Genomic DNA, 576,716 nt, shown 5'->3' with positions numbered 1-576,716 from the left:
GGGGCACAATTTAACCCACTACAGGACAGATGCATCTCCCCTTCTACTCACAGGCAGCTCTGTGGTGCCACTGGCCCCCCGCTCTGAAAGCCACTGGCTCCAAGTGAAATAATGGAAGTGAAAACTCCCAGGTGCCCCAGTTCCTTTAGATGTTGTGGCCCATTCACGTCCTTTTGCAATGCCCTTATCCAATTTTGTACACTAGCCGGACTGGCATCATTATCCCCACTGTACAGATTAGGAAACAGAAGTTTAGAAACGTGGCATGGTAAAGCTTAAAGCTGAAACAATATCTGTTTGACTTCAAAACCAACCACCATCCCCCCATTCCACCAGGGGTTGGGGTGGGCAGGCAAGGGTTAAGGCTGAGGAGGAGGTGGGCCCTCCAGGCCCTGCTGGCTCCCGGAGTGCTGAGTGTGATGCTGGTGTCCGGGTTCTGTCGGTTGCCGGGGTGCTGATTAAGATGTCACAGAAGATTATGCTGTCAGGTGCAAGAATCACGCTCCAGGAGGGGTGGCTGCTGGGCCGGGAGGGAGGTAACCCTAGCAACGGAGATGGAACATCCACGCAGTGCAGCGTCCCAGCCTGGTGAGAAGGGCTTGGGGTTCAGCATCACCTGTCCTGGATAAAAAATTTGGCTCTTTGGCCCTGCAGCTGGGTAACTGTGGGTAAAACAGTTCACCTTCTGAGCTTCTTGGCCCCATCTCTGAGATGGGGGAGTCATTCCATCCCCCTGTGGATCAAATGGCAGAGCCAGAGAAAATCCCACGTATCTGCAAGCATCTGCCTCATGGCAGTTCCCTGGGAACCCCAGGCAGGCATTAGCTCAAGAGCTGAGGCCCGGGCATGGGCAGGCTTGCCCAAAGGTGGCAAAGCAATGGTGCCAAGTCACCTCGCTGCCGGGACTGAGGTGCTGGGAATGCGGGGTCACCTGGTGATGGGAGGGCCTTGTCTGCAGCCTAATTAGTGGGGGGATCAGCAGATCCTCCTCCGAGTCTCCTAAACTTTCTGCACAAAATAGTGTTGACCACAGCACATAGTCACTGTCTATTCAGTTGTATTTCCTATTCAGCCGTGAAACCTGTCTCTTTAGATGCCTAAAGCTCAGCATACAGCCCAAATGCATGTTGAAGTAAAGGAAAAGATGAATGAAGGTGTTTGCTCACATTCCCCCTCTATTCCTTGGAGTAAATTTCTTCTGTCATTGAGGAAGAAATATTCTTTCTCTCTTGCAAAGCTACTCTTTCCCCGTGTCCTTAATTCTGATCTTATTTTCCCAAGTCCTGGCTTTCATTCACCCACCCACCATCCACCCGTCTCTCCACCCACCCATCCAGGCAGCAGACAGTGGCTGAGTGTCTCTGAGCCACATCCTGTGCTAGGCCAAGAGGGCCAAGTCACACTGGGATCTTGGTCCAAACTAGTTCTCACTCAGCCTTGTAGAGGTGTGGGGGCATGAACCCAAATCCGTGTGATGCACAGTAGAACTCACAGGCTGTCTCAGAGAACGGGACATGGCAGAGGAAGGAGAAATTATGTTCCATTCAGAAATCAGGGGAAGCCAGAGCAGAAAGCGACCTTTCTTTGAAGGAGGAGGATTTGGGCACAAGAAGTGAGCGAAGAAGCAACTGGGAAACACCCTTGTCTTCCACAGCCCTCACCACATCCTGATGTCTCCTCTCCTTTGCAGAGCCCTCACATGGGTTCAGAGAGGTTAACTAACGTCCTCCAAGTCACCCAGCTCATAAGTGGTAGCGCTGATTGGAGAAGCTCGAATGTTGATCTTCACAAAGGCCTTCCTGGACCACTTCTGTGTATCTCACTTGGCCTATTTTCGGTCGCTCCCTGTCCTGTGTCTTTTGTGCCTCTCCACTGCTGGAAGGCCGGCTCCATGATGGCGGGGGGTGGGGGTGGCCTTGCCTTGCCTCTGCTCTGTGCCTTGCCCCTGGAAACTAGTGGGTGCTCAAAGACATCTTTCTGAGATGCTGTGGATGCACCAGTCCCTGTTCTGACCCAAAGGACTGTTACCTGGTCCCCAGCCTTCTTTCCATTCCTGGTAGCCATCTCCTTGGAGGTCTGATCTGCCCTTACCACTCATCTACCTTTTAACTCTGGCCCCTTGGCTCCGCAGCTGGGCCCCTCAGCCAAACATGGTTCAGGCTCGGTGTCTCCTGGCCAGGGCTGGCATCCTTGCTGCACACTTCTGATCATCTCAGGAGCTGCATACCTCACCAGCAGATAATTGAAAAGATTACCTTGAGATGGGACTCTTGGAGGCTGATTTATTGTGCGTCATCCCTACTTCAGGGTTTTTATTAGAAATTGAAGAATGGCTTTCCAACTTGAGGCTGTGTTTAACCTCCACCAGTCCTGCAAACCAACAGTGGCTCCCAGGGTGGCTGCAAAGTCACTGTGCACCAGAGCTCTGCCCTGCAGCAGCACCCTTGAGTGGCTCTCACCCCAGAAACAGAGCCACAGAGCCTCTCCTTTCTTTCTTTCTTCTTTTTTTTTTTTTTTTTTTTTGAGACTGAGTCTTTCTCCGTCACCCAGGCTAGAGTGCAGTGGCGCGAAGTTAGATCACTGCAACCTCTGCCTCCTGGGTTAAGCAATTCTCATGCCTCAGCCTCCTGAGTAGGTGGGATTACTAGGTGCCCACGACTACGCCTGGCTAATTTTTGTATTTTCAGTAGAGACAGGGTTTCACCATATTGGCCAGGCTGGTCTTGAACTTCTGAACTCAGATGCTCCACCCACCTCAGCCTACCCTCCTTTCATTTCTCCCTCCCTCCTTTCTGTGCCTGGGGGCCTTGAGAGAACTGGTTAAGACTGGGCACTCAAGCTAGACTATCCAGGTTAGTGGGACGGGGAGGAGGCTGGACCTAGAACGCAGTGTGCTGCAGTGGAGGCAAATATTACGTGGAATCCACTCTGCTCTGGGAAGCCCTCCTTAATTCTGCTCTTTCCTATCTGGAAGTAGTCCCTTTCCCAGGTGTGTCCAGAGCTCTTGGCTGGTGCCTATGTCTGCAGCACCCGCCCTGCTCACCTGGCACTGGAGTGGCTGTGTTCACTGTCAGTCTGTTCCTTCTCCTTCAGGGCAGAGGCTCCGTGGTCTCTGAGCACAGAGGCCAGGAAGTGGGGGATGATGCCCGGTACTAGGGAGGGTGTGGGGTGGGGAGTGGTTAGATGATGTATTGGACCTCATAGGCCAACAGGAAGATCAGCTGGGGATTGGTCCATAATCCAAGCGAGATGACCCCACATGTGAACGCAGCGTTTAGCAACCAGGTGGCTTTGGGCAAATCACCTGACTTCTTCGAGCCTGCTATTCCCCATTTATTTCTACCATGAGATAATAGCACCCACCTTACTGGGCCAGCAGCATGGGCATCACCTGCCAACTTGAGAGGGACACAAATCACTGGGTCCACCCCTGACCTGCTGAATCCAGAACCCTAGGATGGAGCCAGCAGCCTGTGCTGAGGGAGCCCTCCTGGAGATTTCCATGCACACTCAAGGTTGCAGTCCACTGCCCTGGAGCATTGCTGAGAGCAGTACAGGAGATAATGTGGGTGTAGCAATTGGCAAAGCGAGGCACACGGGGACTCCGGGGTCCCTTCTTCTATGCTGAGATGATGAGGCCATGAGTATGCTTCTGACAGGGAAGACCTGGCCCGAAAGAAGTATGTGTTCTGCAGCCAAGGGGCTGGGGGCTGCAGCTCCAGATGCCCACAGAGCAGCAGAGTCCCCCACTCCCTCCCTGAGGTGCATCTGGGGTTCAAGGAAGGAAATGCAGCCCCAAGGGGAGGACCCTGGTGGGGACTCATGCAGTTGGTGATCCTCCACGTTGTATTTGGTTCATTCCTGTTCACTTAGATCTGCCTTCCCCTAGAGAGACGGACAGGGCATGCTGCTGCCCTCGGTAGGGCTGGGGCCAGGGAGATGTGTAGTTAACTGATACCAGATGCCTGGGGAGGAAGGGAGGGAACGACTGTTTCTGAGTCCCCGCTGTGGACCAGCGACACAGGGAGAAGGCCGTGTGATGACAGGCAGAGATTGGAGGGTCGCAGCTACGAGCCACAGGATGCCAAAGACTGCAGCAGCACCGAGGCCAGGAAAAAAGGCCCGGGCCGGATCCTCCCCTCAAGCCTTCAGACAGATCAGGTCCCCATCAGCACCTTGGTCTTGGACTTCTGGCCTCCAGGACTATGAGAGTAAATTTGTGTTGTTTGAAGCCTGCCCATGTGTGATACTTTGTTATGTCATCCCTAGGAAATGAATTCAGATTTTGTTTTAATCCCTGAGGAATGCTGTAAGGAGGGTATATGGGTCCCCATTACACAGATGAGAAGGCTGAGGCTCAGACAGGTTAACTGCCTTCCCCCAGGTCACTCAGCATCAAGGGGGCACCAGGATCCCAAATGGACATGCCTGTGTCCCAATAGTGCGTGCTCCTGGGGTGACGGTAGCTAACAGCCTCCCCTGATCCTGAGACCCTCTTCCTCCTCATTTCCACCCCTCCCTGCTCTGCTGGGTATTTCTCAGGGCCCCCTCCCACCCCACACACACTTTAGTGTCTGCACGACTTGAAAAATCAGTGCGTAGACCTGAATAACTCCACTCGTCCGATGGCTTGGTCCCTCTCTGCTCAAACTGTAGTCCCCAAACCAGCATCATCAGCCTTACCTGGCAATTGGCCAGGAATGGCTAGAATCCTGGGGCCCCTTCCAGACCCCTGAAATGGAATGTGCATTTTAGTAAGACCCCCAAGCAACTGGATGCTTTCTGAAGTCTGAGAAGGCAGCTCAGCAGAGCCTACAGAGCCCTTCGACAGCTATGGCTCCCTTGGCGTTGGACTGTCCTGTCCTGGCAAGGGCTCCAGAAGGACAGGGTGGGGCAGGGCCAGGGCCAGGGGAAAGGGCTCTGTCTTCTCGGAGTGGAGTTCTTGCTTGACTCTTGACTCTAACACCGGTTGGCTGTGTGACGCTGGGTCAGTTTCTCAACCTCTCTGGGTCACGCATCCACAATGGCAGGTAACTGAACCAAGCTCCTTCAGAGTGTGGATGTAAACGCTCAGTGGGTTCATTCAGGTTAGAGCTGAGTGACCCCAAGAGGGGCTTTCATGGGGAAGGGGTTGAGCTGGAGAAATTCCTGAGACTTGTGGGGAGGCATCCTCAAACCCGCCACCCACATCAGCCCTATTGCCATCCCCACTGCACAGACAGGCTCCTTCCGATTTCCAGCAAGGCGTCCCGAGGCCCGGGTGCAGGCTGCACAGCCAGGGGCGGGCGGGGAGTCCTCTCCTGGCTGAGACTGTGGCCACTGGCTCATGCCTCACCATCATCTTCGAGAGCTTTGCTCTCCAGCCCCTTTTGCCCTTTTGCCTTTTTTTCTGTCTGGTCTCAGCTCCCTTTTCCCCCATCTTTCCGTTCCCTTGTTTCTGCTCTCCGCATTTTCCTCTCTCCCTTCCTGCCCCACCCTCTCTCAGGGACACACACAGCTGGGAGCTGGGGTGGGCACATGGGAGCAAAGGCCTCTCCCTTGCTCACTTTCTCACAGGTGGATCCAGAGCCTCGATCTCCACTGCTTCCTGATATCTTTTCATCTGGGTCATGTCAACATATTTGCTAAAACCAACTGTGGGAGATGTGTGCAGGTGGACACAGCCTCCTACCCTGGCCCAGCCTCTCCGCCTTTCTCTCCTCTCTCTTCTCCCTCTGTCTCTCTGTCTCTCTCCCTCCCTCCCAGCTGTCCCTTTTCTTGTTTCTCTCTTTGTGCCTGTCTGTGTCCCTGTTTCTAAGTCTCTCCCTCCTTCCTCGCCATGGAAACTGATTTTAATTCTGACCTCATCAAAATGCTTACAAATAGGAAGAGAAAACCACAGGCCTGGAATCTGGGCAAGGCGGCTCTGTCAGTGGCCACGTTCGAAGCTTGATTTCCTTCCTCTGGAGTAGGGCAGGGTGTCCCTTGAAGCCCCCAAAATGGGCAGCCTGCAATGCCCTCTGTCACTCCCACTTCCAGGCCCCAGGCCTGAGTCTTTGAGCTCTCGGGTACAGGAGGAAGGAGGGACTCACGCCAAGGCTGGCGTCAGAGGATTATGTGACTTAGGCTGCTCTCCAAGGCCTGCGACCACCCTCTGCAACTCCTGGGGTCTCTCATCCAGCAGCAGCAGTGGGGTTTATAGTGACCAGGCCCAGGGGCTCTGCGGAGGGCTGGAGTGAGGAGCGCTGCCCTGAAGCAGTGCAGACCTGGAGGCCGGCAGGCTCATCCAAACCTGTTTGCCTAATTCCTGCTCCAGGAGCTCCCTGGAGACACAGTTGTGAGGGGGAGGGTGGCTACACCTGGCCTCTTTCATCAGCTGGGACTTGTCTCTTTCTCCATCCTTGCCCCTCCCCTGAGACAGACCTGCTATCACTTCAGTCCTTTCAAAGAGAAATGCCTTCTACTTCCATTCCCTATTCAGTTCTGAGGTTTAATGAGTCAGGATTACGATTTGCAAGATAGGGGATAAGCTTACGTGGGTTAAAAGGCTTGATTAAGGAACTAGAGGAAAAGAGGTGTAGTGTTTCTTGCCCCTGCTCTGGGTCTCAGAAATGAACGTTTTTATTCTGAGTCAATCAGCCATAGTCTTGGTTTGCAGCCTCCAACTTCAATATTGGATACCTTCCTCCCTAAAACACATACCCGCTCAGACACCCATCACATGCATGCCCTAACACGTACATTCACACCTGTATACATGCACACATGCCACACGTACATGCTACTCACTCACATGTTCATGCACACGCACAGCCAGACACTCACATGCACTGAGGCACTGACACACACATACTCAAACACACACTCACACTCTTACACTCACATACACACATGCATACACAAACACACAACTCACACTTTCATGTACATGCACACACACACAGAGAACTTCTTTGGCTCTAACAGAGCAAATCTATAGACACCCAAGATTGCTAAAGCTACCAGGAACCTCAGAGGCCCTCTGACTCAGGGACGGCAAACTCACTTGGTCTGGGACAGGTTGACTTGGGCCATGTGTGACTCTGCTGACCCGGATGAGACTGAAGAAGGAGGCAGCCAACACTCAGTGCAGTCACGGGGCTGTGTGGGAGTCCTGACCTGGGCTCACCCTTTCTGCAGATATTTTCAGAGAAGCTGGAGACCTGAATTTTTATTAGAAATAGCTCATTTTAAAATTTTTTTTCAAGGAAAAAAACCCGCAATTTTAAATGCTGGCCATTAATTGAACTAATGGCAAGAGCAATGTTTCTTCAGGCTAGATCTGCCCTTGGGGCAGCTAATTTAGGACCTCTTAGCAGGGCCAGTGTGCCCATTTCACAGCTAGGGAAACTGAGATTCGCAAAGGAAAGCGGCTTTTCCAGGGATTCTCAGGAAAAGATTGACCCAATGAGGAGTAGAGCCAAGATCTTTTGGGGTTTCTCAACAATTGAATCTGGTAAGTGTAGATGGTTCTCCAAACAACCAGAAAAAGTTTAGCAAGGCAGTCGCCTGCCCCCCTTAACCTAAAATTACTACTCCAACAGCTCACATGTCACTTACCCACACTGTCCCATCTAAAGGAGCTCCCTGCACCAGGCTCCTCCATCTCTTGTTACCCAAAAACCCTGCTTTCACTTCTTCACAGCAGTTATCATGATTGCAAATGATCTTCATTTGCCAGCAGTTTGCTTTTTGTGGTAGCCAACAGTGCTATTCTCTCCACCTCCAAGAGAGAATGGGAGGATAGCCATTCCTTGTCCCTCATGAGTGGATTCAGCTATGTGACTGTGAGCAGAAGTAACTTGTGTCACTGCAGGTAAAAGATTTCACAGCCATTTGTGGCTGGGCATGGTACCTCACGCCTGCAATCTCAGCACTTTGGGAGGCCAAGGCAGGATGATCATTTAAGGCAAGGAGTTTGAAACCAGCCTGGTCAACATAGTGAGATTCCATCTCTGAAAAAAATTTAAACATTAGCCAGGTATGGTGGCATGCACCTGTAGTCCCAGCTACTTGGGGGGCTGAGGTGGGAGGATCACTTGAGCCTAGGAGGTTGAGGCTGCAGTGAGCTATGATTGCACCACTGCACCCCAGCCTGGGTGACAGAGCAAGATTCTGTCTCTTAAAAAAAAATAGCTGTTGTGAGATCCTCCAGAACACTCTTACCCATGGTCATGGTGACCTGGAATATTTGAGAGCTGGCTACTCCAGCAGTCTGGTCACCACCTCCAGCGGTAAGCAGAGGCCCACTGGTGACCCACGGTGGACATACAGCATAAGTGAGAAATTTGTTATTTTAAACATGGAGATTGAGGGGTTGTTTGTTATAGCAGCATAACCTATCCTACCTGACTGGTACACTTAAAAAAATTAAAGACAATATTTTTTGAGCAGTTTTTGGTTCACAGCAAAATTGAAAGGAAGGTGCAGAGCTTTCCCATATGCCCCTTGCCTGCACATGTCATAGCCTCCACCATTATCAACATCCCTACCGGAGTGATACATTTGTCACAATTGATGAACCTACCTTGACACATCATTATCACCCAAAGTCCAAAGATTATATTCGAGTTCACTTTTGCTGTTGTACATTCTGTGGGTTTGGGAAAATGTATAGTGTGTTTATCATTGTAGTATCATGCAGAGTATTTGCTTTGTATTTATTTATTTATTATTTGAGATGAGGTCTCACTCTGTTACCCAGGCTGGAGTGCAGTGGCAAGATCACAGCTCACTGCAGCCTTGACCTCCCCGGCTCAAGCCTCCTTCCACCTCAGCCTCCTGAGGAGCTGGGACTACAGGCATGCACCACCACACCCAGCTAATTTTTGTATTGTTTGTAGAGATGGGGTTTCACCATGTTGCCCAGGTGGGTCTCAAACTCCAGAGCTTTAACCATCTGCCCACCTCAGCCTCCCAAAGTGCTGAGGTCACAGACATGAGCCACCTCGCCCAGTCTCAGAGTATTTTTATTGCCCTAAAAATCCTCCATACTCTGCCTATTCATCTCTCTCTCCCTTGTAACTCCTGGCAATCACTTACCTTTTTAACTGTCTCCAAGTTTTGCCTTTTCTAGAATGTTATATAGTTGGAATCATACAATATGGAGTCTTTTCAGACTGGCTTCTTTCACTTAGTAATGTGCATATAAGTTTTCTTCATGTCTTTTTTGTGGCTTGATAGCTCATTTCTTTTTAGTGCTGAATAATATTTCATTTCCTGGATGTTCCGGAGAGTTTATCTATCCACTCAGTTATTAAAGACCTCCATGGTTGCTTCTGGGTGTCAGCAATTACAAATAAAGTTATTATAAACATCTGTTTGCAGGTTTTGCATGGACATAAGTTTTCAATGCCTTTAGGTAAACACCAAAGAGCATGATTGCTGGATCATGTGATTAGGATATGTTTAGTTTTGTAAGAAGCTGCTGAACTGTGTTGGCAAATGGCTGTACCATTTTGCATTTCCACCAACAATGAATGAGAGTTCCTGTTTGAGACGGTTTGGCTGTGTCCCTACCCAAATCTCATCTCAAATTGTTAGTTCCCATAATTATCATGTGTTGTGGGAGGGACCCAGTGGGAGATAACTGAATCATGGGGGCAGGTCTTTTCCATGCTATTCTCATGATAGTGAATAAGTCTCATGAGATCTGATGGTTTTATAAAGGGGAGTTTCCCTGCACAAGTTCTCTTCTCTTGTCTGCCACCTTATGAGATGCGGCTTTCACCTTCCACCATAATTGTGAGGCCTCCTCAGCCACACAGAACTGTGAGTCCATTGAACCTGTTTTTCCTTATAAATTACCTAGTCTCAGGTATGTCTTTAGCACCAGCATGAAAATGGATTAAAATACACTGTTACCCCACACTCTTACAGGATTTGGTCTTTTCAGTGTTCTAAATTTTATCCATCTAATAGATGGACAGTGTTATCTCCTTGTTGTTTAAATTTGCATTTCCCTAATGACACATGATGTGGACCATCTTTTCATATGCTTATTTGCCATCTCTGTATTTTCTTTAGTGAGATGTCTGTTAAGGCCCTAGGCCCATTTGTAATCAGGTTGTTTGTTTTCTTATTGTTAAGTTTTTTAAGATTCTTTGTATTTTGGGATAATGTTTCTTTTAAATCAGATATATCTTTTACAAATATTGTCTCCCAGTCTGTGGTTTGTGTTTTCATTCTCTTGACTATCATCTGCAGAGAAGAAATATTTACCTTTAGTGAAATCCAGCTTATCAATTATTTACTTCATGGATCATGCCTTTGGTGTCATATTTAAAAAGTCATCACCAAACCCAAGGCCATCTAGGTTTTCTCCTAAGTTATCTTCTAGGAGGTTTACAGTTTTGTATTTTACATTTAGGTTTATGATACATTTTGAGTTAATTTTTCTTTTTCCTTTCTTTTCTTTTTTCTTTTTTTTTTGCTTGTGGATGTCTGGTTGTTCCAGTACCATGTGTTGAAAAGATGATCTTTATTGTATTGACTTTCCCCCTAGTCAAAGATCAGTGACTGTATTTACGTGGCTCTATTTCTGGACTCTCTATGCTGTTACATTGCTCTATTTGTTTATTCTTTTGCCAATGCCACACCTTCTTGATTATTATAGCTTTATAGCAAGTCTTAAAGTAGAACAGTGTCAATCCTCCAACTTTGTTCTTTTCCTTCAATATTGTGTTGGCTCTTTCTGAGTCTTTTGCCTCTCCATATAAACTTTAGAATCAGCTTGTCAGTAGCTACAAGAGAACTTGCCGAGGCTTCGACTGAGATTGCTCTGAATCTACACATTAAGTTTGAAATAACTGACATCTTCACAAAATGGAATCTTCCTATCTATGAACATGGAATGCCTCCATTTATTTAATTTTTCTTTGATTTCTTTCATCAGAGTTGAGTAGTTCTTCTCAAGTAGATCTTACGCATGTTTTATTAGATTTATATCCAATATTTCATTTTTGAAGGTGCAAATGTAAATCATTTTGTGTTTTTAATTTCAGATTCCACTTGTTCATTGCGGGCATACAAGAAAGCAATTGACTTTTGTATATTAACCTGTAACCTACAATATTGCTGTAATCACAATAGGAGAATTTTTTGTGATCTAATACAGTTTTTCAAATCTAAACACTTAGTAAATACCTGACACTTAGTAAATAATAAATATTGGTCTCATGAACGGATGCATAAAATAGTGTAGTAATTAACAGCACTGCCTTTCAAAACAAGACAGACTCAGATTGGAAACTCAGCCCTGCAATGTGACTTTCAGCCAGTGACAACTTGTCTGGGCCCCATTTTCATATTCAGTAAAACAGGGACACTATGAGACTCACCTCACATGGATGTTACATGGATTTATTGAGATCATTCACACTGTATTCTTAGCACTATTCCTGAGTTGGATAAATGTGCTAGGCAAATGCTCCTAAACAGTAGCTGGTGATATTCTCATTAATGTAATTAATGAAACTCCCTCCCAGGGAGGTAGGTCTTAGAATTTCTCCAGGTATGTAGTATAATGCCTACTCCAGGGATCCAATTCTAGAGAGCCTAATTCAGTATATCTGGCCCAGAGCTCTTTAACCTGCAATTTTTAATTTTTTTAGCAATCCTATTCCAGCACTGGAAATCTGCATTTTAAATAAGCCCCCTGGGTTCCTTAAAGAAGGAAAAGAAGATCTAACATTTGATTCAGCAATCTCACTCCTAAGTATCTACCCAGAAGAAAAGGAGCCGTTATATGAAAAAGACACTTGTACAGGCATGTTTGTAGCAGCACAATTGCAAAAATATGGAACCAGCCCAAGTGCTCATCAATCAATGCGTGGATAAAGAAAATGTGGTGTACAGGTATATATACAGGTGGTGGTTGGTTACATGGAGAAGTTCTTCAGCAGTGATTTCTGAGATTTTGGTGCACTCATCATCCAAGCAGTATACACTGTACCTAATGTGTAGTATTTTATCCCTCACACCCCTCCCACCCTTTCCCCCGAGTCCTCAAAATCTATTGTATCATTCTTATGCCTTTACATCCTCATAGCTTAGCTCCAATTTATGACAGAGAATATACGATGTTTGGTTTTCCATTCCCGAGTTACTTCACTTAAAATAATGGTCTCTAATTCCATCCAGGTTGCTGCAAATGCCATTATTTTGAAACCCAAAATCCAGAAATTACTGCTAAAGAACTTATCCATGTAACCAAACACTACCTGTTCCCCCCAAAATTACTGAAATAAATAAATTAATAAACAAACAAGCCTCCTGAGTGATTCCGATGCAATGGCTGCGCTTTGAAAACACAGGTCTAAGTTTTCGCTAAGGAAACTGACGGTCAATTCAGGGAAGGTGGAAGGCTTAGTCGGCTTGTATTTAATTTGGCATTTGACAGGGCCTCATAATTTCCTCATGATTAATACTCTAAAAGCAGACAGTTTCAAGCACTTCTCATACACCAAGCTCTCTGCCAAAGTGACTAACAGTTCTCAGCTCCTAGCGACCCAAGAGGAAAACGTTATTGCCCCCATTTTACAGATGAGGAAATTGAGGCTCAGAGACAGGCAGGAATTGCCTAAGGGCACCGAGCTGGGGAGTGGCAGAGCCTGTGGGCAGCCCAGTCTTGAGTACTGTGGCTGAAGGCATGAGCCGGCCTGCAAACACTGATGCAGACGAGGAGGAGCTTGTGTGAAATCCGACAGAGATCCCCACAGATTCCAATGGGTAGGAGAGGCTTATCAGGATAAAATATGGTGTAGTTCAGTCTAAGCACCGATATTAACTTTTAAAAACAGCTTCATTGAGATATGATAGAAAACACTAAAATATCTGTGTTTAAAGTGTACAATTTGATATGTTTTGACAAATGTAAACACCCATGAAACCTTCACCATAACCAAAGTCATGAGCATGGTATTGGTCTTTGTCAGCTCTGGCTGCCATGACAAAATTCCACAGCCTGGGGGATTTAAACAACAGAAATTTATTTTTTTTCACCATTGTGGAGGCCAGAAGTCCAAGGTCAAGATGCCAGCAGGGCTGGCTCCTGGTGGGGCTCTCTTCCTGGCTGGCAGACGGCCGCCTTCTCACTGTGGGCATACATGGCCTTTCCTCCAGATCTTGTTCTGTTCCTCTGGAGTGCGGTGGCGCCATCTTGGCTCACTGCAAGCTCCGCCTCCCGGGTTCACACCATTCTCCTGCTTCAGCCTCCCGAGTAGCTGGGACTACAGGCGCCGGCTGCCAGGCTCAGCTAATTTTTTGGATTTTTTAGTAGAGACAGGGTTTCACCATGTTAGCCAGGATGGTCTCGATCTCCTGACCTCGTGATCCGCCCGCCTCGGCCTCCCAAAGTGCTGGGATTACAGGCGTGAGCCACCGAGCCCGGCCCTTTCCTCTTCTTATAAAGACACCAGTCCCATAGGATCCCGACTCCACCCTTGTGGCGGCCTATTTAACCTTAATGACCTCCTAAGAGCCCTGTCTTCAAATATAGTCACATCTGGGGTTACACCTTCAACATACAAATTTTTTGGGTTGACACAGTTCCTCCATAGCCATATTTAAACTTTTAAAACTTAATTGCTTATCCAAGTATGGGTGGAAATTTTTGCCCATAAAAGTCTGTTGGGCAGGCGTGGTGGTTCATGCCTGTAATCCCAGCAATTTGGGAGGCCAAGGTGGAAGGATCTCTTGAGCCCAGGAGTTCAAGACCAGCCTGGGCAACATGTGAAACCCTATCTCTACAAAAAATAATTTTAAAAAAATTAGCCAGGCATGGTGGTGTGTGCCTGTGGTCCCAGCTACTTGGGAGGCTGAGGTGGGTGGATCACCTAAGCCCAGGAGGCTGAGGCTGCAGTGAGCCATGATCACTAGCCTGGGAGACAGTGAGACCCTGTCTCAAAAATAAATTATTGTGGAATTACTGCTAGAGTGAAAAATCAAAGCCACTCAAATGCCTAACCATAGAGGCAAGGCCAAATAAGTGATCGTACACTAGTATAGCAAATGTGAACATAAGCCTGCATTTAGAACAGGACTTGACACTTAGTAAGTCCTCAATAAAAAAGTTAAAAAGTGTCAGAGTTTCTAGTGATGTAGAGAAATACTGAGGATGTGGTCTTAAGTGAAAAAAGCATAATTTTAAATGGCATTAGAAATCTAATCTAAACACGTATATAGCAAATATAAACACATAGAAAAGGCTAGAAACTATTAAAATTTTAACAGGGATTGTCCTAGAGTGATGGGAATAATAGAAATTATATTTGCTGCTTTAAATACTTTTCTCTAGTTTCCTGGTTCTCTAAAATGAGCACATACAACTTTTATAATGAGGAATAAAAACTGTATTTGCAAATTAGAAGCAGCATTGGAAAACCCAATTGCACAGGAATGAGAGAAGAGGCGCCTGGCTTGGTAGAGGTTCATGACAATGACCTCGAATAACTGAAAGAATTAGACAGACACGGGTTTGGGTTTCAGATTCAAACAGATGTGCTATTTTGGGGCAATTCATCAGGACTTCTCTGGGCCTCAGTTTCCACATCTCTAAAATGGGTATCTTCATGGGTCCTTTAGGAGCATGCTTTGAGCTTTGAGTATAGGTTCATCCTCAATTTTCTTTTCTCCATCCTCCCTGCCGACTCTTTTTCATCTTTTGTCTGTTCTTTATCTTCCTGATTATTTTTCTCAGTTATCCAATTAATATTTACTCACACACTTTGTTCCAGGCTTAGCCTAACTTCTGATGATGCAAGGATAAACCAGCTATTTTCCCATTCCCCTTGAGGATGAGGAAGGGCCTTGATGAGCCAGGACAGGCCAGGGGTCTTGGAGTCAGCCACTCCTCATTGTCAGCACACCACAAGTTCTCCCTGTCACACCAGGAAGATGCAGTCCGACTGGCAGGTAGAATGAGCTGTAGGGGCTGACCCACACGGGTACCCTGCTTGCAAGATCTGCACCCCTCATCCTCCTTCCACGAAGGGAGCTGGGAATGCCATGGATGGATGCATAATTCTGGGGTAAGAGGGACTCAGGAAAGGGCAGACATCTGATCCAGGTCTGGAAAGCTAAGCAGGGGTTTAATCAACAGGGAAAATGCAGGGAAGAGGAAACAGCACTGTTAAAGGCCTGGGGTTTAGACCTGCACTTTGTGCAGCATAACTAATTCTGGATGGAGAGGAAGGAGGACATGAGGGTGGCATCTGGAGATGGCTGTGGATTTGAGGGGTGAGTGTAGATAGGGGCAGGAACCACTTCCCAAAGTGCTTGTAGGTGGGGGTGAACACTCAGATCTTTAACCCAAAGGCAGTGGGGAGCCATTGAAGGGATCATGTAGTGGGGAGGTATGAGGTTTTCTTAGACAGAGACACCTGTGGCTCAATGAAGAGGCTGGATCAGGAGTGAGAAAGCAGCAGGAGCAGGTGGGAACCTGTTTCGTGATACAGGGAGGGCTGTGGGGATGGAGAGGGGAGGAAGCTCCGAAAGAGGTTGGGACAGAAGGATTGACAGGGCTGTGCAATGGGCTGATTTAGTTGTGCAGGGGATGCCTGCACAGCTCCCGGGGAGTAAATAGATAATGGTGGTCCCCTGTAAGCCAGGAGAGGCTGGAGGAGGGAGAAAAGGAAGGAGAGGAGAGAGGAGGGGGAGAGGAGGAAAGGAGGAAAGGAGGAGTAAGTAGAGGAGGAAAAGAAGAAAGAGGAGAAGAGAAGAAAGAAGGAAAGGGAGAAGGAGAAGAATAAGGAGAGAAAGAGAATGAGGAGGGAAGGGGAGGAGGATAGAGGAGAGGGAAAAGAGAGAAGGCAGAGGAGGAGGAGGAGGAGAGGGAGAAGCAGGGGGAGCTGAATTCCTTCTTAGGGGATGGGACTCTGCCTAGGAAGTGGGGAGCCTCCTCTTCATGCCCTGGGGTGACCTTCCCTGCCCTTCAGAGGTCTTGCCAGGCTTAATAAGGGCCTATAATATGCAGGGACTGTCAATTACGGAGATGAGTTTATTTTGAAGTCCAAGATAGGAATGGCTGTGTCTCAACCAGGTATGTGTTTACACCTCCAGGCCACCGATGCCAGAAATAAACATTTTTGTCATGGCCTCAAAACTGAGCCCAGGCCCTAGAAAGGTGCTGTGCAGAGGTCTGCCCTCTAGACTCTAGGTCATGGTGGGGGAGAACAAACATTTAGGTGACCCCTACTACGTGCCACGCAGTGCTGAGCACCCAGGATGAGTGCAGTGGGAACTTCATTCTGGAGACCCTTATAGTCCGGCGGGGAGGCAGAGGGGTACAGGCAATGACAGGGTTGTCATCAGCATTGAGACAAAGAGAAGTGCTTGGGGCTGGAGGCCCACAGGGGTCTTCCCGGAGGGTGATGTCTCTCCTGAGGATTGGAAGGGGCTAGCCAGGCTGCAGCAGGGTGGGCGGGGAGCTCTGCTGGCCCGTGATGAATGGTGTACACATTTCCTGTGGTTGCTGTAGTTAATAACCACACACTGGGTGACTTGGGACAACAGAAACATTCCCCTTCATAGTTTGAGAGGCCAGATGCCTCAAATCAAGGTGTCAGCAGGGCTGTGCTCCCTAGGAAGGCTCTAGGGGAGGAGTCTTCCTTGTCTCTTCCAGCTTCTGGTGGTTGGCAACAACACAGGTGGTGCTTACAGATGTGTCCCTCCAGTCTCTGCCCGCATCGTCACATGGCCCTCTTCCCATGGCTGCATCTCTTCTCTTCTTATGAGAACACCAGTTACATGGAATTATGGTCCACTCCAATCCAGTGTGACCTCATCTTAATCACATCTACAAAGGCCCTATTTCCAAATAAGGTTCACAGGTTCCAGGAAGACATGAAGTTTGGAGAGACACTACGGAACCCAGTATAAGTGGAATGGCTCAGTGTGACTGAGACTTCCTTCTAAGACAAGCAGAGGTGCTGGTTGGAGATGGGCTAGAGGGGTAGGCAGGGGCTAGGTTATGGGGGACCTGTCAGGCCAGGCAAAGAGCCTTGGACCTCGATTGCAAATCTGTAAACAAACACGGCTTTCTCAGGAAACACAGGCAGATTCCCTTGCAGAGCAATGCAGACAGGGCATTAGATTTTGATCTCTGAAGGGTTGGCTGAATTCGAAGACGTTGGCCTCATCCTCCCTGATGTGTCTGCTGCCCTCTGACACCCTACAGATTTATTCCTCAGCAGCAATTAAGGTGAAGAAATGTGGTCAGGCCAGAGGCAGCTCCTTTTTCTGATGTCTGGGATTGTTTTTTTTTAATTCCTGCGGAGGATCTGTCTCTGAAAGATGATGAGGCCCTCTGCCCTTGCTCCAGGGAAGACCCCCTGCCTTTGTCAGCCTGGGCCTGATTCTCACAGATTGTCTTAGGGTCCTTGAGCACAGGGGACATGTGACCACTCGTGACACATGGCCCTTCATAACACCTGGCTGGGAGCCTGAATGTGTCTTTCTTACCTCCTGTGTGCCAAGAACTGTGCTCAGCACTGCAAATTCACTTTTGGTTTGAAACCTGCTAACCCTTGCATGCCATTGGCTTGGTTATCCCCATTTTATAGAGGCAGGTGCTGAGGCCCAGAGAAGCTCAGTGGCTGGCCAAGCTCATACAGCCAGTGAGCCAGGCAATGGTTAATTTTAGGAGTCAACTTTTCTAGGCTACGGTGCCCACTTATTTGGACAGACACTGGTCCAGACGTTGCTATGAAGGTATTTTGTAGATGAGAATGACCTTGATAATTAGCAGACTTTGAGCAAAGCAGAGGACCTCCCAAAACAGGGGTGAGCCTCATCCAATCAGTTGAAGGCCTTGAGACTCGAGACTGTGGTTTCCCAAGGAAAGAACTCTCCTCAAGACTGCAACCTAGAAAGCCTGCCTGAATTTCCAGCCTGCAGATTTTTACTGAAGACCATATGACATCAACTCTTTCCTCAGTTTTCAGCTTGCCAGCTTGTCTTAAAGATTTCAGATTTACCAGCTCCTACCATTGCATGAGCCAATTCCTTAAAATCTCTCTGTCTTGCCCAGGCATGGTGGCTCACGCCTGTAATCACAGCACTTTGGGAGGCTGAGGCAGGCAGATTACGAGGTCAGGAGATCAAGACCATCCTGGCTAACATGGTGAAACCTCTTCTCTACTAAAAACACAAAAAATTATCCAGGCGCAGTGGTGGGCGCCTGTAGTCCCAGCTACTCAGGAGGCCGAGGCAGGAGAATGGCATGAACCTAGGAGGCAGAGTTTGCAGTGAGCCGAGATAGCGCTACTGCACTCCAGCCTGGGCGATAGAGCGAGACTCCGTCTCAAAAAAAAAAAAACTCTCATCTTTCCAGCTTGCAGGTAAATGTTTTGATAAGTAGATAGATGGATAGATGGATAGATAGATAGATAGATAGATAGATAGATAGATAGATAGACGAGAGAGGCATATAAATATAGATATGGTTGGATAGACGGATGGGTAGATTAAAAGATGAGAGAGTGATAAATATAGGTATGATGGATGAATAGATAGATAGATACAAAGACAGGTAAAGATGGATGGATGGATAAATAGATGAATTGGTAGATAGTTAAATACATACATACATACATAGGTGAAGGGTGAGTGAGTGGATTGATAGATGGGTGGGTTGGTGGACAAATGGATAGGTGGGTGAGTAGATGAGTGGATGGATAGAGACAGAAAGAGAGAGAGAAGAGAGAGACAGACAGACAGACAAGACAGACAGAGAGACATCATCTCCCATTGGTTCTGCTTCTCTGCAGAACTCTAACTAACAGCACAAACAACAAGGCAGGGATTCAAATGCTGGGCGTCTCACACCAAGCTGCTGTCCTGCTGCCTCCCTCACATGGCCCCTCTGAGTGAGTTGCACTGGCCATGCCCAGTGTGCCCCATGCTGCAGCAGCATTGCAGCATCACCTGGAACCGGCTGACATGCAGAGACCCAGGGTCCCTTACTGAATCAGCAACCACATTTCATCAAGTCCCAAGCAGTGCGGGCATGGAGCTCCTTTCCTATTCCTAGGTAGTATCCCACTTGATATGGTTTGGCTGTGTCCCCACCCAAATCTCATCTTGAATTGTAGCTCCCGTAATTCCCACGTGTTGTGGGAGGGACCTAGTGGGAGGTGATTGAATCATGGGGGCAGGTGTTTCCTGTGCCGTTCTCATGATAGTGAATAAATCTCATAGGATCTGATGGTTTTATAAAGGGGAGTTCCCCTGCACACACTGTCTCTTGCCTGCCACCATGTAAGATGTGACTTTGCTCCTCATTCACCTTCTGCCATGATTGTGAGACCTTCCTAGCCATGTGGAACTGTGAGTCAATTAAACCTCCTTCCTTTATAAATTACCCAGTCTTGGATATGTCTTTATTAGCAGTGTGAGAACAGACTAATACATCACCTCACTCATGGTCCCAGCTAGCCTGCTTGCTTTCCCACACAAGAGGCATGAAATAAATTCCAATGGGTTGCTTAGTTGATCTCTGCCCTGTCCCTGATATTTAGAATTGGCCCTTCTATTCACTGTATATTTTATTTCCTGTCCAGATTTTTTTTATTGTGGTGAAATATACATATATAAAATTTACCATTTTAACCATTGTTATGTGTATGATTCAGTGGTACTAAGTACATTCATATTATTGTACAACAGTCATTACCATCCATCTCTAGGACTTTCTCATCTTTGCCAACTGAAACTGTCCCCATTAAACAATAACTCCTCTTCTCTGCCTGCACCCCAGCGCCTGGCAACTGCCCTTACACGTTCTCTGTCTATGCATTTGAGTACTCTAGGGACCTCATATAAGTGGAATTACACAAATTTGTGCTTTTGTGTCCGGTTTATTTCACTTAACATAATGTCCTCAAGGCTCACCCATGTTGTAATGTGTGTCAGAATTTCCTTTCTAGGGCTGCATAATATTCACGTGTGTGTGTGTGTACTACATTGTACTTATTCATCTGTCAGTGATCACTTAGGTTGTTTTCACCCTTTGGCTATTGTGAATAATGTTACTATGAACACGAGTGTATAGATATCTGTTTGAATCCCTGCTTTAAATTCTTTGGGTATATCCAGACGTGGGATTTCTGGATTTCTGTTTGACTTTTTTTAATGTTTAACTTTTTGAGGAACTGCCACACTGTTTTCCACAGTGACTGCACCATTTTACATTCCTAGCAGCAGTGCACAAGGTACATAAGGGCTCCAACTTATCCACATCCTCACCAACTCCACCAGTTATTTTCTGTTTTCTTGATAGTGGCCATCCTAATGGGTGTGAGTTGATATTTCATTGTGGTTTTGATCTAGAGGGAAGGAACCATGTTTTACATGCCTGTCTCCCCAGTCCTGGTGCAACACTACAAGGAGCAGGAACCCAGTAACAATGTGTGAATGAATGAATGAATGAGTGAATGAGTCAGTTGAGATATTTTCAGATGACCTCAGTAAGCCCACCTCAGTTAATAGCCCTCCACCTGATTGAGTTAACCTGCCCCTCTGCATTCCCTTACTGCAATTCACACAGCACTGGACTGGGGGAGTGGACTACATCTTCCCCCATCATCCTGCAAATCTGGAAAAGCCACAGGGCCAGAGCAGCCTGGAACCAGCTCTGACAGGGTCAGCCAGCTCAGTTCTCCAGTGGAAGGCTCTGTTTTGAAGAAGGTGTTTTATCTATCCCTGTTGTAATTTGTGCCCAGTGGACTCATAATTTCACCAGCAATTCATGATATATGGCAGAGTGTGTATATGCATGTACACATGTGTGTGATGTATTACTCCCCAAAGCAGTCACTGTGGCTCACAGTGGAAAGCACACAGGTTTTTGTCTCAGGCTGGCTGGGATGTAAATTCCAGTGATGAGATTTCGGTCAGGAGGTGTGGGCCCTGGAGGGGGCACCCAACCTCCTGGAGCCTCACAGTCTTCATGCATAGATTGTGAGCATCAGAACCCTCCTTGTCTGATAGTTCTGAGAATATCAAATCATAGTAAATATTTATTAACTACACCAGTACTTTACATATTCATTTGAGTTGAGTGTATTTTCTGTATTAGTCCATTCTCGCATTGCTATAAAGAACTACCTGAGACTGGGTAATTTATAAAGAAAAGAGGTCTAATTGACTCATAGTTCTGAAGGTTGTACATGAAGCATGGCTGAGGAGACCTCAGGAACTTAAAATTATGGAAGAAGGCAAAGGGGAAGCAGGCACATCTTCACATGGTGGAGCAGGAGAGACAGAGCAAAGGGGCAGGTGCTCTACACTTTTAAACAACGAGATGTCACAAAAACCCATGATCACAAGAACAGCAAGGGGGAAGTCTACCTCCATGACCCAATCACCTCCACTGGGCCCCTCCTCCAATGCTGAGGATTATAATTCGACATGAGATTTGGGTGAGGACACAAAGCCAAACTATATCATTCTGATCCTTGCCCCTCCCAAATCTAACGTTCTTCTCCATTTCAAAACACAATCATGCCTTCCCAACAGTCCCCCAAAGTCTTAACTCATTCCAGCATTAACTCAAAAGTCCAAGTCCCAAGTCTCATCTAAGACAAAGCAAGTCTCTTCTGCCTGTAAGTCTGTAAAGTCAAAAACAAGTTAGTTACCTCCAAGATATTCGTATAATGGGGTACAGGCATTGGGTAAATCAACTCATTCCAAAAGGGAGAAATCTTCCAAAACAAAGAGATTATAGGCCCCATACAGGGGAGTAGTTGAATGTTAAATAAATAGTAAATAAAAAATAAATGTTAAATACTTCCCAGCAGGGCAGTAATTAAATATTAAACCTCCAAAATAATATTTTTTGACTCAACTCTTTCACATCCAGGCCACACTGATGCAAGAGGTGGGCTCCCAGGGCCTAGGGGACCTCCACCCCTGTGGCTCCACAGGGTACAGCCTCCAAGGCTGCTTTCATGGGCTGGTGTTGAGTGCCTGTGGCTTTTCCAGGCACACAGTGCAAGCTGTCAGTGGACCTATCATTCTGGGGTCTGGAGGACAGTGGCCCTCTTCTCACAGCTCCACTAGGCAGTGTCCCAGTGGGGACTTTGTGTGGGGGCTCCAACCCTGCATTTCTCCCCCTGCACTGCCCTAGTACAGGTTCTCCATGAGGGCTCTGCCCTGAAGCAGACGTCTGCCTGGACTTCGGGATGTTTTCATTCTCTGAAATCTAGGTGGAGGCTCTCAAGCCTCAACTCTTGCCCTCTGTGTACCTGCAGGCTTAACACCAGGGCTTCTTACAGTTTGCACCCCCTGGAGCAGCCACCTGAGATATAACTGGGGTCCTTTTAGCCACAGCTGGAGCTGGAGTGGTTGGACACAGGAAGCAGTGTCCTGAGGAGGTTGCACAGGTTTTTGTGGACTGGGCCCACAAAAACCATTCTTCCCTCCTAGGCCTTCAGTCCTGTGATGGCAGAGGCTGCCATGAAGGTCTCTGAAATGCCTTTGAGGCATTTTCCCCATTGTCTTGGCTAGTAACATTCAGCTCCTCTTTAGTTATGAAAATTTCTGTAGCCAACTTGAAAACCCCCCAGAAAATGGGTTTTTCTTTTCTACCACATGGTCAGGCTGCAAATTTTCTAAACTTTTATGCTCTGTGTTTCTTTTAAATATAGTTTCCAGTTTCAGATTATCTCTTTGCTCACACATATGATCATACACTGTTAGAAGCAACCAAGCCATATCTTGAACACTTTGCTGCTTAGAAATTTTTTCTGCCATATTCCCCAAGTCATCTCTCTCAAGTTCAAAGTTCCACAGATCTCTAGGACAGGGGCACAATGCCTTCCTCTTTGCTAACACATAACAAAAGTGACCTTTGCTCCAGTTCCTCATCTCTATCTGAGACCATCTCAGCCTGGACTTCACTCTCCATATTACTGTCAGCATTCTTGTCACAACAATTTAACAAGTCTCTAGGAAGTTCCAAACTTTCCCTCACCTTCCTTCTTCTTCTGAGCCCTGCACACTGTTCCAACCTCTGCCCATTACCCAGTTTCAAAGCTGCTTCCACATTTTCAGGTATCTTTATACAATACCCTACTCCCAGCACCAATTTTCTGTATCAGTCCATTCTCATATTGCTATAAGGAACTACCTGAGACTGGGTAATTTATGAAGAAAAGAGGTTTAATTGACTCACAACTCTACATGCTGTGCAGGAAGCATGGCTGGGGAAGCCTCAGGAAACTTACAATCATGATGGAAGGTGAAGAGGACACAGGTGCATCTTCACATGGTGGAGCAGGAGAGAGAGAGAAAAGTGGGAAGTGCTACACACTTAAACAGGCAGATCTCATGAGAACTCACTTATTATGACAAGAACAGCAAGGGGGAAGTCTGCCCCTGTGATTCAGTCACCTCCCACCGGGCCCTTCCTCCAACATTGAGGATTACAATTCCACATGAGATTGGGGTGGGGACACAGAGCCAAATCGTATCAGGTGCTGGTATCTCTATTTTGCAGATGAGAAAACCAGGCTCAAGAGATTAGGTGACTGGCCCAAGGTCATATAGCCAGAGAGTGACAGAGCTGGAGTTTGAACCCTGATAGTGTGGTCCCAGAGACCCCATGCTTGAGCTCCGCGTGGGGCTTGGCACAGGAGTGCCCCAGGGCTGCATAGCAAACCTACGAGGTGGAAGGTGTTATTGTGTCCATGGTCAACACTAGTGCCTGAGATTCAGAGAGGTTGAGTGACTTTGCTCAAGGTCACAGAGGTAGCCAGGGATTCCACATAGGTCACGTCATGCTGATGTAAAACCTGAGCTCTTGGTACTGTGCAGGGGCCTGGCAGTGAACACTAACTGCTGGCCATTATTGTTAGGAAATATTATCCACGTTGCTTTTTCATCAGCTTTAAGGAAATAGTCATCAAACTGCTTGGCCTTTTGGCTTCCCAGCTATTCTCTAAGATTTCACCTTCACCAAGGCCTCTGTGGCTGGGGTGCAGCAGGGCAGCGAGTTAAGGTGCTTAATGTGCAGAGAACCCTCAGCTAAGCAACCTGGGGTGGGATTATCCCCACTCTGGCCTGGCACGCCTGGAGCCTGTCCACAGCCCACAGTCAGCTGCCCGCCCTCGCCGCCTCCCGCCCTCCAGCAGAGTTGTCACAGCAACCGCTTGGGCATCTCATAGGCGTCTCCTTCAATAATCTGGGCCTCTGATCTCCGGCAGGCCTGTAATGAAGGGACAGTTTGTTAGTGCTGACATAAACATTGGGGAACTCGAGCCGCCTATTTCATGTCATTTAAGAAGTCAGCTCAAGCCTGCCGACAGCCGAGCAAACTGTGAAGATATTTATTTGTTCAGCTTCCTATGGTGAAAACCAATGTTTATGAGGCCAGTTTTTTTGTAGCCATTGATTTCTTTTTTTGTAAGGAAAGAACAATATCTCAGAACATGATCATGTGCAATTTTCTTTCCTTCACTCAACCTGTGGCTAAAGCAAGTGGAATAACAGTGTCTGATCATGAACAGAGGAGATGCCATTTACATCAGATTCTCTCATTTGCAAAGCCCTTTCTTGGGCATCACTGCTTCAATAACACATCAGTTCCGAGAGGAAGGGAGGTCTTGTCCCTATGGGCAGATGTAGGGAAAGAAAGCAGAGAGGTTGAGTGACACACCCAGGGTCACACAGCTAATAAACAATGGAGTCAGGATTTGAATCCAACGAAGGCTTTCTGTGAAAACTCCAGAGTTCTTTCCACTACCTTGTGCTGGGGTTACTTGCTCCAAGGTATCTAAGCAACCCCATGTATTAATCCCCAAATTCACAGGAATGGCAGGAGGGGACATGTGTGTCCTAGATCTTTCCATGTGTTTTAAAAAAATTAACCTGATGATTTTTTGGCAGCGAGAAAAAAGAATGACAGGAACAACCACAAAAACAAAACTTCGAGAGCTGCTATTGGGTTTGTACTTTGTCTTCTTAGCCAATAGACCTTTTTAAAAAATCAGGCTTCTGGGGGAGAGATTAGGTCCCAGATTCTAGCAGCTCTGTAGTGCCAAGTTGTTCCCTGGGCCTCCCAGCCAAGGGTCTGGGTCCCTCTGTCAGTCCTTGGCTTCAGTTTTGGGCGTCATTCTAATGGGTTGCTGAGTTGTAGCCCTGGCTCTGGCACTCACCAAGAGAGTGACCTTGGTCAAGTTGCCTAGCTGCTTAGTTTGCTCATCTGTTAAATGGAGTTGAAAATCCCCATAACTTTTCTCGCAGGGCAGGATCTGTATGGGGAAAAAGTATCTGCCAAAACTAAACATGCTTCATGCTTGGGCGGCACCATGTTGATGAGGAAAGGACCCTGGGTCTGGGTCAGAGGTTCTGAGTGTGTAGTCTGAAGGACTCACATTCCCTCTCTGGGCCCCTGCTTGTTTGTTGCAAAATGGGATGACAGTCTATGGCAGTGGCAATGGCAGCGACATGTTCATTCGCTCCTTTATCCATTCATCAGCTGTTTACCCCATGCAGGGCTCTGCATCCCAGGCTGTGCATTTTATGTATCCAACTCCTGCAACTCTCTCAGCACATGTACCCATTCTACAGAAGAGGAAAGTGAGGCTGGCCTATCTGACTAGTTTCTCCTGCCAGGGCTGTCGTGAAAAACGAATGCCTCTCATCCAAGGGTGTGGTAAACAGTCACATTTGTCAAGGAGTGATTCACTGGTGCGTTGTCTTTTCCTTTCATGCTCCCCCTTCTCTAATGCATGGGGCTCCTCTGCACTCCTAAATTAGGTGCCACAGGACACAGACTTCCTGACTCCCGACAAAACAGAGCCAACACTTTGAGGGGAAAGGCATCCTGGCTCCATGTCCGAGTCTTCCTCAGCCACCGGGCTGGCCAGGCAGCAGGGGGCGGGCAGCGCCTCACTCCTTTTGGAGCCTCTGTCTGCAGGAGCCTGGTCCCCAACTGTCCCCTGGGGTGAGATCCATCACGCGGTGGCTGCACTCCATCAGGCGCGCTCAGCCAGAGGGTCAAGTGGCCCGCAGACGCCGGGCTCTGGGAGCCCATCACAGCCATATTTAATTTAATTAAGGCTGTCAGCACTATTGATTTTGGCAGTTTCAATTACTAGCCTGTTATGGTTTCTGGATCAACTGATCTGTGATGGGTCCTATCAGCAAAGACACACATTGAGGAGAGGGCCCTTCATCTCCTTTAAAACCTGACACATGCTGCCACGGGCCATAAGTGATTGCTTTTATCCCGCCCCGCTCCCCTTCCCTTCCTCATAATTAATTTCTCATTAGACAGCTCTTTATTGTTTAATTTGTGCAGTTTATAATCAAATTGGGCACATTAATTGTCGTTGAATTTAAGGCTAATGAAAAATAAAGGTTTTCAATAACTTACTCTTCCATTACTCCCGACAAGATAAAATAAAGCGCTCCAAGAAGTGTCAGCTTTTTAAATTATAAATTAGGTTTTTTAAAGAGCATGGGCATTTAAGGAGCAGTTATCACACATTTAGTAATTATAAATCCTATGCTGCAAAACAATTATTAAGATATAATTATGCTGCTTTACTGTTATGCAGCCCCCGCAGCTGGTAAAGGCCTGATTCTTCATTGCTGATGGGGTGGGGGCTTCTGTTGGGTTTGCGGAGGAAAAAGACTCCAGCAGGGAGCTAAGTTGGCAAACTTCGGAGTCGGTGAGGTGTCACTACTTTTTAATGAAACTGTTTGACCTAGGGGTGTATCGAATGGAACACCAACTCCTGGGCTTTTCTCTCTGTCCTTTAGATCTTTGAAAGACTACCCAAGGCCCACTCATATGTCCAGCCTGTGCTGAGACCTAGAGACACAATGATTAAGCAGACATGGGACACAGACACACAAACAAATGGAGGCACAGGTCAGTGGGGTGTGAATGAGGGAATATCCAGATCCACCTGTGGGGGAGGTCAAGTCTTTATAAGAGACTTATAGAGGTCAAGATTTAAAACTAGGTCTTCTTCAAACCCCACCATTTTGCACCCACTGTTCCATGAGCACCTACTATATGCAGGAAACTATGCCAGGGGTTTCAGGAGAAACTGGTGAGTCAGACAAGGTCCAGCTCTAAGAATGATGGGCAGGAGCCAGGCATGTCCACAGGAATTCAAGAGAAGGAACACCAAGAGACAAGAGTGTCACATCCAGGGTGGGCTAAACATAGCATTAAAGAACCTACTTGGTCCAATTCTACTTCTGGTTATATGGTGTGTAACAATGAGATTCATGCATTCGTTTGCTCAGCAACACTCTGGAAGGTCCCCATGACCAGAGGTGAGCACCAATAGAGAGGAGGCTGATGTTTCATGGGCAAAGTAGATTTTAATGGAGGAGCCTCCAGAAAGTGTGCAAGGCATCACTAGAGGACAGTAGAAAGTGTTCCCTTGGGAGAGGTCAGTGATGTTTCTTTGAGAAGTGACATTTAAACTTCAACACTAGGGATCAGAGGAAGCTTCAAAGATAAATCCAAAGTAAGAGTTGATTTATAACCACACCCCATGGCAGGGTTATGCCCCTGGCAATTCCAGGATACTTGGTGATATGGTTTGGATATTTGTTCCCTCCAAATCTCATGTTGAAGTGTAATACCCAGTGTTGGAGGCAGGGCCTGGTGGGAGGTGTTCCAGTCATGGAAGTGGATCTCTCATGAAATGCTTTCCCTGTGTGTATTAGTCCATTCTCATACTGCTAAGAAAGACATACCTGAGACTGGGTAATTTATAAAGGAAAGAGGTTTAATTGACTCACAGTTTTGCATGGCTAGGGAGGCCTCAGGAAACTTACAATCATGGCAGAAGAGGAAGCAAACATGTCCTTCTTTGCATGGCAGTAGCAAGAAGAAGTGTCAAGCAAAAGGGGGAAAACCCCTTATAAAACCATCAGGTCTCATGAGAACTCAATCACTATCATGAGAGCAGCATGAGGGTAACTGACGCTATGATTCAATTACCTCCCACCAGATCCCTCTCACAACACATGGAAATTATGGGAACTACAATTCAAGATGAGATTTGGGTGGGGACACAGAGTCAAACCATATGACCATGGTAATGAGTTCTCACTCTATTAGTTCATGTGAGAGCTGGTTGTTTAAAAGAGCCTGGCATCTCTCTCTTGCTCACTCTCTTGCCATGTGACACACTGGCTCCCCTTCATCTTGTGCCATGGTTGGAAGCTTATTGAGCCCCTCACCAGAAGCAGATGCTGAGGCACTATGCTTCATTTACAGCATGCAGAACTGTGAACCAAATAAATCTCTTTTCTTTATAAATTGCCCAGTCTCAGGTATTTCTTTATAGCAACACAATTGCACAAATATACTTTGGCTTGCCCAGATGGCCTCAGGAAAACTGCTCACCCTATTTGGGCTTCAGTTTCTTCATAGGCAGAGCTGAGAGTATCTGACTACTTTAGATGATCTGTCAGGTCCCTGAGCATGGGCAGGGTCTTTCGGAACCCGGAGGAATTCAGAATTGCTTTGAAAATGATTGTCCACTCATACCAGCCACCCTACCCCAATCCCTGCTGTTCTTTGGCTTAGAGATATCTGAACGTTCCCAACTGCTCAGGTTTAATTGCCTTTTTTAGACTCCATACACGGACATAAAAGGCATTTCTCTGTCTCCAAGTTGAAAGAACTGTTACCTGTCAGACCCTCTGTTTCCAAGCAAGATGGACCAACATCAGTGTGCTCCACATCTGTACCCCCTGGACAGACAGATGAAACATCTACTCCTCAACCATTTTATCTTTACAATTAAGCCTGGAGGTAGGGAACTTTGCTCCCATTTTATAGATAAAGAAACCGAGGTCAGAGGGTTAGCACGGATGGAAAGGCAAATCCTTCCAGCTCATCTCTAGGGACTGTCAGTCTTGCAGCTCAGGGGCCCAACAAGAGATATTTTTCCCCTTTATTTCTTCTAAAAAACAAAAACAGGATACATGTGCAGAACATGCAGGTTTTTTACATAGGTATATGTGTGCCATGGTGGTTTGCTGCAGCTATTGACCCATCTTCTAAGTTCCTTCTCCTCACCCCCACCCCTCCATAGGCTCTGGTGGGTGTTGTTTCCCTGTGTCCACGTGTTCTCAATGTTCAACTCCCACTTATGAGTGAGAACTTGTGGTGTTTGGTTTTCTGTTCCTGTGTTAGTTTGCTGAGGATGATGGCTTCCAGCTTCATCCATGACCCTGCAAAGGACATGATCTCATTCTTTTTATGGCTGCATAGTATTCCATGGTGTATATGTACAACATTTTCTTTATCCAGTCTATCATTGATGGGGATTTGAGTTGGTTCCATGACTTTGCTATTGTAAATAGTGCTGCAATAAATATACATGTGCATGTGTCTTTATAGTAGAATGATTTAAATTCCTTTGGGTATATACCCAGTAATTACATTGCTAGTTCAAATGGTATTTCTGGTTCTAGGTCCTTGAGGAATTGCCACACTGTCTTCCACAATGGTTGAACTAGTTTACATTCCCAGTAACAGTGTAAAAGCATTTCTATTTCTCCACAGCCTCACCAGCATCTATTGTTTCCTGACTTTTTAATAATCGTCATTCTGACTGGCATGAGATGGTATCTCATTGTGGTTTTGACTTGCATTTCTCTAATAATCAATGATGTTGAGCTTTTTTTCACGTTTTTTGGCCACATAAATGTCTTCTTTTGAGAAGTGTCTGTCCATATCCTTTGCCCACTTTTGATGTGGTTGTTTTTTTCCTGTAAATTTCTCTAAGTTTCTTGTAAATTCTGGATATTAGACCTTTATCAGATGGGTAGATTGTAAAAATTTTCTCCCATTCTGTAGGTTGCCTGTTCACTCTGATGATAGTTTCCTTTGCTGTGCAGAAGGTTTTTAGTTTAGTTAAATCCCATTTGTCAATTTTGGCTTTTGTTGCAATTGCTTTTGTCATTTTCATCATGAAGACTTTGCCCATGCCTATTCAATACTGAATAGTGTTGCCTAGGTTTTCTTCTAGGGTTTTAATGGTTTGGGGTTTTACATTTAAGTCTTTAATTCATCTTGAGTTAATTTTTGTATAAGGGGTAAGGAAGGGGTCCAGTTTCAGTTTTCTGCACCTGGCTTACCACTTTTCCCAGCACCATTTACTGAACAGGAAATCCTTTCCCCATTGCTTGCTTTTGTCAAATTTGTCAAAGATCAGATGGTTGTAGATGTGTGGAGTTATTTCTGAGGTTTCTGTTCTGCTCCATTGGTCTATATGTCTGTTTTGATACCAGTACTATGCTGGTATCAAACATAGTTTGAAGTCAGGTAGTGTGATGCCTCCAGCTTTCTCCTTTTTGCTTAGGATTGTCTTGGCTGTATGAGGTCTTCTTTGATTCCATATGAAATTTAAAATAGTTTTTTCTAATTCTGTGAAGAACGTCAATGGTAGTTTGATGGGAATAACATTGAATCTATAAATTACTTTGGGCAGTATGGCCATTTTCACAGTAGTGATTCTTCCTATCCATGAGGATGGAATGTTTTTCCATTTGTTTGTGTGTTCTCTTTTATATCTTTGAGTAGTGGTTTGTAGTTCTCCTTGAAGAGGTCCTTCACATCCCTTGTTAGCTCCATCCCCAGGTATTTTGTTCTATTTGTAGTGATTGTGAATGGGAGTTCACTCATGATTTGGCTCTCTGTGTGCCTATTGTTGGTGTAAAGGAATGCTTGTGATTTTTGCACATTGATTTTGTATCCTGAGACGTTGCTGAAATTGCTTATCAGTTCAAGAAGTTTTTGAGCTGAGATGATGGGATTTTCTAAGTATAAAATCACGTTGTCTGCAAACAGAGACAATTTGACTTTCTCTTTTCCTATTTGAATACCCTTTATTTCTTTCTCTTGCCTGACTACCCTGGCTAGAACTTCCAATACTTGGTTGACTAGGAGTGGTGAGAGACCAACAAAAGAAATCTTAGGATAATTTTCTGTTAGACTGTAGTAAAAGCTCTTCTCTGCAGGGAATGATTTTCTTGCCATGATCACTTGCCTGGTGCCCCCAATTCCCAGGCACAGAAGACCCCAGATGCTTGAGATGTCTCCTCTGCCCTCTGGAGATTTAAGTCTGGAATCTGTACACTGCATACTGGATTTAGGTCTGCTTCATATACTCCATAAACAAAGCTATTAAACAAATAGGAGTCATTTATTGGTTGTGATTCTTTTGTCTTGTTTTTGCTTTTAAATAACAATGAGCAATTTTATTTGTCTAAAATGTCTAGATAATTAAAGTTTTTATAAAAATCAATTTTTTGTCTTCCTGGCATTGTTTAGATCACTGCTTCATTGTTCACTTCAAACTTCATGTACATTCAACCTCAGGCTTTTCTGTTGAGTAACCACCTTCTGCTGTCTCTTTGTGACTGATTTTTAGATGTGTACATTAGAGCAAGTGCTTCTTAATTGTAAAAGTGTGGCATTTGCCTTACATCCTCTAATTTTTCATCCTGAACTCTTTGCTTACTTCCCTGTGACCCCCATCTCTCAACTGACTAACTGACTCTCTACTATTTCTATCATGAGCTGTTCTCAAGAAGACACCTTGTAACAGGCATTTAAGCCCAGTGCAACTTTTCAGGTATATTTTGCCTACCAAGGGCATTTAGAAGTAAACATCAAATTTTGTGGAATAAAAAGCCGTGTCCTGGATAAAGAATTGTGAGGATACAACATCATGGAGATGTTTTCAGTCAGAGGAAAAAGCTCTGCTATGATCCTGAAGTTCCACCATCCAGGCAGTGGCCTATGTTATATGGATTTTAGACTAGTCTTGTTTACAGTTTTCATCTTCCTCTCTCTGAAACACCTTCCCCAGAACATGGCCTGGTTTATCCAGATACACTTAACTACCTCTCCAGGGATAGAGAAAAAAGCCAGACGTTGAGTTTTAGTGTTGTCGTATAAGAAGAACTCTTTGCTACATACAACGTACCCTGGATTTTGAGACAGGAGAGCTGGCTCCTAAGTAGTTTTAGTTTAACCAGGAACTTACATGACCCTGGGCAAGTCACTTACTCGCCAGGGTCTCAGGTTCACTGATATTTACAATATAGATGAAGTAATGATTAGATGATTTCTAAGGTCCCTTCCCACTCTTACAAACTTTTCTGACTTCCTCTCTTCACTCTCTCTTCTTTCCCTTCTTTCTCTCTCTTTTCCTTCCTTCTTTCCATTCTTCCTTTCTTCCTTACCTCCCTCCCTTCCTTCCTTTTTTCTCTTTCCCTCCCTCCTTTCCTCTGTCCTTTTCCTTGAGTGATGTGAACACTTAACACAGGATCTACCCTTTCAGCAAATCCCCAATCTTATCCTTGACAGCGTGCATCTTTCTCCCCTGCCTCCCATAATAAAAAGTAACAAGAGAATATGTCTAGCCCCAGGGTGGGATTCCGGGGACTTGCTCCATACAGCATGACAGCTGATCCCTTCCCAAAGAGGAAAAACCTTTTGGCCAATCTGGGACACACGTGGGGACTACGTGGTTTCCAAAATAGTTTCCCACCTTCTATCTGCTGACAACAAAATGGGTTCAAGTTAACACATCTTTATGGTTCACCCACTGTGTGCCAGGAGCTGGTGAACAAGAGTGAAGGTCCCACTTCCAGGAGATTGCAGGCTTTGGGGGTCAGATAGCAAACAGGTGTGATTAAAGGGAAATAAACAGCAGACAGGGGACACTTGGGACAAGAGCTGGGGCAGGAGGAGGTTGGGGCGGGGAGGTCTCCTTGGAACAGGAGGCACAGACTTTGAAACCAACCATTTGTGTGGCCTCAAGCAAATTATTTAACATCTCTGTATCTCATTTGAAAAATGGGGATGACAATAGCACATGCTGTCACAGGGTTGTCCAGAGGGTTGAACAAGGAGCATGTGAAGCACCTGGGACAGGGCCTGGTGCTCAGGAAGCCTCAGCGCTCATTATCGCGATGCTAGCATGGTTGGGGAAGTCTTTCTTGGGAGTGGCATTTGAGCTCTCCTGGGCCACTGTGTGGTTGAGAAGACAGGGAGGCAAGAATGGAAGCAAGGACACAAAGTAGGAGTTGATGGCAGCCATCCAGGCAGCATCCAATGGCAGCTAGGACCAGGAAGGAACTGGGTGACATGACCTTTGGGGGAAGAGCTGGCAAGACTTGTTGAGGGATGAGGAAATGGAGGGAGGCATCCAAGAATACCCCTGAGATTTTGGCCTGAACGAGTAAATGAAGCAAAAGTAGTGGCGTTTATTAAGATCAGGATGGAGGGCCCAGGGAGGAGGGAGGAACAAGTTTGGGGAGGAGCTGTTTGGTTTTGGATGTGTTGGAGAGGTGATGTCCGTGATTTCCAGAGGAAACGTCAAGGAAGTGGTTGAGGATATGAATCTGCAGCTCAAGAGAGGGGGATGAACTGGAGATATAGATGGGCAGGAGAATGTAGAGAGAAGAGAGATGAAAAGAGGGTCACCTGGGTGGGCCCCTAGGGCACCTTAACATGTGCAGACCTGGCTAACAGGACAGCCAAGTTCAGGCCCTGAGCACTGACCAAGAAGACTGAAGGATCAGGAAGCCCCTTGCTGGGCCAGGCATCTACCCTTTTGTTTTGGGATTACGAGGAAGCCCAGGGATTCCTGTGCAAGGGTGCCTAGAAAGTGGGAGGCCCATAGGGGGCTGAGGAAACAATTTACCAACTAGTATGTAAGTATTCTAACAGTTAAACAAGCAGGATAATTGTACTAGTGTCCCCTGAATAACACCCCATGTCAAGATCTCTTGGCAGGGGTGGCCCCAGCTCCCCCAGGTTCCTTGCATCCCCAATCCCAGCTGGGACACTGATGTGGCTGCCAACTGGTCACTGCTTCCAGCTCCTGAATTTTCATTAAAATCCTGGGCATTTCCCCAGAGCTCAAAGGCGTCCCGATTAATTACAGGCAAATGTTGGCTCTCCCCCCGGAAATCTGCTGCCCCAGCCTGGCTCCGTCCCCTATGATTTTATTAAAATCCACCTTGCCAGCCAGGGCCCCGAGATTTATGGCCACAGCTAATAGGCTGCCTCCCCAGGAGACATAAATCTGGGGCCTGCCCAGGGAGCTACTCGCTGCTAAGAGGCCGGTTAATTGTTCCACCCAGAGGGTTCCACGGAGGAATGTTCAATTAGACCTCTCAGAAAATTTGGAGCATTAAATAAGGTGAACAGGGATTTGGGTGCCATTATTTTCTGAGTGAGAAACAGCCCTTCCTTGCTCCCCTGGCCTATTTCAGGTCCCTGGGCCTCCACTGGCTTTTTGCAGAACAGGAGGAATTCTCTAGGGTCAGGGCTGTGCTCTTAGAAGACAGCTAGACAAAAGACAAGACCAGGATTTATCATCCTACAAAACCCTTGAAACTTTCTAATGCAAGGTCAACTACAGACTTGCTGCTGTGTCCTTGGGTGAGTGACTTCTACTCTCAGAATCTGTTTCCCTTTCTATAAGATGGATCAATACTGTCTATTCCACCTGCCTCACAGCATTGCTGAAGGATACATTCATTCATTCATTTATTCATTCTTCATTTAACAACTATTTGATGAGGGATAGGCCTTCTGTCTTGGTCAATTTGGGCTGCTATAACAAAATACCATAACATGAGCAGCTTATGCAATAAAAATTTATTTTTTACTGTTCTGGGGGCTGGGAAGTCCAAGATCAAGGTGCCTGCAGGTTTGTTGTCTGGTGAGGGCCCACTTCCTGGCTCATAGATGGCCTTTCTTCTTACTGTAACCTCACATGGCAGAAAAGGGAAGGAGCTCTCTGGGTTCTCTTTTATAAGGGCACTAATCCCATTCATAAGGGTTCCACCCTTAAGTCCCAATCCCAAAGGCCCCATCTCCTAATGCCATCACAATGGAGACAAGATTTCAACAGATGAATGTTGAGGACATACAAACATTGTCTATAACACCTCCTATGTGCCAGGAAATATGCTAGATCTGAGGTTATAGGGGAGAAAAGGACAAGGTTCCTGTTCTCAAAGAGCTCACAGTTTTGAGGAATGGCCAATAAGGGACCCAGAGATGTGGACTCATACATGCTATGATAGAGGCACGAAGAATGTGGGAGCCCAAAGGAGATTCTCATTCCAGACGGAGGGTAGCACCAGTCTGGGGAGACTTCCTGGAAGAAGCAAGAGGAACTATATGATATTGTATCTGTGTGTGGCTCAGCTCCATGATACCATGCCACCATTTCCCTTCATGGCATTTCTTTCTCAGAAGATTACTTTATGAGCACACTCTAGGTATATCTTGCATTCACAAATTAACCACCTCAAGCACCCAGTCTATTGCTGTATATTAGAGCCTGGGGCTCAAAGTCATTGAGTAACAGGTGCATGGTGACACCGCTACAGCTAGCAAGTGGTGGAGCAGACTGTGAGATGGGCTAATAGCTCTGCAAGGAGGTGGTCAGACGGGGGCCTCCACGAATGCCTGGGGGTGATGGCCCCAGGCCCCAGGTAACATTCTCTGCTGGATTCCACCTGGAGGAGAGACCTTTTTCTGAGCTGCCATTTCTGGAGACCTGAATCCTGGCAAGCCCTTCATTTGTTCAACACCCAGCTGCCCTGAGCCCAGCTGCCATGAGCCTGTGACCTTGGGTCCAATCTTGCAGGCCACACAGTCTTGGTCAGTGGGAAGAGGATCCAGTCTCCCTCACTGAGCTCACAGGCCCCCTTCTCTCCCTCCTCCAGGACGGTGGCCCAGTCCCCTGAGTTCTTGGACCCTGACCCCCAAATGGAGCTGTAGATGAGGATGAGCTCCACACTCATCCCCTTGCAAATACTACCCAGCCCTTATAAACAGTCTCATTATTAAATACTTGAAAATACTCTTTCCCATTGGACCCTGACTGGTAACACCAAGTAAGACATAGACAGGAAAATGTCCCCCAGGTTTAAGCTGGAAGGACGAGGACATCAATTCCAACCCTATTGGGAATACCAGTTGGCTTTGAACACGTTAGTGATGTGATATTTAGTATTTTTCCCGATCTCACCTGATACATTAAGAAGACAAGTGGCTGAGTAGAAGGTTGCTCCATGTGGAACCAAACGGGCCTGGCCTGAGTCTGGGGGATCTTGCTTCCCTTTCTGTGGCCTTGGGTGCCTCAGTTTTCTCATCTACCATTAGGAATAAAACTCCCAGCCTGGAAAGATTGTGGTGGGGATCTGTGGGGCGAGATGGCTGGGAAAATACTTGGCAAAGTGGAAAGAGCCGCGAGAACAGAAGGGATTATCACAATGCTTTGCATTTTTATTTTTAACCTGCATGAAATTCTGGAAACCACTGGCTGCCAAGAAATGCTAAGCTACAGTTTATGTTCCACAGGGAAATCAAGTTTTTTTTTTTTTTTTTTTTAAATGGGGAATTGCTTGGTGCACAACTTTTTTATTTGGGAAACATGGACAGAGCCAAAACAACTCCAGCCACCGGTTCTCTCCCTGGCATTGCCTCCTGGGACACACCAAACCGATGGGCTCTTCGTTTGCAGTTAAGGCCCCATCCAGAATTTGGGCACAGATTGTTTTCACCTGTGATCTCTGCCTCCTGCCTCTCCCTCACCTGTAGGCCTGGTTAGCGTGGTTTTGCATGAGCTGTCCTGAATGCCGCTCCCCACAAATATAATAACATTTCTCACCAGAAGAGCTGTGACTGCTGGCCTCACCAACACAGAAAAACAGTAACTGTGTATTCTCACAGCAAGGCTATGGCAGATGACACGGTTCAGGAGGGACACAGCTCTGTGTTGCAGTACGTGTTGGTGGCGGAGGCTTATTCCTGAGTCCTCCGCCATATTTGCCTTTAACTAAAGAGCCCTGTTGGCCAAGACAGGAAGGAGGAGTGGCCCCAAATCCACCCCAAGGGGCTGGATCTGCTCCATTTGCAGAGCGGCCTCTCCTGACTCTTGTCACCTCTGCCATGCTGTTGAGCCCTGCTTCACTTGTTCCTTCAGATGCACCACTAAAATCTTGGGCACAAGAATCACAGAATCTGTTTCCCAAGGAACCAGACCTGTGGTAAACCCTATGAATAGCTGTCCGTCTTTCAGAAATGAGAAAACGGAGACACAGAAGGTTGAGAGACTCACAGAAGGCCCTGAAGCTGGCAGGTAGCAGAGCTGGGATTTGAACTGAGGCCATCTGATTCCCCAGGAACATAAAGCTAAACACTCACTGTCAGTGAGCACCCACTGAGTGGCCAAGCCGAAGCCAGCCCAGCCCTGGCCCTCCTGAAACCCCATACCTGGGCCACGCACAGGAAAGCCTGCAGCATGTAGAATACAGCCCTGGGCAGCAGCACCGGCCACATGGATCCCCTGAGGTCCTGCTCCTCATTCTGCTTCCCTGCAGTGCCTATGGCTCTGGGTAACAGAGGCTGCCCCCTGCCTGGGCCACATGGCTCCTGATATTCTCTCTAGCAATGGAGAAGGATGAGACCTGTGCTGGTCCGCAGGGACCCAGATAACTAAGATACGACGTCCCTGAGAACCTGTAACTCACGGTCAAGCTGAGATGACTGATACTCCAGGTACGGTGGTGAATAATGGAACACAAAGGAAGAACAGCATCCCTGCCCTTTGTCCCTGCCAGGACGCACTGTCCTAAAGATGGAATTGTGTACAAGGCACAATTACAATTATATATAACAAAGCACTGCTTGGCCCAGATTCACAGGTGCAGAGGTGCTGATCTAGCTACCTAGTGGGTCAGAGCAGACCTCTGGAAGCTGTGGCGTCTGAGCTTTGAAGGTGGCACCCACTCTCCTACTCACAATGCGGTAGTGGGGAGGGCATTTCTGGCCAAGGAAACTGCACAGGGAGCAGCCTTGGTTCTACCTCCTCTGTTCTGTGTACCACCAAATGCCCCCATCCCCTCTCTCTACCTCCTGCCTACCCAGAACCGCACAGCATATTAGGAGGCATCATCCCAAACCTCTGTGTGCTGCATCTGGCAACACCAACTCCCAAGGCCCCTTCTGTTTTCTCAGAGACTTAACAGGGGATGAGGTGCTTGCAAACCTCTTGGGAAGGCTAAAGAGGAGCTGGAGGCTGAACCGCCTCGGAGTGACTGGCCAGGGTGGCTACTAAGGTTTCCACCATGGTAAGATGGGAAACCAGAAGGTCACCGCTTCGACTGCGGAGCTTAGGGGGCCCACGGCACTGGGCAGATGGAAATGCTTTATAGCTAGACGATGGGGTGGTTACATGGATGTATGTGTACATGTAAAAAACTAATCAAGAATTCACTTTTGCACACTTTATATAGGAGGTTAGATCTCAACAGTAAAGGACCACAGCTATGGCTATAATCAGGGATCAGGGAGAGGAAATCAGAAGGTTGCAACCACTGCTAAAACTGCCCCTCACCCTCTAGGAACCTGCAGGAACCACACTCCACTGGAACGCTGACTGCGGCAGAAACGTGCCCTGGCTGCCAACAAAAAGGAGCCTGAAGCGCTGGAAAGAAGGCCTCGCCCTGCTTGTGCTTCCAGGGCTCCAGATGCATCTATTTGATGGAACCTAATTTGTCTTGGATCCAGAACTGCAAGGAAGTCTGGGAAATGTAGTTTTTAGCTTTCCAGTCCCTGAAGTCCAGGAAGAGGAAGCAGAAGGCACGGAGCAGGGATGCTAAGGGCCTGCCTACCCCAGGGACCCTTTCACGTCTGCTTGAGTTTTCTCTGGAGCTCTTGTCAGCATCTGACACTTCCTGACATATTTATGTTTATTGTCTTCTTCCCCATTAGAGTGCAAACGTTTTCTCACATTTTCCCAGAGCCTGCGCAGTGCTTGGCTTACAGTAGGTGTTCAAAAAGTATTCACGGAGTGTAGGAATGAAGTCTCATTTAAGCCATTGCAACTGCCTCCTTCCTGATCTCTTTGCCCCCAGCCTCTCACTCTTTGGCCTGCACATTGCTACAAGAGATCCCTCCCCCCAGATAAAGCCGATCTATCTCTCCCTTGCTTAAAACCCTTCTATGGCTCTCAAGTCCAGACTCCCCTGCTGGCCTGTAAAGCCCTTGCCTCCATTGTCCAGTGAGCATTCCCCACTGACACGCCGCATCATGCCTTGCCTCTGCATGTGCAGTTTCCTCCGCTTGGATGTCCTCGCATAAAGGGGGCAGACTCCTGTGTGAGCTTCAAAGCCCAGCCCAAAGACCCCGTTCCCAGCAGGACTGTGGTTCTCTACTCAACCCTTGCCCGTCTCCAGACAGTCAGCTCATAGAGGCCAGTGACGGTGTCTTGGTCACCTCTGCAACCCCAGAACCCATGCCTAGCACAAAATGGGCACACAGGCAATGCTGAATGAATGGATGGATGGATCAATAACCAGGGTGAGTTCAAAGAACAGCAATTTGTCCAGTGTAGGTAGGACTTAGGATTCAAGACGTATTTATGACATTATTTGCATACCAACTTCCTGGCTTCAACCTCGCCTACGGTAGGGGGTAGTGGGAAGGAGGATCTTTTCACTTCCATTTTATAGGCAAAGAAACTGAGGCCAGGAAAGGTAGACAACACACAGTGGCAAGTGGCAAAGCTGAGACCAGAGGCACCACCCCAGAGGCAGTGCTGCTGTGGCTCAGCTCGCCCCAGGGCAGCGTGAAGTGCCACAATTAAGACTTCAAGAGAGGGGCCCTTTGATCCAAATTATACAGCCCCTTGTGCTCTGGAGCAATTAACTTGGAGCCACCGGATGGCTCTTGCAGCTGGTGCGGCCAGTGTGGGCGACACAGAGGCATCATTATCTGGTGCCACGTTGCCTGCCCTGCCCTGCCTCCAATGGACGGCCCAGGCAGTGCCCAGCACAGCTGAAGGCGGTGCAGGTTTCTATACCGGAAAGCTCAGGAGTATCTATGCCCTGCAGGCTGTAGACCTGAGCCCCAGAGCTGTGGAGGAAGCTTTCCTAGACCGCAAGTTCCCACCCTTATCCCCTTCCATACTGGCTTAAGTGTTCCCTCCTGGAGAAGCCCACTCTGACCACCTGACTTGCATCTGCAGCCCTCTCTCCCAAATGCACTCCCAATCCCTGTTACCAACTCTACCCTTTCTTTTTTTCATGATGCTTCCCCAGGAACTCGCATGGAGCTTGCCGTATAGCAGACACTCATTAAATACTTGTTGAATTAATTAATTAATTTGTAAATAATTGAATGCAAGGAACTAGTGGTGTGACTTTGAACAAGTCACCTTACCTTTCTCCAGGCCTTCATCTGCCCCTCTGTAGAATGGGGAGAGGGCTTCCCACCTCACCCAAGGACTGTAAGACTCTTCGAGATAGCAGAGGTGGAAGCCCTTGCCTGAGGCTTGGCACTTAGTACAGTCTCAAAACTTTCCTTTTTGCCCTTCCGATCTGGAGGTGCTCCCTCCACCCCCACTAATTCCTGCAGTGGTACTTGCTACTCATTTAATATGATGTCACCTCTCCAAATGACTGTCCAAAGGTCAGTCCAAATGACTGTTCCATGTTTCCACTGCTGTGTAACAAACAGCCCCAAACTTAGTGACACAAAACATTTTATTCTATGTCATGATTTGGGGGTGAGGGGTCAGGGTTCATCAGGATGATTCTCTGGTTTATTTGGCATTGATGAGGGTTATTTTGTGGTATCCAGCAGGCTGCTGAGCTGGGCTTGTCTGGAGGGGATGTGCAGACACAGAAAGACAAGTTTACGCAGTCCCTTTACATGTGGGTTCATTATCCAAGTCCTGACAGGTACTGTGCAGCAAAGGAAACAAACATAGGTCTTTGTAAGAGGAAGAGCCTCACAAGTGAATGGACTACATATACTGTCATCCCCAGCAAACGGCCTTCTCTGTTCACCTCCATCAATCATCTTGTTAAAACTACAAACGTTGTCTCTGCTCCAGGCAGACCAGCCTGAGGCCATCTGACTCCCTTGACTGCAAGCAACACAATCTAAATGTTTGCTGTCTTACATGGAGTATACCAAGAAACATGTCTGATTGCTGATTTGCATGCAGAAAATTCCTGGAGAGTGCTCTGGGCAGCAATGCCCAGGAGGGAGAGAGAGGAGCACCTTAGACAGGGGAGAAGCTAAACCATGATGCAGCCACCACTGAGCACCACGTGGAGCTCTGAAGCTGGGATGAGCCTGAAACTATCCAAATCAAGGCCAGACTCTGTCCCCTGGGATTGACTGTTCATTCAATGCAGGCTGCCCCAGTGGAGAGGGGGCATAACCTTGGGTGAGGCTGCTATCTTCTGCAGAGGGCAGTTCCCAGGGAGGACTTGGCTGTGTGACATTCATAGGAGAATGAGGGCCTGGGTGGGATGACTGGAGGGGCAGACACAGAACATCAACCATGCGTCCAGCTCCCACTGTGACTGCAAAGCAAATTTCAAAGTTTTCAAAGATGCACGATTTCCTCGAAGTGGATAAAAATGGCATTCGTTTCCTACTGCTGCTGTGTCAAATGACCACAGACTTAGTGACTTGAAGAACACAAAGTTATTACCTTACAGTTCTGAAGGTCAGAAATCAGAACTGGGTCTCCCTAAGGCTAAAATCAAAGTATGGGCAAGATGGTGTTCCTCCTAGGGGAGAATTCATTTCCTCCCCTTTCCTTCTTCTAGGGGCCTCCTGTGTTCCATGGGTCGTGGCCCTTTCTGCCATCCTCAAAGTACATCACTCCAACTTGTGGTTCCTTCATCACATCTACTTTTTGTGACTGACCCTCTTGCTTCCCTCTTACGAGGACCCTTGAGATGACTTTGGGCCCACCCAGACTGTCCAGGAGAGTTCCCCCATCTCGAGGTCTTTAACTTCATCATATTCACAAAGTCCCCTTTATCATGTAAGGTGGCATATTCATAGACTCCAAGGATTAGGACGTGGACATCTTTGAGACCATTATTCTACCTGCCACAATGTTTTTCAAGAATTTCTTCTGCCACAAGCAAAACTGGAGACACAGGAGGATCTGGTGGGATTAACTCCGAGAACATTTGATGAAGAGCAGATCCACTCAATCAGGACAGCACAGGAACTTCCAGAGGAGGGATGTGCATATCCAAACTTGAGAGAGGCTCCTGGGAGCATTGATGAGCTCCTCAAATGCTGTAAAAAATGATGCTCTTGGCTTGATGCATCCTGGTGTCCTATAATTTGTCAGGATCTCCAGAAGGATCAACTCTTATCTCATCTTGACCGGTCCCAGGAGCCAGTCCATTGGTATCATAGGACTAAATGTTGTGAAATGTAAAATAAACAGTTTCACAATGTTATTTTATTTATTTATTTATTTATTTATTTATTTATTTATTTATTTATTTATTGAGACGGAGTCTCACTCTGTCACCCAGTGGCATGATCTCAACTCACTGCAACCTCTGCCTCTCAAGTTCAAGCAATTCTGCCTCAGCCTCCTGAGTAGATGGGACTACAGGCGCCCACCACTACGCTTGGCTGGTTTTTTTTTTTTTTTTTTTTTTTTTTGCAGTTTTAGTAGAGATGGGGTTTCACCATGTTGGTCAAGCTGGTCTCAAACTGCTGACCTCAAATGATCCCCCCGACTCGGCCTCCCAAATTGTGGGGATTACAGGTGTAAGCCACCATGCCCAATCTGTTTCACAATTTTAAATTTTATTTGCAAGCTAAGCCCTGATCAGCCTCCCCTGTCCCACATTATTTGCTATGACTTTTTGGTGCCTTTCCGGAACCCTGCATCCTCCACAGCCAGGCTCTCCTGCCCTTGAACTGCGGCCAGGTTCAGAGCCTCTACGAGGCATGGAATGGGAGCAGAGGAGGACAGGGCCAATTCTTCTTGGGGATGGGGACTTGAGTCAGTCAAGACTTCATGGATGAGCTGAGCCTGAGGTGAGGTGCTGGCTTGGCTGGCAAAACAGGGCATGCATATTGGAGGAGGGTCATAAGCAGGCATGGTGGCATAAAACCGCTTTGAAGGTCCTGGGAAGTTCTGGAACTCTTAAGATGTTCCTAAGGGGTACAGTGGTAATGGGAGGAGGCTGGGGAAGAGAACGAAGGAACATGTACTACAGGTCTCATAGGGGGCCAAAACCACAGAGCTTCCGAGAGACCCCGGCTGTGGCGTTAGGGCTGTGAATAGAACTGCAGCTGTTTTCAGCTCTCTGGACAAGGCACAAGGGACAGAAGGGAGTGGCAGGAACAGGAGCCCAGGGCACTGAGCCAAATTGCTTGGGTTCATCTTCCGGACTCAACCTCTTTCTAGCTGTGTAACCTTGAGCAAGTTCCTTCACTTCTCTGTGCCTGTGTCCTCATCGATAAAATGAGGACAGTACAGTCCCTCCCCCAGGAGATTGTTGAGAACTTGCAATGAGTGAGCTCAGGAATACTACTAAGAGCAAAGCTTGCCATAGGAAAAGCATTTACATGTCTAATCTTATTGGCTGTCTTCTTAGAAACTCACTTTCTTTTGAACCATTTTCATCTTCCTTGGAAGAATGTTATGTCTGGAATGCATAACTCATGCAGTTACCTCCTTCTTGTCTAGTATTTCAGTTTCTCTTTCGAGCTTTAAAAAAATCCCAGCTTTGTTGAGATATAATTGACATACTGCATATATTTTAAGCGTAAAATTTGATAAAATGTTAGCAGATGCATACGAACACAAATCGATCAATCATCACAATGAAGTTAGTTAACGTAAAAGTCATCATCTCCCAAAGTTTTCTGGGGCATCTTTATAATCCCTTCCTGCTTTCCCTGCTGGATACTTCAGAGAGCCACTAATCTTCTATTTGTTATGACAGATTTTCTAGACTTTTATGTAAATGGAACCATTACAATATGTGCATTTTTGGTCTGGCTTCTTCCACTCCACGTAATTAATTTGATACCTGTCCACGGTGTGCATGTACTACCATTCATTACTTTTTTGCTGGGTAGTATTCCACTGCATAGATATACCCAGTCAGTTTACTATTCACCTGCTGATGGACATTCGGATAGTTTCTAGTTCAGGGCTATTGCAAATAAAGCTGCTCAACGTGTTCCCAACATTTGTGTGCAGTTCTGTATGCTTTCATCTCTGTTGGCTAAATACCTAGGAGTAGAATGGTGGGTCATTTGGGGGTATGAGTGTAACTTTTTGAGAAACTCCCAAACTGCTTTCCAAAGAGACTGTACCTTTTCATGTTCCTCCTAGAAGCATATGACAGCCCTAGTTGTTCGACATTTTCTCTGATACTTGGTTAATCAGTCTTTTTAATGTTAGCACGTGTGTGTGGTGGTATCTCCTTGTGGTTTTATTTTTTATTTTATTTGAGACAGAGTCTCACTCTGTCAACCACGCTGGAGTACAGTGGCTCCATCTTAGTGCACTGCAGCCTCTAACTCATGAGCTTAAGTGAATCTCCCACCTCAGCCTCTGAAGTAGCTCAGACTACAGGCGCTGATCATCATGTCCAACTAATTAAAAAAAAAATTAAAGACACAGTCTCACTATGCTGCCCACGCTGGTCTCAAACTCCTGGCCTCAAGTGATCCTCCGGCTCCAGCATCCCGAAGCACAAGGATTACAGGTACGAGCCACCTCGCCCTACCTCCTTGTAGTTTTAATTCCCCAGTGATTAATGATGTTGGGCATCTTTTAATGTCAGTATTTGCTATCCACATATCTTATTTAAGTCTTTTGTCCATTTAAAAATTAGTTTATTTTTCTTACAGAGTTCTGATAATTCTTTATATATTCTAGATATGAGTCCTTTCCTGGATATATGTTTCACAAAAAACTCTGCCGAATTTGTGGCTTACCTTTTCATTTGAGTGTCTTTCAAAAAGCAAAAACTTTATATTTTGATTAAATACAATTAGATGCTTTTCTTTTATAGTTGGAAATTTCTGTGTCCTACTTAAGAAATCTTAACAAATCAAAGATCACTACGATTTTCTTCTATGCTATCCTCTTGAAGTTTTATAGTTTTAGCTCTTACATTTTAGATTTATGATATAGTTTAGGTTAGTTTTTGCACATGCTTTAGCGTAAATGTCAGGGTTCATTTTCTTGCATATGGCTATCCAATTGTTACAGCATCATTTGTTGAAAGATTATCTTTTCCTTATTGAATTGCCTTGGCACCTTGGCAAAAGTTGAATGCTTTCTTTCTCTAGTGATGCGTTAGTGTTGATGGTATACATTTTTAACCTATCACGGTTTACCTTCAAGTAGTATTGCACCGCTTCACATTGTAGTATAAGAATGAACCACCTCCTAGCCTTTGTGCTGCTGTTGTTACATACTCAGCCTCTACAGGTTATAAACCACACGGTTGTTATTTTAAAATATAAACTGCCGATTATGTTTCAAAGTGGTCAGAAATTTAGAAAAGAAACCCTTTACATTACCAACACATTTACTATTTCTGCTGTTCATTTTTTCTTTGTGTAGATCCAGGTTTTCATCCCATCTCATGTAACTTTGCCTGAATAATTTCCTTTAATACTTCTTGTAATATTGCTCTGCTGCTTTTAATTTTTGTATGTCCTTTTCAATCCTCTCTTTTTATTTCCCCTTTCTTTATAAAGAACTTTTTGCTGGGCATAAGATTTTTATCCAACCTTTTTTTTTTTCTTTCAGTTCTTTAAATATTTTGCTCCACTTCTTTCTGGCTTACATTGATTCCAATGAGAGATCTGCAGCTATTATTATCATTGTTTTTCTATATGTAATGTCTTTTTTGTTACAGGGTCCTTTTGAGATTTTCTCCTTATCACTGTTTTAAAGCAATTTAATTATGATGTACCTTGATAATGTTTTCTTCTTCTTCTTCTTTTTTTTTTTTTTTTTTTGCAGTGGGTTCACTGGCTCTGTGTGTTAAAGATTTCATCAAATTTGGAAATTTTTTAGCTCTTAATTCTTCCAATATTGTTTCTATTCTCCCTTTCTCTCTTCTCCTTTGTGGATTATAATACACATATGTTAGCAAACTAGAATCTGTACCGCAACTCAATGATGCTCTGTTTGATTTTTTTCAGTTTTTTTCTCCTTTGTAGTTCATTTTTGAATAGTTTATATTACTAGGTCTTCGAGTTCACATATCTTTTCTCTCTGCAGTTTCTAATCTGCTGTTAATCTCATAAAGTGTTTTGTTTTATTTTTTAAAAATCTCAGGCATTGTAATTTTCATTTCTAGAAGTTCGATTCTTTTATACCTTCTATGTCTCAACGTGCTCAATTTTTTCTCTACTTTCTTAGACGTAGTTATGTAGTTGTAATAACTGTTTTAGGGTCCTTGTCTCTTAATGCTATCACCTGTGTTATTTTTTGTTCTGTTTCTGTTGACTGATGCTCTCATCATGCATTTTATTTTACAGTTTCTCTGCATGCCATTGCTTCTTTTATACCACATATGATGATATGTATTTTCTTGTGTGCTAGACATTTTTATATTCTGTAAGTATTCTTGAGATTTTTTTCCTGCAACACGGTTAAATGACTTGGGAGCCATTTGTTCCTTTCAAGCTTTGTTTTTAATCTTTGTTAGATGCTATCAAGGCAGCCTTTAGTCTAGGGCCAATTTTGCCCACTTTTAAGACTATAAATACCTTCTGTAGTACTCTGACATCCTTCTAACTCTGAGGCTTATCCGCTGTGGCTGGTGAAAACGCTCTATTCCTGGTCTGTTTGCGCTCTAGGGATGTTTTCTCTAATTCTTTGGAGGAGGGTAGCTTCCTCTCATGCAAGTGCTGATAAGTACTTACAGGATCAGATGAAGACTCAGGAGGGACCCTGTGCAGCCCTTTCTGTGTTATTTCCACCTCTGGTACTCTGCGTGAATTTTAGCCATCTCGTACTCCCTGTACTCTCACTTCCACCACTTCAGCTCGTGGAGATGGTCAAGTGCTGCCTAGGTTCGACCTCTCCTGTAGTTGGAATGTGTTGCTCAGAACACATGTGCTGGAAATCAAATCCCCAATGCAACAGTGTTGGGAGATGGGGCCCAATGGGAGGTGTTTGGGCTATGAGGGCTACATTGTTAAGAATGGATTAGTGCTGATTATAAAAGAGCTTGAGGCTGACAGTTTGATTTCTTGCTCTCTTTCACCCTCCCTTGCCCTCCTGCCATCCACCATGGGATGACCCAGCACAAAGACCCTTGCCAGATGGAGGCCACCTGATCTTGGTCTTCCCAGCCCCTAGAACTGTAAGAAATAAATCTCTGTTGTTTATAAACTACTCAGTCTCAGGTATTCTGCTGTAGCAGGATAAAACTTACTAAGATAGCCTCCCTGCACTGATCTCAGGAAATGGTGTCCAAGCAATAGGCTGGGCAATTGTAGCCTTGTTTGTTTTCTCTTTCTCAAGGATTTTGGTCTTGTGCTGCCTGATGGCCAATATCTGAAAACCAGTTTTAACATGTTTTGTCTTGGTTTTTATTTGTTTCAGGAGGGAGAATAAATCTGGTTCCTGTTCCTATTTCTATGCAAGAAGCAGAAATATCCTCTTACAAGTTTTTGAGGTAGGTTTTCCCTCCCTTTTAATAGACTAAGAAACTGAGGTTCAAAAGGGTTATGGGATTTCCCATGGTCACGCAGTTGTGATGTGGAAGCTCTGGGCTGGTAAAGCAGAATCCCTGCCTGGGAGCCTTGCATTTTTTTCCTAATGCCTCCCATGCTCTTAATGCTGAGGAAATTGACTGGGTGTAGGCATGAAGAACCAATGTTAAGCTATTAGAATTGTTGCTGCACAGATCTTTGTTTGGACTAGAGGTACTCAACCCAAGGGATCCCATTGAAAATTTAAGAAATGTTGTAGACTCTCTTCCCTGAAAATCACATGTATATATTCTTCATTTTGCATACAATTTTAGGAAGTCTTTAACTCCACTGTGGCAGAGACAGCTGGTAGTCTATTCAATATCCACTTCCCTTCTTTCTTTCTAAAAGCACTTTAGTTTTACTGGGAGCCTTCAGTATACCAACTCAAATACAAACTTAATTCTCAGCCTCTCTTGCAGTTTGCAGTAGCCAATGGGATGTATGGGGAAGATCTTTCTAGTAAAGACCTTAAACAGGGATGAACCAATTGGCATATGCTTTTTTGCCCCTCACATTTACCCCTTCTTCCTGCTCAGAAAGACATTATGATGGTGGGGGTGGAGGACGGTCCGCCCTGTGACCAAGAGTACAGGAACTGCAGGCTATGGATGGTGGCATCAGTGAGTTGAGGAGTCTTGGGTCCTAAGGAGCCCTGGATTCTGGACCAGTTATTTCCAGAATTCTTATGTCAGAGAAAAATGAGTCCTACTTGTTTGATTTTTATAATTCTTTAAGTTGGCCATGTGTCACTACAACCCTTAGGGAGAGCAATGACTTTGTCTTATTCGTGGTTCAACTCCTTCACTGCTCAATAATTTTCATAGAGACAAGCATAAGGCCAGAAACATGGTGAAGATGTTATAAATAAAAATGACAGAAAATGATAGCTGGGAAGTGTAAAATGTCACACAATCACCCATCGCCATTAGAACATGGAGGAGATGGCCAGGTTAGTCCTGGCAGAGAGCCAGGCCTCTAGGGAATGGGACACAGGAGAGGTGGTCGAGATGTGGTGCAGTGAACAGGGAATCAGGCTCCAGATTCCCCCTAAGCCCTGCCACTAGCTTCAGCAAATCACTCCTTCTCTCTGAACCCATTTTTCCATCAGAATCAAAGGTCTAAGCTCTTTATCAACCTTAACTTTCTCCTTAGCTTTGCAATAATGATTCCAAAGGCCTTGCTGTTGACTTACCCCCTCCCTGTAAAACTACATGGAAATTTCCTTCCCCTCCATAACAAGGGGCATTTAAATTTGACCTGTAGGTCAGCCTCCTCTACTGTTGTTGATTAGAAACCATTTCCCGCGCAAGCACAAACCACAAGCTCTCCCTGAGGAGCGGGATGTGGTCCATTTGTGTGCATGGAGGCACTCCAGGCCTGAGGAGCTAGGAAGTTTGCTTGGTCAAGAAGCACATGGCGGCCAGGTGCAGTGGCTCATGCTTGTAATCCCAGCACTTTGGGAGGCCAAGGCAGGTGGATCACTTGAGTCCAGGAGTTTGAGACCAGCATGGGCAACATAGCAAAATCCTATCACTACAAAAAATAAAAGAAAATTATTCATGTAGTGACACATGCCTGTAGTCCCAGCTATTCAGGAGGCTGAGGTGGGAAGATCACATGAGCCTGGGAGGTCGAGGCTGCAGTAAGCCATGATCTTGCCACTTCACTCCAATCTGGGTGACAGAGTGAGACCTTGTCAAAAAAAAAAAAAAAAAAAAAAAAAGGAAAGAAAAGAAGCACATAGCTATTTAGTGTGTGCTGCTAAAGGGCAGCAAAGCCAAGGGGCTAAGAATCAGATGAGCCAACCCAGCTTTGAATCCTGTCTGTAAGCCTCAATATATGCTGTAACACAGGGATACTGGCAGAAAAGAATCAGAACAATTAAAGGAGAGAAAAAGGATTAAAAGCACTCTTGATGCCAAGATTTGGCACAATGCCTGGAGCACAGGGGCTCTAAATGATTATTACAGCACCATGTGCTCCGCAGTGTGCTTGAGGATGTGTAGGAGAGGGCAATCAAGTCACATTCCCAAACACCTTTTCCAATCCAGGCAGTGTGCTCTGTGCCTGACATTCCTGATTGTCTTTACAACTTCTAAAGCTTATCAGGAAGATCTTTCTGTCTCTCATTTCATTTTTCACCATACCTCTGCCCACTAAGATTTTATTATTTCCATTCCATTTTGTAATAGATAAGGAAATTGGCCAGGAGAGGTAAAGCCACTTGCCCAAGATCATGTAGCTGGTCAGCAGCAGGGTCAGATCTGCATGGCTCTGACACAGTGTGGTCCTTGCTTTTAGTGACTTGCCCTGTCCATTCAGTGTGAGAAGAGCTGTCCAAACAATATTCATTGCAGCCCAACCTTAGATCGTGCTACTCCATGATGAAGAATGTGTGAATGTTCTAGATTGCAGATTAAAATAGTCTAGTAAGTCTCATTTTCAGAAGAAGCAGGATGGAGAGGGAGGAGGAAGGCATTCCAGGCAGTATGTGCATAAACAAAGTCACAGAGATGGAATTCAGCCCAGGGCATTAAGGAGCTATCACAGAGACTGTGATATTAGAGGTCCTAGAAGGATGTCCTAAGGGACTTTCAAAAGTTTAGCTTAGTCTATTTAGTCCTTCACACTAGGAGAATCCACTAAAAATTTCTGAGCATAAGGATTTTGTGATGGTACATATCGTTTGCAAGAAAGTCACCTGGTATGTGCAGGATAGACCACATGGGAGAAGAGGTACATGATTAGAATCTTGGATCAGGGATAAGCAAACAAAAGGGCAGATCATGATGTAGCAGGGATGAGGGATGAAAGTAGGTGTTTACAAAACGTGAACAAATCAGGCAGCCTGAGGCTTTTGCTATCACAGGTCCTTTGCATGATACATTGGAGAACTTCCTTGAAAGTCAAAAGATTAGAGCTGCAAGTGCTAGAAGAAACAGTGTGGAGTGGTGCCTAAGAGAAGGCTGGGAAGTAGGACAATCATGGATTAGATGCTAAATCTGCTGGTTATCAGCCATGTGACTTTCATCAAATTTATGGGGGCTTCAATCTCCTCTTCTATAAATTAGGAGAGATAAATATAGTTCTTATCTCAAGTGGTTGAATATGTGAGTTTAAGAAGAGAATGGGAGGTGCTTAGCACAGCAGTAGACCGTATAGTATAAATGCTCAGGGATGGTAATCACCGTTGTTACCACCACCACCTCCATCATCATCATCATCATTACTACCACCACCATCACCTCAAACATTATCACCATTATCACCACCACCACCACCATCACCACCAATATCACCCTCACCATCATCACCACCACCATCACCATCATCACCGTCACCATTACCACCACCATCACCACCACCATCACCCCCACCCCCACCACCATCACTACCACAGCCTCCACTACCATCATCAACATCACTACAATCACCACTACCTCCATCACTATCATCTCTGTCACTATCACCACCATCATTCCTACCATCATCAGCACCGTCACCACCATCACCCCCATCATTACCACCATCACCACCATCACTATCACCACCACCAGCAACATCAGTCATCACCATAGCCCACTGTTACTACCACCATTACCACCACCACCATCACCACCATCATTACCACCATCACCACCATCATCATCACTACCATCACTGTCACCATCATTACCATCACCACCATTACAACCACTATTATCGCCACCATAACCACCAACAAAATCAATACCAACATCACCATCACCACCATTATCATCGTTACCAGCACCATCATTATTACTTTGCAGAACCACAGACTGTCAGGGTAGGAAGAGTCCATGGGGATTTCCTAGTCTAAAAATTCTCATTTTACAAAAGTGGAAATTGAGACCCAGAGACTGGCCTAAGCTTATACAATGAGTTAATGGCAGACCTGGAACTAGAACCAGGTACTCCTGGCTGCCACTCCCATGTTCTTGCCCCTGATACCAGACCATGTGAGAAATATTGTCAATCAGCACACATTCTTCACAGGATTCATAGGGAGTGAAAGATTTGAAGATTCTTTCCTCTTCAGAGTGGTCCTAACTCTTCCATTTCCTTGTGGTATGTTTCCATAGTCAGTTATCCATTGTGTTTAGACCCTCAGCAGGTATCCAGAGTGAGTATGTTTCTAACAAACTGATTTTCGTTTTAGTAAAAGAAATTTAAAAAATGAAACTAAGAAAGAAAAAGAAAGTAGGAATCTCTTTCAAGGGAGCCTCCCTGATTGGTGATTTGGAGCTGGGGCTCTGACACATGTGGACGTAGTGCTAAGGCAGTGGTGACTCCTACAGAAAATTCTGCTGTGGATGTGCTTAAGGTTCTGACACGCTTCCAAAGAACTCCTACGGAAATCTTGAAACATTTGGATGGAATTTTTGCAAGGCAGCCTCATGGAATCTTTTATAAACCCTCCCATAAGTTCTGCTGCACTTTCTTCAGCTGCTCCTAGAATGTTCATGTCAGCTGTGTCTCCTTCTCATAGAATTTTTCCACAAGTCTGATGGAATGTTCATAGAAGACCTATGGAGTTCTCAATGAATTTTCATGAAAATCTCTCAGAGTTGCCATGTGATCCTTAATGAATTCTCACAGAAACAGCGTGGAATTCTTACTTGGAATAGTCCCCCAGCTTCCATGGAATTCTTAACTAACCCTCATGGCATGCTAATAAAATTCCAAAAACATGTTCACAGAACTTGCATTAAATTATCTTAGAAACCACAGAAAGGACTCCAAGAAAACTTGCAGAACTCCTTGGGAGCAAAAACTAACGAGTCTCCAAACTATCGAAGATAAGACGGGTCCAGTCCTTGGGGTCACTTTGTCCAAGGATTCTTAGAGTGGGTGTCTTCACTAAATGTGGTGAGAAGGCAAGGCAGCAGATGTGTCTCAAGCTGTAACTTCTGATTTGAGCAGCAGGGAAGGAGCAGGTCCTCTCAGCCTAAGATGAGGGATTTTCTCATCAAATATCTTCCCATCCCACTTTGTACTGTCACACGCCAAAGCCAGCTCCACACAGGGCCCAGCAGCAGTTGAACGGAGTGTCTCCATCCAGTCCTTTATGTTACTAATCTATCCCCAGCCTCTCCCTTTGGAGCCTCAGGCTCTCCGTGGATGTTCTCCCAATCATTAACTAAGCCCCAGTCAATTAAGAGCCCTGGATGCTGGCACATAATGGGTATCATCTATTGATGTAACATAATTCTTTTCAGGTTAGAATACAGAGACATGCAGGGCTGGATTTTCATTGAACCCACCCCAGAGCCTGCTGTTACAAGACAATACCCCGGGTTTTGCAAGTTGGCCTCCACAGAAACTGGATCCCAAGGGGCTCGGCATGGGGGACAGTGCTGCCACACAAAGGAGATGCCCTGGGAGGTCAGGGAGGCAGCCAGGCAGCGCTACCCTGCCTTCAGCACACAGGCATCTGCCAATGCCTGGCCTGCTCTGAGCCTGCCTGGCCCCGTCCCAAACTCTGGGCCTGGGAGCCGAGGCCTGACAAGCTGGTTAATGCAGCCAGCACGGAGGGGCCTTGGCCTTCATGCCTGGTTTGCTGGGCAGCCCTGGATGAGCCTCTGGAGCCCCATGAGCTCTTCTCCACTCTTAGCTGGGCTGACTCCAGCTGGTTCCTGAGGACTCAACTCATGACAGCTGCTCCCCAGGGAAGCCCCGGGTAAGCTCAGTGGCCCTGCTTCATGCTTTCAGGACCCCCGGCATGAATCACAACTCAAGCTCATTAAGTGTGGGATGAATCATTTAGGGGCTGGGCTCCCAGCAGGGCAGAGACTCTGCCTTTTTTATTGCCGACTCCACAGTGCCAAGGCTGTGCCTGGCACACATGGGGGTGCAATAGATGTTTGTTGAATGAATGAATGATGACAATCACAACAATGCCATGATAATCATAAGAATAGTGGCTAACGCTTAGGGAGTATTTTCCATGCCTGGCACTAGTCTTAAGTCTTTCCATGCATTAAATGCATTTGAGGAAAGAATGAATACACTTGGAATGCCCTGGTGTGGAATACTGATAAGCGTAAACTAATGGTAAGTGCCTACTGCGTGTCAAGCACTGCACTTGGCACTTTTTCCTTTTTATCATTCAAGGTTGAACTTGCTGGATGAGTTTCTTTTCAGGTGGCCGGGCAACCTGTGGCTAGTTCCTGAGGACATATGTGGTTCTGAAATCAATGAGAACCCAGAGTCAAAATCAATATCAACGACAGTCCCAAATTCCCTACCTTGTTTTATGCTTTAATGCTTACATCAGGTCCCTGGCACACCCCGAGCTTCCAGGGAGGCTGGAAAGGGGGGATTCCATCTTTGCAGCCTCTGTGATGGATGTTGGGCCAGAAAGAAGCTGTGCTGTTGGGAGAGCCATGGGTGAGTGGCTGCCACGATCCTGGGAAGAGGCGAGGGTGTGAGCCCTGGCCTTGGAGGCAGCAGGGCCGGCCGCCCAGCCTCTCTGAGCCTAGGCTTGCCTCCTTTGCAAGAGGAAGGAAGCTATGCTAATGGTACCAACTCCAGATCCTGGAGTAATGCAGAGGCTCACCATTTCTTACTGCCTTCATGATGGTTACCACACCCACCTGTCACCTGGACTTAATGTCCTTAATCATTTTCTTTCAATGGCCTCAATTTTTAAATACTCTAATCTCATCCCAAGCAATAATATCAATGAAATCACACTTTGGATGTGTGTGGAAAAGACTAGTGTCTTTTCCACAATAATCGCTCTCCCCTTCCTCCCTGTGGAAGAACCTCTTATTTCTTTGCTGGCCACAGAGTAGCTTGGAATAAAGATTCCCAGTCCTGTCTTCTCTTAGAAGGAAAAGTGTGGGTTTTTTGTTTTTGTAAATGTTTTTAGAGATGTGGTCTTGCTATGTTGCCCAGGCTGGTCTCAAACTCCTGGCCTCAAGTGATCCTCCAGCCTTGGCCTCCCAAAGTATTGGGATTACAGTCATGAGCCACCATACCCATCTCATTAAGTGTGGTTTTATAACTTGTACTCACCAGTGGGATGTAAGTGTGAGTTAAAAGAGAGGAATGTGTCTTTCTCCTTTCCTGTTCTCCTTCCTGCTGTCTGGAATATGGGCATGATAGCCAGAGCAGCAGCAGCCAGATTAGACCATGAGGTGACCTTGAGAATGGAAGCCCTGCATAGCAGAGTAACAAAATAGAAAGAGATGGACCTTGATCTTGTGGCATACTGTATTAGTCTGTTTTCACTTGGCTATAAAGAACTACCTGAGACTGGGAAAGTTATGAAGAAAAGAGGTTTAATGGACTCATAGTTCCACAGGCTAATCAGGAAACATGACTAGGAGGCTTCAGGAAACTTATAATCATAGTGGAAGGCAAAGGGGAAGTAAGGCATATCTTACCATGCGGCAGGAGAGACAGTGAAGGAGGAAGTGTCACTTTTAAACCACCAGATCCCATGAGAACTCACTCACTATTGTGAGAACAGCATGGGGGAACCACCCCCATAATTCAATTACCTCCCACCAGGCCCTCCCTCAACACATGGGGATTACAATTTGAGATGAGATTTGGGTAGAAACACAGCCCCAAATCATATCATTCCATTCCTGTCCCCTGTCTCCTCCCAAATCTCATGTCCTTTTCACTTTTCAAAACACAATCATACCTTCCCAACAGTCCCCCAAAGTGTTAACTCATTTCAGCATTAACCCAAAAGTCCAAGTCCGAAGTCTCATCTGAGACAAGGCAAGTCCTTTCCACCTATGAGCCTGTAGAATAAAAATCAAGTTAGTTACTTCCAAGATGCAATGGGAGTACAGGAATTAGGTAAATCTTCCAGTTCCAAATGGGAGAAATTGGCCAAAACAAAGGGGCTACAGGCCCCATGCAAGTCAGAAACTCAGCAAGACAGTCATTAAATCTTAAAGCTCTGAAATGATCTCCTTTAATTCCATGTCTCACATCCAGGGCATGCTGATGCAAGAGGTGGGCTCACAAGGCCTTGGGCAGCTCCACTTCTGTGGCTCTGCAGAGTACAGACCCTGAGGCTGCTTTCACAGGTTGGCATTTAGTGCCTGTGGTTTTTCCAGATGCAAGGTGCAAGCTGTCAGTGGATCTACCATTCTGGGGTCTGGAGGGGTCACAGTTCCACAAGGCAGTGCACCAGTGGGGACTCTGTGTGGGGGCTCCAATCCCACATTTTCCCCTCTGCACTGCCCTAGTAGAAGTTCTCCATGAGGGCTCCACCCCTGCAGCAGACTTCTGCCTGGGCATCCAGTTGTTTCCATACATCTTCTGAAATCTAGGAAGAGGCTCTCAAACCTTAACTTTTGCATTCTGTGTACCCACAGGGCCAACACCACATGGAAGCTACCAAGGCTTAGGGCTTGCACCCTCTGAAACAATGGCCAAAGCTGTACCTTGGCTCTTTTTAGCCATGGCTGGAGCTGGAGCAGCTGGGACAAAGGGCACAGTGTCCTGAGGCTGCACAGAACAGTGGGGCCCGAGCTTAGCCCAGGAAGCCATTTTTTCCTCCTAGGCCTCTAGGCTTTTGATGGGAGAGGCTGCCATGAAGGTCTCTGAAATGCTCTGGAGACATTTTTCCCCATTGTCTTGGCTATTAACACTAGGCTTCTCTTTACTTATGCAAATTTCTGCAGCCAGTGGCTTGAATTTCTCCCCAGAAAATTGGTTTTTCTTTTCTAGCACGTGGTCAAGCCTCAAATTTTCTAAACTTTTATGCTCTGCTTCCCTTTTAAACATAAGTTCCAATTTCAGATTATGTTTGTGAACCCATATGGCATATACTTTTAGAAAAAGCCAGGTTACCTCTTGAATGTTGTGCTGCTTAGAAATTTCTTCCACCAGATGCCCTAAATCATCTCTCTCAAGTTCCACAGTTCTCTAGGGCAGGGGAAAAATGCTGCCAGTCTCTTTGCTAAAGCATAGCAAAAGTGATCTCTACTCCAGTTCCCAATAAGTTCCTCATCTCTGTCTGAGACCACCTCAGGGTGGACTTCATTATCCCTATCACTATCAACATTTTGGTCAAAACCATTTAACAAGTCTCTAGGAAGTTCCAAACTTTCCCACATCTTCCTGTCTTCTTTTGAGCCCTCCAAACTGTCCCAACCTCTGCCCATTACCCAGTTCTAAAGTCACTTCCACATTTTCAGGTATCTTTATAGCAGTGCCCATTCCTGGTACCAATTCTCTGTATTAGTCTGTTTTTACACTGCTATAAAGAACTACCTGAGAACGGGTAATTTATGAAGAAAGGAGGTTTAACTGACTCACAGTTTCACAGGCTTAACAGGAAGCATAACTGGGAGGCCTCAGGAAACACAATCATGGTGGAAGATGAAGGGGAAGCAAGGCATGTCTTACCATAGCAGCAAGAGGGAGAGAGAAAGGGGAAGTGTCACTTTTAAACCATCAGATCTTGTGGGAACTCATTATCACAAGAACAGCATGGGGGAAACCATCCCCATGATCCAATCACCTTCCACCAGGCTCCTCATGCAACACTGAGGATTACAATTTGAGATGAAATTTTGGTGGGGACACAGAGCCAAACCATATCACATGCCATGCCAGCCCCTGACTTACAGCAGAGGGCAAAATAAACTTCTGTTGAAGCCACTGGTTTTTGTTGTTGTTTTCTTTACTTTTTGTCTTGTTGTTTGCAGGGAAAACTATTTCAGATATAATACACTAGAGATATTTTTAACACATATTAAAATAAATGCAAAAGTATTAACATTTTAAAAGTTTCATTCACATATCACCAACCATGTTACACTGGTTGCCCCCAGTGCAATGCTACTTTAGGAAACACTGACATCATGTGTCTTAGTCTATTTGGACGCTATAACAAAATACCATAGACTGGGTGGCTTAGACAACGAACATTTCTCACAGCTCTGGACACTGGGAAGTCCAAGATCAGGGTACTAGCAGATTTGGTGTCTGCTGAGAGTGCTCTTCTGGTTTGCAGACTATCTTCTTGTTGCATCCTCATTCAGTGGAGAGAAACCTATCCTGTCTTTTTCTCCTTTTGCAAGAGCAAAATCTATCATGGGGGTTCCATCTCCATGACATCATCTAACCTTAACTAGCTCCCATGGGCCCCGTCTCCAAATACCATCCCATTGGGGATTAGGGCTTCTATATACATATTTTGAGAGGAAACAAGCATTCAGTCCACAGCAAATGAAAAAAAAACCTTGAAAATGATCAAGTATCCCATAAATCTCAGACCTCCTCCCTCCAGGTGCCCTTGGTCTTGCCCAGCCTCCAACACATACAAGGTGAAGGGTCATGCTTTTCATGACAAAAGAAAGGGGACAAAGGTGCATTGAAAATGCAAAGTACAAAGCCATGGCCCCTCTGCCCCCTCCCAGGAATAACAGAACTCTCCATGTCCGTGCTTGGATGTGACAATAATCTCAGAATTGACACTGAAGGTGCTACTTAGGGTTCATATCCAAAGTCAACAATCATGAGTTCCAGTCATGGGTTCCAGTCATGGGCTCTGTTATTGCCTCCCTGTGTGACCTTGGACAAGGTTGTTGATCCAACTGAAATTAAAGCATTCAATTCAATTCTCCAAATATTTCCTTGTTGCTTAGTGTGTGCCTGGTGCTCATGCTTTGTGCTGGGATTCTTGCCCTTAAGGAGAGTAGAGTTTAACTCGGGGTAGACTTGGCCCTGAGAAGATCAGGAAGAGAGGAGCTGGACACAGGCCATTGCTCAGAGGGCAGCATCTTCATCTGGGTTCCTGGAGACAAGGGTTCAGCATCAGAATTTACTTGACAGGTGATCTTGGGAAGTGCTTGTCTTAACCTCTCCATGCCTTAATGCTCTAATCTATAAAACTGGCATAATAAAAGTGCTGTCCCCCAATCAGGGTGCTGTGAGTTCTTAAGAATCAGTGCACTGGAGCCACACAGGAGGCCCAGTTGTGCGTAAACCCTCCCAATTCCCTGTCAATAACCTCATATTGATAGCTTGAGATCCACCATGGTGGGAAGTGGGATTATTTACACCATGGAGGAGAAATACCGTGGATGGGAGTTCTATCTCCAAGGGCTGTTTGTCAGACATTTCCCAGCATGCCACTGATTTCACACAGGACAGTACCTAGCACAGGGCGCTTCACACATAGTCAGCAATGATTGTTAGAAGGCAGTGAGGGCCACGTGGAGCCCAGGCCCGGGGCACAGAGGACATACTTAGCCCCAAGGATGCATTTTCCACTGCAGGTCATGGTTCAATCCCTTCATCCACCTTGAATCTCAGAACTTCTGCTGGCCCACAAGGGCACAGTCAAAGGGCAAGATAACCGTACTCCTATGCAAAAGTAGATGAATTCATTGCTGTCTGCCAGACACCAGAGTTTCTGTTCAAAAGTAACGACGGTTCCAAGCAGATGGTAGCTTTTGTTCCCGCTTTTGCTGGCCATTAAAACTAGTCACCATTCTCCAGCCCTATGATCTTGAAAAAGGCACTTGGCCACTCTGTGCCTCAGTTTCCTCATCTGTAAAATGGGAATGAAAGTAGCATCACAAAAGTGCCGGGCATGTAGTCAGTGTTGAGGAAAGTTTACTACTGTTCATATAATGTGACATTGACATCAATGGGGCCCTCACGTCTGTGCCCATGTCACCATTTATATTTCACCTCCACACACAGCTGCTCAACAACATATCAGATAAGACCTTTGCACCCATTTGAAAGATGCACAGTGGGAGGCGCTGAAATTATGTAGCTCTAGCTGAGGTTGCAGTAAAGATGAGAACTTCTCCATCCAGCCCAAGTCCAGACCCTGCAAGGGGGAGATTTTAGGTCATCTGTAAAAGGATGGGGAAGGATCTTCTGCAGTGAGGGACCAGCATTAGCAAAGGCCCAGGGTTGGAAAGCGTGTGGCTCCATTAGTCTATCAATGTTCCTCAAGTGTCTGCTTTGTGCTGGGTCACACACCAGGTAGGAGGAAGGAGACTTGGCCCCAGCTTCATGGTGCTAACAGAGGTATGGTTGATGTGCCTGGGTATGAACCTAGGCGTGGACTCCCACAGAGGGGACTGTATCCTATTCATGTTTATATCCCAGGGCATAGGCTTGTAGCTCTAGCGAGGTCGCAGTAAGGTCAGTGTGGGAGCTGGGAGGCCTCAGCCCCTTGCACACCTCACCCCACCACCTGGTCCTAACTAGTCACCCACACTCGGGCTGTCTCTGCCCTGACCGCCATTTCAGTCCCTTCCCAGCTGAGAGGCTGCTGGCCCCAAATAACTTCTGCATCCCCTCCTCCCAGCGGGAGCTTCAGAAGTCAGTGGCTCGGACAATTGCACTTGCTTTTCTCTTTCCAAAGAGGGATCTGCCTTGGGAGCCCTTTGAAAGGGCTGTGATTACATCTTCATTTGTGGGTAATGGGATTAGCACAAGGATGGCAGAGCCTCCCCGCGGCAGCGGGGATTGTCAGGTCTGCCCGAGAGGGCCAGGGAAGAGGAGCTCTGTGTTCCTCTGAGCTGCCAGGCGCTGGCCACTGCCCCGGAGGAGGGGGCACCCCAGTGCTGGGACACAGGGACTGGAAAATGGAACTAGCTCCATCCCAGTGCACAGAGGCCAGCTGTCTCACCCAGCCCCAACTCCTCAGCTGATGGACAGGAACTCCGTGAAGAGGAGATATGAGAGAGAGAGAGAGAGAGAGAGAGAGTGTGTGTGTGTGTGTGTGTGTGTGTGTGTGTGGTGGGGATAAGGTGGGGGGTCTTTTCGTGCCTTTAATCCCCAGCTATCCCCTTCTGGAGGGACTCAGACAGGTGAAGTCACCAGGTTCGGGTCTCCCACAGGTTACATCCAATTTCCTGCCTGCCATGTGCCAAGCCCAGTAGTACTTACAGGGACCCACACCACAGTCACCCTTCTTTGAAACCTGGCTTCTGGTGCAGGCTTGGTGCCGAGGACTCTATGCATGCCATTCATACAATGCTCACCACACACCTGTGAGGCCGTGACCGACCTCATCCCCATCTGGCATAGGAGGGACTCAGACCTGGGGCCGACTGACGCTGGAATGTGGGATCTACTGGCCACCTGGAGGCCCCACAGCAGGGCTCGGTTTAATGCCCACTAACACATTGTGAGTTTACTTGATACTTTCTTTAAGCTTTCTCACTTTTAAAATTTTTAATTTATTATTTTTCCAACTTTTTATTTTGAAAATTTTCAAGCCTACTAAAGAGTTGCATGAATAACACAGGGAACATTTATATGGCCTTTCTTTAGAGTCTAGATGCACTAGATGTTAACGCTGATATTTGCTTTTTTCTCTGTCTCACCCTCTTCTCTCTCTCTTTGCATGTGTATATATATGTGTATATGTATTTATATGTATGTGTATATATACAGATATGTGCACAGTTGATTACAGCAGTGCCCCCTTATCCATAGGGGATATGTTCCAAGACCCCCAGTGGCTACGTGAAACCTCAGATAGTACCGAATCCTATATATACTACGTTTTATTCCTATACATATCTAGGATAAAGTTTAATTTATAAATTAGGTGCACTAAGAGTTTAACAACTAATAAAAGATAGAACAGTTATAACAATCTACTGTAATAAAAGTTACGTGAACGCTTTCTCCCTCTCTCAAAGTGTCTTCTTGTACTGCTCTCCCCCTTCTTCTTGTGATGATGTGAATTGGTAACACGCCTGCGTGATGAGATGAAGGGAGGTTAGGCTGCTGTTACCTTCTGATGATGCTTTGGAAGAAGGAACACCCGCTTTGGGTGATCCTGTATCATAGAGACAGGATGATGTCGATGGCTGGATGTCAGGAGCAGACGATCTCGGTGACTAACAGTACGTAGTATCTCCAGTGTGGACCCACTGGACAAAGGGATGATTCATGTCCTGGCAGGATGGTGTGGGACAGCATGAGATTTCATCACGGCCACTCAGAATATTGCAAAATTTAAAATTTATCAATTGTTTATTTCTGGAATTTTCCATTTCATATTTTCAGACCATGTTTGGCTGAGACTAACAGAAACCACAAGAGCAAAACCGTGGATAAGGGGGGACTGGTATGTGTGTGTGTGTGCGCACACGTGGGCACGAGTGCAAAAGCGCACAAATATTTTTTGTGAACCATTTGTAGACAAGTATGAGACAAACATGAGTTGTCTCCTAAATACTTCAGCAGGTATCTCCTAGCACAAGGGCATTCTTCTACATAACCACAGCAATGATTCTCACACCCAGAAAATTTAAAATCCATTCAATTCTATCATGTAGTTCTTAATCTACATTCAAATTTCCTCCCAGTTAACCCAATCATACTCTTTAGATCCTTTTTCTTTGCAAATTCCAGCAATCATCAAGGATCACTCATTGCACTTACTGATCATTTCTCCAAGATGTGATCTGAAGAACTGAAAGCAGACTGAATGAGGGGACTCTCCCTTCCTGCTTGGCTGCAGAATGCTGTGTCAGCACGCAGAGAACATCAACACTCTCATGTGGGGCGCCTTCTAGGAACCCTGCCCACTGAGATTGCTTCCAAAAATCAGTACAAAGCTAGATCTCCTCCAGATCCTGTTCTTGGGCAGTCACACTGGATTTGGTCTCCTGGCTTGTTAAATGAGGGTGTGGCCAATTCTCTTCCAGGTCTGTCAGGGCTTCCACACCCCCTTTCCCTTCCCTTTCGGCTGCAAAATCATTGTGATTCATGAATGTTTCATGTGACCGACCCCCAAACAGCAGCGAGTGCAGCACTGCAGTTACCCAGGCCAGGGGTGGACTCCGGCTCCACCACACGCAAGCTGGGCAGCCGAGGGGGCGAGTCACAGCTTCTGTGAGCCCTGGTTTTCTCATCTATGAAAATGGAAATAATCATATCTGCTGAGCAATGTTACTGGCATGTAATTGAAACTCGAAGGGAGCAACCGCTTTCCCTTCCCCTCACCATCTGGCCCCAATTTTGTTCAGAGCAGCGGTGAGCCTGTTCCTGTGGAACAATCATGATTGGCCTGGGCGACTCTGGCCATCCCGTCCATCTTTGCTGGAGGCCCACTTCTCCAGCCGCCCTTGCAGCCAGGATTGGCCATGTGGCCAAACTAACAAGCAAGGCTTAAAGGAAAGTCTTCTGAGACAGCTGCCTCTGGTTCCCTTTTTCCTTTGCTAATATAAGAAGAAAGCACTTCAGGAAACTCGCCACCCCCTCCTTCCTTCCTGCCTCCCGCCTTTGAACTTGGTTGTGATGCCTGGAGCTGTAGCAGCCATTTGTGACCATAAAGCAACAACCATTAGGACAAAAAGCCATCTGGTGGAGGATGACAGAAGAGAAAGCTGGAAATAGCCTGGTTCCATGATGCCAATGCTCAGCTGTTGCCCCAGTCCTGAACTGCCATCTGCCACTTCTCCTCATGGAAGAGGAGTCCATCTTTATCGCTTAAGCTACTGTTACGCTTTATAGCTTAAGATACTGTTGAAAGCATTCCTAATTGATACAACTTCCAAGAAACTTCTAGATGCAATGGAAAACATAAGGCATATGGGACCAAACACAACTGGGTTCAAAGGTAAGAGGCAGCCCCTAATTAGGTGCATGGACCAGGATGCATTACTTCACCTCTCTGAGTCGAAATGTCTCAGCTACCAAAATAAAAAACAAACAAAAACAAAAACCCACAAACAAACAAAAATCTCCAGGAAATGCTGTGAGGCTAGAAAGACATACTTATATGACTATATCTATTCAATTATTCATTCAGCAAGTATTTGCTGAGCACCGTTGTGTACTGTTCATTCAATGAACATTTTAATGAGCACCTAGTATGCTCTAAGTACTGTTTTAACATTGCAGGTATCACAATGAAATAGACCAAATCTTCCCTGTCATAAGCTTACATTCTGAAGTTCCCTTTGAGTTTCAATTACATGCCAGTAGCATTGCTCATCAGATATGATTATTTCCATTTCTATAGTTGAGAAAACCAGGGCTCACAGAAGCTGTAACTCGCCCACATGGCTGCCCAGCTTCCATGTGGTGGAGCCGGAGTCCACCCCTGGTCTGGGTAACTGCAGTGCTGCACTCGCTGCTGCTTGAGGATCGATCATGTGGAATAGTCATGAATCACTGTGATTTTGCAGTTGTGAAGTGCTCTGGAGGAAGGACAATGCTGTTTCCAACTCCTTTTGGAAATGTGTTTCTCATTTTGATCCCATTTTATCAGATACATAAACTGGATTATCTGGAGAACGAACAGACTCAGTGGTGTATTTTCAGCTAATAACCTTTGCTTTCAGCTTCTCAGACCTAGTGGAATTGCCATGCCAAGAGGGCCCTGGCCCGGACTGGCACAGAGCACGCCCTTCTGTTTATTTGTATCACCCTCTTCTTTTTCAGCGACTCGAGGAGCCTTAGAAACCCAAGTGCAGTCTTTCCCTCCGCAATCAGGGAGAGCAGGAAATAATTCCACTTTTTAGAATGTCTACTATTGTGGTGGCCTATGTCTCAACCCACTTCATTTTATCCTCAGGTCAACTCTGGAAAGCAGGGGTCATTCATCTTATTTTATAAATGGAGAAACTGAGGCTTGAGGGGCAACTTGCTCAAGATGACCCAGCCCAGACCTGTTTGTGTTTGTTTAGCGTCTGTCTCCCAGCATGACTGTGAGATCAGAAGCCATGTCTGTTTTATTTACTACTAAATCCCCCTAGTTCGGGGTCTGGCGCCTAATATAATAAATGTTTGTAGGATTGAAATGTGGAGTCTAGAACCTCTTGCTGCCTGAGGGTCTATGTGGCTACAATTCTAAAATTCTCCAACTTGTTTGCCTTAGCCTGAGAGGGGATGTGCGGGGCATAAGACAGAAAGAAGAAAGGAGACTCACATTGAGAATAAATGCAAAGCCCAGGCTAACATCGGACACACAAGACTTCCCCATCATGGCCCAGGACTGCTTCATCAGAGCCTCTGCAGGTTTCCATCACACACATTAACCAAGGCTTGGCATCATTTTCTAAGACAGAAAGAGGTGGGCAAAGCGTACAAGGGTAGCACTGAGTGAGTTGCAAGCTCCTGGGTAAACCCCTTTCCTTTTCTGGACCTCTGTTTCCCCATCAGTAAAGTGGAGGAAGTTGAATTCCTAGACTCAATCTTCTCTCTACTCAAACATCCTTCCCAGAGCTGAGATTGCTGGACTCGTTTCCAGGCACCATAAAGTAAAAATGCAAAACTCTAGCTTAAGACACCTTCATCTTATCTATTTGCAAAGAGTAGGTAGCTTAACAAACTAATAGGAATCAACCTCATCAATGTACAGATGAGAATAAAACTATGCCTACGTGCTACTTACTAGGTATTTCATCATCTCCATTTAACAGATGAGCAAACTGAAGCACAAAGAAGATGCATTTGCATAAGTTGTCACAGCTACTAAGCGGTGGAGGCTGACTCTCAGTGTCCATGCACTTAACTACCTTACCGTACCACCTTCCAGTTTGTTCTCTGCTACATGCTGGACCTGGGGCCAAGATTTTACACAAAATATTTCTCACTGATTTCTCCAGATGGGAAGACATTGCTGTCATCTCTGTTTTCAAAGAAAGTGAGTAGTGCTCACACAGGAGGCAAAAATGGCTGAGCTAGAACCAGGGTTTCCCCTGGGAGTTTGACACTCATGTCCCTAAAGATGTCATTAAGCAGGCCAACTTGGGTGGCAATCCCTGCTCTTCCACTCAGCTCTGCGACAGCAGGAAGCTTGCTAAACCTCTCTGATATTAAGCTTTTCCATTCTGGGAAAACTCCCCCAGGGCTGTGTAATGCAACTCTTTGAGCTTAGGCTCTGAGATAAAAGAGAAACTGCCCTGGATTATTCTTTCCAGTGAGGCTGATGCACTGAGAAATGGAGGAATACACACATTGGCTCCAGGTACTTTTCCCTTCAGACTCTTCCCTCTCCAGTCCTTGAAGTGAGTGGAGCTGGGACTGGGCACCTCTGTTCAGGCCACTTTTTGTGAGGACAGAGGGGTCACTACCAACCTGCCAAGGATTTAAGGACAAAAGCCTCCTGCATCCCTGACTAAATGCATGTTCACTCCCCACACTGCGGGGTGTGCGGAAGGCCACCACTGTTGTACTGTGGTACCCAGCATCTCCTGATCCAACCCAAAACACTCAGAGAGGACTGATACTGGAGGACGTGGACATAGGGAATATTCACTCCCATTTGCAGAGGGCTTCCCATGCTTTGCTTGTATTGCATCATCCTTTCAGCTCAGTAGTATTCTTCCTGCTTTACAGATGAGGGCATGGGCCCTGAGAGATGATTTCCATATCACATGGTGGTGCTAGGATGAAGGTCATCAGTTATCCCGTCTTTAGATCATGGTTGTCACTGCCAAACTGCAGGCGATAGCTGGTGGATGTGCCTGGGCTGCGAACCTAGGTGTGGACTCCCAGAGAGGGGACTGTGTCCGATTCATGTTTATATCCCAGGGTACAGGCTTGGCACACAGTATGTGCTCACTGAGCGCTCACTGGATGGATAAATGAAGGATGAATGCACAAATGAGAGCCCCAGCTCCTAAGGTAGTGACTAGCTGCTCACCACGCCCACTTCCTCTTCCCCTGGGCACCCAGCTAGACTGCATTTTCCAGCCTCCCTTGCAGTTCTGGCCAATGGACTATGGGGAGGCATTAAGTGCACCATTTCTAAGGTTGGTCGGTGAAAATCTTCCGTGTGATCCTCCACTTTTTCTTTTCCCACATTGTGTAGCCATATGCACAGGATCCATCTAAGAACTCAGAGACTCAAGGGAAGGTGGAACCACAGGTGGAAGGAGCCTTGATGCCTGAGTCACTGCCTGGAGGAAGGCCACTGGTAAGTACCTGCATGGAGCTGTTACTTGGCCAAGAAATACACTTCCACCGCATGAAGCAATGAATGACGAGGTTGTTGGCAACAGCATTAGGCTACCTTCACTAATCTTGGAGTTGGAAGAAAAAATTTCTCCTAGAATCATAGGCTCTCAGGGTTGGAAAGTACCTTGGACATCCCAGAGATAAAGTTTCCACCCAGTGCAGGAATCCCTTTATAACATGTCTGCCTAGAATTCTTCCAACCAGATTTACACACCTCCAGTGACGGGGAGCTCACTTTCCCAGAAGCTTCGTTCTCTATCTTTGGACTGCCCTGGCTGCAGGAAGAGACTTCCTTACCCTGAGCCTTGCCTCCTCACATCTTTCTCATCTTGATCTGCCTCTTAGCCCCTCAGAGATGAAGCTGGCTTTTCCTTCTCACATATAGTTGAAGGCAGAGATCAAGTCCTCCTGAGTGACTTCTCATTCCTTTAGTCAACAGGTATGTGCTGAGCCCCTCCCACCTGCCAGCATCTCCCCCCTGCCAGGCCAAGCCTTGCCAGCTATTCACTGTTACCCCCTGGGTATGGTTTTAGGTCCTGCTCCATTTTTTATCATTTCCTGTAGATGTGAGCGATCAGATTCTCTTCAGCTCTGTTCCTGGCATTGGCCTTCGTGGGAAAACTCACCTTAATAAACAGCATTTCCCAAATGACCACCTGTGCAGTGCTAAGTATCCTGTCTCCCATTTCATCCTCACAGTGATTCAGTGGAGTGTGCATCGTTTTACTCCCATTTTACAGAAGGGGAAACTGAGGTCAGAGAGGTGACGTGACTTGCCCAGAGGACCATAACTAGAAAATGGCAGCAGGGAGTTTAAATCGAGGTGCATCTGACACCAGAGCCCAGGCCCAGCCTTTCAGGTGGTGGGGAGAGGCCCCAGGCCCTAGACAGCTGGGCATGAAGGACCGGGCTCAGCCACACTGGCCTTCAAGTGGTAGCATGGGCTCACCTCTAGGAGCAGCTGCCCAGCGCACATTGGCCCTCTTTGGTTAGCCTGGCCACACCATTGGAGGCTACGGCTCCTCCCTGGGTATGTGGGAGCTGGGGTTACATGAGGAACGCCAAGGTCTGTGCTGTGGCTGTTTCTTGTGTCCAAATTGGTTAAGGGAAGCCCAGAGTCTGGTGGAGCCAATTGCTTGGCCGACCTCTGCTGACCAGAAAGTTGCTAACATATGTCCCTAATCCGACCCGCCAGCCACTTGCCAGGCGTTGGAATTCGGGAGCTGCTCCAAGGCCCTGCTGATTTTGGACAGGAGGACCCCAACTTACTGGGGCTGTGTACCTACTGCGTGCCAGGGGCTCACGCACCAGACTTTATTTTATCCTCACAACAGGCCAGAGAGGTAGATCGTAATCTATCTACTTTCCAGATGAGGAAACTGAGGCTCAGAAAAGTAAAGTCACTGGTGTACACAGACAGGGGCAGGAGAAATGGGATCTGTCCACACTCAGGCAGATCTGGGTTTGAATTCCGTTTTCATTTCATGCTGTGATTTTCCAGTCTTCTGGCTAGGAGAGATTTATTTATAAATGGTTTCTCCTTCGCCCCTCACACCTCATCCACCACGTGGGCAGGGCCCCAGTGCACCATGAGCTTCGTGAGAGCAAGGATTGACCCAGTTAACCCCTCTGTTCCTGTGACATGCAGGAGAGGCTCAGGTAACGGTGAGTGAATGGGACTCCAGGGGTTTGATGCAGGGAAAGCACGGGAGCGGGAGGCCTGGGGAACACAGGCAGGAAGGAAGCAGAAGAGTAAAAGGGCAAAACATAAGGAGAAAGTCAACCAGAAGCAAGTCTGGAAGGGAAATCGGTCACAATAAAAGCAAGAGACAGAAGAAGAAGACCTTTAGCAAAGGGAAGGCCTTAGCCTCAGCAGGAGAATGGAGAGAGCTTCCCAGCTAGTGAGGTAATGAGCTCACTGTCGCTGGAGGTGTGCAAGCAGGGCCGCACGTACCTGTGTCTGGGAAGTCCTAGGGTGGATTCATGCATCCAGGAATGGCTGCACAGGCTTCTCCTACTTCTGAGAGAGCGAGGTTCTGATCAGATAACCACTCCCCTCTTATACACAAGCACATTTAGAGAGCTCAGTTCTCATCTCTCATGCACTTTGAAAGGAGGTAGAAAGTGCCAGAATTATAGGCTCAAAGCTGCTCTTCTGAGTTGTAGGTGCTCTGTCCTTGACCCTGAAGTCTCTCAAACCCAGGCAGAGGAGAGCTGTGAACCTGATGAATGCTACTTAGTGCCAGCAGAGTATCAGGTCTGCATTCCTCCATCTGAACTCAGAGCTGACTGTAGTTGGTCTGGGCCCTCCCCACCCCTCTCCCTCCACATCCCATCAAAGCCCCACATAGGCCTAAGTTCAGCCCCAGCCAGTCCCTCCCCTCCTCTTCACTCTCTGAATAGCCACGGTGGCGGCTGCACAGTGACTATTTTAGTGCTTTGCTTGATGCCACGTCCAGCATAACTCTGTTAGCACCGTGAAGCTGGTGCCAAGTCTGCTTCCTCCTGCCTGCTGTGTGACCCGGCACAGAGCAGACGCTCGAGGAACATTGGTAGACTAATGGAGCCACACACTTTCCAGCCCTAGGCCCTCACTCTTGCTGGCCCCTCACAGCAGAATACCCTTCCCCATCCTTTTACAGACGACCTAAAATCTCCCCGATGCAGGGTCTGGACTTGGGCTGGATGGAGAAGTTCTAATAATAGCTCACATCGGCAAAAGGTTTGTTATGTGTTCTTTGTTCCTCAAGGTAACCTTAGGAGGTAGGTGCATCACTATACCAGTTTATAGGTGAGGAAACTGAGGCAGAGAGTCACAGAGGGGTGTTTGAGGACCAGAGTGCTGGCTTCTGAAGCTACACCTCAAACTGTAGACTGTGGGTTCTCAGGAAAAGAACACTCAACTGGAAAGCAGAGAATGGTAGCTGTAGGTTTCTCTCCCCCATTCCCTGGCTCCTCTCAGAAAGGGGACAGAGCTCCTTGGGGTCTGGCAAGATGCTTAGCACACAGGAGGTACACAGAGAAAAGTTGGGTAATGAATCAGTTCCCTTTAGGCAGCACTTTACTGGACTGTCTTTTCTTCAAGTGACCCACCAGTATGAAGGATCCTGAATATTGTGTGGCTTCCCTCACCCTGTCGATCAAACAATGGAGTCTCAGGAGCTGACTTTGTGGTGGCTTGCAAATCAAGGATGGGACAAATGTATTCAGTGTCAACCAAACCCTCCGCTGATGTTGTGAGACCTTCCTCGAGTGGAAGAGCCTGGGACTGGGGTCTGAGGTGCCCAGTTTGCATTCCCATTGGCTGTCACAGTGGGTCCCCCAGGAAGTGAGCAGGATGGTTCTTAGGGTGTGTTCTGGGGCTCCACACCTATGGGGTGGGCGAGGAGGGAGCAGGCTGAGCAGAGGGAGGCATGGAACTGCAGTGCAGTTTCCCCAGGGTTTTGTATCAGGGATGACCCTTCAGAGCCATCCCAGTTGGGACTAGAGGCCAGGCCTTGATGCCCAGCTGGACAGGCCATGGATGGAGCTGACCCTGGAAAGGGGCGTGAGTTTGCATAACTCCAGCCCAAGTCCAGGTTCAGTTTTCTTCAGCCAAAAAAATCCCCAAAGAAAGAGGGCCAACAGCTGAGTTCCATCTTCCAACAGCTGGGGAATCTGGGCAGTGCATCACCAGCCCTTGCCATCATGTTGGGTCATTTTCCAGCATGGCGACTTCAGCCACATCGCCAGCCTCTCCCAGTTTTGGTTTCCTCAGCTGCAAAATGGACTAACCAGTGGTTCTCAAATTTTTTGATCTCAGGATTCCTTTGTACTTTTTTTTTTTTTTTTCTCTGAAACAGTTGTTTCAGCCCGCTCTGTTGTCCGGGCTAGAGTGCAGTGGTGTGATCTTGGCTCACTGCAACCTCCACCTCCCAGGTTCAAGTGATTCTCCCACCTCAGCCTCCTGAGTAGCTGGGATCACAGGTGCCCACCACTATGCCCGACTAATTTTTGTATTTTTAGTAGAGATGGGGTTTCACCATGTTGGCCAGGTTGGTCTTGAACTCCCGACCTCAAGTGATCCGCCCACCTCAGCCTCCCAAAGTGCTGGGATTACCGGTGTGAGCCACTGCACCTGGCCTCGTTTGTACTCTTAAAAATTATTGAGGACCCCTAAATAGCTTTTGCTTATGTACTAAATCTACCAGCATTAGAAATTAAAACTAAAAATATTTTTAAATAGTTATTAATTCACTTAAAAACCATAATAACAAAACTTGTATGCGTTAACACAAATAACTTGTTTTTATTTAAAAAATCGGTGAGAAGAGTGGCATTGTCTTATATTTTTGCAAATTTTTTATCTTCTGGTTTACTAGAGGATTGTTGAATTCTCCTATCTCCTTCTGCAATCTGTTGTGAGATAGATTCTTTGGTTGAAGTATATAAAGAAAATCTGGCCTCACAGATATGTTGTTGGATGCAGGACAAGTATTTTTATAGGCTTTTCAGATAATTTCTTGATACCACAAAAAACTTGACAAGCAGTAGTATAGTATTTTAATGTGGAACCTGAAAACACATCAGTGAACATTTTGTTCTTTGTCACATTAAAATCCATTAGTCTGTCTAGCACTTTGGAGGTATCTTTTGCCTATGTGAGATTCTGAAACATCATGCATTAGTCCTTGGAAAATGCTGGTTCACTGACTTACAAGATCTGCCAAATGTTGACACATTGAATTTTACAACATCAAAAGAAAGCACATTCGCTAATACTATCATCAAAAAGTCTTTAAATTTGGAGAACAAGCTCACAATGATGGATACAAGTTTTCTAAAATTCTAAGTTTTGTTAAAAGTGCAAATCTCGGCCTGGCACGGTGGCTCACGCCTGTAATCCCAGCACTTTGGGAGGCTGAGGTGGGTGGATCATGAGGTCAAGGGATCAAGACCAACCTGGCCAACATAATGAAACCCCGTCTCTAGTAAAAACACAAAAATTAGCTGGGTGTGATGGTGTGTGTCTGTAGTCCCAGCTACTCAGGAGGCTGAGGCAGGAGAATTGCTTGAACCTAGGAGGCGGAGGTTGCAGTGAGCCGAGATTGCGCCACTGTACTCTGGCCTGTATGACAGAGTGAGACTCTGTCTCAAAAAAAAAAAAAGGCTCAGATCTCTCTGCAGATAAACACTATTAGCTGTTCACCTTGAAGCGACAGACTCACTTTGTTCATTCTCAAAAAATGTCTACCGAGAGATACCATCTTCTGTACCAAAAATAGACAAGAGAATGCTGTCAATATTGGTGTACTGTAATGTGAATCTATACTGGTGAAAACAATTTTTTGTTCCCCTTATTAAAACCTTAGTGTCCTTTTCTCAAAAAAAAAAAATTGTCTACCAAAAACACAAGTCCGAATAACCATGGTTAGCCTGTCAATCATTCTTTCAAATGAAAAGGGTACTCCGTGAAGAAGGCAGTGAGTTTCGCTTACCACTCAAATGACTGCACGACTGTGTTTCTTCCATCTGCAGCGGAAGTGCTTTATGCAGCCTTCCCATTTTGTTACACAGAAGGCTAAAAAGACATTCTCAAAGATTGAGATTTGACAATCCTTAACGAATTTTATTGCTTCATTGAAGATTATGTGTTTATGTTTTACTGACTGCATGATGGTGAACAATACCGTAACTATTAGCACAGTATAGTATAGTATAGCATAGCATAGCATAGCATAGCATAACATAGCATAGCATAGCATAGCATAGCATAGCATAGCATAGCATAGCATAGCATAGCATAGCATAGTTTGGGGCCAGCATTTTGATTCGAGTTAAGCCTTAGCAGTTTTCCCCACTGTTGGATTTGTATCATCAGTGATAAGTCAACAGAGTAAAATATAACTTAGTGTTAGTAGTATTAGTATTAATACTAACATTAGGATACAATATTAATATTACTATCAACACAAGATTTTACCTCATAGACCTCAGAGAATGTCCAGGGGTCCATGGGCCATTCGCTGAGAATAATTGATATTAAAAAAGGGTGTGGTATTTGAAGTCAGATAGACCTGAACTAAAAACCCAGGTCCTACTAGCTGTGTGGTATTGAACAATTTGCTTACACTCACTAGGTCTCAGCTTCCTCATTCATAAAATGGAGATTATGCTGCCTGCCTCACGGAGTCCTCTTGAGACTCAAATGAAATGGTATCTACGAAAGTGTCTGGTTCAATGCCTGGCACATGGCACATGCTTCATTAATATGCCCTTTCCTCCTCTTATGGACTTATTTGTGTCCCCCGGCCAATTCACATATTGAATCCTCAACCCTAATGAGACTATACTTGGAGATGGGGCCTTTATGGAGATAATAAATGATAGGTGAGGTCATAAGGGTGGGACCTTAATCCGATAGAACTGGTGTCCTTATGAGAAGAGAAAGAGACACCAGGTTTCTCTCTCTCTCCCTTTCTCTCTCCCGTGCCCTGCCCACCGTCCCACCCCCCACAACACTACAAAAGCACAGAGGAAAGGACACAGTGAGATGACAGCCATCTATAAGCCAGGAAGAGAGCCCTCACCAGAAACCAAATTTGCTGCCACCTGATCTCAAACTTTCCAACCTCCAGAACTGTGAGATAATAGATTTCTGTTGTTTAAGCCACCTAGTCCTTGGTATTTTGTCATGGCAGCTCGGATAGACGAATGCACCCTGCCCCCACACCCTTCTTCTTTCAAAGTGCTTCTGCTGTTGGTTTATATATTAATAGTTTGAAAGGCCTCTGTTTGCTGGAAAGAGCTGGGCATGAGCAAATAATATTGGCATTAGAAACTCTGTTCCCAGACAGCCTTTGGGCAAATCTCCCATCTTCAACGATCATGCCTTTCAGGAGATTTCTGATGAGAACATTCCAAGATGCCAGTGGAAAATCCTGATGCTGGCTATTTGAGAACCATACTGGGAAGAAAGCAATTTTCTAATAGATTTTCTAAAACAATAAACAGTGGAGAGAATGTCAGGATAGTATTTTTAACTACCACAAGCCAGAAAAAAATCAGCTTCAAGTCCTAAACCATCACACAGACTTACTATGGCAGATCCGTCCCATGGAAACACCAACAGCCCATCTGATGGTAATAACGGTGGTGGTGATGATGGTGGTGGTGATGACGAAAAGGATGATAATGATGAAGATGATGCTGATGTCATGATGATCATGATCATGACAATCGATAATGATGAAGATGATGCTGATTGTCACGATGATCATGACAATCGATGATGTCAATAATAGAAATGATGGTGATGACAATGGTGGTGGTAATGGTGATGATTGTGACAATGATGGTTATGGTTACAGTTATGATGTTGATATTGGTGATGATGGTGGTTGTGAAGATGATGGTGATGATAATGATTATGATGATGGTGTTGGTAATGGTGATGATGGTGATGATAATGACAATGATAAGGATGGTAATGAACATGATAATGCTAATGCTAATTGTGATGATAATGGAAACCATGGCAATGATGATGGTAACTATCGTGATAATGATGATGATGATAATGATGATAGTAATGGTAATGATTGTGACGATCATGGCAGTGGTAATGGTGATGATGGTGATGGTGATAGCTACATTAGTGATGTTGGTAATGGTGGTGGTGATGATGATGGTGATGCTAATGATTATGATGATGATGGTAATGGTGATGATGGTGATGGTGATAGTTACAGTAGTGATGTTGGTAATGATAGTGGTGGTGATGACGGTGATGCTAATGATTATGATGATGATGGTGGTGATAATGGTGATGATGGTGATGGTTATGATGGTAATGTTGGTGATGATCGTGGCTGTGATGGTGATGGTGGTGATGATGATGACAATGATAAGGATGGTAATGAAAATGATAATGCTGATGCTAACTGTGATGGGAGTGGAAATCATGGCAGTGACAATGATGATAATGATAGTGATGATATGATGATGATGATGGTGTCAATAAAACAGCCAGGTTTTTGAACATCATATGCAAGGAGCTTTGCTAAGTGCTTTAATGAGCACTCATTTAATGCCATTAAATGTGTCATCTCATTTAATGACAGGCAATACCTTCAAAGTAGGTAAAATATGCCCATTTTACAGGTAAGGAAACTGAGTGCAGAGAGGCTGAGTAACTTGACTAAGGGCACACAGCTGGTACATGGCTGAGATGTATTCTTTTCCATCCATCCCAATAGTAATTTCTTTTCTTTTCCTTATTTTGTTATTGCAGCTATTCCTAGGCTGACAATAGACTGAGATCAGGGTTTAAGTTTGTAGGAGAAGAAAGCTGAGCAACTTGCCCCAAAGTCACACAGCTTGTGAGTGGCCATACCAGGATGTGTCCTCCAAAGATCTGTGCAGCTTTTGGAGTTTCAACTGATGTGCAGGTGTAAGGCCTTATTGGAAGTGCATGCCTGATGGTTTGACCTCCAGAATCCAAGAAACTCCAGAGTCCTCTCCCAGGTGGCCAGGAGAGGGAAACAGTTTGATGGACACTGCAGACACTGAGCAAGGCATTTGGGCCCCAGCTGCCCTGTACTTAGCTCCTGCCACTCACTCCCTACACCCCATCCACTCCAAAGCCGGCTTTCTGAGACAGTCTCAGCTCTCCAGCTCCCTGAGGGTCCACGGCACTTGCCGGGAACCATTGGTGAAGCAGAGAGAACTCACTTTTCAGGCTCACAGCACTGAATCAGGTTTTTTGTTTCACCCCAACTTGCTCTGTGACCCTGCACATGGTACCCCATCTCCCAAAGCCTCAGTTTCCCACCTGCAAGAATAACCACTTCCCAGATTCAAGCAATAATCCACATGGGCCTGCCTCAGGCAGAATGTGGCAGGAGACGGATGCTTGGTCAATGGAGCTTTTATCCTCCCTTTTCTACAAAATAAAGTTGTATGGGTGAGCTACATATATTTTGGCTCAAGAAAGACTCACTACCCACAAGATGGAAAAACAAACGTCCGGTGTTGAAGAAAACTGCGTGTTCCAGGGACCACATTGGCTTCCCTGTCTAAAAGCACAACGCAAGCCCAGTGATTACCCATGCCACTGGCCCCAGAAATGTTGATTGACCAAAGCACAATTTCATTAGTGGTTTTAGAGATATACTCACGCCAAAGTGGCTAATGCAGACTTTTCTAGCACATAGCCTTATGAATTAAGCTCCTCTTGGAATCTGAGATTTAGCAGTGGATGTGGTCAACTCCCCTCACCTACGCCAACCCCGCATTTATCCCTGGATTTCTGCTTATAAATCCACTTTGGGATTTGGCCTCTCTATCTGTCCATCTCCTGCATGCTGGGCTGACAGAATTCATTAGGGAATCCACGGGCTGCCCACTATGGAGCAGGGGCCGGTAACAAGGGGCCGGGGTGGGTGATCACAGGGCCAATCACTGAGCAGGGCCCTGAGTGCACCCGGCTCCTAGTTCTGGCATTAATCATGATTACCCAGGGAACCCTCGGGGATGGATAGGAAGCCTCAAACTGTTGTTTCAAGGCCCACCAAGCCCAAGCAAGGCACTTTTGAGGGAGGGTGGCTCTGGGTCTGGCGGAGCACCTTTAAGGCCCAGGTATCCATTCTCACCGCCACCCTAGTCCTCTGATCCACACTGCACCGTCAGGGCTCAGAGCGGTGTGGGTTCTTACTCGAAGTCAGGGTCTCACTGTGACGCTTTAGCGCATGGGCTCTGGAGCCAAACTGCTTGGATTCAAATCCCAGCTCCACCCTTCCTTGATGACATGGGGCTATCTGCTTTATCATTCAGGGCCTCAGTTTCCCCCTCTGTAAAATGGCAATAATGAGGATAGCTTTGTGACAGGGCTGCCGTGAGAACTAGAGGAGCTGTAAGGGCTCAGAACCGGGCATACACTGGTAAGTGTTCCGCTGCGACTTCACATCTTCCTCTATCGACACAGTGTAAGAATGGCATTCAAAAGTTCCTCAGACATAAACAACAGGGTTTTATTTATTTATTTAGAGGCTGGGGTTGCTGGGGTTTCACTGTGATGCCCAGGCTGGAGTGCAGAGGTGCGATCAAGAATCACTGCAGCCTTGACCCCCCCTGGGCCCAGCTGGTCCTCCCACCTCAGCCTCCCAAGTAGCTGGGACCACAGGTACGCCTGCCATGCCTGGCAAATTTTTTTTTTTTTTTTTTTTTTTTTTTTTTTTAGAGACAAGGTCTCCCTATGTTGCCCAGGCTGGTCTTGAACTCCTGGGCTCAAGTGATCCTCCTGCCTCAGCCAACCAAGGTGCTGGGATTACGGGTGTAAGCAACCAGCCTGGTTTTAATTTTTATTGAGGTAAAACTCACCTAGCATAAAAGTAACCATTCTAAAGTGTACAATTCAATGGCATTTAGTACATTAAACTCACATGCTATGCAGCCATCACCACTATTTAGTTCCAACACATTTCCATCACCCCAAAGGGAAACCCCATACCTATTCGCCAGTCACTTTCCTTCTTCCCTCTCCCAAGTCCCTGTAAACCACTCATCAGCTGTCTTCCACTATGGATTTTCTTGGACAAATTCTGGAAATTTCATATGAATGGAATCATGCAATGTTTACCCATTTGTGTCTGCCTTCTTTCCCTTAGCACAATATCTTCAAGGTTCACCCACACTGTAGATCCTCATTTTTTTATGTCTGAATAATATTCCATTGCCTTAATAGACTACATTTTATTTATCCATTCATCAGTGATGGACATCTGTTTCTACCTCTTGGCAGTAGAGAGTAGCATTGCTATGGACATTCACGTGCAAGTTTTCGTGTTGACATCGCTTTTCCTTTCTCTTGGGCATATACCTAGGAGTGGAATTGCTGGGTCATATGGTAGCTTTATGTGTAAGTTTTTAAGAAATCACCAAACTGTTTTTTACAGCAGAAGCGCCATTTTACATTCCCACCAACAACACCCAAGGGTTCTGATCTCTCCACATTCTCACCAACATTTATTTTCCATTTTTTAAATTAGCCAGCCTGGTGGTTGTGAATGGATAACAACATGGTTTTCAAATGAAGGTAGGATGTGACTTTTTTTTTAACACAAGCATTGACCCCACAGCCTTGACCCTCTGTAAGCTCAACAAGGAGACTCAAGGAACAGACTGTGGCCAGGATTTCCTCTCTCTGGGCCTCAGTTTTCCCCTCTGTAACATGATCCGGTTGGTTTTGATTAGTGTGTCTCAAATGAGCTCTGTGGAAATGGCAGAGAGAAGAGGACGGAGATATCTTGCCACTGAAATGGAATAGTGCAGATCCTTTCTGGAGTCCCAGGGGAGGAAAAGATGAGTCATTCAGATAGATTCCCCTTCATCTGGAGTTTCTCATCTACTCCGAGGTGAGGGGTCTGGCCCTGATGATCAAGTCAGCTCTTTGGGGCTGTTATATCAATGTCTTAAGAAAGAGTACCCGGCCCTCCCAGCCATCAAAAAGCTCTCAAGCCAGATCAGAAACATAGGAAATCTCCTTCCACCCAGCATTCAGCCTTCTCCAACCCAACCCTGAGTGGGGCCCCAGAGACCCTGAGGCCACATGGAACATTCCAGGACCCCTCTGTTACTCAGGAGGAAATGCATTCCCACATCAACTGCTTGTCTATTTCTCACTGCGTGTTTTGCTCACCCTCTGCTCAGAACACCCTCCCCCGCTTCTCCATTCAACCAGCTCCTGCAGCTCTGTGTATGCCCAGCACAGCACTGCTTCCTACAGGAAGCCTTCTCTGATGCTCCGCCTGGAGTTAGGGGGTCCTACCCATGTGCCCCCTCTGTCACAGCACTCTTTACCTTGTTTCGAGCACTTTCTACTTAACTAGCCTCCTCCACTGGGCTGTGAGGTCCTTGAGCAGGCACTGTGGGACCCACGTAGGGGTCCGGCACTCATCAAGGCCACATCTGGGATAAAGAGCCCATCAGGGATGACCCGTGTCTGGGCTGCCAGAAGCCTTGCGAGTTGTTTTCCTCCAGGAGCCAGCTCCTTCCTGTCGCAAGCGGTCTTGGTGGAGGGTCAGTCATGGTGTCTGACCCTTTTTGAGCACATGACCCAAGCTGAACGAATTCTGTGCTCCCTGCTGAGAACTTCAGGCATGAGAGAGCGACACCAGGCGGGATAAGAGTTGACACCAAGGTTTTCTGATCTCCCCTTACTTCCTGCTCTGTAGAAACCTAGAGCTACCCAATTCCTGTCTTCCTGCAGCCTGATGGTTCAACTTCTCTTGACTTTTGTGAGCTACTCCAAATCTTGGAAATAGCGCCTTTTGTTGCATGAGGTTTGCTGGCGTCCATCTGTGTTGCTTTTCCCCAGAAAACTCTGGCAGATACAGCATATCCATTATTCTTTAGTGCACAGATCACACAGATTGGTGAACAAATGAGCTGACTCTTGAGGGGAGAGATGGCCAATCAGATGGGAAGGACTGAAGAAAGAAAAGCCCTCACAGCAGAGGGATCTGCAATGGCAAAGATCCCTGGCAAGGATGCACACGAGGCTGCAATGCTGGGGTGAAGGTGGGTGGGAAGGGTCCTAACTGCAGGACCATCTTCTATCATCTTGGCCTCCTTTAGTTTGTGTGTATTGTGGTTGAATACAAAACAGAGAGAAGATGTCCAAACCTATGCAGCAGCTTATGGAAGTGGAGAAGGTGGCAGGGAAATGAGACTTTAAGTGATGCTCCCCACCCCAAGACATTGATGGGGAACCTGGGGTGCAGGACAAGGCCCCAGAGCAAGCTGAGGTCCCTGCTGGGAAATCAAAGGTCCAGTTAAGCCAACAGCATGCTGCTTCAGACAGAGCTGTCTTACTTCAATAAAAATGGATAATCTCTTCCTTAAGCCTTTCAAAAGGTGGGCTCCAGATGGATTAAAGGCCTAAATGTGAATGCTAAAATAATAAAGCCAATCAAAAAAGCATAAGGAGATATCTTTGTGCCTAAAAAGGAATGATTCTACTCCAAAAGACCCTAAGAGCACAAGACAGAAGGAGACAAATATGAAGAATTGGACTGCGTGAAAACTAAGGATTCCCGTCCACCCAGGGCACCGCCGGCCACGGCAGCAGACAGAGGACGCATGGGATGCTGCTGCAAAGAGTCAAACTGGTGAGTGGTGACTACTTGGAATATACACGGAACTCTTACCAAACAATAAGAAAAACATCAAAGATCTGATAGAAAAATAGCCACAGGTTGTGAAAGGCAGAAGAGAGGTCTAAATGGTTAACAAGGATAACGAGATGTTCAAACTCCTCAGCAAAAAGGACTGGTAGTTTTTAAAGCAGCAGCGTTGCTTTAGACTTACTATAAGAAAGGCAAATTTCCATAAGTCGATGAAGTAACATTGCTTGGAATGTCTTGGAGAGCTGTGCACTCTCGTGTACTGTAAACCTGAGAGTCTTTCTGAAGGCGTGCTGGTCAGTCCGGACGTAAGTTAGGCCTGGGTACAGCTCACATCCCGGAGACCCCACTCTGGGCTGTGGAGGTATGGATGCCAGGGAAGTTGTCACATAGGCCCCTAGAAGAGCAGAACACGGATATCCAAGTAGCATTGGTCATGGGAGCAGAGGACTGGGGACATCCTGGCATCCACCGCTCACTAGGAAACACTGGAGTTCAATGCAGTGAGCTCCAGGCATAGCACACCATGGGGTGGGACAGGAAGCAAGGGGAACAAAGGTGCCCAGTCCACAGTAAGTGCTCAGCAAACATTATTACCAACTCTCGCAAACATGGCATCCGTTCACAGCAAGGCAAGGCTTACTCATAGGAAACTGCTTGCCCTCACTCCTCTAGGAATGCTTAATACCCAGGCAGTGTCTCTGGGACCTTGTGGACACCAAGTCCTTTATTCATTTACCTTTTTGCCATCCCACCAAAGTCCTGTGACAGGAAATGCAGCAGGTCTAATCCTGAGGTCAGAGTGGCCCTCTGCGATGGCTGTTCTTTCCGGCCCACCCCCTCTGCCTCCCTCCCATTCTTGGGACCCTGATTAGCCTGAGTATTGGATGACCGCTGCTCTTCTTCCCCTGCCTCGCAAGGGTTAATCAGCCTTCCTGCGGGGCGGCAGGGCGGCTAGGAAGGAGGCAGCAGGGCGTCCTGGCGGCAGGCGGCTTTCATTACTTTGATGGGATACATGTGCTCGGCTTTATCTCCGGCCCTTTCTCCGTAATTCAGAGCTTGAACGTCTCAGCTGTCGGCCGATCTGCAGACAATTGCTCAGGGTAATACTATCCGGAAAAAGCTGATAAAATGCAGATGTGACGAGGCCTCTGAAATTTGCGGTTTGCTAAGTGGTTTGCTGCGATGCTTGCCCCTGGCCAGGGTGGCTTCCCTTCGAGGCTGGGAACCAGGGGGGTGGGAGTTGCATTTTTTTTTTAAGTGAAAGGTTGAATAGAGGAAGTGAGTGTAGATTTTTTTCCTCTAATTAGGAAGATGGGCAAATAGAAAGTAGAGGGGAAGGGGACAATACCGGAGGACGTGGCAGTTCAGAACTCCCCTTGGGTCCCCATCTAACCAGCCTCTCCGGGGGGGCACCTCCAGAAATGGGCACCCTGGGATTCCTCTGTGCAGCCTGGTGCAGGGGGTGGTGCAGGGGGTGCTTGGAAGGAGGCCACTCATTGACTGTGTGACCCTGGGCCAGTCACTCAATCTCTTCCTCAATGACTCAACCAAAAGACCAAATGACTCACAATCTCAGTTACTTATCAGGTGCGCTGCACCCAGCAGGATGCCTGAACACAGTAGGTGCCCGATGAATGATGCAGCGGTTTCCTTTACCTCACTTGGGACCCCACATGACCCTAGAGAGTAAAGCTGCATGACACTGATGTAAACACAATGAGTCCCAGTTGGGTGGTAGGCAAGGGGCCTGCCAGGCTGTTAGTCCCAAAAATCATGACTTCCCAGGCCAAAGTCACCGGGCTGGATCCCCTGAGGAAACAAGCATCACTGTGTTTTCCTGGGCCAAAGAAGTGTTGGGGCAGAGCTCCTCCACTTTACTGTGTGCCCGAATCACCAGGGATCATTCCAAATGCAGATTCCCATTCAGGAGGGCCGGGCAGCCTATGAACATGCATCTCTCACAAGGTCCCAGAGGTGCTGAGGCCTCAAGCGGGGTGAAGACCCCGAGTCATCAGGCTGGGGAGGAGGCTTTGGGCATACCTAGGCCTTGCCCTTTCAGTCCCAGGAGAACCCTGCTGACCAGAGAGGACAGGCGGCATGGTTGGTGTTGCTCAGGACGTTGGGGACAGAGCCAGACTGGAAGGGTGACTGCACCCTGAGCTTGGTGCTTTTCCCACAGGGCCTCTGGTGACCACCCTTCCATAGCCAGCCCTGGTTTCAGACCCGTGGGTGAATCCACCTGACAGCATCCCAGAGAGCTCGCCTCATCACGCCCTTCCCAACTTGCTTTTACGACAAAGGAAAACTATTAATAAATGAATTGATGCTGTTACGTGCTGCCATTGAGGCCACATAACACAGTTCTCAAAACAGCCACGGGCCTGACCCGCACCTATCTATGGACCTCATGCCCCAGTCTGTGTGCAAACATCTCAAATAATCAATAAGCCGTGAAGACAGCTTGTGAAAACATGGCTTCAGTTTCAGGGATGCCTTCTCGCTCTCTTATATGTTTACGCTAAGGTAAAAATAGCCAGCACATTGAGCTTCTCCTGCCGTCCTTACCTCTCATCCTCGAAAATATCCCTGGGAGGTGACTTGATCACGCCCATTTTCAGATGAGGGAAACTGAGGCCCAGAAGGTTAAGTCACTTGCTCTAAGGCTCCTCGCTGGCAGGATCAGAGCTGGAGTTCAAACCCAAACATGTTTAGGAGTATCCAGCTCCAAAGCACACACAGCTGGGTTGGTGCCACGCTGTCTCCGGACAAATAGGACCCCAGGGTCGGTGCGAGGACGCGGAGTGCTAAGGCAGCCGAATGCAAAATTTAGGGCAGGGCCTGGGTTTTTCCCTTGTAAAGGCCAGTCTGCAATTAGAGGGGCCTTTTGCAGTTCTTGCCTTTCAAAGAAAGAGGGCGTCTCTCCCCCTGCTGGGGTGTGGGCAGAGCTGGTAGCAATTTTCCCACAATGTGTAAATTAGTCAATCTCCGAGTCTGTAAACGGGGGCCTTTGAAGCGATCTTAATGAAGCACTCCATTAGGGCTTAGTGATGGCTGCCTCCAGCATTACTGGACCCCGCGCCTTTTGATGTCTTGGGGCCACGGGTTGGAGGCTCAACTTATCTAAATGTCCCGGCAGGCTTAAAAAAAAAAAAAAAAAAAAAACGCAAAAAGCTCCCTTAGAGAAGTTGAAAAATTTTTAATGAAAAAAGTTAGTCCTGGCCTGACTGATGTTGGCACTTCAAAGCCAGTGCAGACTAAATTGCTGTAGACTGCTTAATTCAAAAGTGCTCCCTCGCGGGTGACAGTCCAATGGTGACAAAATACAATTGGCAACAGGAGACGGGCAAGATCAAAGGCTGGCTATTGTAATAGTTTTGTTCCATGAAGAATTGCTCATTGTCAGGAGTTTTTAAGCCTTTTTTTTCTCTCTCCCTCTCTCTCTCTTTTTCTCTCTCTCTCTCTTTTTTTTTTTTTTTTTTTTTTTTTGGCCCCAGAGCCATCCCGGGATTCTCTGGTTCAGAATCAGTGTACATAAATACTTGTAATTACATCCTTCTGATAATACATTTCAGTCCGCAGAGGTTGCGGCTGCCTTCCCGTCTCTCTCAAGGTTCATGGAGCTGATGGTTGGTTGGATTGTAAAAATCATTTCTGTGTTTTTGTTAGAAAAGATCTTTCGAGGCACTTGGAGGGTGAATTAGAGCTGGGATGCACTCATCTTCTTGAGGACTATTTTAGGATTTGCTTCAGATTAAACTGCTGCCTGCAGAGGCCCTTGAGGGGTGATGGGGTGGAGGGAGCATCAGATGACTGGTCGTGGGGTTCTGGCTCTTCCTTATGACTTTACCTGGTTTCTCCTGGCCTCAATTTCCCCAGTTATAACCTGGGGCTCATTTACTCACACCACAAGTATTTATTGAGCTCTGACCTGGGTGAATGCATGCCTTGCAGGGTCATTTGAAAGGCCATTGGGAGAAAGTGGGCATGAAAGCCCTCTGCGATCTGGACACTGCCTCCTTCACTCCGCTCCGTGGTTTGGAGGGGCTGTTTCCGGGATCTGTGGGTACCGGGATCTGTGGGTTACCTGGCTTCTTTGACCACCATCATTCCCTAGGAACACAGAACCCAGAATGAGATATTCTGGTGAGCTCTTCACAAGCCTCTACTTGGAGGGAGGGAAGAGATGAAAGGAAAGCATCTCCCCAGGCCTAGAATCCAGTCCTCACTTCTCTTCCCGCAGTGTGGCTCCACCAACTCACTTTTCTCCCAGAACCTCAGTTCCCTTCCGTGTATCATGGGAATCATACTCCCTGCCCTGCCAAATCTCCTGTTTTTTACCTGACTTGACACAAGGCTCAGACAAGGGAAAAGATGCCAACGCACTTTGTAAATGACCAGAAAGCCAGAAGCATCCCAAAGTTGGTCCATGCTATTTTCTGACCCAAGCCGGAGGAGGCTGGGGCTGTGTGGGGCTGGGTCGAGGGTGGGGATGACTGGAGACCATTAAGAAGCAGGAATGCTCTGGCTCCTTTTATTGCTTCAAATATTAGTCACCAGGAAGCTGCCCCGCGAAGCCTATGAGGCCTCGTATCATTTACTTGTCTTGAATTAATTAAGAAGACTCGTATGGGGACAATTAGGGGACCCTCAGGCTGATGATATCTCATCTTGTTGGGATGGAATTTGTTCTGCATCCCATTTGCCTCCCTGCATGCCCCCAGATATCAGCAGGTTCGTTTTTTCCCAAAGTATCTCAGGTATATATTAGGGCTGGATTTGTGGTTCTACAGGCACGTGGACAGACAGACAGCCCCGTGAGAGATGAGCTGAGGGTCTATCTAGTTGACAGGTGTCTGTTTGCATTACTCCATGTCTTGCTTTCCTACTTTCCTTTCCTTTGAACCCAACTCCCCCTGCCCTTCCCCACCCTTTGCCAATGTTTCTGTCTGTCTTTTGTTTTTAAATTCCATTGGCACCAAGAATTCTAATTTCCCAAACATTTTAAGCAAACGTTCGAGGGTGGCACCACACTAAAGCCAACAAGCTAAGGGGTTTCATCTCAACTTTCTAAAGGTGCTGTCCAAGTGTCCGCAAGGCCATGACAGGCCCCCAGAAACTCCAGATCCACCCGCTAATCAGGAAGGGACACATCATCTGCCACAGACCCATCTGTTCACTATAATCACGCACAAGTATGCATAAGCCCAGCTGAGCAATTATGAATAATTAAATCAATTAGAGACAGTCTAGCACCGGGGATTATGGACGTTCGGGTGTGGGCCTCTGTAATATTTTAACAGTAAATGCAAGAGCCCCAGAGAGGCCTGGCGGGGAGAAGGGAACAAAAGCGTGTCCAAATGCCAAGCCATGTTGCTCGGTGACCCTCCTCCGCAGCACCGGCGGCCTTCCCAAGGAAAACAATGACCATGAAATGCCAAGAAAATATTTTGGGGACAAGTATGAAAGCTTCAAAATGAGTTAATTAAAAACGGATAAAACACAAGCCTTCGAAAGTATGTTGAGGAAATTTAGTGCTTGAAATTTGACAGAAGAAAAAGGTTTTCCAGCATGAAGCAGAACTTAAAAGTGGCAGAGCTGGACCACTGGGTTGTTTTCTTCTAAAACCAACCTCCTCCAGCTTCTTCACACCACAGCGGCAGCTCAGGGAAGCCTTGGAAAGCATCTAAGCCTTCCGAGGTTGCAGAGATCAGCCAGGGCACCTGTAGGGCTGTTTCAGGAGCAGGTGACTGAGAAACCTGTTTCAGATCATGGACGTGTGCAAGGTGAGTGGTTCTGAAATGAGCAATTGCATATGTAAGGCATTTGCAGAACGAAATCTTGACGCCATTTACACTTGCTTAGCATTCAATGAATACGGAAGAAGTGACAAGCTGAGAGAATTAAGATTGTGTGACTTGGTTCCCTACAAAGGGACTCAGTGACCCAGATGCAGGAAGGGGGTCCAGAAGAGAGAAGCATCTTGTGTGTCTTCTTATGGAGATAGGATTCATCTCACAGCCCAGCCAATTCGGGAGCAGCTGTTGAAGATGCCAGCTTCCCAGATTCCATCATCCCCATGCCCTGGGAAGGGTTGAGATCTCACTGCTTTATTGCAGACTGTCAGAGGATACCAGGAATATGATGGGTTTGATGAAACCAACAGGAACATAATCAATTTTCTGTTTCTTCCATGTCTGAACCAAAGGCATAAATATGGCTTGCTTTGGCCCAGCAAAGAGATTTGAATCGAACCCTTCTGGCAACAAAGGACCAGTGTGCCTTTTAAGTGGCATTTGGTCCAGATTCATTAACCAGGGCCGGAAGATTATGCAAGAAAAGAACAGAAATTCCCACTATTCTCTCCGACAGGCCAAATCCAGTCCTGTCCTTATGAGTGCGAGAAAAAGCCTGGCCTCCCAGGCTGCACTCTACTCTTCCAAGGTTCCATTTGACACTTTGCATTTGTTTATCTCTGGGCTGTGTTTGAGACATTAGATATCAACATCCTGTGTTGTGGAGGAGGTTACTGATGCTCAGAGAGGTCAAGGAACTCGCTCAAGGCCTCAGAGTAACAAGTGGCTGCTGAGATTCAATCCTGCAAACACCTGCACTGCTGCCTTGCGCTGCTTCTCAGTGCCTGCATGGTGCACGTTGTGCTAACATTTCGAGGTATCAAGATGTCCCAGTGAGTTCTGCCCCAAATGGAGAAGCTCAGGATCCTCATCTGTGATTTTATAGGGTTGCCGCATGGATTAACAATCATGCCCCAATGCAAACCTGATTTCCCCCAAGTCTCAATGATCTAGAGACATGATTTCCCCAAGTCTTGATCCTAAGGGGTGAGGGACTCGCACCCTTACTAACCCTAGCATGTCACTAGCTCCTCACCCCTGCCCAGTTCACGACATCCCCTGAGATTCCCAACCCCACCCTCAGCCTCCAAAGGGAGACTCCAGCGCTGTCAAGAGCCTGCAGGAGAGATCTCAGGTTAAGTTCTTTCCTTCCAGGTGCTGCTGAAATTCACTTCCCCACGTTTGCTTGGCATCTCTGTGTCCATGGTGGCTCCAGCTCATTCACCAAGTTCTCAGCGTGCCAAGGCAGACTATGCCCCATTGTAAGAGCTGGGGAATACCGTCCTTGCCCCTCCTTCGGTTACACTGTTATACGCTCCCTGCCTGTGCTGCTCAGGTCCCAGGGGGACCTGGAGCACAGGGGGAAGTGCTGCCATTTTTCTTTCTAGAGGCTGTCTTCCTTCTAGAGCCACATGTGGGTCTGTCCAGGGGATGGATTTGACTGAGTTGTTACCTGAACCCTGGGCTACTGTCCTCTAATGACTGGGCTTCGTCACTAGGTGGTTCTCTCCAACGGCCATACATGCAGAAGAAAATGGTGCATCCCAGCCCCTGTTTGCTAAGATTGTGTTCCTCCTCAGCAGACCCTCAGCTGCCCAGATTCAACCTGGGTATATTCCTCTGCAAGCAGCCAGGTGTGCCCAGAAATCTTTGCCCATGAGCTGTGGACGCCACCTCGGCCCATGCTGAGATCCCCTCTCCATGTGCACCACAGCCCTGGCTCCTGTTAAACATAGCAATAGAAAGAGACCCTGACTCCTATAAAGAATAGAAGGTTGCTGGATGCTAGAGTGAAATCTGGGGTGGGATGAGAAGATTGACATCCATCCAGGCCACCCTCTGATGACAATGAGTAAGGTCAAAACACTGATGGTGGAAGTGGATCCACTGGATCATTTGACTCAGCAGGTTCTCATGAAAGCCCTGGCAGAAGGAGGCACAGACGGCGATTACAGAATGGCTCTCGGAAGTGAAGGCACCTGCAGAGGGTTGGGGCTGCCTGCTCTCTTCCACATTCTCACAGCAACCAGCAGAATGAAAGGGGCCAGGAGGTGACCCCAGGCTGGCCTCTGCCCTCACGGGCAAAGCTGCTTCCCCACGGCAGGTGGGAGTTGCTGCCTTTCTGCTGGCAGTGAGTCCCACCTGGAGTCTTGCTAAGCCCTTCCTAACTACCAGCAGCCTAGAGATCAACTAACCCTGAGGACAATGTGGTAAAAATGGGGCTTAGATGAGGGGCATGGCAGTGAATAGGGGAGGGACACAGAAACCCGAATCTTCTCTCTTTGCAGCTTTGTCTAGGACTGACCCTCTACTGACCCCACACCCCCTTATTCATCCCCTGCTGGGGGCCATCACAAGCCACTCTGTCCCCAGCTATGGATAGCTGCACAGATGATAGCACAACCAGGTGGGAATCTGGGCTTGCGGGCCCTCAGGTCACCCTTCTGAGCCTCAGCTTCCTCACCCACGAAATGAGAACAACCCTAAAGCTGGCCTGAGTATCTCACAGGAATGTGGGAGGCAGGAAATTAGATGATGGGTAAAAGTGAAGTGCAAACTGTGAAGTGCATGTCCATCAATGACATCCTGATTTCATAGGAATACTGTGGAATGAGAGAATTTAAGGCATGTCCATCAAAGACATCCTGATTTCATAGGAATACTGGGGAATGAGAGAATTTAAGGCATGTCCATCAAAGACATCCTGATTTCATAGGAATACTGTGGAATGAGAGAATTTAAGGCATGTCCATCAAAGACATCCTGATTTCATAGGAATACTGTGGAATGAGAGAATTTAAGGCATGTCCATCAAAGACATCCTGATTTCATAGGAATACTGTGGAATGAGAGAATTTAAGGCATGTCCATCAAAGGCATCCTGATTTCATAGGAATACTGTGGAATGAGAGAATTTAAGGCATGTCCATCCAAGACATCCTGATTTCATAGGAATACTGTGGAATGAGAGAATTTAAGGCAACATATCTGTACGTGGCTCCCCTGATATGATAGCAAGGAGTGAGCAAATCCCAAGTCCGAATTTTTCCAAATTCAGTGAGTTTCCCGCAGTGCCCCAAAGAGCCGGAGGAGCCTGGGGACATCCCTTAAGGGTCACCTCTAGGGGAAGGCAAAAAGGGAGGTCAAGGAGGGCAGAGCTTAGGGTCCACCAACTCAACTCTGCTCTTTTTGGCCTGGTAAATTGTGAGGTTTTGGTGCAAGAGAGTTCTAGTTCTTGATGGAGAAATTTAAAAGCCACAGCTCAACAATGTACAGTGCCTCTGGTGGACTTAGTGGGGACACAAATCCCCTAAACATCCCTAGGCAGAGCTACTGAACAGGAGTTAGCAGGGGAAGAATCCAAGCTCCTTGAAGAATAATAAGGATGAAACAAATCCTGTTTCCCCAGGGTGTGATGATGCCACATGGGCCTCCTCAGGCTCCCAAGACAGCAACGGCTCCAGGAGCAGAAATCCTCCTTGTGTCTGATTTGCTCAAATCGCTGCACATTCTCAGGTCCCTGGGTGATCTTGATGACATCACTTCCCCTCTGGGCCTCAGTTTCCCCATGTGCACCTCAGTTTCCCCATCTGCACCACCAGGGGTGAACTGGATGGTCTGAAGCATCCTGTGAGCTCTGCCATCCTAACCCTAAATTCGCCAGGGTCCTCTCCTTGCCACCTGCTTTCCACCGTCTCAGCCCTGCCTCTGTCTCCAGGAGCATCCAGCACCCCCACCTCCGGCCAACCCCCACCCCAGATCCAGACTTCCCCTCCTCCCCCGCCAAGTCCTCTACAAGGCCACCGCAGAAAGCAGCAATTTGGACAGAAAGCAGCAATGTTTTAATTTTACTCGATTAAATCACCATGTGGACAGAGGCTTGCGAAGGAATCTGCTCTACAGAACTTTTCATTTAATAGAATTAGTTGAAACCAGATCAGCCAAGCCCCCGTTCCTGCAGGCCATCTGCCCAGACAGGGAAACAGCTTCCCTAAATAGAACCCCATGCTTCTGGGAGCCTCCTCTAAAGGGCCGGCAGGGAGCTGCCCCCTGCACCGGCCTGTCTGTTTGAAATGGGTTCAGAGTCCTTCCCTTTGGGGCCAGGGGGGCGAGCAAAGCTCACGTCCACTTTCAGCTTAGAGCTGGGGACTATAATCAGATTCACATTCAGCTCCACCTGCAGAGTCATCATGCCAAGATGGGGGACTGCAGAAAGGAGCTGCCAACATAGAGCCTTTTAATTCAGAAAAGAGGTCTGTCAAGTCATCTGCCCAGACTCTTTAAGAAAATTAGATAAACTAACATTTACTCAGCATTTTAGTTTCCCAGGAACTTTCCCGCGTGTTTTGTTTAATCCTTGTGATGATCTTGCAGTACGGCTCTTCCATGTCCTTTTGCAGATGAGGGTCTGAGAGGTTTAGTAACTGCTCAAGTCTACACAGCTAGGAGCGAGGACCCGTCAACTCTAAAAGAGCAGTTATGACAGACACATAAAACATAAGTGTGGGGATGTGGTGACAGCCAGGAGGAAGGCTGATGACGGGAGACCCGAGAGCTTGCAAGGATTTGAGAAAACCAGACACAATATGCCAAGCACGTTATTCTGGGGCAAATGAAGTGATGTCACCGTAGTGCCTCACATATGGTCACTGCTACCTCCCTGCCCTTCTCCTGAGCATGTGAGACCGGAGCTGCCGGCTCGAATCGTGTCATGTCCCATGCTAGTTCTATGACTTTGGGAAAACCACTTAACCTCTCTGGATCTCAGTTTTCTTATCTGTGGAATAGGAAGAGGCAATGACACCTCCCTCTCCCAGTTCAAATGAGATGAGGTGTGGAAAACAGTCTGACACACCTCTGGGTGTCAGGAGCCCTTGCTGGGAATCCCAGGTGCTGACTTGAATTCTGCAGGCTAGCCCCCTTATCACTCGGAGGGCGAGTGGCCAGTGACGAGGATGTTAAGGATGAGGGTGCACCATTTAGAGCAGAGGTTAGCAAACGCCAACCTGAGGGCCAAATCCTGCCTACTTATTTTTGTAAATAAAGTTTTATTGGCACAGAACCACACCCACTAGTTTACACATTGTCTATGGCTGTTCTCACCCGACAACAGCAGAGTTGGTAGTTATGAGAGACACCAGAAGCCAAATGGCCCAAGAAGCCTAAAATATCTAGTGTCTGTCCCTTTACAGAAACGTTTCACAAATCCTGATCTAGGGAGCATATAGCAGTAACACCACTGCCCTCACACCCAAAGAGGCTGAACACAGGCAGGGGGAAGAGAGAGGAAGTTGTCTAGGGAACATTTTATCCCAATTGTTAATGAGCTTGCTTAACCTCTTGGGCTCCTACTCCCTGATCCTAGAGACCAGTTTGGGTCTTGCATGTTTTGATGTGGCATTCCTGTTTCAGGAGGAATTATGAATGTGCCCTGATTAGTCTATCTTGGGGAGTTTTAAAGAAGGGAGGTGGGTTGGGGGTAAACTATTCTGTTATCAACGGCCACTTTATAAGTCTGTGGCTTCCACTGCAGGGAGTGGCTGCTGTATGGAATTGATACACTTGGAGATTTATAAGGTCAAGTTTTATGAGCCTACAGATTCTCATGGTGTATTACCACATCCTTATTACAAGCTCATGCTGCTGTCCAGTTAAACCAACGGAGCTAATATATTACTCCTTGCCTGCCTGGGCCACAGACTTGAAGGAAACAGTGCAAATAAAATATGGCCTTTGGGAATCAGTCGTGTCCTGGTTTTTTCCGCCCAAGCGACTTTGGTTGTTTTTCTCCTCTCCCTAACCCGCATACTGAATGAGAGGCTGCTGCTCAGTTGGTGCACACAGAACAAGCCCTTGGGAGTGGCCTGAGACCCCCAGAGTTAACTGGGGGCAGGGGGAGCAGGCCTGGCTGGGACATTTCTCCAATAGGAGGGGAGACCTACAGGGAGCCCTCTGCAGAGCGTGGCCCAGAAGGAACGCCTGGCTGCGCTGCTGTCGTGCTAACAGGACCATAAATTCGGGATGCTTGTCTGTCTTTGGGCCAGGGCTGTTTTAATGGAGAGGGGGAAGTCACCCTGAACCAGGATGTGCTGAGCTGGTCGGGATGTCTGTGGGTGTCTGTCCCCTCTCTCCAGGCCTTTCAAGCCTTGCAGTGGGGAGGGCCCAGCCAGGAATGGGTTCTGAGCCAGCTCAGGGAAGCAGAGGCAAGGGTGCACCATGACCATTCCAGGTGGGGCTGCAGGGACCTCGTGGCCATGGCAGGGGAGTGGGAGGGGCTTCAGGTCCCACCCCAGTCACCAGAGCTATGGTAGTGGTGATTTCTGAGCCTTGTCTGGTATGGATGACACTGAGGTGAACACTGAGATGAGTCTTTGCACAAGTCTGCTTGTCTACCCATCTTTCGAGGAAATGAACTGATCTGCACACACCCCCACACACACCTGGTTCTGGAGCCAGAGCGAATGTTGAAAATGACCGGCTCAGACGATGCCCGAGAGTCTTTAGTCCCCACAGCATAAGGCCCTGTCAGCTCCCGGCAATCTCCCCTGGCTGCATCCCACCCCACCCCAGGCTCTGTCATCACCCATGTCCCCCAGCAAACTCCTGGGTTCTCTTGCTGGCAGGCGCCGGCTGCCTTCCTGTCTACACTGCCCAGACTTGTTTTGTGAGTCCAGGCAGCTCGCCCCTCCCTGGGCTCCATGTCTGCAGCCCTGTAATAAAGGCACGTTTCTAGCGGTAATTCGACTGTCCATACAACGAGTCTCAAACAATTTTGACTTGGGAATTTCACTTCTAGAAACCTATCATATGGAAAGAACCAGATATTTGAATAAAGATCAGGAACAAAAGCTTCCACCATGGCGTTAATTATATTAGAGGATTGGAAATAACAGAAATGTCCAATCATGGGGGACTAGTTAAATAAACTAAGGGTCATCTAGTCAATGGACCACTAAGCAGCCATTCAATATTTATCTTTGTAAAGAATTTGTGGTGACATGAGAAAGGCATGCCACCATGCCAAAGGGGCACCCCCACCCCCGGCCCTGTAGCAGGAACAGCGGCAAGGTTGGCAAGGAGGGAGTCAACCCTCCCCTGGCTGTCTCCATGATGCCCTGGGGCCGGGGGTCACCCTTGCACTCAGGGTTCAGCAGAGCTGCAGGAGTCCTAGGGGAAGAGGGAATTTCTTACAGGAATTAGCCTGCACGCAGATGAGGGCCGCCCGGAAGGGGAGGTCTGGAGGAGCAGCCTGAGGACCTGAGAGAGACATCACTCAGCGCCTTGCCACACAGGTCTGGCACTAGCAGGGCTGGACAGGCCAAGGCTTGCAGGAAAATCCAAGAAGCGGCATGCGTCTGGAGAAGGGCACCTGAGGGGCAGAGGCCTGGAGAACCTGGCTCCTCTGGGAGCTGCCACCTTCCAAGCTGCCCGCAACTAAGCTCCTAGTGGCAGGCTTGGGCTGATGTTTGCCAGCAGGACTGTCACTTGGGAAGATGAGCTAGATGCAGAGAGCAGGACAGTGAGGACATGCGGAAGCCCACCACACACCTCTGAGTCTGGCACCAAGTGTGGCCAACATGATCATCCGGGATCAATGGCCTCAGCTTCCCTTCTATCTCCCACATCCCGCTCGGAGCTTCCTTCCTGGGCAACTCTACAGGACAATATAGGGGAGGGAGTTCTGGGAAATGCAGTTCCCATCCCGCAGAAGGGAGCCAAATTCACAACACACACTCCTGCACAGCCTTCATTCCACAGCTGAGAAAACTGACACACAGAGATGTTGTGTGACTTACTCAAGGTTACACAGCACATGAGTGCAGCCTCTGCGGGCACTTAGGACTGAACACCCCCTTGGGCTAGCTTTGTTTATTGTTCATCTTTGGCTCTTCCGCTCCATGCAGGATGACATAACAAGGTGGGGAAGGCTGGAGAAGTGGGGATGTTGGACTGGGGGCAGGGAGCTAGCAGCTGTGCCACACTGTGCTCAGCACCTTACATTACGTGTGAACTGAAATGCTCGGCAGGAGCTGGGTGCCTCCGTCTCCTGTCTTGTGAAAGCTCTCAGCAGCCCTCTTGGCAGGGGCTATGATTATCCCCATTTATGGGTGGAGCAACTGAGGTGCTATTCCTTGCCCAAAGTAACAGCGCTAGTAGGGGGCAAAGCTGAGATTCAAACCCAAGCCGACAGGCTCCAGAGCGTGCTGGAGCCTTCTCATTTAGTCCCCACAGCAATGGAGTGTGCTAAGATTTACTATCCTGTCTGCCTTGACCCCCACCGTATCTGTGGCAGTAATAAACTAAGTGTTCAATCTTAAAGACACAAAGTCGGTTGGCCTGGTGGCTCTCCAAGCAGCCCTTTCAAAAGGTGATGTGGAGAGTTAGATAGCCGGTGTGTGTCCGGTCACCTCCAGGCATTCAGGTTAATGGGCCACCTGGTCCAAAAAAGAGCACAGTAGGTGGGTCACACCTGACCAGGAGGGGTGTGGCTTGGGAAGGGGCGTGGCTTCCTTCCACTCCTAATCCATTGGCCAGAACCAGTAATGTGACTCCACGGGACAAGGTCGGGGAGCACGGGGGTCCGCCGCAGGGGAGAGGAGGACTGGAAAGTGTGGGCTTCGAGTACATTTGTCCTCTCTTAACTGCCTTTCCCTTTCTGTGGTTTCAGTTTTGAAAATATTAAACGAAAAATTCCAGAAACAAATAATTCAATTCATAAGTTTTAAATTGCTCGTTTGATGAAATTTGCAGCCTTCAGGTATCCATGCTGTCTACACTATGCTGTTAGTCACTTAGTAGCTGCCTCAGTTATCAGATCTACAGCCGCTTTATTCACAATGGCTCCAAAGCACGGAGTGGTGATGCTGGCCATTTAGATGTGCAAAAGAGCACATAAAGTGTTTCCTCCAAGCAAAAAGGTGAAGTTCCGGACTTTATAAGGAAAGAGAAAAAAATATGTGCTGAGGTTGCCAAGATATTTTAAAGAATGAATCTTCTATCTGTGAAATTAGGAAGAAAAAAAAGAAATTTGTGTATAGTATACGTAGGGTTCTGTACTACCCGCAGTTTCAGGCATCCACTGGGGTCATCTGATATATCCCCCCGAGATAAGCAGGGAGAGACTCCTGTACTGTGCTCACCAAGGAGAGGAAGTGACTCCACAGCCTGCCTTTTTGGACTCTGAATATTCAGCAAACATTTCACCCCAAACTTAGAACGAACTCACCTCTTCCCCCAAGAAACAAAACCCCAAACTCCCAGACCTCACTGCTTCTGCCTGCCTGGTGTCAGGGGGTTCATGGGAATTTCCCACCTAGAAGGCTCCAGAGACCCAGAGACCCCCCTAATTTGCCCCTTCCTCCCCAGCAGGGCCAAGGTAGGCTTGGCTGCCCACCTCCGCCTTTGACTCAAACATTTGCCCAACCTTGAAAAAAAATGGTCTGGAAGCCATGCTTAAGCCACAGTGACCCCCATGACAGGGTAGACTCTGCATCTGTGTGATTGATGATGCAGAGACAGCCTCTTCCTTTGCCTCTTTCTGCTTCTCTGCTCCATGCGTTCCTCTTGCTTCAGTTGGCTTCATGCAATGTGCAGGACAGGCCTGAATCCCCAGCCCTGTGGAGCTCAGCTGGAGAGGCTTGCTTTCTGAGGACTTATAGGAAAAATTTCTTCATAGGTCTCTGTACCAGGAGCAGTTGAGCTTCCTTTGAGCAAATGTTTTCAAACGTTTGAGCAAATGTTTTTGTCTTAGAGTCTCTGTGAATCTTGTATCTGATCATTTTCACCTTCTGCTTTGGCCACAAGGAACCACAGAGACCGACCTTTCAGCATGGCTGTGGCAAATACACACTACCTATGGTATGCTTCCCTCCGAAGACCGAACTTAGCTTTGGCTCACTCTTATTTTCTTACTTCTGTTTTCCTATTGTACTAAATGCCCTTGATTTTGTTTCCATTCTTATGGTATTAAATACACATTAACATGATGTTTCAAATTTATTTTTAAGAGTTGAGGTCTTGCTCCATCACCCAGGCTGGAATGAGATGGTGCAATCACAGTTTACTGAAGCCTTGAGTTCCTAGGCTCAAGCAATCCTCCTGCCTCAGCCTCCCAAGTAGCTGGGACTACAGGTGGATGCCACCATGCCTGGCTAATCTTATGTTTTTATTTTTTTAGAGATGGGGTCTTACTATGTTGCCAGGCTGGTCTTGAACTCTTAGCCTCAGGCAATCCTGCTGCCTCAGCCTCCCAAAGTGCTGGGATTAGAGGCATGAGCCATGATGCCTGGCCTCAAATCCTTTTTGATGTGAGGTAGAAGTTTAGAAATAATAGAATGTAAATAAGTCAATTAAACCTTCCTGTTCCAACATTCTGCTTCCCACCCCCCATCCATCCCATTCATAAAAATTGCTCCAACAAATTTGCTAAAGTGACATATTAGGTTTTTACACAGTCAATATTAAGCCAGGCATTCAGGGAGACAGAGAGTGCAAAGAGCCACATTGGATGGCCATGGCCATCCAGAGCCCTTGTGGTCATCTCATGGATTTCTCCACTTTTCACCTTAGCCTTAAGAGCTCTGGAAGAATTCCAGCCACGATCTAGTTTTCCTCCTGCCATTCCATTATGTTACAGCTGTATTAAGAGAAGAAGATCACATCTACTACCAAAAATGGCTCCATCCCAGTATTTCCCATGGTTTCTGCCAACATTGCACTTCCCTGGCTCTGGCAGTGGCAAGAACTGGAGGGATCATGGTGTGGTGCTCAGCCAGGGCTCCTAATCACATAGCTGTCTTCACAGGAGAGAGGAACCAGGGCTCAGAAAAGTGCACGTTAGCCTCATTGACTTGGTGGCACCTGGGACGTGCCCAGTGGCTTCATTGTGACGGTCTTGGAGACGTTACAGATTAGAGTAGGCTATCAGCTACGCTTCCCACCTCCCAGGTAGAAGATACAAGAACTGGGCTAATTCCTGCTTGTGGCATGAACTTTGTGACCCAAAGTGCGTTACCCCTGGTAAGCTGGGTTGGAGAACAATAGCTTTGCCTCAAGGGTCTAATGGAGCTCACTCCTCTTGCACTTGGGTCTTATCCAGCAAGTATGGGCTATGAAGCTGGAGAAAACTTCCTCTTCTACAGGCTGGGAAGGTTCTATGGGAGGCCCCCTTTCTGGAGCCAAGAAGTGCAGAATGAATTCACTCTGGCCAAGGACAGGCATTCTCAGAGAACAGAAGACACAGAGAGAGGCAGCACAGCCTGCTTTTTGCATGGTGTAAAAACCCCAGCCCCTAGTCCAATCTTGCCTATAAGGGGTGGTGAGAAGAGAAAAAGTCTCTTCTAACTGTTATGGGCTGACTTGTGTCCAATCCAAAATTCATATGTCGTAGTCCTAACCCCCAGTACCTCAGAATATTGCCATATTTGGAGATAGAGCCTTTGAAGAGGTGATTAAGCGAAAATAAGGTCATTAGGTGGGCCCTAATCCAATATGACTGAAGTCCTAATAAGAAGAGAAGACTGATACACAAACACACATAGAGGGATTACCATGTGAAGACACAGGGAAAAGACACTGTCTACAAGCCACCTAGGGAGGTCACAGAAGAAACCTAAGCTGCTGACACCTTGATCTTGGATTTCTAGCCTCCAGAATTATGAGAAAATTAATTTCTGTTGTTTAAGCCACCCAGTTTGTGATATTTTGTTTTGGAAACCCCTGCAAACTATTATACCCACTATCCCCAAACTAATATACCTAATATACCCAACAGGGATTGGTTGAACTTCCTTATTCCAGTGAGTCAAGGTAAGAACTTGGGGAAGTTAGTATGGTTATACGGCTGCATTGATGACCCTGATGATCTACCTCTTCCCACATCCTTTGCCACATGACTTTGAAGTTCCTCTCACTGAAGAAACTGAGCCCGTCTCCCTACCCCTAGGTCTGAGTTCATCTTAGTGCCTTGCTTTGGCCAAAGAGATGGGAGTGAATTTGACATAAGCACAAACTTGAAAGAGTGCTGATGTGTTTCCCATCTGCTCTTGTTCTCAGCCTTGGCTGCAAAAGCATACCTGGACTGGCCTGCTGGATGGGGAGACACGTGGAGCAGCCCATCTCCCCAGCTGCCCCAGCAAGGACTCTTCTAGGTTAGCCAGCCTACCACCAGTCATCAAAAATGAAAGTGACTCCAGCCAAGACCAGAAGAACTGCCCAGCTGAGCCCAGCCTAAAACAACAGCCACTCATGAGAGAAAGAAATGCTTTCTTCTTTTAAGCCACTGAGGGTTGTGTTATTATGCAGCTTTATTGTGGTAATAAATAACAGAGCCCCCTTACCACAGCATGTCTGAGCTGGGAAGGATCCTCATAAAATCTCAGCCAGTGATTTTAAATTGTTCTTTAAGAATTTCTCAGATGTTTGTTTCATATTTCAATGTTTTAATAGAATTGTCAACCCTTCTAAAAATGGAATAAAAAATAACATACAATCCAATGGATGGAGACAGATTTTAACACACTGGGGGCCACCACAAATCTGTTATAACTTGGATTGCCAGGTTAACTAGGTTTCATTCAGACTTAAGAAAAAGAAACACCTCAAAAACCCCCTCCTTTCATCTGTATTTAATTAATGCATTACCTGAGACAGTGAGACAAGATGTTTGAAGGATGTCACCATTTGCATATATTTATTTTTGTGAATGAGCATTTGTACTTGCAATACAGTGAATCCAAACAAACTTCAGAAATCAGAAATAAATTAGCTTTGGAGGCTAAGAGAGACCGTCTCAGACATAACTCCTTATTTTAAACGTTTGTGTTTGTAACCACTCCATTTTCCTCATTGTACAGTTTTACAAGTAAATGTTATTGTAGACTAATAAAATGCCATTCATATAGCTTTTATTTTACCAGAACCCTATATAAGAATCTATTTGAAATTTTTTAAAGGGTTCTACATCTAAACAGAAAAAAGAAAAGTTGAAAGCAAGAGCAGGGAGGCAGACATTGGGTAGAAATGACCAGCTCTCCTAGCCCCATTCTGAGAGGTCACTGTCCAGGAGCCACCTGGGGGAGTGTGGCCATGGTGTGGACACTGCAGCAGATCCCAAAGGCTCAGCAGTCAGGGGCTGCACCCAATTTCACTCCTCATGGCTGGTTCTCTACACAGGGAGATCTGAGGGGCCGCAGCCAGCGTGACCACAACTTTGGGGGCACAGTTATATTTGGGAAGAAAATCCCCTTCCTGTTTCCCAGGAGTCATAATCATAAGACTGAAGTTGGAATAAAAATCGGAAATAAGAAACAGGAAAAATTAGAGACCTAGAATTCCAGTACTATTAGGGAACTCTGGACATTCATTCATTCATCAGCCAATATTTACAGCTGGCTCACTCTGTGCCAGTCACAGGGAATTCAAACCTGGCTTGGTCCCAGTGAAGCCTGCATTCTAGCAGAGCAGAAGGGAGTGAGGGGCAGTAGACAGTACAAGGGCAATGGAGTCACCAAGGCAAGGTTTGAAACTCAGCCTCCTTCCCTTAGATGTGTGACCAGGAGTGAGTTGCTCCATCTACCTGAGCCCTGATTTTCTTATGGATAATAGGAATAAAATCACATCTTGCCTAATCCTTCAGAGATACTCAAAAAGTAGCACTTTCCTTCCTCTTTCCCTTCTACTTTTTTTTTAAGCTCCCAAATACCTGGCAAATTGCTAAGTTCTGCATTCGCGTTCACCTCAGCCCACCTCCACCCCATCTCTGATTATCCCTGTCTTTATTCATAAAGTAATAAACACGGCTCCTAGGGCTGTGGTAACAAAACACCACTAACCGGGTGGCTTTAAACAATCAAAACTTATTCTCTGGCAATTGTAGAGGCCAGCAACTGGCCTCAAGGTGTCAGCAGGGCCATGCTCTGTCTGAAGGTTCCAGGGGAGGATCCTTACTTGCCACTTCCAGCTCCTGGGGTTTCCTAGCATTCCTTAGCTTGTGGCAGCATCCCACCAATCTCTGCCTCTGTCTTCCTACAGATTCTTCTAGGCAGAGTAGTCATCGGATTTAGGGTCTACTCTAATCCAGTATGACTTTGTCTTAACTAATTAAATCTGCAAAGACCCTACTTCCAAATAAGATCCCATTCTGAGGCTCCAGGTGAACATGAATTCTGGGGGGACACTGTTCAACCCAGTACAATGGCCAGCTTGCATCCAACAGAGGTGGCATGTCATGGCTGTGGTGAGCTCACAACAAGTTTTAACTCCACAAACTGCAGAGCACTTAGAACAGAGCCTGGACCATGGCAAGCATCCATGATCTTAGCGTTATTACCGATCTTCACTGCTAACCTATACGGCGGGGGTTACGATCATCCCCATTCTGCAGAGGAAGAAATTGAGGCACAGAGAGGTAAAGTTACTTTCCCAAAGCCACACAGCCCATAAGTGGTAGAGGCAGGACTCAGTCTCATCCAGTCTGGTGCCAAGTGCCCTAAACACTACTCCCCAGTGTCCCATAGGGCTGCTGAGGGCCAAGGTGGGAATCCTCTCAACACCACTTCCTTGAGCCATTGTAATTCGTTGGCATCATCAACTGAAACCCCTCTCCCATTTCAGAGATGAGAAAAGTGAGGTCCAGAAAAGCCAAGTGATTTGCCCATGACTGCAGCGCTGCGACTTGGCCACCTTGCATCTGGTGCCCAGAACGCTGTGTAGCCTCCACTCCATTCTCCCACCAGTGCTCCTCATTCTTCCAGCACAAGCTGGGCAACTTCTGTTCCATTGACATTCCAGACCTGGGTCCCAGCACTGTGGCTCTGTGGCTGTGGCTGCTGAAATCTGTTTTGGATTTAGTGCTGCAAATTATGCCAAGTACCCCAACCCAGAGCCATTTAAAATTCCTCTGTGCCTTGAGGACGGAGCTTGGGAAAAATGTCTGCTTTGCCATTTTCACGCTGTAGTCATTCAAGACCCTGATGTACCACAAAAGGTAAGTGTCCCAGGGGAAGGCTGGCAGGGCGTGCAAGGGGCCTGGATGATGCAAAGAAGTGCCCAGCTCCTTCCTTCTCACTTTGCTCCTTCATTTCCTAAAGGCCTCTGGGTGAGTTTAGTCCATGACATGAACTCTGGACTTGGCTCTGACATAGCCCAACTACAGCCGAGAAGGAAAGCTCCTCACTTCTCACATAAAATGTTTTACACAGCCTTGCAGTTTAGGTCCTCAATGGCAAACTCATGCTCCAATGCTCCAAAGATATGTTGTGAGGTATCCAGGAGGCTTTGGCCACCCCATGGGCTCCATGGCTATGGGGGGCACAGATTCAAGAAGCCCCAAATCTTCTCTGAGGTCAGGAATCCTGGGGACATGATGTGCAGATATACAGAGAACTTCCATAGACTAAGCCAGGGACTTACACACTTAAGGGCCCACAGGGGTTAGGCAGGAAACACAAATGAGCCAAGTGCAGTGGGTGTAAGGCAATAGGGAGTGGTGGGGCTGGGGAAACTGAGGTGCCCAGGCCTGTCTCTATGGCAACCACGTCTCCGTTCTGGCCTGCCTCCATGGCAACTACTTCTCAGCTCTGGCTGAGTGTTGCCAGGTAGGAATACAGGCCCATGATGCCCAGAGCTTCTAATCTGTCAATAGAAGTTGAACATCTAGACCTTTTGGGGAAATTGTTCCATTTTTGAATGCCAGTTGCTAATTCAAATTCTTTGAAAAAACACTATGAAGTTTGAGAAAACATATGTCTGGGCTGGGCTACTTTATAGCCCTTGGGCCACCACTCGGAGGCCAGTCGAGGCAGCACTGATTTCTGCTTCTCATTGCCCTCAGTCTTTTAGGAATGGAGTGATGCTCTGTGAATTCCCAAATCCACACTGCACCAGATTCTCCTTGTCCTGGATACGCTTGGGTATCTTCTCTTCTTGTCCATGTTCATGCCCTTGCTGACTTGACCCTATCTGATGGCTTTAAATATCAGCAGATGCTCCCCAAACTTGAATCTCAAGGCCTGTTCTCTCCCCTGAGGCCCAGGCTCAATTCTCCAACTTCCTGCTTAACACCTTTATCTGGATGTCTACTCACTCTCTCAAACTGAACATGCCCTTGACCCAACCACTGAAGCTCCCTGTACCCACAAACCTGTCATTTCTAGTGTCTTCCCCTCCCAGTAAATGCCAATTCTATCCTAGAATATCCAGCTGCACCCAACCTAGCTCAGCCAACCTCCACCCTGAAGATGCATGATTGGTATTTTAAGTCACTGAGCTTTGGGGGTGACTTGTTACTTAATAGCTGGCTGATGTACTTCTTGTTGGATAGCATCTTTCTTTCCACCATAACCAGTTTCCTCGCCATAATACTCAACTCTTGAGGGGACATATTGTTTAACACCAGGCAAAAGCAAGGGCGCACTTTGACATCACTGTGGACAAGCACACGACAGCACAGATGGCTCACACCGGGCAGAATATGGAAGGCCTCCTTTAGTGCCAACATCAGCTGAAACACACACTCCTTTGGTTGACATGTGTATATATGATTCTGAGAGTCTGCAGATTTTATTTGGGATGTAATTGGAGACTTTTCTTACTCATCATTTTATTTAGGGAAAATGTTATGTTGAGTTATTTAGACATAAATATAACTTTTAAATGTAAACACTCATCCCTCAAAATGAAGTACTATGAGATATAGATAGTCTATAAAATTTGGATATTAAAAACCAAGGAGATTCCTCCTGGGAGCACATTAACCAAAGTGGTATTCTTGGGGAGGGGAGCCTCTATTTCCTCAATTCTAAGGCACCATCAATTATCAGAAGCATCATGAATTTAGTAACAGCTTTCTTTGAAAGAAAAGAAGCAAAACATTTTGCATACATTCAGTCCTGGGCATCTCCGTTTCACAAGAGTTACACAGGATCAATAGGATTTCTAGACTTGAGGACGCACACGTGAGTGTAGAGAGACACACATGTACAGTGACACAGCAGCTGTTCCACTTGAAATTCCCAGCTGATACTGGATGGCAGAGTCTGGTTGGACCAAATATGTCCTGCCAACGCACCTTGGGATCACTTTAATTGAAGTGACAGGGCATGGCGTTGCCACACCACTTTGATCTGTGTTGAACTCTGGATGGAAACACATCTAAGTTTCCTGCTGAATGCTTCCCTGAACTACAGATTTGGGGCTGGATTCAGGCCCCAGGCACGATTTCTCAGGGGTCCTGCCATGAAGGAATGCAGCTGTCTGTGTGATGAGCCTGCAGAGGCCTCTAGGAGGCCCTCCCAACCCCCAAATATCTCCCTCCCTGCCTGACACCCTGCTTGAAATTCTAGTATGAAGTTCTTGAATTATTTTTTTAATCCAGAAGAAACCTTAGAAGAGATTTTCGCCAGTCAGGGTTTAACCAGGAAAGTAGAAGCCACTTTCAGACTTGACAAGGTAGGAAATGTGTGCAGATGTACAGAGATTGCGACAGCAGGAGACACTGGCACCCCTACGTTGCAGAGGCAAAGGGAGATGGTGCTAGTGGAGCCAGGACTAGTGGGCTGTGCTGTATCCCAGGATGGCAGCTGAGCCATGCAGGAGGTGTGGTTGCTTCTGGAGACGCAGTGAGGCAAAGAAGAAGGGGAGAGATCCTGCACCACTCCTCCTCCCTGAATCTTCCCTTGAGTGTCCTTCCAGAACCTTCCATTAGTTGAACCTTCCATTAAGCTGACATGGAACCTGGCAGTTGCAGCCTGCAGGAGTCAGCCTCTGTAGATACCGAGCAAATCAGGGGAAGTGTGAGATCTGGATCTGAGGACCAATAGGTCTCTAGGATTCTCAGCAACTAATGTAATCTGTGTGTGTCCCATGCAAGGCCACTGAGGCCCAGAAATGCTGAAGGGCTGTCTCTCATTTAGGATCATTAACTTGTGACCACTGAGAGGTCCAGAGGGGAAAGGGATGCCTTTCCATTCATCTTTGCATCTCAGGCTCCTAAACCAGGGCTGAGGACATAGTAGGTGCACAAGAAATATTTGTAGGGGCAAAAAAGTGCGTAAAAGGATGAATGAGTGAATGAATAGAATAAATGTAAGATGAAGTCACATCTCTCTCTGGGCTTCAGTTATCCTATCAGGGAAAATATTAGCAATCATTGACATTTACTGTGCTTACCATTGCTTCAATTTTGTCTTTATATCTTTACTGAGGTATAATTGACATATAATAAACTGCACATATTTTAAGTGTACAATTGTATACAATTGACATATTTCTATACCTGTGAACTATCACAATCAAGAGAGTAAACAAATCCATGATCCCCAACTTTCCGTATGCCTATCTGTACTCTTTTCTTCCTGTCCTCCCTACCCCCTACTCAGGGAAATATTGATTTGCTTTTTGTCACTGTAGATTAATATGCATTTTCCAGAATTTTGCATCAATGAAATCATACATGTGTACTCTTTAGTCTGGTTTATTTCATTCAGCATAAGTGTCTTAGTCTGTTTTCTGTTGCTTATAACAGAATACCTGAAACTGGGTAATTTATAAAGAAGAGGAATTTATTTCTTACAGTTATAGTGGCTGAGAAGTCCAAAGTCCAGGAGCTCATCTGGTGAGGGCCTTCTTGCTGGCAGGGACTCTCTGCAGAGTCCCAAGGCAGTACAGGGCACTTCATGACAAGGGGGCTGAGTGTGCTGGCCCAGGTCTCTCTTCCTCTTCTTATGAAGCCACTGGTCCCAGTCCCATGATAACCCATTAATCTATTAATGCATTAATCCATTAATTCATAAATGGACTAATCCCATTGGGTCCATGAATGAACCCAATCACTTCCTAAAGACCCTACCTCTCAATGCTGCTGCAGTGGGGATTAAGCTTCGACATGAGTTTTGGAGGGGACAAATATTCAAACCTTAGCAATAATGCTTTTGAGTGTTATGCATGTTGTTGTATGCATCAGTTGTTCATTCTTTTTAGTTGTTAAGTATTCCATTGTATAGACGTACCACAATTTGTTTATGCATTCTCCCATTGGTGGATATTTAGGTTGTTTCTAGTTTCTCACTATTATTTAAAAAGCTGCTATGGACATTCCTGTACAAGCGTTTGTGTGCACAGATGCCATTGTTCCTCTTGGGGATACGCAGGAATAGAATGAGTAGGTGATATGGTAGGTGTACATTTAACTTTTTAAACAACTGTTTTCCATAGTTGTTGTACCCTTTCACATTCCTACCACCAGTGTTTGAGAACCCACCAGTTGCTTTGCATCCTCATCCATACTTGGGATGGTCTGTCTTTTTAATTTTAGCCATTCCAGTTGGCATGCAGTGGTATTGTATTGTAGTTTTAATTTGCATTTCTTTAATGATTAATAGCGGGGAGCATCTTTTAATACACATATTTTCCTTGGTGTAGTGTCTGTTCAAATATTTTCCCCAATGTTTATTTTCTCATTTTAAAGAGTTTTTAAACATATTCTGAAAACAAAACCTTTACTAATATGTGATTACAAATAATTTCTCTTAATCTCTGCCTTTTCAATCTCTTAACAGTGTCTTTTGAAGAACAGGAGTTGTTAATTTTAATAAAGTACAATTCATCAATTTGTTCTTTATGCACTGTGCTTTTGGTGTTGTATCTAAGAAATCTTTGCATAAAGCAAAGCCACAAAGATTTTCCATGATGTTTTCTTCTAGATGTTTTAGCATTTTCAGTTTCACATTTATGTCTATAATCCATTTTGCATTTTCTGTATGATACAAGGTATAGATTAAGGCTCATATTTTTGCATCTAGAGGTCCAGTTTTTCCAGCATCATTTGATGAAACTGAATTATCTTTACACGTTTGTTGAAAATCGTTGAACATATGTGGGTAGTAGGGGTAGGTGTCTCAATTTGGGCTGCTGTAACAAAATACCGTAGGCTGGGTGGCTTAAACAACAGACATTTATTTTTCACGTTTCTGGAAGTTGGTCACGGGACACCCACAGACTAATCAACAGTGGCCAGAGGGGAGGAATCACCTGGGAACATGGCTGCCTCTGGAAACCACATAATGGGAAGATGGGAACATTCTAGAAGCAGATAGGCGCTGCACCAAGAAGTTGTGTGGGCAGGGATCCGGCACATAAAACTAAAGGTGGTCACCATGGGTGTACATCTACTATATATCTTAAAAATTAATTTAAAGCCCAGTGTGGTGGCTCACACCTGTAATCCCAGCACTTTGGAAGGCCCAGCTGGACAAACTGCTTGAGCCCAGGAGTTTGAGACCAGCCTGGGCAACATGACAAAACCCTCTCTCTACTTTAAAAAAAAAAAAAGCCAGTGTGGTGGCGCAGGCCTGTAGTCCCAGCTACTCAGGAGGCTGAAGCCTGCAGATTGCTTGAGCCCAGGGAGTCGAGGCTGCAGAGAGCTGCATGGCGTCACAGCACTTCAGCCTGGGTGAGGGAGTGAGACTCTGTCTCAAATAATTTTAATTAATTTAAAATAATAGCACCCAATCATTTACTTAATATTTAGTATTGTGCCATCTATGGTGCTAAATGTCTGATGACAACTCTATGGAGTATGATTTTCCTTATTTTCTGGATGAAGACATTAAAGCTGAGGTCAGGCAACTTGCTCAAGATTGCCCCCAGAGTCAGCACACGCCCAGTCAATGCGCACAGTCACACTGCAAAGTGAGCATGGGTGGCCTTACTTTTCAGATGAAGAAATCAAGGTTCTGAGGGATTAAACAATATGTCCAAACCCATAGCTACGAGCTGGTAGAGCCAGGGTCCCAACTCCCATTCTGTCTGACCAAGTCTAGTCTCTGTCCACAATTCTGATCTATTTTCCTGCTCTTTTGATTTTAACAGTGGAGAGACTGAGGCCTGGAGAGGCGTCAGGACTTGTGAAGATTCCTTTCCCAACAGACAAAGCCATGGCCTAAAAGCAAACAGCGCCCCCAGGAGCTGAGCTCAGGGCCCCTTTTTGTAAAAACAGAACAACAACAAAAAATGTACAGAAATGTAAAGTGTTTTCCATTCTTCTGCAGTCTCTCTGGACTTGCTGTGGTGTATTTTAATTTGTTATTTAATGACACTGTAAGTTTTTTAAATTAAAATTTCATATTATTAGCATGAATTTCATGGTTCAACTTCATAGCGTGTGATGCCAGTTTTAATGCACATATAAGAGTAATTAACTTGTAGGTGAAATCGCAGAAATCACACATTCGTGTGGCGTATTGTGCATGTCCTTCTTTCCAAAACTGGAAACACTGCACAAAGCCAATTCAGCTGTTTTTAGTTTACGTCTTGAGATGCACACATTCTGCCACCACTTTCTACCTTCAGCTTATGGAGGACTAAGGAAGTACTGAGTGGAAAAAAAGCCTGTGATTTCCCTATCCTTCTTTTTCTTTCTTTGTCATCACTGTCAGCATAGGTGGTTGTCTTATACCAAGGAAGTAGCAGGAAAAGGCAAGGACAGAATGGGTCATTCCCATCGCTTAGAATGTCGTTGTCTTCTTTCTGCACTTGAAGCATGTCCTGGTTGGAACAGAAAGTGTAGCTTATTCTTACTGCCCCCCACCCCACGACCTCCATAGCCACACATGTAACCTGCTTTCCTTGGACTTGATTTGAGTCCTGCTGAATTCCTATGCATCCCGCACCTCTGGGGCCTCACAGATGCTTTGTGCAAAAAGGGTCACAGGAACACTGGGCACACACATAGCATGGAGCTCCTCTGCCCATGTGCATGCTCCACTGTCCCATCAGACTTCGCTTACAAAACACATGTCAAAGGTAAAATCAGGAGCTCATGTCACCCAGGCTTGGTGACAGGCAGGGCTGCTTGGGGTTCCAACCTTCCTCACTCCACCACCAAAGTCTCCATTGCCTCAACCTCTCCAAACTCTGGTCAGGAGGATGAAGCCTCCAGACCTTTGCCCAGTCCATTTTGTCTGCCTAGAATACTTGCCCCTTCCACCTGCCAATGCTCGGTTCCAGCATCACCTCTTCCTGGAAGCCTTCCCTGACCTCAAGCTGGGTGGTCCCCTCCCTCCTTGGTGCCTTTTCCTCCATTCTCTGCCTTCTACCAGAGAGGTGGCTCTGTGCAATGATGAGAGCTGAAACTCTCCAATTTTGGAATCTGAAAAGGGGTTCGAATCTCAGCCTCCCACTCACACTTTAGGAGATTTTAGCCAATGACAGCCTCCTGGAACTCAACTTTCTTGTCCCTAAAATGAGACCAGTACTGGTACTGTAAAGCCTAGCAGTGTAAAATGAAATGGGAACACAACTGTGGGACTGTTATCTGCTGCAGAACATACTGAATGCACTGATTCCATTGTTCATCTGCACCTTGCCCCTAGTTCGAGTTCGTCAGAGGAGAAGGGCATTTGTCCTTGTAGTTCCCGGGCTGGGCATGGGCACTCTCCAACCCTGGGAATGACATCTCAAGCAGGAACAGGAGACTTCCCCACACACTCTGGACTTTCCCACCCTCCTGAAGTCAGTCCGCCTGCAGGATTCAAAGGATTCAAAGCAGATTCCAACTTCCTTCTTCATTTTCCACCAACCCCAGACAGAATTCCCTTCCTACCCATCCCTTGAGTGTCTGTCCCAGGCTGATTTGCTGTTTACGCTCTCATTTCTCTGTTTATGTTCACCCTCCCTTCCTGGGCCTGCAGCCTGCCTAACCCTCCCTCAGCAGCTCCAGCCCCCACTTGCCCAGGCCCCTCAGGGCATGCGCCAGTTTACTTTCACAAACCTTAAGAAAAGAAAAAACAAAAGGCAGCCACTAATGCCAAAACTTTCCACGAAGTCCAGACACCGCATCATAATCATCTGGGGAACCACTACGTAATCACGGGGCCCTGCCAAGTTTCTGGTTTAAAGGGGGAAAAATACTTTGTAAATAGACAATATATCAGGCTATTAGAAATTTTCAGTGTAGGTTGCAAATTATTTGCAGCCCTGAAAGGAGGCAGACAACCCTGGGCTGGCGTCCCTCCTCTGCCCTTCCTGGTTTAGGCAAGCAAAGGGGCTACTGGGAGCCTCTCTTTTCTCATCTGTGAAATGGGTGCAATTGGTGGGGTCCTACACAGACCAAATGATCTAAGATAAGTGAAGGGTGGAACCCAGCACCCAACACCAGGAAAGCACTGAGCACATCTTTATTTTCTCCCCTACGGAGCAAAATTGCAAAAAGCAAAGGAAAAAAAAAATGAGCAAGAGTTTACAAGCCGCCACTGGGGTGCCAGAAAAACCTAGAGGACAATTATTTCAAGCAGGAGCATAGATGCTACTGGAAGGTCCATGGGGTTAGGTGAAGCCAGCTTCTGAGAATCTAAGCATCTCTAAGGGGAAAAAATAAATTAAATAAATGGTTTCTCAAATACACAGCCATCTGGAGATTTGATAAAAGCATCGGGTTTCTCAAGGCAATCCACGAGTGCTCCCTGGGCGCCACCGTTTATGGCTTAAATATGACTTGCATGTGGAACCAGCATTACAAATGGGAAACAGCAGCTCCTGAGCTTGTTCCCTAATGGGGGCCTTTCATCACCCAGTTACCCTTAAGCGTCTCCCTTCCTATTGTAATTGGCCCTAAATGAAAAGCATTAGTCCCGTCAATAAAAACTAATGGTTCTACTTACTAAAGAAGAAGGGGGTGGAGAGAAGAAGAGAAGTCTCTTTAAAAGGCAGGAAGGGCCTGGCGTCGCTTCCCTTCGAGAACTTGGGGGGTTTGATATTGGGGTGCAGAGGGCCATGCTGGGGAAAGTGTCCCCAGCAGGAGCCAGCAGGCAAGGTCTCTACTCTGGCTCTTGCTGTGTGATGCTAGACAGGTAGCTCTCCCTCTCTGGGCTTCCCTTGATCTTTGTCAAAGTTGATATAATGAGGCCACTCTGGCCTGCTCACAGTAGGGCTGATTTCAAAAATCAAAAGAGAAGCTGGACAAGAAAGGGTTTTGAGAACTGTCAAGGGCTTGAGCTCTGGGTCAAGTCATGGCAATTTTATCCTTCCTGGCAATGGGAAAAGTCCCCCAGGCAAAGTCTTCGCTGGGATCCAAAGGGAAGTCTATTCAGGCTCCTGTGCCTCAAAAAATGTGGCCTGTGGCTGGTCGGCCCACAAAGAGGAGCTGTTTGAAATTAAACTGAGAAGGCATTCTCCACCGGCATGGCAGGGGAGTGGTGGGGATAGTTATTTATTTGTTTGCTTAAGACTTTTCAAAAATGGTCTAATCCTCTCTTGGCTAGTGGCCATCCCCGGCCGTAGGCCCCCAGTGCACGTCAGTGGGAAAGGTATGTCCTCCAGTAAGCACAATTACAAGAGCCTAGAGATGGGATGCTCAGGAGCCACCAGCACTTTAAACAACCCTCACTTCAGACTTGTCACACTGAGCTTCAGTTTTGCACCTTGTCCTTGAGGACAAGTAGAGTGCAAGCCTGCTAGAAGGAACAGCCCTTGGGCAGAGAGGTAGGAAACTGAGCTGTGAACAATTGCTATGGCCAGAACCTTTGCCAGGTGCTGAGCAGCTAACCATGCCTGAAGTCCTGCCAGCAACACTGCAGGTGTGGCCTGCTATCTGCATTTCATAGGTGAGGGAATTGAAGCCCATCCCAGTAAAGAGAATTGGGTAAAGCCACACAGCAACAAAGGAGGTGGTAGGTTCAGACTAGGTACAGAGCAGGTGCTCTGCCCTTCAGAGTAGCTTCCCCAGGACAGCAGGTAATGGCAAGAACCTCAATAAGGCTGTGGTTCAGATGCTATGGGGGTCACACCTTTATCCCCTCACCCTTACCTTGCAAAGCATGCTGCCCCATTTCCCAACGGCTGCCCCTGTATTTTCCTGCCTGATAGCTTTCTCTGACCACCACAGGCAAAGCTAGAAGTGTCAGGAATCCATACCTCCCAGTAAATAGCCCTTAGTCGCTAATGTGGGGTAGTTGGGGTATAAATACCACAGCTCCCTCTCCCTTGGGTGAAATAAGTCTGGGTTGCCTGACTACACTTGTTCTCAGAGCTCCCTGCAGGCATGAGCCACACCTGCTTTCTAACACATTCTTGGTTGCCTGGCTCCCCTTCCCTATCTCACTTCCCACCTCCTCTCAAGTCTGTCCCAGGTTCTGCTTCTGGGAGAATCCAAACTCAGATGTGTGGAATGGGCCCAGGGGAACTAACCTGACAGCTGGGTCATTCCAGGCCAGGTCGATGTGAGCCCAGACCAAGGTTAAGACACAGTTATATTCATTCATTATTCATTCATTCAACAAACATTTATTGTATGCCTTGATGGGCCAGGCACTCTGCTAGGCACAAGGTTTCCAGTGAGAACAAAACAGAGATTGTGTCTGACCTCATGAAAATCACAGAGAGATGGCAAAATTCCATCAATAACCAATAAACAAATGAGAAATTGTGAAAGAACAGCACAAGCGCCTTGCAGAAATAAGAGGAGGGAACTATGCTAGAGAATATTGGAGGAGGGGACATTTCTTCCCTAAAGAATGGGAAGGATCCAGGCTTGCGAGAGCAAGAGCATTCTCTGGGGAGGGCATAGCCCCTGCAGAGACTCTGAAAGTGGAGAAAAGATTCACAAGTGAGGAAGCCTCTTGTATTCAGAATAATGCTGAAGTGGGCTTTTAGGACTTGATGGACATTGAATAGTACTCTTTGGATGACAAATAATCGAAAACCTGATTCAACCTGGCTGAAGCATAAAAGAGAAAATATAGACTTTAGGGGTAGATGTAGTTCCGGACACAACCACAGATGTCAAACAGTATTGGCAAGCTGCTTTTGCTTCTGTCTTCTTGACTCACTCTCTCATGTTAACTCTGTTCTTAGACCAATTCTCCCCTCAGAGCTACAGAATAGCTACCTAAATTCTGGCAAAAGGCTGGAGATTCACTCTTATTGGATCAGCTCAGGATCTACCTAAGTGGCTCAAACCACACCAATTACTATGCTAGGGCAAAGTGATGCCCGGTCTTAGATCTGGGTCATGTGATCCCCCTCAGGGCTAGCGAATGATGGATTCTACTGGAAATCAATGCCTTCATCCAAAGAAGGGGAAACGATTGCTGAAAAGGGGGGAAAAGTCTTCTAGAACCACCATGCCCCCATGGGAATGGCTGAAATTAAAGACTGACAACATCAAGTGTTGACAAGAATATGAAACAACAGGAATTCTTGTGTGCTGCTGATAGAAGTCTAAAATGGTACAACTACTGTATCACAAAGCACAATAAAGTGAGGTATGCCTGTACTGTACGTAGGAAAGATGCTTGGCATTTTCTACTAAAGCTAACCATACACATACAATATGACCCAGCAACCCAACTCCTGGGTATATATACCCAGCAGAAATGAGTGTTTATGTCCCCCCAAGAGTCATACTATATTAGCCTCTTCTCACATTGCTATAAAGAAATATCTGAAACTGGGTAATTTACAAATAAAAGAGATTTAATTGGCTCATAGTTCTGCAGTCTGTACAGGCAACATGGCAGCATCTGCTTCTGGGAAGACCTCAGGAAACTTACAATCATGGTGGAAGGTGAAGGGGAAGCGAGCACTTTACTTTACCAGAGCAGGAGAAAAGTGGGGGATTAGGTGGGGGGAGGTGCCACACATTTTTACAACCAGATCCCAATGAGAACTTACTCACTAAACAGTACCAAGTGGGGGATGATGCTAAACCATTCATGAGAACTCTACCCCCATGATCTAATCACCTTCCACCAGGCCCCATCTCCAACACTGGGCATTACAATTGAACATGAGATTTGGGTGGGGACATAGATCCAAACCACACCACATGCCTAAGAATGTTCACAGCACTTTCATGTATAAAGCCAAAAAGTAGAAATGGCCCAAATTTCCCTCACCAGTAGAATGGATAAGTCCTTCACATGAGATATAAAGAGTACTATGCAGCAGTGAGGGAGAGGAGGGTACAGCTGCCTACAATAACGTGAGTGAAACTCACAGATGTAATAGTGAAGGGAGACAGATACAAAGGAGTATTTACCATGTAATCCAATTTACATGAAGGCTTAAGAGCAGGCAGAACTAATATATGGTGAGAAAAGTTGGAGTAGTAGCCACCTCTTCAGAGGTGCTGATGAGAAGGGGAAGCCTAACAGAATCTACAAGGGTTCTATATCTTTATTGGTGGTGGTCACCTGGTGGCCACACATGTAAAACCTGTAAACCAAAAATAAAATTCTAAGGCCTCCCATCAACCATCTGAATGGACCCCTCCTCTTGGCCAAGGCCATTCCAGAGTCAACCTGAAAAACGAGTTCAGGACATGATGGAAGAGAGGATCGGACATGCCTCATCTACCCTCCAGAATTATCATCAACACAGACCTTAAGTCTGACAAGAAACATTTACAAACTTTTCTCTCTGAAGCCTGCTACTTGGAGGCTTCAGCTGCATGATAAAGCCTTGGCCTTCACAACCCCTTAGTATAACCCACACATTCCTTTCTATTGATAGTAACTCTTTCAACCAATTGCCAGGTAGAAACATTTTAAATCTACCTATGACCAGGAGGTGCCCCCCATCCCAGTTGAAATTGTACCCTCCTTCCAGATCAAACCAATGTAAATCTTACATGTATTGATTGATGTATTATGTCTCCCTAAAATGTATAAAAGCAAGCCGTACCTGGACCATCATGGACACATGTTGTCAGGACCTCCTGAGGCTGTTAACCTTGGCAAAATAAACTTTCTAAGTTGGTTGAGACCTGTCTCAGGTAATTTTGGGCCACAAGCTTCATTGAGCTAGCTAAACACTTAAGACTTTCTTACTTATATGCACGTTATACCTCAATTTAAAAGTTTTTTAAATATTATTTTTAATGTTCCCAAGAGTATCATATGCAGTTCGGTTTATTATCTTTCTCTGGCTTTATTTTATTATCCTTTCTTTATTTTCCCTTCGTCCTGATTTCTTAATCTATTTATTTTTATCCTATCATATTGCGTCTCTGTAAACCATCTCAAACTCATTTGCAATTAGAGAAGTTAAGAATTTAAGGGAAAAAAAGCTTGAATAGGAGTCTGCTTTTTTAACTTAATGAAAATGATTCTCTTTTTATTGTCTTAGCTTCGTTGCTTTTAGTCCTAAATCAAGATTTTTCTCTGTCTGCCAATTTGCAAATGGGCCAATTTCTACCAATTGTCCTTAACATATACAAATCAGTCTCATAAATAAAAAAAAAAGTTTTACAGCCGACACAGCTTTGGTTTTCCATCTTCAGACCCCTACCCCATGGTGTTCTTCTGGCAGTAAAACAAGAAAGCTATCGTCCTCTTCGACGCAGCATAAATTGTCATCTTTCCCTGGTTAAGCTTCAGATGCTTACTGCCAAAAGCAGGCCTCTGATTCATTCCACTGAGATTCCAGAGTAATCTGCCTCGAGGCTGCAACCGAAGATACCTTCAGCAGACCCCATTACAAATTAACGTTTAATCTTGGCCCAGAGAATGCTGGAGCTGAAACAGCCCACGGGGGTGGCTGAGCCCACCCCTGTGAAGTCCAGGAAGGAGCCCCATCCCCACCCTGAGCCCCATGGACCCACCACAGTCCAGGGATGGATGCAATTTCCAGGTGCCTGGGCACGGGGCTCTGCTGCTGATGCCACGTGATTGCGCACAGCCTCTGTGAGCCTTGGTGTCCTTCCCACTCTGCTCCCATAGCAGGAGATGCAGGGTGCAGGGCTGATGGACTCAACGATCTTTGCATCTTGATCCCTCGGGATTGCAAGAGCCTGATTATAGGGACTGTGTTGTACTCTGAATATCCAGTGCAGTGCAGGGCACACAGCAGGGACTCAGCCAATGCTTGTCAAGTGACAAAATAAGGACGACACGAGACACCACTGAGCAGTCGGATGTAGGCTCCGAGGGAGGGGAAAGACTCAAATATGGCAGCAGGTTCATGGCTTGAGTAACTGATGAGACGGTGGTGCCATTCTCCAAGGTAAGCCCCTAAGAGAAGGCAGGAGCATGAAGATGGGAGTCAGATTTCATGATTTGCCTGCACGTCCCCAAAAGCCAGCAGCAGCAGAGGGAGGTTCTGGTCTCTGTAACATGCTCAGAGCAGTCCCTAACTCAATTGCTAACTCAGTTGCTCCTCATGGGCATAATAGGCCCCACTGTTTCCAAGGGCAGGGTCCTAGCCTTACCGACAGGGAAAATCATCTTTTCTCGAGATGGAAATAGACCATGGGGTCATCAAAGCCAAGCCGCACACATCTCTGAAAGATGGATCACAGAAAGAGGGGCTGCCAGCCTGCCGCTGGTTCTGGGGGTGGGGTGGGGATTGAGGTGGGAGCTCAGGTTCCAGTAGGGCACGTTAGCCAATGTTGAGCTCAGATGATTCATGAGCGGAAAAGAGCACCAGCGCCCACCCAGGTTGGGGCTGCTGCACATCTCCCAACTGCCGAGCTCAGGATACCCATGGATGACTCCCTTGCTGCACCATTAATCCATTCCCAGAAAAAGGGGTAAAGTTTCACACTGAGAGGCTTGGAGAGGGAACTGGATGGGGCTTAGACAGGGCAATGAGACAGGGGTGGGGCGGGGGTCCCCTTGCAGAAGGCTCAAGCCCTGAGCAACGCAAGGGAAAACCCAAGTGGAACCCGGTCTTGAGTGTCACCCCTAACGGGACGTAATCCTCTGTGACCCCAAGGGATTGCCCTGACCCAGGTAAGAGCTCTACACAAGCCTGTGTACACTGGGGGATGCTTCCCAGGCAGGGGGATCAGGGAAGGGTGGACTCTACCCTGCTGCTTCCCAGATTGTCACAGAGGAAAGGGCCTGGCACTGAGGGTGGGGAGTGGACAGGAGCTACAGAGTGACTGGCAGCAGCCAGGAGCCATGCTGGATATGGACACTTAGAGAAAGGGCTGCGTGAAATCCAGCACTCTCCACACTGCCCCTGTGCCACAATGGGCAGTGCCCACTGTGCTTATTGAAGCTCTTCATCCTCATGGTGACCCTACGAGGAATATTCTGTTATTACCATTGCATCCTCATTTTGCTGATGAGGAGCCAGGAAGTAAAAATCAACTGCCCAAAGCCTCAATGCTAGAAAATAGAAGTGTCAGGCTTTGAATCCAGGGAGGTGGACTCCAGAGACCCTGCGCCTAACCTCAGCACCCCCACTTCTGTGGCAAGCCATGACATCCCACCCTATTTGCAAAGCTGCCCCGGGTGATTGGGGGCAGGAGCCTCAGCCACCCCCGCCCCTACCCATGCCAGCTCAGAGCCACAGGGGGAAAAGGAGCTCAGTTCTGGCCAGTGCCCTTCGGTGCTGATTCTGAACCCTTTATTGAGGAATTCGTACAGCCTCTTGCCATGTATTTTGTGATCTACTCAGCCAGTCCCCAGAAGGGCAAAACTTCCCTTATGATATCCTAAGATCTATATATTGTTACTATGAATAATAATAATACTTCATATGAGTTCAGCTCTTGACAATTTATGGACTTTTCACCTCCCCAAATGCAATTGGCTTTCACAGCAACCAGGCACAGACATTACAGTCCCTTTCAGAGATGAGGAAACTGAGGCTGAGAGAAATTCACTGACTTGTCCAGTCTTGTACAGAGTACATCAGACTTTTAATCAAGAACATCTCACCTCAAATCCTAGGCAAGTATTACCTCATGCCTGCAAGACTTTCTTATTTGGAGATAAAATTATTTAAATTTGAAAAAATTATGGGAAGGAAGCAGCTTGGTAATTTTAATATAAGGAACCTTTCCCAAACTGTAAGTTATTTCCTTTCCAAAACAGGCTCATAAGTGGTTTTGCTATTTTTATGTGATTCTCTGTGATGAAATCTGTTATAGGGTACACTTGCAGGTTCTACAGCACAGGAGGGGGAGGTGGGAAAAGCCCATTACCTGTCACTAAGCCCAGTCCTCAGAGAGATGCCCAGGATTTGCTCTAGGTTACCACAAAGTAAGAGGAGTCCTTCCCACCATCTTGCAGTTGCAGATTGCTGGGTAACTGAGCCATGAAAAATAATCCTACCCATGTTCCTCCACTGGCCTCAGAGAAGAAATCCTGAAAGCAAATTGTTGTGGTGGAAAGACTCTTGTCTGCATGCCAAGGGGTTCTTTCTGGGGGATGAGAGCATTCCCATGGTTCCTAAGAAAGTATCCACAGAATTCATACATTTCCAGGTTAGCTTCAGTGCAGAAAATCATCTCCTTTCCAGGTTCTGATGGATGCTTGTGGGCTTGGTGACCATGAATGTGTTACTGAAGTTCTCTGTGCCTCAGCTTCCCCATATATAATAGGGCATCAGGACCCACTTCCTCGGGTGGTTTGAGGATATGTAGATATGTATTAGTCTGTTCTCATATTGCTATAAAAAATACCTGAGACTGGGTAATTTATAAATTCCCCATGTAAAATAGGTCATGAGGACCCACTTCCTCGGGTGGTTTGAGGATATGTAGATATCTATTACTCTGTTCTCATATTGCTATAAAAATACGTGAGACTGGGTAATTTATAAAGAAAAGAGGTTTAACTGTCTCATGGTTCTGCAGGCTGTACAGGAAGCATGGTGATTCTGCTTCTGGGGAGGCCTCAAGGAGCTTGTGCTCATGGTGGAAGGCAAACCAGAAGCAGGTGTCTTCATGTGGCTGGAACAGGAGGAAGAGAGGGAAGATGTGCTACATGCTTTTAAACAACCAGATCTTCTGATAACTCACTCACTATCATGAGAACAGCACCAAGGGGATGGTGCTAAGGCATTCATGAAGAATCTACCCCCATGATCCAGTCACCTCCCACCAGGGCCCACCTTCAACACTAGAGATTACAATTCGACATGAGATTTGGGTGGGGCACACATCAAAAACACATCAAGATATAATAGAGGTTAAACATCCAGCCAGCTTTGTCCTGACACATGGCAGACACTTGATAAATGTCACCTTCCCGAACTTCCAAAGCACACACCCTTTCCCTCATCACCCAGGGAACACCCTTGACTCCAGAAAGAGGAGTGAGAACTCCCAAAGTTGTAAACATATGGTGCTTGTTTAGAGATGGAAAGTGAAATGCTGCTTCAAACCTAAGCTGCCTCCTGGGAAAAGCCAGAAGGGAAACAAGAAGAAGTCACTGCTGAAGCTCTGTCACCTACAGCATGGGGGACTCTGCTAAAGCTTCTGCTATTTTTATGAATGCTGGAAAGTGAGGGGAGGAAGTCATCCCTTGTTAATTTTTATGTAGCAACCTGTATTCTTTGTTTTACCAACTCCGGGCACAGTGGACACCTCTGAACTTTGCCAGTCAATCACCAAAGGCTTTTGTGTCCAACTAGCAGAAGCTCTTTTCCCTCTGAGGTCACCTTTACACACACCTGAACCCACCCTGCACCTGTATCATAATCGTTTGAAATACTTAGAGGCTTGCTCAGTCTAGAAGGGGTCATTCCTGCTTCTGAGGTTCACCTGGAGAAGCGGAGTCTGATCTATTTACTGCTGTCATTGCCTTGCATGGCCACAGGTGTCACTGTTGAAGACAAACTCTGTGCAACTTGCCTAACACACTTGCTCCTGCTGCTGGGCTGCACCTACTTATGGAGGCTACCATGCTGTCTCACTCTAGGCATCAACAATACAAATCTTGCAGTTCACATTCCCATATCTTTTGCTTAGCTATTGTTCCCTCGAACACACCATTTGCAAGGGTGACTGGGTCCAAAATAATTTTCTGAATAGATCTCAACTTCTGCCCAAAGCAGCTCCTTCCCTGTGAACACTCTGTGATGGTTCATTTTACACAACAGCTTGGCTGGGCCATAGTACCCAGGTATTTGGTCAAACGTTTTTCTGGATGTTCCTATGAGGGTGTTTGTGGATGATGTTGACATCTAAGTTGGTGGACTTTGAGTAAAGCATGTTGCCATCTATAATGAGAGTGAGCCTCGTCCAATCAGTTGAAGGCCTGAATAGAACACAAAATTAACCTCCCCACTAAGCAAGAGGGAGTAGTGACCCCAGATGGTCTTCAGATTCAAACTGCAACATTGGCTCTTCCCTGGGTCTCCAGCCTGCAGGCCCACCCAGCAGATTTTGGATTTGCCAGCCTCCACAATTGTGATTGTGTGAGTTAGTTCTTCAAAATAAATCTCTCTCTCTGCATGCACACACGCACACACACACACACACACGCACACATCCTATTGGTGCTGTGTCTCTGAAGAACCCTCTATCCCTATATTGAGACTTCAATCTGACTCTCCTGACTGTCACACAAGTTCTCCTTCAGCCTTTGATGCTTTCTCTACCTGCAGATCATAATCAGGTGACCTCCATCTTTCCTGACAGTAGACTCGGTCCCTGGGCTTTGTATGCAAGATGGTAACTTCCACACCATTGTCTAAAAATGAAGGTCTATTTGCCTTATACTGCATTGACAAACCAAGAGAGGCTCCCAAAGGATTCTTTCCTGGACAAAGATGATCTGCTCTGAGATGAATTGCCCACTTCTTAGGAGCCAAGAATCCCAGATTAGCTTCTAGTAACCAGAAGCCATCACAGACAGATCAGTTTTGGGCCTGCTAAAAGCACTTTGCATAAATTTTCTCACCTGATTGAATTCTCTGCTCACCCTGGGAGGTGGGTGTTTTACATGCACAATGAGAACACCAAGGTGAGTTGCTTCTCCAAGGTCACATAACCGGTTAGTGGCAAAGTTAATATGCCCCTTATAATCTGTAATAATGTTTTAATACAAGTGTTATTTCTTAATAGAAAAGTAAAATTGGATTTGTGCCTTAATCCTCAGCCCATCTTAGCTAACTTAGGACCAGACTACACTCCAAACTTTTAAAACCATTTTTGGATTGATCAGCCAAGAAAAAAACGGCTTCTAGGGAGTGTGCTTAGCAATGCCAAGCTATTAACTTCCAGCAGAAGTCAACCATGATACTAAAATGAAAGTTTGATAATATCTATTATTTATCATATTGTTCCCTCATCATCTCTTTATGATAAATGGATAGAGGCCCAGAAATCCTAATTGCCATGCTTTTTCCAGATGGGAAAAGTAATAATTTTCTCTGTTCTGCCTTTTTTGTATTTGAATGAAGTTTACGAGGAACTCCGAGTTGACTCCATCTGGTTCTTATGGGAAAGCAGTTGGACGATGTTCTGACTGTGTTCTAAATCTTTGGGATCAGTCTGCCATGAACTAGATATAGGACATGAGGAAGGTCACTCATCTTTCTAAGTCTCATTAAAAACAAGAGGCTGCTCTAAAGTCCCTTCCAAGTCTGATGGTCCATCTGCCTCTGGTTCTGCAGATACCTCCTCGGGGTTCAGCCAGGGGCAAACAGCTGCTCTGGAGAGATGGAGGCCCTGACACGGTCCAATATGGGTAACACCTTCACAATCAGAGCGTTTACAAGGCCCAGATGCTGATCCTGGCTCTACCGCCATTGGCTACAAAATCTTGGACAACTCATTTAACATCTTGGCATTTCCTTATCTGCATTTTCCACATTGGTAAGGTAGAGATGATAATGCTGGCCCAAAGCCTACCATTAAAAAATATGAAACAGATTCTTTTAAAAGGCCATAAAGCTACAAGGCAGAACGCTTCACCAAAAGAAGCACTTGGAAACAAGTTTGCCTGGCCACCAAGTCCTCAACCATTGCAGGGTTTCTATGCAAACACTGCCCTCCCAACACACACTGACTCCAGGCTGCTAAGTGTGACTCCTCTGTCAAGGGTCCTCAGCCCCCCGAGGAGCTGCACCAGTTTCTGCATCCCAGATCCAAAAGGGGGTTCATGGGATTAGCCTGAGAAAGGGAGAGTCACAGAGGGACAGTTGTGCGAGGTCTTGAGCCTCTACCCTGGCTACCACGGCTCCCCTCGCCTGTGTCTGATGCACATTTCTTGAAACCCAGAATGTTTATTTTCTAGGAGCTTGGGGAGTTCTTTTCTCACAGTCTCAGGAAGGACTAAAACTGGAAGATTTCTAAGATCCATTTTCCATATACATGTATATCTTCAAAATGCCATGCCCCACACATCTTACAAGCTCCCAGAGAGAGGGAAATGGAGTGGAAAGGGAGAGCCTTATGGCCAGTAGTACCGGGGCAGCTGTGTCCAGGACAGCATAGCCCCAGTCTTCCAAACAACAGTCCCTGTAGCAGAGAAGCAAGAAAACCAGCACAACATGTGCTCCCACCTCTATAGCAGGTTCTTCTCTGACCCCTAGAGTAGGGGTCCCCATCCCCTGAACTGCAGACTGATGCCAGTCCCTGGCCTGTCAGGAGCTGGGCTGCAGAGCAGGCAGTGATCAGCGGGCCAGTGAGCATTACTGCCTGAGCTATGCCCCCTGTCAGATCAGTAGCAGTATTAGATTCTCATAGGTGCACAAACCCTATTGTGAACTGTGCACGTGAGGGGCCTAGGGTCCAAGCTCCTTTTGAGAATCTAATGCCTGATGATCTGAGGTGGAACAGTTTTATCCTGAAACCAGTCTTCCTTGGTCTGTAGAAAAATTCTCTCTCATGAAACCAGTCCCTGATGCCAAAAAAGTTGGGGATCACTGCCCTAGAGGACAGAACTTGTTTGAAGGATAGGATAGTCATCTTTAAAATTGGGGAAAAGAGTTGGGACACTCATCTAAAGTTTCCTCTTCTTTCCTACCTGTCTACTCAGGCATGGCCAAGGTAAGCACTAGCCAGTAGGGCTCCGGTGGCCCACAAGGAAGTCTATACTAAACATGGATGTTTACAAAGGCAGATTTGCAAAAATGAAAAACATTAGTCTGCACCAATGGCTGTCCCTACTGTTCTATGGACTGATTACCAATGAGAGTTGTTATTGTATAGCCCACAGATTTTGCACATAGGCAATGAAAGCCAAGATATATCAGGGACCCAGGGGCTAACTCCAGTATGATCCAGTTTCTGGCTTGAACAACTGGGTAGATGGTGTCACATCTCAGATGCGGAGCCCTGGAGAAGGAGCACTGGCCCAGGGATCATGGGAGGAAGACGTGAGTTCAGTTTGGGACTTTTAAAGTCTAACTATCCAGGCCAATTCCTAAGAGAAAGGTGTTCAATGTTTACTGAGTTCATTGTTCAGTGTTTACTGAGTACAAGATACGGTTCTGGACATGGAAGATTCATTGACAATGCAATACTCATATGGATAATATAGCAGCCTTGGAACTTATATTACCCCCAAGCGGTGGGAAAAGGATTTGGTAGGAAGATGAGAATCCAGAATTTGGGCCACATGCACTGGGCCCCACAGAGGCTGTGTTTTAAATCAGGAGTGACTGAGTTATCTGGAATTGGCAAAAACACATGTATCCCCAATGAAAAAACTGGGAGAGTCATAAGATAAGCTGAGGTCAATGGAAAAAAAAACTTCTGTTATTGCACATATCACTACAAGAGAAAGAGAAAGAGAGGGAGAGGAAGAAAGGGAGACAGGCCAAGAAAGTCACTTAAATATTGCCACTAAAGAGATAAAAAACACCTTGCTTTCTCATTCCACAAAGGAGTAAAATGAGAAAACGGAGGCAAAGACACTTTGCAAATTCAAAAATTCATCCCTCAGTGGTAAAATATTCTAACTTCTTATTTAGAATATAATATCTTTAAAATATGAATTTTTTATTTCAAATTGTAAAATAGCTTGTAGACCCTTATAGAAAGTAGTTTAGTTATCAGTTCATCTCTAGGACAGTAGTCTCCATGTTTTTTTGGATCTGGTCCTCATTTAGTAAAACAAATTTGCACCATTAATATATATTGATTATTTTCTTTATAAATTCATTACATGTCCTACTATTATTGGCTTATATCCCAAGGTACAATAAGCCATGCAGGGCAAAACTTCAAGCAAAACTACGGAAGCAGTAGAAAGATCAGTGGTTCCTGGGAGTTGGGGATGAGAGGGAGGGATGAGCAGATGGTGCCCTGGAGAGTCTTAAGACAGTGAAATGATTCTGTATGACACTCTCACGGGGGATCTGTATCATTATACATCTGTCCACACCTATAGAATGCACAACACAAAGAATAAACCCAAATGTAAACTATGGACTTTAAGTTATAATAAAGGAGCCATATTGGCTCTCGTCAGTTGTAACAAATGCATCAAGTGAATGCAGGACACTGATAATAAGAACTTTTGGGAATGGAGGCGAGGGGCCACGGGAGCTCTGTACTTTCCATTCAGTTTTCCTAAAAACCTAAAACTGCTCTAAAACATATAGCCTGTTAGTTCAAAAACAAACAAACAAACAAACAAACAAAAAACCAGTTTGGCTGACCAGTAATTTTGTTCAAGAACTTCCTGTTGTTTTAAAACATGTCGAGCCCCCTTAAAAATGTGTTTTCAGCAACCCCAGTTCATGAATGTGACCATCTGTGCTTATCTGAAGGCAAAGCAGGCCAATATAATCCAGAGGAACATCTATAGGCCAGCTCCATTTGGACATCATGAAAATCCATTTCTCAGAATCCCTTCTCTCCTAAAGTGAATTTGATATGCCTTCCTTTCATCACCCATGGGGAGTTATTCTAAGAGGGTGGTCCCCCCGGGTTCTTTTTGTTATTTCTGGAGTTTGAAATAAGCTCCATGTGGTTATGGAGGAGAGGAAGGTACATGAAAGCTTCATAGGTTTCATGTTCCAGAATTCAAATATTTCAAAATCAATTATTCGGCTTTTTGGTGGAGTCTTCAAAACATGTCCTCTAAGTCATAACAGAGGCTCCTGCAGGGCCAGGGAGTGGAGCCACCTATTGGTTGTCATCAGATGCGACTCACAGGCTCACGGCTGGTGCATCTGCCCGGGGACACATGCCTAGACATTGTATTCACTTGTGTGACATGCTGTCCTCTCCCTTTTTTTCCTCTTTTAATCACCCTCCAAACACTGGGAAGAGATTCACTACCACGCCCCTCCCACAACCGCTACCCTTCCCTACCTGTTCTGTCCCTGGGGACACTCACAGGCACAGATCTGTCCAGATGCCAGTGAGAAGAGGCAGCTGGTCTCCAGGTACTGTCCTGAGTGCTTCCATGTATTGTATTGTTTACTTATCAAACAGTTTCAAGAGGTGTGTGTCATGATTACCCCATTTTTCTAGATGAGGATGCTGAAGCTGGAGATGCTAAGTTGTGCTATGCTTTAATCACCATCAGCAAGTGTTCATGACATGCCTGCTTGAAGCTCTGCACTGTGCTGATAGAAGGGAGAGGGCTCAGGCTTGGAGACAGGCAGACCTGGGCTCTAATCCGGACCCTGGCCAAAGATGAGAGCAATGCCCAACTATAACCTGCTTCCCAATATGCCAACCATTAACCCACTTTTGTTGAGCACCTACCCTACACCTGGAGCTGTTCTGAAGGATTAGGGTATGTCTGTCTGTGAGGAGTTTATATTCTTGTGGAATGAAACAGACAAGACCCAACACACAACATCAAAAAATAAGAAGCTGCATATGATGTATCGAGTGTTCCTGGCATGTAACCCGAGCAGTTGCACCAGGCCCCGTGCACAGAAGGGACCCCAGGTTGGCTTAATGCTCTGCTGTCTCTATCTTGAAATTCTAAATCATGTTTGAACAGGGGACTCTGTATTTTCATTTTGCCTGGGGCCCTGCCAATTATGGAATCTATCCTGGCTCCAGGAGGGGAGAGAAATGACAGTGGCATAGGGGGATTGGGAGGCCTGGGAGAAGAGTGGGGGTGGCCTGCAGTGGGAAGAGATGGTCCAGTGGGCCTGCTTCAGGAGGCAATGGGGGGCTGTACTTGGTTCCCGGGGCTGCTGCATCACAGGGCCACACCGGACACCTTCAGACATCACAGATTCTCTTCCTCCCCATTCTGGAGGCCGGGTGGCAGCAGAGCGGATTTCTTCTGCAGACTGCAGGGGAACCTGCTCCAGGCTCTCCCTCAGTTCTGGTGGTTGCTGTCAATCTCAGCCTCCTCCTTCCCATGGTGTGTCTCTGTGTCCCTGAGTCTCCACACAGCCTTCTTATAAGGGCACCACCCGATATGGTTTGATGTGTGTCCCCTCCAAGCCTTATGCTGAAATGTGATCCCCAGTATTGGAGGTGGGGCCTGGTGGGAGGTGACTGGCTCATGGGGGTGGATCCCTCACCAATGGCTCAGTGCCATTCCCTTGGTGATGAGTGAATTTGCATTCTATTCGCTCATGTGAAAGCTGGTTATTTAAAGGAACCCAGCATCTCTCTCTTGCCCCGTCTCTTGCCATGTGGCACGCCCACTCCCACTTCGCCTTCTGCCAAGATTGGATGCTTCCTGAGGTCCTCACCAGAAGCAAGTGCCAATGCCATCCTTCTTGTACAGTCTGCAGAATCCTCGGCCAAATAAACCTCTTAATAAATTACCCAGCCTCAGGTATTCCTTTATGCCAACGCAACATGGACTAAGACACCACCCTACTCCAGTATGACCTCGTCTTAACTTGGTTATGTCTGCAAAGACCCTATTTCCAGATGAGGTTGCATTCATAGACACCAGGGATTAGGACGTCAATGTATCATTTGCGAAGGGACACAATGCAGCCCCCATCAGGAGGTGAGCCCCACGGCTATCAGGGAAGGTTCTCTCAGCAGAGGGAACCAGCAGCACAGAGGCCCTGCGTGTGCAGCCACAGGTGACCATGCTTGCAGAAGTGCAGAGCCCAGAGCAGAGTGAGTGAGGGGAGGGCACAAGTGGAGGAAGCCAGAGCCAGGCGTTTTCTGCATAATCCCACTGCAAAGCAACAGTTATTATTCCTATTTTATTGATTAGGAAACTGGGGTTCAAACCAGTCAATTAAGTAACAGATACACTCTGTGGTACACCCCGAGGGACCTGAGGGGGAGAGAGAGAGACCCTCTGGTCTGTTCGTTCATTCACAAATGGGGCACTAAGACCCAGGGAGGAGAAGGGACTCACCCCAAATTGGAACCTCCACCCAGGCTTTTGCCTCTTGTCCTCATGGACCTGTGAGAGGCCTTCAGACCTGCTGGACCTCTAGGCATTTCAGAAGGAGACAGACCACAGCATACTCCACTCTGCTGAGGAGTACATGATGGGAGAGAAACAAACCCCATCTTTTAAGATGTGCAAAAGCAATCAAGGGGCAGCCTGTGGATGGGAGGGCCTGTGTGCAGCGGCCAGAGAGTCCTATTTCCCTCCAGCTTACACTCATCGAGAGACACTCATTCATTGACACAGAACAGTTCAGGAGGGTGGCTTGGTTGGGTTCTCCTGGAAGCAGGTAGTGAGATAGGGCCAGCAGATGCTGTGTTTGGGAGGTGGTCCAGGGAAGCTGGCTGAGGGAGGAGAGCATGAGATAGGGAAGGAGAAGCCCAACAGAGGGTATGCTAGTGCTGGGCCACCACTGTGGCACTTGGGCTCAGTCCTGCTGGGGACCCGCCAAGGAATAGAGAGGAATCCACCTAGAGCTCTTCCAACAAGCCATGAGGAAGTTGGGGTATTCATCCACCAACTCCTGTCTTTCACTGGGGGATGTTAAATCTCTGGACTTCCCAGCTGTCCTGCAAATAAACAGACCAGGTCTCAGGGCACCCCAAAAGGCCCCAGGCAGAGAAGTGGACTCTTCTGGAATTGTCCACCATGGCCACAGGAGAGTTCAGAGGAGCCCAGGGATGACACCCAGGCATCAATGATTGCCTGCCTTGGGTTTGTGGAACATGAGCTGAGTGAGGACAAAAGGAGAGCCATCCCTTGAGTTATCCTTCACATGCAAACCATCCCTGCCTGGTACACAGCTGGGGTGGGGGAGATGCCGGGGCACGGAGGAAAAACTGTGCAGTCAGCACATTCCGTCAGCTAGACCTGCTGCATTCCGGTGACTGTGCACACACTGGGAATCCATTCCACAGGGCCAAAAGATTAATTAGTCATTTGATTCAACCAATTAATACTTCCTGAATGCCTTATCTGTGGCAGACCGGGTTCTGAACAGAGAAACATAAAGAGGTTCTTTCTTCCAGGTGAGAGAGATAAATTAAGAGATAATGCTGTGAGCAAAACGTTATGGCAGAGAAGAGCCCGGATGCCAGCAGAACGGAGAAGTCCCTGCCACTAATGTTGCATGGGGACATGGGGACATGGGGACAGGGGCGAAGAGTTAGGGAAGATTTCCAAAAAGAAAGAAGTCCAGCTGGATCCTGAAGGAGGAGTGGAAGTTCACCAAGAGGAGAAGCTGGAGAAAGGATGCACCTGCTGTTTCCTGTGGAGGGGGAGCAGGTGGAGACCAGGGCCCACAGTGGTGACCCAGCATTAGCGTACCCCCTGTTGGCTTCTCCTTCCCTATCTCATCTTCTCCTCCCTCAGCTGTGTTCTGTGGAGGAAACAGCTGGAGCAAAGGTGTGCAGACCCAAAAGTCAAATGATCTGGCCACACTCTGTCTGCTGTGCTGCATGAGTTATACATGTGATATGTGTTTCTGTTTCCTAGTCAGGAGTTCCATGTGGCAAGAGCCCGAGCTGGTGCACAGCTGTGTCCAAGCACTGAATCCAAGGCCAGGTACACAGTAAAAACTCCTTTGTGCATGTTGGACTCTCCACTCTTGGATAGAATCCTGGAGATTTATCTAGAAGAGAAACGCAAGAGGCCAGTACCTTTTTCAGGCTGTGGACAGAGAATACTCATCAAATGCCTTAACAGTTCGTGCACGCAATCTGGTCTCAACTGTGGAGTGAATCCCACCAGCTGCCCACCCACCTCCCCGGGGTGGATGTATTACTCCGGATCACTGTTCCTCATCTGAAATAGGGATGATGGAGAAGCCAACAGAGGGTGTGCTAATACAAGGTCACCACTGTGGCACCTGGGCTTAGTCCTGATGGAGACCCTCCAAGGAATAGAGTGGAACCTACTTAGAGTAGAACCTTGTAGCGGTGATGCAGGAATGGCATGTGAGAAAATGCTTAGCACAGCTCTCAAGAGATTATGTTTACTGTGCAAACTGACAAGCAAAATAAGCCAGTCCAGAGAAAGAAAAGGAGAAACAGACTATGAATTCGACCTACCAAGTGGAGCCATGGACAGAGAGTATGACCCAGGGGTTCTTAATTTCCTGGATGTCATGAGTTCTTTAGCAGCCTGTGTAAGCCTAGGGATTCTTCTGGGGGTGGGGAAAGGTAACATATAAAATAAAATGGGCTGAGCATGGTGGCTCACGCCTGTAATCCCAACACTTTGGGAGGCCAAGGCAGGCAGATCACCTGAGGTCAGGAGTTTGAGACAAGTCTGGCCAACACGGTGAAACCCTGTCTTTACCAAAAATACAAAAAACTAGCCGGGTGCAGTGGCTGGCACCTGCAATCCCAGCTACTTGGGAGGCTGAGGTGGAAGAATGGCTTGAACCAGGGAGGTGGAGGTTGCAGTGAGGTGAGATCACACCACTGCACTCCAGCCTGGGCGACAGACTGAGATTCTGTCTCAAAAAAAGTTAATTAATTAAAATAAAATAAAGAGGATTATCAAGGAAAGCAATTATAGTAAGATACCATTATCAAAATATTTAAAAATGCATTTGTGAAACAGTAACATATGTGCTGCTTTCTTCATCACACTAGAAGACACCATCCAGCATCAGAGCTAAGGTGCTCATTTTGAGGCAGTGATGGGCACAAATGGTCATAACCATGTGATGTGAAATATCTGTGATTTCTATTTGTGACAAATTCACAGGTATTGCTAATATTGCTCTGGTTTTTGTCTATATTCATAAGTGGAGGAAATGCTAAATTTCAATTCAAGATTAATAAAACTAGAGATGCAATGCTTTTCATTCAAGTGTAAGAGCTCCCCCGAATTCCACATACAACCCTTGAGCATCCGTAGCTCCTAGGCTGAAAACCCTTGCTCATCCTATTCTGAGAGCAGGTGCTTCTGCCTGTTGTTTGCATGAGATATCTTTTCCCTTCCCCATCATCCCAATAAATCCCCCTTTGATGCTTGTGGGAGTCTGCGGATCTCTGTTACTTGCAATCAGAAGAAACTGGTTTAAATCTCTGTCTATATTTCTACCCTCGCAGGGGCATTGGCAGTTGTCAAACATCAGCTTGCATCCTCCTTCCACCTCGTGAGCATCAGGATGGTTTCTTTCTGTGTTGGTCCACGAGTGCCTAAGAAGCCAGGGGAAGAGCCTAGCATGAGTGAAGTCTTCCTGTGGCCAGGCATTAGGCCGGAGGACTTATCATAGCCCTGCCAGGAAAGTGGCCTATTTAGCAGTTGAGAAAACTTAAGACTCAGAAATGCCAGGAGACTTGCCTAAGGCCACACAAGTGAAAGGAGTGAAGCCAGGGCTCAGTTTCAGGTCTGACTCAAAGTCCATACACTCTCATCCCTTATATCATGGGAATGAAAGGACTTGACACTGTGTATGTTTTTTATATTAAAGTATGTGAAAAAAGTATGTGACTCCATTTAGAAAATTGGAACTGCCCTTCATTTTGTAATAATTGTATTGTATTGGGGGAAAATGATACATACTCAACCATCTCTGAATTTGAACACTTCAACAGGTTGCTATAGATAAAATACACACACAACACATGCACACACAATGTACACACAACACACGCACACACAAACAATGGAGAAGGACTTGTGAAGATGAAGGGAGAGATTAGAGTGATTGAGCTACAAAACAAGGGACTCCAGGACTGCCAGCCGCCATCAGAAACTGGGAGAGACAAGGAACCAGCTCTCCCTGTAGCCTTCATGAGAGTGCAGCCCTGACAACCCCTTGATTTGAACTTCTAGACTCCAGAACCAAGAGAACAAATTTCTGCTGTTTTCAAACTACCAGTTTGTGATAATTTGTTAAGGCAGCCACAGAAAATTGACACTGACCCCAACACATGAAAATTTGAACCCACTTTATCCCCACTAAGCAGAACAGAGGATTCTGCTCTTCTCAGATTTGAGGGCTCAGCATGCTTCCCCCATTGGAACCACTTAATCATCTGTCCATGACACAGGGACTACATCAGCCTTGTGCATCCCATATCCCCAGAGTGTGGTGAGTACTTATTGAATTGCATTATACACTTTTATCACTAATCACTTGGGGTTCAGGTATCAAATTCATGGATTCAGATCTCAGCTCCTACACTCACTATAGCTTGGTAACCATGGCCCACTAGTCTCTGACTAGTCTCCGCTGACTCCTCTGTTTCCAAGGGGATAGTTATGACCTCATAGCATTGTCATGAGGCTTCAGTGAAGTTCAGGGAAAGTTCCTCAAGAAGTGGCCCACTGCTTAATAGAAGCTCAAAAATCTCTTTGCTCCAGCCAGGTGTTGTGACTTAAGCCTATAAATTTTGGGAGGCTGAGGTGGGCAGATTACTGGAGGCCAGGAGTTCAAGACCAGCCTGGCCAACATGGCGAAACCCCATCTTTATGAGAAATACAAAAATTAGCTGGGTGCATTGGCACATGCTTGTAATTCCAGCTACTCGGGAGGCTGAGGCACGAGAGTCACTTGAACCTGGGAGGCGGAGGTTACGGTGAGCCGAGATCATGTCACTGTACTCCAGCCTGGACGACAAAAATAGACTCCATCTCAAAAAAAAAAAAAACGACTTTGCTCTTTTCATCAATAATTATAATATAATTATAAAAGAAGGAAACGGCTTTATTATTAGTAGAAGAAAATACTTCTAATTGAATTAGAATAGAATTATTCACCTATAATAATTATAAAAAGAAGGAAAATGATTATATTATTAATAGTAGAAGAAAATCTGGGTAAGTACTGGAAAACTGAATTTGTTTTTCTAAAAAAAAGTGTTTATTTACTTTATAACACTAGACTCTTCAAATATATAATCAGATATACAGGTTAATGTAATAACCACCTATGTTCGCACTACCGAAATTTAACAAATATTAATACTCTGGTATATTTGCTGCTGATTTTTCATAATGTTCCTGTGTTGTGTTTTTCTTGTTTATAGGATTTGTAGATATTTCTGAGTGATAATTTGTGCCTTGTCTTTCTCTGTCTCTCTCTCTTGTTTTTTTAGTGTTAGGGTCTGGCAACATTGCCCAGGCTGGTCTCAGAACTCCTGGCCTCAAGCAATCCTCCCATCTCAGACTTTCAAAGCACTGGTAGTACACTGTAATCCTCTTTTTCTTAATCAGTCTTATAAGAACGTTATCAATTTTATCGGCCTATTCAAATCTCAAACCCTTGGCTTTATTGATTCTATTGCATGTTTCTTTTCTATTATAGTAATTACGACTCCCACCTCTATTATTCCCTCCCTTTTGCATTATTTGTGTTTATTTTGTCTGTTGTGTAACTGCTGTGGTCTGATGTTTGTGTCCTCCCCAAAGTTCATGTGTTGAAATCCTAACTCCCAAGGCAATGGTATTTGGAGGTGGGGCCTTTGGAAGGTGATTAGGTCATGAGAGTAGAACCCCTCCTGAATGGGATTAGTGTCCTCATAAAAGAAGCCCCAAAGAGCTCATTGGTTGCTTCTGTCATGCAAACACAAGAAGCATGTCTACAAACCAGGAAGCTGGCCTTCACCAGGCACTGAATCTGCCAACACCTTGACCTTGGACCTCCCAGCCTCCAGAACTATGAGAAATAAGTTCCTGTTGTTTATAAGCCATCTAGTCTATGGTATATTGTGATAGCAGCCCAAATGGATGAAGGCACTAACTTACTTAGGCAAATACTATTGCACGATAAGCTCCCTCTAAGATCTGGGTACAGGACGTGCCTGTAGGATCAGTCCCTGTAAGGGAGGGAAACAACCAGGATGGGGCAGAGGGAGAAGTTGAACTGCAATGCAGACCCAGCAAGGGCCTCTGCCAAGCCCAAAGGGTCAAGCACTGGTACTGGGATATGCCATCTGGTTCAAGGGGTGTTCTGTGTCTTCTGATATTCTTTATTTGTCCATGTGGCATCCATTAGTCACAGACCAAACTTATGGCCGAGTTGTTTCCTGCTGCCCTGAGATTCAGAGCTCATTCTGAACCACTTCTCTATCTAACTCACACACCAGTCAATATTTCCCTGCCCTAAATCAACCCAGGGCCAGGTACCAGACAACTAGGACAGCCCCTGTGGCCCAAGGACTGCCAGAATTATTCAAGCTAGACAATCCTAAGCCATTGCCTCTGCCTTCCCTTTCCTGCAGAAATTCTAATACAATCTCTTGCCTAGACTTGGTCCTCGCTCCTGCTGTATGTCCTGACTTTAATCCAGGTGCTTCCCCACATGGCCCTGTGTGACATGGCATGCCCCCTCCTCTTGGGAAACGTAAGCAATGAAAATCTGTCAAGGGGACCATATACCAAACTGTTAATAGTCATTTCCTCTAGGAAATGAAATGAAGGCATGATATTCAAAATTTTTAAATTTTCTTTTGTAGTACTTGATTTTTAACAGTAATTGAGTATTGCATTTGAATTGAAAACAAAACTTAAAATCTTAAAAATATAACAATACGTTCTTCTGCTACTAATGAAACAATAAAGAAATATAGAGAAAACAAAAATCTTTCAGGGCATTGGCCTCTCTGTGCTGGCCCCCAATCACCTCCATAAATTAAAATTCCACAGGTATGACTGAGGAATGCGGCCAGACCTTTATTCTCTCATCAACTAGCTATTGGATGTAGACCATCCCTGAGAAGAGAATGTGGCCCGGACAAGGTGGCTTTCATTAGTCAAGGGCAGTTTCCCAAAGAAGACTCAACTGAAAGCTGTTGGCTGCAGGCATTCCCAACAACTGAGGCAATGAGGGCTTCAGTCCTGAATGGGAGAACCTGGGCAATACAGTGTCTGTTACAGATGTTTCCATTTCCAACCTTTCTTTCTTTCTAATATTTAAGACTAAGAATCTCCCTCGAAGCATACCCTTAGCTGCATCCCACAGTTTTTTATATTCATTGGCATTTTATTTGGATTTTCTAAATTTTATTAATTTGATATTCTAAAGTATAATTGCTGAGCTTCCTAAAATTTGTGAACTTTCTAGTTATCTTGCTTTCAGAGGCTTTTGCAGCCATTATTGTAATGTACTCACCCAGATATGCTAGAAAAATTTCACTGGCTAGCCAGAAGATTAAATTAACCAGAATGTTTTTTTCTAAGCATTCTGGGTAATTGTCAATTTGTTGCTCCACAAAGGAGTGCTAACTATGGTATCTGTAGGTCATTCAAGCTAAACGCTAATATTTCTTTCTTCCCATTGCAGATCAGCCATGTGGCCTTGGGAAAATCTTTCAATAGGTTAAGGTCCCAGATGCCCTCTTGGTAAAATATGGAAGCAAACCTTATTCCCTAGAGAAGAAATATGAATACATATGAATTCATGAATATACATACATATTCATATTCACACTCGATAACCATTTTCATTTCAAGTTTGTGACTTTCTAATAATAATCACTAATGCAAACTGAATACTTCCTATGTGCCACGCATTACCAACTGCCTTATATGTATAAACGCAATCCTCACAACAACACTTTGCAGAAAATACTGTTATTAGCCCCAATTTACAGACTGCGATCTGAAGCACAAACAGGTTAAGTAACTTGCCCAGGGCTAGCAGATAAGAACTAGCAATGTTGGGATTTGAACCTAAGAAATCTGCCCTTAGAATCCACATCTTTGGCCACTATGTTTTATTCCCTCTGAGCAAGCCAAAGATTAGCAACTTATTATAAACAATATTTTTATTTCTGGGGAAATTCATATAGTAGCTCAAAGATATTATTTTCCTTTTTATCCTGTTTCCCATGAAGTTTGCTACAAAGCAGAATTCCCTTTTGGTCCATTTAATTTGGCATCAAGTATTTTATTGGTCACACATCCATTTTATTAACATTTCATATGAAATTTCAGTATAATTGCACTGGTTACATTTTCTGACAAAATTATTTTCACAGCAAAAAGAACAAAAAAGATGCAGCTTAGCGGAACCACTGTGTTTGAAATCAGGAGATAAAAGACAAATAGACAATCTCTCTTACAAAGCATACTTCACCCTTCCTTCCTAGAGAAGGGGATCACTGAAAGATTCCCAAAAGGGTCCTCATCACAGTTCAATTTAGAGTCTTAGGGGGACATCAAGGGAGGTTCCTTGACATTTCAATCCTCTGATCCCATGGAAACTGTGAAATCAGAAGCAAGTATGCTTAATTTACAGAATGTCAGACCCAGTTAAGAATCATCAGTTTAACCCTCATCAGGAAATTGAGGCTCAGTGGAGCCGTGTCCTATTGAACATCATCCAGCCAATTAGCATCAGGTCTCAAGTGGGTTTTCTGGGGTTTGCACACACAGTTTCCTCACTAGTTCCGTCCAAAAAAAAGAAAAATAAAATAAAGCAGGGTTTGAACTTGATTTTATCTTCAACAAAGTGGCGGAATTGAGTCTTAAAATGTTTCAGTTACCAAAAACCCATAAAATAAAAGAGTAAGACATCAGGGGAGCATATGTGGGAAAGAGGACTATGAACGAAGCAGTCCAGAGGTCTCACCAAAGAAATGGCAGAGCATCAGGCCTCCATCGCCTGTCAGCTTCTAGAAGACCCTAACTTCCAGAAAAGACAACTCCCAATATCTAATGTAACCTTCGAGTCTGTGTTGGCAAATACACAAATGCTTCAAAAAGGCAGTGTGGCCATTCATTAAGAAGTTTCAGATGGCCTGTAATCCTAGCTCAAAGGAAATTAATGTTCTCTTAAACAGTTCCAGGTTTCCTGGTCCAAGCCAGAGGTCTGTAGTGCTTGGAGAGATATTACTGGCTTATTAAAAATTATATGGAAAGAAGGCAGGCGGCCAAGTCTGATTGTCCTCATAGACTGTAAGCAGCTCCCATTAGTCCTGGCACCAGAACAGCTAAGGCTTTTCACACGCTTGTGGGTGAGGTACAAAGTGTATACGACAGATTACTGTATGTGAAGAGAGGAGCGGGGTCTTGGTAGAAACACATGGGGGCTCCCGGTCAATGAACTGGCAATGACATTTACCAGCAGGTGGCCTTCAGGAAGCCTTGTTACGCAGGTGAATCACCTGAGTCAACCAGTGGACACCATGGTGGACAAAGTGCTGAGACCCAGATCAAAGTCCCTGCTTTGCTACATATGAGCTATGTTATCTTTGGCCACTTACCTTGTTTGAGCCACTATTTCTTTACCTGAAAAATGGGCATTATGATGTAAGCATGACAGAGCTAACAGGAGAAGTCAGTAATGTCTGTGAATAAAGCACATGAAGGCTTTATCATCATTGATTGCTATTACTTTTAATAGTATTATTTCCTAATCTCCAACTTTGAACACACAAGAGTATCCACATTCTGAGGCAAGAGGTATGGTGCCTAGCCTGAGTGGGGTCAGAGACTGAAAATGTCAAAAATGGCAAAGTTAAGTTCTGATGAAGTGGGAAATATGGAGCCACTGAAGGCTTTTCACCAACAGAATCACATGTTGAATTGGGGGCTTAAAAAAGATGGGTTTCACAGGATTATGCCAAGTTTACTAGAAAATGAGAAAGACCTAAGTTGGGAGGTCAGCTCAGAGATAATTATAATAATGCAGGGAGCAGAGAGAGGGAGAAGGAGGAAATCACCAAACACCTAAGGAATGCTCCGAGATGAAATACAGAGACACAAATAAACAAACAAGGGAAAAAAGTAACTTGGGGAAAACAGACTATAAAAGAAAGAGGAAAGATATTACATCCATGAAATAAGAACAGGCTACTATATAAAAGGAACAGTCAGAGAACACTTCCCTCCACTCCCTCCTCCAAAAAAAGGTATTTTGGAATTTAAAATTATAATCACAGAAAAGATAAAAGTTTAGAAGAAAAAATTTGAGAAAATATCCCAGAAGGTGGAGAAAAGTGGCAAAGAAAAAAATGGAAAAAAGGAGGAGAAAAGATAAGAAAATTAAAGCTCTGCTCAAAAAATTCAACAGATGAATAATAAAAATTATCAAAGAGGAAACAAACCAAATAAGAGAGAAAATCTCCAAAGAAATAATCTTCAAAAATACTCTCCAGATCTGGAAAATTGCTGCAGTTGGCTCAGAAAACTGCGATGCTCTCACTTTGAGATAGTAAATACAGTTTGGAAAACTCACTGAGACAAAGCAAAACAAAACACCATGCTTTGGCTCTGGATTATTTATTGAGAATCACAACATGTTAAGAGCAGCAGAGAACATAATAACTGCTCGTGATCCCTGGTCGGCCCACTAAGAATTTATATTCCAGGCAATCACACTGCCCCTGCGAGAAGGAAGCTATTGTGTGAGAACTATGCAGTCAGGAATCAATTTTTAAATCAGGAAGCAGAAAAAGCTCCTGGCTTGTTATAAAGTAGGAATACTGATATTCTCTGGAAGAAAAAAAGCTTTCACTCAGTGAAGGATTCCTTGTGTCTCCTTCTGGAAGCAGTATTGGCCTTCTGCATGTGGTGAGAATGGTCGCTATCCCAGAATCCTTCCCCTACACCCCTTGCCTTCCTCTTTTAAAACATCTCCATGCAATGAAATAAAATAAATGAAAACTAAAGAAGCCTGAGTTTAATAATCAGGGGATATAATTCAAGTGTAGCCAGTTGGACAACTTTCCTGTTAATCAGAAGAATAACAGTTTTTCTCCTAGTTTTCTTTGTAAAACATAAAACTCAGACTCTGCACAGAGGCCACATAGATGTGTGGGAAGAGCGTAGATTCAGAATTGAAGCCTGGCTTGCCTTGGACTCACCACATCTCCCAAGAAAAAGCTCAAGACCAGATTTCCCCTAACCCGACTATATTAGAATCATTTTCAAGTCTTCTTAAGAATTCAATTCCCTTTGGTTTCTAAGATTTATCTAAGGAAAAGAAAAAAAATTTTTAAAGAATTTATATTCTCAAGCCCCACCCCAGGCCTTCTGAATCTCAGCCTCCAAATATAAGAGTTCCAAAGCCAGGCTTTTATAGACTCTCCAGGAAGCTCTCGAAAGAGACCAACTCTGCTCCTGTTGACACCCAACACTGGAGAATGCTGTACTCGGAGTTCCTTCCAGCCCTGAGATTCTAGGATAAGGCTGCCAATATGGTGATCCATGGGCTCAGTTTTGGGCTGGTGTTTGATTTAACAAAGCAGAGTTCAAGCAAGAAAATAAACATGAAAAAGAGGATCAGAATTCACTCAGCTAGCAAGAGGAGCACCAGCTTTCTCTTTAGCTGAAGTCTCTCTTTCGGACTGTAGGAGATTGTAGAATTCTTTAATTCAGATTGGGGTGGAAATAGCTTTCTCTAATGGTGTGGGTGATTTGAAGAGCAATTAAGAGCTATGGTACATCTTTTTTTATTATTATTTTAGATTTAGGGGATACAGGTTTGTCACATGGGTATATTGCATGATGCTGAGGTTTGGGCTTCTATTGATCCTGTCACCCAAATAATGAACATAGTACCCAATAGGAAGTGAGCCATCGTTCATCTTTAACTGGTAGAATAAGACAGAGGGTTTATATTCAGGAGGGGTTTCTGCCTGGTACCCCTCACCTAATTGAAATGCATCTGGAAAAAAAAGAAAAGAAAAAAACAGAAGCAACCAGCTTAGATGACCTCCTTTTTGTTCCAGAGCTCCAACACAGTGGATATCTCATCACAACCCACAGCAAAGCCACTCCAGAACACCTGCGGGTCCCTATATGTACCAGTGCTGTCTCACATCTCTGGCTTTTGCATGGACTTCTGCTCTGCTTACAGTGTTCTCGTGCTCTCTCTGTCCTTTCATTCCCTCCACCTGTTTCACCAGCATTCATCCACCCACGTGTACCTAGTGATTACAGGCTCATCCTTCAAGGGCACCATTTCCACAAGGACCTAATGACTCCTCATCATTTTTCCCACTGTCCCTCAAGCCTTCTCATTGATAAATCAAAGCCCAGATGTGTAGCAGGTGTCTTTGGGGATACGTGACTGCTTTCACCTCTGGACTCAGTCCTCTTCCTTTGTGGCTCTAGACAGACTCCTTACCTCTGCCATGCTGCCCTGTGCCCAGGGGATTATCTCCATTATCTGTCTCAATTGATTTCCCTTGCCCTCTGGCTTCCAGCTGGGTTCAGGCAACAGGAAGCATTAGCAAGATCTGCAAGGGAAGGATGAGCAAGGCCCCATCCTGCTGGGCCTCAGAGGCACAAGGTCTGTGCTGCTCTACAGAAGGGTGCAGCTCATGTTAGGTGGCCCTGCCCAGGCTTTGGCTACAGCTAATACTGGGTCCTGTAACTCTCCTGCCCCAGCTTTTAAGTCAAGTGAGAAGGTCTCCCAGTGTCGCTAGTCTTGGGGTGCTTTGTCACATCTTGCTGGTTTCCTTTGAAACAGTCTCTTGGGCTGCCCTGTGTAAATGTGCCTTCCATTTCCTGGTAAGATCCTGACACAAGAATATGTAGCTTTGGGGAAGGAAGGCACCTTGATACTTCTCAGCTGGGGTTTCAATTCTACCTCTAGTCGAGAACTTTTAACTCTGTTTCTGACCCTCTACTAGTAGAATGTTGGGAGATAATCTTGATTGTCTTGAAAGTGAGGCACTGACGTTCCTCTGTTTAAGACTAGCTTGTTGATGTTGGTAAAGAAACAGCCTGAGACTATAGAGTGTCTTCTTCCAGAACAAAGGGTGGATTTGCTCAAAAAGTGTACTTATCAAATTGTACACTTTACCTATATGCAGTTCATTGTATGTCAATTATAGTTCAATAAACCTGTTTTTTTTTTTTTTTTTTTTTTTTGAGATGGAGTCTCGCTCTGTCGCCCAGGCTGGAGTGCAGTGGCGCGATCTCGGCTCACTGCAAGCTCCGCCTCCCGGGTTCACGCCATTCTCCTGCCTCAGCCTCCCGAGTAGCTGGGACTACAGGCGCCCGCTACCACGCCCGGCTAATTTTTTTGTATTTTTAGTAGAGACGGGGTTTCACCGTGTTAGCCAGGATGGTCTCGATCTCCTGACCTCGTGATCCGCCCGCCTCGGCCTCCCAAAGTGCTGGGATTACAGGCGTGAGCCACCGCGCCCGGCCTCAATAAACCTGTTTTAAAAGGCAGCAAATCCAGTAGTCTGGGGGACAACTTCTGCATTCAGGCTTATAACACAACCACCTACAAAAGCAACAAAGAGCAGACACATACACCTTGTTAGTGTATGAAGGCTAGGCTGCTCTAGTCCAAGGTTCCCAAAACACAGTGGTTCAAATAAGATAGAAGCTTTTTCTTCTGTCTCATGATAGTCCAGGGGAAATCAGGCAGCCCAGGGTGGGCAAAGGCCTCTGCTCCACAGGTCACTCAGGGCCCTAGCTTCCTTCCATCTTGTTCCATGCCCACATGATGAAAGCTGATCATCCATGGCTATCCATGATTACATTCCAGGCTGCAACCAGGGGAAAGAGAGATAAATTGGAAGGCAAACAATTTTCATTTAGGAAAATGTTGCTGAAATTGGCACACGACATTTCCACTCATATTCCACTGGTGAGAACATAGTCTCATGGCCATATCTTACTGCAAGGCAAGCCAGGAAACATGGTTTCTGGCTATTAAAATCAGGGAGGCTGTTTCTCTTAATAAAAGGAAGGAGAATGTGTACTGGAGAGCAGTTAGCCATCTCTGCTCTACAATGTTTGGGACAGAGAGACAACACAAGTCTCCATAAATTCTATTGCCACACACTCAATAAATTGTATTGTCTTAAGAACTACAATGTGTTTACCATGATGAGTGGTAGATTGATTTCTTGGGCTGCTGTAACAAAGAACCATAGACCAGGTGGCTTAAACAGTGGCAATTTATTGTCTCATAGCTCTGGAGGCTAAGAGTTGAAAAGCAAGGTGTTGGGAGGGTTGGTTCCTTCTGGAGGCTGTGAGGGAGGATCCACTCCATGCCTCTCTTCAGCTCCTGGTAGCTTCAGGAGTTCCTTGGCTTGTAAATGACCATCCGTCTTCTCCCTGTGTCTTTACATTGTCTTCTTTCTGTATGTGTCTCTGTCTCTCCATGTGGCTTTTATTAGGTAGAGTCTTGCTGTGTTACCCAAGCTGGTCTCAAACTCCCGGGTTTCAGTGAAGTGATCCTCCCACCTCAGCCTCCTAAGTAGCTGAGACCACAGGTACCCATCACTGTGCCCAGCTTGGCTTTTTGAAAAAATAAGGACACCAATCTCAGGAGGCTGAGGCAGGAGTATTGCTCAAGCCCAGAAGTTTGAGGCTGCAGTGAACTGTAATTATGCCACCACACTCCAGCCTGGGCAACAAAGCAAGACTCTATCTCTAAAAAATAAGAAGAAGAAGAACACCAGTCATTGGATTTAGAGCCCACACTACTCTGGTATGACCTGATCTTAATTATTAATAATTACATCTGCTATGAACCTATTTCCAAATAAGATCACATTCTGAGGTACTGGAGGTTAGAACTACAGCATATAAATTTTGAGAAACACAACAAGTGGGAAAAGAACTGAATTTGAAGGCAAGAAACTCGACTTCCTGTCCAAGCCCTGCATGGCTGGCTGTGGAACCTCGGACAACCACATGAAGTCTGACCTCATTCGCCCCATTTGCTGATGATGAAATAACCACACGTTCTTCAAGGGCTGAGGTTAGAGACAGAGGAAACGATGTCTGCAACAGCAGAGAGCCTGCAGTAAAGGGTGTGTGGCTCTCGCTGGTCTGCCTTCCACCCTTCTCTCATTAAAAGGTCAACTCCAGAGGAAGATGGAGCTTCGGGCACTAGCCTGTCCTCTCTTCCTGGAGCACACTCTTCTGAATTAAATCTGGAAGAAGATTCTCCACACTACTCAAGTCAGAAGGGACCTCTTAAGAGAGAAACTACCACAGGGCAAAATACCTTCAACTCCCTTCAAGGGGAAAAAAAATCCCTTTTGGTCTGCAGATGGGTAATTGTATTCACTGTTTCCAAATGTCAAAATGCCAGCCTGGGCCAGCTTTCCACTAAGATCAAACATGCTCCTCAGGGCCTCCTCTCTACTGATGTGGATGCGCGGTTAGCCACGGTGGAAAAGGCTGATTGCTGAGTGGAGTGGCCTTGGCGGACTGCACTGCTCACACAGCAAAGGAGAGATTGGATGTTGACCTTCCTGCTAGGTCACACTCCGAGGAGTCACACCCAAACCCAGGAAAACCCTTCAAGCTACCAAAAATGTACAGTCTTCATTGCCCGATATGAAGAAATAAAAACTGGAATATCTCAGGGAAATAAGGCAAGCAAAGTTGTCCAGTCTACGTTCTTAGTTTTGTGATTAAACATCAGACTAATTGTATTAGTTGTTTTAACCCTCTTGATAAAGACATACCTGAGATTGGGCAATTTACAAAAGAAAGAGGTTTAATAAACTCACAGTTCCACATGGCTGAGGAGGCCTCACAATCATGGCAGAAGGTGAAAGTCACGTCTCACATGGTGGCAGACGAGAGAAGAGAGCTTGTGCAGGGGAACTCCCCTTTATAAAACCATCAGATCTCATGAGACTTATTCACTATCATGAGAATAGCACAGGAAAGACCAGCCGCCATGATTCAATTGCCTCCCACCAGGTCCCTCCCACAACATGTGGGAATTGTGGGAGTTACAATTCAGGATGAGATTTGCGTAGGGACATGGTCAAAACATATCACTGACTCTTTCCATGAATTGATATTTGTTATTAGTTTTAGAAATTAAATTAGTAGCCTAGTGTTGATGACGGCGGAGGGCCAAAGTGTATGCTCCTGGAGGGTGTGAAGGTGGTATGAGCTTTCTAGAAGGCACCCTGCAAACGGGCTACCAAAGCCTTTTGTGCCTTCAGGCTAAGGGAAGAATCAGACCAGCCTACAAAGTGGAAGGTGGTTTGTTCTGACTGTTTATAAGAGCAAGGAATGGAAACACCTAAACGTCCAGTGATGGATGGCCCCTCGGGGCTCATCTCCAGTGGGAGCTCACGTGGGAAGGCTTGCTGACAGCCCCAGCAGGTTCAGACTCCTTCTTCTCTGGTTCTGAAATCCCTCGCACACCTCCACCCTAGCAACTGCTTGCATTAGGATCCTTTCTCTGGCATGTTTCTTTTAGCTTCACAGGGGTGGGCAAACCACAGGTGAGCCAGGCCTTCACCTGTTTCTTCCTTCCTTCCTTTCTTTCTTTCTTTCTTTTGAGACAGGGTCTAGCTCTGTCACCAGGCTGGAGTGCAGTGGCACAATCTTGACTCACTGCAACCTCTGCCTCCTGGGTTCAAGTGATTCTCCTGCCGCAGCCTCCCGAGAAGCTGGGACTACAGATGCTTGACACCACACCTGGCTAATTTTTGTATTTTTAGTAGAGACGGGGTTTTGCCACATTGGCCAGCCTGGTCTCAAACTCCTGACCTCAAGTGATCTGCCCACTTTGGCCTCCCAAAGTGCTGGGATTATAGGTGTGAACCACCATGCCCAACCTACCACCTGTTTCTTAAATAAAATTTTGGGTACGCAGCCACACCTATTTGTTTACATAGTGTCTGTTGCAGCTTTTGTGAAGGAAGCTACGTGACCTGCAAAGCCTCCAATATTTGTTATCTGTCCCTTTACGGAAAAACTTTGCCGGCCCCTGACCTATGCTATAAAGCCCTTCAAAGAAACAAATAATCTTACTCATGTCTGCATCCCATGAAGACCGAGTGGTGCCGGGGGCATAGAAGGTGTTTCATAAATGTGTGTTGGGTTAATTCAGGAGCTTGAATCTCCAGACGCACAGTGGCTCACACACTTATGTGTGCATCAGAATCACCGTGGGCATTTGTTAAAATGCAAGTTCCAGATTCCCAAAAGTGTGATTTGAGAGTCCTAGGGTGAAACCAGAGAATATGTATTTTATTAACTACACATTCCCAAGGTGAGTCTGATGCTGATAGACCTTAAATTAATCCTGTCAAGAGACACTGATGATGACACAGGGAATCAAGTGGCTTTCTAGCAGCATAGTGGATGGACCAGATAACCTGAAAACCCTCCTGCTACTTGCTTAAGAAAAATTGCAAAACTTAATTAAATGCAGAGTTAAGTTCATCAAGTCAAATAAAGGAAACTTGCAGGGCACAAAGGAGTGGCAGGAACTGACCACCAGAGCAATCCACGTGAGCTTACCTGTGGTTGCCCTGGGGCAGGGATTAGAGGGTAGGCTTTGGTAACTTAAAGGCTGGGGTGTTCATGGGCCAGCTGAGGTCAGGAGACAAGACCTGAGGCCCATGCATGATGGGGAGTTAGAATTGAGGACATCACCATAAAGCAGGGACCCTCAACAGATTATAACCCTGGAGAAGAGTGGGTTAGAAAAACCCTCCCACTGGCCCCAGCAGCTGCCCAACAAGCTGGTCTCTCTCAACTGTGTCATCCTTTAAGAATTTGCTGGGCGCAGTGGCTCACACCTGTAATCCCAGCACTTTGGGAGGCCGAGGCAGGCAGATCACAAGGTCTGGAGATCAAGACCATCCTGGCTAACACGGTGAAACCCTGTCTCTACTAAAAATACAAAAAATTAGCTGGGCGTGGTGGCAGGCATCTGTAGTCCCAGCCACTCAGGAGGCTGAGGCAGGAGAATGGTGTGAACCTGGGAGGCAGAGCTTGCAGTGAGCTGAGATCATGCCACTGCACTCCAGCATTTGCGCAAGTTTCAAAAAAAAAGAATTCACACTCACTGAATGTAAACTAGCACAACCACTATGGAAAACGGTGTGGAGATTCCTTAAAGAACTAAAAGTAGAACTACCACTCAATCCAGCAATCCCATTACTGGGTATCTACCCTGAGGAAAAGAAGTCATTATATGAAAAAGATACTTGCACATGCATGTTTGTGGCAGCACAATTCGCAATTGCAAAAATATGGAACCAACCTAAGTGCCCATCGACGAACAAGTGGACAAAGAAAATGTCATATATATGTGTGTGTGTGTGTGTGTGTGTGTATGTATGTATATATATACATACACACATATATATGACAGAGTACTACTCAGTCATAAAAAGAAATGAATTAATGGCATTTGCAGCAAACTGGATGAGATTGGTGACTGTTATTCTAAGTGAAGTAACTCAGGAATGGAAAACCAAACATCATATGTTCTCACTCGTAAGTGGGAGCTAGGCTATGAGAATGCAAAGGCATAAGCATGACATAATGGACTTTGAGAACTCAGGGGGAAATGGGGTGAGGGATAAAAGGCTACAAATTGGGTGCAGTGTATACTGCTTGGGTGATGGGTGCAACAAATCCCACAAATCACCACTAAAGAACTTACTCATGTAACCAAATGCCACTTGTTCTCCAATAACCTATGAAAATAAAAAAAAAATTTAGAAAAAAGATTTCACACCCATAGCTTGTCTGCATTCATATTTACTATTAGCATTGATACTCCCCATGTAGCTGATGAATCTTGAAGCAGAGAAATTTACCTAAAAGGCCAGGCTCATCTCATGAATCAATATTTGTTGACTGTTTTCGAAATTAAGGTAGTAGCCCAGTGTTGATGAGGATGAGTGTCTGAGATGCCCAGAAGAAGCATATGCAAAATTTCCTTGGAGATGTATCCCTCAACCTTAGCTGCAAGGTATGTCCGCTGAAGATAAGCTCACACACCACAATCACAAAACAGTGGCAGCAAGCTGACAGACGCAACCAAGTGCAAATAACAGAACTATCATATCCTACTGTTTCTCGCCACTTTCCTAACAACACCTGGTCCCAGCCACCATCTCCTCTACCTGGGATGACTGCTTTTGCCCTTGTTGTCACTGCAGTGTGTTCACTTTGGCAATCAGAGTGATTCTGTTAAAATATAATCTGATCATGTCTCTCCTCTGCTCAAAATCTTCCAAAGACTTTTCCATCTAATGCTGAGTAAAAGCCATGAGACTTTGCATCCCCCAACCCCTCACTGTCTTTCAGTCCTCATTTTTTATAGTCCCACTCTTTCTCTCACTCTAGACTCAAGGGCATCCTGTGTTCCCCAATCACTCCAGGACTCTACTATTTGTTTTATTTATTCCATTTTTGTTTATTCATCTTGCTTGTTGTCTGCTTTCTCTGTTATATTGTAAGTTCAAAACAGATACTTTGTTTTGTTCCTTTGTCCCTGGTATCTAAAACAGTGCCTGGCACATACTAGATGCTCAGTAAATGTTGAATAAGTGAATGAATGAATGAAGACACAAGAAAACCACCGCAGAATTTGAATAAAAGATAGAACTTGCTCATACTAATGCTTTAGAAAAATCGCTCTTCACATTAGGACTGCAATTATTGCTCACCTACTGTATACATGTATGGATATAATTGCCATGGCTACTATGTGAGGTCAAGAGGAAGGAAACTATTTTTATCCCTAATTTGTAGATGAGTACAAAATGCTTCCATGATTTAATGGCTCACCCAACTTCATACAACTGGTGGGTCTGAATTGGACCTATGCTTTAAGATTCCTCATTCTGACTCTTACTTTTGTATTTACCACCCTTCCCCTAGTTTCAAGTTTCAGTGTGAAATACCTCTTGACATATGAAGGATTTAGAGCTCAAAACCTCAAATCAAATGTTACTTAAACACCAATCCCAGGGATAAAATGTCATTTAATGAGGTGTCTAATGGCAGGATTATCTGTGAAGATATTTCACTAAGGAAGGGTGGGAGGTGGGAAGTGGCTGCCTCTGGAAGGTCAATTTTGATGTGGTTGAGGTGAGATGGGAAGCTCACCTAATGGGACATAGAAATCCTACCCTCTAGCCCAGCTCCACCCTCAACTAGCTGTATAGCAGCTGGCAGTTTCCCTGACCGCCCTGGGTCTGTTTCCTCATCGACAAATAGACAGAAGCTCAAACTAAAGTAATATTATGTCTTTCCCAGCCCTAAAGGCTGTGCTTAAGGAGTTGATGGCTGAGCTTGGGAGACCAAAGTGCTGGTTCACTTTCTCTATTAAACACTTCATTGACAATTTCCCTGTGTGTGAAATAAACCCAAACACACTTCTCAGCCTCTCCAGTGACCCTCATAACTCTTAACCACCCACATTGTTTGACTGACCTGGTCCAGAGCGCCATGCTTAAAGCTCAGGGTTGGAGACCTGGGCTTGAATCCTTACTCCAGCTCTCAAGCTAGACGTCCCTCAGTGAGTGAGTTAACCTTCCCTTATCTGGAAAGGTGAGATCATCCCAGCTCCACCTGTGTGGAGGGGAACTCAATGGAATTAGTTCCATAAAGTACTGGGGACCCACCCATTAGAAGAAATTGCTTTCCATCATTGAGCATCATCAGACCTTTGGCTTGGGAGGGAACATGATTCCAGGACTCACAGTGTTGTGATGGGAAGACCTTCATCAGTTCATTCCCCTGCTCTGAGCCAGAGTCCACCAGGAACACATTACATTTGTGCTTTTGGCATGAAATATCTGGCTTTAACAACACAGACTTGCAGAGAAATGAAAGAACAGTTTGCAAACATCAACATCCAAAGGCCCAAGGAGATATTGCCAGCCACACAATCCATCAAAAATAAACAGTGATGGATTTTATTGGGAAGTTGTGATTTGTTAGCAGAGCTTTATCCTGAGAATGCTTCCTGAGGCTTGGAGGCAGGCCATGTGGGGAAAGGGCTGCAGAATCCCTGCCCACTTCCCCAGCTCTTTCTCACACCCTTCTCTCCTCTGCCCCACTGCACTGCATCACACCTACACTCTGTCACTTCCAGCACCACACAGGTCATTCTCTTTGGTGGACTGCTCCCCTACCCCACTGGGGCAAATTCTCCAAAATCAGTAGATCAGTCTCTGTTTAAAACTGACCTCTGGCCGGGTGCAGTGGATCATGCCTGTAATCCTAGCACTTTGAGAGGCTAAGGTGGGATGGTAACTTAAGGCAAGGAGTCCAAGACCAGCCTAGGCAACAGAGCAAGACCCTGCCTCTACAAAATTTTTTTTTAATTAGCTGAGTGTGGTGGCACCTGCCTGTAGTCCCTGCTAATCAGGAGGCTGAGGTGGGAGGATCACTTGAGCTGAGGAGGTCATGAGCTGCAGTCCTGCCATTGCACTCCTGCCTGGGCAACAGAGTGAGTCAATAGATAGACACGGAGATAGATAGATAGATAGATAGATAAATAGATAGATAGATAGATAGATAGATAGATAGATAGATAGATAGATAAGATAGACAGATAGGTAGATAATAGATAGATTAGATAGATAGATAGATGATAGACAGACAGACAGATAGATAGACAGACAGACAGATAGACAGATAGATAGATATTTAGATAGATAGATAGATAGATCTGACCTCCCACAGGACAGGCCCCATCAGATTGGTGCCCTCTGGGTTGGCTCTCTTATCCGCCTGTGGATACTGCCTTGTAGCACTTTTCACACTGGTGGCTCGTAAATGATTTGTATAATTCACTGTTTGGTGTCCACCACTCCCATGAGATAACAGGGAAGGGAAGAGCCATCTGTGACTGTGCAGTTTACTGCTGTCACCGGGCCTGGCATTTAGTAAGTTCCAAGTTGTCACATGAACAAATGAGAAAAAGGAGAACCAATATTTTTTGAGTTCCTCCTACAAGCTATGGTCTCATTTCTTCCTCCTTACCTTCAGGGAGGTAGAGCTTTCAGATGAGAAAACAGACTCACAGAGACAAGAAAATAGTCAAAGGTCTCCCAGCCAAGAAGAGAGGGAGTCAGGAGTCAACTCCAACATGACACAAAACCTCTCCATGACCTTTGCAGTTCCATCCTCTGGGATTCCAAGTGATCCCCTGTAGTCTGTGAAGTCACTCTGATAGGGGCCTCCACATTCTGGATATTAAGTGGGTATCAATTCACTGGCATAAGGAAACATTCATGGAACACAAGTCTCCCTTTTCTTCTCAGTCCTGTGCAACTTTGAGAGTTTCACAATTTGCTTGAATATATCTTGGCAATTTCAGGGTGTGGAAAGGCTTCATCCCACTTTGCCTGACCCAGGAGTAGAGGATGGAGGAGGCTGAGAGGGGTTGGAAATGCCTGACCAGACTGAGCACAGAGGGGTGATCTGTGGGGCTCTCATGAAAGCAGACAGGGCTTAGTGAGGCAAGGCTTCCGTCGGGCACGGGCAATTCGGTGGGGTCACTGAGGCTTCAGTGCCAGCACAATGGCGTTCCGGGAGGCCGGCTGGAGGGAAAACAAGATTACACAAATCCCCCGGCTCATGGACTCATCAGGGTAATGAGGCTTGATGCCTGCTGCTTGGTGGTAAAAGAAATTAATTGTGGCTCCCGTGCCTGCCTCCCACAGCAGAAGATGGAGCCTCTGGCTGCACATTTGTGGACCTGCTCCTAACACACTGGCCTTAACTGTGGCCTTCAGAGAAAGTCTTCCTCCTTCCTTCCACCCTCCATCCGTCAAATATTATGAAGCAGTCAGTCCTCCCTTTGAAATTTGCCTACTACCTCTCTGACCTTGATTGGAAGCATATACTATGTATAATGATTGTGATGACCAACATTTGGGTGTTTACAATATGCCATTCACATGCCTTATACCATATAATGCCCACAACAATCTGATGAGATGGGGACTGTTATTATCCCATTTCACAGTTGAGGAAACAGAGACTTAGGGAAGGAAGTAACTTTCCCAAGATGCAGAGCCAAGATCTGAACCAGGCATCAGAATTACAGTGGGAGCACAGGACAGATGTCACAAATGAGGCCCTGGACTAAGCTCTCTGTCTCTCAGAGCTTCAGTCTTCTCCTCTTTTAAGTGGGTAGAGAAAGCCCCATGTCACAAGATTGGCATGAGCATGTGAAGTGGAAATGCATGTGGAGTGGGATCCCTGCATGGGACACAGAGTAGGGCAGAAGAATGGTTTATGATCTGACAGCTCATGGAAGCAGGAAGGGTCCAAAGGTCAAGGTACCTTGAAGCCTAGTGGCTTCAGGGTTCAGGCAGCTTTGGGATGGAATCCTGGCCCACTGACCTTGGACAAAACTGTAAGCTCCTCAACTATGGAGACCTAGCTATAGGCTTCTTAATCTGTTTTCTGATGCAAACACTGGGGGATGGCACAGGGGATGGATAGGTGGGTTAATGGATGGGTAGGTGAATGGATAGAAAGATAGATGGATGGAAGGATAGATGAGTGAATGGAGAGATGGATGAGCAGATGGATGGATGCATGTATACATGCATGGATGGGTGGGTGGATGGATGGATGGGTGGGTGGGTGGGTGGATGTATGAATGGATGGATGGATGGATGGATGGATGGATGGATGGATGGGTAGATGGATGGAAATATGGATGGATGGCTTGATACCTTCATGGAAGGGTGGATGGATGGATGGATGGATGGATGGATGGATGGATGGATGGATGGATACATGCATGGATGGAAGGATGGATGAGGGAATGGATGGACAGAATTCCAGAACTACAAGGAGGTGGCCAGCTCAATCCACCCATTCCTCTTCAAGTGACCAGAAGCCTGAAGTAGGGAAGTGACTTGTTCAAGATCACACAGTTAATTAGGCCCAAGACTGCAAGATTCTGGCCCGTTTCACTATGCTCCTCCCTCTTTTTAAGTTCCCTGGTGTCATTTATTGCTTCCTAAACTTGTAGCACAGAAACTAGATTATACCACCCACAGACCCTGCCCTGTGCTTGGGGGTCTGGGGTAGGGAAGGGAGGGAACACCTTTGTTTCTGGCTTGAGCTACATGTGGTGCTGCCTCAGTCAGTCTTCATCTCATGAATCCTCAAAAGATAGGAAGGTGGGTTCAGGTGAGTCTCACCCTCACCTGGACTCTAACACAACCCAGATACTGGAAGACTTGAAGTCAGCAAACTTGAGGTCTAGCTCTGATTCTGTCACTAACTGGTTGTGCAACTGGGCAAAAGTCACTTAATCTCTCTAAGTCTCCAAAATAACATGTGAGGGCCATTCTGTCTCTTTTATGGTTTATGGTTTATGGATGTTGGTGAGAGATAACATTCCAGGGCAAATGTTTTCCAAAGCCATCCTGGAGGCTCAGAAGCCCAAAAAGGCAATTCAAAAGAAAACTGCCTACAAAAAAAGGGAGGGCACAGAGAGCCCTGGTGCTTTCTGGAAGGTTCCTCACCTATAAAGCTTCTTCAGGAGCTGAGGGGAGCTTTGCACACAGCTCCAGATGTCGGGCTTCCAGGCCGCCAGGCTGCCCAGTCACAGGAGAGGTAATGAGGCAAAGGCCCAGTTCCACCGTGCCTCTTATTAAAACAGTACGAGAAACTGTCTAAACACTGGCCAGCTGCCAAGGCCACTGAGGCCTCCTGCAAGCTTGTCATTCCATGAGCTGAGAAGAGAGAACCATGCTGCTGCAAAACGGCAGGGAATTCTGCCAGCCAGGGCACTTCAAAGACATTGATGTCCTTGTCCAGCAGACGTGGTGATTCCTGCAGCCTGCACAGAATGGACTTTTTACCCTGGAAGGCCCACTTTAAACAGACATGAAGGAAGGAGAGTTAGAGCTGAGCGGCAGCAGGAGCTGGGAACTGGGGGAAGCCCTCAGGCCAAGATCAGGGCTGGCAGGGGGAAGCCACTGAGTCAGCAGAATCCTCCAATCCCTGTTGCTATTCATCAACCACCACTAGGGGACAGGGGCTGATGGGGATCCATTGTCATTCTCACAACAGGCCTGCAGAGCAGATGCTGGGCCTAGCCCCACCTCACACAGGAGAAAACCGAGGCTCCAAAAATAAGGAAATTGCAACGGGCTTTCCAGAGGTGATTCCAGAATTTAAATCTAGGTCTGTCAACTCAAAGCTAGTGAGTCCTCTTCTCAGCCTGCACTATTCCTGCTCCTGGCCATGGCACGACCCCAGAAGCCATTTAGTGACCCGAGGAGAAGAGGTGTGCCCCCCTCACTTCCCACCATCAAGGTCGAATAGGTAGGCATTCCCACAGACTGGTTGCACCAAAGGGAAGGCGGCCAGCCTTTAGGAGCAATCAATGCCTGGCCCACAGCATTCCACGGCCCAGAGCTCACTGCAGATCACTCTCAAACAAGCCATGAGCTCCCCTCTCTCTGGCTGCAGGGGCTTGTTTGGCTTGGCACACAGAGCAAGTCGGAAGTGCCAGGAAGTGAACATCCTAGGAGTGACCCTCAACCAATGAGGGACAAGAGTTGGGGGATAAACACACTATGCTCCTCACTCTGCATGGGACAGTTCTGAGCTGCGCCTCCACATCCTCCTGCAGAGGCTCCCAGGGGGCTAAGCCCTGGTTGCCCTCAGCGAAGACTGAAGACCTGACCATCTCCCCCCTTGATTGACTTTCCCTCCCTTCCTGCCTCACTTTCCTTTCCTTCCCTGTGCTTTCTGGATCATCACCAAATAAACTGCTTGAACCAATCCTTGTCTCAGGATCTGTTTGGAGGGAATTTAAATTTAGATACCATCCTGTGAGTAACAGGTGCCATGCAAAAGGGGAACCCCCAAAAGAAAGAGGCAGGGGGAGCTCCAGGCCACATGTGCACTCAAAGCCTCACCTCTGACTCATTCTCAACTTCTTCCTGCCACTGGATTGCACCTTCTTTTTTTTTTTTTGAGACAGAGTTTTGCTCTTGTTGCCCAGGTTGGAGTTCAATGGCGCAATCTCAGCTCACTGCCACCTCTGCTTCCCAGATTCAAGCAATTCTCCTGCCTCAGCCTTCCAAGTAGCTGGGATTACAGGCATGTGCCACCATGCCCGGCTAATTTTGTATTTTCAGTAGAGACAGGATTTCCCCTTGTTGGTCAGACTGGTCTTGAACTCCTGACCTCAAGTGGTCCACCTGCCTCGACCTTCCGAAATGCTGGGATTACAGGCATGAGCCACAGCGCCTGGCCTGCACCTCTTTCAATTATCTGGGTACTCACCTGGTGACATGTTTCCACTTTCCTTCCCACTTTGTGTGATGGTTATTATTATTATTATTTTTTAAGACCAAGTCCACTCTGTCACCCAAGGAGTGCAGTAGTAGAATCTCGGCTCACTGCAACCTCCACCTCCTGGATTCAATTGTTTCTCATGCTTCTCAGCCTCTCGAGTAGCTGGGATTGTCCATGTGGGTGACACATGGACAGGCGCGTGTCACCATGCCCGGCTAATTTTTGTATTTTTTGTAGAGACAAGGTTTCACTATGTTGGCCAGGCTGGTCTTGAACACCTGACCTCAAATAATCCACCCGCCTCGGCCTCCCAAAGTGCTAGAATTACAGACATAAGCCACTGCGCCTGGCCGTGATGGTTAATTTTATGTGTCAGCTTAACTAGATCAAGGGGTGTCCAGATATTCTGCTAAACATTATTTTTTGTGTGCCTGCCAGGGTGTTTCTGGATGAGATGAGCATTTAAATGGGTGAACTGAGAAAGGCAGGCGGGCCTCCTCAGTGCGGGTGGGCCTCGTCCAATCTGTTGCAGGCTCAAATAGAACAAAAGGTGGAAGAAGGGAGAATGTGTCCCTTTTCTTTGCCTGACAGGTTGAGCTGGGACTTGGGCTTTTCCTGCCCTCAGGCTGAGACATGCACCATCAGCCCTCCTGGTTCTTGGGCCTCTGGACTGCCCTGAACTCTACCGCCAGCTTTCTTGGGTCTCCAGTGTGGGGGATTTCGCAGCCTCCATAATCATGTGAGCCAATTCCTCATAATAAATTTTGTGTGTGTGTCTGCGTGTATGTATGTCTGTGTGCGCGCATCCTATGAATTCTGTTTCTCTGGAGAGCCCTGACTAATACACCTTGCCATCGAGATCAGACTTTGGGGCCAGTTCCAAGGTCCCTACATCACATTTACTGCCTGGAGTCACTTAGGTAGGTGCTATCCCTCAGACCCTGAGCCCAGACATGCCTTCCCCTGGGCCAGCCTTCTGGCGACAGGATTACCAAATGTGCCTCATTCTCACTTATTTTCTTCAACACTCAGGGGCATTTTACTCCACAGAGCAGCATATGTCTGCCTTGGGCCACTGGGTGGACAGTGATATCATTTAACAAAGGGAACACCCAGGGTGAAGAGCTGGTTTAGGGAAGGAAAAAGTGTTGAGCGGGAGGTCCTGAGGCACTGCTGGGAGAAATGCCTCAGGGTGGCTTGAGCTATAAAGCTCAGGCTTAGCTGACTGAATGGATCTGAGAGGTTTTTGCCCAAACAGCTGGTGGGCAAAGCCATCAGAGTGGGTGAGGGTCCCCAGAGGCCAAACCTGAGCCAGATTTTGAGGGGCCCAGAGTTTATACAATTTGGGGAATGGGGAAGAGCTTATTAAGAAACAAGACTGGGTGTGGTGGCTCACACCTGTAATCCCAGCACTTTGGGAGGCCAAGGTGGGCAGATCACCTGAGGTCAGGAGTTTTCAAGACCAACCTGGCCAACATGATAAAACCCTGTCTCTACTAAAAATACAAAAAAATTAGCCAGGCTTGGTGGCAGGTGCCTGTAATCCCAGCTACTCAGGAGGCTGAGGCAGGAGAATCGCTTGAACCCAGGAGGCGGAGGTTGCAGTGAGCCTAGATTGCGTCTCTGTACTTCAGCCTGGGTGACAGATAGAGACTCTCTCAAAAAAAAAAAAAAAAAAAAAAACAGAAAAAAAGAAAGAAAGAAAGAAAAGAAAAGAAAAAGAAAGAGAAACAAAACCCAGAAAATTGTGAAAACAAAATCGCAAGGCCTTTCTCAGACCTGGGTAGAGACCCATGCAAGTGAGGGACACTGAAGCTTAAGCTTCATGCTTCACTGTATACTCACCTCTGAGTGGGGTCTAACAGACAGGTACATTGTAGTGACATTACTTTCTAACTTTCTGTCTCCATCACTAGAGTGTGAGTGTGGTGTTATGGAATTAATTATGTCAGGTTCACCTGTAGCCCCAGGGCTTTGCATAGTGAATGGCTCTATCAGCAGAGTTCAGTCAAGGAAACAGAAATGTGTCTAGGTATTTTTGGCAGCGAGCTATTCAGTATGAGGAAATAAATAGGTGCTAGAAAACTGTTGGATGAGCTGGAGGAGTGAAAGTGATAAGGCTGTTACTGGGCTTTAGGCTTCAAGGTCACTCTGCTTGATTCTGAACTCAGGATACCGTAGGCAATTCCAGCTGATGCCCCACTAGTCCCTTACCCATGAACTGATAAATAGAGAGTATGACCACTGCAAAACTCACTCCTGCCAAAGCCTGCCCACCAGCTGCCACTGCCAGAGCAAATTCTGCTTTCCAAATGTTGCACATGTGCTTCTCATTGGCAGAGCCTAATTTTTTTTGTTTTTTGAGACAGAGTCTCACCCTGTCACCCAGGCTGGAGGGTAATGGCTTGATCTCGGCTCACTGCAACCTCCGCCTCCTGGGTTCAAGCAATTCTCCTGCCTCAGCCTCCCGAGTAGCTGGGACTACAGGTGTGCACCACCATGCCCAGCTAATTTTTGCATTTTTAGTAGATACAAGGTTTCACCATGTTGACCAGGATGGTCTCAATCTCCTGACCTCGTGATGTGACCACCTCGGCCTCCCAAAGTGCTGGGATTACAGGTGTGAGCCACTGCGCCCGGCTGGCAGAGCCTAAATTTTATCCAGAACCCTAGCAGCAAGGGAACATAGGAAATACATTTCATCTCCTATGAAATAGCAGGGTTGGGAAGTTCATAGGAAGGGGTACAAATAGATGCAAATTGTCCAAAGAAGACATTTAGAGCAATGGCACAGAGTGGGAGAGTGGGTGCTGTGTGAGTTATTGATCATGGTGTAGGAGATTACCCCAAAACTTAGTGGCTTGAAACAACAGTTATTATCTCGTGGTTTCTGTGGGTCAGAAATCCAGGCACAGCTTATCTGGGTGCTCTGCTTCACAGTCTCTGGCTGATGCCACCAAGGTGTGTCAGTCCAGGGGCTGTGATGTCATGGGAAGACTCTAAGGGGGAAGGGTCCACTCACTCAGTGGCTGTTGGCAGCGTTCAGTTTCATGTGGCTGCTGAATGGGGGCTCCGGTTCCTCACTGATTTTTGGCTGAAAGTCACCTTCAGTTTCTTGCCACATGGGCCTCCTGCTGGTTTCATCAAAGGATGCAAGCCAAGAAGTCAATAGAAAGAATCTGCTAGCAAGACAGAAACCATGGTCTTTTTCGAACCTAACCACAGAAGTGACATCCCATCATTTTTGCCAGATTCTATGGTTAGAAATGATTCACTAGGTCCAGCCCACAGTCAAGGGCAGGGGCTTACACAAGGGTGTGAGTACCAGGAGGAGGAAATCATTGGGGTCATCTTTGGTAGCTCTCTGCAATACTTGGTGAACACCTGAGTGAGGAAAGACCGAGAGCAAGAGGCAATGGAGTCTGGTGCTCCAGGGGGAGGCCTCTGGCTGTCTGCGCACAGCTTCACATGGTCATGGTGTCCCAATGGCACCACCTGGAAAAGGGTGCCCAGAGGCGGCCAGGCTGGAGAATGGAGGAGGACTGCTTCACTGGGGTCAACAGATATGACATGGATGGGTAAACTGCATGTCAAATTCTCTTCTGTTTTGTTTGTTTTGAGACAGGGTCTCACTCTCTTGCCAAGGCTGGAGTGCAGTGGTGTGATCTCGGCTCACTGCAGCCTCAAACTCCAAGGCTCAAGTGATCCTCCCACCTCAGCCTCACAAGTAGTTGAGACTACAGGTGCACACCACCATGCTTGGCTAATTATTTTATTTTTATTTTTTGTAGAGCCGAGGTCTTGCTATGTTGCCCAGACTGGTCTTGAACTCTGGGCTCAATTGATCTGACCTCCTCAGCCTTCCAAAGTGCTGGGACTGCAGGTGTGAGCCACTGCGTCTGGCCCCAAGTACCCTTTTAAAATGAGGAAGGTAACTGGCACGGGGGTCCAGAAGGTGGAGTCAGCCCGATGTCTTGTGTATGGATAATTGTTGCAATTTGATTTAATCTTGCCTTCTCCTCTCCTAAAGTTCCTATCTCCCCTCGTCTCTTTTTTCATTTTATGTCACAAAAATCCACATGGTAGATAGCTGTGACTGAGGGGCTTCATTCGGACACACTCGTGTGCTTAGCATCCCCCAGGCACCGTGCTAGGCAATGGGAATACAGACACGAGTAGGACATTTCTCCTCCTGTTTTCACGGTCTTTGCCGACCCTGGTGGAGATGTGAGCACAGACAGGAGGATTGAGTACGGGCAGAGCCAACCAAGGGAGAGGCCCTGAACTCCAACTCGGAGAGGATAAAAGGCCTCCAGAGGAAGCGACCCAGGAGAGGAGTCTCAGAGGTTAAGAATTTAGTCAGGGAGAAAGGAGAAACGACTCCAGGGAGAGGAGACAGCTGGACAACAGCAGGAGTGGGGATGAGAAATGGGGAGACAGGGAAGCAGACATCGGAGGGAGTGGGAGAGCTCACATTGCAACGAACCAGGGAGCTGCCTCTCTAGAGGTTGTTTGGGCTGCCCTCTTGAAATCGTTAGAAAGAATGCAGTGTTCGGAGGCACTTTATTTTAGGTTTTGTTTAGACTGAAAGGAAAAGCAAAGACGGTGGTGTGATCCTTAATGAAAGCCTAGCAGACCCGGGCATCAGCCAACTGGAAAGCAACAGTCCACTTCTCGGGAAAAGCAAACAGTCACTCTGGGCCTTGGTGTTTCCATCCATAAATGGGGCTGTCTATGTTATACACCTGCTCACTTGATGGAAGCACTAGGGATGAATAAAGACGAGTGTCCCAGGCAAGGTAAGTCTCCAGTGAGCTGTCTCCATCTTTAAAAAGGCCTTTGAGTTCCTCAAGATGAAAGAATCTGTGGACGTGAAATTCTGTGATTCTCCAGGAACAAAGTGCCCAGACCAATTTGTAAGCTATGGAAGAAGTGACTCATCTGCTTGAAGGGAGAGATGTTGAAGGAGCGTGGAGCCAGGGAGGAGGGAACGCAGGAACACGATGGGAACCCACAGGTGGTTTATGAAGGAGCCCTCAGAAACAGAGAGGGGAAAATCAACGATATCACAAACAACAGAATGTGCAGCTGTCATGGAAGTTGGTGTTTACAAAGGTATTTTAATGACATGAGAATGTGTTTGATAAGAAGTGAAGAAAAGGAAAAAGCGGCAAAATTGCGTATGTAGTTATGTGATTATTATCACCAATATATACACTTACATACATGCACTTATGTACACACATACATATATGTATTATATAGATGTAGATATAGCTATATAAACACACATACATACAGGGGAAAACGATTGGATGGAACTTTGTGTAAAGGAAAACATCCAGGTACTGGAATCACAGATTTTTATTTTACATGTGATTTTTTTTTTTCAAATTTGCCAATTTTTTTAGGAAGGGCATGCTATGCTTTGAAATCAGAAAAATGTTTAGAAATGTAGAAAGAAAAAATGGCGTGGCGGGGGTGCGAGATAAAGGATGAAAGCTGGAAAAGTGAAAGGAAAAAGTATTTTGGAAAATAAGAAATTCAGTCCATTTCCCCAAACATTTCACTTGACCACACGCTGCGTGCCCAGTGCGGCACAAGCAGAATAAGATAAAATCATGCCCACCCAGGAGCTTCAGTCTGGGAAAGGCTGAAAAGTAGCAGGCTGTCTAGTACCTGTGGTGTGTGCTAAGGCTAACAGGAGGCTGTGTGAAAACGAAGGTAACCACTCAGTCCAGGAAAACCCAGGAGGCCTTCCTGTAGGAGGCAACACTTGAACTGAGTCTCAAACAAGCAGTGGGAGATGGCCTAATACAGCAAGGATGATGGGGAGGGATGGACAAGGGGTGATAGACATCTCAAGGAGGGTTAACTTGTGAATTCTGTCAGGAGACAATTAAAAAGAGTGTCTTTCCAACTGAGCCAGCCAATATGTGGTCCCCAGCGTCAACCCTCATGTCTTCAAACTCTGGGGGTTATGAGGTTTATTTGTTTAATATCTTCATGTAACAATAGTGTCCTATTGTTTTAAAAGGCCTTTGTATGTTGTCTCATTTTATCCTCTGACAGCTCTCTGATGTAGATATCATCACAATTATCTTTTTCTACATGATAAAATTGAAACTTGGGAGCCTGGAAGGAAGCAAATGAAGCCATAAGGGCAAGGCCCTGATGCAATAGAACTGGTGTCCTTGTGAGAATAGGAAGATGCCAGGAGTGTGATGCACAGGAGAAGGACCATGTGAGAATGCAGCAAGAAGGCAGCCATCTGCAAGCCAAGGAAAGAGACCTCAGGAGACACCAACTGTGCTGACACCTTGATCTTGGACTTTCCAGCCTCCAGAACAGTGAGAAAATAAATTTCTGATGTTTAAGCCACCCAGTCTGTGACATTTTGTTATGGCAGCCCAAGTACATTGATACAGGTTCCTATATCAGCTTTATCACTATTAGCTGTGTGACCTTGAACAAGTTGCTTAACTTCTCTGTGCCTCCATTTCCTCAACTGTAAAATGAAGTGGCCGACTTCATAGTGCTGTTGTAAAGAGTATATGAGTTAATATCTCTATATAAAAAGCACTAAACACCCCTGGCACACAGTAGGTAGTAATAAATAAGGGTTATTTACTATTTTAGTGACCTGCCCAGGGTCATCACACTCTAGCCAGTGCATGGAACAGAAGCTCAGACCTGAACCTGGGACAACCCCTGCTTCCCATTGCTCCCCTTAGGTGGATGTCATAAAACCCTTTTGTTTTACAACTATGGAAGCTGAGTCAGACAGAGGGTCAGTGGTGGAGCCGAGATCTGCCTGGACTTTCCTCTCGAGGCCCCGCTTTCTTCCTCATGGAAGAAAGTTTTGGTTCATTTTTGCCCAAGGCAAGCAGCACACCTGAGCACTGAGGCAGGTCCTGCCAGAAGGCACCTGCCACTCACCTAGGCCTCCACCTTAGAGGCATCCAGACCCATGAGCCAGTCAGTAGACCCCACAACTGACCGGCCTCCCAGCAGCCTGCACATTCCTTACAGTCCCAAGGGACCGAAGCATGTGGTTGAGATACCAAGTGTTAATTTACAATGAGAAATGAACTCTCCCGTGGCTGGACATCTAGGCTGCCCCTGGTTTCATCCATTCACTCGGTAAACGCTGCCGAGCATCTGCTATGCTCCAGGCCCTGGGGATGAAATGGGGAGCGATGCAGACTTAACCCCTGCCCCCACGGAGCAGGGAGCCTGAAGAAGGACACGCATTTTAATGAAAGACCTGAGCACGTTCATGTAAATTATGTAACCAGAGTTTTGAACACAGAGGATTCCTGTGGTGTAATCAGAAAAGCAGCTGCAGTTTTGTTTCTTGAAGTCCCTGCCTGCCTGCCCTTGATCCCCTGTCCCGGTGAAAACTCCGTAGTTCCACAACTCTCCTGCTCCTTCTTAGGCAATAGAAAGTTCTGCCATCACTCTAAGCCATAATCCTGGTTTCAATTCCGCATGAAATAGCCAATCCCAATTTGGTAATAACCAAAACTCAGAGTTCAATTTAAACTTGGAATTTTCTTCTCCCTAGCCCAGGCTGGCTCCAGATAGGAAGAGGAATCCATCCTCCTTTGCCCTCTCCCTTTCTCCCGTGCTGGCTGTTCTTCCTGACCCCACCAGGGTTAAAGTAGGGAGAGGGGCCAGACACAGTGGTTCACGCTTGTAATCTCAGCACTTTGGGAGGCCAAGGCGGGTAGATCACTTGCGGTCAGGAGTTCGAAACCAGGCTGACCAACATGGCGAAATCTCATCTCTACTAAAAATACAAAAATTAGCTGGGCATGGTGGTGAGTGCCTGTAATCCCAGCTACTCAGGAGGCTGAGGCAGGAGAATCACTTGAACTCAGGAGGTAGAGGTTGCAGTGAGCCAAGATTGAGCCACTGTACTCCAGCCTGGGCAACAGAGTGAGACTCCATCTCAAAAAAAAAGAGGGAGGAGAGGGAAGAAAACCAGAAAAATATTCCTGTGATGGGTGCTGCTGTCAGATGGCTTCCTGCTCTCTGCACCTGACGGATATTTACAGGTGACCCCCCATATGCTGCTGCCACAGGCCCCTTCAGCTGCCTTCAGCAAGAGGCAGGCACCACTGCCCTGTGCCCAGCCACAGGGCACACAGCAAGCCCTCCGATGATCCTTTGGGTGCCTTTTTTTTACCAGGTTTGGGATTTGTACAGAGCATTTCCCAATCCCCAGCCCTGTACACCAACAACTTTCTTCAAAAATATCTTCCCATTTCCACTCTCTTGATCTGTTTAATGTCCTTGCCTTAGACTAAAGGTCCAGTAGCCATTCTTGGATATTTCCTGTCAAGATGTGCATTGTGGTGGGCGATCCTGCAAATTTTTTTTTTTTTTTTTTTTTTTTTTTTGAGATGGAGTCTTGCTCTGTCGCTCAGGCTGGAGTGCAGTAGCGCGATCTTGGCTCACTGCAACCTCCGCCTCTTAGGTTCAAGTGATTCTCCTACCTCAGGCTCCCAAGTAGCTGGGATTACAGGCGCCTGCCACCACGCCCGGCTAATTTTTGTAGTTTTAGTACAGACGGGGTTTTGCCATGTTGACCAGGCTGGTCTCAAACTCCTGACCTCAGGTGACCCACCCAACTTGGCCTCCCAAAGTGCTGGGATTGCAGGCATGAGCCACCACGCCTGGCCTATCTTGCAAATTCTATCACTGTCTAATAAACTCTGTCTTGGCACCTCAGCTAGGACATGTGACCACTGGGTCACATTTCACCCCCAGTGCCTACCACAGGGCCTGGCACACAGCAGGTGCCCAAAAATATTTTTTGAATGAATGAATTAATAACATGATAACATGAATGTCTGGTTGGCCTGTTTATTTATTTTTGTCAATTAGTTCATTGCTATCTGCTCAGTGTGCTTTTGCTTCTTGTGCTTTTGATTAGGGGAAGGACAAGGCACTAAAACACCACATGGCTGGGCAACCCAAGGAAGAGGGTATAGAAGGGAGGGGAAAGGGGAACAGCATGGAAGGAAAGAGGGAACAGCATGCACGTAGGCTCAGAGTATGCGTGAATGAATTAATAAAATGGAAAAAAGAGGGAGAATAATGACCAAAAGAGCTACTCTTTATATATTACTCTTCAATATTTATTGAATGTCTTGTGCCAGGCTGTTCTGCATTCTTTATAGATGAGGAAATTGAGGCAGGAGAGTTTTAAAGTAATGCCCCAAATATTAGAAACAACCATGTGTGTCAATAAGGCATCGATACTAAATTGCAGTATAGCCCACACTGGCATCTGATAAAGGCGCAGCGACCACCAGAATAAAGGAAGTTCATGAGCTGGTCTCCTGCCACCTCCAGGATGGAGAGTTAGGCAGGAAAATCAAAGTGCACAGCAGAAGGGGAGAAGGGGAAGAAAAGACTATAGCCGTATATTGGCTTGTGTGCACAGAACCCATCTCTCAAAGGATACATGAGAAACTTGGAACATTGGAAGCCTTCTGGGAAAGGAATGAGGAGGCTGGGGAGAGAGTTACAGAGAAAGTTTTCACTGTACATTTGCTTAGACTTTTTTGATTTTGCTTTATGTGACTATATTAGCTATTTTCACAAAAATGTTTAAGTTAAGCCAGGCTCAGTAACTCACACCTTTAATCCCAGCTACTTGGGAGGCTGAGGCGGGAGGATCGCTTGAGGCCAGGAGTTTGAGACCAGCCTAGGCAAACATAGTAAAAACTCATCTCTTAGCAAAACAAAACAAAACAAAATAATAATAATGACATTTAAGTTAAAAGAAGGAAATAAAAAATATAAAGGTCTTTGCCCTGTCTCTGGAAATGAATGGCTGGGAGTTAAGTCTGCAGCTGGGTCCTCGGCCCCTAGCTCTCCTGCCTTCCCATCCATTGCACTCCATTCCTGCTCCTGAAACAGGCATAGCTGGGAGAGTCTGGCTGGGAAGGAGAGTGGCAGCTGTCACAGAGGTCAACTGATCACCACCCTCACTTGTCACCTAGACCACCTGACCTGACCTCAGAGGTCCCTTCCAGCCAGAGCATGCAGAAGAGACAGCCCCAAATGAAACATGGCAGAAAAAGGACAGCTGCCCCTCTGCTCACGAGGAGCTGCTTGAAGGACACCCTTGTTCTGCTGGAAGCTACAGGACTTCCTTGAGCCTCCTCCACTGACGGCCCCTAGGATCAATCCCACCTCCCAGATGAGGAAACTGAGACCCAGTAGCGGAAGGGACTTGATCAAGGATGTGGCTACTAAGGGGCCAGGGTGGAGCTCATGACTTCACATCACCTGCTGTGAGGAGATGACTTGTGTTCCCCAAAAAATCTATATGTTGAAGTCCTAACCCCCAGGGCTTCAGAATGTGGGTGTATTTGGAAATAGAGCCTTTACAGAGGTAACTAAAGTTAAATTATATCATTAGGGTGGGCCCTAATCTAATCTGATTGGTGTCCTTATAAGGAGAGGATTTTGGGACACAGACACACAGAGGGAAGACCATGTGAGGACAAAGGGAGAAGGGGGCTGTTTGCAAGTCAAGGAGACAGTCTTCATTAGAAACCAACCCTGTGGACACCTTGATCTCAGACTTTTAGCTTCCAGAATTGTAAGAAAATACACTTCTATTGTTTAAGCCACCAAGTCTGTAGTACTTTGTCATGGGAGGCCCAGCAGACTACTATCCCCATCCTGCCCTGGGCAAACATTATCTTATTTTATCTTCATAAGAAGCCTGTGGGGTAGATATGCTATTCCTATTCTATGACTAAGCCAACTGAATGAAATCACTCTTGAGTTAACTTAGCCAATGAAACTATTAAGAGAGACAATCAACAGAAATCGAAGGGAAGGCTGGACACAGGGGCTCACACCTATGATCCTAGCATTTAGGGAGGTAGAAGCAGAAGGATAGCTTGAGCCCAGGGGTTTGAGACCACCCTGGGCAACATAGCGAGATCCTGTTCTCCACAAAGAGAAAAAAACAAAAACAAAAACAAAAACAAAACAAAAGACAAAGAAAGAGAATGAAACGGAAATGAAAAGTGTAAAACTTTAAAGAAATAAGCACAGTACTGTGTTCTACTGTTAGAGTAACCCCATCAGCTAACACATCACTTAGATAAAAATTAACATGGGATGCTCAAGTCTGCAGGACTTTTTGCAGCCGTGGTGTCAAAGTCAAATTTCTCAGCCAGGAACAGCCATACGGTCTCCCAGATGAAACATAAGTGCAAAGAGCTTTAGATGCCAAAGGCCATGCTCCGTCCACAGTACCTCCCATGGCCGCCCCCGCTCAGATAATCCTGGGTACTTTCACATCCAGCAATTTTATGGAAACATAGACATTCATAAGTGTATGTATGTAATAAGTATATATATAAATTATATATTTATTAATGTAATAATATATAAATGTATGTAATGTGACCACCTCTGTCCTGGATGCCATCTAAGGATCATACTGCACCTAAGCAAGGCAGCACGACGTGGAGTTTTCTACAGCATTGGAGTCCAACAGACGTGGGTATGAATCTGGCCCTGGTAGTTCCTAGCTCTGCCTCCTTGAGCAAATCACTTGCAAGTTCCAGGCAAGGCCTGAAGATGTATCATGGGTTTGCACTTCTTCTCTATGCATTTCTGCCATCACCCTGAGAAGAGAGTCCCCAAGTAGTTGATGTTCCTTCAGAGATAACAAAAAATGAGTACACAGAGAGCAAATCCATCCCAGCCAAGCTCAGCTACCAGACTCCCAGCTTGAAGGAGAACCGCCCAGCTGAGGCCAGCCCAAATGCACTGCCCCAGATGACTTCTACCCCCATAAGAAGTAAATATTGATTGTTGAATGCTTCCGAATATTGTGGTTGTTTGTTACACCGCATTACCAGGCAAGAGTTGACTAATACAGGCTATCAATGGGACTTAAAAGTAGTTGTACATCATCACACACAGCTTTAAATTGGTAATCAGTTGCTCCCGTTATAGCTTGAGAGAGGAAGATAGGCCTTTTGCCTTTATGACTAAAATCCTAGTAATGACAAAACCAACAGTGAAAGTCAGGTGGCATAGATTTGGAGTCCAAAACCAGGTGTCATCACTCAGTAACTAAGTGACCTTGGCCAAGTTACTTAACTTCCCTGTCTTTCAGTTAGTAAGCTGGATAATAATCGTTCCTAAAGAATAGGACTGTGTGGGAATTGAATGAGTTCCTATATGTGCAGCATTTAACACAGTATGTGGCACATATTGCTAGTTACTGCTATGCATTGAGCACCTACTTCATTCTAGGCCCCAGGCTGGGCACCCTGCCTTGTTATTGCTCATCTTCTCAACAAATCTATGAGCCCCATGTACCAATGAGCTCAGCGAGGCTGATCCCTACAAATCTCTCCACCTTCATTTCTACCCCTAGTCCAAACTCTGGAATGCTCTTCCTTTGGGGCCCCTACCTATCTTCTTGAGACCTCAGCTTTGTTTTCACATCTTCAGAGATATTTTTCTACCCTGCCAGCAGCCCATCCGCCCTCTGATAGCCTTTCACAACACCAGGTACCTGCCTGTCTCGCAGCTGCATCACTCAGGATAGGCCAGGCTCTGCTGCAGTAACAAACAAGCTCTGAATCTCAGTGGTTTAACAAAGGTTTATTTCTCCTCATGGTATGTGTTCATTGTGGGATGCCAGGGGGTGGGAGTGTAATTCATCAGAGCCACTCTGGGACCCAAGCCTAGAAGAGGCTTAATTTAACACCCGCTTCCACACTCACTGCCACAGTGGAAAGGGAATGTGGCAAACGGTGCACTGGCTTGTAAAGCTTCTACCCATCACTGAGACACATGGCCCTTATGCTTGCATTTCATGGGCCAAACAAGTCATGGACATGCCTAACCTCAAATGGGGTGGGTAAGTACAATCATACCATGTGTCCAACAAGAAATGAGGGGACAAGCTGGGTGCAGTGGCTCACGCCTGTAATCTCAGCACTTTGGGAGGCTGAGGCAGGTGGCTCACTTGAGGTCAGGAGTTTGAGACAGCCTGGCCAACATGGTGAAACCCTGTCTCTACTAAAAATACAAAAATAAAAATAAAAATGAAAAAACCCGTCTCTACTAAAAATACAAAAAAAAAAAAAAAAATTAGCCAGGCATGGTGGGACACACCTGTAGTTCCAGCTACTCAGGAGGCTAAGGCAGGAGAATCACTTGAACCCGGGAGGCGGAGGTTGCAGTGAGCCAAGATCATGCCACTGCACTCCAGCCTGGGTGAGAGAGTGAGACTCCACCACCGAAAAAAAAAAAAAAAGGAAATGAGGGGACATCCCTGGTAACTGCCATGATAGTTTTGAATGTCCACATATTTGTGTGACTCTGATGAATATCTACCCCTCCGCTAGACTATGGCTCCTAGGAATAGGGCCCATCTGGTTTAGCTCATCTTTGCATCCCTTGTGCTTTGCACACAGTAGGCACTCAATAAAATTTGTTGAGTACATTATTGAAAAGTGACTATTCCAAAGTCACCTTGTGGGAAGATCTGAACTTCAACCCATATCTATATAATATAAAAACTTTTATCCACATTGCTATACCAGTGTTTACTTCATTAGTCTGAATTTTATTAACTATGATTAAATGTGGTACCCTCTTTTGAACTGTTAATTGTGTGTGTGTGTGTGTGTGTGTGTGTGTGTGTGTTTAGAGATAGGCTATCACTCTGTTTTCCAGGCTGGAGTGCAGAGGTACAATTATAGCTCACTGTAGCCTCAAACTCTTGGGCTCAAGTGATCCTCCAGCCTCAGCCTCCAGAGTAGCTACAGGCACATAGCACCACACTGAGCTAATTTTTTAGTTTTTTATAGAGAGAGGGTCTCGATATGTTGTCCAGAATGGAAATCCTGGCTTCAAGCGATCCTCCTGCCTCAGCCTCCCAAAGCACTGGGATTTCAGGCATGAGCCACTGTGCCTGGCCCTGAACTGTTTTGTTTTTTGTTTGTTTGTTTTTAATTCTGAAAAGAGTTTAGGTAGGAATGGAAGGATTAGTTCATGTCTCAGTGGGAATTATTAATAATTCAGCCATACATTTTTTCTCAAAATCTGGCTTAGCTCTACCTGAGAAGCTATATCTGGGGTGCAGGTGCTGGTATGGATCATGGGTTTAATTAACGAGATAAGGATGAAAAACAGGAAGGGGATAGTGCTCATTTAGAACCTTTACCACCTGCGTAACAGTTTGAGATGAGATGACTTTTGAAGGACAACGTTTGAACATTCCCTGGTTTTGCCCACAGTGGACTCTGATCGCAAAAGTGACACGACCTTAGTTGGATAATCCACGTCACTTCCTTAGAAGGAGCTGTCATTAAGAAACTAAGTCATCTAAGCAAGTTGAGCACGTAAGTAAAACAAGGACTCTGTAGAAATATAACTTTCCCTTTTCTTAATTGGGGCTGGAAGTAATTTTGCCAAAAGTAAGCAGGCCGTGGATATGAAATACTTTTACGAAAGTTACCACCACACAGCACCCTGTCATTCTCAGGGTCTTGTGCAAGGGGATACCAAAGTGCCCTCTTGTGTAGAACCTGAGAACTACAAGCCCACTGCGGTCACCGCTGCTCAAACGCATCCTTTACATCTTGCAAAGGGGAATACATGTTTTGCAAAGTATGTTTCCTAATACTTCTTCTTTGTTGTCAACCACAACTATCTCAAACAACATCGGATGGATAAAAGATGTGTATTAACTGCTGGATTGTTAGCGGTGTGGGAAAAGTGAGAAAAGATGGCTGTAAACTGATACACGGTACTGACAATAACTTGTCCACGGTAATGAAGCTATTCAGATATTTTCGGTAATTACAGCCTTTGCTAACTGCCAGCTTGAATTGCATAATGGGAAAAAGGGAAGAATGTTTTGTTTTTAAGGAAAAGAGAAGACACACTTGGAAAGCTGCTGGAGCTAAAGGTGGGGGCGGGGAGTGTTAATGCAGCACAGACATTTTGGCTCCGAGAAGCTAAAGAATTCAGCGGAGAGACTTTTTCCAAGATGAATAAACGCATTTTAAAGTGATCTGCGATTCATTTCACATCTCGGTTTTCAAAAGCCTCACTGAGAAGCGCACTCAGGTAGAGCATTTAAATTTAGCCTGGAGATTTCCTGAGTCTGAAAATACATTTCTGCGGACTTTGCTACTTGTGGCCCAGAATTAGCCATATCAACACAAGAGATTTTTTAACCTCAAAGACACAGCATCGCTGGCACTTTTACTGGCTTCATACTTGAGGTCGATGTAAATCAGGAGCTCCCAGGAAAACGCCCACACCCCAGCCCTGCTTGCACCCTAAGCTGGGCGGCAGACCTCCTGCCGGCAATATCCCGCTGAATGAAGTTTCCCAGCTCAAAATGTCAAAGAATTTCTTATCAAGTCAGAGCCTTTTTTTTTTTTTTTTTTTTTTTGGTGGGGAGGAAGGCAAGGCACTGGGAAAGACTCACAACAGATATGACCCTAGTCGTAAACAAATCCATAATTGCCAGTAACACGACATATTTAAGAACAGGAAAAGACAGACAAGAAAAGAGGGAATTTTAAAAAAAACATTACTAAAGAATAGGACATAGAAGAGTGAAATTGAGAAGGTGAGGAGGAGGGGGAAGGATGTAAAAACTATGACAATACACGAGTTATTCAAAGAGTAGCCTTTCTTCTGCATGAGGCCGCCATGCAGAGTGCCACTTACATGAGGATGGCTGTGACACTGGTACTCATGGGAAGCTGTGGGAAATAAGTTTGCTCCCCTGGAGAAGAAATGGCTGTGAAGATTCTCTCAAGGGGTAGGTGAAGACCTTTCTGGAAAGTTCTGGAAATGTCCTCCTGAAGCCAACTCTTCTATATGGATTTGGGGGAAGATGTGGATTCTCATTCGTGCACACTTGGGTGTATTTCTCCATCATCTTTTATAGCGGCACCCCCACTCTCAGTTGTTTACTTTGAGGCAAACACTGTCCTACCTCAGCTCCCCTCCTCTTTTCTCCAAATGTTATTTGAAAATTTGAAAAAAGAAAATTTAAATGAACTTTTTTTTGGTCAGAGGGCCCAAAAGAACTGAAATAGCCCCAGGAAAACCCAACTACAAGAGAGTCCTTAGGAAAGTCAGTAGGAAAGGGAGTAGTTTGCTTCTAAAATAACAACTGCGCCCTGTTTCCAATCTCCTCAGTGCTCGACAGTGATCAATGCTGGCTTCTTGGGAATGGATGGTATTTGCCGTGAACTCCGCATGGCAGTTGGAAGCCGAGAGCCTTGTGCATGGATACACACACAGGTAGTGTTTGGAACAGGAATCTTCCCCCACATGGTGGTATTTTTGGCTTAATCCTAAGCTAAATTTTATAAAAGGGCTTCTCTCTCTCAAGTACCTATTGGACTGATATGGAAATTGCCCTCAAAGTAAACAACTGGGGAAGTGGGGGTGCCGCTATAAAAGATGATGGAGAAACACGCAGTGTGCATGAGCCACGTGCCCTCCGTTAGAACTCCTGTCTGAAGTCAGTGCAGACTCCAGCTGGGGGAGCAGCACACCCTCCAGCAGAGTCTGAAATGACCTGCTTTGTAAAATGTGAACTCTATGACAGTACACCTTTCTCTCTATTTTCTTTTTAGCTGAGAAACCCATTTGTAAAAGATCAAAGCATTTGTTAAGCCAACTTTAGGATCTTCTTGTTATCCCTCACTTTATTTTGGATGCCAATTCGGCTTCATTCTAAAATGCTTTTTTGCTTATTATTTATTCCATTTATTTGAGATAGCCTCTCTTCTTAAATCCATCCTAGAGTGATTTCCAGGGAATTAATAGAGAGATAAATATTATAGTTGTTTTCTACTTTTTATAGAAATACCCCCATATAATATGCCTATCATTATGCTTACATTAAAACACACACACGCACACCAGATCTTGCCTTACAAATTTCAGGACAAAGTGAGACTGTAACATAGTATAACATTTGCTGTAAATCATTGTAAATACCTCTTAATTCTCTTAGCTCCAGGCCCAAGATGCTATCTACAAAAGGAGATATTTCAGAGCTCAGAAACTCCTCCTCTGCCAAAGGCCCCCCATAAAAGCCACTAGAATCACAGGCAGCCACCTCACCAACCCACCTGCTTAGGAAAGAACAAAAGCAGGGGAGGCTCCTTGGTGAAACTGTAACTCCACAGTAACAATTGAAAGTATAACATGGTGCAAACTAGGAGGTGGGAGGAGGCAGAGAAATTTGATCTTTATTTAAAAGATTCAAAGATTCAATGGAGGAATTTCAAAGAGACTGGGGGCCCAAGGCAGGGAGCAGGGGAATGACTTAGAAAGGTAATAAAGTGTGACCTTTCAGATGCCCCTGCAGGAATAAAGGACAGAGAGAGAACGATTCTTAGATATTCTCATCTTCTTATTCTGTTGTGTTGTAAACAAATAAGAGAGTAGCTTCAAGAAGATGGAGCTGGAAAAGACAGAAAAGATGGGTGGATGGGTGGATGAATGGACAGGTGGATAGATGGATGATGGGTGGATAACCGGATGGGTGAATGGATGGATGGGTAGATGGATAGGTGGGTGGATGGATGGCTGGATAGGTGGATGGATGGGTGGATAGATGATGGATGGATGGATGGATGGATGGACTGATGGATGGGCAGGCGGATTAAATATGTAAGACCAGTAGACAGGTGGGTGGATACCTGTACAGGTGAGTGGGTGGGTAGATGGGTGAGCAAGTGGGTGGGTGATGGATAGGTAGATGGATAGGTGGGTGGAAGAAAGGGTGGGTAAGTGAGCAGGTGGACAGATAGGTGGATGGGTAGGTGTTTGGAAGGAAGAAGGGTGGGTGAGTGGGTAAAGAGAATAAGCCTTTTCCTATTATTACATGTAATTTCATTACAGCATGTCCCCCTCAATATTCACAGGTCTTCCATTTTGAAAATTGCTGTCAAGTGCTGAATATAGTAAAATAGGCAGTCATGCAGCCACTGCTAGTGGACATGGAAATTGGTACAACTTTTCCAGATGATAAAGCTTATTAAGAATCTTTAAAAGGCTGGTGCACCCACATGTTCATAACTGCATTATTCACGATAGCCAAAAGGTGGGAACAGCCCAAATGTCCACGACAGATGAATGGATAAATAAAACATAATACATATGAGATCGCACCACTGCACTCCAGCCTGGGCGACAGAGACTCGGTCTCAAAAAAAAAAATTTAAAAAAAAGTAATACATACACATGCAATGGAATATTATTCAGCCTCAAAAAGGAAGGGAATACTGATACATGCCACAACATGGGTAGAGCTCGAGGACATTATGCCAAATGAAATAATCAGTTACAAAAAGACAAATACTGTACTTGTCTGAAGTTCCTAGAGTAGTCAAAATCATAGAGACAGAAGCAGAATGATGACTGCCAGGGCCTGGAGGAGCAGGGGTAGGGTTCATATTTAATGGAGACAGAGTTTCAGTTTTGCAAGATGGAAAAAGTTCTGCAGATGGATGGGGTTGATTGTGGTATAATAATATGAATGTACTCAGTGCCACTGAACAATACATTTAAAAACAATTAAAAGGTCACTTTTATGTTATATATATTTTACCACAATAGAAAAAAAAAAAGAAAAAGAAAAAGAAAAACATCAGTGCTCTCTGACCCCTTGTAAAGCTACTTAGAGCAATCAATCCTTAGGAAATATGTCAAAATGCAGACAAAGAAGTGTGCACAATTACATGTGTCACCTAATTGTTAACTGGAATTAATATAAATGTCCAAAAAATTAGGGACTGATTAAGAAATGATGCCTCATTCACACCATGAATTATTAAGCAGCCATTTAAAAATGAGATTTGGCCGGACACGGAGGCTATCGCCTGTAATCCCAGCACTTTGAGAGGCCAAGGCGGGTGGATCCACCTGAGGTCGGGAGTTCCAGACAAGCCTGATCAACACGGAGAAACCCCGTCTCTACTAAAAGTACAAAAAATTAGCCAGGTGTGGTGGCGGGCCCCTGTAATTCCAGCTACTCCGTAGGCTGAGGCAGGAGAATCGCTTGAACCCGTGAGGCGGAGGTTGCGGTGAGCCGAGATCGCGCCATTGCACTCCAGCCTGGGCAACGAGAGCAAAACTCCGTCTCAAAAGAAAAAAAAGAGAGAGAGAGAGAGATTTACAAACTATTTTAAAGAAATGGGTAATATGGAGATCGTTTTAAATGATAAAAACAGAACACAAAATTGTCTGCATAACCTACTAATAAACTCATAAAGAAAAAGAAATAGACTATTAGAAACGGGCCAAAAGATTATCTCCAGTCCTCAGAGTAGTAGAATAAATGGATAGAAGTTTTTCAGCTTTTTACACCTTTATGTTCTAAATTTCCTACAATATGCGTGTGATGATGGTGGGTGGAGTTAAGATAGCAAATGGAAGGAAGAAGTATGGAGATTTGTGTCTTTGAGCGAAGTCAGGGGGTAAGGGAACGTGGTCTGAATCGGCGTCAGGATAATGTGTGCAGAGAAATACTACTAATGCTGCAACCATCAAAGAGGCTTCCAAAAGTCCACTCGGAGTGGAAGACCTGAATGGAAGATGAGCTGGGCGTGGGCGTGAGGAGAATGGGCGTGGTCCGAGGAGGAGGTGGGCGAGGTCCTGAATGGGGTGGGCGTGGCCTGGAATGGGAGTGGGGCGTGGTCCTGGGGGAAGGAGAGGCTAGTCCTATAGGGATGGGAGTGGTCAGGGAGGGGGTAGGCGTGGTCCTGAAGGGGACAGGGGCTGGGACTAAAGGAGGGATGCGTGGGCGTGGTCGGGAATAAGTGGGTGTGGTCGTAAAGGGGTGAGGGGCGTGGTTATTGCAGGACTCCGGACAGACGCTTTTGCCAAGCTCCTAGGCAGCCTTCAGAGCCAGAGTCTCACAAACTCCTTTGTCCTACAGTGAACAAACCAGGCTAGAGTTTTAAGGGAGGTCTAAGGAAAGGATTCAGAGAGGAGTCAGAGTCAATTAAGAGCTTTTCAGAACTAAATATATTATTGAAATAGCCAATGGGCTGATTATTTCTACTCTATAGATTCTTTCAACACTGGGGACAGGGTGGAGAGTAGTTGTTGTGAGGATTTTTATAAATGAGAGGATCAGACAAACATTCTCATCCTGAAAGCTGCCTGTGAATGACTATATTACCCGTTCATCCGACAAATACATATCAAGTGCCTACTATATCAGCAGGGCACTAGGCTCTGGGGATATCAGTGAACAAAACAGACGAAGATCCCCGCCTTCGTGCAGCTTGCATTCCAGGGGGAACAAAGGACAGTAAATGTAATAAACGTGTCCAAAGGGAGTGGCACGTCACTGTGTACTTGGCACCACCCTGGTGCTGGGAATGGAAACTCAAGTGTCTGTCTGCTCAGGGTACATCACATCTCCACGCCTGCCCACAGTGTCCTCACTGGAGTCAACAGCACTTGAATAATGGAGAAAGACCCTAATACTTGGAATATTGCCCATTGCTGAATTCAGTGTCCAACACATGGCAAGCACACAGTAAACTTGTACTGAATGTACTGAACAGTAAACGAATGAATGTGTCAACCTGTGACTCAATCAATCACATCGTTCACTTGAAGGGCAGAAAAATGAGGGTTCTAGAAAGAAAAGTGTACCAGCAAAAAGGGGTTTGCCAGCATGAGGACCTACTGTGTATCAGGCACTCCCTGTCCACGTAAGACAGACAGACACCCACATACACACACACACATGCATGCTTGTGCAAGGCTGAGCACACATTGACACAGAAAGGCTCTGTGCCCTGCACACTGGCCCACACCCGTACTCAGGGAGCCAGGGTTTATATCCAGGTCTATCTGCTCCTTCCACTCCCTTCCCTGGGTGTCTCTGTAAAATAAACTCAGCTGCTAAGTTTTCTCTTTGCCCCAAGTAACTAAACCCTGAAGAACTTCCCAGGAATCCAGACATGTTTTCAGCAACGGTGACTAACTTTGGTGCCTGAGACGGGCCTTTTGTCATCTTTATCTAACATGTCAGAGGTTTCTTCTAATTGGGTTTGTTTGTGGGTGTTCCACCCAGCCCTACAAATTGCTGTCAATAGAATCCTAGGGACTGACTAGGTTTAAATCTCATCTTACAAAGAGTTGATAAAAGCAGTATCACCTCCTCTGGAGGGGGCTGGAAGGTAACTGGAAGCCCAGCAGACCCCTCAATCCCAATCCCCCATCCATAAAGAGCCTGCCCTCTCCCAGCCCAGTTGACAGTAGGTATTTATGCTCTGAGACCCAGAGATGTTGTTCCGTGTATGATGACTCTAATGGCTGGCAAGCCAAGATGCTGTTTGGAGGAGGACATAAATTAGACCTGGAATTTTCAGGATAAACATCTTCAAGATTCATTCCTGCAGCCACTCCCATGAGCACTGGTTTCAGAGTAATCACAAGGCTTCTAGGAAAAAAGGCTTCTGCACATTTTTTCTGGAGCCAAGGTGCTGGGAAAAGGTCACAGGCCCATCCTCAAAGCTCACCAGAGAGAAAGGTCCCTCCTGAATGGCAGGAGCTCTCGCCCTGGGCGGGAGACTGCTCTGAGAATGCAGCAGTTAGGAGGCCTCCAAGCTTGGAGTTTTCCCCTGGTCAAGTCCTTAGCAAAGGCTTTTTTACATTCCGCCAACTTCTGCTTCAAGAATTAGCTTTAACCATGTCCAGGGTAGCACAAAGTGCTTGGGTTTTGTAAGCTAGAGGTAGGTTTGGGAGCCAGCAGGAGGATACAGAACACATTTCCTCTTTTGTAGAGACAGGGTTTCCCCATGTTGCTCAGGCTGTTGTTGAACTCCTGGGCTCAAGCAATCCATCGGCCTTGGCCTCCCAAAGTGTTGGGATTACAGGCATGAGTCACCGTGCCAGGTGGGAATCATTATTTAACAATGGCAGCCTGAGGCTCAGGACACCAAAGTAAGTTGACCAAGACCACAATGCTAAGCAGAGGAAGAACCAGGATTTGAACTCAGATCTGCCTGACTGTTACGCTCTTGGTTTTTCATTGTTCTATGCCGCCTGCCTCTTGAACACAACCGATCACATTGAGGTGCAATTCTGCCTCTCCAGGGCTGCCTCTGTGGCAGGGCTCAGGCCTGGGCCTGGAAGGAGCCAGCACTAGGATCTGGGTGCCAGATGCCCATGGCCAGAGCCAACTGGGAAGATGCTGAGTGACACTCATGCAGCCAGTCTGTTACTGGAAACAGGTCCTGATCCAGAAGCCAAGAGAGGGTTCTTGGTCTTGCTCGAGAAGAATTTTAGTTGAATCCATAAAGTGAAAGCAAGTTTATTAGGAAAGCAAAGGAATAAAGAATGGGTACTCCATAGGCACAGCAGCCCTGAGGGCTGCTGGCTGTCCACTTTTATGGTCATTTCCTGATTATATGCTAAACAAGGGGTGGATTATTCATGAGTTTTCCAGGGGGTGGGCAGTTCCCAGAGCTGAGGATTCCTTCCCTTTTTAGACCATATAGGGTAACTTCCTGACGTTGCCAAGGCATTTGTAAACTGTCCTGGTGCTGGGGGGGAGTGTCTTTTAGCATGCTAATGCATTATAACTAGCATATAATGAGCCATAAGGATGACCAAAGGTCACTTTCATCACCATCTTGGTTTTGGAGGGATTTGGCTGGCTTCTTTACTGCCACCTGTTTTATCAGCAAGGTCTTTATGATCGGTTTGTTGTGTTGACTTCCTGTCTCATCCCGTGACTTAGAATGCCTAACCTCGTCACCCGGGTGTGGTGGCTCACGCCTGTAATCCCAGCACTTTGGGAGGCCGAGGCGGGCGGATCACAAGGTCAGGAGATCGAGACCATCCTGCCTAACATGGTGAAACCCCGTCTCTACTAAAAATACAAAAAATTAGCCAGGCGTGGTGGCACATGCCTGTAATCCCAGCTACTCGGGAGGCTGAGGCAGAAGAATGGTGTGAACCTGGGAGGCGGAGCTTGCAGTGAGCCGAGATTGCGCCACTGCACTCCAGCCTGGGTGACCCAGCGAGACTCTGTCTCAAAAAAAAAAAAAAAAAATGCCTAACCTCCTGGGAATGCGGCCCAGCAGGTCTCAGCCTTATTTTACCCAGCCCCTATTCAAGATGGAGTTGCTCTGGTTCCAACACCTCTGACCAAATCCAGCCTCATTCATTCATTCATCAACAAATGTTCATTGAGTGCCTGCAATGAGCCAGGTGCTGTTGTAGGCACCGGGAAAACAGTGGAGAAAAAGTACAATTGTCGCAGCCCTCATGAAGCTTGTATCCTACTGGGCAGAGCCAGACCACAAAAATACAACAGGAACCATGTCAGCTGGCTGGTCATGAGTTCTATGAAGGAAAGTAAAATGGGGGAGGGTGACAGGTAAGGGGCGGGGTCACCGTTGCCCATAAGCTGGTCAGGAAAGGCCTTTCTGCTCAGAGACTTAGAGGAAGCTAGAAATAGTGGGGAAGGGAGAACGGCCTTCCAAAATCCCAAAGGCGGTGGGAAGAACGTACTGAAAACGGAGCCAAGGCTGCTTGGGAGGAAGGGCGAAGGACGAGCAGAGCGCCCACTGGCGTCGAGGAACGGGAATGCCACAGCTGTGAAGTCCAGAAAACGCTGAGCCCTCCCGAAATGAAGGCCGGCTTCCTCACTGAGGGGTGTCTAGGGCCTCGGGAACGAGGCGGAGGATACCAAGCTCCTAAGCCTAGCCGACCCCAGAATTCTGGGAGAGGGAACACATATCCAGGATAAACAATCCTCAGAAAACACATTGGAACCTCAGAAAGGAGGGTTTTCTGCGATTTTCGGCAGGAGCTGTTTTCTAAGCTAGAAAAGACAGTGAGGTCTCACGTCCTCGAGCTGTGGGCCTGGGGAAGCAGACCAAGCCCTCAATGAGCACAGCTCCCCGCCTTTGAGGCAACGAGGTTGAAAAAGGGCCGCGTGTGAACGTGGGTTAGCGCCGGCCCCTCTCTGAGCCTCAACTTGATAGTACTTCCTAGGCTGGACTTTTGTGAGGATTAAATGACTTAACTTGTGGCAAAATTGTCAGGCAAACTGTAAAGTGCTGAAGACATATGAGTCATATTCGTATCTCCCCCCAATGGCTTAACATCCTCACAATATGTTTTATGTCAACTAGGGCAAAACCTCAGTCAAATTAGTGACTTTAAGGATAAAAATATTGACCTTGAGGACAATAATAAAAATTCACACTAAAAATATCAAAAACAACAAAAGCTTCATCTATGACTTGTCTGTGACTGGCCCATTTACATACATTAGAACTAGTCACAGCAACTCTGTGGGGTAGACATTACCATTTTCACTTTATAGATGGGAAACCCAAGCATCAGAGAGGTTAAATAACCTGTCCAAGGACACACAGCAGGCAAAGATGCCACTGGGAAGATATTTGTTCATTCATTTAAGAAATATCTGCTTGCTACTTTCTCTGTCCTGTTCTCTGAGGTTTCAGAGAGGACCTCCCGCACTATCTATTACCTGCAAATAGGTCACTGTGGTGAAATGAAGTGATGATACAGACATGCAAAATGTACTGCAGAAACAAACTCAGGCCTGGAGGAAAAGAAGGCTCCCTGGAGGAGGTGACGCCAGCGCTGAGCTTTGGAAATGAGTGGGAGGCAATTTGGAGACAGAGGAAGAAAAGGGGCCTTCCAGGGTAAGCGAACAGCTCCAGAAAATACGTCCAATGGAGAACGGCAGCCTAGACCTTCTCAGTCAAACCCCATCTTCTGCCCTCAAGCAGAGCCATTCCTGGTGCCTGGACAGTAGGGAACCCCATGGAAAAACGCTCTCGCTTCTTCTCAGGGCATTGGTTTTGGACAGTGGTTTGAAAGTGTTCTCCCCAAACAGCAACATCAGCATGACCTGGGAGCTTACTAGAGACACAAATCCTCAGGTTCCACCCGAGACTTGTGGAATGAGAGCCTCTGCAGGAGGGGCCCCGCGATCTGCATTTTAACGAGCCCTGATTCTGATGCGCTGGAAGGGAAGGTCTGAGAACGTCATGTATGGGACTCTGATCAGCCCAATCAGCGAGAATGTTAGAATCTCAGGCCCCACCCCCGACCCACTGAATCAGAATCTGCATTTCACGAGATCCCCAGGAAATCGTATGCATATTAGCATTCGAAAAGCTGGGTGACACCCAAATTCGGAATGACGCCTCCTTGCAGCTGTAAAACTCCAACAGAAACTCTTGGGAAAATCACCCAACCTTTTATTTCTTCTTCTGAGAAAACTCCCAGGTGGGAGGGAAGAAAGCCCTTCAGGCTCAATTAGGGCCGTGAGACCCTTTGATTCTTTCCAATCTCCCGATAAGAATGCGGGGCCAAGGGGCGCTGGGGGCAGCCCTCTCCCAATAAGGGGAAAGTGCTTCCCTCCAGGAGGCAGGAAGCCAAACAGTGCTCTTCTGCCAGCTTGGCCAAGGAACGGCCCCCTCGTGGAGCCTCTGGAATTGGGAAGAAAATTCCTTGCAAATTCCACGGCCATCTCAAACCAGTGCGAAAACGCAAGGGCAGCCCAACGTGGTGCAGCCCAGCTCAAAATGAGTTCAAAACAATTACCAGCCAACATGTGTTTCCTATGAATGGTGCAAGTGTTAAAACGGATTTAATTTTCTTTTGTAAATAAAGAGGCCCATCCAGACCGGCCTGTTTATCTCCCTAGGAGAGATGAAAGTGTTTCATCTGCCAGTAGCCTCTGCCCGCTGCGGAGGTTGGGGGCAGCTCTCTGGACCCCATGTGTTCTCTATCTTGTAATCCAAAGTCATCTTTCCCATGTGGAACTGTTTGAGCACCATGAGGTCTTTTCTCGAAGTCTTACTTTTAGTTATCTAAAATAGTACTCCCTTTTTTTTTCTTAAACATATTAGTGATTCATAAACAGTAAAATTAGTCTGCTAGAAGCTGATGGAGGTATTCATCCTGGTGGCGCCTGCTTTCCTGGGTTAGTAGTTAAAATAAATCATTGCTGTCACAATGGAATTCAGGCCTAAAAATCACCTGTAGGAATCCTCACCATCCCCCCTTTCACCTCCCCCAGGCCTCCAGAGCATCTAGGATCAAAGCTATCTTCCTCACTCCAGCTGAGGGGGGAGAGAAGGGAGGAGAAGGAGGAGGAGGCCCAGAAGGAAAATCCCAGAAGTTATACCAAACCAGGAAATTAATGTCTTTGCTCTATTGTTGAAACTGGAAGCACAAAAGTATGAGGCCAATTTATGATATTAGTGTTTCTAAAGCAAAATATGATTAACCACTTCATTATGTAAAGTTGTTTCCACTTAACCTCTTTGTGCTGGCAACCAGAACTTTTTTTTTTTTTTAACTGCAAATTTAATAAATTCCAACATGCCCAAACTTCCTGACTTCCACTGTCCACCACTGGTTTCTTTGGAAACTTCAATAGCGAGAGATAACTGGCGAGGTCTGCTCTGCCTACCTTCACGGCACATGCCATAATCCAGGATCAGGCAAATAAGCTTTCATCTTCGAAGCACTTAAGTTAATTACATGGAGGCCGGTGGAGGCCCCAGAGCCAGTTCTGCGCACAGCCCTCCCAAAGCCAAACATCATAGGATCCAGATGCAAACCCTTGGCAACTTAAGCCCAACAAATTTCCTTTGTCAAGAAATGCAAACTGCCAAACATTGAAGCGTAGGCTACTTCAGTGAGTTGGCCTCCTTGGGTGCTAGGGCCTGCAGAGCCCAGGCCAGAAACCCAGATCAGAAATGATTCAAATGCGCAAGTGGTCGGGACCTAGCTGGTTCTCAGGAGGACCTTGGGTTGTTCGATTTCATTCTGGACGCGTAACCGACCATGCATGCTTGCCTCCTTTTGACATTTTGACAATTTGAAAGGAACATGTCCCAGAAGCAAGGATGTGAGGGGAATGTGTTGTGGGGGGCAGGGGGAATGCTGTTCCCCCATCCAGTGGAGTTCTCACTGCAGGGTTTCTGCCAAGACTCCTGCAACCTTCCACTCTTTCTGACTCCTTCCTATCTGTCCCATTTACAATCATCTCTTTTTGTGGACCCCTCTACAGACCCAAGCACCATGTCTGGGGATGTCTGTGTCTGTCCTCTGTTCCCATTGCGCACTGCACAGCCCATGCTCATCATCTGGAATTTTCAGGATAGGGCAACCTCCTGTCCTGGCTGCATGATCCAGGTTCCATGAAAGGGACATTCATGGCCGTTCTCATCCCTCCTGCCTTGCAGGGTGGCTTGGACTGCGTGGGTGAACCTGCCTGATTCTGGGGTGGCCAGAGGAGGTGCACTGGTGCAGCACTTATCCGACACAGTCACCAGCTTCTAGACAGAGCACAGTGGATACTTTGGTGCTGTCCACCTGACTTCAGTGGATTTAGAGCTCAGGCAGATTCAGAGGAGAGGGGTGTGCTTGGTTAGCATCTTACTGCAGGTTGAATTGTGTCTCCACAAAAGATATGTTCAAATCCTAGCCTGTAGTGCCTGTGAATGTCACCTTACTTGGAAATAGGCCCTTTGCAGATGCAATCAAGGTAAAATGAGGTCACATCAATTAGGATGGGTCCTAATCCCATGACTGGTGTCCTGATAAGAAGAGGAAGATTTGGACACAGAAACAGACAAAGAAGGAGGCATGTGAAGAAAGAGGCAGAGATGGCAGCCATAAGCCAAGGAAGGCCAAGGATTACAAGCAATCACGGAGGCTGGAAGAGGAGAGAAAGGATCCCCCACCCCCAAGAGCTTCAGAGGGAACATGGACTCAGGACATGTGGATTTCACTTCCAGCTTCCAGAACTAGGGAGGAATCATTTCTGTTGTTTTAAGCCACCCAGTTTGTGGCACTTTGTACAGCAGCCACAGGAAACTAACGTACCTCCTAAAGCCTCAATGATAATCACCTGCTTATGGTTTCCCAAGTGCACTCCGAGCATTGCAGGGGGAGAAAACTATACCCTTTCCTCCCCCATGGCAAGCTTCATAGCAGACACCCCTATAAGAAAAGACATATTAACAAGAGAAAAGTGCGATGCATTGATTCCATCTAAGTTTTATGTGACATGCGAACCTTCAGAAATCAAGACTCAAAGACACAGGAAAACGATGCATTTTTCTGCCTAGGTTTGCTGGAGAGTGGACGGTTGTGTGATTGGAGAGAGGGGGTGTGATCTCAGGGTCCTAAACTGGAGGTGCTCAGCAAGGCCCTGTTTGTTCAGATGCGTCTTGGCAGTTCTGTGTCTTCATTCCTTTCCTCTGGGTACAGGTCAGGACACCTGTCACATGAGGGTCTCTACTTTCAGGGGAGTGGGTCAGAGAATCCTTTCACGCCAGTGGTCATACAGCAAGGCCTGGGAAAGGCAGACAGTGGCCTTCCTGCTTCTGCTGTTTTCTCCATTTCCGAGGTGCTATGTCTTGGGGTGACATGTCCTGCACACTGTCAGCAACAGGGGGAGTGGGGACCAGGTTGTCCACAGCTTTGCCTGCTCTCTTTACTGGCACATAGTAGGGCTTCAGTATGAGCAGTGAAGCCTGCACTCGCTCAGCTGGACATATGAGCCCTGCCCACGAGTGTCCAGCTACCTCTTGCATTTCATCACCAGCCCCCAGGCCCCATCCGCTTAGCCTCAGCTACCCTGGGTCTTTGCACGTTCCTGGACTGGGACTGGGATGCCCTGCCAGCCCCCAGCCCTCAGCTAGTCTGTTCTCCCTCCCTGTCGAATCCATCCTGCTTCTACACCTGGCCAGCTCTCACTCAACTGGCAAGACCCAACTCAAAGGACCCTGCTTCAAGGCTCCAACAGAGCTTCCCCAAGCCCCATCCAGCCTGGCTCAGGGCCTCCCTCTGTGTCCCCACAGCCCCTCGCATAGCACCTGTCACACAGTACTGTCATTGTCCATTCACAGGACTCCCTCACAACCACCTGAGGGCAGGGGTCATGCACCACCCACCCCCGGGCCCCCAGCCCTCTGCCAGCCAATGACGCATGGAATGTGTGTTGAGTGAATAAATACTTAAAATGAATAAATGCTCCATAAATAACTGAGTAAATCTCAACAGTCTCCCCAAATGTGCATCCATATGAATCCCAACTTCACCTCAAAGGTCATATCCCCACATAGGAACAGAAATAGGAGAAAAGGAAACCAGCAAGGCCTTCAGTGCCCTAAAAGAGCAAAGATAAATAAAGGGGGAAATCCCTATAAATTCTCTATGTTGGGCTCCCTTTAAGCTGGACATGAAACATGCCTCATGAGCCCTTGCTTTTTGGTGTGTGCATGTAAGAAAATTAAGAAAATTATATATATTTTTTTCCTTTTTGAGATGGAGTTTTGCTCTTGTTGCCCAGGCTGGACTACAATGGCGCAATCTCAGCTCACCTCAATCTCCACCTCCCCAATTCCCCGGTTCAAGCGATTCTCCTGCCTCAGCTAATTTTGTATTTTCAGTAGAGACAGGGTTTCTCCATGTTGGTCAGACTGGTCTCGAACTCTTGACCTCAGGTGACCTGCCCGCCTCGGCCTCCCAAAGTACTGGGATTACAGGCGTGAGCCACCGTGCCCGGCGAGAAAATTATAATTTGCCTAGCTGTAGAAAATTCTCTTCTTTATGAGCTTCCAAACCCATCTTTTCAGTGTGCAATTTTGACTGTTTGCTTTCTCCTGAATGAATATTGTTGCTGGCAGGAACAGCGATATGATTAATTCCCTGAGGGTGGTTAGCTTGGGATGACCAAGAGGGACCCGCTGGATAACTTCGTAACATTGACGCTGGGAAGAAAAGTTCCAGATGCAGGTTGCCGTTTAATTTCTCACGGGGTCCCAAATCTAGGAAGAATCTTTCTAAAAGTTCAACGGCCAATCACTAAATATTTCCCAATGACCACAACCTACCCAGAAGGGGAAGTTAGGGCAGGCTGTGTTCTCTTGGTGTGAGAGTTTTTATCCTAAACTTTGTCCTGGACAAAGTGGCCGGCGACACAGCAGCCTTGATCGTGTCACTGCACTCTCCACTTCCATCCACAACTTCTTGCCAAGCCGCAAATTTGCCATTCTCTTGTTTCCTCTGCCTGACACTAAATTCCCTTCCTGCGTTGGCCCTGCCTCCTGCAGGTCTCAGCTTAAATGTTACCTCCTCAGGAGACCTTTGAGCCCCATTCCAGCTCAGCCCCTCCTGCAGGCCCTTGTGTGATGGTCCCCAGGTAAGGTGACTGCATCTGCCCTGGCCACACCACACTCCAGCACCCAAGACCACACCTGGCACAGAGTGAGATTCAATATCCAGAAAGTAAAAACAGCTTGGCTGTCTCTTTGCAGCCTCTGGTTTAGTGAAAGGCACACACTGGCAGGAGGACAGAAACTGTCATTCATGTATAGTGACTCTAAGAGAGACCCAGAATAATCGTGGCTTAACCTCGAGAGAGAGGTTTGTTTCTCTCTCACCAGGGACCCAAACTCCCTCTGTCTTCTTGCTGTGCCTAACAGGAAACTCCCACTCATGGCCCAATATGGTTCCTCTGGCTCCTGCCCTCACATCTGCACTCCAGCCAGTGAGAAGAAAAGGGGCAGAGGAAGGACATGCCCTGCAAGTTGCACACATCACTTTGGTTCACAGCTCATTGGCTGGAACCTGATCCCATGGCCACACCTGGCTGCAAGGGGGTCTGGGAAAGTAGGCATCAGCTAGGCAGCCACACGCCAGCTGAGAACTCAATTACTGTAGAAGCAGGAGAGAACGGATAGTGGGGGACAGTGGGGGAATGCCACCTCCAGGGATCATCGTAACTCTCACCATCCTCTCCTCACAGACAGTCTCTAACCAGTCACCATGTCCTTGTCCCTTGGGTTTAACCTTCCAAGGGTCCTCATCCCTCAGCTGGAATGCCACAGTAGTCCCCTCCCCACCAGCCCTGCCACCCCACCACAGCCACACTGGCCCCAATCTATCCTCCATATCTGAGAGTCCATGTGGTACAACCCTGTGGTGGGCAATTTGGAAATATATATCAAAATTGCAAATTCCCATGGAGCCCTTGACCCAGCAATTATATATCTAGGAACGTGTCCTACTATGCTGCTTATGTGCAGGCACAATGCTGCTATCCATTGTGGTCCAGTGCTATTCAGTGCAGGGCTGTGTATAACAGAGAACAACTAGAAATAACCCAATAGCTATGCTTATGGGATTGTGAATAAATCACAATATACCTGTGCATTGAGACCCTACCTATTACTCAAATAAAAAAAGGAAAGACTAGGTAGGTGTGGTGTCTCACTCCTGTAATTCCAGCACTTTGGGAGGCCAAGGTGGGAGAATCCCTTAAGCCTAGGAGTTCAAGACCAGCCTGAGCAACATAAGGAGATCCCTGTCTCTACCAAAAATTTAAAACTTAGCCAGGCATGGTGGCATGGACCTGTAGTTTCAGCTTCTTGGAAAGCTGAAGCAGGAGGATCGCTTGAGCCAGGAAGGTCAAGGAGAGTGCAGGGAGCTGTGATTGTGCCACCACACTCCAGTCTGGGTGAGAGAGCAAGACCCTCTCTCCAAAAAAAAAAAGTGTTCTGTGTTCTGATATGCAAAGATCTGCAAGATAAACTATTAGAAAAGAGACTCATGGTTGCCAGGGCAATATAGGAAATAGAAGGAGCTGGGCATGATGACTCAAACTTGTAATCCCAGCACTTTGGGAGGCTGGGGCAGAAGATCACTTGAGATCAGGAGTTCTAGGCCAGTCTGGCCAACATGGTGAAACCCTGTCTCTACTAAAAATACAAAAATTGGGCTGGGTGCGATGGTTCACGCCTGTAATCCCAGCACTTTGGGAGGCCATGATCCTCATGGATCATGAGGTCAGGAGCTCAAGACCAGCCTGGCCAAGATGGTGAAACATGGTCTCTACTAAAAATACAAAAATTAGCCAGGCATGGTGGCAGGTGCCTGTAATCCCAGCTACTTGGGAGGCTGAGGCAGAGAATTGCTTGAACTTCGGCGGTGGAGGTTGCAGTGAGCCGAGATCGTGCCACTCTACTCTAGCCTGGGCAACAGAGCAAGACTCTCTCAAAAAAAAAAAAAAATACAAAAATTAGTTGGGAGTAGTGGTGGGTGCCTATAATCCCAGCTACTGGGGAGGCTGAGTCAGGAGAATCCCTTGAACCCAGGAGGCAGAGGTTGCAGTGAGCCAAGATTGTGCCACTGCACCCCAGCCTGGGCAACAGAGCGAGACTCTATCTCAAAAAAAAAAAAAAAAACAAAGGAAATAGAAAGTCAGGATTCTTTCTGGGGTGATGAGAGTATTTTAGAATGAGATAGTGGTCACGGTTACACAACTCTGTAAACATACTGAAAAACCACTGAACTATATACACTTTAAAGGGTAAATTTTTCATCACTAAGCAAAAAAAGCCAGCTGCAGAATGACACCATAATATTTTGTGTTAACAGGAAAAATAAGAATCTTCACTGACCATTGTTTCAGTTAAACTCTGAAAGGCGACACAGAAAACTAACCTGGGAGACTAATGAAAATGGGAGAGGGGACGTCAAAAGGAAACTTTTCCATTTCCCTTGTATATTTGTTGGTTTGTGAGCCATGCGACTCTATTGTTGATTCAAATATTTTAATTAAAGAAACGGACCCTGAAGGGGCTCCCTGCTGCCTCCAGGTTCAAGTCCAAGATTTTGAGGCCGCAAAACAGCCTGGTCTCTGACTCACATCCTGCACAACCCCTGTTCCCTCCCCAGCCTCGCTGTGTCATCATTCTGTGTATCCCTGCTCTGGCTGTTCCTTCTACCAAAAACGCTGTTCCCCAAGCTGTTAACCTACTCACTCCCCACTATAGCTATAGCCACAAAGCAGGTGGGTAAGGCGTTGACCTTCATGGGTCCAAAGCCAGGCTCAAACTCTTCCTAGCTGGACAATCTGGGTAATTACCATATGCAAAATGGGAGCCATAAATACCGCCTGCCTTGTGAAAGAAGCTGCGTGTGCCTGACACATAGGGCCCAATGCGTGGTGGATGTTTTTATTTGGTTCAATCACAAAAGTAAAGAGAAGCAGGGGCGCCTGGTGGGAGGAGCCTCTCCTTTACCTCCATGTATCTTGGGGCTGGAAAAACTAAATATTTGTTTTCTTAACCTCCTTTTAGGTCAGGCATGGCCAAGTGGAGGTTCCAGTGATCTACTGCTGCCAGTTACCTTTCGGCCACTGTGGAGGTTCTAGTTACCTATCCCTGTCCAACCAAACACCTCTTAACTTAGGAGCCTAGGACAACTTCTGTATTTTGCTGATGGTTTTGTGGGTCAGGCAATCGGGAAGAGCCAGCTGGGTGGCTGTCTGTGCTCTACATGGGCCCAGTTAAGGTGGCTGGGGCTGAAGGACCCACCTCCAGGATGGCCTCACCCCATGTCTGGAGCCTCAGAACCCCTGAGCTCCCCCATCTCTCCAGGTGCCTTTTCCTCCTCCAGAGTTTCTCCTAACATGGCAGCCTCTGAGTTATCTGACTTCTTGCAGAGCGGAGGGAGGAGGTGGAAGCTCCCAGCCAGTTATGGGCCACACCTGGAGCTGTGCACAGGCAATTCCGTTGTGTTCTATGTAGTCATAGGATCTTCCCAAGTTCAAGACAGTGGAGAAACAACCCCTACCTTTTTTTTTTTTGAGACAGAGTTTCACTGTGTTGCCCAGACTGAAGTGCAGTGGTATGATCTCTGCTCATTGTAACTTCTGCCTCCTGGGCTCAAGCGATTCTCCTGCCTCAGCCTCCCAAGTAACTGAGATTACAAGCGCCTACCATCACACCCAGCTAATTTTTGTATTTTTAGTATATACAGGTTTTCACCATGTTGGCCAGGCTGGTTTCCATCTCCTGACCTCAGGTGATCCACCTGCCTCAGCCTCCCAAAGTGCTGGGATTACAGGCATGAGCCAGCGCTCTCGGCCCAGCCCCTACCTCTCGATGGGGGAGTGGCAAGGGCACCTTGCAGAAGAGCGTGTGTAATGGGAAATATCGCTGGGACCATCTTTGGAAAATACAATCTGCCATGCTGGGCTAAGCAGAAGCCTTTAGCAGATTCTGGAAAGCTTTGACTCTTTCAGTGAAAGGGTTCACATGTTGCTGGTACTGCCCCTGTTCCCCTTTCTTTCTTCCTTGAACAGGAATGTCATGGTCAGAGCAGCAGTAGCCATCTTGCAACCAAGAGAAAACAGTGAAGAGAAAAACAGACATGTCAGTCCTACTCCCTTGAACTGCTAAATCAACACCAGCAATCACCTGCCTTTGGGTTTCCTGTTGCATGAGAAAAATAAACCCACTTTTCCAAACAGAATTCCAACTGATACAAGCAGGAGTTCTGACATAAGACAGAATGGGTTTGAATCTCGGCCTTTCTGGGGATAGGAATCTTGGCTCTCTCTCCTTCAGTTTCTTCATCTGTAAAGTGCAGGCGACGATACCCACTATCTCATGAAGACCACATGGAAGACACATGTGAAAGTTCAGGACCCAGACTCTTTCCATCATGCTGTCCCCCCAGCTTAGCATGTGGCTTCCAGACCCAAAGTCCTCTCAGGATACAAGAGAGCTGCTAGAGTTCCAGACATCACATCTGCATTCCAGACACCTGGAAGGAGGAAGGAAGGAATGCTCCATCGAGATGAGTCAGCTCCCTTAAGGAATCTTCCTAGAAGTCCCTCTGACACTTCTGCTTTCATTCATTGGCCAGAACTTAGCCATATGACCACACCTGCCTTCAAGAGAACCAGGAAGTACAGTCTTTTAGCTGGGCATATTATAGCCCTGAATTCATTAGGTTTTGTTACTAAGGAAAAGAAAAGAGATGTAGAGTGGGCAGCAGTCTCTGCCCCAACTCTGTGCATCTCCTCCGAGGCTGTTCTAGCACACTAACTTCATCTTCCACTGGTTCCCATCCTGCAAGCTCCACTCCAGGCAGCCCTGTCCCCTGACTCCCCTGGCTACCATGCACTGAGTGGGCATCCTTTTCTTGTCCGGGCCCCAGGGTCCTCCTCTATAAAATGACTGGAGAGGCATTGTTGTGTCTAAGCCCCCATATCCGTCTGACAGCAGCAGTTCTCTGCTCTGTCTCTCTCAGCCCCACTGTCATCTCCACCTCTGAGACACATGCACAGAACTTTCTCAACTGCTCAGTTCCTACCTCAGAACAGCCAACACTGAAATACACCCACAGCCCATCCCCTCCCTGCTTTCTCATTGGAGACCAGCCCCACAAGAGAAGCCGAGACCGCCAGCTAGATGCTTGTATTCCCAGCCTCCCTGACAACTAGGAGTGGCCTCTTGTCCTAGGTCTGCTAAGTGAGACATCAGTGATGTCTTTCAGGGCAGGGAAGCTTCTGGGACAGTTCTTCGTCACTGAGGAAGGAGAGAGGAGCGTTGCCTGTCACTCCCTTCCTACTGTGCTATTGTTGGGTGAGGAGATGATGCTCAGAGCCAGGCTGACACATTGTTACTGTGTGGGAAAGGTCAGAAGAATCTTAGAGAGGCCAACCAAAGGCCCTAAAGTGGTTGGGCTCTCAGCAGTTTCCTTGTAAAGTTTTTGGATAAGTTAGGATCAGGGTCTCCTGCGTATGAGGATTAAATGATCCCGCTCAGTGTAATCTTCACGACATCCATGAAGTAGGTAACACTGTGACCCCACTTCACAGATGGAGAAACTGAGGCTCAGTAAGTAGGTAACACTGTGACCCCACTTCACAAATGGAGAAACTGAGGCTAAGTCAGTAGGTAACACTATGGCCCCACTTCACAGATGGAGAAACTGAGGCTCAGTAAGTGCCTCACACAGCCCATGAATAGAAGTGAGACCCAAGTTTGCCAAACACCCAAGCTTAATAGTCATTGAACAATTCTGCGAAATGGAGATTTAAAAACACAAATGCATGAAATGATAGGCCTGGCCCCCTGTCAGTGTGCAGATTGTAGTTATTGTTGTTACTGACAGCACATGGCTTCCACGGCCAGGAGGAACGGCAGGTGGGAGGGTTGCATCCATTCTAAGCCTTCTGCGTTAGTCATTTCTGATGCTATCACAAAATACCTAAGAGTGGTGAATTTATAAAGAGCAAAATTGTATTTTTCAAAGCTCTGGAGGCTGGGAACCCAAAATCAAGGCACTAGCAGGTTCAGTTCTGGTGAGGGCTGCTCTGTTTCCAAGAGGGTGCCTTCTTGCTGCATCCTCTGGAAGGGATAAAGGCTGTGTCCTCACATGGTGGGAGGAAGAGAAGGGCAAAGGGACATATGCAATGAAGCCTCTTTCATAAGGTGATGTGGTTCGGATCTGTGTCCCCACCCAAATCTAATGCCGAATTGTAACCCTCAATGCTGAAGGTGGGGCCTGCTGGGAAGTGATTGGATCATGTGGGCAGTTTCTAATAGTTTAACACCATCCCCCTAGAGCTGTCTCATGACAGAGTTCTCAGATCTGGTTGTTTAACAGTGTGTGGCACCTTCCCTGTCTCTCTCCTCCTCCTGCTCCAGCCGTGTAATGTCCCTGCTTCCCCTTCACCTTCCACCATGTTTGAAACTTTCCCGAGGCCTCCTCGGAAGCCATCGTGCTTCCTGTACAGCCTGTGGAACCATGAGCCAGTCCAACCTTTTTTGTAAATTATCCAGTCTCAGGTATTTCCTTATAGCAGTGGGAGAATGGACTAAAACATAAGGCATTAGTCCCATGCATGAGAGTGGAACCCTCAAGACCTAAAGGCCACACCTCTTAATACCATTACGTTGGCCATTAAGTTTCAACATATGAATCTGGGGGACACATTCAGACCACAGCGTCTTCTAAGGTCAGATAACCATGTGGTTTTTATTAAAACTCACATTGCTTTGCATTTTTCCTTCCCTTCCCTACATCCTCTGCTATTATATCTATGCTAAAAGGTTCAGCCTGCTCCCCCTTTTATTTTTTTGAGATGGAGTTTCGCTCTTCTTGCCCAGGCTGCAGGGCAATGGTGCGATCTCGGCTCCCCACAACCTCCACCTCCCAGGTTCAAGCGATTCTCCTGCCTCAGCCTCCCGAGCAGCTAGGATTATAGGCATGTGCCACCATGCCTGGCTAATTTTGTATTTTTAGTAGAGACGAGTTTTCTACATGTTGGTCAGGCTGGTCTCGAACTCCCAACCTCAGGTGATCCACCCACCTTGGCCACCCAAAGTGCTGCGATTACAGGTGTGAGCCACCATGGCCGGCCTACCCTGCTCCCCTACTAAGCTCATGCATGTCTCCCTGCCTTTGCCCATGCTTATTCCCTGTGCTGCCTGCAGTGCCCTTCCTGTTGGTTCTTTCTTTCTTTTTCTTTTTTTTTTTTAATATTAAAACTCCTATTCATCCTTCAATGCCTAGGTCAAATGGCACCCCTGTTCGTAGCTTTCCTTCATGCCTCCTTATACTCCTGATAAAGGAATTATTACTCCTACCACCACCCTAGACAGCCTGGAAAGGGCCTAAAATGTAAGCACTTACAGATCAAAATGTGGTTACTATCAACTCCTAATTATCCATAGGTTGAGAACTGCTTTTCTGATTATAGAAGTGACAGGCCATTGCAAACCTGGGACCAACCACCTCCCCAAGTAGGCTCACGAGTTAAGCCAAAGAGGAACCCAGACACCTTGTGAGTTGATCTGCTTGACAAGAACCAGGGACCCAGAGCCCCACCCTTCTTGCCTCCTCCTCATCAGTCCTGCAGCCCAAGGCTATGGATTGGCCTCCTCCTGTCAATAAAAGCTTACTGTTGCCTTGGAGCTGAGATTCCAGGGGCAGGATAAACTTAAAAACCAGTTACCATACCCAAACATACACGGTCATCTGCTTATGTCAAAGATAGCATTGCAGTGATCAGTCAATTGAATGTCTATGTGGGGAAAAAACAAAGCTGAATTCCGTCTCACACCATTCACAAAAGTCAATTCCAGATAGCTTATAGATCCAAATATGAAATGAAAGGTAGGCTGGGCGTGGTGGCTCACGCCTATAATCCCAGCACTTCGGGAGGCCGAGGCGGGCAGATCACCTGAGGTCAGGAGTTCGAGACCAGCCTGAACAATATGGAGAAACCCTGTCTCTACTAAAAATACAAAATTAGCCAGGCATGATGGTGCATGCCTGTAATCTCAGCTACTCGGGAGGCTGAGGCAGGAGAATCTCTTGAACCTGGGAAGTGGAGGTTGCGGTGAGCCGAGCGCCATTGCACTGCAGCCTGGGCAACAAGAGGAAAACTGTCTCAAAAATTAATTAATTAATTAATTAAAATGAAAGGTAAACAATAATGTTTTAGAAGAAACAGAATAACATCTTCATGATCTCAGAGTAAGCTGAGATTTCTTTTTTTTTTTTTTTTTTTTTGAGATGGAGTCTCACTCTGTCGCCCAGGCTGGAGTGTGGTGGCACGATCTTGGCTCACTGCAACCTCCGTGTTCCGGGCTCAAGCGATTCTCCTGCCTCAGTCTCCTGAGTAGCTGGGACTACACGCATGTGCCATCATGCCCAGCTAATTTTTTTGTATTTTTAGTAGAGACGGTGGTTTCACCGTGTTAGCCAGGATGGTCTCCATCTCCTGACCTCGTGATCCACCCGCCTTGACCTCCCAAAGTGCTGGGATTACAGGCGCGAGCCACTGCGCCTGGCCTTAGATTTCTTAAATAGGACAAAAAGGGTGCTAACTACAATATTAAAAACTAATAAAGTGGGATATATTAAAATTAAGTACTTTATCCAAAAACACCATTAAAAGAGTGTAGCAGCAGCCCACAGAAGAGGAGAATATATTCACAATATATACACCTGACAAAAGAGTAGTATCCAGAATATATAAAGAATGCCTATAAACCAATAAGAAAAAGAAACAATCCTATTTTTTAAATGGGCAAAAGACTTGAGCAGATACAAAAAAAGAGAGAATATTCAAATAGCAATAGGCATATGAAGGTACTCTATACTAGTCATCAGGAAAATGCAATTCTTTATTCTAAGGGAGATGAGAGCCACTGGGCTTTAGCACGGGACAGACCTGTTGAAAAATGGACTAAATGGGGCTGCGTGAGTTTCCCGGAGCTGCTATAACAAATAACCACAATCTGCGTGGCTTCAAACAACTGAAATTTACTACTCACTGTTCCAGAGTCCAGCAGTTTAAAATCAAGGTGATTGGCTGGGCACAGTGGCTCAGGCCTGTAATCCCAGCACTTTGGGAGGCTGAGGCAGGCAGATCATTTGAGGTCAGGAGTTCAAGACCAGCCTCACCAACATGATGAAATCCCATCTCTACCAAAAAATACAAAAATTAGCTGGGCATGGTGGCGAGCACCTGTAATTCCAAATACTCAGGAGGCTGAGGCACAAGTATCACTTGAACCTGGAAGGCGGAGGTTGCATTGAGCCGAGATCACACCCCTACACTCCAGCCTGGGTGACAGAGTGAGACTCCATCTCAAAATAAATAAATAAATTAATTAATTAAATTAAATAAAATCAAAGTGATGGGCAGGCTCACTCTTCCAGGGGGCTCTGAGGGAGGATTTGCCCATCCTCTCTCCTGGCTTCTGGTGGTTCCCAGCCATTCCTAGTGCTCCTTGGCCTGTATGTACATCACTCACCTCAGCATCCATCTTCTCATGGCTTCCCCTCTGTGGGTCTTCTCCTCTTGTCCTCTGAGAAGGACACTTCTCATTGGATTGAGGGCCCACCTAGGTCATCCAGGAAGTTCTTGTCTCAAGATCCTTAACTCAGTTACATCTGCAAAGGCCCTTTTTCCACATAAGGTTACGTTCCTAGGTTCGGGGTAAATGGATCTTTTGGAGACCACCATTCCACCCCCCTCAGGGGGCCAGGGTGGACAGGGGAGGATCACTTAAGAGGTGCATGACAGTGGTGGCCTGGACTGGACAGGAGGAAGCAGAGTCATGGGCAGGTATGAGAGGTACCAGGAGGTGGAATCCAAGCACTTCACCAGTGTTGACATACACAGAATTGAGGAAGATGGAGAGGTTAAGGGTGTCTGTCAGGCATTGGCTTAAGCAACTGGGTGGATCATGATTTTTTAAAAAATCTTTATTTATCCAATTCTATACCACAAAGCTTACCTGTCTCCCCAAACCCAATTGCCCCAGTTCCTTGGGTTACCCCCGGGGCAAACCCAACTTCTTCAAACCAGGTCTGGTTCTCTACAGAACTCCAGGAAACACGAGAAGCCCTTCATGTGATTGCTAAGTAATTGCTTTTCAACTATAAAAGTAATTAAGAAATGGCACCAATTTCCCTAAGTGTATAATATAATTAAATCCACTGGCTTGGAAAATCAGTTGTGATAAATTGAAACAGCAAAAGATCAAGCCACTGGGAATTAGGGAAACGTCTGACATGAGGACAGAGAGCTCTCTGGGGCCTTTTCCTGGAGGGGCCTTGGTGGGCGTGGAATGTGGCTGGGAAAGGCAGGGAGAGTGGAGGATGGGAAAACCAGATCCCCAGCTGGCTGGGCCTGGATAGGGAAGAGGCGGTAGGAAGCCACCTGCCAGGCCTTGGGCTGTGGGAGGGAGCTCAGGGCCCAGGCCAGGCGGGGTAGAAGTGTTGCCGGTGAGGGTCTTGACTGTAAGTTGCCCAGGTTCTTGGCGCTTTGAACAAAGAATTGGACAAAAGCCCAGCAAAGCAAAGAAAGAATGAAGCAACGAAAGAACCAAAGCAGGGATTTATTGAAAACAAAAGTACCCTCCACAGTGTGGGAGGGGCCCAACCAGCGGCTCAAGAGCCCAGATACAGAATCTTCTCCGATCCAAATACCCGCTACAGGTTTCCTATTGGCCCCCTTATGTAAATAAAGTGGTGGCCCACAATCCGTGTGATTGGCTGCAGAAAACAACCAATCAGAGGCTGAAGTGAAGTTACAAAAGTCACACTCCTCTGCAAACACCTGATTGGCTGCAAAAAGCAACCAATCAAAGGTTAAGATGAAGTTACAAAGTTCCACTTCTATGCAAAGGAAGACTCCGCTCTCAATCAGTCTGATTGGTTGCGGACAGCCAATTTCCCATCTGCCTGGTGGAAAAGGGATTTGCAAAAGGAGTAGCCTCTGGTCCTTTTGTTACTTAGGCGTGGAAAGTTAGGGTTTTCTTTTGAGACGGAGTTTTGCTCTTGTCACCCAGGCTGGAGTGCAATGGCAGGACCTCGGCTCACTGCAACTTCCGACTGCTGGGTTCAAGCTATTCTCCTGCCTCAGCCTCCCAAGTAGCTGGGATTACAGGCACCCACCACCATGCCCAGCTAATTTTTGTATTTTTAGTAGAGACGGGGTTTCGCCATGTTGGCCAGGCTAGTCTGGAACTCCTGCCCTCAGGTGACCCACCCTCTTCGGCCTCCCAAAGTGCTGGGATTACAGGCGTGAGCCACCACGCCTGGCCCGGGTTTTTCTTTCAATTTAGTTCTAGGAAGTCGGCCTGAAACTACCTTAGGTTTCCTGCCTCCAGACCCTATTCTCCTGTCTCAGAAGCGCTACCCCAGGAGGTCAAAGGCAGCCCAGACTCAGTCAAGAAGGCAGCTAAGGAAGCAGGATGGATGGTGGGGCACAAGGAATGAACAGAATTGGTTGAAATCAGGGTCAGTTTGGGCCGCGAAATTCCGGACAGTTCAGGCAAGCCATTCAAGACTAAGATTCGGCCAAAAGGTAGGGGTCAATAACCTCTTTTTATTTCTTTATTTAAAATTTTTTTTTGTTTTAGAGACTGGGTCTCACTCTGTGGTACAGGCTGGAGTGTAGTGGTGTGATCATGGCTCACTGCAGCCTCAGACTCCTGGGCTCAAGCAATCCTCCCGCCTCAGCCTCCCGAGTAGCTGGGACTACAGACATGCGCAACCACACCTGGCTAATTTTTAAAAAAATTTCCGGGTCTTGCTGTGTTGCTCTTTTTAAGTGGTTTAGCTGCTAACACAAAGTCTGTTGGCTTAAGGGAGCCAAGGGGTCCAACAGACAGATTTCCAATACACACTGAAACTAGCCCCCTTTTTTGGCTGGGTGTGGCAGAGATAGAACCTGAGTCAGGCACAGAGCGCTGTGTTCAAATCCCAACTCTCCCCCTTGTTATCTTGGGCAAGCTGCTTAACTTCTCTGAGCCTGTTTCCTTTCCCATAAAGTAGCAATCATAATTCCTAACAAGCGCATTTTAAGAGCGGAAGTACAGGGTGTGCTTTATAAACTGTAAAGGCCGATGCGTGCATCCCCTGGGATTTCTGAGAAGGCCTTTCCCTCCTCACTCCCTGACTCCTCCATCCAGCTAGGACGTCCCCTCTCTCAGATCCTCATTGTCACCTCTCTTTCCACTGGTGCTCTCCCCTAGACATAGGCTCCTGCTTTCTGAATCTCAGTTTCCTCAAATATAAAAAGAAGAAAATTAAACTCCCTCCCTCATGGAGGACTATGAGGATTTAAATACATGAATTAACACAGAGAATGAGGCTGGCACTGAGCTTTGTGGGCCCTCAGGAGTGCTTAGCTATTATTATTATTATTATTATTATTACTACTACTACTACTAACAGCTTAGAAAATAGTGAGCAAAAGAAGAAAGAAAAATCATCCCTGAAAACTTCCCCCTAGCAGTAACTATTATTAACAATTGGAGAACAACCTTCTTGGCTTTTAAATAAAATGCATGAAGTGAATTTTCAGGAACTCATCATATTGCGCAAACTGTTTGGAGACCTATTTTTGTCATATAACAATATACCGTGAGCAACTTGACATGTTATCATGCTATCTTGTGCATCATCGTTTCAGTGGCTTCCAAATCATCCACAGTATTAGCACACCACTGTTTAATGCAATAGTGATCCCATGGACCATTGCCTAAGCTGGTCTCCAAACCTCCTTTCCAAGCAATTCCCAGCCCACAGGGCCCCAATTCTGGCCCAGGCTTCCTCCTCTTCAGTTCTGCCTACAGATCTCCATCAAGGCAAAATCCAGTACCAAACACATCACTTATCCACTCAAACACCTTCTATGGCTCCCCAGTGCTTAACAGTTGAAATTGTATCTTCACTGCCTGGCAGCCAAAGCTCTTTACAAACAATTGCTCTAACCCTGCTTAGCTCCTACATCTTCCTTGTTATACTCCACATGCCACCTCAAGGACACTTCTCACTCTTGCTGTTCCCAGCACCTATAAGGAACTTCTTCCCCCATTCCTGTCTCAGTCCTACCCATCTTTCAAATCCCAACCCAAGTTCATTCTCTTCCTCTCAGTTGACCCATTGTACCACTTAGGATCACATTCAACTGGCAAGAAACAAGACCCAGTATCACAGTGACGTTAACACAATACGAGTTCACTCACCCTTGCATAGAAGATGATCAGAAATAGAAGATCTAGGGGCAGGTATGGTAGCTCTTCAGCCATCAGGGACTGAGTCTTTTTCTGGCTTTCCTGTCTTCCATTCCTGGGGTGTACATTCATCCTTGTGGTCTGATATGGTTGCTAGAGCTCCAGACATCATATCCACATTCCTGCTAGAAGGTTTTTGAGGAAAATGGGAGAAGAGTATATTCGCTCTCTTTCAGAAAGCTTCCCAGAAGTATTACACAAGACTTCTATGTACATCTCATTAGCCAGAAAGTGTTCACTTGGTCACCTTGCTGCCAAAGAGGCTGGGGAATGCAGTAACGTGCCCATTACTAAGGAAGAAGGGAGCGTGGACACGGGAGACATCCCAGCCCTCCACAATGAGATAGAAAAGCTCCTTTTTCCAAGCATAATGTTGAGCTCTTACCCCAGGCAGCAGCAGTGTGTGCTGGAAGACACAGGCTTTGGAGTCAGACAGACCTGGGGTAGATCCTGGCTCAGTTACTGAATTCCAGCTAGATGATTTAGAAAAGTTGCTTAGACTCTCTGAATCTCTGCATCTAAAAAATAGAAAGGGCGGGGTGGGGGGAGCAGTTGTGAGAAGGTAATTGACTAGAATCTGTGTATAGAGAACCCAGGAGGGTGCCCAGTACAAGCCTGATGATCATGAACTGTCATCCCCATCAGCATTGTGTCATCTATATCCATGTATTCTATATTCTACAACACTGTGTGTTATTTAAATTCTTTCATTATAATAATCTTTTTATTTTATTTTATTTTAAAGACAAGATCTTGCTCTGTCACCCAGGCTGAATTGCAGTGGTGTGATCATGGTTCAGTGCAGCCTCAAACTTCTGGGCTCAAGTGATCCTCAAGACTTAGCCTCCTGAGTAGCTGAGGGAAGTCCAGGCACCTGGCATGTAGTCAGGGCTGTCAGTAATATTTGCTGCATTAAATGGAATCACATTGTCCTGACCCTTCTCCTGGGCTTGGTCTTACCCTGCCTTCGCCATTGGGATACTGTGCATAATGTGGTCTCAGCAGGTTTGGGATGGGGCCTGGAAACCTACATTTTTCATCTCTCCAGTATTGTAAATCTCTCTTTCAGAAGGCTTCCCAGGAGTACTACACAAGACTTCTGTGTAGGCCGGACACAGTGGCTCATGCCTATAATCCCAGCACTTTGGGAGGCCAAGGCAGGGGGATCACTTGGGGTCGGGAGTTCGAGACTAGCCTGGCCAACATGGTGAAACCCTGTCTTTACTAAAAATACAAAATTAGCCAGGCATGTTGGGGGATGCCTGTAGTCCCAGCTACTTGGGAGGCTGAGGCATGAGAATCGCTTGAACCCGGGAGGTGGAGGCTACAGTGAGCTGAGATCGTGCCATTGCATTCCAGCCTACCAAGAACAAACAAACAAACAAACAAAAAAAAAAACTTCTGTCTATCACTGTAGCCTCAACCTCCTGGGCTCAAGCAGTCCTCCTACTTCAGCCTCTCAAATAGCTGGAACTACAGGCACGCACCACCATGTCCAGCTAATTTTTTTTTTTTTTGTAGAGACAGGGCCTTGCCACATTGCTCAGACTGGTCTTGAACACTTGAGCTCAAGTTATCCACCTGTTTTGGGTGCTAGGATTACAGGCATAAGTCACTAAGCCTAGTCCATTATCACTTTTTTTTTTTTTTTTTTTTTTGAGACAGTCTCGCCGTGTTGCCCAGGCTCCAGTGCAGTGGCGCGATCTCGGCTCACTGCAATCTCTGCCTCTTGGGTTCAAGAGATTCTCCTGCCTCAGCTTCCCGAGTAGCTAGGATTAGGGGCACACACCACCACACCTGGCTAATTTTTGTATTTTTGGTAGAGATAAGGTTTCACTACATTGGCCAGGTTGATCTTGAATTCCTGACCTCAAGTGATCCACCCGCCTCAAAGTGTTAGGATTACACAGCCTCCCAAAGTGTTAGGATTATAGGCATGAGCCACTGTGCCCAGTCTCATTATCACTTCTTTACAAATGGAAGAAGCTGAGTTTCAAAGCTCCTTCTTCCTATGACTGTATAAGCTCTTAATACAGTGCTGAGCACACAACAAGTACTTGGTCAATGTTAGCCCTTATTCAATTGTTGTTATATTTGTTCTACATACTGTTGCTAAGTAACAAATGAACCCTAAAATGTAGTGGCATTGCACAGCCATTTTATAACATTCATGATTCTCTGGGTCAGGAATTTGGGCAGAGACAGTTTGTCTTTGTTCCCCAATATCTGGCACACAGGAGACTCAATTTGTTGGGGATGACTCAGGGGTGGGAGCCATTCTGAGGTGTCTTCATTCCCATGCTGGCAATTGATGCTGCCTTTCAGCTGGGACCTCAGCTGGGCTCTTGGTTAGAACACGTGCTCTCTCCATGTGGGCTAGATTGGGCTTCCTGACAGCATGGCAGCTGGGTTCCAAGAGAGACTGAAGAGAGTAAGGTAGAAATGCATGGCATTTTATAATCTAATAAGCTTTTCTTGGAAGTTCCATAGTGTCACTTCTGCCATAGTCGCAAGCCTGCCCAGGTTCAAAGGGAGGGAATACAGGCACCCCCACCACTCAGTGGGAGGAGTGTCAAAGTCACGTTATAAGAAGAACATGTGGAATGGGAGATATTGTCACAGCCATCTTTAGAAAATATTATCTGTATAATAATAAGCGATAGTAGTTGTCATCATCACTGTCATGATCTGTGATCCCCCAGGCCACTACAACTCAGTTCTTTGGAGTCAGACAAATCTCAGATCTCTTACTTCCCAGCCGTGTGGTCGTGAATGAGACCCTTCTTGTCTCTTCCCCTAGGTTGTAAATTTAGAACATGGGAGTGAGACTTCTTCTCTTCCAGAACTATTATGAGTCTTAAAGACAGAGAAAGTGTAGAAAGTTCCTAGGACCTGGTGCAGGCTCACTACGTGGGTTTTCTTCTCAGTCCTGCCTCCCAGGCCTGAGTTAGAGCCAGTCCTGCCCACAGACATTTTTGCAGCTCTGTGAGGCTTTTGGTCAGGGTCAGGGACAATGGGCGCCAGACCAACAATGTGTGTCCAGGCCACCTTTAAAGGGCTGTCATGGACTTTTTAAATTTCAGCTTTCTGGAGGACCGTCCTTTGAAGTTACCCGCAGTGGCCTGAATCTCTTTGGGAGTGCATTTCAACTTTCCCCTAAGAGTCCAGTGAGATATTTCGTTGGTGATAGGGCCGGAAAGATCCACAGGAGAGCCATGCAATATCTTTCTTCCCAAATTTCCCAGTCCTCGAAGGAAAGGCCATGTTTGGTTTGAAAACAGAGCTGCTTTATCACCAACCAGGGCCCTGGATGAAATCTTTCCCCCTAAAGCTGAATAAACAGCTCCAGGCTCAGCTCACACCCTGCTCTTAGCTCCTGAAACTCACTTATCTAGGTCCTGCCTACTCCCCGGCACCCCTACACATACCCCAGGCCTGCCCAGACACCTTCTTCTTTGAGGCATACCCTGAGCCCCAGAATGACCTCATAGTGCTGTGAGACCTGTGTTCAGCTCTGTCTCTTCCTTGTAGGAGGAAAAAGAGGCAGCTGGATTCAAGTCTTCTCCAACTCTGAGCCCCAGTCTCCTCCTCTGCAAAATGGGGATGATATTGCCTGCCTCGCCAAACTGTGCCAGGGCAGAATGATACTATTTTACTGGAATGTGCTGGCATAGAAGGTGCTCAGGGAACTCTGGCTCAGCTGAGGAGTGGGATCCAGAGTGAGGCTTGGACCCATGCCCACCAACATTACTACTTATGTGCTGGGTGATCTTGGGCAAGTTTTAACCTCTTTGAAGCTCAGTTTCTTCCACTTGTAAAGAAGTGATAATGGGCTGGGCGTGGTGGCTCACACCTTTAATCCCAGCACTTGGGGAGGTGGAAAGAGGCGGATTCCTTGAGCCCAAGAGTTCAAGACCAGCCTGAGCAACATGGCGAGACCCTGTCTCCACAAAAAAAAAAAAAAAAAAAAAATTACAAAAATTAGCTGAACATGGTGGTGCGTGCCTGTAGTCCCAGCTATTTGAGAGGCTGAGGTGGGAGGATCACTTGAGCCCAGGAGGTTGAGGCTGCAGTGAGCCTTGATTGTTGCATTGCACTCCAGCGTGGGCAACAGAGCAAGACCCTATCTCAAAAAAAAAAAAAAAAAAAAAGATTGCTGAGGAAATTAATACAGCACTTCAGGACTGTGTCTGACACATGGTCACTCAATAAATGGTAGTCATTTAAAAATTATTACTATTATGATTAATTCAGTACATTCCTCTAGGGCAAGAACCAGGTCTTATGTTTATTCCAAACATTTCACATACACAGAATAAAGTTACTCAGTGTGTTTATAGAGAGAATCCTGTATATTTTTTAGTTTATTTATTTATGTATTTATTTTTGAGACAGGGTCTGGCTCTGTCGCCCAGGTTGGAGTGAAGTGGCATAATCTCAGCTCACTGCAACCTCTGCCTCCTGGGCTCAAGTGATCCTCCTACCTTAGCCTCCCAAGTAGCTGGGACCACAGTCATACACCACCATGCCTAGCTAATTTTTTTGTATTTTTTGTAGAGGCAGCATTTTTCCATGTTGCCCAGGCTGGTCTCAAACTCCTGGGCTCAAGCAATCTGCCTGCCTTGGCCTCCCCAAATACTGGGATTATAGGCATGAGCCACCGTGCCCAACCCATTTCTATTTTTTAAATTGATGTTTTGATTGAGATTATTGTGGATTCATGTGAAGTTGTAAGAAATAATACAGAAAGACTCCTTATGCACTTTGCTCACCCGTGTAACATTTTCAAAACCGTAGCATAATATCACAATCAGGATATTGGCATTGATTTAATCTACCAATCTTATTCATACTTTCCCAATATTACTTGTATTAGTGTCTGTGTATTAAATTCTACACAATTTCATCAGGATAGATTTGTGTATTTACCACCACAGTCAAGATACTGAATAGATCTAACACAATCCCCCCCCCACCCCCCACCCCATAGAAATCCTATTTATTTAAAGCTAGAGACCAGGCGTGGTGACTCATGCCTGTAATCCCAGCACGTTGGGAGGCTGAGGCAGGCAGATCACCTGAGGTCAGGAGTCCGAGACCAGCCTGGCCAACATGGTGAAACCCCATATCTACTGAAAATACAAAGATTAGCCAGGCGTGGTGGTGCACGCCTGTAGTCCCAGCAACTCTGGAGGCTAGGGCAGGAGAATTGCTTGAACCCGGGAGACAGAGGTTGCAGTGGGCTGAGATTGCGCCACTGCACTCAAGCCTGGGTGACAGAGCAATGCAAAAAGTAGAGTTTCCTCTTCAAAGGCTTTCCTCCCCATCTAATTAAGAATAAATAGTAACTTCTCTCAGAAGCAAAATTTATTCAAAGACCTGTGCTAACATTCTTAAATATCTGCTAGCCGTAATAAAGAAATCAATGTACTTTATGTTCTTGGCTCCCGCAATTTAGCCTAAATATTTGCCCTGGCATGCTTATACTGGTCCAAGCAAGCATTAGGTCATAGCATGTTCCTCTTCCTCATTTGAAGGTGTTTTTACCTTTCTCAGCATTGCACAAAACAATCAGGACAAATACAGAATGTGAAGCCCGGTTCCAGCCAATGGAAACCGGACACAGCAGTAAGGTGGACACGTCAGGTTATAAATGACCCTGTCTCCTTTGTTCGGTGCACTCTCGTGGCAAAACTGCTGACGAGTGTACCCTTTCTACAGAAAGTAAAAAAAAGGAAAAAAAGGCCTTGCTGAGGAAATTAAACTTATGTTCAAGTGCTATTTCTTTATGGCACCGAGGAACAAGCATTTCTAACAGTAAGACTCTGTCTCAAAAAAAAAAAAAAAAAAGACAAAAAAAATATTTAAAGCTAGAAATGCCCCTAGTTGGATTTTGTGAGTCAACAGATCATAAAGATTAAGAAAAGGCTCAACATCTGCTGATCTGGGTTCAAATCCCAGCTACACAACTCACAGCGTGTGAACCTGGCAGGGCCTCTAAGATCTCAGTTTCCTCATCTGTAAAATGGGGAAACAATAGCACCAGCATTCAACAAAGCATTCCATAAATGCAAGCTGTTAGCCCAGCGTGGAGACCGATATTTTGGAAGTTGGTAATGAAGAAACTGAGGCCCCAGAGGCACAGACACTTGCCCAAGTTTGCACACGAAGCTGGGGACACAGCTGAGATGGGAGCCCAGACAGACGGGTTACAGCAAGATTCCTGACCAACCACGCAGGCGGGCCGTGCAGCCCAGCAGCCAAGAGAACAGGCTCTAGAGGCCACCTGCCTGGGTGAGTATCCCAAATATTAACTGAGACAAGCTACCTCAGTTTCCCCCATGGCTCAGTTGCCTCATCTGCAATGTGAGGATGACAATCAAGCTGTGGTATGGATTTGATGACATAATACAGGTCAAGTAATTAATTATCAGATGAAGAGCACAGTGTGTGGTTATTATTCATATTAAGCCAGTTTCTATAACTACTTGTCTTCACTAATTTTTTTTTAAATTAAAATTATTGTAAGGGACCCTCTGGGCTAGGATGGCAAGGGGCAGACACGTCCAACAACGTGAGAATGTTATGGCAGAATCTGAGTATATTCCCTTAGAACCATAATAAACAATCAAACTAAAGGAGACCTCAGACAACCCATCTGGCCCAATCCTGTGTTTCCAGGCAAGCGCAGCGCCTGGTTCCTCCACACAGAATTTCCTTCTTTTTGTGGCTGGATTAACTCTTGAATACCAAAAACTTCTGATCCTGTACTTGGAGCCTGTTGTTAAAATGTCATTTCCAAACAAACATAGGTTACAATCTTTTCTTCTCTCTCTCTTTTTTTTCCTTTCCCCAAGATCAAAGAAGGCATTTGGGCCTTTAAGATAACATTCATTTGGAAAGAGATGGTAATATATAAGATTAATGAAAATTAACATGATCCCTCTGAGTAGAAGAGAGCCTTTGTTCAATCGCTTGTCCTGCTGTTAATTACGCGTTAGGTGGTGATAAATGCTTTAAATCAAACGATGCTGTGAAAACCATTTAAATGATTTTCACCTAATTAGGTTCCTTGCCCTGTTCTGAGCCAGGGATCCCTCCCCAGCGCACCCGCCTCCTTTTGATATGTAATGTACCAGGGGGAATCAGGGAACCCTGAGCTGGAGAAGGAACCTTTTCTGGCTTCTCTGGCTCTGACCAACACCGTGGGCCCACTGCTGCGATTTATTTTTTCTGAGCGGCTTTGCAGATCTGAGATCAAAAGAAAATTTATCAGTTTCTGTCTCCCTTCAGCCCATTCCAGCCAGACTTTGTGACAAGACCCTATCAGACTTAAAGTTGAGAAGGCCCCAGCACGGAGAACAGAGAGAGAGCGAGAGAAGGTCCCAGTGAACTGTCACTGTCAGATTCGGCAGCGGAAATTGCTGCGTGGCACCCAGCCGGCCTTTGAAGGGGGCTGGGGCTGGCAGCCGCTGGACCGGGGTGGGGGAGAGCTAGTTTGTGCAACTCAAAGAGCCGGGGGTCACAGATCCATAAAGGCCCCCCAACTCTGTCGCTCCCTCTGAAGTTGAAATACCATCTGCGCGCCTGAAAGAAACTGGTTAAAGGTGAACTGGGTACTCTGGAGGGGAGGGAAGGGGTGGAGGAGTGAGAAACAGGCAAACATCCCAGACAGCTCCCAGGTCCTCAACAGGAGGTGTCCTGGGCTGAGAACTCTGGCCACCACAGTGAAAGTTTGGGGAGCAAATGAACGCCTCCTCCTGGGAGGCTCCGGGATTGAAATTCAGCACGTTCTAACCTCGTGTCTTTCTTGCAGCGAAATGCGGACATCAGAAAATTCATTTGGAGGCAAATCAGCCACCACTATGGACTGGCCCTTAGTAGCCAGGTGGCACTGGATAAGGTGCTCAAGCTTCCTGGGCCTTGCTTTCCTCTCGGGAAACCTGTAAAGCGCTGCAGGCCCCACGGCTCCACACACCGATATGATTCCCAGATTCCGCGAGGAATCCCAGCCAACACCCCATGTCTGCATCACCTCAGTAGATTCCTGGTATCTTTCTGTTTCCAGCAGGCTGAAAAATCACAAGGGCAGCCTCTCTCGCTGTGTTTTAACCTCTCGCCATCCCCTTTGAAGCCCAAAGATACAAAAGGGAAAAGGAAACAAAAATTCCTACAATAGACACCCCTTCTGGCTTAAAAAAGAGCCAGTTCACTTGTGAAGTTGGGATCACCAGAGTTTCTTCTCTCCTTTTATCCCAAACAATTTGTCTGTTTACAATGGAGAGCTTTTCAGATCCCCCTGAAGTTGCGATGATTCGAATATTTTTGGAACGTGTCTGTTGATTTATGATCCCACGGACTGATTTTGAATTAATTCCTTTTTCTAAAGGACAGTTGGTTTCCCATTAAGGGGCAGACCCTGAATGCCATGCCTCTGCCCTCGTGCTAAATGAACTTTTTAGAGGTTCCAGATGATGCCTGGCATCGGACAGAGGCCAGCCAGCCAGAGAGGTCACTTAGCTGGGATGAGTTCCCCGGACCATCCCCCATGTCACTGTGGCAGGAAGCGGTGCCCTCTGGAGTGAGGCATTTCAGAAATGCCTTTGAGACCTCAGGCCAGGCCGAGCTGGCCTCTGGGGCCCTCAGCAGGAGCAAATCGGAGAAAGGTCAGTCCCAGCGCCCTCAAAGCCCCGAGGCCCCCGCTGCTGTGCCCCGCTTGCTTGACTCCACCCTCCGAGCCCCACAGGCTCCCTGCTTCACAGGGAAGCACTTGGCCTTCCCAGGAGCCCTTAATCATTCTTATTCCCCCACACTTTATAATATATACACAACATAAAACTTACCATTTTACCCTGTTATTATTATTATTATTTTATTTATTTATTTATTTTTTTGAGACGGAGTCTTGCTCTGTCACCCAGGCTGGAGTGAAGTGGCGCGATTTCGGCTTACTGCAAGCTCCGCCTCCTGGGTTCACGCCATTCTCCTGCCTCAGCCTCCCGAGTAGCTGGGACTACAGGCGCCAGCCACCACGCCCGGCCAATTTTGTGTATTTTTAGTAGAGACGGGGTTTCACCGTGTTAGCCAGGATGGTCTCGATCTCCTGACCTTGTGATCCGCCTGCCTCGGCCTCCCAAAGTGCTGGGATTACAGGCGTGAGCCACTGCGCCCGGCCCATTTTTATTTTTATTTATAGAGATGGGGTACCATCTTGCCCAGGCTGGTCTCCAACTCCTAGGCTCAAATGATCCTCCCAGCTTAGCCTCCCAAAGTGCTGAGATTACAGGCATGAGCCACAAGCTTGGCCGATTTTACCCATTTTCAAATGTGCCACTCAGCGGCATTAAACACATTCACATGGTCTTGGAACCATCACCACCATCCATCTCCAGGGCTTTTTCATCTTCCCAGACTGAAACTCTGTTCCCATTAAACACTAACATTCCCATCTTCACCCCACAAGCCCCTGGCACCCACCATTCTCCTTCCTGTTGCTGTGAATGGACTACTTTAAGTACCTCATACAGTATTTGTCCTGGCTTATTTTATTTACCATAATGTCCTCAAGGTTTAACCAGGTTGTAGGATGTGTTAGAATTTCATTCCTTTTCAAAGCTGAATACTCTTCTATCGCAGGTACAAACCACATTTGCTTATCCACTCAGCTGTCATGGACACTGGGTTGCATCCACCTTTTGGTGGAAATTAATGTTAGTGTGAAGAATGCTGCTATGAACAGGGTTGTACAAATATCTGTTTGAGTCCCTGTTTTCAATTCTTTTGGGGATACACCCAGAAGTGGAATTGCTGATCCTATGGTGATACGGTTTTGCTGTGTCTCCACCCAAATCTCATCTTGAATTGTACCTCCCATAATTCCCTCGTGTTGTGGGAGGGACCCAGTGGGGGAGAATTGAATCATGGGAGTGATTTCCCCCATACTGTTCTCGTGGTAGTGAATAAGCCTCCTGAGATCTGATGGTTTTATAAGGGGAAACCCCTTTTACTTGGCTGTCATTCTCTTGTCTGCCGCCATGTGAGACATACCTTTTGCCTTCTGCCATGATTGTGAGGCCCCCCCAGCCATGTGGAACTGTGAGTCCATTACACCTCTTTCTTTTGTAAATTGTGCAGTCTCGGGTATGTCTTTATCAGCAGCATGAAAATGAACTAATACATATGGTAATTCTATGTTTAATTTTTTAAGGACCTGCCATTCTGTTTTCCACAGTGACTGCACAATTTTACATTCCCACAGCAATGTACCAGGGTTCCAGTTTCTCCACATCCTCACCAACACTTGCTTTCTGTTTTTTTGTTTTTTAATAATATCCATCCTAATGGGTGTGACATAATATCTCATTCTAATTTTAACTTGCATTTTCCTGATGAGCAGTGATGTTGAACATCTTTTCATGTACTCTGCCATTTGTATATCTTCTTTGGAGAAATGTCTATTCAAGTCTTTTGCCCCACCTTTTTTTTTTTTTTGGTAGAGACAGGGTTTTTACTATGTTGCCCAATCTAGCAATTCTCCTGCCTCAGCCTGAGTATCTGAGACTACAGGCATCTGCCATCACACTCAGCTCATTTTTGTATTTTTAGTAGAGACAGGGTTTCACCATGTTGGCCAGGCTGGTCATGAACTTCTGACCTCAAATGATCCCCTGCCTTGGCCTCCCAAAGTGCTGGGCTTACAGGCATCAGCCACAGCTCCCAACCTAGATATTTTTCATTATGAAGACCTTTAACCTAAAGTATTTCACAATTATTCACCTGATATAAATTATTTCCATGTTTATATTAATTGAGAACATGTATGACAAAAACAGCGAGGTTTTAAAATAAGTATGCCTATATTTGGTACCTATAGCATCTACACTCCATCTACCACAGTGCTGGTTTATAGGGGAATGCTAAGACTCAGAATAATTATGCAGTCCCCTCACCCCCACTGGGATCCACAGGCCACAGATGGGGAACAACCACATATTTATCAAGGGGAAAATTAAGTCTCAACAGTGGAAAAGGAATTGCCCCGAGACTCTGGCAATAGTAAGTCCCGAAATACCAACTGCAAAACTCCTGCCCTACTGTCTCCATGAGATGGCTAGCTTTGTTGGACTCTTGTCCAGACGTGAGATTTGAAAAATTGGGTGAATGTGGCACAGACAAGCCTTGAGGCCCACCACTCATTTCTCCTTCCTGGGCACATCCTGGCCAGCGTTTCCCAGCCTCCTGTGCAGTTAGACTGGAGACCATAGCACTGAGTTATGGCCAAAGGAATATGGCAGAGTGGTGAAAGCCACTCAGCCATGGTGGTCTTTAAAAAGCATCCTGGCTGATCCTCGCTTTCCCTGCACCTTCCAAAGTGACCTTGGCAGCCATGTGTTTAGGACAATGATGACAATGATGTCCCAAGATGGAAGAAGCCTGGACCCCCAAGTCACCACTTGCAGGAGAGCACTGACGTGTGACACAAACGAGGAATATACTTTCGGTGTGTCAAGTCCCTGAGATGTCTGTTAATTTGTCACCTTGGCATGGCCTAGCCTCCCCTGACTAATGCAACTACTCCACAAATGAGTCACCTGCCCGCAGGGTTCAGACTCCCAGCCCAGTGCTCTTTGCAGCACACAACCTCTTTCAGTGTTATCCAGTTTGTTCAATGGAATGTGGAGACAGGTGACACCTTCCCCTGTCCTCAAGCACCTCATAGTCTAATGGGGGAGGCTGACAAAGCAAAGGTTTGGGCACAGGGACACAGGTGAACTGAAAGTCAGAGTCATGGCCACATGTGGGACAGGCAAGTTATAAGTGATAAACCAAAAGGAGAAAAACACAGCCCAAATACTTGGATTTTGGAGTCACACAAATCTGTGTTCAGTTCCTCCCTTGGCCACCTGAACAACTCACATCAGGTCCCAGGCCTCAGTTTCCTCATCTGTAAAACAGGAAAATAATAATTACCAATAATACATACATCCATCACTCTCTGTTTGCCGGAAGAGCTGAAGGAGATGTATAAAGCTCTGTAAGTTCTATAGTTCTGCATGCCACCTTTGTAATTTTATGTCTCAAATATCTCCCAGCTTAGAGTGCAGGAACCAGGCCAAGCGTTAAGGGGCAAGAGATGGATTTTCCCTGAGGAATGAAGAGAACAAACTGTGCTCCATTGGTTTCTTTTCTTTTTCTTTCTTTCTCTTTTCCTTTTCTTTTCTTTCTTTTTTTTTTTTTTTTTTTTTTTTTTTTTGAGACAGAGTCTCACTCTGTCACCCAGGCTGGAGTGCAATGGTGTGATCTCGGCTCACTGCAACTTCCTCCTCTTGGGTTTAAGCAATTCTCCTGCCGCAGCCTCCCGAGTAGCTGGGATTACAGGCGCCTGCCACCACGCACAGCTAATTTTTGTATTTTTAGTAGAGAGAGGGTTTCACCATGTTGGCCAGGCTGGTCTCGAACTCCTGACCTTAGGTGATCCACCTACCTTGGCCTCCCAAAGTTCAAGGATTACAGGCGTGAGCCACTGTGCCCAGTCTCCATCAGTTTTTCAAAAGTAGATGTGGTGATCTCCATTTTATACATAAAGGAACTCTGGCTCAGAAAGGTCCACTCAGCCGAGTGACAGTCGATAAAGGAAGGAGCAGAGATTCAAACCTGATGCTCCTGCTTCCAGCTCAAGGCGTTTCTGCCAGTTGCCCATCTTCCAGGTAGGAGTGTCTGAAGCCCATATCGGAGGTGCTGATGGGGGCGATAGGATCTCTGTGCTCCCCACATATCCCCCTAGGTCCAGATCGGAGAAAGCTCTTGGAAATGCTGGTCCCAGCTCCCTTTGGCTTCATCTCACTCCCTGCACTCCAGCACATCTGCCTCCCTGCTCTTCCTCCAATATTCCAGGTACACGCCCACCTCAGGGTCTTTGCACTTGCTGAGTCCCTGCCTGGAATGTTCTTCCGCCAGACAACCTCTGGGCTCACCCTCTCACTTCATTCCTAGCTCTGCACAAATGTCACCTTCCAGAGAGGGGACTTCCCCGTCTAAAACAGCACCCCTTGTTCTCTGGCCCTCACTGCTTTGTTTCTCTTCGTAGCACTTACTACTGTCTCTTACATGGGAGTCATTGTGGGTTTGGTTTACTTTCTTCTTCCCTTTCCTGCCATTTCAAATAATGGAGCAGAGAATCGTGGTCTTAGATACACTGTTTCCCTAATATCTAAACCAGTGCCTGTCATGTGGCAGATATGCAGTAAACATTTTCTGAGTGAATGAATAGATGAAATAAAGAATGAGTGAACAACTGAGAAAGGATCACGTTAGACACGTTCCGAGTTGCCGTCCCTGGCTCTAGCTGGCCTCTGTTTGAAAGAAAACCAGCTTGGGAGGCCGAGGCCGGCGGATCACGACGTCAGGAGATCGAGACCATCCTGGCTAACACGGTGAAACCCCGTCTCTGCTAAAAACACAAAAAATTAGCCAGGCGTGGTGGCGGATGCCTGTAGTCCCAGCTACCCGGGAGGCTGAGGCAGGAGAATGGCGTGAACCCGGGAGGCGGAGCTTGCAGTGAGCCAAGATGGCGCCACTGCACTCCAGCCTGGGCAACAGAGCGAGACTCCATCTCAAAAAAAAAAAAAAAAGAAAAGAAAACCAGCAACTCATCCTCTCTCTCTGTCGTGAATGCACTGGGCCTCCTGGCAGACTCCACCCCATTGCCTCTGGCTGGTGGGTCCTGGCTACATCTGATGTCTCACTCCAACTAAGCTGCTTAATTCTCATCTCTTATTGCATAAAATTAATTCCCCAAAGTGCCAAGAAGTCCCCCGTGTTGAAGAAACTAGATGGGCATTTTGTTTGGACTTAAGCGCACTAGAAGCATTATTTTACATTATCTGCAGCTTGAAAGGAGAAAAACTAGATTCAGGGATCCAAGATTTTCTGAGAGGAGCTTAAACCATGCATATAGCAATTGATTCAAGGCTGGTGAGTCTGGTTACAATATAAATGAACAAGCTACATCTGCTATGAAAAAATCTAGGCCAGGTGTGGTGGCTGATGCCTGTAATCCCAGCACTTTGGGAGGCCAAGGCAGGTGGATCTCCTGAAGTCAGGAGTTCGAGACCAGCCTGGCCAACATGGTGAAACCTCGTCTCTACTAAAAATACAAAAATTAGGCGGGTATGGTGGTGTGTGCCTGTAATCTCAGCTATTCAGGAGGCTGAGGCATGAAAATCGCTTCAACCAACCCAGGAGACGGAAGTTGCAGTGAGCCAAGATCGTGCCACTGCACTCCAGCCTGGGCAACAAGAGCAAGACTCTGTTAATAATAATAATAATAATAATAATAATAGATGAAAGAAAAAGAAAGAAAAAGAAAAAATCTCACAGCTTAAAGTGCAAATAGAATATTTGATAGCTTAATGTGCAATGATGTACACATGCTTTGAGACTGATGGTGACATTCTGGAGAGATTTAGCAAGAATTCGCCATTTATCAATGAATGAGAATCCAAAAAGAACTGAGAGTTACTGTTTCTCCAAGAAGTTTTTGCTCCATCTCAGAAAACATGGACAAAAGGCTTTCTATAAAATTAAGTGTAAACCGACCTTTTCCCCTCCTAAGGAAAATCTCTGTTTTCTGGGCTCCTGCAGCTGTGGAATGTAAATAGCCTCACCTCACCAGCAAGACACTTTGAAACTGTCAAGTACTCATCATAATCAAATTCTTCTGTCCCAGGTTTATCCAATTAAGTTGTGATCTCGTTCCTTTTCACTTTTTTTTTTTTTTTTTTTTGAGACGGAGTCTCACACTCTCGCCCAGGCTGAAGTGCGGTGGCGCCATCTCGGCTCACTGCAAGCTCCGCCTCCCAGGTTCACGCCATTCTCCTGCCTCAGCCTCCAGAGTAGCTGGGACTACAGGCGCCCACCACCGCGCCCGGCTAATATTTTTGTATTTTTAGTAGAGACTGGATTTCACCGTGTTAGCCAGGATGGTCTCGATCTCCTGACCTTGTGATCCGCCTGCCTCAGTCTCCCAAAGTGCTGGGATTACAGGCGTGAGCCACCGCGCCTGGCCCGTTCCTTTTCGCTTTAACCAAAGTTGAATCAAAGGGTTGGTTCTCCATTTCTATTTCTGTCTTTGAGAAGATCATGTCCACGAATGCTGTCAAGTAGGAAGTTAATTCTTAAACAAACCCAAGGGACAAGACTGTTAACAATGGCATATTGATACAAAATTATTCTGGTAATCCCAATCTCCTACATTTTTACAGGACTTGAACAATGGCAAAGAGCTCTTTTCCATTCCTGCATTTAACCCACACACTGAGAGAGGTAAGCCAGAGAGGTGAGAGCTCTGCTCATTTTGCAATTTTTTATTTTTATTTTTTGAGACAGAGTCTCACTCTGTTCCCCAGGCTGGAGTGCAGTGGCACCATCACAGCTCACCGTACCCTCGACTTTTTGGGCTCAGGTGATCCTCCCACCTCAGCCTCCTGAGTAGTTGGGACTACAGGTGTATACCACCATGCCAACTAATTTTTTGTATTTTTTTGTACAGACAAGGTTTTGCCATGTTGCCCAGGCTGGTTTCAAAATCCTGGACTCAAGCAATCCTCCCTCCTTGGCCTCCCAAAGTGCTGGGATTACAGGCATGAGCCACTGCGCCTGGGCCATTTTGCAATTATTAATCCAATTTTACTGCTATTTACTGAGCACCTACGACATACCAGGTCCCTGCCTCAAGGAGCCACAGTCAAGAGATACATAAACAGACAATGAGGTTGTGGTATGATAGAGAAAAGCCACCATTTGCTGAGCACTTGCATGTCGGGGGCACCATTCCAAGTGCTGCACATGTGTCATTCATTTAGTCCTCATGACAAATTCACAAGCTACGTCCTATTAGGACCATCTCCATCTGGCATCTGAGGACAGTAAAGTCACTTGAAGTCACTAGTTAAATTCTGGAAGTCCATTCTAGAGTCCACACTCTCACTTACTCTCGTGATGGTTCTGACGAAGAAAGCACTGCATGGCCTCTGAGAAGGCAGCTACCCCAAGCTCAGTGGGGAAGGGGCATCCAGGAAGGCTTCCTGAAGGTGGGAGTCCTAAGATGAATTGTGTGGATGGAGTAGGAATCAGCAAGGGAAGGAAGATGCTCTGGGCTGAGGAAATAGTATATGCAATGACAGGGAGGGAAGACACTTACCATGGCCACCCCCTTCTAGTGTGACCCCTGATGCTCAGAGGGAGGTGATGGAATGAGACATGTTCCTGGGCCCATATACCTAGGTCCACCTTGGGCCAGTGACTTCGTATTCCTGGACCTCAGTGTCCTCATCAGTTGAATGGGGTAGCTGGTATACCTACGGTATTAGTCAGGGTTCTGTAGAGGAACAGGATGAATAGGATAGCTGTATATAAAAAAGGGAGTTTATTAAGGGGTATTGACTCACACGATCACAAGGTGAAGTCTCACAATAGGCTGTCTGCAAACTGAGGAGCAAGGAAACCAGTCCAAGTCTCAAAACCTCAAAGGTAGGGAAGCTGACAGTGCAACCTCCACCCTGTGATGGAAGGCCTGAGAGCCCCTGGCAAACCACTGGTGTAGGTCCAAGAGTCCAAAAGCTGAAGAACTTGGAGTCCGATGTTGGAGGGCAGGAAGCATGCAGCATGGGAGAAAGATGGAGGCCAGAAGACTCAGCAAGTCAGTGCTTCCATGTTACTCTGCCTGCTTTTATCCTAGCTGCACTGGCAGCTGATCAGATGGTGCCCACCCAGATTGAGGGTGGGTCTGCCTCTCCCCAGTCCACTGATTCAAATATTAATCTCCTTTGGTAACACCCTCACAGACACACCCAGGAACAATACTTTGCATCTTTCAATCCAATCAAGTTGACTCTCAATAGCAACCGTCGTACCTACTTCATAAGAATACTATGGGATCAGAAGATAAAACATAGTAAAAACAATTTTTAAACTCTACCTAAGAGGTTTTTGCAAATGAAAGGATGCTTGTTACCATCTACAGATTTCCACTTTTTGATGCTTTCCCAAAATATTATTTTGTTGTACTGCAGGCAACATTGGGATGAATTCAGTCAACGGACATTTGCTTAACTGTAGGAGAAGAGGGAAAAGGGGAAATCAAAGACATCTTTGAAGTGCCAAAAGCCAGGAAAGCTTAAAGCGCACTCATTCCAAAAAATTCATCGAGTACCTCTTAGGTATGATACATATTGGTGCTAGAGATTCAGAAACAAGGATGATTGTATCCATTTTCATCATATTACCTCCTATAACAAGTAAACTCCCACATTTCAGTGACTTTATGAAATATTTCTCACTCCCTCACAGATACACCTGTCTGCTCTCTTCCTCAGGGTCATTCAGGAGCTCAGGCTGATGGAAATTCTGCCATGTCACAAAGTGGCTTCCACAGTCATCCTGGGAATTGACCTCTGGCTAGGAGGTGGGAGAAGATCATCTGTAGGATTATACCAGGAGGTTGGCAGGCCTGTCCTGGAAGTGGCCACGTCATTTCCATTCACATTCCAGTGGCACAGACACAGGGCCCCAGGTAGCTGCCTGGGGAAAGGGAAACTAGGTTTGATGCACAGCTGGCTGCCTGTGCCAACTGACTCTGCCCTCCAGTGGCTCATAACCTCGCCCAAAAATTAAGAAAACAATTCCAGTTTTGATACCATCTAAAAGGACAAAATGTTAAAAATAAATTTAGCCAAAGAAGCGCAACACTTGCATACTGAAACTAGAAAACATAGTTGAAAGAAATTAATGACAACCCAAATAATTAAAAAGGCATCCTATGTTCATGGATTAGAAGACTTAATATTATTAAGATGGCAATATTTTTCAATTAATCTACATCTGATATGATGCCTATCAAAATTCCAACTGCCCTTTTTGCAGAAACAAACAAGCTATTAAAATTTATATGAAAATGTAAGAGACCCAGAAAAGCCAAAACAAACTTTAAAAACACAAAGTCAGAGAACTTAGACTTCCTAATTTCAAAACTCACTATGAAACTATAATAATCAATATGTGATATCTAGAGTAGTCAAATTCATAGAAACAGAAAGTAGAATGGTGGTTGCCAGGGGTGGAGGATGGAGAACAGGGAGTTATTATTTAAAAAGTACAGAGTTTCAGTTTTGCAAGATGGATGGTGGTGATGGTTACCTAACAGTGTGAATGTACTTAATGTTATTGAACTGTTCACTAAAAAATTATGAAGAGGAAAAATTTTATGTTATGTATACTTCACCACAATTTAAATAAATAAATAATCCAAAAAATGAAAAAAATACACACAGTAATCATGACTGTGAGACACTAACATAAGGATAGACATATAGATCAACAGAGTAAGAGTGAGTCCAGAAATGAACCCTTGCATTTATGGTCCATTTATCTTCAAAAAAGGTGCCAAAACCATTTGCTGGGAAAAGAATGATCTTTTCCTTCTTTTTTAAAAACCTTTATTTTAAGTTCAGGGGTACATGTACAGGTTTGTTATGTAAGTAAACTTGTATCACAGGAGTCTGTTGTACAGATTATTTCATCACCCAGGTATTAAGCCTAGTACCCATTAGTTCTTTTTCCTGATCCTCTCCCTCCTCCCACCCTCCACCCTCTGAAAGGCCCCAATGTGTGTTGTTCCCCTCTATGTGTCCATGTGTTCTCATCATTTAGCTTCCACTTATAAGTGAGAACATGCAGTATTTGGTTTTCTGTTCCTGTGTTAGTTTGCTAAGGATAATGACCCTCAACTCCATCCATGTCCCTGCAAGGGACATGATCTCATCCTTTTTTATGGTTGCATAGTAATTCCATGGTGTATATGTACCACATTTTCTTTATCTAGTCTATCGCTGATGGGCACTTAGGTTGATTCCATGTCTTTGCTATTTTGAATAGTGCTGCAATAAACGTATGCATACATGTGTCTTTATAATAGAATGATTTATATTCCTGTGGGTATATACCCAGTAATGGGATTGCTGGGTCAAATGGTAAGAATGGTGTTTTCAACAAATGGTGCTGAGACAACTGTACATCCACATGCAAAAGAATGAATTTGGACACTTACCTCACACCATCAATAAAAACTAACCGAAAAATATCAAAGACCTAAATGTAAGAGGTGAAACTATAAAATTCTTAGAAGAAAACAGGTATAAATCTTCATTACCTTGGATTAGACAATGTTTTCTTAGATATGACACCTAAAGTACAAACAAAGAAAAATATATATAAATTGTACTTCAACAATATTTAAAACTTTTCTGTATCAAAAGACACCAACAAGAAAGTGAAAAGACAACCCACAGAATGGGAGAAAAAATATTTGCAAGTCATATATCTAATGAGGGTCTAGTATCCAGTATATACAAAGAGCTTTTACAACTGAACAATAAAAAATAATTTTTAAAATGGGCAATAGAGGCCGGGCACCGTGGCTCATGCCTGAAATCCCAGCACTTTGGGAGGCCGAGGCAGGCAGATCACCTGAGGTTGGGAGTTCCAGACCAGCCTGACCAACATGGATAAACCCTGTCTCTACTTAAAATATAAAATTAGCTGGGTATGGTGGCAGGCTCCTGTAATCCCAGCTACTTGGGAGGCTCGGGCAGGAGAATCACTTGAACCCGGGAGGCAGAGGTTGCCGTGAGCTGAGATTGTGCCATTGCACTCCAGCCTGGGCAAGAAGAGTGAAACACCGTCTCAAATAAAATAAAATGGGCAACAGATTTGAACAGATAGTTTTTTAAAGAATATATGCAAATGGAGTGTGCAAATAAGCATAATATGCTCAATGTCTCTACTTATCAGGAAAATGCAAATCAAAACCACAATGAGATAACACGACACCTCCAGTAAGATGATGACTTTTATCACAAAGACAGATAATGACAAGTGTTGAGGACAATTTGGAGAAAATTAACCCCTGATACACTCCTGCTAGGAATTCAAAATGGTGCAGCTGCTTTGGAAAATACTTGGCAGTTCCTCAAAAAGTTAAATATAAGAGTAACCATGTGACCTAGCAATTCCACTCCTAGGTATATACCCAAGGAAATTGAAAGCACATGGTATTAGTTCGTTCTTGTGTTGCTGTAAAGAAATACCTGAGGCTGGGTAATTTGTAAAGAAAAGAGGTTTCATTGGCTCACAGTTCTGCAGGCTGTACAGGCACGGCACCAACATGTACTTGGCTTTTGGTGAAGCCTCAGGAAGCTTACGATCATGGCAGAAGGCAAAGGGAGAGCTAGCATCTCATGGTGAAAGTGGGAGCAAGAAAGAGGAGGTGGGAGGCACCACACTCTTTTAAACAACCAGATCTCATGTGAACTAACTAAATGAGAACTTTTCACCAAGGGGATGGTGCTAAGCCATTCATGAGGGATCTGCCCCATGATTCAATACCTCTCACCAGGCCCCACTTACAACATTAGAAATTACATTTCAACGTGAAGTTTGGAGGTGACAAACATCCAAACCATGTCACATATATCTATGCAAAAACCTCAATGTGAATATTCATAGTAATATTATTTATAACAGCCAAAAAGTGGAAACAATCTAACATCCATCAATGGACAAATGGGTAAATAACATGCAATACATCCACACAATGGAATATGATTCAGCCATAGAAAGGAATGAAGCACTGACAGTGAGGGTAAACCTTGGAAATGTTATGTTAATTGAAAGAGGCCAGACACAAAATATCCCACATTGTATGATTCCATTTATATGAAATGTCCAAAATAGGCAAATCTAGAGACACAAAAGCAGATTCGTGGTTGTCAGGGGCTGGAGGAGGAGGAAATCAGGAGGGGCTGCTGATAGGCATGGGAGTTCTTTTGGAGGTAATGAAAATGTTCTGAATTGGTGGGAATGGTTATTACACAACATGGTGAATATACTTCGAACTACTGACTTGTATACTTTAAAATGATAAATTTTATGTTATGCGAATGACATTGCAATAAAATTTACTCTAAAAACAAATGTGGTAAATTAAAATAAAGTGTGATTAGGGCAATGGCAGGTTACTCAGGGGAGGGAATAACTAAAGTGTAGGGCCAGCAGGAGGGCAGGGAAGGCTTCCTGGAGGGAGTGAGACCTAGGTTGAATTTTGCAGGATGAGTAGGAGTTTATCAGGCAATGAGAACAGCCCAAGCAAAGACACGGCTGATCTGTTCAGAGAATGAGAAGCTGCTCATCCTGGCGGGGGGAGAGTGGGTATGCCAGGAGCACCAGGAGTGAAGCTGGGCAGGGGACTGTCACCCTGCTGAGACCAGAGATACATCATCCAGCCCCAGGCCTATTCTCTTGCTCTGTGCTTTTCCACACTTGTGATTTTTATTCAATTATTTGTGTAACTCTGCAATCAGGGGGTCTGCCTGCTAGACTGTCAGCTCTAGGAGGGTGGCTGCTGGGTCTGTCTGTTCACCATCCTGGCCCAGCAGCTAACTTAGTGTAGGCCAAGAGGGAGCCTCAGGAGCTTATGCTCTCCCAGGCTCCTCCATTATACCCCACAGCCCTAGGCACCCTACATTACAAGTCTGAATATATCAGACAGTGCATCATGAAAGCTGTCTGTTCCATCAAGGCAAACCCTCATTTCAAAGGCCTGACAAGGCAAGGGACTCTAATGCAGGGAGCCATCTCTGGACTGCTCAGCACTTCCAAATGTCAAGGCAGGAAGTAAAATTCAGATAAGATACACGCACAAGGCACCTGCAGAATTATCTCATTCAAGCTCCTGCTCCTCCAAGGTCAAGATCCCACTGACCCCAGATTCTACAGCCCCCTCCTGATGAGCCAATCAGGGATGGAAACACCCTTGACTTGTTCATGCAGAGCACATCTGCCAGCTAAACAAATACCAACCCGCAAAACAGCACAAAGTGAAATACAATGACTTCACAATACACTGAAATAAGCTGTTATGTTTGGACACGTGGATGTGGAGAGCTCTTTCCTTGTGTTGTTTCCTTTTGAAGGGAAGCAGGGAAGATGCCCAGGAAGGTTCCTTCTTGCTAGAAGCTTTGCAAAGGCCGCTGGCCACACCCACAACTGCTGGCTGAGAGGCCTGGTGGGCTCACAACTCAGGAAGACCCCACCCACCTGCCCACCCCCACGAACAGCCCAGGAGCAGGACTGAGCTCAGCACAGTGGAGCTGATTTACCTGCTGCAGCCTTTCTCCTCTGCCAGGGGTCTTCTGGGGCCACCAGAACCTGGCCATGCTCACAGAGTGTCCAGCCCTCACTGAGCACAGGCCCTAGCATGGACCATGGGAAAAGAGGTAACAGGGGAGCCAGGGCCATGCTCGGCTGGGCTGGAGTTGGGGGAGAAAGGAGACTCAGGCCTGAGGGGTTAGGGACTGTGGCTGGGAGCGGCTCCTCTGGGCTCCATAGCACCCCACGTAGACCTCTTCATATAAAAACAGTAATAGCTGCCACTCTTGTATGTGTCACCATTACATACATTTTCATATTTCAAGCTCCCATCAACCTGTTGGTGCTGTTATCATTTCCACTTTTCAGAGGAAGAAACTGAGACTAAAGCAACTTGCACCAGGTACCACACCCAGTTAGTGGCTGGAGGGAGATCCTAACCCAGGTCTCTAATTCCACAGCCCATTCTGTTAGCCACTAATGTTATGCTGCCTGCTAGCATGACCCTCGGGCCCAGTATGAATGGGACTGAGGGGTTTTCCAGCACACGGGACTTTCAGTGTTCAAATGGCCATCCCAGGCTGGGCATGGTGGCTCATGCTTGTAATCCTAACACTTTGGGAGGCTGAGATGGGAGGGTTCCTTGAGCCCACCAGCCTGGGCAACACAGTGAGATCCCATCTCTACAAAAAGTTTAAAAATCAGCTGGGTGGGCCAGGCGCGGTGACTCATGCCTATAATCCCAGCAATTTGGGGGGCCGAGGCGGGTGGATCACCTGAGGTCAGAAGTTCAAGAACAGCCTGGACAACATGGTGAAACCCCGTCTCTATTAAAAACACAAAAATTAGCCAGGTGTGGTGACACATGCCTGTAATGTTAGCTACTCAGGAGGCTGAGGCAGGAGAATCACTTGAACCCGGGAGGTGGAGGTTGCGGTGAGCTGAGATTGCACCACTGCACTCCAGCCTGGGCAATAGAGCAAGACTCCATCTCAAAAAAAAAAAAAAAAATTAGCTGGGTGTGGTGGCTCGCACCTGTAGGCCCAGCTATTCAGGAGGCTAAAGTGGGAGGAGGGCTTGAGCCCAGGAGGTCGAGGCTGCAGTGAGCGATGATGGCGCCACTGCACTCCAGCCTGGGTGACAGAGTGAAAATTTATAGACGATCTATAAATTAAATCAGTTAATCAGTCTGGCAGTCCCAGGCAAATCGGGTTGGTTGTTCACTGTGATCAGCTGAACAATAGCATACCACCACCACCACTGCAAAGATGTCCACGTCCTTATCCTGGAACCTATGATTGGCAAAAGGGACTTTACAGATGTGATTCAATTAAGAATCTTGAGATAGGAAGATTATCCTGGATTATCTGGATGAGCCCAAAGTAGTTACAAAGATCCTTATCAGAGGGAAACAGAGGGTTAAAGTCAGAAAAAGGAGATATGAAAATAGAAACAGTGGTTGCAATGACGCAATTGCTGGCTTTGAAGATGAAGGAGCCAGAAGGCAAGGAATGCAGGAAGCCTCTAGAAGCCGGAACAGGCAAGAGCCAGAAGGAACCAGCCCTGTCGACAGCTTGACTTTAGCCTAATGCGAGGCACATGAGACTTCTGACCTCCAATGTGTCTGTGGTCATCTGTTACGGCAGCCAAGGACACTAAGACACACACTGTAGCTGCCTCCAGGCACTGGCCTTGCCACTATATTTTATTTCATTTTCCCAGGGGAAGGAGCAAATGTTTACTGAGCACATACAGTGTCAGGGCCCAGAAGGCTCCTCATTCATTCTCTTGTACATTGTTTCCTGGACTCTCTGGACAAGAGGTGTGGTGTGTATTACCATGATGATTCTCAGTTACAGATGAAGCAGCTAAGTGGGAAGAGATTCAGTGGGTCCTCTGTGCCCTTGGCTCTAACGAGCTCCCAGGTCCCCACCCTCAGCTCGCCCTCCCAGTTCCAGAATGTCACCCCGAGCCCCATCCTAGAGCTTCGGTCCTGCTCTAGGACTGCTCATGGACTGATCCTGGTCATGTATTCTTTCATTCATGTGTCCAACAAACACTGAGCGAGCCCCTTCTGGGTGCCAGAACAGTCCCAGAAGGGACCCAGAGGTGAGCACAACATGCATTTTGCCCACAAGTAGCTCATAATCTAAGAGGCCAGTGGTCTCCAAAGTGGGGGAAAATGCATGCTAGGGACAGGCAAGATGATGCGCTGGGGTGTGGGGAAGCCCTCAAGTCTCTGCTTATATTCATTTGTATCAGATAAGTAGCAGGAGTTAGGAAATTGAGTCATGCTGTATTTATTATGAGGGTCAACCCTGGTGCCCAGGAGCATACTATGTCTGGTGGGCATTTGAGAGCATCTGACGGTGATATAGTTTGGCTGTGTCCCCACCCAAATCTCATCTTAAATTGTAGCTCCCATCGTTCCCACATGTTGTGGGAGGGACCCTGTGGCAGATAATTGAATCATGGGGCAGTTTCCCCCATAGTGTTCTCGTGGTAGTGAATAAGTCTCATGAGATCTGATGGTTTTATAAGGGGTTTCCCCTTTTGCTTGGTTCTCATTCTCTCTCTGGTCTATCTCCATGTAAGATGTGCCTTTCACCTTCTGCCTTCCCAGCCACGTGGAGCTATGAGTCCATTAAACCTCTTTCCTTTGTAAATTACCCAGTCTCGGGTCTGTCCTTATTAGCAGTGTGAAAACAAACTAATACAGATAGGAAGAGTGAGAGCTCCTCACAGAGGCTGGGGTACCCAGGCGGTGAGGGCGCCTTGCATCCACTAGCCTGCTCAGTGCTCTGTGGCTATCTGTGCTTTGTGAAGAGAATTTGCAACTTTATATTGTCTAGTTAGTCACATGAACTCTCATTGTGGAGCCACAGATGAACAGAATTCCTGCAAGGGAGCCATGGATTGAAGACAATTGTAAACATGGAAGCCTGAGAGAACAAGAAAACAGCAGATTTGGCGTTTGTCCTTCAAATATGAGTTCATTGTCATCCCTTAGGTACAACCCCTGAGAATCTAATCAGAGGCAGTGGGAGTCAACCAGAGAAAGAGGGAGAGAGAGAGAGAGTGCTCATTGAGAAAAGAGCTGAATATAATTCACCTCTAACATTAGCAACGTTAGCAACACCACTAACATTAGCAATAATTCTCTCCATAAAGGATTATATATTGTGTCTGGAGATATTCAAGATTATGTGAAAATACCCAAAACATTATTAATAATTTTCGTTTTAGTACTATGAATGAACACAATGAAAGAATATTTTAAATCTTTTTAAAATTCTTTTTGAGTATCTTTTAAAATTCTTTTTGAAGTTTTTATTTATCATTACCATTATTATTATCGCTTGTTTGTTTTTTTGAGATAAGGTCTCACTCTGTCACCCATGCTGGCATGCAGTGGCATAGTTTTGGCTCTCTGCAGCCTCGATGTCCAGGGCTCAGGTGATCCTCCCACCTCAGCCTCCTGAGTAGCTGGGACTACAGGCACACACTACCAAACCCAGCTCATTTTTGGTATTTTTTGTAGAGATGGGGTTTCACCATGTTGCCAGGCTGGTGTCGAGCTCCTGGGCTCAAGCGATCTTCTTGCCTTGGCATCCCAATGTGCTGGCATTACAAGCGTGAGTCCTGTGCCTGGCTATAGTTATTATTTTTAAATTAATCAAATTGTCTAGAGATGATGCCTGTATTCGTCCATTTTTACACTGCTACTAAAGGCACACCCGAGACTGGGTAATTTATTTTAAAAAAAGAGGTTTAACGGACTCACAGTTCCACATGGCTGGGGAGGCCTCACAATCATGGCAGAAGGCAAAGGAAGGGCAAAGGCATGGTGGCAAGCAAGGGCCATGTGCAGGGGAGCTTCCCTTTATGAAACCATCAGATCTCATGAGACTTATTCACTACCATGAGAACAGCATGGGGGAAACTGCTCCCATGATTCAATTATCTCCACCTGGCCCGGCCCTTGACTCGTGGAGATTATTACAATTCAAGGTGAGATTTAGGTGGGAACACAGCCAAACCATTATCAATGTCTCATTATGTTGCCCAGGCTGGAGTCCAGTGGCTATTCTCAGACTTAGTCACAATGCACTGCAGCCTCAAATTCCTGGGTTCAAGCAATCCTCCTGCCTCAGCCTCCTGATTATTTAAACTACAGACACATATCACCGTGCCTAGGTTTGAAATTTCTATTTTTGTGTAAGGTTTTTAACATTCATAATATATTCGTAGGTATAAATATATAATTTCTAGACAAGCGAATACATGGAGTGCATGCTGAATTTTTTATGGGGTAAACAACATTTTTTTTTCAATGCAGACAGCAGCAAAGAGGATGAAAGACATGTCAATAATGAAGCAGATAAAAAATTACAGGTACCAGTTGAGCAATGCTGGCTGCCGGCTTTCTATCTGTTTCTTTTTCTTTACTAAGAGAGCTCTGATTTTTCTTTTTGGATGTCAATGTGTTTGCTAAAATTCTATATTCCTCAGCATCTTTTTGCAGTTAAGAGGTCACCATGTGACACACTTATGGTCAATGGCATAAGTCCTGATTATCTGTTAAAATGCAACAAAACAATCCAAAACCTATTCATTTTAAACAGCAAATCACCTAAAGCAGTTTGTAATTTACTTTACAAATCTGATGTGGGCACAGCTCAGCTTGGATGGCTCATTTAGCCCTACAATGGCATCAACTGGGGCAGGTCATCTAGAAGATCCATTTCCAAGGTGGTTCACTCCCGTGGCTGGCTGTAGGGTAGAAACTGTAGTTGGGGGTTTCGGTACCTCTCTACATGGGGTTCTCCACTGGGTAACTTGGACTGCCTGACGGTATGGTGGCTAGGTTTCAAGAGCAAGGGTTCTAAGAAGAACTGGAAGCTGCCATTTTCTCAAAGCCTGGACCTAGAAACTAGCATAGCATCACTTCTGCTATATTCTAATGGTAGAGCAGTCAAAGACCCTACCCGCATTCAAAGGGAGAGGACATAGGCCTTCCCTCTCAGTGAGGGTGGTGGTTGATCTTAAATCTAAGATTACATGTAAGTAGAGCTTGCCAGGGATTTTTAGAAAAGATTTTACATTGTTTTTACTATTGCTTTCTTCTTCCTTTTCCTAGAACTCAAATGGAAAACTTGGGGTGAAACATGCATCTTGTAACGAGGAAGCAACCGTGTTAATGGGTGCCATGTACTGCAGATGATGGAACAGAAAGACACAGGGAGCCCGAGCCTCTGGGAGCACCACTGAGCTGCTATGGCAGCCAGGTCTTCCCATTTCTAGACTTCCTGTTATATGAAGAAACAAAAATTTAGTTAAGGTCCTCCAGTAATATTTCTGTTGCATGCAGTCAACCATAGTCCCTAATTCAGTGCATAATGCCCAAGGTGCACAAAGGAGAAAGGATAAAAGGACTTCTTAGGAACATGATCTTTGAGTTGATCTTGACAAATGAATAGAGTCTAAGATTTCCCATGGGCGAAGGCACAGAGGGGCAGCCTCTTATTCTCCCCGCCTGCCAGGGCTTCGATACCTGAATGTGCAATCATCGTGTGACACCCACCTTCCAAAGCCTCTTACTTTTTCTTGGGCACCTGAAACTAAGAATCTGGTCTTTGACCAACTAAATCAATCCTCACCTTCTCCCATTCAACATTCCAACCCCCAGGCTGGGCACGGTGGGTCACGCCTGTAATCCCAGCACTTTGGGAGGCCGAGGCGGGTAGATCACCTGAGGTCAGGGGTTCGAGACCAGCCTGGTCAACATGATGAAACCCCATTTCTACTAAAAATACAAAAAAATTAGCCAGGCCTGGTGTTAGGTGCCTGTAATCCCAGCTACTCAAGAAGCTGAGGCAGGAGAATCGCTTGAACGCAGAAGGTAGAGTTTGCAGTGAGCTGAGCCTGTGCCACTGCACTCCAGCCTGGGCAACAGAGTGGTATAAGGAAGTGGGGCCTTTGGGGAATTATTAGCTCATGAGGGTGGTGCTTTCATGAGGAGGATCAGTGCCCTTATAAAAAAGACACTCCAGAGAGCTCCCTTGCCCCTTCTGCCATGTGAGAACACAGTGAGAAGGTGCCATCTATAAACCAGGAAGTGAGCCCTCACCAGACACCAAATCTTCCAGCACCTTGATCTTGGACTTCCCAGCCTCTAGAACTGTGTGAAATAAATTTCTATTGTTTATAAGCCATCCACTCTACAGTATTTTTATTATAGCAGCCCACATGGACTAAGACAGGTACCTTCTAGGAGCCTGGCTCTGGGCTCTGTGCCTCACATTTATCTCATTTCACTCTTGCAACCACCCTGAGATAAGGACATTTGTCCCCACTTTGCAGGGGCAGAGGGAACTGAGGTGCAAAGAAATTAGCAACCCAGCCAAGGTCACACAGCTAGTAAGGAAGGTAGGCTGGTGTGGAATTCAGACCTGCCTGTGTACCTTCAAAGTATGCTTGCACTCTAGTTCCCCATTCTGCTATCAGGAGCCTTGAATTCAACATCCAACCCAAACACCACCACCATGTGTGGCTTAGATAAATTAATTTCACCTCCTTGAGCCTCAGTTTGTCCATGTCTAAGTTGAGAGGGTTCTGGGGGCTAAATAGGAGCTCTCAAAGGAGGCTTCTGCCCTCAATAGCTTTTGATCCTATGCAAGCTCAGATAACATCAAGGTTTATAAAAACAGAACATCATCAAAAGAGCTTGTAATGAAATTCCAAAGCAATATGCAGGGGTTAAGGGCTGCAAATCCATAAGATGGCAATTCCAAGTTGAATACAATTTGCAAGAATATGGGTCAAATATCACAGGGTCAAATAATTTTGAGCTTTCCAGTATTTACAAACATACCTCACTTCCTAAACTTTTCCAATCCATGCTGCACCATACATGTATGCACATATATACATACACACACACACACATATATATACACACACACACACATACAGGAGGACCCATCTTAAAAGGCCCTATTTAATTTGATGTGGCTTTAAGTGAGGTCTGTCAGAAATATGCTACTAATTTTGGACTTTTGTGTTTAGGAGGAAATGTGATTAAAGCTTAATCCAATTTTCTAACACCAGAAAACAGCTACAAGAAAAATAGACAGCCATGAAAGAACAATGGCAGCAGTCGCCTCAGAACAGCCTCTACTGGTCACTAACTTGTCAAACTAGAATATCCCATACCAACAAAACATTGGCCCTCAGGCATGAGAGAAAGTAAAGCCGTGAAGATAGCTCATAATGGGGCAGGGAACTGCAGGAGAAGAGTAAACTTAGCATGTACAGCTGCTCTCAAGAAACTCTTTTTGGGGCCAGGCACAGTGGCTCACGCCTGCAATCCTAGCACTTTGGGAGGCTGAGGCGGGTGGATCACTTGAGGTTAGGAGTTCGAGCCCAGCCTGGCCAACATGGTGAAACCCTGTCTTTACTAAAAATACAAAAATTAGCTGGGGGTGGTGGCACACACCTGTAGTCCCAGCTAGTAGGGAGGCTGAGGCATAAGAATCGCTTGAACCCTGGAGGCGGAGGTTGCAGTGAGCTGAGATCGTGCCACTGCACTCCAACCTGGGCAACAAAGTGAGACTCCATCTCAAAAAAAATAAAAATAAAAATAAAAAATAAAAAGAAACTCTTTCTGGAGGACATTTCTGCTCTAACTAGCTGCACACAGGATTCTCAACACATATTTGCCTGGTCTTAGAGCTAGATGACCAGTGACAATAACATGTTATCATTTGCTGAGCAGCTTTACAGGCAAATACTTTGGGTTGCCTAACAGCCATTTTCCATTTCTTCCAAGGCCCTAGCCACCATTACTCTGGTAAATCCAGATAGGCAGACAGGTCCGAGCTACACATGGTGAGCTCATCCTCCTTGTTATTAATTTGTTAAGAGGTAAGCATACGTGGCAGACTGTGTTTTCCAAAAATGATCATACCAGTAGATATCCATCCTGCGTGCTCTTCAACTATGTGACCTCCCATTGAGAGGATGAGTCTAGGTTGTCTCCCTTTGAATTTGGGTAGGCTTGTGTCTATGGAGTAAGAATTCAATGTGACTTCTGAAGTTACATCATAAAGATAATACAGCCTCCACCTGGTTCTCTCGGGATACTTGTTCTTGGAACACAGCCACCATACTGTGAGGAAGCCCAGGCAGCCTGTGGAGAAGTACACATGGACAGGAACCAAGACCTTGGCCCACAGCCCCAACTGAGGTCCCAGCCAAGAGCCAGCACCAGCTTGCCAGGGATGCAAATGAGCCATTGAAATCGGACCCTCCTCCAGTTTCCAGCTGAACCACCTCAGCTTAGAAATGGAGCAAAATCAAGTTGCCCTTGCTGACTCCTGCCCAAAATGCAAATTTGTAAGCAAAATAAATTATCTTTGTGGTTATAAGTCACTAAATTTTGGGATGATTTTTTAATGACCCATCTACAGATACCCAGAACATGTTACCTGTTTTAGCAAATAAAACTTGAGGAGAAGACTGATAGGGGCCAAGCAGCAAATATTTAGTCTTCAGTAGAAATGCACAAGGGAGAAATGTCCTTCTTCTGCTTCTGGACATAGGTATGTGAGAAGCTGATGTCTGGAGCTGCAGCTGGCATATTGCAAGCATAAAGGGAGCCCATGAAAGCACTGAGAATGGCAAAAAGGCAAGACAGAGAAAACCCAGTCTGTGTTGACATGGTCGAGCTGCTGGATTAGCCAAACCTGGAACATCCCTACTTCTAGACTCCCTTTTATGTAAGATAATAGGTTGATTGTTGGTTAAGCCAGTTGAGGAGGGCTGTTCTTTTGCCTGTAGCCAAATACATCCTAACTGATTGATGTATTATGTACTTTATGTCGTTCTATTTATTTGTGACCCCCATCCTGAGAGGTAAGTGTTAACACCATTAATTTTTGGCTGAAGAAACAGGCTTAATGAAGCTAGGTAACTTTTCTGAGGTCTTTAACAGAACTGGGGTGACCAGGATTCACACCCAGGCCTGTCTAACTCCAAAGCTCATGCTTTCCATGCCACTCCCCATGGCTTTGTCATTCTTTAGTGGGCCAGGCACTCACCTGAAAGTCAGGGTTCCAGGGTTGATTTCAGACTCTTTCCTAATTCTCTGTGCATCTTTCAGAAGTCACTTCACTTCTAAGAGCCCCTGTTCCCTCATATTTAAGCCTTACGTGGCTGCTGAGAAGCTCCAAGGCTTCATCTGATTTACTATAACATGAATAATATTTGGATGTATCATAGAGATGTGTTTTTTATCCTCTCCACCTTATTGCAAATGTTGTTGCCTGTGAGCCATTCTGCTTTAGAGCCTTAGGGAATAGGAGAAGAAGAAGAGGGCTTGACCTAGAAGTTCTTGCTAGACAGGAAGGGGAGTAAGATAAAACCCACCTGGCTCTCTAAGAGGAGGAAGAAGGAGGTAGGACAGGACGTGCCCATGACCTTGAGGTAAAAGTATGTAAATAATTTTGAGAAAACTAGAGAGCATTAGGCTTATGAGCTGCTTGCTCATACAGAGCCAGAGGAGACTCCAAGCCTCTAGGAGAATCTGCACATTGCATTTGGTTCAACTTCCAATATATGGCCGAAAGCAATAGTGCAGCATCAGCAAAGAGAATGTCTAGACACTGGCCCTGAGGAGGTGCTGCTCATTCTCCATGATCAATGAGGATGCAGGTTCCCACGTGCCCTGGTGAGGTGAGGGAGGACCAGGGGACCAGCAGAGTCCAAGTCAGAAGGACAGAGCCATGGAATTCAGGGACTTTGAGGGCAGGAGCAAATGGCCAAGACTATTTGCAAGAGTGCCCTGATGATACCCCAAAAGGCCAGTTGGACTCAGCTGCCTCTCACGGGACTCCACACAGGGGCCCAGGAGCCAAGTCATACCAAACTGGATATGCCAGAGAGGAGCTAAGAAGATCCAGGGACAGCCCAATGACCTGCATGCCCAGATACTGCTCCATGTCTTCCCCCAATCCTTGTGGCTGCCATCTTAGATAGGAGGAGAACTCTGCACATCTGAGCACGCAGCTGACGGAGACTAAGCAGACAACGAATTGTGGGAGGGACGGAGCTATCATGACTATCAAATTGTATGTCCCTCTCCCTTTCCACAGCTACCCAGCAGCATAGTTAGGCCATTTACAGGAAATATAGAAGCTTCGTTTTCTTCACCTGTTTGAGGAGTGGGGTATAAATCTGTGATACCATTCGGCTTGTTATTAGTATTGTTTTACCTTACTCTCTTGTTTTTTTTCTTTTTTTAGACAGAGTCTCACTCTGTCACCCAGGCTGGAGTACAGTGATGAGATCTCAGCTCACTGCAACCTCCGTCTCCCGGGTTCAAGCGATTCCCCTGCCTCAGCCTCCCAAGTAGCTGGGACTACACATGCATGCCACCATGCCTGACTAATTTTTGGGTTTGTTGTTGTTGTTGTTATTTTTGAGATGGAGTTTCGCTCTTGTTGCCCAGGCTGGAGTGCAATGGCACAATCTCGGCTCACTGCAACCTCCACCTCCCAGGTTCAAGCGATTCTCCTGCCTCAGCCTCCAGAGTAGCTGGGATTACAGGCGCCTGCCACTACGCCCAGCTAATTTTTTGTGTTTTTAGTAGAGCCGGGGTTTCACCATGTTGGCCAGGCTGGTCTCAAATTCCTGACCTCAGATGATCCACCCGCCTCGGCCTTCCAAAGTGCTGGGATTACAGGTGTGAGCCACCACACCTGGCCAATTTTTATTGTTCTATCTCATGATCTGTTCTGTCATAAAATCCTCTCTCTAAAAGGAGACTCCTATGAAAACTTATTTTTTATTTATTTATTTTTTGAGACGGAGTCTTGCTCTTTTGCCCAGGCCGGACTGCAGTGGCGCTATCTTGGCTCACTGCAAGCTCCGCCTCCCGGGTTCATGCCATTCTCCTGCCTCAGCCTCCTGAGTAGCTGCGATTACAGGCGCCCACCACCGCGCCTGGCTAATTTTTTGTATTTTTAGTAGAAACGGGGTTTCACCGTGTTAGCCAAGATGGTCTCGATCTCCTGACCTCGTGATCCACCCGCCTCAGCCTCTCAAAGTGCTGAGATTATAGGTGTCAGCCACCGCGCCTAGCCGAAAACTTATTTTTAAGAAGCTCCAATGCCAAAGAGAAGAAGTGGAGCTGATGAACTGAATTTCCTCCCAAGGCTTTTGGAGACTCATTGGCGTTTTAAGCAGGAGAATGGCTAAAGAGATGTATAGTTTGGGAAAATCTGGAGGCAGTGAGGGGAAGGCTTTGGGGAGAGGGCAAGATCCGAGGCACAGAGACTAGAATGTGCAATGGACCAGAAGAGAGGTGGAAAGCATCCTGGACCCAGAGAGCAGCCACATAGAAAACAGCTAAGGAGGGTACCAGGTGCAAGACATATTCCAACATCATGGCCTGCCTGCCTCCATCATCTGTTCTTGGGCAATAACCATACTGTCTCTGAACTTCAGTCTCCTATTCTATCAAATGGGGGCATAATACCTACCCAGCAGAGATGTCAGGAGCATTAAGTGAGATCACAGCTAAAGCACATCTCACGATGTTTCTCACATTGCAACTGTTATTTCCTGCCCCCAACCATGTAAAGACTTATTTTCAACAGCAATGGAGATGTCTAAGAGAGGTACACCCGTCTCTACTGCTGTTGTGAAAATAAACAAAAAGCCTCTGTCTTCCGTTTGGAGAAGAAATGATCTTTGAAGCAGCAAGCTGGAATCTGCAAGGCACAGGAGAATTTCATTCCAAGTCTATAAAAAGGCACTCGGAAAGAAAGCCTTCCACACGAGGGGCCTTCCCCAACCAGATCCAGATGTGTCTCGAGAACAACGTGCCTGAGGAATTAGGCCAGATCCAACATCACCAAATGAGACCATTCTCTCCTTCCACTTAACCATGAGAACTCAGGCAGGCTCCTAACTTCTCAGACCCCAGTTTCCCCATCTGGAAAGGTGCAACACCTTTGATGTTACGGAGTTGCTGTGAGCCCTGTGAAGCAGCATGGGGAAAGTAGAGAAATCCTGGGCATGCCGTCTCCTGGGAGACTTTGGGCAGATGGTTAATTATCCAAGGCCTCAGTTTCCTCATCTGTCAAATGGGCATAGTACTCCCTCTCTCACAAAGTTCATTCATTTTTTCCAAGTCTGAAGAATGGGCAGGTCTCTGCCAGGGATCTGGCTCAACTGTAGATGATGGATTTGCCACCAGAAACACAGACAGAGCTGCTTTTATCATGGGGCTCAAAATCTCTGGTCAAGACCATCCGTGAGAATAGCACAGCCTGCCCAGCACAGAGACAGTTGGACATGATAGCCAAAGATCCTCCGGAGCACGCCTGCCTGGGTTGGAATTCTCTTTCTACAACTAGCTGGCCAATTGCCCTTTGGCAAGTGTCTTAATCTTTCTGTGCCTGAATTTCCTCATCTGTACAATGGGACAAATCCCCTTTCATCAAAATGTTGTGGCTGGACACAGTGGCTCACGCCTGTAATCCCAGAACTTTGGGAGGCCGAGGCAGGTGGATCACTTGAGGTCAGGCGTTCGAAACCAGCCTGGCCAACATGGTGAAACCCTGTCTCTACTAAAAATACAAAAATTAGCTGGGTGTAATGGTGCATACCTGTAATCCCAGCTACTGGGGAGGCTGAGGCACGAGAATTGCTTGAGCCCAGGAAGCGGAGGTTGCAGTGAGCTGAGATCGTGCCACTGCACTCCAGCCTAGGTGACAGAGTGAGACTCTGTCTCAAAAAACAAAACAAAACAAAACAACAACAACAAAAAAAACTGTTGTGAGAACTCACTGAGTTAAGCCATGGCTGGCTCCTGACAGCTACCTGTGTGTTCTCTCTCCTAGTCATATTTTCTAGTGTCAGGCACTACGCAACCTGGCTCCAGTCTCCTTCCTGCCTCCATTCTTAATAATTTCCAGGCATGTACAGCCACGCAAAATCTAGCAACAGCAAGCTACTCCCCGATTTCAAAAAATACTTTTGTGTCTCAAGTCCCCATACTCACCCTCAACTATTCCCTTGGTTCAGAATATATATCTGTATCACACTCCACCTGGTGAAGTCTCCCTCCTCCTTTAAGCGCCAGCTGAAACATCACCTCCTCCAGGAAGCCCTCTCTGATTTCAAGGTCAACAGCATCCCTCCCTCTCTCTCCTCTGTAGTCAGTGGAGGCACATCTGCAAATTTCTAGGGGGCACAGGATAAATCTTCACCATCTCTAAACCACTCTGCCCATTCCCAGGGCCAGGCCATGGTGGCTGCTCTGCCAGGGCTTATAGAACAAATGAATGGATAAACGGATGATGCAGTGATAAGTCTTCCCACTAAAACATGGATATTGGGAGGCTTTATGAGGCAGGCAGATGATTCGCTCCATTGGACTGATGCTGAAGCTGAAGTTCTGTGGGGGTAGGATATTTACCAACTCCCACAGTCGTTAAGTAGTGGAAGGAAACAGTGGTGGGGTCTTAGCATTCAGCGCTCTACCAGTGGTGTGCATGTCGGCCTTAACCACACTATTTCATCCCTCCTCAATCAAGCAACTGTGAGTGTTTGTAAATATCTGTCACTTCTTTTCTATGCATAAATAAAAATAGGATAACATTTCAAAACTTGTCTTTTTTTTAAGTGGCATTGTATAATTCATATTACTGGCCAACTTCGGGGGGTGGTTATCTGGTTATTTGTTTGTTTGTTTTACTTAATAACATGTCAGGAAGAGCCCTCCAGATAATTATATAGAAATCTAATTTTGGAAAGACTGATATTCCAAAAAGCCATGTATCATAACGTATTCAACCTTTCAGTTCCGGTGGACTTTCAGATTGCTTCCAGGTTTCTGCCACCACTAACAGTGTGGCAATAAATATCCTGTTCCTATGTCCTTATATTCTGGGGTTTTCATTTCTGTGGGAGAGATTCCCAGAAGTGGGATTGCTGGATCAAAGGGAATGTGTATTTCTCAATGTTAATAGATACTTACAGATTACATTTTCAAGAGGTTTTGGCAATCCCCAAGGACCCAAACTTTAAGTCCAGGTCTTGCAAAGGAAGTACAGTATCAGAAAGCACTTTCCTCCCTTTGGGATGCACAAAACTAGCCTGATGTCTGGAGAGGAGCCCTCCCTCTTTTTTTTTTTTTTTTGAGACGGAGTCTTGCTGTGTCACCCAAGCGCACAGTGACGCAATCTCAGCTCACTGCAACCTCCCAATCCCAGGCTCAAGTGATTCTCCTGCCTCAGCCTCCTGAGTAGCTGGGATTACAGGTGCACGCCACCACACCCACCTAATTCTTGTATTTTTAGTAGAGATAGCGTTTCACCATGTTGGCCAGGCTGGTTTCAAAATCCTGACCTCAGGTGATCTGCCTGCCTCGGCCTCCCAAAGTGCCGGGATTACAGGCGTGAGCCACTGTGCCTGGCCCCTCCCTTTTTGAACCCAGCCAGTGAGGTTTCCAGACGGTGTGGAAGCAAGCAGATGGGGCTTGCGTCTTGGCTAAGTGCCCGTGGGCAGGTCATTCAACCTTGCCAAGCTCGGTTACTCATTCATAAAAGGACCCAAACCTGGAATAAAATTACTTTGCAAGCACTCGGCTGGAGCGAGCAGACACAGTGGGGGCTAGACACATGTCATGTGTTGAGGATAACTATTCTGTCTGCTTAAGTAAAGACCCCACCGACACTGGGCTTCCTGATCCAGCTGCTCTGGAGGGCTGCGGAGGCTGTACCTTTAAGCCACTCCAGGCCACCTGGCGCTACATGAGCCGGGCAGGGCTTGGGCAGCCTGTCTGTCCTTCCTTCTGCATTGACTCGGCACACCATACCCTTTCCAGGAGGCCTGACCACAAGGCACCTCTTAGGATATACTTGCTGTTCTCTTCTCCTTTTCCCTTCCTACCCATATGCACCGCACCCTTCCAAAGCCTGGTCTGTCATCCTGAGCGTGGGTCCTTATCTACCTTCCTCCTGCTCACAAAGTTGGCAATTCTGTCTCATCAGTTCAGCAAAATAATAATCATAATAATGGCTAATATTTGTTCACTGTTTCCCCTGTGCCAGGCACTGTGCTAGCTCTTAATGTGTATTAATTCATCTAGACCTTACAATGACCACTGAGATCCCACTTCACAGGTGAGGAAACCCAGGCTTGGCAGCTGGTTTGGTGTCCTTTAGCTCCTGCTGCCTGGGTTAATTTCCTGTGAATTTCATGACCCCCAGGACCTGCCTTGTCCAGGCATCAGTGTGCCTGGAAGAACCTGGGCTCACAAAGGTCCACTTGGGGAGGCCAGATTGAAGTGGGGTGCAGTGTTCCAGACAACCTGGGGGCCTACCCGGTCCATTCTAGGCTGTTCCTCCCTGGCTTCCAAATTCCAGACAGAATCAGTTTGCTGCTGCAGGTTCTGCCACACTGGATGCCTTCAGCAAAACATCCATCCACTCACATGTCTCTCCATTGAGTCTCCCATCATCTGGAGCACTAACTATGTGCTGGGCACGGGGGAAATGGAGATAGGATTAAGCCAGTGCCTGGCTCCAAGGGAGTCCGGGTGGTGAAGACAGTGACATCACAATGTGCTCAGTGCTTCGGGAGCTCAGGTGGGCCCCTGAGCCAACCTGGGAGCAGTCAGGGAAGTCTTCCAAGAAAAGTGAGGTTCAAGGAAAGTGGTAGCAGGAACGTTGCTCCTGGAAGAAGACACAGCAAGCGTGAAGGCTGGGAATTTTTTCCAGAGAAGCCCAAGTTCCAGTGGCTGCTGTGGCACCAAACCCATGGCTGAGGCCCAAAGTTCCAAGAAGCCACCTGATTTTTCAGTCCCAGCCCCAGGATAGGGCAGGGATAACACTTTTCCCTCCTTGCACCTGGCATTAGAATTACGGTCACGGCTGTGTCTGACATCTGCTCAAACCAATTCGTTATCATTAGGAAATGAATCCCTAATGAATTTCTGCAGCCATTAAGTCTGATTTACAGTAATGGTAATCACCCTTGGAAGCACACGCTTTATCCCTTTAATTAATAATTCCCACTTATCAGCAACCCTAATGATCACGGGACAAAAAAAAAAAAAAAAAAGGAAAAAAGCCTCCAAATTCCAGCCCTTGCTTCCCCATCACACCTCTGGGGATGGGGAGAGAAGAGTCGAGTCCTATGGAGAGGGGTCTGGAGACCCCTGTTGCCTGCCAGGGAGGGCAATTATCGGCCCTAATCCTCTACCTGAACTTTCTGTGTCAGCCAGACAGTTGTGCTCCCAGCCCCCGGGGCATGCTGGTCATGGCCAGCCACCAGGGGATCAGGCTCCTCTCCATAATCACCCCAACAGCCTGCCTGGCCTCACTGGTTCCACACTCACTCATGTGGGGCATCTCCACGCTGCAGTCACGGCTCCTGTCTACATATTAGCAAATCCAAACAAGCCATTTTCCACAGGGGTATGTGCGCATGTCCTCAGGACAAAGCCCCAGCTCCCCATGCCCTGCTCATCCTAAAACCTCCTTGTTTACGCCACCCAGCCAGCGTCCCTGCCCGCCAGCTTCCCCTCTCCTCCCAGTCACTGCCACCTGGCACAATTCTCTACCTCGTTCTGAAACGCCCTTCTTTCCTTCCTTCCTCTGCCTGGCACATAGCTACAGCCCTTCTCCCATCCCTGTTTATGTTAAAGAATCTGTCTGTGCAACTGGGCAGCCAGGTGAACATGTCAGCAGGTCACGCAGAACCAAATGTGGGACGTGGCCATCACCGTGTGTGAGGCACAGAGGGGACAGCAGAGCCAGGGAGGGTTTCTAGGTGAGGAGACACCTGAGCTGGGTATTGAAGGGAAAATTTTATCATATGAATGTAAATCCCCGCCACCTATTAGGCATTCACCAAGTGCTGGGCACTTTACCTAGAGTACCTCATGTAATTGTCACATCAATGCTGAAAGATAAGTATCAGTACCCCCATTTTATAGGTGAGAGGACTGAGGTTCAGAGAGGTTAAACAGGCCCAAGTTTACACAGAACCCTGGGAGAGGCAGAGCTGGATTTTGCCCCTGAGTATCTGTCCCAAGGTCACACCTCCAACAGGAAGTACCATTTGTCATGAGTTTAACAACACCCTTTATTCTAAAGCAGGACACAGTGAAGCACTGCCTTGATCTGGCTATGGCTCACACACACACATATATTTTATCTAGTGGCTCACTGGGTCCACAACGGAGGCTGCTCCAGCCAGAAGCAGCTGGAGAGCTTGCATCAGAGTAGCCACTCTGAGGGCTACTAGATTCAGTGTCTTGGAACACCTTGTCTTAGTCTGCTCTGTCTGCCATAACAAAACACCACAGATCAAGTGACTTAAACAATAGAAATGGATTTTCTCACCATTCTGCAGGTGGAAATCCAAGGTCAGGGCACCAGCACGGTCTGGTCTCGGCTAGGGCCCCTTCCTGGCTTGCAGGTGGCCGTCTTCTCACTGTGTCCTCCCATGGTGGTGAGAGAGCAAGCTCCCTAATCTCATCCTGAGACTCCAGCCTCATGACCTCATCTAAAACCGGATCACCTTCCAAAGGCCCCACTTCCTAATACCATCACATTGGGGGCTGAGGCTTCAGAATAGGAATTTGTGGGGAACGCAATTCAGTCCACAGCTCACCTGAATCCTGCCAGTGACGCCCAAGCGTGGTACGGCTTGCCTATGGGAAGACTCCAATAGGAGCAATGATGGAGCTGAACGAAGGAGCTATTGGCAGGACTCAAATCCTAACTCAACCCCTCCTACCTCATGATGCTGGGGGACCTCTCTGTGCCTCAGATTTTCCCATCTAAAAATGGGGATACCAGTGGTGCCTACCTCGCAGAGTCCTGGCGAAGATTAAATGAGTTGAAACATGTAAGATATTTGCAACAATGTTCAGCCCATAAGAAGCATTTGCAAGTGTTGGTTTACTTACATATTTATTTATTTATTTAGAGACAGGGTCTCACTCTGTCACCCAAGCTGGAGTGCAGTGATGCCATCATATCTCACTGCAGCCTCAAACTCCTGGGCTCAAGTGATCCTCCCTCCTTGGCCTCCTGAGTAGCTGGGACTAGTTTTTGTATTTTTTGTAGAGATGGGGTCTTGCTAGCTTGCCCAGGCTGGTCTTGAACTCCTGGCCTCAAGTGATCCTCTCACCTCGGCCTCCCAAAGTGCTGGAATTACAGGTGAGAGCTACCACGCCTGGCTGATATTATTATTATTATTATTATTATTATTATTATTATTATGATGTCAGCAGGAACATCCCGCACTCAACAAAAAACATAAAAACCTCAGACTTTGGGGGCTAAATGATGAAATGGGCATAAATAGATCTTTTTTTTTTCCAATGCTCTGTAGCCTTTTTATTTTAAACTTTTTTTTATTTTTTAACTTTTAGGTTCGGGGGCACATGGGCAGGTTTGTTACATAGGTAAACTCACGTCACACGGGTTTGTTGTACAGATTATCTCCTCACCCAGGAATTCAGTGCAGTACCCAATAGTCATATTTTCTGCTCCTCTCCCTCCTCCCACCCTCCACCCTTAAGTAGACGGCACAAATTGATCTAATGACAGAGGGGAAAAAAAAGCAGGCTGAGTGGAATTTTGAAATAGTAATCTGTATTTTTTCTCGTCTATATTTCTTTTTTTCCCCCTCATCCCTGCAAAGAACCTCCAGGCGGCATATCCTGAAATGTTTGAATTACTGCTCCTCCTAAAAACCCTGACTCAGGCCTTCCTTCCCGCCCTCCTCTGGAGTTCCAGTGGGTAGCGCCCACGCTGTGCCTCAGGCTGACGTCTGCCCACTTCTGTGGATTCATCTCTTGATTATCTCCCACCCTCGATGCAGGAGCCTGCCACACCTACCACACGCGAGCACACACACGCCATGCTGTCGTTAAGCTCAGGGCCTGTGTCGCTTGTCCCCTCTCCTCCTCCCAGCCCCGGCTCTAATTCCCCATAAGGACACCCACCCCTCCAAGAAGCCTTCTCTGCACCCCCTAGACTATGTGGGAGAGGTGCCCCTCCTCTGTGCCTCCGCAGTCCCTGGGCTGACCCCAGTAGCACTGAACTCGCCTCCCTGTGCTGTGACTCTGATGCTGCTGTATGGGACAGCGGTTAAGAACAGAAACTCTGCAACCGACGGCTTGGATTTGAACCCTGACTGTCTACTTGCTGGCTGCATAATAGTGGGCAAATTTCTTTGACCTCTGTGCCCCATCTGGAAATGGGGATACAGACAGTGGGCCTCCCTTGCCGGAACCCTGTTAGGATGATATGGGTTAATGTGCATAAAACACCAGCAGGGTGCCCAGCATGTGCCCATTGAAGAGCTCATTAGTGTTTACAAAACAGGACCCCCCCACTCATTTTGGGGTTGGGGGTAACTTTATATACCCACTGCCTAGCACGGTGATTGGGACTTAGTAGGCACTTGATAAATATTTGTTGAGCTGAATTACTCCCACAAAATGAAAACAGAGCTTGGCTCACAAAGACAGCCATCACTCACTTTACATATTAAGCGATTTTTCCAGAGTGCATCATGCTAAATATTGTACATTCTTTGTTATAGCGAGGGCAGTGATATTCATTAAAGGGTAGCGCAGTTTCATTAGAAACACTTATTTTCGGAATTTTATAGCTCAGCCACAAAAATTCACTCTGGGCAAAACGCTAACTTTCACCTGGAAGTAAATGGGTTTATTTTATAAATTTTTATGTATTTTCCACGCATAAACAACTCACCAGAAAACCATTCTTTAATGGCAGGGTTGCAAGAGGAAAACCTAATATTCTGGTGTATGAGACATAAAGACTCAAAAGGTGTGGTGGGGGTGGGGACTCGGGGGATGCCTGGTCAGGAGGTGACTTTCCCCGGGGAGTTCCATATCAGCTTCCTGAGCCCTTTCGAAGGTCTCAACCATGCATCCACCAATATTTTTGAGGATGTCATTGGGCCAGTTGCTGTTTTAAGTGTTTTCTGTGTATTAACTAATTCCCCAAATTACATCTCCTCCTAAAGAATGTTACTAGGGGGTTAAGCAAGTGTCCCTCCAAAATCTATGTCCACTCAGACCTCAGAATGTGGCCTTATTTGGAAACAACATCTTAGTAGATGTATTCGAGGTAAAATGAAGTCACAGTAGATTAGGTTAGGCCCTAAAGCCAATGACTAATGTCTTTATCAGAAGAAAAAAAAAGCCAGGCGCGGTGGCTCACACCTGCAATACTAGCACTTTGGGAGGCCAAGTGCTCGAACACCTGAGGCCAGGAGTTCGAGACCAGCCTGACCAACATGACTAAACCCTGTTTCTACTAAAAATACAAAAAATAAGCTGGATGTGTTGGCCCGCACCTGTAACCCCAGCTACTCGGGAGGCTAAGGTGGGAGAACAGCTTGAAGCCGGCAGGCAGAGGTTGCAGTGAGCCAAGATCGAGCCACTGTATACCAGCCTGGGCGACAGAGCAAGACTTCATCACAAAAAAAAAAAAAAAAAAAAATGTGATTTGGACACTGAGAAGCACAGAGGGAAGAAGGCCATGTGACACCACAGGCAGAAATCAGAGTGACTCAGCTACAAGCCAAAGGGCGCCATGGATGCCGGCAACCCACGGGAGCTGGAAGAGGCTGGGGAGGATTTGTCCCTGGAGGTTTCAGGGGGAGCACGGCCCTGCTGACACCTTGATTCTGGGTTTCTGTCTTTGGAACTGTGAGAGGATAAATCGCCATTGTTTTAAGACCCCCGGATTGTTGTCATTTGTTGCAGCAGCCACAGGAAACTAATTCAATGGGGAAACGGAGGCAAACCAAGCTCAGATAACCCCCCTCTCACCCCCATTTATTCAGCTAGTCATTGTGGTTGAACTTTAAACACAGCAGTGCTCCAGGGTCCAGAGACTCCCTTCTCCCCACTTGCCCATTGGAGATAGACTCCCTTCTCCCCACTTGTCCGTTGGAGATAGAACACAAGCAAATGCTAGAGCCTACCCAACAGGAAACAACATGCTTCCATACGGCTTCCTCTTTGATTGTCCTTGATGAAGGAAAGATCACCAAACAACACATACACACACACACCCCACTTGAGAACTTTGAACTCATAATCCAGGACTTTCTAACCAGCTAATCGCCATCTCTCATTCATTTCTATAGCATATTGTCACTCTGATCACAGCAAAAACACAGATGCTTCCATTTCACATCTAGGAAAACAAAGTCACAAGGAAAAGCAATTTAACACTGACTGGTTTCAGGCTGAAACTCCTCAGCCAGATACGTGTCTATCCTCCCCACCTGCACACTCTAACTAAAAACCCAACAGCAGGGGAGTGTGAAAGGAAGGAGGCACCGGCAACAATGAACTACGCAGCAATTTGAAATGTTGATATTGCCGGGCATGGCAGCACTTTGGTATGCTGTGGTGGAAACTTAAAATGTTGATATTGCTGGATGTGGTAGCACTTTAGGAGGCTGAGGTGGGAGGATTGCCTGAGTTCAGGAGTTCAAGACCAGCCTGGGCAACATAGCAAGACCTTGTCTCTACAAAAAGTAAAAAAATTCATTGAGCATGGTGGCGCTCACCTGTGGTCCCAGCTACTTGGGAGGCTAAGGTGGGAGGATTGCTTGAGCCCAGGAGTTTGAGATTGCAGTGAGCCATGACCGCACCCTGCACTGCAGCCTGGGTGACAAAGCGAGACTCTCTCTCAAAAATAAATAAATAAATAAATAAAATGATGTCAGTTCATAATTATGGACATGGAACGATGTGCACAATATGTCATAATCTGAAAAGGCAGCTCACAAGATGGTATGTGCAGTGCACATGGTTCTTAACGTCAAAACAGGCAAAGAAGGCATCTATGGGTATGGATGAGCACACAGGAGGAATTGGAAAACAGCCGATGTGGTGTTCATGCTAGGAAGTTCATGTTAGGCAGGAAGACAGTAAGGAGCATTTTTACCCCTTTATGCTTATGGTCTGTGTCAACCAAAACAGTCAAACTCTCTAAAATATTTGAAAAGGTTTATTCTGAGCCAAATATGAGTGACCATGGCCCACGACACAGCTTTCAGGAGGCCCTGAGAGCATGTGCGCAAGGTGGCCAGGGTACAGCTTGGTTTTATCCATTTTAGAGAGGCATGAGACATCAATCAAATACATTGAAGAAATACATTGGTTTGGTCCAGAAAGGCAGAACAACTCAAAGCAGGAGCTTCCAGGCTATTGGTGAATTTAAACATTTTCTGGTTGACAATTGGTTGAGTTTGTCTAAAGACCTGAGATTGAAAGGAAGGGAATGTTCAGGTTAAGATAAACATTACGGAGACCAAAGTTCTTTGAAGTCTTATAGTGGCTGCCCTTAGAGACAATAGATGACAAATGTTTCCTATTCAGATCTTAGTTAATCTCTTCAGGATTGGGAAGGTCTGGAAGAAAAAGATCTAGCTGTGTTAACAGAGATTCTTTACAGACGCAAATTTTCCCCCATAAAGAACAGCTTTGCAGGGCCATTTCAAAATATGGCAAAGAAACATGTTTTGGAGTAAAATATTTTGATTCCTTGTCTTGTAATGATATACCAGTCAGGATGGAAAGTAAGTCACCATATATAGGGTTAAATAAAACCCATCTGATGAGAATTGATGATTTGTAGGGCAGGACTCCCCAGACCCCTTAGATAGGAATTTGGGCAAGATTAAAGAAAAAAAGTTTAGTTCTCATCTGCATTGCTCCCAGTGAATACATATTTATTTTGTAGTAAGAAAAAAATAGCAAAGCTTACATTCTGGGAGGGACTGGAGGCCTGCAGATCCCAGTGCATTTGTGTGTGACTTCTCCTTCTGCAAGATGGGCACCATAAACCTCCCCAGGTCACGGGGTTTTGCTCAGCAGTGCCCCCCTGCAAGAAAACTTCCCTTATGACCCTCAAGGACCCAAATGGGTTCTGATTTCAGCTCCCCTCTCGCCTCCTGCAGTCATTCAAAGTTAGCAGGCCTTTCCTATCTCAAATACAAATGATTCCTCAAAGTTAATCTGAACCTCCTTCCCTGATAAGCAATTGTGAAATAAAAAAATAAAAAAAGGTCTACTAAAATCCAGCCAAGCCAGACACTAGGGATCCAGCATCTACAGGTAAGGGGGAAAGGCCCCTGACAGGGGAATCTTGCCAAACTGCTGGAGTGTTCCAGAAAGAGAAATGGCATCAGGCAATCACCCTTGAGGGGCAAAAAGGCCCAGTGGATGCTTATGCAAGAAGGAGGCTGTGCTAATTTTCTAGGGCTGCCACAAGGAATGACAACTGATATCTCATCCTGAATCCCCACGTGTTGTGGGAGGGACCCGGTGGGAGGTGACTGAATATGAGGGCAGGTCTTTCCTGTACCGTTCTCGTGATAGTAAGTCTCAGGAGATCTGACGGCTCTATAAGGGGGAGTTTCCCTGCACAAGCTCTCTTTTTGCCTGCTGCCACCCATGTAACATATGACTTGCTCCTCTTTGCCTTCTGCCATGATTATGAGGCCTCTGCAGCCACGCGGAACTGTAAGTCCATTAAACCCTTTCTTCTGTATAAATTACCCAGTCTCTGGTATGTCTTTATCAGCAGCATGAAAACGGAATAATGCAACAACCAACTAGGGGACTTAAAACAACAGACATTTATTTTCTCACAGTTCAGGAGGCCAGAAGGCTGAGGTCAGGGTGTCGGTGGGGCCACACTCCCTCCAGAGGCTCCGGGGGAGGATCCTTCCTGGCTTCTTCCAGCTCCCAGAGGTTCCTGGCATTCCCTGGCTGTGGCTGCATCACTCCACTCGGCCTCTGCCTTCATGCCATTGTCTTCTCTGTATGTGTATCTGTGTCCCCTTCTGATAAGGACATCATCACTAATCCAGGATGACCTCAACTTAATTACATCTGCCAAGACTTTACTTCCAAATAAGGCCATATTCTGAGGTTCTGGGTGGACATGAAGTTTTTAGGGTACATGGTCCAACCCAGAGACAGATCCAAGTTTCTGGGACTATAACTACTCTCAACTCGCCCTGAGATTGTCCATCCCAAATCCCACATCCTAACAGTATCAGGTATCTGATACAATTGCCCCTTTGAGTAACTGGTCATTGGGTCAATAGTCAATAACTGTGTATTGAGCATGGTCAAAGAACAACCCAGACGCATTCAGATTAGACTGCTGCATGCCCATCCACTCGCTCTGATGGTTTACTTTATGTGTCAGCTTGACTGGGCCAGGGGATGCCCAGATGTTTGGTTAACTATTATTTCTGGGTGTGCCTGTGAGGGCATTTCAGGTGAGGTTTGCATTTGAGTCCGTAGGCTGAGGAAAGAACATTGCCCACCCCAGTGTGGATGGCCTCATCCGGCCAGTTCAGGGCCTGAACAGAACAGAAGGCTGAGTCAGAAATAATTCTTTGTCTCTGTCTAACTGCCTTTGAGCTGGGACGCCAGTCTTCTCTGACCTTCAGACTCAGACTTGGACTGGAACTTACACCATTGACTCTCCTGGTTCTCAGGCCTGCAGACTCAGATTGGAACTCTACATTGGGTTTCCTGGGTCAGGACTTTTCAGCCTCCATAATCATCAAATTAGCCAATTTCTTATTTTGTGTGTGTGTGTAATGTTATATATTATATATATAGGATATATATAATATGTAATAGGTTTATGGGATATATAACATATACTAGGATATATACGACATGTTATATGTCGTATATATCCTATTGAAGAATCCTGACAATACACTCACACGTAAGGGAGATAGCCATACACTATTGTCGGGAAACAAAGGCAGAAAATAACCCCAAACCCCCACAAAACCCCAAACAACAAAGAGAAAAAAACCCAGGGTCTAAAAGAGAGAAAAGAGATGAGGGGAACCTTACAGACAATCTGGGAACAGTGAGCTTCGTTTATCTTGTTTATACAGCTTTGTAGCAAACTGATCAGCTGGCTTCTAACAGAGAAGTCGGCCTGGGCAGTTGGAGCCTAAGTGGACAGACGAGGGATATTCAGAAAACCATTTCAGCTGCTTTTCAAGTCTCCAGAAAAGCCTGGGGGTTTGGCTATGAAGCACAGGTGACAGGCTGTACTGCCTGGGCCTCCTGCTCCCCGACCTTCTGTCGGGGCCAGGGGAGCAGCCCTCCTCTTGAGCGAATTTGTAGCCCCTACCACGTGCCAGGAGCTAAGAACACTGCAGCAGCAGCCCAGCCCTGGACCTCGCGCGTTCACCTTCTAGTGCCTTGATGACTTTCACCTCAATCTGGGAAAGAACCGAGTCTTGCCCCAAGCTGGACAGCATAAGGTAGCAAAGTGGACAGCAGCAGCAGCCCTGAGCTTCTCTTTTCCTTCTACAACTTCTCTGGGGTGCGTGGCAGACACAGCCTGACCTTGAGCACCAGACTGAGCTCGCTGTGAGCTGCAGTCACAGAAGGGGTCCCCAGGAGGCAGACTCTGGTGGAGTTCAGCATGCACAGGGAACCAACTCTTCCCAGTACACCCAGGACATTCCCAGTTTTGGTGCTGAAAGTTCTCGGTCCCGAGAAAGCTGTCAGTCCAACCCACACCTACATATGCATGAGCAGGATGCTTATTTCGGAGACAGAAGATGGAATCAGGATTGGACAGAGAGAGAAGCTGAACTGCAGTGTAGGTCCAGCCATGGCCTTGGATGATCCTGGGGCTGCTTCTGGAGCTGGGACAGCTCTTCAGCATTGTCCTGCTTTGGGCCATGCTGGCAGAGCCGGGACACCCCTACCTTGATCTGCCAGATGCAGGCCACCATGGAAAGGGGCTGGGGAGAGACCTGGGCAGCTGATCCATGTCCATCCTGTTCTTACAAATGAGCTGTGGATCTTGGGCAGGTCACCCAACCTCTCTGAGCCTAGTTTCCTTAAATGAACACCATTTTATCTACCTCAAAGGGATGTGGGGAGGAGAAATCTAAAAAATATAAGGGAAGTGACTAGAGTATAATAGGACCTCACAAATGGGGTCATTTCCCTCACCTCTGCCCGGCCTTAGGACCTAAAGTGAAGCTGTCCATGAGCATGATTGTGCTAGTTTATCATAATGATAACAATAACTAACATTTATGGCGACCTTGCATTGTACAGCTGGCACCATTCTAAGTACCTTACACACATGATCCCATCTGATCCTTAAAGCAGCCCTAGGAAACAGGTACTATTATTAACCTCATTGCACAGATGAGGAAACTGAGGCACAGAATTGCCCAGCAGCTTGTTGACGTTTTCGAGAGTAAACAAGGGAGGGATAATATTTATGTTTAGAATTTCTCTCTCTCTTTCTTTCTTTCTTTCTTTCTTTCTTTCTTTCTTTTTCTTTTTTTCTTTCTCTCTCTCTTTATTTCTTTTCTTTCTTTCTTTCTTTGAGACAGGCTACAGTGCGGTTGTGTCACCCAGGCTAGAGTGCAGTGGTGCAATCAACAGCTCACCACAGCTTCGACCTTCCAAGCTCAAGCAATCCTCATGCCTCAATCTCTGGAGTAGCTGGGACTACAGGAGTATGCCACCGTCCCTGGCTAATTTTTTAAACATTTTTTATAGAGATAAGGTCTCATCCTGTTGCCCAGGATGGTCTCAAACTCCTGGGCTCAAGTCATCCTCCTGACTCAGCCTATCAAAGTGCTGGGATTACAGGCAAGAGCCACTGCACCCAGCCTTCTTTTTGAGTGACAGGACTTGGGCTAAAGCACCTTTGACTTAGAAGAATAAAAGTCAGTCAGCCTCCAGAATATATAAAGAGCACTTACAACTCAACAAAAAAAGACAAACAACCAATTTAAAAATGGGCAAAGGACTTGAATAGACATTTCTTTGAAGAAGACACACAAGTGGCCAATGAGCACATGAAAATATGTATAATGTCACTTGTCATCAGGGAAATGCAAATCAAAAACCACAATGAGATTCCACTTCACTCTAACGAGGGTGGCTATAATGTTTTAAAATGGAAAATAACAAGTGTTGACACAGGTGGAGAAATGGAAACCTTTGCACATTGTTGACAGGAACGTAAAATGGTGCAGATGTCGTGGAAAACAGTTTGGCAGTTTTCCAAAAAGTTAAATGTTGAATTACTGTGTAACTCAGCAGTTCCACTCCTGGCTCTGTATCCCCAAAGGACTGAAAATAGGTGTTCAAACAAAAACTTGTAAATGCATATTTATAGCAGCACTATTCACAACAGCCAAAGGATGGGAACAGCACAGGAGTCCATCAACAGATAAATGGATAAACAAAATGTGGTAAAATGTGGGATACATATGCCCTGGCCTGTCCTAAGGCCATAAAAAGGAGTCAAGTACTGACGCATGCTACACCATGGGTGAATCTTCCACCACTATGCTAAGCGGGAGAAGCAAGATGCAACAGGTCACATCTGGTCTGATTCTGTTTATACAAAATGTTTGGAATAGGCAAACTTATAGGAAAAGAAAACAAATTAGTAGTTTCCAGGTGCTGGAGGAGGAGGAATGGGGAGTGACTGCCTCGTGGGTACGGGGTTTCCTTTGAGGCAATAACAAAACGTATTGGAACTAGACAGAGGTGGTGGATGCACGACATTGTGAATTTATTGAATGCCACTGAACTGTACACTTTAAAATAGTTAAGTTTGCATTGAGAAGTCAAGCAGTAGATGCGGCTCCAACTCTGTTTCCTGGCACCTCCCAGGGTTAGAGGTGAATTGGGGCTGCCTCGAATGGGGAGTGTTAGGAAGCCAGGAGTTAAGCTGCGATGAGAAAAGCACCTGGTTGAACCAAAGGCTTTTAGTCAAGGCCACCCGTGTATTTGTCCAAGCCGTGCACTGCACAACAAGGGAACTAAACCCAGGGAACTAAAGTCCACTTCATACATCATCCCCAAGCCATGTGCCCTGGGTAAGACTGCATTGACACGGAGCAATTTCCTTTCCCTAATTCTCACAGATGTACCCTATAACATGTGACTGCAGCAGCCTTTCTTTTAGCGAGTCAACCTTCCCCAGCCCCACCCCACTAGCAGCCCATCAGAGACAGTCCGGCAACCTCCGCTGTACACAGCTTGCATACTGAGCTCTGGGCCTCTCCCATTCCTCACTCTCCATTTCTACAGTGTGCTGTTCCTTGCCTCCTCTCCCAGCCCAGCCTCCCACTGACAAAAAGGGACAAAAGTCCCCACTCTCCTTGGAGTGACCCTCGGCTCACCTCCCCGCTCACCATCTGCACCTGCCCTTGGCCTTGGCCAGCCCCTGCCCCTTGGGAGTGGAGGCATATCCCAGCCTCCTGCCCACTCCTCACCTCAGCGTGGGCAGCAGCCCACTGCTTCTTTAATGTGAGTTTTTGTCTGTCCTGGCAAAGACGAAGCGTGTTTCAGGCTGTGGTTTCAAACGGGGTCAGGGGCCCAGAGGTGCCTGCTCAGGAGAAGGCGATAGACATGGTTTGCTTCTCCATTGTAACGAACAAGTTTCTTGGCCAGAGCACAGTTTTACCCCTGCCTCATTCCTCCAGGACTCCAGGGCTACAGTTCGGGTCTCACTTTGCAAGGAGGGAAGGATGAGGACCAGACCCTTCTGCTTAAATGTTTAAGCAGCAGAAATTGTCAGGCATAGAGCGGGTCTAGTCCCAGCTCTGTTGCAAACCTGCTGCATGGGATCAGCAGGTCCCCTGACATTTCTGAGTTTTTGTTTCTTCATCTGCAAAATGAGTAGGCAACAGACAACGTGCTCGCTAAAGTTCCTTACGGCACAAGGATTTATGCCAGGGTTTTATACATGTGGAAGGCAGTTTTCAAAGTTGGTTTCAACTTGAGCAGCACCCCAATGGGTGAACAGAACAGACTGGTGTCCCATGAAGTGAGAAAAAAAGAAGAAGAATGCTACTATGGACATTCATGTACAAGTTTTTGTGTGAACATCTGTTTTCATTTCTTTTCAGTATATATCTAATAGTGGAATCACTGTGTTAAATTATCCAAACCAGTGCTTGAATCACAACTACATCATATTTCTCTCTTTTTTTTTTTTTTTTTTTTTTTTGAGAAAGAGTTTCACTCTTGTCGCCCAGGATAGAGTGCAGTGGCATGATCTCAGCTCACTGCAACCTCTGCCTCACTGGTTCAAGCGATTTTCCTGCCTCAGCCTCATGAGTAGCTGGAATTACAGGTGCACACCGCCATGCCAAGCTAATTTGTGTATTTTTATTAGAGACGGGGTTTCACCATGTTGGCCAGGCTGGTCTCCAACTCCTGACTTCAGGTGATCCACCTGCCTCCCAAAGTGCTGGGATTACAGGCATGAGCCACTGTGCCCAGCCAACTATACCATATTTCTGGCACACGGTAGTATATTATAAAATATACTAAATATACCATACAACTCACCTATTTAAAGTCTACAAGTCAAGGGTTTTTAGTGTATTCATAGAGTTGTGCAACCATTGCCACAATCAATTTTAGGACATTTTATCACACCTAAAAAGAAACCCTGTATTTTTTAGCTATTACCCATGATCTCCCATCCCCCTCTGCCCCAGGCAACCACTAATCTACTTTCTGCCTCTATAGATTTGTCTGTTCTGGACATTCCATATAAATGAAATGAAAATGGAGTCATTGGGATTGACTTCTTTCACTTAGCATGACGCTTTCATAGTCTGTCCATGCTGTAACATGTATCAGTAAGTCATTCTTCTTTACAGCTGAATAATATTCCATTTTGCGGATAGACCACATTTTGATTACCCATTCATCAGTTGATGGACATGTAGGTTGTTTCCAGCTTTTTTTTTTTTTTTTTTTTTGTCATTAAGAATAATGCCACTATGAGGCCAGGCAATGTGGCTTACTCCAGTGATCCCAGCACTTTGGGAGGCTGAGACAAGTGGATCACTTGAGGTCAGGAATTTGAGACCAATCTGGCCAACATGGTGAAACTCCATCTCTACTAAAGATACAAAAATTAGCCAGGTGGACGCCTGTAATTCTGGCTACTCAGGAGGCTGAGGCAGAAGAATGGCTTCAACCTGGGAGGCTGAGGTTGCAGTGAGCCGAGATCATATCATTGCACTCCAGCCTGGGTGACAGAGCAAGACTCCATTTTTAAAAAATAAAAATAAAAAAGAATAATGTCACCATGAATATTCATGTACAAGTTTTTGTGTAGACATCTGTTTTCATTTCTTTTCCGTGTATACCTAATATGTTGTGCAGTCATTGGGTCAACTAATTGCCATGAAGGCAGAGTCTTCGTATGAACAAGTTGCAGTTGAGGGGCCTTTGGAACATTCAAAGGGGGATGTGTTGCAGGGAATGGGATAAACAGGTCAGACCTCCAGCAGAGAGGTAAGGGATTGAAACATGCAGTTGGGAGCAGGAGGAAATGCCTTCTCAGAGCAAGGCAATGGCAGTCCTTTTCTGGAGATGTTGGGTGCCACGTGAGGGTATATCCTGCAAATGCACCTGTAAGGGTGAACTGTCATCCCTGTGTGGGCCACAGTTCATCTGGCTTCCTGGAGGAGCTGCATTTCTCAATCAAAACCCTGGACCTGAGCAGGAAGGCTGGAAGGGAGATAAGCAGACATCCTTTTTCTTTGGACTGGAGTCTGGGAGAAGAGAGTGCCCTGGAGAGCTGCCTGCTGTTTTGTAGTCACATGGAGTATGAGCATGCCTTCCCAGGGACCCTCACCTGGATGGAAACTCCAGAGAAATACTCACTCAGAACCTGAAGGGACAAGGGATTCTTTGAAGTATCACTTATAACAGAGGGTTTGGAGGTAATCTGGGTATCCATCCATCACTAGGAAGATGGATGACAGAAATGTAACAGACATCCTTCCTGGAGCACACAGATAATGAACAAAATGAGATATGGAATAAATCTTTTAGTTCAATATTCATGAAAACTCCATGAACAGACAAATCCATGAACAGACAAAACAGTGCTACATACTTATAAGCATGCATAAAAACGCAAGGACAGCCATCAAACATTTCAAAGTGATTGCCTGTGGCAGTTCTCAGGGAGGGGGTGCAAGAGAGAGAGTACAAGTATAGACTGGAGATTAAAAAAAAAGAATAAATGAATAAAGCAAAAAAGGAGCCTCATATAGAAAAAGGATGAAAGTATACCATAAGTTGAGAAGTAAGACTGATTAATCATCCACTCTGATGTCCAAAGATAAAGCTGGAGAAGGGGTGGCCCTAAATGCTCTTGGCAAGTTAGTGCTTAACTTGTGGCTATGGGTGAAATCAAAAAGTAATGGTCTAAAAAGCTTCTCTTCCCAGGGATCCTCATGGAGTGGGACAGTCCTGCAAATCCTGAAGAAAAAGTTGGCTCACGTCATAGCCAAATTCTAAGATGGTGCCCAGTGATCTCTGCCTCCCAATATTCACACCCTGTGTAGTCGTCTGCCGTATTGAATCAGGACTGCCCCTTTGTGACCAATCAGATATTAAGAAAATGGAAATGTGTGACTTCTGAGGTTAGATGAAAAGCATTGCTGCTCCTGCAATGATGGCTCCCTCCAGGGAAAGTCAGTCATCATGCTATGAGGACTCTCAAGCAGTCCTGTGGAGAGTCCCATGGACAGAGGAGATGAGGCCTCCAGCCAATAGCCAGCAAGAACTTGCTGGCCATGTGAGTGAACCACCTTGGAAACGTAGCCTCCAGCCACAGTCAAGCCTTCAGATGAAACTGCAGCCCCAACTGGCATATGAGTGCAACTGCATGCAAAATCTCAAGTGAGAAGCACCTATCTAAGGCCTTCCTGAATTCCTGACCCATGGAAATGATTAGTATAATATGTGATTATGTTATACATTAAACTTTATGTTATAAATTATATTACACAGCAACAGACAATTCATACAAGCTCTGTTAGTTTATACCTTGTAAGCCAAGTTGTTTACCTTTCCTGATCTCATTGTGTTTTCCTCTTTGTGTTTCCCTTTGTGCTTAGAACATATGAGGAAAGCTTCTTTCCATCTCAACCATGCTTTAGGAAAACTAAGGGAAAGGAATTTGCTTCTACTTAGTAAGTCAGACATTTGCAAGAAAGCAGGTTGTTCCTGACATGCCCCAGAGGAGTGGGGAGTTAGAAAGTAAGAATTCCAAAGAAAATAAAACTCAGACAAGGGCCATGTGGCCAGCTGCCCCATTTCACCAAGAAGCTCTCCTCTCAGTACTGACCTGGGAGATTCTTGGTTTTATTTCATTAAATAAAAATACCACTACTGGGAGGTACTGTACTGCCTCTCAGGTATCTCTAGGCTTAAAATGACAGAAGAAGCCATGTGGGTGGATGAACTAACTTGAGGAAGAGAGTGTTTCCATGAGTAGAAATAGAGAGCTGAGACTGGCTGGAGCCCTGGGAACAGCAATAGTCATGCAATCAACATTGGAAGAGGAGCCAGGGAAGGGACTAGAAGAGGAAGCCAAAAAGTGGGAGGAGAGCCTGGGCAGGGGAAGTCTAGGGAGCAAAGGGAAAAAAGTTTTAAAATGGAGTTTTTTGTAACACAGACAAACAAGAGGAATAGAGCTTACTGACATTAAAAAAAAAAAAAAAAAAGTGAGAAGGTGACCAACCCCGCAGAGGCCCAGAAAGACAATTAGAGCCTACGTAGGTCCAATAGCTGTGGTCCTAGCCAGTAGTCCTGTTCAGGCTCTCTGTACCCAAGATACTGGGACCACTGCCATGAGCCGTCACTGGCACAAACCATCGTTACAAGAAGGCAAAGTCATTCCCCAGTTCTTTTTTTCATCCTCAGACAAGGGACATCTCTGGAATTGCTGAATGTGTGGTTTTAGCAGAAAGATGGGTTCTGTCTTCAGCTCCCTTGTCCCCTTCCCAGTTGATGTTCCCTTTTGTCTCTGCCCACTTTGTCTTTGTGTGAACACTGAGATTTCATTGAACATCCCCAGAAGAGGGATTGCGCAGTGGCTCAGCTCACCGCGCTGAAATGTCCCTGAGGAAATGCACAATCATCTTCAGTGAGTACAGGACAATGAGGAGGTGTCTTATTACATAATTGAGGAGACAATGTCCTTTATACTCAGTCTGGTTCACTTTTCACACTAAATTAATCTTAATAAGCATCTGCTTTGAGTAAAGGAAGTTTTGTGATAATTCAACCATGACCTCTGTAGAAGTCCAAATGATTTCACTTCAGTCCCTCAGCCCCGAGTATCCTATTGAAATGGTCATCTTTATTTCATGATCATCAGCTTGTTAACATGAGCTGATTAATCCCATCAACCTAACTACACAGATCGGATGCAGCCCAGGGCTATGACATCATTAGCTTTGGGACTCGAGTGTGTAGGATCGCAGGCTAGGCAGGTCAGCTGGTCCCACAGGTCATTCGATCCAACCTCCTCATTTCTGAGAATTAAAAGCAGATTCTCCCTCTGGCTTGTTTTCTGGCTCCAAGATCCAGGTAAAATTGTCCCAATAACAGCATCTCTGGGACCACACGGTACAGGGTCCCACTGAGCCAGAATTCCAAGCAGAGCACTGGTGGCCAGGCCATGGAGCACCCAGCCAGGACTCGGGACCCACCACCCCGTGGGTCTCAGTGACCACCAAGATCCCAGTCAGCCTCTCTCTACCCTCCTCTATCATTCTGAGCACCTTCCTCTTAGACCTTCCTTGGTGCATCACACATTTTTCCAGAGCAGAAGCCCCTGGACCTGGGAGTCCCTGCCACATGCAACCATTCCCTCTCTCCTGGCTTCTGCTTCCCATGGATCTTTTAGGAAATTGCTCTCCCCATAAATATGTAGGCTCTGTGGGAAACCAAGTCAAGGAATTCTACCTTCTCTTAGCCCAGGGGGTCTCAAAATGTGATTCTAGGAACAGCAGCATCAGTATCACCTTGAAATCCATAAGAAATGCAAATTCTCAGGTCCTTCCCTAAACCCACTGAATTAGAAAATCTGGGAGTGGGGCCCAGCAATCCGCATTTCAACAAGCCCTCCCAGTGGTTCTGACATAGGCCATTGCCAGCGGTAGGTATGTAAATTAAAGGACTTGGGTGGCCACTGCAGTCAGCAGAATGGTGGCTCCCAAACATGTCCCTGTCCCAGTCCCAGGAACCTGCAAATACATGAGATTCCATGGCAAGGGGGATTTTGCAGATGTGATTATACTAAGGATCTTGAGCTGAGGGATTGTTCTGGCTTGACTACAAAGACCAAATGTAATCACAAGTCTCTTAACAGGAAGATGTAAGGATGGAGGCAGAAGTCAGGAGAGAAGCTGCTACACTGCTCACTTTGGAAATGGAGAAATGAGCCAAGAGCCAAGGCAGAGACTAGAAGCTGGAAAAGGCAAGGAATAGATTCTCCCCTCAAGCCTCCAGAAGGAACACAGGCCTGCTGACACTTTGATTTTGGTCCAGGGAAACTCATTTCAGACTTCTGACCTCCAGAACTATAAGAGAGAAAGTATTTGTGTTGTTTGAAGTCCCTGATGTGTGGTCATTTTGTTACAGCAGCAATGGGAAACTTATACAGCCTCTTTCTCCCTCTCCTGGACTTCAGTCGTGAACAGAGAGGTGTGACACAGAATGGAAAGCTGGAGCTGACTGACACCAGCATGGGCTTTGAGTTGCTCATCTTCCCCATATCCTCCCAGGCATGCAGGTCCTGTCCTTCTGAAGCCTGGTTTGTCAGCCTTTCCCTGAATCTAAGAGCTAGGACAGTCTCCCTAGAGCTTGCCTTTTTGCTTCTGTTAGCCGGAGTTGGTGTTTGTTGCTTATAGCCAAAGGGACTTGCCTCCACCCTTCACAGTGCAGATTTGAAGGATGATAGGACTAGTGGTGGCAGCTAATACTGAATTCAGTGCTTACTATGTGCCAGGTGCCACCTTTTTGATTTAATAAAGCGCCAGGGCTTTATTTATTTAATCCCCATAGCAACGCCCTAAAGTGGATACTATCATGATCCTGTAGAAGAAGAAAAATAATTTATTCTTCAATCCTCATAAGTTCTTAGTTGGAGCAGACCCCTGTAACAAAAGACAGACTAACAAGAAGAGAAAAACAAACCGAAGTTTATTATCAAGTATATTTCACATATATATGGCAGACAACCAGGGAATGAGTAGTTCTCAAGGTGGCTTTGGATTCCTGCTTATAGCTTATATAGCATCTTCAACAACAACAGCAACAACAAAAAAAAACAAAAACAAAAACAAAAAAACCCAGCACATTTTTAGACAGTGACAAGACAAAGGGAAAAAGGACTTTGAGTCTCTAGGGGTAGCCACTTGTGGGAAGGCAATAACAGGCAGATCAAGGTGGATTAACGAAGCTGGACCTGGTGCCATCTCCAGACAATAGGGCTCTAACATTGTCTTCCATGGTTACCCTTTGTTCTCCCTGCAGAGTGGAGGTGGAATACCTCTTGTCTTTGTAAATCTATGTCCTGCTTTTAGGCAAATAGAGGGAGGGCAGAGAGCCTTCCTGCATCCACTTCTTAGTTGTCTTTGGCTCAACAGTCCTTCATGTTTTGGGGTGGCATATTCTGGTCTCCAGCAGTCTCCTTTACAGACACGGACACCAAAGTACAGAGATGTTAAAGGTCTTGCCGAAGATCATGCAGATATCCTTGCTCAAAAAACTGCAAAGATCACCACAGAGGCAGAAGAGTTGGTGGTGTCTTCCAGCTTCATCCTTCAAAGCTGAGTGCCTTCATGTACCTACTTTCCCTCCTATAAGATGGGATGGTAATACCCACATGACAGGGTGGGTGTGAGGATGAAATGCTGCAATGTGTATGAAACAGTTGGCAGGGATGGGACTCCCAACACATGCTACTCCCTCCATATGAGCAAACCAAAGCTGATGAGAAAATCACTGTTCCAGATGACAGTCACATGCCAAGCACCAGCTAGCCCATCAATGGCGAAGTCAGAAACGCCATTCCCAGCCCCAGCCCTGAAAGACAGGATGCCTGCCTGTCAACTTCAACCATCCATGAAAGATCTACTCTTTTCCACGGAAAGCTGTCCGCCTCTGTGGCTGCATAGTTTTAAACTCTATTCTGGAAACAGAATGGAAAGACTTTTTTCTCAACATCTTAAGAATATTTCACTTTCATTTTTATTCCAAATTATAACTCAGATACGAAGACACGAGCTAACTTGGCATTTCTTTCATTTGGGATTTGAGGCTGGAAAACTCACATGTTAGTTTGCAGACACTAGTTAGTTTAGTTTAGTGTTGCAGAAACCTCATCCAATTCTTTCAAGTTTTCTGCATGTGTGTGCTTGTGTGCATGCACGCACACACACACACACACAATCGCAGCATCACAAAATGAAGTCGGGTGGGAGGACAGGAAAGTCAGGAGGCCAAATGAATCAGCCCTCCCCAGTGTGACCCTGTCTCACGGCCTCAGGTCCATGACCTCCCCGGCCCTCCAGGCTGCTGGGAGCCCACTGCACACACATGGCTTCGATTTCTCTTCGTTGGCCTGGCACACAGATTTAAATACAAATATCCTGTAAGAGGAAATGAGTCGGTGCTGACTCCCAGACTCACAGATTTGCTCCCTCTTCTCTGATTTTAGCAATGAGGGCAGGAGGCCCACCTGGGGGCGGTGGAGAGAGCTCTGGGTTTGGAGGCAGGAGACCTGGGTTCTAGCCCTCCCTCTGCAACCAAGTTACTGTGTAATCACAGGTGAATCATTTGCTGACTCTGGGCCCCAGTCATTACATTTAGGGAAGGGAAAATGTATATATTGCACTGAGAGGAGATTGCAGTTAGAACCCCTGGGATCCATAAGATATTTATTGAGCACCTACTATGTAGGCACAGAAGCTGTGGACTTGAGAAAACACATCCTTCCACTGAGGGCCTCCTTCTTGGGGGTCAAGGAGGCACTAGGGGCTGTCTGTCTTCAGCCTCAGTGCTGTCACTAACCATAATCTTGGTTAGTCCTTCTGTTATGGGTTAAATTGTCTACCCCAAATTTCATGTGTTGAAGCCCCAGCCTTCAGAACCTCAATAGGTGACTTTGTTTGGAGATAGGGCCTTTAAGAAGGTGATTAAGGTTAAATGAGGTTATAAGGGTGGGGCCCTAATCCAATAGGGACTGGTGTCCTTATAAGAAGAGGAAGAAAGCCGGGCATGGAGGCTCACACCTGTAATCCCAGCACTTTGGGAGGCCAAGGCTGGCAGATCACCTGAGGTCAGGAGTTCGAGCCTGGCCAACATGACGAAATCCTGTCTCCACTAAAAATACAAAAATTAGCCGGGTATGGTGGTGGGAGCCTGTAATCCCAGCTACTTGGGAGGCTGAGGCAGAAGAATTGCTTGAACCTTGTAGGCGGAGGTTGCAGTGAGCTGAGATCATGCCATTGCACTCCAGCCTGGGCAACAAGAGTGAAACACTGCCTCAAAAAAAAAAAAAAAAAAAAAAGAAGAGGAAGAGGAAGAGGCTGGGCACAGTGGCTCATGCCTGTAATCCCTTCACTTTGGGAGGCCGAGGTGGGTGGATCACCTGAGGTCAGGAGTTCAAGACCAGCCTGGCCAACAGGGTGAAACCCTGTCTCTACTAATAATACAAAAATTAGCCAGGCATAGTGGTGGGTGCCTGTAATCCCAGTTACTCGGGAGGCTGAGGCAGGAGAATCGCTTGAACCCAGGAGGCAGAGGTTGCAGTGAGCCAAGATTGCACCATTGCACTCCAGCCTGGGCGACAAGAGCAAAACTCCGTCGCCAAGAAAAAAAAAAAAAAGAAGAAGAGGAAGAGACACCAAAGAACTCCCCCTCTCCATGTGCACATGGGAAAGGCTGTGTGTTGTCACAGCAAGGCAGGTGAATACACCTTCTCTCATGCTGCCTCAGTTCCTCAGATTAGATTGCTGGATCTTAGCATTGTCTCAAGGATCCTTTGAGAATCTGATAAAAACACATGTGCAGGTAGGCCCAATCTCTGCTTGAAATTTCAGAGGCACACACTAAAGAACATCATGAGAGGGTCCTTGAACCCCCTGTGGTCTCTGTAGTGCCTACTAGTCTTAATGTTTCCCCACCCTGGTCTTACGCATGATGCATGCAACGAACAACTCTACACCAATTATTCTCAAATGTGAGCTTCCTTTCAGGGCAATGAGAACAACTGCATGTCTAGAAAAAAATCAAAGAATGCTAGGGTGTTCTTCCTCTCATGTCCAGACAAACCATTAACCTTTTTTCATCAGGGAAGAGAACCCACACTGAATAAAAAACTTCTTACATGCCAAGTACTATGCAAAACTTAATTCAAACTTTTGCATCTGCCTGAAGATAGGTTGCTGTTATCAGACCTAACTTGTCACCAGGAACCACTGTAAAAGCTGAAAATTTTTTAAAAGGTCTGTTTGAAGGCATCAAAAAATATCCCAGGCAGGCCAGACTTAAGGGATGAAGACCCCAGAGAAAAACATTGAAGTGAGTGCTGCATCCCCTGTGGGTTTCATCCCTTGCAGTATATTTCACAATGTGGGGTCACAGAGACCTAACTGAAAGCAGTGAGCTAGAGCATGAGGCAGCATCTTACTGGGATAAGAAGAATCATCTTAGTCCATTCTGGCTGTTATAAAAAAGGCTGGCTTATAAACAACAGACATTTCTTTTTTATAGTTCTGGAGGCTAAAAGTCTGAGATCAGGGTGCCAGCATGGTCAGGTTATGGTAAGGGCCTTCTTTTGGGTTGCATAGTAATTTCTACTAGTAGCCTCACATAGTGGAAAGAAAGCTAGCTGGATCACAGTCCTTTTTTTTTTTTTTTTTTTTTTTTAATTTTACTTTAAGTTCTGGGATACAAGTGCAGAATGTGTAGTTTTGTTACATAGGTATATGGGTGCCATGGTGTTTTGTTGCATCTATCGACTCATCATCTAGGTTTTAAGCCCCACATACATTAGCTATTTGTCCTAATGCCCCCCACTCCCTGACTGGCCCCGGTATGTGTTGTTCCCCTCCCTGTGTCCATGTGTTCTTATTGTTCAACTCCTACTTATAAGTGAGAACATGTGGTGTTTGGTTTTCTGTTCCTGTGTTAGTTTGCTGAGGATGATGGCTTCCAGCTCCATCCATGTCCCTGCAAAGGACATGATCTCATTCCTTTTTATGGCTGCATAGTATTCCATGGTGTATATGTACCACATTTTCTTTATCCAGTCTATCAATTGATGGGCATTTGGGTTGGTTCTATGTCTGCTATTGTAAATAGTGCTGCAATAAACATACATGTGCATGTGTCTTTATAGTAGAATGATTTATATTCCTTTTGGCATATATACCCAGTAATGGGATTGCTAGGTCAAATGGTATTTCTGGTTCTATATCCTGAGGAATTGCCACACTGTCTTCCACAATGGTTGAACTAATTTACATTCCCACCAACAGCCTCACCAGCATCTATTGTTTCTTGACTTTTTAATAATTGCCATTCCGACTGGTGTGAGATGGTATCTCACTGTCGTTTTAGTTTGCAGTTCTCTAACGATCAGTGATGTTGAACTTCTTTCCATGTGTTTGCTGGCTCATAAATGTCTTCTTTTGAGAAGTGTCTGTTCATATCCTTTGCCCACTTTTTGATGGGGTTGTTTGTTTTTTCTTGTAAATTTGTTTAAGTTTCTTGTAAATTCTGGATATTAGACATTTGTCAGATGGGTAGATTGCAAACATTTTCTCCCATTCTGTAGGTTGCCTGTTCACTCTGATGCTAGTTTCTTTTGTTGTGCAAAAGCTCTTTAGATTAATTAGATCCCATTTATCATTTCTGGCTTTTGTTGCAATTGCTTTTGGCGTTTTCCTCACAAAGTCTTTGCCCATCCCTATGATTGCCTAGGTTTTCTTCTAGGGTTTTTATGGTTTTGGGTTTTACATTTAAATCGTTAATCCATCTTGAGTTAACTTTTGTAGAAGGTTTAAGGAAGGGGTCCAGTTTCAATTTTCTGCATATGGCTAGCCAGTTTTCCCAGTACCATGTATTAAATAGGAGGTCCTTTCTCCATTGCTTGTTTTTGTCAGACTTGTCAAAGAACAGATGGTTGTAGATGTGTGGTGTTCCTTTTGAGGTCTCTGTTCTGTTCCATTGGCCTATATGTCTGTTTTGGTACCAATACCATGCTGCTTTGGATACTGTAGCTTTGTAGTATAGTTTGAAGTCAGATAGCATGAGGCCTCCAGCTTTGTTCTTTTTGCTTAAGATTGTCTTGGCTATACAGGATCTATTTTGGTTCCATATGAAATGGCCTCTTCTTATAAAAGCACCAATCTCATTTATCAGGGCTCTACCCTCATGACCTAATCACTTCCCAAAGGCCTAATTTCCAAATACTATCATATTGGGATTAAGATTTCAATATAGAAATTTTGGAGGTAACACAAACATTAGTCCATTGCATTCTGTTCCAAACCCCGCAAAGATCATATCCTTCTCACATGTAAAATATATTCATTCCATCCCCAAAGCCCTCAAAGTTTTAACTCATTCTAGCATCATCAACTCCAAACTCTTATCTAAGTATCATCTAAATCAGAGAAGGTGAGACTCAGAGTACAATTCATTCTGAGGCAAAATTCACAGCTGCAAACATGTGAAACCAAACATGTTTTCAAAATACAGTGGTGAGACAGACATAGATAGACATTCCCATTCTGACATGGAGAAATAGAAAAGAAAGAAGGGTTAACAGATCCCAAGGGAGTCCTAAACCTCACAAGACAACTTTCACCAGGTCTTCAGGCTGAAGATAATCCTCTTTGGCTTGATGCTCTCCCCTCTAGGGCCACTGGACACACTGAGGCAGAGGTACAGTCTTGCAGACCCACTTGGGAGGTGGTCTTCTCCAAAAAGCTCTGCTGGACAGGACTTGCAGCTCCAGGGCTCTGCCAGGAGGTGGTATCCCCAACAGCTTTGGGTGGAGCTCATTTCTGTTGAAAGCAAGGCAATGGTCCCTCCTTTTGAAACTAAGAAGGTAACCTACTGACCTCTGCATTGCCCTTGGGTTCATTCTTCCCCTTGTCTTTAACAAAAGCACATATTCACAACTGAATAGCTCTATAGTCCTGTCCCGTAAAATCCAAAAAGTCCAACAACTTTCCTTCATTCTTTACCATCCCCTTCCTATTTAGTTCAAACTGACAGTTGTCCTGCTGGGAAACTGCTGGTTGATTAAGTCCATGGTTCACACCCATACTGACCTCCATATCAAATGGTCACTTAGCCACACCCTTAGTGTTATTTTCCAAACACACTTTCTCCATTTTTGCAATATGAGTAGGCTGAGAATTTTCCACATCTTTAAGTTCTAGTTCCTTTTGCTCGATAATTCCATCTTCAAGCCATTTCCATCTTCTTATGTTTTGCCTTACGTGGTCAGGAGGAAGCCAGTGACTTCTTCAACACTTGGCTTAGAAATCTCCCCTGCTAAATATCCACTTTCACGGCTCACAAGTTTTATCTTCCACAAAAATACTAGAATGCAAAGACAATTCAGCCAAGGTTTTTTGCCACTTTATAACAAGGATTGCCTTTTTTCCATTGTCTAACAATTTGTTCCTCATTCCTGTCAGACACCTCATCAGAATGGCCTTTATTAGCCATATTTCCACCAACATTCTGTACACGATTATTTATGTATTCTCTAAGAAGACAGAAGCTTTCTCAATACCTCTCATCTTTCCTTTCTGAATCATCTTTAAAAGTACGTTTGGCCAGGCACAGTGGCCAAAAGTGCTGTAATTCCAGCACTTTGAGAGGCCAAGGCAGGAGAATAGTTGAGCTCAGGAGTTGAAGACCAGCCTGGGCAACATAGCAAGACCATCTATCTACTAAAAATCAAAAAAATTAGTCAGGTGTGATGGCACACATCAGTAGCCCTAGCCACTGGGGAGGCTGAGGCAGTAGGATCACTTGAGCCCAGGAAGTCAAGGCTGCAGTGAGCCATGATTGCACCACTGCTCTCCAGCCTGAGTGACAAAGCAAGATCCTGATTTTATGTTTTTTGTTTTTTGTTTTTTTTTTTTAGTGACAATTTTGACCTTTCCTAGCATGCACTTCAAAACTCTTAACAATTTTGACCTCTCCTAGTGGGCACTTCAGAACTCTTCCAGCTTCTACCCATTACCCAAAACTGCTTCCACATTTTTAGGTATTTGTTATAGGAGCACCCCCACTTTTTGGTACCAGTTTTGGTCTTCATCAGTTTAGGCTGCTATAACAAAATATCACAGACTGGCTGGCTTATAGATAACAGAAATTCATTTCTCACAAGTCTGGAAGATGGAAAGCTGAGATCAGGTTGCCAGCATGGTCTGGTTCTGATGAGGACCCTCTTTTGTGCTGCAGACTGGAAAAATTAGAGTTTGGAGTAAAAAGTGGCCATGACATAAGGGACTAGATACCAGATGACGGGGAACCACAGAGAAGTGAGTCCTACAGTCTGTATATGATTTCTCCCCAAGAAATGCACTAAATCCTGTGTAATCACAGAAAGAGGCCCAGAGAACCCCACTATAAAGCAACTTCTAAAGCTAAAAGATGAGCAGAGAACATGGCAGTCTCATGGGGTTGGGGAAATAAAAACTGGAGTTCACAGCAAGTCAAGGATTAGGGCTCCCAACAAACACCTCAAGCTTTCAACCGAAACCCTAAAAAGGGTTAGCATAAGAGGAAATGTGAAACAGGCCAGCTGTGACTAGATAAAGATGATTTGGCCATACTCTATGTGCCAATAAGAAGAAAATTAAACCCTTTCTGAAAGAATATAACACCAACCATAAGCTCTATAACTTTTCATATGCAATTTTCAGCCTGCAATAAAAAATTACCAGGCAGGACAGGCAACATGATTAAATGCTGAAAATCAAGAGAAAAACGGAGAGTAAAAACAGACAGCAGAAGAACCAGGTATTGAACTTTCCAGACATAAACTTTAAAATAGCCATGATTACAATGCCAAAAGACAGGCAGAGTGGTGGAGAAAATCCCCAGAAACTGGCATCTATTTAAAAATAGCCAATTGGAAATCCTAAAATTGAAAAATATACAATAGAAAGTAAAATTTTAATTGTTAGCTCAGTATACCTATCAGAAGAGAGAACAAGTGAACCAGAAAATAGGAATATAAAAATATTCAAACTAAAGCAGAGAGAAAAAGGATAAAAATACAGAAAATTAGACATATATATGGGACCAAGTAGAAGATATTTAACAACATGTAATTGGAGGCGCAAGAATACAGGAGAGAAAAAATGGAGCAGTTGGTGGCGAATTGCACGTGTCAACTTGACTAGATTGTGGTGATTCATTGTTTGGTGCTGGGTTCTGAATGTCTGTGTCCTCCCACAAAATTCATGTGTTGAAACCGAAGCCCCAAGGTGATAGTATTAGGAAGTGAAGGCTTTGGGAGGTGATTAGATCACAAAGGTAAAGCCCAGATGTGGAGTAAAAGGGGAAGAAAGGTGGGTAGGATCTGAAAACTGTTAGCATGAAACATAAAAATATATAGTCTGGGCTGGGCGCAGTGGCTCATGCCTATAATCCCAGCACTTTGGGAGGCCGAGGCAAGTGGATAACCTGAGGTCAGGAATTCGAAACCAGCCTGGCCAACATAGTAAAACCCCGTCTGGGTAGCTGATGGGATGGTGCCCACCCAGACTGAGGGTGGGTCTGCCTCTCCCAGCCCGCTGACTCGAATGTCAATCTCCTCTGGCAACGCCCTCACAGACACGCCCACAAACAATACTTTACCAGCTATCTAGGCATCCCTCAATCCAATCAAGTTGACACCTAATATTAACCATCACACCAATTAAAAATAAAATAAAGGTAAAATGAAGATACTTTAGGCAAGAAAAAACTTTGAAAATGCATTGCCAGTAGACCAACACTAAAAGAAGTATTAAAGGAAATGATTCAAGATAGAAACACAAAAAGGTAGAAATAAATGAGGAGTGCTGGGAATGGTAAATATATTGGTATATGGGTCAATATAAGTAAATTCTGACAACTTAAACCAAAAGTAACAATGTTCTCAGGAAATTAAAATATATGTAGGATTAAATACATGATAACATAGCACAAAAAGCAGAAGGAGAGAAATGGACTAATGGTGTTGTACTAACAACAGTTGCCATGGTAACATCCAAAACTAAACAGAATGTAACAAGCCAACAATGAGTATTCTACTCTCTAGGGCAGGGGTTCCCAACCTCTGGGCCATGGACAGGTAGCAGTCTGTGGCCTGTTAGGAACCAGGCCGCACAGCAGGAGGTGAGTGAGGGGTGAGAGAGCATTGCCGCCTGAGCTCCGCCTCCTGTCAGATCAGCAGCTGCATTAGATTCTCATAGGAGCGCCAACCCTATCGTGAGCTGCACATTCCAGGGATCTAGGTTGCAGGCTCTTTATGAGAATCTAACAATGCCTGATGACCTGAGCTGGAACAGGTTCATCCCAAAACCATTCCCCTGCCCCCGATCCATGAAAAAAATTGTCTTCCATTAAACTGGTCCCTGGTGCGGAAAAGATTGGGGACCACTGCTCTACGGGAACAGGTACAGGAATAATACAGAATGCATAACGAATAAGTTAGCAGGGTGGGGAAAATGGAATAATTTTCAAAATTTTTTTAGCAATCCAAAAATTATCAGATATCTAAAATAGCAAAACCCAATTACATTGTGATTATATGAAACATTTACCTTAAAGATAAGGAGTCTGAAAAACTGAAATTAAAAGGACAGGAAAAGCTGATACATAACTACATTAACATATACTTAATAACAACAGTACATAATTATAACACATACATATGTAGTTATATAACATATAAAGACAATACATTCTGTAAGGCAAGATTTGTTACTAGAGATATTTTATAATATCAAAAAGTCATTTAATAAGATAATAATTTAAAATTTGCATGCAGCAAAAAACATAGCCTCAAAAAAAGTGGGACAAAAGGAGAAACAGTCAAATCCTTTATCCTAGTGGAGATTTTAAAATACATCTCTCAGTTATTGAAAGAAAAAGCAGACAGAAATTCAGTAAAGATATAAAAGATTTTAACATGATTAATGAACTGGAGCCAATAAAAATAAATAGAGCTGGCCGAGCACGGTGGCTCACACCTATAATCCCAGCTCTTTGGGAGGCTGAGGCAGGTGGATCACCTGAGGTCAGGAGTTTGAGATGAGCCTGGCCAACATGGTGAAACACTGTCTCTACTAATAATATAAAAATTAGCCAGGTATGGTGGCACGTGCCTGTAATCCCAGCTACTGGGGAGGCTAAGGCAGGAGAATCACTTGAACCCAGGAGACAGAGGTTGCAGTGAGCCGAGATCATGTCGTTGCACTCTAGCCTGGGCAACAGAATGAGACCCTGTCCCAAAAAAAAAAAAAAAAAAAAAAAAGCAATGCAACCAACAGCTGCAGTTTACATATTCCCCCCCCCCTTTTTTTTTTTTTTGAGACAGGGTCTCACTCTGTTGCCCAGGCTAGAGTGCAGTGGCACAACCGTGGCTCACAGCAGCCTCAATCTCTGAGGCTCAAGCTATCCCCCCAACCTCAGGACCATAGATGTGCATCACCACGCCCAGCTATTTTTTTTAAAATTTTTTGTAGAAATGGAGTCTCACTATGTTGCTCAAACTGGTCTCAAACTCCTGGGCTCAAGTGATCCTCCTGCCTGGGCCTCTCAAAGTGCTGGGATTACAGGCGAGAGCCACCATGCCCAGCCAATCTCAATGAGTTTGAAAGGATTATCATCATACAGTTATACTCTCTGATCATAGTGAAATTAAGCTAGAAATCAATAATAACATAACTAGGAAAACTCTAAATATTTATATTTATGTGTGTATAGCAGCATAAATCATGATAGCCAAAACCGGAAGCAAACCACATGCCATTCAACTGGAGAAGAAATAAACAAGCTGTGGCATATCCATACGATGGAATACAGGGCAGCAAGAAGAAAGAGCACATGACTACTATACACGGCTACAGGGAGGAATCTTGCACGCACATTGTTGAATGAAGGAAGCCAGATATAAAAGACAGCCTACTCTATGGTTTCATTTATATAAAATCCAAAAATGAGCAAAACTAATATACAGCAACTGCAGTACAAATAGCGGTTCCCTTTCCTAGGGGATAAAGACAGGAGGCACATAGGAGGGGGACTTCAGGGCATCTATCAGGCTTCATATCTTGATCTGAGTGGTGGTTCCAAGGGGATATTCATCATTTTGTAAAAGTTCTTAGTGCTGGGCACTTGAGTTATGCAAATTGCTGGATACAAGTTCTACTTTCAGAAGAAGTTTGCCCCTTGCCAAAACAAGAAACTTCATTCATAGGCTGGTTAAAGAGCCAGATCTGGAGTCAGGCAGCCTGAGCTCAAATCCTGGCTCAACTGTTTACACTCTGTGTGTCCTTAGACTATGTAGCCTCTCTACACCTCAGTTTCCTCATCTGCAAAATGGGGATAACACCAGTACCTAAGCCTAAGGTTGTTTTGTGGACTTATGAGTTGATCCATGCAAAGTACTTACCATAGTATCAAATATATGGTAAGATCTCAACTTACATTGCTCTTTTTAAAAAAGATCTTTGCAACCAACCTAGAGGGCCACACAACGTTGGGAGTAAAAGCAAGGACTTTATACCCTTGGACATTTTTCCCAGAAAAGTGAAAACTTATGTTTGCACAAACACCTGTACGTGAATGTTCACAGCAGCATTTCTCATAATGGCCAGAAACTGGACACAGATATTCTTCAGTGGGTAAATGGTTAAAGAAACTGGGGTACTTCCATGCCATGGAACACCACTCAGTTAAAATTTAAAAAAAAAAAAAAAAACTACTGATGCATGCCATAACTCAGTGACTCTCAAGAGAATTATACTGAGTCAAAAAGCCAATCCCAGAAGCATATACTTCCACTTACAGAACATTCTCAAAATAATGAAATTATAGAGATAGAGAACAGGTTTAGTGTTACAAGAATGAGGGATGCAGGGTGACATGGAGAAGTAGATGTGATTATTAAAGCCTGCACAAGCCTGTGCTGACAGAGCTGTTGTGTATCTTGACTGTGGCGCTGCATACATGGACCTACATACATGTTAAAATTGCAAAGAACTAAATACACTCACATGAGGACAAGTAAAACTGAGGAAATCTGAATAAGGCTGGTGGATTTTATCAGTGTCAATATCTTTGTTATGATATTGTAGTACAGTTTTGCAAGATGCTCCCTTTGGAGAAAACTGGATAAGAGTTACACAAATCTCTCTGTATTATTTCTTACAACTGTGTGTTCATCTACCATGATCTTTGATGTCAGTCAGCCAAGGTCAGGTAATGTCCTGACTCCATCATTTACTAACTAGGTGACCTTGGGCAGGCAAACTTCCTAAAGGCTCAGTTTTCTCACCAATGAAGTGGAGATAGTTAAGAGTTCCCACTCCCTAGGGTGAAGTGAGAATGAAGTCACTGAGCATAGTGCCCAGACAACATAAATCCTTCACAAATGTCACCTTAAGGAAAATTGCATAGTTACAAGTGAGAAGAGCGGAAGTGACTGGGTCACCCCAAAACGAGCCAGAATCCTGGTCTCTGAAGCTGGGTTCCAGGCGGTGAGACAGGAAAGGATCAAAGTGAGAAATCTGTGGGTGGATACACTGATTTTCTCCTCCTGACATTTGTGTGTGTGTGTGTGTGTGTGTGTGTTGGAGGAGGGAAGAATTAGGAGCGGGGCGGGGGTGCATTAGGAGACAAAGGAAGAAGGGGTCAGAAAGCAGGCACCAAAAAAAAAAAAAAAATGCTAAGAAAATCAAAGGGCTGCATGGAAACAATCCTTTCAGGGACTATTGTGCTCTTGCCCAGCTCCTCCACCGGGACTGAATGGATTCCTCAGCAGTGTCCTCCTCTCCCACCAGGGTGCCTGTAGGGGTCAACTGGGTTCAAGGATGTGACAGCTGCTCAGGACAGGGGAAAGCACTGCACAAATGTTTGTTGATGGTGACGATGACGATGTTGATTTTTGTATCTGTGGTTGGAAGGATCCCTCTGGAATCATTTCACATTCTGTGCTCTCCTGGCTGACCCAAATCTGGGCAACTGGGTTTTTGTTGTTGTTGTTGTTTGTTTGTTTTTTGTTTTTGTCACTCTCTTTGTGCCCACTGCCAGGGCTCAAGGTCTGTCCCTTCAGAGCAAGAGGTGACCTTAGAAGTCCTGCTTGCTCCTCAGTGAATCCACAGATGGGCAAAAGTAACTGCATCCTCTGGGAGCTTGTTAGAAGTGCAGGATGTCTGCCCCCAGCAGGTCTCCTCATCAGGCTCCACATTTTAACAGGATTCTCGGATGATTTGAGAAGCTCTGCTCTAGTCCAGACTTCTGGTTCCCTGAGGAGGAAACAAAGGCTCCAAGAGGGTAAGGGACCTGCTCCAAGTCACAAAGAATGCTTGTGCCAGGGCTGGAACTGGCACTCTGGCTCCTGGGCCCCCAGACAGCTGTCTTTAGTCAGAAGCCTTTGGGTAAAATAGGTTGTGGAGGACTGGATGTGAGATTCCTTTGTAAGGAGGAAAGCTGTCTTCTGCCCTGAAAGCTGTTCTAGTGGGAACACAGTGTCCCTCACTGACCTCATGCAGCTGTGGTTTGGGTACAGGTAAGAAGAAAGTCCATGCAATTTGCAGATATATAAAATCTCTCCTCTTCCAGAGAAGGCTGTGCAGAAACATCATAGCAGTTAGATTGCTTTTGCATTGACTCAGACCTCTCTGTGCCTCAGTTTCCTCATCTGGAAAAGATGTTCCCTCCTGCAATGAGCACCTGCCACATGCCAAGCCCAATGCCTGGTGGTCACACAAGTCACAATGGCATGAGACACACAGAAAGACCATGGCAGTGTCTGCTAAGGATTCAAGGAAAAGTGAGGAGAGTGCACCCAGAAAAAAAAATCACAGAGAATCACAGGCTATCACTGGAGAAAATATCTATTTGACCCCATTTGTGAAAGTAGGCCATTAGAACTTTACCTTTCCCTAATGCTCAGTTGCATGAAACCAAACTGCTTCTTCCATGAACCCATATGAGAGAATGATGGCACTGAAAGGAGCTTCAGATAGGAAATTTTCTGATCCACCTTCATTTTCCAGAAGGGGAAACTGAGGAACAGAGAGGTGCAGAAACTTCCCTGGGGACACACAACATGAGTAGTAGCACCATGTTATGGACAGAATGTTTGTGTTCCCTTCATATTCATATGTTGAAGCCTTAACTCCCAAGGTTGGTATTTGGAGGTGGGGCCTTTGGAGATAGTTTAGTTGAGATGAGGTCATGAGGGTGGGATCTTCATGACTGGATTAGTGCCTTTATAGGAAGAGACCAGAGAGCTTGTTCCCTCTCTCTCTCCACTATGTGAGAACACAGCAAGAAGGCAGCCATCCGCAAGCCAGGACAGGAGCCCTTACCAGACAAGAATCAGCTGGCCCCTACTTCTTGGACTTTCAGCCTCCAGACCTATGAGAAGTCTATGTTATCTGAGCCACCCTATGGCTATGGTATTTTGTTATAGCAGCCAGAGCTGACTGAAACACACCAGAACTACCCATCCTTTTTCTGGTACACTTAATATCTCATGTCCTTCTACCCCAACCCCTCATGAGAAACTCACAATTCAATTCAGCACTGACAAGTACCCTCCTTCTATTAGAGTTAGGCTGGTGATTGAGACATGGTTACAATCACACTGGACTCCAGGGAATCTACAGCTTAGCAGGGCCTGACCTGAGAAGGTCCTGCTCACATGAAAGCCAGGACACTAGAAAGATGGGAGGTGCCCCACCCCTAGCATGGGGAGGAGGTGGGGGACTGAAGTGGGCAGGACCATCCTAGGGGTTGGGTACACTAAGAAAGTTGCCTGGGACCCCCATGCTGCTGGAAGGGATTTCCAACAAAAATGCTGGAGACCTGGAAAAGTAATTTTTGGCTCCACCAGGAGGAAAGCAAACTACAAAGTCAAAACTAATAAATGTCTAATTAAATGTCTACAGAAGGTAGCACTGTGTCAACATCATTAAAATGCTAAATTAATTATTCCTAAAAATTTCATTACATGTGAAAAGGATTTAATTTTCTCACTTTGCAAGAATTTCCCAGTACACCCAATCATTTCTGTGAAATCACAGCCACTGTAAATTAGTGCCTTGTAGCCAACTAAAAGCAAAATCAAAATTATTTTTAAAATATAGTTTCAGATATTATGGAATAAAAAGGCCCTATGTAATGTGTTTTGAAGTTTGCTATGATGACGGCCAGGCTCCACAAAACAAAGGTAGCTAAGGGCCTGCAAGGTACTGACTTGGTACCTTAACTAGCTGGTGTCACGCTCCCTGCTGGGCATCCCTGGGCAGGTCACTTCACATCTTTGAGCTTCAGTTTTTCCCCTTCTGAAATATCCAAGGGGTCAGTAACCCTGCCTGCGAGAGCTTGTTGTGAGGATCCAAAGCCTCGACCCAGGCAGTAAAGAGGCATAAAAGCCAGACAGGGCCTCACTCGCCTGGGACCCAAAATTTAAGAGGGCGCCCAAAATCTCAATAACCAAGATAAAGAATACTTTAATGTAATATATTTTTAATCGAAGTAAATATATTTCTAAATTTAAATAAATAAATGAAGGGTTTTTAAAAACACATACACACACAAGATGACAAAAATGTCAAATATTTAAACATCTGTCTGGGACTCTGAGGCCACCCTGCCCAGCAGCATCCCTTCTAGCTCTGTGATCTGGGACTCCTTCTGCGCCTCACTTCACAGATCTGTACAATGGGGTGATCTGTACAATGGGATCTGCACAATTGGGTGGTTTATACAATGGGGCGATCTGTACAATGGGGTGATGTGTTCAATGGGGTGATCTGTGCAATGGAGTGATGTATACAATGGGACAATCTGTGCAACGGGACGATCGGTACAATGAGGTGATCTGTACAATGAGGTGATCTGTACAATGGGGTGATCTGTGCAATGAGGTGATCTGTACAACGAGGTGATCTGTACAATGGGGTGGTCTGTACAATGGCTGATGTGTACAATGAGGTGATGTGTACAATGTGGTGAGCTGGACAGTGGGGTGAGCTGGACAGTGGGGTGAGCTATACAATGGGTTGACCTGTAGAATGGAGTGAGCTGGACAATGGCGCTACTCACCCCACCCACCTTGCAAAGTGATCCAGGACAGGAAATGGGTTAATAGAAGCTCGGATTTAGAAGAGTGCCTGGCACGCCTAAGGGTGAGGTGCGAGGCGGGTGCTATATTGCTCTCAGCGGGCACATCGCGCGTATCGGAGAAAACCCAGGTCACACTGTCACCCACGAGGTTACGCTGGGGCCGGGGCTTGGCGCAGGCGCGTTGTGGTCGCCGTCGGCGTGGCCTGCGCTACCGCTCCCGCCCTCAGAGAGGCTCTTGGGGGCTCCGGAGGCAGCGAACCGGGCGCCGGGCGCCGGAGGCCAGGCTCTTCTGCCCGTGGGACCCCGCCGCGCGCCCGTCTCCGCCTTTGTCCCGCTCAGCGCCGCGGGCCGCACGCTCCTCCCAGCGCCGCCAGGCGGCCCGCGCCCTTTGTCTGCCCTGCGGCGTCTGGGGCGGCGCTGACACTTGATCCCGAGGCCCAGCGAGTCCCTCATTAGGCGCGGCCGCACTTCAAAGGGGGCGCGACCGTCCCTCTCAGACGGCGACCCGGGCGGGGCCGCGCCAGCCGAGCGGTTAACCCGCTCCTTTGGGGATGGGAGGCGCCTTCCCCAAAGGGGTCCAATAATGAAACTTTTTGTCCATTGCAGGCTCAAGCCGTCTGTGTAATTATCTTAAACTTTTTCATTTCGGAAATGAAACAGCTCCTCCCTTCACCGCCACCTTGGCTATTTCTGGGACCAAAGGAATCCTTGAAGCTGACCGGGCAGGAGAGTCCACGCTGGGAGTAAAATCACTACAAACGTTTGTAGGGGGGCCCTGGCTGAATTAGTTCAATTTCAGGGAGAAAACTGGTGTGTGTGTGTGTGTAAAATCACTGCAAATGTTTGTCGGGGCGTGGCTGGATTAGCTCAGTTTCAGGGAGAAAACTGGTGTGTGTGTGTGTGTGTGTTGTGTGTGTGTTGGGAGGAAGGGGGAGGAAGGAGGAGGGCATTCTCTGGTGGAGGAGAAACAGCCTGAGCTTCTCCCCTTCCCATGTCTTTCACAGCAGCTCATACACTGTTTTCTCGCCTTGCAATGCCCAACTTTCTACCTAATGACCTACCCTCCCCTAAGGCCCTGCTCAACTCACCTTCACTGAGAAGTCTTCTCTGGCCTTCAGCCCTTTTCTTAAAGCCCAAGGTCTCTGAAGCTTCACTTGATTGGTTGGATACTGTATTAGTCCATTCCCACGCTGCTAATAAAAACATACCTGAGACTGGGTAATTTATAAAGGAAAGAGGTTTAATTGACTCACAGTTTAGCATGGCCGGGGAGGCCTCAGGAAACTTACAATCATGGCGGAAGGGAAAGCAAACGCGTTCTTCTTTACATGGGGGCAGGAAGGAGGAGTGCTGAGCAGAGAGGGGAAAAGCCCCTTATAAAACTGTCAAATGAGAACTCATTCACTATCACAAGAACAGCATGAGGGTAACAGGCCCCATGACTAAATTACCTCTCACTGGGTCCCTCCCACGACACTGGGGATTATGGGAACTACAATTCAGGATGAGATTTGGGTGGGGACACAGCCAAACTATATCAGATACTTAGCTGGCTGGATTCCCGGCTGGAGCACACACCTGCCCTGTGAGCTACACATTAGCAGGGCCAGGTATTGCGAACGCAGTGTCTGGACCAGGTTTCCCACATGCTAACCCTTGGAGAATGACTGGGAAAAGTATTTATGAAGGAAGTGCTCTCACAAGAAAGCAAGAGGGGAGTAGAGGAAGCAGGAGAGGAAAGGAGAAGAGGCCACACAAGGACATCACATCAGAAGTCCCAGTCCCAGCCTGATCCCGAGCTCCCCAGAGTAGGTTACATCTGCTTGGAGGCAAGGAACACGGGCTGTCCTACCCTCCTGCCTGTCTGTTTTTGAAATGCTGACGCTCACTGCCATTGCAGAAGTGGCTGCAGTAGCCCAGGTTAGTCCCTCCAAGAAGGCTGCAGGGTGAGTCTTAAGAGTGGAGCTCACAGAAGCATGGAGGATGGGCATGCAGAGCCAGAAAAGGGCATGCAGGATATCTGAGGGCCCTGGGCAGACCCAACGGTGTCTGCTGCAGCAGCTCACAGTGAGTGTGCCACATCATGGCCTGGAAAACACTCTAGTGCTCTTTTTATATACAGTTGGTGTCTGTCTCTCCCAGTAAACAACCAGCTCCTTGAGGACAGAGACAGTGAGAACAGTCTTTAGCAGGGAATGAGTACTGTGTTCCATGCTCTTGCCACCAGTCTTAGAAATTCCAATAAGCATTCATTCACCATCTTCCATGTGTCAGACTCTAAGCCAGCAATATGGATTAGGATGGCTTGGTTACCTAATGAAACCCCCCACTAGACTGCAAGCTCTTTGAGGGAAAGTGCTGTATCTTGTTCTCCATTTTCATCCTTAGTACTTAGCACAGAGCCTTTTACAATGGTAGGAACTCAATAAATATTTGATGAATGAATGAACAGCTTGTCTCAGGGAGTTGGAGTTCACAGCCTAGTATAAGAGGTGCACAATATATTAAATATTTTTTAAAAGCTAAATGTGAAAATTGTAGCAGAGGGAGAAAAATGATTAACTTGGGGTCAAATTTAGGGATCAAAGAAAGTTTCACAGAGTTAAAATACTTGGAATGGAGGGGTTTATCACACATGGGAAAAGCATTCCAAGCAGAGAGACAGCCTGTGCAAAAGCAAACAGGCATGAAATAAGCTATCTGGTTCTGGGAAATGGGGGCCTTCCAACTCCAACATCACATGGGAACTTGGGGAAAGTTAGTGATGATGTAATGATTTCAGGGAGTACTGCAGAAATGGATGATTTTCATTTTCTGCTCAGATTTAACTGTAGCCTTTGAAAATGGCAGAGCCACAAACTGTGAAAATTGATATACCCTTCCAAGGAGAGAGGGCCTAAGCTGCCACTGAACAGGTGTGATACATGTGCCTCCTTTCAGCTGGTCAGGTGGGACAGGTGGAGTAAGGAGAGACTCTATCAAAGAGTGGCCTGGAGCAGAATATCAGGCTATGTGTATTAGTTCGTTTTCACACACTATGAAGAACTACCTGAGACTGGGTAATTTATAAAGAAAAGAGGTTTAATTAACTCAGAGTTCCCATGACTGGGGAGGCCTCAGGAAACTTACAATCATGGTGGAAGGCATGATGGCAGGAGGGGTGGAAAGAGGGGAGTGTCACACTTTAAAACCATCAGATCTCGTGAGAACTCACTATCATGAGAACAGCAAGGGAGAAATCCACCCCCATGATCCAATCATCTCCCACCAGGCCCCTCCTCCAACACATGGGGATTACAATTTGATATGAGATTTCGGTGATGACACAGAACCAAACCATATCACCATGGAACCTGAAGAAGGCGTCCAAGGAGGAGGGCTGCCAGGCATGAGTGTTGGAGCTCTGGCTAAATGAAGAAAGCACCAAAAGGGGCAGCTCAGTGTAGGGTGTTAGATCCAAGGAGAGAAAAGTGACCCCATAAAGATGTCAGAGGCCAGGCAGAATGAGCAGGGCATCCATGCATGGAGAAGGCCTAGCACCAGCTGTCAGGACCCCAGTGGACCAAGAATAACATCCTTCTAAGGGAGAGAACGGCAATGGAGTTGGAGGATTATTTATACCCATGGGGATTCATCAGGTAGGCAAATATATTAAAAGCAAAGGAGAAAGATTTCTTGCTGTTGGAGCATCAAGTTACAAATATGGAAAGAGAGAATCTGGAAAGACCCTTGTAGAGGGGATTGTGATTGGAGGTATTGATAGGAACTCATGACATTCAATACCTAAATCGACATAGAAATATAGAGGAAAGATGTGTGCATGTATGTATACTTGCAACTAGATGTGTATATAAACACATATATTCCTTAGTTTTGTCTATTGAGAGAACCTGAGGGCACTGACATTCCAAAAGCAGTGAGCCTACATTGTAGCCAGGTTTTGGATTCTAAATTTCATCTCAACTAAAAGGAAGATACACCCTAGAAGAAATGGGTGATTCTGGGACTGAGGCAGAAAGGAGCCTGGAACATCTTGTTACCCAGAAATTAAGCACCCAAACAATGATAGAAACATGCCAGAAGAACACAGAAGCCACTGCTGGACATTTCTGGAGTAATCTAAATACAAATAAGTAATGAGAGTTAAGAATTATGGCCCACAGAATAAAACAAGAAAACAGGAGTCCATAGTGTTATTAATAACTGAATACATTGAAGGTTTCATGAGGAACAGGATATTTATATAAAAATAATTATCAACTGCAGAGGGAAGAACAGTAAAAATAGTAACTTCACAATGGAGAAGGTGGGCAGATGCCACTTTAACCAGGTGATGCAGGTGAACATCATCAGTCATGGGACAAATTGAGTTCTTGTGCATCTGATAGGATGCAACCTAGAGAACACATTGCCATTCGTGTGATATTTCTGCCAAAGATGCATATCCTAATTCTAATCAGGGTGAAAGGTCAGACAAATGCAGATTGAAGGACATTCTATCAAATGACTGGCCAGTCATCTTCAAAAGAGTCAAGGTCATGAAAATCACAGAAAGACTGAGAAAACATTTCAGACTGAAGGAGACTAAAGGAGCTTGATATCTAAAGGCAATGTGTGATTCCACCCTGTCTCCTTTTGTTATAAAGAACATTATTGGGACAAAGGATGAAACCTGAATGTGGTCTGAGGTTCAAATGGTAAAAATGCATGTTGTGAACGTCGTGATTTTGATGGTCATTCTCTCTGTTTGTTGGAAATACATAGCAAAGTGTCCAGGGGTGACAGGCATCATGCTGGCAACTTACTTTCAGATGACTCAGGGACAACAATTATTTGTCCCATACTTGTAACTTTTTTGTAAATTTGAGATGGTGTTAAATATATAGGATGTATAAAGCTTAGATCATATTACTCCACTGCTCAGATTACGATTTGAGATGAGATTTGGGTGGGGACACAGAGCCAAATCATATCGCCATGGAACCTGAAGGTGTCCAAGGAGGGGGACACCTAGAGGTTGGATACCTTTTCTGGTACGTTTTATATCTCATGTTCCTATAACCCACCCCCTACCCCACGAGAAAGTCACAATTCAACCAGCACTGACACGTTCCCTCCTTCTAGTAGAGTTAGGCAGGTGATTGAGACATGGATATGGTTACACTGTAACCTTAGTGCTTCCCTATCACCTTTGGGATGAATATAGAGTCCTGACCATGGTCCCTGAGCCCTAGATGGCCTGGCCCACCTCCTGTCTCAGCCCCTGTGCCTGGCTGTGTTTCAGCTACATTGGCCTGCTGGAGGTTTCTGGAACAGGTCCAGTGCTCTCCTGCCTCTGGGCCTTTGCACTTGCTCTTCTCTTTGCTTGGAGTGTGAACCCTCAAGATTTCCACATGGTGCTCCCTGTGCAAATGTCCCCCATCAGAGAGGTCTTGGAAAATAGCTCCTCCTCCTCCTGGTCAGTCACCTGCATCCCTCCACCTGTGTTAACTTTCTTCATCATGCTTTCACTGCTTGATATTTTAAGATGGTAATATGGTTTGGCTGTCTCCCCATCCAAATCTCATCTTGAATTCCCACATGTTGTGGGAGGGACCCAGTAGGAGGTAATTGAATCATGGGGGCAGGTCTTTCCTGTGCTGGTCTCGTGATAGTGAATACGTCTCGTGAGATCTGATGGTTTTAAAAATGGGAGTTTCCCTGCACAAGCTCTCTCTTTGCCTGCTGCCATCCATGTAAGACGTGACTTGCTCCTCCTTGCCTTCCACCATGATTGTGAAGCCTCTCCAGCCATGTGAACCTGTAAGTCCATTAAACCTTTCTTCCTTTTGTAAACTGCCCAGTCTCAGGTATGTCTTTATCAGCAGCATGAAAACAGACAAATACAGATAGGTTTCCCTGTGTGTTGTTTGTTTCTTCACTAGAAAGTCCACTCTCTGTGGGCAGGAACTCTGTGTTGCTTCTCTCTACTCCCAATGCCTAGAAGAGTTCCAGCACTGTGGGGACGGGTCAGTGATTATTCCTGAGTGAGGAGTGACAGGCCCCTGGCGAGGGCCTTCCCTCATCACCTTGCAGCAAGGTGGGCCTACCTACGTTCTCATTTTGAAGATGAGGAAGTTGAGACTCAGAGAAGTGAAGTGATTCACCCAAGGACACACAGACTATACCCAGAGGAAATAGGATTTGAACTATCAATGAAAAAAAAACACACACACACACACACACAGCGCAAAACACTTGTGAAAGGTGGCAAGACAGGTTTTATTCAGACTCCTGCTTTGGGGGAGATTCCAGGTCAGACAGAACTCAGCCCCAATTAAAGGGGACTGAGGCTTCTGAAGGGAGAACAGAGAGAGAACCAAAAGGGATGCTGGGGAAGTGAAGAAGGGGGAACAAAAAGGGCCTGGAGTTTATGTGGAAATGGAAATTACAGAAGGGGTCACTAGAGAATTCCTGAAAACAATTTGGTGCAAGCTGGGTTGGGACAATGCACATTTTGTGGTTTGGTAGCATTGCATTTTCTTGAGTAAAGACTTAGTGCAAGGCAGGGGTGGGGTCACCTTTAGAGACAAAGCCTAGAGCAGGCAGAGCCAGCCTGAAATGTGGTCAAGTCTCAAGCATGGTGCCTAAGGGAGCGATTTGTGCCTCCTGAGAGCTCACTGTTCACAGACCCAAGCCTTCAAACTCTACAGCAAGGCACAGGGAGCGGGATTTTGCAAATTATTTTTCAAAAGAAGTCTCAGGGGCAAAGGAGAAGCCCACTGTCTTCTCCTTTGTATCATTTGTATCATTGTCTTCTCCATTGTATACATTTCTTTTGTATCTTGTCCTCTCACAGCATCCATCAGGAGGCCGTGCCGAGACCCCTGCTGAGTAGTTGGCAGGGTGGCTGCACATACTGGAAAGCACATAAGCTTGAAGCCAGACAGATGGGAGTTCTAACCCTAGCCCTGCCACTTATCCCCAGGTGACACTGAGTAAGTGACTTAACTTTCCTCAGCCTGAGTTTCCTAATCTCAATCATGTTACCCACCTGGCACCTTGTTGGAAGGTTTATATAAACCAAAATGTGTACGTGCCAAGCACAGTATGTGGCCATAGGTAGTTTTCAGTAAGGGGAATGATAAATCCATCATGGGCTGGGTTTTGACACTGTTCACCCGAGCCTAGCAACTAGAGATTCCAAGAGATGAAAGATCAGGGAGGAAGGACCACACCTCTCTGCCAGAGGCCTGGAGGGGAAGCTCCTGGTGACAGAGGCTGGATTCCAAAGTGTCTCTTCTTTGACGTTGGTACCAGTCCCACTCGTGTTTTGCATGAGATTTGCCCCCAGACCCTGTGGACTGAGCTAAGCCCCGCAGGGGTGGTGCTTCTCCCTCTCTGCCAGTGCCCAACCCTTCTGCTTCAAAGCCTCTATGGAGATAGCTTTCTCATTTGGCCCAGGCGGCCAATTCCAGTGGAGTATATGATATCGTCCACAGGCTGTTGGCTCAATGTGGAGAAACACAAAACCATCTTGAAATGAGACTTTACAGTTTTGATTTTGCTTGTTTATAAATGTATACTGTAAGCAAGCTGCCATCGCCTACAATCCGGTCTCTTCTCTGGCATCTAATTACCTTTAGAGCATGAATATCAACATCAAGAAGATGTTTTTTTCCCCAGCCAAAGAGCAATTGGAAACATTTGATACCCTTTTCGCCATTAAGGATGGATAGGAAGGGGAGGTTATAAAATATGTCCCTATTGGCCTGGCGCAGTGGCTCACGCCTGTAATCCCAGCACTTTGGGAGGCTGAGTGGGGTGGATCACCTGAGGTCGGGAGTTTGAGACCAGCCTGACCAACATGGAGAGACCCTGTCTCTACTAAAAATACAAAATTAGATAGGTGTGGTGGTACATGCCTGTAATCCCAGCTACTCAGGAGGCTGGGGAAGGAGAATTGCTTGAACCCAGGAGGCAGAGGTTGCGGTGAGCTGAGATCACACCATTGCACTCCAGCCTGGGCAACAAGAGCAAAACTCCGTCTTAAAAAAAAAAAAAAGTACCTATTGCACTTTTCGATAGTCTTTGTGCCTAGCTAGGAAATAAAGCTCCACCGTGTTATGTCCTGTCAAGTTACCATCCGTTCACTCAACAAATATTTATTGAGCGCCCTCTCTAGGGCAGGCAGCACTCTAGATACTTGGTCAGTGGACACAACAGGTGATGATCCTGTCATTGACACCTTGGTACAGGTGGTGCTTTCCGCCAGGTTCACCTTTCTCCTTGCTCTACCTGGTGAATTTCTATTATCCTTCAAGACTCAGTTCAAACCCATCTCCCCTGGAAGGGCTTCCCTGTGTGCTTTCTCTGTGTTGTCATAACACTTTGTACATATCCCTTTTATTGCACTTTATTACCTTGTTCTCTACATCAATAGACTATTCTGGGGGGCAGTTGCAGGTTTACAGAAAAATTGAGTAGAAAGTATAGTTACCATATAACTTCCTCAACACCTCTTCTCGGACTTTCCCCTATATTAACATCTTGCATTAGTGTGGTACATTTGATACAACTGATGACTAAATATGGATACATTATTATCAACCAAAATCTATAGATTACATTAGGGTTCACTGTTTGTATTGTACATTCTATAGGTTTGATGAAGATACAATGACATGTATCAACCATTACAGTATCATACAGAATAGTTTCATTGCCCTAAAAATATTGTGTTCGACCTATTTATCCCTCTCTCCCTCCCCTGAGCCCCTGGCAACCACTGATCTTTTTACTGTCTCCATAGTTGTGCCTTTTCCAGAATGTCCTATAGTTGAAATCTTGCAGTATGTAGCCTTTCCGATTGGCTTCTTTTACTAGCAATATGCATTTAAGGTTCCCCCACATCTTTTCTATAGCTCATTTGCTTTTAGTGCTGAATAATATTCCACTGTATGTATGTACCACAGTTTGTTTATCCATTCACCTATTGAAAGACATCCTGGTTGCTTTCATGTTTTGGCAGTTATGAACAAAGCTACTGTAAATGTCTGAGTGGAAGTTTTTGTGTGGATGTAAGTTTTCGGCTCCTTTGGATAAATACCAAGGAGCATGCTTGCTGGATCTTATGGTAAGAGTATACTTAGTTTTGCCAGAAACTTCCAAACTGTCTTCTGAAGTGGCTGTACCATTTTGCATTCCCACCAGCAACAAATAAGAGCTCCACTTACTACTTTTCATTTTATCTGTTAACTGCTCTGCTCCCACCACCATCTACCCTTCAGATTGTGAGCTACCTGAGCAGGATGGCCAGGTGTTATCATTGCATCTTCAGTGTTTGCCACTGAAATGTTTATGGTATTAATTATTTGTCGAGTTTAAATTTTAAATTGCAGAATGATCTCTCAAGTAATAGCACATACCTCTGGATGCTACTTTGGTAGGGGGTAGGGCATTTAGAGGCATATGTTATGGCCAATGGAAGACCTAGCTTCTGTTCTGTGGATATGTTATTATCTACAGCATGTTAACATCGAGTTTAAATAATGTTCAGAACTAGAGTCCAACCATAGTCCTCGAATAACTTATCCTTTACATTTTCATTTTGTAACTTTTCTTATTTTGTTAATAAACTGTTAAAGAATTGACCATCATGACCATGATAACTACACTTATCAGCTGTCACCTAGATCTCACAAAAGACTTACACATCTCAGCCATAGCAATCTTTTTGCAATCCACTGGGGAAGACAGACAACGGAATAGGTAAGGGCAATGGAGAATCCAAAGCTGTAACAGAAGGATGCATTAAGGACCATGGGTGCCCAAAGAGGACTCCTAACCTAGTTTTGGCTTGAGAAGGTGCAATGGATTCGATTCCTGTTCAGCAAATACTTGCTTTCTCCTTCCCTCTCCTGGGAAGAATAATCTTCCTCGTCAGACCCAGCTGTGGGACTTGCTATGGCCAATGGAACATGAGTGGTCACGACGCAAACAGAAGCTTTCAATGTGCTCATGTGGTTTTGTCCTTTTTTGCTCTCCTAATCCACCATGAGGAGAGCATCCCCTAGGTACATGGTGTGCCCTAAGTTAGGGTTCTGGAATGAGAGACACAAAAGCAGAACTGAACCCACATCCTGGGCCAGAGTCCCCTCAGCTGACCTGCAGACCTGCGAGTAGGAAAAAATGTTCATTAATGTTTGGGGGTTATTTGTTACACAGCATAATCAGCAATAGCGACTAGTACAGAAATCCTCCTGGGGAAGGAGTAACAATAAGAAATGTTATCCAGATGGACAGGGAAAGGTTAAGAGAAAAGCTGGCTTAGTGCAGGGAGCTGTGAGTACAATGAATAATATTTATAACTGGCATGAGGCCACTTGATAATTTGCTACAAATGAGAAGTAGATGGATGGAAGGCAGACTAGAGCTGGTAACAATCACTATGGTAATCACTGTTAGTATCTAAACTGCTTACTCCTTCCTGGCAATGGCTCATTACTGGTGTGCCAATCATGATTATCCTGTTCCTAACTTTCCCAGCCTCTTTGCAGCTAGGGAGTAGCTAGTGACCCAGTTCTGGCCCTTGAGACCTAAACAAAAATTTTCTCATGGATTTCTGGGAAAGGCTTTTCTTTCCTGATGAAAGATGTCAGATGTGGTTAAGGCAGTCTTCCCCCTCTCTCCAGGCTTAAACAAGGATGCAATTGCCTGAGTTCTAACAGCCCTCTTGCATCTAGGAAGAAATGTCCAGAATTTCAGAGACATTGGCCCCATCATTTGTGAGCTCCTGAACTGAAACCTGCAACTACCTACTTCTAGACATCTTACTGTATGCGAAAAATAACTCCTTCTCTGTTTAAGCATAAGGAGGATTTTGTATTAGGTATCATGTTCTGCATTAGCTTGCTTTCCTAACTAAAATAATAGCTAACATTTACAAACACTTACCACAAGCCTGGCACTGTGTTAAGCATGTTATAGCCATTATGCCATTTAACCTAAGTAATAATCCTATGGAAAAGTGGTATTATTGCCACATTAGAACTTTTCCCAGAGATCAGATTTGCTAAAGGCTCTGCTACTCCAATTCTACCTAACTCCTGGGGTGCAAACCCTAGTCCAGCTGTACCTACTCCAAAACAATAAGTAAAAGCTTTACTCCACCTGGATATAGGCTGAGCCAGAAATCACTTTGAGAAACAGAGATTTGAGCCAAGGTCCTCAATCCCTTCCAATGGCAAGGGAGAAAGTTGTGAGTTGGGGCTGAAGATCTTGGGCTTCTGGGGTCCCCACATTTCTGAGCTCCATGCTGTCAAGTGGGTTACTGGGATGAGTAGAAAGAATGTTGAGGATTCTCCAAATTATTATTATTATTATTATTATTTTTCTTTTTTTGTGAGACAGAGTCTCGCTCTGTCTCCCAGGCTGGAGTACAGTGGCGCGATCTCGGCTCACTGCAAGCTTCGCCTCCGGGGTTCATGCCATTCTCCTGCCTCAGCCTCCCGAGTAGCTGGGACTACAGGCACCCACCACCACGCCCGGCTAATTTTTTGTATTTTTAGTACAGACAGCGTTTCACCGTGTCAGCCAGGATGGTCTCAATCTCCTGACCTCATGATCCACTCGCCTCAACCTCCCAAAGTGCTGGGATTACAGGTGTGAGCCACCACGCCCGGCCCGAGGATTCTCCAAATATTTCTGGATCCCAGGGTTAGCCAGCCTCCCTCTCTAGAAGCTCTGATAGGGGAGAGGGTTGGGTGTGTATGGAAAGGCCTCTGTCAGAGTCAGCTTAATGATACTATTTAAACAAGCCTTGTCTCCACTTGCTTCTGCTATGACTGCTAGATTTCACCAATCAGTTTAAGAACCAAACACCTTGGGATAGTTAAGAAGAAGGTGAAGCAGTCATTAAGAAAAAAAGAAGAAGAACAAAACCATGTCCTTTGTAACTACATGGATGGAGCTGGAGGTCATTATCCTAAACAAACTAACACAGAAACAGAAAACTGAATACCATATGTTCTCACTTGTAAGTGGGAGCTAAACAATGGGCACATAAAGATGGACATAAAGATGGAAACTATAGACAGTGGGGACTCCCAAAGGGGGGATCATTAGAGTGGGGGATAGAGTTGAAGAATACCTATTGGGTACAATGTTCACTATTTGGGTAATGGACACACTAGATGCCCAATCCCACGAGTACATAATTATACCTGTGTAGCAGATATGCACATGCACACCTTGAATCCAGAATAAAATACGTTTTTTAAAAAAAAAGAAAAAAAATTCAATCAGTATGTATGCATCATGAAATTTTTATTCCATTCTGATCAGTCACTAACAGAATGAACTTTTCTAAATGAGAAAGTGTGTCTTCTGAATTTTAAGCAGAGCACACTTGAATTTTGATGCTGATAATAAAATGTAGTATAGCAATATGCAATTCATCACTGTTTTAATTTTCTGACAGGTGGAAATTAGGCCAAAATAAATACTACTTTCTGCTTAAAAAAATGCAGGAGAGCACTATCAATAATTCACTCCTTAGTATGGATTCGTTTGCTTCTATTATCCTTGTAATGCTTGGGCAAAAAGTGCTCAAGAATGAAAGTTTTGTTACGGAATGTTGAATAAATGTTGCAGAATAAATAAGTGTGTGTATGAATGAGCTGTATTCATGGAAGATTGTTCAGAAACCTATGTGTGGCCTCCTCAGAGCTGTACCCAGGGGTGTGCGTACAAATACACGCACACACACACACACATTTTAAGAGGAGATGTGGAGCTTTCTAGGTCTTCTTGGGTAACAGGAGCAAGACTCAAAGTGTTTGAGAAGTTAAAACAAGGGGACTAGTGTAACAAGATTACGTTTAACAAGGGCAGGTGTTGTACTCTGAACATTTGTTGAAAACTGCCGCACACATGGAGGCGATGAGGGAGGTGAGGCTTAACAGACTCACGTGTGAAAAAGACAGGGGTCCCCTAAGTGGACAGGCAGCTCCTGCACGTCAGGGGTAAGACCTGGCTGCCAAGAACATTAATGAGCTCCCAAGCTGCTTTAATACAAGCACGGTTTTCAGAGGGAGAGACCCGATAGGACGTGAGTCAGACCACACCTGAAGTCTGGGACTCACTTCTGGAAAGAAACACCAGCAAAGTGGTGACCAAGCCAAAAGCCACTTGACAGAAGAAGGGACAAGGTGGAAAAGCAGGGCAGAAGAGGTGGCCGCAAAGGAGCGAGAATGCTGGGAACAGCTGGAGGGCAGGGTTTGTATCTGATTGGTCTCTGTATTCCCAGCGTCTGGGATGTCTTTGAAGCTTTGTAAAGAGTTGGAGAATGAGGCCAGGTGCGTTGGTGGCTCACGGCTGAAATCCCAGTGTTTTGGGAGGCAGAGGTGGGAGGATGGCTTGAAGCCAGGAATTTGAGACAAACTTGGTCAACATAGCAAGACACCACCTCTGCAAAAAATTTTTTAAAATTAAAAAACTAGCTGGGAGTGGTGGCACACGCCTGTAGCCCTTAGCTCCTGGGAGGCCGAGGCAGGAGGATCACTTGAGCCCAGGAGTTCGAGGTTACAGTGAGCTATGATCACGCTACTGCATTCCAGTCTGGGTGACAGAGTGAGACCTTGTCTCTAAAAAAGTTGAAAAGAAAATGTGCTGAATGAACAAACTGGGGTGTCCCAAATATAAAGAGCTTTCCCATAAAGGAGACAGTTCCCAATCTGTGGGGGTATTTAAGTACCCAACAGACAGATGTTTGCTGGGTTGCTCTAGGAGAGAGTCAGGTGCCCAGCAAAGATAGGGATGGGAATAGATGTTAGAGACATCTAATGTTAGAGACGGGGGCAGCCACGTGTCCCAGGTGAAACCCCACCTCCAAGGCTAAAACAGCCTGAAGGCTGAGAAACTGGATTGCTGGTCCCGGAAGAAGCCTGCCCTTTCCCAAACGATTTTCTCTAAATGAGGCCCACCTTCTTACTGGGGGAAAGGGGGTAGAGCCAGGGGAAGTTCACGAAGTTTGCAGGGGAGAGGAACCTGGCCTCTGTGGTAACCTAGGATTCAGTTTGTGAGGAGAGAGGTTGTTGGCAAGACCCCCTATCACTTCGCTGAGAGTTTTTCTTTCTTTTTCCTTTTCACCCAATAAATTCTGTTTTCCTCACCCTTCTATGTGTCCGGGAGCCTAATCTTCCCTGGTCGTGTGACAAGAGCCTGGTTTTAGCTGAACTCAGGAGAAAGCTCTGCAACACTAAGTTCTATTGGGTCCCAAGGATTTTGTTCCGTAAGGCTAGATATTAAAGCCCTCCCCATGTCTACGTCTCCGACATCTATTTCTCTTTTATTAGTGATGTCCAAAGAGAAGGAAGGAGGAAGGATGAAAGGAAAGACAGAGGAAGGAAGAGAGGAAAGAAGAGTGGCCGGCACAAGGGCTTGGAGATCCCTGAAGCTGGTTTCCTTTCTCCTCACCCCCACAGGGAGGGATCCACATCGTTGTGGGGTTTTTGTTGTTGTTGTTTTTTTCTTTTTCTTTTTTTGCCTCCCTTCATCAAAGCATTCATTGTAGTGTATGGTAATTGTCTCTGAATGAAACAGCCTCTCTTCCCCGAGGCCTGGGTCTGCTTGTTTCATACCATCTTCTCCTTAACACACAGTGCTTGGTAAACAATACCTATTAATAAACATTTGTTGAATGAATGAATGAGTGAATGAATGAATACTGCACTCTTTCGACTTGGTTAGAGACATGTCTTGTAGGCTGGCATGTACTTCACACAGCACTCCTAGGTAGAGTTTGTATATGTTATTCCATTGAAGGGAAAAGGAAGCCAGACTGTCGGGAGAAAAAAAAAAAAAAGACATTCTGAAGAAGTAAAAACTACCCTTGTGGGTTTCAAAAATGTCTGGGCTATTATGCCTGAAGCTGAAACATCAGGTCATATTTACTTTTTCTTTTCTACAGGCAGCTCATAGGTTTTCTAAAAAAACAAAAAACAGACAACAAAACCTCTTGTTACTTTCTGAGTGCCTCCTTTCCATGTTAGTTTCTTTTTATAATGAAATCATATGAGCATCTGTCCCTGAAATTCTGGCTCTTGATAATCTCTCTTTTATTTGCTTTGCTCTTCAAAGTTTATACAAATTGTACATTGATCTTGTACCTCGTGTAGGTTTTTAACCAGCAAAAGTACTGGAAAAAAATTTGAAAGTACTTGAAAAAATTTCAATGAGGACAGGGCTATCCTAGTTTCTATTACAGTTCCTGCAGGTAGGGCGATGCCTGACACACAGCAGGTGCTCAATACTTACAGAATGAATAAAATATGTGCTGTCTACCTCGATGAGAGATATTATATCATAAGCACATTACTAACATTACTAGTTAATCCACCAACACCCTTGTGGTTGTGATTCCATTCTTAAGATAAACAAGAAATAAGATAAAGGAATTAGTCGATGGTGGTAACAAAATGAGTCAGAATTCAAACCCAGTGCTGCCTGACTCCAAAGCCAGGCTCTCTCTGTATCACAAGCTACTAAGGGGACAGTGGCATGTGGCTTCAGTGAAGCTCATCCTGGGCATCTCCGTAACCTGCCCAACCCCTTCCCTTCCCAGCTGCTCTTGGGTCCAGATCTCTGGCAACCTGCTTCGAATGACTTTGAGAACAAAAAAGTATGTGTTAAGTGGATGGCTGGATAAAGGGTTAGGTAAATGATAAAGACATGACAGTAAAATCAATGGATGGATACTTAGTTACATACAAACACACACTCCTTCCCCTGTCTGTATTCCTGGTGTTTTGGGAGGCAGAGGTAAGGGGATCACTTGAGCCCAGGAGTTCAAGGTTACAGTGAGCTATGATCATACCACTGCACTCCAGCCTGGGTGACAGAGTGTGAGACCCTGTCTCTAAAAAAATTTTTTAAAAAGATTTGCTGAATGAACAAACTGGGGTGTCCCCAAATATAAAGCACTTCCCCTCTTTACAGAGAAAAGGCTGTACCTACAGTACCAGCCTGTCCATTTCAGTCCGGCAACACATCCTTAAAAAGACAGATTGGCCTCTAACTCTTCCCTGCCAATTCCACCCCTGCTGCCTGCCCCACCCAGGATGATAAAGGCCCTGAAGTCTTGAAAGCAAAGCATACGTTTGTGCTACAGTTTTTGCCCAGACCTCATTAATTCAGGAAGATGGTATACTTCAGCCAGTGGAAAGATATCGAATGCGTGCAAAGCCTCTTTAATTGTGGGGTTCCTTTTGTTGTCTGCTTCCTTAATAAATTTGGAAACGATTTTATGTAAATTATATTCTCTAAATGAGGCTGTTGCATTTTCCTGCTCTAGGAGCTGGAGCAGAGATGGGGCAGAGCAGGATGGAGGGAAAAAACCGCCTTGTGAAAAATGCTCCTTCCCTAGGAGGCGGCATCGCCCCTGCTTTTCTAGTCTCGGCCAAATTCCTCCTAGGGATGCTGCATGTCAATGTGAACCTTGAGGATGGGCGGGCAGGCAGGAGAAGAATGGTGAGGCGGAGATCCTGGCACCAGGAGTAACTTTGAGGGCAGGAAGTACAAACTAAGCCTGGAGATGCCTGGGGTGGGATCGGGTGGCTTTAATAAGTAAGATGTGTGGGCAAGAGGGAATGAAACTGAAATGGAGAAAAGATGTTGATTCAGCCAGCAAGGCAGAGCTGCAGGAGCAGCCCAGTGGGGCCAGGAGCCCAAAGGGTGAGACGGCTCCCTAAGCTCCTTCTCCAGGTCACACTTGGCCTCAAAGCCAGAGTCCCTGCCCCTGCCGCTCTACTTTTCCACCTGACTGGTCCACACACACTTGTGGCCTGATGACTTCCTGAGACTTTGGGGATGAGTTGCCTGGGTTCCATTCTTTTTTGTTGTTGTTGTTGTTGTTTTGTTTTGAGACAGTCTTGCTCTGCCACCCAGGCTGGAGTGCAATGGCGCGATCTCGGCTCACTGCAACCTCCATCTCCCGGGTTCAAGTAATTCTCCTGCCTCAACCTCCCAAGTAGCTGAGATTACAGGTGCCTGCCACCATGCCCAGCTAATTTTTGTATTATTAGTAGAGACGGGGTTTCACCATGTTGGTCAGGCTGGTCTTGAACTCCTGCCCTAAAGCAATCCACCCGCCTCAGCCTCCCAAAGTGCTGAGATTACAGGTGTGAGCCACCATGCCCAGCATTTTGGGTTCCATTTTTTTTCTTTTTTGAGACAAAGTCTTGCTCTGATGCCTAAGCTGGACTGCAGTGGCGCGATCTCGGCTCACTGCAACGTCCGCCTCCCAGGTTCAAGTGATTCTCCTGCCTCAGGCTCCTGAGTACCTGGGACTACAGGCGTGTGCCACCATGCCCGGCTAATTTTACTTTTTGTGTTTTTAGTAGAGACAGGGTTTCACTATGTTGGCCAGGCTGGTCTCGAACTCCTGACCTTGTGCTCCACGAGCCTCAGCCTCCCAAAGTGCTGGGATTACAGGCATGAGCCACCGGGCCCGGCCTTGGGTTCCATTCTTGCTCTGCAACTTACTAGCTGTATGACCTCAGGTATGTGTCTTAATCATTCTGTGCCTTGATTTTTTTTTTTATATCAACAAAATGCATATGACAAGAATACGAGCCACATAGGATTGTATGATTTATTCTCCCTCAAGCACTTAATAGTGCTTGGTACTTAATGAGTGCTACATAGGATTGGCTATCATTATCATCACCTTCATCATTATCTATCTCTATCAATGACAGCCTGTCACCCAAGCCAGAAATTTCAGAATATTTTCCTGTGGGGAATGGATTTTCCACTATATTCCCATCCTCAATTTCCTGGAACCTTCACTCCTCAAGGCTAGGACAAATAAAAGACAAACTAAAGAAGAAGGAGGCAGACGTAACATAGAGAAAGAGCTTGCAAAGCTTAGACCTGAAGCACACCAATGAAAGGTCTGACTCTTTGACCCAGAGTCCACTCTGACAACAGTACCTAGGGGGGCGCAGCAAATTTCCTTTAGCCCTGGCATGAGCAACAGAAGCAAAGACAATGACAACTCAAAGAGGACAGGACCCAGGGGATCTCCAGGGACTTCAGTGGACCAAGAAGTGGAGGAAGGAAGAAGGGAGGAAGAGAAAGAAGCTCTTCAGGGAGGAGATTTCGGTGCTGACTAGAAGAGCGGCCACGGCCGTAAGGAAAAGAGGGCTAAGATTTCACACTGGCTGTGGGACTGGGACGATGGCTGCTTCTAGGGCAGCTGCCTCTGCCTCTCCTCCCTCTGTTGACCCTGTGTGGGTAGAAACTTGAAGTAAAAGGACTGCTTGCATATTTTTCTGGAGTCTGTGGGGGATTTGCTGGAAAAGAGCTATTCTGTTGGTTTATAGGTACCATCACCCAGTCCCTCTACAGGAGGGGACCGAGGGCCACGCACGGCTGATTTGGAATCACCAATAGAGGCCTGTGGGTCCAACAGGAGGCAGCCAATATGTGAAAGTCCCTGGGCTACAATCAGGGGCTTTACCAATGAAATTATAATAAACGAGACATTTTGGACAAAACAATTTGGGGTGTATAGGGGCATATTTAATATGTGCCAATATACAGCCTCTTTGTTGAAGTCCCTTACAAGGGCTAGTTATTCAACTCTAAATCTATTTAAAAATAAAAACTTAACCCACCATGGGCTACTTTTGGGGTGAGGGGAACCCAAAACTATTTGCTGTGATGCTCACAGTGAGACCTTTGTGTCCTTTGAACTTACAGCTGCTGCGATTTGCCTGCCTTTTTGATGTACAATAATGAAAACTAGTGGTTGGCTTAAAACCTTCTGAAATTAACAGCTAAAGACTTAGCTTCCATGGGAGGGCAGGGGAGAACCCCCACAGTGTGGTCAATGCCCGGTTATTGATAGCTTATGCCTATAAAGCAAAGGAAGGTGCAGACAAGTAATAATGGAGACCTAAAAATATATCAACAAAAATAAATGCATTGTGAGGAAATTCCAAGCTCTATTAAATGCACTTTTGGTGAAAGAAGCCCTGCAGAGAATTTCTTGATACATTTCAAAGAGGGGAGGTGTTTGGTCGCTGGAGTAGCCTACATAAGCAATCATGGTATTTGTGGAATGTCAAACTGCAGATTGCCAGAGATAGTCATCCAGCTCCTACCACAACCATTTCTTATGCTAGATCAAGGTTTTGGACAGTGGTTTGGGGTTGACTGAGACTCATATCCTCACGTTAGAAGATCCCGTTAATGTCACAGACTCTCCCACTTGGAAAGAGCGTGTGAGTGTAGACATTCCTGCATGGAGCCAATGCTTCCACACTTCAAGATCTGCAGCCAGAGAGACACTGTCCTTATTGTAGACACCTTGGTAACTCATTCCAAAGTCCAACAACACCCACATCCAGGAAATTCTTCTTCATGTTTAGCCTAAATCCCTCATGCTTCAATGTAAGCTCATTTCCTCTCATTCAGTCCAAAACAGAAATAGGGAACAGCTGCTCTCCACCACTGGTTCATGTGCTTGAGGACTTTCATTTCATCCAACCCCTAAATCTTCTCTTCTCCAGAATAAATATTCCAAATCCCAGAAACATTCTCTGAGATTTACCCAAACCATGTGGCCGATTACTTTCTAAGTGCTTCCTTTAATTCCAAACACTTGTCCAAGGTACCGTCTCAGTCTTCGCTCTTGAACAACACACATTCGTTGGGTGATATAGAGGACTGAAAGGAACCAAGCTTCCTTCCAAAATCTAAAGAAGACTTCTCACCACCTCCAGCTACCTTGGCATTGCCAGTCTGAAGTTTCTTCTGTCTGGTTTCATCCTCAACATCCCCATTGCCATGATGGCTGGATTTTTTTATGACTAACTACACCAGATGCTGTGCTACACACTTTATATGGATCATCTCATTTAACACATTGACATGGTTTGGCTGTGTCCCCACCCAAATCTCATCTTGACTTGCAGCTCCCATAATTCCCACGAGTTGTGGGAGGGACTGGTGGGAGATAGTTGAATCATGGGGGCAGTTTCCCCCATACTGTTCTCATGGTAGTGAATTAGTCTCATGAGATCTGATGGTTTTATAAGTGGAAACCCCTTTCGCTTAGCTCTCAGTCTCTCCTTGTCTGTCACCATGTAAGATGTGCCTTTCACCTCCTGCCATGATTGTGAGGCCTTCCCAGCCACGTGGAACTGTGAGTCCATTAAAGCTCTTTTTTTTTCCTTTATACATTACACAGCCTTGGGTATATCTTTATCAGCAGCATGAGAACAGACTAATATACATGTACAACAACCTGATGGATGCATTTTTATCTTTTATTCATAGATGAGGACATAACCTTGAAAGAACTCATTATTAATAAGTGACTGGGATTTGAACCCAAGCTTGTCTGACAGAGAACTGAGGCTCTTGCCACAATGCCAGGCTAAGAGGTGGTTCCTGCTCCATAGAGTCCCATCAAGACAGAGATAATGAAATGGCCAGAAATGGACCACAAGGAAAGCATCTCTCCAACTCTATTTCTGCAGTGCTGATCATTTCCTGTCCCTGCAGAGTAGCTTTTTAATTTCACGGTTTGAAGCTGCCATAAAAAAACAACAAACTCCATTATCACATTTATGTTTAATTATAATTATGTCTGTACACACTTGTCTGTCCATTACTCCTTGACTTGCTCCAAGGCGGGGACTTCAGCTTTGTTTTTACATTTTCAGCACCTAGCATGTGCCACCTACTGAGTAGACACTGGGAATATGTTTAGAATATGACTCACTGACTGGCTAGCTTAATGGATGAATGAATGAAGGAAATACACACAAATCCACACATATTAGTTACTCCAATTCTCATATTCAGAAGTGCTTACAGATACATAGGGATCTCCTTGAATAAATGCTACTCTCCTTACTCCTACTCTCATCACAAAACTGTTTGGGGGACATTAAACAGTTGGAAGATAAAGATTCTAATCTCATTTTCCCCTGCAACTCAACATGTGATCTTGGACAAGTCATTTGTTTTCTCATCCGAAAAATGAGGAAGTTTGGCCTGGATGATATTTAAGGCCCTTTCCAGTCCTAAATTTCCATAATTCGATAGCTGCCTATCTACCATAATCACACTTATCTAAATAATCACAAAAAACACTACTTCATGCTGGAGAAACACAGTCATAATAAACTAAGCAAAACCAAATGCCCTTCAATATCCTGTTGTGAACTATAAAATGCCCCTTAAAATCACATTTTCCCCTTGAAACAGGATGTAGGAAAAATATTTTCCTATTAAATCCTTTTAAAGCACAAGGGAAAGCATTTATTCTGTGATTTGCTGTCCAACTCAATAAAAAGTGGAGGATTCGGCCATCTTAATCATGGAAGATACTGTCAAAAAAGCAAAGGTGGTGGAAATTCAAGTTAGAAACCAAGATGCCATGCCAAAAAAACAATGCACATGTTCTCTGGAAGGGATTTCCAAGTGTGTATGAAGTGGTTTATTTCTGCCATTATGTTGGGGAAACCAGTAAATGGGTTTTTATGAGGTGCTCTATGAAACTCTTGGGGTGGATGAAGTCAGCCCTGGGAAGAAGTTGCACCAAACTTCTCAACCTGGAGGCCAGGAGAAGGAGGGGAGAGAGAGGACTTGAACTTTGGTGACTGTTGATCACATTGTTGTGAGTTGACGCCTCTAAAATGGGGTGAGCAGAGTGGGATAAGTACCTTAAAAGAGGCAGAAAGGACTAGAAGATTTCAGAAGAACATTGCTTTGTGTTTGGATATTGGTGTGTCTCCTACTAGGTTAAATCCTCAAAGGGAAAAGGTTCTGTTTTCTTAATTTCTGTAGACCCCTGGAGTATTACCAGAGCAGGCCTATAAACATTGTTTGAGAAATGGAAAAGAGTAGGTGGATCTCTCTGTCTTCCAGGAAGACACAAAAGGGGTGTCTGCCCAGCTCATAATCACCCCATCTTTTTACTGGAGCTACCTCATTGTGGTAGACTGAATAACAGCCCCCCAAAAATGTCCAAGTCCTAATTGCTGAATGTGTGAATATGTATGTCACTTGGCAAGGGGCACTGAGGTTGCAGATGGAATTTGTGATGTTGATCAGCTAGCCTTCAGATAGGGGGCTTATCTTGGACTACCTGGGTGGGCCCAATGTCATGACAGGGGTCCTTAAATGTGGAAGAGGGAGGCAGGACAGTCAGTGTCAGAGTGATGCGATGTGAGAAGATCTCCACCCATCATACCTGGCTTCGGAGAAGGAGGGTGGGGCCGTGAACCAAAGAACGTGGGCAGCATCTAGGAGCTGGGGAAGGCAAATAAATGGATTCTCCCCCAGAGTCTCCAGAATGGAACACAGCCGTGCCAGCTCCTTGATTTTAGCCCAGTGAAACCCACATTAGACTGTTGACCTCTATAACTGTAGGATAACAAATTCAAATTGGTTAAGCCAAAATGTGATCATTTGTTATAGCAGCAATAGAATATTAACATATCCCCTCCCCACAAATCCCCAGCCAGAGAGTGTATGTATCCTGACAGTCACGTTGGTCCCATATGACTCAGTTGCTAAAGCCTAGCTGACTGGACCAGGGGAAGGTCTGTCTCAAACTGGGCCAGCTTGGGACTTGGGACTGATACATCAAGTTAGACCCTTTCTGTGACTGGGGGTGTATTAGTGCATTTTCACGCTGCTGATAAAGAAATACCCGAGACTAGGAAGAGAAAGAGGTTTAATTGGACTTACAGTTCCACATGGTTGGGGAGGCCTCAGAATCATGGCGGGAGGCAAAAGGCACTTCTTACATGGTGGCAGCAAGAGAAAATGAGGAAGAAGCAAAAGTGGAAACCCCTGATAAACCCATCAGATCTCGTGAGACTTATTCACTATCATGAGAATAGCGTGGGAAAGACCGGCCCCATGATTCAATCACCTCCTCTTAGGTCCCTCACACAACACGTGGGAATTTTGGGAGATACAAGTTGAGATTTGAATGGGGACATAGCCAAACCACATCATTCTGCCCCTGGCCCCTCCAAATCTCATGTTCTCACATCTCAAAACCAATCATGCCTTCCCAACAGTTCCTCAAAGCCTTAACTCATTTCAGCATTAACACAAAAGTCCACAGTCCAAAGTCTCATCTAAGACAAGGCAAGTCCCTTCCACCTATGAGCCTGTAAAATCAAAAACAAGCTAGTTACTTCCTGAATACAATGGGGATACAAGTATTTGGTAAATACAGCCATTCCAAATGGGAGAAATTGGCCAAAACAAAGGGGTTACAGGGCCCATACAAGTCCGAAATCCAGCGGACAGTCAAATTTTAAAGCTCTAAAATGATGTCCTTTGACTCCAGGTCTCACATCCAAGTCACACCAATGCAAGAGGTGGGTTCCCATAGTCTTAGGCAGCTCTGCCCCTGTGGCTTTGCAGCTGCTTTCTCTTGGCTGGCATTGAGTGTCTGTGGCTTTTCCAGGTGCCTGGTGCAAGCTGTTGGTGGATCAATCATTCTGGGAGCTGGAGAACAGTGGCCCTATTCTCACAGCTCCACTAGGCAGTGCCCCAATAGGGACTCTGTGTGGGGACGCCAACCCCACATTTCCCTTCTGCACTGCCATAGCAGAGGTTCTCCATGAGGGCTGCCATCCTGCAGAAAACTTTTGCCTGGGCATTCAGGCATTTCCATACATCTTCTGAAATCTAGGTGGAGGTTCCCAACCTCAGTTCTTGACTTCTGTGCACCCGCAGGCTCAACACCACGTGGAAGCTGCCAAGGCTTGGGGCTTCGACCCTCTGAAGCCACAGCCTGAGCTATATGTTGGTCCCTTTCAGCCATGGCTGGAGAGGCTGGGGTGCAGGCTACCAAGCCCTTAAGCTGCACAAAGCATGGGGATCCTGGGCCCAGCCCACAAAACCACTTTTTCTTCTTGGGCCTCTAGGCCTGTGATGGGAGGGGCTGCCATGAAGGTCTCTGACATGGCCTGGAGACACTTCCCCCATGGTCTTGGGGATTAACATTGGGCTTCTCACTACTTATGCAAATTTCTGCAGCCAGCTTGAATTTCTCCCCAGAAAATGGGTTTTCTTTTCTATTGCATAGCCAGGCTGCAAATTTTCTAAAGTTTTATGCTCTGCTTCCCTTATAAAACTGAATGCCTTTAACAGCACCCAAGTCACATCTTGAATGCTTTGCTGCTTAGAAATTTCTTCCACTAGATACCCTAAATCATCTCTCTCAAGTCCAAAGTTCCATAAATCTTCAGGGCAGTGACAAAATACCACCAGTCTCTTTGCTAAGACATAGCAAGAATCAACTTTGCTTAAATTCCCAATGAGTTTCTCATCTCCATCTGAGGCCACCTCAGCCTGGATTTTATTGTCCATATCACTATCAGCATTTTGGGCAAAGCCATTCAACAAATCTCTAGGGAGTTCCAAACTTACCCAAATTTTCCTGTCTTCTTCTGAGCCCTTCAAACTGTTCCAATCTCTGCCTGTTACCCAGTTCCAAAGTCACTTCCAAATTTTCGGGTATCTTTTCAGCAATGCCCCACTCTACTGATCCCAATTTACTGTATTAGTCTGTTTTCATGCTGTTGATAAAGACATACCCAAGACTGGGAAGAAAAAGAGGTTTAATTGGACTTACAGTTCCACATGGCTGGGAAGGCCTCAGAATCATGGCAGGAGGTGAAAAAGGACTTCTTACATGGCAGCAGCAAGAGAAAATGAGGAAGAAGCAAAAGTGGAAACCCCTGATAAACCCATTAGATCTCATGAGACTTATTCACTATCATGAGAATAGCACAGGAAAGACCAGACCCTATGATTCAATTACCTCCTCCTAGGTCCATCCCACAACATGTGGGAATTCTGGGAGATACAATTCAAGTTGAGATCTGAATGAGGACACAGCCAAACCATATCAACGGGTATCTCATATATTAATAAATGTAGGATTTGAGTCGGGCTGGTGTTCAGCCGTAGGAACAGAGAAGCAGAGAAAACTGACTTGAGGAGATGATAATGACGATGAGGAAGAGAGAGGAAGAAAGAGACAGTTCCGGCAGCGTTCTGGTTTTTAGCTTCCCTCTGAGGTAATGTATGAGTCTGCAGAACACAGTCCTCAGCCAGGTCACTGCCTCCCACTGGCTCAGGTTAAAGGGTGAAGGCAAAAGAGCAAACGTCCCCAACTGGTAGATCGCTTCAACCAACTGAAAAATGCAGACTGGCCGATGTTGCCCCAAAACCAGATGACTAAGGCTGCTTCCATTGGAGAGGTGTGAAAAAGAAATCCCTACTCACAGAAATCAGGAGCGGTTAATAGGGTTTGTCTGCATTTTTCAGACAGAGGCTCAGAGAGGTGAAGTAACTTGCCCAGAGTGACACAGCTAGTGAGTAGGGTAGCTGAATTCAAACCCAAGTCTTTCCATTTCTGAATCTCAGGTTGTAGTGGTGTTGTGTTTTTGTTTCCTATTAGTCATCCTCTGTTAACTACTTCCTGGACTTCTGGAAAGAACTCAGAGATCTGATAAATATCCCTTAGGTACCCTATAAAAATTCCATGGGTATTACAATACTCCAGGCTACCATTGTCCAGAGAGGAAAAAAGTCAATGTGTGATATAGTTGAGGCTGGTCTAGGCTTACAGTGTGCAGAGGCCTACAGGCCAAAGACAGGATGGGGGCTACCAGGGCAGTGGTGTCCCCTTCTCTCTTCTGAGGGCTTTTGTTCGCTAGTGCCCACCTCCAAGTAGCTCTAGGAGTGGACACCAGTGACAATGGATGCTCAGCTGCCCTCTGGCCTCCATCTTTGCCTGCTGGCTGGGCTTGCGATTCCCACCCAAATTGTGACTCTTGGCTTCAAGGATATTTGTGGAGCCCAAAGACCATGCTGCATGGTCAGAGTAAGGGGATGCTGACAGGGTGGTCTTAATTCAGGGTGGTCTTAGTTCTGAGAGATCGCTGCCTCCAAAGCCGGACTCTTGGGCTGTGCCACACTGTGTGCACACCACACTGAGCCCCCCTGCACTTGCTGGGCTTTGTATTCCTGAAGACTAACTTGGAGCAAGAGACAATTGTAGTCTTCTTGGGGGCTAGAAGGGAGGAGTGGGAGTCATCCCCAAGGCCACTGCTGATGGCAGGAAACACCACAAACTGAGAACCAGTTAGTTTTCAACCCTTGTGTCTCACCACACACACACACACACACATACACACACACACCCTTGTCTTCCCATGTGAAAATCAACAAAAGGACACGTCTTCCTTAATTTCCTAAGTCAAGCTCCTCATGATGATTGCCTGAAATATGACAGGTAGAAGTTCAAACCACAGGTAATGCCCCAACAACTTTGCTCTTTCTAACCTGCCCTCTTGAAATTTAGTCACATGGACTCAGGATGACAAAAGAAGAATCCTTGACATCTTGGCACCTGTTTTGTCCCTGTGCTGACTCTCATTATCCAGTGGCTCCTAATCTTAAAGTTCTGGAGGCAACTTGTTGTTCATTATCCCTGGGACTGACTTGGCTATGTGGGCAACTGTCCCCTTCCTCTCTCTGCACTTACTTGAACTGCTCATAATAGAATGGGCTTTCTTTTATTCATTTTTGAGACAGAGTCTTGCGTGTCACCCAGGATGGAGTGCAGTAGCATGATCTCGGCTCAACTGCAACCTCTGCTTCCCAGGTTCAAGTGACATGGCTCAGCCTCTTGAGTAGCTGGGACTACAGGTGTGCATCACCATGCCTGCCCGCTAATTTTTGTATTTTTAGTAAAGACGGGATCTCGCGATGTTGGCCAGACTGGTCTTGAATGCCTGACCTCTGGTGATCCACCCGCCTTGGCCTCCCAAAGTGCTGGGATTACAGGCGTGAGCCACCGCGTCTGGCCGAATGGTCTTTCTAGACTGAGAAGGGCAACTCTTTGGGTGCAGACACTCCAGATGCCACAGCCACTGCCAGAACTGTCACACAAGCTCTCTCCTATCTTTTGCATTCGAATAGCTCCTAAATAGAGAAGTTGGAAACAAGAGTTGAGTATGTCTGCCTTCTCTGAGTCACACAGGGAGAGTGAAATATCTGTTGCATGGACACCCTTTCTGCTGCACATTTGATGAAAAGAGCCCACTTTGGTGTGCTTTTTGGCTAGATCCAGTTCATTCTGGCCTCTAGTTTTCCTTGTGGGACAGGGGGCCTGGTCAGTTGTGACTCTCCAAGGGGAGATCAAAGAAGAGATGGGGAAGGAAAGAAGAGCACCAGGCTAGGCAGCCACAGGACTTATCAACCACAAGAAAGGTACAGACCCAGTGAAGCTGAAGGGGGCTTACCTGCAGAGCTGAGAACCCAAACAGGGGCTGAGGGCCACACCCAGGAAGTAGAGGATAGGTAATGGAGGAAGGATGGGCAGGGAAAAGAGTTAGGGTACACATTAATTTCCTATGGTTGCAGTAACAAATGACCACAAGCTTTGTGATTTAACAGAAATTTGTTTCTTACAGTTCTGGAGGACAAAAGTCCAAAATCAAGATGCTGGCAGGGCCACGCTCCCTTCAGAGACTCTAGGGGAGAATACTTCCTTGCTTCCTCTGGTTTCTGGTGGCCATCAGCATTCATGGGCCTGTGGCTGTATCTCTCCAGTATCTGCCTCTGTCTTCACATGGCCTTCCATTCTGTGTGCCTCTTTTAAAGATATTTGCTATTGGATTTAGGGGTCACCAGGATAATCCAAAATCATTTCTTCATTTCAAGGTCTTTAATTTAACTATATCTGGAAAGACTTCTTTTCCTAGTAAGGTCAGATTCACGGGTTCTAGGGATCAGGATGTGGACATATCTTTTCGGGGGCCAACATTTAGCTCATTACAGGGTGGGAGGAGACGGAAAGTAGGATGAAACAAGCCAGTAGGCTAGGGCAACGGGCTCAGGATCTAGAACAAGAATCAGGTAGGAATGAGGTGGTGGCAGCCCCTCCTTTAGGTACTCTCTGTGTATGAGTCCATTTTTACACTGCTATAAAAATACTACCTGAGACTGGGTAATTTATAAAGGAAAGAGGCTTAATTGACTCACAGTTCTGCATGGCTGGGGAGGCCTCAGGAAACTTATAATCATGGCAGAAGGCAAAGGGGAAGCAGGAACCTTCTTCACACAGCAGCAGGAAAAAGAGAGTGAAGGGGGAAGAGCCCCTTATGAAACCATCAAATTTCATGAGAACTCACTCACTATCATGAGAACAGCATGGAGGAAACTGCCCCCATGATCCAATCACCTCCCACCAGGTCCCTCTCCTGACACATGGGGATACAATTCTGATCACAATTTGAGATGAGATTTGGGTGGAGTCACAGCCAAACCATATTACTTCAATGGGCGGTGGGGGGACAAAGGCCACACCTCAAAGGGCTGGATCACAACAACCTCCTGTTTGCTTCCTGCCTTTCCCTCGCTTTTTTTTGCACATCAATTTCAAAGCTAAACTTCTGGGGGAGCTGCCGGAAGAAACCCACCTTGGGCCGAGTTCAGTGGCTCATGCCTGTAATTCCAGCACTTTGGGAGGCCGAGGTGGGCGGATCACCTGAGGTCAGGAGTTCGAGGCCAGCCTGGCCAACACGGTGAAACCCCATCTCTACTAAAAATACACACCCCCAAAAAATTAGCTGGGCATGGTGGAGGACGTCTGTAATCCTAGCTACTTGGGAGGCTGAAGAAGGAGAATTGCTTGAACCCAGGAGGTGGAGGTTGCAGTGAGCTGAGATCACGCCATTGCACTCTAGCCTGGGCAACAAGAGCAAAACTCCATCTCAAAAATAAAAAAATAAAAAAAAAAGAAAGAAAGAAAAAAGAAAAAAAAAAAAAAACAAGAGAAATCCACCCTGAATTCTTTATCTAGGTTCCCTCTTGGGAACAAAAGTTTCTTCTTTGAGCTTTTCCCACCCCTAGAGTCAGGGTCCTTTCCAGAGTCCCTGAGGGGGGAAAAATGGTTTTCAATGAATTTCATTGAGTTTACCTCCTAATGTGAAGGTATATGTTTTTGAAGGCCTTTTCTCTTGTGTTATAAATTCTACCCTGCCATGGTCACAGTCTTCCAAGGTTTCTGCCACTCTGACCCTGCCAGCCTGCTCTTTTCCATTGGTTAGGTTTAGGCACAACTGTTCTTTCCTCTCCGTGCTTCATTCACTGAGGAATAATACTGTTACGATGGTGAGTGGAGAATACATCTAATATTCTTGTTTTGGTAGATATCTAGATATGGGTTGTCATCAATCAGGACAGGCTAATTATGCTGCAGTTAACAAACACCCACAAATCTGTGGACAATTCTCAATCTTAGTACATGTCTGTGATGGTTAATATTGAGTGTCAACTTGACTGAAGGATGCAAAGTATTGTTCCTGGGTGTGTCTGTGAGGGTGTTGCCAAAGGAGATTAACGTTTGAGTCAGTGAACTGGGAAAGGCAGACCCACTCTCAATCTAGGTGGGTACAATCTAATCAGCTGCCAGCATGGCCAGAAGAAAAGCAGGCAGAAGAACATGGAAAGACTAGACTGGCTTAGTCTTCTGGCCTACATCTTTCTCCCGTGCTGGATGCTTCCTGTCCTGGAACATCAGGCTCCAAGTTCTTCAGCTTTGGGACTTGGACTGTCTCTCCTTGCTCCTCAGCTTGCAGATGGCCTATTGTGGGACCTCACCTTGTGATCATGTGAGTCAATACTCCTTAATAAGCTCCCCTTTATATATACACCTATCCTATTAGTTCTGTCCCTCTAGAGAACTCTGACTAACACAATGTCCTTGGTTGGCTATGCTCCATGTCATCTTTACTTAAGGACTCAGGCTGATAGAACATTGGAACATTAAGGGTTGTCATAGCAGAGGGAAAAGAGCATCGTGAATCATACATTAGCTCTTAAATTTGCTGCCCAGAAATTACACGTTGGTTTTCACTGGCAGCCTACATCTAGTCTCCTTGCATAGGTGTTGCTGCTGTAGTGAGCTATATTTAGGGGTGCCAATACAGTTGATCCTTGATGACTCCTCCACCCCTCACAGTTGGAAATTTGTGTTTAACTTCTGACTCCCTAACATCTTAACTAATAATAGCCTACTGTTGACCAGAATCCTTATCAATAACATAAACAGTCCGTTAACACGTATTTTGTATGTCATATGTATTAGCTACTGTATTCTTTCAATAAAGTAAGCTAGAGAAAAGAAAATGGTATTAAGAAAATCATAGGAAGAGAAAATATATTTACTATCCATTAAATGGAAGTGGATCATCATAAAGTAAAGGTCTTCATACTCACCATCATCACATCGAGTAGGCTGAGGAGCAGGAGGGGTGGGTCTTGCTGTCTTAGGGGTGGCAAAGGCAGAAGAAAGTCCGAGTATTAGTGGCCGCATGCAGTTCAAGCCTGTGCTGTTCAAAAGTCGACTGCGTATTTTTCAGAACAGTGTCTGGCCCACTCAATGTTTGCTGAATGCATAAAGAAAACAAAATTTGTATACTACATCCAACTGGGCAGTTGTGTACTACATCCAACAGGCCAGGCATGGTGGCACGCGCCTATAGTCCCAGATACTCAGGAGGCTGAGCCGGGAGGATCGTTTGAGCCCTGGAGTTGCAGTAGTATACTCTCACAACATTTCTGCACATCCTTTTAACCCACATCCCCTCTCAGCTTTATGGGGCTTAATATTAGTCAACTGTCAACTGAAGTCACTTTGCTCTTTTAAAGAGTAAACACAAAATGTAAAAAGCACAACCCCATATCCCATGGTCTGTGGAAAGTTCAGCAGCCTCCTCAAGATCTTTGTGACTTATTTAGGAATTTTATGTACTTGTGGTCACTTGTGGATTTACAGCCTGATGTTTTGAGCTCACTTGGGTCTTATATCCACCACAGTCTTCTCTGCTCTTGCAAATCCAGACAGAAAACTTAGATCTTTGTCCCTACCCTTCTACCCAAAATATCCAACTGCACCAAACACACGGTTTACACAAGGCACCACTCACTGAAGGCTTGGTGTAGTTCAGCCTCCCTCCCACTCAAAGATCCTTCCCAGTTACCTACTTTGTACTTTCCCGGCCCCCTCCCTGGGTTCTGGCTTCTCTTTTCTTCCCCCCAATTCAATCCCCCTCACTTTATTATGCAGGGCAATCTCTCTTTCCTTCTACTCTACCCCAGGCTTAACTTTGCATGGCCAAAAACTGATTAATGCCTGGATTAAACAAAGGGCCATTTACGCAAGATAGAATCATTGGCAGAGATTTTGTAATTTCTTTCTCTTTTCCTCAGTAGGTGGAAGAAAGCTGTATGGAAATTTATTTTCCTTAAACTGCAAGAAGTGGCTACAGTTTGGGTTTAAATAATATTTTCCTGGCCGGGCACGGTGGCTCACGCCTGTAATCCCAGCATTTTGGGAGGCTAAGGCAGGAGGATCACGAGGTCAGGAGATCGAGACCATCCTGGCTAACACGGTGAAACCCCATCTCTACTAAAAATACAAAAGAATTAGCCGGGCGTGGCGGTGGGCGCCTGTAGTCCCAGCTACTCGGGAGACTGAGGCAGGAGAATGGCGTGAACCCGGGAGGCGGAGCTTGCTCCAGCCTGGGCGACAGAGCAAGACTCCGCCTCAAAGAAAAAAAAAATCTTTTCCTTCCTCCTTTCTGGTAAATATATACTTTCTTGACATCTATTTCTGATAAACTTTTTTAACACAGTGGTTCTCAAACTTTTGGTCTCAACTCTTTTGCACACTTAAAAATTATTAAGGGCTCTAAACAATTTTTGTTTATATTGACATTATCGACATTTACTATATGAGAAATCAAAACAAAAACTTGATGTTTTTGAAAGTCTTTTTTTGGAGTCTGGCTTAATAGAAAACAGCTGTTCTGCATTTACTCCGTTGCAATATCACAGTCTCTAGCAAACTCAACTGTATGCAACTCATAAGAAAATCAGAGCGAAAAGGCAAATAACATCTTAGTATTGTGAAAATTTTATCTTCATGACCATTAAAACCGCTGTTTTAATACATATTCTACTTGTGCTTCCTCTTTATGAAAAAAGAAATCTTGAAGAAATCAATGAGATTTTGAATTAAAGCTGAACCATAGGCCAGGCACGGTTGCACGTGCCTATAGTCCCAGCTACTCAGGAGGCTGAGTCCGGGAGGATCGTTTGAGCCCTGGCGTTCCAGCTGTAGTGAGCTAGGATGGCGCCTCTGACTAGCCACTGCAATCCAGCCTGGGCAACATAGTAGACCCCCGTCTCAAAAAACAACACAAAACAGAACATGAACCTAAAATGCAGAAGAAACTCATTGATTGAGTTGTCAATTTTAATAGCTATGGCTCAAGACGGTACAATTAAAAACTATGCATGAAGGATGAAGAGAATCCAGCGGCATTAGGGCCACTCTTTCACCTTTGTCTCCATCTAAACTTCCTATTCATCCATCAAATCTCTGCACAGGTGACGCCTTTTCTCTAAAGCCTCTTCCTTTACCACAAATAACAGTGATTATAATAATAACATTATTAACGATTACTACCATTTATTGGCCACTTACTAGGAGCCAAGCAACATCAAAACACAGCACGCGTCAGCTCACTTAATTTTCACAGTAAACCCCGAGGAGGATGCTGGCTTCACTTTAAAAAGAGGTGACTGAAGGTTGGAGAAGAAAGGCCTCTGGCCTCTAGCTCTGTGCCTTGCACACCTGATCTGTCTCAGCATTTATTGCATCCCGAGGGTCACCGTCCACGTGCCTCTATCCTGCTCAAGGCGAGTTCTTGCAGTCAAAGGTCAAGGGCGGCTCGTCTCCACTTCCCCCGCAACCAAACCGCCCGGTCTCAGTGAGGGAGCCGCCAGAAGGGAAGGAGCCTCCTAGCTTCCCGGTCCTCACGCTCCCGGAGCCCACACGCCCCAAACAGACACAGAAGAGCTCGCTGAGCTCTCCGCGCAGCTAAACCCTCCAAGCTTTGCTGGGAGAAACCGATGCCCGAGAGCGCGTCGCGAGGTTCCTCCTCCGCCAGGTGCGCCGGCTGAGGCCGGAACCTTTTTCCTCCCGCCGCGGTAGCAGGGCGCAGGCCGGAACCTTTCTTCTCGCGTCGCCGTTGCCGGGGGGAGGCGTGTGGGGCAGGACCAGTCCTTCAGCGGCCGGGTTCGCGCCGCGGTCGCCGGCTGCTTACGTGGGCGGGCCTAGCGTGGGGCTGCGGGTGCGGGTCGCTATGGCGGTGGACATCACGCTGCTATTCCGGGCCAGCGTCAAGACCGTGAAGACGCGGAACAAGGCGCTGGGAGTGGCGGTGGGCGGCGGGGTCGATGGCAGCCGGGACGAGCTGTTCCGCCGGAGCCCCCGGCCCAAGGGCGACTTCTCCAGCCGGGCCCGCGAAGTGGTGAGCTGGTTGCTATGGAAACGGCGGGTTGAGGAGGGGGCAGTCCTGCGACAGGGACCCCGGGCCCCAAACCAGACCCCGTCCCATAAGCATTGTGTGAAGGGGGTGGCTCTAAGGGGGACAGAAGAGTTGGCCTCAGAGACCCTACAGCTTTTTGGGGAAGGAACAGCCTTATTTTGAGGAAGGGGGACGCATATTGGGGAACAGATTTCTCTTGCGGCGACAGGGATTGGGGGACAAGAAAGGAGATCCTCAGAAATCTCTATCTGGAAAGTGCATGGGCGGGTTTGTGAGGTCATGAGTTCGCCGTCACTACAGACTTGCACTCAGGGGAAACCTCCTGACAGTCCTTCGCTTCCTGTTGCAGCACTGACCACACCATATTTGCCTGTTCTATTTACTTGTCTGCCTCCCACCCCCAGTTGAGATTAAAAACTGTATTCAGCCGAACTCTTTCTTCCCTTTGTCTCTGAAATAAGTAGGACTCAGTTCCTCTTGAGACGGGTTTAGGGTAATCTTTCGCAAACACAGTGTTACAGTCACCTCAACTACTTTCTGTTCCCTGATCAGAGCAGGTGTCCGTTCATCTCCCTGGGAACAGGAACCTTTTCCTTAAGGGCAGGGACAGTGTTGTTTTCATCTCAGAATGCATGACTCATAGCATTGCTTAGTAAATGTTTGTTGAATGAGTGAATGAACAAATGGCTGTCTTTCCCATTAAACAGAAAACTCCATAAGGGGAGAGCTGTTTGTCTTGTTCCCTTTTGTGTTTGTGACACCAAGGAGGTATCTAGGTTTTGTGGGGCCTACAGCTTATATAGTTCTGTCTGCCCTCTTCAAGAAATAAAAATCACCAAGAAAGATTCAGAGCTTTGGAAGATTGAAGAGAGGGACCCTAAAGCTTAAGCCTCATTAATTTCACAGTAAATCCTTCTCTGCTTGGCATACACTTGGCACTGTATAGACACTCAGATATTTTTGAATGAATGTATGCATGCATGCATTAATGACAGTTAGCAGAGGATACTTAAACATTAGAAAGGGGATTGGACCAGATGAATACACTCGCCCTATTGATGACCGTCTATGAAGCACCTACCTTCTGACCAGCCTCGTGTTAGAGTAATATGATGTAAAAGCAGTGGTGGAGTAGACGGACATAGACATAAAACAAGTGCCATAAAGCCTTGCAGGTGTTGTGTAGGGCACAAAAAGAATGTGGTCAGTTCTACCTGAGGACCAGAAAAGGCATTATAGAGGCGATGATGCCTAAAACAAATCTTGAAAGAGGATTAGTTGGTTCCAGTGCAGAAGGACATCTCAGGCTAAGAGAATAGTATGCGCTAAGCTGTGGAGGTAGGTAACAGTCTGACATAAGTTGGTTCAATAAACATTTGAGTGAGACTGGAATGTGGGACTCTCATAAAAATTGGACGCGGGGATCTTAAAGGGCTTTGTATATCATTGCAGAGTTTGAATTTTGCCCTGTAGATGGTCAGATGTTATCTGGTAGAGAAAGCACCAGAGAAGGAGCCAAGAGACGAGGATGTTGTCTGAACCCTGCAACTATTAGCTATATGATTTCATTAAGCAAGTTTTAAGACCTCAGTTTATTTACCTGTAAATGGTCCTTTTTTTCTCCTCCTCCTTTTAAAAAACTACCTTGGTCCTCTATATATAACAAATTAAAGTGGGAGCTTCCTAGGTTGAAATAAGAGGAAGAGAAACAGGACACTCTCCCTCCCAGTTTGGCCCAAGCACTTCTTGAGGTTCCTTTTGTAGAACTGTGGTATGAATATCACAGTATTGGCTTTTTAAGGGTCCCTTCTAACTCTGAAACCACTGATTTATTAACACTGTGCTAATTTTGAGTCCTGCTCAGGGAAAGGGGGGATTTGGGAATGGTAGAGACAGGAGGCACAGTTGGGTTGGCAAGCCCTTTGGAAAGCCCTGTGATCACTTCCACCTCTCCCTGAGTGGTGAAAATGTGTTTTAGACTTTTGAGTTAATGGGCCTCAGGGACAGTAACAGTCCCATAGGGTGCTGAGTTCCCTGTCACTGGAAGTGATTAAACAGAGTGATGACTGCTTTTCAGAGATGTTTGAGAAAAGCTTTGTGCATATGTCACAGGGTTGGACCGCATGACAATGCAACTTGCAGTTCTGCTATGTATTGATGTGAGTAGGTGTCACATCACCTTAAGTGAGTACATGGGCTGTGTTGTTCAGGGACACTGTCCCCCTGACGTAGAGGAAACATACATTCTTTTAAGCAATTTTGATTTTATGTTGTCATTGCTTTGTGTATTATCTCCTGTTCTTGCAACCGTTCCCCACTCCCCATCTTCTCTTGTGGGAAGTTTAACTAGAAGAGCTAGTGATGGATGTCCTGTGCTTTTACTACAATTAGATGTCAAAAGTTTGGCTGTTATTTTGTTTGGCCTGGATTCCTTATACAGAAAAGTCTGGTAAATACCAGAAGCACATATTCTAATTCAGGTTTAGCCCTGGTTGTCAGACTTAATGAAATGTAATAAGTTGTAGTATGCCTTTTGGTAAGTGCCTTCCTTGAAGCATTTGCTGTTACTTCTAGGATGCGTTTTATCTGGTTCAATTTCTATTCTTCCATTCCATTCCTCAAATATATGCCTGATGCCAGATTTCCATCTCACTGAATTGTTGTAGAGGTTATATTAAGTTGAATAAAATTGCATTGAAACTGCAATTTTATTGCAGTCCCTACCTTCCAACAACAGGCTGATTGCTTCTGCATCATTCTTTTAAACATTTAACTTTTATGCTCAATTTTACTAAATTTATATATACTCAAATGCATGTCTACCCATTAAATTACAAATGGAGAGTAACGACTTTTCAGATTATTTGGGGGAAGAACTTATATTATTCGAACAACTCCAAATAATAATGAATATGTCACTCTGCAATGAGAATTTGATTAGTTAACTCATTTGAAGTGTGGGACTAGTGAGGATGGTGGGATTGGAAAGAGACCTGGGCCTTGGGTTCAAATCTCGCTTCTGCTACTTAGAAATGGCTGAACTTGGGCAAGTCTGACTCTCGTTTTCCATTTCTATAAAGTGGACGTGATAATACCCTACTTAACTCACAAGCTAAGTAGGGTAGCTTCTGAGTTACCCTACTCACATAGTCTATATGTATGTATTTTAAAAAAACAGACTGATTATTCTCGTTCCCCCAAACTACCTCCCCCCTCCTCATGTAGGCCATTTAGACATATTTTCTTTAGTGGCACCAAGCTGTGTTTTCCAAACCACTTAGTTTTCTTGCACTTTCATTCATTAATTTAGTTAAGTGCATGAGGAATGAGTGAAAATCCTGAGCGGGTACTGATGAATCAGCGGTGGTGCAGAAGTACTGTCTGCATTCGTAAAAGATGGTAACATTTCTTTGCCAAGGTGAAACTCTTTCAGTGATGGCAGATGTGTGGCAGGTATGCAGCTTTTACTTTCTTTTCTTCCTTGTGATCATGGAAGCCAGTGCTAATTTCTTAGTGGATCCCTATAGCTCAGAATCCTTTGCAACATTGTACCCCAGGAGCCGTTACCTGTTATTAGGCTTGACATTCAAGTTGAAATCTACTTGACATATAGTAACAGTAGAATCTGTATGCTTAAAGCAGACCCATGTTTGTTTGTTTGTGTTTTTTTTTTTTCACTCAAAAGGACCTTGTGTTCATTTTGTTAATAGATAAGAAAACTAACACCCAAATAAATGAAATTACTTGCCCAAAGTCATAGCAGTTGAGGTCATAGCACAGAGCCATAAGTAGAAGCCAGGTCCTTTGACCTGGTTTAATGCTGCTCTCCCTCTGCCCACTACATTCTCCTGTAATTTTTAAACCAGAATTTGTTTGGTTTCTGAATGGCAGTGAGTTTCTTCTTCTTGAGTTAATTCTGAATACTGCATACTGAATGGAACCTGGGGCAGAAAGACTTGGATTTGAATGTGTCTTATCTGTTATATGAACTTGGGGAAGCCACTTAATTTCAGTTACCTTATGGCTAAAATAGAGTGAGTAATAGCAACCTTATAAAGTTGTTAGGTGAAATAAGAAAAGGTGTGCAGGTGCCTACATGAGTCCGAGTTCTTTTGTTTGCAAGTAATAGTAACCTAATGTAAATTAACCTGAACAAAGTGGGACTACCTTAGCTCATATAACTGGAAAATTCAGGGATAGAGCTTCTTTCTCTAGCTCTTATCCATAAAGCCCAGGAAGGAAATCTAGTTGGTTCTGCTTGATCCTCTGCTCTCTCTTACAGTAGTCATTATAGCCAGAGGAATGTTTCTTTAATTGGTCAGGTCTATGTCCACCTCAATCTGTGGTTAATAGGTGGCTTGGATGCTATGTAGCCCCCACCAGAATCATGGAAAAGGCAGTGCCCTGTCTGGGAATAGGGAGTAAGGAATGTTGGGCAAGCAAAAGCAACAAAAACATCCCTCACAGTGCCTGGGACAGTGCCTGATGTGCCTTCACCTTGCCTGCCTGGCTGTCTTCAACTCTGTGGGGAATGAGAAACTAGAAAATGCAGGAGTTTATAATGACAGGTTCTGGGGTGAGGATAGGCCTAGAGATGCCTCATAGTGGCAGCTCTTCTATTCTCTTACTGACTTATAAAGGTTACAGGAGCCAGGGGGGGCTACCACACAGGTAACCAAGAAACCCGTAAGCACCGAACTGCTGTGCGGAGGCAGCAGGGGCTACTGAAGAGCACCGCACAGGAAAGCAGGAACCCATGTTCTAGCCGCAGGTCTGCCAGTAAGTGGGCTGCTAATGTGATTTCTCTGGGCCTCAGTTTCCACATTAGTAAAACTGAAAGCTTCGATTAGATAACTGCAGAGATTTCTTGTAGAATAAGGACATTTTGATTCTAAATAAGGTAATAATGATCCTGAATTGCTGGGAACTCTATTTTCAGATTAGGCTTGCAGATGAGATTTTGTTCTTGATAATACATTCTTTTGTGGAAGCTAAACTTCGTTTTTTATTTACTTATTTTTAGGAATTGATTATCTTGAATCTTTGGCTGAAATTCAGAGTTCTTGGAGTGGCCCAAAGCCAGATGATCTGGCCCTGCTCCCTCTCTGGCCTCACCTCCTCTCCCCCTCCTTTTGCTCACTCTACTCCAGCTATTCTGGCCTCTTTCATTTTCTCACATGCATCAGGCACATTTCCCCCTTAGAACCTTTGCATCCCTCTACCTGGAACACTTTTCTCCTAGATTCCATATGGCTTGATCTCTCAGTTCCTCAGGTCTCCGGTTAAATGTTGCCTCCGTGAGGCCTTCCTTGAATGCCCTGCATAAAGTGGCATCCTTTTTCTGTCCCTTCCCCTAGCAGATCATATATCCATTTATTTGTTGTTTGTCTACTAGAATATATGTTTTCTGAAAATGAAGAACTTTGTGTTGTTAGCACTGAATCTGTAGCTTCTAGAACAGTGTGGGGATGCAGGTGCTTAATAAATACTTCTTGAATTAATGAATAACTGTTAATCTACTGTGTCTCTCTCAGTTTTGGGGCTAGGTGATCTCTGTCCAAGGCTCATTGCAGTTCTAAAGCTCTGTGATCCTCACATGATTCTTGAATATTACATAATGCACATTTATACTTAGTCCGGTATTAAGAGTAAACATTCAGTAAATAGTAGCTTTTATTACTAAGATTCCGTTCCTCCCTCAACACGTTTACATTCTAGTGGAAAAGCAGACACAGGTAGCACAACAACTCAGGTATGAGTAACAACTGTAACTTTTTTAGCATTGATTCCCCAGGTCCTCCTTGATTTCCTTGTCAGAGGCAGTGTTGACTTTCTGTGCCAGTGTTGGGACCCAAAGGTTGAGCTGGGACCACCTGGATTATAAATTTTACCCAAGGGTTGAGTATAATCATAGTTAGGGGATTTCAGTTGAGGGAGCATGATTCAAAGAAGCAGTATCATGCAACAGGTACAGTGAGTCCATGAGAGGCAGGAAGGACAGGAGATAGGGCCAAACCATACAGAAGTAGGATTGGGAAACAATGGAGGTTTAGAATGCAAGCTGTGAACAGAGCATGAGTGTGCTGAATCACATAGATTTCTTTTTAAATATGGCAGGAACCTTTTAGCTAATGAAATGAGGAGCAGCTTTGGTAAAAGCTGGAGTGAGAGGTTTGGGGAGAGAGGTTCATTCGCCAGCCTACTACCCTTCTGTTACCTTCCCCCTCTCCTTGAGGAACCCCTAGGAACCAACCAGAGGGCCCAGAGACACACAGTTTAAAAACCACTGCTTTAATGCTCTCCAGGGCCTCTTTTAGCTTCATGATGCTGTGTTTTTATGGATTGCAATAACTGAGTGTGTACTATAAGGAGAGCTCAGCACTGCAGAGTTTTCATGAGATTGTGAGTCCTTTGTGTGGATTACACTTCTGAATTTTGCCCAAGACTTAGGAGGACTGTAAGTTTTGAAATGTATTTATTCAATAATTGATTTATACCATCATCCAATAAACACTGAACATCTGGTGTGTCAGGCATTGTGGGGCCATAAAAAAACTATGAGGCATATTAACCTGTTCTTTGAAAAGATAGATAAAGGATACCTAAATCTCTTTAGGGGAGAATCAGTGGAAACCTCAAAGTGATCATCAAACTTGGCTTTTAAGGAGAAAAACCATTCCACCAGACGTAGGTAGAAGGGATGGGTGTGAGCAAAGGCAGTGGCACACAACAGTAGGGCAGTTTGGGGCCAGAGGCAAGACTGGTGTGACTAGAGCCCTTTTCGGGAGGAGGCCCGGGTGAGGGTCAGAGTGTCAGGGGGTGAGGTTGTACTGAAGTAGGTTAGAGCAGGGGTCCATAAACTGGCCCACAGGCCAAATCCGGCCCACTGCCTAGTTTTGTAAATAAAGTTTTATTGGAATATGTCATTTTCATTTGTTTAAATATAGGCCAAGAATGCTTTCATGCTGTAGCAGCAGAGCGATAGCCTGCAAAGGCCTGCAAAACTTAAAATATTTACTGTATGACCCTTTAGAGAAAAAGTTTGCCAACTCTTAGATGAGAGCGTTGTTAGCAGTGCTGAGGAGTTTGTACTTTATGCTCTGGGCTATGCGGCAGAGGCATGAAAGGATCATGTTTGTATTTTAAACTAATCCGCAGTGTTGATGATGGGTTTGGAATGTAACAAGACTGACATGGAGAGCTAAGCAGGATGCTGTTGCAGTAATTCAGGTGAAACTGAGGAGCCGGTGACAGTAGGGTTGGATGGGAGAAAAATAGATGAAGTAGGTATTTAGTATTTAGTAGGTAGACTCAACAAACTTAGTAAAACTTAGTGGAAATAGAAAGAGGAGGAGGTAGAATAATTTCCAGCTTTCTGGTTGAAAAGTTAAATGGTAGAAGATTACAATAACAGAGTTTTCAGGGTTAGAGTTGAGTGCCAGTTATTCATGCCTTCTTCTTAATTCTAAATAGTAGAGAATAGATCCAAGGAGCCCAGTGGACACTGGAGTTTTATTAAGACAGCATGTGGTGGATAACTCCCCAGCAGCAGTGCTTACTGATAAACCTGGATTGAGGAACTCAATGGGGTCCTTCAGCTTTGCCACATTTAGACCTTGGAGACAGTTGAGTACAAAATAGATACCCAGTGCCTATGTACCTATGCCCAGCCAGTTGCATGGAGATTGAGACCTGTCTCAGCAATACGGCCATCACTAGGCTGGGACTTATGGTGGCGAGAAGTACAAGGAGGTAGAAACTTAGGATGGCCCGTGTGGATGCCAGGTTCTCTCCTGTTATTCTCAGTTCTGCTTTCTTTATTCTTGAATGAAACTCATCTTGGGGGTAATGATTATATCACATGTTGTAGAAGCATGATTCTCAGGGATAGTTGATTCATTTTCTCGTGCATTCCATGAAGAATCTGGAGTGTGTCAAAGAGTTCCCTCTTTCCTCACTTTTGAGTTGGCAGTTGACCAATTATTATGTGTCTCACCTACTAGGGTAGGGCTGCAGAAACACGTCTTCTCAGTGTGACATTTTTAGTGAATTCTTCCCATCAGGGGCTGGCTTCATTTTGGAGGCCCAAGAACCAGATTTTTCTACATAATGAGGCTAGAACCATCTGTTAGGGCAGATATCAGCCAAGCTCACGTCAACTTGTGTGTAAGTCAGAATACCAGTTAATTTGTTGTAAGCACTGTAACTAATGTGCAGAAGAATACAGATTTTGGAAACTCAGTCGTTTTTGAGCTTCTGCTATAGGTCAGGAACTCGGTTAAGGACTTTATGTGCCCGATCTCATTTAATTTTTCTCTTTTTCAGGGGATAGAAATATATTATTGAGTGATTTTATAATATTGATTGTATTATGAATAATGTGGTTGTTGAATTCATGTAAACTTGATGTTTGACGTCTCTTACTACATGGAAATCCACATGGACTCCCTCTGGTGGGTAAAGTATCAGTGAAGTCTACACATGTTAATTATGGCTTATGGTATGAAAACCATTTTATGTTTAAAGCGTATTACATTTAATATTGACTTAAAAAGAGGCAACTTCAAAACTCCTCTAAAAGAAAGTGAATAAACCAGAGGAATGAAAGTATGATATATTGAATGAACCCAATAACTCAGATATGGAAAGCTTGCAGCACAGTTGAAATTTTAAACCCGGCAATACTTTTTTCTTTGTTACAGACTTTCAGATCCTCAAAGTCTATGAATACTAAAGTTTGCCAGCTTCTACTTATCACCATCTAACATATGTCTGTTTGTCAAAATGTTCTTACCATGGAATTTGTAAGCTGTATTTAACCAAGAGAGAGACACTTTCCATTTCACAATATTGTAACATTTCTATCTAATTTGTAGTCAAATGATAAGAAAACTCTGGTGAAATGAACACTTGCCTTTTCTTGGACATTTTCTCCAGCAGTGAATTCTATAGTCTTAGCAGAAGTAACAGGCTACAGCATATCTTAACTCAGAGGAATTGAGAAAGGAATTAAAAAGTGTACGTTTCGAATTGTAAATACTTTTGGCCTTTGCCAATAGCTTACTATGTGATCTTGGAGAACTCACCTAACCTCTCTGGGTGTCACTCTTCTGATTTTTTTTAATGAGAGGTTTTGACTAGATAATCCATAAGGACCTTTTCAATGAGATGGTTGCATGACTCAGTACTCTTTATCTGAAAGTCCCAGGATGTATTTTTAAATACTTTTTGCAGTGATAACTGCCCATTACCTTGTGATATTTTCCCTGAGTCTCTGAAAGGGTGAGTTTTTTTTTGTTTTGTTTTGTTGTTGTTGTTGTTGTTGTTTTCAAAGTTAGCATTTTTGGTGTGTTTTCACAAATGTATTTGATTTAAAAGTGGTTATATAATTTTATAATGGAATTTTATTAGCAGGGCACATTTTTGAAGTTGACTATTTTAAAATCTGATTATAAAATTAGTAAGTGCTCATTAAACAGAATAAAGAAGAAAATAGTTCACATTTAGTACCAGTGTCAGGAAATAGCCATAGTTAAAATTCTGGTGTTTAACTTTCCAAACATTTTTTCTGTTAAATAAAATCAGGATTTTTCTACAATACGGTTATGTAATCCCTCTCCATATGCCCTCCCCTCTTCCTTGGGGGAGTAGAGAGGGGTTACATAACAGTATTGTAGAAAACAATGTATTTTGGAAATTTTTAAGTATCAGTATATATTGCTCTTACCACCAGTTTATTTGGCTGCATAGCTATTAAAAATAGTAATAAATAATTGATTTATCTGAACCCCTGTTGAAAGCTATTTAGGCTGCTTCTAGTTTATTAGTATTTTAAGCAAACAGTATATTTTTACCAAATTTGTTTCAAATTTATCATAGCCTCTTAAAAAGACAAAAAATATAGTTTGTTTTTTGTTTAATCTTTTCTCAAATGTAAAAAATTGAATGTCCTAGTATTGATAAAAGGAAAATTATTGCTATATTATTTGAAAGTATTAAATGTTTTAGGACTTATTACCAGTTCTGGATGAGTATAGAAAAAGGCATGTAATTAGAGGCAGTCTACTTAGGAAAGCTTTGACCTGGGAGCAGATCCTTGAAGAGCAAGTCAAGTGGATGGATGGTGAACATGAGCCTGGTGTGCTCAGTGACAGTAAGGAAACCAGCATAACAAGGCCAGTGGGGGCTTCTTACTCAGCAGTGTGAAACGGGGAGGTGCTGTGGCCTGATTACAGAGGCCTCGAGAGCCATTGTATAACATTAGTGGGCAAACATCAATGGCGATCCTATATCTAATTAATAACCATTTAGAATATAACGAAACATTTATAGTAGCAACAAAAAGAGTTTCTAGTAATAACCTTAAAAAGAAATGTAAATGACCTAGTTGAAGCAAACTGCAAAATTTTGTAGACAGATACAGAAGATTTGGATAAATAGAAACACGTATTGTGTACCTGGAAGTGAAGAAAAAGTGTTGTCAACACATCAATTATTACTTTAATGCTCACTTTGGCAGCATATATACCAAAACATTTTAACACCAAAAAATAATATATGCATATATGAATTTTTTAGTGAAACCCATTAGTCCAGGGTGTGTGTGTGTGTGTGTAAATTTTATCCATGCCAAAGGATGTGTTGTAAATCAGTAAGAAAAGGAAGATTTATTCAGTGATTGGGGGTAATTGGTTAGCGCTTTGGGAAAAAAAATAAATTTTTAGTTCCTTGTTTCATACATACATTAAAATAAATTTCTAGATGGACTAAAGATTTAACTGTAAAAACAAAACTGAAGAAAATGAAGATGAATGTTGACATACTTTGTAGAAGTGGGAAGTCTTTCTGAGTTTTAAAAGTTTGGCCGGGTATGGTGGCTCATGCCTGTAATCCCAGTACTTTGGGAGGCTGAGGTGGGTGGATCGCTTGAGCTTAGGAATTCAAGACCAGCCTGGGCAACATGGCAAAATCTCATCGCTATAAAAAAATACAAAAATTAGCCTGCCACTTTGGCACACACCTGTAATCTCAGCTACCCGGGAGGCTGAGGTGGGAGGATTGCTTGAACCCGGGAAGCAGAGGTTGCAGTGATCCAAGATTGTGCTATTGCACTCCAGCTAGGAAAAACAAAACAAAACAAAGTTTGCAGCAGCAGTGTTTCTTTTCTTTTCTTTTTTTCACAAAGCCTTAGAAATGTTCACAGAACAGCAGCAGCCTTAATAATACAATAATAATGATTTTGATGATGATGGTGATGGCAGCTGTCACAAGTACCTTACATAGAGACACTACAGCATTATTCCCAAGTATAGAGAAATTGTTAGGTAAATGTGACATACTGAAGAGTATGTCATGACATGAGAATTATATATTATTATATATAATTAATATATGCTTATATTATTATGTTAGCTTAAAAAAATAACTACCCAAACCAATTACAATTAAAACTATGTATGCAAACCCAAAAAACTCTAGGCATGGAAATGACTGGAAGGGAACTCACCAAAATGTTAACCATGTCTTTTTCTGAGTGATGGGACTTGGGTGATTTATTTTTCTGCTTCTATCATCCAGAATTTCTTTAACGAGCACATTTACTTTTGAAATGAAAAGCAAAACAGAACAAGTAAAACTCCTGGCAGATGAGTTTTTATTTGCTGTGGTAGGAAATGGAGAATTAGTAGCTTTTGATTAGAAAAATGTTATGAGCAAGCAATATCTAATTCTATATTAAATGTGCAGTGGAGGGGTGGGGGCTATTTAAAGGAAGTCTGTGGTAAAATCTTTTGTAAAGGGAGTAATTTTCCTGTAACTCAGCTGGATTTCCAATCCAGACTTTCTTAATCTATATGAGAAAATCATCCACAAATGTTGCATTGATGTCTTAGTTTCTGGTTGTTATTCTTAAGCATAATAAATGATAATAATGGCTACCACTTGTTGAGCACCTACTGTACCTGGCCCTGTGGTAAAAGCTTTATAATTTATTTGACTATCCTTTCAAGTCAGGCTCCTTTATTCATGAAGAAACCGAGGTTCAGAAGGGTAAGCTATCTCCCAAGATGACGTCCCTGGTGCTGTGAGATGAGTAGTCATGGCACGTGTGTGCTGTGCTTCTCCGGTTGCCTGCTGCCTCCCCAGCTCTTGAGCATGCACAGGTGTCCTGTGGCAAGTGTGTCCCAGGCTGGGAACTGTGCTCCACTTGGCATTCCACAGACCACGCCTCTGGGGATTTGCTCTTTAGTATGTTATCACATCATCTGCTGTCTTTAGGAGCATATTTTGGTGCATACATTATATATTTGAAAGTGCTTGACTAACTTTTGGGGAAATATGGCTGCTTCCAAACCAACCTTTTTCTTTTATCAACAATTACCTTGTGACCATGCATTTCTTTTCTTTCTTTTTTTTGAGACGGAGTCTCGCCCAGGCTGGAGTGCAGTGGCGCGATCTTGACTCACTGCAAGCTCCGCCTCCCGGGTTCACTCCATTCTCCTGCCTCAGCCTCCCGAGCAGCTGGGACTACAGGCACCAGCCACCATGCCCGGCTAATTTGTGTATTTTTAGTAGAGACAGGGTTTCACCGTGTTAGCCAGGATAGTCTCGATCTCCTGACCTCGTGATCCGCCCGTCTCAGCCTCCGAAAGTGCTGGGATTACAGGTGTGAGCCACCATACCTGGCCAACCATGCGTTTCTTAAAGATAACTGTTGTGGTTTGCTTTTGAGGAAAAGAGAAAAGGATTTGTGGTTTTAGTTGGTAAAATCATTGAGAGGGAAGGAGACCCAATTTATGGATTATAGACATTTGAAAAAAAATTGTAATTCCCTTTTCTGTTGTTGGGATACCAGTTTTTGATTTTATTTGTTCATTAAATGGTCAGTTCCGTGGAGATCTCTGGAGCTGAGATGGCTTTTTAGAATTGCCCAATTGAGGCAAAGGGCCAGGGCTTTTTAACCACTGCATTGGCCAGCCATTGTCTGTGGGCTTCTCCCAGGGAAGGGCCCTAGTGTTGGGTGAGGCACCTTCCTGCTGCTTGAGACACACTCGGCTGTGAGCCAGCAGCAGGCAGTTCTCCTAGTACCTGGGGGCCTCAATCCGAAAGATGCAGTTTAGCCACACAACCTGTATTAGTTCATTTTTTGCATTGCCATAAAGGAATACCTGGAGCTGGGTAATTTATAACAAAAAGAGGTTAATTTTGGCTCATGATTCTGCAGACTGTACAAGAAGCATGGCATCGGCATCTGCTTCTGTGAAGCCTCAGGAAGCTCACAATCATGGCAGGAGGTGAAGGGGGAGCAAGAGTGTCACATGGTGAGAGAGAACAAGAAGAGAGAAGGGGGAGGTCCCAGACTCTTTTAAACAAGCAAATCTTGTGTGAACTGAGCAAGAATTCACTTATCACCAAGGGGACAGTGCTAAGCCATTCATGAGGGATCAACCCTCATGATCCAACACCTCCCAGCAGGCCCCCCCTCCAATATTGGGGATCACATCAAGAGGCTGATCTTTATGGGCTGCATAGTGGGGTTTCCTTGCCCCCTGGCTTCTGATAGGGGTCAACTAATGGGAGGCTCCAGCAGGAGATGGGAAGGCTGGAAAAGAGGAGTTGGCTTGGGAACTGGGTAGAAGCTTTGCATCCACAGCCCATGACTCAGGTTAGGTGTCTGCCCACCAGCTCTAGAATTTTTCCACTGTGTAAGTCTAGCATCCTGGGGGTTAGGATGATTTAGCCAGTAGGCTAGTACCAGCCAGCAATGGACAAGGCAGCATTGCAGCCTCACTCAGGGTGACCCTGAAAGACAGTGGCAAAGGGATGTCTTCCCCATGCCCAGAACTTGGGCCAAATCATCACTGCCTTTTAATTTAAGGTAGTTTTTAATATATATATATATATATATGTGTGTGTGTGTGTGTGTGTGTGTATATATAACATATATATAATTATATATATAAAAACATATATATAAAATTATATATATATAATTTTTTTCTCTTTCTTTCTTCCTTAGGCTCAGCATTACAGTGGGAAAAGTCAAGTATTTTAGGCTCACACAGATTTTTCTCTCAGTGACGTGGCAGTTCATACTTTCCCTCCAAATATGACCTGGTAAATGACTCTGTGGCATGTTGACTGTAAATCTGAACTGAAATGGAATCTGTAACCCATTATCAGATCCTGAATCAAGCTGCCTTGTCCTTCTCCAGTTTTTGTTTCAGTGGAAATGTGTGTTTTTATTCTGTCAATGGACAGTTTACATACCTAATATTAAAAGGGAATTATATAATGAACACTTGATGTAAAAGAGACTAGTTAAATACTTCAACTCCAAAAGTTTCCATTAAAGTAATAAGGAAATTACATTTAATTTTAACTAGTAGAAAGATTTAAAAAATGCTATTGCTATTAAGCATTTATTACCCACACTCAACCCTTTTTTTGTGAGTGAATTCCCAAAGCACAATTCATCTTTATACAGGTAGAAAGGAAATATTCTTGCAAAATATGTAGTTTGATGTCATCTTAACTGTGGAGAGAAGCATATTTTTCCAAAGAATAGAATGTGATGGTTGATTGGAAACTTTTGGAGTTACAGGCTAGCTCTACCTCTTGAAATAAGAAAATATATATAAATAGGTCCCCAGATGAAGGCGTCGTGGGGTACTTTACAGCCCTAATTGGCTCCAGACACAGAGGCAGTGATCTGTAAGCAAGCAATGACAAGAGGAAGTTAAATCAAAATTAAATTAAGAGAAGGAAGAAAAAGAAGAGCTATCAAGGAGAGGTGATGAATTTCCTGAAAGCTTCTAAATACCTATCTGTGGGTAAATGATTGAAAATCTGTGAATATATCTCACTTATGTCAAAAGATGAAATCTGGAAACATTTCAGTCCTAAAAAAATACCTTACTTCTTATCTTTGAAGCCTTTTCTTATTTTTTCAATTTTTTTTTTTGGAGATAGAGTCTCACTATGTTGCCCAGGCTGACCTCAAACTCTTGGGCTCAAGCGTCCTCCTGCCTCAGCCTTCTGAGTAGCTGGGATTATGCATGTACACCACTATGCCTGGCTTCAGAAGTCTTTTCAAATATTCATTACTTGGTACAGTTCAACCACTACAAGCATATTTGCTTCTATACATTCCCGTTGACTCAACTGCGATAAAATCAGCATCTTCCATGGTGCACATGAAGTCGTATATTGGGAGGATTGGTTTTCCTGTTTACATTTTGACGTTTTGTTGTTGTTCCAGCTTGTGTAAATAAAAATTTAGGAATTCGAACTCACCAGAGAGCTCCTCCACCCTGACTGCCATTTTTGCAGTTACATCTGTCATTCTCCCTTTTCCTGTCCTCTATCCAGTTAATTACCAAGCCCAAGAAGATAGACACTGTGTTCCACTCCCCTCACAGCACAGAGCACAGTTCAGTACATAGTATTTGGAAATCAATTAAGTGAATAAGCACCTGCACTTTCTCTCCGTCTCATCCATTCTGCTGCTACCATAGGAGTTCAGACTCCTACCATCTTGTACCTGAGCTCACACAGTAACGGTGAGCCCTCAGTCCCTCTCCAAGCTAAGCCACTGCACGGAAAATGTTGCTTTCATCATTACTTTGGCTCGGAAGCGCTCAGTACCACTCATTCTCCACGCAAAGATTCTCAGATATTTGGTCTTTATAAAGCTAGCCTACCCACCTCCAGTGTTAAACCCCACACTTCCCCCATCATCCCACCAGTTTTCACCATGCTGCTCTGTTAGCAGTCCCCTCAGCTTCTTGCCTCCTTCCTTGGCTCCTGCTATTTGTCTTGCCTGGACTGCTTGCTCTCCTTCACTTTCTCAAATTCCATTGATCTTGAAAGGCACATTCTAGCCTATACTAGTCTCCTCTTGAATTGAAAGCATTTGCTGCCTGTATTCTTACTATGGAAATATGTATGGCTTGTGACATCCCTTGCCTTATTACTTTGTGTTTTTATTTAGTAATAACATTGTCACTTAACCTTTCAGCTGCGATTGTGTTATCTCTCAAATGATATTGTTTATTTGTGGGCTTATATTGGGCACAGGGGATGGAAAAGGAGAGAGCAGGACTCTATTTTCATGCTTCTTTGTATTTAGCACAGTGGCTCTTGTACCCAGTAATACAGCCTTTAGACAGAACAGACACCATATCTTCTTGGTCTTTGTATTCCTAGTGCCTTGCAGAGCATCTGGCCCATAGTAGGGATTCATACATGGCATTTGAATAAATGAACAGAAGGCACACCTCAAATATTTGTTTAGTAGTTTTACCCCCAAACTAAATGAATCAACACAGGTAATTTTCCATCTTTTAAAAGCCATAAAAATCCAGTTTTCCATTTAGTTTTTTTCATCATTAACACTTCTCCCTCAAGCACTTCTCCTTTGCCTGCCTTGAGCTTCATACTGAAATTTAAATCAATTTCCTCTCATTCTTTTCCCTGTGAAATTGGAGAACAGCTGTTTAGTCACCTCCTTATAAATAACCCTTCAACAAGTTAAATTGCCTCTAGGATTTGCTTTCTCCAGATTAAATTATCCCAAAGTCTTTTCTTTTTTCTCATAAAGGCCTTTTCAAAAAGAAACATTGATTACTTTTAAAATTTCTTTTTCTAGCTCTTTATAAAACTTTATTCTTTTCATAAATGTACCACAGGATACCCCTATGTGGGCCTGACTGATGCTGTCTGGAATGGAAAGCTTTCCTTCCACATCTGGAATCTCATTCTTCTATTTGTGTTGTACCTTGTTAGCTTCTTTTCTTTTCTTTTCTTTTCTTTTCTTTTCTTCGTATCCTATCAAATTTAATTTGCGGTCCACTCTCACCCTCTCCCTGTTTGTCTCCTTTTTCTGTACATTTCTTCAAATGTGTGGCTTGATTTTCTTCCCATAAACACTAACTTGCTTTATCAGAAGTCTTACTAAGGTTATAAGTTACAGAGAATCCAACACAAATTAGCTTAAGTGATCAAAGGAATTTATTGATTTATATCACTGAAAAGTCTAGTGGTATGACTAACCTCTGGCATGGCTGGACTCGGTGAACCAAACAGTGTCACCACAGGCCTGGTTTTTCTTACTCCCTCTGTTCTGCCTTGCACACACAGTGTTGGCGCCTTTAAGGCGCCTCTAACGCCCTTGCTTTGTGGCAGCCACTGAGCTGCAGCACTTGCAGGCCTCACTTTCTCATAATGCCCCCTCTGGAGGAAAAGAGAGGCTCTTTCCTTGACTGGGTTTCACTTTCTCTTACTGGCTCAGATTGAGTGATATTCTTATCCTCAATCCACTCCTGTTGCCAGTAAAAGGATATACTGCCTAGCTTGGTCCATTTAGGACCCAGCTCTGCATCTGATGCAGTATGTTACTTCCACCCAATACATTTGGCTGAGAATCAGGGACGAATTGTTTCCAAAGGAAATTTGGGGAGCTGTTCCCAGAAGGAGGGGAGCAATGCATGGGGGTGGCCAACAAGAGATGTACATTGCATTCAAAATTGTGCCCATTCACTCTGCTTTAGGCATTATAAATACCACTTTGAACTGAAGGTATCTCTGAGAATGAATTATTTATTCACTTACTCATAGTCACTTACTGTTAAGCACCAACTATATGCCAGGCATACAACTAGGTTAGGTATTAGGTGTACAAACGTGAGTGAGACAATGTCTGACTTTGAGAAACATAATCTAGGGAAAAAATAGACTTAGAGGCACATAACTAAAGCATGTTCTAATAAGTGCTGCTATCAAAGTGTCTATGGACACAGGTGGAAGTGAAGAACTCAGTGGGAGGGGTTAAAGGGAGAGGGCATAACAGGAGAGGTGAGTTTTGAGTTAAGCCTTGAAGGGTAAAAAGAGATTCCCCTAGAATGGGAAAGGAATAGCTTTATCTCGAAGGCCATGGTGCACTAGAAAGAGTTTTCAGTAGGGGACTAATGTGGTTAGGTATGTATTTGAGAAAGATCATTCTGCTGGCAGTTGGTGGATTCGGCAGAGGTGAGAAGGACTGGCAGCAAGGAGGAGGACCAGTTGAGCTGTTGCAGTAATCAAGTCTAGTCAAGATACAGCAAGGACCTGAACTCAGCTCGTTACTATAGAGCTAGGGAGTAGACTCGATATATTTGAGAAGAGCTGGGACTTGTTCAATGTAGGAGATGTGAATCAGTGGTTATAGATGACTTTGAGGTTTTCATTGTGATAGGTAGGTAGCTAAGATGAGTTCAGTTTTGTAGTTACTTGAGGTGCCTGCTGAACACCCAAGGGACACGTTTCCCAGGCAGTTGTAAATATAGAAATGTACTGGAGGAGAGATTTCTAAGCCAGGAATTTAGACTGGAGAAGACATCAGAATGTAAATGGAGATTGAAGCCTTGAGGAAAGAGTGGGATCACCCAAGGGGAATTTCAAGTCAGAAGAAAAGAGGGCCTCAGAGTAGTCCCTGGGAAAAGACTACATTTGAGAAGCCAGCAGAGAATAAGAAGTCTGAGGAGGCAGCTATGGAGAACGTAGGCCTGTGGATCCCTCCAAGTAATAAGCTTGTTTTTACTTGGATTAGAGGTAATGTCACCTGGAATGATTTGTGCCATGATGGTTAAGAGCATGGACTCTGGGCTCTACCACCTCCTGCAACTGATCTGTGGGTAAAATATTTAACCTCATTTCCTCATCTATGTAATGGGAATAAAGTAGTACCTAATTTTGGAGAATTAATTTGAGTAAAGCACCTTGAAAGTGCTTAGCACATAAGAAGTGCTATAGAATGTTTGATAAACACATACGCCAGTAAACACATGTGTTTGTACATTTCTGTCTCTCTGCACTCACATAGCTGCTGGCCAGTTAATCTGAAATCCAAAATTAGTTTATTTGTACTTAAATAATTTGATTTTCTGGAAACTCTGCTAGTTCCAATGCAACAATGCAAGTATCTTGACTTCTTGAAGGTTTTCCAGATTATTTACTGGATTATTTTTTTCTACTGATGATTAATTTTACCTCTGACTTTGTTATACTTTTCTTTGTTTCTTCCACACTTCACATATTTTTTATTGTTCCTAATACTTTATAGCATACAGCTTTTATTTATTTTTAAAATTTACTTTCTCAGAATTATTCCTAAAGTTCTGGAGTGCTCTGTGAGTTGCTCCTCCACATTTCGGTCAGTTTCTAGTGTGTTACTTTTAATCAGGCTAGTTTTCTCATGCATCTAAAGGAATTGGCAATATTCTCAACTCCTCCCCATTATGGTCGGGGATATGAACTTACTGTCTTCTTCTTTCATTTTCCCAAGTAAATGTCTTGAACCACTGATTAGATCTGTGTGCCCACAATAACATAAGCAGGCACGAAGCTTAAATCTGATTTAAAGGAGAGGGCTGTATAGTCTATTACTCCATTACGTTTTTTTAAGTGTCTAGATTAAAATAGATCAGTATTCAGGGTGTGAGTGTATTGCTAAGTCTCTTAACACTCATTGAACCAGACGTCGTGTGTGTTCATTTTTAAATGATGGGGTGGATTACTTTTATATTTATTATGAACACAAACACTGATGCTAACAACTGACATGTGAAAGGAAAGCAGGCAATAGTGATGAAAACCATTTAATGATTAGTGAGGAAACAAATATTGTTTAATGAAAATAAAAACCATGTCTAAAGGGCCTAATGCTGACTTTTGGAAATATAACCATGTTGCGGTCTTTTGTGTACCCTCTGTCCTGTACAGTAGATATTGTTTAAAATTGCTTGGGAACTGGAGCTTGCAATTGTGAGCCTGGAATGTCCTGCAGATAATTAAGTTGTGGTCAGGCTTTGGAAAAATAAAAAGTTCTCGAACTATGATTTTATAAACATGCTACAATAACATTTCTTTATATTTAACAGTTTCTTATAGAAAGTTGATACTCTCATGAGGCATTGATTAAAGGTAAAACATCAAGAAAGAAAAAATATTAAATTAAAACTTCACTTAGGATGTTGACAGTTGGCTTGTAATATTAAACAGATGTGTATGTTCCTGGGGATATTCTTCTTTCTGAACTGAATTGCTAAGTTGTATTTTTCTTTTAATGACAACTACAAATTTTTGATCAGTTAATAATTTTAAATACGCTTTCTACAATCATCTGCATTCTAACTTGATCTGTAGTTTGAGCCCCTCAGTGATGTAATGATTGCTGAAACCTCTGCTGCCTCTTCTTAAGTCCTTCATTTTCTTTCTTCCTTATCCCCCCCCCTAAAAGCTCAACTGGGCTCTTCTGATTTCATGATGCATACTTGGAGACTGATTCCTTGAAATAATTTTAGGATCATTGGGTGGAATTCTACCCTTGCAGATTTATGTCTGTAGTTTACTTCCCTATAAGCTTCACTTTGGCATTTGAGCGCAGAAGCTGACCTACATTGTGGTATTGTGTTTGTGTGGTCAATTGTAAAGGCTGCATTTTACGTCTGTATAGCCAGCCATGCAGATCGGCCTGTACCCCATGCTGTGGGGCCAAAGAAATGTCAGTGAGGGGACCTAAAGGAAACCAGGCCTTGGAGTCAAAAGAGATTCAGTAACTTTTTCTTTTTGCCTATGAGGATTTTGCCAGACTTTTGCATTTTATTGGACAAATAACAGAGTCTAGTGAGAGCTGTAGAGTGGGTTGGAGGGGTGGGTTAGATGGGTGAGTAGTCTTTGGTAAATGAAGTCAGGTGGGATTTTGTAGGATGTGGTGAAAATGTTTTGCATCTTCAAAGATTGTTCAAGTCTTTTTGGAAGACTAGATAAATTGTACAATGTTGTTTTTGGGATGATGAATTTTTTTAGATACTAAAGATCATTTTGATTGTAAGTCTTCAACATGTGGACATCTTATGTTTTCTGAAAGATATATTTCACTAGGCAGGAGTCTTTGATTAACCTGGAGGAAGTTTTGTTGCTTTGAGTACATTTATTTATCTTGGAACTATGTATTGTTTGCACAGTCTTCTTTTTGGAATCAGTGTTTTTTTTTTCTCTGCAGATTCCATTTGGGAAGCTTTGGTTTGGGGCCTTAAGTATATATATGGAAGGCATTTTCAGTAAACACAAACAAAGGCCAGCTAGACTGTCTGAACAAGTACAATGATGTATTTTATAATACAAAACTTTAACTTCAAGAATAATGAATTTATTTTTAATAGCACATTATTTAAAAGTGGCTATTTGTTCTTTACATCTAATAGTATAGCTTTTTAGGTATCTTATTCCTTTAAGTCTGATATAGAAGCAAAAATATTTAAAGTGCATTTTTATGTGAAAGGATTTGATGAGTTCACATTTCATGTCTTCAACTTTTGTTCTCTAGCTCACTGTTTTAGAATTGCACTTATTATATTTTGTGTGTGTGGAAGGAAGGAGACCAAATTTCTGTGTAAAATGTCTTAACAGATTTAATCGAATCACTGCCATATTCTCCTGGAATTTGAGATACTCCTTAACAGCACCCTATTGGGAAAGAGTTGGGATCTTTGAGCTATATGCAAAAATACTATTTAATTTCAGCATAATTCGTTATGAGCAACCATTTTAGTGTAAGAGTCTGAAAAGCAATAAAATGTATCTGTTAAGGTTTGTGCTAGTTAGCTTGTTTCTGGGCTTCATGTTTATTTCACTTCAATTCTCTTCCAATGTTTTACTATGAAGGAATGTTGCAAATATTTTAAATCATTTGTTGTAACTGGAATTTGTAATTATGAACAGGTTTAAGTAGAAAATGCTGTTTTGTTTTACTGTTATTCCTGCATCGTAAGATAACTGATATTCTTTTATAGATATTTTGGCTTGGCTCACCAATCCTAATTTCAGTATCATGCCTGACTTAGCAATAAACTGCTGCGATCAGCTACAGGGAATTGTATTAGGCAGGCTTTATTTTTCTGTATCAGTGTGGTATTGCAGTTTCATCCACCTTTAAGTTAGAAAAGCATGGTTTTAGTATTTCAATTTTCTTGTTCAATAATTCTACCATGGGGAAAGGGAAAGTAGAAAGTTTTCCAGAGTAGATGATGATTTAACAACTACACCATTTGAACTAGTCGTCCTTTTAAAATCTCATGTGAGCATTCCCTTTTTTGCCTATATAGTGTTCAGTTCTTCTCAGCTATTTTACAGCTAATGATTTGGTTCTATTAGGGAGAAGGTAATGCATGCTTATTTTCGCAGCATGTTAATTCTATTAACTGTTCAGTAACTGACTCGGGAATGGAAGGCACCTATTGGTCCCTAGTGGTCTGAAATGGGAAATGCATCCCCTGAAAATTTCATCAGGACTTTCCATAAAGCTTAACATTTGACTAGAAACAAAAATGTTAGTAGCTTTAGATAGATTGATTAGGTTATTTAAAGTGTTCCTTGAGCTACAGATGAAGTTAATAATTTTCTTAATCTCTTATTAAAAATAGATGAACTACATATAAAAACTTCAGTCCTAGATTAGCACCTGTATTTCAAGTCACTTAGGGAATGGTGGAAAATTCTGTAAATGCTTGTGTGTTAAGCATATTGAGTAAACTGTCAAGATTTTTCTCTTTGTCATCTTTTTGTCAGCTTTATCATGCTTAATTTTCAAGAAAATAATGTGTTTGTTACTGTGGTCACACCGTGATTTTGCATTGGCTTATGTATGATATTTTATTGTCTCTGTCCTAGAAAATTATAGCAGTTTTTATGAGGAGTGGTTTGTGGGTTCACACAACCCACTTGGAGTGCCATTTACTATAATTCTCTTCTAAAAGAACCATAAAACATCATGTAAATTGTTTAAAAAGGGAAAGACCTTTTTCGAGAAAGGCTAAGAAGAAATCTTTCCAGGCTTTCTTTTGTTTCTTATAGTCAGTTTTATGATTTTAAGCTCCCAATTTATTTAGAGCATTAATGTCATAAAATAAAGTGCACGTGTGTATAAGTAAACCGTTGTGAGCTAGAGCTAGGCTAGAACTGGGTGTTGTTGATGCAGATAATATCAAATTCATTATTTTATAATCTTTTAAGATATGTTTTCTGTGACTTTGGAAATGAAATTAAAGAAATTAAGGAAGAAAGGAAAAGAGAGAGGAAGGAATTAATTTATAGCTTGTATATCTTTTTTTTAAAACCCTTATGTTTTCTTAAGTAGTGATGTGTTTATAATCTACGTTAAGGCACAATTTTTGGTAACCAGTCCTGTGAAACTCACATTTAAATTCACAAATAGATTTACTTAGAGAAACTTTCCTCTCTTGGGAGTTTTACCATTTAGATTGGCTTGTTGCACTCAGTTTGTATACACCCTTTCGAAGAAAGAATTAAACAGCACAATAACAAGGCCAAAGTTCTGTCATAGTTTTCTATACAAATGCCTTATTCTGATATTATCTTGGCTTTGTGCATGAGCTCTCAGGAGAGTAAGGACGAACATTGTTAATAATTTTCTACAACATTTACATGGTTCTCTGTGCTTTTAGTCACTTAATACAGGTATATCTTACGTTTAACAAACCGTTATAAGAAAATCCACATATATCTGAAATATAAATTGGGGCAGTTGTTCATTTTGCATGAAGATATAACACATTTATAATAGATTTAAGTTTTAAAGCCACTTCCTTAGCACATGCGAGATCATTATATTTGCAACATTTTATAAGAACACATATAGGCCGGGTGTGGTGGCTCACGCCTGTAATCCCAGTACTTTGGGAGGCCAAGGCAGGCGGATCAGAAGGTCAGGAGTTTGAGACCAGCCTGGCCAACATGGTGAAACCTCATCTCTACTAAAAATACAAAAATTAGCCAGGCGTGGTGGCAGGCACCTGTAATCCCAGCTCCTCAGGAGGCTGAGGCAGGAGAATCGCTTGAACCCAGGAGGTGGAGGTTGCAGTGAGCCAAGACCACGCCTACACTCCAGCCTGGGCAACAGAGTGAGACTCCATCTCAAAAAAAAAAAAAAAAGAAAAAAAAAACACTTATAAAGGGAATGATGATTGCTGTATTCATGTAGGTAGTGATATGAACATTTGTCTCTGTAAAATATTATCTTCTTTTGAAATTAGTGGTTTTTAAAAACACAAGATTATCTGTGTGGTTTAGAAACTCCTTGGTTTTATGACAGGAAGAGGTTATAAGTAAATCACGTTTATGCATTTTGTAAAGAGTGTTAGTAAAATTGCTAGATTTTCTTGAACATGGTTGTAAATCTTTTTGTTTTAATTATAAAGCTTTCTACATACATGTGTGACTTTATGAAGAATGTCAACTTAGGTTTTAATTATGTGACTGTAAATTCCCCTTTTCCTTCTGTGTGAAAACACAACACCAACAAGAAACCAACTTCCTAAAATATACAAACTTTTTGGGATTGTTCTTTATTCTACACTGTCTTACTATTTTTATTTTTCTGATGTTGGGGTGTTTCTATTTAGTATCACAGTAGCTAACTGAAGTAAATTTTGGGAATAGAAAATGAAGCTATAATTGGAAAGGAGATTTTGAAAAAACAGAAGCACCTAATGTCATGATGTGGGTGGGAATCAGGGGAAGAATGTACTGACGAGCCCCAATACCGCTGGTTCAGAACAGCCCTGGGAATTCTATAGCTGTTTTCCAAAGGATTGTTTGATACAGTCGGGAGCTCCCGTGACCAAATCTAAAGCCTGAGAACCAACCTTCTGTGATAAAGCATACTAAGCAAAGAAGACACTGTGGCATTGTAACCGATGCTACTGAGTATGCCACAAATGTTCATAAAAATTTTGTGTATAGCGCTATTGCATAAATCGTTTTAATATGGGATGTTTGGAAATAAGATAGGTACTACATTGAAGGGACCAAATACTGAATTCTCCAAGTTAGATACTGTTTTTCACCATGAATTTATAATATGTTGTTATATAACAACATCATTGTTACTGCAAGTGATACAAAATGTTATGTTTGGAGTTTTTCTCTTTTTTTTTAGATTGGAAAATAGTTTTAATGTTAGCACAGACAAAATATTTCCTATTTATTTATAGTTATTAAATAAAAATGCATAGCACATTAGTCAAGAATGTATTGTTTTATAAATTATTCAGTTGCAAGTATCTAAGATTACTTTACTTACAACTTAAATGCAGAATGTTGATGTTTCCTTGTTTCTGTTTTTCACTTGAGTCAGTTAGAAAATATTTTTCATGGACTTTGTATATAAGCTAAAGATTTTTTTCTTACATGAAAATCATCGATATGGCCAATTCCTGTCAGAAAAGAGCCATAATTTTTCAATTTTTTCCTCCAAAACTGCAACTTCACAAAATATGTACGAGATGTAGCAATTAACCTACATGCACATTTATAATACTAGAAAATGGGCAGCTAGTTATATTCAAAGACTGGATCTGATAGGCCCAAATTGCTTAAAACATCACAGTTATTGAAGATATACCCCAGGGAATTTGAGAAACCATTTAACAGATGAAAGTACATTTTGAAAAGTCTGACCTTACAGGCAATCATAAAATGAATCAAAACAGTGCTTTTTTTCCCCCTGAAATGTACAGAGCCCATCTGTGTCTAATCCAGTAATTATAGACTGTGTTCAATTACCTTTTCAAACTTGGAGCAGACTGGAGACTAGGCAATGAACAAACATAGGGTTTTGTCTAGACCTCAATTGACCACAGTCTAAAAGTTGAATTTATATCTAATTTTATTTTTTGTTTGGTTTGATAGTTCTTAAAGGATTCATTTTTGCTACTTGGTGTTTTACCTTCTTAGATTTGAGGTACTGCCTTTTCTCATCACAAAAGCTTTTGTATCAGCTATAGCTTATGCTGTAATCAGATGCTGTTTTCGGAATACTTACTCTTGCCTGCAAATCAATAATTTGCACTGCAGAAAAGACTGCATGGGGTGGGGGAGGGGATTTTACCAGTGAGTAGTATTTTCTTAAGTAGCCTTTAAAATGTTGCTGCTGACTATAACTCTTTTTTATGTGCTAGGAAAAAATAATTTATTTTCCTCTTAAATTTAGAAAACTATAGGTAATTTCCAGTTGGGTTGTACACTTAATGTCTCCAAAAATACATGTAGACTGCTAAAGCACGTGTGTCTCTCTTTTGTCAAATGTCTTATCGTTTTTTCTAGGTACACATTTTTATTGCATTTACTAATCAGACTGGTATCCAGTATAAAATACAGTGTATAGTATTCAAAGTCCATTTCAAATCATGTCTCTTAATAAAGTCAATTTATGATCTGATGAATCTTTAAGTGAGAATTAATTACCATGAACCACCACAGCCAGTTCAAAGTATTTAAATTTTATCCAGGAACCTTGGCTATTCAAGTTTTCCTTAAAACACAAAGCAAACAAACGATGACCACAATTTTTAGAACTGCTTATGTGGTAGTCAAAGTTCTTTTTTTCCATTATTTAGTATTTACAGTTATTCACATTACAATTATCACTGGAAACAAATGTTTTGAGGTATTTATTAGAAGTAATCATTGCATATTAGACCATGAATTTTTCTAGAAATTTTACAACCATTCCTAGTATATTATATTATTATTTTTTAAAGTTTTATTCATTTAGGTCTCACTATCCTTTGGAACTTTTAAGGACTTTGTCATTGGGGAGAGAAGCAGTTTTATTTGGTTGCATGAATGTACTTTCTGAGAATTATATGGAGAAAGTGAAACCTAAAGAGGATTACAAGTACCTTATGTTGAATGTTTTCATGAGACATTTACTTGTGAAACTTGGATAATATGATTTCCTTCCCTCCTTCCTGTCCCCATAGTTTATGGAACTATTGTTATAATTAGCCTCCATTGTATGCTTCTTAGGATCTTCATAGAGAAAGCAAAAGATTAGTCTTCCTAACTAGGAACTTGAGAGACCCTTTGGATCCTCTCTCATATACCCCCTTATCTGATCCAAAGAAAGAGTTCTCTAGTCTTTCTTTTTTTTTTTTTTCCCACAGACCAGAGCCCCCTCCTAGTTCCTGCTTTCATTACCTAATGTATGGGTACCTCCTTTGGTGGTTTGGATTTTATATTCTCTGATTAGCCTGTTTATGCCACTTTTACTGGATTGTAAGCTCCTTCGGATCAAAGACTAGATGGATGTTATCCTATCCCATTGTATTACTGCTTAAAACAGTGCCTGGCTTGTAACAGGCACTTGCTCCTTGTTGACCAAATGAGGACAGAGTGGATCATCCATTCGGAATCTTAGTATTGAAAGGTAGGAGTGAAGAATTTTTAAAGGTTAGTAGAAATCACATCTAAATAACATATAACTCTCTTTTTTGCCATAATGAAATAACTGAAAATAGAACTTTTTAAAATTTCTCACTTTAAATGTTTTTAATGAGACCAATGATAGAATGAATTATATTCATGAAGTCTCCATTTTCCATTGAAGCTGCACTATCTGTTGCTGTGCTTAACAAGTTGATAGCTTTACTTATGGCAATTTTTATGGAACTGCTTTCTCCATCTGCAGTGAGAAGACTGAGAAACATTTTTCTGATTCATATATCTACGTATATCCTTTTCTTCATGATTCTTGGAGAAGCCTTGCAGAAATAGTCAGTAAACAGTATTGAATACTTACTACTTTCAAGGTGCCGCTTGATACAGTGAAGCCATGATATACAAGTCCTGGCCATATGGATTTTGAAGTATGTGGTTGATGTCATGTCTCCTTTAGGCTGGATTCTCTCCTGCAATGGAAGGTGCCCTCTCAAGAGTTCTTTCTCCAGTATTGACTCTTAACGTAATTGCATGTCCTTACCCCCACTAAGGACTTCAGTGTCTTTATCACACCCTTGCCCTCAGGTTAAAAGGGGAAGAAATCACATCATTTATAAAAGCAGTGATGGAACATCAGTCTTTATAAGAAAAAAATAGAAGTTTATGATTGTCTCATCACAGTCAACTGGCAATTCATTACTGCAGTAGCAAGGAGATATCCCAGACCTCTGGCTTTGCTGTCAAGATTGAGTGCTGGGGTAGTTTTTACTCAGCATTAAAGATTTCATTGGCCATGCTGTTTTGTCGGGTATCTGTTTAAGATGTAGCAGTGTGATTTTTACTAACTTGATTTTAGAGATTTTCAGTGTGTCACATTTAAATAATCTACTTTTGAAAATAGTAGTGTCTATTTGAGTATGTTGCTCACTGGGGAATGTGGCCTCTAAAAGCAACCATAAGATCCAAGAACAGAGCAGTGAGGGCCATGACCATTAGATGACTTCCACGAAGCAGTCTTTGACTCTGTTGGTTGAAATCCCCCACACTTTCCTTTCCTTCTTCAAACCTTTTTCTCTATCCTTTGGTTATGATTGGCTCCTGGCTGGATAAAGTGGTGCTGCTTCTGGGATAAAGCTGTAATCAGGCGCTTGAGTCTACTTCTACTGGAAGATCCCAGATGAATGGGAAACCCCATGAGCTCTGGCTTGCCTAAGGCAAAGCTGAGATTTGAGATCCAGGCCAGACGAGGGTCCCCCCCTCTATCAGAATCTCCACTCTCAAAGTACAGGTACTTCTTTACTTAACATAGAACCGAATTTCTGAGGTTTCCTAAAGAGCCAACCAGGGAAGGATTTCCTGTGTCTGTCTCCTCTCATTCTCTGGGAAGTCTTAAAATTTTTCAGCTTAGACTGCTTCCTTCTTTAAATTCTAAGTTGAATACCCTTATGTCCGTTTGATATGTATATTATTATTATATTCCTGGATTTTATTCTTGAACCCAGTTGGAGTTTCAAGGCAAACATTTGGTTTTCTGTCAGCCCACAAACTGAGCAATGGTTGGTCAATTATGGTCTTCTGTTGACTGAGGCAGAGTCGCATGTTAAAAGTATATTTTATTAATAGCCCACAAAGCATACCAACTGCCAGCTTTTTGCCATGTCTAACTTTGAGCAATATTTAGTAACAATATTCCCAGTTTTCATCTGTGGATTACTTAAATGTGTCATCCAGGAAGTCACTGTAAGATACGTTGGTGAAAAAGCCTTCAAGCTTAGATATTGTGTATTCTGCTTACCTGCTTACCAACTCATGCTTCCCAGAGTACCTAACTCACAAACGTGCCTCAAATGCAGAAAAGCAAATCTAGTTCAGTATTATACAGGACTGGTAATGTCCTGGCTGTTTGCTCTATGGTGTGCTTGTTAATCAGCAGTAGATGATTGTGGCACATACCTATTCTTGGTCCTGAAACCACCCTTCTGTCAACAATAGTGCCTTCCTTCTTCCTGGGAACTGATCCCCACTCTGGCTTCAATCAAGTGGTTTCAGTACAAGCTGCTGTGTTTCCATAGTATCTTCTACTCTCTAAGTCATGGACCAGGGGTAGCAACCAGACTCAAATCAGGCCAATCAGAATCGTTTCCTAAGATTTTTTTTTTTTAATTGGAATTAGGAAAAAGAATTATTCTTAGTCCGGAGGCCTGGATTTCAGCAAACAAAGCTCAGGAGCTGTTGGTGGCCAGTTTTCATTGCTGAGCTGCAATGAGAAAATTAAGGCTAAAATGCAGACAAAACAAGTAGGAGTTAAGAGAGTTCTAGAAGAGTTTTAAATATCTGGTTTAGTTGTTGCAGAGGCTAGCTGTATCCTTGCCGTTCCCATCTTTTGATCATTTAAACCAGTGGCTCGTGCAATTTTGCTTCTAGGGGATATTTGCCAATATCTGGAGACATTTTTGGTTGTTACAGCTAGGGGGCTACTACTGGCATCTAGCAGAAAGAGGCCAGGGATGCGCTAAACATTCTACAATGTACAGCTCTCCCACAAACACCCCCACCTCCGCCCCCAGACAAAGTATTATCCAGCCCAAAATGTCAATAGGGCTTAGGTTGATAAAACCTGAACTTTAACCCATCCTTCATATATTACCTTAGTATTTTTCAAATCTCCTCTCCTGTTTTGGAAAGCTAGCTAGAATTAGTTTATGCTTAAGAGGACCTTAACCTAGGGGCATACACACACACACACACACACACACACACACACACACACACTAATCATGAGTGTTGTTTGGTGATTGTATGTATTTTCAGTCCCATATTTAAGATTTTTCAGTTTATAGCTGCCCTAGTATACAAATACGCCATCACCCAGGTTTAGAAGGACTATTGATTCCCCTACCACATAGATTCAAATAGCTACTTCTAGACTGCCTTGGGTACCTAAACAATACATATTCCAAACTATTGAAGCAAAGGCTATTCAGAAATTGCTACTAGGATTGCATCAAAATTATGCTGTCCTCCCTAAGATTTGTTTTACGATTAATATTCAACTCATGTATTAGAGATGAAATCACTATTTTTAGGAATGATTATGATAAAAATCAAGTGTTCAGTTTGATAGAACAAAACATAGCTGTCATATGAAGTCCTTGATAAAGCATTGCTGGCACAAGGAACTGTGAGAGTCCACATTAGCATAGGCTGGACAAGCTACATTCCTCTTTGAAACTGTCAGAATGCATTGTACCTTTGATTCATCTTCCAACCTACATTCAAGCCATGGCATGGATTTCTTTTTTTAAATGTTTTAAATTTTACTTTAAGTTCTAGGATACATGTGCAGAATGTGCAGGTTTGTTACATAGGTATACATGTGCCATGGTGGTTTGCTGTACCTGTCAACCCGTCATATAGGTTTTAAGCCCTGCATGCATTAGGCATTTGTCCTAATGCTCTCCCTCCCCCTTGTCTTCCACCCCACAACAGGCTCCAGTGTGTGTTGTTCCCCTCCCTGTGTCCATGTGTTCTCCTTGTTCACCTCCCACTTATGAGTGAGAACAAGTGGTGTTTGGTTTTCTGTTCCTGTGTTAGTTTGCTGAGAATGATGGCTTCCAGCTTCATCCATGTCCCTGCAAAGGACGTGATCTCATTCTTTTTTATGGTTGCATAGTATTCCACGGTGTATATGTGCCACATTTGCTTTATCCAGTCTATCATTGATGGGCCTTTGGGTTTGTTCCATGTCTTTGCCATTGTAAATAGTGCTGCAAAAAACATACATGTGCATGTGTCTTTATAGTAGAATGATTTATAATCCTTTGGGTATACACCCAGTAATGGGATTGCTGGGTCGAATGGTATTTGTGGTTCTAGATCCTTGAGGAATCTCCACACTGTATTCCACAATGGTTGAACTAATTTACACTCCCACCAACAGTGTAAAAACGTTCCTATTTCTCCACAGCCTCTCCAGCATCTCTGTTTCCTGACTTTTTAATAATTGCATGTCATGGATTTCTTGATGGACAGATTGATGAAAAGAATGTTAATGAATAACTTGACAAGGAGGATCTGAGACATGTAGCAGGTACCTGCAGTTAATCACCTAGATTAAGACCCAGATTTAAGATTACTTATATTTTACACACAATCTTTTTTTCTTAACTTTCTTTGACTAATTTTTTTAAAAAACTATGACTGGGGATGATCTGTGTTTCTCTTCCTCTGCCTTCCTCCATTGCTTTGGTTAAACTAAAATTAGCAGAGTATTTTGTGAAGCTAAGTTTCTCTTTGTGTCTCTCTCCTTTGCACACAGTTGACACATAGTAGGCACCCATTATAAAATGCTCATAAAACAATGTGTGGTGATTTCCTGCAGCCCGCTAGTTCTAAATATTCTCTGTAGTCCAGAAACTCCCAGATTTATATTTCCAGGTCAGACCTCTTTGAAACCCTACACTTAGAAACATCTATAGTTGTCTACCTACCTGACATTATTTCTGTTACCTGAGTATCTAATAGACAGTCAGTCTCCTTGCTGTTCATCACACATGCTTGATACACACCTGTCTTAGGGCCTTTGTACTTATTGTTTCCTCTCCTTGGAATGATTTTCCCCAAGTATTTGCCTGGAGATACCTGCTTGCATAACTTTTACTTCTCCTTCAAACATTTTCTTATATGTCATCTTTTCAATAAGTTCATCCTGACCACCCTGTTGAAAATTAGAATTCACTTTTTTCCCTACACTCTTCCTAGATTTCCCTTACTTTACATTACTTTTGCTTTTTGTCTCGTAACACTTTCACCACTTACCATACTTTGTTAACACACTTATTATTGATTTTAACATATTGATTATACTTATTGTTTATTATTTGTCTAAAATATGGCTGGATTGTAACCAAAACCCATGATCATTTAAATTAGGGTCTTTCGACTCCAAGTTAAATTTTTGTTACAAGACAGCCTTTTTGTCACAAGAATGGGTGAAAATTTTCGTAATCTATCCACCTGGCAAGGGTCTAATATCCAGAGTCCACAAGGAACTTAAACAAATTTACAAGAAAAAAAAAACCCTTTAAAAAGTGGGCAAAGGACATGAACAGACACTTCTCAAAAGAAGATATACATGCAGCCAGCAAACATATGAAAAAAAGCTCAGCATCACTGATCATTAGAGAAATGCAAATCAAAACCACAATGAGATACCATCTCATGCCAGTTAGAATGGCGATTACTAAAAAGCCAAAAAACAACCGTGAGGTTGCAGACAAAAAGGAATGCTTTTACAGTGTTGGTGGGAGTGTAAATTAGTTCAACCATTGTGGAAGACAGTGGCAATTCTTCAAATAACTAGAGGCAGAAATACCATTTGACCTAGCAATCCCATTAGTGGGTATCTAGCCAAAGAAATATAAATCATTCTCTTGTAAAGATACATGCATGCATACATTCACTGCAGCACTATTCACAATAGCAAAGACATGGAATCAACCTAAATGCCCATCAATGATAGACTGGATAGAGAAAATGCAGTACATATACACCATGGAATACTATGCAGCCATAAAAAGGAACACGATCATGTCCTTTGCAGGGACATGGATGGAGTTGGAAGCCATTATCCTCAGCAAACTGACACAAGAACAGAAAACCTTATAACACTGCCTGTTCTCACTTATAAGTGGGAGCTGAATGATGAGAACACATGGACATATGGTGGGGGAGCAACACTCACTGGGGACTGTCGAAGTGGGGACTAGGGAGAGGGAGAGCATCAGGAAGAATAGTTAATGGATGCTGGGCTTAACACCTAGGTGATGGGATGATCTGTGCAGCAAACCACCATGGCACATGTTTACCTATGTAACAAACCTGCACATCCTGCGCATGTACCCCAGAACTTAAAATAAAAGTTGAAGAAAAAAAATTGTTTGTTGTTACACAGCAGCTCCTTCTTGTTAACTTCAAAATAATCCTGACATTTTAGAATCTGGCACTCCTGGTCTCCAAGTAACAAACTTCTCATGTATATTTTATATATAATCTTTGTGCAACACACAAAAAACACAAGATTTTCACCAGATTTTTGGGATCCTCTCAAGTGAAATATAGGATATATGCCATAAATGGGAGGCAAGAAGGGACAGTTCAAAGAGATAGGTTGTTGTATTCTAGAATAGCAAAAACGGGGGATATGGTGAGGTCCACATATGACATACTTAAGACACCATGAACAGACAAAAAACAAAAACAAAGTAACAGTGGTTTCAGATATGAGCCCTAAGTTGAAGTCCTAAAAGCAGGTGCTTTTCACACGGGCACTTCAGTGTCCTGTGCACTAGGGGGAGTGTCAGCCATGATCCATTTTATTTAATAGTGATTAATAATTCTCCTGAGCAGTGATGGAAGGCCAGCTAGTGTTGAAGTTAAAAACATCCTATAATTGGACTCAGAATACCTTTTACTTTTGTGTTAGGATAGCCAAGGTCATTTGTTCTGAGGTTGCCTCTGTGGCATGGTGACCGGTCAGTGGTAAGCAGGCAGTAAATACGGAATGCTTCCTTTCTAGGCTAGAACATAAGGGACTAGGAGACTCGTGTATTTTTCTAGCTAGCTGCCGCTTTTTAACTTTTTTTTTTTTTTTTTTTTTTTTTTTACTGTGAATATATTTTATTTAGTCATTTTTGTTTACAATTGAAACTCTGGGAATTCAAAATTAACATCCTTGCCCGTGAGCTTCTTAGAGACACCAGAAAAAGTTTCAGCCTGTGTTCCACGTTGTTCTGCTGGGCTTTGTCCAAACGAACCTTTATGAGCCGGCTGCCATCCAGTTTCACGTGAATTCTCTTGCCCACAATTTCGCTTGGGAAGATCAAGTCCTCAAGGCTTGCGTCGTGCACGGCTGTCAGAGTGCACTCCTGGGACGCTTTTGCTTATTTTTTGTGCGGCTTTTTCGAATTGGCTTAGGCAGAATTCTCCTCTGAGCGATAAAGACAATATGCTTTCCACTGAACTTTTTCTCCAGTTCGCATACTAGCCGGACTTGGATTTTCTGGAAAGATTTCAGTGGAGGAACGGGAACAAAGATTGTGATAGCTTTCTGACCACCACCAACTTCAGTTTCCTTGGCTGCCATAATATTCAGCTCTGTGAGCTGAGCCTTGAGGTCCGAGTTCATTTCCAGCTCCAGAAGAGCCTGGGAGATGCCGGACTCTTTATAGTACACTGTAAAGTATGGGTTGTTTACCCTCATAATTGCATGGCTGACTGAGAGCTGCTGCTGAGCATCAAGAGGGAGTGTCGTGCCGTCTTGTACTGTGTTGCTAGCATTCTTTGGAACTCATCTGGCTTCTTGCCATTGGGCTTCACGATCTTGGCGCTCCAACTGAACATGGCCTTCTCCTTGCTGAGCACTGGCTTAGGAAGAGCTGCTTTTTAAAAATTTAAGTGTTATTTGTAGATTAGCATACAGTAAGCTTGACCTTTTTGCTAATACAGTTCTCTGAACTTTAGCATTTTATGTACAATAGTCCCATCCCCCACGTTATCCACAGTTTAATTTTCCAGTTTCAGTTACTCATGGTCAACTGTGGTTCGAATTTTATCCTCTCACTTCGTCACAAAAAGAAAGGTGAGTACAGTACAATAAGATACTTGGAGAGAAAGAGACCACATTCACATAACTTGTGAGAATTCTTCTATTTTATTATTATTGCATTTATTCTCTAACTCTACCTAATTTGTAAATTAAACTTTATCATAGGTATGTATGTATAGAAAAAACATAGTATCTATAGAGTTCAATGCTATCCTTGGTTTCAGGCATCCACTGGGGGTCTTGTACTCTGTCCCTGTGTGTGTATGTGTGTTTTGTATAACCATTTCACTATTAGGATGCAGAACAGTTCCATCTCCCTTCAGAAACTCCCATGCTGTCCTTTTGTAGTCACACCCACTCCCTTGAACCCACAAACTGTTCTCCATTGCTATAATTTTGTCTTTTCAATAACATCATATAAATGAGATCATATATACCCTTTGAAACTGACTTCTTTTAGTCGGCATAATGCCTTTGAGGTTGATTCTAGATGTGTGTGTATCAATAGTTCCTTCTTTATTACTAAGTAGTATCCATTACATGAAGTTACTACAATTATCTATCACCTGTTGAAGGACATTTGTGTTGTATCTAGTTTTTGACAATTATGAATAGAACTGCTACAAATGTTTGTATACAGATTTTTGCATGAGCATACATTTTCATTTCTCTAGGGCAAATACCTAGGGGATTCCTAAGTTATCTGGTGAGTGTATGTTTAATGGTATAAGAAACTGCCTGTACACAAATGTTCATAGCGGCATCATTCATAATACTCAAATAGTGAAAACAATCTGAGTATTCATCAACTGATGAATGGATAAATAAAATGTATATCCATACAATGGAATATTATTTGGCAATAAAAAATGAAGTACTGGTACCTGCTACAATATGGATAAACCTTGAAAATATGCTAAGTTAAATTAAAAAACAGGCACAAAGGGCCACTTATTGCATAAGTCCATTTACACATGGTCTCCAACTTACTAAGGTTCAGGACATGATTTTTCAACTTTCACAGTGCTGCAAAAGTGATAAGCATTCAGTAGAAACCATACTTCGATTTTTCGTTTTTGTTTTTGTTTTTTGAGACAGAGTCTCTGTCACCCAGGCTGGAGTGCAGTGCTTGATGTCAGATCACTGCAACCTCCACCTCCCAGGTTCAAGCGATTGTCATGCCTCAGCCTCCTGAGTAGCTGGGATTACAGATGTGCACCACCACGCCTGGCTGATTTTTTTTTTTTTTTTTTTTTTTTTTTTTTTTTTTTTTAGCAGAGATGGGGTTTCGCCATGTTGGCCAGGCTGGTCTCGAACACCTGGCCTCAAGTGATCCACCTGCCTCGGCCTCCCAGAGTGTTGGGATTGCAGGCGTGAGCCACCACACCCATCCCCATACTTCGAGTTTTGGATTTTGATCTTTTCCCAGGCTAGCAATGTGCGGTACGACACTCCCTCTTGATGCTCGACATCAGCTCTTAGTCAGCCATGCAATTATGAGGGTAAACAACCCATACTTTGCAGTGTACTGTGTTGCCAGCATTCTTTGGATATGATTTTGTCCAACTGTAGGTAAATACATCTGTAAGTGTACTGAGCACACTTAAGGTAGGCAAGGCTAAGCTACGATGTTTGGTAGGTTAGGTGTATTAAATGCATTTTTGACTTCCCATATTTTCAATTTATGATGGATTTATTGGGACATAACCCCACGGTAAGTGAAGGAACTGCTGTATATGAAATGTCCAGAACAGGCAAATCCATAGAGTCAGAAAGTAAATCGGTTGCCCAGCACTGGGGGTGTTGGGGGAAATGGGGAGTGACCACTAATGGGTATGGGATTTTGGGGGTGATGAAAATGTTCTAAAACAGATTGTGGAAATATGATTGCACAACTTTCAAATACACTAAAAACCATGGAATTGCACAATTTAAATGGATGAATTGTTTGCTATGTGAATTAGGGCTTAATAAGGCTACTATTTTTTTTTAAACAGCTACTTATTTTCTAAAGTGGCTGTACAATTTTGTGCTCCCACCAACAATGTATGAGAATTCTAGTTATTTCACATTCTCACCAACACTTGGTATTTTTAGTATTTTTTATTTCAGCTATTTTAATAGGTGTGTAGTGATACATCATTGTTAATTAGCATTTCTCTAATAGCTAATGAGGCCAAACATCTTTCATGTGCCCCCCTTGCCTTCTTTAGTGAAGTGTCTGTTCAAGTCTTTTGCCCATTTTTAATTTAGTTTTTTGTTTTCTTAGTTTTGACTTTGAGAGTACTTTATACATTCTGAACAACAAGTCCTTTGTCATGTGTATAATTTGCAAATATTTTCTCTTAGTCTCCCATTTAACTTCACTTTTCCTTCTCTGAAAGTAAATACTTCTTGCTAAGTTTCGAGAGGTATCAGAGCTTTATTGTCTGTGTACTCCTGTATCCTGAGTGCCTAATAAAGTCTGGCACAAAACAGATATTCAGTTAAGATTTGATGGATGAATGAATGAATGAATTCCCTGTTTTTACTGGTAAGCAACAGATTTTTTTCTGAGAGATAATAAATACATAAGAAGTAAATCTGAATAGATCATTTTCCTGATTAAAACACTGCCTTCCAGATATCTCTTTAGAAAAAAAAATAAGTAATCTCTACTCTAGATTAGAAAGCATGGCATGATCCAGCTTGATTCCTTGAAGATTTTATGTTCTCCTCCACCTCACAGCCTTTACAAATGCTGTTCCTCTGTTTCAGGCAGCTCTCATGGTATGCTTATGTTTTTGCTTCATAGAATTTTATTTGTAAATACGTGTTTAGTGTTTTTCTCCCTACCAGATGTGTAAGTCAGTGACCTTTACACATTTTTATTCATGTATCCCCTAAAAGAATTTTGAAAAAAACTGAGTAACCGCTCATATGTATCTATTAATCTGACATCTATAATTCTTTACTGTAAGTTTAAATAATTGCAAAGGATATAGTTTTCAGTGTGCTATAAAACTTGACCTTTTAAAGTGGAAGTTTTTATCACTCTTTTAAATATATCTCATGGAATCTGAATACCGTATTTGATATCCACCATCATTTGTTGAAAAAAACATTCTCAAAAAACTTTACAGTCATCAATTTTACAACCTTTTCCTCCTTGAACTCACATTTCCATTTCACTTTCCCCACATAATATCCTATCCCGGTTTATGCTTGGAAATATTTTTAAAATTTTTATTTCAGTAATTTTTGGGGAACAGGTTTTTTGGTTACATGGATAAGTTCTTTAGTGGTGATTTCTGAGATTTTGGTGCTCCTGTGACCCAGAAATCTTTTGTTGATCATTTTATCATAGTTCTGTGCGACAGAAATAGATATGCAAATTGAAATTTAATTTTTAAAAAAATTTCCAGTGATGACCGAAAGTCTCTAAGTGTTGTATGTTGAGTTGTTCTGTGTTGAGTTACCTTTGTAATTATTACTAGTGTGTGTGGATTAAACAACAACAATAAAAATACACTATTTTATCAGAAGAGCCTCTCAAGGTGATGCATAGGTTTAGTTTTTTCTACTGATGTTGTGTGCAAGTAGATGAATATTACTTTTTTAAAGAATCTGACAAGGTTTAATATCAATTTCATTCTTAACTTTCATTTCTTAGTGACGTTAAGAGCTGAGAACCCTCATTTACATAAACAAGGAGATAAGAAGGGAGCTTTTGTTAGGGCACTGCCACCCCACGCAGTTCTTGGAACTTCCTCTGAATTACATGCCGAAACTGTCATTAACTTTTTTTAGTGACCTGCCAGACGACAAGTCAGTTAGATTCTCTATTAATTTTGTTGGATGGAAAAAAATTGGGAGCCCTTGACTTGTGAGAGGCTCTGTTGTCCAGTCATTAGAGTCATTCACGTTCTCAGCTTCCCCAGGATTTCTGAGCGTTGTTTTGTTTGAGGTTTTTATATCCGGGACAGTGCAGCATAGTGGGGTTGGGTTTGGTGAGAACTCTGTGTTTGTTTTCTGAAGTAGGAGAAGGAGATTGCATCGGGCATGTGGGAAAGTAGAGCCGATGAAGTGTGTGTCATGGCAGATTCTCATGCAGATCTGCGTAGGAAGACAGATGAAGGTTAGGGACCTAGACATCAGTTCCCTTGAAATTACATGTGCCACACACACACCTTAGCAATTCAGCCTCCACTTCCAGGGATACCCATCCCTCCGTTGTGTGGACTGCTGCTGAGAGCTACAACAGGGCAAAGAGCTGTGTATTTTTTTTTTCTTCAACACAGTTTCCTCAACTCAAGGCATCCAGTAAGAACTCAATATTTTTTTTTCACTGATATTGAATACAGGGAAAAACTTTCTATGTAAAATTTGACTCCAAACCTGTGAACCTTTTCAGTTTCATTTGAAAAGATATAAAAGGAAAAGTTTTATCCTTGAGTAGTCTTTTATGCCATGAAGTTAATTTTCAAGAACAGAAATATTCTTTTACAAGGACAGTTTTTATTGACTCCTAGCTTCTTGCTAACTTAGTAACACTGCCCATTTCCCTAAATTCTTTTTCTCTGTTTTCCCAATTACATTGTTTTAGGTAATTTTTAGTTTTTCAGGTAATAAGAAGGTTCCACTCAAATTCTTTACTAAAACAATGTTAGGGTGGTTTTGGTACATTTTATACTAATGTAATTTTCACCAAATTAAAAAAAAAGTGCTGTCATTTGTTTCCCTTTTGCCTATAGTGCTTTCGAGGTATCTGGCAGATACTTTTAGGTATATTACACCTAATAGAGGTCTTTGTGTGTACATCAAATGAGTATGTTCTATGCTGTTTAGACATATTAACTGCAGATTGGCAGCTTCATCTTTCCATTAATGTGCAGGTTTTTAATGCTTAGGAGTATCCTGGAGCTTTCTGTTTTTCTGAGAAAATCTAATACAGATTTTCAGTTGCCTTTTAAAATGCTATACTTCTCCAGGAAACCTTATCTTTAATATAGCATCTGGTTTTCTGTGAGGTTGCAAGTTTGAATCAGAATTTCCAGCTGTGGCATCTAGTTTTATGGAGCCTGAATTGAGAATCAAAAACTGGGTTATGTATTTAAATACCAGAAGTAAATGTTATCTTTCTTTTTATAAAACAGTATGGCATTCATATTTAAGTATTTCCAATTTGCAGAGTTATTGTTCATGATCTGCTTCCAGAGAAGCAAGATTAAATAACAGCTGAACAGCTTTAAGTGAATAGGTTACATTTTGTTATTCTGTTAGTGTCCTGTGATCCCAAACACTCGGTGTCTCCACAGCAAAAGATAAGAATCATAAAATGTTAGAACGCAAAACAGTCTGAGAGGTCATGTAGTGTGACTCCCCTCAGTTTCCAGATGAGGAAACTGAGGTCTTATTTTCCCTCATATAGATTTTCCCTCATAAAATAATCACTAACGAGTGAAAGAATTGGGTTTAATTGCATTAGAATAATCATGTTGTTTACTGTTTTAAAATGCAGTCATTCTGACCGACAGTGAGAGAGAGGTGGCAGCAATGGTCCTGGAGTGTGGCCTGCCTGCCTAGGAGGCTGGGAGGGGTGCTGTGAGGCAAACAGAATGAGAAACCATGTAGCAAAAATGTGGCTATATTTTAGAAATGCTCCTAACTTTTAACTTTGTAACTCCTTTTTAAAGCTGTTATGTTAAGGAATGACAAAATCAGACACAGGTTCAGTGAACAAAAATACTCTGGTATAGTTTAGCAAAAAGATGTTCATTACAGCATAATTTGTCCTTGTGAAAAATTAGAAGAAACAAACTAGGTGTCCAACAACAGAGAAATTGTTATATTATGGTAAATTTTTTATTTTACTTTATTTTTTTTGATACGGAGTCTTGCTGTTGTTGGCCCCAGCTGGAGTGCAATGGCGCCATCTCGGCTCACTGCCACCTCCTTCTCCTAGGTTCTAGCAATTCTCCTGCTTCAGCCTCCCGAGTAGCTGAGGGTATAGGCGCCCGCCACCACGCCCAGCTAATTTTTGTATTTTTTAGTAGAGACAGGGTTTCATCATGTTGGTCAGCCTGGTCTTGAACTCCTGACCTCAGGTGATCCACCCACCTTGGCCTCCCAAAGTGCTGGGATTACAGGTGTGAGCCACCGTGCCTGGCCAAATTATGGTAAATTTAAGCAATGAAATGTTATGTAGCCATTGAAGGTAATTTTTTAGAAGAATTTGTAATTACATGTACTCATGGTGTTGAGTAAAGTAAGTAGAATACAGAAATTACATATAATATGGTTTAACTTATATGAGGGCTATATGGTCATCCCTTGGTATCCTCAGGGGATTGGTTTCAGGACTCCCTCTGGATACCAAACTCTGTGGATGCTCAGGTTGCTGGTAAAAAGGTGCAGTATTTGTGTATAACCTACAGACATCCTACTGTTTATTTCTCTGGATTACTTATAAAACCCAATACAATGTATGTACTACGTAAATAGTTGTTATACTGTTTTGGTTAGAGAATAGTAACAAGAAAAATATCTGCACATGTTCAGTACAGGTGCAACATCCTTTTTAAAAAAATATTTTCCATCCATGGTTGGTTGAATCCACGGATGTGGGTGTGGAACCCATGGATACACAGGGTCAAGTTATGTGCATAAAATGGAAAAGAATATATTATTAGAGTGATAAAAGAGTTTCTTTCTAGGTGGTGTTATTATGGACTGATTTTATTTTCCTCCTTATATTTTGCATATCTCGTAAACTCTCCACTATAAGCAGAAAATAAGGTTGGAGAAAATAAGAATTGATGAGCTAAATTTTTTTTGTAACACCAAGTGATAGAAAACTCTAAAAATCCCATTGAAGATAGGATCATAGACACATAGTCCCTGATGCCTGTGCTGGGATAGTCACACACAGCTGCCTCACCTCTGCCCCCATGGTGAGGATCCCAGTGGTCAGGGACAGTGACCCATTTGGAACATGAGCAGTTGGGTCAAGTCCACAAATAACTGTTTTAAACAGCAGTCATTTTATTTGAAAAAAAAAAAAAAAGTCGATTTGAAAAGCCATTTCCCCCCACTGAACGCACATTCTTTTATTCTTTTATTTAGCAAGCAGTTCGGAGTGCCTACTAGTTAGTTCCTCTGACCTGAAGATAACATTCTGCTACTAGTGATTTTTTGCCCAGTGATTGTTGAAGTTTTCATAAATCTCGTTGATAGAATGTTCTATTGTGTAAGTAACTTGACAGTTCCTGTTCTCACCTGGTTCAGGTTTAATGATTAAGTTGGATTAGCTATTGAATAATGAATGTTTGTGTAGAAGCCAGTCAGTGAATACCTATGAATCTGAAAATGCAGCTTTAATCAGTGCTAGGCTTGCTGGGATCCATTTTGCTGTTTCTTTGCAGTACAACGTGGGCAAGCATCTGTGCATATGAAATGCTGTTTTTCTAAAAGGTAAGTTTTTCCAGAGCACAGTATGGTTTTCTTTGCTTTCAGAATTCTTTGAAAAATCTTTGAATATTTTGAAGTCCTCCATTCCACTTTATAATTTCAGATTAATAACTTCTTACTACTGTAATTTCATACATTTTATACTACCCCCAGGAAAAAAAGTATTTACTTACTTCAAATTTCTTGTATTGATTTCAGTTGGTCTCATTCCACATTACAATTATGGCTTTCCATTCCACAAGGTACGGTTTAGAGTTGTGTTTCAAATTTGAAATGGGTTGTGCATTAATAAAGCTACTGTTTTTAATTTGAAAGAAAAGATCTTTTAAGGAAAGTTTGTTAGGCACTAGGATAAATTTTTGAAATGTTTGTCTTATGTAAATTCACGATAGCCTCAAATTGTTATTCCTCTCCTAAGAAGTGGCACTTTCAGCTTCTTCATTTGCTGGTTTGGCTTAGTTGTATGTTTTGTTTCATATGCCATAACCAAGGAATTCTAGAGCTAGTATATGCTATCTAGGTGAACTTTGTCTTCTTGCAAAAATAACCCTAAATTCTGTGAAACAGGTGATGTCTTACTTATTCTAAAGACCTTCAGAGAAAGAAATTCTGTATTCTTCCTAGTGTTTAGTTTCTTTCGTTGTCCACATCTTTCTCTCTCTTTTTATCAAATAAAAAAACCTAGATCTTTTTCTTAAAACTTAAACTGCTTTGCTATTTGATTTATGCTTACATGAATATAATCTATTTTTTATTATGCTCCTTAAATGTCCTGACTGCCTATTTTGTATTAGTTGATAGTTTTGCTCTGACAATAGTGTTTGTACACCAGCGAATTAGTATCACAAAACTGTTCTCCTTGGAGAGATAATGAAGTCTTTGATTTTGGATTGGAGCAATGATATAGATAGTCCAAACACAGGTGCTTACTTTAATTTACTTATTCAGTAAATATTAATGGAGTACCTATTATGTGCCAGTCATTGGGCTGAGGATTGAAGATACAAAACAAACAAAAACCACCAGTGCTACTGTGTTCTAATTTAGTGTTTTAAGATGTAGTAAGTCTAATAAGGACACCTTTCTGATATATTGGCAGTAATATTATTTTGGGGGGTATATTATCATCATTGATCTTATTATCCAGTACTATTTTGCGAAGAAAAGTCACTGCAAATCTACTTGCTTCTTTTTGCTGGGAGTGCCTCCCTTCAGGGAAAAAAAAAATCTAAAAAGAAAAAAAGCCCTCAACTTTAGGGAAGACATACATACATGAGTTGTAAGTTTTTCTTTATGAGAAACAGTATGCACTGAGTGTCTGTGGAACAAGAATTCCCCTTATCTAGAAAAGGATGACTCAGTTTGAATTTCCTAATTAATATCGTTATTAAAGTCTTATGTGACTGTTTTTAGTACGTAGGAAAACACAACATCGCCCACTTACATGAATTGGTAATCATCCCTTTCTTTGACAGACTATAGGCCTTAGACGGAGGCACCTGTGAATACATTCTCTCTGGACAGAGGCATATTACCTCCTTACATTCTTGTGTCTTGGAAGGTAAAGTTGATGTTAGTTTACCTCTGCAGGAACAAGACAAATTTTATTCTAAATACAGTTGATATTTCTCAGGAAAATAGGACAAGGTGATCCTGAGGATCGGCGAACACATTTTTTTACTGGCAGACCTTATTTGTATTTAAGACAGTGATAACATGGTAGGCAATATGGACAGTAATTAGGTGTAAAGATTCTAGAGACAGATTAACTGGGTTTTAATCCGGTTCTGCTATGTACTAGCTGAGGGATATTGAGCACAGTACTTAACCTTTATGGGCCTCAGTTTTCTCCTATGTAAAATCAGGATAATCAGTTTTCTCATGTATAAAATAATGACAATCTTATTAGGTCATTAATGAGAATTAAATGAGTTAATGTTTGTAGGACAGTATAAAACTCTGGTGCATAGCGTTACATAAGTGATACTGAATGAGTGAATAGACATTTAGTTAATTCATTGCTGTTTTCGGTTTTAATCACATGTTGTAATAAAGTAACATGTTCTAGTTCCAGGGCCTGATCAGTCAGTGATGATTAAGTACAACATTTCTCCCCCTGGTTTTTCTGCCCTGATGGTGCATTATAAGCATTTTAGAAAACAGAAGTCTGTGTTCCTCCTTGGCATATTGTCCAGTAATCCTGGGAATTCACCCTGTGCCTCTGAGAGCAAATTGGAGGTCGAGCTATCCTGACCCCATACCAAGGAGACCTTGTACTGGGGAGTGTGGGAGTCATCTTGTCTTGCCCTCGCCTGGCCCTGGAGCCGGAGGGGGAGCCTGGACAGTGTCCCCCGTGGGCCAGTACAGCCAATCCAGGGCCTAGATTCGGAGCCATCATCCTCACAAACTGCTCTGGTTGAAACGCTGGCTTTGTGGGGTTTGTTTCGCGTAAAACATGAGGAAGCCCACCCTGACATTGTCTAGGCACTCTACTTAAGTCTTCCTTAGATGCAGGCTAGTTTGTCCTGGCCTTATGAAGGAGTTCTCCCCACCTCCTTGAAATGGTGTGTAAGTCGCTGCTTCCCATGCATATCATGTAGTTATTTCAGGCATCTGTTCTTTTTTGCATCCTAAGTGCTTAAAGCTTACTGAATTTTAGTCTCCTGCATGACACCATAGTGTAACATGACTGGTGGTAATTTTTTCTCCAAACTCATGGTGAGACAGCTGTTTAGCATAGAAAGGATTAGAGAGAAGATGTCAACCTTTCTACCCACAGTTGGATTGGGCAGCACCATCCAAGGCTGAAGAATGACATGCAGAAGCTCCTGATTATAAAATAGCACAAATATGTTAGGCCTCAGCTTTTCCTCCTTAGCGCAAAGGCTTGGGTAAGCTCAGTGGGTGGTGTGGCAGAGTGGATGTTGCATTAGAAAGGGTAGAGACTGCAAAGACAGGGCCACAAGTGAGGAATCCAAGAGCGAGGCTGATGGGGTGAGCGAAAGGGGGTGAATTTAGGAGCCCTTAAAGATGTAGAAGCTAGAGGACTTGATGGTGGGTTGGCTGCAATGGTTCAGCAGGAGACAGTGATCAGCTGTGAGGTTGTTCTCATAACCAAGACACAGGATCTCACTGGGCTGTGTTTGGAGATGGGGGATTATCAAGTTGTGAGAGCCTCAGCGATTTTTGGGTGCTAGTTCATCCTGCTGCCTAGGCCTCTCTGTTACCTTACCACTGGCGTTGCTATTTAAGAAATCAGTGTTCATCTCGCTTATTGGCAGCTTTGGCAAGTCCCTCTGACACTCAGTTTCTTCATTTTTAAATGGAGGATCTTAGATTGTTTGCTTTACCTTTCTCTTGGAAATGTAAAGAATTTATAAAAAGAGAAATCTCATTTTTGAAAGTGTATATGGAAAGTGTAACGTGTCTTAATGAAGGTACATTATTTGAGGAAATATAGTTCAACTATAGGATTAAAAAATTGCGTTATCTGATAATCATAGATGTTCTTATTCACCTTCCCAGTATTTCAAACATGAATAATTTTTAGAGCCTGTAATGTGAATATGGACAGATAGTACCACTGCTCTGCTATTCTATTTTGCATTTTAACTTGTTCCATTTCTTTGCACTAGGATTAAAAACTTGTTTGAGTTTACTCAACAAAATTCATTTGCCTAAAAATGAATTTTATTAGATCATTTTCCTGTTTAAAAATTTGGTCTGGGGGAGGTGCTGGAGGTGGACTAATACAAGATTATCTTTGTTTTTGCATTTAATTGTACAATTTAAATATAAAAGAAAGCAAGCCAAGGCAGGAGGATCTCTAGAGGCCAGGAGTTTGAGACCAGCATGGGCAACATAGCAAGACCTTGTCTCTCAAAAAAAAAAAAAAAAAAAAAAAGAAAGAAAAGAAAAAAAATTAGCCAGACACGCGTGCCTGTAGTCCCAGTTACTTGGGAGGCTGAGGCAGATGGGTTGCTTGAGCCTAGAAGTTTGAGGCTGCATTGAGGTATGATCATGTCACAGCACAGCAGCATGGGTGATGGAGCAAGACCTTGTCTCAGAGAGAAAGAGGGAGAGAAGAAAGACAGAAAAGAAAGAAGAAAAGTTGCCATCTTGCGTCTCCATCATTTGTAAGAGAACATTTTAACATTGTTGGCTTACAGAAATCCTTCACTAGACATTTGAGGTCTTCCAATATTAGCCTAGTAATTATATATGCCAGGCACTTTTCTAGGCCCTTTGCATTTTATCCTCACACACACTCTGAGGCATGTACTATTATCTTTCCTATTTTACAAGTGAGGAAACTGAGGCAAAGACAGGTTAAGTAAGTTTGGAATGCTGTATAATTCATGAATATCAGCCTGCATTAGATCCAGGCAGTCTGATTCCAAAGTCCATGCTCAACCTCTTTCCTCTGGCTCCTACATCAGTGGTTCTCAACCCTGATTGTACATTAGAATCATCCGGGGGCCTTATGGAGCAGGGCGGGGAAGGGATAAATAATTTTTACAGGGCCCTACATGAGACCAATCAGATCTTCCCTCTTCTCCTGCTTTCAGGTTAAAAGTCACTCTCTCTCTGTTTTCTAGACCTTTGTAATCTCTTCTTTCCTTGATTTCTTGGCACATGTGGGGCTCCTAATGACCTTTTGCAATTAAGGACACACAGCTTTTTGGTTTAGCTCTGTAAGACAGGCACCATGGAGACAGGGAGATGCTTCCCACCTGTATGTAACCTGCGCAAAGCATTTTACACATAACCTGGAGCTTGATTGTTAATTCCTCAGCATGTGTTTCAATATATTGTTATTTTTGCATCAGGGGAAGAACAAGCATAGTTTGATCTAGGATTAAATAGCAACTCTAACATATCTGAGCCACACTGTTCTTACCTATAAAATGGGAGAAGTGATAATATTAGAGGACTTTTGTGAAGATTCAATGAAATATGGAATATGCTCTGTAATGTAGTCATCAGAAATGAATGCTAAATCCATTGCCTTGTAAGTGAAGCACAGCACCGAGACTTGGATATGAAAAATCACTTGAAAGTATACTATTCAGTCTTCAGTCAAATGCAAGAAGCCAGGGAATTTGGGGAGCTGGACTAGACCTTAGGGATCAGGGAATGCAGTCTCTTCATTTTATTAGCAAGGATTGAAGCCTGGAGAAGGAACTTGACCAAGGGTACACTGTGAGCCCAAATATATATACTGTACAATATGTAGTGTACAAATAGTTAATAAATACTTTCTTGGTGCTGTGATCATTATCAGTTTTTACTTCGTAACATTTGTCTTCTCTGTCACCTCAGTGTGCTCATGTATATGTTATGTAACCCTCAAAACAATTTTGTAGGCCTAGCTTACCTGACCCCAGTGTAAGACTTTGAGATAAAATCCTAAAGGATACCACCATGGGATATGGGCTTATGGAGGTACTGAAAAATAACATATATTTACCTTGTTGACTTTTCTTGCATGAGAGGGAAAAGAGTTAAAGACATTCAAACCACATGTGATTGAAAGCCCACGAACCTCTTTCCAGTTCTGTTTTCCCATGAAAATGAGGCTGTTGTATCTTCATAATTTCTTGCATGTATAAGGTTAAAAACAGAGGGGAATGAAGATATTCCAGCTACATTTCTAGTAGAACACCTACATTTTGTTTTTCTAAGCATACTGTAAAAACTTCAAAACAGCATTATGCTTTGCAATTATTTTAAAACCATTATTAACAATATTTTCTATTGATGCTTTAGTATAGATTTAGATTTCTAGTATCATTGATTATTATAATTTGAATTAAAAGTGAAAATTCATCATAGGTACTGTTTACTTGGAGGACCAATTGCTGTGGAAGTGTGCAGCCTACAATGAAGATAATAAGATGCGTCATTTGAATCAATATTTCTCCCACCTAAACAAAAACAATTTTTTTAATCATAGAGGAATCATTTTTAGAACTACCAGGTGAATATGCTGTGGTGTCAATTAAATACAGTGGAAACTACCTATTCTTACTATTTACAATTCCTAATCACTTTCTGTCTCTTTCTGCAACTCATTACGTGTACCACGATGTCTTGATTCCCTTAAGTGCCTAGTAAATTTTCTCTTTGTAGGACTATGAAATTAACCATGGGCAGTGGAGGGGGCGTTGGGAATGCCTGTGCCTTTTCCAAAAATTGGGGTTGCTTAGAGAAAATGATAATGTTTAGCATTTTTAGTGGTGCCTAAATGTGTGTAGAGAAACACCTATTTCAGGCCTCTCCAAAGACTTTGATTGTCTGAAAGCAGAAATATTTGCAGTTTGACTTTACTTGGTGTTTACAGTACACTTTCTGAGCACTTTATGGATATTTAATATTGTATGACATGATCAGCAATATCTTTTTTTCCAAATAAGTGGGTTTTTAAAAATATAATGGAATCAGAATGTGGCTAACTTTTAAAATTATTTATTATGCAGAGAAAAATCTGAAGCCATGAATTTTAAATCTCATGTAAGTTAAATTTGGAAGTACACAGATTTGCCCAGAATCTGAATTTTATAAGCCTTAAAAACTTTGACATTTTAAAAATATTTCAGGAGTTTGTCATTACCATCTCTTAAATGCACACATTTTTTTCAGACTACTAGGGAAGAGAGTGGCTAAGCAGAGCATTGTTGACTGCCCCAGACATCCTCGACTGTTTTCTAAATCTGAAATAAACTTCTTAGTCATATGGTGATAAGCAGAATTCAGAACATGTCTCTTTTTTAATGCATGTGAAATAGAAAGTGATAGTCATCACAAAATGAAATTTGATTTATGATGTGTTGATGGATCGTCATACTAAGGCACGCTGAAAAATATTTTCAGTTTCCTAATAAAAACAAAGTGACCTCCCCATGAGTGATTCTCCTAATTGTTATTGTTAAATGCTTTTCTTTATGCTTTTTTTCTTGCTCACACTCAGATAATCTACAAACACTGTTTGAACCCTGTGTTTCACTTTCTTTTCTTATGAAAAGTTTTCAGTGAATATAGTCCCTGAGCGAATCCTTTCCAACAAAGTACTTAACTTTCTATGCACACAATTCAAAAGTCAATTAAATGTGCGTGATTCATTTATCACAAAGAGTACCGCCTATACTCTGTGGAAAATTCTTTCTGTTCAAAAGAAGGTTCTTATTTCTAAGAATGAGCTCTGATTTTAATTAAATAAAGAGCATTTTATGCAATTTTTTTCTAAAGCTTAAGATTAATTTCTATGGTTACTAGGGATATAAATCTCTAGATTGCTTTAAAACAAAGATTTTTGTCCAGGAGAGAGTTGACAGCTCCCTACAAGAGAAACTATTACTTAATTTTTCTTTCCTAAGTTTAAACACATAAAAATATTTGTAATGATACCCCAAAGGCATCATAAAAATGTAAAATAATTGTACTCTAAAATATCTAAAATTACAGGAAATAGACCTCATTTTAAAAAATGACCTGAGATTCATGGCTGGGTAACCGGGGTGTGACATACTTCAAAACCAGAATCTCTTGTCAGGATACTTTTAGTTTTTTAATGGCTAAAAAAAGAAGTCTTTTGTCAATCATAAAAACTTTAAAATATGTTCATTCTATTAGGAAATCTTACTTTTTAGTTTCATTACCTTTAACCTATATTACACTGTGGCTGCGCTAGATCCCTTTGAGAGGCACATTTCAGTCTTTAGAATTAGATGGCATCACTAGGCTTATGATCAACGATATCACAAGACAACCGTTAGACTGTTTTTAATGATTATTTTTTAAAAGTACATAGCCATTTTCTAAGCAGCTTTGAAAAAAGGCGGCATAAATCGTTTCCAGTGTCTTACTTACCCAAAGTATACTTCCTCTTTCGGTAGATGATGTTAACTGGTAAATTGTTCCCAGGTTAAAGGTTTGTCATATTTTAATAAATGTAGTGTAAAATCTATAGTAGAGACACTTCAAGGAAAAAACCCTCAACGTTTTCAGTAAATGAAATTAATATATATCCTTTTTCCTACGTTAGTATTATGGTATCATTTCTTTTGTTATTTTTATTTACTAAAACTTTAATTGAGCCTTATATAGTAAAATATCCTCATGTTTTTAGGAAAAGTGAAATTAGATTTATAAAATGTCCAGACTAAAGTTTTGAAAGAAATGGCATTTTGTATATAATATGGATGAATGCTGTTGAGGCTAGACGTGCTCGTAGTTTAAAACATGCCTGATCCGGGAATGCTTTGCATTAAATGAGTTTATATTTTGAGAGCAAAACAGGGAAAGAAAACACTTTCCTTCTTTTTTTTTTTTTAAGAGACAAGAAAATTAAGTTGAATGCGTATATTGAAAGTGCTATAAGCCGAATGTTTGAACAACAAAAGTAAACACTGATTATTACAAATGTACATTTGGACCACGTTGCTTTTATCTTTCAAGCAAAACATTTCCCACAGTTTTTGTGGGTTTTTATTTAAGTTGGGAAAACTTTGGAAGTTTGTGTGAAAGTATAAATAAGTTTGGAAATGTCATGATTAGAGTTTGATAATAAACATGCAAAAGCAAATGGGAAACTCTATTAAAGTCAGATGTAACATTAAATAATGTTTTCTCTAAAAATGTATTTGCAGAGAGAAGAACAGTGATTTATGTGGATTTGAAACAAAGACTTTGGCTGTAATTTAAAATAAAGGTTAAATGTGAATTCTTCAGCCTGAACATGGATGAAGTTTTTTGTTTTTAAGAGCTTCCTTAGTGATTGTTATAGGAGCCTCTGTGCCCTTTTCCAATTATGGGCACAGAAATTATGCATGTATTTATAGATTCCATGTAAAAAAATTCTTAGTTTCCAATAAATTTTAAGCTGCATTTTACGAAGTAAGCATCTGTAGAGAATCTTTTGGAGAAAAAATAGGAGGGAAAACATTTCAGTTTATGTAATTATTGAAATATACCACTGTATAGAGAATGAATAGAAATTTAAAACCGTAATCTGAAATTTGTTTTAAATCTCATTGTTAGGAGATTGACCTCATAATTGCAAATCGGCATTTTGTGTTCAGTACAACTCCAATTCTTAAGGAAATTTGTCTGTTCTATTAGAGCAATACTGTAAGTTTAGGAAGATGCCCCTTTGGCTATTGTTACATATGGGCCCTTTTGAAAATAGTGGTCATGCTAATATTTGATCAGATAATGCTGACTAATGCTGTAGAGCTTTCGAAAGATTTCTTGAACAATGTGAAGTTTTACTTTCCTTTCTTAGGTACATGACTGTGTATCTCTTAAAAGTGTATATGTATTTGTGGGGGGCAGTTAGTGTTACATTTTTATTATAAATTTATTACAATTTGATATGTGATTTTGAGTGAAATTCATTGCAATATGAATGAAAATTTTTTGTATGTATGGTGTTTCAAATGCTTTACCTAATTACTTGTCTGAAAAACTGTTAAAGGGGATTTAAATTGCATATACTCGTTTTACATTTAAAGCTTTCACACTGAGCTGAATTCAGATACAGGACCTTAAATTTTTTGTCCAAAGAAAGTAAGAACTCATGTAGAATGAAAAGATATAATTTGAGTCTCAAAATCAAGATCTTTAATATACTGCTCAGGACCTAACTATTATTTTTCTAGTAGTTTTCACACATTTTTTTCCGGCAAATGTTATGTTACGGAGTGATTATTTTGTGTTACTTTGTACACTTAAGTAGCAATCCATTTTTAGCAGTTGAGCCCTCATTTTGTAAAACTAAGCTGTTGGCAATTTGCTAGTTTCTTTAAATTCTAGAAACCACTAAGTTTTACCTTTTCATTTTTTTCCAAACAAAGAAGATGTTAGAACGTTCTGTAACTTATCTCTTGAAATAATATTTTCTGGCCGGGTGTGGTGGCTCATGCCTATAATCTCAGCACTTCGGGAGGCTGAGGCAGGCAGATTGCTTGAGCCCAGGAGTCTGAGACCAGCCTGGGCAACATGGCAAGACCTCGTCTCTACCAAAAAAAAAAAAAAAAAAAAAAAATTATTTTGCATGTGTATTGAAGTGCTTTGAGTTTCTTGCCTTGTTCACTCCAAAGACGATCATAATGACTTTCCTCATTATAGGAAAAAGGAAAAAAGGGATCTGTATATTTTTGAGGACAGGGAATGATGAAGCAAGACCCTGGACTTTGCTTGGAATTTGGACATTTGTATTATTGGTCAAGGCCAGCATACTCTGCATTTTATTCCCATTCACTTAGTTGAAAGATGACTTTGGAGGCAAGCACATATGTCTTGTTACCAAACCCTCTTTCTCAGAACTTCGAGATAAAATGAACATTCATTCCTTTGCTTTTGTTTTTGCTAAAAGAGAAAAAAAATCAGTTTGAGTAAAGCAAAAACATTTCTACTTTTGGGGTTTGAATGATAACAAAGCAGTTGAGATTAAATTATTGACACCTATCAAGCAGAATGGATGTTGAATGTATGTTCTTGCTATGGGCCGCTTGAAGTTGCTTTTGCTATTCTCTTTGCTGATGTGAAGCAGAAAATGAACAAGGTAACAGTTTTGATGGTGAGATTAGAGGTAGCCAGGCTGACTGTCTCCTGGCTCTTAGAGACCCTTATAAGCTCAGGGCCACCCCCTCCCCTTGTTTAGATATTACTTGCTCTTTTGAGTTTCAGATTACAGGAGCAATTGGTCTGCATGACCTATCTTAAGAACTTTAACTTTGCAGTAGAAACTTAAACCAAATGTATATCCTCAAGAGACAAATCATCTTAAAACTAGGCTGTTGTCATTTTGATGTATTGTACTGCTCACTGAGGAACAGTGTGGTGGAGAGCACCACCTAGTGGATGGGACCCATACTTGATGGGCTGTGTAGGAGATTTCATCTACATTGATGTAACTCTTGCCCTTGTCTGGCAAATAAGTGATTTTTAATCGTCCTAGCACATATTTTTAACTAGCACTAGGACCCCAGGAGAATGAGATTGGGAGTAGTTGTGAGATATGTCGGTTTTCTTTGTAGTTTTCGCACTTCTATAGGTGTATGTACTGGTGCTTGACATCTCCACATTCTTATAAGCTGATATTATAATTCAAACAAAACTTTTTTTTTTAAATGTCAGTAGGGTAGTATTTAGTCTTTGGGAATTTTGTGTTTTTGAGTGCTTATGTTCAACCTCGGTAGTAAGAGATGGCTTTGGATAGAACCTGTTTGTTGCCACAAACTTTATACTATGCTGCTAATCTGTTCACCTCACGAGAGGAGGAGTTGCTGCTGATTATAAACTGTAGGTCATAAATTGTTACCTGCTTGTCATAGAGACTATATGCCTTTTGAGTGTACTAAAATATTTGCAAAAATTAGATGAAACAATTCCACATTTAAAAAATAAACAACTTTTAACACATCATGACCACAAATTTTAGGTACAGCCATTCCTTGATATTTATTTTAGAATGTCAAATTCTTGATAAAATGTATCACCTCTTCGTTTGTTGAATGTTCTTAGACATTTGTTGAGCTAGGAACTATGCCAGGCTTTGGGAATCCAAAGTGAAGAAGACATAGTTCTTTTTGGACTTAGAATTTTTTAAAGTTTTAAAATTCTTCAACAGAAAAAGGAGTGAGCGTATTCCTGGGATGTGGGATGTATTATGTTGGGGTGTAAATACATTTTTTTGCTTAATATTTTCTGACATTTAGCAAATGCTTTTGAAGAAACTGCTAAATAAAATTGATGGGTTTGTTTTCATGGGTTTGGCAGGGGGGAGGCGACAGAAGGCTGCAGGTAACACCTCTTTGGTTTCGTTCTTCACTGAATTTTATCCTCGGAGAGCCCAAGTTTGGAGGCATAGAGTGAAGAATTTAAGAGCACAGGCTTAGAGTCTATTCCAGAGTATGGACCCTGGCTTTTCAACTTGCCAGGTGTATGCCTTTGGGCAAGTGTACTCATCTGTTTTCTCATTTGTTGTGAGGATTCAATGAGATAGTCTATACAATGGGTTTAACACGGTGTCCGACACATAGGAAACACTAAATGTTCAATATGATTTATTATGATGATGATTTGGAAGTTTATTATGATGATGATTTGGATGATTCAGTGTAGGTGGTTCTCATGGTGCACTCAGTCTCCCCACCACCTGCAGGACCCAGATCCCTGCTTAGTGTGACCATGCAGACAAACCCCCACTGATGGCCAGCAGATGTCTGCGGGTGCTGAGCTAGAAAGTTCAAAGTTCTTCCTTATGCAGATGATGTTTACAGAAAGAGTGTACCCTCGTGTGTCTCGTGTGTGTGTGTGTGTTGAACAGTGTTTACAATCAGAGGCACTTAACCTGAGCTCCATGAACCAAAAGCCTCTGAAACTCAAAATGACAGGCAGAAAGTTTTTTGTTTCTGTGTATATGTTTATTTCTTTTATAGAAGAGATCAGATTCATAGCTTTTGTCAGCATCTCAAAGGCATCTGTGCCCCTAAAAAGGTCAAGAACTATACTTTAGATGTTCGTGACTCTGTGTAAGGCCACTGGAGAAATTTAAAATATAGTCCCCTCTTAGAAAGTGAAACTCAAATATGAATTTTGCACTATTTGTTTTTGAAGATATGTAAATAATTTTAAAGATAGAGTTGATATTTTGAGGAACTCAAATATGAGTAAAATGTTTTTTCCTCTCGCCCCTCTTCTCAAGGTTCTGAAGAATTTTAAGAGCAAGGAAAAGTTAAGAATACAGCCTATGGAGTAGACCTAATTTCAAATACAGCTCCGATACTTCCTAATGAGTCCTCAAGCCAGTTAACTTGGCCTCTCTTCTCTGTAAAAGAGGAATGCTAGGGGTACCTGCCTCCTAAGTTTATAATGAGGATTAAATGCAATAATCTGTAAAAAGCCCTTACAATTCTTCTTGGCATATAGTAAGTACTATAATAGTGTTTGCGGTGATCATTTTTGTTGCATATTCACTCAAAAACATTTATAATGTATCCACATTCGTTGTCTGTTATGAATTGTCAAGGTAATTCTTTTCTTGTCTATTTTACCTCCATCTTATTGACATGTGAATGACATTTCTAATTTCTTATGAGCAGACTTTCCAAAGTTCTGCAGCTGAATTGCCCTAAGTCTGATAACCTCAGTAACTAGAATCCCAAATGTACCTGGAGCCTTAGAATGATTTTGGAAGCTTTGGAAAGCATAAAAGTAGAAAGAAACTGACGGGGTTGGTGGTAGGAGCTTTCAAATTGATTGAACACCCAAAAATTATCTTGGAATTTCTGAGCTGGAAAGCATTTGGGGGTTCTTTCCGTGCAACCTTCAAATCACACAAGTGAGGAATTGCACATCACCCGGTGACTCCAAAGTCAGAGAACCAGCTGGGAGTTACCATGTGCCTGGAGGCGCTGTCCCCGCCCTCTGCCTGCGTGCTGACCATCCACCACTCGTACTTCTAAGAGAGCAAAGGATATAGGCTGCTCATGGAATTCTAGTATAAGCAGTGATCCCAGAAAAAGTGTGTGGTGAGTCAAAGACTGTTCTGTGCAGGAAAGTACCAGTAGCATCGAGAAAAAGGAGAGCTTTGGGAGCAGGAGAAAAGATATGGAGGAGAGCGCATAGGGGGCAGGGCAGGGACAGGCTGCACGCTGTAGGTGCATCCCACAGAAACCTAATGGTAGGAGGTTATCTATGTGTGCTTGGCAGAAAAGAAATGCCTGTTTCAGCAGTGCCTGCCGTCCACCCAGCGTGTGTGAGCTCTGGGGTGAGGGCGAGATGGGGCTTGCGAATCTGCCGTTCCCATCATTGGTTTTGTTCCCTAGGGCCTCTTCTACTAAGAGTATCTTGCTTACTGCCTGCGAGTCTAGCATTTTCACTGCCATCATGTCTCCTAAACTCAAACCAGCCACTTCCTTTGATTCACAACTGAAGAAATGGCAGTCTTTTCCAACACTGGGCTGGGGGCACTGGCTGGTTTGAACCCATTGCAAGAATGTGTTGAAGTCCAGAGTGGCCTTGTGGCCTTTTAAAATTGTCATTTGAATTGTGTATGCTTTTCACCTTATGCACTAAAGTTCACCTTGCCCTATGGGTGAGACTGAAATAGTGATGAAATGAAGAAGAAAACTTAGAGTAGTTGAGCACCTACTGTGTGCCAGACACAGTGTCAGACTCTTCACAGACATTATTTTCATCAGTGACCTGTAGTCACCTTCAGCATTATTATTGTCTCAAGTTTATACCTCAGAGATGAAGGCTGGAAGAGGTTAAGTGACACAAAGCCATGTCACTAGTAAGTGGCAGAGCTGGGATCTGAACCCAGGTCTGTTTTACCTGGTTTCATCCTTTGCAGTATGGAGACTCAGAAGAATGCAGCATGCATGCACACTCTCCACACACAGCCTCCAGACCAGATGGGGTTTGGATTGAAACGCAAAGCAGTGCGAAGTTGGGTCGGATGCTTGGGTTGGAACTTCTTGTTCTGTTCTCCCTCCTCCCTTCCTCTTTATTACCTCCTTCCTTAATGTGCCTGGCCCATGCTGGGTCTTACATATTTGTCAAGTGAACAAATGAAAGAAAGTTTTCCAAGCACACAGAAAAGAAAGTAGTCATTATTAACCGGCAGGGATTCAGAAGCCTGAGCCATGTCTTTCCAGCCTATTGTGTAGTTTTGGATTGGGTTGTTAGGCAGGTAAGGGAGGAGAATATTTGTTTTTAGACGGCAGTAGTTAGCAAAGCCTCTCCGTGATGTTTTTGTGGAGGAAATGTTTTTAAAATAGACCCTTAGGGTGTTCATGACTAGTTGAGCTGGCTGTCTACAGGGAGGGGTCTCTGGTTCTTTGCTACTTTTTATATCCCATTTTCATCTCATTTTTTGAATGATGATTTTTCGTTATAGATGTCTTTAATGCCATAATGATCAGAATTGCAAATAACAGGAGGCCAGGAAAAATGTGCATATAATGAAGACCTAGTTTATCAGCAGCACTCATGGAAAAAGTCATTTTAGTCGATGTAAATTCAGCTCGACTCAGTGACATGAAAGTGAGCATGCCCTTAAGTGGCATTACTAGAAGCCCAGAGTCTGGAACAAGGGAAGCAATGGTTCTGTTTTCCTCTGCACTTCCTGCTGACACAGAGAGTATTGATTCTATTCTGGAAACTGTTATTTTATTTGGGAGGCCCATGAACTATATTCAGAGGTAGTAAGTATGGCCAGAAGCCACAGATGTATTTCATATAAAAAATTCCTGAGAGGAAGGGGCCGGGCACGGTGGCTCACACCTGTAATCCCAGCACTTTGGGAGGCCAAGGTGGGCGGATCACGAGGTCAGGAGATCAAGACCATCCTGGCTAACATGGTGAAACCCCATCTCTACTAAAAATACAAAAAAATTAGCCGGGCATGGTGGCACGCACCTGTAGTCCCAGCTACTCGGGAGGCTGAGGCAGGAGAATCACTTGAACCTGGGAGGTGGAGGTTGCAGTGAGCTGAGATCACGCCACTGCACTCCAGCCTGGGCAACAGGAGCGACACTCTGTCTCAAAAAGGAAAAAAAAAAATTTCTGAGAGGATTGGGAATGATTAGCTTGGAGAAGAGAGAAGACTCAGGTGGAGTAGATCACAGTAGCTGACCTCGATTCAGAGTAAGAAAGAACTTTTTACTGTCTGAGGTGAAATGGATGGCCAGGGAGAGGCAGTGGGTGCCCTGTCATGCTGCTCTTTTGGCAAAGCAGGTGTCTTCTAGATCCTTGCTAGTCTTAACCATCCAAGCAGGGAGGTAGTCACTGCTCTGTGTGTCATCTAGCCTGTTCTAGGCTAATAGTAAGGTCAGGTAAACCGGGAGTGGACAGAGCTTCAGAAATAGTGGGAATGTGTTCAGTAATGCCAAATAATTGTAGTTTGGGGAACTAGAAGAATGGGAATGAAGATGTTTAATTAGATTGAAGTTAGTAAGTTGGGGCTGGAAGAAGGAGTGAGGAGGAAGAGTTGAGTACATAATAAACATTTGTTTTTTTCTATGGGTGTAAGAGTCCTAGAAGTCTTTTAAAATGGAAGTTGCATTGAGTTTAATGGGAATCTTAAGCATTATAAGGTGCCACTCAACTTTTGAAATTAAATCATGAATTCTTTGTGTCATCAACACTAAGATTCTAGGTTTTTGTTTTTTTAATTTCTGGGTTTCTTTAAAGATGATAGGGGCTTAATATTAGAAAGGAAGCTATACGTTCCAGGTTGTTAGAAAGTTAGTTGCTAATATGAGAAATTAGACTGCTAAATCCACCTACCTAGTGTTAACCACCGATGCCCCCCTGTTAACCAGCCTCATTGTCTGTTACTTGAGACTCTCTGCAGTAAGAAGGTTGGGTCTAGAAAAGTCAGTCTCCTCTTTTGTGCACATGTTTTCTCTCCTTCTGTCTCTAAAAAGACATATGCTGAATTCTGGAAGCCGCAGTCCCGTAAGATTAGTATTGGTTCTTAGCAATAGGTTATTTAGCTATTGATTATACTTTTCCTAGGTTAAGATGGCCTTACTTATTTTTTCTGGTAAGATTTCCAGACTGATGGAATAAAGAACTTGATATATTCAGCTAACATTTATCACTTACAGCTTGCCTCAAGGAAGGTGGAAAGTGAACCCAGAATACTATATTTTAAAGCCTCCTTGGGCCCGCAATTTTGAGTAGAAGTTGAGTGATGGGAATGAAGACATTCTGGGCAGAGAGAAGCAGGTGCCAGAGTGCAGGGCAGAGAAGAGCAGGCTTGCTTAAGGAAAAGGCTCTGTGGTCTGGCACGCAGGTGGTTGCAGGAAGTGCAGGAACAGAAGCTGGTAGATGGAGCTGGCTCCTTTAGCCAATGTTTAACAAGGTGAGTGGATGGGACTGACTGACCAATTTCATTTGTAGGGCGAAAAAGAGAGAAGAGTGTAAAATGGCCAAGGTGTTCTAACTTGGAATCTAGAAAGGATGAAGACTTTCTCTTTGGGGCCGTCAGAACAGGAGGGACTAGGAGTAAGCCAGAGGGTGTGAGTGGCTGCATGAGGATACCGTTGGGACATATTGCTTTTGAGGCGTCAGTGGGACACACAGTGGCAGTATCTAAAAAGCATTTGGATACACTCAGCTTGAACACAGGAGGGAGGCAGCGGCTGGGTGGACAATTCATGTAGACAGTAAATAAAGCTATGGATTGGAATGAGTGAGCTTAGCAAGAACATGTAAAGAAAGAGCCAAGGGCTGAACTTACAAGAAGTTTCAGAGATTAACAAAGGCAGAGAGGGAATGAATGAAGGTGAAGAAAAGGAGTTATAGGTTTTAGAAAAGAGCCTAGAGACAGTGGTGTTCTGGAACCCGAGGGAGGCTAGTGCTTCAGGAGGGGACAAGGAAGGAGGAGGCAGGAGCAGGGAGGAGAGCCATCCGAGTTTGGTGAGGCCTGGTGAAGAGTGTCCCCCTCAGTGGGAATTGGGGGAAAGTGACAGGAGTTGCTTACTCAACAACTGCTGAAAGAAAAGAAGAAAGCGAGAAAGGAACAGTTCCTTTATGTATTCCCTCAACAAACTTGCTGCTGTGGTCCTGAGCACAGTGGAATATCTGTGGCTGTGCTAGCCTCTTTTGTGGGTGATTGGTCACTGGGGAGCTTCTTTTGCACAGGGATAGGACTCAGACAGTCCCCACTGTGACATCAGCAGGTCAACATGCTCCAGAGGTGTGTTAGTTCTGAACTTTTAGCTCTGACTTAGTAATTGCTATTGATGCATTTTTCAATTAAGAGTGAAAGGAGTTAGACTCGGAATTTAGTCAATGGGCTCCAAATTAAACTTGGGTACATGATCCTTGTGAAAAATCACTTTAACTTGTCAATAGTTGGCAAACATACAGCAGTGGTTTTTCTGGCTGTGCCTTTGGCTGCATACTAACTGAACAGCAAGCTGTGTCCACTGATTGAATGAAAAAAAAATAATGATTTTGTGTTACAGGGAACTTTTTACAATATGCCAGAGGGACCTACTGGAGTCTCTTTAATCTTGAACAATGCTTGTTTCTTGCAGAGGCAAATTATGCAAATCAGTACTTAGTGTTCCATAATCAATCAGGTCTTTGTTGGAAGTGTTGTGAGTGCCAGCAGAACAGAATTTCTATCATCCTGGGAAGGGTGAGGGGGTTTGCAAGTCAAACCACTGCTGTGATCAGCAAAGGACACTTGCCGACTGCTTTGAACTCTCCCCACAGTCAGAATGCGGTCGCTCTTTGAGAAGAATCCCATCATTTTGTACCAGGGTTTTTGTTGTACAGTATATCGTGCTTTGGGTAATTCACAAAACACCCACGAAGGAACAGCTAGCAAGGCTGTTCTGTGGGTGACACATAAAAACAAAGCTGGGCCTGCCGCCTGGGATGGCAGCTGGCAGCCATGCTCCCAGAGCTCCCTTTGTGTGGAATCTGCCTAGAGTGCAGTGTTTCAGAATATTCCTGGACTCAACTCATCCGTAGTGCATATGTATGCTTAAAAACAATCTCATTTCAGCTTCCTCCTGCACAGAATGGTGAACCTTTATTAATCCTTTGATTCCAGATCAAAAGAATCAGAGAAATTTTTAAAGTCCTTGGGAAAAAATTGTGCTGTTTTTGAGAGGTCCTGTTATTACTGCTGCTCTAATACTTGTGTTGCCATCTAGTGGATAATGGGAAGTATGTGGCTGCCTTAGTATGTTTGGAGTTTATTTTACCCTATTACTGATTCTTGAAGGGGATAGAAAATCAATTCAAAAAGTTTTTTAAAAAAAGAAAATCCCATGTGGAGCATTAAATAATTATTGAGGAGCCACTTTGGGCTAGGCAGATGCCTCAGCAGCTTATGTCAGGGAGACATGAAAACAATTCAAAAACTCACAAGATGGTGACATCTCTGCAAGGGATATATTTGCAAGATGGATCCTTAACCTGGCCTGGAGATAGCAGGGAAGCCTTTAGGAGGTGTAACACCTGAGCAGAGCCTCACGCATAGGAGTGAGTCAGAAGACAGGATTGGGAAGCAGGGAGGGCTTTGCGTCTGGAGACAGCAGCAGAGCGTAGGGCACTGGCGGGCCTTGGGCATGAGGATGTGGGCTTATCCTGGGTTAAAGGGGAAGGTAATGTACAGTTTTAGTCAAGGAAGTATGTGGGAAGATTCACCCTTTTTGATTGTTTAATAACATGTTTTATCTGATTATAAGGATTTTACGTAGTAACTGTAGAAAAATTTTAAAGTGCAAAAAGTATGAAGAAGAAAGCAGTCTCCAAATCTTACCACCTACAATCATTGATACCTTGATGAGCAGTCTTTTAGATTCCCCTCTATGTATGTATACAGCTCTAGGTGTGCATTTCCTATGTTTCACGCATATGGGTCACACCATACATGCTTTGGGCAACCTCTGTTTTGTCTCAGTTTTTCCCCACTAGGTAATATGCTTATGGGACTTTCATCCATGTTAATAGTTCCTGGTGTTGAGTCCATGTCAACTGTGTAGATCCACTGATAGGACCAGCTCTCACAGGAGACCTGTTTGCCTATTGGGATGCTGTGTTGTTTTGTTTGGTGTTTCCTAGTAAAACCTTTATGTGTATAAGAGCAGATAATGTAAGAGAGTCTTTTTTTTCCCCCTGTCAAATGCATCTCATGTAGGGACCATACTGCTGTTTTATAATTAATTTGGTTTTATGGTAGATGGGTTTTATGGAGAATTTCAATGTCTTGATGATCTAGGAAATTAGCGTCATTAAAATATAGCTAGTTAAAAAGTAAACTTGATTTATCTTTGGAGAAAGAATGGGATGAGTCAGATGAATGCCTGTAGTTTTAGAATGGAGTTTAAATAACTTGTTTGGTTAAGTATTAGCCTAATGAAGGAGCCAGAGCCTGGCTGATCCTGGATTGTGGCTGTTAGTTCTGTGCTGGCCCATAGCTATAGACAGTGCCTTTCACCTGAACAAGTTAGATCTCACTATGTCCCTTCTACAGGTCTGGTAAATGTGACCTGCAGTGACTTAATTGTACTCAGATGGGACAGCAGAGTCATCTTTGTGGGTAGACTTGCAGAAGCTAAAAGCACACAGGCACTCGGTTTGAGACATACCAAACAAAAATCTATTTTTGTATTTATTTCAAACCATTTATACAGGATGTGTTAGTTTACTGTCTTCTCATCTGCAAAAGGGTAATAATGATACCTACCCTAAAGGATTGTTAGGAGAAGCAAATCGGATGCATAGCATTTAGATTGGTATAGTATGTAGTACTCAATAAAAATTGACTATTAACTTGTACCACTACTATTTTTTAAAAATAGTTTTTACCCAGTTCCCTTTTGTAGTGAAGCCCACGGAGATTAAGCAACTTGCTCAAAATTTCAGCTGGCAAAGGTTAAAAGTTGAGTGGAGCTTGTAAAATATATCCCTTTCTTCCCAGTCCAGTGGAACTACCTGAAAGAAAAATACAGGAGTCAGGAAGAAAAAGCCAAGTGGAGAACCTGACTTTAGAGTTATGGCCCAATACGAGTGGGGCATGGGCCAGAATATACCCTCTCTGCTGGCTGGTCGATCTGAAAAGAGGAGAGGACAGGGCAGCATGCTCTCCCTTCTCGAAATCTGAACACAGCTCTCTCCTCTTCCCTCTAAGAAGAGTGAGTAAAGGTTGGGAGATAGGCCAGGAAGACTGGTCCAGCTGAAGTCCCTCCACACGATGCATGGCAGTGGGGAATAAGGAATCCCTTCACAGTAAGTGGCAAAGCAGGGAGTAGAACCCAGGCACCTTGGCCAACTCCCTGGATTTCATGCCCATCTTTCTTTTGTCCACCCTGATTCATCCAGGCCCCCCACAGAGTCTTTTGCCCAGAATTTCTCCTCTGCCCTCTACCCTATTCTAAGCTAAAAACTGAATATAGATTAACTCAAACGGGAGAATGAACAATCCTGGATGTTGCTTTCATTACTTGTTTAAACCATGTTTTCAGGTGGCTTGATGATAGATACTCAAAATGCACTGGTCACCGTTGTACTGCCAGTCTTTCTGACCATTCTTTTTCCTTGCTGTATTTGTGAACCTTCTTCTCAATACCCCTATGGGCTTGCCAATCCAAAGCCCCCCATGTCGTAAAACACAAGGAACAGTAGTAGCCAACTTCAGAGGAGACAAATGTCAATCAGTGAAAACGTTTTTTTTTTTGCCGATCTTTCTGTATCCAGTGTAGTTAATTTGTTAAAAAATCAACATATACAAATACTCTCATGAAGCTCAGTTTCTTTCTATGAAGAAAAATTCAGACCTAACTAAGCTAAACATAACATGAACACTGTGAGTCATACAGATCTGTGATCAATGCCAATTCTTCCGTTTATTAGCCTTGTGTCCTTGCTTAGGTTTGTTTCCATGTTTACTAGGTGGGGCAGGAGGAGGTAATGTCTAATTCGTACGATCGTTATGGAGGGGTGGAAACCACAGAGCACACGTCAAGCAGTTTATGCACTACCTGGCACACACGTGGCGGGTGCTCTGTAAGTAGCGATCACGATTGGGTAAAATCAAGCGTGTACTGCATGTTGAATAGAGATGTAGTACAAAAAGAAAAGAGCAGGTTGATGTTGATATTGCCCACATGGAGGCTTTTTCTCAGTTCCCAGGTGTTTCCTTGCAAATATAGCACTGGAAAACTGTAGTTGTGACTTGCCAGGATTCTGTGTAAATTTGGCAGTTAAGAACTCAAGACTGGTACTTAGACTGGCTGGATTGGATCCAGGCTTCAACCCACATGTCCCTGAGGAAATTCCTTATCCTCTCTCTGACTCAGTTTTCTCATCCATGGGGCAGCCATGATGCTGTCACTGCTCCTGGGCATTGCTGGGAGAAGTGGGTGAGTAGCGCACACAGAGCTTTTTTGGACTTCCGCCTGACTGGGAGTGAGGTCCCAGTGAAAGTTTTGTTGTTGTTTTTTGGTGGCATTGATCCTGTTACATGGAATTTAAGCAAAGATTGCAAGTACTTAGAAATAAAGTAGCCAGAGATTGTTGGGATTTAGTTGTTACTAAGTAAGGGTTGTTCCTAGTTTGGTAGCAGAAAATCTCTACCTCAAAATGACTAAAAATGTTAAAAGAAGAAAGTACTACATGAGTTTGTTTTGTTTCGTTTTGTTTTGTTTTGAGACCGAGTCTCGCTCTGTCACCAGGCTGGAGTGCAGTGGCGCGATCTCGGCTCACTACAACCTCCACCTCCAAGGTTCAAGTGATTTTGCTGCCTCAGCCTCCCGAGTAGCTGGGATTACAGGCATGTGCGTCACCGGCTAGTTTTTTTGTTTTGTTTTGTTTTGTTGTTTTGGTTTTTTGTTTTTTTTTAATTGTATTTTTAATAGAGACGGGGTTTCGCCATGTTGGGCAGTCTGGTCTTGAACTCCTGACCTCAGGTGACCCGCCTGCCTCAGCCTCCCAAAGTGCTGGGATTACAGGCTTAAGCCACTGCCCAAGCCCCGAGATTTTTTAAAATAACATGTTATTATGGAAAATTTCAAATATATACTAAAGTGGAATAGCACAAGGAACCCCCCATATAAGCATGTACTCACCTTCAGCCTTGAGCAACTCAGGACTCATCCTGTTGCATCTGTTACCTCCCCCTGTCTTATTGTGAAGCAAATCCTGGGCATTGTATAATTTTACTTGTAAGTTGTTCCGTGTATAAAATATAAGGATTCTAAAAACAGAAAGATAAATGAAAACATAATCCTAATACATAATATCATTATGACACCTAAATGAAATTTATTATTCCTTAATATCACTAAATATTAAGTAGGAGATTCTTTAGTGAAATAACAATATACAGTGGACATTAAAACGACTTTAACATCAAATAAAACTAAAAAACACCAACATATTTATTAATTTAACAGTACTGAGGGAGCCCATGCTAGTTCCCCGTAATGATTAAGGGTTCTAGTTCCAGCTCAGTCAGTCTTGAGCTTTGGTTTCTTTCCACTAAGAATATCTATTTCCACAGGTTATCAGAGTTAAGTGAAATAACTCATTTACAGTAACTAGTATAGAGGAGACATTAAATAAATATTACATTCCTTTCCTTTTTCTTTTATCTACAGTTCAATTCTTGTTTTAAACTACACTTTATGTTAGAAATACAGAATTCTCTATTCTTTGTCCATACCCTTCCTCTCTGATGGAGACATATTTAATATGGCGGTGTAATCAAACCGTAGCTCACTGATGAAAACTCTTTTCCATGGTAGACCATCAGTCTGATGGAAGACTGTTCACTTGTGAGGACAGATGATCTTGTGAAGCTGTTAGGTTGCCCAATCTTAGTAGATTTTACATGGTGATGCTGCACCTTCTGAACACACCTCAAGTAAGAGGCATTCTCTTTATGTATATACTTATTCCTACTTTATCATATTAAGTGACTCTTCCAAAATTAGCACTGCATGTGGAAACATTTAAAGTCCAAAACATAGGCCGGATATGGTGGCTTATGCCTGTAATCCCAGCACTTTGGGAGGCCAAGGGGGGAGGATCACTTGAGCCCAGGAATTTGAGACCAGCCTGGGCAACATAGCAAGACCCCATATCTACAAAAAAGAAAAATCCAAAGCATACAACTACTTAACCTCTCTAAAAATGTGAAAATGTAATGAGCACATCAGAATTGTATGCGCTATAATACGCGGTCTTTGCCAGTTTATTCTGAAAAATAGGACTGAGCCTAACAGTAAATAGATTAAGCTTGGCCAAGAGTCTTTATAAAGTTAATGGTAGTCATGTGATTAAACAGTCAAATCATTCTCTGCAGAGATAATTGTATTATGCTATTTGGGGACTTAGGTATGCCTATGTAGATAAATCAAAGATCTGTTGAACTTTTTTCTTTGTTGTTGATTTGTCATGTTTTTTTTTTTTGTTTTTTTTTTTAAAGAAATTAATAGAAAATTCAGAGCTCTCAAATTTCTAAAGAAATTTTAATGTTCCTTTATTTTTTCATTCTCAGCATTTAAAATATCATACATTGTGTTCCTGTTAAGTATTGAGTTATTATACTGATGTTATTTAGTCAGTAATTACTTAACACACCTCTTATCGAGAATTCTGTTTAATCCTGAACCACCTGCAGTCTGTTTTAATAACCTCGTTTCATAGAAATTTCCCATTACAGAGCATATGAAGTTGGGATCCCATTTGTTAGACTAACTGCAACCTCTTGTATAATAATTATGTGCTTGTGGGCCTCTGTGGAGCTTGCTTGCTGCTGGCATTCATCCCTAGGCACCATCCCTCCCTTGTAGAATAGAACTAACTAAAAGTAGGGGTGGGCAGCTGGATGTAACCTGTACAGTAGATTCCTCTGGACTTTTCAAAACTTTGTATGGAAAACTTTATGGCTTCTAAAAAAACACCTGTTGTGGATAGTAAGGCTCTTAGTAGGTGTATTAGTTTCTCATTGCTGCTGTAACCAATTACGTCAAACTTGTGGCTTACAACAACACAGATTTATTATCTTATAGTTCTATAAGTCAGGTGTCCAAAATGGGACTCCCTGAGCTAAAATCAAGGTGTTGGCAGGACCGTGTTCTTTTCTGGAGGCTCTAAGGAAGGCCCATTGCCCTGCCCTTTCCAGCTTCTAGAGGCTGCCCACATTCTTTGGCTTCCTTTCCCCGTCTTCAAAACCAGCAACATTGGAATGAGTCTTTCTCACATTGCATTACTCTCACTCTCCCTTCTGCCTCCCACTTCCACATTTACCGACCCTTGTGATTGAGCCTACCCAGATAATTCAGGATAATCTCTCTACTTTAAGGTCAGCTGATCAGCTACCTTAACTCATGTGCTGCATTAATGCCCTGTTGTCATGTAACACCATATAGTCACAGGTTCTGGCGATTAGGAGTTGGACATCTTACAGGGGGATGGGCCTGGGGAAGCTGGAAAACCATTATTCTGCCTACGGTAGCAGGTATAATCCTTCTGGGATTATTCAGTACCCACTATTTATTCAATATTTAGTAAAAGTTTCTGAGGGTCTGCTTTGTGCCAGGAACTGTGCCTGACAAGCTCTGGGGAAAGAGAGAGGACTCTCTGCCCTCTCAGAGCTTGCAGTCTGGTGAAGGGAAATCAGTTTATGAACTAGTCATTGTTATCATGAAGGAACAGGTGCTGAAATAGATGCACATGTAGCGTTTTGTGCGGGAATGGGATCTGACTGCAGCTGGGAGTGTAGGGTGAGTATGAGGAGGAAAAGAGAATCTTGAATGAGGAGGAAGAATTTGCCTGGGAGAGAATGATGGGTAGGGCGTTCCAGGGAAAGGGCGAACCATATGAGTATGCAAGTGAGGGGAAGGCCTGGGACTTGGAGGCTGGAGTGGTGCGGGATGGAGGCTGGAATGGTGCGGGGTGTGCTGCAGGGACTTTCAGCGCTGAGTTGTGAAGGGCCTTGAGTGCTGCATTTGGGAGTTTGGACTTTTTCCCGTTGTTTAGACACTGAGATGACTCATTGGCTTCCCTTTGGCAAATCAGCATGCAGAGCTGCTTCCTTTAACTGCAGTGTATTTTGAAACCAGAATTCACCACTGTCGAATGTATTCTACCCACGCATTTCCCTTGCTTTGCTCATTTATGCTGTTCACATGGCCCCTGGAAGTAGTTGAGTGTTTGACCCCTGGTAGGCAGGGGAAGGAGGTAAGGAGATGGAAACCATTGAAGGTTTTGAAACAGAGGAGTAGCTTGGTCAAATCTTGTATGTGATGGAATGAACCCCTTGCTTGCGTATCTCTTAATTTTTTTCCCAACAGACTTAAAAGTCAGATTTCCGACCGGGCGCGGTGGCTCACGCCTATAATGCCAGCACTTTGGGAGGCCGAGGCGGGCGGATCGCGAGGTCCGGAGATCGGGAGCATCCTGGCTAACATGGTGAAACCCCGTCTCTATTAAAAATACAAAAAAATTAGCCGGGTGTGGTGGCGGGTGCCCGTAGTCCCAGCTACTCCGGAGGCTGAGGCAGGAGAATGACGTGAACTTGGGAGGTGGAGCTTGCACTGAGCCGAGATGGCACCACTGCACTCCAGCCCTGGTGACAGAGCAAGACTCCATCTCAAAAAAAAAAAAAAAAAAAAAAGTCAGATTTCCTGATGCAGCCTAAGTGGAAAGCAGGAACAGGATTGTAAGGCAAGCAGGCGTGGTGGTGCACTGGGAAACACGCTGAATTTGGACTCAGTCCTGAGCTTTTGAAACCAAGCTCACATACTAAATGTGTAACCTTGGACAAGTCACTTAGCTTTTCCCAAACTGGTTAATGAGAACAGTAAGAATCATAGCACAGCAGGGTTGTTGGGAAGAGAAATAGGCCATGTACGTGAAAGTGTTGAGCAGTGTCAGGGATGGTGGACAGTCTCTCAGTCCTGATTTGCTATCTGTGAAATAAATGAATATTGTGACCATACTTAATTCTTTTTCTTTGATTTGTTTACTTACAATGCCTTAGGGTGTTTTTCTGAATCACATTTATAATAAGAGTCTAGACTATGTGGGAAATTTAGCTGAACCCAAACTGACATATCTCCAGACAAACCATGGATGTTTCTTTTGTGATCAATGCTATTTTGTATTTAGGCATATACTCATTCCACAGTGTTTATTGATCACCTCTGTGCTTCTTGTTGTGCTTACAACTGTAGGGAAAGCTGGGCAGCCCCTCCTTGCATAGTTCTGCCACTGACAAAGAAGTGTGTATATAAAAGTTAGGTCAGAGTACATGGCCATGAATAATTGAGTGCCAAGAGTGTGGTGTGCAGAAGTCCTTTTAAGATCAGAGCAAAGTGAAAATTAGCCTGGGTTGGCCTTGACAGAAAAACTTCCATGGAAGAGATGAAAGTTCCGCAGACCTTGCAAGGCTGGGGCCACGTGTGTTTGGAACGAGTGCAAAGTGTGTGAGTCGGAAGCTGGAGTAAGACGTCGTCAGAGGACCAGCAGGCCACTGGCTAGTGATCATTCTCCCTCTGGAAACACGTTTGTCCCTATTGACTGTGGTCTGAGCGTTCTTCCCACCACTTTTTATTTATTTGTAAATTGCTAGTTCCATGCACAGTACCTGGCATGTAGTAGGTGCTTTAGAATAGGTTTTTATTATACTAGAAACAGCCATCACAAACACAGTGCTTTGTACCTGTACCTTTGAGTTCTTTTTCTTCATCCATGGAAATAGCCCATAGGAAAGACAGAGATTTGCTATGTGGGGATAAATTGTTACCCCTGAATCTTTGCTTTAACTCTGCTGCTCTGCATGGGCCCTATTTACAAACCCAACAGCTTCAGCTTTAGAACTGTCCCTTAGAACACTTGGAAGAAGGAATACTTGCTGTGCAATTTTAGCTATAAGAAAAGAAAAGGAATTAACCTTATTGAACACATGCTATGTAATTACTAGACGTGCATTATCTCATTTCATCTTTAACTTACCTAGAAATCACCTACTCATAGTGTCATAGGTCCTAATAATTAGAGGTAGAAGGAACCATCGATGAGAGACTGAGGCCCAGGAATGGTAACTAATTTGTGACTGTACAAGAGTCCAAAACCGACGGTGCTCAGTTTGTAGCTTCAGAATCTTTCTGCAATTTGCATTTTATTCTCTATTAATTTAAAATTCATTACATGAGTGTAACATATCTATATAAACTGCTGGCTTTCTTTTTTAATTTTAGATTTCTCACATTGGCAAACTGAGAGATTTTCTTCTGGAACACAGGAAAGATTATATTAATGCTTATAGGTAAGTACATATTTTTTTTACCAGGACTTGGGTGACTGTGTTCTTTTCTACACCTATATTTCTTTTGCACTTTTTGCCCTCACCTTTTTCTTAATAACTCAGAGTTGTAATGAGGAAGACCAGTTTGGCAGTGGAAAAATCTCCTCAAAGCAAAAGGCTCTGCTGTACTCCATGTCCTCAAAGTCATGAAATCACAACAGCAATATCTTCCAGTCTATTTGTATCTCTCTATGTACCATTATCTCCTGTCAAATGACACTCCATGAGTACTTACAGAGCTGTATTTGAAGTTAGGGACACATGTATTTGTATGCCTTCAACCTGTGGAAGAACAAAGTTTTCAAGCCTCTGCTAAGCTATTTTTGCCCATCTCTTGCGGTCCCAGTCTGTGACACCAGTTTTGCTGTTTTGGTGACGTTCTCATGAGCACATTTCAGTCCTTACCCTCATGTCGCTGGATCATGCCTCCCTCGCCAATTCCCAGTCCTGAGTCCTGATGGCCATTTTCTTCTTTTGTCCTTCTCCCAAGCTTTTGACACCTGCTAGAGGCAGCTACACACCCACTTTGGCATAGCCTTCATTTCTTAGGGCACTTTTGCTGAATCCTTCTGTTCATCCCCTAATGTTACTCATGTTGACATTCCTTCTGGTGGCTAGGTCTAGTTTCTACTCAGTAGCCAGAGTCTTTTTTAAACTTTAATTGGATTATGTCACCACCTGAGTAAACCCACCATGAATACTGCATTGGAATTAGCATTAATACCAGCCTCTACACTGCGGTCTCCCCACTCCTGATCTAGCCCCTGGCCTTATTTCAAACACCGCCTTCCCACGACGGTGCTCCAGCCATGCCAGCCTTCCTTAAAGGTGCCATGCCCTTCCCTGGTGCAGGGCCCAGGCCTATGCTGTTCCTCCTCTTCCCATGGTGGTTTCCTTTTCAAACTTAAAGGCTCAACTTAATAGTCCCTCTTCCCAGAGGCCTTCTCTCACTACCCTTTATAAAGTAGGTCTCTTCTGTTAGTTTCTCCACCCTGTATATTTTCTTCAGTAACAAAACACAATTTGTAATTATTTAATAGTTACAGTTTATTATCTGTCTTTGTCGCCAGGCTGTACATGTCATGAGGTCAAGGACCTTGTCAGGTTTCCATCGTGTTTCCATAGTTCCTCACCCATATTTGGCACTCAGTAAATACTTGTTGAATGAATGATTTCCTCCTAGTCCTAAAGTCCATGACTAGCCCAGCAGCACTCAACTGTGGTGATTTTGCACCCCAGGGGACATTTGGCAATGTCTGGAGACATTTTTGTTTTTCCCAACTAGGAAGAGGAGTACTGCTAGCATTTAGTGGGTAGAGGCCAAGAATGTGCACAACTGAGGACAACTCTCCACAACAGGGACTTACCCGGCCCAAAACTGAGGAGGTGCTGACATTGAGATCCCCTGCTGCAGCCTGACCCCTCACTTCAGATTAAACTTCCTGGTTCGTCACAGGTTTATTGAATTCTAGATGCTTAGGGCACATCTGGGGATAAAATACAAATATTCCTGCCCTCATGGCATTTGCATTCTCGTGGGCTGGCAACGACAAGCACTACGTGTATAGTACATTAGGTCATAGGTCCTATGGAAAGAAAAGGAAGAGTAGAAGCAAGGTAACAGGGATCGGGAGTGCTGGGAAAGCTTGTGATTCTTACACAGAGTAGTCAGGAAGGCCCCATTGAGGTGGCATCAGAGCCTACTCCTCGGTAAAGTTTGGAACCTCTAATAGGATCTCTCAGTTTCCTCCTCACCTCATCACCTTCTTTCCACCTGTCATAGAGAAACCCCTCTCTTTGTTTTTAAGGATACTGTCCTACTTGTGTATAAACTAAAGGGAAGAAAAGAGCCAGATGACCAAAAATAGCTGGGAATCATGAATGCAGCAGTACCTGAGAAGTGGTGTGAGTGCATCCTTTATGTCATCACTCACACCGCCTCTCAGGTACCGCTGTGTTCATGATTCCTGGCCAGTTTTCATCATCTGGCTCTTTTCTTCCCTTTAGTTTATACATTAAGTGGTACAAGCACATCCTTTATCTCATCACTCACACCGCTTCTCAGGTACTACTGTATTCATGATTCCCAGCTATTTTTTGGTCATCTGATTCTTTTCTTCCTTTTAGTTTATACATTTGACCTTGCTTGCTCCTTAAGCCACAGGCCCTGTCGCTTCATTTCACGTCAGTGCCAAACATGGGGAGAAAGTCTAATCAGGGATCAGCCAACTTTCTATAAGAGCCAGGTAGTATAGTTTAGGTTCTGTGGGCCACATATGGTTTCTGTCACATATTTTTTGTTTTGTTTTTTTTACAACCTTTAAAAACCTTTAACCATTCTTAGTTCTCAGACCATAGGGAGCCATGCCTGCAGGCTAGACTTGGCCTACAGACTGCAGGTGACGTGACCTCTGCTTCCTCACCTTTTACTCTGCGCCAACCATATGGCTCAGTTTCCCTCACTTTTCTGAAATTTTTCTCCTAATGCTCATCTGTGACTTCCTAATCACCAAATCCAGTGGCTTTTCCTCAAGGGGAATATAAATAGACTTGTATGGTACACACTCTGGTGTGTCTACCTTCTTTTACTCCACATGTTTTTGAGGTTCTTGCATGTTGTGTATACCAGTAGTTTGTTCCTTTCTGTTGCTTTATTATTTGTAATATTCCATTGTGTGACGTTACCATAGTTTGCTTATCCATTTATCTAATAGAGAATACTGGGCTGTTTCCACTTTGAGACTATTAGGAATAAAGCCTTTGTGAGTAGCATCTTCTACAAGTCTCTTTGTGGACATACTGATTTATTTCCTTTGAATAAATACCTAGGGGTGAAATTAGTGGGTCATACAAATGGTAGGTGCATGCTTAGCCTTAAAATAAACTACCAAGCAATTTTCCAAAGTGGTTTTTCACTCCTTGTAGCAATGCATGCGAGTTATAATTGCTCCCTATCCTTGCCAACATTTGGTGTAAATAGGCTTTTCAGTTTTAACCATGATAATGTAACCGAGCACAGGCTTGGCTGCTCACCGCTTGCAAAGCCAATAACAAGGACGAAAGGAAGGTGACTTTATTTCCAGAGCAAGCAGTGGGAAGGCAGGAGCGATGCTGCGTACTAGGTCTGTGTGTCTCTTTCTGGTAGCTATCATCGCAGGCTGGCGACATGTCAGCAATGGCCGGGTTGTAGACTACCCGCCTTGAGGTAATCTCTGGAATTTTGCAGTTAGGTCTCCGTGCTCAGTCTATTTCAAGTTAGCCCCTGCAACTTCCAGGTAAGCACATAATTAGATACATACAGTTAGGTAAATGTGCATGGTGTAAGGGAATGTATGGTGAGAAAGGGAGGGGACGTGGTGTTTCAGAGAAAGTACGTTTCAAGGCTGTATTCTAAGACTAAGGAGGGAAAAAAAGGGTTTCTGCAGTAAGCCTTAGGATTACATCTTGAGACTAGGGAGAAAAGAGAAAAAGGGATAAAAAGTTTTAAAGTGCACTTTCAGGCTAGCCTGTCTAATTCCAGTGACAAATGTGAAATGGCAAGTCACTGTACTTGAAGTGTGTCCTTCTCTAATGAGAACGGTGTTAAGCGCCTTGATGGTTTTTTCTCAGCTCTTCTACTTTGCCACAGCCTTTGATCCTGTTGACCATCATCAGTTTCTTGAAATTTCCTGTTCCCTTGACTTCCATTACAGTATTTTTTTGGCTCCTCTCACCACTCATTTTTGCCTCTTTGTCCTTCATCTGTCCCATAAGAACTCCGGGGCTCTGTTTCAGGCCCTTTTCTTTTCTTTATCTCTACTTTGCTTAGAAAAAAAGTTCTATCTACCTACCTAGCTACCCTCCCACCCACCCCCCATGCCCACCTTATCTTTCCATCCTGAATGTTTATTCTGTGTTAGGTACTCTGATAAGCACCAGTTATTCACAGTTTATCCCATTTGTTCCTCACATCAACCCTATGAGGAAGGCACTGCTGTTAAGCCTGTGTGGCAGGCAGGCAATGAAAGCATAGCGATGGCATAACCTGAAGATCACAGCTGGTGAGCTCTGAGCCAGGGCTGGCCATGGAATCCTTGCCCTTGCCCACCACACATTCTTACCACCTACTGTGGCTTCCTCTCTCACCAGTATGCCAGTAGTGAAACCACCTTTGCAAAGGTTGTAACAGTGAGAAAATTATGACAGCGAACGAGATCTGACCTAATCAACTCCGTCTTGCCTTTAACCTCTCAGATGCCCTTGATCATTACTAGTCGTAGGCCAAACTAACTTTGGGAGGAAGTTAATTTATAGTTTAACTTTGAAACAAATGTGATAACAGCCCCTCTTGGAAACAAACCCCCTTCTTGCTTGGGGACAAGGCCACCTTTGTAAAACCAACAAATTAGCCATGAGATTAGAAATTATGGCTCGAGTCATGTAGCCAGAGGCCAGAAGACTGCTAACCTCCCCATTTGCTCCTATAGATAACATTACTGCTATAAAACCTAAGATTGATGTTAGAGGTATTTTCAGACCCCACATTTTGATGGATCAGCTGGCACCATGCAGACCAGGACACTGGCTCATCTGGTCTTATGGCCCCCACCCAGAAACTGACTCTGTGCAAGAGGCCAGCTTCGACTCCCTAGGATTTCATCCTTAATCCAACCAGTCAGCATTCCCCATTCCCTAGCCCCCTGCCCACCAAACTGGCTTTTAAAAATCCAGCTTCCAAATCTTCAGGGAGGCTGATTTGAGTAATAATAAAACCCCAGTCTCCCTTTTAGACAGCTCTATGTATATTTAACTCCTTCTCTATTGTAGTTCCCCTGTCTTGATAAATCGGCTCTATCTGGGCGGTGGGCAAGATGAACCTGTTGGGCAATTACAGTTGTTCCTAAATGCATGTCATGGGCACAGGCTTCTCCCAGTCCCCGTTGCCACTGTCCTGCTCGCCCAGCACCTGTGAGCAGCACCGTTCCCATGCATGCTGCCCGCTCCTCCCATCCACTCTAGAGTGCTTCAGTGCAGCCTTTGTCACTTGCCTGATCTCTTTGTTCTCAACTCCCTGCTCTTTGTCCCTTCCTCTCCTGGTCTGTCTGGAAGGCACAGGTGTAGTCCTTATCATCATAGATGGAATCACGTGCTTCCCTCTTCAAATCCCTTCTCTGCCTGCAGGATGTGGCCCATCCGTACTTCTTAGATAAGCAAGACTTTTCATTACCCTCACCCACTTTTCCATCCTACCCCTTTCCTTCATGTGCCCTACAGCTGCATTCAGAATTAACATTTGTTCTGCCTCCAGGCCTCTACTCACACTATCAGGTTGGCCTGTTGCTCTTCACTCCAATCCACACATGTCACATGTTCACATGCTTCCATCCTGAGAGACCCATTTATCACCACCACCTTCTCGGTAGAGCCTGCCCTGGCCCTGCCTTCCTATCTGAAAGCCATCTCTCCTGCCTCTGAATACTGACAGCTCTTTTTCTGTGCTTTTCTTATGGTACTTTTCGCATGTGCCTGGTCAAGAGTAATTTGTTCATAATCACTTCTACCACATTTCTTGAGGTGAAAAACTGCGTCCTACTCATCTCTGCATGTTTATAGTGCCATGGTTTGATCAATTTGATTCATTAATCAGTTTATTCATTCTGCAGTTATTTATTGAGTGCCTACCATGTGCCATAGACTATGCCAGGCATGGAGTATAAAATAGTGAACAAACACAAACATGGTTGTCCCTGCCTTCATGGAGCTGCTAAGGTATTCATGTCAACAGGTAACATTGCAGATATGATAGGTACTGCAAAAACAGTAGAGATAGCTTTTTATTTTTCCAACTTTTAAGTTCAGGGGTACATGTGTAGGATGTGCAGGTTTGTTACATAGGTAAACGTGTGCCATGGTGGTTTGCTGCACAGATCATCCCATCACCCAGGTATTAAACCCAGCATCCATGAGCTATTCTTCCTGATGCTCTCCCTTCTCCCACCCCTGACCCTCCAACAGGCCCCAGTTTGTATTGTTCCCCACCGCCTCATGTCCATGCGTTCCCATAATTCAGCTCCCATTTATAAGTGAGAATATGTGGTATTTGGTTTTCTGTTCTTACGTTAGTTTGCTGAGAATAATGGATTCCAGCTCCATCCATGTCCCTGCAAAGGACATCATCTCATTCCTTTTTATGGCTGCATAGTATTCCATGATGTATATGTTCCACATCTTCTTAATCCAGTCTATCATTCATTGATGGGCATTTAGGTTGATTCCATGTCTTTGCTATTGTGAATAATGCAGTGATGAACATACAAGTACTTGTCCATGTGTCTTTATAATAGAATGATTTATATCCCTTTGGGTAGATACCCAGTAATGGGATTGCTGGGTCAAATGCTATTTTTGCCTCTAGGTCTTTGAGGAATCGCCACACTGTCTTCCACAGTGGGTGAACTAATTTATGCTCCCACCAACAGAACAAAGATACAACATACCAGAATCTCTGGGATGCAGCTAACACAGTGTTAAAAGGGAAATTTATAGCACTAAATGCCCACATCAAAAAGCTAAAAAGATCTCGAGTTAACACCTAACATCAAAACTAAAAGAACAAGAGCCAAGAGCAAACAAACCCCAAAGCTAGCAGCAGACAAGAAATAACCAAGATCAGAGCTGAACTAAAGGAGATAGAGACACACACAAAAAAAAAAACGCTTCGAAAAAATCAATGAATCCAGGAGCCACTTTTTTGGAAAAATCCAGGTTTTTGGAAAAAATTAATGAGATAGACTGTTAGCTAGACTAATAAAGAAGAAAAGAGAGAAGATTTAAATAAACACAGTTAGAAATGTTAAGAGGGATGTCACCACTGACCCCACAGGTATACAACTGCATGGAAATCAAACAACCTGTTCCTGAATGACTCTTGGGTAAATAATGAAATTAAGGCAGAAATCAAGAAGTTCTTTGAAACTACTGCAAACAGGTAGCTTTTGAGGAATTTAGCCTTGTCAGAGAAAGTGTCCTTAAAGAAGTGACATTTGAGCTGAGCTCTGAAGGAGTACGAGTTACCTAGGTAAAGCAAGAAGGAAGGAAGGGAATCCAAATGCAAAGGGGTTGGCACGTGCATACACCCTGCGGACAGCGTCTGTCCTATAGTGAAACATGCAGAGATAAAAAAGATAGTTTCTCACACACTAAATATTTATCGAGCAGATGAAGGAATGATGCAAGTCATCGAAAATGCCATTTGGAAAGAAAAAGAGAAAAAGACATTATAAGCAACACTTCTAAAACGCTTTCTGGAATAGACTCCAGCTCTCCATAGACAGTGGGAGTACAGGTGTCTTGTCTCGTCTCTTCCCCTAGCTCCATTTGCACTGGCTTTAGGATGGCATTTTACCGTAGGACTCATCTTCAAATGTATTATGTAAATTAATGAAAAAGTTGGATTTGACAGATAAGATAACATCATTAGGAGCATCTTTTTAGGATTTCATCTTTATAAAACGAGGGGTGGTTGCCTTTCAGAAGCATTCCTGTCACAAAGATAGAGAATATAAAATAAATCCTGCTTTTTTTTTTTAACTTTGTCAATATATGCAAAAATGGAAATACTTCTTATAAATTCTCCAACAGAGAAAAATAATAATACCCTAGTTGAATTTTAAATAATCCTTGATGCTTTGTCTACTTGCACTTAACATACATAGGCAATTTTATGCTTTTAAATGCACTTCATTTGCATTATTTTGGAGTGTACTAAAATAATTATTCCGATGCATAGTACCAAGAAAACCTTATTTTTAAGCTCTGAGTTAAAATAGTTGGTTAACACTAGATCGCAGTGTCAATTTTATTTCTAAAGGTGTGTATGTGTATCAAATACTGATTTGATAGGCTGTAAAAAATGGAAGCTACAGCGATTTTGTAAAACTTCACAAAACTTGTATAAAGCTCTCAATTTGTAGCTTCTTTCTTTAGTATCTGACAAGTTAGGTTGACGAGGTGGTTGTAAATATCTTTCATACAAATCGCTTATTAACTTCCCTTTTCCTTGAAAAGAAATCCAGCAAAGTAAATGCTTAGAGTGTTGGTTTGATTCACACCACTCCTTACGAACCATGTGAATCTGTGAAACTCAGTGTCTTCCTCTAATGCTACAGGTCAGCAAATAACAGCCACAGGCCAAATCTACATTTTAAATATACTTTTAAATGTAGTTACATATTTTAATGTTGGGGAAAAAGTAATAAGGATATTTTATCACATGTGAACATTACGTGAAATTCAAGTTTCAGTGTCCATAATAAAGTTTTATTGGCACCCAGCCACGTTCATTTGTTTACATATTGTCTAGGGCTGTTTTTATGCTACAACAGCAGAGTTGAGTAGCTGTGATGGGCTACAAGGCCCACAAAGTCTAACATGTTTACTCTCTGGCCCTTTTCAGAAAAAGTTTGCAAAGCCAACAGTGGGAGGGATACTCACTCAGGAAGCCGTTGAGAGGTTCAAAGCAGACAGTATGATTCAAATGCAATGTGAAAAGAACAACACAGTGGCATCCGGGTGTTCTTCTGCAACTTTGCAGTTGTTTTAAGCTTTCGATGTAATAGTGATGTTAAGGCAGTTATTATACTCAAACAGCAAAAGGAGGCTCCTGCACACTGTTTTTCAGTGTTCCCAGACTACTGCAGCATGGATTCTCATCTTAGTACAGTAAAGAAGGGCCTAAGCCTTCCCCTTTCCCAGCTACAAGGGCAGCAAATGCTAGGACTGAGGATTGGGTTCCCTAGGGGCCAGTGCCAGCTCTGCCACTTAAGGGCAGATAACTTCAGAAGATAGAACTGTTGTCCCCGAGGCATTCTTCATTTTGTTAGGTCCATCGCCTCATTCTAGAAACTCAGTCTTTTTTTTCAAAGGTGGTTTTGCTATGTTGTCCAGGTTAGCTTCAAAATCCTGGGCTCAAGTGATCCTCCTGCCTCAGCCTCCTGAATAGTTGGGACTATAGGCATATGACATGATACCCAGCTAGAAACTCAGTCTTTTACTCATTTTCCCGAGGCCAGTTGTTCATTGCCAACTCATGCACACTGAATTCTACTCCACCCCCTGTTTTGGTCCCTGTGAAAGAGCATGGGCTTTGGGGTCAGTCACACCTAAGTTCCAGTCCCAATCCTGCCATGTATTTATCATGTGAATGAATATAACTCGCCTTTGTGCTAGTTTTCTTTTTTATAAAATGTGGATGATGTTCTCGTGAGGATTAAATTAGGTGGGTATGAGAGTTCCTGACACATAGAAGTCTCCTGGTGAATGATAATTGAATTGGAACCCCATTTGACCTATGCTGCAGTTGCAGGGGGTTGGAGGGTGTTGGTTATTGAACAAGACAAAATCCACCTCTGTTTCCTGGCAGAGAGTTGGGAGGAGGGAGAAAGAAAGAAAGAAATGGAGGCAGGAGTCAGATCAACACAGTGGAGACCCACGTGTCATATCAGCTTTATCATTGGTAAAATCTAGGTCAGCAAACAAAGCTTTGGTTTGCAGGCGGGTGGCCTTGTTGATACGCTGCTCTTGAATTAGACACACTCAGGCATTAGTGCCACTGAGCAGCCGCAGCCCCTGGAGCACAGACAGCAGGGACAGGCCCCTTTGCAACATAGGAGAGAGAGGAACAGAGCAGAACCTCTGCTGTCTCTAAGTAGGCAAAAGAGAGGAGAGAAAGGTGTGGTGACTATATGCACACCCCATGCTTTCTGCCAGGGGGCCAGAGGGAGGAGGCTCTGGGAGGAGGCAAGGTGTCATTTGGGGAAGTTGGTTCCCACAGAAACATGAGGATTAGGGAATAAGCATTCCTCCCGGTAGCCCAGGTTCTGTCCAGGTGGAGAAAGGCCACCCTTATTGTCTCTCATCAAGTTCTCCCTCCCAAAGGTGGTAGAATGCTTAAAGCCTTTCTTTTTTACTCTTCTGCCCTCCCAGTGCAATATGCTAGCCTTGGCCTGCTCCTAGGAACATTTTATGTGGAGTATGATCATGGAATTGAAAGAATATGTGTAGAAATACTGCCTTCAGACCTATGAGGCTTTGTTAGTTTGACATAATTAGGAAGCTGTAATTTTTTCCAGAATGTAGAGCTCAGACTTTATTGACCCATTTAATTTTTTTTAATAATGACATTTTACTAGAGCAGAACAGCATGTAACCTAGATAGCCTGTGGCTAGATCTCTGAATGATTTTAATTAAAAATAATGTCTCCACTTCTGGTAGATGGACTTTTTCCACAATATCCTGGCAACAAAACAATCTGGGAGAAAAAACTTTCTTGGTTTCTGTTGTTCTTACTAATAGAATAACCATACTGTCAATTTTCAATTTAGAAGGTTAATGTATATATATAATGTTTCCTAAAGGAACATTACCTTTTAATTAAATAATCAGTTTTATCAAATTAACCTTTAGACCTTTTCAATTTCACTGAGCTGAGTTTCCATTAAATCAAAATATAGAGTAGGAGGATGTTAATCGAATGTTCTTGGAACTAGTCATTTCTAGGTCTGTTCTGTCTGCAGGGTACATATTCACTGAGTTGGTACCTTTCTGACTCATTTGTCCCTGACCCCGTTAGCCTCTATTTCCGATGAGAAGGTTCCTAGTAGGGATGAACCTAAGGCTTTGGCCCCTCTGCTTGCCACTCTGGCTCCTCCCTAGAGGGAAGCCATTCATCTGGTGTTGGAGGTGGGCTGGGGTTGGGGAGAGGGGATTGAGCTTGCTGGCTTAGCGCCTTTGTCTCACTGTTGGGTCTTCCCTCGGACAGAGTCCATTCTCTCATGGTTGCCATCCCAAGCCTAAGTAACTAATAGAACAAGATCCTAAGGAGCATTGGAATAAGGAACTAATTCCATGTCACTCTTCAAGTTCCACTGAGAGAGGATCATCTATTCCCTAGGAGGCTGGAGGCTGTGGGATTTCTTTTTCCAACTCTTCCTTAGAAAATATGGAAGTGGGGTAGGGGCCGTGGGATAGGGGTGACTCCAAGGGAGGAGAGGATGCTTATCTGGTGATTGGGAGTGAGAAGGACTTCGTGCTCATCTCACCCCTTTCTTTTTTAGAAGGGCCTGTCCTCAGGATGGATGTATCCCTGTTTGTTTGTGCCTTAAGTTTCCTAGAGAAGGCTTTGGGAGGGGGATGCCTACCTGTCTTGGGGTGGGGGGAAGAATCGGTTTAGGAGGAACTTACTAGGGAGCACAGTCGTAGCTGTGTATCAAGCATATTCTCCAACTCAGGCTCATTCATTGGTTCAGTTCATTCAAAAGTATTTATTACTGATTTATTAATTGATCAGCCTGTTAAAAATGCTAGGCATTGCTCTTGATGATGGGGATACAGCAGTGAACAAACAGAAGTCCTTGCCTTTGTGGAACTTACGTTTTTAGAGGGGAGAGACAGGCAAGAAAAGAAATAATTACACAAAATATATGGAATGTTAGAGTGGGGTAAGTATCTTTACGGGGAAGGAAGAAGGGAAGTGGGATAGAAAATGTCAGGGCGGGGACAGTTTATAAAGAAGGATTAGGGAAGGCCTCATTAAGAGGGCAACATGGAGTAAACACCTAAAAGAAGTAAGGGATGCATTGATGCAGCTATCTGGGGAAAGAACATTCCAGAAGGAGGAGACAACCAACACATGTAAAGGTCCTGAGGTGGAAGTGTGCCTGGAATGTTTAGGGAACACCCTCCACCCTCTGATTCAGTCATTTTGTAGTGTGAGACCCTTCAGTAGCTGCGCCATTGTTCTCAAAAGCGGAGCCTACATTCTTCATAAGCCTAGCTTATGCTGTAGCCCTGACTCCACGCTCCTTCTCCCTCTCCCTCTCCCCATCTGGCTTACGTCAGTTGGGTCTATTCCGGAGGATTTTCTACCACACACCCTTCATATGTGTTCTACTATCTATCTAGATGGTTCTCTCACCTTTTCACCTGGCCTGTTCCTCCTCACCCTCCAAGTCTCAGCTTAAATGTCACCTGATCAGGGAGGCCTTTTCTTCTCTTCCCATCCCACTCAGACTATATTATGTTCTCATTTGCTGCTGCCCTTTCCTTTGCTGTCTTTTTTTAGCCATACCATGTCTGAATATGGGAGGATGACAGACACAGAACGAGACCAGATAGACCAGGATGCCCAGATATTCATGAGGACCTGTTCAGAAGCAATTCAACAACTACGAACAGAAGGTAAAGTGCTCTGAAAGATGCAAACAGGCAACCATGAATATAGCAAGTAGTTAAACAAGATGCATATGGTGCGGCCAGTTAAAATTCCCTCTTCTTATTTCGATTTAGGTTTTAAAACGTTAAAATCTTTTCTTTCTTGATCAGTGTTTTAACCAAAGCTGTTAAAAGTACTGAAAAGGCTGTATCATTCAAGTTAAACCAATGAGAGGAGGGAGATGGAAAGGACCTCTCCAAACAGAACCAAAAATATATCTAGGGGCCAAGGACAGTGAAGACAAATTTGTGTGTGTGGGTGTGTGTGTGTGCGCGTGTGTGTTCTGTGTGGCAAATTGTATGTGTGTGGGTGTGTATGTGTGTATGCACATGTGTGCCTCTGTTCTATGTGGCATTTAGTGGGATGGGAGTTGACAGCAGCCTGGGGTACTTAAGCTCTACTTGTAATATTCAAGTAAACTTTCCTATCAAACCTTCAAGGTTAGGAGGAAGGCTCTGGAGCCAGGGCTGCTTAGGTTGCACCCCAACTCCACCCGTCCGAGCCATATAGCCCTCTGCAAGTCACTTAATCTCCCTGGGCCTTGTTTTTTGTCTATGAAATGCAGACAATTAGGGAACGTATCTCTAGGGTTGTTATGAGCATTAAGTTAAATTCCTACAGCATGCTTAGAACTGTGTCTGGCACAAGAGCGCTTATTATCTCACTTTCGTTGATGTTTAATTCTCACTGAGACAATGAGATGGCTTCCCAAGTCACGCCTCTTTCTTGATTATTTTTTAATTTGCTTAGGCAGATACAGAGTACATTAAATAGTAAGTAGAGTTCAAAGCTGCCAGATGCTGTTGTGCTCACAACACAGACTTTTGTTGGGGAGGTTTTTATTAGAATGCTGATGGACCACTTGGAGACTCTGATGGAAGCAATAGGCATTCTTGCCAGAAAAATGTCCATACACAAAATTCTATGTGCAATTTCACAGAGCTCCTGAGTCCCCCACACAAATCTTGGGTTAAGCAGCCCTATAGTAAGGCAGAAATCATGCCCTCTACCCTTAAGGGCATATACATTCATTGAGAGACCTAAAAAATACACAGGAATATTTAACAAAACCTACATTTACATATGAAACCATCTAACCTTGGGCTATTTATTGCCTCTGAACCTTAGTTTCTTCACGTGTAAAAATCAGGAAACTCGGAATTGCTATTGTAATTACTAGCAGTACATATGTAAAGTGCTAGCAGAGTACCTGCACACAGTAGGCACTCAATCTCTCAGTCAGTGGTCACTATCTTACCAAAACCAGTGGCACAGACTTTAGGTCTGGTAAGGCCTTTTAGCACACTTCTGTGTGGTAGTTCCCAGGAGAAAGGCATCTTTGTGGCTAGGAGTCATAGGTTTCCTGGAGACAGAAAGTTTGACTCATTGTCTAAGGGACCCTTAGAATGTGAGTGGCCAAGGGGAGAGGATAGGGCACTACAGGCTGAAAAGCAGCACAGGTTCAAGCAGGGAGGAGTGTGTGATTTCAGTTGTTTAAACATGTTCGCTGAAGGTCAGCTTGAGCATTGGATGCTGTTAACACAGATGGGGTCAGCACTCAAGAAGTGGCTGCATCAAATACTATCCCTAAGTGTTCTGATAAACCATAAATTATTTGACTATAGATTTTCTACCGGTTTAATCTTTCACTCTTGCGAAGCCTGATACATCTTACTCTTTTAAAAATGTAGTGTCACTTGGCACAAGACTTGTTTTATAGCTGCGTTTTAAAAAATACTCTTAATAAAGAAAGTGTTGTGAGGAAGCTGATGAATTGCTCTTTAGGATAATTGAGTGCGAAGGCCTGAACATTGTCTTTTTCTGTTACAGCTCACAAGGAGATACATTCCCAGCAAGTGAAGGAGCACAGGACCGCTGTTTTGGATTTCATTGAAGATTACTTGAAAAGTATTTCATTTTCTTTTAAAGGTCAAATGTAACATTTCACAATAGATGTGATGCAGAATTTAGCTTTGCTAGCTGAAGACTGTAGTATCTCATTATATTTAATGATGGCTTTGCCTGAGAAGCTGTTTTAAGCAATCTCTCTTCTGGTATTTTCTTCTGCAACAGGAGTATGTAAACTTTACTCAGAACAGAGAGCCATCCGAGTTAAAAGAGTGGTGGATAAGAAAAGATTGTAAGTATTGCTTTCATTGGTGTTTCTTAATTAATAATAGTACTACTAATAATAGCAGTTAAAGTTTGTAGAGCACTTACCCTATGCAACGTACCGTGTTTGAACTTCTTCACAAAATGCCATAGCTGGCGCTGCCGGGCACTCACTGTGTGCCAGGCACCATGCCAGCCACTTTATTGGCCCACAACAAACCCCCATGAGGCAGGTACTGTTTCCTCCCTCATTTTACAAATGAGGAAGTTGAGGCTCAGGAGGCTTGGCCACTCACCCTAGATCCCACAGTCCCACAGGTAGCATAGCTGGGGTTTGAGCCCAGGCTGTTGGTCCAAAATCTGTGCTCTTGCCCATTTTGTCTCTTAACCCGATGAGGCTGGCACACCTTGAGCCATTTTACCTCAATCTCTTTGACCCCCATACCCCTTCTTGTCGTCCCTGAAAGTGTATTCCTGAGAGAAGAGCGAGGGCACAACAAGCAGGCCACCACAAGGCTGTCCTCAGGTCACCTGTGACAGACTTGCTCGATGCCACATGCTCTGAGTGCACACCTCCCTCCAACCCCACTACCTGTCCCATGCAGGCACTATTAGGAGCCCTGTCAGCAGGTAAGGACGCTGACGCTCCAGCAGGGTAAATGACTCATCCAAGGCCACAGGAAGCAGGAGGGCCAGGCTCCTGTATTTCCCATGGCGCCTGCCTGTTTTCCCCTCTGGGCTCACATGAGCATCTGGAATGCAAGAGCTGTGTCCTCACAGTCGTTCCCGCTGCAACTCAGCCAGTCTTGGAGATGGAATACATCAGTGAGCAAGTATCCAAACCTGGACCATTTCTAGACTAGCTTTAGAAATGTTTTAGGATGTTCTTTCAGAAGATAACATCACATAACTGTTTGGGGACACATTTTCTTTTTTGTTTTTTGTTTTTTTTTTTTGAGACAGGGTCTCACCCTGTCTCCCAGGATGGAGTGCAGTGGCACGACCTCCTGGGCTCAAACAATCCTCCCACCTTAGCCTTCCGAGTAGCTGGGATTACAGGCGTGTGCTACCATGTCTGCCTATTTTTTAATTTTATTTTATAAGGGTGGGATGTCACTATGTTGCCCAGGCTGCTGTCAAACTCCTGGGCTCAGGCAATCCCCCTGCCTCCCAAAGTGCTGGACTACAGGCGTGAGCCACCATGTCTGGCCCACATTTTTTAAATTCTTACTGTGTCAGGGGTCCCCAGCACTACTCTCTGGTTCTAGGATTCACTAAGAGGTCTCATGGGACTCAACATACAGTCCTGCTCCTGGCTATGATTTGTCACACTGAAAGGATACGAAGCAAAACAGCAAAGGAAAAGGCATGTGGGACAAAAGTCCAGAGGAAACCAGGCATGAGCTTCTAAGAGTACTCTCCCAGTGGAGTCACACAGCATGTGACCTATGACAACACGTGAAGTGTTGTCTACCAGGGAAGCTCATTAGTGACTCATTGCCCAAGGATTCTGTTAGGGGCTGGTCACATAGGCACCTCACACCTGGCATCTACCGAAACTCTAGACTCCCAGGAGGAAAGCAGGTGCTCAGCACTGAACTGCATTCAAACCGCATGTTTTGCAAAACAGTTCAGGCACGGCGAGCTGTTTTTATCAATTAGGATGGCATGAACTCTGCCAAAGTCCAACTTCTCAGACGCCAGGCAAGGGTTAACCTTGCAAGCAGGCCTTTCTAAGGATAGCAGCCTCAGGCCTACTACATGAACCCTTTTCTGCACATTTGTGAAACAGATGTGAAATTGTTAATGCCAACAAATAGAAGCATTTGTGGAAGATAGTAAGCAGATCAGTCAAGTTATCTGTCAGCAACAGCTACTGTTATATAATGCACTGAGAGGGTAGCTTGAGAGAAGGCATAGATTAAGTCTTTGTGCTTAGAGAGCTTAGAAGCAGGCTGGGTTGCTATTAAACATGAAAAATTAGTCAGCTTAATCAGGATATGTCATAATTAGTGAAATCGGTAGTAAGCTCAGAGGGGGAAATGGTACGATCAGGTGGCATAGTATAATGCCTAAGAGCCAGACTCTGCAACCAGACAGCCTGTGTTTGAATCCTGGCTCTGCCACTTTCAAACTGTGTGACTTTGAGCAGGTTGCTTAACTTTTCTGGGCTTTTGTTTCCTTACCTATAAAATGGGAAAACTCATAATACCTAACCTGCAGTGCTGTTGTGAGAACAAAATGAAGATACATATAAAACACTTACAGTGAGTTAATAAATGTTAATTTGTACTGTTATCTACCACTAAGCATTTACCATGTGCCAGGCAGTATATTATTTTATTTCATTAATCCTCAAAAAGCCACCATATCTTTAAATATTAGTATTTCATTTTCTAAATTAGGATATTGGGGCTCAGCAAATTTGGGTTAGCTGTCCAGCATCACAGCTGAATCAAGATTTGAATCTCAGGGTAACTGGAGCAGATTTCTCAAGCAATGGGATTTGTGTTGGCTGTCAAAAGAAAAATATCTGGGTGTGTGAATTAGAGAGATAGAAAGCAGTCCAGACTTGGGGAAGAGTTTGAGCTGAAGATCTGGGGCACAATGAGACCAGTTAGCTCCAAGACATTACGGAGAAGGAGGTAGGCCTCTGATGATGCGTGACTTGTCATCAAGATGTTGTGGTGGTCACTGGGTCTCACACTCACCAGGGAGAGGAATGCGGATTTCTCCTTCACTATCCCAAGTGGACTTCACAGGTACCCAAGTAAAGTAAGAAGAGATTTTTGCTGCTACCTTAGTTCTTGTTTCTCAGCAGAGGCCTTGACTAAAATACAAATTAGTATCAGTCAGATGGGAATTGTTCTCATTTAGACAGCGAAGTATAGCCTTGTCTCCTGCCACATAGTTAGCTGCCCTGTGCCAATTACTTTGCACAAAAGACCTTGAGGGAAATAATGATGTGACCCTTCACAATGTAGTTCAGCGCCCTCCTTCTTGTCCTTTCCTCATCTTTAGGCAGAAGGCATCTGCCTAAAATGTACATGTGATTTTATCACTCCCTTGCTTCCATGTCTTACAAAGGCTAGACAGTATGGCATGTGCCTGGACAACAGCCACAGTAACTCACCACAGTAGTGTGACAACTCCTGAGCTTGTCTATACTCGGTCCAGCGAAATGAGACCACTGATTAAATGGCAGTGTCATTTATGCTATAAATGTTTCTAGATGCTTACTCTTCATTTTTGTACTTATCTTGTAGCAGACCAGTAACAAACAGTCCATGGTCTGGTTCTGTTCCATGGACCACACTTGGAGTAGCACTGGGTTAGAAAGTCACCTAGTATGTAGTGTATGCCCAGTAAATATCTGTTCAGTGAGTGAGTAGTGGTGAAGGTGGCTTCATTGAGGTAGTGTGAAGCATCTCCTGCTTTGGGGGTCCACGGTACCTGTGCCTGAGTGGACACATTTGTCTGAAAGCTAGTTTTAAAATTATAGTACTATGATATTATATATCAAAAATATCTTCTTTCTACCCAGAGCCTTTGCTGGAGGCATAAAAGAAGGACAGGCATACCTCGGAGATATCACAGGTGTGGTTCCAGACAGCAACAAAGTGAATATCACAATAAAGCAAGTCACAAAGACATTTTGGTTTCCCAGTGCATATAAAAGCTATGTTTATACTATAAAGTGTGCAATAACATTATGTCTAAAAAAAATCATGTGCATACCTTAATCAGAACATACTTTATTGCTGAAAGTGCTAATGTTTGTCTGAGCCTTAGGTGAGTTGTAATCTTTTTGTTGGTAGAGGGCCTTGCCTCAGTGTTGATGGCTACTGACTGATTGAGGGTGGGGGTTGCTGAAGGTTGGGGTGGTTGTGGCAGTTTTTAAAATAAGACAACAATGAAGTTTTCTGCATCAACTGAGTCTTCCTTTCACAAAAGATTTCTCTATTGTGTGCAGTGCTGTTTGATAGCATTTTACCCATAGCAGAACTTCTTTCAAAATTTGAGTCAGTCCTCTCAAACCCTGTTGCTTGTTTGTCAACCAAGTTTATGTAACATTCTAAGCCCTTCCTTGTTATTTCAACAATGTTCACAGTCTCTTCACCAAGAGCAGATTCCATCTCAAGAAACCACTTTCTTGGTTCATCCATAATAAGCAGCTTCTATCCATTCAAGTGTGATCGTGAGATTGTAGCAGCTCAGCCGCATCTTCAGTCTCCACTTCCAATCTTAGTTCTCTGGCTGTTTCCACCACATCTCCAGTGACTTCCTCCACTGAAGTCTTGAACCCCTCAAAGTTATTCAGGAAGGTTGGAATCCACTTCTTCCAAACTCCTGTTAAAGTTGATATTTTGACCTCCTCCCATGAATCACGAATGTTCTTAATGGCGTCTAAGATGGTGAAACCTTTTCAGAAGGTTTTCAATTTACTTTACCCAGATCTGCCAGAGGAATCACTATCTATAGCAGCTATAGCCTATGAAATGTGAGGTTTTTTGGTTTGTTTTGAGTTGGGGTCTCACTCTGCCACCCGGGCTGGAGTGCAGTGGCAGTCATGGCTTACTGCAGCCTTGAACTCCTGGGCTCAAGCAGTCCTCCCACCTTAGCCTCTCGAGTAGCTGGGACTACAGGCATGTGCCACCATGTGCAAGATTTTTGGAATAGTAAATGAGCATCGGCTTCAGCTTAAAATCATCTGCTGCATTAGCCCTTAACAAGAAAGTCACCCTATCCTTTGAAGCATTGAAGTCAGCCATTGACTTCTCCTCTGTAGCTATGGAAGTCCTAAATGGCATCTACCTCCAATGGAAGGCTATTTTATGTAAATTGAAAATCTGTTGTTTAGTATAGCCACTTTGATCAATTATCTGAGTTAGATCTTCTGGATAACTTATTGCGGCTTCTGTGTCAGCACTTGCTAATTCACCTTGTACTTTTACATTATGGAATCGACTTCTTTTTTTAAATGTCATGAACCAACCTCTGCTGCCTTCCAACTTTTCTTTTGCAGCTTCCTCACCTTTCTTAGCCTTCACAGAATCGAAGAGAGTTAGGGCCTTGCCCTGAATTAGGCTTTGGCTTAAGGGAATGTTGTGACTGATTTGATCTCTCCAGACCACTCACACTTTCTCCCATCGGCAATAAGGCTGTTTTGCTTTCTTATCATTTGGATATTCACTGGAGTAGCACTTTAATTTCCTTTAGTAACTTTTCCTTTGCATTCACAACTTGGCTAACTCTTTGGCACAAGAGGTCTAACTTTTAGCCTATCTCAGCTTTTGACCTGCCTTCTAACTAAGATTCATAATTTCTAGCTTTTGACTTCAAGTGAGTGATACGCAACTCTTCTTTCACTTGAACACTTAGAGGCCGCTGCTGGGTTATTCATTGGCCTGTGTTATGTCTCTAGGAATAGGACGGCCCGAGGAGAGGGAGAGAGAGGAGAAAATGGGAACAGCTGGGCAGGGGACCAGTCAGAGCACACACAACACTTATGAAGTACGCCGTCTTATGTGAACGTGCTTTGTGGCACTCCAAAACAGTTACAAAAGTCACATCAAAGATTACTGATCACAGATCAGAAATATAATAATAATGAAAAAGTTTGAAGTATTTTGAGAATTACCAAAATGTGACAGAGACACAAAGTGAGAACATGCTGTTGGAAACATGGCATCAATAGATTTACTCCATGCAGTGTTGCCACAAACCCTCCATTTGTAAAAACAAACAAAAAATGCAATATCTGCAGAGTGCAATAAAGCAAGGCATACTGAAACAAGGTATGGCTGTATAAGAGCCACGCTGAAATCTGAAACAATTACTTTTGTCTAATAATTATAGCAGGCTGTATTTAAGGTTTGCAAAAACTTCCCACATATTTTCTTGTTTCAAAACTGAAAAAATCTGTCTCTCTTCTGTCTCTTTATGTTCTCTTTAAATTTTAAATAAAATCCTGAGGGTTTTCAAGTAAGGGACCTGGAAGCAGATGCTGGCCAGGTAGAAACTGTGTTGATTGCAGTTCTGAAATGTTCAGCCTTCAGTCAGAGAAATCAGTTTAAATAAATCATGGGGCATAAACTGATCTTTCTGATGGCTTTTTAAAAATTGCTTTCTTTCCCCCAAATTGGCTTCAACTAGTTAATTTGTAATTTCCCTGGGGACTTTAGTAGACATTCTGTATATAGTTAGAATCTGTTTTTATCACTTAAAAAAAGAAAGGCACTCAACTTTGTCTAAGTCTGCTGCACTGTAGTCTTTAATTCCTTTTAAATTGGAAACTTGTACATTAGCATCCTCTGGACACAAAGGATGACAGACATTAAAGGAGTCCTTTATTTTAAAAGTCAGTGAAGCCCTTTGACTTCCTGAAGAAGTCAGTCCTGAAGCCATGCAGTGAGGCAGGGGTAAGGTGGGCGTCTGCAGTCGTGGGGAGCAGCAGTTTTCCAGGGCAGGGAGGAGAGGGTGGCTTAGCATGGGCAGTCATAGCCTAAGCCAGGAGAGGGACTGATCCGTGCTGGAGAGGGATGGAGAGGGGTGGTAGAGGCGGGTGGTTACATTTAGGAGAATAGATCAAATAATAAATACAGAAGGAGGCTGGATGTAGTGGCTTACGCCTGTAATCCTAGCACTTTGGGAGGCCAAGGCGGGTGGATTGCTTGAGGCCGGGAGTTCGGGACCAGCCTGGGCAATATGGCAAAACCCCGTCTCTACTAAAACAAAAATTAGCACGACCTATAGTCCTAGCCATGTGGGAGGCTGAGGCACCAGAATCGCTTGACTCGGGAGGTGCAGGTTGCAGTGAGCTGATATTGAGCCACTGCACTCCAGCCTGAGCAACAGAGCGAGACACTGTCTCTAAATAAATAAAGGAGGATATTGAAAGCTAGGTTTCTCACTATAGGAGAAGTGAAAGGGGAAAAGCCCTGTCTGTGGTCTTGGGTGGAAATGAAAGATTGGCACGAATTCACGGTTTTCAATTTCCAAAGATCAATACAGAAGTAACTATGGTTGTAAATGTGTACGTATGTACACATTTATACGCGTGTATGAAAATGCATGCATATATTTTCTTGCTCTGGCCACCGAGGAGGCCTGGAAACAGTGACACTGTAATAGCAATAAGCGTAGTTAGCACTCAGATCTTGTCTTCTAAATACCAACTTCACCTTCAGGGAGCCAGGCCTCTTAGGGAAATGGCTGATTCTTAAACTGGAGCAGGGAACATATAAACCTGGAACAAGGAAGGGCTCAGAATGTTAGGACGTGTCTAAAGGACACAGCCATCAATTTGAAGCGGTGTCTACTGGCCAAATTAGAGATAACTTAAGCATAAAAATAAATGGCAGTAGCACATTATAACACATTCAATGAGATAGGACATTATGAATCCATCTAAATAGGAATAAATAAATGAATAAATTGAAAGATTGAAATTGATACTTACATAGTGTCAAAGCACTGCTCCCCCTGGTACTTACTAATTACAAAGGGGAAGAGAATAACTTGACAGTGGGGAAGCCTAGCAGTCACCACCTTCATCAAGTGGGCAAAGGGAAATCACACACAACCTAATAGGATGCAGCAAGAAGAAAGCATCACTTTTGTGATTTCTGCCAAAGAAGCATGACTTGAATCCAACCGCGAGGAAACATCAAACTCAAATTCAGAGATCTCTTACAGAATAAGTGACACATTATTGTGTGTTGAGGCCGTGAAACTCAAGGAGAGACTGAAGAGCTGTTCCAAACAAGGAGACTGAAGAGAAGTACTAGTTAGGAGCAGTGTGTGATGCTGTTGTTATAAAGGATATTACTGAGATAACTGGTCAAAATAGAGTGGGGTGGGGGGGTGCCGTGTGCAGTGGCTCACACCTATAATCCCAGCACTTTGGGAGGCCGAGGTGGGAGGATTGCTTGAGGCCAGGAGTTTAAGACCAACCCGGGCAACATAGTGAGATCCCATCTCTACAAAAAATTTAAAAATTAGCTGGGTGTGGTGACATGCACCTGTAGTCCCAGCTTCTCAGGAGGCAGAGGTGGGAGGATCGCTTAAGCCCAGGAGTTCAAGGCTGCAGTGAGCTATGATCACAACACTACACTCTAGCCTGGACAACAGAGTGAGACCTTATCTCAAAAAAAAAAAAAAAAAAAGAATGGGGTCCAAGGGAGAAATGGAAGTAATGTAATAATATTTGTCATAACTTTTTTTTGGTCTACTACTTTTTTAGTGTTTGCAACAACTCTAGTAGTAGATATTGTTGGAAGGATATTGGAAGCCAGGTTTCTCACTCAGAAAAATGAAAGGGATAAAGCCAGAATGAACCCTGTGGTGTTGGGTTGGAATGAAAGATACTGAAAGCCATTTTACAGTTAAGAAAACCAAGGCCTAGAGGTTAGGTGGTAAACCAGGGGAGCACCTACTGTGTGCCAGGCTTCATGCCAGGCACTTTCTCATGGGTGATCTCATTTAATCTTTGAAAGAACTCTTTGAGAAAGATAGTATTTTCTCCATTTTGCAGATGAAGAAAACTTAGACAAAGAGGATAAAATTGGCTGGGCGCGGTGGCTCATGCCTGTAATCCCAGCACTTTGGGAGGCCGAGGCAGGTGGATCACTTGAGATCAGGAGTTTGAGACCAGCCTGGTCAACATGGCAAAACCCCACCTCCACTAAAAATACAAAAATTAGCTGGGTGTAGTGGTGCCCTCCTGTAATTCCAGCTACTCGGGAGGCTGAGGCACAAGAATCGTTTGAGCCTGGAAGGTAGAGGTTGTGGTGAGTTGAGATCGTGCCACTGCACTCCAACCTGGGTGATGGAGTGAGACTCTGTCAAAAAAAAAAAAAAAAGCATAAAATAAAACCCATCCAAGGCCACACTAAAAATAAGTGGCATTCTAGAATTTAAGCCCTTTGTTGGCTCCAAATCCCATTGTAAATGTGTCTTTTTCAAGGCAGTCAGTAAACCAGTGGTTTAAGGAGTCTCATCTCCAGACTGCCATGGGATTTACAGAATTGCTGGAGTAACCTGACAGCCAAGACAGCCTGGGAGGGCATCAGGTCAGTCTGCTGTGCAGTGTGGCCAAGGAGAAAGCCCCCCACCACTCGAGTAGCCTTTGGCCACCACCCTAGGCCACTGCCCTGCTACTCTGTCAAGGCTCCTTCAGTCCTTCCCCCTTCACAGTGACATTCAGAAGATCAGCAGCTAGTTGGGCCAGCACTGAAGACCCTGCTAAGTCCCTTGTACAGATTGTACAAGTGTACTCTTTTCTCTGAATTATTTGCATTATTTATGGGTTGGTTCAGCAGTTTTCTTCTGTTCCTCCATCGGTCTGCATCTTATCAGTGGAAAAAAATGTATATTGCTTTAAGACTTCACAAAAAAAATTATCTTATTAAACCGTTCTGCCTTTTGTTATTTCACAGTAATAATGGCAGCAGCAGCAGTAGTGTAATCGTTGTAGTAATAGCTAATTTTTTGAGCTCTTACTATGTGATGTAGACTGTGCTGAGTTAGCACTTACATATAAAGCAGTAACTCTAACAAGAAAGATAGTCAGAGCCCCATTTTATAGGTGGGAAAACAGGCTAAGAAATTTTGCTATTTGTCATTTAGTAACTGGAAAAAAAAATCTGAAAATTCTGGCAGATGAGTATCTTGTCAAGCTAGTTTGAAAATTTGCTAATGTGTCAGGTTGCTCAATTCCTACATCCCAAAACTAATATTTGAGGTAAAATATTAAGTCATAGATGCTAAATTTAATAATCATATGTATATACCTAGTGTCAAACATGGAGCAGATCCTCAGTTTATCTTTAAATAGGTTTCTCTTTTAGGTTTTTAACTGGCTTTTCCTTTGCTTAACACATTTATTTTTGAGAGTTACCCTTGCTATGTTCTTCTTCATTGCTGAATGATATTGCATTGCATGAAAGTAACTCCACTGGCTTATCCATCCTGTTGGTGGACATTTAGGTGTTCCCATTTTTTTGGCTATGATGGATAAGGCTGCTGTAAACATTCTTTTATAGGCCTTTGTGTGGATCTATCTTTTCATTTCTTTTGGGTAAACAACTAAAAGTGGGTTGTCATAGTAGAGATGTTTCTTAGACTTAGTAAGAAACTGTCTTAAGTTTTCCAGAGTGATAACACCATTTGACACACTGTCCAGCAATGTATGAAAGTTACAGTTCCTCCACATGGCAGGATTTGGCATTGGCCATTTTTTCTAGCCATTCTACTGGATGTGGAGTGGTATTTCATTGTGGGTTTAGTTTGCATTTCCTCACTGACTAATATTGTTAATCACCTTTTCATGTGTTGATTGACTATTCATTTTCTTCCTGTGAAGTATCTGTTCAAGTCTTTTACTCATTTCTGTATTGGAGGATTGTTTGGCTGTTGATTTGTATAGGAGTTCTTTGTATATTCTGCATACATATCCTTATATACATGCTGCAAATATTTTTTCCTATTCTGTGGTTTGTTTATTTTCTTAATGGTGTCTCTTGGTGAGCAGAAATGCTTAATTTTGAGGAAGTTGAATTTTATTAATTTTTACTTTGTCTACCCCAAGGTCACTAAGATATTCTTTTATGTTTTCTTCTAGAAGCTTTATGATTCTGGGTGGTATGTTTAGGTCTATCATCTGTCTCAGACCAACTTTTTGATAGGATGAAATGGGGTTGAGGTTTATTTTATTCTATATAAATAACTGGGGTTGAGGTTTATTTTATTGTATATAAATATCTATTTATTATATCAATGTTTGTTTAAAACACTTTCTTTTTCTCATTGAATTGACCTGGCATCGTCATCAAAAGTCAGTTGACCCAAACATGTATATGTCTGTTTCTGGACTCTATTCAGTATCATTGGTCTGATTGTCCTTATTCTACTGCCACACTGTCTTGATTACTGTGGTTTTATCATAAGTCTTGGAATCAGCTAGTTGTAAATCCTTCAAATTTCTAAATTTTCAGTATTGTTTTTGCTATTTTAGATTTTTTGTATATTTCCATATCAATTTTAGAATCAGCTTTTCGGTTTCTTCAGAAAATCTGCTAGAATGTTTATAGGGATTATGTTGAATTTATAGATCAATTTGGGGAGAATGGACATCTTAACATCTATCCACAAACATAGTATATCTTTGCATTTATTTCTGTCTTCCACTTTATTTTTAAATTTCTTTTTCTCAGCAATATTTTGTTATTTTCAGTGTAGACATCTTGCTCATCTTTTGTTAGATTTATTCCTGGATTTTTTTTTTATTCTATTGTAAACGATACCATTTTGTTAATGTTATTTTCCAGTTTCTCATTGCTAGTATATAGAAATACAATTAATTTTTGTATATTGACCTGTCTACAACTTTGATTAATTCACATGTAGTTCTAGTAGCTTTTTTTGTAAATTCTTTTCTTTTTTTTTGTTTTTTGTTTTTGTTGTTGTTGTTCAGACGTAGTTTCGTTCTTGTTGCCCAGGCTAGAGTGCAATCGCTCGATCTTGGCTCACTGCAACCTCCGCCTCCCGAGTTCAAGCAATTCTCCTGCCTCAGCCTCCTGAGTAGCTGGGATTACAGGCGCCCACCACCATGCCTGGCTAATTTTTGTATTTTAGTAGAGACAAGGTTTCACCTCGTTGGCCAGGCTGTTCTTGAACTCCTGACCTCACCTCAGGTGATCCACCTGCCTCGGCCTCCTAAAGTGCTGGGATTACAGGCATGAGCCACTGCATGTGACCTTTTTATTGTAAATTCTATCAATTTTCTACATACATAATCATACCATATGTGAATAACAGTAGTTTTGCTTTTTAATCTTTATGCCTTTTATTTCTTGTTCCTTTCTTGTTTTATTGCACTGGCTAGGGCCCAGACGCAATTCCCGGACGCCTAAACCAAACCACTTTCACCGCCACACGACCAGGAGTATACTACGGCCAATGCTCAGAAATCTGTGGAGCAAACTGCTAACCGAACGAAAAATTCTAGGCTACATACAACTACGCAAAGGTCCCAACATTGTAGGCCCCTACGGGCTATTACAGCCCTTCGCTGACGCCTCTGGTACCATGTTGAATAGAAGTGGTTAGGATGGACATCTTTTCCTTGCTCTTGATTAAGGGACAAGGATTTAATACTTCACCATTAAGTATGAAGTGTTGGGATTATAGGCATGAGCCACTGCACCCAGCACACCCATGTTTGTTTGTTTGTTTTCATATTTGTGGTTCATTTTTTTATGTGTATATCACAGAAGTAGGTATTATGTAGCTGTTCTTTATCAGGTTAAGGAAATTTCCTTTCTTATTGAGGGATTTGCTAGAAGAACTCACGGAACTCAGAAACACTATTATACTCATAGTTACAGTATATTATAGTGAAAGAATACAGATTAAAATCACCAAAGCTAAAAGGCACATAGGGCAAACTCCAGGAGAGACCAGGTACAAGCTTCTAGCTGTCCTCTCCCAGTGGAATAGTGTAGACAGCACTTAATTCTCCCAATATGTGACTCCCAATACCTGTGTCACCATGTATTGTCAATCAGGGAAGCTCACCTGAGCCTTGGTGTTCAGGGTTTTCACTGGGGGTCAGTGATGTAGATGTGAAGTGCTAGCATAGCAGGCCGTAGTTAACTCAGTCTCCAGCCCCTCCAGAGGTCAAAATGATGGTCATGCCAGACCCCTGTTAACTTCAGTAGGGATGGCACTTGGTTCAAAGAGGCTGAAGAAGAGACCCCGAGCCAACAAACAAAACAGAGTTTATTTGGGGGAACTTATTTACAGAGCAGTCCAGTGGCAGTGGGCTGGACAGGAGAACCACTACTGCTTGTAAAAAGAATGTAGTTTATATACACCTTCACTTAGCCACCCTCCCGCCAAGCAACCTCCACATGGCAGCCCTCATTACTTAAATTGCCATCAAGTGTGTCTGCCATGCACTGATACAGTGGCCCAAGGCCCCCAGTCATAAATCACTCTGTTAGCATAAACTATCTGGAATGCCCCCAGGTATACAAAGATACTCTCATCAGACAAGACGTGCTAGGAGCTTAGAGGTTATCTCCCAGGAGCCAAGCAAGGGCCAGTTTTTTCCTTGGAATGTGCAGAATTTGAACACCACAAACCTGCTGAGTCATCCCTTTACTGCATACCTTATTTTCCTAGTTTGCTGAAAGTTTTTATCATCAGAGGATCTTGACTTTTTCAAATGCTTTTTCTACATCTAATGCAATGATCATATAGGCTTTTTTCTTTTTTTGTTGAGGGGGTGTATTACACTGATCGATTTTCAAATGTTAAACCAACTTTGTATTCCTGGGTTAAACCTCATTTGGTCATGATACATTATTGTCTTTACATATTGCTAAAATCAGTTTGTATTAAGGATGCTTTTATGTTCATGAAGATATGTGTCTAATTTTCTCTTCTTGTAATATCTTCATAGGTTTCTGAATCTGGGTGATACTGGCCTCATAAAATGATTTTGTAATTGTTTTCTCTTCCTCTGTTGTTCAGATCTACTGGGTCCTTACGTTGTTCCTCATCCTAGGGAAAACACTTAGGCTTTCATCATAAAGTATGATGCTAACTGTAGATTTTGTACGTGTTTATCAGATTAAGGAAGATCCCTTCTATACATGCTTTTCCCCATCTTGTTTGATTGCTCTAGAGCAGTGTATAAAGGTATACATTCTATTTTACAGCTCCATAGTACTGCAGAGTGTCTTCCACCAGTTCCATGTTGATGGACATGTGGATTTTTTCCTAGGCCTTTGCCATATTAAAATTGAATTACGAAATTGCTATAATCAATAACTTTTTCATATTATTGTTATATCTTTGGGATAGAGTCCCATAAGTGGGATTGCTGGATTAGAGATTAAATACATGTTAATTTGCAGGATATTACCAAGGTCCCCTCCATAGGAGTCACACTGTTTGGCACTCTCACCATCAATATACGGAAGTGCCTACTTCACAGCCTGACCTACCCAGTATGTCTTCACATTTGGGTATTTTCACCAGTCCCAGTAGGCAAGAAATAATGACGCAGTGTAGTTGTTAATATGCATCATCTTCTTATGAGGAAGATTGAGCATTTTTCATGTGTTTAAAAGCCATTTGCATTTGTGTGAACTTTCTTGCCTAGTTTACTGTAGGGCTGTTGGTCTTTTTCTCTGTCTACTTTACCTATGGTGGGGCTTTTTTTTTTTTTTTTTAATAAACTTGTTATTTTAAGAGCAGTTTTACGTTCATAGCAAAATTGAGCAGAAAGTACCAAGAGTTCCCATATACCTCTTTCACTGTCCTCCCCACCCGCCAATACACTAATAGCCTTCACCACCAATAGCCATCAACATGCCCCACCACTCATGGTGCTTTGTTTCATTTGTTTTGTTTTGTTTTGATACGGACTCTCGTTCTTTCGCCCAGGCTGGAGTGCAGTGGGTGATCTCGGCTCACTGCAAACCTCCACCTCCCAGGCGTAAGCAATTCTCCCACCTCAGCCTCCTGAGTAGCTGGGACTACAGGTGCGTGCCACCACGCCCGGCTAATTTTTGTATTTTTAGTAGAGACAGGCTTTCACCATGTTGGCCAGGCTGGGCTTAGACCTCAAGTGATTTGCCCTCCTCGGCCTCCCAAAGTGCTGGGATTACAGGAGTGAGCCACCGCACCCAGTTCACCCATGTTTTTTTTTTTCATATGTGTGGTTCATTTTTTTATGTGTATATCTCTGATGCATTTGGAATTTACCTTGGTGTACAGTGTAGGGAGAGGGAAAACATTTATTCTTTCATATAACTACCGATTATCCCAGTGCAACTTATTAAACCATATCATATATTAAATACATATATGCAGTTGAGTCTGGTTTTGAATTTTATATCCTATTCATTGGTCTGTCAATCTTTTCATGCTCTAATACCACACTTGGTTTTTTAGGGTTATCTTGGCTATTATTGCCTCCCCTTCCTAATCTCCATGATATTTTCACTATAAACCTTTTCAAACATATGGCAGAATTGAATTTTACAGTGAACACCCATATACCTATACCCTAGATTCGAGCATTTACATTTTACCATACTTGCTTCTTTTACCTGCCTATCATTCCATATGCATTTAGTCTCTTTTTAAAATAGATTTCAGAGTAAACTGCAAACAGTGCCCTTCCCCTTCAATACTTTAGTATGCATATCATTAACTAGAGTTCAATATTTGTTTACAGTTTTTCTGACCATTCTTGCTTATTTCCAGATGAATTTCATAGTTGATTTTTCCGGCTTCAGGATGGGACCTGGTGATTTTTTTTATTGGGATCACATTACATTTATAAATTAACTTAGGGAGAACCAACATCTTTATATTTCTTTTTCTGTCCAAGAATGATGTGTCCTTTCCTTTGTGTCTTTCAGGAATCTTTTTTGGTTTTTTACGTATGGGCTTTGGGCTTAAGTTTATTTTAAAGTTTTTGTTGATATTGTTAGTTTTTTATCTTTTGTTTTGTTTTGGCTATTGCAAGTAGAATCTTCTCTTTCATTATATCTTCCAACTGTAAATGAGGTACATTATCATGAACATTGAAGTCATTTTGTTATTGTTGTTATAAGCAGTTTTGTGGTGAATATCCTTATAACTTTACCTTTGTGCATATTTGTGATACTTAGAATAGCAGATTATATTTTCCAAAGAAAGCTGCCCCCAAATAGATCCCATACCACATGCTCTTCTTAAAAAGTGATGTTACTGCTCCACTGAGAAAGCAAATTGGAGTCTGTGTTTCTTCCCCTTGAACTCCAGTGGACAATCGTGAATGTGTTGGGCAGTAGAATATGGCCAGAATTGTGATTTCTGACTTCTAAGGCTAGGTCATGAAAGGCACTGAAGCTTCCACCAAAGTTTTTAAGACTGCCAGCCCTGCAGGCAGCCACCAGTAACACACTCCTGCAGCTCCATGAAGAAGAAATGAGGCTCCCAGCAAGCACCAACTTGCTAGCCATGTGTGTGGCCTCCTTGGAAGTGAACCCTCCAGCCCTGGTCAGCCCTTCAGATGACTGCAGCCCTAGTTGCCTTCTAACTGCACCCCCCTGAGACACACAGAGCCAGAACCACCCAGCCAAGGTGTTCCCAAATTCCTGACCCCAGAAGCAGTGATCAGTAATAAATCTCACTGTTTCAAGGCACTAAGTTTTATGACTCAGCTGTAGTAACCAGAACAATTAAAAAGATTGATAACAGTGACTTTTGAAAAAATTTTTTGTTAAATTTTGTAGAGGACCATTTCCTAAATAGTCTTTTTGAGAAAACTGCTCTCAAAAAACTCTGTGAAGAGAGTGTCTGCAATCAGGTTATTTGCAAATACCATCCTTTTTGGAAATTCAAAATGTATTTGAGCATATTAAAGGCTCTGAAAACTTATATAGTGAAACACCTATCTAGCTTTGACTCAACTTTCTCAGACTGATTCGACCACAGAAGTCCTTTCCCACAGCCCAGGATGGGTAGAATATACCCCACATGGAGCAGTTGTTACGAGCATGGGCTTCAGAGCTAGGTTCCCTGAGGTCATGTCCCAGCCCAGCCATTTGCTGACTGTGACCTGGGCAAGTTTCCTAACTTCTCTACACCTCAGTTTCCTCCTTTGTTAAAAGGTTGTTAATACTAGTACCTACCTGATGGGGATATTCGAAATTAAATAAATTTATCCATACAAATTGCTTAGAAAAAATGTCCACTCTATGAGCCATTAACAAATGTTAGCTGGCATTAGTAATATCACCCTAATATGCATTTACATTGTTCCTTTAATTACAGTCTCTCTGCCTAACAATATGGAATTTATCCTAGATAGCACTCTGCCTATAATTTTATAGCGTTTATGTAGATTCTAGTAAAGCTATTACAAAGCCTGTTATTGCATAACCAAAATGTTTTCTTATTAACCAGTTACTTGTATTTATAATGCACTCATTCATTCAACATATATTTATGCAATGGAATACCAGGCACTAATCCAGAATCTGGGATCTAGGAGCAAGGCTGACAACCAACAGATAAATAAACAGGGGGATTATAGACTGTGATAACTGCTATGGAGAAAACAGATGCAGAGGAGTGGGAGGCGGCCTTTCCTTGACAGAAGAGTCAGAGGTGGCCTCTCTGAGTAGGTGAAATTGAGCTCAGCCCTGTAGATGGGAAGGAAGACGATGCCCTGGGAAGAGCCCATGGGGAAGAAACGGGAATGCCAAGTGCAGAGGACTCAGTCCTGAAACGAGTCTGCGCCTTCAAGTGGGTATTTAAGGACCTGTGCTTTCAGAGCTAACTTATATTAAGATGTGACTTAGAACATATACGTGTGTGGGTATAGGTATATATGTATGTGTGTATGAGTATATATGTTGGGGGGTATGTGTGTGGGGGTGTGTGTGTGTGTGTATATATGGGTAGGGGGTATGTGTGTGTTTCTGTGTGTGTATGTGGGAGTATATGTATGTGGGAGTATATGTGTGTGTATATGTGGGGGTATATATGAGTGTGTGTGTGTATGTATATATGTGTATGTAGATATATGTGTGTGTGGAAGGGTATATGTGGGGGGTATATATACATATCTGCACATATATGGTGTGTGTATGTAGGTGGTATATATGTGAGTGGGGGGTATATATATGTAGTATATGTATGTGGGTGTGTATATATGGTATGTGTATATGTGTGGGTATATGTGTGTGTATATATGTGTGTGTGTTTATGTGGGTGAGTATATGTGAATATATGTATGTATGTGGTGTGTGTGTATATGTGGGGGATATACATGCATGTATGTATATATATGGGGTATGTGTGTATGTAGGGGGTATATATGTGTGGGGGTATATATATGTGGTATATATATTGTGTGTATACATGTGGAGGTATGTGTGGGGGGGTATATGTGTGGTATATATGTGTGTGGGTATATATGTGGGAGGGTATGTATATATGTGTGCATGGGTATATATATGTGGTATATATGTGTGTGGTGTGTGTATATGTGTGGGTATACATGTGTTGGGGGTATATATGTGTGTGGGGGTATATATATATATGAATATATGTATAATATGTATTATATATTATTATTAATAACATACTCAGCAATCTTTTTGCATTAGTGTCAACTACTGGGTAAGCATCAATCCAGCTTCCTGGGTTTGTTGAGTGCGGTGTGTCAGTCTATGGAGTGTATTCAGCACATACCGACTGCAGCCTCCCCCTGCATGCTGGTCACTGTGCTGTGGCTGCAAATGCAGAGGGCATGCACAATCTCTACCCTGCAGGCAATAATGCCAGTGTTAAGTGCCCCAGTGGAGGTGTATCCGGATGGCCACTGGGCCCAGAGGCAGTGACTGCTCTCCAGTACAGGGACACAGAGCAAAAGCGCAGGGTCACATGTGACTCCTTCTGTTTTCAAAAAGGAATCCTGTTATGGAAATAAAATACCTGCCGGCTAATTATTTATTTTTAGATCTAAGCTGGAACCAGAACCAAATACAAAGACAAGAGAATCCACATCTTCTGAGAAAGTTTCACAGAGTCCTTCAAAAGACTCTGAAGAAAACCCTGCCACTGAAGAACGTCCAGGTACGAATTGAGATGAAAATCTCACCTTGCATTTCTTCCTTGTGACATGTTGGCAAGAGTACAGCACAGGAACGAAGTAGCACAGTCTCGGACATGTTTTGGTGTTTGTATTTGCATAAAGCAAAGGAAGCAGGAGGCGGCAGCCTTTGTGTCTGTCAGTTGATCTTCGTGAGTGCCACGGAGGCGGGGGGTGCATTCACCCAGTCACCTGGGAGCTGGCGGGGTCCGGGAGAAAGGGCCTGCTGGAGGGGTGAGGCCGGGAGCTGTCTGCCTCAGGAGCCCTGTGTGCCGGCCTCAGGAGAGGCAGCATTGCCTCCCTGGCAGCCATGCCCTGCATGTCAGCTCTGAGCTGCCAGGCCTGCATCCGGGTAGAGTGTATAACCTCAGCAGCGTTTCACAGCCAGTAAAACCAACAGGACAAAATGCAAATCTGAATTGATGTGCTGCCTATCACCACAGATACTAGAGGGCCCATGGCTTAGAATAGTTCCTGATGCACAGGAGATGCAGAAGAAATACAGGGTCTCCATGAAGTCCGAAAATGTAGGGGGACATACACAGTGTGGTCATGGATGTTTGCGATCTGTGTGTCTGGCTGGTACCCCTGCGTAGGGATGCCTGCATAGTTTGCCGTATCTCAAAGGCAGAATGGAGCAGGGTTCTTTGTGTGAATCACAGGGTGATGGCGTGCTGGAGCCAGGAGAGACCTGGGAGTCCCCTTTAGCATCCTTCTCCGTAGTCTCATGGCAGTTCTTATTAACTCTTGTCTTCCAGATGCTAGGCATGGTCCTGGACATGTCACAGAAATTACAGGTTGAGTATCTCTTATCTGAAATGCTTGGGACCAGAAGTGTTTTGGATTTAGGGTTTTTTCAAATTTTTGCATATTTGCATTGTCCTTACCAGTTGAGCATCTCTAATCTGAAAACTAAAATCTGGAAAGCTCCAATGAGTATTTCCTTTGGGTGTCACATTGGAGCTCAATAAGTTTCAGGGATGTGATTCCTGCCCTCAGGGAGCTCACAGTTGATGGGAAAGATAAGACTCTAGCCCCTGGGAGAAAGTAAGTAGTACCTCAAGAGAGAGCAGAGGGCCAGGGAGACTTCAAGAGGAGGTGGCACTAAGAAGTGAGTCTGGGCCGGGCGCAGTGGTTCACACCTGTAATCCCAGCACTTTAGGAGGCCAAGGCGGGTTGGATCACCTGAGGTCAGGACTTCAAGACCAGCCTAACATGGAAAAACCCCATCTCTACTAAAAATACAAAATTAGCCAGGTGTGGTGGCGCATGCCTGTAATCCCAGCTACTCAGGAGGCTGAGGCAGGAGAATCACTTGAACCTGGGAGGCGGAAGTTGCAGTGAGCCAAGATCGTGCCATTGCACTCCAGGCTGGGCAACAAGAGCGAAATTCCGTCTCAAAAAAAAAAAAAAAAAAAAAAAAAAGTGAGTCTGGACCTGAAAAAATAAAAAATGAAAGCTTAGAAAGTTCTAGACAGAGGCAGCAGCACGAGCAAATGCTCAGAGGCCAGAAAGCCTGGAGATTGGGTGGAATATAGTCAGTAAAGGAGACCCCTAGGGATCAGTGAAGCCCATCAGTGGGAGGAGAGGTGGGAGTAAGCTTGGAAGGGTGGGTAGGGCCTTGAATGCCAGAGTAGGGAGTCTGGACTTGCCTCTGTGGCACCAGGGTGCACGGGTGGCCTGGGCAGAGGACTGGCATGGTGGGTGCTGTGCTTCAGGCTGATGCTTAGGGCAGCCTGTCAAGAAGGCTTCTGATGGCCACAAATGAGCATGTTGTAGAGTGTGAGTTCTGCTAAGAAAACTTTCCCATTCTAGCTCAGAGTTAATTTATGCTTGGTTCAGATATGAACAAGGTTTCTGTTTCTAATTTTGATGTTTTTTTCCTTAAAAAAGAAATCAACAACAGTAAAAGCTTGAAATGGATACCATAATGAGGACAAGTAGGAGACAGCTCATAAGCTGGGGGTGGGGGGTAGATGAAAGTACAAATGTTCCTACCCAAAGAATGTCATCTCAGGAAAATACCAGACCATTTCTAAAGATACTTTTAGCCAACCTTTTACAAACACATGTTTTTCTATAATGACACTTCTGGTAAAAACAGCCATTTTTCTAAAAGCCTGCATGCACTAAGTTGTGGATGACATGGAGTTTTTTTTGTAAAGATATATTTCTAATAAATAACCATAACTTTCAGGCATGGCCTGCCTAGTGAGCTTTCTCTACATTGTTGCTATCATTACGTTCTCTTCCCCTATTTAAAGATCTGGACTTGTTGCCATCTCATGGGGCTGAGACTGACTACAGGAAATTTACTGAGATTGAGGAAAAAAGGAAAAAGAAGCAGTATTTGCCTTTGAGTACTTGGAAGCTCACTGATAAGCCCTGAGACACCACTGAGACACAGACACAAAGTGACTTCATTACAGTCTCCCCCGAGGATCCATCCCTGCCATCCCTCTCCCCTCTGCTCCCAACCCTACCCCGTTGATGAACTGCACAGACCTCTTACCGTCATCCTGGGCGGCAGCAGTCCTTTCTAGGGGCCTGTGGTATTGACATGCTTCAATGGAGGATGCATCACCTTTCCTTGATCATAATGAAAAAGTTCTCCAGATTAAAATGTTCCTATGCTCCCTTTCAGCAGTTCCATGCCCGGGTATCTGTCCTAGAGAGTCACTCCAGCATGTGCACAAAGCACAGACCGGGACACAGTACCATGACACCAGCGAACAGTCTGAAACCACTGAGGTCTGTCAGCGTAGTTATGGCTAAAGACCAGCGTATCCTCACGATGGAATATCATGCAGCAATTTAAAAGAACAAGATAGATCTACTTGGACCATCTCCAAGATGTATCAATAAATCATACAAAGCAAGTTTTAGAACAGCATGTTACTATTGATATCTGTGTGAAAAGCAAGCCGCCATACACACAAAACTGTGTATTACTTGAATTTCATGGGTAGACAGGGACTCATATATCTTTGTATGTGAATATCTTTAGATAAAATCTATGAAGCTACATCAAAGCAGTAACTTCTGGGAGAGGAATAGGATTGGAGAACAGTATATCACTTCCTGTATATATATATATGTATGTATATATGCATATGTATTTTTTACAATAAAAATATGTCTTACAGTCTTTAAAAGTAGACAGGGGTGTATGTGTCTTGAAGTAAAACATACTTTAAGACTCATTCTGAAGAATTCTGAAGACATTCTGAATAATGTCCATTTAGTTTGCAGCCATTGCTGACATCAGTGCGATACTGAAACCGTGCATAGGTCCCCCTCCCCATCACACACACACATGCACGTGCCTGCACAAAGACAATTTAAAGCCTAAATGTTGTGAAAGAATCATGTCTGCAGTGCCTGAATATTAGCCCAAAGATCATGAAATATATAGACAAAGCTGTAAGATTCTGTTCCATCTCTTGTTTGTGTTATGACTACATCCTAAGCCAGCCTATTCTAAAACACATATTTGGTGTTCTATTTTCAATTTTTTTTTAACAGAAAAGATTTTGGCTGAAACACAACCTGAATTGGGAACGTGGGGAGATGGCAAAGGCGAAGATGAGTTATCCCCAGAAGAAATACAAATGGTAATGCTATTCTCTGCCTAATTATTTTTAACTGGTTTTCATAAGACTGTTTCACTGAGGAGAAACTCATCCTCAATGCCCTTGCCCTTATTTTTATACTGAGTTTTAAAAATTATAAATGTGTATTTTATATACACCTTCCCATTTGATTTCCTAATTCTTACGGTGCTTTTCATATGCTTTAAATTTGCAGTAGCATAATTAAAGAAGACATTTTGCCTTGGAAGAATTTTACTAATAATAGATGTCTTTTCAACAACAGTAAAATAGTCTTCTAGACTAAATGGGTCTTTTATAAATGCCACTGTGATGCTTTTTAATTGTTTGAATTGCTAGTGCTATGGTAATGTGAAAAAAGTAAGATAATGACTGAAAAGTGAAAAGAGTAACACCTTAACTACTGATAGCACCTCCTTTTAGTTACCTGCCCTCTGGTTTCCAGCTGCTATAGCTTACCATCTATGGGTGGGTTTCAAAAGGAACTGATAGGTCTGCCAAGCCCCTGCCAGCTCATGTCCAGCAGTGTCTGTGTGCAGCTCATCTGGACACTGGTGTGACAGAAGCCAGATGGAATATGCTATCTGTGTGTGGGAATAGATGTCACCTAGAGCTGCTAGGATGTGACACTGTCCTCTAAGACGTGGGGAATGTGACTACCACACGGCATGCCTCCAGTGACTCTGCCTGGCAAGTGATAGCATTTTAAGTGTGCAGCAGTTTGCAGTAGACAAAACTTTTTGATTCTCATTTTATCCATGATACTCTTAATAATTGCACAAAGAGGTGGTGGAACATTAGCATCTCATTTTAACATTGGCAAAAGGCAGCAAAGGGTCTTGCCCAGAGTCCCCTAGTTAATCAGGGAAGAGCTGGATTTCCAGCCCTCAAGAAGATAAGAAGTGGAGCGTGAAGACAGCTCTGTTGAGGAAGAATGGGATCCAGTCTTTCCCCAGCCTTGAGCTTCTCAGACTGAGGCGTTTGTGTTGCTGCTTAAGCCACCTGAAATTTCAAGCTCTCTCTATCCACTCCTGGCATGTCTTACAGGTCTCAGGTGTTTTTTCCTCAGACAGACCCGGCAACCCCACCTACAGCAGCTCCCAGATACTGCGTCCCATGACCCTAGTTGATTTCCTGCATAGAGCACAAGCTCTGTGAGAGCAGAATCTTGTCTTGTTTTCCTCACCCAGAGCCCAGAACAGTGTTTGGGAATTCTTTTTTTTTTTTTTTTTTTAATTTTTAATTTTTTTTATTGATCATTCTTGGGTGTTTCTCGCAGAGGGGGATTTGGCAGGGTCATAGGACAATAGTGGAGGGAAGGTCAGCAGATAAACAAGTGAACAGAGGTCTCTGGTTTTCCTAGGCAGAGGACCCTGCGGCCTTCCGCAGGGGAATTCTTTGTTGAATGCATGAGTGACTTTGATGAGTATAACATAAAAGCTATAGGTTGTTTTCAATGGTAAAATGGGATCATCAGTAATAACTATTAGAATGTTCTAGTGTTCAGTTATTACTAGTATTATGGATACTTATGAATGCCTTCTCTATCCCAAGCCTTTTGCATATGTTGTCCTGTTGAATCTTCATGACAGTCCAGTCAAGTAGGAATTATCACTATTACACAGTTGAAGAAAATGACGCACAAAAACTAAAGCCCTACCCAATATCACCGAACCAGTAGAGCAGCAGAGCCAACCTTTGGCTCCAACCTGTGCTTTTTTTCCAGTTGGTTCAGGTGGTCTAGGCGAGTGTTGCTGCACAGGAGCAGCGTGGCACACTGACACAGGCCAGCCAGGCAGAGAAGTCAGAACAGCCGCGCCGGCCCACCGAAGTGTCATTGTAAGCATAGTTGTGCAGGCTGGGGACCTCCAGGGATGGCCGGGTCCACATGTCTGCTCTCGTGAGCATTGGCCGCCAAGGGCAGAGGACTGGCTCAGCATCCTCTTGCTCTTTGGACTTCCTGTTTCTTCTCCATGCCTGAAATAAAAGACGGAAACCAAATCTCTTTCCTAAAAATGGCATGGACAAGTGAAGACAAAAAAGCCAAAAGGTAGCACAGCCTAGTGGGAACAGTGTATTGTCTGACTGGAGTCCACACGCAGCCTCATCATTGCAGCCCTGGGCCCTCTCACTGCTCTGGACCTCTGTTCCCTCATCTGTGAGATGGGCAAAAAATGGCCACCCCACAGGTGGGGCTAAAGTTTGAGTGAGCTGGCCCATGAGGTGCATGCAACAAAGAGCCAGACACATGGGGTGCTTGAAAAATTCTGTTTCCCCTTCCTTTACCCTTGAGAGTGGCAGGTTGTACAAAGAGGCAGAAGAGCCTCTCCCTGCACAGGATGGAAGAGATTGGGCATAGCTGCCCGTGTGCCATGAGCAGGGAAGGACTGTGGCGTGCATGCCATCATGGCAGGGTCAGGGCATGCAGGATGGCAGCTGGAGCTCAGACCATTTTCATATGCCTTTCATATACAATTCAGTTTCACACAGATTTATCCACCCAGATGAGTGGTTTCCCCTTTAAAATCATCGCCTTGGAAGCTTGAAACTGATTCCAGTGATGGTACCATTAGCCCTGACTTTCCTGAGACTTGCTTTGGGGGTTCTCCTTCAGAGCCTGTGATATTTTCTTTGGAATACTAAGCAGAGCTGTCTTTGTCCTTTACAGACAAAAATAATTCTGAACTAAGAAAATGACTCAAACACCTTAAAGTGCCCTGCAAGGTCCTTGCCTTCCTTTCCAGCTTCTTTCATGTTCCAGAATTCACCTTATGACTTGAAATAAGTGCTCACCAAATCCAGCAAATGTGGGACCTAGGCCCTCGAGGTGCACATTGTATAGTCGGTGGTTAGAGGAAGACAGCTGCAGGGATTCCAAGCAGTCATTGCTGTCAGTCAGGTTGAGAGATGAGGAGGGCCTTGAGCCGGGAGTGGCAGTGAAGGTAGTGTTGAGAGCTGTGGTGTAGGAAATGGCCTGCACTGAAGTGTGAGATGAGGAAGGAACCTTGAGCTTTTTGATGTGGGTCATCAGGAGGAGGGAGGGTGCACAGAAGGTGGGCAGGCTGGGGCTGAGCAGGAGATGATGAATTTCATGTAGACAGGTGTGAGTTTGAGGCGCCTGTGGGACATTCATGAGAGGTGTCTATGGGCTCCAGGGCTCAGGCTAGAGAAACGCATGTGGGAGACATCTTACAGCTGATGTTTGAAGGATGGGCTTGCGTGAGGCTCTCTAGAAACAAAATGAACAGCGAGAAAGGAGAAGGGGTCATGGACACCACCCTGGGGGTACACTCCACTGGAGGGAGGCTGGGGCGGAGAAGCCAACAAAGGAATGTAAAGAGGGATTGGATCATATTCCCGTCCTACAGCCAAATAATGGCAGAAGTTTCTTAAAAATCTCTTAGGTTTTCACCGGTTTATATGAAATCCTTGTATTAGTGGAAATGAGTCGTTTCCCCAAATATTATACCATTGCCCCATTTCTTTGCTAGACAAAAAATGTGTACAGCTCTGTCTCTTCATTAAGAAAGAATACGTTTGTATTTAAGAAGAGTTTACCTTCTGTGTTGGGCTTTTTCTTTCTTTCTTTCTTTCTTTTTTAATGCACTCCACCACTCTTCATAAAGGAAATAGCTAGAATAACAATAGTGTGGGTTGTTTGTCTGAGGATTTTTGCCTTTCTCTGGCAGGCAATGGTGAGCTAAGTATGTTAACCTTTACAGCTGCGTGACTTAGCAGCCTGTAGGTGTGAGAGTTGGACCAGAGGAAGGCTAGCAGTGAGGATATTCGTAATCACCTGATGCTCTCATCCTGTGGAGGGATGATGAAAGAACATAGGCTTTGGGACTAGACAGAGTTGGCTATGAATTTATACCACTTACTATCTTTGTAAGCTGAGGCAAGAAATCACTGCCATCAGTGATCTCTTCAGAATCAATACCCCACAGAATTGTCTCAAGCGCTGGATGCAGTAGCACCTGTAAGAGCACCCAGCAGAGGGCAGGGCAGAGCAAATGGTGACTCCCTCCCACCAGAAGGATACTGCCATGTCTGTGCATTGTGGCATGCCCTGCACGTGTTTTAGCGACTGATATGTCAGAGTACGGCTCCTCTTCCCACATTGAGGTTGATGCAGCATGCTTCTGTTTCATTCCACTGTCCCGAGTCATTGTCTAAAGACACCAGCGGCCACTCCCAGTAACACTGGTAGCTCTAGCATGGTAGTGTCAATGACTAAAGCAATCAGAATCAGCAGGACTTCCTAATTTTTATTGTGTTACTGCAAGAGGATCGGGCAGAAGGCTGTAATGTTCAGTACTTTTATGACAGGCTATTTAATGTCCAGTTAACTTCTTTCTTAATTGGGAATAATAGCTAAGTACCATATCTTATAGTCTGACTAACTCAAATCTTATTTAAAAGGCTTAACTTTGAAAATAAAGAGAAAGAAATACAACACTGTTGGTTTTAAATTGGAAAATATTGTAGCAAATCGTGGTCATAATTCATAATCACTGTTTCGGAATTTTTCCTCAGGGTAAAATAATGAATTAAGCCCAATAATAGCAATATAATTCATTGTTTCACCCAAAGGAACAGTTATTACCTATTTCAAAATGGTTGCAGGGTATTATATGATTTGCACAATAAATTTCCGTATATAACTCATGATACAGGTATATTAATGCCTTTGAGTTTGCAGGTGTTTGTGGTCAGGCTGAGTGGAACCAAATTGTTTTCCAAAGTTACATCAAGAAAATTTCTCCCTTTCTAAACACACATTCACTTTACTTGCCTCAGGTAAAACCACCTGCATTTATTGATGTACTCCTTGGGATAATTTTTAAAAACATGAATGTGGCTTCTGTTTCTTAAATCCACATGAAAGGCATCTTCCAAGGCCCTGTCCCCTGAGGTAGGCCTGTAGAAACCCCCAGTGGCTGGCTGGCAGGGCTCGCCAGTTTTCAGCTCATGCATCTAGAACAAGGATTGGTGGAATCTGAATACCACATAGTGAGAGCTGGACAGACCTTGGGGAGGTTCCAGGTTTACAGGGGCACAGCAAATGCTGGCTTCCACCAGAAGGATACGGCAGAGTCCGTCTACTGTCACATTATGGGGATCATAGGGGATCGAGGTGAGGGTCACACAGCCAGAAGTGTGAAGGGGTTTGGTACAGAGAAAGCACGTCTGGAAGAGTCCAGAAGGAGCTGGGCAGGGGACTCCTGAGCTATGAGGGCCAGAGGGCTTTCTGGGATGGTCCCCCTGTGCTCCTCAGCTTTTCTTGGCTCTTTGTGACACAAATACTTCTCTTGGCGTCATTTTATACTCAAAGGCCTTTGTAGGAGTGATTTTCTTTTGAAAATTATAGTAAAGAGGATTAGATTAGAAAAGGATTTCTATAACAATATATTCACAATGTGAATTTGTATCCTTTAAACCAGATTGGAAACCTTTTAGCAGGGCTTGATTGGAAAGTCTAACTGACTTCTACATGGGATAAAGCAGTTGAATAATGATATTGTCTAACGTGCATGTGACACATACCATGTGCCAAGTACTGCTCTGAGCCGTTCAGCATATGTTCATTTATGCAACCCATATGGAGAGAGTATTGCTGGCCCCGTTTTACAGAGAGCTTAAGTCACCAGCCCTAGGTCACATAGGTCCCAAGTCCTAGGCTGTTCAACATGATGCTGTGCTGCCATGGTTGGAGGGTGGGGGAGAGTGCTGGTCTAGCTGAAGGAAAGCATTGTGTTTTGGTAGGAGACCTTAACAGCGTAGAGCAGATGGGCCAATGCAGGGAGCCCAGAGCAGCGGCTGGCAACCACCATGCATGGAGGGCCCAACCTGCCCACCGTACCCACCATCTAGGCCTCTCACCTTCCTTTGCAATTCCATAGGAAAATAAGAATTTCCTTGATTGTGTTCAGGTTTGTCTTCACAAAGCATCTAGATACCCATCTGTCGTGCTGACCTTGGAGACCAGGTCTTTCATTCAGCACCGCACCTTGCAAAGTGTGGCCACAAAGAGACAGATACTAGCTAGTGAGGCTCAGCGAGCTCTGGAAGAAGATGCTATGGGTGCATTTCCCAGTGCCTGGGAGAGTGAAATGGCTGAGAGCCACAGCAGGCCTCTAGGACTTTTGAGACTAGAGGGTAGAAGGGGTCCCACAGCATCTGACCGCTCATTTTGCATATCCAGAAACTGACACCCAAGAGATTAAATCATGATAGACAGCATTCACCGAGAGCTTACTATATGCCATGCACTTTGGTAGACAACTCACATGTATTCACTCATGTATTCCTTCTAACAACCCCACTACTTAAGTACTGTTACTGTCCCCATTTTAGTGACAAAGACAGAGACGCCCAGAGATTGTTACCTCCAAAACAGCTTACTGCTTAGAAGGTGAGGGGCTGGAAGTCCAGCCGTGACTTTGCATCCTCAGGGTCAGGCAGAAAAGGATAAGAATCACCACATCTGTCCCCAAAGAAACTGACAGGCCCACCAGAAGCCAGTGACTGGCCCAGCATTGCCCCAGGGTTCCTATAAGGCCCCCAGAACTGGCTCCCATATCCATGTGGTACATCCACCACTATGCCTGCCACCTGGCAACAGACGAAGGGAGGCACACAGGTTTGCCATTTAGACAGCGTTGGAAGCCATCCTGAAACCTGGTACAAGTCAGTGTTGTCAGCAGCCTTGCCATGACCTAATTGTCCTGGGCCCTGCCAGGCTCCTTAAGTAATAGTGACCTTGTAGTTGTCTGGGAAATAGGCCTTTTGTTTTTTAAACACAGAGGCGGCTCTCCATTAAAACTCCTGGCCGTTGGCAAACCTCTCTCCTCAGCCCTTAGCACCTTTGATCCGGATCTTGAGGCACCTGCTTCTCTTCCTCTAGGGACTAGGTATTTTTCAGGTGGGGTGGAAGGAAATTAGAGCCAGCATCTGATCCCACTCCTGAGTGCAGTGGAGGGCGGACATGGAGCTATCAGAAGTAACAATTACGAAGAGGCCTAAGAGGAGGTGCCGCACCTAAGTGCCTTATACCACAGGCCCTCAAGTTGGGGAGGAAACAAGAAAAGCTTTGTTCCCAAGGAACAGTCCAGGAATGAATCACCCCAAACCACTAGTTAATTTTGTTTAGGAACAGTTTCAAAGCATAAAAGGGACTGTGGATTTAAAAGGTCAGGGCCAGGGCCATATTTTGTCATTAGAAAAATTCAAGAAAATGCCGCCACCCAGGAAAAGCTGAGTAGTACCTGAATTAGCCAAAGTGAATTGGCGCCTGCATGTTTTAGTAATTACATGTTTTCCTTAAATACCGTCCTCTTAAGTAGCTGTTGAAGTTAACAGAGCGGATACTTTCAAACTCAAAAGTGAACGTTTTACTCTCTTAAATAGCCTTTGTCTTGCCTAATTAAAGGGGCCATAAGCAATTCTGTGTCAGCAGCCAGCACGGCCCCCTGCTGTGGATGAGGTGGTCCTGCAGGGAGCTTTCCTGGCACTTCCGCCCTTCCCAGAGCTTTGCCCCTTCCCCGTTTTCTGGCCCGGTGGGTCTGGAGTGCAGCAGATGCCTCCTTGTGTTTTGAGTAGCCGGGGCCGAGAACTGGTGTTCTGTCATGTGTGAGGCCCTGGGCTGGGCTCAGGGTCCAAAGGAGGACAGCTGCCTTCCACAGAGAGAAGACAAGCCCCCTGAACAAGTGTGAGAAATGTCCTTGAAGAGCCAAGTACAGGGGAACTTGGTAACAAGAGTGAGGAAGTAAGAGAAGGTGATTCAGTCTGCCCTGAGGTATCAGATCGCTAGGAAGATGCCTGGGGTTTTGAGGGACCACGTGGAGTTCTGCAGCCAGGCAGGAAACTAGCCTGTCAGAGCAGAGCTGAGGTGGGAGATGTCACGTGGCCAGGGCATGGATAACAGTGTGCCCTAGACCTGATCTGTAGGGTCAGCGGGCAAGGCCACCATGAGGCATTCTGGCATGACCAGCACTTGAGATCACTTTGACCAAGGATTGGATAACAGGTTGGAGGCAAGTGAGAAACGGTGAGGGTGGAATGTGGACGGTAGGGGAAGGGCTGAATACAGCAAGTGCATGTGCAGGGGCGAAACTGGTGGACTTAGGAAGGGGCGTGTGTGTGAAGAGCGCCTGCATAGAGCACAGCTGGGGTACTTGGAGGGGAGGGGTCCTGGGTGGGAAGGAGGCTGCTGGGGAGACCCTGCAACTCATTTCCGCCCTAGGACAATGGCAACAAGGTCAGGCTGTTGCATGAAGTGCCAGCATAGCCCGTGGTGGTCAGCTGCCTCCCATAACCATTGTTTCCCTTGTATTTTTGGTTTACTAAGCAAGTGATAAGCCAGATCTTCCATCGATTCGGAGCTTCCAGAGGCTTGCTTGTATGTATCCCTCCCACTCCTGCTTACAGAATGCCTCAGAAAATACTTGTGGATTTGATGGCAGCTTTAATCTATAAGAAAGAAAGAATAACTGGAATGCCTTTGCAAAGTTACGTTCCACCCAGTTCCCGCCCTCAGGAAGCTCAGGGTGACATGGGAAGTTTGGGATGGGCACAGTTTATTACAAGGCAGAAAGGGACCATTGGGTGCTACTATCCTAAGATATTTTCAGAAAATGGTAGGCCAAGGATAGGAATATGAGAAATAAGTTTGAGCTTAGGGGCCAGGGTAGGTGTCCTGGAGAAGTGGGGCCTGCGGGATGCATCGGGGAGGAAATGCAGGACGCCCCTGACTCCCTGCACATTGCGGGAGTTGAGTGGACACACGAGGACAGGGCTGTGGGGGCCTGCAGTGAGGGCAAGGAGCTGTTCCTGTCCATTCTCTGTGCTGAGTTTCAGGAGCTTCCATCCTTTTCTTTGGCCCATATCAAACTGGCAAGAATGGCTGGGAGAGCAACTGTCTGTGCCAAGCTCACTCAGCTCCAAGAAGCTCCCATGTATCCTTGGTGTCAGGGCACCCGTCCTCACCCAGCCTGAGCACTGGGAAACATGCTCCTCTGGCTCTGGGCCTCTGTCCCTGTTGAGCAGTGGAGTGGCCAGGCTCTGAAGTCAGAGGGGCCCAGAGGCAGCTCGGCCAAGCTGCCCACCTCCCCTTCCTCTCCAGACCCTCCCCACACCAGATCCTTCTCCATATTAAAAAATATATATAGTCCTTCAGTATAGTTCATGAGAGAAAACAACAACAAAAGAATTTTCTTAATAATGGTACCAGAGTCAGGAAGCAGGCCGTGGGATCCCAGGGGAGAGCGGGTAGGTAGATACAGCTACAGCCATAGCAGTCAGCTTGTACCCCTGGAGTGCAGTGGTTGAGATGGAGAAGTCAATTACCAGGCAGCACAGCTGTTTTTTAAAACTTTCTCCTGAAAGCAGGGACGTTGTTCACACTAATGCTAACGGTCGTCCAGCACCGGCTGCCACGTTGCTGCAGCTGGAAATGGGGGCTTTGGCAGTGATTCCTGGAGCGTAGGTCCGCTTTCTTGCTAGACTCTTGCCTAAGTTCACTATGATGTCATCCTGAGTGTGTCTGTTTCCTCACAGTTTGAACAGGAAAATCAGCGACTAATTGGTGAAATGAACAGCTTGTTTGATGAAGTGAGGTATGTTTGTAGCTCCTCTGTGAGCTGATAGCCTGCTTTACAACTTTTCCAGGAACTAGGAACTTTATTTACCTTGGTGCCCAGGCATCCCCATGGGGCCCTTGGGCTGGTGCAGCCCCCCTCAGCCATTTTGACTGGGCTGGGGTGGGCATGTGTCCTGAATCCACAACTCCCTCAGCTTGTGGGCCTGTGGGTTACCTCCTGCCTGCTGCCACTGCTGCGGTGGGCCCAGGTGCTTCCCACCCCGAGAGATACAGGAGTGACTATAGATTACCTGCGTGTAATTTCCACCACCATTCGGGCTGTTTCCACGCAGCGACTCTGAAATGAAATGGGGCCCTCATGAAGGGCAGCTAACCAAGGGAAGCCCTCTTCTGCAAATGGTTCCACTGGGGTCTGCCTGCTCCTGTACCCACCAGGGAGTCAGGAATGCAGAAGGCAAGGCCTTGGTCACTCACACGTGCACCCATTAGCCTCTAGTTTCTGTGGGAAGGCTTGGAGCATGCTGAAAGTAAGGCCCAGGACTTTGCAGAGCCTGTTGTATTGTGGACATGTCCCCCAAATAAAATCAATCCTGATGCTGCACTCACACAGCCTGAGGACTTTCTCAGTGTAGGTGTCAGCCTCCAAGGGGCTCTTCGCCTTCTGCCCTCAGAGATGGACCTCCTAGTCCTCCTCTGACAGCCTAGCTTTCACTCTCTGCCCCACTGCCGCCCCCACCCTGCTACTCCCCCATGCCCAGATACTCACTGGCTTTTCCTCCCACATCTCCTCCCCTGCCCCCTGCCACTGTGATACTGTTGGCATTCATCACTGCTTCCACCTGGCCAGGAGCTCAGCTCCCACCACTTTTTGCCTCCTGTCACTTCCTGTCGCTGCTTTGTGCTGGAACAGCAGTTGACTTCAGCTTGGGCCAGCTTCTGTTTCTAAATAGATGTGCCCCCACCCGCCCCCCAGGGTAGCCCATGCTGCCCCTGACACCAGGAAGATGGCTAGCCCAAGTGTTTCAGATCCGACAGAACACTCCGTTGCCAAACCAAGACATGGCATTTTCTAAATGAATCAGAGGAGCTTTTTTCTTGGAACAGGGAGTTGGTTTGAAGGTAAATACACTTTTTTATTTAACCTGCTGAGCACTAACAAAGCTGGATCATCAGCATATTCTGACCTTCTGAATCCCCACCATGTGTTACCATGGTGATGAGGCTAGGCAGAGAACTTACTGGAGACTGCTTTCTGTAACTGGGGCATAACCAGGCCCTCCCCATTCCCCGAGCAGTGACACAGAATGCAAAGGGCACTGCACACACCCACCTCTTGGGACTGAGGGTCAGTTGGCATGGTAGAGTGGACTTCCAAAAAGACCAGTGTGCTAGGCTATGCCAGAAGACAGGGAAGGTGACCCAGTAAGGAGAGTTCGCCTTCCTCTCCCATCTCCTCTTCCCCCAGCCGACACTGTGTGCCCCCTCTGTCTCTCCCACCTTCACGTAGAAGATAGGATTTCTTTAGAAGTGTGTAACAGTCCTGTTAGATTACCAAGTGCTAATAGTTAATATGTAATCTATTCTTTTTATGAAGGCAAATCGAAGGGAGAGTGGTTGAGATTTCCAGACTCCAAGAGATATTCACGGAAAAGGTTTTGCAACAGGTAAAAAAACAAAAACAAAGTAGCTGTATGTTTTCACTCAAAGGGGAATGTACTTGAGAGCACGACACATTTTTCCCAAAGGCTGCTGCTCTACACAGCCAGGAGCAGAGCCATGTGTTGCTAGCAGGTGTGTGTGCGCAGAGCTTCTCAGGGAAAAGCTCTCACTACCCAGAGCTGCCTCTGCACACGTGTGATGGAGGAGGAGCTCCCCACAGGGGACCCACTGACCACCCCATGTGGTGGCACATGCAGTGGCACGTGGGAGAGTCCAGGCCTGGCAGTCAGGGTTCTGGATGTGCTGGGTAAGCTAGGTAGCCCCCACAAGCTACAGTTTCCCATCTATAGGAGGGAGGGACTCCTGCAGGGTTATTCTCTTGAGAGATAACTGCAGAAGCACCCAGCACGATGCTGACGGGCAGTTGCTTTTCAGTCAGTAGGTTACAGGAGCTCAGACCCAGGCCTCTCACAACGCGCGGTCCATGCCACCTCAGGGATGGTGTCTGCGTGGGAAATAGGATTGTTCTTTTCAAGTGAATTTTCTGAAATTCTTCCAGCCAATAACTGGCAAAACTTTTCAAGACCTGATAAATTTGCCCTTTTATTTTTAGCACCCAAAGACCATGGGAACGTTTGAAAGACAAAATTTTCTCCAGTATTTTAAACTGGACTACTTGACTTAAGATACTTCACTCACAAAATGACTTTCCGTAAACCACACAGCCAGAGTGAAATCATTGTAAATGAGGTACATTAAGTCTAACAGTGGTTTGGAAGTTCGGGTTCATAGGAGTTGCCCTTTTTAATAACACTACCCTGCTTCAAACCTCCCAGCGGCTCCAGGGGGCCTGGGAGGGGCGTGCAGAGCATAGGCAGAGCCTTGCCTTGGCTCACCGGGAGTTTCTTTTTCTTTTCTTTTTTTTTTTCTTTTTTTTTTTTTTTTTTTGGAGACAGAGTCTTGCTGTGTCGCCCAGGCTGGAGTGCAATGTTGCTATCTTGGCTCACTGCAACCTCATCCTCCCAGGTTCAAGCGATTCTCCTGCCTCCGTCAGCCTCCTGAGTAGCTGGGATTACAGGCATGCCACCACGCCTGGCTAATTTTGGTATTTTTAGTAAAGACGGGGTTTCACCATCTTGGCCAGGCTGGTCCCGAACTCCTGACTTCAGGTGATCCACCTGCCTTGGCCTCCCAAAGTGCTGGGATTACAGACGAGAGCCACTGTGCCCGGCCCACTGGGAGTTCCTAAGTCCTGAGGAACAATGTGTCTTTCTTGTTTTTTCCATCAGTGTTGCATTGTAGTTCATATTGATTCTCTCATTGGAACCTTGGCAGTGGTCACTTAGTTCACACTTTGAGACTCTCTAAAAAGGGGTGATGATGAGGCAAAGCCATCCCGGTAATATTCATTGCTGGGAATCAGAGGCCACATGCTGCCTTCCTCCCTACAATGTGTCAGTCAGGTTTCTCTAAAAACCCACACTAGCATTCATTCTGCCCCGACCCTGTTAGGAAGCAGCTTCACCACCACCGAAAGGAGGAGAGAAGCAGGCACTCCTGCTTGTAAGGACGTCTAGCACCGTCTCTGCTCCTGCGGGGCCAGACGCCCCCTGTGTTATCCCACGCTTCTCAAGCTTTTCAAGGCTTTGTTTGGAGTAAACGTTCTCTGTAAGCATCCTGCATCCTATTTTGATTTTTAAATTTTAGCCTGTTTTTTAAGAGATATGATAGTAAAACACAAAGCACTATTTTTGAAGCTAGCATATGTATTTCAAAGCACATACATTTTAAAGCTTACTTCTGTGGACTTCAGAAAGAAATGAGAGACTAGAAGGGAAGCCCCTGGCATATGGTGGCTGCTCCACAAACAATAGCTCTTAGGTTTTTGTCCCTGTCACCAGCGAGTGGCGCAGGAGGGATGGTAGGTGCGGCGGAAGGAGCACTGCAACAAGATGGGGTCTCAGCCCTGCGCGGTGGCTCATGCCTGTAATCCCAGCACTCTGGGACGCCGAGGCGGGAGCATGGTGTGAGCTCAAGAGTTCGAGACCAGCCTGGGCAACATAGGGAGACCCCCATCTCTACAAAAAATTTTAAAAATTTAGCCAGGCGTGGTGGCACATGCCTATACTCCCAGCTACTTGGGAGGCTGAAGTGGGAGGATCGTTTAAGCCCTGTCTCAAAAAAAAAAAAAGTCTCAGTCCTGCCACTTGGTTGCTGTGTGATGTGACTTTGGGCAAGTTAGTAAACTTCTCTGAGCCGTGAGTTTCCGTTTCATAAAATAGAGGAAATACCTACTTCTTGGGGTGCTGTGAGGATTTGTGGCTATGCAAGTAAAGCCGTTAGCCCTTGGTGACGGCTACTGTTCTTGTCATGATATACGCTTCAGGGAGGAGGAAGTGGCTGTATATGTCAAGCATCCCTAAACTTCGAAATGTGAAGTCCTAAGTGCTCCAAAATCTGAAACTTTCTGAGTGCTGACATGACACTCAAAGGAAATGCTCGTTGGAGCATTTTGGGTTTCAGGTTTTTGGATAAAGGATACTCAACTTGTATTTATCTTTTCTTCCACAGGAAGCTGAGATTGACAGCATTCACCAGTTAGTTGTGGGGGCAACGGAAAATATCAAGGAAGGCAACGAAGACATAAGAGAGGTAGGCACTGTGTAGGTTCCCCAGGTGCGACGTGGCGCAGCACTGAGTCCCAGCAGCGGGTGTTAGTCTCGCCGGCACAGCTGCCCAGGAGCCTTGCTGGGCAGAGCTCACAGGGCTGATCACAAAATTGTGTGACCGTGAGGCCACGGTCCGTTCCAGCGGAGCTGCGTGTGTTCATGAGACCCACCACCTGTCGCCCACCTCCAGCTGCTTTCGAGAGGCAGTGGCTCAGCAGCCTCCAAAAGAGCCATCCAGGGTGGGTGGGGTACTCCTGGCAGGGTCAGGCCAGCTCTTCATGTCCAGGGATGTACGTGGGTAGCTCGCTGGCCCCCACCGAGGGGTCAGAGCCTGGCCCTTGCTTACCGAGGACACTGCAGCCATCCTGTTGAGGGGACCGTTTCCCAAGCTCAGTCCTCAGGGTTGGGTCACCACGGACATCGTGTTACTGGGAAACACAAAGCTTGCGGTCACACTCTGCTCGGGGCCTTTAACCCTGGGACAGAAGGGAGTGATTCCGAGAGTTGTGTTGAGGGAGAATTGTGCAGGACCCAAATGATGGCCAAACAGAGGGAAATAGAACCCATTTGTCTTCTGGTGGATCTCAAAAGCCATCTATTCAAGGTAAGCACAGATGGAACGACACCCATAGTTACAGCCAGGATCAGGAGAGCACGTGGGAAGAGGGGGGCATTTCAGGGCTGCTCAAACCAAAATCCTGTGTGATAAAAACACCTGTGCTCCCGTCCCTGCCCAGGCCATTAAAAACAACGCTGGCTTCCGCGTGTGGATCCTCTTCTTCCTCGTGATGTGCTCCTTCTCCTTGCTCTTCCTCGACTGGTACGACAGCTAGCCGGGGCCACGGGGGCCCAGCACGAGAGTCCTCATGGGCACTCACAGACTGCGTGCTTTCGTGTACTTCCAGTGCTGGAGCATGGTATGACCAGATTTTATCACAGTGCCATTTGAAGGGAAAGGAGTTCAGACAGACAGACGTATTCCCCAAAAAGGGATACCCCAGGCCGATGGTGTTCAGCCCATTTAGCAGCTGAAAAAGGAAACAGTGCACACCAATGGGAGGCAGCCTGCGTAGCCCGCATCAGGCAAGACAGACTGAATGCAGGAGCGGGTGATTAGCTGCTCCTGAACTTGAGGCTGCCTTGGCGGGGTGCTGCTCCAGTAGCAGGGGCACAGCAGGCCTCAAGAGCCCCTAATTGTCTCAGGGTTCAAAGGAAGACACTGACCTTTCCCATCCCGGTAGCTTCAGGGAAGATCATAGTTAATAACGTCTCTCAACAAATGATTACTTCTTTGTTTCCTTGTGGCTTCTTGTCTGTCTGAGTCAACGAATACACAGACTTACTGGATTATAGAAGAGAAAATTCACATCTGCCTTGTTAATCTAATAAATATAATTACAGCCCCTTAATGTGTTGTCAATGAGTCTAAGTTGACAAATTCAGTGGCAGCCCAGCCACCTCCTATCAATCAATCAGGGAAGAAATGCAGGGGAGACTGGGGCCCTCAGTGAGGGGCTGCCTGGCATTACTCCTCCAAAGACTGCTGCCCCCAGAGCAGGCAGGGGGTGTGGGAGGGCCAGTTTCCCGCCACTGGGTCCAAGGAGCCTTTGTTCAAAGGAAGAAGTGGGCCATGGAAGAACGGGCCTGCTTCTCCCGTGCCTGTGCTTCTGACCTCCAGGAACTGTAAACAGGAACACCTATGTGTAACTGAAGGCGTGAGACATCTGTAAAGAAAGCATCCCAGCGCCCACATGGGCATGAGACAGTCTGCACTGCGCCTGGTGAAATGCGTGTGTGTACAGACAGTCCACTGGGCAGCACAGGTATCCTCATGTTCTTTATTTGCACAGAGTGAAATGTCAGAAGTTACATGTAAATGAATTCACAGTCAATAAAGTCCACGTCTACCTGGAAATACAGGCTCGGCCTCTGCACTGTGCGCACACGGGCTTCACTTGTGTCTATTCAGATGCGCAGGGAAGCTTTGGCACTGATTTATTGCTCTTGAGTCATTTTCCACAGCTTAACACCACCCTTCTCAGCACACGCCTCTGATGCACACCGCTGCGCCAAGGTCACGGTCTGTGTCTCCAGACACCCTTGATGAGAAAATACATTTTCTGTCTTAGAAGCACATTTCAGGAAACAAGAGTGGCGCTGACCACGGTCACCATGCCTGTTCACAACACATCTCACACTATTTGTTGTTTATTTCTGATCTAAAAAACTGAAACTTTTGACATGTATACCAGAAACAACACATTCAATAACATAGAAGAAATGTCTGCGAATGTCTTTTCTATTTGTTTTACACACTTAGTTCATCTAACTGGCAATTTTGTAAACATAAACTTTAATATCAAGATTCAAACTGGAACAATTTTCTTACAAAGATCGTGAGTTGAAATTTGTCATTTTGTTTGCACGGTGCCACACCAGTCCCCCACCCCCACCCCACAGCCTTTCCTGCCTGTTTCCCACATCAAGGGATATCAGTTTCATAGAATAAAAATTAAAGTAGCTCAAGCTTACCAGAAATTACATTTCCACTTTTCCCACCCAGCTCATTTCTTTAAAAACTAATGGGGCTATTGGTGCAAATTTATTCATAATAGAAGTGAACCAGAGGGCCAGTGGGGGCTCTTTCCTATCAGCACATCACAGAGCAGACAGACTACCTGCAGGGAGAGTTCTGCACCTCACGGGCCCAGGGCCGTCTCTTCCCAGCCCTCTCCCTCACATGCTCTGCCAGTCTACACACACTGGAGCGAACCCCAGCTGTCTCCACCCAGATGGGTGGTGCCCCTCCCTCCTTACCAAGACGCCAGAGTCAGAGGGGAGGGAGTAGTCAATCCACACCGAGCCTGCCACATTGCAGGGCCGTCCCACCCCGACTCAGGAGTCAGCACAGGGAGGGGCGGGTGGGTCTTTTTCCTCATTCTCTATGCCACTTACTTACTACAGTGCACCTTGGCAGCAGTCAGCAGTGTTACCCGCTGATGGCCGAGGAAGAAATGCGAAGTAGGCTTGCTCTTAGCACAGCGAGAGATCACTCTAGATATGGCTATGGAGGAAGGTTTGCAGACAGCAGGGTCGGTTCAGAAAATCAATTCCACAAAATGCATTTATCTGAGATCCAAACCCTTGGCATATCCAGTGTAAATTTATTTTTTGACAGCATCCAATAAATCCCAGTAAAGGAGCTAAATGAAGATCTTAACATGAAAAGTGGTGTCAGAGCTCTTTAGGCAATGCTGAAATGCACTTGATTTTATGCCCGTGGGTGGTCGGCAGCAAGTTTTATTTGCAAAGCAGCATTAGCAAACAGAAGCAATTGCACCGTAAATGAGTAACCTCTAAAGTATCAGTAATTATATTTAATGAAATGTCCCTCAAAGTCCCTTTGTTATTTGCAAGTGACACATTGTAAGGAACTTGCCCATCCCGCTAAGCTGACTTCTCAGCCGCTTCAGTCTCCTGCTCGGACAGCTTCTCTTCTGACAGAACTGACATCCAGGGCGATACGGAGCGCGTGATGCTCTGCTTGGCCAGGTTGTAGTGGTTTATGACTGTGTAAAATTTCTCCCGGGCACTGGAGTCTTGCTCCGCGTAGTAGCTCTCCAAGCCTTCTGGGATGCACTGGGTGTTCTGAAAGACAAGAGGCCATTGAGAGCACGCGTCGGTGCAAGAGGGGGTGCCAGTGTGTCTCCAGTTGGCAGCCAACAGTTACTGAGCACCTTCCCTGAGCTTGGAGGAATAGACACAGTGATGAGCAAAAACGGGCATGGATCTTGCCCTCAGAGAGCACAGCACAGGGGAAGCCTGGCCTTGATTATTCTTAATAGACTGGCTGGTGAGTGCCATGGCAGATGGGCACTTGGGCTCCAAGGGTGCCAGTGTAATGGGACAGCAGGCCTTACTTCACTGAAGATCTTGCACTAGTTGTCATTTTTAATCAATTGGAAAACAACAACACTTATGAAATATCCCAAAACAACCAATTCAAATGAGGACGGAAGGGAAGTGAGAAGAGCTTCCCTTGAGCTAGGTTCTCAGCAGCCCTTAGCTAGGTGAGATGAGGGAGGGGCAGCACTCAAGGCAAAGGAAACCAGAGCAGAGAGGGGCCTTGGGGCGGGAGTCAGAAGAGGCACACAGAGCCACTAGGTGGTCATGACTAGGGGCTGGGAAGATGGCGAGGGGGTAGGGAGGGGCCGTGGGTTGGGGGTGTGCGAGACAGCACTTGGGTCTTACAGAGGTTTATCAGGAAGCGGATTCTGGCAGCAAATCCACACCCCCATTCCCTGCAGGCCAGGCCCTGTGGTTCAGGCAGGGCCGGGGGCGTTTTCCCTGTTTTGGCAGCTGTGGCTGCAGCCTGTCCTTGAGGTGAGTGGCTCACCTCCACGGGCTTAAGGCAGGTGTACAGGGATCAGCTCCTGATGCCACCCAGCCCCCATGGGGAATCCATTCTCTGTTACCAGCTCATTGAACCCTGAAGTCTAAAGATGAGAATACTTTATACCTGCAAGGCCCTTGTGAACAAAGAGCTATTTTCAGAAGAGAAATGACAAATGGAATGTGCTTCTCACCAACACTGCCCCGCATCCAGTGTTCAGGGGCTGCCACTGGCAGGAGGGCGGCGCTACAGGAGAAGGGAAGCTTTGGAGCCAGGCCCACCGTACCAGCTGAGTTCACGTGAGGAGTGTTTTCTCTCTGAATCTCAGGTCCCTCACCTATAAAATGCGGCTAATGAGTCACACCACCGTGTTGCTGAGGACTCAAGTCAATGCACAGTGGCTCAAGTAAAGAAGCCAGGATGTGCCCCAGGTCACAGTGTGGACAGAAAAGATAAAGCCAAAAGACACCACTGAAGTACAGCCCTTTTATCAACAGCGTCTTGATCTCAGCCCCACCAGGACATCGGGAAGCACCTGACACGCTACAGAACAAACAGCCCATTCAGACCGGCAGCGCGTGCATCAGGAAGGAGGGTCTGCAGGCCAGACAAACTCCCCTCCAGCCTCACCGCCACGCCCCTTCACGCTGTCCTCTCCATCTGCTGCTCGTCATCCCTCAGGGAAACGGACCAAGGGTTCCCCTCTTCCCTCCCACCTCGGCACCCAGCAGAGTCCTGCAAGACCTGATGCAGCCAACACCTGTGGAGTGGCGGCCCCGCTCAGGGCTGGCATACGAGATGGCTCAGAAACGGCCCTGCCCTACAGGTGCCCCGCCCAGGGAGAAGGACAGATGGAGTCCCCAGATGCCTCCCAGACAACGTGGCTGCCCAAAGGCAAGGCTGGGGAGGCACCTTGGTGCCCATGGTGGCGAGCACCCCAGGGGGTGAAGGGCTTCCCAGCAGAAGCAGAATGCAGAGGCCTTGCCGTGAGCCCACATGGGCCAGGGAAGGCTTTCTGAGAGGCTCCTGCCGCCCCCCATACCCATCTCATACAGAGCCACCCTCACCTGTGGGGTGTGTGCCTCGAGAGGAGCATGACTCAGCTGGGCCTGCACGTGGAGGAGCTTGGGGAGGTTCCCCAACTTCTCTGGGCCTCATTCCCTCACCTGTGAAGTGAAGCTGATGACGGACCTGTCTTGTGGGGCACGGGAGGACTGAGGTAGCTAAGTAAGTGTGTTCCCAGCACCCAGCACTCAGTCAGCACTGGAAAAGAGTAGCCACTAAGATCCGGGTGCGATGGCTCATGCCTATAATCGCAGCACTTTGGGAGGCTGAGGTTGGATCACTTGAGCAAACCCAAGAGTTCGAGACCAGCCTGGGCAACATAGCAAGAACGTGTAACCTGTCTACATGAAAAAAAAAGAATGGCCAATATAAAGGGAAAAGCCAGTATAAAAATGTGGGATTTGGGGCACTTTCCCCATTATGTTTAAAACTTTTTTATAAAACTTGTAGTAATTTCATGGTTTTTTTTTTTTTTTTTTTAAAGGCAGAGGTAGAAACCTAGTGTCCTCTCAGGCCACATCTGCCTTTTTGACCCTCCTCGCGATATGCCTCAGCTTGGGGCCACTGGGAGTGGCTGTCCAGAAAGAGCCTGACCCCTCCCCACTGCCTGGGGCTCTGAGGTCCCTGCCCTCAAGGTGTCGAGTCCAGTGTGCACACAGTAGGAGGTACTTAGTACATGCTGACTGTACCAAGTGAACTGAAGGGCGTGACCTTGGGCTCCACGGAAGAGCCTCTGTACACCCTCTAACCACTGGTAAAATGGGGATATAACAGCATCCACCTCACAGGGCTTCTGGATGCATTCTGTGAGCAACAGGTGTAAAAGTCCCACACAAGCTGCCTAGCGTTTGTGTGTGACAAACACACGCACAAATATGGAGGGAAGAGATCAAGGGGACTTCATGAGCTCACGCCTCTCCTTTCTCCAGCTTCGGCCAAGGGCAGCTGGATACAGACCAGCAGCTCCCTGGCCCTCCCAGATGCCTTCTCCGGAAAGGACACCCCCTCATTAGATGCTAGTGGAAAATGCCAAAGTCCCACAGGACATCACTCCAGAACAACTTATCAGGGGACTCTCAATTCCCAAGGCTGGCTGTGGATGGGAATCACCTGGAGCGCCTTTTAAACAAAAGGTGCCAGGCCCCTTCCATTGTGGCCGCCAGTCTCATCTGCAGCCGGACACAGGACTGGGGCTTCATCTCCTGGGTCGTCTCCCACCCAGGCCAGGTATCCAGCGGGACTTGGGCTTGCAGGATAGGGAAGGCAGTTTTAGCCACCCCCTCCTCCCTGTGGGGAACCTGCTCCAGGCCCAGAGAGGATGAGCCAGGAAGGAAGCTCCAGGGCAGCTGGTGAAGCCACTGGCCTCAGTTATTTGTAAGTAGCCAGTTTCGATGGGGACTTCTGGCCCCCAGGAAGCTGTCCTCTGCTGTCCTCTCTCCGGCTCAGGGCCAGCTCCTGGGCCTGCCCCTGCTCCCTCTCCATGACATCGGCCTCCCTCAGTAACTAGCTCTGCACCAGGCCCTTTCCTTTTACCCCTCTGCCTCCCAGATTAAATCAGTTCTCCAGTCTGCAGTCTCCCCTCCATCCCCAGCGCCCCAGTCTTCTCTTCCCTCAGCCACTGCAGCAGTTTCCTTGGTCATCTCACTGCCCCGTCTCTCCCTTCCCATCTCCAGCCTCCCCAGGCGACCCAAGAGGTCACCCTATCACTTCCCCCTCCTCCAGGGGCCTGTGCCTGGCACTCAGGATGCACCCGCTCTGGCCGTAAGCTGGTTCATCCTCTGCCGCCTCCCTGTGCCTGTGGCTGGCCCCCCACCAGCACACCCCCACCAGCACGCCCCCACCGCCCGCTGCTCCCTCTGTGCTCCTCTAACATCAAAAACCCCCTCCCACTGGGTCAGGGCCAGCACTGCCCTCATTCCCTGAAGCCCGCACCCTCTGCTTCTGTTTGTTGTAAAGCCCTGGTGTCCTCTCAGCCTCCAAAACAGACTCAAACTCTCCCAGCCCCAGCCTAGGGCATGGACGGGGCTTGCTGAATAAAACCTGAGTGAAAGGGTGGGGGCTTTCCTTGGCTGGGCACACTCCCCCAAGACCCGCAAGCTCCCTGGCTCACCTCCTGGAGACCCGCTCCTCCAATGTGGACCGTCCTTCTAGAAACTATCGCCCACATGCCCATGCCCAACCCCTGGGCCCTCTTTCCTGTCTGTCTATAGCCTTCACATTCAGTGTACGACTGACTTCCTCACCATTCATCTGAGAATGTAAGAGCCTCGTGAAGGCAGGGGGCTGTACCTGACTGGCTCTCGGCTGTGTTCCAGCGCCTAGAACAATAGCAAGAGCTGCTGGCATGGGGTGGGTGCCACGTACATGCCTGCCCAAGGGAGGAAGAGCTGAATGTCGGGAGCCTGAAGGACAGCATGACGTGCAAGGAGAAAAAGGGACTTGGGCTGGACAACGTGAATTCCAGCCTTTCCTGCTAATCGCGTAAGGACTCTCTGCGTCCTCATATCAGCAAAAAACAAAACCTAAACGAAACCCAAACCCAAGCTACCCAGTGACAGCTGCCAAGCCAGGCTTCCCTGTGCACATGCTCAGTGCTAGAAACAGTTGGCTTCTCCTGCTTTATTTTAATCTCAGCAGTGCCAAGCCCTGGAAATGAGCATCTCACACTGACTCTGGGAAGTTCAGAGCCAGCTACTGAGTGTATGGATAACAGGAGCCCACAGCTACCGAGTGTATGGATTACGTGAGCAACAGGTGTAAAAGCCCCACACAAGCTGCCTAGCGTTTGTGTGTGACAAACACACGCACAAATATGGAGGGAAGAGGTCAAGGGGACTTCCTGAACTCACGCCTCTCCTTTCTCCAGCTTCGGCCAAGGGCAGCTGGATACAGACCAGCAGCTCCCTGGCCCTCCTAGGTGCCTTCTCCGGAAAGGACACCCCCTCATTAGATGCTAGTGGAAAATGCCAAAGTCCCACAGGACATCACTCCAGAACAACTTATCAGGGGACTCTCAATTCCCAAGGCTGGCTGTGGATGGGAATCACCTGGAGCGCCTTTTAAACAAAAGGTGCCAGGCCCCTTCCATTGTGGCCGCGAGTCTCATCTGCAGCCGGACACAGGACTGGGGCTTCATCTCCTGGGTCGTCTCCCACCCAGGCCAGGTATCCAGCGGGACTTGGGCTTGCAGGATAGGGAAGGCAGTTTTAGCCACCCCCTCCTCCCTGTGGGGAACCAGCAAGTGCGTTTTACAGCCACGCGCGGCATAACAGCATTCGGGTCAACGATGGACCACATGCCACGGTGGCCCCATAAGACTGTCACGGAGCTGAAACCTCCTGTCGCCTGGTGACCTCGCAGCCACTGTGTAGACGGAACACAACACACTCCTCACTTTGCGGAGGTGCTGGTATACACACACACCCTGCACTGTCAGCTGTATAAACGTCTTGCACATACAATTACATACAGAACATAATACTTGACAGTGACAATAAACGCGTATGTTACTTGTTTATGTTACCATACTATACTTTTTAATCAGTATTTTAGAGTGCATGCCTAGTTATTAAAAAAAAAAGTTAACTCTAAAAGAGCTTCAGGGAGCTCCTCCAAGAGAGATTCTGGAAGAAGGCAATGTTTTGTTTTGTTTTGTTTTGTTTTGTTTTTAGACGGAGTCTCCCTCTGTCGCCCAGGCTGGAGTGCAGTGGCGCGATCTCAGCTCACTGCAACCTCCGCCTCCTGGGTTCAAGCGATTCTCCTGCCTCAGCCTCCTGAGTAGCTGGGATTATAGGCATGCACCACTATGCCTGGCTAATTTTTGTATTTTTAGTAGAGATGGGGTTTCACCATGTTGGCCAGACTGGTCTTGAACTCCTGACCTCAGGTGATCCACCCACCTAGGCCTCCCAAAGTGCTGGGATTACAGGCGTGAGCCACCGCACCTGGCCTGGCATTGTTATCCTAGGAGATGACAGCCCTGTGCCTGTCACTGCTCCTGAAGACCTTCCAGTGGGACAGGGTGTGGAGGCAGAAGGCGGTGATACTGTGGATCCTGACCCTGTGCAGGCCTAGCTAATGTGTGTGTCTGTGTCCTTAGCTTTAACAAAAATGTGTTGGAAGTAAAAAAAGAATTTAAAAAATTTTTAATAGAAAAAGCACATGTAGAAAAATAATATACAGTTGTGCGACATGTTTGAGCTTTAAGCTAAGTGTTATTACAAAAGAGTCAAAAACTTACATTTTAAAAGTTTATTGGCCGAGTGTGGTGGCTCACGCCTGTAATCCCAGCACTTTGGGAGGCCGAGGTGGGTGGATCACCTGAGGTCAGTAGTTCGAGACCAGCCTGGCCAACATGGTGAAACCCCGTCTCTACTAAAAATACAAAAATTAGCCGGGTGGTGGCGCACACCTATAATCCCAGCTACTCAGGAGACTGAGGCAGGAGAATCGCTTGAACCCGGGAGGCAGATGTTGCAGTGAGTCAAGACTGCGCCATTGCGCTCCAGCCTGGGCAACAGAGCGAGACTCTGTCACACACACACAAAAAGTTTATGAAGTAAAAAGGTTACAGTGAGCTCAGGTTAATTTATTACTGAAGAAAGAGTATGTTATGAATGGAGTGTAGCCCACATGTCCAGCGCTCACTCGTCTACAGGAGTGCACAGCCATGCCTCGGCCTTCGCATTCACTCACCACCCACTCCCTCACTCACCCACCCAGACCAGCTTCCAGTCCTGCAAGCTGCATTCATGATGGAACTGCCCTATTCAGGTGGACCATGCGTTATCTTTTATACCGTGTTTTTACTGGACCTCTTCTATGTTTAGATACACAAATACTTACCATCGTGTGACAACTGCCTACATCGTTCAGTATAGCAACATGCTGTCCAGGTTTGTGGCCTAGGAGCAGTCGGCCATACCCTCCAGCCCGGGTGTGTAGCAGGCTGGGCCGTGTGGGTGTACAGGACACTCTGTGAGGCTGGCACAATGATGGAATCGTCTAACAACGCGTTTCTCAGGACGTATTCCCGTCACTAAGTGATGCGTGGCCAGGCCTCCCCTGGCTCCGTCTTCTCTTTCCACCCTTATCTCCCCTCCCTTTAATCCCGTTGCCTTGCATGTCACTTGTGGGCTTTTGGGAATGAGCATTATATATGCAAAGCGAGCATTTCCATGCCTGTAGAGAGCCCAGCACCAGTGTGGCTCCTGCGGTGGGACAGGCAGGAGAGGGACACGGGTCAGGAGGGTGGGTGTGCCCCCCAGCCCTGCTCCCCTTTCCCTGCGTGGCCTTGGGCAAGGCCTTCCTCTCTGTGGGACTTGGCTTCCCCCAGTACATCCTCTCCTCTTTCATGTGGCGGACATGGTCCCGCCTCTCTCCCTCCCTCCCCCAGAGCAATCCGCCGGGATCCGGTAGGTGTCATCCTGGGCATTTCCCACGGCAGCCCCTGGCTGGGCCCACTTTCGAGGAGGGCCCTTCCCCGGACTGCTGAGGTCAGCTCCCAGGGGCCAAGTCCGGGAGTTTCCTTCCTGTGGGTCTCATGTGCCCCCTGCCTACCTGCCCTGCTCTCCAGGTGGGCCTTCCGCAGGGACACTCCTGACACTGGCCCCCTGCTGCTCTAAGGCCTGTCCCTGGGCCAGCTGGGGGAGACGGCAGGAGCAGCCTTGAGTTCAAGGGAGAGAACATGGGGTGCAAAGGCGTCCCAGGGCCTCTGGGGGAAAACGGAGTTTTACCTTGAGGACGAACCCATCGGGGCAGGCGCGGTCATACTTGTACACCTTGTAGACAACCAGGAAGACGACGCAGGTGAGGAAGGCCAGGGCGAAGAGGACCAGCACGGAGACCTGTGGGCAGAGGCGGGACTGTCAGGGGTGGCCAGAAGGCAGCAGGACAGACACACACACACCCGCACACGAAGGCCCCCTCACACACAGCATGTGCAGAGACTATCTCTGGAAGAACCTGGGAAGGGCAGCTGGGCACAAGAGGTTAGAAGCATCACTGTTCACTGGGCAATTTTTTGGTAACATTTTAATTTTTCACCATATTCGTAAGTGACCTTCATTTTAAATTAGTTATTTTTAGTACCCAAGGTCCTGCATAGAGAGCTCAGGGTACAGATATGAAGAAGCCCCACTGTTGCCCAGGCAGCTCTCGGGCCACTAAGACACATGTCTGAGAAGTGGGGTTGGGCTGCCCACTGCCCCATCACGGCGGTGGTGCATCAGCTACCAGCCAAGCATCCGCTCAGCAAATGTGTCCTGAGCCCTGGCCTCAGTGCTGGGACGCAGTGTCGCATGGACACCAGCCTGCTTTTGCGTGGGACCAGGAAAGACAGAACCTCTGCAGCCCCATTGGCCTTTGCCCTCGGCGGTTTCCCATGTGGTTAATTAAGTGTCCTCAGGGACAGGGATTCGGTTTTCTTCACCATGGTATGCTGAGCACTAGACAGCCCCAGCACACAGTAGGTGTTCAGCTGGTGTTTACAGATGAACTCACGACAGCTGCAAGACAGCTGGCTTGGAGGGGGACAGCCTGCCCCGGCTGGAGGGCGTGGGGCACGGGTCACTAGATGACACTGGACCCGGACCTTGAAGGCACTCACCCGGCTGCCAGGGAGCCTGGCAGGGACGAGAGTATGTCTCAAAGCCAAAACGGGCTGGGCGTGGTGACTCACACCTGTAATCCCAGCACTTTGGGATGCCGAGGTGGGTGGATCACCTGAGGTCAGGAATTCGACACCAGCTTGGCCATCAGGGCGAAACCCCATCTCTACTAAAAATAAAAATTAGCCGGGCATGTTGGTGCGCACCTGTAATCCCAGCTACTCAGGAAAGCTGAGGCAGGAGAATCGCTTGAACCCGGGAGGCAGAGGCTGCAGTGAGCTGAGATAGTGCCACTGAACTCCAGCCTGGGTGACAGAGCGAGACTCTACCTCAAAATAAATCAATCAATAAAAAGCTAAAACAGCGTGCAGATGGCCCTCCGCCTGCCCAGAGAGGCAGAGAGAGCGATGGGGCTCCCTGGCCGGGTGGGAGGATGCCAGGTGCCAGCAGGTGGCAGGGCCTCCGTAATCGTATGAACATGCACAGAGCTGCTCGCTCCCCACCGCCCCTCCCAGCAGCCTGGGGGCTGCAAGGGGCTGGGACTCTCCCCTGGCCACATACAGACCCTACAGCCAACAAGGTTAAAGAACTGGGGAGCTCTGCTGCTTCCTAAGGCTGCAGTCCCGAAGCTCAGCTGGGTAGACCCTCCAGCAGAGTGCCCTCCTGAGCCCTGCCCGCTTCAGGAACTCTAGGCTTGGAGTCCCCTAACACCATGCAGTCCCCAGTTCCCATCTGTGATAGGAGACCAAGGGCATCCCAGGCACTGGTCCTGGGGAAGCAGGAGATGTGCGTGAGAAAGTGTCCTATCAGCCGCGCAGCATGGTCACCTGGAAGACGGGCGGCCACCCTGCCGTGAATGCTGAGGCTAACCCTCCTTCTCTTTGGGAGCCCCTATGCACCCCCTGCAAGCCGCTCAGGCCCCGGCACCAGGGCCCAGGGTGCAGATTCTGCCTGCAGCTCTGCACCTTCGCAGCTTACCAGCCTCACCACCTTGGAAGCCCCTTAACCTCTCTGAGCCACAGACTCCTTCCCTATGACATGGGACGACACCTCCACCACCTCCCCGTCTCTGCAAGGCTGCAGATGCCTGGAGAGCCACACTAGTCACTGCAGCTCATCCCCTGCCTCCACTTCCCCGAGGTCTTCATGTCCAGGCCTCACAACTGTCCCCGAGCCTGCATCCTGACTGCAGGGAGCCCTGGCCACAGGACCAGCTGAATGGGGTGGCTCAGAGCTGAAGGACGTGGCCTCTCTGCAGTCAGATTCCTGTCCATTGTGCTGCCAGATTCATCGGTCCCAGGGGCTCTCAGCACAGTGCCCGGAGCAGGACAAGGGCAGCACCAAGACCCTGAGACCCCAGCCCAGGCTGCTCTCGCACTCCGCCTGGCTACCTGCTACATCCCACCGCCCGCCCTCCCATCTCCCCAGCTCACACCCACTACAACTCCAATGAGACCTGTCCCCTCTGTGTCCCTTCACCTAGGGAGGGACCCCTCAGGCCCCTGGCAGGCAGATTCACATCCCCTCTGAGGAGGCCCATCCTCCTGGTCCCCAGGTCCTGCCAGTTCCTCAGTCACGTCTCCCGCCTCCACTCCCCCAACCCCGACCGTAGGTTGCCTTCTCAGGGCCATCACCCTCTCTAAGGGCCAGAGAAACTCCAGTCCACTGGGATGGCCTACAGTGCATATGGAGCCTGTGCCTGACAAGGGACACAGACAGGATGGAGCCAGGCTGCTCCCCAGGGCCGCAGTGCCCACAGGGAAAGGCGCCGTTTAGTCCAGATCACAGCTGCAGTGCACAGGCCAGCGCACAGCACCTGGGCCAGGGCAGCAGAGCGCAGAGCTGTGATGAAGCAGGCAGAGCTGGCCGGAGAAAGAAGGCGCAGCCGTCTGAGGCACGTGGCAGCCAGAGGCAGTGGCAGGAGCCCAGCCAGGGAGGGCTGCCTGGCGATGATAGCCGCAAGCCCTGATGGTGCCTGGGGTTGGGACAGGCTCTGGACAGGGGCCGGAGCACAGACCCTGCGGCTCTAGCTCACTGGCCGGGAGTCTAGCACCTGGCTCCAGCCTGTGAATAGCAGTGAAAGGAACGCCTTCCAGGGACAGTCACGGGACACTGAGAACAGCACCTGGGTGGGGGGGAGCATGACGGAGCTGTCTGCTGTCGCTGTTATCCTCACTCTCATCTCCTCACTGGCCCTGGGGTGGCGCCTGGCAGACAGCAGAGCGGGCTCTCAACCCTCTAACCAGCTGCCCCGTCGCATGTTCACCCGGGGCCACCCTGCCTAGGCTCCAGCTACCTGCCTTCCTCCAAGTCTACACTGCAGGGCTGCCTCACTCAGGGTGGTCCAGAAGGACTTGGTTCCATTTAACTGGCCTCCTTCGTAACCCTTTGTATTTTATTCTGTGCATCTGAAAACACTATTCTGAGACCCAAGCCACCACAGGTGAAGATGTCCTGTTAGAAGAGGGTTTCAGGGGCAGACGTGGTGGCTCATGCCTGTAATCCCAACACTTTGGGAGGCAGAGGCGGGTGGATCATGAGGTCAGGAGTTCGAGACCAGCCTGGCCAGCATGGTGAAACCCCGTCTCTACTAAAAATATAAAAAATTAGCTGGGCGTGGTGGTGAGTGCCTGTAATCCCAGCTACTCAGGAGGCTGAGGCAGGAGAATCGCTTGAACCCGGGAGGTGGAGGTTGCAGTGAGCCAAGATCGTGCCACTGCACTCCAGCCTGGGCAACAGAGTGAGACTCCGTCTCAAAAAAAGAAGAGGATTTCAAGTCCTTGAAGAGATGGGGCATCATTAAACCTGTTTCTCCAGTTGGGAAGCCACATCAGTTTGGCTCCTGGCACCCCACCTGTCTAGATTTAAAAAGAACCCCCATTCTCTCCTGCAGGGCTGTGGGGGAACCACCTCCTTGGGGGTATCCTCCGAAACCTGGCCAAGCCTTTCCTCCAGGATCCCAGGCCCAATGGCTGAGGAGCCACCCGAACCGTGCAACGAGAATGCAAGAGTCCCTGGAACAGTCAAGGGGAGAAGGGCAAAGAAATACATCCAGGGAGAGTCAGCGGGCGGCCCGTGGTGTGGCAAAGAGCTCCCCTACAGGCTGAGCTCTCTCTTCCCCCTGCCCTGTGCAGACTCTGGAGCTGGGGTCTCCTCAGCCACTGCAGGGCACAGCATGGCGTCCATGGCCTAAGGAGAGAGAGGGCCACGGGCCTCTCCAGAAACTGGCTCGGAATTGAATCCTGTAAGCTGCTGCCTGTGTGATATTGAACAGGTCACCTGGCCTCTCTGAGCCCCACATCTCATCACCGAAGTGGGGGAACCATGCCTCACACCCTGACGCATCTCAGGAGAAGGACAAGAGACCATGAGTTGAGAGCACGCTGGGCCCCTCAAAAAGAGATGCTGAAGTCCAGCCCCCAGGGTCTGTGAAGGGGACCTGATGTGAAAATAGGATCTTTGCAAATGAGGCCATCAGGGTGGGCCCTAATCCAGCCAAACTGGTGTGTCCTTATAAAGAGGGGAAATTTGGATGTAGACAGACACGCATATAGGGAGAGGGCCACGTGAGGACGGAAGATTACAGCACTGTGTCTACACAGCAAAGCCAAGGATGGTGGCAACCTCCAGGAACTAGGAGGGGCAAGGACAGAGTCTCCCCTGCGGGTTTCCAAGGGAGCACAGTTCTGCCGAAGCCTTGATTTCAGACTTCTGGCCTCCAGTAGTGGGGGAGTAAATTTCTGTTGCTCTGAGTCCCCCCAGTTTGTGGTACTTTGTTATAGGGCCCCTAACAGCAGAGTGACTTCACAGGGGTCAGGACCGGCTCCCCTCCCCCACACTTGTTCTCTCTGCCATTACCCCGTTCCTTCCGCGCCATGCCAGGCTGCCCTGCCCTCTCTCCTCCTTGCCCTTCAAAGCCCTGGCCAGGCCCCCTGCCCCAGGAAGGCTCTGGAACATCCCAGCCTCTAGCAGGACACCAATCATGAATGCAGGCACCAAGGAGCCCAGCATCTCTTTTTTCCTAATTAAAGTGAAATAAAAGTGTGTCACAGTTTGGAGACTTTCCTAAGTCCCTGCCCCCTCCCCATGAGATACTTAGAAGAATTCTGGAACAACGGATGATGTTACTGAGCCAGACATCGGCGTTTCCTCCAGGACCTTGCAGTATCTTTTAAGCTTCCTCTACAACAACATGCCATGATTGGAAGCATCTTGGAGAACCACGACCACCAGCAACTCCATCGTTCAACCAATTTGAAAATACTTGATGGACGAACTAGCCATTCATTGCCAGGGACTAAAGTGAGATAAGCCCGGGTTGCTGGCCTGCTCGGCCACACGCAGTGACCCTGCAAAGGGCATCCGCCCCAACGCCTGGTTTCCTGTGAAAGGGGGATGCCGGCCCAGCACCTGCGTCTATGATGGGGTGTGCAGGAGACCCCATGGCTGGCAAACAGTGGGCATGGTGAGTCGGGTGAGCCGTTGTTACCCTATGGGAGCCCCACTCCCACACAACGTTGCAGTCTCCATGCTGGGCAGAAGCTGGAGACCGTCCAATTCAACGCCTTTCTTTACACATAACAAACGCCTTGTCATTGAAAAGGCAGCACCTCCAAGTCGGCCAACAGGACCCAGGTGATCCTAAGAGGCCGGTGTTGGCTATGCAAAAAGAGAGGTGGCGGCCATTCGCAGTGACTCCAGCCTGGGTACAAAATGGACTCAGCTGTGGCTGCCAATGAGAATCATGGGAGGCTCTAATGTCCCCAACATCTGGACTCCACTCCAAGTAGCGATAGCGGCATAGCAAGTTTAAAACTCTCCAGATGCCTCCCACATGTAGCCTAAGCTGGAAGCAAGGGGATAAACAAAGGATTCCACATCTGGGCAGAATTCCTGGGGGCTCTCGAGCTACACCCCCCACCAGACTTTATATTCTCACAACAAAACACTACCATTAGGAGGAGCTGTGGAGACGTCCGCCGCCTTCTGCACTCTGGTCAGCATTTAAAGTCTGCGTACTCCTTACACAACACCTGCAAGGCAGTATTACTGTGTTTTACAAATGGGGAAACTGAGGCTCAGATGTACATGACTGGGCCCAGGCAAACTGGCTGTCGTTGGCTGAATAACGGCCCTAAAGACACCCAGGTCCTACTCCCGGAAATGTATATGGTAAGGGACTTTGCTGATTCAATCAAGTCAAGGACCTTGAGAAGAGATTATCCTGGATGATTAGGTGGGCTCTAAAGGTAATCACAGGTGTCCTCCTAGCAGGGGAGCAGAGGGAGGTGCCCCTGCTGAGGCGGCGGCGACTTGAAGACAGAGAAAAGAGCAGAGAGAAGCTTGAAGACATTGCGCTACAGGATATGAAGGCGGAGGACGGGACCATGAGCCCCATGCGGTTCCAGAAGACAGAAGCGGCAGGGAAACAGTGTCTGCCTAAGAGCCTCCGGACAGAGCAGGGCCCGGCACACCCCTTGATTTTGGTGCAATGAAACTGACTTAGGACTTCTGACTTTCAGGCCTGGGGAGAATGCCCGTGTGCCGTCTTCAGCCATGGCATGGGTGGTAATTTGTTACACTCACCTCTCCTTTCAGTTCATCTTCCCACAGATGGAGCCCCTGAGAGCAGGGCTGTGATTCACACATCTGGCACAGAGAAGATGCCTCCTGCACGTTCAGTGAGTGAGTGAGTGAGTGAGTGAGTACAACCAGCAGATACTCCATCTCCTAATGAACACACACTGAACAACTCTTGGGCACCTGGAGCCGACCCAGAATAACGTCTACACATCGAACAGAATGTGGATTTAGTTTGCAGGAGGTGCTGGCTGTCTTGGTTTTATTAAGCAAATGATCTCGCCTGGGAAGGAAGCAGATCCACGGCAGCTCTTCCATCCACGCCCCGTGGGTTGATAGACAGTGTCTGATTCCCATGCCTGGCTTCTCCAGGTGGGCCAGGCAGTCTCTAGGTTGGGAGAAGCGCATTTCCTTAGAAGCCGGGCCTTTCTTCCAGGGCACATGTCTCCGCCAGGCACAGGAAGTGCGGGGCCCACACCCGGGCCCACTGTGCCTGCAGGAACCCATGAACATGTTCAAGTTTTTGTTTCAAAATCAAAGGAGAAAGGCCGGGCACCATGGCTCAGGCCTGTCATTCCAGCCCTTTGGGAGGCTGACGCAGGCAGATCACCCGAGGTCAGGAGTTCGAGACCAGCCTGGCCAACATGGTGAAACCCCATCTCTACTAAAATTACAAAAATTAACCAGGCGTGGTGGTGCGTGTCTATAATCCTAGCTACTCGGAGGGCTGAGGCAGAAGAATCGTTCGAACCCGGGAGATAGAAGTTATAGTGAGCAAAGATCATGGACTGCACTCCAACCTGGGCTACACAGCAAAACCCCATCTCGAAAAAAAAAAATCAAAGGAAAAAATAAGAAACCAGGCTGGGTGCTGTGGCTCATGCTGTAATCCCAGCACTTTGGGAGGCCGAAGCGAGAGGATCACTTGAGCCCAGGAGTTCGAGACCAGCCTGGGCAACATAGGGATAACTCATTTCTGCCAAAAAAAAAAAAAAAAAAAAAAAATTAGCTGGGCATGGGGGTAAGCATCTGTGGTCCCAGCTGCTCAGGAGGCTGATTTGGGAGGATCACTTCAGCCTGGGAGTTTGAGGCTGAAGTGAGCCGAGATGGTGCCACTACACACCAGCCTGGGTGACAAAGCGAGGCCCTGTCTCAAAAAATCATCATCATCATACTGACACTGGTGAATCTATATTGAGGAACCCAGCCTGGACTATATTCATCTTTAGATCAAAGCAGTCAAAATTTTCTCTTTTTTTAATGAAGGAAGGGGTCCATGATGGCCAAAGCACCTCAGTCCCAAAAGGCCCTGCCTTCTTCCTTCTTACTGGAATCCCCAGGCAGCCAGGGGACATTCTCAGGTGCTTTGACATGGTTGAGCAGCCCTGCAGGGCTGTAGGGTCCCGCAGCGTCACCCTGGTGTTAACTCTTCCCAACACAGGCCGAGAACTGCTTAAGAGCCAGCCCCGCTAACTTTGCTAGGGAAGGCTTCTGGGAGGAGGTGTCCATGTCCCAAAGGAGGAGGAGCTTACCAGGGAGGAGGGAAATGGGAGTCCAGCAGGAAGAAGGGTTTGTGCCACGGGCCTGAAGCATCAAAAAACCCAGTGTCTATGACCAGTGTGGCTGCAGCATCGCACATCCTGCAGGAGAGGGAACATGAGCCCAGCGACAAAGATGCCTGTCTGCCACACCAAGACACTGGAAGCAGACAGGTCCCGGGTGTTTCAGGACCCCAGGAAGCAATTGCCACTTTGTGACAAACTAGCATTTCTCACAGCACAAGCAGTCATCTGAAGGACAGATGCCTACCACTGATATGCATGCATGTGTGTATTACAGCAGGGTCTACATTATCCCAAAATTTACATCACTTCTGTGCAGCTGGCAGTAAAAGCTCTAAAGCAGGGGCAATGGGATTATAGCTGCTGGGCAGGGATTTGTACTCATTGCTGTGCGTCCCACGGTGGCCCAAGGTGGCCCAGCCCCCACTGCTGTGGGTGTTAAGGGATAGTGCACTGGAGCAGCGGGTGCAGGGCTCCACCAGGTTTGTGTCATTAACCTCTTTGGCAGCTGTGTGAAACCACAAATCCTTAGAATGATGTTTTAAATGCATAAAACACAATACATACACTTGCAAGGAAAACTGATTATACTGAAATACTGGTATCGAAATATTACAAAAATATAAATTTGTGATATATATGCATTTATTAACACACTGAACAAGATCTGATACTGTGGCTTCAAAGGAACCATGAGCAATAAGCACTGTCCCAAGATCACATTGTCCCACAGCTGCAATGTGATATAAAAACACCTGGTATGCATTGGTGACAAAGTCACAAGTACTACTAATACCTCTGTGGTTTACTGCCTACATTAAAAAGTGAAGGAATTTGTACACTGAAAACTATAAAAAAATTTTGAAGGAAATTAAAGAGGATATAAATAAAAGGAAAGATACCCTGTGTTCACAGATTAAAAAACATATTATTATTAGGATGGGAACACTTTCCAAACTGTTCTACAGATTCAAAACCATCTCTGTCAACAACCCAAAAGTCTTTTTGTTTGTTTGTTTGCAGAAAATGGAAATTACAAGGGACCTTAAAGAGCCAAAACTGTTTTCAAAACCAGTCTTGAAAACAAAGAACAAATTGGAGGAGTTCTCAATTCTAAAACTTACTACAAAGCTACGATAATCAAAACAGAGTGGTACTAGCATAAGATGAGATATATAAATCCATCTAATACAATTGAGAGTCCAGAAACTAATCTATAAGTCCATGGTCAACTGATTTTCAATAAGGGGGCCAAGACCATTCATTCAATAAGGGAAGAACAGTCTCTTCAACAATGCTGTTAGGACCACATGCAAAAGAATGTGACCCTTACCTCATACCATATATAAAAACGAATTCAATTGGGTCAAATATCTAAATATAAAAGCTAAGCCTTAAAACTCTTAGAAGAAAACACAAGGGAAGAATCTTCATGTGATTTGGCAATGATGTCTTAGATCAGGGGTCCCGAACCCCTGGGCTGCAGACCAGTACCAGTCCATGGCCTGTTAGGAACTGGTCTGCACAGCAGGAGATGAGTGGCAGGTGAGCAAGCATTATTGCCTGAGCTCTGTCTCCTGTCAGATCAGTGGCAGCATTAGATTCTCATAGGAGCATGAACCCTATTGTGAACTGTGCATGCAAGTTATGTTCTCCTTATGAGAACCTAGGTTGTGTTCTCCTTATGAGAATCTAATGCCTGATGATCTAGTTTCATCCCAAAACCATCCCCTGCTCCCTGGTCAGTACAAAAACTGTCTTCCACAAAACCAGTCCCTGGTGCCAAAAAGGTTGGGGACCGCTATCTTAGATAGCTATGACACCAAAAATACAAGCAATAGAAGAAAAAATAAATGATACTTCACCAAAAATGTAAGATTTTGTTTATCAAAGAAACTAGCAAGAAAGTGAAAAAAGAACCTACAGAATGGTAGAAAATATTTACAAATCACATATCTTACAAGGGCTTAGTATCCAAAATATATAAGGAACTCTTACAACTCAACAACAAAAACACGGCTGGGTGAGGTGGCTCACACCTGTAATCCCAGCACTTTGGGAGCCCAAGGCAGGAGGATTGCTTGAGTCCAGGAGTTTGAGACCAGCCTGGGCAACATAGTGAAACCCCATCTCTACAAAAAATATGAAAATTAGCTGGGTGTGGTGGTGAATGCCTGTAGTCCCAGCTACTCCAGGGGCTGAGGTGGGAGGATCACTTGAGCCCAGGAGGTCGAGGCTGCAGTGAGCTGAGATCCCACCACTGCACTCCAGTCTGGGTGACAGAGTGAGACCCTGTCTCAAAAACAACAACAACAACAATAAAAACACAAACAAACTGATTAAAAAATGAGAAAGGACTTGAGTAGACATCTCTCTGAAGAAGAGATACAAATGGCCAACAAGTACATGAAAAGATGCAGGACATCATTAGCCATTAGGAAAATACAAATCAAAACCACAATGAGATACTACTTCATATCCACTAGGATGGCTATAATAAAATAAAATAAAATAAAAACAAGTGCTGGTGAGGATGTGGAGAAATTGAAACCATTGTGCATTGCTAATGGCAATGTAAAATGGTACAGCTCTGTGGAGAAGTTTGGTAACTCCACAATACGTTAAATATCAAATTACCACACAGCCCAGCAATTCTCCTCCTGGGCATATACCCCCAAAAATTCAACAGGTATTCAAACAAAAACCTGTAAATGAATGTTCACAGCAGCACTACCCACAACAGCCCAAATGTGGAAACAACCCAAATGTCTATCAACCAATGAATCAATAAACAAAATGTGGTCTATCGGTACAATGGAATATTACTCAGCCATGAAAAGGAATGAAGCAGTTTTAAGTGCTACAACGTAGCTGAGCTTTGAAATAGCATGCTAAGTGAAAGAGGCCAGATAGATGGTCACATCACATCTTACAAGATTCTATTTCTATGACATGTCTAGAATAGGTAAATCACAGGGACACAAAATAGATTTGTGGCTAACCAGGGGCTGGGGGGAGGGACATGGGAGTGACTGCTTAATGGGAATGGGGTCTCCTTTTGGGGTGATAAAAATGTGCTGGAACTAGCTTAGTGATGGTGGTTGGACAGCATGGTGAATGTATTAAATGGCACTGAATTTAATATGGCACTTACCTCAAAGTGGTAAGTTTTATATTTTGTATATTTTACCACAATTATTTAAAGAATGGGCCAAGCCGGGCGTGGTGGCTCACACCTGTAATCCCAGCACTTTGGGAGGCCGAGGCAGGTGGATCGTGAAGTCAGGAATTCAAGACCAGCCTGGCCAAGATAGTGAAACCCCATCTCTACTAAAAACACAAAAATGAGCCGGGCATGGTGGCAGGTGCCTGTAATCCCAGCTACTTAGGAGGCTGAGGCAGGAGAATCACTTGAACCTGGTGGGGTGGAGGTTGCAGTGAGCCGAGATCGTGCCACTGCACTCCAGCCTGGGTGACAGAGCAAGACTCCATCTCAAAAAAGAAAAAGAAAAAAATAAAGAATGGGCCAGAGGAGAGAGGCGGGAGGCTGAAGGTGTCGCACACTATTGTGGGGGTGCTGACAAGAGGCCATGAGCCCCAGTGGAAGGCAAGGGAGACCTGAAGAGTGTTTTCTGGAAAGAACAGCCGGGAACAGAGAAATACAAACAGGATCTGGGCCTCAGGGTGCGTTTATAACGAGTTGATAAGGAGGGAATGTGTGTCCTTGAGGCTTGGGGGTCCTGGGTGATGGCCGCCACCCAGCATCCTGGCCACTCACTGTGTCTCCTGTCACTCACAGAAGGGCCCCACCTGGGCCAGGAGTTACATGGTCACTCACGTGAAAGGCACTGGCCCGTGGCCTTGTTCTCGGAACGCTCACCGTCTGGACAGGGAAGCGTGAGCGGCCTCAGCACTGGCTGTGCTCCCGTCTGCCCTCTCAGGTGTGGGGCCACTGCCCAGCTCAGGGTCCGCAGGGGAGTTGCCCTGCACACCCCACTGGCATGGAGGACGGAGCACAGTGGGATTTGGTGTGTCACCCTCATCAGCTGGGTGACCTTGGGTCTGTTCCTTAACCTTTCTGGCCTTATTTCCCCCCCTACAAAATCAGGACAGCAGGGTCAACCATCAGAGACTAACAGTGAACGAGACAGTGCTCATGGCGCCCCAAGCCCAGGCATGCACCGGGTCGATGGCGCCAGGTCGACGGCGCTGGGTGGCTGCTGTTACTCTCCCCATCCTCCTACCCTCAGGCAGAGGGAGAAGGAAATGAGCATTTCTGCTGAGTAATTCAGTTTAAAAAAAAAAAAAAGGAAAAAACTTGGAAAAAGAAGATGAATCCCGACATCTTCAAGCGTTTACAGCACTAAATATTTTAGGTAACCCACACAAAAGTGAATACATACACACACACACACACACACACACACACACACACACAGATGACTGAACCCACGTGGTATCCGATCCAGCCGAAGCCCCCACACTACAGCTAGCCTGGGGAAGGTGGGCTCTGCAACCACAGCCCCAGGATCCTACAAGATGCTCGCATAGCTAAAGGTGAGGGGGCGTCCACACACACTTTCAGGGTCTCCAATACCACCCCCACGGGAAGAACCCCCACCCCCACTGCTGAATGCCAAGGAAACGGCATCACTGTTCATAAATATTTAAGAAATGCATCTTGAAACACACCAGGGGCTTACTGGAGAGTGTGGAAACAGATGGGCACGCAGGAAGCTCAAGGTCATTAGGGATGTGAAGAAAAGACACAAACCACCCACAGAGTCCTCTGCGACAGGATGCAGAGGGACATCCCCACCAGAGTCTGGACTGCCAACCAGGAGGACCACGCAGACTAACAAGGGCTCTCCTGCCAAGTCGCTCCCCAGCCCTGTGCTGGCGGTGAAAGGTGTTCCCGTGCAAAGCCGACTTTCAAATCTCTCAAGGCCCCAGGGTGATATGGTACCCGGTGAGGGTCAAGGCTGGACCACCCAAACCTGACCTCACATCACAGGCAAACAGGGTGTGGAGACCTCTCCAACGTCAGCAACCAGTCATCACCGGAACCACGAAGCACGAAGGGCTGGAGCGGGCCCTGAGGGAGCCTTCCTGTCACCTGCCTGATGACGGCCCCTAATGACAGTCTCCAGACCGGAAGGAGAACTGCAAGCAGCGGCCCCAGCAGCCCCGACCCGCCACTCTGCAGGCATCAGTGGGGAAGTGCAATTTCAAAAATGTTTAGGTTTGGTTAATTTGAGAAACATCTCAGCCAGTGTTTATTCTCAGCGTAAATATGCCTCCAGTTAATTTCCTTGACAAGAACCTCTTTGGAAGCCCAAGCCGCTGGCCGCCGCTGGGGGAGTCCTCCTGCCATCCTGTGTGGCGGAGTCTCTCAGAACCTTCTCCCAGTCAGCAGTTACCTAGCAACCAGCCTAGCAACCTCACAGCCAAGAGATTAATCCCCAAGTGACAATCAGAAAGCTGCATGCAAAAAGACACTCCGTTTCAAGGATGCCATCCAAACGCCTATAAAGATGAGGTGCCTCTGAGCTACACAAATTGGAGAGAGGAGGGGACAAACGATTTACCTGTCACTTCAAGATCGGAAAGGCGAGACTCCATTCCTGCAATTCACGCACGGAGATGAAAGAGCTAAGATGATGGCTGGGCCAGGGAGCTGCACAGAAGCTGTCCAGTCACTAGTGGGACGAGGAAGATGCTCTGTCCCAACCACAGCTTCGACTGGGCCCTGGCAGTGGGGTACACAAGCCAGGGAGGGTGAATCTCTATTCTGAACCCTCCATCATGCCCGTGTCTCCAGCATAGCCTGCTCCCCATATGCTCCCGTTTCAGAAAGAGAGACCCGCCCAGCCCTCAACCAGCTGCAGCTTCACACACGCCTCATTGTGTGCACGCGTTCAGGGATGCCAGAAATCTAACTGGGTAATAAAAAGCTGGGAGAACATTCCAGAAAGGTGGGCACCCTTAGCATTCCCAAAAGGCACCAGCCCTCCTCATCCTTCCCAGCTTGTGTGCTAGAATGCACCCCCATCGGAAAGGCTCGAAAACTCAGGACACATTAGGATCACCTGGAAAGCATTTGTCAAAAAGCATCTCCCTGCGGTTCAGGGTCCCTGAGTTAAAATCAAACTTCAGGTGATGCTGACTCAGGTGGCTCCAGAAACACCTGGGGAAGCAGCACTTTGGAGGCTGCCTCTCACATCCACCCCACAGCAAGCGGGCAGGGAGCTAGGTAAATCTCCTTCCCAGTTGAGAAGGGGCTCGGAGCAGACACAGAGAAGAGACGCCCTTAGAATGCAAGTTGTTCAGCTGCGAAAGTCCAGCCTGCAGGCTTCCTGGGCAAGCTAGTGGGCTGAAATATGCCACAGCAACAGGCTTCTAGAGCCGGCTGCCCAGCTCCTACTCTGCCTCTGCCACTCACTGACTGTGTGGTCTTGAGCAGGTCACCTGTCTGACTTGGTGAGAGCTGACGGGCATCACCTGTTAGAGGCTTACGCGTAAGCATGGCCCCGAGAGAGGCTTCAATCCAATGAGCTGCCAGCTGAACTTACTCAACAAGCAAGGACCCACGGGCAGACCCAGGAAATCTCGCCAAGTCCCCCATTCATGGGAGGCCAGCAGCACAATTAGTCATCCATTTACTTATCAAGCTGTTACTGTGTGTGCAAGAAGCGCCAGAGAGATGATATCAAGGAGCTCTTACCGTGGCTGGCATAGAGCGGCTGATGAGTAAGTTCTGTCTGCACAAAGAGTCCCTAAGCCTTCATTCTTGGCTGACATTCTTGGCTCAGGGGGTCTCCATGGCCTTGTTCCCCTCCTCGGGTCACCAGTTCAGGTCGAGGGGGCCTATGCTTGGAAGGGCCACACCAATGGACCTTGCCAGGACACCCAGTCACAGGTTTCACACCCAAAGAGAAGACAGCCCAACCCAGACCCTCAAAAGAGAGCACCTGGGGGAAGGGAGCGTGGAAGGGAGCACCTGGGGGAAGGGAGGACTCAGGAAGACACAAGAGAAAAAGAAGCTGTACACTGGGGAGGCTTCCAGGGTACCTGTGCCTGCCATGTCTCTGAAGGCCTTGGGGATGGGGAAGGAGGGCGCCACACATTCTGTGTGGCTCAAGGCAGCAGAGCAAGGGTTTTGAATCAACAAAGGAAAAGGATTTGAAGAAGTGGAATGGCTCAACAGCGATGGCGCCTGGGGTGAGTGCTCCCACACAAACCCACTTCTCCAAGAAACCAAGGACCTCTGGTGCCACAGCCAAGAGCAGGCTGCCAAGGCTCTCTGCCTCAGTTTCCCCTCTATGTAAAATGGAGCTATGAGGGCGCCTACCTCCTGAGGTGTTTATGAAGATTAAATGAGATAATATGAGCATTAGGAGTGTGAAGCAGAGTCTAGCTCATGGATCACTCCGTCACTGTTAGATGCCATTGCAGCCTGGCTACAAAAGGCACTGGAAACAGGACGGTGAGGTTTGTTGCAAATGAGAGGGACCCAGGAGGCTTCCTGGCAGAGGTGTGATCTGCACCTGCCCTGGGAGGAGATGGAAGGGATGGGGTCTGGGAAGCAGCGGGCGTCCCATGGGAGTGGGGAGGGATGTGGCGCAAGGTATGGTGGGAAGGCCTTGGCTTTGAAGCTAGAGAGTCACAGAGGGAGCACCCCAGCCACCCTGGGGCCACCTGGGACTCAACAGCCTTGCGTGTAAAGGGGCCAATGCCACCCCTCCAGGGCAGTTGTGAATCATAAAGGAGGAAAAGAAAACTAAGCAGAGGAACACACCCAGCAGACTTAGTCCAGTACAGTCATGTACTGAGCACCTACTGCATACATCGCCTTCTCAGACAGCCACAGGAGGTAGAGGCAGGGAGATGAGGCAGGGCTTCTGCTGCCAGCAGCCAGTCTACTGGGATGAGCATAATCACCCATGGTCTTCTGAGCCTTCAGGTTCTGGGCAACAGGGGCCAGGTAACCACAGAGTCCCAGCCAAGGCTGCCAAGGGCCCTGGTGGCAAATATGCATCACCCATTCCTTAGGCAAGAGACCTGGGGACCTGCTTCAGGTGGTCATGTGGGAAAAGTACAAATGAAGAACACCAGAGGTCAGGGACAGAGGCTGGCACATCATAGACACTCAACAGATGAAGGAATAGCTGTTCAAGTGCCGCACTGCGCCCTGCTCTGTGGGGACCTAAGACGCCGGGGCTGGGAAAGCAAAGGGCAAGTGGGGCCTGAGAAACCCAGACACACTCAGACATCACACAGCATTTAGCCATCAGGACAGAGGACACCGTGACCTTGAAATCAAGGCCACTCCTGCCTCAACCAGGGGCAGCAGCCAAACCCAGGGTACAAATGGGGCAGGACAGGTGAGTGGCAGCAGATAAGGCACACGCTAATCCCACTGGCCAGCGCAGAAGACAGGTATTGACCTCGGATCAATATGTCTTGGTCCTGGCCAAGAACCTCAAAAACGTACGATGGGCCGAGCCAGGAGCCACCAAAAGAGCCTCTCAGCACACATGACATCCTTACATACCAGCAGGGACAGACGCAGACTGCTCTGTGCCTCGACTTCCCCATCTGTAACACTGGTAATACAAATAGTACCTACTATTAGTAGGGAGCAGGCAGAGGGCTGCTGGGAGGATTTGCTGAGCTGACACAAGTAATTGCCCCACAGCAACACTCATGGGACCCGCTGGACCAGGCAGGCCCTGACAGGCAGTGTGTGGCAACGGGAAGGAGGAGGGACTGAAAGTCAGATTACGCCCTGGCTTCCCCAGTCACTCTGTGGTTTTGGCTTCATCTGTTAACCAGGGATGGCTCCCAGTCCCACCTTCTGTCATCCACAAGGTTGTCACAGAGATCCAATATGATGCCATACCCACAGGGGCTCTGGAAACTGCAGCGGGTGGGGGTGGGAGTCCCTGTGCCCCCAGCACAAGCAAACTGCTCACACTGCCAAGTGGAGGGTGACCAGAGAGCCAGACAGGACCACTCTGCAAGGCCTGGGGCCCACTGATGTCTCTCAATTCACCTCCTTGAATCTGGATGAGGCTACCGCTTTACTCTCTCTCTCTCGTTTCCCAAAGAATGAGTTTCCTGATCAATATCCCAACTTGTTCTTCAACCAACGTGGCCTCTGAAGGCAGCCAGGCTGGCAAGAAGGCTCCTCCCACCGAGACAGGCTGGAACCCTCCCGCTCTCAGCAGCACCCCTTCATCCCATCGGGATGTGGGGAAGGATGGAGGATACACACAGGCCCAAAGCCAGACCCCCTGCAGATCGGATCCTGGCTCTGCTGTGTAGAGCTGTGACCACTCTGTGCCTCAACCTTTCCATCTGTAAAATGGGTTATACCGATAGTACTGGTGTGCCAGGAGGGTTGCTCAGATGAGCTCACTAGGTAAAGGGCTGGGACCCCTTTCTGGCATGTGATCAGTGCTGTGCGTTATCTTTTTGTTATTGTCTGCTTCCTTCCTGGAACTGTTAAGTAAATATTGTAATGTTTGGTAAGTGATTTTTCATATGTTTATAATCTTTGCCTAAAAGACAGTTTGTGGGTGGGTTTTCCCTGTTATAAAAATAAGTAATATGTGATCATTTTGGAAGAGGAAAAGAAAAAAGAAATGTACAAAAAGCACAAGGACAACATCTTGGCAGGCAGCTACAAGCTACTGGGTGTGCACAGCTGGGATGAGCCCAGACAAACGGCGTCAAACCCTGGCCCTCCCTGCAGGGCATCCATGCAGCTCAGCAGACCCCTTCTGGGGGCAAAAGCAGCATCTCACCCAGCACAGGACCACTCACCTTAAACCTCTCGGTGACACCCTCCGTGATGCTGACGGTGAACTCAGCAATTTGGGGAGGACGTGCTTTCCCTTTCTTGCGGTCAGGTTCATACTCGGTCTTAGTTTTCACGACCACCTTATCCAGGAAACAGAGAAACAAAAGTCAGATGCATTCAGACATATCTGCCCAAAGAGGGTGGGTCTGGGAACTCCCATATTCAAAGTCACCATTTGCCGGGAAGAAATTCACAAGAACGAGAACAGCCACTACTTTTTGGAAATCTCCTCTGTGGCAGGACTTTCAGAGAAATGACCCATTCATAATCCTGATAGCAGTCCCAGGAGGGAAATATTATAACCGAGGGGCACAGAAGTTAAGCTCATTGGCCAAGGTCATGCGGTTTATAGGCGGCAGGGCGGGGATGCAGCCTGGCAGCTGACTCCTAACCCAGTGCTCCTTCCACCCACCAGAGCCAAAGCCTGGCTTGGCCCAGGAAGCTGGGAGGCTGCACCTGCCTTTGCACTGGCCTTGCTGTGCCACCATGGGCACAAGAAGAGGAGGTCTGAGGGTACTGCCCACAGCCCTCCAGGACTGGCTGGAGAAGCTGCCACCACCTTGTCTGGAAACAGATCCAGGATCAACCTCTTTGTCTCCACCCCCACATCCTCCTCTCCCCCTACCCCTGCCACAGCCCCCAAAGGGTCTCCCTGCTCTCATTCCCCTCCACCCCCTACTGTGAAGCAGAACGATGTTTGTCCAACCTGGAAACCAGCCCTTGCATCTGCCCTACACCCCAGCAGCTTCAGATGGACCCAAGAAGCCTCCCAGCCCTGGACACTCACAGCCCTGGCCTCAGCGGCGCTGCCTTCATCACTCACCACACCCGTTGCCAGGGACTGTTTACTTCTCTGTCCCACTGGACTGGGAGGTGTTCAAAAGCAGTGTCAAGGTGTTATAGGTCTCTAATCCCCAAACCCCACTCCCCAAGCCAGGTTCCAGGAGAGGCTGTTGCACTAGAGACAGCCAGCCACCTCCAAGCTCTTTCTCCTCCGAGGGACGAGTCCCCTTCATTGGGCAGTCCGTCACCTGCTCTCCATGATGGTGGGGCCCAGGACAGAACAAAGAGACCCCAGCAACTGGGGATGGTCAGCCCCAGGCGGGCAGCCAGAGGGCCTCTCATCCGGTGCTATGACCCCCAAAGCCAGCCTTGGGGAGAAAGAACAGCGGAGCCCATTCCAGGGTCACTGAAAAATGATCCCAAGAGCCATAAACCTTGTAACCACACTCTTGGCCTCCGACCCCAACTCCTTTTCCACCCAGTGCTCCTGCGGTGGAGAGGGAGGGGTGCCTGGCATGGGTTGGCCTGGGCACCCACCCCTGTGAGGCACTCTGCTTGAGCCAGTGGTTGGGTGTCACCCTGCCATCCTCAAACCCCGACTGGACCCAACTAGCCATGTGACCTTGAGCACGCAGGCCTAGACTGGCCAATGAATGGGAAATAAGGCTACTGCTGAGGATGAGGAAACCCATGGAAACCTCTCCCGTATGTGGGGGCCCCATCAATATTCTGTCGACCTGGATTCTATCCCCACCTGCCACTAACAGGCTAGGTGACCTTGGGCAATTCTCAAACTCTCCGTGCCTGCATTTCCACATCTGCAAAATGGGGGTAACATGGTAGTGACCTCATGGCATTATCAACACATTAAAAGAATTTAAACCTGTAAAACTGGCAGAATAGTTCCTGGTGCAGAATAAGTGTCTGGCAAATGTCAGGGGAGACCAGCCCTGACTCTGCTGCCAGCACTGTGACTGCTGTCACCGCTGCACCCCAGCACCTCAGCACTCCATACACGTTCTCAGAACAGATTCTCATTTATAACCCAACTGTGTCACCACCCCTCAGAAGCCATGTCACCACCCCTCAGAAGCCATGTCACCTGAAACAGGTGACATCGCCTCCCTGAACTCTGACTGTTAGCAACACGTTGCTGTTGCTCAGGTTAAGAGAGGTCTTACGTGAGAGACATCTGGCTCCAAGCACGGTGGAGTAAGAGGCACTGCCAGAAACTTTTGCATCCTGGAGGACTGTAACCTTCAGCCCAGTGACCTTGGGTATGTCCCATAAATGCTCTGAGGCTCAGTTTCCTCATTGTGACCTTAGAAGCCTTCTGGAAAATGATCCCAAGAGCCATAACCCTTGTACCCACACTCAGTCCCGGCTGGAAGTCCTGGATGGAAGGTCTGGCTGGACCTGAGAAGAGCATCCCTGCTGGCTGCCCCGCTTTGGACGCTTGCAGAGAGAGCAGACTCATCACCTTTCCGAGCTGCCTAGGCTACTCCTGGTCGACCTAATTAGTTGGTGAGGATTTCATACCTGCCTGAAACCCTCCTCCCTGTATAAACCAACCGTGCCAAATGGTTCTGGAATGGAACAGACTGAGGACAAGAGAGGAGGCTCAGGCCAAGTGAGGGGAATCACCTGATAGAGGTGCTGCCTCAGGACACGGAGTTCCTGGCACAGGCGCCACTGCTCCTCAGCCGAGCAGCTGGGGGCCCAGGCAGGAGGGGGTGTGGGGGCCTCGGGGCCAGGCCCTGCTAACTGGACGAGTCTGATGCCTAGACAGGGAGGGGTGGAGTGGAAGCTGAGGCCTCAGGCAGCCCTTCCCCTCCTGCAAAGCCTAGCCTGGACCATCAGTGGCCCAGAGTGGCACCACCGTGGCCTGGGGGGCACAGGTGTGGCCGGCTGATCCCCCTTTCTTGAACTGAAACCCCCGCTGCCAGCCTCTTCCCGGCTCCTGCCTCCCTCCCCAGACAACACACACAATAAAGCTGGGAGGACACCTTCACAGGGGTCAGGGCCCCCACCAGGACACCCCCACCCCACAACACCCACCCCGTCAGCAATCACCAACTTGCTGGAACGAAGACAGAGCCCTGGCTCAGAGCCCCTTCACCAGGGACTGAATGAGAAAATAAATAGAAAAGCATTTCCGGGAATTATTCGTGGCTGTGGTGGTTTGTAAGCGGCAGCAAGATGCTGAGAGTAGATGCTGTGTCTATGGTCTTAGATGTGAATTTTACAGTACAATTGCCTAGACATGCACAGATTTACATTTTTAAGTGTTAACTCTTGGAAATATTATTCTTAGCAAACAAACTACTTAATTGGATGCTACATTCAAAAAGAGGAGATTCTTTAAATTCAGCAGAAAACACTTTGGGGAAAGGTTGATGAATGGTTTTTCCCAGTGACACCAATACTGAGCGAGCCCGGGCACTTATTTGGAGATTTCACAAAAGGAACAAAGAGGAAGGAGACCCTGTGTGAGCGCGCACACTCTCCTGCACCTAGCGCCAGCCTGGCAGGGGCAGGCAGAAAGGGCGAGAACAATTCATCCCTGGGGAGGGGCCATCTGACCAAGGAGAACGCTCCCCCGCCTCGGTGGGGCAAGTCGGGCTGAACTGCCACACCCGGGAAGGTACAGGGGCAGCCTCGCCCGCCCCTAGGCTCACCCCCGATCCAGAGCCCCTGGGGCCACGGGGCAAGGGAGGAGCAGGGCAGCTGCGGGGCCAGGGCCCTCTCGGATGAGGCTCCCAGGAAAAACGCGAAGGAATCTTGCCCCACCGCGTTCCACTGTCAGGACGAGAATATCATCTAAGGCAGGGCTCCCCTCCCCCGCCCAGCATCCCGCGATCCAGAATCCCGCGCGGGTACACTGTCCTCGCCGCGCTCCCTCCGGCCTCCCGAGCCCGCCCCCACTTCGCGTACCCAGCGCACGCGGCGCGTTTCTTTTGTTGCGCCCGCCGTGCGAGATTTGGGGGTGCACACCCGGCAACGTGGAGGGGCGTGGGGGGGCTTACCTTATCCGGGGGCGGGAACTGCAGCTGATTGACATCGAGGGGCGTCATCAGGGGAATGGTGTCGAAGCCATCCTCCAGCAGCGGCTGCTTGGTGCCCTTCTCTGCGAAATTGTTCCCCAACTTCACCATCGTTCCGGGAGCTCCGAGGCTGCAGCCTGCGGCGGGAGGGCCGGGGGGAGTCACCACAAGCAAGACCCGGGACGGGGCGGGGGGGAAGTGGGCACCCACACCCACCGGCGTCCCGGCGTCCGCGAGCTCCCCGGCCCCGCTTCGTCTCGGGGAGGGGTCGCGGGGACGCGGTGGTCACGGCCCGATGCGGGGGTCGGGTGGTGCTGTGTATTTCTAGACCCTCATCTCGCAGGACCCAAGCGCCGGGCGCAAGGGCGCACCGCGGCCAGGGAAGGGGGCGCCGCCCCTGCCCAGCACCTCCAGACCCGGTCCCCGGTCCTGGGGCCGCCGCACCCGGGCGACCCGCTGTTCACAGCCCCGTCCCGCGTACTCCGGGAGATGGGCATCCCCCGGGCACTGCTCCTGGGCGGGCACGGTCTGGCCTCGGCAAGCCCAGGCGCGGCCGGCCGCACTCACCCACGCCCGGCTCCGGCAGGTCAGCTCAGCGCTCCGAGCTCCGCGTCTCCTGCTCCTGCTCGCAGCAATGGCGGAGGCGGCGCCGCGCGCGGACCGGGGAAGGGGAGCGAACGATTGGGCTCCACGGCCGCTCCCTCCTCCTCGCGCCGCCGCCTCCCTTCCTGCCTCTCCCGGGGGCTGGGTGCGCGCGGGTGGGTGCGCGCGTGTGGCCGCGCCTCCGCCTTGACGCAGCGCCCGCCCGGCCGCACAAAGGAGTGCGGGGCTGGGCGGGAGCCTCCCCTGGGACCACGCGCCCGCCCTGAGCCGGGGGAGGGAACAGGGGAGCGGGAGAGGACGCGCCCCCAGGGGGTCTCGGAGCGGCGGAGGGCGCCCGGAGCGGGAGGGCTGCGGGCTGCGCCACCCCGGGCGGCGGCCTGGGCGCGAGGCGCTTAGAAAGGAGAAAGGGGAGGCGGGGACCGTAGGGACAGAGCGACCCCCAGGGGTGCGGGGAGGTGCAGAGAGGGTCCCCGCCCGCAGCGCGCCGCGCTCACCTGGGGGTCCTGAGGACGTTCAAGGGTTTGGGGGGATGGGTCCAGGAGGCGCTGGGTGGTGGCGGAGACCAGAGCAGGGCGCTCCTTAGTGCTGGGTTGGGGAGGGGGCGACCAAAAGAGGGCGCGTCCGCGTATAAAGGGGGCGCGGCCCGAAAAGGAGGAGGAGGTTTTCGGTGGTGCGGGAGGCAGAGTAGCGCTCTCCCAGGGCTGGGGTGTGGGCGCCCAGGGTGAGGCTGCCCCTGGCAGCGGGAGGGAAGTCGTTCTAGGCAAAGAGCGCTCAGTGCGCCGCGCGGAGGGAGGCGGAAAGGTTCCTCCGCTCTGGTTGGCAGAGAAGGCGGAGGTCCCACTGCAGCCGCCGCCCGAGCATCCTGGGCACAGAGGAGGGGCCGCTGGGACGATGCCCGGACGCAGAGAGAAGGGGGGTGGTTCTAGCCTGACCTGCGCCCCCAAACCCCGAGCTCAGCCGCTGTCGCGGCTTCCCAGAGAGGGTCCTGTTTGCAGACCTCCAACCCGTCCTGCCTGCAGGACTCACGGATGAAAGACTATGGGGTGTGGGGGCGAGGCCGAAATGGGAGTGGAGCCCGCGCGGAAGGAGGCCGGCTGCGGGGATCGGTGCCTCCTGGGCACCTGGGCCAGGAGCTGGGCCCTGTCAGGCGCTGGACGAGGAGGAGGCATCACCCAAATTCGATACTTTTTCACACCCTTTCCGGGGACTTCCCCGCGGCACTACGGAGGGTCCGGGGCGTTTTCCATCAGCCGTCTGAGAATCCTGGGAATAAGCCCAGAGCACAGGAGCAGCCACCGCCTTGAGCCCCAGGCACAGCCTGGGAACTTGCCGCGGGTGCCCTGATTTCAAAATCCCCAGGAGGGCTAGCCGTCTTTGACAGGTGACCTAGTGGGCCTCTCGTAACTCGCCCCGACTCTCCAGCCAGGGTCTAAGTGTGCCTTTGACCACAGGCCAGCCTGGTCTGAACCCAGGCTCCTGGCAGAGGCACCCCGCCCCCAACCCAGGGAAAGCGGGTGTCAGACTCTGGCCCCTGCCACGGGCCTCAGGGACCCACAGAACCCACCTTTTTGGCACTTTGATGCCTCCCTGAAGCAGGTGAAGAAGAGAAGATTTCTCTTGCTCCACTTCAGAAATCTGCCCAGGCATCTGCCATGAGAGTGACCCACTGGTCAGGAGAAACCCTTTGGGCTTAAGCAAGGAAATGGCTTTCCCGCCCCCCCCCCCTCCCCCCCCGTCTCAGGCTGAAGCATTTAACAGAACCCAACACACACACGCGCGCACCCACCCACCCACCCACACACACACACTTGGTCAGAATTCCACACCAGGAGGAACAAAGTGGAGGCCCTGCCCCTCCCTTAAAGACTCTGTCAACTGAGGAGAACAGAAAGGCAAGCAGGACCTAGGTTGTCCCAGAGATGGACGGTGAACAATCATGTTTCTCTGCTAGCTGGCCTTTTGTGCTGTCTTGGGTCTTGACTGGTGCTGGTCGTTGGGACTGTTTCATCCTGTGCTTTTCTTCCTCTGCTGATTGTATCTGGGCCCTGTGAAGGGCATGGACAATGCAAAATGCATGAGACACAGCGCCACCCGCAGGGAGCTACGGACAAGGGCAAGCCTTTGCTGGGAGCAGTGGCCCTGTGGGAGAGTGGCCTCTGCCTCTTGCCAGGAGGGAGGACATCCAGAGACTGTGGGTAAAGACTGTGGATAAAGCGTCCTACAGGTGGGCCTGAGAGAGGTGCGTGCAGAGGGGAAGGCATTCCAGGTAGGAGAACAGAACGTGTTAAGACAGTATATGAGCTTCCTGCCACTGTTGGAACAAATTTGGCTTAAAACAATAGAAACCTGTTCTCTCCTGGCTTTGGAGGCCAGAAGTCTAAAGTCTAGGTCCCAGCAGGGCCTCACTCCCTCTACAAGCCACAGAGAAGAACCTGTTCTTTCCCCCTCCAGCTTCCAGTGGCTCCAGACATTCTTTGACTGTGGCTGCATCACTCCAATCTCTGCCTTCATGTCACTCCAGTCATATTGCCTCCTCCTCTTCTCTGTGTCTCTTATAAGGACACTCATCATAGGATTTAGGGCCTGCTGGGATAATCCAGGATAAGGTCTCCCTCTCAAAATCCTTAACTTAATCCTATCTTTGCCGTATAAGATAATGTTCACTCGTTTACTATGTAAGGTAAATCAGGTTCCTGGGGTTAGCATGTGGACATATCTTTTAAGGGTCGCCATTCAGCTCACTACAGGCATTAAGCTTGCAAGGGTGTGGTGATTTGGAGAACCCAAGTCATTCACCGAGGGAGGCAGAAATTAGGTTGAAGAAGCCACAGCCACCAAAATGGGGATGGCTGAGGCTGCAATGGTGGTTGCAGGTCAAACAGATGTCAGGTATTTTCACAACATACAAAAAGGGAAAATCAATGGGATGCGATCTCCCCCTGGACCAGTTTCATCCCAGCACCAACAATTTAAAATCCAAGTGCCACAGAAGATTGTTGACACATACTCAGTTTTTCTAAATGACTCTTTTTTTTTTTTTTTTTTTTTTTTTTGAGACGGAGTCTTGCTCCGTCGCCAGGCTGGAGTGCAGTGCCGTGATCTCAGCTTACTGCAACCTCCGCCTCCCTGGTGCAAGTGATTCTCCTGGCTTCCTGAGTAGCTGGGATTACAGGCACGTGCCACCACTCCCAGCTAATTTTTGTATTTTTAGTAGAGACGGAGTTTCACCATATTGGTAAGGATGGTCCTGATCTCCTGACCTCGTGATCCACCTGCTTCAGCCTCCCAAAGTGTTGGAATTACAGGCGTGAGCCACTGCACCTGGCCCTAAATGACTCTTTTAGGAATACTTCCAGGGTTGCTGATCTCAGGCACAGACCCATCACTGCCTGTACGATTGTAACTCCTACCCTGCTCCCTCTCCTCAGGGCAGCCAGGCGCTGCTCTCTAATGACCCTGGTACTTCCAGGTCCAAGCGTTTTAGCAACTTCCCTTGTCCCACTGGTTGAAGTCCAGACTGTCACAGCAAGAGACAATGTGACACAGTGGCTAAGCCGTGGCCCGATTTTGAATCCTGTCTCTCTCTTCCTAGCAGTGTGACTTCAGGCAAGCTGCTTAACCTTTCTATGCTTCAGTTTCCCCATCTATAAATGGAGATAATGATACCTCCATCAGAGCAGTGTTGTGAGAATCAAATGAGCTATTCTTATTTTTTTAAGTGCCTGTTTTAGGTATTACTATTGCTTTGACCTCTAATTCTGTACTCCTGTGGTCTCTATTCTTAGCAGCCGGTGCTGGAGCCAGGGCGAGGTGATAGACACTTTTCCTGGTTACGTGACAAGTGTTCAGAGTGACTAAGGTGACTCTTCCCCTAGAGGCCTCATGAGCCTCTTTGCAGGTCACAGAAGTCAAATGATGAGTCCACAGCCACAGGCTTCCCTGCAGAGCTGGGATGGGTTGCAGGCTCTAGTCAGGCCTCCCACAGCCAGCCAGATATCCAGGATGGATGACGTCCTGCTGGGAGGGGGTGGCCACCCAGTGCTGTCAGCCTATGGAGGTTCAGTGGCAGGTGATCAGCAGAGGTTCTGCTCTGTTTTTCTGCAGCCTGGCCACGTCGATCCAGCGATGCTTCATCCAAATGTCTTGTTTTTAGATTGAGATGTAATTCACATGCCACAGATATCACCAGTTTAAAGTATACGCTTAACTGGTTTTAGTATATTTACAAGGTTGTACAATCATCACCACTAATTTCAGAACATTTTCATCACCCCGTAAAGAAACCTGTGTCCCACAGCAGTCACTCCCTGCACACATCCTCATCTCTGATGGTTTTAAGTTTCTTGGGTCCACTTCTCAATCCACGGGACCAGCCGGCACACTGGGATCAGCCGGCACACTGGGATCAGCCGGCACGCTGGGATCAGCCGGCACACTGACACAGAATCGGGAGAGACATTAGGCTCTGGATCTTTCTGCAAATGGGACAATCCATTTGCAATGTGAAGAATCAGCCCACCTGGGTGAAGTCATCCCTGTTTCTCCTTAAACCCTGTCCTGTAGCCAAATTCTCCATTCCCCCAAGTGCCTGCCTCCAGGCCTTTGCAAATGCTGCTTCTCTTGCCTAGATTGCCTTCCCCACTCCTCATCCATTTTGCAAACTGCTCCTCATCCTCCAAAGCCCAGATCCAATATTGCCTCCTCTTTGAAGCTTGGCCTTTCTTTATGGTCCTCTCTCCCGGAGTCTGGGTATTTACATTTCTATATAGATCATGAGCAAATCAGGCAGAACCACTTAATCTTTCATTTCCATATCCCCCCTTTCTAGAGCATGGCCTGGTAATCAGGAAATGTTTGCTTAATTGAATAGGCATCCACTTAGCTTACATTCACAGTAAAGTAAGACGTGAACATCAGAGGTGTAAATTCGAATTCAAGTGCGTAGTAAGAAAGTCAGGTCAGGCCTGGTGGCTCATCCCTTTAATCACAGCACTTTGGGAGGCTGAAGTGGAAAGAACCCTTGAGCCCAGGAGTCTGAGAACCACCTGGACAACAAAGTGGACCCCCATAAAAAAAAAAGAAAAAGAAAGAAAGGAAGGAAGGGAGGGAGGGAGGGAAGAGAGAATTAGCCAGGTGTGGTAGCACAAACCTGTGATCCCAGCTACTCAGGAGGCTGAGGTGGGAGGATCGCTTGAGCCCAAGAGTTTAAGGCTGCAGTGAGCTGTGATTGCACCCTGCTCTCCAGCCTCAGCAACAGAGCACGAACAAAAAGAAAGAAAGAAAGAAAGAAAAGCAAATTCATGGTCTAATTAAAACCGAAGGCAGGTTTGCCCATGACATCGTTGTGATGCTCTCTTCTTAGAGTTCACCTTACTGCAAAATACCCATTTCTGGAAAACCCCAAATGTTATTATTTAAAATACATAATATATAAATGAAATCATAAATATAGTTTCTAGTGCTCTCCAGCGTTTTATTTACCTTTGTGTTTCCCAGCGCTTGGCCACATGAGACGCTCAGTAAATGGCTAAGAAATGAATGGACTCACTCTACTTCTTTGCTTTCACTGGGTAAATACGATTATGGGGCTCAGAATCATTTGATGACCGATGATGTATTTAAACAGAATTGTGTCTGCATGTTTAGTTTGGGGGTTTGGGGATTTTGTTTGCTTGTTGTTGCTGTTTTGTCTTATAGTCTTAATGAACCACTCAGCAATTCCTCATTTTCCCAAATTATTTCTAAGATCCGTTTTGCTTTGGCTGTGAGGCACTTGACCTTGGGGGAGTGGGAGCAAGAAAAAGACAGCCAAAGGCTTTGGTGAAAAGCCCTCTGTGGCCTGCGTTTCCTCATCTGTAAATTGACAAGAATGGTCACACATGTTTTGTTTCAGCTCCAGGATTTGGTATCTAAGAAAAGATGATTTACAAATACTCCCCATTGGAGTCCTATTTTTGGATTTGTGATGAGAACCTTGCAACGTGGGGTGATCGATGGGCATAAAGGCAGCAGAAGCTGAGTGTTCTTTGGTTGGATGCTCACCTCCAAGATGCTGGCAGCTCCAAATTCCTCTGGCCTGCTCATTTTCCTCTCACAACCCAGGCTATTTTCAAATAATCCAACCTGTCCAACTCTAAAATTAAGGACATTAGAGTAGAAAAATATTTAGGTCAAGAAATGTTCTCCCTGTCTAGGATTTCCGTCACGGAGAGGGTGGAGGGGAGGGTGGAGAAGCAGCCCAGCCCCCAAACCCAGCAGAGGCAGGGGAGGGAGGCACGTGAGGACTTCTTTTTCTTTTTCTTTTTTTTGAAACAGTCCTGCTGTCTCACCCAGGCTAGAGTGCAGTGGCACAATCTTGGCTCACTGCAACCTCCAGCTCCCAGGTTCAAATGATTCTCCTGCCTCCGCCTCCTGAGTAGCTGGGATTACAGGTGCCTGCCACCACGCCTGGCTAATTTTTTTGTATTTTTGGTAGAAACAGGATTTTGCCATGTTGACCAGGCTGGTCTCAAACTCCTGACCTCAAGTGATCTGCCTGCCTCAGCCTCCCAAAGTGCTGGGATTACAGGCATGAGCCACCACGCCCAGCCGCACATGTGAACTTCTAAAGAGTGCATCCAATATGCCTTTTTTTGGGAGAGGGTCAAATTCAGAAGATAGAGCTCTACAGTCTTGCAGAGGGGAGGGGGCGAAATGTGGACTGAATGAACAATTATGTTAGGGTCAAGGGTTTTTCCAAGGCTGAATAATCCTCTAGTTCATGCCTTCATTTTATACCTGGGCCAGCAGGGAGTAAGGTGCATTGTTGCCGGCCACTCAGAGGAGAGGTGGAGCCTGTCCCTGGACTTCTGCCTGTTCAGTTACCCCCAGTGAGCCACGGCAGGGGGGCTCACAGACCAGGCCAGACTCCTGCCTCCACAGCAAAGCTCGCAACCCCCAGGCACCCTCGCTGTTCTGATCCACCAATGGTGCTGTGCGGGCCTCTGCCCTTGGCCCGGCAGATCCTGTCTCTAGGACAGGAGCTGGGCTGGATGGACTGTGGCCGCTGCAGTGGACTCCCTTGCCCTCTGGCCAACAGGCATTTGTCCCCTGGCTGCCTCAGGCTGACCCTGTTCCTCAAAAAACGCCACCTCTCCTCCAAGGCAGCCTCAGCCCTTCCAGAACCCTGTCACACCCCCTTCCCTCGTCCTGCTGGCCCAGGGATGGTAATAGCTCCCCTTGCAAGCCCAGGCCACTGAACGCTTCTTCTGAGCCCTACACCCTGGCCACCTTTGCAGACAATTCTTTGAAATACATCTCCTCAAATGACCCCATTTGGCGTGGCCCCTGCAGCCTCTTGGTATCTTGACTGATGCAAATGCTGAGGAGAATACTTCTTGCTCCCTGAAGCCCCCTAGAGCCTCAAGGAGGAAACCCCCTTTAACCATCCTCCAGGCGAAAAATTAGGTGATGATGATGACCATGAAATACCTTCCCTGTCATTATCTTAGTTTTTTTTAGCTTCACAAAAATTCTGAAGTAGAAAGGACAGATACTGTTACACCCATTTTTCAGATAAGGTAACGATCATCATTGGTGTAAATGACCATATTAATAGCATGTGTCATCAGGGAATACAGAGGGAGCACCAAAGTGCTTTCTAGGTATTTCTCCCAATGCCCTCAACCCACATTCTAGGGCTGTTTCTATTCATAGTCCATCTCTCAGATAAGGCCACCGAGGCTTGGGTGACAGATGATTATTAAGAAGATGCTGGATGTTCTCATTTATAAGTGGGAGCTGAATGATGAGAACACACGGACACAGGGAGGGAAACAACAGACAGTGGGGCCTGTTGTGAGGGCGAGGGAAGGGAGAGCATCAGGATAAATAGCTAATGCATGCGGGGCTTAATACCTAGGTGATGGGTTGATAGGTGCAGCGAGTCACCATGGCACAGGTTTACCTATCTAACAAACCTGCATGTCCTGCACATGTATCCCAGAACTTAAAATTAAATTAAATTAAAAATAATCGTGCAGATAAAAACATTAAAAAAAGAGAACATGCTGGGAAGATATGTTGGCAGGAGGGAGAAAACCAAGCACTTCAAGAACTCGGTCAGAGTCCGGGTGCGGTGGCTCACGCCTGTAATCCCAGCACTTTGGGAGGCCAAGGTGGGAGGATCACTGAGGTCAGGAGTTCGAGACTAGCCTGGCCAACATGGCAAAACCCCATCTCTGCTAAAAATACAAAAATTAGCCAGGCATGGTGGTGCACCCCTGTAATCCCAGCTTCTCGGGAGGCTGAGGCAGGAGAATCACTTGAATCCAGGAGGTGGAGGTTGCAGTGAGCCGAGATCACACCACTGCACTCCACTCTGGGCGAAGGAGCAAGACTCCATCTCAAGGAAAAAAAAAAAAGAAAGAACTCGGTCAGAGGGGTGGACTCCCGAGCAACAATGCAGCCCCCTACTGTCCCCAGGCCCAGCCCTGCTCTCGGCCCATGCTGGCTGACAGGAGACCTAGCTACGCCTCTCTTTCCCTTCTTGACTGTAATAAAGTGGGGAGGGAGGATCCCCTAAAGCCGAATACTCTCCTCCGGTCCTGAGGTGATGCTAGTCCTCATACTAGCCATGTGGCCTTGGGCAAAGCGTGCCCCACCTCCGTTTCCGCTTCCATACAATGAGGGGTTTGGACTAGAATAACTTAATTCTCCTCCCCCTGAGAAGTGCCCCCCCTCCATTGTGTTCGCTGTCACGATGGCAAGAATGGCCCAGGATGAATCAGATCCAAAGTTATCGAGGACACACTGAGGTCAAGCAAGTGACCACGCGTGACCGGGGGGATAAATAACGAAGGCCACATAATTCCATTCCGCCCTTCCCCTGCTTTTTTCATAAGCAGTCCAATGTCCCTCAGCACCAGCTAAGTACCAGATTTCGAGCTTGTAGCAATAACTCATATTAAATTATTTAGCCAGTAAATGATTATAAAAGCACTTTGCCAAAGTAAAGAACCGCAGAAAGGCCAAATTCTAATAACAGTGATACCGCCATACGCTTGAATTAATTATTGAATTTTTTAAAAGCCCACAGATGGATGAATGCAATTCATTTCATGCTTTGTGGAGCCAGGGTCCCTGGGAGAGTGTCTAAAATTCACAGGCTCCCCGGAGTGTGCTGGAGATTACACAGCGGAAGGCTGAACGGCATTGCAGGCGGTGCAGCGATGACCTACTGGGGCTTTTCCGTCTGGAATGCCTCCATCCGTGCAGCTGGGGCTGGGGCTTGGTGGCCACAGCACAATGAAATTAGCACGTAACCCCTAGGCCAGCCCTGATCCACAGGCCCTGAGCTGTCCTGCAACTTCTGGCCATGACATGATTTTTTTTTTTTTTTTTAACGTTCATAATCTGTCACCTTTTCTCCCCTTGTTTCTCAGGCCCAGCTCAGGAATAAGGGTGGGGTCCTCATGAGCAGATTTTCCAGAGATTGAATTTTTATCCCTCTAGGTCTAATTTTCCTCATTTTGGACCAGAGTCATTCTAAAATGCAGAGCACGTCATCCTGCTTTCCAAAACAGAGGACGTTGGAAAGAATTTAACCTCTTGTTGAAGAATCAGGTCAGCTTCATGAACACCATAGACCCAACTGGATTGGGTGCTATGGGCCGGGACTCGTGCACTACACTGGCTGTCCACAGGCTGTGGGCTTGGCTAGGCTTGCCCCTGCCCTTGTCGCTGCCTCTGTGGCCGCCGTCCCCACAGCAGTTGCAGACGCGATCCTCATAGTGCACCCCTCGCTCTTTCCAGTGCACTGTTTCTAATCTGCTATGGGCAGAGAGTCCAAATTGCTGAACTTATCAGAATGACATCTGAAAGAGGCTGTATTGGGTTGAAAGGTGTCCCCCCAAAATTCATGTCCATCTGGGACCACAGAATGTGACCTTATGGAAATACATCCAATCAGATAGAAAAGGTAAAGATCTTAAGATGAGAGCATCCTGGATGTAGGGTGGACCTCAATCCAATAACTAGTATCCCTATAAGAAGAAGGGACATGGCTGGGTGTGGTGGCTCAAGCCTGTAATCGCAACACTTTTGGAGGCCAAGGCAGGCAGATCACTTGAGGCTAAGGGTTTGAGACCAGCCTGGACAACATGGCGAAACCCCATCTCTACTAAAAATATAAAAATTAGCCAGGCATGATGGTGCATGCCTGTAGTCTTAGCTACTGGGGAGGCTGAGGAAGGAGAATCGCTTAAACTCAGGAGGCAGAGGTTGCAGTGAGCCGAGAAAGCACCACTGCACTCCGGCCTGGGTGACAAAACAAGACTCTGTCTCAAAAAAGAAAAAAAGAAAAAATGAAAGGACACAGGGAGACACACAGGGAAAAGGCTGTGGGACAAGAGAGGCAGAGACTGGAGGGATGCGGCCACAGCTAAGGGATGCTAAGGATCCCCAGGAGCCTCCAGCAACTAAGGAAGAGGCAAGGAACGGAGCCTCCCCGGAGCCTTCAGAGGGCACGGAGCCCTGCTGACACCTTGATTTTGAACTTCCAGCCTCCAGAACTCTGAGACAGTAGGTTTCCGTTGTTTTAAGCTGCCCAGTTTATGGTAATGTGTTATGACAGCCCCAGGAAATGAATACAGAGGTTCTCGAGCCCAGATAGCTTTTCTACTTTTTAATGTGTTTTCCCTTTATGTTTGAATATATTACATATTTGGACATCATATGCATTGTTTAGAGTTTTTGAAGCATTTCACGAGTCCAAATTCCCCAGATTGATTAGAGCTCAGCAGAGGGAAGATGCATGGTCCCCGCTCAATGCTGCTGTCCCTCCCTGGTGGCCTTTGCAGGACAGGACAGGGATGGGTCTTGCTGCACTTGTCTGGAGCCTAGCCAGCATGTGGTGCTTCTTCTCTCTGAGCACAGTGCCTCTACATTGGGTTTTGGAATCATAAACCTGCATTGGAGAGCTGGGGTGGATCCCAGAAAGCATTAGTCCAGGGCTCTGGTTCTCAAAGTGCAGTCCCCGCACCAGCAGATCAGCCTTTCCTAGGAGCGTGTTAGAGATGCAGATGCTCAGGCCCCACCCCAGACTTGCTGAATCAGGAACACTGCTTTTTAACAAGCCCTCCAGGGAGATTCTGATGCACACTTAAGTTTCAGAATCATCGGTTCTGGGTTTGTAAACGGGAATTCTGCAGGGTGAGCTATACTCATTTGTATGTTTTGAAAATTGCCAGCTGGGTGCGATGACTCATGCCCATAATCTCAACACTTTGAGAGGTCGAGGTGGGAGGATTGCCTGAGCCCAGGAGTTTAAGACCAGCCTGGGCAACATAATGAGACCCCATCTCTACAAAATAATAATAATAATAATAATAATAATAATAATAATAATAACAACAATCGGGTGAATTTAGTGGTGCAGCACATTTGTAGTCCTAGCTACTTGGAATACTGAGGTGGGAGTATCACTTGAGCGCAGGAGATTGAGGTGTCAGTGAGCTATGATCATACCACTGTACTCCAGACTGGGCCACAAAATGAGACCTTGTCTCAGAAAAAAAAGAAGGAAGGAAAGGGAGGAAGGGAGGGAGGAAAGAAAGAAAGGAAGGGAAGGGAAGGGAAGGAGGGAGGAAGGGAGGGAAGGAAATTGCCTTTATTGGAAACACTTAAAAACCAGATTTCATGAAACATGCAAATTTACGGCCTTCTTCTGAAAAATTAAGAGACCTCACAACAAAGACATTCCCACGTGGTAAAAATCAGCTCCATGGGGAGAATGGCTGCCCACCTCCTGCACCCACCATTCCCTCTCCTGCCTTAGACGTGAGACTTGTGCCTCACTCACCGTGGCTGCCCAGCCTGCCTGGCCCTGTGGGTGCTTGAGTGTGAGCCCCTCATCCAGTTCAATACCTCAGTTTACAGGTAGAGAAACTGAGGCACACAAAAGGGAATGAGTATGTTCCAGGAACCATGCAATGCTACCGACTGCTGAGTGACTGGGCAGCTCAGAAGCCTTTGCCGTTACTGGAGGCAAGCACAAGAAGCCCATGGGAGGACCTAGGAACCCTGAGATCCTCAGGAGCTCAGTTCTGGAATGAGAAACTCTTGGTGGCGCCCACAGTCCAAGCTGGAGAAGGTGAGGGTGGAATGAGGGTAAGGCCATGGAGATGGACAGGAGGGAGAGACACAGGAGATGGTCAGAGGATGGCCACAAAAAACACCAGCCAATAATAAGTGTTGACAAGGATGAAGGAAATTGGAACTCTCATACGTTGTTGATGGGAATGTAAAATGGTGCAGCCACTATGGAAAACAGTAACAAAGTTCTTCAAAAAGACATGGAGTCATCCTATGACCCAGCAACACCACTCCTAGGTATACCCTCAAGAGGATTGAAACAAGTTCACACAAAAAAGTGCACATGAATGTTTATGACAGCATTAATCATAATAGCCAACAAGTGGAAAGAACCCAAATGTCCATACACTGATTAAGGGATAAACAAAATGTGGTTTAGCTGTACAATGGAATATTACTCAGCCATAAAAAAGGAATGGAGCACTGACACATGCTACAACATGATTAAACCTTGAAACCATTTGACTAAGTGAAAGAAGCCAGACAAAAAAGACCTCATGCTGTGTGATTCTGTTTATGTGAAGCATGCAGAAGAGGCCAATCCACAGAGACAAAAAACAGATGAGTGGAGGGAGTGGGAGGTGACTGCTGTTGGGTATGGGATGTTTTGGGGGGATGATGAAACTATCCTGGAGTTAAATAGTGGTGATAGGTGCATGACCGTAAAATACACTCTTAAAAAGCCCCAGCAAATTCTATGCCTCGAAATGGTGCGTTTTTACGGTATGTGAATTGTTATATCTCAATTTTTTTCTTTTTTGAAAATTTTAAATAATTTTAGGTCATTTTAAGGACTTTATATTTTTTTGAGAGAGAGTCTCCCTCTGTGGCCCAGGTTGGAGTGCAGTGGCATGATCTCAGCTCACTGCAACCTCCACCTCCTGAGTTCAAGCAATTCTCCTTCCTCAGCCTCCTAAGTAGCTGGGACTACAGGCACGTGCCACCATGCCCAGCTAATTTTTGTAGTTTTAGTAGCAACGGGGTTTCACCATATTGGCCAGGATGGTCTCAAACTCCTGACCTCAGGTGTATCTTAATTTTTCAAAAGAGATGGTCGAAGTAAAATGAGGAGGAAGACAAGGGATGGCAGGGATGAGGATCACTCTGAACTTGCAGCGACTGAGCCTGCCGTGGGCCTGTCCTGTGCCGGTGAGCGATCTGCAGACTTTATCTCCTTTAATCCTCTCCCAGCTGTGGGAGTGAGGGAGGCACCCTCATTCGCTGCATGTTACCTGTGAGTCAACTGAGGCCCAGGGAAGTGAAGCACTTGCTCAAGGTCACACAGCTGGGAGGGAGGAGCTGGGCTTGGGTCTGCATGTCTCCAGCTTTCTGTGCCCTCTCCTTTCCCCACTCTGGTCTGTGAGCCCTGGGAGGGCAGAGAGGGAGCTCCTTCATTCCCCCAGGACCTGGCCTAGTACAGGGCCTGTTCCCCACCATGTTCTCATTAAATGGTCCTTCAATTGCATTGAAGAGACGGGAAACGGGCAAGAAATGGGGGGGATATAGGATGGCGCCATTCACTTTGTTCTCTGGGTCATCTTGGTTTCTGAAGATTGTCTTTAAACCTCCAACAATGACCCCTGAATGTGAAAGGAAAATGTTGTCCCAGGAAAAGGGGCATCTGTGCGTGCGAAATGGGAGGCTGTGCCGAGAGCGCTGTGACTGTGTTGCTCTTTCTTCGCCCCATGTGGAAGGAGATGAGATTTATAAATGATACAGCTAATTGTGTTTTTCTACAAGATTAATTTTATTGTCCCATTATCTGCTCCTTCCGAGTCCATTCAGGGGCGGATTATGTCTTAGCTTTCATCTCTGGAGCTTTCATTAATAATTAGGTCACCTTTTAGCCAGGAGCCCTGGATGCCCTAGGCCAAGGAAACTTCCAGCTGGAATGGAAACTCTGTGTTACAGCATTCCCTCTGCTACTGTGGGTGCCTCTGTGTCAGAGGAGATGGGCGCTTCCTCCAATACCGGCTGTCAGGAGTCAAAAGGCCAGTGGTTCTTTGGGGGCTTACTAGGTTCCAGACCCTGTTTGGGGGCACTTTTTTTGTGTGTGTGAAAACTCACAATTGCCTGTGAGGTCAGGACTGTTGCCCCATTATACAGATAAGATGGTTGAGTGGCCCCTCCATAGGATTAGAGAACATGAAGTCACCTAACCACCAATGTGAGCCTAGACAGCTTGCCCCAAAGCCAGTGTTGTCCCCACGCTGTCACACAGATAACTCTCACTCCAGAGTCTAGAGAGTTGGAGGGCGGAGTTCCACTCTCCTGAGATCTTAGAGAATAAGGTGCTTCGAACATGTTGACATCGGCCCCATATTTTTGGTTGGTGAAGATGCGTTGGTGCTGGAGGAAGGGTTGGAGACTGAGCAGCAACCATGCACCACACAAGCTCTATTTCTTTCGTTTTTGTTTGTTTGTTTGTTTTGTTTTTGAGATGGAGTCTTGCTCTGTTGCCCAGGCTGCAGCGCAATGGTGCAATCTCGGCTCACCGCAACCTCTACCTCCCAGGTTCAAGCGATTCTCCTGCCTCAGCCTCCTGATTAGCTGGGATTACAGGTGTGTGCCACCACGCCCAGCTAATTTTTTGTATCTTTAGTAGAGACAGGGCATCAACACGTTGAACAGGCTGGTCTCAAACTCCTGACCTCGTGATCCGCCCGCCTTGGCCTCCCAAAGTGCTGGGATGACAGGCGTGAGCCACCGTGTCCGGCTACACACAAGCTCTGTTTCTTATCTCTGGTCCTCACCATCGTCCTAACAGGTAAAACACATTTTCTTCTACTTTCCAGATTAAGTAACTGAGGTGCTGGGGCCAGACACTGAATGACTGGGACCCAATTTGGGACCCAACAGCACAGGGTGAGCATTTGGGATATTTAGGGTTCTTCACAATAAGTAACGCTATAGTGAGCAGCTTTGGGCATGTTCTCTGTGCACATCTTTGATAGAAACTGTTGGTATAGGAATTCCTAGAAATGGAATTAGTGTGCAAAGGGTATAAGGATTTTCATCTACTATGTAATAGAGAGGCTAGACAGCTAAATCCTTGGCTTTCCAGACTCCCTTGCAGAGAGGGGTTCCAGGAGATCCCCTCCTGGCCAATGGGACTCTATGCAGTCTTTGGGGGTGTGTGGGAAAGCCTTTGTTCTCCTGTGGAAAAGGGACATACACGTCTGGCAGTATTCTTCATCCCTCTTCCTGCCTTACATGTAAAAATGACACCTGGGCCGGGCGCAGTGGCTCACACTGGTAATCCCAGCACTTTGGGAGGCCGAGGCAGGCGGATCAGTTGAAGTCCGGAGTTGGAGACCATCCTGGCCAACATGGTGAAACCCCATCTCTACTAAAAATGCAAAAATTATCTGGGCATCGTGGTGCACACCTGTAATCCCAGCTACCCGGGAGGCAAGTGCATGAGAATCGCTTGAACCTGGGAGGCGAATGTTGCAATGAGCCGAGATAGTGCCACTGCACTCCAGTCTGGGTGACAGATCAAGACTCTTTCTCAAAAAAAAAAAAAAAAAAAAAAAAGAAAGAAAGAAAAAGAAAAAGAAAGAAAAAGAAAAGAAAGAAAAGAAATGACACCTGGAGCCACAGCTGCCTTCTTCCGTCCCTGAGGCTACAGATCTGAGATTGGAAACCCACCCTCAAAGTGTGGTCATCTTTGGGCCAACTGCACTGTACCACCCCCCAGACACTTCTCGCTCAGTGAGAATAACGAAGTCTTACTTGCTTAGGCCCTTTTGGGGCAGGATTTCTGCTCCTTGATACTGAGCACATTCCTAACTGGCATCGGCTCAGACAGGTGAAATACAGCAGAGATGTGGGTTATCCCCAACGTCTATTCTCCCCTTCTTCCATTGCAATAAAAATTCCCTCCAGGCATGCGTTTGCAGAAAATAAGAACTCCCTTGTCCTGTCTCCCTTTTGGCAAGGTGTGGCCCTGTAATGACATTCTGGCAAGAGGGATGACAGAAGTACGCAGCAGCTCTAGTGACCTTCCAGAAGGGACACTGGTGCACAGCCCTCTCCCTGTCTTGCTGTCCCCTTCTCCCTCGTGCCACCTGTTGGGTGGATGCCATCTTGGGCCATGAGGTTAAGATTCCCACCCAGGATGGTGAAGCAGGGTCCTGGGAGGAGCCAGGCCTGAGGACACCAGGGGGCAGCGCCCCTCCCTCCATGGCCCCGGACCACCTACAGACTTTGTAGCCAATTATCTTGTTGAAGCCACTGATAGTTGGGATTTCCTGTTGCTCACTGTCAAACCTAATCCTGGCTGTATTCGTTCCCTGTTGCCGCTGTAACAACCTACCACAAATGGAGAGGCTGACCCCAGAACAGACGAATTCTCTTACCGTTTAGAGCTCAAAGCCTAAACTCAGCTTCACTGCGCTGAAGACAAGGTGTTGGTTCCTTCTGGAGATGCTGGGATAGAGTCGCTTCCCTGCCTTTCTCACTGCCTACTGGGTGCACTGGCATTCCTTAGTTGGTGGCTCTTCCCCCCTCTTTGAAATACGTCACTCCAATTTCTTTTTTCTTTTTTCTTTTTTTTTGAGATGGAGTCTCACTCTGTTGCCCAGGCTGGAGTGCAGTGGCACAATCTCGGCTCACTGCAATCTCTGCCTCCTGAGTTCAAGCGATTCTCCTGCTTCCGCCTCCAGAGTAGCTGGGATTACAGGCACACACCACCACACCCAGCTAATTTTTGTATTTTTAGTAGAGATGGGGTTTCACCATGTTGGCCAGGCTGATCTTGAACTCCTGACCTCAAGTCATCTGCCCACCTCAGCCTCCTAAAGTGCAAGGGATCACAGGCGTGAGCCATCATGCCCAGCCAACATCACTCCAATTTCTGTTTCCCTTTTCACATTGCCCTTCCCTCTGCCTGTTTCCCCCTGACTCCCTCTTATAAGGACTCTTGGGATGACATCAGACCCCCCTCAATAGCCTAGGATCATCTTTCTGTTCCAAGGTCCTCCACATAATCACGTCTGCAAAGCTCCTCTTCCCATTTAAGAAGCCTTTTGTAGGATCTGGGGATTAAGATGTGGACAGATTTTGGGGGATATTGTTCAGCCTACCTCACAATCTGGACTACATATTTGTGTCTCCCCCAAATTCCTGTGATGAAGCCCTAATCCCCATTGTGACATATTTTGAGATAGAGCCTGTGAGGAAGTGATAAAGGTGAAATGAGGTCATCAGGGTTGGGCCCTGATCCAATATGGCTGTGCCCTTGTAAGAAGAGGAAGAGACAGCAGAGCTCACCCTCTCTCTCCGCCACAGGAGGACAACGTGAGAAGGTGGCTGTCTGCAAGCCAAGAAGGGAGCCCTCACCAGAAATGGACCCTGCCGGGCCTTGATCTGGGGCTTCAGGCTTATGTTCCCATGAGCAGGATCATTGCAGTTATACAGAAAACAGGGCCCTGATTCGAACGTTGATGAACTGCCATCACATACACCTCTGGGATATTTGGGAAGTGTGATGGGAATCAGACAGGCCTGAACTCAATCTCAGATGTAGGACTCGCTGACTCCCTGCTGGTAAGCAGGTCTCTGTTTCCTCATCTGTAAAACGGGACTGATGATCCCAGTGATGATGTCATGCAAGCTGGCTCAGTGTGGCTCTATGCCCAGCACTCAGTGGGCTTAGGGTATTGCTAAGCACACGCCCTCCATTGCCACTATCTCCCATCCCTGACTCAGCCACGCTGCCTTGCCCTTATTCACTCACTCATTCATTCATCCAATATATTTTACTGAGGGTCTATCCTTTCAAACCAGGCACAGCACGGGGCATCAGAAACACAATGAATAGGTGCAGTTTCTGCTCTCCAAGCCCCATCACGGAAGTCCCAGTTTCCCTCTTTAAAGGGCTGGCCAGTCCTTCCCCTAGAGAAATGTGGGAAGCTGTCAGGCATTCGACCTGCAGCCCCGCTGGGCTACGTCCCACTCCACCATGGGGCTGGAGCACTGCTTCCTCATCTGTGATCAGAGGCCTTCCTGCTCCTTGACCCGCCCTTGCAAGCTTGCCTCCCAGCTGGAATGGAATGAAAACAAATCAGCACTTTGCAAACTCACAAGCACTATGGACACAAGAGGAAGCATTATTTTTTCCCCAAACAATAACAATAATAAGTCTTAGCCTTCCTTGAGCACTGATAATTGGTCAGGCCCTGTCCTTGGTGATTGTCTGGATGATCTCTCGCGACTCTCAGCTCCTCCTAGGAGGTGAGGAGTATTAGTGTCTCCAATTTATAGGTGAGAACACTCATGTCCAGAGAGGCCCCTGCAGCTCTATGCCAGCCCTCAGTGACTGTAAGGGTGGATGGACCTTTTCAAACCCAGGGGTCGGTGGTGGAAAATGGCTTGATTCTGGGTCAGAGAAGCTGAAAGGAAAAGGTGGGCAGCAGGACGTGTGAACCAAAGCCCAGCCCTGAGAGTGGGGAGGTGGGTTTGGATCCTACATTAAGGAAGTGTTTTTCAGGCTATGGGATTTTAAAAAGAGATATCACCCAGTTGCACTCTGAGCCAGTGTATTAGTTCATTTTCAAGCTGCTGATAAAGACATACCTGAGACTGGGAAGAAAAAGAGGTTTAATTGGACTTATGGTTCCACGTGACTGGGGAGGCCTCAGAATCATGGCAGGAGGTGAAAGGCACTTCTTACATGGCGGCGGCAAGAGAAAAATGAGGAAGAAGCAAAAGTGGAAACCTCTGATAAACCCGTCAGATCTCCTGAGACTTATTCACTATCATGAGAACAGCATGGGAAAGACCGGCCCCCATGATTCAGTTACCTCCCCCTGGGTCCCTCCCACAACACATGGGAATTCTGGGAGATACAATTCAAGTTGAGATTTGAATGGAGACACAGCCAAACCATATCAGCCATTGCGGAAGAAAGGAAAACAAATCTATTGATTCCCAAACCATCAAGAAAAGAGGCAGGTGCAATAATTTATCAGGGGGCTTTGGGAACTAGGAGCGTAGTGGGCTCAGGGAAATGAGGGGTAGGAAGTAGGGCTGACCCAAATCGATTCACAGAGAGACATAAGCCAGCCCATTCAAGATGCTGAATACCCCCAGAGATAGATATTTACTGCTCATGAAGAATGATTTTATCCATAACAAACTCTGAGCTCAGGCCATATCTTTTGGAGTGGAATTCAGTATTTGCTAATAAAACAGCACTGATCAGAGACTGCCCCAATGACACAATTGACAACTGTGCCACTCCTGGAGTGTGCTGAACCTGGCTCCAGCCCAGGTCTCCCCAAGTGACCTGGAGGGATACTCTGAAGCTCCACAGGGCTCCTGCATCAACAGCAAAAGCCACTTCAGTAGCAGTAGCTTCTGTCTTCCAATAAGTTCACAAGCACAACATGTGACAAGTGCCAGAGTGGTGTGAGGAAGATGACTAGGCCAAACTAAAGGCAACACACAATTCCCTGGACACTTATGCCAATTCTATGTTAAGTATTCTAAGGTGCATTATTATCTCATGATGATGTCACAAAGACGTCATCAACCTTCTTTTTTTTCCTTTTTGAGACAGAGTCTCACTATGTTGCCCAGGCTACTCTCAAATTCCTGGGCTCAAGCAATCCTTTTGCCTCAGTCTCTCAAGTAGCTGGAACTGTGGGCCTGTGCCACCTCATCTGGCTTCAGTCCTCACCTAAGCCAAAGAAAATTTTGTTTCAGAGAGATTAAGTGCCTTGCCCAGGTCACGCTGAAATTGGTTGGCTATATTTTGTTGATTTTCACACCTATGTTCATGAAGAATCTTGGTTTGTAGGGGTTCGTTTCATTGTTGTGTCTCTGTCTGGTTTTGGTATTAGAGTCATGCTAACCTCATGAGATGGGTTGGGAAGTGTTCTTCTATTTTCTCAAGGAGATTCTGCAGAGTAGTTATCATCCTCAAATATTTGGTAAAGTTAGCCAACAAAACCATCTGGGCCTGGAAATGTCATTATTAGATATCTTTAATTTTGAACTTAATTTCTTGAATAAATATAAGACTATTCAGATGGTCTAGTTCTTCATGCGTGATTTTTGGTAGTCTGTAGATTTCAACGAATTGGTTCATGTAAAATTTGTGGCGTATTAGTTCCTTCTCCTGCTGCTAAAAGGACACGCCCAAGACTGGGTAATTTATAAAGGAAAGAGGTTTAATTGACTTATAGTTCCTCTGTGCTGAGGAGGCCTCAGGGAACTTACAGTCATGGTGGAAGGGGAAGCAAACACGTCCTTCTTCACATGGTAGCAGGAAGGAGAAGAAGGAGTGCCCAGTGAAGGGGGAAGCCCCTTATAAAACCAATCAGATCTCATAAGAACTAACTCACTATCATCAGAACAGGATGGGGGAACCGCCCCCATGATCCAATTATCTCCACCTTGTCCCTCCCACAACACGTGAGGATTGTGGGAACTACAATTCTGGATTTGGGTGGGGACACAGCCAAACCATATCATATGAGACATATCCATTTTATCCTGCTAATGTCTGTATGACCTGTAGTGATTACCCATCTTCATTCTGGGTCTTGGTAACATATCTTCTCTCTTTTTCCTTGGCCAGTCTTGCTAGAAGCTTCTCTCTCTTCCCCTTAGCAATGATGCTCCAGCTCCCAGCCTCCTTTCTCTTCCTCTGGCAGTGACGCTCCTCTGAGCCTCAGCACTTGATGGCTTCACTCCTGTCCTACAGAATTGGAGATCCTTGAGTTGGGAGGGCCCTTCAGTGACCCCTGGTAAAGGCTCCTTCCTGGGTGCTTCTAGGAAGACTGGATGGTGGTCAGGCTGCCTCCATGCGCCTCTCATTGGAAGCTGAGTTCTTGTATCATGTCATTTGTTTCTACTTCTGGCAACTTTCCCATCAAGGGCAATAACTGCTACCACTTACCAAGAGTGGCAACACAGCTAGTTGGGTGACAGCCTCAGGTGTGACTCTGGTAGCCACTCCCTGGGCACTCCCCTCTACCGAGTTTTGCCCCCTTGGGCTCCAGGCTTACCTCCATGCCTTCTTTTCTGTCACATCATGCTGGATGGTGCCAGCCCTGGGACCAGGCTTCCTGATCAGAGCCCAGCTCTGCTCTAGGTCACCAGCTATGTGACCTTGTGGAAGTTATTGAAACTCTGTGCCTCAGTTCCTCACCTATAAAATGGACCTAATACTAGTTTCACTTGGGCATGTTGGGAAGATGAAGTTAGAATCATCCATGTGGCTGGCACATAGTAAGAGCCCAGTGTCAGCTGTGAGTTTTAATCTCGTGCTAACCCATCAGAGACTGTGCCCCTGGCATTTCTTTTCTCCAGGCATTCTCAGCACCTCCAACTGTTTTTACCTAGCTGTACCTTCCTGTCTAACCTTTTACCTTCAGGGTCACCCCAGGTAAGACATGTGCTTCTTCATCAATGTGTCCCTTCTGGTGTGAGTCCTGAACTGGCCCAGGATTCAGATTCTGCATGAGAGGTGAGGTGTGCAGACACGATGCTCTGGGGGTGCCTGAGAATTGCCACCAGGAGGTTATTCATGAGGTCTCCAGACAGAAGGGCCCTGAGGAAGGGCAGGGAGAACATTCCAGAAGGAGCAGCCCCTTGGCACATCTAAGCAGGGCTAGATGGGGCATGTGGGAAGGTGAGGAGCTGATGTTGCCAAGGGAAGCGGAAGCTTTTAATGGCGGCTGTGTTTGGCTGCACCATGGCCCCCAAGGTTATCCCCGTCCAAATCTGCAGAACCTATGGCTGTTACCTTATATGCCAAAAGGGACTTTGCAGCTGAGACCAAGCTAAATGTTTCTGGGTGTAAAGCTTATTCTAGGTTATCGGATGACCCCTGAATGTAATCACAGGTGTCCCTATAAGAGGGAGGTTTGATGCAGAAGAAAAACTGGAGCAAGATGTGACGCTGCTGCCTTTGAAGATGGAGGAAGGAGTCGCCACCTGAGGAATGCGAGGAATGTGAAGAAAGCAGTTCCCGGAGCTGGAAATGGAGTCTCCCAGGGCCTCAGGAGTGCAGCCCTGCCAACACCTTGCCTTAAGCCCCATGAAACTCATTTCAGGTCTCTGCCCTCCAGAACTGCAAAAGTTGCTCTCATTTTAAGCCACTGAATGTGTGCTAATGAATTTGTTACAGCAGCCACAGGACACTGATACACAAGGTTAAGTGATATAGTTTGTCTGTGTACCCACCCAAATCTCATCTTGAATTCCCATGTGTTCCAGGAGGGACTTGGTGAGAGGTAATTGAATTGTGGGGGCGGGATTTTCCCATGCTGTTCTTATGATCATGAGTCTCATAAGATCTCATAGTTCTATAAAGAGACATTCCCCTGCACAAGCTCTCTCTCTCTTTGCCCGCTGCCATCCACGTAAGATGTGACTTGCTCCTTCTTGCCTTCTGCCATGATTGTGAGGCCTCCGCAGCCATGTGGAACTGTAAGTCCAATAAACCTCTTCCTTCTGTAAATTGCCCTGTCTTGGGTATGTCTTTATCAGCAGCATGAAAATTGACTAATAAACTAGGGAATTTTTAACTTTCTCCCAAGCATACATAACCCAGTGAAGAGTTTTGAGCAGGGATGTTTAAAAATACAGTGTATTCATAGGACATCTGAAGTCCCTGAAGGCCCACAGATCACAAGACGCCTGCCAATAAAAAGATAGTTTGTCACTCACAGTTTCCAAGAGGAGGCGGCAGGCCATGCCTGGGGCCACACAGGAAAATGGGCACAGTCATGAGGAGGAGGCAAAGGGGAGAGCCGTGAGTGGGGACTTTGACTGTGGTTGCTGTGGGACAGAACCAGCAAGAAAGGTAGGCAGGCTTAGGATTGGCCAGTTTGAATAATTAAAGCTGCTCCAGGGCACAAGGCTGTCCCTACTAATCTGGTACCTTCCCTGGGCTGATGAGGACAGATAGATGTGGCTGGAGCAGTAGAGCCTAGAAAAACAGGTGGCTGCAGTGTGGACTCTGGGTTGGTTGGTTTGTATTTGAAAAGTGCCTCTACCCAGAAGAGGACTCCTCTGAGGAGTAGGGGAGGTGACAAGGGAGGCAGGAGGTCAGGCACGGTGACTTAAGCACATTATCAGGTTGTTCAGAACAAGGCCTTTCTGGCCCATGCATGGAGGATGGATGTCAACGAAGTGTCAAGTTCACAGAGGCTAGAAACACAGGTGACGCCGGGTGTAATGCATTCAGGCTTGTCTCAGCAAAATCACCATTGTAGCAGGGTGGAGAGACCCCCTCTGGCGGCTGAGCAGGCACAGAGGGCTGTGTATTCAGTAGGTGCATACATCAACCCTCCTGCACCCTCTGTCCCCTCCAAGCCCCTCCAGAGCTGCCTTTCCCCTCCCTGCCCCAGTCTGTGCTCTGCCCACACTGCTGTCTCGTGGGTGCCCCCCAGCGCCCAGCAGCCCTTTCCTTCCGCATGAGCTCCTGCCCATCCCTTGGGGCCAGTGTGGATGCTACTCTCCCCTGGAGAAATCAGCCCCGACAGCACCCGCTGTGCATACACGGCGCTCCCTGTGCATTCACCACGTGCTCCCTGCCATGCTGGGCACTTCTCACCGATCACTGGGTTGGCTCTGATGCAACTGCCAACATCCAGTCATTTTTGACCTACAAAAAGTGGCAATTTAATACAGTTCGACCTAAATCCTTCAGTTAATCCTCAAAATAATTGTGTAAGTTAGGGACGCTTTACCAGTGAGGAAACTGAGACTGAGATGATTTGGAAATTCAGTCACAAAGCTCACATTCATTTCCTGTGGCTGCCATGACACATAGCACGGCTTGGGTGGGTTGAAACAACACAGATGTATTTTCCCACAGTTCTGAAGGCCAGAAGTCTGAAATCACGGTGGCAACAGGGCTGCTGCCTCCGACTGCTCTAGGAGAGAACCCATCCTGGCCTCTTCCAGGCCTTCTCTTTGGTCTCAAATCTCCCTCCGCCTTTCTCTTGCAGGGACCCTGTCACTGTATTTGGGATCCACCTGTATGATCCAGGCTGATCTCTGGAGATCCTTCACTGAATTGTATCTGCAAAACCCTATTGCCAAATAAGGTAGCTAATATGGTTAAGCTCTGTGTCCCCACCCAAATCTCATCTTGAATTGTAATAATCCCCATGTATCAAGGGTGGGACCAGGTGGGGATAATTGAATCATGGCGGCAGTTTCCCCCATGCTGTTCTCGTGATAGCAAGTGAGTTCTCATGAGATCTGATGGTTGTTTTCTGTTTGTTTGTTTGTTTGTTTGAGACAGAGTCTCACTCTGTTACCCAGGCTGGAGTGCAGTAACGCAATCTCACCTCACTGCAACCTCCGCCTCCCAGGTTCAAGCAATTCTCCTGCCTCAGCCTCCCAAGTAGCTGGGATTACAGGCATGGGCCAACACACCTGGCTAATTTTTATAGTTTTAGTAGAGACGGGGTTTCGCCATATTGACCAGGCCAGTCTCAAACTCCTGACCTCAGGTGATCTGCCCGCCTCGGCCTCCCAAAGTGCTGGGATTACAGGTACGAGCCACAGCACCTGGCCTAAGATCTGATGGTTTTTTAAAGGGCCTCCCCCTTTGCTAGGCTCTTACTCTTCTTCCTGCCACCATGTGAAGAAGGATGTGTTTGTTTCCCCTTCTACCATGATTGTAAGTTTCCTGAGGCCTCCCCCGCCATGTGGAACTGTGAGTCCATTAAACCTCTTTCCTTTATAAATTACCCAGTCTCAGGCGGTCCTTCACAGCAGCGTGAGAACAGACTAACACAGTGGCACTCGCAGGTTCTGGGGACTCGAGCACGGACACATCTGTTTAGGGGCCACCATTCAACCCACTACAGCTCATAAGTGGTGTCATCAGCTGAGCCCAGGGTGTCTACAGCCACAAGGCTGGTGTGCGGTTAGGGCTTGCTTCTGTACCACTTCCCCACCTGACATTGTGTCTGTGTAACACCTGCCCAGCCCCCACATATGGGCTTGGCTTTGGTCACGTCCAAGCTCCAGATCCTAAATCATCTGGAAGCCTCTTTCTTACCCTCCCGAGTGTTTCCCCACATGTTCAACACACACTCAGGAGGGTTTTCTTATGTCTTTAATTTCTCAGCACAAAACAAGTCTAAAAATAAGCATTCACTGCTTCTTGTCAAATAAATTCTGAAAACCATGTGTAGGAAGGGCCTGTGTTGACAAGGGTATGAATATCCTGGTGGCTGATGTCAAATGGGGCAGTTCCATGTGCTGAGTTCTGTGCAGGACAAAAAGCTGACACTGGCCGAATCTTGCCGTGGGCAGCTTACCCGTGAGCCACTGTGCACAGCCCACACAGAATTAGCTGTGAACCCTGAAAATCTGAGGCAGGTCTCAGTTAATTTAGAAAGTTTATTTTGCCAAGGTTGAGGACACACGCCTGTGACACAGCCTCAGGAGGTCCTGATGACATGTACCCAAGGTGGTCAGAGCACAGTTTGGTTTTATACATTTTAGGGAGACATGAGCCATCAATGAACATATGTAAGATGTACATTGGTTTGGTCCGGAAAGGTGGGACAACTGGAAGCAAAAACGGGACAACTCGAAGTGGGGAGGGGGTTTCCAGGTCCTAGGTAGATAAGAGACAAACAGTTGCATTCTTTTTTTGTTTGTTTCTTCTTTGAGATGGAGTTTTGCTCTTATTGCCCAGGCTGGAGTGCAATGGCGCAATCTCGGCTCACCACAACCTCGGCCTCCCAGGTTCAACTGATTCTCCTGCCTCAGCCTCCCGAGTAGCTGGGATTACAGGCATGCACCACCATGCCCATCTAATACTGTAGTTTTAGTAGAGACAGGGTTTCTCCATATTGGTCAGGCTGGTCTTGAACTCCTGACCTCAGGTGATCCGCCCGCCTCAGGCTCCTAAAGCGCTGGGATTACAGGCATGAGCCACTGCACCTGGCCTGGTTGCATTGTTTTGAGTGTCTAATTAGCCCCTCCAAAGGAGGCAGTCAGATATGCATTTATCTCAGTGAGCAGAGGGGTGACTTGGAATAGGATGGGAGGCACGTTTGCCCTGAGCAGTTCCCAGCCTGACCTTTCCCTTTAGCTTAGTGATTTTGGGGCCCCAAGATTTCTTTTCCTTTCACATAGCAGCTGTCTAGAGTGAGAGAGCTGAGTGGGGAAACCATTTCGAGGACAGAAACCAAGACGTTGTTTCCTCCTGACCTCACTGGATCCCCCTCAGTGCTCTTTCGCAAAAGTATTATTATTCCCACTTTAAGGAAGAAGGCAGTGGTTCGGAGAGACTAACTGTAATAGGCTCATTGCCCGGTGTGCGTGGCAAACCAGCGTGCCAGGACATGGGGTGGCAGCAGAGGAAGAGGTTTCATCGTAGGGCCACCAAACGAGGAGATGGAAGGACAAATTCATCTCCCCAGGGAGTTTGGGGCTGGGGTTTTTCAGGGTTTTGGAGTGCACCGACGTGTGGAGATGGTTGATTGCTCGAAGAGTGGGGGGTAAAGCCGTGGAAGCTGGACCAGGGAGAGGAACCGGCTGCATTCTCCTGCCCACCCCCCAATTCTTCCCCATTCCTCTGGAGGGGGCTTCAAACTGTTTGCTGGAATTCAAGGTGTGAAAAGCATCTTAAGTGTTTCTTAAACAAAAGCCTAATGATTATTAGAAAGCCAGAGATAGTTCAGCATATTAGTCTATTCTCATGCGGCTAATGAAGACACACCCAAGACTGGGTAATTTATGAGTAAAAAGAGGTTTAGGCCGGGCACAGTGGCTCACGCCCATAATCCCAGCACTTTGGGAGGCTGAGGCGGGTGGATCACCTGAGGTTAGGAGTTTGAGACCATCCTGGCCAACAGGGTGAAACCCCTTCTCTACTAAAAATACAAAAAATTAGCAGGGCATGGTGGCCAGCGCCTGTACTCCCAGCTACTTAGGAGGCTGAGGCAGGATAATAGCTTGAACCCGGGAGGCAGAGATTGCAGTGAGCAGAGATTGCACCATTGCACTCCAGCCTGGGCAACAAGAGCAAAACTCTGTCTCAAAATAAAAATAAAAATAAAAATAGGGCTGGGCACAGTGGCTCGTGCCTGTAATCCCAATACTTTGGGAGGCTGAGGTGGGTCAGGAGTTCAAGACCAGCCTGGCCAACATAGTGAAACCCCATCTCTACTAAAATACAAAAAGTTAGCTGGGCATGGTGGAGCGCGCCTGTAATCCCAGCTACTCTGGAGGCTGAAGCAGCAGAATCCCTTGAACCCGGGAGGCGAAGTTTGCAGTGAGCTGAGATTGTACCATTGCACTCTAGCCTGGCAACGAGAGCGAAACTCTGTCTCAAAAATAAAAAATAAAAAAAAATAAATAAAAAAGAGGTTCAGTAGACTCATGGTTCCACATGGCTGGGGAGGCCTCACAATCATGGCAAAAGGTGAAAGGCATGTCTTACATGGCAGCAGGCAAGAGAGAATAAGAGCCAAGCGAAAGGGGTTTCCCCTTATTAAAATCATCAGCTCTCATAAGACTTATTCACTGCCACAAGAACAGGATGGGGGAACCACCCCCCTTATTCAATTATCTCCCACAGGGTCCCTCCCACAACACGTGGGAATTATGGAAGCTACAATTCAAGATGAGATTTGGGTGGTGACACAGCTAAACTATATCCTACAGAATTTCTGTAGGAACAGTGGGGATGCAAACCAGTTCTTAAACAGTCTTATGACCCTAATGTCAGAAATCCTACCTCTAGGAATGATGGGTAGTGTCTAGTGCTACATGCAAATGGTCAGTGTCTAGTACTACGGGACTTCTAACAACAGGGAACTGGGCCAGAGTGTAGCCTGATGAATGCTTAATTATAACTAGATTTCTGTGCAGAAGTCTTATTAACCCTGTGAGGACGACTTCAAGGCTAAGTGACTTGGTCAAGGTCATACAGCCACAAGCAGCGAAAGTGGGTTTCGAACCCTTGTCCCTTTAACTCTACACTAGGCGGGGGATTGAGAGGGGAGGGGACTGAGAGCTGGAAAGACTGTCGTGAAAGTGACAACTGTACAGAGCTCGAAGGCTCAGGCTGCTGGGGGGGTGTGGGCTGGGGTGCAGCCCACTTTAGAGGTTAAATGTCGAAGCTGCAGAGCAGACACATTCCAGGAGGATGATGTTGTGTATTCTGCACCGTGGGTCAGCTGGGCTGAGGCTGGGGGCTTTTCTCTGCTGCCAGTCCTGTGTTTCACAAGCAGGTCCCCTGCAGTAGCCTGCAGCGTTATTGCCTCACAGACAATAAATTAGGGTCTTTAAACCATAAAATTGGCATTTGGACTCTAGTCATGTGCGAAGGGCTCAGCCTGCTTCTGGGAGCTGCGAAACAAAGCGTCCTTGGTTATGAATAAATTACGTCCTTCCCCCTTGCAGGGGGCACAGGCAGCTGGGGGGATGGTGCATGATTCCAAAGCAGGGAAGAAAGAGCATGGGGTGTGGGGTTATTTCAGGAGGCAGCAACCTGACGGTTTATTTATTTAACAACACTTAGGTAGGACTACCTTCAAGCCAGGCACGTTCTGTGCTTTACAAAGATTAGTTCATTTAATCCTCTGACACCCTGGGAGAAGGAACCGTTATCATCCCCATTTTACTAAGAAGAAACTCAGGCACATAGAAGTCATTTGCCTAAGATCATGTAGCCAGCGGGTGGCAGCAGGGTGACCCAGGTGGCCTGGCTCCAGAATCCTTGCTCTTCTTCCCTATTGCTAAGCGGCCTCTTCATTTTGTGACTTTCTCTAAAGAAGGTCAAATTCATGTGGGGTTAGAAGCTTGGCTTCGCCCTGGGTGAGGAGAACCTCTAGATGCTAAAATGACTGAAAGTGAAAAGGTGCAGCCATTGTAGGCAGCAGTCTGGCAGTTCTGCACGAAAATTAAGCTTAGAGTTACCCTATGATCCGGCCACTCCACTCCTAGGTATGTTCCTGAAAGAGCTAAAAGCAGAGACTCAAACAGACATTAGTACACTCACATTCATAGCAGCATTATTCACCGTACCCACGAGGTGGAAGCAACCCAGGTGTCCATCCATGGAAGGATGGAAAAATAAAATGTGGTCTATCCGTACAATAAAATATTGTCCAGCCTTAAAAAGGAAGGACATTCTGACACATGCGCCAACAGGGATGAATTTGGAAGCCCTTAGTCTAAATTTAAAAAGCAGTCACAAAAGGACAAACAGTGTGTGATTCCACTCATGTGAGGTACCTGGAAGTCAAATTCAAAGAGGCAAAAAGTAGATTAGAGGCTACAGGGGCTGGGGGAGACCATAGGGAGCTATTGCTTCATGGGTACAGAGTGTCTGTTTGGGGTGATGAGAAAGTTGTGGAAATAGATTGTGATGATGGTTATACGACACTGTGAATGAAATTAATACCAATGAATGGCATTTTAAAATGGTAACATAGGCCGGGTGCGGTGGCTCATGCCTGTAATCCCAGCCCTTTGGGAGGCCAAGGTGGGCGAATCACCTTAGGTCAGGAATTCGAGACCAGCCTGACCAACATGGAGAAACCCCGTCTCTACAAAAATACATTAGCCGGGTGTGGTGGCACATGCCTGTAATCCCAGCTACTGGGGAGGCTGAGGCAGGAGAGTCAGTTGAACCTGGGAGGCGGAGGTTGTAATGAGCCGAGATCGTGCCATTGCACTCCAGCCTGGGCAAAAAGAGTGAAACTCTATCTCAAAATAAAATTAAATTAAAAAATGGTAACATAAAATGTCAAATTTTATGTTATATATATTATTTACCTCGATTTAAAAAACCCAGTGAAGTAAAAGCAGTTATTGTCTCCGTTTTACAGATGTGCACACAGACAGGCAGGAAGGGGTAACACGCCCAGGGCCAAATAGCGCCCTGCAGAGCACGTTCGTCTCCATCAGAAAATGTCTCTGCAGCTCCGACTGGACAAAGAGGCCTCTGCCTGGGGAAAGCCCTGAGCAGCCAGGACTGAGGTTGTGCAGGAAGACAGCAGACAGAGCAGAAAGGCGCAGGGAGTGTGGGAGGTGCGCTCCTGCCTTCCAGCAGCTCACAGGGGTGGCCCTGTGCATCGGAACCGCAAGAGCTCTGTGTGGGGGTGAGGGTGGGGGCCGCGGGGGTGAACTCTCCAGAGAAGGACCCAAATTTACACTCAGGGAATGTGTTCCAAGCAGGAGAAGATTTTGCCACAAAGGAAGGGAGGGATATTTATGTGCCTGGCCTTATCTCCTCTAGATTGACTTTTCCTGAATCACAGAGGCTCAGGGAGGAGGGAGGAGGGAGGAGGGGGAATAGCTCTCGGGATTAAGGAGGCCATTGGTGAGCAGCCATTTAATGCCCGCCTTTAATCTGGTGAATATGATGCTACAGGCGAGGTGGCCATTTTTCCCGACTGTAAAGAGAGAGTCTAGCCTCATAGTCCCAAGGAAGCCCCAGACCTGGCATCCAACAGCCATGGCCCTGTGTGCGCAAGGGGTGCTGGGGGTGGAGAGGGCTTGGCCGGGGATGTTCTGAGACCCCGGGAATACTTGGTCCACCAGCAGGCCTGGGGGTCCTGCTCCCCCTGAGCTGCGACCTGGGCCACGTCTCTCCTGCTCTCCCAGCATCCTCCACGGCAGGCTCGTTGGTCCCTGCGGGACTAGCCGTCCAGTGTGCTGTGCTGTTAGCAGGCTGGTCCCTTGGCTTCCTAAAGAGCAGCCTCCTCCTCGTCCAACCACTGTGCTCCTATGTCACCTTTTCTGGAAGCACCACCCCAGGCCTACAGGGAGAGCTAGCCACCCCTCTCCTCTGTCTGTCTCTGTCTCTCCTATTGCCTCATTAGAGGGGGAACCATTTCCAAGGGAGGACCCGCGTCAGTTATCTCTGGAACTTGTCAGGCCTGTTACATGGCTGGTGTAAAATCAATATTGATTGAAGTGAATTGGATTAAAATGAAACACTGAATAGAAATGAAATGAATTGAAATGAATTATAAATACACTGACTACAGGTATATTGAATGAGTTGAAAGCTGACCTCCAAAAAGAGATGGCCATGTCCTAACCCTTGGAAACTGTGAATGTCACCTTATTTGGAATAAAGATCTTTGCAGATATAACCAAATTGAGGATCTCGGGATGAGATCATCCCAGATGATCCTGAACCCTAAATCTAATGACAGTGACCTTGTAAGAGACACATAGAAGACAGAGGAGGACCCCACATGAAATGGAGGCAGACATTGGAGTGAGGCGGCTACAAGCCAAGAAACGCCTAGAGCCACCAGAGGTTGAAAAGAGGCAAAGAGTTGTCACCTAGAGCCTTTGGAAGGAAGTGTTAACCTTAAAGAATGAGATTCAGAAAGTGTGATTGAGTATAGAGTTTATTCAAGTGCAAAGCTTAAGGATGGCTACCAGGGAAAGCACCAACTCCAAAGGAATGGGCTCAGAGTTTCCAACGTGGAGGAGTTAAGGTTTCATTGATATTAGTAGAGAAGTTCCAGCAAGATTACATCAGCTACCCTACAAGGCCAGGTGCATACATCACAGCAATTGGATTGGTTACAGATTGCTTCATACCAAGGAAGATTACTTTATTACTCCATGAGGAGGGGCAATGATCTGAGGGGGTCTCATCTCTGGTGCAGCTTGGGTCTTCTTAATTACTAACAAGAAGAAATAAAGGCAGAAGTTGCAGCTGCAACCCATGTGACTGAGATTGCATAGCCACATTGCTCTCAAGGCTCAGGTTAATTCGAGGTTTCAACAGCTTTAAGCTTGAATTATTTAACTTCACATTTCCCCCTTTTCATCAAGATCTTTGGAAGAAAGCTTCATAGATGAACTCAAATGGTTTTGGCTCCTTTTATGTTCAGGACCTTAGTCCCTTATTGCTAGAAGGCTCATTCCTAGAGTGTCATGTCCATGGTAGGGGGAATGTCAGGCTATCAACCTGATAAGGTAGCAACCTAACTTAAAGCAATATGAGGGAAGTGACTTTGTGACCTGAGTCAGGCTACCCCGCTGCAGCTTCAGTTAATGCAGTTCTTCAAGTGACCATTAATTTCATTTCTTCAGTTGTGAGTTGACTCCCTTGCAAATACATTCTGTAGCAGCAGTGAAGACAAAAAGAAGACAAAACCCGCTGGGCACAGTGGCTCATGCCTGTAATCCCAACACTTTGGGTGGCCAAGGTGGGTGGATCACTTGAGGTCAGGAGTTCGAGACCAGCCTAGCCAACATGGTGAAACCCCGTCTCTACTAAAAACACAAAAATTAGCCGGGCTTGGTGGTGGGCACCTGTAATCCCAGCTACTTGGGAGGCTGAGGCAGGAGAATCGCTTGAACCTGGGAGGCGAAGGTTGCAGTGAGCCGAGATTGTGCCATTACACTCCAGCCTGGGTGACAGAGTGAGACTCCGTCTCAAAAAAGAAAAAAAAAAGAAGAAGACAAAACCCAACAATGATGATAATTTCTAGAACGAGTAATAGCTTTTGCCACCAAGTTTCCCAAGATCCCAACCAGCTGCTTAGCCAGTCGTTTAGGGAGGGCATTGGATCTGAAAGGATAATTATTTGAGTTTTCATATCAGCCATCAATTTAGTGATGTTACCTGGGATACAGATACAGCAGCCAGTTTTTATGATAGCATAGGTTCCCCCTTGGGCTGCAGTGAGTATGTCTAAAGTCATATGGTGTCAGGTAAATGCACCTGACAGCAAACATTTAAGGATATCCTTAGACTGACCCTGTGTGGAAGATGCACCTGAATGTGTGTTCCCAGCTAGAGAACCTGGGAGTGGACAACCTGGAGATTCATTCCGTATCTATGGTAAACATCTGAGTTCCCATCCCATCCCATTGAACATGGGCCATACAGGGCACTGAGGTTCTGAGTTTTGGGTTAAATGAAGGTTGCCAGGTGTAGGTTGTTAAGGGGAGACAGTGTTAAGTGAAAATGCTATATGAACTGCATGCTGTTTGCAAGCATTTGTGGTTTCCCTGCTCAGCCTGCCATCACTAGACCCTTTCTTTTTTTTTTCCAACAGAGTTTCGCTCTTGTTGCCCAGGCTAGAGTGCAATGGCATAATCTCAGCTCACTGCAACCTCCGCCTCCTGGATTCAAGCAATTCTTCTGTCTCAGCCTCCTGAGTAGCTGGGATTACAGGCATGTGCCATTACGCCTGGCTAATTTTGTATTTTTAGTAGAGCCGGGGTTTCTCCATGTTGGTCAGGCTGGTCTCGAACTCCTGACCTCAGGTGATCCACTCACCTCAGCCTCCCAAAGTGCTGGGATTACAGGCCTGAGCCACCACGCCCAGCCTAGATGGTTTCTATACATAAGGGGGTTCTCTTGTCTAGCCCACAGCCACTGGATTCTCTCCCCTGTGCGTAAGCCCCTGATAAAACCCCGTGTCTTGTTTGCTGGCTTTGGGTCGCTTAGCCTCTTGAATCTGGTGCCTTCCCTACTGAGGTTAATAGGGGTTCAGCACAACACACAGTTCTGTGATACGGCCTTTCTCATAAGAGTAACTTTGTTGTTTAATAATGAGATGCCCATGTGGCTATCATCTAGGGCCTTTTGTGTATAAATGGCTAGGGCCCCTGCATGCCAAATGACATCCTTAATACCTAGCTGTGGCAGAAAGACGGAAGCTAAATGATCACACCAATGGCATACAGAATGAACCCAATGAACTCAATGATTATATCAGTGAGGAAGATTTGTGGGCTTTGAAAGAGTATAAACTATTCAACCTTGTGCCCAGGCATAACCCAAAAAATACCGTCTTAACCATCCTATGGGTAACCACGGCCATAGTTGGTGCCCGCACAGCAAAGATGTTCCATTTGCAGCTAACCAATAAATACCTAGTCACTGTGCCCTTTCAGTGGGATGCCAGTCAGTGCCTGGTAATATAATGGTGTGGATACACTCTTATCTGGATATCCATTCCATATCTCTAGTGCTACTGGGGCAGGAATCTTTGGTGTGACTCTTTTGATCCCAACATAAATGGGCAAGCTAAGCTGACCAAAAGAGGGGGTACACCAGATAAAACCAACTCAAATTTGTGTTATACTATCTCAAAATTGAGTTGTCTCATTTCTCAGTTGGGGCAGCACCAGTGTTAAAACTAACAAATGGGCTGAGCCCGGTGGCTCACGCTTGCAATCCTAGAACTTTGGGAGGCCAAAGTGGGCATATCACAAGGTCAGAAGTTCAAGACCAGCCTGGCCAACACAGTGAAACCCCCTGTCTACTAAAAATACAAAAATTAGCTGGGTGTGGTGGCGGGCACCTGTAATCCCAGCTACTTGGGAGGCTGAGGCAGGAGAATCACTTGAACCTGGGAGGTGGAGGTTGCAGTGAGCCAAGATCGTGCCACTGCACTCCAGCCTGGGTGACAGTGGGAGACTCTGTCTCAAAAAAAAAAAAAAAGAAAAAAGAAAAGTTAAAATGGGAGTTAATATATGTAATTAAAACTACTAGTTACAAAATAAACAATTTTATATACAGAAAATGAAAGAAAATTGAAAAGACAGAGTCATTTGTTTTCTTTTACATGAGAAAGAATTTTGTGTGGTCAAAATGATAAGGGAGAAAATAAATTTTTTTCCTAAGGTGGAATGCCAATAGGAAAAAGGAAGTATAGGCCAAAATTGAAGGTTACATGAACTGTAGAAGGTTTGTGGGAGATACGGCCGGGCATGGTGATCCAAGATAGAAGCACAAAAAGGTAGAAATAAATGAGGAGGCCGGGCGCAGTGGCTTATGCTCGTAATCCCAGCACTTTGGGAGGCCAAGGCAGGTGGATCACTTGCGGTCAGGAGTTTGAGACCAGCCTGACCAATATGGTGAAACCCTCTCTCTAGTAAACATACAAAAAATTAGCTGGGTGTGGTGGTGTGCACCTGTAATCCCAGCTACTGGGGGAGGCTGAGGCAGGAGAATCGCTTGAACCTGGGAGGCAGAGGTTGCAGTGAGCTGAGATCGTGCCACTGCACTCCAGCCTAGGCGACAAAGCAAGACTCTGTTTCAAAAAAAAAAAAAAAAGATTTGTGGAAGATTAATCTCATGAAAGGAATTTTGTGTGTGATCAAGCTGGCTAAAATTAGAAGGGAATTATTTAATTTTTCCAAAAACTGAGGAAACTGTGCATTAATATGAAAAGCACATTGATGCAGGGTCAGAGTATGGGCCTTAATGTTGGAATGACAGGGTTTTCTTGAAGCATCCATCTATTCTTTAATATAAAATTATATGAGTTTATAAAAGGTTTATGGAAATCTTATGTGGTCAAAGCTGATTGAGATTGGATGGATTTGTTGATAATTAGGTTTTATTAAATTACCTTTAGCATTAATAATATGCTGATACAAAGGTAGAATTTGGTTTTATCTTTTGAACATGAGTTTCATATAATATTAATAAGATAATAAAAGACTCATGTTTACCTTTTGAGTAAACTGCAAAAAAAAAAGAGAAAAAAAAGACTCCGTTCATCTCATTCTTCATGCTGTCTTTATTAGGCCTTTTGATTGGAAAACCGGGTCTCTTCTCTATCAAAGAGTAAAGAGGGTGCTTTTTGAAATCTTTAAATTATCACTCTGGCAAAATAAATGACTATTGTTTTACAGTGACCTGTGATCCTATTTTAATTAAGTGTGCTAAATCTTCCTTTTTAAGAAGGAACTCCTGTGGCCCAAGAGAAACATATTAAGCCACCGTGGTATGTTAAAGTCATACAGGAAGCTTTGTCAAATAAGAAATGGTGTTTAAATTTGTTTGAGTTATATTTGTATAGATACGTTATGAATGTGTGTTCTCAAGTTATGAGATTCCTAACATTCTGATACGTCTTTCTATTGTGTCACACATAATTATAGTTATTATGTTAAATTATTGTATGCCACAGAAATAATCAAATTTCCTTGTTAATTACATCTTTAACTATAGCTACCCGAAGTCTTTTGCCATTCATAGACAATTATTGCTCTATTTTGATTCTTCTCAAAAAGTGATTTACAACTGGCTACAGTTCAAATTTGCTTTTTCTTCAAGGAGATTCATGGAAAAGGACCCTGGCTCTGTACTCTTGAATACAGGTTTTTGATAACTTCAAAGATCGTATCATTGGACCAAGTAAAAACATTCAGAACTCTAATAAACTAATGCATTCATGAAAATTGCTAACCCAACATCAAGCAAGACAAGAATTAATTACATGGGACTGAAATGACTTTAATGATTTTTTGCCCAAAACATTGCTGATTCTTTTTATATTTTGATTTCCACAGTCAAGAAAACTTTTCTCTTTTGAACTATTTGTAGCTTATAGAAACTGGATAAAATATACCTTTGTAAACAAAATGGAAACATTTGCCTTTATCTCTACCTGATTTCCCCAAAACTTGGAAAATCTTCATGAGTATTCATATTTTATGGCAATCAAGTTATTTGCATTAGTTCAGTAAGAATCTGTTTTCTGTCACAGGATACAATTTAAGACACTTTTTTTTAAAAATCAAGATTCTGACTGGAATGACGTATTTTCAGATATGATAACACTGCTTTGAGGAATTGAAATGGACTTTATAGAGCTGATAAAAAGCCTCTTGGCAAAACTGGCCTGCTATCTTGTCTACATTGTTCCCTTTCAAGGTTTCTAATCTTGCAGTAAATAAAGAATGTCTCTTTCTGATATGCCCAGGAACCAAAAGATATTTTGGGGACCTTGGGAAGAGAGAAATTCACCCAATTTGTACAAGTATTACAGGTGCAGTCTAGCGGTGAATCCTTGGTTTGATGTCCTAGCCTTGAGACTTTTAAAAGTCTAATCTGAAATTCCTTCTGAACGTTCCAGCAAAGTCAACTTAAAAGGGTCTATATGGCCAATCACTATTCTTGCTGCACTTTATGCAAATAATCAGGCCAAGTATAATACTAAACTTTGGTAAAAATGGGGACTGGAGAAAAAAGCTAGGCTCCTGAAGAAAGCTATAGAACACCTGTTATTAGATTCCAGCCCCGAGCATTGTTTTTGAGTTCTTTTATTATTTTCCTACAATTTGAACTGAATCCCCAATGGAATAGGCTTTGTTACTATGTATCTCTCAGGGTTTTGCTTCTTCCAAGAAAACCGGAAAATGATATTCTGAAGAGTGGAGATGATTCAACAAGCAACAACAGCATTTATATAAATCAGTGGCTTGAATGAGGACTACCCAGGAATGAGACTTCCCAGCACTGAGGGATGAAGGACATCTATCACTGCCACCTACACAGAGACTGATCATCATTGCTGCCATGGGAATAATTTTGATCAACGGGGGATATGAGAAAAGAAAAATAGCTCAGAGCAGGCTGAGAACTGAGAGATCTGCAGACCCACAGAGACATGGGTATGGAACTCCAGTCATTCCCTGGCCCCCTGTACCCGGTGCCTACACCTGGGGACAATTGTTTAAAGTTATTTTGTTCCTACCAGTTGGGTGTGGTGGCTCACGCCTGTAATCCCAGTGAGAGGTGAAGCCAGCTGGACTTCTGGATTGGGTGGGGACTTGGAGAACTTTTCTAACTAAAGGATTGTAAACACACCAATCAGCGCTCTGTGTCTAGCTAAAGGTTTGTAAATGCACCAATCAGCACTCAGTAAAAACACACCAATCAGTGCTCTGTGTCTGGCTAAAGGTTTGTAAATGCACCAATCAGCACTCTGTAAAAACGCACCAATCAGCACTCTGTAAAAACGCACCAATCAGCACTCTGTGTCTAGCTAAAGGTTTGTAAACGCACCAATCAGCACTCTGTAAAAACGACCAATCAGCACTCTGTAAAATGGACCAATCAGCACTCTGTAAAATGGACTAATCAGCAGGATGTGGTCAGGGCCAAATAAGGGAATAAACGCTGGCCACCCGAGCCAGCAGCTGCAAACCGCTGGGGTCCCCTTGCAGGATGTGGAAGCTTTGATCTTTGGCTCTTCACAATAAATCTTGCCGCTGCTCACTCTTTGGGTCCCCACTAGCTTTATTGTAACACTCACTGTGAAGGTCTGTGGCTTCACTCCTGAAGTCAGCGAGACCACAAACCCATCGGGAGGAACAAACAACTCTGGACGTGCCACCTTTAAGAGTTGTAACATTCACTGCTAAGGTCTGCAGCTTCACTCCTGAAGTTAGCGAGACCACGAACCCACTGGAAGAAGAAACTCGGGACACATCTGAACATCTGAAGGAGCAAACTCTGGACACACCATCTTTAAGAACTGTAACACTCACCGCGAGGGTCCGTGGCTTCATTCTTGAAGTCAGTGAGACGAAGAACACACCAGAAGGAACCAATTCTGGACACACCAGCACTTTGGGAGGCCAAGACCAGCAGATCACGAGGTCAGGAGTTCAAAACCAGCCTGACCAACATGGTGAAACCCCATCTCTACTAAAAATACAAAAATTAGCCGGGCGTGGTGGCGCATGCCTGTAATCCCAGCTACTTAGGAGGCTGAGGCAGGAGAATCGCTTGAACTCAGGAGGTGGAGGTTGCGGCGAGCTGAGATTATGCCATTGCACTCCAGCCTGGGCCACAAAACAAGACTCTGTCTCAAAAAAAAAAAAAAAAAAAGAAAAGAAAAAAAAAGTTATTTTGTTCCTGACTAGCTGCCTCACTCATTATCTTCACGTTCCTGAAATGTGTGATAAAAAGAACAACCTATACCCAATCAAAACTTGTTATTTTACTACAAGTTCTTGATAAACAACTCAGGAACTGCCTCTTCTTTTCCTTTAAAAATTTACTTTTAACTGCTGCTAATTGGAGTGTATATTCAGAGCAATTTGAATCTATGCTCCTGGGATGCAATCCTCAAGCTTGGCCCAAATAAACTTTGTACTTAAATGAATGTTGCCTCAGCTTCTTCCTTTTAAGTCAACAGAGGCAGCTGTGTTCCTCACTAGGGGTCTGTTTTCTAGGTAGATAGGGGAGCGTCAGAGAATAGCCTCCTCCTGTGCTTTGAGAGAGACAGAAGGTTGACAGGCAGGAGGAGAGGGATCAGAGAGACCTTGAGGCTGCTTCTTCAGGTCTGCATGGGAAGTGTCATATTTTGGGGAATTGTTTTCTGTGCTCCAACAATAGTATATGACATGGCCCCATATCTGTCCCAGAGAGAGGCCCTTGTCATACTTGGAAATTTTTCTCTTTATGACTCTTGTCATGAGTATCTCAAGTCCTTTTATTCTGCACAATTTTGTACACATTTGTGGTCCCACTGGATATACAATTTTGCATCCCTTCTCACTTAGCATAAGCATTCTTCTAAGTTAGCAAAAACCCTTTTATTTTATCAATGCCTATGGTTAGACATTTAAGCTAGTTTTAATTTGTTTCTGCCACTGTTTTTTTTTGTTTTTTTTTGTCAGATGTTGTAACAGCATCTTTGTATAGAAATTGTGACCACATCTCTGATTATTTCCTTGGGAGAGAGTTTTAGAAGTGGAATCATGGAATCAAATGGAATGGATCTTTTGGCCGCCCCTGGGAAACACTGTCCAATTGCTTCCCGAAAAGAGGCCACAGCAATGTAGGAAAGTGACTGTTCAACAAACAGTTTCCAGCATTCACAATTACCATTTACAAAAACTTTCACTAATGAAGGCCAAGAAATGGCATCTTACATCAGTTAGTATTTATTTGATCACCAGGGGGTGAAAACATTTGCAGGCATGTTAACTAGTAATATTTTCTTCTGTGGGTTGCCTGTTAATTCTCTTTGCTTCTGACCTTTTATTTATTTTATTATTTCAATAGTTTTTGGGAGTACAGGTGGATTTTGGTTACATCACTGAGTTCTTTAGTGGCGAATTCTGAGATTTTAGTGCACGCATCACCCCAGCAGTGTACACTGTACCCAATATGTTGTCTTTTATCCCTCATCCACCTCCCAACCTCCCCCGATCCCTGCCCCAGCTTTTGACTTCTTAAAAGTACAACAAAAGGCCTGGCGTGGTGGCTCACGCCTGTAATCCCAGCACTTTGGGAGGCTGAGGCAGGCGGATCACCTGAGGTCGGGAGTTCGAGACCAACCTGGCCAACATGGTGAAACCCCATCTCTACTAAAAATACAAAAATAGCCGGGCATGGTAGTGCATGCCTGTAATCCCAGCTGCTTGGGAGGCTGAGGCAAGAGAATTGCTTGAACCCAGGAGGCAGAGGTTGCAGTGAGACGAGATTGCGCCACTGCACTCCAGCCTGGGCAACAGAGTGAATCTCTGTCTCAAAGAAAAGAAAAGAGATGCAGAGGCCAGGTGCGACGGCTCATGCCTGTAATGCAGCACTTTCGGAGGCCGAGGCAGGTAGATAGCTTGAGCCCAGGAGTTCGAGACCAGTTTGGACAAAATGGCAAAACCCATCTCTACCAAAATACAAAAATTAGCCAGTCTAATAACCTGGTCTCAAAATAAATAAATAGATTAAATTTTTCAAAAGAAAAAAAAAAGATGCAGAGACAGACACAGAGGAAGGAAGGCCACGTGACAATGGAGGCAGAGACTGGAGCGATGCAGCTACAAGCCAAGGGGGGCCAGGACCACCAGAAGTGGGAAGAGAAGAGGAAGGGTCCTGCCTTAAAGTCATCAGAGAGAGGACGGCCCTGCCAACACCTTGACTTTGGACTTCTGGCCTCCAGCACTGGGAGAGAATACATGTCTGTTGCTGAAGGCCACCCAGCTTGGAGTCATTTGTTCTGGAAGCCCCAGGACACTGACACAGGGCTTATGGCTCTCAGGGCAGGCAGGACGGTGTTGGCCAGGTGACTGAGATGCAGCAGAGCTGGGTACATGTGGGCATCAGGGAGACTGGACTCAACCCCAGCTCTGCCACCCGGAGCTGACTGGCTTTGGATCAGATATGTAGCCTCTCTGTGCCTCAGTTTCCCTTTCTGTAAGTTGAGGATACTAATAAGCGCCCCGTGAGGCTGCTATAAGAATTGAAGGAGATGATGCAGCAAACTAACACAGGAACAGAAAAACAAACACCGCATGTTCTCACTCATAAGTGGGAGGTGAACAACGAGAACATGTGGACACAGGGAGGGGAACATCACACACCGGGGCCTGTTGGGGGTGGGGGTTTAGGGGAAGGAGAGCATTAGGAGAAATACCTAATGTAGAAGATGAGTTGATGGGTGCGGCAAACCACCATGGCACATGTATACCTATGTAACAAACCTGCACGTTCTGCACATGTACCCCAGTATAATAAAAAAGTATAACAAAAAAGAAGAAGAAAAAAAAAATGGGAGGAGATGATGAATGCCTGCAACACCGGCCTCACACACAGTAGATGCCCAGATATTGTTATTCCTTTTCTTCTCCATTGCCTGGGCCCCAGCCTCATACAGCCTGGGTTCAAGGCCAACTCTGCCCACCTCAGCTATATGACTCAGCAAATCACAAACCTCTCAAAGCCTCAGTTTCCTCATTTGTAAAAGGGCGCTATTAAGAGATCAAATGAGACATTGCATTCAAAGTCCTTCACCTGTTCCCCAGCTCATAGGAAGATCTCATCTGAAAGTGGTTAAGCAGTCTATGGCCATACCACACTGAACGCAGCGGATCTCATTTAAAAGTGGTTAAGCAAGCGGCCGGGCGCGGCGGCTCACACCTGCTTTGGGAGGCCAAGGCAGGCGGATCACGAGATCGGGAGTTAGAGACCAGCCTGATCAACATGGTGAAACCCCGTCTCTACTAAAATTAGCTGGGTGTGGTGGCACGCACCTGTAACCCCAGCTACTCAGGAGATTGAGGCAGGAGAATTGCTTGAACCCCGGAGGCTGAGGTTGCAGTGAGCTGAGATCGTGTCACTTCACTCCAGCCTGGGCGACAAAGCGAGACTCCATCTCAAAAAAACCAAAAACAGACAAAAAAAGAAAGCGGTTAAGCACATTGAAACTACTATATGTTGAAGGACTATAGACCTGTAACACTTTGCCCTTCAAAGCGGGGTCCATGAACCACGGCATGGGCACTGCCTGGATCCTGGATAGAAACGCAGAATCTTGGCCCGCCTTAGAGCAGATGAATCAGAGTGTGCCCGTAATGAGACCCCCAGGTGAGCTGTATGCACAGGATTTGGCGTTTCCAACCTCTCACCGCTCTCAGATTCACCCAGGAAAGTGCTTTGATCACAAAGTCTCAGACCTCCCCCTAGGACGAGGTAATGTGGATTCACTAGGGACAGAGCCTGGGAAGCTGCATGCTCAACAAGCTCCCGAGATGATTCTTCTTACCTGGACACCTGGGAAACACCTAGCAATGAACCAGCAGGAGGAGGCTGGATAGCCTGGCCAGGAGTTTTGTTGATCATGGTAGCCTGGCCAATTGGGTGGGCGTGTGGCCTAGGGAAGGATTAAAGAGACCAGATGAGGACGCTTGATCCTTGGAGATCAAGGCGGCAGTGAGCCGCGATTGCACCACTGCACTCTAGCCTGGGCAACAGAGTGAGACCCTGTTTCAAAAACAAACAAACAAACAAACAAAATACAAAAAAAAAAAAGCCAGGTGTGGTGGCTTATGCCTGTAATCCCAACACTTTGGGAGGCCGAGGCAGGCGGATTGCCTGAGATCAGGAATTCGAAACTAGCCTGGCCAACATGGTGAAACCTCATCTCTACTAAAAATACAAAAAAATTTAGCTGGGCATGGTGGCACGTGCCTGTAATCCCAGCTACTAGGGAGGCTGAGACAGGAGAATCACTTGAACCCAGGAAGCAGAGGTTGCAGTGAGCTGAGATTGTGCCACTGCACTGCAGCCTGGATGACAGAGCGGGACTCTGTCTCAAAAAAAAGAAAAAGAAAAAAAAAGTACAGTACAGCTAGGAAGCTAGGAGCCACTGATGAGGGCGAAAGTCCTGGAGGGGAAATTCAAGAAAGGATGAAGGACGGTGAACCAATCAAGAGCAAAAGTAGGGCCTGGTGCGGTGGCTCATGCCTGTAATCTCAGCACTTTGGGAGGCTGAGGCAGGTGCATCACTTGAGGCCAGGAGTTCGAGACCAGCCTGGCCTCGTGCCAGGCCTCGTTCAAGCCAGCCTGGTGAAACGCCGTTTCTACAAAAAGTATGACAAATTAGCTGGGCATAGTGGTGCACACCTGTAATCCCAGCTACTTGGGAGGCTGAGGCACACGAATTGCTGGAACTTGGAAGGCAAAGGTTGCAGTGAGCCCAGATCACGCCACTGCACTCCAGCCTGGGGTGACAGAGTGAGACTCTGTCTCAAAAAAAAAAAAAAAAAAAAAGCAAAAACTCCCGGTTTTGTCTGGATTATACAGTACAGCTGGCCTCACACACAACAGGCATTTTGTTGATCACGGTCGTCTGGCCAATTGGGAGGGCATGTGGCCTGGGAGAGCGATAAAGAGATCCGGTGGCAAAATGTCCAATACACAGAGGGAGGAAGAGTAGTTCCCCAGAGATGTGCTGAATGAATGAATTAGCGAGTGAGTAATGAATGAATGAATGAATGATCAAATGGCAACAGAACCCTAGAAAAGGATGGAAACCTCTCAGGATTCCTGTAAGAGTGTCCTAGCCCCTTGGGGCAAGAGTATCTGCACAGCCAAAGCCTGTGCTTCATCTCTCGGCCTGCATTTCCTGCCCAAATTTAGCTAATAGGCATGTGAGTACCTAACACACACCAGGCTCTGAACTACACACCATGGCATCTGTCATCGCGTTCAAGCTCCTAAGCCCCACCCCAGCCCTCCCCGAGGTAAATAATCCTCATCTACAAGAGGTACCCTCCTGCCTCCCTGTTTATTACCTTTGTAGCATGGTCTGTTCTCTGAAATTACCGTATTCATTGTTTGCCTCCTTGTCTCCTCTAGTAGAACATAAACTCTGTGAGATCAGTGTCCTGGTGACACGGCTGGGTCTGTAGCTCTGGCATCTTCATCTATCTCTCTGTTTCCATCATCACACTGCCCTCTGCTTTGTGTCAAATCTTCCTCTGCCTCCTGTTTATAAGGACCCTTGTGATTGTATTTAGGACCCACCCGGATAATCCAGGATAAACTCCCCATTTCAAGACTCTTACTCCTTCACATCTACAAAGTCCCTCTTGCCATACAAGGTTCCCTTCACGGATTCCAGGGATCAGGTCCTGGAAAGCTCCAGAGCCATGTCCAGATGACAACACAGGACCTCACAGAAGGCATCCTTCATGGTGCCTGCTGGAAGCCAGGTCCTGAAGGGTGTTATCTGCAGCTATTGCCTGCCGAAGGAGCTGCAAAAGGGAGCCTCTGGTGACTCGGGCAGTGGGGATGCAGCGGGCTGCAAGGAAACCACTGAAGGATGGAGGGCCAGGTGTCTGCCTACCAGGGCCATTGCACAGCTAGTAGTGAACTTCAGCGCCGCCAGCTATGGAAGACTGTTTAGCTTTCTTTACAGCACCCCCTGTCTTCATCCATATTCTGATCCTTATAACAGAATGCCAGAAACTGGGAAATTTATGAAGAAAAGAATTAATTTCTTACAGTTCTGGAGGCTGAGAATTCCACAGTCAAGGAACTGCATCTGGTGAGGGCCTTCTTGCTGGTGGGGACTCTGCAGAGCCTCAAGGTGGCACAGGGCATCCCATGGTGAGGGGGCTGAGCGTGCTAGCTCAGGTCTCTCTTCCTCTTCTGAAACCACCAGTCTCATGACAACCCATTCATCCATTAACTCATGAATGCAGTAATTCATTCATGAGGGCAGAAGCCTCATGACCCCACTTCTTAAAGTCCCACCTCTCAATACTGCCACATTAGGGATTATGTTTCCTTTCTTTATTTTTTATTTTTATTTTTTTAGAGATGGGGTCTTGCTATATTGCCCAGGCTGGCCTCAAACTCCTGCTCAAGCCATCCTCTTGCCTCAGCTTCCCAAAGTGTTGGGATTACAGGTGTGAACCACCGCACTTGGACAGGATTAAGTTTAAACATGAGTTTTGGAGGGGACAAATATTCAAACCATAGCACCCTTCTAAATCACAAACACACTGGGGGAGCCAAGAAGAGCCTAGTGCAGGAGAGAGGCCTGTACAGGGTGAGCAGGAGAGAGGAAAAGTCCAGCCCACTCCTCCATGCCCAAGACCTGGGGCAGGGGAGAAGTTTTAAATCAGATGAGAGCTCTCAGGCTTGAGAGCCAACTGGACCTGACTTTGAATCCCCAGATAATGGCACATTTCACACTGTCTCTCCGGAGCATGGCTGGAAAGGCTAAGGGATCTGCAGGATTTCATCCTGAGATAGGTTGAAAGGGACAAAGATGAGAAAGAACTTGCTTCCATGACCCTTCACTGTGGCCATTGTTCAATAAACTGACTTTGCTCTCATCCTCCCTCCTGGGGGGCTTGAGCAGGCCTCACTTTAAGAAAAAGCTGAGGCCAGGCCCGATGGCCCATGCCTATAATCCCAGCACTTTGGGAGGCTGAGGCGGGTGGATCACCTGAGGTCAGGAGTTCGAGACCAGCCTGGCCAACATGGTGAAACCCCGTCTCTACTAAAAATACAAAAATTAGCTGGGTGTGGTGAGGGGCGCCTGTAGTCCCAGCTACTCAGGAGGCTGAGGCAGAAGAGTGGCGTGAACCCGGGAGGCTGAGGTTGCAGTGAGCCGAGATTGTGCCACCGCCAGCCTGTGTGACAGAGTGAGACTCTGTATCAAAAAAAAAAAAAAAAGAAAGAAAGAAAAAGAAAAAGCTGATAATAACACCAACCACCCACCCCCGCCACTACACACACCCCATAGGAGAGCAGCAATTCCTTCCTTTACGAGAGGATTCTCCCTGGGCACGCATGACGTGCCAGCTGAGCCTGGGAAATCTGGCCTACTTAGCAGCAGCCACATGGCCATGGATTCTCACCAGCCTGACCATAACCAGTCTTTTTTTTTTTTTTTTTTTTTTTGAGACTGAGTTTCACTCTGTCATCCAGGCTGGAATGTGCAGTGGCGCAATCTCAGCTCACTGCCACCTCTGCCTCCCAAGTTCAAGCGATTCTCCTGCCTCAGCCTCCCGAGTAGCTGGGATTACAGACACACGCCACCACACCCAGCTAATTTTTGTATTTTTAGTAGAGACAGGGTTTCAGCATGTTGGCCAGGCTGGTCTCAAACTCCTGACTTCAGATGATCCTCCCTCCTCAGCCTCCCAAAGTGCTGGGATTACAGGCGTGAGCCACTGCGTCCAGCCTAACCAGGCTTTTATACAAAGAAGGAGTGAACGTGTTTGTCAACAGCTGGACCTCATGGTCAGCGTGTCAGTTTCTGGAACCTCTCTCAGGTATTTTGAAACCAGAACCTTGGCCAGGGGCCAGGGGCCTCTGCCAGGTATCTTTCCAGCTCCCCCCACCATCCTGTTCACACTTATCATGAACGCAGGCCATTTGTGAGGCTGAGGCTGTGTCCCTCGGAGTGGCTGTTCTTCTGCCTTTTGTCCTGGTACATTTGTATCTGTAAGCATGAACAGGGACCCAATGCTAGGCTTGGTGCTAAAGGGGCTGAGGATAACGGTGGCCAACATGCAGCCCCTGCAGTGAGGGGTCTCACAGTCCAGTGGGTGAGACAAGCAAGGTAACCAAGGAGGTCAGGTCCCTGCTGGAGGGAGGGGTGCAGGGATGGGTGGCAATGCCGGCAAGTCCGACGCACATACTTGAGCCAGGCCCCAGGGGAACGTGGGCTTGATCATCCTACGCCCATCCCCAGACTAACCCTATGAGGTAGGAGTGTGACTCCCCCAATGCATGGAGGAGAAAACTGAGGCTCAGAGGAACGTGCCTCCCATCACGTGGCAACGGCGAGGGCGGCTATGTGAACCTGGGCAACTGTCAGTCACACCCATAAACACTGTGAAAGTTGCAGATACCAGGATAAAATCACTTTTATCAGACTTAGACAAAATAGGGCTGGGAAGGCGTGAAGGAGAGGCTCGCACTTCCATATCTGAGATAAGAACTGTTTCCAAGGACTTTCTAAAACCCCATCAGAAACCCTTGCACATCCTTCACACAGCTCCTGCTTTGATGAGACTTACACTCGACATTCTGCAGGACTGCAGCAACGCAGATAAGGCGCTCTCGGAAGAACATTCGCCCAGCACTGGCATCTCCACCAAAGCACTGACAACAACTCTGGCTTCGAGCCTCGGGAACCAATGAACTCTGTTTCTAAGCAGCTTATGTAAATCTTTTTCCCAATAAAAGTGGCTCTTTACCCTTCCCTCGCCGAATGCACTGATGGCTTGCATGCATTCCAGATTACCATCCTTATTTCTTACTCCCGAGTAAGCTCCACATATTTAGAGATCATTTTCTCTGGTGTCCTTTTTTAGGTTGACCATGATGCTGTTCTGCCTAGATGTGACCCCGTCCCCTGGGTGGAGGTGAGGAGGGCTTATTGTACAGTAACTGCCGAGAAAGGTAGAGGGGATGGGAAGAAGGCAGGGATGCCCTGGAGGAGGGACTTGAGCAGAGGCATGGTGGTAGGGGTATGGGGGGTGCATGGGTGGTGGGATCTGCAGAGATTCTGTCTGGCCGGAGGGAGGGGTGTTGGGAACTAGGTCCAGGGCTCAGCACCGGTGTAGTGGGGTCTGAGGGACCCAGCTTCTACTTCCTGTTCAGCCACATTGCTGCTGCTTGACCCTGGGCCTTGGGGATACTATCGCCTGGGAACAACCTGTGGGCATCCTGAGTTGCTTCTGATGTCCCACCCATCACCTTGACCTGCTCAGAGCAGAGCATTGTTCTGAAATCTGAGGCATTGTCCTGCCCACTGGCCTATCACTGGCTCCAGGAAGGGCCTAGTGTCTCTGACCAGCTCTAGGTCACCTCCTCCTCCTCCTGAGCCCTGTAAGTTGCCAGGCTGATGAGAGGAGTGGGGCCGTGAGGATGAGCTGGATCAGAGCCCTGCTCCCCTTGATTTTGCTTGCACAGCTGGGAGGTCTGTTTGAAAAGCGCGGTTGCATAATTGTATCCCTGGGGTATTGGCAGGGAATGCATCAAGATAGCGATTGGAGAGCTTCAATCCATCTCAAATACAGAAGGCCCCTGCTGGGCATCTTGGCCCTGGGCTGGCAGAGGCTAGGACTCTGGCTTTGCTTTTGAGGAGGTTGAGTCCCAGAGGCTCACTTGCTCATGACCGAGGATGGCAAAAACAGAGAGGAGGGAAAAGGAGAGAAACGGTTCCTGGAAGAATAGACATCAAAGCGGGGCCTGACATTCGCTCCTCCCCACCTTCCAACAGCTCTGTCAGCAATGAATTTCTCCTTGTCTTAACCCCTTTCTGCTTGAAAAAACTAGAGTGGTTTCTGTTTTCCTGAAGGACCCAGTCAAGGTCTCTCGTGTAATGTGCACCCAGTACATAAGCGTTCTCCTTCCTTCCCACCCTCGGAACTGTTTTATTGGGATCCTTAATGTGTTGTTCATTGAATGTACCCTTCCTTCAAGGTCCACCTCAAACACCACCTTCCTCCATGAAGCCTTCTCAGATCACTCCAGCTCCTAGTGGTTGCTCCCTTCTGCGAACTCATTCATTCATTCATTCTTCAATGGATGTTTATTAGCGGCCCCCTCTGTGCCAGAAAAAAAAATCGGATACTCCATAATACCTCTCAGTTCCATCCTATTGGAACGGACAGTGCTGAATTTGACTTGAGGCTGTGCTCCCGGAAAACAGCGAGGATTAGGAAATACCTTCACCCCTTTCGTGTTCCAGGAAGCAGCTTACCGCAAAGAACCAACGTTTCCCAGTGGACGTGGGCAAGACCCACGGATGCCCATCCACGACTTGTTTGTTTGAGACAAGGCCAGGCACAGAACTTCCAAATTCTCATTCTTTGCCTCGTCAAAGATTAGCTAAACTGTGTGTCACCACTCATCAGTCTGGACTTGTTCATTCATCTGATTGACTCCAGTTTAGTTCAGCTTCTCTCCTCTCTCCAGGTCCCCAAACTTTGATCTACCCTCTGCCTGGGCCAGTTGATACCCCCTCCTAGTGGCACCTCCCAAAACCCTTGGCTGGCCACAGGAAAGACATTCTCTCATCGGCTGATTAATCACTCCCCCAATCCTGTCCATCCCACTCCCCACACCTGGTTCTGTCTAAGCCTTGTCTGCTCCTTCCTGGAGAAGAAAAGCTGTGCCTGGGCTTCAAGATGCTTGCAGGTGGCATTGCATAGCCTTCTCCCTATTCAATCATCCCTTCCCTCCTCTTGCAACAATTCTTTCTAATAAAGTCTCTGCTTACCCAAGTCCAGACTTTTTTTTTTTTTTTGAGATGGAGTTTTGCTCTTGTTGCCCAGGCTGGAGTGCAATGGCGTGATCTCAGCTCACTGCAACTTCTGCCTCCTGGGTTCAAGCGATTCTCCTGCCTCAGCCTCCTGAGTAGCTGGGATTACAGGAGCTCACCACCACACCTGTCTAACTTTTGTATTTTTAGTAGAAACGGGGTTTCACCATGTTGGTCGGGCTGGTTTTGAACTCCTGACCTCGTGATCTGCCCACCTCAGCCTCCCAAAGTGCTGGGATTACAGACATGAGCCACCACGCCTGGCCTGTTTTGTTGTTGCTTTTAATATATGTGCTTGTTTTTCTTTTTCCTAAACTTGTGGTAAAAAACATAACATCGAATGAGCCATGTGAACCATTTTCAAGTATAGTCGAATAAAGCACATTCACTTTGTTGCACGGCCATCACCACCATCCATCTCCAGAGCTTTCTCCTCTGTCCCCAGTAAACACTCACTCCCTGCCCCCTGCCCCCAGCCCCTGGCACACACCATTCTACTTTCTATCTAGTGGAATCCCAGTATTTGACCCTTCCTACTGACTTATTTCACTTCACCGAATGTCTTCAAGATTCCTCCGTGCTGTGGCATGTGTTGAAATTTCCCTCTTTTTTCCGGCTGGATAAAATTCCCCTGCATGTATGCACCAGAGTTCACTGATTCATTCATCTGAAAATTGACACTCACGTTGCTTCCACCTCCTGGCTAATGTGAATGAGGCTGCTGTGAATCGGGAGTGCAGCTTCTCTTCAAGACCCTGCTGTCTGGCTGGGCGCGGTGACACACGCCTGTAATCCCAGCACTTTGGGAGGCCAAGGTGGGTGGATCATGAGGTCAGGAGTTCGAGACCAGCCTGGCCAATATGATAAAACCCCATCTCTACTAAAAATATAAACATTAGCTGGACATGGTGGTATGAACCTGTGATCCCAGCTACTCGGGAGGCTGAGGCAGGAGAATTGCTTGAACCCGGGAGGTGGAGGTTATAGTGAGCCGAGATCAAGACACTGTACTCTAGCCGGGACAGCAGAGCAAGACTCCATCTCAAAAAAAACAAAAAAAGACCTTGCTGTCAATTCTTTTGGATTGCTGGTTCTGTTTTTAATTTTTAATTTCAGTATTTATTTATTTATTTTTGAGATGGAGTGATTTCCTGCCTCAACCTCCCAAGTAGCTGAGATTACAGGCACCCGCCACCCGGCTGATTTTTGTATTTTTGGTAGAGATCGTGTTTCATCATGTTGGCCAGGCTGGTCTCCAACTCCTGACCTCAAGTGATCCTCCCACCTCCGCCTCCCAAAGTGCTGGGATTACAGGAGTGAGCCACCGCACCTGACCTTCATTTCAATTTTTTAATATAGTTTTCTTTTCTTTCTTTCTTTCTTTTTTTTCTTTTTTGAGACTGATTCTTAGTCTGTTGCCCAGGCTAGAGTACAATGGCGCGATCTAAGCTCACTGCAACCTCCGCCTCCTGGGTTCAAGTGATTCTCCTGTCTAAGCCTCCCAAGTAGCTGGGGCTACAGGCCTGCGCCATCATGCCCAGCTAATCTTTGTATTTTTAGTAGAGATGGGGTTTCACCATGTTGGCCAGGCTGGTCTTGAACTCCTGACCTCAGATGATCTGCCCGCCTCAGCCTCCCAAAGTGCTGGGATTACAGGCATGAGCCACTGCACCTGGCCTGACATAGTTTTTTAATTCGAATTTTGTGGGTGGCAAGCCACCCAGGTGCCAAGGCAAGAGACTGAGGGACACAAGCTGTTCCAGTATAATAAAGAAAATATATAGAATAAAAATAGTTACACTAGAAATAGATTATAAATGTGATTACATACGAATATCATTAATCATTAGTTTGTAGTATTACTCTTCTTTCCAATGTTATAATAATCTTTGTTCTACAATTATAACCTAGGGAAAAACCAGGCCATACAGAGATAGGAGCTGAAGGGACACGGTGAGAAGTGATCAGAAGAGTGTGAGCCCTCTGTTACGCCCAGACAGGGCCACTAGAGGGCTCCCTGGTCTAGCGGTAACACCAGTGCCTGGGAAGGCACCTGTTACCTAGTGGACCTCGGTCTAGCGGTAGCGTCAGTGCCTGGGGAAGGCACCCATTACTTAGCAGACCGGGAAGGGAAGTCTCCCTTTCCCTGGGTGAGTTAGAGAAGACTCTGTTCCACCACCTCTTGTGGAAGGCTTGACATCAGTCAGGCCTGCCCACAGCCATCCAGAGGCCTAACCGTCTCCCTGTGATGCTGTGCCTCAGCGGTCACACTCCTGGTCCGCTTTCATATTCCACCCTGTACACCTGGCTCTGCCTTCTAGATAACAGTAGCAGAATTAGTGAAAGTACTAAAAGTCTTTGAAATGCATAGAAGAAATAATGGAGTATGCTGTCCTCTCTCTCTCTCTCTGCATCGGCTGCCAAACAGGGAAGGGCCCCCGTCCAGTGGACACGTGACTCACGTGACCTTACCTATCATTGGAGATGACTCACACTCCTTACCCTGACCCCTTGTCTTGTATCCAATAAATAACAGTGCAGCCAGGCATTCGGGGCCACTACTGGTCTCCAAGTCTAGGTGGTAGTGGCCCTCGGGCCCAGCTGTCTTTTCTTCTACCTCTTTGTCTTGTGTCTTTATTTCTACAATCTCTCATCTCTGCACACGAGGAGAAAAACCCACAGACCCCATAGGGTTGGACCCTATAGAATTTGTCAAACATTTTGAGGAATCTCCAAACCATTTTCTGCAGTGGCTGCAGCACTTTCCATTCCCACCAATGGTGCACAGTGGTCCCGATTTCTCCACATTTTCACCAACACTTGTTATTTTCTATTTTTACTTTTTTTTTAATAGTAGCCATTGTAATAGGAGCGAAGTCATATTTGCTTTTTATTTGACAAAATCAATACATATTACTGAGCACTAAGTGCAAAGCCACAGCAGATGTGCAGGCAGGCAGGATGAGAAGGTGAAGGCTACACAGGGCTTTGCCATGAGGGCGGGAAGGTGCCACCTTCTTGGGGCTTCTGCCCTGAGAGCCCCGGGGCCCAGTGGGCGTAACCCTGCAACAGGTGCGTGAGTGAGCGAGTGCTGGGTGTCAGAGGCTCGGACTTCCACCACTCATGCACCACAACCTAGTGAGAGGCACAGAGGCACCGTGACCAACTCAAAGACCCAGCACAGAGGCATTCCAGAACACTCCCTCCTGAAGGGGCTTTTGAGATGATTGAGTCTGGGGATGCTGGAGACCTTCCTCATTGGTGCAGTTGGTCAGGCTGAAAACATCTGTGGCAGCACAGTGTTGAGGAGGACCCTAGAGTCAACCTGAGCTCAGTGAGAAAATGCTGCAATCAGCAAGCAAGGCAGGCCGGGGGCATGGGTTGTGGGTGAGCAGGAAATGTCTTCATTATTATTTGTTTATTATTAGTTTTTTAGAAGGGGTCTCCTCTGTCACCCATCGCCTAGGCTGGAGTGCAGTGGGGCAATCTTGGCTCACTGCAGCCTTGACCTCCTGGGCTCATGCAACCCTCCCACCTCAGCCTCCCAAGTAGCTGGGACTACTGGTGCACACCACCATGCCTGGCTAATTTTTGTATTTTTGTAGAGACGGGGTTTCGCCATGTTGCCCAGGCTAGTCTTGAACTACTGAGCTCAAGTGATCCTCCCTCCTCAACCTCCCAAAGTGCTGGGATGATAGGTGTGAGCCATTGCACCAAGCCAGAAATGTTTTTACAAAAGAAAAAAAAAAAAAAAGCAAGGCCCAGAGAGGTCATGTGCTTTCCCCAAGCTTGCACAGCAGGAATGGCAGAACACAAATCGCCCGATGGCTCTTCTGTCAGCCAAACGGGCAGATAAATACGAAGCACTAAGTGTCTTCTTCCTGCTTTGTGGCTGCCTTCACCAGTCACATCTGCCAACGCCAGGGACAGTCCCTGTAGCACGCATCTGGGAAACAAGGCTGGCCCCAGTCCTGTGGTTTGGCCGGAGCCCGTATCCTCTGCATTCCCATATCAGCTACTTCTCTGGAATGAAAACCAACACTAGCTGCTGAAAGAGAATTGTAAAACCTTAAAACCACAGGGCTGAAGGGAAACTTTAGACAGTTTCCAGTCTACTGCATTTTTTTTCCCCCAGAGGGAGTCTTGCCAAGACTGCAGTGCGGTGGCACTATCTCGGCCCAGTGCAACCTCTGCCTCCTAGATTCAAGTGATTCTCCCACCTCAGCCCCCCGAATAGCTGGGACTACAGGCGTCCGCTACCATGCCCGGCTAATTTTTGTGTTTTTAGTAGAGACGGGGTTTCACCATGTTGGCCAGGCTGATCTCGAACTCCTGACTTCAGGTGATCCACTCGCCTTGGCCTCCCAAAGTGCTGGAATTACAGGCGTGAGCCACTGTGTCCAGCCTCTAGTCCACTGTTTTCTAACATGCCTGACTTCATGGGGAAAAAAAGTCAGTGGTTAAAAAATAATAAAAATTTTAAAATGAGAAAAATGCCAGGTAACATTTATTTTTAAGTACCACCTGGGTGCCAGACACTGCATTCATCACTCTGGATCTGTTCATTTTGATGAGGTCGCCAGCTTAGCCTGCATGAAATGCTGAGATTCCAATAACAGATTTCCTTCTTTGCCTTGCCCACTAGGAATCTCGTAACTGAAGGTGGAACTCACAGGTATTGTTAGGACTGTATGTATATCAGTTTCTGGGGTTGCCATGACAACGTACCACAAACTGGGGGACTTAAACAACAGAAATTGATATTCTTACAGTTCTAGAGGCCAGAAGTATGAGATTAAGATATTGACAGGGTTCCCTCTGAAGGTTCTGGGAGCGACCTCTCTTCTAGCTCCTGGTAGTTTCTCGGCTTGTGGCAGCACTGTTCTAATCCTCACATGATGTTCGCTCTGTATGCGTCTGTGCCCAAATTTCCCCTTTTAATAAGGACACCAAACTGGGAGCAGTGGCTCATGCCTGTAATCCCAGAGCTTAGGGAGGCCAAGGCAGGAGGATCACTTGAGCCTAGGAGTTTGAGACCAGCCTGGGAAACATAGTGAGACTCTATCTCTTCTAAAATTAAAAATTAGCAGGGTGTGGTGGCATGTGCCTATAGTCATAGCTACTTAAGAGGCCAAGTTGGGAGGATCACTTGAGCCAAGGTTGCAGTGAGCTATGATCGCACCACCACACTCCAACCTGGATGACAGAGCAAGATCCTGTCTCAATAAATAAATAAATGAAATAATAAGGATGCCAGCCACATTGGATTAGGTGCCCATCCTATTCCAGTGTGACTTCATCTTAACTTGACTCATGATATATAGATGACTCTATTTCCAAACAGGGTCACATTCTGAGGTCCTGGGGTTTGTGACTTCAACATATGAATTTTTGTGGGACATGGCCACCTTCCCGCCATGTCCTCACATGGCCTTTCCTTGGTATGTGCTCATGGAAGGCGAGTGAGTGAGGTCTCTGGTGTCTCTTCCTACAAAGGCATGAATCCTACCCGATCAGGGTCCCACCCTTATGTCCTCATTTAACCTTCATTACTTCCTTAGAGGGCCTGTCTCCAAATACAGCCATACTGGGAGCTAGAGCCTCACCATATGAATTCTGGGGGACATAGGCATTCAGCTCATAACAGCATGTTATGCATTTCCATGTAGGAACCATACCCCCTGGCTTCATCTCATCCTGCACCTCTATTTTCCCTTGGTATTTCCATAGTCTTCTTGGAGCAAGGCACATCTTTATAAACACAAAATAGTGGAACTGTCCGGAGTTGATATATGGAAGCCAGAAGGACAGCACCCCCCATGATTGACTGGTCATTTCCTGCAGTCTCTTCTGTCCCCGAGGTCAGTGGTTTCACTGTTGTCCTTCGAAGTTTCTGGGGGTCTCCTGCAGCTCAAGGCTGGAGGGGGATAAAAGGATAAGGGGCCAGGCACACAGGGCTCTGGGTTCCCATCCTCCTGTCAACCGGAGCATCCAGTTTTTCTGTCCTGTGGACTGGGCTTCCACGTAACATGTCATGAATACGTGTTTGAAAAGCCTGCAGCCCAGCCAGAACCACCAGCTCAGCCAGAAGGAAAAAGTGTCTCTCCCCAAAGCTGAGAGTTCTCTCTCTCTCTTTCTCTTCTTTCTTACAGTCAGTGGTCAGGCAGTCTACAGCAAAGGGCCCTGATAAAATTACCTTGTAATTTGAGAATCTGGGAGATGAAAAATAAAATGACCAGCTTTCATTAGCAATAGGACTTGTCTGTCATGGGCCTCACTGCCCTGGACTCTAGGATTTGAGAATTACAGGCAGCTTTGTTTACTGGGCCACTCAGCACTCACTACTGGTGCCAGGCATTGGGGTCACTAGGGCCACTGCCCCACGGGTGCTGAGATGAGAGCCCCCTGGGCAGGTGGGTCCACTGGTCGACAGAGGTTGGGTATGGGTGCAGGGTTACAACAGGCCGGGGGGTGGTGGCAGGCATGGCCAGCTTTAAGGCCTGCAGGAGGTGGTGAGGAACAAGATGCAGCCACACCTATGTCTGGCTCTGTCTGCAGACCCAGGAATAGGGTGAATTAAATTGTACGGTCTTGATATATTGCATTTGAAGCCTTCAAACCTGAGTAACTTCATTAGTTTGCTAGGGCTGCAGTGGCAAAGTATCAGGAGCTCAGTGGCTTAAAAATAGACATTTCTGGCCGGGCGCGGTGGCTCATGCCTGTAATCCCAGCACTTTGGGAGGCCGAGGCAGGCAGACCACCAGGTCAGGAGATCGAGACCATCCTGGCTAACACGGTGAAACCTCGTCTCTACTAAAAATACAAAAAATTAGCCAGGCGTGGTGGTAGGCGCCTATGGTTCCAGCTACTTAGGAGGCTGAGGCAGGAGAATGGTGTGAACCCAGGAGGCGGAGCTTGCAGTGAGCCGAGATCGCGCCACTGCACACCAACCTGGGCGACAGAGCGAGACTTCATCTCAAAAAAAAAAAAAAAGGACATTTCTGCTCTCACAGTTCTGGAGGCTGGAAGGCCAGGATCAAGGTGTCTGCAGGGTTGCTTCCTTCTGAGGCTGTGACAGGGAATCTGCACCAGGCCCTCTCCTGGCTTCAGGTGCTTTGATGAAATCTTTGGTGCTCCCTGGCCTGTGGGGGCCTCACCCTGACCTCTGCCTTCGTGTTCACAGGGTGCTCCCCCTGAGTGCATGTCTATGTCCCAATTTCTCCTTTTCACAAGGACACCTGTCACATCAGGGGCCTTCCCCACTCTAGCAGGACCTTATCTGAACTAATTACATCTGCACTGACTCTATTTCTAAATAAGGTCACATTCTAAGGTTCTGGAGGTTTGGACTCCAAGATGTGAATTTGGGAGGGGGTGCAATGCAACCCATAACAGTAACTAACTTGCTTGGATTTTAGGTAAAATTATTAGTGGTCATTTTGACACAAGCATAATGAAATTATTTTGTCTAATACAAACTCCACCTCCACCATCCATTCATTAAATAATTGCCGAGTGCCTGTGATGTACCTGGTGCTTTGCTGGGATTGGAGGAGATGCAGTGAATGAGAAGGACGGGAATCCTGTTCCCTTGGCACCTGCAAGAGAGAACAACCACAAAGGCCCACGTGAATTGTGGATTTATCCCCACCCCAGGCTGTGATCTGGCCCTTAATGGGCCATTTCCTCTGTTCCTCACAGCAGCCCTAGAAGGTGGGCATGGTTATTACTCTCCCACTTCACAGAGGGGAAAACCGAGTCGCAGGCCCAAGGTCACGGCCCGGTTTCTCTGAGGTGCCTCTCTTATCCCTCCAGGTGCCGGTCAACAATATTGGACCTCGATTTAAGTTGATACTTTATTGTGACAGAATTTTCCAAACAAAAATCAGGCCCCCCAGCATGAGTATATTTAAGAAGCAGCTGAACTCATTAGCTTTGCGTGGGAGCACGCGCCTGTAATCCCAGCTACTCGGGAGGCTGAGGCGAGAGAATTGCTTGAACCCAGGAGGTGGAGGTTGCAGTGAGCTGAGATTGCACCACTGCGCTCCAGCCTGGGCGACAGAATGAGACTCCATCTCAAAAAAAAAAGCAGCAGCTGAACTGAAGCAGCAGCCCCAGAACACCAGGCTCTGTAGTTACTGCTCCCACTTCTGTGGCAAGAAGTGGCATGAAGGAGACTGCGTTCTATTTTGAACTCTGCTCTACAGGGGAGCTGGATTCAGCTTCAGCCCGTGGGTGTAGACTCTGGAAGCAGCCACCTGGACACCAGCTAAACTCATGTCATCCTCACAGCAGTCCTGTGGGATAGGGCTACTTGGCTGTTAATATTATTTATTGTGGTAAAATACACACAACATGAAATTTACTATTTTCACCATTTTAAAGTGTACAATTCAGTGGCATTTAGTGTGTGTACAAGGTTGTGCAACCACCCCCACTGTATTAGTCTGCTCTGGCTGATATAACAAGATACCACACGCTGGGGGGATTACAGTTTTTTTCTCACAGTTCTGGAGGTTGGAAGTCTAAGGTTTAAGGTGCCAGCAGGCTGGCTGTAGTGGCTCACACTGGTAACCCCAGTACTTTAGGAGGCCCAGAAGGGAGAATCGCTTGAGGCCAAGAGTTTGAGATCAGCCAGGGCAACAAAGTGAGATCCCATCTCTACAAAAAATAAAAATTAGCCAGACATGATGGCATGTGCCTATAGTTTACTAAGGAGGCTGAGGCAGGAGGATTGCTTGAGCCTAGGGGGAGGCTATGGTGAGCCAGGAGTGCATCACTGTACTCCAGCCTGGATGACAGAGCAAGACCTTGTCTCTTTGTTGTTTTTTTTTTTTAAAAAAAAGGAAAAAAAGGTGCCAGCAGCATTGATTTCTGGTGAGGCCTCTCTTCCTGGCTTGCAGACAGCCCAGCCTTCTCTCTGTATTCCCACATGGTCTTTCCGCATGTGCAGAGAGAGGCAGAGAATCTGGTGTCTCTTCCTTTTCTTATAAGGACTCCAATCCTATGGAGTCAGGGCCCCATCCTTATGACCTAATTTAACCCTTATTACTTCCTTAACTGCCCCAGCTCCAAATACAGTCACCTTCGGGATTAGGGGGTTCGACATGTGAATTTTAGGGGGAGGGGGAAACAGTCCAGTCCATAACAACCACTCTCTAGTTCCAGAACTTTTTCATCAACCCTCACAGAAACCCAGTGAGCAGTCACTCCCCATTCCCTCTCCCCCAGACCCTGGTCACCACTAACTTACTTTCTGTCTCTATGGATTTGTCTGCTCTGGACATTTCATAAAAATGGGATAATAGGCCGGGCGTGGTCACCGAGGCCCCCCTGGGAGCTTGGCCAAGTTCACGCTGCTGTCAGATGCGGCGCCTGTTGGGAGCTGGGAGGTGGGGGCCCGGGCTGGGTTGCTCCTAGGGCAGCTCCAGCCTGAACGCTAAGGTCCAGGCCACAGTCAGCTCAACAGGGTGAAAAATACTTGACCGACTTCCCTTCTCAGGACACGCGCCTCCAAACCGGGGCAAAAGAGAGCGCCACTCTCCAACGGGCCCCTGGGGGTCGAAGGGGAAGGTCCCCAATGTGCTTGGTCAGCTGCCCAGGGTTGCAGAAATGCTGCCTCTGCTGGTGGCCTTAACACGGGGAACAGCCGGGCCACGTCTCTGCCTGTTGCCAGTGGCTATGTTGCCATCTGGCGGCTGGAAGGAAACGCTGTAGCCCTGGGAGTTCAGGGAAGAGGGGCTTGGACCGAGTTCCTCCCGCCTGCTCAGAACCATGTGGGGCCTTCACAGACGTCCTGAGCTGAAGGGAAGTGACAGGAGTTTCACAGGGATTCAGAGTCAGTGTCGAAACACACGTTTTCTGACAAGGGAAGATGTTTATGGCAATTTGCTACATGAAAGGCGGATTACAAAGTAGGATGTACGGTATAAGCTACTTTGAAAAGCGTTCGCAGGGAGAGGTGGCTCACGCCTGTAATCCCAGCACTTTGGAGGCCGAGGCGAGCGGATCACGAGGTCAGGAGATCGAGACCATCCTGGCTAACACTGTGAAACCCTGTCTCTACTAAAAATACAAAAAGAAAAAGAAAAAAGAAAAAAGAAAAGAAAAATAGCCAGGCGTGGTGGCAGGCGCCTGTAGTCCTAGCTACTCGGGAGGCTGAGGCAGGAGAATGGCGTGAACCTGGGAGGCGGAGCTTGCAGTGAGCCGAGATAGCGCCACTGCCCTCCAGCCTGGGGGACTGAGTGAGACTCTGTCAAAAAAATAAAATAAAATAAAATAAAAAACCTTCAAGAGTCTATATTTCTTTTTGTCTGATCGCAGAGGGAAATGTCTGATAGGAAATAAACTGAGATGTGAACAGCGTGCCGCCGTATCGGATTGTCAAGAGATTTCACGAGAGAACGCATGCGATGCATGAAGGCCTTTTTTCCTTTTTACTTCTTTGTATTTTCTGATATATTTTCCTGTTGTCCATGTATTATTACTTGAGTAATTTAAGAAAAAAGAAGTGGCTGGGCACTGTGGCTCACGCCTGTAACCCCAGCACTTTGGGAGGCCGAGGTGTGAGAATTTCTCGAGTTGAGGTGTTTGACATCAGCCTGGGCAACATAGTGAGACCCCGTCTCTACAAAAAAAAATTTAAAAATTAGCCGGCCATGGTGGTGCATGCCTGTGGTCCCAGCTACTCGGGAAATTGAGGTGGGAGGATCACTTGAGGCCAGGAGTTCCAGACCAGCCTGGGCAACATAGTGAGACTCTATCTCTACAAAAAGTAAAAAAAAATTTAGCCAGGCATGGTGGTACTTCCCTGTGGTCCCAGACTATTTGGGAGGCTGAGGTGGGAAGATCACATGAGCATGGGAGGTTGAGGTTGCCATGAGCCGTGATCACCACTGCACTCCAGCCTGGGCAACAAAGTGAGACCCTGTCTCAAAAAGTAGTTAAAATAATAGGGAAGAATGCAAGATGCTCCTGGAGCAGGATGGGTGATGAGTATCATGAATACAATAGCAGTAGGTGTCTCTCCAGATCCATCACAACCCAGCAGGTGAACCCTGCGCTCCATTCCAGGCTGCATCTGATCCTGGCTTGGGGCTTTGCCACCAGGTCATCCTGGAACTTTGGGACCCAACTCTCTTGGCTAGGTGGTATTGGGCAAGTTCCTTGACCTCTCAGGGAGTCACTTTCCCCAACTGTCCGTGGGGTAATTATGAGATACACCTTACAGGGCTCTTATGAAGCTTGAGTTGACTTGCAGAGCGTTTACCATTGTGCTGGCACATGATAGACACAATATGTCCTTGCTACTGTTATTATCCAGCAAGTCACTTCACATTTCAGGGTGTCTGTACAATGCGGGATTCACACTAGATCAGCGTGCCTTCAAGTACTGTCCTTGCACTCCCTGCCTCAGAATCATCTAGAAAACCAGTTAAATGCAGATTCCTAGGCCTTGCCCCAACCTATAGAATCATTTCCAAACATCTGCATTGTCAACAAGTATTCCAGCTGAGTCACAAAAGGTTGAAGCCCATGGAATAGGGTACAGTTGCTAAGGTCCCTTTCCGCTCAGACATTTTAAGATGCTGGGGGTTTTCTGATGACCTGCCCAGCCTCTTGGCCTCTGCTTCCAACTTGGTAATGGAAGCCAGGTCTTGATGCTGGAAGGTTCTACAGAAACCTAGCCATGGGCCATTCTTAGAAAATCATAGAGCTCTAAAATGGAAATTCTGTAGCCATTGCATGTCAGGACACTGAAGACCAGTGAGAAGAGGGCATTTGTCGCACAGTCAGCTAGCGATGGAGCCAAGAACACAGTCCTGGTGTCCTGACTGGGATAAAAGGTGTGTGCACACATGTGGGAACACACACGCACACACACACTGCTATTCTTGCTGTGGATGGCCCATGCTGTGTCTACAGCACAAGGTCAAGGTCTGGTCCGCTGTCAGATAATTTGCTGTCCAAGTTTGCACTCATGCATATGCAAGCCTTTTCACCTCTTCTGAGATTTTCTTTCTTTAGGATAAGGCTTTGGGGCCAGGGTAACAAGAACAGAAAAGGAAGAGACAGGAAATGTGAATGAAAAGAGCTTTGGCGTTTTGGTTTGTTTGTTTTTAGAGACAGAGTCTCATTCTATTGCCCAGGCTGGGGCGCAGTGGCACTATCTCAGCTCACTGCAACCTCCGCCTCCTGGTTCAAGCGATTCTCCTGTCTCAGCCTCCTGAGTAGCTGGGATCACAGGCACCCGCCACCACACCCGGCTGACTTTTGTATTTTTAGTAGAGATGGGGTTTCACCATGTTGGCCAGGCTGGTCTTGAACTCTTGACATCTACCCACCTCAGCCTCCCAAAGTGCTGGAATTACAGGCATGAGCCATTGAGCCCAGCTGAGAGCTTTGGTTTTAATGCTATTCCCTAAAGTTTTATTCTACAAGAGCAAATTATTGTCCTCATCAAGCAGATTTATTCAAAAATGTGACTTGGCCTAGGGGCCTTGCTTTCTGAGCCTTTGGCAAATCCAGCGCCTGGCATACAGGGGGCAGCTCCACACTTACAATGATGAAGTAAGATAACTCTTAAGGTTTTTAGTCTGAGTAAAATCCTGGAGGAACAGGATTGCCATTTAATAAGGTGGCCACGAATTGAGGAGAAGACAAGGAGCTTGGTCTTGAAAGCTCTTGGTCTGGGGTGTCTGTGAAGATGCTGGTAGGCAGCTCAGGACAGGAATCCAGAGTTTTGGGAGGAGTCATGGGCAGACAGTACTTAAGGTCATGAGATATGAGTGTAAGAGTTAAATAAAGAGGAAACAAACATGAAAAGCCGCTCAACAGTCAAAGATAGGTTATTTTGGAAAATGAACCTGAGAGGGGCTTCTGGCCAATTTAGGTCAGAGGCCTTCTCTCTTACAAACTAAGAGTATTTAAGGGTTCAGGGTGGGAGAGCTTATCACAGGCTCGGAATGTTTCTGTGTCTCTTTGTCTTGCTTATCTGGGAGGGAGAGTTTTTGCATCTGTTCCCACACATCTTCCTGCAGCTGCAGGCATACCACCCTAGTTTGCTTTTAGCTTCCCTATCTCAGTGTGCCTAAAGGGAAAGAAATGTGCTTATTAGGGCCCACTGTTTTACTGGGACCCATTGTGTGAGGGTGAAGTTTGGTGGTTATGAAGAGACTTTCCCTCCTCCCTCTGTGCTCAAGCTGTCTTATCTGTGTTTCATTGTCTGCTCTTCCTGGCTGCATTTCCTTGAAACGCATGAGGTTAGAAAGGGAGCTGGAACTTTTGGAGATGTTTGTCCAAGATGACAGTGCTCCTGCTCTGTCATTGAGGAGATGGCCTAGGGACAGAGCCAAGGCCGGAGAGGAGGTCCAGGGCCTGTGTTCTTAAAGTTGGGGCACTCCAACTTTAAGATGTGTGTTGGGGTAGGGGAAGGAGTCCAAGACAGAGCCACCCGTGCATGAAGGGGAAACCTAGCAGGAGTGGTCCTCTTGGTTGTTGTTTCAAGGAGAAAAAAGGAATGCACTTGCTGCTGACGTGTCATATACTGCCTCAGAGTCATTAGGAAGGGGACTGAGAATTCTCACTCGGTTCAGCAATGGGGAGGTCGTGGGCCACCTGGGCAAAAAGTATTTCAGTGGAGTCTGATGAACAAGGTTCAGGAGAAAAAAATCAATCAATCTAGGAGGTCCAGTATTTTGACTAAAAAGTATTCCAAAGAAAGACATTCATTTGACTATTTGTTACTGAGCATTTAGGGTCAGGCACTGTTCTGGGCACTGAGGATAAAGCAGTGAACAAAAGAGACACAAAGAGTTTACATCCTGGCCAGGCTCGGTGGCTCATGCCCGTAATCCTAGCACTTTGGGAGGCCTAAGCGGGAGGATTACTTGAGCTCAGGAGTTTGAGACCAGCCTGGGCAACATAGTGAGACTCTGTCTCTATTTAAAAAAAAAAAAGAAGAGGTTACATCGTAATAGGGGAAGATTATATAGTAGGTCAGATGGTGATAATAAGACTTAGAAAAAGCAGAGGTGGGAAATCAAGGGGTTGGGGGCAGGTTGGTTTTAGATGGGAAAGTGCAGAGTCCACAGGCACAGATGTGGGGAAGTAGGGAGGTGTTATGGGAGCTTGAGGAACGTTCTTTCCTATTTGTTTCTTTTTTCTTTTCCTTTTTTTTTTTTTTTTTTGAGACAGCCTTGCTCGGTTGCCCAGGCTGGAGTGCAGAGGTGTGATCTCACTGCAACCTCCGCTTCCCAGGTTCAAGCGATTCTCGTGCCTCAGCCTCCTGAGTAGCTGGGACTACAGGCATGTGGCAGTATACCTAATTTTTGTATTTTTAGTAGAGATGAGGTTTCACCATGTTGGCCAGGCTGGTCTCGAACTCCTGACCTCAAGTGACCCGCCTGCCTCAGCCTCCCAACGTGCTGAGATTACAGGTGTGAGCCACCACGCCTGGCCCCTATTTGCTTCTAGGTTCTGAGAGAAATAGGAAGCAAGGCCATAAGCAGGAGGACAGGCGATCTGCAGAGGTCTGAGAAGATGTGACGCAAGTGCCTAGGGCAGCACGTGGCCTGGATCAAGAAGAGGGTATTGTAGGATACGGCGGAGGCTCAGGAGAGCTGTAAAAACTAGAGAATGGCTGTTTCTCACCAGCCTGGCTGGGCTCCCTGTGTGTACTGCTGGAGGTTCACCAGGTGGAATGGATAAAGGGGTTGGTGGGTGAACCATGGCCAAGGAGGGTCCACAGGGACAGCTAAGGGGATGGATGCACTGTAGGTGCTGGGAGGCTGAAGAGCTACACGAGTTGGGATGAGGGAGGAGCCAGAGGAGGCCATGAGAGGAGAGGACACGGGGAGGAAGGAGGAAGATCTGCACTCACGTGCGGCCATTGTGTTCCAAGTTCACTCCATGTGTGCACCGGGGACAACAGATGCTTGCTGAGCCAGCCTGGCAGAAGCGCAGTGCGGCTGATGGATGGGAAACCAAGAAATGCACCTGTAATGGACTTCAGAGCTGATGCCCTACTCTGCAACTGTGCTGTTTTTCTATGAAAATCCTCTCCTCTTCACTGGTCTCTCGTTGGGTATCTTGTACTTCTGAGTTAGAGCTGCTCACGAGTATTAGAGGGTGCTCTCCACACAGTCCTCTGTGTAGGGTGCTCTCCACACAGTCTTCCGTGCAGGCAGTGCTATAAGCAGATCACCTGTGACGTGCCACATCCACAGTCTCACCTTGATATTCCAGCGACAGAGCCACGGGCACATCTCCTTCCTGCAGAGGCTGTCAAGCCCGCTGGGAAGGGGAAGTAAATATTTAGAAAGCCCTGTCAAGGGCCAGGTGCCGGGCAGGTATTTTCCAGTGAGTGCTCAGATCAGACAAGCCTTGTGAAAATACTGGAAGATGTTCCTCTCATACTGCAAAAAAGAAACTCCAGAGGAGATCCTGAGAGGGTGAACAGTTCACCCATGACCTTGCCAGTAAGTGGCAGCCAGGAGTCAGGCAGTTCTGACCACTGAGAAACCCGCTGTACCAGGAGGGAGACTGACCAATGAGGTTCTTATCCTTGCAGAGTGAGTCCTCGCTGCTATTTATTTTTATACCCCTATAGTCTTTAGATTAATAAAAATGCTGGAGGAAACATATAATATATATAGAAAAGTTTCATTTATTCGAATTAAATTATGGTATGAGTTTCATATACAAATAAATTCTGTGTAAATAATACAAAATGCTACAAATTTCAATCTTGTAAAAATGCAAAAATACTTGTAATACTATACATATATAATTCCTTTCACATGGCCAACATGTACAGTAGTTGACACGATGCACACGCGCTTCCCCCCAACAGCTGAGGCTGCTGAGACAGCATCAAGCCTTCGCTTCTGTGACGTCAGCGCTCCCTCCCGCAGCTGCCTCACGGTGAGCCAGCAGGCCCTCCCCCTCACACCCCCAGCTCAAGATGCTTCAGATTATGAGCCATCATCAGGAGGGAAGCTACCTATTCTCCGGCTAGTTAGAAGGAATTGTCATGGGGAAACTGGGTCCTCCTACAGCCTTAACACCAGCCTGCTAAACTGAGAACAAGCCTCTACCATGGAGAAGCGCGGTACCTCACTGGTCTAACTCGTTTTCATTCTGCAGCGTCTTCATCGCTAGCCCCCAGAGAGTCATGCTGGAGAAAAACTGACCCTCTGAGTTCCTATAAGTGGTGGAAGATGCTCGACTGCCCAGGGGGTCACCGCCGTGGTTGTCCAAAGCAGCCAGAGAGGAACGGATCATGGCCATGCCATCGGCCTGCAGTGGTTCGCCACCGGCTGGGGTGTCCACATCCGAGTAAGCATAGGCCTGAGGCTGTGTCTGCTGCATCTGGGGCTTGGCAAGTTTACCAGGGTCCAAACTCAGCTTCTCCTGGTCACTAACTCCATGAGGTTGGATCATGGACCGTAACTTACAATAGGAGCCGCCAGAGTGGCTATCAAATTCTGCCACAGAATTTTCCACTGGGTGGACAGGGAGTTTAACCGACACTGGCATCAGCGTCACAGACGTGTCTTGGGAGAAAGAGTCTGAGCTCTGAGATTTCTCGAGGTCGGAGGTCTCGATGGCTTGGCTGAGCTCCTCCAGCACATCTGGGCTCTCGTCACCAGCTTTGCAGTGCATCTTCTTGTGCCGCCGGAGCACCGCAGAGCGGGTAAAGCACTTGTTACAGATCTCACATGTGTACGGCTTCTCCCCAGTGTGAGTGCGGACATGCCTGCGGAGGTCACCTGATCCCCCAAAACATTTCCCTGGAAAAAGAAAAATAGTTATTTATTTACTTAAACAGGGTCTCACTATGTGGCCCAGGCTGGTGGTGAACTCCTAGCCTCAAACAATCCTCCTTCCTCAGCCTCTCAAGTAGCTGGGACGACAGGCGCATGACACCACGCCTGGCTAATATACATATACATTTTGTAGAGACAGGGTCTTGCTATGATGCCCAGGCTGGAAAAAGATGCTTTTACAGTGGCCATTCTGGAAGGATTCTCCCCTCCCCTCCCAAGACACTGAACAACCCTGATCTGAGGAGAGGGGGTCACCTCACAGCTTCTGCTCACTCTGGAAGGCTTTCCATTCCTGTGGGAGGTGCTTCTCCAGCTGCGGACCCCTCCAGCAGACAGCCTTTGGGTTTTGAGTATCTCAGCGTCAGTCCTTCGATTCTCACTGAGTCTCCCTGCACATGGGGGCCATGGGCACCTGCCAAGCCCATGCTGAGAAACCACAGCTCTCCTCATCAGTTTCACTACATGTTCATAAATCTAACACAGCCAATCTATAATTTAGAAACATCTTTTCTAAAGGTGTTTGTGTATTCGGGTGTTTGTCTCGAAAAAAAGAAAAAAATCGCCCAGGCTGGAGTGAAGTGGCATTGTCTTGGCTCACTGCAACCTCTGCCTCCGAGGTTCAAGCGGTTCTCCTGCCTCAGCCTCCTGAGTAGCTGGGATTACAGATGCCTGACACCACGTCAGGCTAATTTTTGTATTAATATTTTTAGTAGAAATGGCATTTCACCATGTTGGCCAGGCTGGTCTTGAACTCCTGACCTCAAGTGATCTGCCCACCTCAGCCTCCCAAAGGGCTGGGAGTGAGGCGCCCAGGCTGGAGTGAGGTGCAATCTCGGCTCACAGCAACCTCTACCTCTTGGGTTCAAGCGATTCTCATGTCACGGCCTCCCGAGTAGCTGGGATTTATAAGGTGTGCCAACACACCAGGCTAATTTTTATATTTTTTGTAGAGATGGGGTTTTGCCATGTTGGCCTGGCTAGTCTTGAACTCCTGGCCTTAAGTGATCAGCTCATCTCAGCCTCCCAAAGTGCTGGGGTTACAGGCATGAGCCATGGCCCCTGGCCCTGTATTCAGCTTTTAACAAAATGTTATGCATTCCTGTCCAGGTTCTATTTTCTTTCTCTGTGAATATGGTAAAGGTAAGGGATCTAGCTCCACCACTGGAATAGGTAAGATGAGAAGGAACTCAGCACATAACCTTACAAAGGCCACAGACTAGCCAAGAATGAGCTGCACAACTCACATGGACAAATATTTAGAACTTTTCACTTTACATCTGAATTCTCAGCTATCTAGCTCCAGTCAAGCAACGGCTAGGCTATTTTTTTTTTAAAGCCTTTGAATAATCAAACTGGATGTGAGCTTACATGCCTAAACTTTGGGCACATTTTCCATATAAAAAATACTGTAGGCCAGGTGAGGTGGCTCACACCTGTACTTCCAGCACTTTGGGAGTCTAAGGAGGGAGGATTGCTTGAGCTCAGGAGTTCAAGACCAGCCTAGGCAACACAGTGAGACCCTGTCTCTACAAAAAATAAAATAAAAATTAGCTGGGTGTGGTGGTGCATGCCTGTGGTCCCAGTATTTGGAAGACTGAGGCGAGAGGACTGCCTGTGCCCAGGAGGTCGAGGCTGCAGTGAGCTGTGATCGCACCACTGCACTCCAGCATGAGCAACAAAGAACCCGTCTCAAAAAAAAAAAAAAAAAAAAAGATTAAAAAAAACAAAAACCAAAACACTGCAACAACACATTACAGTGACCTTTGCCTTTGTGCTTTCATGTCTGTGTTTTGTCCACAATGTAAGGCTCAGGCTCCTTCACAGAACACTAGAGTGAAAGCATATTTAGTTTCTGTGTTGTCCTTATAACACACACTTTACTCAGACATGCAGAATTTTGGGCATTAGAAGCTTCACTGCTGCACATGGTGGCTGCTTCCAACTGTTTGCTGCTCTAGCATAAAGTTTTTATCTTTTTTTGTTTTTTTTTTTTGTTTTTGAGATGGAGTCTCACTTTGTCGCCCAGGCTGGAATGCAGTGGCACGATCTCGGCTCACTGCAACCTCCGTCTCCCGGGTTCAAGTTAATTCTTGTGCCTCAGCCTCCTGAGTAGCTGGAACACACCATCTGCCCAGCTAATTTTTGTATTTTTAGTAGAGACGGGGTTTCGCCACGTTGGCCAGGCTGGTCTCAAACTCCTGACGTCAAGTGATCCACCTGCCTCGGCCTCCCAAAGTGCTGGGATTACAGGCGTGAGCCACCACACCTGGCCAAGTTTTTATCTTTCTTTACATCATTTCTTCAAGATAAATTCTCAATAGTTGAATTACTGAACAAGATGGGACAACCACTTTTAGCATCCTTAATATGTAAAATTTTTAGTCATGACAGAGTTTCCACCAAGAAAGAGGAATATGGGTGCCTCTCCTTCATCTTTCGAGTCGAGAGGAGCTTGGCTCCACCTGTGTCCTGTCGCGAGGAGGGCGCAGGGGAATGACGCCCACCTCCTGCACAGCAGGTCTAGTAGGGGACAGGCGGGTGGGCGCCACACTGCTGTGGGCCTGCAGGCCCCTGAATACAGGCCTGAGGGCTGCCACCCACTGGACAGAGGCATGCTGGAGCTGCTCTCAATCAGCAGGGGAGGCTGCCTGGAGAGCAGTGAAACCCCAACGAAGCCTCCCTATAGGAAGCTGCCACTAAAACCAGAGAGCCAGGAAAGACGCCAGCTGAACGGAAATGCATGGCTGTGCAGTGCAGGCCTGCATCTGGGAAAGCGCAGTGAAATGCTGGGGGAAGACAGGGAAGGCAGACTTGAGAACTACGAAGCCCAGCACGCCTAAGACAGCGAGAGCACACGAGCCTGCGAGCAGTTTGAAACACCGAGAAGCTCAGCATGTGAAACCCTCTTAAAAGAGAACTGTCTATATATCCAAGAAAATGGAAACACACCCCCACACAAGCCTTGGTACACGGATGTTCATAGCTGATTTGCTTAGTGCAAGAAGTCGACTACAAAATACCCCGTGTTGTATGAGTCCATGCATAGTAAATGTCTAGAACGGGCAAGTCCACAGAGACAGAACCTAGATGAGTGGCAGCCAGGGGCCAGGGCTGGGAAGGGGGTTGCTAATGGGTATAAGGCTTCCTTCTGGGGTGATGAAAATGTTCTAAAATTAGATTGTGTTGAGAATTATACAGCTTTGTGAATCTACCAAAAACCACTGAATTGTTCACTTTAAATTGGTAAATTTTATGGTATGGGAATATTGTCTCAAAGCTGTTAAAAAACTGACCCTGTCACAAAACATTCCTCCTCTCTTCAGTGCTCCCCCATCCCCCAGAAGCTGACCTCATCAGAGTGGGAGGGTTAGTGAGGCAGGGAAAGGGCAGAACCCAAAGTGGGGCGGAGGGGACGGAAGGCCCCACTTCCTCCACTGCAGGGTCTGAGCAGCAGCAAGTCCTAGCTGGGGAGGGAGGACAAAATTTACCATTCAATCAAGTTCACAGTTGTGATAATTATTTGGAACTGACATTTTAAATTAGTGATTTGAGACTACACTACTGATGCTTTGAGATGAAGCTCTCGCTGTCACCCAGGCAGTGGTGCAATCTCGGCTCACTGCAGCCTCGGCCTCCTGGGCTCAAGAGATCCTCCAGCTTCAACCTCCCAAGTAGCTAAGATTACAGGCACACGCCACCACAGTAGGCTCCTACGTTAGTGATTTAAAGTGATGAAACTTCACTTTCTAAGAGTGATCAGAATGGTCATGGAGTTGCCTAAATCTGTATCCAGAAGATCTGTGTACAATTTAAATGCAGGGACAAAAACCAAGTTTCCTCTGGTTATATGCAGAAGTCCTGCTGGTTTCAGATTCCAATTACAATTAGAATGTGCCCCTCTGAATGGTGCCCTGAATCCAGGCTCCCTACAGCTGGACTCTGTGCATTTCTTATTTGGTCTAAACAGTTCATAAAAGTTGCTGTCACTCATAGTTTTGCCCATGGTTCAATAGGCATCTCAATTACTTGTCACGGGTACACACACTCCCTCTTTAGAGGCCATGTGTATAGGAATCCTGGCTCCAACGCTGTGATCACAGGTCATGAGCTACCTTACCCTGAGCCTCCGTGTCCTCATCGGAGCAGTCAGGTGCCCTGAAACCGAGGGCTGCCAGCTTTCCGCTCTCAAATGAAGGATCAAGTGCCCATGAGAATAAAGTCTGCTCTGGAAGTTTGTGATCTATAGAAGCCGACCCTCTGACCCCAGCATGTGCTAATGCTCTGGTGGGACCGCTGCTCTCCTTCATGTGCGGCCACACGTCCTGCTGTCCCCTACTTTCCCAGCCACCCTCCCTCTTCCCCTCTGGACCAAGAGCCCTCAGCACCTGGGACTCTGTCTTAGTCATCTTTGTATTCGGAGCGTTTAGGACAGTTCCTAATACCTCAAAGACAAGCAGCAAATGCCTGACACACAAATGCAGGAATGAATGAGAGATCATGTGAGGCAGTAAAAAAACAGGAGGAAACAAAGGGCTCATCCCAGACACGCACTCAGCTAATGAGGGCTGGGGGACAAAGCCCTTCCCACACACAGATGACTAGGAGACAGCCAGAAACCCAAACTCACCGCAGGCAGAGCAGCTGTAAGGCCGCTCCCCCGTGTGCCGAATTCTGTGCTTTACTAACTTCCTTTGCATATTAAAAGACTTTCCACACTCATCACAGGTGAAGACTTTATCAGCCGTGTGTGTCTTTTTGTGCTCCTTCAAATTACTGAAGTTACTAAACCCTAGAGAGACCATAACAGGTGTTAAGCTGAAGGACAGAGAACATTTTAATCCGAAATCTTCAAGAAGAATAGGAAAACACTCAGCTGTACCTCGACCACAGATGTCACACAAGTGTGGTTTTTCTCCTGAGTGAATAATAATGTGACGCTGGACGTCGCCAGAGGCTGCAAACCTAGAATGTAATTTGAAAATTCAATTAAGAGCCTTTCCACATTACTGTGGGTCTTTATAACTGCAACTCTCTGAGGCAGGAGATACCTGCTCCTGACACTGCTGCAGAAAGGAACGTGAACTGGACTGGTTTCATCTGAAACGTGCATGGAAAAAACCCTTTTCTATTTTTTTAAGAAAAGCAGAACATGATGCAAATGTCTTGTTTTTAAAGCATTTTTTTCTACCTGATTTCATCACACTTTCTTCCTCAGTTTTACAGAGCACAAGATCAGATACCGTACGGTTCAGCATCACTACCTTAGGGGCCACAAAGAGAGTGAAAAAGGAGTCTCCCCAGTTCAGAGCCAAATGCCCCTTCCACCCTTGCAGTCCTGCCAAGGTTCCTGGGGTCTCATGGGAGAGACCCTAGCTGGGTGGTGCCAACCCAAGGAGGATGACCTTGAGAGGGCCCAGAGTGAGTTCTGCCCTGCTCTAGCCAGGTGCGACTCTCGCTCTTTTCACTATAAAGTAAAATGCAGACAGGAGCTCAGAGTCTCAGGGACCAAGAGGTATGGCTGTCACCCTCCACTGTGAATATCCCAGAGAATAAGCTCTCCTCTTTCTGAGCCACAACAGAGACTTATACCTATCAGTCCTAACACTGAGAACAAGGGAACTAAAGGAGGAAAGGGAGCCAGCATTCACTGAGCAGATGCTGTGTGCAGGCGATCGGTTACATGTTTAACAACCATTATCCCTTCCAGTCATTCCACAACACTGCCAGGCAGCCATTTTCACCTCCACTTTCCAGATGGGAAAACCAAGTTCAGAGGCGGTTACTAACTTGCCTTAGACAATAATTCCAACCCAAGCCCTCAGATGTGGAAATCTATGTTCTTTACTTTCCACTGCGCTTGATAGCAGAGTATGTTATATTCTAAGGAAGACGCTGCATATAGGCCTGGTTTCAAACACATGCCTTGGCTGGGCACGGTGGCTCACGTCTGTAATCTTAGCACTTTGGGAGGCAGAGGCGGGTGTATCACCTGAGGTCAGGAGTTTGAGACTGGCCTGGCCAGCATGGCGAAACCCCGTCTCTACTAAAAATACAAAAATTAGCCGGGTATGGTGGCACATGCCTACAATCCCAGCTACTTGGGAGGCAGAGGCAGGAGAATCGCTTGAACCCAGGGGGTGGAGGTTGCAGTGAGCCGAGATTGAGCCACTTCACTACAGCCTGGGCAAAAGAGCAAAAACTCTGTCTCAAAATAAATAAATAAATAAAAAATAAACACATGCCTCACTTTGAAATGGAATTCAGAAGGTTCAGATTTCAAACACCATGCAAAACAAGACATGCAGGGGCCAACAGTGAAGTGATCCCATCAGAGGCAGCAGAAGGGCTATGCTCCCAGGCATCTGGAAGGAGTAGCAGATGACACTGGGCCCTGAACTTGACTTTCAGCGTTCAGGTAGCTATAGCAGAAAGGGAGATGCGCTGCCCACCGCAGCTTTTGTTTGTTTTCTACCATTGGCAGAGAAATGGTTTTCCTGAAACTGAATCGAGAGTCGCTTCCTCCTCGGCTTTCCCCAGCATGTGCTGAGACTGAATATGAGGACACTGACTTCTAACTGACCCCGTGACTATCTCTTGCCTCAAGGCGCTTCGGTATGAATCTGTGACAGGCAGAGACTCTGTACTGTTTATTTTTATGGACCCATATAGCACTTGGCATACAGCAGGTGTCTAAAAAATGTTGAATCAATGAATGATTAAATAAATGAATATAAAAGCTACGTAACCAAGGTGCGTACAGAGCTTCGTGACTGGCATAGTCCTGGCTGATGCCTGTTGTCCTGGCACAACCACCAGATGATGGAGTACGTGGCCTGATTGACGTACAGCCCAAGGACGGGAAGGAGGGTCGAGGGTGCCAGCCTGCACACACAGCAGGGGAAGAGCTCCTCATTTATACCACGCTGCAGAGGAATCGAGCTGCCACACACTTTATTCCACGTCAAGAGTCAGATTCTCTTTTGCCAGGTCAAAATCCTACCCACTCATCAAGACTTAGTTTCCTCCTCCCTGGGGTGGAGCTCTCACAGGCTGTTACAGACCCACGGCTTGTGGCACCTTCCACCACCTCCTTCTCTCCTGAAATCTAGTCACTCAGCTGGCAAGTCCCATTTCCCCTACTAGACAGTCACCTCCTTGGGGGCATTAATCTATTATATTTTCAGAGACATTTTTAGAATGAATGAAAATATTAGTATAAAATAATTTTGTCGCATTTAAAACCCCATTTCCTTTTTGGGACTCCTGTCCCAGATTTTCTTTCTTTGAATTAACTTTTCTTTTTATTATTCTCTCGTGTGTCACATGCAAAGCCAGAAGGTTTGAATTTACCTGTGTTCTGCAGTGGCAGGGTGAGCCCACCTGTGGCTCATCTGTGAGCCACCACTTCAGAAGACACTGACTGCCAAAGACACTGAGACTAGACATGCTCCCTTCCACACGGAAGAACACGCCCAGCACTGACCTCTTTCCACAGATCTCGCAGATGTATGGTTTTTCACCAGAATGCCGTCGTAAGTGAGTCTGCAAGTTACCTGCCTGCAAAAAGAGGAAAAGAAAAACACACCAATAATGAAAGTTTTTGGTCTTTTAAATTATATAAATTCAAAAGGAAAACTGACACATTTAGCCAGGTTCCAATTCAAATTCCAGATGAAGATGAGCTACACACAACTCAAAAGAAGCCATGGGCAAGAGCGTGAAGAGCAGCCAGAGTGCCTGGCCACCTGCTGTACACGAGATGTGTCTCCACCCCGTCCTCCATGTGAGCCCTTGGCTGTGTCCTAGTTCAGGCACGCCCTATGCAGTGCTTCCCTCTTAACAGCACCCTGTGGAGGCTGCTTTGGTGGTCGCCAAGCCTGGACTTTAAATAGGCCTTGACGTATTTTATTTGGGCCATGTATTTAAAACATCACTTAAAACAAACAAAAGCACCATACGTCCTTATTTCAGTATTGTTTCTTTCTAAAAAACATACTTCTGTTCATAAAGAAGGGAAGACATTTCCAAAAAGTACTTCCTCTGGCAAGTACACTTGGTTCTTTCTGACAGGTTTCTCAATTTTACCTTTGTGCAAAAGGGCAAATCAGGAGAATCACAGCAGCCTCTCAGGTGCAGGGCCATTGTGTTCCTAATTTCTGAAACTAGCAAGGCTTTGCGAAGAATAACACTGAAACGGAGATCATCAGATGGATTTCTATGTACTAATCAACAGGAAATCAATATTAAATTACCTAAAGTACAGCGAAATTAAAACTGCAAATGCCTCAGATATTTAAAAAGCTAATTGCTAATGTTTCGAATTAGGTTTGGAAAATCTTCCATTGCTGTAATTAAGTTAATAGTCTCAACCTTTATTTTCCTCATTTTAATTTTGTACAGTGTTCTGTTGCAAAAAAAAGAAAAAGAAAAAAAAGGAAAACCTACTGAAATGAGGTAATATACCCAGCGGTAAAAATGAGCAGGTGTCATGCACAAGATAAGCGAAAAACGAGAATGAATACTAGCCAACTAACACACGGGGCTTTTTTTAATTTGCAAATTGCATTTTAAATAAAATGTAAAGATTAAGATTCATGGTTAAGATTTGAAGATGAGTTTGATATTGACTTGTGAATGAAAACTAGAATTCACAAGTATTAAAAAATGCCATCTGCGGACTATATAACATGAAAGATTCATCATGTCTATCAAATTCTGGGAAACAGAGTTAGACATTACATTTAAGAATATGATAAATGTGGCTTCGAAAAAACTCGAGTTTATTTTCAACAACCAAAGAGAAAGAGTTTGACAAAACTTTGGAAAATGTCCAGCTTTTAATAGAATGGCTCCTAATAACAATAAAACAAATATCAACAGCAATATACATTTGCTGAACTTCAAATTAGGCCTTTACCATCTATTTTCTTGAGATAATAATACAACTAACACTGTATTCAGATAAACTGTACAATTACCATTGTATTCAGATAAATAAAGTAGTTGTCTCAGTTACATGGTGGGGCCAGAAATTAATACTGGTTGGTGTGAATCTAAACTCCTCTACTTGTGGGGAAACCTTGAGGAAACACAAGTTTCTATGAATGAAATAGTGTGTTTTGAATATTCAATATGACGGTAACTTTGCCACTCAGGAAACACATACTGGAGAGTTAAAAATAATACACCAGTGTTTTAAATTAGTCACTTGCAAATTTCAGAAAAGCTGATCAGTTACATAATAATCGGAATAGCACCATCTGCTGAACTGTTAAATTAGAGCCCTCTTTTTTCGGTTATTTTGTAAACTATGTATTCTGAATGAAATGCATTCTGGGTTAATTCTTAGCAATGTCGCATTTTTCCTTTTTAAAAATGGCATAACAGTTACTTGTTTTCAAAAGAAATATAATCAAATGATCCTCCATTTAATATTTTAAGTGGTAGAAAAATCTTTAAAGTGTTCTTTACCTATTTTGTGCTAGAAATAGATAATGAAAACAATCTTTCTCCCTGATACAGGAATGCATATTTCTAATAAATAATATAAAAGCAGATTAAATAAAACTAATGGAATGGGCCATGCAAAAAATCCAATAGTACATTCAGATAATTTATTCCAGGTTACACAGCAAACTCAGGCCCAGATTATTAGAGCTTTAGTCCATATTTTTATTTTTGGTAAACTTTTGATATATTCTAGTACTAAGGATATCTTAGGTGCACAGACCATGTCTTAGAAATCACCTATAGTTGTGTCCATAAAAATTCTAGCAAGTAGGCCGGGCGCAGTGGCTCATGCCCGTAATCCCAGCACTTTGGGAGGCTGAGGCAGGTGGATCATGAGATCAGGAGATCGAGACCATCCTGGCTAACATGGTGAAACCCCGTCTCTACTAAAAATACAAAAAAAAAAAAAAATTAGCCAGGCATGGTGGCAGGCGCCTGTAGTCCCAGCTACTCAGGAGGCTGAGGCAGGAGAATGGCGTGAACCAGGAGGTGGAGCTTGCAGTGAGCCGAGATCATGCCACTGCACTCCAGCCTGGGCAACAGAGCAAGACTCCATCTCAAAAAAAAAAAAAAAAAAAAATTCTAGCAAGTGGTAATAATAGCTCTCATTTATTAAGAACTTACTATGAATGAAGCTCTTTGCTAAACCATTGCGAAGAGTATTTAACTTAGTCATCACAATGTCTTGTAAAGCAGTATTATCCATGTTTTACAGAGAAGTCAACAGAGGCTCTGAGAGGTTAGTAACCAGCCTTGGGTCATAAAATGGGGACTGAATTCACTAATTCAGGTTTGCCTAGTGACTCCAAAGTTTGGACTGTTAAACCTATGTTAACGATATTAGCAGTAAAGGAACTTTGATCCTTTCTAATACCATTTTAACTTCAAATGGAGTTAGAGTTTTTAACAGAAAAACTATGCTGTAGAGAAGAATTAACATCTGCCTTCAGCAATTTTTATAATAAACTCCTTCTGACAGGTACTTGAACCTCAGTATTTAAACATGAACAAACCCAGCATCTATTCCCTATCATGAGCACTCTTAATGGCAGTTGAGTGTTTATATAAAAAAAAAGTCAGGAATCGTAATCATTTAGAGATAAAAGAGATCCCAGATATTAAAAGTCAGCTAGCTCAGGAGTTTCAAGACTTTAGGATTTCACACAGCAATACAATTAAAAAGAAAAAAATGTAAGGTTTAACATAGAGATATCACTTAAACAATGACTACTATTTTGATAAAAGGACATTTAATGGTAAAGCTGTGGGAAATATAACCTCAGAGATGAAAATGTAATAGCTTGGGCACAGCTCATTAAGTGTCCTTATTTTTGTGTTTCCACCATGGATGGCTGACACTGTCACCTCTGGCATGAGTCCACATCAGCACCCTGGAAATGTCTCCTATAGGGTAATCCTGCAGAAGGCACTAGCACCCCCGGACTCGGGCAGACAGCTGGCAAGACAGCGCTGCTGGCAGAGTACTGCCTCTCAAAACCCGTCTCTCTGTACCAGCTGCCCAGTTTTTCTGTTTCTGCCTACTTGGAGGAACAAAAGCAATCCTACTCCTCTCCCCAAAGACAGGTAATTATGCCGCATTTTCTTTCCCGTTTCTCAAATGACAAGCGCTCAAAACTTGTCACTCTTTTGGTTCTCTCCAGTGCCCTCCAAACAGTCCATGTTCTACGCCACAGAGGAAACACTTCCCTCTGACTGCGACTCAGTCATACTCTAAAGTAGGACATGACTCTCCTTGCAGAGATCTGGACATATACAGTGTCCAGTCACACGGACAGATGCAGCTTCTGTGGTCACTCTAAGATGATGCTAACTTCCTTATGCTGGCATGCCATCCTCATAATGCAGGCTGCGGTTAACTATTTTAAAAAGACTAACCTACTAAATACTAAATTCTCAGTAAGCAGGATGAGGGATTCTTATTTGTAAATGTTTTTATACAACAGCATTCCAATTCCATGTAACCACAAACATTTATTCTAGTTCATTACAAGAAAATAATGTTAGGCATACGGTGGAGGATGGGCCGGTGGGCATTCTTTACCACGCATCCCTATGCAGACAATCTGACTGCTTTCTTGCCCCAGCATGCCAGGGATGCCAGGCTTGCCCAGTGCCTGCTTGTCTGCAGGGCTCACCTAAGCAATCTCTCAAGCATTTCATGGCCTCATGCTGTCCCAAACACACCTTTCAGGTAGAAAGGACTACTGTCTTTTCTTTGCCCACACTGTTCCCGTAGATAACTGTCAGCAGTTCCAACATTTCACTGTACTCGATCATGTACATGTCTGTTGCTTCCTCTAAACAATAAGCTCCTGGAGGCCATGGCCATCTCTGTCCCCCCTCCCAGCACACAGCAGAGCTCATGGACAGCACATGGACACTGTAGGCTTGCAACAAACATTAAAACAGTTCCTTGTTCACCAAAATTCATACTTTACTATGAAAATAAAGCAGTAATATACATCTGAAAACTATCACTATGTATGACTCTACAATCACAGAAACCTAACAAAAGTACACAGACCAATACAGAAGGGAAGGGTTTCTGGATCGGGCAGGGCTACCCTTGGTAGGATTTAAGAGAGCAAGTGGAGGTCAAGAGATATAGTGGTGGTTCTCAACCTTGGCTGCACATCAAAATTGCTGAATTTTTAAAAATACTGATAACCTGGCTGGGCACGGTGGCTCACGCCTGTAATCCCAGCACTTTGGGAGGTTGAGGCTGGTGGATCATGAGGTCTGGAGTTTGAGACCATCCTGGCCAACATGGTGAAACCCCATGTCTACTAAAAATATAAAAACTGAGCCGGGCGTGGTGGCACGCACCTGTAGTCCCAGCTACTTGGGAGGCTAAGGCAAGACAATCGTTTGAACCTGGGAGGCAGAGGTTGCAGTGAGCCCAGACTGCGCCACTGTACTCCAGCCTGGGCGACAGAGCGACGCTCCATCAAAAATAAATAAATAAACAAATAAAACATCAATACCTAAGCCCCACTCCAAATCACAGAATCAGAATCTCTGATGTGGGCACCAGGGATCCATGCCAGGAGAGAGGAGTGGAGGTGGACTGCAGCCTGACTGAATGTTGGGTTTTAATTTATATGGTCAGCTATGGAGAGTCAGAGAAAGCATGAGAAGGATGGAACTTCTACTCTCAACATAATTTAAATGCATAAAGGGCTTTCAGCTGTAGTTTTTCATTTCATTTTCCCACTAGTTCCACGAAGTAGTATTATCCCTATTTTAAGAATTAGAAAAATGAGGCCCAGAGAAGTCGCAATTGCTAATTATTCATGGTCATTAGTCCGAGTCTCATGCTTTTCCCATCAAACCACAGCTGCTGAGATGAAAATGGTGGGGGCGGGGAGGTGCCTCAGAAAGACCGGCATCTGGGGGTCATGAGGATGGACAGGAGAGGAGAAAGCGGATGGCAACAAGGTAGGGAATGCTGGCGTTTCTTGAGCGCTTACTATGTGCCAGGCCCTGCTCTAAGGACTTTCCGTTATTACCTCATTTACTCCTCACACTCTATGAGGTTAACTAATCTTGTTATCCGTGTTTCACAGATAAGGAAACTGAAGGGGCAAAAGGTGAGACTGCCCAAAGTCACAGGGTAGTGACGCCCTGACAGAGGCAGAGCTCAGTTCTAGACTGTCCCGCCCCAGAGGCCAAGCTCTGAACCCCAGGCCAGGCTGGCAGGAAGAAGCGGGGGCTCATCAAGAATGGCGGCTGGAGGGACGAGCGCTCAGCTCAGCTTATCAAATCCTTCCTGAGCATCTGCTGGCTGCCGCGCGTTCTGGATGGGAGAGAAGACATGGCCCCAGGCCCAGAGAAACGAAGCACCCAGGAGGACATGACCCAACCCAGTACGCGATGAGAGACGGCGAGGACTTGGTGAATCCCAGCAGGCAGGGACTCAGAGAGTAGGAGGGTGAAGAGTCATTAAGACGGCAGGTTTGGGTGTGTGAGCAAATGGAACTGACACCCTCAACAGATGAAGAGAAACTGGAAGAGTCTGCTCTAGGGGGAATGCGAGCAAACACGGCGCTTGCCATTTCCAAGCTCTGCGGGGCCTGCCTCCCGGCTCCAGAGGCATGCACTGCTGCCACAGGATCTGCCATGCTGTGTGAGACGGTCGTGCCAGTGACTGTGCCCTGAAGAGCTGCGCCCTCACGCCCTGGAGCAGCTCCCGTCTGATCTACCTCTGGAAGCCCAGGGCACTGCACATGGCGGTGAACAGTTACCTTCTGTTTCAGAGAGAATAGGTTCCCACAAGCCATTTTCTAGAAAACATTAGGTCTCTAGGTTTCTTTGTGTCCCATGCCCAGCACAGCACCTGGCCCATGGGAGGGTAAAACAAACGTTTCCTCAAGGACTGAATGCCTATGTGTCCAGATGACCTTAATGGAGGTCAGCTAAAGGTAGCAGTCAACACACGGAACAAAACTGGTTTCATCTCTTTTTCCAACATCCTACAATCTACAGTCCCAACAAGAATGAGGAGACCTACTTGTCTTCAGCCTAACCCAGCACAATGTGCAGCCTCCAGGTACGCCAAGCTCAAGGTGGTTCACTGTGAACTTCATTCATGAAACGGAAGACATATGCTAAGTTTGGACTCATCCTTAGCAAGGCGAAAAAAGTATTGTAAGAATTCACACATGAAAATGCTATTTTTCTCTCAAAGAACTAGAAATCTGTTTTCTTGAAAAGGATTTCTCCTAATTTATTCTGAAGTCTTTAAGTTACAGATATCATTAGAGGCTTCTCTCACAAGTACAAAAGTATGTCTTATTTCCAATAAAAAAACACTGTGTTGCAGGTTTCCAATTATTAACAATAAATAAGAGTATTCCCACCTGAGAGAAATGTTTCCCACAAATGTTACATTCAAAAGGTTTCTCACCTAAAACAAAACAAAACAACAACTTGTAAAATCATTACTAGTATTTGTTCAATAATTTTTTGTTTAAATCACCTCCTATGTACTTTCAAAATGGCATTACATTCTGCATCCTAACAGTATGAAAATAGGGAGTGTCTACTTCCTTCTATTTCTCTCTTGCCTTTATTTCTACACAGAGATGATAAAAGTAGTATTTTCCTCTAAAAAATTAAACTGTTTTCCAAACAAAACTTATGTTAAAATCAATGTATTTATTTGCATCCAGAGCAGACCCACGTTCTGGAAGTGGTCTTTTCCTGTGGTTGAGTTTTCCTGCTGAACAGCACGATCCCGCTCACCTATTCTTCAGCCTGATGCCACCCAACCACCAATCCTAACAGACACCGGGTCACTTGTTCACACCACACAAGGTATGAGCACAGAGAGCCCCAAACACAGTGGGTCCTCCTGAAGCATGAGTGTGAAAAGGAAAGAGCCCCTCACCACAGTCTTCCTGCCTTGGTTCTCACGAGAGAAAGTAAGATTTCATTTTGGGAGATGTGCTCCTCTGCGGACTTCTTTATCACCTCTAATTTCAATAACTAAGTAACTGCGCTTGGGGACAGAACAGATTCTAAGAATGGTACTCTACTGCAAAAAAACCACAGCTGTTCTGAAATGTGGCCTACAGAACATGATCTGAATTTACAAGCACACTCCATGGTACTGCCTTTAATCTATATAACGCTAATGAATAGACTTTGAACACTAAGAACCTCTCATTTTCTCCATTTCCCTGAAATCCAATGGTTTCGTTAAGATCTTCTTTAAAAAGTAACAATAATGTTTTCCCTTCCTACTATATCGTTGGGGCTTGCTACCTTGAAGAAAGCAGCTTGCTAGCTTTCTGGGCTCATTCTAGGATATTTTTATTTTATTTTATCCTGAAAATGTCTAATGGCTTCCTTGACCCTGAGTAATTATATTTATATTAATTAATAATAAATTAATAATTACATTAATTCTGTATTGCAATAAATGAAACTACATTTATGTCTGAAATTATTGGGGGTGACAGATAATAAGTTAAAGCCCCCATAAGAAATATAAGAATTTGAAAATAGAGAGAGGTCACCAGTTACTAAGACTAATAAATGACCAAGGTTAACAATCCTACTCCAGTAGGCCTCAGACTTTTTGGCCTCAGGACCCCTTCACACTCTTAAAATTGAGGTCCTAAAGAGCTTTTGTTAATATGGGCTATAGCTATTGATATCTACCATACTGGAAATGAAAACAGAGTGACCTTTGGAACAGGTAAATACACACTTCACAGGCCACCAGGGTGAGGACTTCATCACACATCATGTAGCTTTGGGCAGACTAACTGTACACTCATAAGAGGAGGAAAAAACAACTAACATCTTAGACAATTTTGAAAATAGTGTTGGCCTCACAGACCCCCAAAAAGGGTTCCCCAGACCATACTTTGAGAATTGCTGCCCTTCTCGGTAGAATATTTATGTGCCAGTAAGCATCTTTGCCATGACTGTATCTGTCATTCAAAGAGGTTCTCCCAGAATAAACAATTTTTGATTCCTTTAAAAGCTAAGCAGGTAAGTTTCACAAATAAAAAATTACAGCCATCGGGCCAAGCGTTGTGGCTCATGCCTGTAATCCCAGCACTTTGGGAGGCCGAGGTGGGCAGATCACTTGAGGTTAGGAGTTCAAGATGAGCCTGACCAACATGGTGAAACCCTGTCTCTACTAAAAATACAAAAAAATTGGTGGCGCATGCCTGCAGTCCCAGCTACTCGGGAGGCTCAGGCAGGAGAATCACTTGAACCCAGGAGGCAGAGGTTGTGCAGTGAGCCGAGATCGTGCCATTGCACTCCAGCCTGGGCAACAGAGCGAAACTCTGTCTCAAAAAAAAAAAAAAAAAAAAAAAAATTGCAGTAATCATTAGGCTGTAGGAGATTTAGGCAAACAGAATCATCTAAAGTTTTTTCAGGGCAAAACTAAGTCTGTGATATTGCCTTCACGTGGAATAATTTTGAACTACTAGTGATAATAACAGTACTTTATATTCAAATGCACTAAAATGTATAAAGGGCTTTCACAATTATCAAAGAAATCTCCCAATAATACAAGGTAGTAAAATGCAAACTGGGAATCCATAGTGATAACAGAAGGTCACATCAACAAACACAATTACACAAACACCGTAAAAGCAGCTGCTGTGGAAGCGTCCTGTTGCATGTTACTTCTCATGCCTATAAGGTAATTGTTGTTCATCTGTAATGTGCTATTAAACTCATGTTTAATTATAGGAAGAAAAGTAATATATATGTATTGTATAACATAATGTGTGTGTGTGGAGATATATATATAGAGAGAGAGAGAGAGACACACAGAGAGAGAGAGAGAGAGAGAGAGAGAGAGAGAGAGAGAGAGAGAATACCTTAAAAAAATCTTTTGGGAAACAGAAAGAGGCATGAATTAAGATAACAAAACTTTGAAAATTAAATGTTTAAATTGGAAGAATTTTCTTTTGAGAATATCAAATGGTTAAAGCTGATTCTTATTAAAAAGTTTACTTCCTGACTCCCAAATTAGAATTTTAAAAATTAGACACTCAAATTCCTTCCAAGAGAACCTGTAGAATTATTCAAAGTATATTAGGTTAGTCTAAATTAACCTATATGATGCTTTCAAAAAATAAGCTTAATCTAATTCTAAAAAGACAACTAAATATAGCTTATCCATTTTAGAATTAATTTGAAATTCTGAGTGCACCAAAATTACTATACTTTCTTTAGAGACAGATGGCTTGTCATATAAAAATATAGTTGAAATAAAAATTAAAAGTATGCACCTTTTTAAAGTGACTTTATAAAACCATTTACAAAACTTTAAGTCAGATGCATCACCAAAAATATAAAACAAAAAGTAGTTAATCCCCCTTATTTTGTTTAAAATCATCAATGACATCAAACAACAGCAAAACTTCTTACAAAAACAAGAAGAGCCAGTGGTGTCTGAGCATCCGCATTATGTCCTTCCCTTCTGCCTGTGGGTACTGAATCAGTTACCTGTATGAGACCGTTTGTGAAGCTCCAAGTTGCTTGGGTGTTTAAAAGGTTTCCCGCATAATTCACACGCATATTGTCTCTGGGACTGAAGTGTCTGGGACTGGTCTTCCAGGGCAGCCGGGTCTTCAGGCCTCTCCGTCTCACTAATGCAATTAAAATTCTCACAACTGACGACTTCTTCACTTTCTTTTTCTTCAGCACTTTGGCTGCTAGCTTTCTCTAGGGTATTTTTACTAGCAGATTCCAACCTCTTTGTCAAACCATCATCTGACTTGGGTTCAGATACTTGCTCTGCAGATTTCTGTGACTTCAGGAAATTGAGCTTCTTCAGATGAATGGCCTTTTTGAGCCTCATCTGCTTGACAGGTTGTTGGCATGTGGCGTCTGACTCAGGGTGTGGGGCAGAGTCATTCACAGGCTGGGCCAGGAAGTTGGAAGGTAAGTGCTCGGGAGACTCCAGGATGCATTCAGAATGACTGACAGCACAAGGCTGGCTCTCTACCGTGGTAAGGTCTGTAGAGGTGCTGAAAGCAAAAGGTTGCTCAACAACTCTCTCCTGACTGGGACCAGCTGCGTGTTTATGGTACTGCTTACTGTAAAAGTTTCTGAGTTTGTAATAGTAATTTGGCTGTTTGAAAGGCAGTTCTGTGCAGCTGCCGTCTGAAGTATCAGGAGCTTGTTTTGAGATTTCACCTGCGGAGTGATGACGATTAATTGATGGTGAAGCATGCGGATGCGATTCATCCAACGTTTTGTTCTGCTGTGCATCTGCTGAACATTCCTGCAGTAAATGAGGGGGGTAGTTTTCACTGATAACACAAGTGGCATCTGGGGTCAGGGTGCTTTGTAGAGACAATGTACTATTACAAGGCATGCCAGGTGGCTGTACTACAGTGGCTGATTTTAAAAATGTGTGACACAGACTCAGAACATTTTGAACTTGCAAACACTGTGCTGTGTCCAGCATTACTTGTATATTGTCCTGGTTAAGATCTAGATGAGAAGTGTACATGAAGTCCAGGATCTGCCCTATGCCACTGACATTTTTAACATCCAAGTGAAAAACATCATTCTTCTGGCTTGAAGAATTCTGAAAGAGGCTCCTGGTAAAAGAAAGAATATCTGTTTACAGTGCCAAAAATTCACACCGTCTTTTTCTTATAAATAACATTCATATATTAATATTAAAAAATACTATCCTTCTGTGAATGTCAAAACTTTTAACATAAGTACATTTTAATCCTTTAAAACAACCTGGCAAACCATCCAACTAAATAATTCAGATGAATTAAATTGGTGGATTGGGTATGCAGACTTCAAAATATATCTCAAAGTAAATTTTGAAATATACTCAAATTTACAAATTAAAAATTACATACATTTATATGACTGATAAACCACAAATCAAGAAGTTTCTAAGATAATTCCCAATATGATCTAAGAAATAAAAGATTGCTCTAAATATTTTTTCGAAAGGTAATTATCCATATATATTAAATACATACTAATAGAGTACACAAAATTAAATAATATATACTTTTCACTATTTCATATTTAGTCTGACAAGTATTATATTTTAGGCCATAAACCATATACACAAATATTTCCACATCTAAGTGCCTAGAAAACTTAAAAAAAAATAGCTAGAATAAACCAACCCTCCACATACATTCCTTTGTAACCAGTAATTTATTTGGCTGTTAGGTTTTTCAGCCAGCCAGTGGTTCAAAAACCAACAGTGAGAAAAACCCTAAGAGTTAGTGAAGACCAAAATGCACTCTAAAGCCCAGGCACTTTATTCTGGGTACAAGCCAAGGTCACAGGTGAACAAATTTGTATTATGTATGAAATAATAAGCTCAGGTAAGTAAGTTGAAGGCATTTTGTCAAATACAATCACCTATTTCCCCCAAACAGCCTTCAGTTCTGTTTTTAAGCGCAAAACAGCCTGTGTATCACAATATCAAAATTTAACTGTCCTGGGAAGACAGAAAAAACAGGTGATAGCAAACCCAAGAGTTTGCGACCATTTTTCCTAGGAACAAAACCTGCTACCTACCTTAAGAAGCTGATTCATTACAATGTGTAATGTGGCCTATACAATAACTGAGACTCAATTTGATGATTCAGGATTATCAAGGAAAGTGCAAATCATGTCCCACGTTGTCTACTAGAGCAGTAAAACGGTATGCATTTTGGAAACAAAAAGTACTTTAAAAAGAGAGACTTTGTATTTAAAGAGAGAGAAACCTGCTAACAACAAAATGAACTTATGCAGAATCACTTAACTCTAACAATTTTTTTTTTTTAAGAGACAGAGTCTCCCTCTGTTGCTCAGGCTGGAGTACAGTGGCATGACCACGGCTCACTGCAGCCTCCAACTCCTGTGCTCAAGGGATCCTTCCACCTCAGCCTCCTGAGTAGCTGGGAATACAGAATAATGTTTAAATAAGCTGAAACACAACTTCTTAGTATTATTATTTATAAATAAATATTTCATATAAGCCAAAATGATTATAAGGTTTTCTTAGAATATTCAAATGAGAAACAAAAACTAAAATGCTTTAATTAAGAAAAAAAGAAAAGAAAAATCCAACACCAAATATGTTTTTCCCCTGATTTCTTATCACAGAAAAATTCTGACCGGGAACTTAATTCCTCCATCATTTTATCTTGAAAGGATAAGAAATATATGTAGAAGACTGACATTAGCCAGAATTAGTAAAATGAAAGACAAACAACCAAAATACTTTCAATCATCCCAAATTCATTTTACTTAAGAGCCTCTTTTCTTTTCAGGTTACTCTAAACACAAAAGCAAAAATAATAAAAATGGTTAACAAACTTAAAAATTAAAACAACTCCTACAAAATCCAATGTGCTATAAAAGATAAAGATAGTGAAATCCAAGGAGAACAAAATATGAATACTTCCATACTAAAAGAGCTTTACCCTTAATTCACAGCTAGGAGAATGAAGTCTAAAATACCCACCTAAAATACTGGCTGAATGCTGCCAGGACATTCTTATGCGCTTTAAAGCAGACTCCTTTTACCACCAACATACAGTCACAAAGCAGGCCTTGGATTCGCTGCTCATGCAGTTGCTGGAGGAGATGGCAGCTGTGGGTAGCAACAGGGTCCATGCTCAACCATTCGAGTGACCTACAGCAAAAAATCACAGATACGACAGATATTCTTAAGGACCTCACTGGAAACTAAATGGGATTGAAACTTACTGATTGATCTGTGCTTCACTCTCTCATCACAGTTTCTCACACACACACACACACACACACACACACACACACACACACAGACATAACTCTGTTTCTGAGGCATCTAGACCGCTGCTGTTCAACAGAATTACCTGTCATGATGGAAATGCTCTCTATCTGCACTGCTCAATACAGTAGCCACTGGCCACACATGGTCACTGAGCACTTGAAATGTGGCTGGGGGATTGAAATTGTAATTTATATTTTAAAAGCCACAGAATTTAAACAGTACAAATCTAGAATATGACCATGTTAATACTGTATGTACTTCTCGGTATCTACTTAGGAATATGTCAAATAAAAAATAAAATAATATATACATACATAAAAATGTATAAGGTGAAAGAAAAGCCAGCTGGCTAAGATCAAATCCATATTTATCGAACACCTGTACACAGGTCACTGAATTAGAAGTCGGGGAAACGAGGAGCCTATTTTGGGAGATAAGGTACAGGTCAAAATACCTAACATCACCAGACAATGATATCAGAGACATTGCAAAGAAGCAGGTCCCCTCACTCGTGCCTTTGTGCCTCCCTAAGAGGCTACTTGGTCAGATGCCTGAAGGAAGGGAAGGAGCTGTGCAGGTACCTGGGCCAGAAAGGACAGCAAGCACCAAGTCTCTGAGGCAGGAGCTTGCTGGGCTCAGGTGTGGCTGAGTGAGTGGCAGGAGATGACATCCTAGAGGGGACAGAGGGTCAGGTCATGCCCAGGCCTGCGGGACTTGTTATGAACCCTGACTCTGATTCCAAATGAGATGGGAAGCCATTGTGTAGACACTGCAAGTTTCAACCTTCAGCCTCTGTTCTCCAACTGACTACTGTGTGCCAGGCTGTAGGGTCACAACAATGAACAAAACACGCCAGGTCGCCACTCTCATGCAGCTGAAATTCTAGTGAGGGAAACACACACACGAAAGTGCCTGACGCACGACTAAACAAAACAGTTAAGAGCCAGACACTGATATACACAGGCCAGTAAGCCACGGTCTTGGACGTCTAGGGCGCAGTCTAGTAGGGGATGATTTATGGAAGAGAAATAGTTGGAAGAAATGGAACCAGTTTGGGACAAGACTATGAAGGTTAGGCAGTCTGCACTAGGCGTGGTGGTTCACACCTGTAATCCTAACACTTTGGGAGGTGGAGGCAGGAGGATCACTTGAGTCCAGGAGTTCGAGATCAGTCTGGCAACACAGTGAGACCCTGTCTCTATGAAAAATAAAAACAAAAATTAGCTGGGCATGGTGGCACATGCCTGTAGTCCCAGCTACTTGAGAGGCTGAGGTAGGAGGACTGCTTGAGGCCAGAAGGTTGAGGCTGTAGTGAGTCATGATGGCACCACTGCCCTCCAGCCTGGGTGACAGAGAGAGACCCCATCTCAAAAAAAAAAGGCAGTATGGTACTAAAAATCTAAAAAGGCATCATCTGCTTTTTTTGCCTTCATTCTCAGTACTTAAGCATGGCTGAAAAAGTCACTACATTACTAATCCCAAATCTAAGCTTTTCAACACACCCCTTACTTCTCACTTAGACTTATCTCCCATTACTCCAAGTATGTGGCAGCCAAAATGAACTACTAGCAGCTCCCCAAACCACCTATGTTCTTGGCCAGTGGGTTGGAGACCTAGTTCCACCACTCACTGGCTATATGACTTTGGGCAAATGACTTCTCTGTGACCCACTGTCCTCACCCTATCTCACAGGTTATTGTGGTTACCTGTGTAAACATTTAGACTAGTATCTGGCATATGGAAGGATTCTGTAATAATCCGTAAGGATCACCTGGGGAGCTTGTTAAAAATGCAGATTCCTGGGTACATCCCAGGGTTTTGTTCTGTCAGTCTGCAGGGGAGCCTGGTAACCGCATCACAGGCATTCCGGTGATTCTGAGCAGGCGGACTGCAGATCTCTGCCTGCGCTCTCCTCTGAAAGCCTTTGGTTCTGTCCTGAGAATACTTTACTTATACCTGACCCTCCCACCTTCCAGATCAGGGCTTAGGTGAGCTGTCACCTACTTTCCCACCATTCTTTTTTTTTTTTTTTTTTTGAAACAGGATCTAGCTCTGCCACCCAGGCTACAGTGCAGTGATGTGATTAGAGCCCACTGCAGTCTTAACCTCCTGGGCTCAGGCGATCCTCCCGCCACAACTGTGACTACAGGCATGTGCCACCATACCTGGCTAATTTAAAAAAATTTTTGCAGAGATGGGGTTTTGCTACATTGCCCAGGCTGGCCTTGAACTCCTGGGCTTAAGCAATCTGCCTACCTCGGCCTCCCAAAGTGCTGGGATTAAAGGCATGAGCCACTGCACCCAGCCCCATGATTCTTAACCCGCTCTGGGTTTGGGGTTGCTCCTCTGTGATCTTCCCAGGGTCTTCATTCCCATCACGTCTCTTTCCCTCACTCATAAAAATGGCTGTGACTTAAACTTCACTAAGAAGGCTGAACCCAGTCGGGCGCAGTGGCTCACTCCTGTAATCCCAGCATTTTAGGAGGCTGAGGTGGGGGGATCACCTGAGGTCAGGAGTTCGAGACCAGCCTGGCCAACATGGTGAAACCCTGTTTCTACAAAAATACAAAAATTAGCCAGGCATGATGGCGAGTGCCTATAATCCCAGCTACTGGGGAGGCTGAGGCAGGCAATTCACTTGAACCCAGGCGGGGGAGGTTGCAGTGAGCTGAGATCGCGCCATTGCACTCTAGCCTAGGCGACAAAGTGAGACTCTGTCTCAAAAAATAAAAATAAATAAATAAAAGAAAAGAAGGTTGAACCGATGTATAACTTGATAACCATAGTGCCTTAAATTTTTCTCAGTTCCAAATTTCCCACTCACCCCTCCCTCATTCCCTTAGGCTTCATGGGATGAAACATGCCTCCTCCTTCCCAAGATGAACCTTCCCTCTCCCCTTGAGCCTTCCTGCCTCCCCTAGAACCTGGTTCCATCAGTGAAGCTTTCATTGCTTCACCCTGTCCTTCGGTGGCTCCTACACACAAACACACTGACATTGCCCCATGCTGAAAACAAAGCAAAACAGGGTAACGACAAAGCCCTCCCCCTAGGTTCCTCTAGTCATCACAGGTCTCTCTTTCATACTTTTCAAAATAGCTATCTACATGCCCCACTTTACTTTCTCACGACTCCTTTCTCACCTTGTGTATTAGTCCGTTTCCATGCTGCTGATAAGGACATACCCAAGACTGGGCAATTTACAAAAGAAAGAGGTTTATTAGACTTACAGTTCCACATGGCTGGAGAGGCCTCACAATCTTGGCAGAAGGTGAAAGGCAAGGAGGAGCAAGTCATGTCCTACATGGATGGCAGCAGGCAAAGAGAGCGCTTGTGCAGGGAAACTCCCGTTTTTAAAACTATCAGATCTCATTCACTGTCATGAGAACAGCGTGGGAAAGACCCACCCCCATAATTCAATCACCTCCCACCAGGTTCCTCCCATGACATGCAGGGATTGTGGGAGTTACAATTCAAAATGAGATTTGGGTGGTGACACAGTCAAACCATATCACCTTGCAACCTTGCTGCCACTCACTCCACTGAAACAGACTTTCCTGACAGTGACTTTTCCTCAGTCCTCAACCATCCTCTCCAGCTTTCCTGCCACACATGGCAATGTGGTCTGCCAACTCCCATCCTGAAATCCCTTCTTTCCCAGAACTCCTCTGGTTCTCTTCCTATGTCCCTGATCTGTCCCATCCCTATCCTGTACCTGTCTCCCTCAAGCCTTGCAAACATTGATGTTCCTTAAGGTGCAGCACCATAGCCCTCTCCTCTTTCCCTTGACAATCACTTTCATTCTTGGCTTTTACATGTTCTAACACAATTCCTAAATTTGAAACTTTAGCTTCAGCTACCAGTTCTAATCTCCAACTCTCTGCTAAACTTCTTCAATGGCATGCCCCTTCAATGTAGAATCTCTAAATTTCATCCCCCATCACCTCACCTATCAAATCGAGACCTTATTCTGATTCCCCTCATCTCTTTATGGAAAGCTTTGTTTCTAATGTGTAGGGTTTGGGGTATTGGCATGATCTCCTGGTTTGAGATCTCCTGGTTTGAGATCAAAGTGAGACTCAGAGAAAACTGGGACAAAGAGCAACACTGAGGTACTGCCCCAAAAGAGAGTACAGAAAGAAAGGCATGATGGTAGGTGGCGAACACTGTTCCCAGTGCTGAATCCTCAAGGCTAGTAACAGCCAAGTGAGTAATCAGTTACCCACCCCTGCCAAGCTGGTTGCCTGAAAAGGCTTCTAAGTTTATCATTCTTTTAAACTATCATTTACTGACTATTTAACCACAGACCTGTGCTAAGCATATCATATCTGATATGGTTTGGCTCTGTGTTCTCATCCAAATTATAATCCCCACATGTCAGGGGAGGGACCTGTTGGGAGGTGACTGGATCATGGGAGCAGTTTCCCCCATGCTGTTCTTGTGATAGTGAGTGAGTTCTCAGTAGATCTGATGGTTTAAAAATGTTTGGCAGTCCCTGCTCCCCCCACCTGGTTCTCTCTCCCCTGCTGCCATGTAAGATGTGCCTTGCTTCCACTTCGCCTTCTGCCATGATTTTAAGTTTCCCGAGGCCTCCTCAGCAACGAAGAACTGTGAGTCAATTAAACCTCTTTCCTTTTTAAATTACTCAGTCTCAGGTAGTATCTTTATAGCAGTGTGATAATGGATTAATACAACATCCATTAACTGAAGCAAGTCTCTAAGAACCCAATTACCACCATTCACAAGAGAAACAATTAAGATATGGAGACTTTAAGTCACTTATCCAAGATCATACAACTATGATGTGCCAAAGGCAGGATTTGAATCCTGGCCCCCAAACACTGGAGTCTATGCTTTTACGCTATGCTATCGCCCACGGGAAAAAAGACATTAAACACACACCCACACACACACACACACACACACACGAAACCCTCCTCCACGGACCTGTTAAAATTAGGTAAAAATGTCAAATTATACAAATGTAAATGTCTAGGTATATTAGGTAAATGTCTAATTAGAAAATTAGACATTTTCTAGGTCTATAGAAGTGATAAAGGAAAAAGTTATTTGGAATGACCCCCAGAGTTATGATGCTACGCAGTTATTAACTGTTACACAATTTACTTTTACTATAGGAATTAGAGGCTGGGTGCGGTGGCTCATGCTTGTAATTCTACCACTTTGGGAGGCCGAGGCAGGCGGATCACCTAAGGCTACGAGTTCGAGACCAGTCTAGCCAACACGAAGAAACCATCTCCACTAAAAATACAAAAATTAGCCAGGCGTGGTGACACATGCCTATAATCCCAGCTACTCTGGAGGCTGAGGCAGGAGAATCGCTTGAACCCAGGAGGCCGAGGTTCCAGTGAGCCGAGATTGCACCACTGCACTCCAGCCTGGGCAACAGAACGAGACTCCATCTCAAAATAATAATTATTATTATTCCATATCATTTTGTATAGTTCTCTAAATTACTTCATGATGTCAATCCTGTACCTCCCCAGTAAGGTTATAAAAAGGTCTGGAAACCCCAATAAGGTTATTAAAAGGTCTGGAAACCCCAATGAGGTTATAAAAAGGTCTGGAAAAAAAATTGTATCTTACATTTCTTATGTGTTCTGTCAATTATAAACAAAAATGTATCTTATACCTAATAATAGTAATGATTATGACAAATACTTATGTTTCCTAGATGCCAGGCACTAATCTAAGCCCTTTACACTTATTAACTCATTTACCATAAGATAGGTGCTACTATTATCCACATTTTACAGGTGAGGACAATGAGGAATTTGTCAGATTTAAGATGGCCACAAATTCTCTGATGATTCTCCCATGGGGTAGTGGAGTCTAGGTCTCCTTCCCTCCTGCACAGGCTCTGCCTTAATCAGATTCTGTGCTACAAAGCTGTGCTCATTTCCCAGGCCCAGGCCTTAAGAGCTAACAGCTTCCACTTCCCATCTTTCAGAACAGTGGCTATGGAAGGCCTGAGCCACCTGTAAGATGCCCAGCTAGAGAGAACACATGGAGACAAAGAAGGGTTCAGCTGGCTCCCAGGAAAGCCATCCTGACCTCTCCAGGCTGGCCCCTCCTCCAACTGAATGCCACTGAGTGATCCCAGTTGACACCACATAGAATTGAAGAATTTCTCAGCTGACACCTGCCTGAATACCTAACCTGCAGAATTATGAGATAAAATAGTTTTTGAGTCACTAAATTTGGGGGTAGAGTGTTACACAGCAACAGAAAACCTGACCATGTACAGAGAAGATGGTCACACAGCTAAAAATAGGTAAGTAATAAGGGACAGAGGTGGGATTCAGAGCCAGGGAATCTGACACCAAAGCCGCATTCATAACCACTGTTTCCTTTGATCGGAATCAGCTGCCTCTTCAGTCTACTGCCTATGCCTGATTGTCCAGGTAATCCCACAGACAAGCTTTGCATTAAGGAACTGCACAATTCAGGACTAAGATGTGCTACACAAGGTGTTATAGCGTGACAGAAGGAGCAGAAGGTTCTCTTCCATCTTTGCGACTAACTCACCTAGTGACAAGCAGTAAAAATTTTCTGTGATGAAGACATGGACTCCATCCGTCTTATTGAACAATGTATCTCTGGTGCCTAGCAGAGTGTCTTCGACATAATAGGCACTCAATACATATTTCTGGATGGATGAGACTCTGGGCCTCAGTTTTTCATCTATAAAAATGGAGAGGTCCCCTATTGGACTAGAGGATCTCTTTTAGAGGTTTTTTTCTCATTCTAAAAGCTACAAATCTATACAAGGAATGTGATGGTGGAAAGATGGTATGAATGGCGTCAAAAAATGAAAATATGGGGGGAAAAGAAACAAGAAAAAGTTTAGATCAATGTGAATGAAGAAATGCTTCTAAAGAAAACAACAGCCAGAATGGAATTTCAACCTGCAGAGAGGACTCCTAGAGCAAAGGCCCCTCAATTCTACCAACAGGTCAAATACTACTGGATAGAATTTGTGGATGTTTTTTCAGCAGTGCCATTAATAGATTACTTCTCCAAGGGCCCACAGTTCACGCACCTTAAAGTCAAGCTTACCTCAGAGGGCTCCTAAGGAGTCTGCCCATCATCATACTTTCCAAATGGCTTACTTGTAGCTCCTCACCTCCACCCTACTCATAAAAGCACTGGCTTGAAGCAACAAACCTGGAATCTTGTCTTAGCTTTATGCTGACTCTTATCATACTGGGAAGGCCAATTCGGTTAAACAGATACTGTGTGCCTAACATGTGCAACAGATTGTCGTGAGGATGGAATGCTGACAAACGGAACAGATGTGCTCCCTGCCCTTCACAGGCTCTGTGTCTCAGTTTTCCATCATTCACTTAACTTTACACAGTGCCCATTATGCGCTAGGCACTGAAGGTACGATGGCAAACACATCAGATACGGTCATCCATGTCTTCATGAAGCATCAGTCTAGTGGGAAAAACAAGTATCGTCGCACTGTACCAGAGTTATTTTTTATTTTTTTCTGAGACGCAGTCTTGCTCAGTTGACCAGGCTGGAGTGGAGTGGTGTGCTTTCGGCTCAGTGCAACCTCCACCTCCTGGGTTCAAGCGATTCTTCTGCCTCAGCCTCCCAAGTAGCTGGGATTACAGGCATGCACCACCACGCCCAGCTAATTTTTGTATTTTTAGTAAGGACGAGGGGTGGGGGTCTCACCATGTTGGCCAGGCTGGTGTCAAACTCCTGACCTCAAATGATCCACCTGCCTCAGCCTCCCAAAGTGCTGGGATTACAGGCATGCGCAACCACACCCGCCTAATTTTTGTACTCTTAGTAGAGATGGGATTTACAGGGTTTCACCATGTTGGCCAGGCTGGTCTCTATCTCTTGACCTCAGGATCTGCCTGCCTCGGCCTCCCAAAGCGCTGGGATTACAGGCGTGAGCCACCGCACCCAGCCCTGTACCAAAGTTATTAAATGGAGGAAGCAGAAATTAATTTGGGAGGCAGGGTCAGGGAAAACTTCCTAGAAGACACATCTATGCTGAAATGTGAGTTAAGTTTGCCAGACTAAAAAAATGAGCGGGCTCACTTTCTTTGAGTATTCAGGAGGACAAACAAACAAACAACAACAACAAAACCCAAAAACAGTACGAGAGCACAAACAAGACTGAAGTACACATATGTGCCCTGAACACAAAAAACATCTTGAGCACCCTGCTTTTAAGCCTCCTGGCCATTCTGTCACTTCTGTTGGGAAGTATTTCCCTCCTTGTCCATTTCTGTGAATTCCTTTTGTTATGGTTAAACTGTTCCCCCAGCACTCCAGAATGTGATTGTATTTGGAGATCAGGCTTGTAAGAAGGTAATTAAGTTAAAATGAGGCCATTAAGGTGGGCCCTAATACAACCTGACTGATGTTCTTATAAAGAGGAAATCTGGATGCAAAGAGAGACACCAGAGATGTGAAAACACAGAGGAAAGACCATGCGAGGACACAGCAAGAAAGCAGCCACGTGCAAGCCAAGGAGAAATGTCTCAGAAGAAACCAAACATGAAGACACCTTGATCTTGGACTTCTAACCTCCAGAACTGTGAGAAAATAATAAATTTCTGTGGTTTAAGCCACCCAGTATTTTGTTTGCAGTCCTAGCAAACTAATACACCTTCTATTCCAGGCCCAACACTGCTCACTTTCAGAGTGAAACCTTATCACCCATTTACACACACCTTGGGAGTGAAGGTTTCTCACAATACTCTGTGCATCCTCCACTCAACTTTCATTCATTCATTTAAGCAACAAACACCTAGTGACCACCACTGTGTGCCAGACCCTGTTTTAAGGGCTGAGAAGAGCTAACGTTTATTGAGTACTTACTAAGTGGCAGCCACTAGTCTAAGCGATTTACATGCACCAACTCATGAAATACGACAAGGTTCCAGGGACGCAGGTGCCGCTATGACACTCGCTTTACAGATGCGGGGCTGAGGCACAAAGAGGCCACACCGTAATGAAACTGAGCTAGGCTGTGGGCTCTGTCGTCTTAAGCGCTACTCTCAACTACAGCGTGGAAGGAAACAGAAGCCGAGAGATGGGCAGCGCGGGGCGGAGGCGGGCCGGGCTGGCTTCCAGCGGGCAAAGCCTGGAGATGAGAGGGCGCGGGTGGGGTTTCCAGGCCGAGGGAGCTGCACCAGGGAGAAGGCCCGGCTCCCAGGCCCGGAACCTGGCCGTCTGGGTCTCAGTCCGCGTCCCCTGTGATGCCCGGCACAGAGCAAATGCTCGCTGACTCTCGCAGGAGCCGCCAACCCCCCGGGTATCCTCGAGTGCCCCGAGACGGGAAGGAGCGGTGGGTCCATGCCCTTCTGGGCCACCTTCGGGCGCCCGGCCTCCCTTCCCTTCCGGGCCATTCCCACCAGCGCCAGCCCCGCACGCCTTCGCAAGGCCGGCCACCTTACCCTCGGAGGCCGCTCTCTGCCCCGCCGCCTACTCTTCACCTGCAGCAGCTGCCTTCAAGGCCACTCGCAGCGATCCGCCGGCCGCGGAATCATCCCGACAACGCCCCCTTGGCTTGCCGGAACCGCCTTCCTGCTTCCGTTGGCGTCACTTCCACTGGGGGGGCGTGGCCGCGGTGCGCAGGCGCGCTGGGTGGTTCAGAAGCGAATTCTGCACCGCGAAGCCTGAGAGGCAGGTAGCTGCGGCGCTGGGCTGGCGGCGGCGAGTCCACGTGCTCCCCGCGGCCGGTTGAAACCGTTGGCGGGCGCTGGCTGAGAGGTGAGGGGTGGTGGCCCAGAGGTCCGACCTGGGAGGCTGGGGCTCAGAGAGTGAGTAGGGGAGGGACGGGATTTCCACCGTCAGCCCCTCTGGGTTACGCATGGAGGAAGGAGTTCCATTCAGATCTCACTCCTGCTCTGGGGAAGTGGCAGGAGTCCTGGACTTAGGGTGACCAACTCGTTTTAGTTTTAAAACTTAAGGTCCCGCGTCCTGGGAACTCCCTCGGGCCTGGCCAAACCAGGACGGTTGGTCACCGCCCGACTGGGCTTCAGGCTTGCTGCATGTTGGAGACAGGGCTCTTCTCTGAGCCTTGGGAGATCAGTCCCTAAAGAGGAGGCCTTAGGATGTAGCGGTCCAGAGCGCATACTTAGGATCAGAATAACTACTGCGTGTGAATCTGGGTTGCCACTACCTGGATGTGGAATGACCTGGTGTAAGTTTTTTAACCTCTTTGCGCCTCAGTTTCCTCATCTGTCATAACATATAGAACCTAACTGGGAGAACTGTGATGAGGATTATATGAGTAGAAATGTGTTAACCTCCTATGAGAGGGCTTGGGTGCTCCATGAATGTTAGGATTCTCTGCAGCACCTACCTCTGAGGAGAGAGGGAGGAGGATGAGGTGGGGTCTGTATTTGCAACCCTGATTTCTAGCAGAGAGGGCCCACTTGGGACTTACACTGTGCCCGAGGCTCCCAGGGTCTAGCATAGTGCCTGACACATGGTAGTTACTCGAGTGAAGGGATGGTGTTTAAAACAGTGCTGGTGATGCCGTGGGTGGGGTACGAGGCAGAGAGAAATGGCTTCTGTGCCTCAGTTTGCTCATCTGTTTAGTGAAGATAGGTGCACCTACTTCCCAGGGCTTTTGCAAGGAACAAGGGAGAGATTCTCTCCTTGTGAATGTCACCCATTGTAACCCTTGTCAGCCTCATACACAAAGGTTTAGGCAGGATGGTGGGCAGAGTATGTTTGTCTGTCCTTCTCTTGCACCATACCCATGGTTTCTCAGAATGCTACCCGTGGAAGGGGCTTGAGTCTTGTCAAGTTGGCCTGACTTCTTGTTTCACAGATGAGATAACTTGAAGTTTATAGAGGCAGTGGCATGCTCAGGGTCACGGTGTTCAGTGGGGGATATCCTGGGGTTGCCAGCTAGGCCCCTCAGGTGGGCTGTTTCAGTGGTGGTGGTAATGATGTGTAGGTCAGTGTCTGTATGTGCATGCAAGAATATTTTAAGAATAGTCAAGGCCAAGTGCAGTGGCCCGTGCCTGTCATCCGAGCACTTTGGGAGGCCGAGGAGGGTGGATCACCTGAGGTCAAGAGTTCACAACCAGCCTGGCCAACATGGTGAAACTCCGTCTCTACTAAAAATACAAAAATTAGCCGGGCATGGTGGCATGTGTCTGTAATCCCAGCTACTGGGGAGGCTGAGGCCGGAGAATCACTTGAACCTGGGAGGCAAAGGTTGCAGTGAGCCGAGATTACGCCATTGTACTCCAGCCTGGGCAACAGAGTGAGACTCCGTCTCAAAAAAAAAAAAAAAAGAAAAAAAATTTAATAAGTAATACAAAAATGTAGAGGGAAGAAGATTTAAAAAAAATCATTCCAATCTCAGAACCAAACCTAAGGGCATGTTATCAGGGAACTTGGTAGAGTAGGCAGCCAGGGGGTGAGGAGCCAGAGAAGGTTGGAGTGAATTTATGAACATAAATGGGTGGGTTGATGGTCATATTTAAAGGAGCATGGGTTTAGGAGGGGGCTGGGTATAATAGCATTGATGTGCAAATTAGTAGGTCACAGAGAAACCTTTCTACAATTGGGCAGGGATGAAGCTTTCATATCTGGTGTCTTATATAACTTTCCACCCAATGCTTTGAGTTAGGTATTAGATCCATTTTACAGATAAACAGATTCTGGGAAGTTAAGGTGCTTTGAGGTCATTTAGTTTTTAATGACTTTTTTGACATTAGCAGATGTAGGCTCCAGCTCAGATCCTCTACGCCTGAGTCAGGGCCCTGTCCAACAAAAGCTGGCAACCATCTTGTTAAGAGAAGACTAACAAGTTCCCAGCCCCTTACTGACCACTGGCTGCTGCCCCTCAGCTAGCTTTGCTGTCCAGACCCTGACAGCGTCTCCTGTGACATGGGTGGTCTCCTTGCCCACTGCACAGAGGTTTTATAATTAAGACTTAGGGTTCTAATATTTATACATGAAAGTCATCTTATAGAGGCCTTAATTTTTTTTCTCTTTGGATGAGGACCTCAAGGTCCCAGGTGCTGAGTAACCACCAAGCAAACGGTTGGGACATGGCAGGTCAAGATGGAGGCAGGGTGGGAGCCTGGGCTTGCTGCCTGGTCTTTCAGGCCACCTCTGCCACTTACTGTGACTTCGGGCAGTTCACTTACCCTCCTGAGCCTTAGGTTTTCTCTCCAGATGGAGGTAGTATGATCATAGCAGTCTTAGTGGTATTGGGGGCAGTTGTGTTCATAAATGGGACACGGCTTTGTAGAGAGCTAATGATCATGTGTTCTATGGTGCAGACCCTGTCATCTTTTTCATGGGTATGGCATGTGATGAGAGCTCAGTAAACTGACCATACAGACAGACGAAGACGCAGCCAGGAGCACACGCAGAGGACCTGCGTGAGGGCCCCAGGTGTATCTGGGTGGATAGGATAGTGTCAGCACTCAGGAAATGTCTGCCGAATTGAGTTAAAGTGACTGAGCAAGAACCGAAGTATGCTCTCAACCAGTCCAAGAACACTGCCTTCTGCCTGCCTTTCTCTTTTAACATGCGCGTGTGGCCAGAAGGAAAGCATGTAGAATCTCTCTGGCTGCGCTGGGACTGGACATTGGGCAGAGGGAGTTGGGGAGCCAGGGAAGGAAAAGAGGACTCTATTTAGATCCAGCCCCATGAAAAAACTGATGTCTTTTTACACTTAGGGCTAAATGTTGAAATCTGTCACATCTGAGCCCGGCAGACTGGGTGTCCTCAAAATCTTAATGCAGTTTTAAGCTTTCATAATTTCAGAAGCATAAATGATCCAAACTTGCCAAAACATCATTTAAAATTTAATTAAGGCCGGGCGCAGTGGCTCACGCCTGTAATCCCAGCACTTTGGGAGGCCGAGGCAGGCGGATCACGAGGTCAGGAGATTGAGACCATCCTGGCTAACACGGTGAAACCCCATCTATCTCTACTAAAAAATACAAAAAATTAGCTGGGCGTGGTGGCGGATGCCTGTAATCCCAGCTACTCGGGAGGCTGAGGCAAGAGAATGGCATGAACCCGGGAGGCGGAGCTTGCAGTGAGCCGAGAATGCACCACTGCACTCCAGCCTGGGCGACAAAGCGAGACTCCTTTCTCAAAAAAAAAAAAAAAAGTTTAATTAAATTTCCTTCATGCTTATCTAGTCTTGTGGAATTTGAACAATACCGTTTTACTTTTTTGTTTTAGGCAATGTTTGCTGTCTTCCATTGGAGTGACTGAATTTCTACATGACGGCTTTTTGTAAGTTTGTAGCATTTACATTTTTGTTTTAGGCAATGTTTGCTGTCTTCCATTAGAGGGACTGAATTTCCACCTGATGGCTTTTTGTAAGTTTGTAGCATTTACGCTTACGAATATTAAGCCTGCACTAAGACCTGGGGCACCCTGTCTGCTGTGCAGTTAGGCTGACTTTGAAGCTTCTGATGGTTTTGAGCTTTTCTTTGAAGCCCAAGCAAGTGTTTATGGCATAAATTACAGGTATTTTCGCCCGGGGGTAGGTTGGGTTTGAGGTGTAATCAAGGTGCTGGACTGTCCTCCAGGCTCTGAATAAAGGAGAGGTAAGCTCCTTACAGACATTAGCTCATTAGCCAAGCAAGTGGACACAGAGCTGTTCCCATTTCATGGCAAGTGTAAAAATCCGGAGGAAGGCAGGAAGAGACAGTTCTGACTTCCTGTGCAATCCACCCATTCGGCCTTAAACAAGTAAAGACCAAATGAAAATGATGTGAGAGTTATTTTTTAGCTGGACATGTAATCAGATTCTAATCACCTTCTGAATTGATATTTAATTACACTGTAGTGTGTAGCCGATCTCCAGAGAGATAGAATGTTTGGCACAGTTACTCTTGAGTATCTTTTTGTCAACATCACTGCTTTCACTGCTTCTTTCAGTCACTATATTTTGTTTCCAGCTTCCTTCCTAGGCCTTTAATTCCTGCTGGGACAGGAATCTCTCAATTGACTCTTAAGCCTTGTCGAAACCTTTCTTCCTCCCATCTCCCACTCCATCAAGAAATAGCATTGTCCTCAGCAACAGAGGTTGGCAAGCTCTAAGCCATATCTAAGTTTCAGAGACGGTTTTTTGTTGTTGTATCTTATTAGAAAAGTGCTTTAATGTTTTTCAGCAGATAATTTGGCATATCACGGCTGCTTTCACCTTGTGCCTGTGATGACAATCTATTTCTTGGTGACTAATAAGTTATTCCTGCTCTTACAGCAAAGTGCACCTCCATGCTCTTTGAGAATGTGGTGTTGGCTCTTATTCCAGCCTTTCTTCTCCCTTGTCAGGCAGGATAGCTGCTCTCGTTGCCTGACATGTTGATCATCCCTCTGCCTTTTTTTAGAATGGTAAGCTTTGAGGGAGCTGGGTCGTGAGAAACGTGATTCCAGCTCCCAGGAGCTTGACAATATCACACATCTTTACAGTAAGCAGATGAGAAGATGACAGTTGCTGCAGCACATTGAGGGTAGTCATGTTTTCCTTCCTGAGGATTTGGTGCTAGGTTGTAGCTGACCACATGCTGTCCGTTTACTAACATACACTGATAGTGAGCTGAGGAGCGGGGCCTGGGACCGCGGAATCAGGGGTCTGTGGTTTGTATGTAGCGTAGAAGCTGAGCTGGTGTCTGATAGTGTCCCACAGGGCAAGAGGCCTCCACAAGAGACCAGCTGGACCTTTGTGAACCCTGGAGATGCAGCCAGGATGTACATTTCCATTCAAGGCTGAATGGACATGAATAACCTTGGTCGTTGCTTGGGTGTGGCCTCACTGGCAGTGATCCAAAACATGCTGGTGGAGGAGCAACGGTGATTTCATGCATGGGAATTCTCTGCAAACCAAGGGTAGATCATTTGTACTGAAAGCTTGTTGGATGAAGTCCTACCCTGAAGTAAATTGCATCGGTTTACTTGACCCTCACCTTTATTTTCCTAATGAGAAAGAAAGCTCTGGGTTAAACAGTTCTCAGTATTTTTGCTGTAAAACTTATAATGTAAAACCACAATGCTGTTTTAAAATCTAGTGATTAAAAATTATGTAAGTATGGAAAATTACTGTGACTTCTCTAACACTTCTAGACGAATTTGTGTTTTCCTGAGCACGGTAGCATTTCTGTGAAATTTTACAATGATGTTTATGTGCGTGTGCAGACATACTTCTTTTTGGGGCAGTGCTCGGGACACCTGGGTTTGTGAACTCCAGTAATTCAGCACCCAGCAGTTGGGACACCTGGACTTGGTTCCATTTCTTTCTGACTTGTCTGACAAGCTGCCACATGAAGAAGGCCCCTGTCCATTACAGCTGAGGCGCATGTCCTCATTTTAACCTTTGTAGATATATAGTAATATTGATATGAATGCTTTTAGTGCCATAGAAATTGTGCCCATAGAATTGCCTCTTCTTCACTTTCTAAACTTCACTCAGTTTTCCTCTTGCTGTGTTCTTAGTATATTTGAGGACCTGAAATAGTTTGTAGTGTACACCTAAATTGCAATGCCTTCTATAAGTTTCATATACAGAGAGAGAGTTTAAGGTATTATGGAAAGTAAGATTTAACACCCTCAAAGCTCTTCATCTTGAGAGCCAATCTGCCAGGTTTAAATCCTGGTTCTGTTAACCGTGCATCCTTGGGCAAGTTATGTAATCTCTGTGTCTCAGTTACCTCATATAAATTCTGAACAATAATAGTCCTTCCCTCATAGGGTTACTGCGGGGATTGAATAAGTGAATACATGTAAAGCCTCTAGAATAGTGCCTGGCACATGGTAAGGACACAATAAATGTTAGCCATTCTCATTGTTAATGTTAGTTTTACTTATATGAATGGTGGAATTTTATGTAGATTGCTAATCAACTTTGTTATTTTCATGTGAAATTATGGTTGAAAAGTTAGCTGCATGAGCCATTTATTGAAATGAGAAGTTTCAGTTTATAATGATAATTGTCTTTTTTTCCTTAGGACAAGACTTAAAACCTGTCTTGGATAGAGAATATTTAGCCATTTACCTAAAAATGGTATTTTTTACATGCAATGCATGTGGTGAATCAGTGAAGAAAATACAAGTGGAAAAGCATGTGTCTGTTTGCAGAAACTGTGAATGCCTTTCTTGCATTGACTGCGGTAAAGATTTCTGGTAAGCTTCACAGAATTCATGTAGATCCATAGTAAATCCAGATCAGTTTTGGAAGCCTTGGCGCCACAAAGCTTAGAAAAATAGTGGCAAATTTGAAGAACGAAATTAAGACTAAAAACTGGTATGGTCCATTGATTAAAACTGGTGTGATTCTTTCAAGTGTGCTTTACTAGGCCGGGCGCAGTGGCTCAGGCCTGTAATCCCAGCACTTTGGGAGGCCAAGGTGGGCGGCTCATGAGGTCAGGAGTTGAAGACCAGCCTGGCCAACATAGTGAAACCCTGTCTCTACTAAAAATACAAAAATTAGTCAGGCGTGGTGGTGGGCGCCTGTAATCCCAGCTACTCGGGAGGCTGAGGCAGGAGAATCGCTTGAACCCAGGAGGCAGAGGTTGCGGTGAGCCGAGATTTCACCACTGCACTCCAGCCTGGGCAATAGAGCAAGTTAACCCCTTCTCGGGGGTGGGGGGAAATGTGCTTTACGAAAGAATTTGCTTTTTGAGGATATGTTAAAGAAAAGACTAGGGGAAGGGGAATTATGATGATTAGAGTGTTCAGTCAGTTGGTGACACTGGTTGCTATTGCATTGCCGCTGTTTACAGACCCAGGGAACTAACTGCGTGGAAGATGGCTCCAGGGGTTTAGAGCCAGTTTCATTAGACCATGGGTATCGCGTGCCCATCACAGTGGAGAGATGGACTTATGAACCAGAAAGTGAATTTATGAGCTCACAGTGGGGCAGATGACTGGTAGCAGAGGAAACTATGTCCTCCCTAGAAAATCAGAGGTGCTGGTGGAAGTGAGGCTCTTCCTGGCCCCACGGGTGTGTCAGGAGACACTTCCACTGAGGAGGCCTCTGTGAATGTGAGGAGTTAGCGGGGAGGGACAGGACAGATCCTGCCTTAGACACCGGTTCTTCAGGTGGGTCGTTTGCAGAGGGCTCCCCTCTTGAATTTCATGTTGATTCCCCTTCAGCCTCAGAAGGTCCAGGCGAGAAGCTGGCTTGTGGCTGCATCTGCCCCAGTGTCCTCTGAGGCATTCGGATGGTACTGGCTAATACTCTCTTTTAATTCATTCTGGAGCAGTGATTTTTTTTGGAAACTGCTAACCTCTGTTCAGACGTAATCCTAGGAGGAAGCTTGATATATAAAGTAGGTTAAAATTGAGTTTTCATTAGGGGACTTTGCCCTGGACCTTGTCCCCAACATTTCCCTGAAGAACCCCATAGAGCTTTACAAAGATTATATAAGAGAGAATTTAGTTTTATTTTTTCCCAGGACCCTAAGGGATCCAGAGCTGTTGGTAACCTCATGCTGCCTTTTTATATCTGTTTTTGATTTATTCTACAACTAATTATTGACTGTCTATTACATTGAGATTTTTATAATTTAAAAAAACTACCCTATTGCATAGAACTATTTTCTTGTTTATTCAGTATATGTACACTTATGACTTAAAAAAAATACTGCCTATCAATTTAGCTTAAGGTGTTTATAAAAATGGGGGAAAAGTTTGGTGATGGGTTTTATATTGACGACTTTGGAGGAAGGGGGATGTGGTTCTGACCAGGAGGCTGTAAACATAATAAGTGAAATAGATGGGGTGCTTGTGTGATAGACACATGTGAAAATATACAGTGTAGACCACAGAAGATAGTGGCAGCATGCTGGTATTAGCGCCTCCAACTTGGGTATCAGTCTAATGGCAGAACTTTTGATCACTTTAAAGGGGCGATGACTATAAAAACCACGTGAAATGCATAAGTGAAGATCAGAAGTATGGTGGCAAAGGCTATGAAGGTAAAACCCACAAAGGCGACATTAAACAGCAGGCGTGGATTCAGGTAACATCTTTCTAACTCATTGAGTAGCTTCCTCTGACAGCTTCCGCTTTCTTTGGAAGCCCAAGAGACTAAGAGTAAATGTGTCATCCCTGCAGACAAGCTCTGGAAACCTCATGTCCTAGGATAGACAGGTTGAACTAAAACCTCTTGAAAAAGAATTCTTTGGCTGGGCATGGTGGCTCACGCCTGTAATCCCAGCACTTTGGGAGGCCAAGGCAGGAGAGTCACGAGGTCAGGAGTTCAAGACCTGCCTAGACAACGTGGTGAAACCCCATCTCTACTAAAAATACAAAAAATTAGCCGGGCATAGTGGCGGGTGCCTGTAATCCCAGCTATTCAGGAGGCTGAGGCAGGAGAATCGCTTGAACCCAGGAGGCAGAGGTTGCAGTGAGCCGAGATTGTACTGGGTGACAGAGTGAGACTCCGTCTCAAAAAAAAAAAAAAAAAAAAAGAAAAGAAAGAAAAAAAGTTCTTTATTCTTCTAGCTGTTAAAACAGTTGCGGTGCATTATACCTTTAATCCATGTGTTTTGTTAATTTCTTGAAAAAAAAATTTTAGAATTCTCATTAGCTTTCCCTTGGCTGTAAAACTAAATGGAAGCTTCTAATCTCTCCCTGCTTCTAGTGATAATGGAGCTTTTCTAACTCAAGCCATGTTAATCTGTCACGTCTGCCAGTCATTAGAATTAGGCAAAATAAAGATACTTTCGTCAATGTAGAGAATTTTCTACTTAACTAAAACAGCATGAAAACATGCACAGTAGAAATGGCAGAAGCATTGACTCCCTAATTCACTGGGAAGTATAACTCTCAGAATGCTACTGATCATTTACAGAATAGGTAGCACGGGGAAGGATTCAGAAAGGAAGGTGGGATAATGAAAAGACGGATGTCATCTATTGAAAATTCTGTGTTTTTCTAAAAACCAATAAAAAGTAATCGTTCCATTTGATTTATAGAGTTGAAACGTGAATTTTTCAGACAGTAACTAGCTTACTGAATGAGCATACTACTGGGAGGGTATTTCTGTTCACAAAGGACTTACTAGAGCAGATTGAGAAGCTAATGAAATCCTGTTTGCACTGGTGACCAGCAGCCACACTTTTGGGCACTCTCTGTAATTCTCTAAAAACCAGATGACGTTCCTAGACCCTAAGCTTGAGGTGCATGGGTCTGTGAGTTCTGTCTCTGCTGCTGTCACACTCCATGAAATCCTCTGAAGCAGGGGTCAGCAAACTACAGAAACTTATTACAGCTTTGTAATAAGTTTTGAAATCAGAAAATATGAGATCTGCATTTTTGTTGTTCTTTTCAAGATTGTTTTGGCTATTTGGTATCTTTTGAGATTCCCTGTGAATTTTAGGATGGATTTTTCTGTTTCTGTAAAAACGTATGTATACACACACATTGGATTTTGATAGGAATTGTATTGAATCTGTAGATTGCTTGGGTAGTATTAACATCTTAACAACTTTAAGTCTCCCAGTCCATGAGTACGGAATGTTTTTCATTTATTTGTGTCTACTTTAATTTCTTTCAGCAGTGTTTTTTGGTTTTCAGTAAACAAGTCTTTTGCCTCTTCAGTTAAGTTTATTCCTGATTATTCTTTTTGATGCTGTTGCAAATGGAATTGTTTTCTTAATTTCTCTTTCTGGTTGTTATATAAAATGCAACTTGATTTTTGAATGTGGATTTTGTATCCTGCAACTTTGCTGGATTTGTTTATTCTAACAATTTTTGTGTGGACTCTTTAGGACTTTTGACATATAAGACCACATCATCTGTGAACAGAGATAATTTTACTTCATCCTTTGCAATTAGGATGCCTTTTATTTTGTTTTCTTGCCTAACTGCTCTGGCTAGGACTCCAGTACTATGTTAATAGAAGTTAACCTATATATTTTTAAGCATAGACATAAATACAGAATCTGGGCTTAAAACGTGAACGCTTTAGCCATGACAAGGACTTTTTCAGTTGGCTTTCATGAAACTCATGTTGGTTGTTTATTAATAGTTTTTCCTTTTTCTTCCCTTTTTGTAGAAAATTAGTGAATTAATAAAGAGACCCAACGTCAGCCCCAAAGTGAGAGAACTTTTAGAGCAAATTAGTGCTTTTGACAACGTTCCCAGGAAAAAGGCAAAATTTCAGGTGTGAATTGACTTTCTTGAATGGAGGGGGCCGTGTGGCCCATCAGTGGCTGAGCTTGTGTGTACCTGTCCAAGTGGGATCAACAGTTCTTTTTCTTTTTCTTTCTTACAGAATTGGATGAAGAACAGTTTAAAAGTTCATAATGAATCCATTCTGGACCAGGTGTGGAATATCTTTTCTGAAGCTTCCAACAGCGTAAGTCAGATCTGATTTTAGATTTGCATTGTGGCAAAAATAATTAGTAATAATGAAATGGGAATTTCTTATTTTTGGAAGTCAAGGCAGCCTTCTTTTTTATTTTTATTTTTTTGAGACGGAGTCTTACTCTGTTGCCCAGGCTGCAGTGCAGTGGTGCGATCGTGGCTCACTGCAACTTCTGCCTCTGGGTTCAAGCAATTCTCGTGTCTCAGCCTCCCAAGTAGCTGGGACTATAGGCACGAGCCATCATGCCCAGCTAATTTTTTGTATTTTTTTTTTTTTTAGCAGCGACAGAGTTTCACCATGTTAAGTAGGCTGGTCTCGAATTCCTGACCTCAGGTGACCTGCCTGCGTTGGCCTCCCAAAGTGCTGGAATTACAGGCATGAGCCTCCGCACCTGGCCCAGCCTTCTTTTTTAGAGAACCTCTTAGTGCCTTCATTTATGGAAAGGAAGAAACTGAATGCACTGCAGAGACTTCCTTATTGTGAAGAGCAAGGTGTTTCATCCCAGTGTTTGATACTGGTGCCAGCCCAGTATGTAATGATTTGCTTAGTAATCAGGCAGGGAGATAGATACATGGGAAAGAAAGAACAGGAGCTTTGGATTTCTGACAGACCTGGTTCAAATCCCTGCTGTGCAGTTTGCCTGACGTTTGATCTTAGGCACATTATTTAGCCTCTGAGCCTCAGTTTCCTTATCTAAAAAAAACGTGGATAGTAATATTCATTCATTTATTTAATACTTAACTGAGTGCCTGATCTGTGCCAGGCCCTGAACAAAAAAATCTAAGGTATCCCAGATGGTGGTGCATGAGCGAAAATAAAACAGGGTGAGGACGTAGTGACTAGGTGTTCCTCTGGATAAGGGGTGAGGGGTCACAGCGGCCTCTGAAGGTTACGGTTAAGGTAGATGAGCAGTCTGCTTGAAGCGCCTTCCTTCTGGTAGAAGGAGAGTTCCCTTCAAGTAATTAAATCAGCCACCTGTTAGTCAAAATGGTTGAATAGAGACCCTAAATGTGGACTATATATGTAGAAAATCTTGGTTTGCTATCTTTCAGCCACATTGTTGATTACATTGTTTATTTTTGTGTAAATATCAGTTTCAAAAAACAGTGGGGTCAGAACCCCACTGGTCTTTCATTCTTGTCAAATTATCGGGAGTTGATTCACTTATGTAGAGAGAATACTTTCGGCAACAAGTGGGCATCAAGATGAAAATTTATCTCGGTAGTACACCTAGCGTTTGTCTCTTTCAGAATGTACAAATTGGCCCTTTGAAACCGTATAACCGATCATTAGATTGGCCTTTATGTGGCATCTATTTTTTAAGGTTATTTCTGTTTTAACTAAGAATCAAAGATTTGAAATTGCTTCAACTGCAGGGTTTTAGAAAGTTTTTTCCAGTTTCCCTTTTGAAGTGTGAACATATTAAACATTAAATAAAATACGGAGTAAACAGCCCCTGGTAAACCCTGAGCTCTGCGAAATGCAGCTTGTCATCCCTTACCTCTGCCTTTGCACCACGGCCCTCCCAGCATACCCTGTGTTTGTAGTGCAGAGCAGAGGATCCTGAGGCCTTGTCCTCCGTACCTTGGTTGTTTATCCTCCTGTAACTCTGCCAGATGTCAGGTCGGATGCTTTTCTGTCCTCTACCCCATCACAGTTCACCTGATCACTGTGGATGCAACTGTAATTAGGCCATGGTCCTGGCTGGTTGGAGCTGTGTTCTAGTGGGGGAGATAGGCACCACGTGCGGGTCCATGGTGTAATGTCAGGTCCTGATCAGCACTGGGAAGAAGCCAGAGGCATTGGGAGGCCAGGACTGAAGGAGGTGCTCGATTAGGAAAGAGTCAGGGCATCACAGAGGAGACCACATTTGAGGAGAGTGTGTAATGAGGTTAAAAGAAGATGGGGAAGAATTGGTTCACCTATTTATTGAGCAGCTACCAGATGGGTAAATGTGTGCCTCCCTCCCTCTCTCCCTGTGGCCGAGGAGTTGGTTTAGACAAAGAGGCAAGGCACCAGCTGAAAATCTGGTCTGGATTGTGTAGAAGGGAAGCCAGGGTCTCAGGCTCTCAGTGGTTAAAATAATATTTTATGGCGGGCACAGTGGCTCATGCCTATAATCCCAGCACTTTGGGAGGCTGAGGCAGGCAGATCAGTTGAGGTCAGGAGTTCGAGACCAGCCTGACCAACATGGTGAAACCCTGTCTTTACTGAAAATACAAAAATTAGCTGGGTGTGGTGGCAGGCGCCTGGAATCCCAGCTACTCGGGAGGTTGAGGCACAAGAATCATTTGAACCTGGGAGGCGGAGGTTGCAGTGAGCTGATATTGTGCCACTGCACTCCAGCCTGGGTGATAGAGCGAGACTCAGTCTCAAAAAATCATAATGATAATAATATTTTACTAGAAGATATCGACAGAATTGTAGGACAGATGTGAAGTTTCTTTGTTCCCTTCTTCCTAAGTCTATTTCTGAAATCCTCCTCTGCCCTTTACCCCATGAGCCTTGACAACCTGATGCTGCTAAGCCACTGCTACTGAGAAAACCAGGTGGTTACATCAGTATCCATTTTCTTTTCTTTTGAGACGGAGTCTCACTCTGTCACCCAGGCTGGAGTACAGTGGCACGATCTCGGCTCACAGCAACCTCTGCCTCCTGGGTTCAAGTGATTCTCCTGTCCCAGCCCCCCGAGTAGCTAGGATTACAGGCGCTTGCCACCACGCCTGGCTAATTGTTGTATTTTTAGTAGAGACAGGGTTTCACCATGTTGGCCAGGCTGGTCTCAAACTCCTGACCTCAGGTGATCTCCCTACCTCGGCCTCCCAAAGTGCTGGGATTACAAGCATGAGCCACCGCGCCCGGCCTACAGTATCCGTTTTCTTTTTTTTTTTTGAGACAGAGTTTCATTCTTGTCACCCAGGCTGGAGTGCAGTGGCGTGATCTTGGCTCACTGCAACCTCCACCTTCCAGGTTCAAGTGATTCTCCTGCCTCAGCCTCCCCAGTATCCATTTTCTAATGCTGCTCTTGTAGCCAAGGATCGAGCCTTAAGGTCTGAGTCCTGAGTCCTTGCACTCTAGTGAAAGCTTGTCCTTTTTTATTTGGTCCGGTTTTGAGGACATAGTCCTTGCTACCCACAATCTCCCAAAGGAGGAAGACTGTAGGTAACTTACCCTGTCCTTTGGCTAGACTAACAGAGACGGAATTTGAACCCCCACCTGCAGGTGCATCAGCTCAGTGGTTTCTCACACCTGGAAGCAGCCACTGGCCACTCTCTTTCCCTCCAGAGGCATCAGGGAACATGGAGCAGTTCAATGAATTGCTCCAGGTCATCTCTTGAGAAAGGGGCTCAGGGAGGGAGTTCAGGAAGGAATGGGACTGAACTTGCTGATGTCACTGTTTAAAGTAGGCTCTATGTGCTGATTTTAATAAGGTAATGCAAGGCCTGGCGCTGTGGCACACACCTGTGATCCTACCACTTTGGGAGGCCAGGTCGGGCGGATCACCTGAGGTTGGGAGTTCAAGACCAGCCTGGCCAACATGGTGAAACCCTGTCTCTACTAAAAATACAAAAATTAGCCAGGTGTGGTGATGCACGCCTGTAATCCCAGCTACTCAGAAGGCTGAGACAGGAGAATCACTTGAATCTGGGAGGTGGAGGTTGGAGTGAGCTGAGATTGCACCACTGCACTCCAGCCTGGGTGACAGAGTGAGACTCTGTCTCAAAAAAAAATACATAAATGAGGTAATGTATTTAACAGGGGTAACCATTAGAGAGACACCTCCATACGTAAAGAATGGTGACCCCGTCTCTACAGAAAATAAACAATTTTCCGGTTATGATAGCTTGCGCCTGTGGTCCCAGCTACTTGGGAGTCTGAGGCAGGCGTGTTGCCTGAGTCTGGGAGCTGGAGGTTGCAGTGAGCTGAGATTGTGCCACTACATTTCAGCCTGTGCAACAGAACAAAGCAAGACCCCTGTCCCCATTAAAAAAAAAAAAAAGAATGGTGAGAATGGTGACCATTCTTCTAATGGTAACTTTCCAGTCTGAATAATGATGATAATAACAGTACCATTTTCTAAGGCTGATAATTTACAAAACTCTTCACACACAATGGGCTGGTTTATTGGGCATGTGTTATGCTAATAAGCACATGACGGATCTTTCCTCGTTTCATCCGTCCGTGTGTGAGGTAGGTATTACTACCTTTCATTTTACAGATGAGGAAATAGGTTTGGAAAAGATAAATAACTTGCCCTTAGTCACCTGACTAGGAATTAATAGAACTGGAGCTTGAACCCAGGTCTGCAGACACATAACATCCAGTGGTTTCTACCACCCCTAAGTACTCTTCTCTTATCTAAAAGGTGAATAGTGAGCTGGAATGAAAGGCCTTATCTTCAGCGACATAAGGATTCTTCACTTTTCCAGTGGAATGAAAATGTCTGTTCTGTGCAGACAGAGGGGTGTGGACTGGGGGAAGTGGTTTCCCATTTTGTATATTTACTGCTACATTTTAGCTGTTGGTGGGGGTCACAGTTATAAAACGATAAGGGATTAAACCAACCGTTTTTCTTGAACAGTTTATGTAGTAGGCCCAGGCAATAACGTGACAACTCTATTTACACATTTAAAATGAATATGTGTTTCTTGCTTTTGCTTCATGATAAGGAACCAGTCAATAAGGAACAGGATCAACAGCCACTCCACCCAGTGGCAAATCCACATGCAGAAATCTCCACCAAGGTTCCAGCCTCCAAAGTGAAAGACGCCATGGAACAGCAAGGGGAGGTGAAGAAGAATAAAAGAGAAAGAAAGGAAGAGCGGCAGAAGAAAAGGAAAAGAGAAAAGAAAGAAGTAAAGTTAGAAAACCACCAGGAAAACTCAAGGAATCCGAAGCCTAAGAAGCGCGAAAAGGGACAGGAGGCTGACCTTGAGGCTGGTGGGGAGGAAGTCCCTGAGGCCGATGGCTCTGCAGGGAAGAGGAGCAAGAAGAAGCAGCAGCACAAGGACAGCGCCAGTGAGGAAGAGGCACACGTGGACGCAGGGAGGAGGAAGCGGAGGCACTCGGAAGGTAAGTGGCTAGCTCACGCTCTAGGATTCATCTGAAAACCGGGAAAGCTGTGAATTTGGGATATTTAAGCCTGTTAGACCTAGCGTTTTGTGTGCGTGTGTGTGTGGTTTTTTTGTTTTTTGGTTTTTTTTGAGACGGAGTCTTGCTCTGTTGCCCAGGCTGGAGTGCAGTGGCACGATCTCAGCTCACTGCAACCTCCACCTCCCGGGTTCAAGCGATTCTTCTGTCTCAGCCTCCTGAGTAGCTGAGATTACAGACGTGCGTCACCAGACCCAGCTAATTTTTGTATTTTTAGTAGAGATGGGGTTTCGCCATGTTAGCCTGGCTGGTCTCGGACTCCTGACCTCTGGTGATCCGCCCCCCCTCGGCCTCCCAAAGTGCTGGGATTACAGGCATGAGCCACCGCACCTAGCTAGACCTTATGTTTTGAACCAAGTAAGGTAACGAGCATAAGCTTTGTGGCCAGGCAGAGGTGGGCCCTGCCCAGGCAAATGACCTCACTTCTCAACTCCCTTCATCCCATCTCCAGCATGGAGGAGGATAAAACCCTTCTGGGGTTTTATAAACCGGGGCTGGGCAGCTTGGAGAAGAAATGAGATGATACGTGGAGTTTGCCTAGCTCGCATAAGGTCTCATTAAATGGTAGCTGCTAGCATAAATGCAAAATCTTCTTTAAAAAAAATCTTTCCAAATACTTAGTTGAAACAGATTCTAAGAAGAAAAAGATGAAGCTCCCAGAGCATCCTGAGGGCGGAGAACCAGAAGACGATGAGGCTCCTGCAAAAGGTATATCACTGCTGTCATTTGAAGAGCACAGCTGGGCATAGCGGCTCTCGCTGATAGTCCCAGCTACTTCAGAGGCAGGGGCAGGAGGGTCACTTGAGCTCAGGAGTTTGAGGCTGTAGTGAGCCATGGGCGTACCACTTTCAAAAAGAGAGAGAGAGAGAAAAGAAAAGAGAGAAATACACGGTCCCTTGTAGGTTGGGAGAGGGGCCGAGAGATGCCCCCTTCTGGGGAAGGAAGGTGTAATCTGGGCACTTCTAGTAGGGTCTTACCCTCCAGAGGTATATATAAGAATTTGAAAGTAAAATCAGTTCTCTAGGGTGTGTGAGTCAGTCTTACAGTGCCTCTCACCCACTGTCTTTAAGGAGAAAAGGAAAGCAGTCTAGTTTGGAAATGTATGTTATCTTTGAAATTTAAATAAGCACACTATAGCTTTCTGAGACCCTGTTCCCTTTCGCTCCTCCCCAACTCTCTTGCCCCTGCCTTTCATTGTTCTCTTAGAAGTCCCCTGAACTGTGCCCCTGCCCATCTCTGGGCCGGTTTCTGGGGTCTCCTTGCTTGTATCCTCAACCTCAGAATCCAGTCCCTGGCCTTCACGGGCCCTCTGAAATGCTGTCTCTTACACAAAGCTTCTCTCCTGCTTCTTCAGGCCTGAAGCACTCATACCTGTCGGGAGGTGGCAAGTCGTCATCTCTCTGCCACCTCCCCCAACCCCCAGGATCCTGCAGTTCAGAACAGGTCCAAAGACTCAAATGGGCCTGCAGCTTTATTAGCAGAGTTCAGTGACTGCCAGCATTGGGTTAGATCTCTAAGCTTAAAACCCCCTTCTCAACTTAGTAAACAGTAGTGTCCCCATATCTGTGGAATGGAAAATTCCAGAAATAAACAATTGATAAGTTTTCCATTGCATGCTGTTCTGAGCAGCATGGCGAGATCTCTTGCTGTCCTGCTGTATGCCTTCTTCACCACAAGAAGGGTGAGGATAGGACAATAAGATATTTAGAGAGACACAGAGAGACCACATTCACATAACTTTTATTATAGTGTATTGTAAAATTGTTCTATTTTATTATTAGTTATTGTTAGTCTTTTACTGTGCCTCATTTATAAGTGGAGCATTGTCATAGGCATGCATGAATATTTAGGAAAAGACAGTATATATAGGGGTTCAGTACCATTGTGATTTCAGGCATCCACTGGGGGTCTGGGAACTGTCCCCTGCAGATCAAGGGGGACAACTGGAATGGTTATTTTTGTTATTGATGTTACATTTTTTGTTTTGAGATCCTTGTAGACTCACATGCAGTTGTAAGAAATAATGGAGACTCAGGCGTCCTTATGTATCCGCGTACCCTTTACCTTGTTGCCACCCAGGATAACACTTTACACAACTGTAGTACAGCATCTCAGCCGGGATGTTGACATGGATACGCTTCCATTTCCATCGCCATTGCGCAAGGCTGCCTCCTGCTGCCCTCTTGTAGCCACAGCCACTTCCCTCTCACCCCCACCCCCTCCTTAGCCTCTGGCAATCACTAATCTGTTCTTCATTTCTGGAATCTCAGAATCTTCTATGAATGGAATCATACAGTATGTAACCTTTTGAGATTGACTCTTCGCTCAGCGTTTTTCTCTGGAGATTCACCCAGGTTGCTGAACTGACCAATATTCATCTTATTGGTGGGGAGTATCCCGTGCTGTGCGTGCATCACAGTCCTTTCATCATTCACCTGTGGAGGGACACCTGGGTGGTTTCTGGTCTCGGTTATTAATGAATAAAGCTGCAGTAAACATTGATGTGCAGGTTTCTGTGTGAACTAAGTCAGTTTTTCTGAAGTGAATGTTCAATGCTGTGTCATACAGTAGTTGCATATTCTTTCTTTTCTAAGAAACCGCCAGCTCAATAACTAATGCTGGCGAGGATGTGGAGAAAAAGGAACGCTGGTACACTGTTGGTGGGAATGTAAATTAGTACAACCACTATGGAGAACCGCTTGGAGGCTCCTCAGAAACCTAAGAATAGAGCTCCCGTACGATCCAGCAGCCCCACTGTTTGGGTATATATTCAGAAGAAAGGAAATCCCTGAGTTGAAGAGATACCTGCACTCCCGTGTTTGTTGCAGCACTATTTACAATAACCAAGATTGGAGCAACCTGTGTGTCCAGCAGCAGATGAATGGGTAAAGAAAATGTGGTGCATGTACACAGCGGAGTACTATTCAGCCATAAAAAGAATAAGATCCTGTCGTTTGCAGCAACATGGATGGAACTGGAAGTCATTATGCTAAGTGAAATAAGCCAAGCACAGGAAGACAAGCATAGCATGTTTTCACTTATTTGTGGGATCTAAAAATCAAAACAGTTGCCAACTCATGGAGATGGAGAGTAAAAGGATGGTTACCAGAGACTGGAAAGGGTGGTGGGAGGCTGTGGGAGAGGTGGGGATGGTTAATGGGTATCAAGAAAATAGAATGAATAAGATCTAGTATTTCATAACACAACAGGGTAGCTGTAGTCAATAATAATTTAATTGTACATTTTAAAATAACTAGAGTGTAATTGTATTGTTTGTAACACAAAAGGATAAATGCTTGAGGTGATGGATACCCCATTTACTCTGATGTAAGTATCATACATTGCATGTCCATCAAAATATCTCACGTGCCCCATATATACCTGCTGTGTACCCACAAAAATTTAAAAAGGAAAAAACTGCCAGCTGTTTCAGGAGTCTCTGTACACATTTTATATTCCCAGTAGCAGTGTGTAAGGGATCTAGTTTTTCCACATCATGGTCAATATTAGGCGTTGCCACTGTGTTGTATTTTCGCCATTCTGATGGATGTGTGGTAACCGCTCATTGTGGTTTGAATCTGTGTGGCCCTAATGGCTAATGTTGTTGAGCACCTTCTTCTGTGCATATTTGCTATCTGTATATGTTTTTGTTGAAATGTCTGCTCTCTTTTTTTAAATTTTTTTTCCCTGTTTTCTAATTTGAGTTGTTTGGGATTTTTTTGGTTGTTGTTTTTGTGGGGGTTGTTTTTTTTAACTGTTGAGATTTTAGTTTTTAAATTTATTCTAAATAGTACTCCTTTTTTGGGACATAACAGTTTGCGAATTTTTTTTCAGTCTTTTTGCTTGTTTTTTCATCATAACAGAGTCTTTTTAGGGCAAATGGTTTTTATTTTGATAAAGTTCAATTTATCAATTTATCTTATGGATTGTGCTAACAACTCTTTACCTAGCCCTAGAGCCTAAAGATGTTTTTGTTTTCTAAATTATCTTAATGGATAACTTTTTTTTTTTTTTTTTTTTTTTTTTTTTTTTACAAATCAACATTTTATGTAGTTCAGGTGTACAATTTAATGTGTTACTGTATTTTATTTTTATTTTTCGAGACAGGGTCTCACTGTTGCCCAGGGTGGAGTGCATTGGTGTGATCATGACTCACTGCAGCCTCAACTTCCTGAGCTCAAGCAATCTTCCTGAGTAGTTAGGACTACAGGTACACACCACCACACCCAGCGAAGTTCTAAAATTTTGTGACGGAGGTCTTGCAGTGTTGCCCAGGCCTGTCTTGAACTCCTGGGCTCAAGCAATCCTTCCGCCTCAGCCTCCCAAAGTGCCTGGATTACAAGCATGAGCCACCATGCCCAGCTCAACTTGATGTTTTATTATACATGTACATTGTGAAATAGTCACTACAACCAAGCTAATTAACACATTTATCACCTCACATAGTTTACGTGTGTGTGTGTGTTGAGAACACTTAAGATATATCCTCACAGCAAATTTCAGGTCTATGTTCAATGCCTCCTAGTCTTACATTTTTTATTGAAGTCCATGATCCATTTTGAGTTAGTTGTTTTTGTAAGGTGTGAGATCCTGTTTACGCTTTCTGTTTTACCTGGCTTTCTCTCACATGACTTTGGTGGTTGTGGAGGGGCACGGCCTTGTTGCTGTCAGGTGGGGGCGGAAGTCCAGGCTCTCTACTCAGCCTCCATCCACACCTGAGGATGGCCACTTCTTGCTCCTGCCGGGCAGGGCTCCTGGTGCAGGCTCCACTGACATCACAGCAGGGGCAGCCTCATGACCGGCCTGTGTGGATGAGACCCCTGAATTCCTGCTTGGCCTTCTGTGACACCGTCCCTCATTACAGCCTTGCGAGGGTAGAGAACTCAGGCTCGCCACTCGGCTTTTGCTGGTGCGGGTGGGGGTGGAGCCACCGTTTTTTCTGTGATGTGTGGCTGCGGTAGGGTTGTTATCATACAAAAGTTTTCTGTCTTGCTAGGCTGCCCTTTCCCGGTCCTTTGCCAAGAGAGCAGGCTTCTGTTGGGACTGTTTTGTCTGTGCTGTTGGTGTTCAGGTTGCTGGGTTCTTCAACTCCAGATCTGGGGTACAGGCAGCAAGAAGCTCACCCCGTGTTGCTCTGCAGGCCCCGAGGTCCCAGCTGGTCTCTACCTTTCAGAGTCTTCTTACGTTTCTTGCCTATATAGTTTCAGGGTTCTCAGTTGTAGTGGGCAGGAGGAAGGGGAAAGTGTGTCCACTCCATCTTCCCAGAAGCAGAAGTCTCCTAGATGAGTATTTTTAGTTCCTCTGTAATAGTTGGTGCTTGTCCTCTCTCTCATTTCAGGTCAAGCTGCTTTGCTCATCTTTGTCCTCCCTACTGTGCATGGACAGCCCCATGATCTTAGTGGATGCTTAGGAAATCTGTGTTGAGTTCATTACATACAACTCTATCTAGGAGTTTGTCATGCCAATAGCACATGGGCACCTGCTCACTCTAAGAGCCAGTCCTTTGAAGGGCAGTGAGTGCTTCTAGGACATTGGAATTGAACAGATGCTTGGTGCTATGGAGTCCGGTTCATTAGAGGGTTAGCTCATTTCCTGGGAAGCAAATAGGTGTTGCAGAAGTTGTTTCTTTACCCTTCTCGTAGTACAACAAAACGGAATGTCTTAAATATTATTATTTATATTGTAGGTAAATTCAACTGGAAGGGAACTATTAAAGCAATTCTGAAACAGGCCCCAGACAATGAAATAACCATCAAAAAGCTAAGGAAAAAGGTATGGCATATGAACAAACCCACGTGTCTAACAGCTGGGGAGAACTGATTTCTAAATGTACAATTGTTTGTTTTTTTCTTTTTTCACCTAAAACACTGAAAATCTGTGTGTGTGTCTCAGTGATTTTCAAGCTGCTCCAAAGCCCCACACAGCCTCAGCCAGGATGGTGCCTAGATTTTGGGCTTGTTTTTAAGACTTTGAAGAGAGGCTGCATTTATTTAATTTTTATTGTTTGGAAATTATTGTTCTAGATATTTGCTCTCTTTTGCCTATCCCAGAGCAGTGGTTTCTTCTCCTTTATTTCACTTTGTTTCTCAGGATGACTCACACATGGCCAAACCCCTGCACGTGGCTGCTGCCTGGGTTTTCCAAGGAGAGCACGCCGGTGTCACTTGCTCCTGGGTTTCTTTTATTTTTTCCTGTTGTTCTATTTCTGGGTTAAAGACAGAACATTTTAAGATAATTTTCCAGGTCAGATACACTCATTTGATGTTTTTCTTTGTGAAGGTTTTAGCTCAGTACTACACAGTGACAGATGAGCATCACAGATCCGAAGAGGAACTCCTGGTCATCTTTAACAAGAAAATCAGCAAGAACCCTACCTTTAAGTTGTTAAAGGACAGAGTCAAGCTTGTGAAATGAACATTCGTGTATTGAAAAATTGAATCCATTCTGCTGACTTCTTCCTTTCATTGCTGTTTATAAAATGTGTAATGAATTCTAACAACTCAAATTTTGCTTTTTGAAGCTGTATTTTTAAGTTAAGAAAAAATATATTTTTGGTATAACTTTTTTGAGAAAAATAAAATATATTCTGGTCCAAACTTCTAAATTTGTTGTGGCAAAAATTACTGAACTTTACAAAATAGTTTTGTGTGAAAAATTGTTTTCAATGTAGTGCAGCAACAAGTAAAAAAGTAATTCCTCTTTTGATCAGACTAAAAAGTATTCATTTTAACCACATCATTTCTACACTTTGTTGTTATTGTTGTTTGAGAAAGGGTCTCTGTCGCCCAGCCTGGAGTGCAGTGGCACAATCTCAGCTCACTGCAACCTCCACCTCCCAGGTTGAAGCAATTCTGCCTCAGCCTCCTGAGTAGCTGGGATCACAGGCACCCGCCACCACACCTGGCTAATTTTTATATTTTTAGTAGAGCCAGGGTTTCACCATGTTGGCCAGGCTAGTCCCAAACTGACCTCAAGTGATCCGCCTGCCTCGGCCACCCAAAGTTCTGGGATTACAGGCATGAGCCACTGTGCCCAGCTATTTCTACACATTTTTGATTAGAGATGTTTTGTGCGTTTGTTTTTTGTGTTGTTGGAATGTGTATGTGAACTGCGGGAATGGTCATGACAAGAGTCTTGTATGTGTTAATCCTTCTGTAGCCAGAAGTATGGTGCTATAGAGGAGGCTTCTCTGTAACAGGTTCACCCATCCACAGTGGCCCCATCTACCTTCAGCCAAAGAGACGAGTTTGTCAGTGGCTGGATTCAGGAGCGTGGCCTGTGACTGGAAGCGAGAGGCACAGGGAAATAGCTCATTGGAGACTGAATCTCTTGTGCAGCTGTGTGGCTGCTCCAGTGCTCTGATTGGACTGAATGCTTTCAGAAACAGTGTTTGAAGTCGTGGTTGATTGTGCTGTAGGACAGCCTTTTTGCCACCTCTTGGATGGTTCAGTAGGTTTTGCCCACAAGACCCTTAAAAGCTGGTCCTCTGGTACAGATCACCCCTTAGCCAGTTTCATTAATATCTCATCAATTCCCCACAAAAGCAAGTCTGGGACATGGAACAAGTGGTTTAAAGGGTTAGGAGGGAGAGGAGGGGTGAGAGGGAAGACAGAGGCCCTGTCTGAGCCTCTGAGTGCCCAGAAGCCCATGGAGCAGCTTCACTCTGGGACTTGCCAGCCAAGCCAAGCAGCATCTTGAGTTCAGTGCTTATTAGGGGATGTGCCACATATAAGTGTAGTGATGGCATTGAGTGGCACTGTCAGAATGAGTAGGACGCAGGCTTCAGAATCAGGCCCAGAGTCAGGTCCTGACTCTGTCCCTCATTGGCTAACCTCTGAACCTCACTTTTCTTAGCTGGACAATGGGGATAGTAAAGGTTGTGAGTGAATGAACTAATTCATGTAAAGGACACAGCATGTTTCCTTATTAAACACAATAGATCCCCTCAGTGGGTGCT

General features: G+C 45.5%; 4 protein-coding genes, 2 long non-coding RNA genes and 1 pseudogene across 30 annotated transcripts; 3 read left to right on the top strand and 4 right to left on the bottom strand.

Annotated features, from left to right (window-relative positions):
* Window positions 1-105,500: 105,500 nt before the first annotated feature.
* Window positions 105,501-301,342, bottom strand: LOC100613777 (uncharacterized). 6 transcript variants are annotated; one of them, XR_001716708.4, is made up of 6 exons: window positions 301,110-301,342; window positions 298,838-299,007; window positions 211,202-211,378; window positions 195,386-195,518; window positions 194,953-195,122; window positions 105,501-107,108 (listed from the first exon to the last, which is right to left on the bottom strand). It is a non-coding gene; the product is annotated as an uncharacterized LOC100613777 (long non-coding RNA). The 6 variants fall into 6 exon arrangements; XR_001716707.4 differs by lacking the exon at window positions 211,202-211,378; XR_008547417.2 differs by lacking the exon at window positions 105,501-107,108 and having other exon boundaries at window positions 193,340-195,125.
* On the top strand, window positions 274,854-283,207 carry LOC107974165 (uncharacterized). Its single transcript, XR_001716712.4, has 2 exons — window positions 274,854-275,499; window positions 282,859-283,207. It is a non-coding gene; the product is annotated as an uncharacterized LOC107974165 (long non-coding RNA).
* On the top strand, window positions 301,322-424,113 carry STX18 (syntaxin 18). Of its 8 annotated transcripts, XM_063809326.1 has the most exons (12): window positions 301,687-301,938; window positions 315,974-316,071; window positions 372,031-372,098; window positions 384,239-384,354; window positions 386,219-386,296; window positions 386,462-386,528; window positions 405,033-405,148; window positions 408,690-408,778; window positions 418,334-418,392; window positions 419,971-420,040; window positions 422,607-422,687; window positions 423,442-424,113. In XM_063809326.1, the coding sequence occupies exons 4-12, from the start codon at window positions 384,246-384,248 to the stop codon at window positions 423,535-423,537; spliced, it is 765 nt and encodes a 254-aa protein (XP_063665396.1). In that variant the 5' UTR covers window positions 301,687-301,938; window positions 315,974-316,071; window positions 372,031-372,098; window positions 384,239-384,245; the 3' UTR covers window positions 423,538-424,113. The 8 variants fall into 8 exon arrangements, 7 of the variants coding, with proteins under 7 accessions (XP_063665397.1, XP_001154387.2, XP_024211770.1 ...); XM_063809327.1 differs by lacking the exons at window positions 301,687-301,938; window positions 315,974-316,071 and adding an exon at window positions 301,322-301,575; XM_001154387.7 differs by lacking the exon at window positions 315,974-316,071 and having other exon boundaries at window positions 301,613-301,938.
* Window positions 335,910-336,633, bottom strand: LOC107974164 (small ribosomal subunit protein eS7-like; annotated as a pseudogene).
* Window positions 424,114-424,528: 415 nt separating the features above from the next.
* Window positions 424,529-456,976, bottom strand: NSG1 (neuronal vesicle trafficking associated 1). 3 transcript variants are annotated; one of them, XM_009447298.5, is made up of 6 exons: window positions 456,702-456,969; window positions 456,172-456,226; window positions 455,587-455,741; window positions 451,741-451,857; window positions 433,898-434,008; window positions 424,529-426,352 (listed from the first exon to the last, which is right to left on the bottom strand). In XM_009447298.5, the coding sequence occupies exons 3-6, from the start codon at window positions 455,713-455,715 to the stop codon at window positions 426,152-426,154; spliced, it is 558 nt and encodes a 185-aa protein (XP_009445573.1). In that variant the 5' UTR covers window positions 455,716-455,741; window positions 456,172-456,226; window positions 456,702-456,969; the 3' UTR covers window positions 424,529-426,151. The 3 variants fall into 3 exon arrangements, with proteins under 3 accessions (XP_009445573.1, XP_001154850.1, XP_009445572.1); XM_001154850.7 differs by lacking the exon at window positions 456,172-456,226 and having other exon boundaries at window positions 456,702-456,976; XM_009447297.5 differs by lacking the exon at window positions 456,702-456,969 and having other exon boundaries at window positions 456,172-456,370.
* A 64,302-nt stretch (window positions 456,977-521,278) lies between these two features.
* Window positions 521,279-552,856, bottom strand: ZBTB49 (zinc finger and BTB domain containing 49). Of its 3 annotated transcripts, none has more exons than XM_001154268.5 (8): window positions 552,702-552,856; window positions 542,964-543,134; window positions 539,972-541,074; window positions 536,854-536,900; window positions 529,947-530,020; window positions 527,343-527,425; window positions 527,091-527,252; window positions 521,279-522,427 (listed from the first exon to the last, which is right to left on the bottom strand). In XM_001154268.5, exons 2-8 carry the CDS (start codon window positions 543,113-543,115, stop codon window positions 521,751-521,753), a joined length of 2,298 nt encoding a protein of 765 aa, XP_001154268.1. In that variant the 5' UTR covers window positions 543,116-543,134; window positions 552,702-552,856; the 3' UTR covers window positions 521,279-521,750. The 3 variants fall into 3 exon arrangements, with proteins under 3 accessions (XP_001154268.1, XP_009445571.1, XP_063665395.1); XM_009447296.4 differs by having other exon boundaries at window positions 552,741-552,837; XM_063809325.1 differs by lacking the exons at window positions 527,091-527,252; window positions 527,343-527,425; window positions 529,947-530,020; window positions 536,854-536,900 and having other exon boundaries at window positions 552,702-552,822.
* Window positions 552,814-575,363, top strand: LYAR (Ly1 antibody reactive). Of its 9 annotated transcripts, none has more exons than XM_009447288.5 (10): window positions 552,814-553,017; window positions 556,471-556,524; window positions 559,242-559,416; window positions 561,142-561,256; window positions 563,297-563,404; window positions 563,516-563,599; window positions 568,279-568,681; window positions 569,381-569,467; window positions 574,446-574,531; window positions 575,039-575,363. In XM_009447288.5, exons 3-10 carry the CDS (start codon window positions 559,295-559,297, stop codon window positions 575,171-575,173), a joined length of 1,140 nt encoding a protein of 379 aa, XP_009445563.2. In that variant the 5' UTR covers window positions 552,814-553,017; window positions 556,471-556,524; window positions 559,242-559,294; the 3' UTR covers window positions 575,174-575,363.
* Window positions 575,364-576,716: the final 1,353 nt, after the last annotated feature.

The sequence above is a fragment of the Pan troglodytes genome, chromosome 3 (assembly GCF_028858775.2).
Source record: "Pan troglodytes isolate AG18354 chromosome 3, NHGRI_mPanTro3-v2.0_pri, whole genome shotgun sequence".
Taxonomy (NCBI): domain Eukaryota; kingdom Metazoa; phylum Chordata; class Mammalia; order Primates; family Hominidae; genus Pan; species Pan troglodytes.
Note: the sequence above shows the minus strand (reverse complement) of the source record. Positions and strands in the feature narration are given on the sequence as shown.

What these genes read in the sequence shown, in the direction of transcription:
- NSG1 (XM_001154850.7), bottom strand. Translation starts at nt 455,715, where the DNA reads ATGGTGAAGTTGGGGAACAATTTCGCAGAGAAGGGCACCAAGCAGCCG. An exon ending in AGTTCCCGCCCCCGGATAAG is followed by an intron (nt 451,858 to 455,586) that starts GTAAGCCCCCCC and finishes TTCCTGGATAAG; the next exon opens with GTGGTCGTGAAAACTAAGAC. An exon ending in CCGATGGGTTCGTCCTCAAG is followed by an intron (nt 426,353 to 433,897) that starts GTAAAACTCCGT and finishes CTTGTCTTTCAG; the next exon opens with AACACCCAGTGCATCCCAGA.
- LYAR (XM_009447288.5), top strand. Translation starts at nt 559,295, where the DNA reads ATGGTATTTTTTACATGCAATGCATGTGGTGAATCAGTGAAGAAAATA. An exon ending in GAAGCGGAGGCACTCGGAAG is followed by an intron (nt 568,682 to 569,380) that starts GTAAGTGGCTAG and finishes CCAAATACTTAG; the next exon opens with TTGAAACAGATTCTAAGAAG. An exon ending in TCAAAAAGCTAAGGAAAAAG is followed by an intron (nt 574,532 to 575,038) that starts GTATGGCATATG and finishes TTCTTTGTGAAG; the next exon opens with GTTTTAGCTCAGTACTACAC.
- ZBTB49 (XM_001154268.5), bottom strand. Translation starts at nt 543,115, where the DNA reads ATGGACCCTGTTGCTACCCACAGCTGCCATCTCCTCCAGCAACTGCAT. An exon ending in GTGGGAAACATTTCTCTCAG is followed by an intron (nt 530,021 to 536,853) that starts GTGGGAATACTC and finishes CTCTTTTTGCAG; the next exon opens with GCAGGTAACTTGCAGACTCA. An exon ending in GTGTGACATCTGTGGTCGAG is followed by an intron (nt 527,253 to 527,342) that starts GTACAGCTGAGT and finishes TGGTCTCTCTAG; the next exon opens with GGTTTAGTAACTTCAGTAAT.
- STX18 (XM_016951219.4), top strand. Translation starts at nt 301,771, where the DNA reads ATGGCGGTGGACATCACGCTGCTATTCCGGGCCAGCGTCAAGACCGTG. An exon ending in CCCCAGAAGAAATACAAATG is followed by an intron (nt 408,779 to 418,333) that starts GTAATGCTATTC and finishes GTTTCCTCACAG; the next exon opens with TTTGAACAGGAAAATCAGCG. An exon ending in CGGAAAAGGTTTTGCAACAG is followed by an intron (nt 420,041 to 422,606) that starts GTAAAAAAACAA and finishes TTTCTTCCACAG; the next exon opens with GAAGCTGAGATTGACAGCAT.